A 487,587-nucleotide genomic window follows, 5' to 3' on the forward strand; every position below is an offset into this window, starting at 1 on the left:
AAGAACAGTTAATACCTCTCAAGCATCAGGCTCCTGAATAAATGGGGACAACTACACTCATTACTGGTGTTCCCATAACCAGTGGTCTCACTTTTGGAATTGACCGATACTTCTTTGTCTGTTCTGCTTGTTATTTCTTCAGAGAATTCCAACAAATTTGTTAAGCAAGATTTTCACTTGAGGAAAATATTCTGACTATGGCATATTTTATCATATGCTTCCAAGTACCTTGAAACCACATCCTTAACAATCGACTCCAACATCTTCCCAAACACTAAGGTCGAACTAATTTGCCTATAATTTCCTTTCTTCTGCCTGTCTCCCTTCTTGACGAGTGGGGTGACATCTGCAATTTTTCACTCTTCCAGAACCATTCCAGAGTCTAGTGATTCTTGAAAGATCATTGCTAATGCCTCCACAATCTCTTCAGCTACCCCTTTCAGATCCCTGGAGGGTAGTCCATCTGCTCCAGGTTACTTATCTACCTTCAGATCTTTCAATTTCCCAAGAACCTTCTCTCTAATTATGGTAACTTCGAACACTTCATGTCCCACTAGAACTTCCACCATAGTGCTAGTGTCTTCCATAGTGAAAATTGAAGCAAAATACTTATTCAGTTCATCCACCATTTCCTTGCCTCCATTACTACTTCTCCAGTATTGTTTTGCAGCTGTCCAATATCCATTCTCAGCTCTCTTTCACACTTTATGTATCTGAAAAAAACTTTTGGTATCTTCTTTAAAATTATTGGCTAGCTTACTTACATATTCTAACTTTCCTTCCCTACCCGAGGACATTAAGCTCCTGGCTATAATCTTCTTTCAACCATAATTCAGTGATGCCTACAACATCATCCATGCCAATCTGTAACTGTGCTATCATTTGGGTTCTGATTCTGATTCAGCTATAATGAAGGTGAGACAGTGACTATATTTCATTAGGAGATTGAGGAGATGTGGTTTGTCGCCTAAAATACCTGAAAACCTCTCCAGATGTATCATGGAGAGCATTCTGCATCATTGTCTGGTATGGGGGTCGGGGCGGGGGGGGGGGGGGAGGAACGCTACTGCACAGGACCGAAAGGAGTTAAAGAAAGTTGTAAAACTTGTCAACTCCATCTTGGGCACTAGCCTTCATAGTATCCAAGACATCCTCAAGGAGTGGCATTCATCATGAAATCATCCATCATTAAGGATCCCCATAAATAGACAATAGACAATAGGTGCAGGAGTAGGTCATTTGACCCTTCGAGCCAGCACCACCATTCAATGTGATCATGGCTGATCATCCACAATCAGTACCCCATTCCTGCCTTCTCCCCATATCCCTTAACTCCGCTATCTTTAAGAGCTCGCTCTAACTCTTTCTTGAAAGTATCCAGAGAATTGGCCTCCACTGCCTTCTGAGGCAGAGCATTCCATAGATCCACAACTCTGTGGGTGAGGAAGTTTTTCCTGAACTCCGATAGGTTAGATAGGGCAGTTAAGAAAGCTTATGGGTGTTAGCTTTCATAAGTCGAGGGATAGAGTTTAAAAGTCATGAGGTAATGATGCTGCTCTATAAAACTCTGGTTAGGCCATGCTTGGAGTACTGTGTCCAGTTCTGGTCACCTCACCATAGGAAGGATGTGGAAGCATTGGAAAGGGTACAGAGGAGATTTACCAGGATGCTGCCTGGTTTAGAGAGTTGCATTATGATCAGAGATTAAGGAAGCTAGGGCTTCACTCTTTGGAGAGAAGGAGGATGAGAGGAGACATGATAGAGGTGTACAAGATATTAAGAGGGACAGATGGAGTGGACAGCCAGCACCTCTTCTCCAGGGCACCACTGCTCAATACAAGAGGACATGGCTTTAAGGTAAGGGGTGGGAAGTTCAAGGGGGATATTAGAGGAAGGTTTTTTACTCAGTGTTTGGTGCATGGAATGCACTGCCTGAGTTGGTGGTGGAGGCAAATACACTAGCGAAATTAAAGAGAATACTATAGACAATAGACAATAGGGGCAGGAGTAGGTCATTTGGCCCTTCGAGCCAGCTCTGCCATTCAATGTGATCAAGGCTGATCATCCACAATCAGTACCCCGTTCCTGCCTTCTCCCCATATCCCTTGACTCCGCTATCTTTAAGAGCTCTATCTAACTCTTTCTTGAAAGTATCCAGAGAATTGGCCTCCACTGTCTTCTGAGGCAGAGCATTCCACAGATCCACAACTCCCTGGGTGAAAAAGTGTTTCCTCAATTCTAAATGGACTACCACTTATTCTTAAACTGTGACCTCTGGTTCTGGACTCTCCCAACATCAGGAACATGTTTCCTGCCTCTAGCATGTCCAATCCCTTAATAATCTTATATGTCTCAATCAGATCCCCTCTCATCCTTCTAAGTTCCAGTGTATACAAGCCCAGTGACTCCAATCTTTCAACATATGACAGTCCCGCCATCCCGGGAATTAACCTTGTGAACCTACGCTGCACTCTCTTAATAGCAAGAATGTCCTTCCTCAAATTTGGAGACCAAAACTGAACACAATACTCCAGGTATGGTCTCACCAGGGCCCTGTACAATTGCAGAAGGACCTCTTTGCTCCTATACTCAACTCCCCTTATTATGAAGGTCAACATGCCATTAGCTTTCTTCACTGACTGTTGTACCTGCATGCTTACTTTCAGTGACTGATGTACAAGAACACCTAGATCTCGTTGTACTTCTCCTTTTTCTAACTTGTCACCATTTAGATAGTGATCTGCCTTCCTGTTCTTGCCACCAAAGTGGATAACCTCACAGTTATCCACATTAACTGCATCTGCCATGCATCTGCCCACTCACCCAACCTGTCCAAGTCACCCTGAATTCTCCTAACATCCTCCTCATATTTCACACTGCCACCTAGCTTTGTGTCATCTGCAAATTTGCTAATGTTACTTTTAATCCCTTCATCTAAATCATTAATATATATTGTAAATAGCTGTGGTCCCAGCACAGAGCCCTGCGGTACCCCACTAGTCACTGCCTGCCATTCTGAAAAGGACCCTTTAATCCCTATTCTTTGTTTCCTGTCTACCAACCAATTTTCTATACATGTTAGTACCCTACCCCCAATACCATGTGCTCTAATTTTGCCCACTAATCTCCTATGCGGGACCTTATCAAAGGCTTTCTGAAAGTCCAGGTACACTACAGCCACTGGCTCTCCCTTGTCCATTTTCATAGTTACATCCTCAAAAAATTCCAGAAGATTAGTCAAACATGATTTCCCCTTCGTGAATCTATGCTGACTGGGACCGATCCTGTTACTGCTTTCCAAATATGGCGCTATTTCATCTTTTATAATTGACTCCAGCATCTTCCTCACCACTGATGTCAGGCTAACTGGTCTGTAATTCCCTGTTTTCACTCTCCCTCCTTTCTTAAGAAGTGGGATAATATTAGCTACCCTCCAATCCTCAGGAACTGATCCTGAATCTATAGAACATTGGAAAATGATTACCAATGCATCCACGATTTCTAGAGCCACCTCCTTAAGTACCTTGGGATGCTGACCATAAGGCCTTCGGGATTTATCAGCCTCTAATCCATCACTCTAACCAACACCATTTTCTGCCTAATGTGAATTTCCTTCAGTTCCTCTGTCACCCTAGGTCCTCTGGCCACTATTACATCTGGGAGATTGTCTGTGTCCTCCCTAGTGAAGACAGATCCAAAGTACCTGTTCAACTCATCTGCCATTTCCTTGTTCCCCATAATAAATTCACCCGTTTCTGCCTTCAAGGGCCCAACTTTGGTCTTAACCAATTTTTCCTCTTCACATACCTAAAGAAGCTATTTTAGCTTACCTTTGTACCTCATCTTTTTTCCCCATGTTGCCTTTTTAGTTACCTTCACCCAACAGGACATGCCCTTTTATCAGTGAGGTATAGGATCCTGAAAGGACACACTCAGCATTTCAGCAACAGCTTCTTCCCCTCTGCCAAACAATTCCTAAATGGACATTGAACCCATGAACACTACTTCATTATTTTATTATTTCTGTTTTTGCACTTTTTTAATTTAACTATTTCATATGCATATACATGCTTACAGTAATTGATTTACTTGGTTATTTTTTTCTGTATTGTCATATATTGCATTGTACTGGTGGTGCTAAGTGAAATTTCTCAACATATGCCAATCTAATTGCCAGTCAACATAAACCTGACTTTAATTATGATTCTGATTTTAAGGTGATCAGAAGAAACCATAAAGGGATGTCAGAGCTCGTGCTTTTCACAGAGAAGGGTGCATCAAACACTCTGCCAGGGGTGGTAGTAGAGGCATTTATATTAGGGCAATTTAAGAGACTCTCAGATAGAAAACTGGACGGCTGTGTGGAAAGGAAAACTTAGGTTGGATTTCTCTTGAAATAAGCTAAAGGTCAGCACAACATCATGGCTCAAAGGGCCTATATTGTGTTGTACTATTCTATGTTTGATATTCTATGAGTAAATCAATTTGTAAACAAATGAGTCAACGCTGAGGAGAGTGGTGCACATAAGACCATTCAGCCCATCAAGTCTGCTCCACCATTCAGTCATGGGCTGATCTAATTCTTCCAGTCATCCCCACTTCCCTGCTTTCTCCCCATACCCTTTGTGCTCTGGCTAATCAAGAACCTATCAATCTCTACCTTAAGTGCACCCAATGACTTATCCTCCACAGCCACCTGTGGCAACAATTTCCATGGATTTTCCACCCTCTGACTAAAGTAATTTCTCCGCATCTCTGTTCTAAATGGACGTCCTTCAATCCTGAAGTAGTGCCCTTTTGTCCTAGACTCCCCTACCATAGGAAATAACTTTGCCATATCTAATCTGTTCAGGCCTTTTAACATTCAGATTGGTTCAAAAAGATCCCTCCTCATTCTCCTGAACTCCAGGAAATACAGCCCAAGAGCTGCCAGATGTTCCTCATATGTTTACCCTTTCATCCTGGAATCATTCTCGTGAATTTTCTCCGAACCCTCTCCAAAGTCAGATATCCTTTCTAAAATAAGGAGCCCAAAACTGCACACAATACTCCAAGTGTGGTCTCAGTTAGCATGATGCTTTTATAGCTCGGGGCATTCCCAAGTTTGGAGTTCAATTTTAGTGCCGACTGTAGTGATTTAGTATTTTCTCCCTGTGAGTGTGTGTGTTTCGTCCAAGTGCTCCTGTTTCTTCCTATATTCAAGAGATGTACCCTTTAGTATTGACAATTGCTAGGGTTAAATAGGTGGGTCACTGGGCTATGTGACCCGTTGGGCCAAAAGAACCTGTTCTGCCCTATATCTCTAAATAAGTAAATAACAGCAGCATACAGGATTTACAGTATAAGCCAATCAGCATCTCTTAGGTCCAACCCAAATATTTCTCCAGATAATTGTCAATGCACTACTGCATCTAAATATGCTTCCTGCATGTTAATCTCATCACTGAATTAAGTTGGAGGCTCCCTTCAGATTTCAACATTGGGCTGCAAATTACAGAGGCATAAAAAGTGAGCAGACCCACAGAGCTAGAATTGAACAATATCCCACAGGGCTCTGCCATCAAGAGGATAGAGCTGATGACTTTCAATTTGTTTATCGCTTTCCTAGTACACAAGATTTAATTGGATGCATCAGCCCTTAGAGTACAGAAAGACTAGCCTGTAACATTCACAATAAAAAAAAAGATTTTATGATATTGTTAGGATATATTCTAGAGTTAGGGTATATAGAAAATATTAACTTCAGCAACCATTATTTCATCCTGAGCGTGGATTGTAGATTAAATTTAAAATATAGCCCAGGACAATAATTTCCTGGAGCTATGGACTCCAGTTAATTGAAAACGAGGCCATGCTAATTAACATTCATTTTGGGTGTTTGGAGTGTAAGTGCAAAAGGAAGAATGAAATTATATGTAATTCAAAGGAAGCATTGTAGGTATATTGTAACTATGGAATTGTCCTACTGCTGTCTTTAATCCTGAGCATATAAAATGTCATGTAGTATTGGGTCAAGGAGGCCTCGTCCTTAGAGACAGTCTCATGCTGTTGAATAAAACACTTCTATATCCATCAGTTTGAGTGTCTCTTTAGTGGCTTTGTTCACACTACAACAGTTCAAAGGAGAGAAATTGATAGAAACAATATCACGCATATGTGCTATTATGGTTTTCAATTCAAGTAGTTCAACGTTCCCAATGCAATCTGATTCAGTGAAGGACGTGGCAGGATGTTGTGTCTGAACAAGCTATTCTCCTTCCAAACCTGCCATGTATAGGAGCTAGAACCACAGAAGAGGCACTGAGCCAATATGGTGATATCGAGAATGGTTTCGGACTGTGTGATCCAGGTACTGTGGCTGCACTGGAGCTCGGGTCCTAGAGCGAGGCACGGCTCAGTGCTTGGAGAATTTAATTTAAATGCAGCCAAAACCAAATAGGTTGGAAAGCCTAAGTGCAGAGGTGAGAGTCAGGTTGATTTCACTTGTTCTCTCGCAATGTTAATTACTCTCTCCAGCTGCTGTCATCTCTGCAAGTTTTACAGCATTTTTTCCCCACTAATATGCTGAACTTGAGATTGAGGCTTGGGCCTACTGCTCCGGCTGCCCTGGGGAGCAGATGTAAGGACTCAATCTGGTTCGGAATGCTAATGTTTGCATCTATGATTTGCATGATATGTGTTTTTTCCTCTTTCTCTACTCAGTGGTTATGATCTGTCCTTTTTTTATTGGTTTCTTCAGGTTTCTTGCTTTGTGGCTGCCTGTAAGCAAACAAATCTCAAGGTGTATAATGTATTCATTCTTTGATAATAAATGTACTTTGATTGATTTTACTGCTCAGGACAAATTCCTGCAATTTGCTCAGTGTGTCAAGGACTGTTCAGGTTTCTGATTGTAACAGAAATTTATGTTGTGGAGAGTATCAATGGGATGGGGGGGGGGGGCAAGGTGGTAGTAAATGTAAGGAGAGAAAGTAACAATAGTGAAAAGCAGGGACATGAGGGATCAGCTCATCGCTTGAGATTCCTGCACACTGCCCCTCTGCATAACTATCTTTGACCATTCATCATGACTCCAAACATTCTGCAATGAAGAGCAATTGAACCATTCAGACAATGACGTAAGTGGTACACGACTTTTTCGTGGAGAGTGGAACCTCAAAAGTTAAATTACATATGACTGCCTCTCATATGCAAATTATTTTAATCACTGAAAAACAGATATTTTTTCTCATGTATGAAACATTTATAATTCAGTTCCTATTTCTGTTCAGGTTGATATAAAGAATAGTTAATCATGGTTTTCTTATTTAACATGCATGGATTATGGTAAGTGCATCTCTTTATTTGACAGCATAATTTACTTGAACTGATCTTAAAGCCCTCATCAGTCTTGGATAATGAATAATAGTGTAGTTTTTTGATCTAAGCACCATCTCATTATTATTTTGAAATATTCTCTACTTAAAAAATAAGTTTCATTTGCTAAAATAGTGCTATTCAACATACTTTCATTATAAAAATACATATTACCAATTTGACACACACAAAATGCTGGAGGAGCTCAGCAGGTCAGGTGGTATCTATGGAAGAAAATGAATGGCAACATTTTGGGCTGAGGTTCTTCATCAGGACTGCAAAGGAAGGGCGCAGAAGTCAGAATGAAAGGATAAGGAAAGGGGGGAAGGGCACAAGGTAGCAGGTTATAATTACACATCAGCAATTTACTGATTATTATCATTCTCAGACAGAAATTACTTTTCACAAAAAAACATTTTTATTCACATACTGTAGCTCTTGAAAACAATGCTGATTGATCCATTTTTTTCAATTTCATGAATCTTTGGGGAGATGGGCATCTCTGACAAGGTCAAAATTTCCTGTCAGTTCATAACTGGTCTTGAGAAAATGGTGGAGAAAAGCCTCCTGAGCTATCACTGTCCATCTAATTTTCCCAATGCTGTTGTAGGAAGTTCTAGGAATTAACCAAAGGAATGACAATATACTTCCAAATCAGCATGTCACATGGCTTGCAGTGATGCCTGCAGATGGCAGTATTACATACTACCCATGCCTACCTTGGTGGTAGATCATGTGAGTACCCTTTGGGAGAAAGATAGTACATACTGAAACTAAAGTGTATACAGTATAGAAATGTTGCATGATATTATTCTTTATGAGGTGGATGGGATATCAAATAAGTAAGTTCCTTTGTCTAAGCTAGTGACCAGCCTTCAAAATGGTGTTGTGTTTGCACTCAGCCAGGCAAGTGGAGAGTATTCCATCACACTTCAGACTTATGGATAATGGAATGGTGTTACAGGATACCCAGTCTGAAATGGATAATCGCTGCTCATCAGTGATGAAGTCCAAGATGTTTATGGTGAGTAATTCAGTAATGTTGATGCCAATAAATATCAAAGGAAGGTTGCTAGACTCTTCTGTTTTGAGATAGCCGGCAGGACGTCCCATTAATACAGGGGTTCCCAACCTTTTTTATGCCATGGACCAATATCATTAAGCAAACAGTCCATGGATCTCAGGTTGGGAAACATTGCTTTAGAGCAAGGATGAGGAAAAATTTCTTTAGCCAGAGGGTGGTAAATTGGTGGAATTCATTGCCACAGACAGGTTTGGAGGCAAAGTCATTGTGTAGACTTAAAATGAACTTAGGTTCTTGGTTGGACCATAGACCATAAGGTATAGGAGCAGAATTAGGCCATTTGGCCCATCAAGTCTGTTCTACCATTCAATCATGGCTAAACACAACCAGTCAGTGGTGGCCAACCAAAAAAGAATTGCTTTATTCCCGCTCTCTGCCTCCTAGCAAACAACCAATACTATAACATGATAGTAACTTTACAGTAATATCATGGGCTCTTAACATGTTAAGCAGCCTCATCTGTGGCATCTTGTCAAAGGCCTTCTGAAAGTCCAAATATACCACATCTATCACACCCCCTTTATCTATCCTTTCCTTTCCTCAGCCAAACTCCCTGTAACCTTTGATGTTCTGTCCAATCAAAAACCAATCAATCTCTGCCTTAAGTACACCCAACATCCTGGCCCTCACAGCTGTCTGAAGGAACAAATTCCACACATTTACCAGCTTCTAGTTAAAGAAATTTCTCCACATCTGTTTTAAATGGACACTCCTCTATCCTGCAGCTGTGCCCTCTTGCTATTGGCTCCCCCACCATAGGAAACATCCTTTCCACAACTACTCTGTCTAGGCCTTTCAACAGTTGAAATGTTTCAATGACGTCCCCCCTCATCCTTCTACATTCCAGTGAGTACAGACACAGAGTTATCAAACATTTCTTGTAAAACAACCCTTTCATTCCCAGATTTATCTTTGTGAACATCCTCTGAACCCTCTCCAATGCCAACATATCTTTTCTTATATGAAGAGCACAAAACTGTTCACCAACTCAAGGTGAGACCATACAAGTCCCTTATAAAACCTCAGCATCATATTACTGCTCTTGTATTCTATACCTCTTGAAATGAATGCTGGCATTGCATTTGCCTTCCTCACCGCCAATTCAGCTTGCAAGTTAACTATTAGCTTATTCTGCACAAGGACTTCCAAGTCCCTTTGCATCACAGATTTTTGGATTTTTTTCTCCATTTAGAAAATAATCTGCACAAATATTTCTACTATCAAATTGCCTGTCAATGCATTTTCCAACATTGTAATTTATTTGCCACTTTCTTGCCCATTCTCCTAATCTGTCTAAATCCTCTGCTACCTGCTCCTCCACCAATCTTTGTATTATCTGCAAACTTAGCAACAAAGCCATCTATTCCATCATCTAAATCATTAATATATAGCATAAAAAGAAGTGACCCAACACCGACCCCTGCAGAACACAACTAGTCAGTGGTAGCCAACCAAAATAGAATCATTTTATTCCCACTTGCTACCTCCTACCAATCAACCAATACTCTAATCATGCTAGTAATGTTCCTGTAATGGTATGGGTTTTTAACTTGGAAAGCAGCCTCATGTGTGGTACCTTGTCAAAGGCCTTCCGAAAGTCCAAATATACAACATCTACCATACCCCCTTAATCTATCCTATTGTAATCTCCTCATAGAATTCCAAAAGGTTTGTCAGGCAAGATTTTCCTTTTAGGAAACCATGCTGATATTGTCCTATCTTGTCTCGTGTCACCAAGTACTCCATAACCTCATTCTTATCAATTGACTCCAACATCTTCCCAACCACTGAGGTCAGGCTAGCTGGTCTATAATTTCCTTTCTGCTTCCTCCCTTCTGTCTTAAAGAGCAGAGTAACATTTTCAATTTTCCAGTCCTCTGGCACTATGCCAGAGTTCAATGATTTTTGAAAGATCATTACTAATGCCTCCATGATCTCTACCACTACCTCTTTCAGAAGCCTAGTGTACAGTTCCTCTGGTCTGGGTGCCTTATGCAACCTTAAATCTTTCAGCTTTATGAGCACCTTCACCCTTGTAGTAGTAACTACACTCACCTCTCTTCCCTCAAACCCTTCAACATCTGTTACATTGCTTGTGTTTTTCACAGTGAGGACTGATACAAAATATTCATTTTGTTCATCAGCCATACCCTTGGCCCCCCTTATTATTTCTCCAGCCTCATTTTCTAACAGTCCTATATCCACTCTCATCTCTCTTTTATTTTTTTTTATGTATTTGTAAAAGTTTTTACTATCCACTTTGGTGTTGTCTGCTAACTTGCTTTCATATTTCATGTTTTCCCTCCTAATGACTCTTCTCCATAGGTTTTAATGAGGTTCCCAGTAATCTGTCTCCCTACCAAATTTTACTTTGTTGTATGCCCTCTCTTTTGTTTTTACAGTAGCTCTGACTTCCCTTGGAAGCCATGGTTGTACTATACAGCCATTTGAGTTTTTATTCATTTTAGGAATACATATATCCTGCACTTTACTCATTTTTCCCAGAAAGTCACGCCATTGCTACTGTCATTCTTGCCAGCATCTCCTTCCAATTTGCTTTGGCCAACTCCTCTCTTATACCACTGAAATTTCCTTTACTCCGCTGAAATACTGCTATGTCAAACTTTACTTTCTCCCTTTCAAATTGCAAGTTGAATTCAATCATATTGTGATTACTGCCTCTGAAAAGTTCTTTTACCTTAAGATCCCTAATCACCTCTGGTTCATTAATAACACCCAATCCAGTATAGCTGATGGCCTAGTAGGCAATGACAAACTTCCCAAAAAAGCCATCTTACAGACATTGAGATCCACTATTAACCAAATTTTCCCAATTGACCTACATGTTAAAATCTCCCATGACCATCATAACATTCCTCTTTTGATATGCCTTTTCTATTTTCCGTTGTGTTCTGTAGTCCACATCCCAGCTGCTGTTGAGAGACATGTATATAACTGCCACTAGGGTCCTCTTCCCCTTGCAGTTTCTTAACTTAACCCACTAGGATTCAACATCTTCCGATCTTATGTCACACCTTTCTTTACCAGCAGAGTCACGCCACCCTCTCTGCCTACCTACTTATTCCACCAATACTACGTGTAACCTTGAACATTTAGCTCCCAACCATAACCATTCATCAGCCATGATTCAGTGATGGCCACAACATCATACCTGATAATCTGTAATAGTACAACAAAATCACCCACCTTATTCCTTATACTCCGTGCATTGAGATATAACACTTTGAGTCTATATTGACTACCCTTTTTGATTCTGCATCCCTAATGCACTGAAACTCACCCTGCTAGCAGCAATTATGTCCTATCATCTGCCTACCCATTCTATCCTGAGTTATTTCACTCCATTTCCCACCCCCTTGCCAAGTTAGTTTAAACCCTCCCCAACAGCTCTAGCAAACCTGGCTGTGAGAGTATTGGTCCCCCTTGGGTTCAGATGCAAGCCTTCAGTTTTGTACAGGTCATACCTCTCCCAGAAGAGATCCCAATAATCCAAGAACCTGCACCAGCTTCTCATTCCACATTTATCTGCCAAATCATCCTGTTTCTACCCTTACTGGTGCGTGGCACAGCTAAGATGACCACCCTGGTGATCCTGCTTCTCAGCTTTCTGCCTAGCTCTCTAAATTCACTCTTCAGGACCTCTTTGCTTTTCCTTCCTTTGTCATTGGTATGAATATGTACCAAGATATCTGGCTGCTCTATCACCCCCATCCACAATGCCGTGGATGCGATCTGAGATGTCCCTGACCCTGAAACCTGGGAGGTAAGATACCAAACACGAGGAAATCTGCAGATGCTGGAAATTCAAACAACAACACACAAAATGCTGGTGGAACACAGCAGGCCAGGCAGCATCTATAAGCACTGTCGACGTCTCGGGCCGAGACCCTTCGTCAGGACATAAGATACCATATGGGTGTCCCGTTCACAGCCACGGAATCTCCTGTCTGTTCCTTTGACTATTGAGTCCTCTGTCACTACTGCCCCCCCTCTTCTCCTTCTGCACCATAGACCCATGTTCAGTGCCAGTAACCTGGTCTCCGTGGCATTGCCCTGGGAGGCCATCCCCCACAGCAAAGCCAAAACGGTATACATATTATTAAGGGAAATGGCCACAGGGGTGCTCTGCACTAACTGTGCTAACAGGGGTGCCCCACTGGTCCATTCTGTACTTTTATTTAATTTGCAGTGTTCTGCTCCCACTGCTGATTGGGCCACTAGGATGAGCCCAAATGCCCACAAAGCTCTCCTTTTAACTCAGCATCACCGGAAGTAAGGGCAACAAAGGTTATGGGTAGCAAGCAGGAGAATAGGATTGAAAGGGAAAATAAATCAGCCATAAATGAATGGCAGAAGAAAGTCGATGGACCAAATGTCCTCATTATGATCCTATGCCTTATGGTCTAGTAGTCATTGTCGGGGAATTGTGTATTTATGAATGCTTCTTGCCACTTATCAGCTTCATGCTTCATGCCTGAATGTTGTGCAGATAGTACTGCATGAAAATATAGACTGTTTCACTTGCTAAGGATTTGCAACGGAGGGTAATTAACTTCTGCAGTCATCAGTAAACATCCTCACTTCTTACCCAGGCCTATACAGGCCAATGCACCGAACCTGATCACCAGAGTTTAAGAATTTGAAATGGTTTTTCATAACTAGTATCAGTGACTGTACTGTAATTATGAAATGTTTGGATAAGACATGAGAGAATAGAACCAATCAAGTGTGAGAGTGGAAAAGTTTGTTCGGAACCGGAGGAGATAGCAGATGACCTCAATGAGTACTTTGCTACAGTATTCACTACAGAAGAGGATCTTGGCGATTGTAGGGATGACTTACAATGGACTGAAAAGCTTGAGCATGTAGATATTAAGAAAGAGAATGCACAAGTCAGCACTATTACGTCTCTCAGCTTTCAGCAGCATATTTTAAAATTTTTATTCAACCATGATGTGGTGGATACCTAAGATTTAAAATGTTTTCAATGAACCACATAAATGATATTTTTCTTAAATACAGTAGGTATTAATGTATTGCATGCAAAACCTCATTACTGGTATATTTATGGTTTGCAATTGTGTACATCTATTCGTGAACGATGAAAGGACATTTTATTGCTTGTTCCATTTTCATTGGGCTTGACAGGCAAAGAACAACAAGTAAGATACAACTAGTTCACAGGCCTCATCCAAGTTTTTGAAGACCCATAAATCATTGATGACAATTGTGTTTTTGTCTCCAGTGGTTGGACATTCATAGGGTCTTAAAACTTTATCAAGGATGAATTAAAAGGTTGCACATGTAACAGGGAAGCATAGTTACTAAGGAATATGTCAGTTTTCTTCGACAAGAGCATTTTTCACACTTTTTTTTCATTTGGTTAGCACTGACAGATGAATTGGTGAAGAATAAAAGATAAATTATATGTCCTTGCTGGATGTCATTACACTATTTTTCCTAAATACTACAGGGTAGAATAAAACGGCATGCTATTAATTACGTACAAATATACAAAGCTCTTCCAACTGACATACAATTTCCTTGCATATGGTCTGTCAACTTAAACCTCATCTGATGGTAGAGACCTTTTTGAGAAAAGGCAAATCATTCCTGATTATTGAGAGTTCAGCTTAGTATTTAAAAATGGTTTCTGCTAAACAGCATTAATTTTTTAACCTGCTTCACCATGCAGCTAAACTCATTTCAAAAATAACTAACAACAGGTCCAACAACAACGAGAAAACTAAATCAAGATCATCACAAAATATTGCTGGAATCCTTGAGGATGTAATTTGTTGGTTCAACAATTCACTTCCAGTATTTTTATATTTCTATTTAAAGACATCTTCATGCTGCTTTGGATTCTGATACCTCGTTGATTAGTTTTATTTAAAGAATGAGAGAGAAAATACTGCAGCAATCACAATTTTTCCATCTAACCAATTAATTTACTGATGGAGCACATCATACAGTGATCAAAGGTGCATTTTAATAAGGAGTGTAAGCAATTTCCTTTTAACACCTCACTGTAATATTTTCTTCTATAAGTGTGAACTGAAGGGCTCTACAAGTCATCTCATTAGTATGTTTATCCTTATTATCTATTTTGTGAATGCAGTACTCTATATACTTTAAAGAGAAAAAGAGGTGGAAAGCACAACTAGTAATTTGTGCAGAATTAAAGTGGAGCTTGTAAGTGATGTAGATCATTATGTGTTGGCTCCAGAGCATGTAATTTGTATGTGTCATAAGCATTTTGAGGGAATTATTAACATTTGCCTCTTGTATGGCCCATAATAAAAACAAGTATTTACCTTTTAGTTTACCCAGCAAGTGTACTTCCAACTGAAAACCAGTTTCCATTTTGGAAACCATCTCCATTCAGACCCAAAAGAACCAGATCAGATACGTCAGTAGATTCTTTTTAAGTCAATATGTCTAACCATCTACCACAACTCACTGATTTTTCAACTACAACTCATATGTCTCAGACTTATTCAGCTTACAAGTTCATGCTTCAGGCTTGGTGGCAACACATCTCCAATTGAAGTTAGATGCTGATGAAGTGACTTTAATTAGAACTCCTTAAAGTATTTCCAAAACCAAATCATATTTAATAAATATGGACATTTAGGAAGAGAAATTGTACCATTTTGACCTTTATATGGAAAAATGCAATTTGTCAGAATAATGTTCTGTGCCCAAGGATCTTTGAAAGAAATATGGCCCCTAACAAGACTGGTTTGCCTGATATTTCTGGATGACTCTCACAAATGATGTTAGGCATTAAAGCTGATGAATCATTGAAGCATCAATGAATCATCCCTAAAGTTCAGGCACACTGATTAGGTAGACCACACACATGCATCTCTCAGAGAAACTATAGAAAGCTTTCATCAAAATCCCAAGTATGCCCTGTCTTAATGACAGAACAAACATAGGAGAGTTGGAGCTACTTTAATATTGAGGAGAGTTCATCCATGGGAGTCCTTAGTATTGAGCCTGAACACTGTAACATCTCATTGGGCCAGGAAGCCTGCTGCTGATTGCTACCTTCTGTCTTCCTATAATCATTGAAGCCGGTCTCTGGCCAATTTAATTAACTCCATGAAAAATGGAGAAACAGTTGTCAGTGTTGGATTCAGCAAACACTTGGACCTGACAATATTCTTCAGTGGTATTGAAGACCTACAGAATTAACCACAGAACTGTCCAGGCTGCTCCTGCCCTTCTAAGTCATTGGCATCTACTCAACAATGTCTACCAGTTTCAGAATGTAATATAAAGTTGCCCAAAAATTTAAAAGGCTCTGAGAGGATTTTCTATTTCACATGGCCACGTTGTCTAGAACCCAACATGATAGTCTCAAGATAAAGCTAAACATCATTCAGGGAAGAGAAAAGAAATTTTGTGAGACAAATGGTGGCATGTCTTTGAAATTCACTGGTTATAAAGTCTATGGGATTTCAATGGCTTATAAGACCTCACACCATAAGATATAGGAGCTGAATTAGGCTATTTGCCCCATCGAGTCTGCTCCACCATTTCACCATGGCTGATCCAATTTTCCTCTCAGCCTTAAGCTCTGCCTTATCCCATATCTCTTCATACCCTGACCAATCAAGAGTCTATCAACTTAAGCCTTAAATATACATAAAGACTTGACCTCCATTGCTGCCCTTGGCAAGGAATTCCACAGATTCACTACACTCTGGCAAAAATCTGCCCCTAAAAGGTGCCCCTCTATTCTGAGCTTGTATCCTCTGGTCTAAGACTCTCCCACCATCGGAAACATCCTCTTCACATCCACTCTATTAAGGCCTTTCACCATTTGATAGGCTTCAGTGTAGTCACCCCTCATTTTTCTGAACTGGAGTGAATACAAACACAGAGCCATCAGATGTGCTTCATATAACAAGCCATTCAATCCTGGAATCATTTTCTTGAAACTCCTTTGAACCCTTTCCAATATCAGGATATCCTTTCTTAGTTAAGGGGCCCAAACCTGTTCACAATACTGCAAGTGAGCCTCACCAGTGCTTTATAAAGTTTCAACTTTATATCCTTGCTTTTATATTCTAGTCCTCTTGAAACTAATGCTAACATTGCATTTGCCTTCCTCTCCACAGACTCAACCTGCAAATTAACCTTTAGGGAATCCTGCACAAGTACTCCCAAGTCCCATCGCATCTCAGTTTCTTGTGTTTTCTCTCCATTTAGAAAATAGTCAACCCCTTCATTTCTTCTAGCAAACTATATTACCATACATTTCCCGACACTGTATTCCATTTGCCATTTCTTTGCCCATTCTCCTAAACTGTCTAAGACCTTCTGTAGCTTCTCTACTTCTTCAAAACTACCTGCCCCTCCACCTACCTTCATATCACCTTCAGGCTTAGCAAATAAACCATTAATTTGATCATCCAAATCATTGATATAAAACATAAAAAGAACCAGTTCCAACACAGACCCCTGTGGAACACCACTAGTCACTGGCAGCCAGTCAGAAAAGGCTCTCTTTATTCCCATCCTTCGGCCACTGCTTTATTCATACTAGAATATTGTTCCTGAGCTCATAGCTTGTTAAGCAGCCTCATCTGTGGCACCTTGTTAAAGGCCTTCTGAAAATCTGAGTACACAACATCAACCAATTCTCGTTTGTCGATCCTGCTTGTTACTGTATTTGTTCCAAAGAATTCCAACCGATTTGTCAGGCAAGATTTTCCTTTGAGCAAACCATGCTGACTACAGACTACTTTATTCAAGTACCCGGCGACATCATCCTCCATAATCAACTCCAATATCTTCCCAACCCCTGGGATCAGACTAACTGGCCTTTAGTTTCCTTTCTTCTGCCTCTCTCTCATTTGTAATTTGCCACTCTTCCAGAACCATTCCAGAATCTAGTAATTCTTGAAAGATCATTACTAATGCCTCCACAATTTCTTTAGCCACCTCTTTTAGAGCTGTGGCATGTACACTATCTGGTCCAGGTGACTAATCTTGCTTTTGACCCTTCAGTTTCCCAAGAATCTTCTCTCTAGTTATGGTAACATACTTCTTATCTCCTGACACCTGGAACTTCCCCCACACTGCTAGTGTCATCCATAGTGAAAACTGATGCAAAATATTTCTTCAGTTCATCTGCTGTTTTGTTGTCCCCCATTACTACCTCCACAGCATTGTTTTCCAGCAGTCAGATATCCTCTCTCGCCTCTCTTTTACACTTCATGTATCTGAACAAACTTTTGGTATTCTCTTCATTATTATTGGCTAGCTTACTTTTGTATTCCATCTTTACTTTCTTAATGATGTTTTTAGTAGCCTTCTTGTTGGATTTTAAAAACCTCCCAATCTTCTAACTTCCCACTAATCTTTGCTCCACTATATGCTCTATCTTTGGCTTTTATGCTGGCTTTGACTTCTTTTGTTAGCCTTGGTTGTGTCCTATTTCCTTTAGAATAATTCTCCCTTTTTAGGATGTCTATATCCTGTACCTTCTAAATTGCTTCCAGAAATTCCAGTCACTGCTGTTCTGCTGTCCTCCCTGTCAGTGTTCCTTTCCTATTAATTTTGGCCAACTCTTCTCGCAAGTCTCTGTAATTCCCTTTACCTCACTTTAATAGTGGTACGTCTGACTTTAGCTTCTCCTTCTCAAATTTCAGGGTGAATTTGATCATATTATGATCACTAGTCCCTAAAGGTTCTTTTACCTTAAGCTCTGTAATCAATTTTGGCTCATTGCACAACACCCAATCCAGAATAGCTGATCCCCTAGTGGGCTCAACCATGAGCTGTTCTAAAAAGCCATCTCATGGGCACTCTAGAAATTCACCCTCCTATAATCCAGCACCAACATGGTTTTCCCAATCTACCTGAATATTGAAGTCCCCCATGAGTATTGTAACATTACCCTTTTGCCATCCATTTTCTATCTCCCATTGTAATTTGTAGGCAACATTCTTACTACCGTTTGGGGATCTGTATACAACTCTCATCAGAGTCTTTTTATCCTTCCTGTTCCTTAGCTCTATCCACAACTTCCCACCCTGTCATCCCTTTCTGATCATTTGATTTCAGTTTTTCCCAACAGAGCAAAACCGCCTCCTCTGCCTTCCTGCCTGTCCTTTCGATGCAGTGTGTATCCTTGGACATTAAGCTCTCAGCTATAATCTTTCAGCCATGATTCCGTGATGCCTACAATATCAAACCTGCCAATGTGCAACTGTGCTGCAAGTTCATCTACCTTATTCCTTATACTGAACACATTCAAATACAACACCTTCAGTCCTGTATTCAACCTTTTTGATTTTGTCACACTATGCTCAACCTTTTGTTTCCTAGCTTTGCGGACTTACCAACATCTGCCTCCACAACCTCTCCACTAAATGTTCTGGCATTCTGGTTCCCACCCCCCCTGCAAGTTTAGTTTAAACCCCACTGTGCAGCATTAACAAACCTCTGTTAGGTAGAGAGTTGATATTTAGGGAATTAGGGATATGTAGCTTGTGCAGGAAAGTAGCGCTTGAATAGCAAAATAGGCCGAATTTTCCTAATTACCACCCCATGAGTTTAATGTCAATTATTTGCAAAATTTTGTAAAGTATTTTTGATATTGTAACCAAGAGGATGTTATTTATAAATAACCACCTGAAAATCCCATGTTGTGTTTTGTCAAATCTTCCAGGTGCAGACCACCTCATGGCCTTTCATCTGGATAGCTAAACTGTGTGATGATGTCAGACTGCCAGTATCAACACAATGGGTAGTTTAGTGCTTCGCTGTCCTGCTTCACTGGTGTGATGTTAAATGAGAAACTCCTTAGGGCCATAGCTTGCATAAAAGGTGATGGTTTTGGTTATTTGCTATCAGCCATCATAACCCAGGACAAGGAGTTCTTCAAAAAGGGTTAACATTCACTCACAACCCCTTAATTGTATTTGAAAGGATGAAGATTAGCTCTGGCTCTTTGATCTTATCAAACATATCTCCCAGCTAGTGCTCCTCATTTAACACCTACTAGGGTCTCACCAGTGAAACACCTAGCCCAAACTGAAGGAAACTTCCTAAGCTTCCCATAGCATTGACACTGGTACCATCAGGATTTTCAAATGATAAAATTCAAGGAATAACTTTAGGAATTCCTTTGGCTATCTTTAAGAAACCTGTTAAGGAAAAAAAAACAAGGCTGAACACCTGTGCTTTGAGGAAAATCATTTTAATTATCCATATATAAGCTAATTCATCAGATTTTTCCCAAAACATTCCTAGTGCTTTGTCCAGTTTTATTAAAACTAATTTGTTTATCACTGATGAATACTTAATTCATCAGTTAAGTAATCAGCCTGAATACTTAAACTATTCTTTAATACAGAATAAAACAATCAAAGTATATTAATTCAGAGAGGACTGCTAACAATCTAGTTAGGCAAAATGAACATGACAATAAAAGGACTAAGCAATTCTCTGCCTTTCATATTGGATGTAATGTTATCTCATTGAGTGAATTTTGAGTCCATCTCTCAGTTTGGATTTAATGGCATTCAAAACCATGATCCCACCAAAATCTCCCTGTAAACAGACCAGCAAAAGAACCTTATAAAACACAAAGTACACTGCAGATGCTGTGGTCAAATCAACATGTACAAACAAGCTGGAGGAACTCAGCAGGTTTGGCAGTATCTGTGGAAACGAGCAGTCAATGTTTTGGGCTTCAGTCCTGATGAAGGGTCTCGGCTCAAAATGTTGACTGCTCATTTCCGCGGATGCTGCCTGACCTGCTGAGTTCCTCCAGTTTGTGTGTACGTGTTGAAAAGAACCTCATTTCCTTTTAAAGTTAATGCAATGCCAGTTATCACACCCAGGGGAAAGAGAAAGAAAACCGAAGAAATAGGCCATAGGACTGTATGCGCCTGATTTTCAAAGAGGTTTTCCACAAGTGGCTCAAAGCTATTCAAACAGTAACAAGTGTAATCTTAATGATCACTTATTTGCTTTTCCTGTACCAATTTTCAGTTTTTAACAAAGCATTAACTTATGGAAGAGTATTATACAAAATAGTATGTTATTTTGAATATTATATTTTAGAGAAAAGATGCGTAAGCATTTGGAGATAATATACAATATTGCTTTTGTACTCCTGTGAAACAGAAATAGATTTAAGACTTTTTGTTGTACAACGATAAGGCCCCATGTTTCCATGCAACCACTTTGCAAGTTTGAACAATCCTACAGCCTTACCAACCGCTGAGCAGACGATCCGCCACAGTCCCTCACAGCTAGGTTGCTATGGTAACCTCTCTTAATGAGCACTGTGAGCAGCCACCTGGCCAGAATGCTGTATGTGTAAATACAAGGCTTTCTAGAACACTCCTATCGCTCCAAAGCTTCTTTTAAGGAGCAGCACAACATGATTTTTTTTGAAAATTCTTAATGAAATTCTTAGGGATTTTATTTATAAACCGTCCAAAAGGTTACTTCACTTCATAGTGCTCGAGTGATTATTTTTTTTCTTGGTGGTCTTTATTCTTTCATCATCAATCTTTACCATACATAAGACGCAGGAACGGAATTAGGCCATTCAGCCCATTAAGTCTGCTCTGCCATTCCACTATGGCTGATGTACAAAGTATTATTCCTCTCAACTCCATTCTCTGCCTTCTCTGTAACTGTGATGCTCTAACAAGCTAAGAACTATCAACCTCCACTTTAAATATACCTAATAACTTGGCCATCCGTGGCAATGTATTACACAGATTCATCACCCTCTGGCTAAGAAAAGTCCCCCTTGACTTTTTGCTGAATGGCTGTCCCTTTATTCTGAGGCTACCCCCTCTGGTCCTAGACTCATCCACCACAGGAAACATCCTCTCTGATTCCACTCAGTCTAGGCCTTTCAATATTCAACAGCTTTCAATGAGCTGCCCCCTCATTCTTCTAAACTCCAACAAGTGCAAAAACCATCAAACACTCCTCGCAATATTATCCCTTTCATTGCCAGAATAAATCTTATGAACCTTCTCTGTACTGTCTCCAATGCCAGCACATCTTTTCTTAGACAATAAGCCCAAAAATGCTCACAATACTCCCAATGCAGTCTGACCAATGCCTCTTAAAGCTTTAGCAATACATGAATTATTTAAATTCTAGTACTCTCACATTGCATTTGCCTTTCTTAACACCAAACCAACCTGCAAATTAAACTTCAGGGAATCCTGCACAAGTACTTCGAACTCTTTTTACACCTCTGATATCTAAATTTTCTCCCCATTTAGAAAACAGTCGACTCCTTTATTCCTTCTACCAAAGGACATAACCGTACACTTCTCTACACTATATTCCAACTGTCATTTTTTCTTTGCCCATTCTCCTAATGTCTAAGTGCTTCTGCAGGCTCCCTGCTTCCTCAACACTACCTGCCCCTCCACCGATCTCTATATCATCTGCAAACATGGCCACAAACCCATCAATTTTGTCATTCAAATCGTTGACATATAATGTGAAAAGAAGCGGACCCTTGTGGACCCCCATTAGTCGCTGTCAGTGAACCAGAAAAGGCCCCACTCTTGCCTCCTGCCAATCAGCTAATTTTGTATCCATACTATTATTTTTCCTGTGATACCATGGGTTCCTATTTTGTTAAGTAGCCTCATGTCAGGCACCTAATCAAAGGCCTTCTGAAAATAAAAGTTAATAATATGCACTGCCTCTCCTTTGTCTATCCTGCCTGGTATTTCTTCAAAGAATTCCAACAGATTTGTCAGACAAGATATCCCCTTAAGGAAACAACTTGGGTTTATTTTATTATTTGCCTCCAAGTACCCCGAAACCTCATCCTTAATAATGAACTCCAACTTCTTCCCAACTACTGAAGTCAGGCTAACTGGCCTACATTTTTTCAAATCTATTTGTATATTCTTTTATATTATTGGCTATATACCTTAATATTTCATCTTTTCTCTCATTTCATTTTTAGTTGCCTTCTGTTGTTTTTTAAAAGCTTCTTAATCCTCTAACTTTGCTCTAAATTTGGCTATATTGTATTCCCTCACATTTAATTCTAGACTCTGGAAGTAAAGGTAGGGTGTGTGTGTATGTCTCAGGGTAGGGAAAACATACCTGAGTGACAAGATCATAACTAATTACATGGAAGAGATGTGTAGGTTCTTTTTTCACATGAAGTATGTGTGGCCCCCAAAAACTTAAACCATTTCATATTACTTGAGATTTTAGTGCTTTGTTGAAAAGTAGTATTTTTCAGATCATCAATGAAAATTCCAGAGTCACTACCCCATTTATGACAATATAGTATGCAATTGGTTGAGCTATGCCTGCTGGAATGGTACCTTTTCAACTCAGGCAAAAGTTAACTTTTATGGTGAAGGTATGAAAAGATTTAATAACATGGTCATGAAGATTAGATGTGAATAAATCCCAGGATAATACATGAATAGGGTCAGCTATGACATTCCCTTAATTATGCTGATTATATTTACATAATGACCCAGTTTAAGATGGTATATGGAGGGACATGATCTTTGCATATTTATGCCTCCTTTGAGAATAATCAATCATTGGCACAATGTCAACATCACCATTGCTGGAATGTTTAATAAAGAGGGTGCATGCTTGTTCTTGATCTGTGCAAATGCTAAGCATTGGTGAATATCTTGAAGTGTGCAGTATATATAGACATAACTAACAGCTTGGGTCATTAACAACATCAGTAAATTCACGTGATACTTGCAAGTATACATAATAAGACATCTTAACTGGCTAATAATAAACGACTAATAATAAACTTCACGATGTCCTGTAACTGACGACTTGCTTAAAGACTTCTGGCTAGTTAGTGATTGGTTCGCTGTGGCCCAGCAATGTAGGCACTGGGTCAAGATGCTACTAGCATGTTAACCAAAATGCTCGCCATTCTTGTCAGATTACATTTTAGCTCACTTGCAGTGGCTGGCGTGTATCCATCTAACCTGCTTGTACTTTCACCACTGAGTTGGTAATTAACAGCTCTTGATAGGGGTCTTCCTACTGATGCCCCTGTGCAGCCTCTTGCAATTTCTTAATCAAGAGCCATTCACCACCTCCTTCTGTTGGATCACTCCAAGCAGCAGAAACCTGTTGAGAAACACACTGTACAGCTTTAGTTAATTTCACGTAAGAGTTAACTGAACTGTCTACCATAATGTGTATGTCATCCTCTGAGATCAAGAGCTCCAGTGAAATAGGATGTCCTGTTACCACCTTGAATGGACTTATTGTTTGGTTTGTTATGATGCTACACAAGACCATAGAAAGAGCTGTAAGCCATGGTATACCTTCCTCGTGATCATTGATATTTGATGGTTCATTCATTTGTTCTGATGACTCTGGGTGATGAGGACAATGAAAGGAGCATCCAATGTTCATCAGTTGACCTAATTCCTCACAAACACTACTAGTGAAATGTTTTCCTTGGTCAGAGTTGGCATTTCATGGCAATCCCCAACGGGAATGTAGTCTGTGATCAGAGTTTTTGCTGTGAGAATGGCTGTGGCTTTCCTGGCTGGGATGGCCTCCACTCATCTTGAAATTGTGTCCTTTATTACCAATGCATCAGAGCATCCTTGACACTTTGGCAAAGTCAGGTAGTCCACTTGAAATGGACCAGGTGGGGCAGGAGCATTTCATTGTCACAGCTCTCCTGTTGCTCCAGGATTCTTTTTCTGGCATTCTTTTTCAAAATTTTTCGAGCTTGTTTCCCTGAACTTTGGATTCTACCACCATTGTGAGAATCTGTCACTCTGTCTGCACTCTAATGTATCCTAGGGAGGATATCTGCTGTCAGGTAATCTTGTATGTTCTGTTGTGTTACAGAATTAAAATTCTATTCCATAATTCCAGTTGTTGGGTTCACTACATATGTTCTTGTTACTTCTTTTGCTTCTTCCTATGCTGCCCATTTTGCAATTTCATCCATCAACGCATTTCCACAGCTTTCCATTGTAATTATTTTGGATTGGCTTTTACATTTCAATACAGCAACTTCTAATGGCAAATGTATGACATCCATAAGTTTTTATACCAGTTGGCCTTTCTTGATTGGGGTTCCTTAATAAATCCTCTGTCTCCACTCAGTTTCCAAAATCATGAATAACTCCAAAAGCATATCAAGAATGAGTGTAGATATTAGCTGATCCTTCTTCCACTAACTTACAGGCTTCATCAGGACTTTTAGTGTGCAAAGGTAAAAGGAGCATGCTTCCTGATGGCACTGTTTCAGTTTCAGAAGCAACCATTCGAATTCCTCTCTCAGTCACTGAGAAGCCATCTGTATACAGACACTGTTGGTTCATCTGCATCTACAGATTTTCTCTTGTTTGTGATAGGGCGCTCTCAGTCTCCATGATGTTGAGTTAAGACTGTCATGATGTGTTTTTTGTTTACATACAGGGTAAATAGTTTACCTGTATCAGGGATTCTTAATACAGTATATTATATCACCTTTAAAGTTTGAAGCACTTTGTTGTTCTTCATTAAGAGTCACAAGATCATCTGACCACTTAGTGCCTTTCATCAGATCGTTGAATGGTTGAGCAATGGTTGATAAACATGCCCCTAACTTGTGAACGCATTGATTAAAAAATGGTTTTATTTTCAACCCTATTGAAAATCTTCACTAATTGGAGCAAGCTGTGACATAGCTGTCAATCTTATTGTTTCATCAATGACATCCTCACTTGAGTTACTAGGGGCCCCTGTAGAGTCTATGTCACGTTCATCCTGTAGTTCAGATGGTGGTGCTATATCAGGAGACAATTCAATGGAACCAGTAATTCCTTGGAGTTCAGATGGTGTAGTTATCTCCAGGGTCTGTTTGATGTGGATGTGTTTCCCAGGGTGGAGTGCCAGCAGTAACATCTCTGGCAGCATCACTCGAAGCATCATTGGCAGGATCACCCACTCCAAGTTGTAGATGCACTTTTTAGTTTTGTTTCACTTTACTTTCTAGCCCTGTACAATACACCAATTTTAGCTTGTGTTTTTTTTTGCTCAGTCACTTAATGCAAAGATTTGCTCTTTAGACTTTTTACTATCTCTATCATGCAGTTTTTCTAGTTTATTGCAAGTTTCGCATTTCTTTTGATCAGTAAAGTCTTTGCTCATCTGAGTAACTATTTCTATTGCTTGCACGTTTGATCAAACTGACCATGTAGTCTTATCTCTAAATCAGTAGCAATCATTTCCTTTCCCTCAGGTGTTTTCTGGATCTTAATAAACTTAACATTGTTGGTATATTTTGCCTGGACTTTTTCAATAATCCTATCAAAATGAGATGTTTAATTTGGGTAAGTGCTCTTAGCAGGTTCTCAACTTCGACCATTGTTTTGAAACAATCTTAATTCATACTTTGTATTTCTTGACCGCAATCGTAAAGTATTAATAGATTGCAACTGGAATTTAAAGTTTTCTCCATATTCCAAAAGTGTACATATCATGTCACTGTTTGTATGCCTTTACCTAATTCAACACTCTGCTAGCTTCCACCTATTTAACTTTTCTCATGCACTCTGCAGGCTTCATAAGTTTAATTTTTTTTATCCACGCTCCTCAGCTTGCACTCATTTAATTTTGTTTCAATGCTCTATTCGTTTGCATATTTAATCAGCGCTTTGCTGGCTAGTGGGTTGTTCAACTGGCTTGGCTCTTTTCACAGATCTGTTTTTCTTCAAAAAGCAACATAACAGATCCTCACTCCTAACTCCCATCTGATGATGATGAAGCCAGAGCTAGATTTCACTCTCAGACAACTTGGAACAGAGGGGAATTTCTTACTGCTTTTGTTTAGCCAAAAACAAAAATCCACTCTGTTTATGATTACTTGAAATTCTTAAACTCTGTAACCATGCTGCCGACTATGCCAATTGTTGGATTCTGTTGTTTTAAATCCGAGATTATTTCAGAAGTCAGGAAAGAGGTACAATATTTGTTACTTCATGATTATTTTATTAAGTATTAACATAGGAAAATTCAATCGGACTATGATAGAGGTCTGCTAAAAAAAGAGACAATATCTAAAATGGTGCTCATCCTTGAGTAGCTGTTTTTATATTGATAAATAAGCAAAATTCCATTCAAATTTATAGATAAGAGTTAAGCAATACAAAAGCACTTTTTCAAATACTGCAGTACCAAGAAAAAGTTCCAGAATTATACCAATATAACCACTAGAGGCATATTAAACTGTATATGTATATGTAGTGTAGGCCTCTGTTCATCTCGATAGACCATGGATTTGCGCCTTGGAAAGTTTCCAGGGCGCAAGCCTGGGCCAGGTTTTTCTTTTAAATGGAAGAACGGCAGTTGCCCAAGCTGCAAGTCTCCCCTCTCCATTGTTGTCCAAAGGAAAGACATTAGAATATATGTATATAAGAAATACTTAAAATACAAGCATTATTAAACAGCAAAGAAAATAACAATTAAACAGTTTAATCTAAGAATTAAACAGTCATATATTTTTTAAACTTATCTTCACTTGGTTTCCAGTGAGATAGGACTCCTGGCACATTGAATGTATTTCTGCAAAGGGATCCCTCACTCATCCAACAGTATATGTGTGGACCTTTCAGAAAAATAAAAGTGTAAAAGTGTCAGGATGCTGGAGCAGGGATCCAATCACAGACCTGGTACTGTGCACACAGTGATACTTATTGAGTAACAAATCCTGAGGTGTAAATAAAGTTGGCATCAAAGTTCAGGCAGAGATCAAAACATCCAGAGAAATTCAAAACCCAGAACTGGGAAACAGACAGAGTTGATATTCAGACAGACAGAGTACAGTTACAAATGCTGGAAAGGTTCAGGAAAATTCATTCGCACAATCTGGCATCGAAGGGCTGAAAACACAGGACCGAAATACACTGAGCAATAAACAGAGAGGCAGATGAAAGGTGGAGCACAATGAGACACAGGTGGCAGCAATACAGGTAATAATGAGAAACAGATGAGAGATGGAGTACTCAGTAATACAGGGGCTGGAGCACATGGCAATACAAAACCACAGACTGACAGCAAAAGAGAAACACACAAAAAGACAGATTTCAACTGAAGACTGACAAAAAGTCTTTTATCCTGAGCTTCACTGACTCTGTTTTCAAATTTGAGAACCATACATATAAAGATGAATGAGAACCAAAATTCTGATAAACTATATTTATTGGTGAATATTTATTAAACCAAAATTTGCTAGTTTATCTTCCTAAAATTCTCCACCCTAAAGAGGTTGGTTAGTCATCCTATAAACTAGTTCATCATCCTTGTGAAATTATTCATCTTTCTGATCTCTTATTGGTATTCCTGGCTGACTGCAGCCATGGAAAACCTTCCTCCTAATGAAGACAGTCTCCTTAATTATTCTGTTAAAAGGTCTCATAATTTTGAAAACCATTATAACATATTCCCTTAAACATCTCTGCTTATTGCTTTTCTGGTCTTAAAAACCTGTACTATATCTTCTGAGTTTAATAAGACAATAACCCCAAAAGATGAACGGAATTAGTCCATTTGGTCTTTTGTAATGGACTGGGTTGATCTGACCCAAGCAATTTGAGTGACCAGGAAATGAGGTAATAAGCACACACGCACAATAAAGTCAGTTGAGCTTAATTTATTATCATAAAGTAGAAAGCAGAAAAACACAAAATACTGCATAGTAAGTCACAAAAATTTCAGAGATCATGATTCTTATTCACCACTTGATTGTCGCTGTTGTTGAAGGAACTTCGAATTCCCACTCACTCATGAAACCACCCCTGGGTTCTAGACATCGATCACAGTTTCCAGTCTAGGTGAGTTCCAAAGAATTCAGGGAAAGGTATCTCAATAAATACTTGTTCCACGTCATAGTGAGACAGAGACAGACGAACTCTTTGATCTTTTGTTCTCATGCCATTAACTCAGCTTGGTTTCTTTCTTTCCAACAATACATGTGTTCATTAACACACTGTTCATCATACCCTTATAAATCAATTAGACACTTTAATTTTCACTCCTTATTCATCAGTCCACCAATGTTTTGGACTTAACATTCCTCTAGTTATAAAAGACAATTAATATTCCATGTAAGCAATAATTATGAATGCAAAAAAGGAATCCATCAAGCTAATTTCACAATCTGAAATCCACTCTTGACTCTCTTTATATATCTCTCCTTTATATATATATATGAAAATACTTTTGGTATCCACTTTCATATTATTGGCTAGCTTCCCTACATATTTCATCTTTTCTCTCCATAATGCATTTTACTTGCCTTGGTTTTTAAAAGCTTCCAAATCCTCAAGCATACCACTAATGTTTGTTATAGTATATTCCCTCTCTTTTGCTTTTATGCAGTCATTGACTTCCCGTGTCAGTCACAGCTACCTCATCCTTCCTTTAGAATATTTAGACCATAAGATCATAAGACATAGGAGCAGAATTAGGCCATTTGGCCCATCAGGTCTGGTCCGCCATTCAATCATGGCTGATCCTTTTTTTTAATCTCCTCCTCAACCCCAGTTCCCAGTCTTCTCCCCTTAACCTTTTGATGCTCTTTCCAATCAAGAGCCTATCAATCTCTGCCTTTAATACACCCAATAACCTGGCCTCCACAGCTGCACATGGCAACAAATTCCACATATTCACCACACTTTGGCTAAAGAAATGTCTCTGCATCTCTGTTTTGAAAGGGCGCCCTCTAACCTGAGGCTGTGTCCTAGACTCCGCGACCATGGGAAATATCCTTTCCATATCTTCTCTGTCTAGGCCTTTCAACAGTTGAAAGGTTTCAGTGAGGTACCTCCTCATTCTTCTGAATTCCAGTGAGTACAGACTCACAGCTATCAAACGTTCCTCATATGATAACCCTTTCATTCTTGGAATCATCCTTGTAAATCTCGTCTGGACCCTCTGCAACATCAGCAGATCTTTTCTAGGATCAGTGGCCAAAAGCTGTTCACAATACTCAAGGTGATGCTTCACAAGTGCTTTATAAAGCCTCAGCATCACCTCCTTGCTCTTGTATCCCAGACCTCTTGAAATGAAAGCTAACATGGCATTTGCCTTCCTCGCCATTAGCTCAACCTGCAAGTAAACCTTTAGGGAATTCTGCACAAGGATACCCAAACCCCTCGTCATGTCTGATTCCTGGATTTTCTTCCCATTTAGAAAATAATCCAAACATTTATTTCTACTACCAAGGTGCATGACCATGCATTTTCCAACACTGTATTTCATTAGTCACTATCTGGCCCGTTCTAATAAAAGTCCTTTTGCATCCTACCAGTTCTTTCAAAACTACCTGCCCTTCCACCAATATTCTTAATTATCTGCAAACTTGGCAACAAAGTCATCTATACCATCGTCTAAATCATTGATATACAGCATAAACAGAAGTGGTCCTAATACCGACCCCTGCGGAACACCACTAGTCACTGGCAGCCCACCAGAAAAGGATCCTTTTATTCCCACTCGCTGCCTCCTACCAATCAGCCAATGCTCTAACCACGTTAGGAACTTTCCTGTAATACCATGGGCTCTTAACCTTGTAAGCAGCCTCATGCGTGGCAGCTTGTTAAAGACCTTCTGAAGTTCCAAATATACAACATCACAGCATCCCCTTTACCCCTAATCTCCTCAAAGAATTCCAATAGGATTGTCAGGCAGGATTTTCCATGAAGGAAACCATTCTGACTCTGTACTATCTTGTCCTGTGTCACCAAGTACTCCATCACCTCATCCTTCAGTTCTGGTCGTCTCACTACAGGAAGGATGTGGAAGTCATAGAAAGAGTGCACAGGAGATTTACAAGGATGTTGCCTAGATTGAGGAGCATGCCTTATGAGAATAGGTTGAGTGAACTCGGCCTTTTTTCCTTGGAGTAATGATGAGAGGTGACCTGATAGAGGTATATAAGATGATGAGAGGCATTGATCGTGTGGATAGTCAGAGGCTTTATCCCAGGGCTGAAATGGCGAGCACGAGAGGGCACAGTTTTAAGATGCTTGGAAGTAGGTACAGAGGAGATGTCAGGGGTAAATTTTTTATGCAGAGTATGGTGAGTGCGTGGAATGGACTGCCAGCGATTGTGGTGGAGGCGGATATGATAAGGTCTTTTAGGAGACTCCTGGATAGGTACATGGAGTTTAGAAAAATAGAGGGCTATGGATACCCTAGCTATCCTACCCTTTCTAAGCTAAGGACATGTTTGGCACAGCTTTGTAGACCAAAGGGTTGGTATTGTACTGTAGGTTTTCTATGTTTCTATGTTTCTAATTGACTCTAACATCTTCCCTACCACTGAAGTCAGGCTAACTGGTCTATAACTTTCTTTCTGTTGCCTTCCTCCTTTCTGAAAGAGCAGAGTAACATTTGCATTTTTCCAGTCTTCTGGCACCTTGCCAGAGTACTTCTTCATCTTTGGGATGTATCTATCTTTCACCTTCTGAATTTCCCCCAGAAACTCCATCTACTGTTGTTCTGCCATCATCGTTGCTAGTGTCCCCTTCCCATCAAGTCTGGTCTGCTTTCAATCAATGCTGATTTATTATCCCTGTCAAACCCAGACTCCTGCCTTCTCACCAAGTAATGTATTGTGCCCTGGTAACCAAATACATTAATGCGTGTCAAGCAGATATTTTGTAAGCAAAAGTCCCTTACAGATTGCCCACTGGATGATTTTTCTTCCATGATTTGGAGGTTCTTTACCACAGCCACATCCACTAATTTATAAACCCACTTTTCACTCATCCAGCACCACTCGTTGACATTAAGGGTCAGTGGGTGCAGTTTAAATTCAAGTTGCCTTGTCCCAGAATTATTCTACATCGCCAGCTTCCTCATTAGCTTGGCACCAACTATTGGGGGTATACCATTGCACAGAATCATGGGAAACAAGCACTTATAATAAACACAACAATGATTAATCAAGGATTATTTTGTTTATGTTTGGGTCAGTAAAGATGAAGATTTAGTTTATTTTTGTCTGATATTGTGGTCATGTAGGCAGTAAATTATTTGGCAACATACACAAAATGCTGGAGGATCTCAACAAGTCCGGCAGCATCAATTGAGGGAAATAAATAGTTCATGTTTTTGGCCGAGTCCTGATGAAGTGTCTCCGTTTGCAATGTTGATGGTTTATTCTCCTCCACAGATGCTACCTGACCTCCTCCTGCATTTTCTATGTGTTGCTCAAGATGTCCAGCATCTGCAGGATATATTGGGTTTAAGATGCTGAGCAAGAAAGGAAAGGTTTCACAGAAGTTAGGAGTCCAAATGAAAGATCTTGACCTGCAACGTTCGTTGTCCATTTCCCACTCCAGATGCTTGGCACACTAAGTTCCTCCAGCATCTTGTTGGTTACACAGAAATTGAGTTGCTGCAACAACTTTTCTTGAATGTGGTCACTATGTGCAGGCCAGAATTTATTAATTATCCCTAATCCCATTTGAGTGGACGTCACGGGGAGACACATTCTTGCTCCACTGCTATGTTCACAGCTAATAATATATTCCCAGAGGAATACTAGGCTGGAACTTCCAAGCTTGTTAAACAAGCAATAAAGACAACCACAGATAAATCTCCATGTCAGCACTTTTCTGCACTCTGTGTCATGATCCCAACTAAACAGTGGCAGACATCCAATTTTAGGTAATCCAATTTCCCATAGCATGATGAGTTGCCAGTGTCCCTTTACAACTCAGGCTGCCAATTAATGCCTGTCACATTTCTCCTCGGAAAACTATACCTAGAGGCCTCATGCGGAAGACTCAGTGCTCAATTGTCGGAGTTCCATTTCTCATGCTGGTGGCTGATTTTGATTCTCGATTTTCTAGTGTAGTGTTGTTTACTCTGAGTTAATTTGAGACCTTACTCTGTGCTTGGCTTCACCACAATCCATTGCCCTGCCGTTACACTTTGAGACAAACTTGTAGGTGGTTTCAGTCTGAAGGAGTAAAGAGAGTAACCTGGGGGTTGGGGGTTCCAAGGTGCCAATAAAGAAAACGTGCCATCCTCCTATTATGAGTTCTGCAGTATACTGCAGCCTCAGTGGACTAGTGACAGCGTGTGTGGTACTAACCAGCTGGTAACTGTCAACTGATTATTTAATGGATCACTTAATGTTACATGTGTGCAACCTAACACCAACTGCAGTATGTGCAAATCCCTCTTGCAGCACAATCGAGCAGGAAGTGAATTGACTGGAGAGCTTCTCTTCACTTCCTCATGCTGGAAGTTTGGAAATGGTACTGACACTTGCCTGGCAAGAAATGGGTGCCATAAATTCAGGATCACTGGTATGGATGAGATGCAGAGAGTTCAGGTGTTTCTCTGCATCTCTGCCCAGGGATAACAGATTTACCTTCACCCCCCACAAACATTGTTTCTCAAAAACTGGGTAAATGACTTGTAATAATCTGGAAAAACGGACTTCCTCATCTGACATTTTGCCCCTACCATGTCTCTCCAACAGTTTTAGCTTTGCTTTACAACCTCTCCTTTTAGAAACATAGAAAACCTACAGCACAATACAGGCCCTTCGGCCCACAATGCTGTACCGAACATGTACTTAGTTTAGAAATTATCTAGGGTTACCCATATTCCTCTACTTTTTTAAGATCCATGTATCTATTCAGGAGTCTCATAAAAGACCCATCGTATCCGCCTCCACCACCATCGCTGGCAGCCCATTCCACGTACTCACCACTCTCTACATAAAAAAACTTACCCCTGACATCCCCTCTGTACCTACTTCCAAGCACCTTAAAACTGTGTTCTCTTAGGTTAGCCATTTCAGTCCTGGGAAAAAGCCTCTGACTATCCACACAATCAATGCCTCTCATCATCTTATATACTTCTATCAGGTCACCTCTCATCCTCCATCACTCCAAGGAGAAAATGCCAAGTTCACTCAACTTATTCTCATAAGGCATGCTCTGCAATTCAGGCAACATCCTTGTAAATCTCCTCTGCACCCTTTCTATCGTTTCCACATTCTTCCTATAGTGAGGCAACCAGAACTGAGCACAGTACTCCAAGTGGGGTCTGACCAGGGTCCTATATAGCTATAATATTACCTTTCAGCTCTTGAACTCAATCCCTGGTTGATGAAGGCCAATGCACCGTATGCTTTCTTAACCACACAGTCAACCTGCACAGCAGCTTTGAGTGTCCTATGGACTCGGAACCCAAAACCCCTCTGATCCTCCACACTGCCAAGAGCCTTACCATTAACATTATATTCTGCTATCATATTTGACCTACCAAAATGAACCACCTCACACTCATTTCTGCATACCTTGACACTGTTTTATCCCCCCTTGTTCAATCGCTTCCCACCTATGTTCGTGACACTTCTCACGCTTTGAATTTTTTCAATGATTTTATGTTCCCTGGCCCCCACCACCTTATTTTCACCATGGACATCCAGTCCCTATATACAATCCATCCCCCACCAGGAAGGTCTCAAAGCTCTTCACTTCTTTTTGGATTCCTTACCTAACCAATTCCCCTCTACCACCACTCTCCTCCATTTAGCGGAATTAGTTCTTACTCTGAAAAATTTCTCCTTTGGCTCCTCCCACTTCCTCCAAACCAAGGGTGTAGCCATGGGCACCCGCGTGGGTTCAGTTATGCCAGCCTTTTTGTTGGCTTTGTGGAGCATTCCATGTTCCAAGTCTATACGGGTATCCGTCCCTCTCTTTTCCTTCGCTACATCGACCACTGCATTGGCGCTGCCTCCTGCACGCATGCTGAGCTCGTCGACTTCATTAACTTTGCCTCCAACTTTCACCCTGCCTTCTAATTTACCTGGTCCATTTCAGACACCTCCTTCCCCTTTCTTGATCTTTCTGTCTCCATCTCTGGAGACAGCTTACCTACTGATATCTACTATAAGCCTACAGACACTCACAGCTACCTGGACTATTCCTTTTCCCACCCTGTCCCTTGCAAAAATGCTATCCCCTTCTCACAATTCCTCCGTCTCTGCCGCACCTGCTCTCAGGATGAGGCTTTTCATTCTAGGACGAAGGAGATGTCTTCCTTTTTTAAACAAAGGGGCTTCCCTTCTTCCACCATCAACTCTGCTCTCAAACGCATCTCTCCTATTTCTCGCACATCTGCCCTCATCCCATCCGCCGCCACCCCGCTCGGGATAGGGTTCCCCTTGTCCTCACCTACCACCCCACCAGCCTTCAGATCCAACGTATAATTCTCTGTAACTTCCTCCACCTCCAACAGGATCCCACTATCAAGCACTTCTTTCCCTCCCCCCCCCCCTTTCTGCTTTCTGCAGGGATTGCTCCCTACGTGACTCCCTTGTCCACTGGTCTACCCCATCCCTTCCCACTGATCTCCCTCCTGGCACTTATCCTTGTAAGCGGAACAAGTGCTACACCTGCCCTTACACTTCCTCCCTCACCACCATTCAGGGCCCCAGACAGTCCTTCCAGGTGAGGCGACACTTCACCTGTGAGTCGGCTGGTGTGGTATACTGCGTCCAGTGCTCCCGGTGTGGCCTTTTATATATTGGTGAGACCTGACGCAGACTGGGAGACCGTTTCGCTGAACACCTATGCTCGGTCCGCCAGAGAAAGCAGGATCTCCCAGTGGCCACACATTTTAATTCCACATCCCATTCCCATTCTGATATGTCTATCCATGGCCTCCTCTATTGTCAAAATGAATCCAAACTCAGGTTGGAGGAACAACACCTTATATACCGGCTGAGTAGCCTCCAACCTGATGGCATGAACATTGACTTCTCTAACTTCCATTAATGCCCCTCCTCCCCTTCTTACCCCATCCCTGACGTACTTAGTTGTTTGTTTTCTACTCTCTCTCTGCCCATCACCCTGCCTGTTCTCCATCTCCCTCTGGTGCTCCCCCCTCCCCCTTTCTTTCTCCCGAGGCCTCCCGTCCCATGATCCTTTCCCTTCTCCAGCTCTGTATCACTTTCGCCAATCACCTTTCCAGCTCTTAGCTTCATCCCACCCCCTCCGGTCTTTTCCTATCATTTTGCATTTCCCCCTCCCCCCACTACTTTCAAATCTCTTACTATCTTTCCTTTCAGTTAGTCCTGACGAAGGGTCTCAGCCCAAAACATCATCAGTGCTTCTCCCTATAGATGCTGCCTGGCCTGCTGTGTTCCACCAGCATTTTATGTGTGTTGCTTGAATTTCCAGTATCTACAGATTTCCTCATGTGTGCACCTCACACTGATCTGGGTTGAACTTCACATGCGACTTCTCAGCCCAGTTTTGCATCTTATCAATATCCCACTATAACCTCTGACAGCCCTCCACACTATCCACACATGCAAATTTACTAACCCATCCTTCCACTTCCTCATCCAGGTCATTTATAAAAATCACAAAGAGATGGGGTCCCAGAACAGATCTCTGAGGCACACCACTGGTCACCAGCCTCCATGCAGAACATGACCTGTCTACAACCACTCTTTGCCTTCTGTGGGCAAGCCAGTTCTGGATCTACAAAGCAATGTGCCCTTGGATCCAATGCCTCCTTACTTTCTCAATTAGTCTTGCATGGGGTATCTTCTGAAATGCCTTGCTGAAATCCATATACACTACATCTACTGCTCTACCTTCATCAATGTGTTTAGTCACATCCTCAAAAAAAATTCAATGAAGTTCGTAAGGCATGACCTGCCTTTAACAAAGCCATGCTGACTATTCCTTATCATATTATGCCTCTCCAAATGTTCTCAGGATCTTCTTCATGGACTTACCAACCACTGAAGTAAGACTCAGTGGTCTCCATTTCCTGGTCTATATCTACTCCCTTTCTTGAATAAGGGAACAACATTCACAACACTCCAATCCTCCGGAACCTCTCCGTCCCCATTGATGATGCAAAGATCATCACCAGAGGCTCAGCAGTCTCCTCCCTCACCTCCCACAGTAGCCTGGGCTGCATCTTTTCCTCTACCCTCCTCCCTGGAGGCTCAATATCAGCAGGACAGTCATTTGTTTCCCCTTTATCTGAGCAAAGGAGACTTTTAGCACAGCAAGCACCACATTCAGTGCTTTACCTCTTCTAGCATTTTCCTCACTAGAGTCATGAACCTATAATTTCATGACCAACAAACTTTAGTTTGAGTTAGAAATGCAGATAAAGATCCTTCTGCCAAGTTTTGCATGTGTAGCAGACTCGTGACAATTGCCAGATCAACATGGATCAGATTAGCATGGAAAGGGTTAAATCCAGGTTCCCAACCTTTTTTTTATGCCATGGACCAATACCATAAAGCAAGGGGTCCGTAGACCCCAGGTTCGGAACCCCTGTGTTAAATAATGTTGCATAGGTCATGCGTTGCCTTCTCTGCATAGATATAAAACATATACTCAGTTGGCTGAGTGGCCCAAGTTGTACAAAAAATATTTATTCGTGTCTTACAATCAAAACAGAAATTAAGGAAGCACTATTAGTCCAGAAGGAGACAATATGACAAAGACCAATTTCTGGCTGACTTAAGTCAAAAGTTATTTCCAAGTTAATATTTAAACAGAAATACTAATTTACAACAATTCTGCAGGAACTCAGCAGGCCAGGCAGCTTCTATGGAGAGGGATTAACAGTCAATGCTTTGGGCCAATACCATTCATCAGGACTGGGAAGTAAAGGGAAGAACTTGTGGGACCGGAGGGAAGAGATTGGCAAGACATGAGGGTGGGTGAGGGGAAGAGAAGAGTTGAGGTGACAACCAGAATTAGGAATAAAATGGATGGGGGAGAAGAGGACAGCGGTTACCAAAAGTAGGAATGAACTATGTTCATACCATTAGGTTGGAGACTACCCAGAGAGGCCATGGACAGACATGACAGTGTGGGAATGGAAAGTTGAATTAGAATGGGGTTGGCTACCAGAGATCCTACCTTTTATGGTGGACAGAGTGAAGCTGTTCAATGAAACAGTCCCACAATCTACTTTGGATCTCAATGATGTAGAAGAGGCTGCACCAGGAGCACACAATACAATAAATGACCCCAACAGACTCACAGGTGAAATGCTGCCTAGGGTAGTTTAGGGCATGAGTAGCCGTTGACATGATTGCTGGGATAAGAGCCAGGAAAGATATCTGAAGGGAAGGACAAGTGGACAAGGGAGTCACAAGGAGAGTGATTCCTGTGGAAGGGGGGGGGGTAGAGAGGGGTTGAGGGAAAGATGAGTCTGGTGGTGGTTAGAGATGGCAGAAGTTGTGGAGAATAATGTGCTGGCTATGGAGGATTGTGGGCAGGGGTACAGTGCCAATTTTTTAGGTGCCGGAGCTGTATGAGGGGTGATTGATAAATTCGTGGCCTAATGTCATACAGCCCTTGTTACATGTATGTGCAGTTCAACTCTTTGTGTGACTATGCAGAAAGTTTGAAGTTAATAACTTTTGTGGTATTTCTGTTTCAGGTAATTGAAAATTGCTAGGTTTTCTAAAATTGATTCCTTCCACCTTAAGCCACAAATTTATCAATCAGCCCTTGTATTTTACACCCAATTTGTGTACTTGCTCATTACATGTACTGGGCAACTTACTTGCCCCATTCATGTAATGAGCAGGTACACAAATTGGGTGTAACATATATATATATATGAATAGGGCTCCTTATAATGCCAAGCATTAAACAAAGATGAAAGAAATATATGAATTCTAGTCTAGTCCTGACGAAGGATCTCAGCCCGAAACGTTGACATCGCTTCTCCCTATAGATGCTGCCTGGCCTGCTGTGTTCTACCAGCATTTTGTGTGTGTTGTGGTATGAATTCTAGAGCTCCACAGAAATAGAGTGATAGTTAAAACACTAACAAGATTATAGTCTATCACTACACTTCAGTGTATAACTGGTACAATAAAACATATAATACTTTATTTAATAATATGACAAAGTATTACATGGTTGCACACTAATTATCATAAAATTGTCAAGCGAGTAAAGAAAAAGACGGTAATCATGTATTTTACCAATTTAAGAGTAATTACCTACTTACCAAATGCCACCAATTTCACAATAATTTCCACAAAGGGTCAGGCTTAATATATGTTTGGGGGTCTTAAGCAACTCTTGTCCTGGTGTCATCTGCTGATCTGTGGTACCGCAGCCATGATGTGACACGGCACAGGATTCCACTGAACAAGAGGAGGTCCATGTAGTTTAACAAACATAAACGCTGATACATGTTCTATGAGAATCTTTGAGCATGTTGTTATTATTACCAAGTGTGAATCCTCTCTCACACTCAGCAGTAATAATAGGAATAACTTGTGAACAGCTCAGTAATGGGCATAAATCTTGGGGGATGTGGCATCCACAATCCTCCACATAATCTCTGCAGGCATTTATTACAGAGGAGGAAGAAAGCTTCAACCTCTTACAGAGAGATGATATTGCAGCTTCTCCATAATTAGGCGGTATTTCAGCAGGCCAGTTATCTTTATCAAGGACACACATTTCATTCAGCAGGGATTTATACATACTTTGAGGTGTAGAAGTTTGAGAACCTTTCAAGGATGTTACCATGAACATACGGTGCTGCAAGTTGTTTATAAGACTAGTAAGAAACTGGAGATAATTAATGTCGACAATTTTATTGTTGCTTGCTAGGGTAATTTCTCCAAACTTCCCCTTTTCAACTGCCTCTTGAGCTTCTAGAGTTTTTATACCAGGTTGTTCTTTTAGTCCATGCAGTGATCTTATGCTCCATTGGATCAGTTTCTCTGCATAAACAATCGTAGTAGTGTGTTACTGTAAACCCTCTGACAGTAAACCAAGTTCATGCAACATGTCATACGTTAGAGCTAAGTCCAATAGAAACTGTTCTGAAGAGTCTTTTCAACAGACCTTCGCAGGTTTTTCTGTCAGTCCCAGATCTGGTTTCACCCTTCATTGCTTTTTCAAAATGAAAACACAGTGCTTCATAATTTAGCCACACTGCTGAAACTGTTCGAAACCAGCTTGCTACCCACCAGGTGCCCAGAACACGGCCTATTTTGCAAATCTGGTTTTAGTTGAGAGGCACATTCAGACAGTTCCTTTTGATTTAGAGGTGATCTACCGGAAACAGAGTACAATTTGTCCATAAATGACTGAAAATGATTTATTCCATGAACTTCTCTCACCGAATTACTTACTGCAAGTTCTAATCTGTGATTAAGGTAGTGCCAAGTTATCACATCAGGGCAATGTTCCTTGAGAATTGTAGCATCACCAAATTTGACACCAAGCATTACGATTGCCATGTCACTAGCAAATGCTACAAGGTTCTGTTACATGTAAGAGTCATCAAACCCATGGTTATTGAGATAGTTCAATAGATGCTTAGCAATCGTTGCAGCTTTCTAATCAGGCAGTTCAATTAGATCTAAAAACATAAAATGGGATCATCTTCCTTATCACTTTCACATTTCAAATAAACTATTAGGACAGTCTTAATGCTCAGGCTTGTTGATTCATTGAGAGTTTTTCCATTGAGAGTAGGGGAGATTCAAACAAGAGGACGTGAATGGAAAGTTAAGGGGCAAAAGTTTAGGGGTAACACAAGGGGGAACTTCTTTACTCAGCGAGTGGTAGCTGTGGGGAACGAGAAGTGGTAGACGCAGGTTCGATTTTGTCATTTAAAAAAAAATTGGATAGGCATATGAACAGGAAAGGAATGGAGGGTTATGGGCTGAGTGCAGGTCAGTGGGACTAGGTGAGAGTAACTGTTTGGCACGGACTAGAAGGGCCGAGATGGCCTGTTTCTGTGCTGTAATTGTTAAATGGCTAAACGGTTAAAATCAATGAGAACAGAAAATTTGCCATTTATTTGCTTGATATGCTGGCAAATTTTATTTTTCATATTAATGTCTATGTGATTAATTATCTCTGTAGCACTAGATACAGGAATGCAGTCCCATTCTAATGTCAATACCATTAATTTTTTGAAGTTCCAATAAGCCAAAGTGATCAGAGTATAGTCTGTCATTCTGAGCCTAATAATATGCAGAATGAAAAATTGAACAAGTTGCCTTTAGATGCGAAGCATTCATGGTGTCACATAACTTTCCAAGAGCATCTTCAATAGCTATATTTTCAACAGCTAGAGCAGCAGTTTGAGCTTTTGATAGTTTGTGATCAACAATTCTTTTTCTGAGAGACTTCAAGCATGTAATTCGATTGGCTCCATAACAGGATATTTGGTACATCTGCCATTCACTTGACAGCCTCAGACCCCCAGAAGTGAGAAGTGTCAGATTGGTTTTGTTTGCACAGACTTTACACCTGAGGTTATCATCCTTGAAGTCAAACCAGGGATAAGTTTCCTTCTTTTCCTTCCACATTTCTTCAGTCTGAACACCTGAACAGGGATGCAAGCCTGTCTTGGAAGGACAATTACTTTCAGAACTGCATATGGACCCGTTAGGAAATTTGAACTCGAAGCAGACGAAACCCAGCTTTTGTCACTGTTGTTGTTATCAGTCTTTGTTCTTTATTCTTGATACACTCCTCAGTTTGTTTACGAAAGAAAGAAGTTAACGTTGTTTGTTCAGAAGCCATAGGGTTGTTAGTGAGAAAAATTTAATTTTGTATTGGCAAGTAATCCACAGACCCCCACCACAGATGTAGCCTTACTAATATGACTGAGTCGGAGCAGACAGCAGGGCCCGCAGCACTTAGCAGTGTTCCCAGGCAGGTATAAAAATAACAGAAATAAAGCAAATAAGCTTTTTACACTTCTAGCCACCTAAATTGAAACCAAGTAATCAAGTGTGAAAAAAGAACGTCTAATGAACTATTCCTAAAGTCATGAATATTGCTGAATATTAGTATCTAAAGCGGTAGGTTGGCAACTCTGCCTCGTACCGTTTCTCTCTCAGAAATGGTTGGACAGGAAGTGTACCTGTGAGTGCCGATACTCACAATATCCTCACATGTCGGGTATTACATGGTTAGACCAATACAGATCCTGTTTAGTCTCTAAGTATATAAAAAGTTAAAGAAGCTTGAATCTTTACATAAATTATTATTGTATCTATACGAATTAAAAATATCGTATTTTGGACGTGTCAAATGTTAGCAGGGAGGAGGGCAGCTATTTGGGAGTTTTGGAAATGCGTTTTGTCTCATTAATTGCCTCACTAAATTACCCTTTTTCCTATCAACACAAAGGCAAGAAGAGCCTCTTTCCAATCAGCTATAGTTGGTGAAGCTAGGCAAAGTGGTTGATCCGCTATTAATGATTGTTGAAATGACGTAAAACTAGCTAATAGTCTAGAATTTTTTTTTCATTTGGCTTGTAAAAAAAAAGCTAAATTCACTTTATCCAGGTGTAGAAGAGGATTCTGGATGATTACCTTGAGTATTTCATCAAAATCAGGCCAAAGATAAGCGAGCAGTGAATTTTTCTTTCATTATTTTCACCTTTTAACCTTAGGTTTCAATGTTCATTCCTTACTTAATATAGCTCCTACCTGGAATCCAATGGTACCCATTGGAAAGAGCGGGAAAATGCTCACAGTCGTCCCTCAGCTAGAGAGAGACTAAGGATCTGTGAAATGGTGGGAGGCTACAGCAGGGTATGCTGGGAAAACAACGACTCGAGTGAGGACGTATTTCACAAATACCTAAATAAAAGCAGTCACTGCTCCAGGAGTTCAACAAAAATGATCAAATATCCTATCTTAATGTTATTAGTGGTCTTTTCCCCACCAGCCACCAATCCTGCTCCCCAACACCTGCCTCTGTAAAATTCCCTCTGTTTAATATGCGGCCATTGTTAAATTCCCCGCTTGTTTGTTTTGACTTTTTTTACAGAGGTGCCAGAGCAGAGCTCCGGCGTGCTCCAGCAGCCCTGCACCCCTGATCGTGGGATGGTATGTGAGGACAAGAAAACTCTATCTCTGTTATGACAAGGTGAAAAGGGGGCAAAAGAAACATGGGATAATCTGCAGGTGCTGGAAATCCAAAGCAAAGCACGCAAACTGTGTGGGTGTTGCTGAAGTAGGTTAAGGGCAGACCTGGGAAAGGGAGGAGAATCTGGTGAGAGCAGCATCATTAGTGCTGAAAGGGAAGACCTTGGATTTTCAGGAATGGAAAGCCACATTGTGAGAACAGATGCAACGGTGTCGAAGGTACTGAGAAAAAGGAATGAGATTTTTTGGAAATGACAGGGTGGGGAGAGGTATAGTCAAGATAACTGTGAAAGTCATATGGTTTCTAAACGATGTCCATAGATAATCTGCCTCTGGAGATGGAGACAGAGAGATCAAGAAAGGAGAAAGAGTTATCAGAGCCGAACCAAGTAAATTTGCAGACAGGGTAGAAGCTGAAGGCAAAGTTTATGAAATTAATGAACTCAGTATAGATGCAGGACACAGAACCAATGAGTGAAGAAAGAGTTAAAGAGCATTGCCTGTGTACAAGGATTGATCCACATAATGGATGAAAATGCAGGCATAGCTGGGGCCCATGTGAATGCCCATGGCTACGTCTTTGGTTTAGAGAAAGTAGGAGGATCCAAAAGAGAAATTGTTAAAGGTGAGAACAGTCTGCTAGATAGAGGAAGGTTGTGGTAGAGGGCATCTGGCTAGGTCTGTTGTCCAGAAAGAACTGGAAAGCCTTAAGATGTTACTCACAGGTGATGGATATGTATAGGGACTGGTTGTCCATAGTGAAAATAAGGGAGTTAGGGCCAGGGAACTGAAAGTTGTCAACGTGGTGGAGGACATGTGAAGTGTGACAAATGTAGGTGGGAAGGATTGAATCAAGTGGGACAAGATGGAATTGGGGTCTGCAGACACGAGTTTGGTGGAGCAGGAGCAGTCAGAAACAATGGGCATCTTGGGACAGTTAGATTTGTGGAAGGGTAAACAAAAAGCACTGGAGAATCCTATCATTGTGCACCTGTAACCACATTTTTAATAATGACATATCCAAAAGGGCTTATTTTCCACCACTAAAGTAGCTCTGGTTCTTTTCATTATCTTTTTTTTGTTTTTCTTGAACTGTGGTAATGAGTTTCCATGGTTTTAACTTCTATATGTAGCCCCCAAGGAGATATGAAGGTCCATTAGACAAATGGTTCAATGTATTTAGCAGAAGCTTGGTGCTCTCTCCTGAACAAGGTAACAATTCTGGGAAATTCCTACAAGATAATATTTTGCGTCTTTTTTTCTTGAAGTAAGTTAGATAAGCTATTTAATATATGAACCAGACTTGGTATCCAAATTTCAACTTTATCTTGTTTTTTGCTTCTAATCTGAAGAGGGATAAATTTTTCTTGAAAAATAACACAATGTAAAGATCAACCCTAAGCCATCAAGCCAGCTCCTTATTTATTGGCCTATATTCACTTTTAAATGTGAATTCAATGCAGAATAATTTAATCTAAAAAAAATCCTTAAAATGCAAAGAACTGAAGAAAGAGCAAAGAAAAACACCTGCAGTCAACAAAGTTTCTTCTTCACATTCACAAGTGCTAAGTGTGTCTTCTGCACGTTCAGAATGTGCTCATCTCCTGTTATGAATCAGCACTTTTCTTGTGAAGGTGAATTATGAGAATAATATTGAATAACTAAAAAAGATCATAGAACTGAGAATGCATTTCTGTAAGTGTCCACTTCCTAAGAAAATAACTTGGATTTCATGCAGTACAGTTTTATTAATCATATGCTCCAGTTCCTTCATGTTAACAACACCTGCATTATTTTATAGGATGTTAAGATTTTTCCCTCAGCTTTGGAAATGATTTGATCTTACAAGGGTGAATTTTATGAGATTCTCCTGATCAGCTGTAAGAGTTTTGACAACGGGGGAAGTGGGTCATGGGAATCCTTGAAATAACAGTAGAAATCAAGACCCTCTGCATTTGCTTACCATCACAATAGGTCCACAGCAGATGCTCTCCTCTTGTCCTTGGATCACCTGAACAATATTAATACTTAAGTCAAGCTGCTGTTAATGAATTACAGCTCAGCATTTAGCATCATCTTCCCCTCAGTTCTAATTGATAGCCTCCAACATCTGGGTCTCTGTATCTCCCTCTGTAACTGGATCCTTGACTTCCTCACTGCGAGTTCACTGTCTGTGCATCTCATCCTCACTGCCAATCAACTCTGGTGTGCCTCAAGGATGCATACTTAGCCCATGACTCTGTGCTCTCTCTCTCTACATTTGACAGTGTGGTTAAGCACAGCACAAACACGTAAACATAAACTTGCTGACGATATAATCATTGTTGGCAGAATTTCTGATGGTGAAAAGAAGGCGTACAGGAGTGAGATAGATCAGCTGGTTAAGTTGTGTTGCAACTTTGCACTCAATGCCCAAACAGCCAAGAAACTGTGAACTTCAGGAAGGGGAAATCAAAGAAACACACACCAGTCCTTAACGAATTATCAGAAGTGGAAGTTAAGCCTGATACAATTTATCTTAAAAGTTTCCAGATCTTTTCCCCCAAAGTTTGAGTGGCATATGTAAACTGAGTGGGAGATAAGCTAAAGCCTATAAGCAGATTTAAAACCAAGAGAAATATTCAGTGAGAATTATTAAAACAAAAGTTCCCAGATTCTTGTCCTCTCATGGCTTATAAAGATGGGCTTGTTCTTGACAGAATATCTGGTTGTAGTCTCAAAATATTTAATAAACTGTGATGAGTAGAGAGAGGTCCATTCGATGCCTCTCACTCCCAAGCCCAACCATATCAATAAGATGGGTCTGAAGGAAAAGTATTTTAATCCACAATTATATATAAATGCTGATCTGCTCAATGAATGGTATTGGCATGTGAAGAGCTTTTTTTTGGAATTGAGTACAGAAAAACTAATGTAATTTAAATGATTTTGATACATTAAGCTATAAGGATACAAAAGTTGATTAGAGTTCAGTGATTTTGATTATGCATATATTATGCTCAGATATTTATTCTTCCAAGTAATCTAAATTTAATGATAAATCATATTTAACTATTTTTCAGTGTCTTGCTCAGATGCATCTATGTGAGACTGGTGGATAACTGAAAAGTTAGAATCAGTGGAAAACTTGGTTGCAAGAACTCTTGGATGAACATATGTTATGCCAATAGTTTACTCAATCCCCATTGATAAATGTGACAAGAATGAAGGATCTTATTAATTTAATTTTTAAGATATCCTTATATATAAAACTTACATTTCATAATCAGCATTTTTATTGTCTATGTAAAAGTGTTGGACTAGTGTGCTGGTACTGCAATATTACAAGACGTTTGGAGACTGTTTCAAATATTATGCAGACATCAGATCAATGCATTTCTGAAAATAATGGTGGTGTAATACTGGGAAAAGCAACAAACTTGATGTTGCTTTTTCCAAATTTCCAATTTTTAAAACAATATGAGATAACATTAAATTAATAGGAACTTTTTTAAAATGGCTGAACGTTCAAAAATGTGCAATCAATACACAGCACATTAAGTCCTGTGTTGCAAGAGAATACATCTTACTAATGTTGCAGCACTTGCAGATGACAGAAACACTTTTGAACCACGAAACCTGAAAATGCTTGAGAACACAGAGTCACGTTGCACAGTTTCATGGAAACCATAGCAACAGGGACAAACACATTGAAAGCTTTTCTAACCAAGCTAATATATTGAAATGCAGATACAATGATCTCTGAAGACCAACAGAAAAGTGCCCCTTTTAAAAGATGAATTAATTGAAGGTCTGAAAGCAGTCAATGTGAAGGATTGAACAACAAAGGTTAAGTTAATGGATTTTGAACAATCTAACAAAAAATGTTTCAAGAATATTTGACTGAGGATTATTTTGTTTTGGATTTTTGTAAAGCCAATTTAGGAGAATAAACTGATTTTATTTTTCATTACCAAGTTTACACCATTTCCATTTTAGATGCAAAATTGAAAATATCTACCTTAGGTGAACACTACAAGGGATATGTGATAGCACAATGTTAAGATCTCAAGATGCTCCAAAATTCATTCTGTCCAATAAACTAGTCTTGAGGTATGGCTACAGTTAACATTTAATTTAAAACCAGCATTCAAATAAGTCAACAAATTGCAAATTTATCAAAAAAGTAAATCAATTTAGTATTGATTAATTAATTAATTTAAATGGCAGATGGAATACTATGCCAGAACGTGTATGGTCATGCAATTTGGTAGAAGTAATGAAAGGATTGACTAAAAATACAAAAAACAAAAAATACAAAAAACAGATACAATGGGACTTGGGAGTCCTTGTGCGGGATTCGCTAAAGGTTAAGTTGGAGGTTGAGGCTGTGGTGAGGAAGGCTAGCATTCATTTCAAGGCAAACAAAATATAAAAGCTAGGATGGAATGTTGAAACTTTATAAAGCACTGGTGTGGTGAGACCTTACTTGGCGTATTGTGAGCAGTATTGCGCTCCTTATCTTTGAAAGGATGTACTGAAACTGGAGAAGGTTCAAAGGAGATTCATGAAAGCAATTCCAAGATTGAATGGTTTATCATATAAAGAGCATTTGATAACTCTGGGCTTCTAGAATTCACTAGGATTTAAAAGACCTCATTGAAACCTATTGAATGGTGAAAGTCCTTGATAGAGTGAATGTGGAGAAGATGTTCTGTATGGTGGGAGAATCTAAGACCAGATGACACAGCCTCAGAATAGATGACTGTCCTTTTAGAATGGAGAAGAGGAGGAATTTCTTTAGCCAAAATGTGGTGAATCTGTGAATCCTTTGCCACAGGCAGCTGTAGAGATCAAATCTTTATGTATATTTAAGGTAGAAGTTGATAGATTCTTGATTGGTCAGGGTATAAAGGCTTATGGGGAGAAGACAGGAGATTGGGGCTGAGAGAAAAATTGAATCAGCCATGATGAAATGGTGGAGCAAATTCAATTGGCCAAATGGCCTAATACTGCTCCTATATCTTTTGGGTCTTATTGAGATACAGCCCAGAACAGGACCATTTCAGCCCTTCAAGCACATCACCCAAAAATCCCTTGGCTTTAACCCTAACCTAATCATGGGACCAACTGGTACATCATTGGACTGTGAAAGGAAACCGGAGTACATGGAGGAAACCCATGCAGTAATGGGAGGAATATATAATCTCCTTACAAGCAGTGGTGGCAATTGAACCCTGGTTGCTGGTACTGTAAACCATAGAGCTAACCACTACACTATCATGCGTCCCCAAATAATTGGAGGATTTTAGCTGTGATGCCAGCTATACTATGAGCAATAGCTCTTTAAGGAACAGCTGACCATCCATTTCCACTGTTCAGCTTATCTTTCACTTCTGTTTGCATTGAGTGTATAAGTTAGAAAGTCACATTTCAGCTGCCTAAAACTATAGTTACGTTGGGTTTGGAATATTGTGTGCAGTTCTGGCTTCCACATGATAGCAAGAATGTAGAGGCTTTGAAGAGGGTGTGGAAGAAGTTTACTAAACAAATTTGCTTTAAGGATTGAACAATCTGGTGCTTTGCTGTTTCCGAGTGTGTTCCGTGAGGCTTGAAGTGAAAGGTGCAGTCTTGAGACTAAGAAGCCCATGATCTTGCCGTCTAAAGCACTGAGAAGGATGAGTGAGGTGAGTGTGGGAGGCGAGTGGGTGTTGAACACTATCAGACTCTTGCTCACTGCTGTCAATGGAAGGTATCTGTGTGTGATAATCTCTCTCTCTCTCTCCTCCTCACTCACAGCCCCTGAAGGAAGGTCCCTGTGTTTGAATAATCTCTCTCTCCCTCAGTGCTGTCAGAAGATGCTGCTAGGGCCGGGGGCCTTAGGCAAGGTTTAATCGATGTGGTATGTGGATTGGTATCTGTTGCTCAAGTTATGATGCGTTTCTGGTTTCTGGTCACTATTGCAACTTTGAGCGGCTTTGAGTCAGGTTGGCCTGCAGAAAATGAGCTGAACCAAACGTGCCCGGATTCCTTCAATTTTGTGTTTTATATTCTGTGTTTATCACTCGTTTTTCTGTTGCTGTTTCCACAATTTGTTTTTTTTTTTTTTTTGCACTTGGTGGGGAGGGTTCGAAGTTTTTCGTTGAATGGGTTTCATGGTATTCTTTGCTCCGTGGCTGTCAGTGGGGAAAATGAATCTCAGGGTTGTACACTGCAAACATACTTTGATCATTAATCTACTTCGAACCGTTTAAGGGGAGGCTGGACAAACTGGGATTGTTTTCTCTAAAGTGTTGGAAGTTGAAGAGCAACCTGATAGAACTATATAAGATTATGAAGATGTAAGGAGGCATAGAAAAGGTAGATTTTATTTCCCCAAGTTGAACAGTTAAAAGCTACAGAGCACATCTTTAAGGTGAGGAGGGTAAGTTTAAAGGAGATTTGTAAGGCATTGTGTTTTAACTACGCTAAGATTGATGGGTGTCCAGAACACACTGCTGGTGAAAGTAAATAAGAAAGCAATGCTTAAGTGGCATTTATACAAACCTATGAACAGGCGGAGAATAGAGAGGTATGGACCACGTGCAGCAGAGAAGATTAGTTTAGACCGGCATCCCTGTGTGCGCGACACACTGGGACAACAGGCTTGCTTCATATTCTGTACTGTACACAACAGCATGGACGTACAAATGGAAGTAAAGGTCAGATGCTAGTATATCTGACCTTTTGTTTCACTCAAGTGCATCTTGTACCTTAGTTTTATGAGCCGTCAAGAACCTTCCCTGAAAATGTAATTTCATCCAAAGCTTCTTTTTAATTTAACAGTATTTAATCACTTTTTAACATATGGTAATCCATTCAGCTGCTTTAACATGTTTATGGTGGTACGAGAAATTTGGAATAGTAGAAGATGCTTTTGACAAAGGTTCATGGGGTGGTAGCTCCAGCAGCTCCTGCTCAGCAGGTGCGTCCGAGGGAGCAGTGTGGGAATGGGTCAGATCAACCTTGACCAGCCCAATATTTCTCTGAGCATAAAGCACATAGAATTGAAAGAGCAGGTTGAACAGACAAGCAAAGTGTTGGTTCATTCTGTTACCCAAAGATAACATCTCGTACAATATAGCATTTTTTTCATTGGTAGTTTATGCACTCAAGTCCTAGCCGGGGGGGGGGGGGCGGGAGGGGGCACAAGCCACCAATTGTCCGACCCACAGATGAGTATGCAATCAACACCATTTTATAGCGGATCCAACAATAATGTAATTCACCCACTAGGAAAGCACTGAACAGTAAAACCATTATTAAATGCAGATATTCTACAGGGAGTTCAGAGAGTATTAAAAATTAACACAACAGTAAATCCAAGTCTGTTAAAGGCAGTCATCTGTGACAGATAATGGAGGTTAAATCAAATAAACATTTGATTATTAGAACACGGCCAGCTTCTTAATATTAAAAAAAATCTGATAACCGTCTCAGCAAACGAAACTTCTGGTAGTATTTGAAAGACAGCAACAGAGCTTCCAATACATTGGAACAAAGCAGCTCATATTGAAGAAATTAGGCGTTAGAAGCAATTAATAGAAAATGAATTTCTATTTATTAGGAAAATAAGCACCGATGATTTTTGCTGCATTTGTACTAAGGCTTCCTGTCCGTCCCTTCTTCCGTGCCACCAATGACTTAGTCCCAGGAACAGTTTCTGGAAAGAAACTAGTACTGCTGATTACCATGCAGAGCTGGCACTTACGACTGAATTTATGACCATTTGGCCCAAGGAGAAACACACAGCTTTTTGCATTGTTTAATTCATTTATTCCGCTATATTGTAAGTGCTGTTTAGAGCTTTCAGATGTTATCCATCAGTAATGATGTTGAAGGGCTCTCTGAGCTAGACAAAATAAATAGCATATTTCATATATAGTAAGCTGTTCTATTATAATTGGCATCTATGATGATGAAAATAGATTATTTCCTGACATAGTTGCTCGCTAATACAAAGGTCACTCTCACCATTAGTGCTGGGAACTATATTAAGCTTACATGTGATTGGAGGTGTTAAGCAGTTCAAAAGGTTTCTTTCTTTCATAAGGTTCAAAGTAAATGTACATATTATCAAAGTGCATATATATCAACACGTACAATCCTGATATTCACTTTTCTTGCAGGCATACTCAATAAATTAATTACAGAATAATAACAATAATAAAGACTGCACCAACTTGGGCATTTAACTACTGTGCAAAAGACAAAAAAGAACAATTATTAGGGATAGGATACATGAGTATTTGGAAACCCATGACCTAATTAGGGAGAGCCAGCATGGCTTTATGCATGCTAGGTCATGTCTTACCGGCCTGACTGAGTTCTTTAACAAGGTGACGAGAGATTGATGGGGCTATGGCAGTGGATGCTGTCTGCATGGATTTTAGTAAGGCATTTGACAAAGTCCCTCATGGAAAGCTAATGAAGACGATTAAGATGGTTGAAGTCTGTGGCAAATTGGTTCTTTGAATTCAGAACTGGCATGCACATAGAAGACAGAGGGTAGTGGTTGAAGGGACTTTTTAATGTAATTAGTGGAGATCCACAGGGATCTGTGGCCAGACTTCTGCTGTTTGTGATATCTATAAGTGACCTGGATGCAGATGTAGATGGGTGGGTGATGCACCATCAATAACTCTCTGAGATGTGAGGTGAAATATCGGCTTTTATTGACTGGAAGAAAGAACATGCAGCAATTGACCACCATGCTACATCCTGGAGACTGAGGGCAGGGCTCAGGCCTCAATCGTCTTTATACAGGGGTCTGTGGGAGGAGCCACAGGAGCAGTCAGCAGGGGGGGCGTGTCCAGACAGGTATATGTAGTTCATCACAGTAGGTTAGTAAATTTGCAGGTAATACTAAGATTAATGGAGTTATGGATCGTGTAGAAGACTGGCAAAGAATGTAGCACAATATTGATCAGTTGTAGATACGGGGTGAGAAATGGCAGATGGAGTTTAACCCAGATAAATGTGAGGTGTTGTACCTCGGAAAAGCAAATACAAAGAGACAGTACACTGTTAAAGGCAAGGTCCTTGACAGTGTTGCTAAGCAGAGAGATCTTGTGATCCAAGTTCATAGCTCCTTGGAAGTGGCTACACAGGTCGATAAAATGCTTAAGAATGTTTATGGAATGCTTGCTTTTATTAGTTAAGCATTGAGTTCAAAAGTTGTGAGATTATATTGCAACTTTATAAAATTCTGGTTAGGCCACATCTGGAATATCATGTATAGTTCTGGTTACCCCACTATAGGAAGGATGTTGAGGCTTTGGAGAGGGTGCAGAAGAGGTTCACCAGGATGCTGCCTGGTTTGCAGGGAATGTACTATCATCAGAGTCTGGATAAACTTAGGTTGTTTTCTCCGGAGTGTCAGAGTGTCAGAAGGTGAGGGGAGATCTAGAAGATTATGAGAGGCATGGATAGAGTGGACAGAGAGAATCTGTTTCCCAGAGTAGGCTTTAGGGGTATGTGAGGGGTACGTGTTCTACTCAGAGTTGTGGATACCTGAAATGTGCTGCCTGGTAAGGTGGCAGAGGCAAATACATTAGAGGCTTTTAAGGGACATTTCAATATGGACATAATGTATGTCGGAGGGATTAGTGTTTGGATGTATTTGATTTGCTATGTTCGATGGTCTGTGCACGTACAAAAACAGTAGTAATAATAATAATAATAATAATATGAATAATAATTAAACAATAAATATCGAGAACATGAGATGAAGAGTCCTTGAAAGTGAGTCCACAGCTTGTGGGAATGTTTCAATGGCAGGGCAAGTAAATGTTGAGTGAAGTTATCTCTTTTGTTCATGAACCTGCTGGTTGAGGCACAATAACTGTTCCAGAACCTGGTGGCATGAGTCCTGAGGCTCCTGCTCCTTCTTTCTGATGACAGCAGCAAGATGAGAGAACAAAACTCAGAAAATGCATTATAATTTTCAAAGCATGCATTTTATGTAGCAGTAGCTCAGTGGATTAAAGGACATTACAGTGCTATGAGAGAGAAGTTGGCCAAAGTAAATTGGAAGGAGATGCTGGCAGGTATCTCAACAGAGTGTGAGTTTCTGGGAAAAATCAGGAAGGTGCAGGATGGATGGATTCCAAAAACAAAGTAATACTCAAATGACAAAATAGTACAACCGTGACTGACAAAGAAAGACAATGCTGATGTAAAAGTCACCTCTCATCCTGAAAACATCTCAATCTGAGATGTTTTTCTCCTTTTTCCATCTCTCTCACTATCTGCTTCCATCTACCCTTTACTTGTCACAGTCTTCTAAATCTATCCCTGCTCCACTCCCCTACCAGGCACTACCTACCTGTCATCTTACATCTCTCTTCAGGCCACCTCTTGTCTCAGAAGCCTTTCTCACCATTCCCTTTCCCCTCATTCCACTTTTCCACTCCACTCAGTACTTATTTATCAATTGAAGCATTTCCTTCAACTAATAGATGTGCTCCATTACTTAAGAACTTACTCTTAAAGTTTATGCATAAAAGTCAGAATCCTAATAACTGATACAATGTGGAACATACTGCCTGAGCAGATCAACAGACAGTCTACTGGGAGAACACAACAGGAATCGTTATTTCGTATGTACAATACGTGCAGAGTTCACTTTCCTGGTGCTTCATAGATATTCCAGCGGTCCTGCACTCATTCTGTCAGTACCTTGGTGTTGATCAGTAAGCAACATTTAATAAGGAAATATCCTTATGATCCCAATAATTATAAGAGTATTCATTGAATGTCTGAAGAAAACTGAACCTCGCCTTAATAGATGAATTGATTAAAGAACAATACACCATCCAAGAATTTATTTTTTCATTTCATTGCCTGCAGAACAATTTTAATGTTTAAGTCTCCTGACCATAAACAGATCATTACTGGCAGAGAAAAAAAATGAAACAACTTACTTTTGCTATCAGTTGCTTTTCAGAAACATACCAAAATATCAGAAAAGGAAATTATATGCATATCTTTCTCATTTCAAATTAATGTGAAAGATCTTGAATAGAACAAAATAATGTTTTGTACTCATAACATCATAATTCATATTTCATCAGAAATATGCTTAAAATTTAATCCAATAATTTCAGTTATCTGAAAATTAATTCTCTTTGGATATAAGTCTTCTTATTCAGGCTTTATTGTATTTCTATTCTGTTTGAAAACATAAGCTTTTTTTGGCTGTTGCACTATGGACAGCCAGCAACTTTCATTCTTGAGGATGTTTGTAATGAAGTGAATGTCTTTGTGAAGTATGAACACTGATTTTGCTTCTCAAATTGAAGAGCACTGAGACTGGTAGTGATAGCCCATTTGCCTTTTCAGAACCTGGGACTCTGGTCTACGTGGTAACTTGGCTGATAGATTGGCCAAGAATGCAACTCATTGAAATTATTTAACAAATCAAAATCTTTGACTGGGCTGTTAGTTATGTTTGTATTTCGGAATCCTTCTATCCAGTCTTTTAGATCTGAGTACAGTGTAATATTGACCTGATGTATGATGTATGATGTGGGTCTGCAACTTTAAATTCCTAGGTGTCATTATTTCAGAGGACCTGCCCTGGGCCAACCATGTAAGTGCAATTAATAAGAAAGCACACAGTGTCTCTACTTCCATAGGAGTTTGTGGAGATTTGCCATGACACCTAAAACTTTAATAAACTTCTATAGATGTGTTGTGTAGAGAATTGATTGTGTAGAGAAATGTAAGACAGTTCAAGTCGTGTTGTGTAGAGAATTGATTGTGTAGAGAAATGTAAGACAGTTCAAGGGCATCGAAACACCAATGCCTTTGAACAGAAAATCCCACAAAAAGTAGAAGCCCAGTCCATCAAAGGTTAAGTGCTCCCCACCAGTGAGCGTATCTACACAAAGTGCTGTTGTAGGAAAACAGCATCCATCCACTGTGACGCCACCACCCAGGGCATACACTCTTCTCATTACTGCCATCAGGAAGAAAGTACAGGAGCCTCAGGACTCACACCACCAGGTTCAGGAACAACTATTACCTCTCAGTCATCAGGCTCTTGAACCAAAGTGGATAACTTCACTCAACTTCACTTAGCCCATCTTTGAAATGTTCCCACAACCAATAGACTCACTTTCAAGGACTCTTCATCTCACGTTCTCAATATTTATTGCTTATTTATTTATTATTATTTCTTTCTTTTTGTATTGTCTTTTGCAAACTGGTTGAATGCCCAAGTTGGTGCAGTCTTACATTGATTCTACTATGGTTATTCTTCTATTATGGATTTATTGAGAATGCAAGAAGGTGAATCTCAGTGCTGATATATATATACTTTGATAATGCATTTATTTTGAACTTTGATACTTCCCCACCTGGAATAACACTGTCTTCTCTGTCTCCTTGTAATACAAGTGTATAAAAATATCCATTCATTATATCTCCCCTACTCTTCAAAATAATGTCTATGAATCTTTTATATTCACAAGAGAGAAGACAGGCCTTTGTTAAAATATTCCATCCAAAACATTGTTATCATTCCTTAATACAGAGCAATAAAGAATCTGTTGGAAGAACTCAATGGGTTTACAGCTTGTTGTCCCAGATCCCAAATCCCAACATTAATGACTCTGTTGTTTTCACTCTTCAATATTGCACTTGAATAATACTGCACTTGAACCTTACATGTAAGGTTTTGTGCTCAATTCTCTGGATTGAATTTTTAACCTAAAAACCTTTGGTCTAAGTACACAAGTATGACTGAGACACAGCTGATTTATAAGATTGGCACCATAACAATGCAATCAAGCAGTACCTTTCATATCTGTCAACTTTGATGGAAGAAACCAGAAAGAAAATATACAAGAGGCTTTTGTAAGAACAAGGTCATGCCTTGTTAACATCGCTACCATCAGGAAGGAGGTACAGAAGCCTAAAGGCACACACTGAGCAATTCAGGAACAGCTTCTTCCCCACTGCCAGCCGATTTCTAAATGGACATTAAACCCGTGGGCACTCCCTCACTACTTTTTTATTTTTAGTTATGCACTACTTATTTAACTCAACTATTCAAATGTATTCTTACTGTAATTCACTGTAATTGCTTCTATTATTATGTATTGCTTTGTACTGCTTCCACAACAACACATGACATGTGCCAGTGATATTAAACCTGATTCTCATTCTGCAATAAAATATGAAAGATATACAATGGAACAGTTTTGGATAATTCCTTAAACTGTTTCAGATGTTAGGCTAATAATCATTACCATATTTCAGTTTGAATTTCTTTTTAGTTCTCACTTTATGGAATAATGTGGTTGAATAATGATTACAGATTATATATTACTAATTCACAAATCTATATGTTAGACTTTAAATGGTGATGAATTACCAGACTCATACAGAGGAGGTATTATATGAGGGCCAGTGTATCAGTGATGAGAATGTGGTCAGTGCCATTAGGGTCTTGGTTCACTGAAGAAAGGTTCCAAAGTCATTCATGTCTGATGTGATGGATGTTCTGAGCTGAAGTACCATATCAAAGGCCAGCATCATTCGGGACACCTCAGACTGTAAGCTTGGCTCAAATTGCCCAAGTGCCCATTTGAGACAGCTAATAGCAAACCAAAGCTGATGTGGTAGCTGCAGGCTTGAAGGAGAGAGGCTCTTCAAGCAGCCACTTCAGTAGTGAGAGGTTCAAGACTCAAGATTGTTTCATGTAGCTTCCCGTAAGGAAAATGCAATAATTGTTACTCCAGATCTGCTACAGTGCAAACAAAAAACTCAAAAGGTAATGAATAAGATAAGAATATTAATAAACTCAAATAAATATAACTACATAAGATAGTTAATATATATAAATAGACTATAGTCCAGATGTAGGATCAGGATCATAGATATCATTGAATAAACTTGAGAGGACAATAAACCATTTTTAAACTGGATTAAAGGGATTTTAAACAATCTTTGAGAACTTGAGAACTTGGTCCTCATAGCACTGAAAAAGCTGATGTATCTAATCTCATAGGTATACTTAGTCCAGCAAGTATGATTATGGTGACAACCAGTCCTTTACTAAGTCAAGCAAACAATGGGAATTCTTTGACATCATATATGAACACACTTCTCATCTTCTTAAATGTGCTTCCAGCTCAGCCTCCTTAAAGCAGTAGTAGCCTGAATAACAATCAAAGAGGAGAAATAGAAGTCAATGTTGATGACTGGTGACTTTGACAATGGCTTAACCATAGAACCATAGAACACTACAGCACAGTACAGGCCCTTCAGCCCTCCATGTTGTGCTGACCCATATAATCCTTAAAAAAAGTACTAAACCCACTACCCCATAACCCTCCATTTTTATTTCATCCATGTGCCTGTCCAAGAGGTTCTTAAATGCCCCTAATGTTTTACCCTCCACCACCATCCCTGGCAAGTCATTCCAGGCACTCACAACCCTTTGTGTAAAAAACTTACCCCTGATGTCTCCCCTAAACTTCCCTCCCTTAATTTTGTACTTATGCCCTCTGGTGTTTGCTATTGGTGCCCTGGGAAACAGGTACTGACTATCCACCCTATCTATGCCTCTCATAATCTTGTAGACCTCTATCAAGTCCCCTCTCATTCTTCTACGCTCCAAAGAGAAAAGTCCCAGCTCTGCTAACCTTGCTTCATATGACTTGTTCTCCAAACCAGGCAACATCCTGGTAAATCTCCTCTGCACCCACTCCATAGCTTCCACATCCTTCCTATAATAAGGTGACCAGAACTGAACACAATACTCTAAGTGCGGGCTCACCAGAGATTTGTAGAGTTGCATCATGACCTCTCTACTCTTGAACTCAATCCCCCTATTAATGAAGCCTAGCATCCCATAGGCCTTCTTAACTACCCTATCAACCTGTGCAGCGACCTTGAGGGATGTATGGATTTGAACCCCAAGGTCCCTTTGTTCATCCACACTCTTAAGCAACTGACCGTTAATCCTGTACTCAGTCTTCTGGTTTGTCCTTCCAAAATGCATCACCTCACACTTGTCCGGATTGAACTCCATCTGCCATTTTTCTGCCCAACTCTGCAGCCTGTCTATATCCTCTTGTAACCTTCGACAACCTACAGCTCCATCTACAACTCCTCCAATCTTCGTGTCATCCGCAAACTTACTCAATCACCCTTTCGCCTCTATATCCAGGTAATTTATAAAAATCACAAATAGCAGTGGTCCCAGGACAGATCCCTGCGACACTCCACTAGTCACTGACCTCCAGGCAGAATACTTTCCTTCCACAACTACCCTCTGCTTTCTTCCTTTAAGCCAATTTTTTATCCAAACAGCCAAGGTTCCACTTATCCCATGCCTCATGACTTTCTGGATGAGTCTTTCATGAAGGACCTTGTCAAATGCTTTGCTAAAGTCCATGTAGACCACATCCACTGCCCTATCCTCATCAATTTCTTTTGCTACCTCTTCAAAAAAATCAATCAGGCTCGTGAGGCACGATCTTCCCTTCACAAAGCCATGTTGACTATCCATGAGTAGACTGTACTTCTCCAAATGCTCGTAGATCCTATCCTTAAGAATCCTTTCCAATAGTTTGCAGACCATCGATGTAAAACTCACCAGTCTATAGCTCCCAGGTTTCTTGCTATTACCTTTTTAAAACAAGGGAACTACATTTGCCATTCTCCAGTCCTCTGGCACTTCCCCTGTAGCCAAAGAGGATTCAAAGATCATAGCATTAGGCTTGGACCTTGCTTGGGAGAAGTTGGTCTGGAGCTTTATCTCCCATCAGATTTTGGAAGGGCTCAAAGGCAACATGAATATAAAAAAGCTCTAAATCTTTTCCACCAGTCCAATCTGGGATGTAGAATTGAAGATATTTTGTTTCTTCAATTGGGCATTTGTATATCCACTAGTGGGTACAGTACACCAAGACTGGATCAGCTTTACAAATCTTCTGGGTCATATTATTATGTGCTCCAGGGACTGAAAATTGCTGCATTTTTGTATCCTTTTGAATTATAAGTCCCAGTAAGTTTTTCAGAACTTGGTTCTGAAAACTCTTTGTAGCATGCCTTCCATGTTAAAATCTACTTTTGCTTTTTATTTCCTTAGCAAGATCCACTTATAATTTGTAAGTTCCTCTGAGGCAACAGGCAAATTATCTTATTTCAGCTTTAAATCATTTACACAAAATCCTGGAAATTAACACCAATGACGTTATTGCCAAAAAGTTGCTTAAGGTATTCATATCAGACTGTGCTTACCTCTAAATGAAGGTGTTAGTCTTGCCTCTGTCGTGACAGCTGAGAACATAACCTTGGATGACACAGAAGAACTGTTGGATCTCCCATTTTGTGGGTGAGAGGTAAAAATAGGCACCATCTTCCCCTCAGATTGACATCAAAAAAGTACTGTGAAAGGAGAAATGTTTAAGTATCCTTGCCCAGATAGATCAATGCTACTAACTAACATAACTTGTAAAGTATCTCATTATCGCTACCTGTTGCAGCTTGCTGCATACACCACCAGCTGCTGCATTTGTCTACATCACAGTAATAAAAACCTTCATTAGCCACAAAATATATTGCCACATCCTGAAGACGTGACATATACTGCTTAAGTGCAAGTCTTTTTTTAAATCTCTGGTAACACTTGTCAGAATTAGGCCACTTTGCCCATCAAATCTGCTCCACCATTTTGTCATGGCGATCCATTTCCCTCTCAGCCCATTCTCCTGTCTTTTCCCCATAACCCCTCATGCCCTGACTAACCCAGAATCCATCAACCACTACCTTAACTACACCTAATTGTAAAATGGTTGTCAATGCTAACCATTTTACAGAGCTAGTAAGTTTTCTTTTAAAGTTAGATATCTAAAATTGTTAGAAAATTCTGGTCATGAGCAAAAATGTCTTTGCCTTAATGCACTTGCACTGGCAAGCGAGTATATATTATAAATAATAAATACTTCCTGAAAATATGTGTTACAAACCCCATAACTGGGTGACTTACCAGCAAAGATAAGGACGTCTGTTGAAGTCTGATGATGCTATTTTTAATCGTATTTATTAGTAAAAAGACACAAAAATAATATCAATGCAAACATACAGATAATATGTGTCATCAATACTAAATCTAAAAGTGTGGGTATAGTAATAATCAATAAGAAATACGCTCTATCGTTGTCTAGGGGATAATGAATTGTCCGATGGAAATATAAAGTTCATTCAGTTCATCCAGGCTTCAGCCTTTGGGGACCACTGGGTTTGCAATTGTTGGAGAGAGAGAGAGATTTTGAGAAAAGAAACTTGCCAGCTTTCCTTTATCCGATCTTGATCCGTATTTGTCCTTTAGTGAGGCCGTTCCATGGAGGACTTGTCATCCAGGCAAGGATGGACACACACACAAGCCCCCACCAGTCTCATACGTTTCTCCTGGTGCGTCTGAAGGGGTTATTCCCCAGACCCTCTTTTATCCTTACTCACGGGGTCTCAGATGTCAATCAGGTTGGGATGATGCAATCCCTCAACCAGCCCACTCTGGTCGTCCCCTGAGGGCTTCAATGAATAGTACAGTACTCAATACACAATTCCATCTCCAAGAGACAATGGCAGTAATCAATGGTTCCGTCCCGCTTTTGTTAGGAGGCATTCCCCCTACCTTGTGTATTCTGCGTTGTCTATGGCAACTGCCAGGGCTGTGATCCAGCGTCTCGCTCTCTCTCATTATTGCCATGATGTGTACCTCTCTCACTTCCTGGGTCCCAGACCTGAATTAATAGCGATCTTGCGATTCTCAAAAAGGAGGGGGTGACTTTGTACCCTTCAGCCCCTCAGAGTTGTGGCACATTCGTAACACCCACTTCCTTCTAGGATTTTTACCACTGGTAAAAATGAATTAATACAGAGTCTTACAGGATTTCAGAATCTAACACAATACAAAAGAGTTTTTTTTCACTACAGAGTAATACAGTTATACATTCAATTCAGCATCTAAACAGTTAGCGATTACATTGTCACTTCCTTTAATATCTTAACATCTTGTACCTTAATATGTTCTTCTAGCATCAGACTCCAATTTAATAACCACCTATTTTTATTCCTTTCCTTCAGCAAACAAAAACTAAAGAGTTGTGATCTTAGCTTATGTGTATATTACAAAAGTTCATGCAAATACTAATCTTTATTTTACTTTCAAACTTAACAGTCAATCTTCCATGGGGTTGTCTTTATTAGTTACATTCTTTGTCGAAATCTCTTAAAACCGGATCCTGTTATTTAAAGTGGCATCCCATCAACCCTCTCCCCTTTTCCAGTTAACTCCCACGTGGTTAGCTTGTATACTAGTGTGGAATAGGCCTCTGCATGCTCCTTTCATAGGAGTTATTTTATCAACAATGTGTTCTAAACGTAGCCCATTTTCCGAATTTCCACACAATTCTTTAATTTTAAGCAAGGTTTTATCTTCAGGACCCTTCATTTTATTAGTTTTCAGTTTAAAATCTGCAAGCGATCCCTCTTTGTTCAAACAGCATTTCAAATTCTGCCTCTTAACAGCACACTCTTGAATAACAATAGCGTTTGGGGTACCTTTACATTCCAACTCAACCTGTAATTGATTCACAGGCATCATGTTACCAAGCCATTATCTCCGTAGCCTGGTTGCTGCTTCTGACATCAATCCAGACTTTAAATTTTCTTCATTCAATTTTGGAACTATACTTTTCCCTTTTCCTTCAATAATAATATTCACCTCACCACCTTTTATCTCCTCACTAACTTTTAACACACCTTCGAACACAAACAACTGGGAATTCTCACTTCCCACTAGTACCAAGGTTAACCCTTTCTTCACTGAACCAAGTCCGTCTGACCCACAAGGACTGCATTCCTTTTCAACTGAATCAAATACCTCAGACTTTTTCTGAGCTCCATTACTAGGTTTAGTACCACATGCATCCACATCTTGAACACACTTAAACGGGACATCTGCCTCTTCCAGGCTTTCAATACCCATCCCCTTTTCAAATTCTAAGTTCCCCTGATTCTTCCAGTTACTCTCTGGGCAACTCCTTTCTGGAGTAAACTCAACCCCATGGGCTGAAACAACCTCATCTGCCAACCCAGCAGACTTCTTCAAGGTAATGGCATCCTTTTAATCTAGGACTGCCCTCATTTCATTATCGGGAACACATTTAGAATATTCAACTTCTTCAAACAGTTCTGCCAAACCAGACAGATCATCCATGTCCAACCCTGGACCTTTTAACAGCCTTATCTGTTTCTCATCTTTACTCCGTGCCTCTAGAACTTTTCTCCTGGCTAAGGGCAGGACTACCTCCTCTCCCTTACTCTCTTACACTTTCGTATTCTCCATTTTACCACCCTCTAACTCCTCTTGGTACAGGGTCGGTAAAAACGTCTCGGCCAAATCGATACTGGCCGGATTTAAACTGGTCCTGTTCTCAGCTGCCTTTCTCGACATGCTGCGAGTGGTCGCGCATGCGGGATAGATCTTGGAATCTAGGGGCGGGTCCTCAACACTTACAGGCTGGCTCGTCAGCTCCATGGCCGACCAAACGTCACCACCAGCTAAGGATGTCTACGTCAGTTCTCGGGAATTCTGATCACACCCCTATTTCAACTGGTCCAGATACCAGCTAACAATTTATAATGATCCTATGCAAGGGCACCGCTTCTGTCCCTTTTCCTATGCCTCTCAAGGCTACCTCTCCAGTCTTGCGACCAAAACCTAGTATCTTACTGCGAATCAATGACAGTTCAGCTCCCGTGTCTCTCCAGATCCGCACTGGAACTGGGGGGTCTCCCTCCTTCACAGACACAGTTCCTTCTGAAGTACATTTCTCAGACACTTCTTGTACTCGGTCTACCTGGGGCTTTCTCGTCGATTTACTTATCACCACAATACATCCTGTAGGGACTGCTGCTTTCCATTTTCTTGTCTCCTTCCTCGGAGCAAGGCACTTAGATGCAATATGACCCACCTTTCCACAATTAAAACAGGTCAAGCCAGGACCTCTCCTGGCGTCTTGCCTTTCCTCCTCCTTAATTTTACCACTAGCTCCCGGCTAAATCTCTGCCTCAGCTGACGGGCTTTCTCTACCATTCCCACGGTCTCTCTGGTAACTTTTATTCGAGGAAAACTTTGTCTTGTGGGTTAGGGCATATTCATCTGTGAACCTAGCAAATTTGGAGATGGACTTATTTGGCTTCTCATTCAAATACATCCGGATATCCTCCAAAACACAACCTTTAGATTCCTCAATCAGAATTAACTCCTTGAGATGCCAAACATCTTCTTCCACTATTTCTGTTGTACACCAACGATCCAAGAGCACACCCTTCTCATAGGCAAACTTGGTATACGTCTGATTCCACCCTTTCTTTAGATTTCTGAACTTTTGTCTATACGCTTCAGGTACCAATTCATAGGTCCGAAGAATGGCCTCCTTTACTTTCTCATAATTCTCAGACTCCTCCTCCTCCATGGACAACGCCGCATATGCCCGTTGTGCCTTCCCTTTTAACACACTTTGTAACAACGCCACCCATTGCTCTTTGGGCCACTTCTGACTCACTGCCACCTTTTCAAAATGCAAGAAATAACTATCAACATCCGTCTCCTCGAACGGAGGTACTAACCTCAACTCCCGACTAACATTAAACCGCTCCTCTCGGTCTGACCCTTGAACTCTTCACTCTTGCCTTAACTTCTTCATGTCCAGGTCATGTTGCCTCTGTTTCTCTTTCTACTCATACTCCCTCTCCTTCACGGCCCTTTCCTTTTCTTTTTTGGCACTTTCCTTCTCCTTTTCAGCCCTTTCTTTCTCTTTTTCAGCTGCTTCCAGTTGTTTTAACTTAATTTGATGCTCCCTCCGCTTCTCAGCTCTTTCCTGCTCTAACTCCTTTCGCTGGAGCTCATGCTCCCTCTTCCTCTGTTCTGCGTCCAGCCTCAATTTCTCCAACTCTAACTGAGCCGTCCCATTAGCTGGTACCTTTTCAGGGATATTTTCCAATGCCTCAGCTGAAAACACATTCTTCACAATATAATACTGAGTTATGGCCCTCTGGACCTCCCGCTTTTTCATCGACAACCTCACCTCTGTGAGGTTTAGTCCTTTCGCAATATTTATCAAGTCTGACTTTGTGGCTGCCTCTAGCACCTCGAGAGTCGGGTTTTCTATGAATCTGTCTACGTCCATCTTTGCTGGTTTCCCATCTGGTTACCCGCACAATCAGACCCACATTTGGACTTAAAAGCCCGATTCACTGGCCCTCCAAGTTGGTATCAAATCTCGAGACGAGGCCCCACGTTGTTACGAACCCCGTAACTGGGTGACTTACCAGCAAAGATAGGGACGTCCGTTGAAGTCTGATGATACTATTTTTAATCGTATTTATTAGTAAAAAGACACAAAAATAATATCAATGCAAACATACAGATAATATATGTCGTCAATACTAAATCTAAAAATGCGGGTATAGTAATAATCAATAAGAAATACGCTCTATCGTTGTCTAGGGGATAATGAATTGTCCGATGGAAATATAAAGTTCATTCAGTTCATCCAGGCTTCAGCCTTTGGGGACCACTGGGTTTGCAATTGTTGGAGAGAGAGAGAGATTTTGAGAAAAGAAACTTGCTGGCTTTCCTTTATCCGATCTTGATCCATATTCGTCCTTTAGTGAGGCCGTTCCGTGGAGGACTTGTCATCCAGGCAAGGATGGACACACACACAAGCCCCCACCGGTCTCATACATTTCTCCTGGTGTGTCTAAAGGGGTTGTTCCCCAGACCCTCTTTTATCCTTACTCACGGGGTCTCAGATGTCAATCAGGTTGGGATGATGCAATCCCTCAACCAGCCCACTCTGGTCGTCCCCTGAGGGCTTCAATGAATAGTACAGTACTCAATACACAATTCCATCTCCAAGAGACAATGGCAGTAATCAATGGTTCCGTCCCGCTTTTGTTAGGAGGCATTCCCCCTACCTTGTGTATTCTGCGTTGTCTATGGCAACTGCCGGGGCTGTGATCCGGCGTCTCGCTCTCTCTCATTATTGCCATGATGTGTACCTCTCTCATTTCCTGGGTCCCAGACCTGAATTAATAGCGATCTTGCGATTCTCAAAAAGGAGGGGGCGACTTTGTACCCTTCAGCCCCTCAGAGTTGTGGCACATTCGTAACATATGGTTAAGTTTACATTTGGGAGAAAGACTCCAGTTCTTCCATCTGTGATTTTTCTTCGTTTTGGTTTATAATAATGTTTCTATGAAGGTTTGTAGTGTTGTGAATAGTGTAGAAGGTTGCCGTAGGTTAAAATGGGACATAGACAGGGTGCAGAGCTGGGCTGGAAAGATGCAGATAATTCGGTCTGGAAATGTGTGAAGTGATACACACATTTATAGATCCAGGTCCAGGTTCATAGATCCCTCAAAGTTCATGTGTAAGCTGATAGGGTGGTTAAAAAGGTGCGTGTCGTGTTGGCCTTCATTACTCTGGAGACTGAAGTTGAAAAGCAATGAGGTCATGTTGCAGGGTTATAAAACTCTGGTTAGACCTTTGTGTTCTGTTCTGGTTGCTTCATTGGAGTAAGGATATGGGTTTAGAAAGGGTGCAGTGGAGATTTACAAAGATACTGCCTGGATTAGAGAGCATCTCTTCTGAGAATATGTTGAACGAACTAAGGATTTTCCCTTTGGAGTGAAGGAGGATGACAGGTGACTTGATCAAGGTAAAGTATTATAAAAAGACATAGAGTGGATAGCCCATGTCTTTTTCCCAAGGCAACAATGGCTAATAGTGGAAAACATGTTTTTATGGTGAGTGAAGAAATGTTTAGGGGAGACATCAGATGTAGATTTTTTACATGGAGTGCTAAGTGCCTGGAACACACTGCAGGGGATGGTGACAGAGGCAGATATGTTAGGGACATATAAGAGACTCTTAGATAGGCACATGATGTAAGGGTTGTGGGCAATGTAGGAGGGAAGAGTTAGATTGATCTTTAGTAGGTTAAAAAGTCAGCACAATATCACAGGTTGAAGGGTTTGTATTCACTGCAGTGCTTTGTTTACCAAATATTCTATAGTCATGTAAATTCAGTACACACAATATCCAAAATCACTGTGAGCACTGGATATAGCAAAGGACACAAGAGCAGACAGCACTGCAATGGAAGAAGCAAAGATTTGCTCTCCAGCACCAACCTCACCTTCAGCTGCTGTTTCAGCACAGTTACATGACAATGTGGGAAATTACAAAGCTATGCTGTGAACAAAAAGCAGGACAAATCCAATTCAGTTAGTTATTTCCCTGGATACTCTCAATCATCAGAAAATTGATAGAAGATTTGGTATCAGTGCTATCGATATTCAGTGCATGAATAACATCATGGACAGAGGGGTGAATTCTAATTCTGAAGTGAGCGTGATGGCTCTGCCATACCAAAGGGTCTTGTAAATCTGAAGTCAGTGAACATCAAGGGGAATTTAGAAAATGGTTGGAGCTCTGCCTCATACAAAACATTGCTAGTTGCATTTCATAGACATCATAGCAGAACTAACACAGAGCGGTATCCTAGGCCCAGCCATCCTCACAATACTTCCCTAACTCATGACTGTAGTCTTGTTGAGGATGATTGTTTAGGTCTTGCTACACATACCTGTGGCCTTGTTGAGGAATTATCCTCAACAAAGCAATTGCCAAGTGCAGCAAGACCTAGACAACGTTCAGGTATGGGTTGAGAACTCTCATGGACTGTAACCTTCATGTCACGCAGTGCCATGCAATGGCATTCTCCATTAAGTATGAAATTGTGTTGAATGTCAATACTTTTGTCAAGTCCCCACCACAGACAGAGCTTGTCATTGACCAGAAGCTAAGTTAGTCAGCCACGTCAATACTCTGGCTGTGAGAGTAGGTGAGAGGCTGTTACCTTACCACTTAACTGATTGGTGCTGCTTCAATAATGCTCATGAAACTTAGCAGCATCTAAAATAAAACAATCAATTGATTTCACAAGTTTTCTTTCCACTACACCATGACAGTAGTAAATAAATAATGTGCCCTACAGTTACTTGCTTACATTAATCTAACAATATCTAATAAACCTGTGTTTTCTACTTGTTTCCTCAGCCTTGCCATTCCTTTGAGCATTTGCCTGCTTTTTATGACGCCAAATTGCTAGCTCAATGCTCAACCCAGCACAGATGGAAACGTTCCGGCAGCCGGCCGGATTCAAACTTAGAACCACTTGCCTCAAAATTTAATGCAGATGTCACTATACCACTAGCCAACTGTATGTGATTTCTACTACTACAAACAATGAGGGATTCAAGTGCAAGGTAACATCAGCACCTGCACTTTCCTCCCCACTATCCCAACTGAGAAATACATCGCTGTTTCTTCATCATCAGACACCGTATCATGAAAATCCCTTATCCTAAAGCAAATGAATTCTTTCAGCAGAAGGTGTGGCGTTATTTTCCCTTTGGAGTAAAAGAGGATGACAGGTGACTTGATTAAGGTAAAGTATTATAAAAAGACATAGATAGAGTGGATAGCCCATGTCTTTTTCCCAAGGCAACAACGGCTAATAGCAGAAAATATGTTCTTATGATGAGTGAAGAAATTTTTATGGGAGATATCAGATGTAGATAGAAGATAACTCACTACCAGTTGCTCAGTTATGGATAGGAAATAAATAACTTGTCAATGAATCCCATGTTCTATAAATTATTTTTTTAAATGTGCACACTTCATCAGCTGTGATTAGCTATTTGACAATTGTGCCACTCTTTTTGTACTGTCAAAAACGTAAGGGATGACTAGTAAGAAATAGACTGAGAGACTATCAGTGAGCAAAAGAATACTTACTATGATTTATTTTCACCTTCTGTTTTATTGAGGCATAGAACTGCAATATCTGTGTAAAACTGTACCCTCCCTCTAAAGAAGGTGTGAGATCCACTGCAACAATGACATAAGGCAACAACCAGTGACAAGTAGTTTTCAGAGTCGAAAACTGTGACCATCTGTTTGGAGGAAATGATCTGCCATCTGGTTAATTTGGAGCTGCAGTGAGTAGACACAAAATGGAGATGTCTGACTTTACAAAAATTCCCTTTGGTTACATAAGGTGAAAGCTATGTCTCTGTGGTGGAATCTGTCCCTCTAGGCAGTTAGCTGATGCTTCACTTCCCACTCCACATACACAAGCACAAATTCTTGGTTGACACCCCAGTCAAGCACAGAGGGAAAGCTGCAATGTTGAAAATACAATTTTTGGAATAAATATTACATCAATATTCTTAAGGGTGTCCTTAAAATTATTTTTTGCCACTTTGAAGAAATGTCTGCATGACAAAATTTAATCTTCAACCAATTTCATTAACAAAATATTCTCAAGATGATTGGATTGCAGATTTGGGAATTTGTAATACTTTCTAACCTAGATGGAGGCCATTCAAACTATCATTTCTATGTTACCTCTCCATATAATCCCATCAATTTAATTCATTGACTTATTTCTCTCTAACCTAATTTTTTTTTATTGAATGATGCAGAGTAGGCCCTTCTGGCCCTATGAGCCATGCCACCCCAGCAACCCCCAACAAACTCAACAAACAGGCTGCAGGACAGCTTCTTCCACCAGGACATCAGACTGATTAATTCACACTGACACAATTGTGTTTCTAAGATATATTGTCTGTCCTGCTGTATTTCTCACCATACATACAATTTATTACAAATTACTATAATTTGCATATTGCATATTCAGATGGGAATGTGACTCCTGATGTACGTGAAGGATGTAAGGAATAAAGCCAATTCGAATCACAGGACAATTTACAGTGATCAATTAACCTACCGGCTACGTCTTTGCGCAGTGGGAGAAAATGGGCGCACATAGGGAAGACCCACACATTCCATAGGGATGACGTTCAGAGACTGTAAGAATAACACCAGAATTGGACTCCAACTTTAGAACACCTCAAGCTGTAATACCGTTGCGCTAACTGCTGCACTACCATGGCCATTAATTCCCAGAATTTATGTCATGTGTCTATACTAGGGTCGTTGGCTAATAAACATACCAGCTTATCCCTGAAGCATAGGAGAAAACTGAAACACAATGGATATTCCATGCACTCACAAGACATAGAGCTTAGAACAGTACACCACAGGAACCGGCCCTTTGGCCCACAAGGTTGCGACAAACCATATAAATTAGTAATCAAATGGCCAACTAATCTACTCCCTCATGCCCACACAATGTCCACATGCTTCCATTTTCCTCATGCTCATGTGTTTTTCTAAACATCTCTTAAAGGGGCCTGATGTATCTGCCTCTACCATCCCACAAGGCAGCACATTCCAGGCTATCACCACTTTGTGTAAAAATTTGCCTCTCACATCTCTTTTGAATTACCCCTCTCATCTCAAATGCATGTATGAGACCCTTGAACCCTGGGAAAAAGATACTGTTGATAAATCTCTGTATTGTTGTTGAGTGCCATCGTGGTGTCATTGACTCATTGTGACCCTATGGATTGCGTAGTTATCTGTAGGGTTTTCTTGGCAAGATACAGAAGTAGGTTGCCATACCTGTCTTCCGCACAGATACTCATCAATCTACCTGCATTCATCAATCTACCTGCATCACCTCATCAAAACACTCAATCAAGTTAGTAAAGGATGACTTGCCCCACACAAAACTATGCTGGTTCTCCTTAAACAGGCCATGGTTTTCCAAATTCTCATAAATTCTATCCCTAAAAATTCTCTCCAATAACTGACTTGAAACTGATTGACCTATAAATTTCAGGAATATCCATGATTCCTTCTTGAATAATGGAACAATATTAGCTACTCACCAGTCCTCTGGGACCTCACCTGTCTCTGGGGAGGACACAAAGATATTGGTCAATGCCCCAAAATCTCTTCACTTACCTCTTTCAGTAACCTGGGGTATATCCCATCAAGCTCTTGGGACCTATCCACCTTAATACTCTTTAGGAAACCCAGTGCTATCTCCTCCTTTACTTTGAAATGTCCTAGCATATTAATTCTCTTGGCACTGATCTCCCTAAACTTCACATCCATCTCCTTCATAAATACTGATGTAAAGTACTTATTAAGGGCCTCACCCATGCACTCTGCATCCAAGCAAATCTTTCCTCCTTTATCCTTGAGTGGTCCTACCCTCTCCCTATTTATCTTCTTGCTCTTCATGTATGTACAGAATGTCTTTGGATTCTCTTTAATCCTAACTTGCCAAGGACTATTCATGGCCCCTCCTGGCTTTCCTAATTCTTTTATTGAGGTTTTTTTTCTGGCTTCTGTATAATCTTCAAGGTCCCTGTTTGATTCTAGATTCCTAAGCTTTGCATACTTCTCCTTTTCCTTATTGGCTAAATTCATCCCCTTGAATATCCAAGGTTCTCTTACCTTGTCATCCTTGTCCTTCCACCTTACTGGAACGTACCTGTCCCTGACTCTGTGCAGTTGTTCCTTTAACACCCTCTACATGTTAAATCTGGCATTGCTCAATAACAGCTGTTTGCAATGAATTCTCCCTCATTCCTGCCCAATGTTGTCATAATTTACCCTACTCTCATTTAATATTCTCCCAAAAGGCTTATCCTTATCAAAAGCTAACTTAAAACTTAAGGAGTTATGGTCACTTTTCCTGAACTGCTCACCCACTGAAAGGTCAATCACATGGCTAGGCTCATTATACCCACCACCAGATCCAGGATAGCCTTGTTCTTGTTGGATTATCTACCTAGTCTATCTGGGAAGAGTGTATAAATGGGATTAGGCCCAATTCTAGGTTAATGAAGCTAAATTATACTAATTGCAACTCCTGTGGGTGAAAAATTAACTAGCTTTTCCTACATTGTTGGAGTGACTTTCAAATACACTTCTTTCTCTGACATTTTTGAAATGGTGGTCTGTAAATGCAAATTCTTCCTTTGTGATACAGCTGTTTTCTGACCTGTGTAGGATGTTGATATTCTAAGCTTTATATTTTTTCTTGATACAGTTATAAACATTTGCATCTCCTTATTAGGCCTGCAAAAAACACCCATTGTTATTTGGATGACATTTCCTTTAGAGCACCTATTGTGAAATATTTTGGTTTTTGTTTGAAGGAAAAAAAGAAAAATCCTGTAATATCTCTTCCCACTTTGTCTTCTGTAAGAACTCTTCCCACTTTATCTCTTGTATGACTTCTTCTCACTCTATCCCCATAAACCCTCTTCCCACTCTCCTGTAATACTTCTTCCTACTCTATCTCCTGTAATACCCCTTCCCACTCTCTCTCCTGTGATACCCCTTCCCACTCTCTCTCCTGTAATACTTCTTCCCACAATGTCTCCTGTAAAACTGCTATTCCCTTTTCTCAGTTCCCAGGATGCGGCTTTCCTTTCTAAGACATCAGAGACATTCTCTTTCTTCAAAGAACAGGGTTTCCGTTCCTCCATTTTTGATGCTGCCTTCTCCCATATCTCCTCCATGTTCCGAATATCCATGCTCACACCATCTTCCCTTAACAATGATAAAGTTTCTCTTGTCCTTACCTACCACCCCATGAGCCTTCGCATCATTCTCTACAATTTCCACCACCTCTAAAGGGATCCAACCACTAAATATTTCTTTAACTACCACCCTTTCTGTTTTCCTCAGGGATCACTTTTTCCACAATTTCTTTGTCCATTCGTCCCTTCCAGCACCTATCATTGCAAGTGGCCTAAATGTCATGCCGATACACCTTGAATATTGATTTCTCCTTTGGGTAGAAAAACTTTTCCCTCCCCCTTCCTTCTTCTTCTAATCACCACTCTGGCCTCTTACCTCTTCTCACCAGCCTATCACCTTCCCCCGGGTCCCCTCCTCCTTTTTTGTCCTGTGGTCCACTCTCCTCTCCTACCTGATTCCTTCATCTCCAGCCCTTTATCTTTCCAACCCACCTCTCTTCACTTATCTTCACCTATCACATTCTAGCTATCCTTCTCCCCCCCCCCCCCCACCTCATCTATTTACACTGGTGTTTTCTCCCTTCTTCTCCAGTCCTGAAGAAGGGTCTCAGCACGAAACATTAATTGTTCATTCATTTCCATAGATGCTACCTAACCTGCTGAGTTCCTCCAGCATTTTGTGTGTGTTGCAAAGGAGAAACCAATTTGCAGGTTGCTGATGCTGTAAGGCATTACACTAACCGTTATGCTACCGTGCTAGCCAAAGTGAGCAATTTCCTTCGAAGAGGAGTAATTACTATCCAACATAATAGAAGGAATACTCGAGGAAGAAAAAGAGCATAAATTAGAAACACCAACATGAGAGTATTTCAGATTATTATAAAGCACTTCCGTATTTCACTTCCATATCATGTGCTATGAGGTTAGATGATAGAGAACTCCACCAACAAGCAGAAAGAACTCTGTCTTGCTTGATCTCCTGGACTGTCTCTTCTGCAGGTGTAAGGAGAGAGCTGTGTCCTCCATCTCTCAGTCATGTCCTGCTGTTTGTGCTCTCTCTCTTCACCCACAAGGAGGGAATGTCCTCAATAGAAGCTTGGAGAAGATATGTTGAAAAAAGTTGAACTGGTTGAAAAAGGCTCAACAATGGAGATGTGAGGAAGTGCAGAGGAAAAAGAAATAGCTGTATTTTCAGGATAAGATGATATGATGATGTAATGGGCTAGACTAGACTGAAGTCTGTAGAATGAGATGACTCAGTCAAGTGAACACCAGGATGACGGTGAACATGCGAATGTGTTCATTAAGTTGCTTATGCCACAGGATCCAAGAGTAGGGGCCCACACATCTACTGCTCACCAGAAACATTGTCTTATATAATGGTGGTGAGCATCTCCCACTTAGCAGCAGGGATGGTTGCAATATGCCCCAACAACTGTCAGAGAGGCTTATAGAAATAAGCCACCATACCAAATATCAACTGTATTTCCACACGTTTTCTAAATGGCGAAGCTGCAATGAACTTATTGGCATAATTTTTGCCTTTGCTCAACCTAACTGGTTGGTGCTGTATGGATAATGGATTCATGAACTGGTTTTGAATTGCTGCAGAAAATTTTAGGTTTGCTATATGAATCCCTGACCCTCTTCAACCTGCTCCCATTACATCAGAAGGTTAAAATTCAGCCTGGGGATAGGGAAGTTACAGGGAGTTCAGACAAATGTTTAGCCATGATTTTACTGAATACAGAGCAGGATCCATGGTCTATGACCTGCTTTAGCTCCAAGTGTTCTCGTGGGTTGTCCTGTTTATACAGATGATGAATTACTATCCTTCCATTAATTTTAGTAGCTGTATTAAACTAGTCAGTGGAGCCTTGGCCTATCAAGAGGACACTTGGCTCCACTTCTCATTAGTGCAGCTAATTGCCACAGGTCACCCTGCCAGCATGATTCTGGTTGAAATCTTGCATGCTGTTTCCCTCAAACCTTCTGGCAGAATTATTTATAAATGAGGCATTTCTGCCATCGAGAGGTTACAAATACTTTTGCAAAGAGTTGCTAAACCAAAGAACTAATTCATTAATTTATAGACACTCTCACAGTTACTTGTTTCCTTGCTGTGTGCAATGCTCCTGCGCTACATGGCTTCTGCAACATAACTTGTATTCTTATAACATTGCTATTCTCAGTGAGAACACAAGGTTCTTTCAGAGCAGGGTATTATACGTGGGGAGAATAGAACATGGATAGGTAAGTAACAGGAAATAACGTAGATAAATTGGTCAACGTTGGATTTGCACTCAGCTACAAATGGGGTGCCTCATGGTGGTGCTGAAGCCTCAATATGTATCACAAACGTGAGGAAATCTCCAGATGCTGGAAATCCAAAGCAACACACAAAAAGTGCTGGAGGAACTCAGCAGGTTAGGCAGCAAAGAGTAGACAGTTCATGTTTTGAGCTGTGACCCTTCATCAGGACCTGAGCTCAGTCTTCATTTTGTGTGTATTGCTCAATATTTATAATTGATATGAATGAGGGGGCTGAATTTATTGCATCATATTTGCTGATAATTCAAAAATAATTGAGTTACCAGTTTCAAGATCAAGTTCAAGTTTAATTATTATTCAAGCATACATGAATATAGTCCAGCGAATCAGCGTTCCTTTTGATCCAAGGTGCAAAGCACATTAAAGCCATAAGACCTAAAAAAAAGACAGGAGCAGAATTAAGCCATTTGGCCCATCGAGTCTACTCCTCCATTCAATCATAGCTGATACTTTTTTCTCTCCTCAGTCCCACTCCCCAGCCTTCTTTCCCTAACCTTTGATGCCATGTCCAATGAAGAATGGATCAAGCTCTGCCCTAAATATGCCCAACGAGCTGGCCTCCACAGCTGCCTGTGGTAATAAATTCCACAAATTCACCACCTTCTGGCTAAAGAAATTTCCCAGCATCTCTGTTATAAATGGACGCCTCTCTATCCTGAGGCTGTGCCCTCTTGTCCTAGACTTCCCCACCATGGGAAACATCCTTTCCACATCTACTATGTCTAGGCCATTCAACATTTGAAAGGTTTCAATGAGATCCCTCCTCATTCTTCTAAATTCCAGCAAGTACAGACCCAGAGCTATCAAACATTCCTCGTATAATAACACTTTCATTCCTGGAATCATCCTTGTGAACCTCCTCTGAACCCTCTCCAATGCCAGCTCATCTTTTCTTAGATGAGGAGCCCAAAACTGTTCGCAGTACTCGAGGTGAGGCCTCACCAATCCCTTATAAAGCCTCAGCATCATATCCTTGCTCTTGTATTTTAGAACTCTTGAACTGAATGCTAGCATTCATTTGAATTCAGAAGAATGAGAGGAGATCTTACAGAATCATATAAAATTATAAAAGGGACAGATAAGATAGAGACAGGAAAGTTGTTTCCACTGATAGGTGAAACTAGAACTAGCGGACATAACGTCAAGATTCGGGGGAGTAGATTTAGGATGCAGATGAAAGGGAACTGTTTTTCCCAGAGAGTAGTAAATCTGTGGTATTCTCTGCCCAAACAAGCAGTGGAGGCTACCTCAGTAAATATATTTAAGACAGGGTTGGACAGATTTTTGCATAGCAGGGGAATTAAAGATTATGGAGAAAATGTAGGTATGTGGAAATCCATGGCCAGATCAGCTATGATCTCATTGAATGGCAGGGAAGGCAAAATGGGGCAGTTGGCCTACTCCTACTCCTATTTTGTATGTTCTTATGTTCATTACATTTGCCATCCTCACCACTGACTCTACCTGCAAGTTAACCTCTAGGATGTTCTGCTCAAGGACTCTCAATTCCCTTTGTATCTCGGATTTTTGAATTCTGCCTCTGTTCAGAAAATAGTCTGCACATTTATTTCTACTATCAAAGTACACGACCATGTATTTTGCAACTTTGTATTTAATTTGCCACTCTCTTGCCCATTCTCCTAATCTGTCTGTCCTTCTGCAGCCTACCTGTTTCCTCAACACTACCTGCCCTCCACCAATCTTCATATCAGCTGCAAACTTGGCAACAAAGCCATCTATTCCGTCATTGATATACAGCATAAAGAGAAGCGTTCCCAATACCTGCCCCTGCGGAACACCACTGGTCACTGGCAGCCAACCAGAAAAGGATCCTTTTATTCCCACTCACTGCTTCCTACCAATCAGTCAATGCTCTACTGTGCCAGTAACTTTCCTGTAATACCATGGGCTCTTAACTTGGCAAGCAGCCTCTGGTGTGGCACCTTGTCAAATGCTTTCTAAAAGTCTGAATGTACTCCATCCCCTTTATCTAACCTACTTGTAACCTCCTCAAAGAATTCCAACAGATTCATCAGGCAAGGTTTTCCTTTAATGGAAACCATGCTGACTTTGTCCTATATTGTCTTGTGTCACCAAGTACTCCATAACCTCATTAATTAACTGCAAGATCTAGGGTGCAGTTCATCTGGCCTGGGTGACTTATGTACCCTTAGGTCTTTCAACTTTTTGAACACCTTCTTCCTTGTAATATTAACTGTGCTCACTTCTGTTTCCTCACACCCTTCAACATCTGGCACACTGCTAGTGCCTTCCACAATGAAGGCTGATGTAAAATACTCATTTAGTCCATCTGCTATCTCCTTCTTTATTACTTTTTCTAAGGCCTCTTTTTCTAGTGGTCCTGTAACTATTCTCATCTCTCTTTTATTTTTTACATGCTTGAAAAAGCTTTTCCTATCCACTTTGATATTGCCTGCTAACTTGCTTTCATATTTCCTCTCTTCCATCCTAATGATTCTTTTAGTTGCTCTCTGTAGGGTTTTAAAAGCATCCCAATCTTCTGTCTTCCCACTTTTACAAGGATATTGCCTGGATTGAGAAGCATGCCTTATGAGAATAGGTTGAGTGAACTCAGCCTTTTCTCCATGGAGCAATGGAGGTTAGAAACATAGAAACATAGAAAATAGGTGCAGGAGTAGGCCATTCGGCCCTTTGAGCCTGCACTGCCATTCAGTATGATCATGGCTGATCATCCAACTCAGAACCCTGTACCTGCTTTCTTTCCATACGCCCTGATCCCTTTAGCCACAAAGGCCATATCTAAATTCCTCTTAAATACAGCCAATGAACCAGCCTCAACTGTTTCCTGTGGCAGAGAATTCCACAGATTCATCACTCTCTGTGTGAAGAAGTTTTTCCTCATCTTGGTCCTAAAAGGCTACCCCTTTATCCTTAAACTGTGACCCTTCGTTCTGGACTTCCCCAACATCGGAAAAAATCTTCCTGCATCTAGCCTGTCCAATCCCTTTAGAATTTTATACGTTTCAATAAGATCCCCCCTCAATCTTCTAAATTCCAGTGAGTATAAGCCTAGCCGATCCAGTCTTTCTTCATATGAAAGTCCTGCCATCCCAGGAATCAATCTGGTGAACCTTCTCTGTACTCCCTTTATGGCAAGAATGTCTTTCCTCAGATTAGGGGACCAAAGCTGCACACAATACTCTAGGTGCGGTCTCACCAAGGCCTTGTAAAACTGCAGTAGAACCTCCCTGCTCCTGTACTCAAATCCTTTTGCTATGAATGCCAACATACCATTTGCCTTTTTCACCTCCAGCTGTACCTGCATGCCCACCTTCAATGACTGGTGTACAATGACACCCAGGTCTCGTTGCATCTCCCTTTTTCCTAATCAGCCACCGTTCAGATAATAATCTGTTTTCCTGTTCTTGCAACCAAAGTGGATAACCTCACATTTATCCACATTAAATTGCATCTGCCATGAATTTGCCCACTCACCTAACCTATCCAAGTCACCCTGCATCCTCTTAGCATCCTCCTCACAGCTAACACTGCCGCCCAGCTTCATGTCATCCACAAACTTGGAGATACTGCATTTAATTCCATTGTCTAAATCATTAATATATATTGTAAACAACTGGGGTCCCAACATTGAGCCTTGCAGTACCCCACTAGTCACTGCCTGCCATTCTGAAAAGGTCCCATTTACTCCCACTCTTTGCTTCCTGTCTGCCAACCAATTCTCTATCCACATCAATACCATACCCCCAATACAGTGTGCTTTAAGTTTGCACACTAATCTCCTGTGTGGGACCTTGTCAAAAGTCTTTTGAAAATCTAAATATACCACATCCACTGGCTCTCCCCTATCCACTCTACTAGTTACATCTTCAAAAAATTCTATAAGATTCGTCAGACATGATTTTGACAGGATGAGAGGTGACCTGATAGAGGTGTACAAGATAATGAGAGGCATTGATCGTGTGGATAGTCAGAGGCTTTTTCCCAGGGCTGAAATGGCTAGCACAAGAGGACATAGTTTTAAGGTGCTTGGAGGTAGGCACAGAGGAGATGTCAGAAGTAAGTTTTTTACGCAGAGAGTGGTGAGTGCGTGGAATGGGCTGTCGGCGGTGGTGGTGGAGGTGAAAATGATAGGGTCTTTTAAGAGACTCCTGGATGGATGCATGGAGCTTAGAAACATAGAGGGCTATGGGTAAGCCTAGGTAGTTCTAAGGTAAGGACATTTTTAGCACAGCTTTGTAGGCTGAAAGGCCTGTATTGTGCTGTAGGTTTTCAAAGTTTCTTCTAAGTTTCTAATTTTTGCTTTGTTGTATGCCCTTTTATTGCTTTTGCATTAGCTTTCAGCACCAACAGCGCAGATCATACTGCACATAGTAGATCGCACAAATAGCACGTAAGGTTATGTTTGCAGAAAAGCCTGCAATATATATTATACCTAGATAGATATAGATAATATATATATTCTGGTCACCGAATTATAGGAAAGATGTCAACAAATTAGAGAGAGCACAGAGGAGATTTACTAGAATGTTACCTGGGTTTCAGCACAGAGAAAGGTTGAACAAGTTAGGTCCTTATTCTTAGGAGCAAAGAAAGTTGAGGGGGAACTTGATAGAGATATTCAAAATTATGAGGGGAATAGATACAGTTGACATGGATAGGCTTTTTCCATTGAGAGTAGGGGAGATTCAAACAAGAGGACATGAGTTGAGATTTAAGGGGCAAACGTTTAGGGGTAACAAGAGGGGGAACTTCTTTACTCAGAGAGTGGTAGCTGTGTGGAACGAGCTTCCAGTAGAAGTGGTAGAGGCAGGTTCGATTTTGTCATTTAAAAAAAAAATTGGATAGGTATATGGACAGGAAAGGAATGGAAGGTTATGGGCTGAGTGCAGGTAGGTGGGACTAGGTGAGAGTAAGCGTTCGGCACAGAATAGAAAAGTCATGATGGCCTGTTTCCATGCTGTAATTGTTATATGGTTATATAATATATAATGTATAATATTTTATATATATTATAAATATATAGAGATATAGATATATATGTAGCCCTATTCCCTAAGTTTGACATGATTCTAGATTGATGGTAAGTTGCCCTGGTTCTTCCTCTGAATGAACACAAGAGAGCAGCACCAAGCAAACACTGGAGAGCAGCATCAAAAAGTTATGAGGGTAGAAGAAAGCTATGAGGAAGTTACAAAGATTCATCACAGGGATAAAGGTAAGTCACTGTGCACAAACTTGTCAAAATGTGAGGCTCTTCACTTTGAAAGAATGGAAAGTCGAACTGCCAGTTAAAGGGAATAAAACCAGAAAATATCAACATGCAGTTACAACGTTATTAATGAGTTAATGAAATAGTGGCTATTCCAACAAGGGATAGTTGATATTAAAGTAAGAAAGTTTTGGTGCATCTTTACAGGGTTCATTTAAGGCCATGTGAACAATTTTAACAAAAGATATAGTTGCACTGGAGACAGTGCAGAGTGAGTTTGTTAACTTTGTTTCCAAGGTAAATGATTTGCAAAGGTTATGCAAGTAGGTCCTTTAAGTGAGAGTTCAGAAAAATGGAAGTTAATCTAATTGAAATATTTTTAGGAGGATTGACTGGGCAAAAGATGAAAGAAGGTTGGGGAAATTCCCCTTATTTTCTAAGGGGAATTTCTAAGCCAGTAAACATAGTTTCAGAGTAAATTATGGATAAAAATGAAATAAGAATTCCATCTCTTAAAGTGTTGAAATTCTTTGGTATTCTCCTGCAGCAGAGACAAAATTATTGTAGGTATTTGCTATTCACAGAAATTTAATCTACAAGTGAAAGAATGGTATTATGAAGACAGGAAAATGGCATTGAGACCAATATTGGATCAGCTATGACAATGAATGGCAGAGATTGGTGGGGAGACTGATATATCTACTCCTGTTCCTGTCTCATGCTTGTCTTTCTTTTGGTTTAAGATGGGAAGATGCACGTGAAACTCCAGAGTTCAAAACCTGCTACTGTTGAACGATCTTCTGAGGCTGATTGGTCCAGTATTATCCAATGAGCAGCTTGAACTCAGAAAGCAAAAATTCTTAGAGGCAGATGTTACTTAATTGTTCACTTTAAATAATAAAAACACAGAAGAGGCAGAAGAAAAAACAATTTGACAATGGTTTGGAGAAAAATGTAATAGATTGAATTGACTTTATTTCCTACATCCTTCACATACATGAGGATTAAAAATCTTTACATTATGTCACTGTCTAAATGCGCAATGTGCAACTTATAGTAATTTACAATAAATAGTATTACAACAGAACAGTCAATGTAGCATAGAAATACAATTGTATCAGCGTGAATTAATCAGTCTGTTGGTCTGGTGGAAGAAGCTGTCCCAGGGCCCTTTTGGTCCTGGCTTTTATGCTGCAGTACCATTTCCCGGATGTTAGCAGCTGGAACAGTTTGTGGTTGGGGTGACTTGGGTCCCCAATGATTCTTTGGGCCCTTTTTATGCACCTGTCATTGTAGATGTCCTCAATAGTGGAAAGTTCACATCTACAGATGCTCTGGGCTGTCCGCACCACTCTCTGCAGAGTCCTGCAACTGAGGGAAGTACAGTTCCCACACCAGGCAGTGGTGCAGCCAGTCAGGATGCTCTCAGTTGTGCCTCTATAGAAAGTTGTTAGGATTTTGGGACTCATGCCAAACTTCTTCAACTATCTGAGGTGAAAGAGGTGCTGTTATGCTCTTTTCACCACACAGTCTGTATGTACAAACCACGTCAGATCCTCAGTGACATGGATGCTGAGGAACTTAAAGCTGTTCACCCTCTCAACGCCAGATCCATTGATGTCAATAGGGACTAGCCTGTCTCCATTCCTCCTGTAGTCCACAACCAGCTCATTTGTTTTTGCGATGTTGAGGGAAATGTTGTTCTCTTGTCAGGATGATGACTTACTCTCTATATGCTGCCTTGTTATTATTTGAGATGAAGCCATTCAATGAAGTATTGTCAGGAAATTTAATTAGCAGCTTGGAGCTGTGGGTGGTGATGCAATCATGGGTATACAGGGAGTAGAGGAAGGGGCTTAGGACAGAGCCCTGAAGGGCTGCTGTGTTGAGGGTCAGAGGAGCAGAGGTGAGGGAGCCCATTGATATCTGGCTGGCTATCTGACAGGAAGTCCAGGATCCAGCTGCACAAGGCAGTGTGAAGGCTGATGTCTCTGAGCTTTTTGTCAAGTCTGGACAGAATTATGGGGTTGAATGCGATAATGTCAAGGGGAGCTACTAAAAGGTAAAAAAAAACAAGTTCTGGTATTTTCTTGGTGTTTCTGTGAACCATTTTGTCATTACTTTGTAGTTATATGTTCTAATCTTTGTCTTCAACAAAAGAAATACCCAGATTGTTTTCATAGCTGATTAGTCATATTGCTGTTGATAAATTAGAACTCATGATTCAATATTAGAAATGACTCCAGTTTATATAATTGAATTAGCAGTGCCTATGAAATTTTAGTAATGAGTCAGTGACACAGCATGGGTGATAAACCTGATTGTTACAATCATTTTTCACATTCAAGATCAACGGAAATGGATCAAGGACCAGAATCAATAATTTAAAGATCCGAACAAATTGATAACTGGACAAATGATGTTAAAAGTAGGGACAGCTACGGGTGTGTCTTTTTCCCAGGAGAGTTGATGGTTTGACTGTTTGCTTGAATCAAAAATGCCCGTTAGTAAAAGTGAAAGGGAATAACTGATTTTATTCAGAAATCCTCTCGGAAATCCTTCTGTCAATTAATTCAACGCACACAAAATGCTGGTGGAACGCAGCAGGCCAGGCAGCATCTATAGCAGGGGTCAGCAACCTTTACCACTGAAAGAGCCACTTGGACCCGTTTCCCACAGAAAAGAAAACACTGGGAGCCGCAAAACCCGTTTGACATTTAAAATGAAATAACACTGCATACAACGTTTTGTTTTGCCTTTATGCTATGTATAAACAAACTATAATATGTTGCATTTATGAAATTGATGAACTCCTGCAGAGAAAACGAAATTACATTTCTGCATGCAACAGAAACATTTTGAACTCCGAAAAAAAGACGTTAGGTTAAAGGTTACTTTTAAGTAAAATACTCAACGTCTATTTGAGTCCTTCTTGTATTTATGAAAAACGCCAAACTTAAATTTGCCGCCAGCAGCAAACCAAAAATAACGTCAGCCGGCTGTCAACCTGAAAAATAAAAGGACTATTTCACTGAACAATGAAAACATATGAATATACGTAAAATAATAGGCAATTAAAATATTTATCATACTTGTTCAGGTTGACTCACACCTGACAATGCAGTCGTATTCAGTAGGGATGGATCGATGCTTAGGGGAGTGACCGGGAAGGATAATGTGTTTTTTTCCTCTCTGAACTCACAGAAGCGTTTCCCAAACGATGTTTGCATTGCGATGATTGCAGAATGTAAATACTCCGAATTTATCATATCGTGACATTGTTTGAACTCTCTCAAATTGGGCAAGTGAGACAATGTGCCTTTCTGTAAATCTCTGGCAAGCAACGTCAACTTGCGCTCGAATGCCAAAACATCCTCCAACATGTGCAGGGCTGTACGTCCTTACCCCGTTGAAGAGCTGTGTTCAGCGTGTTCAGGTGCGCTGTCATGTCTACCATGAAGTGTAGCTTTTCCAGCCACTCTGGCTGTTCCAGCTCAGGAAAGTTGAGTCCTTTGCTGCCCAGGAAAGTTTTCACTTCTTCCAGACACGCGACAAAGCGTTTCAGCACCTCCCCTCTGGACAGCCAGCGATAAAAACACGTAGCGGTTGCTACACGCAGTCAGTAAACTGCAGTCAAAGATAGCTTTATTCGAACTAAACAGCCTTGCTTTTAAGCCTCCCTCAACCCGCCCCCCATGGGCGTGGATGCTGCAAAAGACACGTACTCACAAACCCCCGTAGGCTATCTCCCTTAGCCTGAACGCTGGCTAATTGTGAGCCGGTTCGGATGTGTCAGGAAATGGGTCGCCACAACATCTTATTTAGATTGTACAAGATCACCATAATCTTCAAATTTAGATTTACATTTCAAAAACTAACAAACTAACATAAAATACATTTTAATTAAATACTGACCATGTAGCGGTGTGCTACATGCAGCGCTAAAATTACGACACGGAGTCGGTAACTGCAGTCGAAGGAAAAAACCTTATTCGAAATCCTTAGCCTCACTTTTAAGCCTCCCTCAACCTGCCCCCCATGGCGCAGAGGCTCCAAAGCTCTGTGCTCGCAAACCCCCGTAGGCTATCTAATTGTGAGTCGGTTCGGATGTGCCAGGAAAAGGGTCGCCACAACCAATTATTTCCCAAAGTAACAGGGAGCCGCAGCACAGACGTAAAAGAGCCACATGTGGCTCCGGAGCCGCGTGTTGCCGACCCCCGATCTATAGGAAGAAGTACAGTTGACATTTCGGGCCTAGATCGTTAGTCAGAACTAACTGAAAGAAGAGATAGTTAGGAATTTGAAAGTGGGAGGGGGAGGAGGTGATCCAAAATGATAGGAGAAGACAGGAGGGGGTCGGGTGAAGCTAAGAGCTGGAAAGTTGGTTGGCAAAAGGTATACACAAATGGAGAAGGGAAAGGATCATGGGACAGGAAGCTTAGGGAGAAAGAAAGGGGGAGGGGATCACCAGAGGAAGATGGAGAACAGGCAAGGAGTGATTGTGAGAGGGGCAGAGAGAGAAAAAAAAGGGAGAAAATAATTAATTGATTGATTGATTGATAGATAGATAGACAAACAAACAAACAAACAAACAAACAAATAAATAAATAAATAAAAGGATGGGGTCAGAAGGGGAGGAGGGACATTAATGGAAGTTAGAGAAGTCAATGTTCATGCCATCAGGTTGGAGGCTACCCAGACGGTATATAAGGTGTTGTTTCTCCAACCTGAGTGTGGCTTCATCTTGACAGTAGAGGAGGCCATGGATAGACATAACAGAATGGGAATGGGACGTGGAATTAAAATGTGTGGCCACTGGGAGATCCTGCCTTCTCTGGCAGACAGGATCCTCCCGCTACCCCACTCCGGATAGGGTTCTCCTTGTCCTCACCTACCACCCCACCAGCCTCCGGGTCCAACATATAATTCTCCGTAACTTCCGCTACCTCCAATGGGATCTCCCTACCAAGCACATCTTTCCCTCCCCCCTTTCTGCTTTCCATAGGGATTGCTCCCTACACGACTCCCTTATCCATTCATTCCCCCACATCCCTTCCCACTGATCTCCCTCCCGGCACTTATCCTGGTAAGTGAACAAGTACTACACCTGCCCTTACACTTCCTCCCTCACCACCTTTCAGGGCCCCAGACAGTCCTTCCAGGTGAGACGACACTTCACCTGTGAGTCGGCTGGTGTGGTATACTGCGTCCGGTGCTCCCGGTGTGGCCTTTTATATATTGGTGAAACCCGACGCAGACCGGGGACCGTTTCGCTGAACACCTACGCTCAGTCCGCCAGAGAAAGCAGGATCTCACAGTGGCCACATATTTTAATACCACGTCCCATTCCCATTCTGATATGTCTTTCCATAGCTTCCTCTACTGTCAAGATGAAGCCACACTCAGGTTGGAGGAATGCCTTAAAAACAGGCTGGGTAGCCTCCAATCTGATGACATGAACATTGACTTCTCTAACTTCCATTAATGCCCCTCCTCCCCTTCTTACCCCATCCCTGACATATTTCGTTTTCTCCCCCTTTTTTTCTCTCCTTTTTTATCACTCCATCTCCCTCTGGTGCTCCCTTTCCCTTTCTTTCTCCCTAGGCCTCCTGTCCCAAGATCCTTGCCCATCTCCAACCCAACTTTCCTCTTGTCAATCAACTTTCCAGCTCTTAAGTTTATCCTTCCCCCTCCTGTCTTCTCCTATCATTTCAGATCTCCCCCTCCCTTTCAACTTTAAAATCTCTTACTATCTCTTCTTTCAGTCAGTCCTGATGAAGGCCCGAAATGTTGACTGTACTTCTTCCCATAGATGCTGCCTGGCCTGATGCGTTCCACCAGCATTTTGAGTGTGTTGCTTGAATTTCCAGCATCTGTAGATTTCCTCATGTTTCTGTCAATTAATTGATCATTTTGACAGAGAAACTATTTAACTGCAAGAAACTGCACTAAATTCTAGATGGGACAGGCCCATAGATCCTCATAACCAAAACACCATTCAGCAAGAATAAGAAGTAATTGCTGAATCTGTTTGCTTTCAGCATTTCTTTTACTAGGTGAAAACTTATAGAAGATAACATACACAAAATGCTGGTGGAACACAGCAGGCCAGGCGGCATCTATAAGGAGAAGCACTGTCGACATTTCGGGGTGAGTCCTGACGAAGGGTCTCGCCCCGAAACGTTGACAGTGCTTCTCCTTATAGATGCTGCCTGGCCTGCTGTGTTCAACCAGCATTTTGTATGTGTTGTTTGAATTTCCAGCATCTGCAGATTTCCTCATGTTTGCACTTATACATGTTTGTAGAAGATGATTGGTTTTATATTTCCAAATCAGATAGATTAATTGAAAGGTTCAATTGTATTGCTCCATTGCCTGATTTATATGTAGCTGGTTAAACATACTTTTTTTTCTGTATTACATCATTGGAAAGCATTTTCACATGAATACTGAAATAGAAAAATGGTGTTCAGAAAGGATGTCAGCGACTTTGCTGCTCCAGTTACCGAGCTGATTTGTACCAGTTATTATTATGTATTAAATCTTCTGCATCGAGCAGATAAAGATTTCAAATGCAGACATCTTTCACAATAGTCAAGTGACATGGCTTAGACTTGATGCAGATCTCCTGCAGGCTCCAGGGCTCTCAATTAAAAAGCACAGAGGGAAACCTTTGCACTTTTCACCTTGCATCACAGTGCCTAACATCAGCAGATTTAAATTCATAAGTTCCAACTGGCCATCTGTGTTCATAGGGAAATTAAACTAATACCATTGAGCCAATGTTCCCTGTGAACTAAAATTAATGGCCTAAAGCATATGTGATCACTCCCGATACACTGCCAAATTTTGTGTAATTTCTCTATCTCGGCTGGTGCATATTGGAAGAAATTTTGCTGGTAAATGTCAACAATTACTGGCAAAACTGCCAATTAAGTGTGGAACCTTATCATATGCGCATCCTAAAGCAGGAAACTCTGAAAATACTGATAAATTTCAGCCTGTGAATCTGTCAGTGTGTTGTGCTGCCCAGGCCAGACCACAAACTTGCTAAGACATTCCAGAATCTCATCCATTCATTTCAAAAAGGATTTTCACACCTGTGAGGGGTAAAGGTAAGAATGTTGCCTATAAGGAGTTTATATGTTCTCCAGGTGCTCTGGTTTCCTCCCACAATCCAAAAACTTACTGCTTCATAAGTTAACTGGTCATTGTAAATTATCCCGTGATTAGCTTGGGATTCAGTAGGTGGGTTGCTAGGCACAGTGGCTCAAGGGGCTTGAAGTGACTATTCCGCACAGTATCTCAATAAATAAATACAGATTAATGATACTTCTTGACATTTTTTCTGTGTTTTCAGTAACGATGTTAATTATTTAAATATGTTTCGGGTCACATTTTCCAGTTTTAATAGTTTTTGAATAGTGCTGACAGACCACAAAAAGCTCATGGGTGTGACTGTGTTGTCAGTCAGCAAATTTGTGGGCAGGACCTGTTCTGGTCCAGTCACATGACCTAATATATCATGTGACACTGTAGACTAAAGGGCCCAGTAGGTCACTACGTCTGGCTCCAAATCAAGTTAGTATAGTTTAGAAATTCAGCTGGTCAGTTTTATTCTGTAAATGAAATTCTGGGTCAATTTCAGCAATTATTATTCTGGAGGTGAAAACTGTCAAGGGTGATAGTGACTAAGGCATGATTCACACACAACCAGTTACAGCAGACTGCCTTATCCTTGTACTATCTGTTCAGCCATATTGCATAGGAGGCCCAAAATTGCTACCTTCTAATGCTATGTGGAATGGGCCTACAATTCTGAGAACTAAGCTGTTTGTGACAATCAAAAGGAACGATACCAAAGTTCAAAGTAAATTTTATTATCAAAGTACACATATGTGACCACATACAACTCTGAGATTCATTTTTCTGTGGGCATACTCAATAAATCTATAAAATAAAAACCATAACAGAATCTATTAAAGACCGCCCAACTAGGGTACTTAAGCAGAGTGCAGAAGACAACAAACAGTGACGAAGAGTCCTTGAAAATGATTCCATTGGTAGAGGGAACATTTCTGTGATGGGGCAAGTGAAACTGAGTGGTTAAACTCTTTGGTTCAAGTGACTGATGGTTGGGTGTTAGTAACTGCTCCTGAAGCTGGTGGTGTGAGTCTTCAGGTTCTTGTACATTCTTCCTGATGGCAGCAGCGAGAAAAGAGCATGGCCTGAATGGTGGGGATCTGTGATGACAGATGCGTTTTTCCTGCGACATTGGTTCCTGCAGATGTGCTCGATGTTTGTGAGGCTTTACCCATGATGGACTGGGCTGAATCCACTACCTTTCCCATTCAAGGGCATTGGTGTTTCCACGCCAGGCTGTAATGCAGTCAGTCAATATACTCTCCACTACTCATTTATAGAAGTTAGCCAAAGTTTTAGATGTCCTGCTGAATCTCCGCAAACTCCTTAGGAAGTAGAGGTGCTGCCATTATTGCACTCATGTCCTGGGCCCAGGACAGATCCTCCAAAATAATAACACCCAGGAACTTAAAGTTACTAACATTCTCCACTTCTGATCTTCCATCAAGGATTGGCTCATGGACCTCTTGTTTCCTTCCCTTGAAGTCTATAATAATATCACTATGCAAATGATTATCTGGTTCTACCCTCTACTGTGGCTAAGAGATTTAAGTTCCATTAATACAAATGGTCCATGGAATGACCAGTGTTGTAAAAACCCATCCAAATTTGTTATCCATACCAGTGAATAATATCTGCTGTCCTTGCTTACATTTGAATGCACATCTTTAATAACATCTTTTGAAATAGCTAGCACTGGGACTACGAACGTCTTAGAAGATGGTTTGCCATAAACTAGCTAATAGCAGTTAGGGATGGGCCTTGATTTCTGAAGCCACATTCTATGGATGAATGAAACAAAAATTTTTGGTCCCTACATTGGAAGACGTGGCTGAAATGCTTGAAAAAAGGGAGATGCCGTAAAGAGAAATTCAAAGATTTAGCATGAGTTATATGTAAATGAATGGCACATGGACACATTTTCAACTCTGTAACTCTATTATCTAATCCAGTAGCATGTGCATGAGCAAGTCTATGTTTCCTCATGTTCCTTGCATTGCCATGATTAGATGAAGGAAAACCATATAACCATGTAACAATTACAGCACGGAAGCAGACCATCTCGGCCCTTCTAGTCCATGTCGAATGCTTACTCTCACCTAGTCCCACCTACTTGCACTCAGCCCTTAACCCTCCATTCCTTTCCTGTCCATATACCTATCCAATGTTTTTTAAATGACAAAATCGAAACTGCCTCTACCACTTCTACTGGAAGCTCGTTCCACACAGCTACCACTCTCTGAGTAAAGAAGTTCCTGCTCGTGTTACCCCTAAACTTTTGCCCCTTAACTCTCAACTCATGTCCTCTTGTTTGAATCTCCCCTACTCTCAATGGAAAAAGCCTATCCACGTCAATTCTATCTATCCCCCTCATAATTTTAAATACCTCTATCAAGTCCCCCCTCAACCTTCTACGCTCCAAAGAATAAAGACCTAACTTGTTCAACCTTTCTCTGTAACTTAGGTGCTGAAACCCAGGTAACATTCTGGTAAATCTTCTCTGTACTCTCCCTATTAAAACATATTAATATGTAGATGTTACAAGCAGAAACTTTAATGATTTCCCAAAATAAGGAGTTTTGAATAATTTATCAAGTGCATTGAAGATCTGTGAATGGATTTCCAAATTTGTTATTTGAGCAAATGTGCCCGCAACTGCACCAAGTAGCTAACAAATTGTAAAGTAGCTATTGGGTGAGAGGACTGCCCATTGATATTGTCATTCATTACTCTTGTTATACTATGATCTTCAATGACCTTGGGACTGAGCACATGAATGCCATTGGTTCTGGAATCCTGTTTAACACATTTGAGACTTCAGTTTCAAAGTAACATTTTGGTACCCGAAAGACTCACCAGGAGCACAAATTCACTAGAGTGCTACCAAGACCCCAATAGTTGAAAGAAAAGTTATTTGGATCATCAAGATGATTTGGGGATCTTGGAAGAATTGATAGAGTAGCTGACCAGCAGGAAAGATTTAGACCCAGATATAGTTTTAAAACCAGGACTTAGCCAATCAGGAGATAAAGGAGGAAATGCAATTTCATATTAATAATGATAACAGTGTAGAATTTGCTCTCATAAAATTCAGCATTTTAAATCAGAGATTAATGGTCAAATGTATAAGGAAATAAGGTATCAAGAAATTGTTATTGGATCAGCATCAGACTCATTAAATGATGGAAGGGGTTAAATTTCTTTTCTCCTTTCCTTGCATCCTATCTTCCATCAGGTAACTTGTTGCTTCAATGGCTCATTTCCAAAATTGGTTCAGCAATTGTTTGTAGAATCTCAGATGGTGATGAGAGGGCATACAGGAGTGAGATACACCAACTAGTGGAATGGTGCCACAGCCATAACCTGGCACAATGTCAGTAAGATGAAAGAGCTGATTGTGGACTTCAGGAAGGGTAAGATGAAGGAACTCATACCAATCCTCATAGAGGGATCAGAAGTGGAGAGAGTGAGCAGCTTCAAGTTCCTGGGTGTCAAGATCTCTGAGGACCTAAACTGGTCCCAACATATCGATGCATTTATAAAGAAGGTAAGACAGTGACTATACTTCATTAGAAGATTGAAGAGATTTGGTACATCAGCAAAAACACTAAAAATCTTCTATAGATGTACCGTGGAGAGCATTCTGACAGGCTGCATCACTGTCTGGTATGGGGGGGGGGGGGGGGGGGGAGGGGTAGGCTACTGCACAGGACCGAAAACAAGCTGCAGAGGGTTGTAAGTTTAGTTGGCTCAATCTTGGGTACTAGCCTACAAAGTACGCGGACATCTTCAGGGAGCGGAGTCTCAGAAAGGCAGCGTCCATTATTAAGGGCCTCCAGTACCCAGGGCATGCCCTTTTGTCACTGTTACCATCAGGTAGGAGATACAGAAGCCTGAAGGCACACACTCAGTGATTCAGGAACAGCTTCTTCCCCGCTGCCATCCGATTCTTAAATGGACATTTAACCCTTGAACACTACCTCACTTTTTTAATATATATTATATGTTTTTTACATGATTTTTAATCTATTCAATATACATACTCTGTAATTGATTTACTTATTTATTATTATTATTCTTTCTCTTCTATATTATGTATTGTATTGAACTGCTGCTGCTAAGTTAACAAATTTCACGACACATGCCAGTAATAATAAACCTGATTCTGATAGATTCTTGATTCTGTTAACCCCTGCCTTAAATATCCCCATGGGGTGGGGTTGCCATTGACCTTTGTGATACCTGCCTGCACAGAACACTGGAGAAGCACCTGTATTTGTCCTTGCTAGTCTGTAAACTAGTCACTGGCCACTGAATGCTAAGTGGAGACTGAAACTCTGGCCTGTCCTCTAATTCCCCCACAGTCCTGTCCCTAAACCAATAACATAAATTGGGAAATAATTCAAAAAATCTCCAAATAACAATGTGACATTAATAAGTTGAGAAGAGTGTTATGCATCAACGTTAATTAAAGTTAGGACTCAGATTATAGCCTTCAAAATTTAATAATGATGTAACTTATGTGAATGAAAAATAATTAAAATGTTGTGTTTCATCAAGAAATAATGAAGGAGTAATTAGGTTTTTGAGAATGCCTACCGTGTCCTCAAGGCATCTGAAAATACTTAGCAGGCATCTAATTTGAAGAGTAGTCTGTTCATAATGTCACACTGTGGTGAAGAGTGACATTCAGTACCTGCATCCCAATTCCATCAAAAAGGAAGAGCTTGTGGTTTTTTTCAGAGTGGAAGTATGAGGTGCTATAATTTTAAGGTGATTGGAAGAAAGTACAGGGGGATATCAGAGGTAGGTTTTTTAAGTAGAGTGTCGGGTGTGAGAAACGCCCTGCCAGGTGTGGTGGTAGATACAGATACATTAGGGGCATTTAAGAGAAAAGCAAGCACCTCTTATTTTTATATAATTTGACTACTGGTAGTTACTGTCACTTCTTTTTCATAATATTATAGGTACGTGGATGATGGAAAAATGGAGAGCTATGTTGGAGGGAAGGGTTGAAATTGATCTGAGAGTAGGTTATAAGATCGGCACAACATGATGAACCATCGGGCCTGAACTGTGCTGTAGCATTCGATGTTGTTAAGATTTAATATTGACCTGAATGACTTTCCTACTCCTCTTTAAATGGGCTTGTGCCATTTGATAGAGAAAACAAAGCCTCAATTTTAGCAGCACTCTCTTAAGTCCTGCACAAAAATGCCAGCAAAGGGATTGATAATGGCATTTCAAATGGGAACTGGGAGAGGAACAAAATGTAGATCCTTATTATGTAGATATTTATGTAGATTTATGTAAATTTCTGCAGATCTTGGAGGAACTCAGCAGGTTCGACAGCATCTATGGACAGTCGATGTTTCGGGCTGAGACCCTTCTTCAGGGCCATTTGCAAACATGTAGATTGTAACTTTTCTGTTGCTGAATCCTCCCCCTCCCCACAAACCCGTTAGACATTTGCTTGATCTTCAAACATTTTCGGAACTTTGTAAATAGAACAAAGAAGTGGATTTAGTTGTATGGCTCCACTAGAGGTTGATTGAGTTAGTCCTGTTTTGTTCTAAGACACCATTGTCCTAGCATAAAATGTGAATTACCAGCCTCCTTATTCAGCCATGAGAGCAAGAACGCAATAAGCTGTTAAATAATTAAAGCCATACCGTGGTGAACTACATGTACCTGTCTGGACACGCCCCCCTGCTGACTGCTCCTGTGGCTCCTCCCACAGACCCCGGTATAAAGGCGATTGAGGCCTGAGCCCTGCCCCCAGTCTTCAGGATGTAGCATGGTGGTCAACCACTGCTTGTTCTTTCTTCCAGTCAATAAAAGCCGATATCTCACTTCATGTCTCCGAGAGTTATTGATGGTGCATCACATACTGAGAAAAGTTAATAAGAACAAGGTTACTTAGAATCCAGCCAAAGGATATGCAAAGTGAAAATTAAAGGATAAATGCTGCAAATATTCATCTGCCCAGGCTGCAACTGTAGGAAAAACACAGAGCCAATGTTTCAGGTTGGGGACCCTTCATCAGAACTAGTATACAGAGCAAAATATGTGTGAAATGTTTGTTGTGGCAATGATCAACAGGGCACTGTTGCACTGGACAGCAGGATGGGAGGGTGTGGATTACAGAATCTAGTTTGGGCAAATTAGCAGCGGCACAGGTAGAAGAATATAACAAGTGTGTAACAGGCTCATGGGGTGGAAGCGGAGGCAGCAATAGACACTTCGCCATGTACATATTACCAAATGGTAAAGGATCCAATGTAACACCTTTGTGCATTAGTCAAAAAATATAAAACAAGAAAGGGACCAGAACTACTGGAGACTGCATCATGTTCCATTAGCGACTGAGTTTGTGGAAGAGTTCCAAACTTCAGCTAGGCTTGCACTTAAAAGTACTTTTTAACTATGCTCTTGGAGGGTCTAATTTCAAAACTATACCCATTAGTCATTGACTACCCAAATCCCGAAATTACTTTTAATCTATTAATTTTTTCTATATTGTACTTTCCTACAATCTCATCCCTCAGCATTTTAAGTTCAAAAGGACAGTATCTTAGTTTGTAACTTATACCTTTCAATTTGAGTAACTTTTTGGTAAATCTGTATTGTGTGTATAAGTAAAGAACTGCCACTGTTCATTTACAGTTAACACCATTGGGTTCAGCAACCACCCCTTTCCTTTCAAAGGAGCCAGTTTCTCTTTCAAGCACTTGCTGTAATACTATTCCAAGCAGTGTATCATTCAGTGGAAGATAGCTGTATCCCTTTATGTCCAGATTCCCAACTCTGTTCAGTCCTTTCTATGGTTTGGACTTTTAATACCCTAACTGAGATTTATTATGTGGGTTCATACTGGGTCCAATGCCTTGGACTCATGATCAATCTCACAAGTCAGCTAATTGTTAGGTATCTACATTAAAATACCACCAGTCCAATAATAATTCTTCCCAAGTCTGCCACCAGGTGTTTGTCTACATTTCTGCTGTGAGCACACTTACTAATTTTTTTATTAATTAAAATGTAGTGTGGAATAAGCCCTACTGGCCCTTCAAGCCGTGGCACCCAGCAATCCCCCAACTTAACCCTAGCCTAATCACGGGACAGTTTACAATGACCAGTTAACCTACCAGCAGGTACACCTTTGGACTGTGGGAGGAAACCAGAGCACCTGGAGGAAACCCACACAGGGAGAGCATACAAACTCCTTACAGGCAGCAGCGGGAATTGAACCCGGGCTGCTGGTGCTGTAAAGTGCTGTGCAAACCACTGCTCCACTGTGCTGTCCTACCTCGGAGTTATTTTAAATGCTGAACTGCACTGTGGTATCTGAGGCTTTGAGAACAACCTGAAGGAACCCAACAAGTCAGGTAGCATCTATGGAGGGGAATAAATAGTCACTGTTTCGGGCCAAGATTCTTCAACAGGACTGAACAGGAAGAGGTCAGAAGCCAGGTTAGGAAAGTGCGAGCACAAGGTAGTAAATGATAGTTGGTGCCAGGTGAGGAGAAAGGTAGCTGTGTGGGGGCAGTGTCATTGTTACCCTCTGGTTCCCCTCCTCCTCCCCTTTCTTCCAAGCTCCTCTAATATTAGATTCCTTCTCCTTCATCCCTTTAACTCCTTTACCTATCCCCTCCCAGCTTCTTATGTCATTCCCGTCCCCCACCCTGCCCACCGTCCACCTCTGCTGGTCTCACTATCACCTACCATCTTGTACTTCTCTTCACCTCCCCCCCCCCCCCCCCCCGTTCTTATTTTGGCTTTGGCTCACTTTATTTTTCAGACCTGATGAAGAGTCTGGGCTGTTTATTCACCTTCATAGAATTTGCCTGATTTTCTGAGTCCCTCCAGCATTTTGTGTGTGTTGCTCAAGATTTACGGCATCTACAGGACATCCAGTATTATCCATCATCTGAACTAAAGTTTTAAGTAAAATTTATTATCAAAGTATGTATATATTATCATAAACTACATTGAAATTAATTTTCTTGCAGCCATTTAGAGGAAAATAAATACCATATAATTTATGAAAAACTATACATAAGCATAAATGAGACTGAAAAGTAAACAATATTCAGAAAATAACAGAAAATAATACTGAGTTGTAAAGAATTCTTGAAGATAAATCCCTAGGTTGTAGATTCAGTTCAGAGTTACGGTGAGTGAAATTATCAATGCTGGTTCAGGAACCTGATGGTTGTAGGATAATAACTGTTCCAAACCTGGTGATGTGGGACCTAAGGCTTCTGAACCTCCTGCCCAATGGTAGTAGGGAGAAGAGAGCTTGGCCAGGACGGTGGTGGTCCTTGATGATGCATGCTGGTTTCCTGTGACAGAGCTGCATGTAAATATGCTCAGTGATGGGGAGGTCTTTGCCTGTGATGTACTAGGCTGTATCCAGCTCATTCTGCAGTCTTTTCCATTTCTGAGCATCAGTGTTTCCAAACCAGGCTGTGATGCAACCAGTTAGGACACTCTCCATTGTGCCGCTATAGAAGTTCATCACGGTTTTTGGTGACATGCCAAATCTATGCAAATTCTAGAAAAGTAGAGACACTGCCATGCCTTCTTTATGATGGCACATATGTTCCAGATCCAGGACCAATTATTTGACGTGATAATACCAAGGAATTTAAAGCTAATCACACACTTCGCCCCTGTTCCCCTAATGAGGACTGGCTCACAGGCTTCTTTCTCCTGTAGTCGACAATCAGCTCTCTGGTTTTGCTGTCGTTGAGTGGGATGTTGTGGTGCCACTGAACAGATCTTCAGCCTTCTGAATCGGGCAGTTAGTTACACAGGGGCAGCACAGTAACCTGGCAGTTTGCACAACACTTTGCAGTACCAGCCACCTAGGTTCAATTCCCACTGCTGTCTGTAAGGAGTTTGCATGTTCACCCTGTGACATTGTGGGTTTCCTCTGGGTGTTCCAGTTTCCTCCCACAGTCTAAAGACCATACCAGTTGGTAGGTAAATTGTTTTTTTTTAATTGTCCAGTGATTAGGCTAAGGTTAAACTGTGGGTTGCTGGGCAGCACAGCTTGAAAAGCTGGAAGAGCCTATTTTGAGCTGTAACTCAGTAAATTCTAAGCAATAAAGTAAATTAAAAATTCGGTACTCAGCCACGTATGCACTTTGGTAGATGCTTCTGTGGATTCACCAATCTGCTTTCTATCAAAGCCATTTGATCTCAGTCATGATTTTATTTTCTCTGTTGAAGGTACCACCAATCCAACAAACATAAATAAATTTGATTACGCCAGCAGATGCCATGCTAGGATTATTAACTGAGCTGAATAATTATCTTCCATTATTATGACTCTAGATGTTGATAAGCTATTAGCAAGTGTTTGTTTTCATTAATATTTTTGCATAGAATATTTTGCAAATAGAAAACATATTGCCATTTGTTGTGTTTTTATATGTATGTCAGGAAATCTGTTGTTACGCAACAATAACTTGTATTAATATTATTTGTATCATCACCCTTCAGCCATCCGTCTCCTGAACCAACGTGATAACTTCATTCACCTCAACACTGAACTGCTTCCACAATCTCTGCACTCACTTTCTATCTACAACTCATATTCTCAGTATTATTTATTAACTGATATATTTATGTTTATTATTATTAGTTGTTTTATTTACACTTGCACAGTTTGTCTTCTTTTGCACATTGGTTGTTTGGCAGTCTTTGTGTGTAGTTTTCCATGGGTCTATTGTTCTACCATGAACGTCTAAAAGAAAATCAATCATTAGGTAGTACATGGTGACATTCATACATTGACAATACATTTACTTTGGATTTTGATACATAAATGAAGACCACAAAATGCTAATACTGGTTAATTGAGCCATTGGTTAATTAGGCCAGCTGCATATTTGAGACAATTCTTAAAGAATGAAAGAAATTGAGAAAATAGCCTGGATTCCCTTCATCTATTTGGGACACTATTCTGCTTAATTGGGTCAGGAGATGGTTAGTCCTGTGCACTTGTATGGTGGTTAGACATTACACCAAGCTAAAAGCAAACAATAGTGTCAGTTGCATGTACTTGTGTTATGTTATCCATTTGGGCCAATTGGTGCTGATACAAAAAGCAGTTATTTTTGATTGTAAGAAAAATGAGAACCTTGCCAAGATGCCAGTGCAAGATTTGACACTAGTCAAAACAATTACCCAACTGGACCAAATCAAAAGCCATCTGCCTAACTCCAGTCATCGTCAGTTGGCAGAGATAACTGAAGTGCCAAAATCTACAATATCATGCTTGATTCGTCAGCAAGATAAACTGTGAGAAGAATGTACACGTGAGGGACAACAACGAACATCCCAAAAATGACTAAAGTGTGAAGGGAAGGATCCAGATGTTGAAGAGGCCTTCAGTCAGTGGTTTTCCTTTATAACTGGACGAGGTGTACATATCAAGTGTGGCTGACTTCAGAAATTTTTAAGAAATGGTTGATGAGTTGGGATATTAAGCTACAACAGAAATCAAGTAAAACTCTTCTGCTTGTTGACAATTGTGTAGAATACCCTAATGTAGAATGTTTGAGAAACATCCAGTTGGAATTTCTGCCTTCCTAAGCGTCCTTGGTGCAGCCAATGGATGTGGAAATCATAAAAAATATAAAGACATTGTATCACAGAAATTTGGTGAAACACATTCATGAAGCAATTGCAGAAAATCTACTGTCATCTTCTACAGCCAAGGAAGAGAGGGCAACCTTTGTACAAGCAGTAGCTTGTCAGTGATGTGGGTGGAAAATAAGCAGCAAGGCAATTCAGAGTTGTTTTGCTAGCTACAGTTTCAAGCATTCAGGTTTGAAGATCCTGGAAATGGTAGGGAGCGAATATGGAACGATTTCACTACATCAACAAGTTAAAAAGTTTGCAGCCAGACGATGATCTTAAATGGTACAAAGAAAATGAAGATTTGGAGGGTGCAATCATCTAAAGTTTTGTATGAAAACAGCTTCGTGAAGGCGAGGAAAAGAACGAGGGTAGCACAACCAAAACTGAGTCAGTGACTACGCAGAATGCCAGAAAATCTATTGGTGGATTAAGACATTATTTCATGCAGCAAGGCAATGAAGGCAGTCCATTATCTGCACCCGGTGTCTGCGCTGATTTTATTCATTTAAAGTCAATCAAAACACTCCTTGCATTCCTCTGTTTGTAACCATTACAAACTAATGTGGAGTTTTATAGCAGTGTAGTAATATTAGTAGTGTTCTAATTTGTTCTGTATTTCATTTAAATACATAATTCATATCTCAGTTAAATGGTAGTCTTTTTATATCTGTTTAATTATTTACATAAAATTTTGGTTAATTGAGACAGCCATTTAATTGGGACAAAATGTACCTGTCCTGATAAGTTCCAATTAACCAGAATCCGCTATTGTTGGGAAAACAGAGAATTTGGAAAGACTTTTAGACCGAATAAAGGAAGGTTTAGAGAAGTGATACAGTGCAGAAGTTCGATGAAAGCTGATGTCTCATTAGTGGAATGGAATCTGGCCAGAAAACTAAGTGTGCAGCTGGAGATCACAGGGCCACAGTGGAGTACAACTTTAAAGTAAGAGATGGTGATAACTTTGAATTTCCACACTACGCAAATTGATGGTAATACTGATCTATAGGGATCTGAGGGGAGCTCTGGATATTGGAAACTACATTGAAAACAATTACAGCAAATGCAGGAACAAAAAGGGCATTGGCATGATTGTGAATTTAGGGGCCCAAAGGAATGGGTAAGGGCTTTAGTATTAGGGCTGCTGGAGTGAGCAGTTTTACTAGGATAGAAGCTTTACTAGAGTTGGTAATTAAAGAGAAGAGTTTAAATATCAGCCCAGGTTTTCACAAAGTGCCAAGAGGTTTTATACTGTCATTATGATCTTAAATGAGAGACAGGCATGTAATCTAAAAATCTGTGACCAGTAAAATGTAGGAGATTGCAAAGCATCTATGACTCAAAGCCAGGCAAGATTGTCTAACACGTGGGCAGGCTAGAATTAAGCAAAGTGACCATCAACCGCATACCTGTGGGACGTGTTTTAGAATTAGAGGTGACTCTTCGAAAGTAAGTAATTGCCCAATTAAAGTGATCTTTTATTTCTGATTTAATCTCTTCCTCAAACAAAGATGGGAGCAGAGTGTTTGAATATTTTTAAGATAGGGGTGAACAGATTCTGCATAAACTAGGGATTAACGGTTAGTGGGTAGACCAGAACAAAGAGTTGAAGTTAAAGTCTGATCAGGTGTGCTCATATTGAATGGCAGGGAGGGATTAAGGAACTGAGTGCTGTGATACTTCATGTTCATATTTGCTGGGATCACTACATTACTTCCAGATAAAGGAGGCAGACTAGGAATTAAAGGCAGCCAAAGATATATCCAAAGTTTATTTTATAGGGAAGAGTAGTGAGATCACTGTGACATATTGACTTTATATGAATACAGATGGATAGAACTATGCAAATTAATGATCAGCAGAGGAGGGAGAAGGACTGACTTACCTGAGAGAAGGTTATGAATTTACTGTCAATCCAGACACCTTTCTGGAAAATGCAGACAAACATTCCAGAGCAAAATGGTTACAGAGTAAGTACTGTCTTTCACATAAGGCATTAAATCAAGGCCCTGTCAGTCCTCTTTGGAGAATACAGCTCTTCAATTCTTATCATTTCTAAGGTCATGGTCTATATTTTTCCATTCATCAACAATACTTAGATACTATCATATTAAATACTGTAATCTTGGTAATGATGAGACCTGATCACAATCAATTAGGCTGTTGCATTTACTTCATTGCAATAGTAAATACCCTTTAAAAGTATTAAATTCCTTGTTGTAAACCCCTTTCAGATGTGTTAAAGTCAACATATAGACTCAATAATTTCTTTCTTCAGTGGGGGTAAATGACTTCAGTGTTGTGATTGCTGGGATACTAATAGAGAATTTTGGAAAAGACGAACATGCTGGTGAATAGCAGCATTTTAATTAACAAGATGAGGAAAGAAAGAATTGCATGTGTATTTAAAGATGTAGAATAACAACCATGGTCTTAAAGTAAAGATATAAGGTATGTGAGGAAATGGTCAGAGTTACTTGGGTGATCAGCTATTGGGTTGCATGGATAGGGCAATGAAATTAAACTAGTAGGGGAAGGGTACGATAATAAGCTACTGGATGGGACAGGTGAAGATAGAAAAGAAGATGCAAAATGACTAATATCACTTGACATGAGATATTCAGCAGATGCTGGAAATGCAAAGCAACACACACACACACAAAATGCAGGAGGAACTCAGCAGGTCAGACAGCATCTATGAAAAAAGTTAACAGTCGATGTTTCAGGCTGCGACCTTTCATCAGTCACGTTTCTTATATCATATGGTTCAATTTAAATTTGGTTTTGGGATGAAGCTGGTGGGATCAGAAAATTAGGGTTTAAAAGATGGTCATACAGGAGTAGAATCATCCAGAATTATTTTGGAATTATTAGTCTTTAAGTAGAAGAATGTAAGCAGTGAGATGGAAATGTAACATGAAGAATATACTGACATAAATGTCAGAACTGGAGATAAGAGAGTATTTGGTAGATCAACCAAATATCATGGCAGATGAAAGATGTAAAGTAGATGAATTTCAAGGAGCTAGAGAAAAGTATGTTGCATAGATAAAGATAATCAGAATGACTCACAGATTGAGAAAAGTGAATGGTGAGGAAGGCAAAGAATGGTGAAAGGAAACAATGTTTTCCCACGTTGTTCTTCCACAGCTTCCAATGATCCTGTGCTTTCAGTCTCTGAGGCTGATGTGTGAGCATCCTTCAGCAGGATAAACCCATGTAAAGCGTCTGGCCCAGCTGGGGTATCTGGCCAGGTACTGTGCTGATCAACTGGGCGGAGTGTTCACTGAGACCTTTAACCTCTCGCTTCAGCAGTCTAATTGTATCAGTGCCTGAGAAGAATGTGGCAACCTGTCTGAAAGACTATCATCAAGTAACACTTACAACCACAATGATCAAATCAAATCAAATTGAGACAGCATTCTCTGAAAGGTTTTGAGATATTGGTGATGAAACGCATCAACTCCTGCGTGAAAAGTGACTTGGATCCACTCCAATTTGCCTACCAACACAACAGGTCCACAGCAGATGACATCTCATTGGCTCTTCACTCATCCTGGAAAATCAGGATGCTCTTATCGACTATGGCTCAGCATTCAATGCTTTCAGCCCCTCAAAACTAATCAACAAACTTCAAGACCTTGGTCTCAGTTCCTCCTTGTGTAATTGGATCCTCAATTCCTCACTTGTACTTCCCCAGTCAGTTCAGATTGGCAACAACAGCTCCTCCACAACCTCCATCGAAGGTTGTGTGCTTAGCCCCCTGCTCGTCTCACTTTATGCTAGTGACTGTGTGGCTGAGCACAGCTCCAATGCCATACTGATGACTCTACTGTTGCAGGCTGAATCAAAGGTGGTGATGAATCAGCATATAGAATCAGAGATTGAAAATCTGGCTGAGTGGTGCCAACAACAGCAACAACCACTTACTCAATGTCAGCAAGACCAAGGAGCTGATTTTATACCAGAGCTACATGAGCCAGTTCTCACTGGGGCATCAGAGGTGGATAGGGTCAGGAACTTTAGTTCCTTGGTGGTATCATTTCAGAGGACTTGTCCTGGGCCAAGCACCTAAGTGCTCTTGAACCAAAGGGAAGAACTTCAGTCTACTTCACTTGCCCATCACTGAAATGTTTGCACAAACTATGGACTCACTTTCAAGAACTCTTCATCTCATGTTCTTAACATTAATTGCTTATTTATTTATTAATTATTATTCATTATATTTTTATTTTTTCTCAGCTCAAGCCAGTAAAACCTGAGGTACAGACATAGCCAAGCAAACTCATTTCTCATCTACTGGGAACTTTTGGGCTATTCCAGTGGTGTGTAGTATTGTGGCATTTCTGAGATTTGCTTAAATATTGCAGTGTAGGCCTAATTGTTTAATGAAATTGTGGTGTGACTTTGGGATGATACCAGTAATAGTATTGGGACCTGTTCATGTTCCATAATCTTTCAATTTCCTCTTTTAATTCAGCACATTTCTGGTGTTTATAATTCATTGATTTCTGTATGTTATGTGTGTTTGGAATGTCTGTATCTATTAAGGAAGTTGTTCTTGCTTGTTTATCCTGTATTATATCCAGACAGTTATTTTGGATTGTTGCATATTTAATACCGGATTAGTTGTAATATAATTTGTGGGACTTTGACTCTAAAAGTGGATTAGGCATGTACTTTTAGTAAAGTATGGTTTATTTTATAAGTTGTTATTATTATTATTATTATTATTATTATTATTTGTGCAGTTTGTAACCTATTGCACACTGGTTATATCCTAGTTGGTGCAGTGTTTCATTGATTCTCCCATGGTTATTGGATTTTTTTGAGTATGCATGCAACAAAATGAATCTCAGGGTTGTATATATGTACTTTGATAATAAAATTTTCTTTGAGTTTTGATGTCATTGATCAGACCCTGAAACTACTTAAGGACAGAATTAGAATTCAAATTTATTTTATTTCTTGCATCCATTTCGCAACATGAGGGAGTTAAAATCCTTAAGTTGTGTCTCTGTTGCAAAGCACAGGCAATAAGGAAGAGAAATGTGGGAGCATATTGCCCAGACACTAAGATTGTATACATAATTGTTCTGGGTACATGCATGTACTGTCAGATACAGTGTGTACAGTACAGAAGGTGTGTTCTGGAAATCTGTCCCTATTCAGAGAATACATGCTCAGTGGTAAACAAGTTCCCATGCCATCAACGTTCCCTCTAACTTGTAATGACCAGTGTGTGTAAAATCCTTGTGCATAGTGATAACAATATGTGCACACTGAAAAATTCCTTTAATAAGCCAGTTCTAAAATCTCCAGACAAATCAGCACAATCTACACGTTGTCAACACCGCCATGATGCCCCATCAATAACTCTCGGAGACGGGAGGCGAACTATAGGCTTTTATTAGCAGCAAAAGACCACCACACAACATCCTGGAGACTGAGGGAGGAGCAGTGCTTCCAACCGCCTTTATACATGGGTGTGTGGGAGGAGCTACAGGAGCAGTCAGCAGAGGGGCGTATCCAGACAGGTATATGTAGTTTACCACACTGCCTGCATCAGAAACCGGAAAAGGAAATGTGATTGTGTATGATCATGAAATGTAAATAACATGCCAACAAGGTAGAGGGTGACAACATTTCGTGTGCAGTTTAAATTCCTTTGTGCACTAGTATCAAAAGATGTGTGTGCGCACACGCGCACACAACATACAGCAAACATTGCATGCCATCATAAAATTATTCTCTATTTAGATTTAAAAATATTGCTCACAATGCTTGTTCATCATTCTATGCTTTAAAATCATATCCAAATTTAAACCGTATTGCATATAGGAGTCAGATATGCTTATGTGACCAAGCATTTGTTAAAGCAAGGAAAGGGTTAGAGTTAAGTTTCCCTTTTTGCTTATGATTTCTCTTTAGATCATCTCAGTTATTGTTAAGTTTTGTGTGCTAGAGCAACTTTTAACCTAAACAGTCAAGCAGATTAATGATCAGATTAGTTATTAATCAATAACCTTTTTTCAGATGCTGTTCTGGAGTTAGCCTTTTTCCAGATAGAAATGCTTATTTACTTATTCTTGAAGTTTAAAATCAAAGAGAATTTCTAATTGCTTGCTTGATTTGTCTGTCTAATGAGGATGCGCCTGATTTTAAGATGAAATATTTTGGATGAAGTGAAATGCTGAACATGGGAAATAATTACTATGATGCAGAGTACCCACGTAACAGCTAACATGTTTCATAATTATTTTGCAAAGAATTACCTATGCATTTTGGCTAAATTCAGTAATCCAGTAGACAACATGTCTTTAAGCTATTCATGAACATGTTGCACATCAAAGATACAAGACTATGACCCACAATCCTTTCATTTGGGATTAAAATTTGATTTAACTTTTATTTTAAATACCATGTGTATAGACCTCAAGCTGTCTTTCAAAATGTATTTTTAATATCCCTGGTATTAGAACTAAAGGGCCTTCCCAAACCAATTTTCCATAATTATACCATACATCTGAGCTGTTTTGAAAACTTTGAAAAAGATTATCATCCTGCCTCTCCAAGTTAGGTATTTGAACTTGCTGAGATTAAAAGAGGATGATATATTTCACCACATTACTTAAGTTTTGTAAGTGCTGATAACTGTGCAAATAAGTAAGTGTTGATGACTGTGCAAATAAATCCAATTTTACCTGTTATTGTATAATCGCCTGTACCCTTATCTTGATACCTGTATTAATTGGTTTGATTGGGAAACTCACATTAGCAAGAAAATTAATTGAGCATAACAAACTGAATACATTCCTCAATTATGTTTTATAATTACAGCAGAATCTTCAGAATTCTGCTATATTTATTCCACTTTCAAAATAAATTGCAATTTGCTTCAATGTACTCCTTGTACCTGAAATGACAGTGTGTTTCATGTTAATGTTCCAGAGCACGTTGCATTCAGTGTTCCATGAAAAATAATTTATTTTAATAAAGTACTTGCAAACTTAACAGAATGTCAATTAAACACAATGTAAATTATTAATTTCACAGTAGATTTTCAGCATTCCTGGCACCAATTTACATACAGTTCAATTGCATGTTAATTCTGGAAATATTATTATGCACTTCTGTTACTTTATTGCAATGATCTCTGTTTCCTTTATGTCCTCCAAATGGATGCCAAGATCAACTCTATGCATTTATTCCAACTGTTCCTATGACTGCCCTGTCTTTCAGATCATTTTATTTTCTTGTCCTATTGCACTTGAGTAATATTCTCCAAATAAAAGACTAAATGATCATAAAACATAGGAACAGAATTAGGCCGTTCCATCATGGCTGATCCCAGATCCCACTCAACCCCATACACCAACCTTCTTGCTATATCCTTCGATTCCCTGACTGATCAGAAAACTATCAACTTTCACCATAAATATACCGATAGACTTGGCCTCCACCACAGTTTGTGGCAGAGCATTCCCAGATTCACTACAATCTGGCTTTAAAAAATTCCTCCTTACTTCTGTCCCTCTGTTCTAAAAGATCCCACTTCAATTTTGAGGCTGTGCCCTCTAGTTCAGGATAACCCCCCCCCCCCATAGGAAACATCCTTTCCAAATCCACCCTATCTAGCCCTTACAACATTTAGTAGGTTACAATTCATCCCCCCATCCAGCATTCTTCTAAATTCCAGTGTCTAAGTCCTTCTGCAATCGCATTGCACCCTCAGCCCTATGTACCCTCCTCCTACCTTTATATCATCCACAAACTTTGCTACAAAGTCATCAATTAATTCCGTTTTCCTAATCATTGACAAGCAATGTGAAAAGTAGTAGTCCCAATACTGGCCCCTAAGGAACATCATTAGTCCCCAGCAGCCAACCAAAAAGGACCCCTTAATTCCTACTCATTGCCTCTTGCCTGTCAGCCATTACTCTATCCATGCCAGTATCTTTCCCGTAATGCCATAGGGTTTTATCTAGTTAAGCAGCTTCATGTGTGGCATCTAAACAAATGCCTTCTGAAAATCCAAATAAATGACATCCACTGCCTCTCCCTTGTCCACTCTGCTTGTTACTTCCTCGAACTACTCTAACAGATCTGTCAAGCAAGATTTCCCTTCACAGAAACCATGCTAACTTTGACTTCTTTTATCGCTAGTCTCCAAGGACGCTGAAACTTCATCCTTCATAATAGATTCCAACACTTTTCCAACCACTGAGGTTAGATTAACTGATCTATAATTTCCTTTCTTTTGTCTTCCTCCATTCTTAAAGAATGGAGTGACATTTGCAGTTTTCCAGTCCTCTGGAACCATGCCAGAATCAAGTGATTCTTGAAAGATCATGACCAATCCATCTATGCTTTATCTCTTCAACAACTTCTTCCAGCACTCTGGGATGTAGTCCATCTGGTCCAGGTGACCTATCTAAAGACCTTTCAGTTTGTCTAGTGCTTTTTTTCTTTGTAGTAACAATGGCACTCACTCCTGCTCCCTGACACTCACAGACCTCTGGCACACTGCTAGTGTCTTCCACAGTGAAGACTGATGCAAAGAACCCATTAAGTTAATCTGCAATTCTTTGTCCCCCATTACTACCTCACCAGCATCATTTTCCAGTGGTCCAGTATCAATTCTCACTTCCCTTTTACTCTTTATATAACTGAAAAAACTTCTAGTATTCTGCTTTAAATTATTGGCTAGTTTGCCCTCATAAATAACCTTTTCCCTCCTTATAGTTTTTTTGGTTGTCTTTTGTTGAATTTTAAAATCTTCCCAATCACCCAACTCCCCACTCACTTTTGCTACATCATATGGCCTTTCCTTGGCTTTTATGCAATCCTTAACTTCCCTTGACAGCCATCAATGCCTGCTCCTGTCATTTGAGAGCTTCTTATTCTGTGAGACATATCTATCCTGCACCTTGTGAACTATTCCCAGAAACTTCGTCAACCTCTGTTCTGCCGTCATCCCGGCCAGTATCCTCCTCCAATCCACCTAGGCAAGCTCCTCTCTCATGCTTTGTAATACTGATATATGTGACTTACACTTCTCCCTCCCAAGCTGCAGTATGAATTCAATCACATTCTGATCACTGCCTCCTAAGGGTTCCTTTAAGTTAAGCTCCCTAATAAGATCTGGGTTTTTACATAACGCCCAATCTAAGACAGCCTATTCCTGAGTAGCCTGAAGCACAAGATGCTCTAAAAAGGCATCTTAAAGGCATTCAACAAATCCTCTCTCTTGCGATTCGACACAAATTTGCTTTTCCCAATCTCCATGCATATTGAAGTCACCCATTACAATTGTGAAGGGTGACAATTACCTTTATTACATGTCTTTTCCACCTCCCTCTGCAATCTCAGCCTCACATCTTGGTTACTATTTGGAGGCCTATATATCATTCCCATAACAGGTTTTTTAACACTTGTAGTTTCTTAACTCCACCGACAAAGATTCGACATTTTCTGAACCCATCTCATCTCTCTCTAAAGATGTCATTCCATCTCTTACTAACAGAGCCACACCACTGCCTGTGCCTTCCTGCCTGTTCTTTTGACACAAGGTATATCCTTTGATGTTAAGCCCCCATGGCCTTCTTTCAGTCATGACTCAGTGATGCCCACAACATCATGCCAACCAATCTCCAATTGCGCCATGAGTTTGTCCAACTTATTCTGAATACTATGCACATTTAAATACAGCATCTTCAGTACTGCATTCTTCACCCTTTTGAATTTTACCTCTTTGCTGCAATTTAACTGTTTGTTCTGTCTGCATTTGTACCCAATCATTGTCTTGCCCTTCATGTTACAACCATCATCTACTTGTAAAACTGTTTGCTCATCCTCAGCTCTATCATACTGGTTCCCATCCCCCAGCCATATTAGTTCAAACTACTCCCAACAGCTCTAGTAAACTTGCCCACAAAAATATTGGTCCCTCTCGGATTCAAGTGCAACCTATGCCTTCTGTACAGGTCATAGCTGCCCCAGAAGAGGTCCCAATTATCCAGAAATCTGAATCCCTGCCCCCGCTGCAATTCTTCAGCCATGCATTTGTCCACCACCTCCTTTTATTCTTCTCCTCACTGTCCGTGGCACCAGCAGCAATCCTGAGATTACTACCCTTGAGGTCCTGGTTCTCAGCTTCCTTCCTATCTACCTGTATTCTTTTTTCTGGACCTCCTTCCTTTTTCTACTTATGATGTAAGTCTAATTCATAGCTTATTTTAATAATAACTGTGACAAATGTTTCAGTGGCAAATCACCTGCTTTCTAGAATTATGAGACATAAAGTTTAAGAGCAAAATTAGGCCATTTGGTCTATTGTGTCTGCTTTGCCATTTCATCATGGCTGATCCATTTTCCATCTCAGCCCCAACCTACTGCCTTTTCCCTATATCTCTTCATGCCCTGATTATCAACCTCTGCCTTCAATATACACAATAACTTGGCCTCCATGGCTACCGGTGGCAACAAATTCCACAGATTCACCATTCTGTGGCTAAGAAACTTCCCCCTTATCTCCATTCTAAAAAGACACCCCTCTATTCTGAGGTTGTGTTCTCCAGTCCTACACTCTCCCACCATAACAAACATTCTCTCCACATCAACCCTGTTGAGGCCATTCAACATTTGATAGCTTTCAATAAGGTCACCCCCTATTCTTCTGAATTTCATTGAAACCAGACTCAGAGTCATTAAATGCTCTTCATGCGACAAGCCCATCAATCCTTTTTGTGAACCTCCTTTGAACCCTCTCCAGAAAGCATATGCTTTCTAAGATAAGGGGTCCAAACATGCTCACAATTCGCCAAGTGAGGCCTCACCAGTGCTTTATAAAGTCTCAACATTACATCCTTGCTTTTATATTCTAGTCCTCTTGAAATGAATGCTAACATTGTATTTACGTTCCCAACTCCACCTTCAACCTGCAGGTTAACCTTCAGGGTGTTCTGCTCAAGGACTCCCAAGTCCCTTTGCTCCTCAACATTTTGAATGTTCGCTCCACTTAGAAAATTTCCAACCCTTTTATTTCTTCTACTAAAGTGTATGACCAAACACTTCCAGACATTATATTCCATCTGGCACTTCTTTCCACTTTTCCTTTCTTTTTACAGTATTTTTATTCAGAAGAAAAAACAAGATTTACGGAGTGCAACACATAGATACATCTCAACATAAATTGTGTACATTCATATATTGTAATAAAATTGATCAAAATGTTATAGCATATCACATAAAGGTATACCACTCTGTAATCAAAAATGTAAAGATAGGTCATACATCATAAAATAAATTTTTTACATTAAAAAAAAGTCAAACCCCTACCAACTACCAAAGAAAAAAGCTGATGGATGATAATGGATAAATTAGAAAAAAAAACATATTTGCTTAAGAAGAGAAGATAAAAATATACATAAGAGTCTGTGCACTGTTAAACTTTATAAATTGGAAAAGTAATTTAGGAAAGGTCCCCAGATATCATAAAAAGATTGTTTCAAATTTAAAACTGAGCAGCGGATCTTCTCTAAATTTAAATAAGGCATAATATCACGCAGCCATTGAAGATGTGTAGGAGGGGTAGACTCCTTCCATTTAAGCAAGATTGCTCTCCTTGTTAAGAGAGAGGTAAAAACTAAAACCTGTTGGTTAGGAGTATTTAAAGTTATATCTTCATTTGCAATAATACCAAACAAGGCAGTAAGGGGATTTGGGTCAAATTGGACCCTAAAAAGTTGTGAGAAGGTATGGAATACTTCCCGCCAAAACTTTTCAATTTTAGGTCAAAACGAAAACATATGAATTGAAGAGGCATCAGCAGATTTGTATTTATTATAACTTCTCCTAATCTGCCTCAGTCCTCCAACAGCCTTTCTTCCTTAATATTACCAGTCCCTTCACCTATCCTCGTATAATCTACAAACTGCAACAAAGCCATCAAATTCCATCACCCAAGTCATTGACATAGAACATAAAAAGCAATGGTTCCAACACAGAACCCTGTGGAACACCACCAGTCACCAGCAGTCAACCAGAAAAAGGTTTCAATAGGTTTCAATCAATAGGTACACTTAATGTCGGAGAAATCTATACAACATATATCCTGAAATTCTTTTTCTTTGCAATCATCCACGAAAACAGAGTGCCCCAAAGAATGAGTGGCAGTTAAATGGCAGAAACTCAAAGCCCCCCCCCAGTTCTCCCCATGCATAAGCATCAGCAAAGCAAAGAACCCCCCCACCAGCAAAAAAACATCTGCACCCTCCACCAGGCACTCAAGTGTGCAGCAAAGCATCAATAAAGACACAGGCTTGCAGCAGACCAAAGACCACTTATTCATCATACCACAGGCTCTCTCTCTCTCCCTAATAAGGGAAAAAGAGGTATCCCCCTTTCACAGCAAAACAGGAGACATAACTCACCAATCTATGGTGTTAAAAGCCTGTTGCAGCACTTTTTTGGAGCTCTGTACCGAAAGAACTCAGGTCTCTGGGCACGCAGCCAGCAGCCAGCTAACTGATTTCGAGCTTCCATATACTCCCACGACACAGCAGGCAGCGGCACCAACTTCAAATCTGCCCAGCCTCCAGAGCCGTGAAAATCCGGCACCCTGAAGGAGCACTAGTCTTCTGGGCCGTGTCCTTGGTAAATCAAAAAGCGGCCAGTCATGAGGCCCTGAGAGCGGGTCCCCTTTCCGCAAAGAACCGAAGTCAGTGTGTAACTCCAGGTCAGGGTCTTCGAAAGAACCCTGAAAAGGAGAAAAAGAGATAATAAAAATAGAAATAGAGCTGTTTCCGAAGATGCAAGCAAAGGAGTTGCCATTAGGCACCAACATGCCCTCTGAAAAGGCTCCCTTTATTCCCACTCTTTGCCTCTTGCCAAACAGCCGCTGCTTAATCCATGATGGCATCTTTCCTGCAATACCATAGGCACTAGGTTTTCTGAAAAATCCATGTACACCAATTTTCTTGTTATTTCTTCAAAGAATTCCAACAAATTTTCCCTTGAGGAAGCCATGCTGACTACGGCCTATTTTATCATGTCCCTCAAGTACCCTGAATCCACATTCTTCCCAATTGACTCCACCATCTTCCCAACCACTGAGCTCAGACTAACTGGGCTATAGTTTCCTTTGTTCTGTCTTTCTCTCCTTTTGAAGGGTAGAGTGACATTTGTAAATTTCCAGTCTTCTGGAACCATTTCAGAATCCTATGATTCTTCAAAGATCATTACTGATGCCTCCACAGTCTCTTCAGTAACTTCTTTCAGAAATCGAGGGGGTACACCATTAAGTCCAGGTATTTGTCTACCTTTAGACCTTTCAATTTCCCAAGAACCTTCTCCCTAGTAAAGGCAACTTCACACATTTCTGACTCCTGATACTATTGAATTTTCAGCATTCTACTCATGTTCCACAGTAAAGACTGATTGAAAATACTTATTCAGCTGATCTGCCATTTCCTTGTCCCCCATGACTACCTCTACAGCATCATTTTCCAATTGTCCAATATCCACTTGCTTCTCTTTTACATTTAATGTATCTGAAGAAACCTTTGGCATCCTTTTTAATATTATTGGCTAGTTTACTTTGTTATTCTATCCTTTCCTTCTTAATAACATCTTTAGTTGCCTTCTGATGGTTTTTAAAAGCTTCCTAATCCTTGAACTTCCAATTATTTTTTGCTCTCTTTGACTATTATGTTGGCTTTGGCTTTTCTTGTTATCCATGGTTGTGTCATCTTGCCGTTAGAATACTTCTTCCTCTTTGAGATGTATATATTCTGTGCTTTACGAATTGCTTCTAGAAATTCCAACCATTGCTGCTCTGCCATCATCCTTGCCAGTGTTCTTTTCCATTCATTTCTGGCCAGTTCCTTTCTCACGCCTCTGTAATTTTCTTTACTCCACAGAAATACTGATGCATCTGATGCTTCTCCTTCTTAAATTTCAGGGTGAATTTGATCATATTAAGATCACTTGCCCCTAAGGTTTGTTTACCTTAAACTCTCTAGTTAATTCTGATTCATCACACGGTACCCAATCCAGAATAGCTGATCCCCTAATGGACAAGATCACCAGCTGCTATAAAAAAAGCCACCTCTTAGACATTCTAAAAATTTCTCAGTTGGGACATAGCACCAACCTAATTTTCCCAATCTACCCGCATATTGAAATCCTCCATAATTATTGTGTAATACCCTGGTTAAGATGTCTACTGCTCTGCTGTGATGTATTTTATTACAGCAGTTTTCAGTAAAAGCAGTGTGTCCTGCTGAAAATTGAAGTTTAGCTTCAGCTAAAGATAAGGAGCCATGTTGGCCAAATTGAGAATTTTGTTTCAACCAATCAGGATTGTGGAATGTGAGAGAAGGTTCTAGAAAACTGGGTAGAAGAGTTATCTAAAGAGTAGTCTGGTTTTGGGATTTTTAGTGTGGAGAGGAGAGCACCAGGGAGGACAACAGGAGGATCCCAACCAAAAGGGAGACTTGAATGCAAGGAGTGCTTCACGAGGCAGAGGATTCTAAGAAGGGAAGTTCAATTTATGGTTGGTGATGAGAATTCAGCACCGTGTATAAAATGATACACTCATCTAACACAGGAATCAGCTCCAACATTTATATGCACATTTATCCTGGTTTAACTTTAATTGGCCCTTTTATATTATTTATTTCTCTGTTAGAGGTTTGATAAAGTTGAAAATTGGTAAATATACTTCCTTTATAATTTTATGCTGGTGTATGATCTGGGTTACTGATAATTGTGCATAAGCTGTCAAGGCTCCTTTAATTGGAACATCATTCCGTTCCTGTTTGGTTTAAGCCCAAATCATACCAACCCTGGACATGTATTGCTCGTGAAAGGTGACCTTCTCTGCACTGAATCACATGGTTGTTAGCAGAATTAGCAAACGTGCCAAGTTGGTGTACGAACCCCGGAGAGAGGTTTGCAATTGTAACATTGCACTTTTGACATGCATTTTTTATCTCCCATTGTAATTTGTAGACCACATGCTTGCTGCAGTTTGGGGGGGGGTCTGTATATAACTCCCTATCAGGGATTTTTTTTACCCTTGCAGTTCCTTAGCTCTACCCACAATGATTCAACACCTCCTGACCCTATGTCACCTCTTTCTAATGATTTGATTTCATTGTTTTACCAACAGAGTCACACCACCCCCTCTGCCTATCTGCCCGTCCTTTCGACATTACCCTCACAGCTATTATTTTTTTTCAGCCATGTTTCAGTGATCCCCACAACATTATACGCGCCAATCTGGAACTGTGTTACAAATTCATCTACCTTATTCTGGATACTGCGCACATTCAAATATAACACCTTCAGTCCTGTATTCACCATTCTCAATTTTGACCACCTTTTACATTGCAACTCATCCGGTTGACTGCAATTTTTGCCTTTCCGTCTATGTGCAAAACTTTTAACCTTTGTATCGATTACCTACTGTATTCAGCTCCTGCTTAGCATCATTACTCCATCTGTTGAATAATGTGAAAGGTTGGCATGCATTATGACAGAAGTGAAAAGCTCAGTCAATTGCCAATTGCAAATTGATCAGCCAGGAGGATAATCACTCATTACCTGAATGTTCATGCACTGCAGTTCACATCCCAGGTAAGGATCAATGTTCATGATCATAAATCAAACTGCTGATGGAAATCAGAGGGCCAAGTGGCATCCGTGAGCCAGAAGGATAATCAACATTTTGAATCTTGACCCAAAATATTAACTATTGCTCCACATAACAAGAAACTTAAGTAATAGGAGCAGGAGTAGGCCACCTGGCCCACTGAGTCTGCTCCACCATTCAGTAAGGTCATGGCTGATCTGGCCATGAACTCATCTCCACCTACCTGTCTTTTCCCCATAACCCTTAATTCCCCTAACTATGCAAAAATCCAACATCCACTGATATTGCTTTACCTGCTGAGTTCCTCAAGCAGTTTGCTTTTTATTGCTTCAGATTCCAGAATCTAAAGTTCCAAATACATTTATTATTGTAGTACATAAATGTCACCATGTACAACCCTGAGAGTCAACTTTTCGAGGGCAAATTCCATAAATCTATAATAGAATAATAACCATAACAGAACCAATGAAAGACTGCAACAGCTTGGGTGTTTAACCAGTGTGCAAAAAGTTAACAAATTGAGCAAGTATAAAAGGAAAAAATAATAATAAATCAATAAGCAATAAATATCAAGAACATGAAATGAAGAGTCCTTGGAAATGAGTTCATAGGTTGTCAGAACATTTTAATGATGGGGCAAGTGAAGTTGAATGAATTTATCTACTTTGGTTCAGGGGTAATAACTGTTCCTGAACCAAGTAGTGTGACTCCTGAGGTTCCTGTACCTTCTTCTTGATGGCAGCAATAAGAAGAGTGCAGTGGGAGTCCCTGATGATGGATGCAGCTTTCCTGCAATAATGCTTTGTGTAGATGTCTCATGTTTCAACAATAATGGTTCCTTGCTCTTTATTCGACTTGGTAGAGCAAGCCTGTCAGTGTGCATTGATGTTCCTTCTAAAGAACAGCAATTAATCATGGAATTTGATACCATTATCCACAGGTATGCAATGTGTGTCAGTGCTTTGTGTTTGTATGATATACACTTTCAATTTCCAGCATCATTGATAATCCCTCACCATTGCCTTTCTATGTGAAGGTTTTGGCCTTGAGTAAGTGGGCATGTCCATATTGTTTTTATTTGTCAAGCATATGCAAACTGATTCACCGTTTCAGAGATCCCTATTGAACTTGTCTACTGACTGGAGCATTTGTTTCTCCAAGCAAAAATGTTACTGAGACGCTCTGATAATATCAAGTACTGACAAGCCAGAATGTTCACTTAACTGGGCCATCACCAGCAAGAATACCAATACATCACACCTGCTGATAACGCAAGAGAGCATATATATGAATTGATATTTTATTTGCTTAGATTGGAAGCTCACGTGCTATAGTCATATAACTGTCTAGCTAAGGCTTTATAAAGACCTGGTGAGGCCTCTCTTGGAGTATTGTGAGCAGTTTTGGGTCACTTATATAAGAAAGAATGTCTTGACATTGGAGAGGGTTCAAAGGACGTACATAAAACGGATTCCAAAATTAAACGGCTTGTCATATGAGGAACATTTGATGGCTCTGGGTCTCTGTTCACTGGAATTTAGAAGCATGACCTTATTGAAACCTATTGAATGTTGAAAGGCTTCAATGGAGTAGATGTTTCCTATGGTGCAGTAGTCTTAGACCAGAGGACACAGCCTCAGAATAGAGGGACGTTCTTTTAGAATGGAGATGAAGAGCAATTTCATAGAGTGATATGTTGCCACAAGCAGCTGTGGAGGCCAATTCTTTGGGTATATTGATGGCAGAGTTTAATAGATTCGTGATTATTAAGGGCATGAAGAGATTTAGGTAGAAGGCTGGAGATTGAGGCTGAGAGGGGAAATGGATAAGCTGTGATGAAATGGTGGAGCAGACTCGATGGGCCAAATGGCCTAATTTTGCTCCTGTATCTTATGGTCTTGTCATCTAAACAAGGAAATTTCCTTGCAAAGCTGATTTGAAACCTTTGTTTTACTTTCATGATATTGTAGGATTGTTGCAATCGTGCAGTTATCGGTGCTTTTCTCAAAATTAAATGAGAACCAGTAATATTGTCTAAAAATTAATTTACAACACTATGTAATCCATTATTAATATATCCTGGAGAAAATTACACACATTCTGGGTTTGAAATTGAACCTTGCATGTTCAGCCAGGATTTGTATTGTCATGAAAAATGCAGCCATTCCAGAATAAACTTAGTGCTTCCCAGTCAGAAAAATGACAATTATAGTGATCGCAAAACAGCAAAATGATTGTGATCACCAGCTCATATACTTAGTTCCACACCAAGATGCCATTTACAGAGCTGCTTGGTTTACAATGGGGCACTTCACAAGGCAGCTCCAGAGCTCAGTGGAAATTAGTCACGCACTTCAAAGTGGCTAGACTATGCTCAAACTGGCATATTGAACTGCTGAGAAGGTCATATCTTTGACATCTCTCCTCCAGTCATGTAAAGTACTTTGTCGATGAGGACTTCTTTCCCTTCTATACCACAATTGAGGTTACAATGCAAAAATCCTTTTCATTCTGAAGTTATAGGTTCCACGTGTATGAAGAAGAGGGGAGGCTTGTGCTGTGTAACTGACTGTGCATGACATAGGATGTGGGAGTGGTATATGTGTCTGTGTCAGTATAAAAAGTTATACTGTAGAGCAGTTTATGTCACCTTAATATTCCTAATGCAGTCATAATATTTTATTCTGGTGTTTACAAAAGCATATTTATCCTTGGTTTCTTCCTCATCGTATGTTGTATATTCACCAACACTTATTGTCTCTCTCAAATAACCTTCCACTCTTTCCTCCTTAATAACAATAATATGTTATACTGTCATCTGGCTTCCATGGGGATGGTGCCTTGTCAGATTGCTATGTAGCAAATTGGCAACAACTTCTGTCGGTTCTGTCCATAGGGACCTAACAGGTTATGATTGAACACACCTTTCCATTTGGAAGACTCTGAAGTAGATTAAGAGATAAATGTTTGGGTATGAAAAGTAAATTAGATTAAAATCTAGTTAGATGGGCTGAAATGAAATTAAGGACAAAACTTTAGAATGTGGGAGGAGAATCCCACAAGATCCTATTCTATACACTTAGATTTGTGTATAATTGAAAATAGTGATGGTTGGGCTAGGAGTAAGGACAAGCCTGAGGCTTACGTAGAAGGTGGTGTCATTAATTCTCAAGGAAATTACATAGAGTTATTACAATAATTGGGAATTTGACAGAAGAAATTCAATTCTGTGTCTATTTCCGTGCCTTTATAGTTCTAAGTTACCCATATTGCAAGGGTTTCATTACACTTATTCGATAATCGTGTACTGATGAATACTTAACTGAAAAAGAAACCTGGGAGCATTAACCTAATACTTTGGCTGCAATTAAATCAACAAAGTCAGGTAGAAACCGTTACTGTGAAGCATAAACACTAGAAATTACTGTGAAGTCACACAATGCTGAGGGCTATTCCTGCTTGTTTATGTTGGAAGCAAGCTTTCTTGAACTGGAGCATGATGCATCAGCTTTATTTGCTGCCACGTTTTAGCTTCCCCAAAATTATTGACTTAGCCTCAATGACTTGTCAAGCAATCGCATTGCGATTCTATTTCCACTCTGTTGTACTTAATGAAGAACCAGAACTGTTTAATCGTGAGCAATCTCTTATATCAGGATTTCCACCAAAGCTTATTAGCCATTATCATAATGCTTCTTTAATGATTGGTGAATGCAGTCAGTTTTTTTATTAAATATGAAGTGATCAAAAGAGGATTCGTGATGGGCTACAAATACCTTTGGGTCCACATCTTGTCAGGATGTACTGTTCTGATTTATGTTCGCAGGTTGTTAGTCAGGCTGCAAAAGAAAATATTACTCTGCGGAGAAATAATCAATGATGAGAAAATCATTGCATTTCGCAGAATAATGGAGAGATTTTGGCACGGATTCTATTTTTAGTTGTCTTGGGAAAGCCCCTGAGATTTTTTCACATTTCTTCGTGTATCGGGCTCAAACCTAGTGCAGTCTTATATAAACCCAGGCTGCTGACATACTGGGTTAAGCTGCCCACCCTGCATATGTCAGCTGCCATTTGCAGGGCCTCATTAAGAAGATTTCAACTAGCTTCAGCACACATCAGCATCACTTCTCGGGGCAAAGTTACTTAAACCGTTCCTCATTTTTACACGGACCTCATTAAAACTTGTAGTGATCACAACAGTTTGACAGGTTGGAGACAGGTTTCCCTCTCCACATCATTTTTCTTCCTTTATTAACTGAGTTCAATCTTTTATAGAAATACCATGCTGGAGGAAGGGAATGACTCTTTTAACCAAAGAACTCTTTCTACTATAATTGCATTCTCACCATAATGATACTAACAGTTGTAATATGTCTACAACTGCAAAATCAAAATGCATATCCTGCAGTACGTACTAAACTAATTGTCTGTAATTTCATGCCGCTTAATTGTAAAGCTACTTCATGTAATATTTGCATTATCATCATAACAGCTTGCACCATTTTATGGCAACAATTCATGGTCTGTGATCAGCTCAATTCAAAAATACACAGTCAAATCACGGATGCCCTCCTGTATTGGGTTAATGATTCTCAGGTAAAAACTAGGATAATCACTAAAATATTTTCATTTTTAGTGCCTAGCAACCTTTCTCAAAATCTGGCTGGGGCTATATTTGCTATGAACAATCAGTAACCATAATGGATCAAAATGGATTTTAGGATTTCTTATATCTACATGGATTTCAGGATGAATCTTCTCATCTTTTTTAAATCAAGAATGCATTGGTAAAAATTGATGTCAGTAAGCAGGTGTAGAATGTAGATCCACTGATATAGAAGCTGCTTTCAGGGGCAACCATCTTGCTGAATTTCCTCAGCCTTGAAAATTGTCTGTATTTCAGAAGGTGTGCCAAACAATGTTGATGAAGCAAGATCCTACTTCCTTGCAGCATACTTATGACAATACCTCACTATGTCTGCATTCAAAAACATTATGTGCACAGACAATTCCTTCACTCACTCTACCATTGTGGTTACAGACGGTCTGCAGGCAGGTGTGCATATGGCATAGGAACTGTGGTGCGGTGTTACTGGAAGAGGAACTGGGGTACTAGGTCGCTATAAGGAGTGTTGGACTCTGGAGAGAAGCTCTGGATAAGATCAATGGCACAATCAAATTTGGGAACCAAGATCAGGGTCAAAATGAATAGCTAGTCTAAACCGGATTCTGTATTCAGTTTGTGAAGTGTGGGATCAAACAGTAAGTGAACATTTAAAGCAGAGCTATGGGGCAAACATTTATGCATCTGAATAAACTCTTTCAGACCAAGTAAGGTTATACTACTTTTAGTATGGCAGGAGGAGGCCCCTACTTTCTTGTCAAGGTCTGCTCCTAAGTGAGTGATTTATCATGATCCACAGAATCACAACTGAATTTTGTGCAGGTAGCTTCAAAATCATGGTATTAAAAGAACTTCAAGGATAAAGAATAAACTATTTTTTGATTAGACCTGCAATTCTCAACCTAGGGCCCACAAGCCCCTCAATTAGTGGAATGGGTCTGTGGCATAAAACAACATTGGGAACCCCTGGATTAGACTAATTCTGACCCTAAGTTATCGGGGCAAAATTAGGCCATTCAGCCCATCAATTCTGCTCCACCACTGGCTGGCTAAAAATTCTGGCTATTTTTAAACCCCATTTTCTTATTTTCTCCTCATAACCTTTAACCCCCTACACTAATCGAGAACCTATCAGTTCCTGCCTTAAATACCTAAAATGACTTGACTTCTACAGCCCTCCATGACCGCAAATTCAATAGATTCACTACCCTCTAGATGAGGAAATTCCCTTTCAGCTCAGTTTTAAAGGAACATTCCTGTAGTCTGAGAAAGTGCTTTTGGCTCTTGGACAACCCAACAAAATGGAACCATCCTCTCCACATCCAACCTATTCAGATCTTGTAGCATTCAATAGTTTCAATGAGATCCCTTACATCCTTCAGAAAATTTCTAGGTTTTCCAGGATGCAAGAATGATCAGGACTGGGAAAGGTTCCAAGAACTAAGAGCCAAATACAGTAAAATGAGATCACGTAAGAAGGGATTTTGATCACCATGGATGAGTTAAACCAGTGACTCCAAACCTGGGATCCATGAACCCCCTTGTTTAATGATATTAGGCCATGGTGGTGAACTTCAGAGCTGGACCAAAAGGCCTGTTTTTGTGTTGCATTCATCTGTGATGATACGCTTAAATCCTCTTTATACATGGACCATGAGCAGCAATGATAAGAGATGCTTTCTGACAGAAAGCATTCCATCCAGCAGTCAGAAAAAATGAGTTTTAGTCTGAGTGCCAAATTGTTTTGATTGTCAGGGGGGCTGTTTAATCCACAGAAGAGGCAAAGAAAGTCGCAGTCAGTGCCTTTCGTAACAGCAGCATACCAAGTTGGTAAATGCAAGGTCATCCACTTTGGAAGGAAAAATGAATGAGCAGATTATTATTTAAATGGTAAAAGATTGCAGCGTGCTGCTGTGCAGAGGGAGTTGGGAGTGCTTGTTCATGAATCAGAAAAGGTTGGTTTGCAGGTGCAGCAGGCTATCAAGAAGGCAAATGGAATGCTGGCCTTCATTGCTAGAGGGATTGAATTTAAGAGCAGTTTAAGAACGGTACAAGGTAATGGTGAGGCCACACCTGGACTACTGCAGTTCTGGTCTCCTTACTTGAGGACGGATATTCTGGCTTTGGAGGCAGTGTAGAGAAGGTTCACCATAATGATTCCAGAGATGAGGAGGTTAGACTACGAGGAGAGATTGAATCACCTGGGACTGTACTTGTTGGAATTCAGAAGAATGAAAGGAGATCTTATAGAAACATATAAAATTATGAAAGGGATAGATAGGATAGAGGCAGGAGAGTTCTTTCCACTGGTAGGTGAGACTAGAACTAGGGGACATAGCCTCAAGATTCAGAGGAGTAGATTTAGGACAGAGATGAAAAGGAACTGCTTTTCCCAGAGAGTGGTGAATCTGTGAAATTCTCTGCCCAATGAAGAGAACAGTTTACTGTTACCTTAGTAAATATAATTAAGACAAGGTTAGTTAGATCTTTGCATAATAGAGGAATTGAGGGCTACAGAGAAAAGGCAGGTAGTTGGAACTGAGTCCATGGTCAGATCAGCTATGATTTTGTTGAATGACGGGGCAGGCTCGACAGGCCAGATGGCCTACTCCTGCTCCTATTTCTTATGTTCTTATTATGTTAATTCTTTACAGGTACAAAGCCCAAACTGAGCTAGCCATGGCCACTACTACAGACCACTCAGACTCTTCGTGGCATAGTCCAAATGAAAATTGATCCCAAAATGAACGTTTGTACTGGCGATTTGCATATGCCTTCTTTATTTTAATGGTATCTCATTACACTAGCTAAGTGCTGTCGATGTATAGCTCATTGCACATTGAGTATTAAGTTAAAGTGTAGGTCAGTAACATAACAACCATTATCTATTTACAGATGTAGTAAGGTTAACATTTATTGCTCCTTCCTAATTGGCCTCATATCATGGTGAGCCGTCCTCGTGCACAGTTACAGTCCTTGCAGTGCTGCCACTCAGAGCCAGGATTTAGATTCAGCCATGAAGAAGGTAGGCTGAAGTATTTCTAAGTCAGAGTGATACATACTTTGATGGACAAACAGCAGTCACTGTCCTCGTTAACTACAACTTCTGTTCTGTTCATAACTTTAGTAAACGCAGTCTAGGAAACACTGAGAAGTTGCTGCGGGCCATTTTATACATGAACGTATTGCGGCTTTGGTGGATGTGAAGGGACTGATGAAGGCTCCTGGCCTGGAACGTCAACGGTTCATAAATGCTGCCTGGCCTGTTGTGTTCCTCCAGCACTGAGTCTATGTGTGTGGCTTGGTTTTCCAGTGTCTGAAGATTTTCTCAGATTTGTACATTTGGTTCATTTCCAGTAACACAGCCATTTCAGTGATCCCTTCCACTGCATTTTTTTTGTGTTCATCAACGGATATAATTATTGGAGCATGAAATGATTTTCTCTCAGATCAGCTACAGTACATACTGGATACCAAGTGTAGGCACACTCTCTCTCTTTCTGGAGAAATCCAGCAGTTCAGGAGAGGAATAAACAGTTGACATTTCAGACTGAGACTCCTCATTATCAGCCATGATGAAGGGCCCCAGCCCAAAACGTTGACTGTTTATTCCTCTCTATCGAGCTGCGTAACCTGCTGAGTTCCCTCAGCATTTTGTTTGAATTACCCTGGATTTACAGCATCTGCAGAATCTCTTGTGTTCATGACTTGCTCTCTCTCTCTTTCTGTACACTCCCCTATATGCACACTAATACATGTCCAAATAATTGAATAAAAATACAGGAAGGTATGGAGTAGTGTTAAAAGAAGCTGCACTATTGGCTAAATCAGAACAGAGACATGGAGCATAGGAACAGTGTGAGCACACAAGAAAGTAGCAAATGTTTCCAAGTGGTCAGTCAGTCACAGAGGTACAGTTTCTTCACTAAGCTGTTAATCTGACTAAGTTGTATCCAGAGTCTTCTTTGAGGTCAGGAAAGCTGTAATAGTAATAATATTTTAATAATAATTACTTTATTGATCCCAAGTGGGAAATTATTTCATTACACCAACAACATTTAAAAACACACTTAGCCAGGTGCAATCTAAACTAATAATAACATACAGAATAATAATATACATGATAATAATTTACCAATGTGTAATAATAATGTACAAACTAATAAAACAGAGACTATTGTACTATGATGTGTGCTCTCCTGTCGCACTGTTGTATATCCCTTTTGCATTTGGTAGGAAAGATTTCCTGCAACAATCCTTATGACAGCAGAGCTGAAGAAGTCTGCTTGAAAAGTACTCCATTGTTTATTCAGTCGGTCATGGAGAGGATTTGCCAGGTTGTCCATAATAGATAACAGTTTGCTTAGCGACCTCCTCTCCATCACTAACTCAAAAGAGTCCAGATTGCAGCCAAGGACAGATCCAGCCTTTTTGTTGAGTTTATGTAATCTTTCTGCATCACCTTCACCGATGCTGGTCCCCACCTCCCCCCCGTAAAGCAGCAAAGAAGACTGAACTCGCTACAACAGACTGGTAAAAGATCTCTAGCATCCTGCTGCACACATGAAAGGATCTCAGCTTCCTTACAAAATAGAGTCTGCTCATCCCCTTCCTGTGTTGGTTTTCCAGTCAAGTCTATGGTCGAGGTGAACACCCAAGTATTAGTACTCCTCCACCACCGCAACTTCTTCTCCCAGAACGTATACAGGACTCGTCACAGTCCTCTCCCTGGTTTTGGCCACATTCAGGAGCAGGTGATTCCTCCCACACCACCCCACAAACTTGTCCACCAATTCTCTGCACTCTGACTCCTGCCCAAGGTTCCCAACATCCAAGAGTATTTTACATTTTGGCTTCCATTAAATGTTGTTCTGTCAGTTTCATTCAGACAAAATGCTTGATTGACATATTAGAATTGGAGGACTGCACCACAAGTCTACAGCCCTTGAAAATATGCAGGATCAGGTGTGCGAATGGGAAATCTCCAAACCTTACAGAGCTCTAGTGATGACTGAAGTACCCATTGGTGGTTGAGGTAGTACAATGATGGCCATAGGAAAGTAATGATGATTGGGGAGCATAACAGTGATTGAGGCTGGGAACTGTGGTGTCCAATGACGGTCAGGGGAGTTGATGGCAAATAATCTTGCAGGGTCTTCAGGAATCTTCTGCAGTTCTTGGCACAACAGAGGAATTAGATAGTATGTTTGTGGCATGAATAGAAGATGAAGAGGTCCAACAGTGGCTGGAACATCCAGAGATGGTGATGAAGAAAACATAATGGTAACACATAAGCAAAAACTGGGTTGAATGTTTGCTGGAGAGGAAAGAACTTAAATTTTAGGTCACTGTGTATAGAGTCAAACCTTTTCAGCAGGTTTTCCCAAGAGTGGAGGAATTCAACCATTGTAACTTAGTTTTAAAATGAAGGCATGCAGTCATTTTTTATATTTAACATCACCAACTCTTATTCATCCATTAGTCCTTTGTCCCATCTTTATTAAAGTAGAAAGATTGTAGCTTGTTTCCTGGTCCAAAATTTTCAATTTTAGTTTCTGATCTGACTCAGGCTGTTGCCATCACCATTGAGATTAAGCTTAAAATGGTGATCTCCTTCCTGTGCAGTTCCTATGTAAAATGCGGATTTGCATGCTTCCTCTCTTGTTGGCCTTCAAGGGATGACTTATGACTCTTCCATGTGAAATCCAATCTCTTCAACACTTATGCAGAATTTGCCTGGTAGGGCAGTTGAGTGGGTAGCTTCTGAGCTGGTGCATTCCCTCCACCACTTCTGCATGCTTCCAGTCCATTTTCTCAAGCATTTCAGTATCAGATTGAATGATACATTTTGAATTGTGATGGACTGAAGTTTCTCAAGCATTAGTTGCAATGTTATTTTTCTTCAAGGAGGCTTTGAGCATATTGTTGAATCTCTTCTCTTTCCACCTGGTAAATCAATTCCCATGAAAGTTCAAAACAGAGTGTACAGAGTGTGTTCCAGTTCTGGTCATAAAAGCCATCAAGAAAGTTACTTCAGACAGCATTACAAAGAACAGCTGGAATTTCATTGGATATTCTCCATTTGCAGCTGTAAATTCAGCTGTAGTTCTTTCAGACACTCTGAACAGTTTTATGAGGACAACGTGCAACTGAGGCAAGAAAAGAGCTCAGATGCCAGCCATTTTAAAAGTCTCCAAGCAGGCATTGTGACAAGACTTCTGTATTTATTGTGCTATTAGGACAAAACAGGTCAACACACAATAAATGCTGGAAGAACTCAGCAGGTCAGACAGCAACTATGGAAACGAAGACAGTCGACGTTTCGGGCTGAGGTCAACTTTATGTTTGCCAGTGTCATACCACTGTAATGGCATAAGGTTTTATCTAGCTTTTTCATATTTTATTGAGTTGGTGCAAAAATATTGAACGATAATGAAGTCCAGTTCATGCCTCAGATTCTAAATTTGATCTCATTTAGAAGGAGAAATTAAGCATGTATTAAAAGCAGACATATATTTTGCATAGTTGTGTATCTAGTAGAGATGCCTCCCCACAGCTCCTTTGATCTGGGTTCAACATTGACACAGTGTATATTGTATTTTCCGGTTCTGCCTGCAACCACAATGGTTTTCCTTGGGTACAGGTATTGCTTCTTCAATGTCCATAACCTTGCCCTTTTTGTCCAAGTTATTAATACACTGTATAATGGATTACAGACAGAGGTCTATGGCACAACACTGGTGACAGATTTCCATTTAGAATAAAAAGCATTCACCAATATCCTCTGTCTAATATGACCAAGCCAATTTTGAATCCAATGCACCAAATCATTCTGGATCCCATGTGACTTGATTTTCTAGACAAGATTATCATGAGGGATTATGTCAGGTGCTTTACTAAAGTGCATGTAGACAACATCCAATGTCCTAATTTCATTAATCACCTTTATTACCTATAAATAAAACTCAAGTTCATTGAACATGATCTTCCCCACACAAAGCCATGCTGAGTATCTTCAATAAAACCACACACCTTCCCAAACGCAAGTAAGTCTTGTCTCAAAGAACATTCTCCAGTACCTTCCCTACCTCTAGCATAGGGCCCACCACTCTATAATTATCTTGATAATTCCAACTAAATTCCTTAAACATTAATTATTCCCTTGTCTTCTGGGATCTCCCTTGTTACTTAAAGACAGGATCTGTATCTTCTGTATCCTCAATTTACAGGATAAATGCCATCAACTCCTAGGGACTTGTGCACATTAAAGACACCAAACATTTCTTCCTTCTCCTCCTCAATATGAATCTAGATTTCATTATTATCAACATCCTTCATTTTGAGCAATAGCAACATCAGATATTCATTTAGTGCCTTGACCGCATCTTCGAGCTCCCAGCATAAATTCTGCCCTTTGTCCTTGAGTTGTCCGGTTGCTGTTGAGTACCATCGAGTAGTTGTTGACAAATGGTGACCCTATGTATAGTGTAGTTGTCCATACGTTTTTCATGGAAATGATACAGTAGAAGGCTGCCAGAAATTTATTCCGTGCAGATACTGCTGCTGCCCAGGTTGGGACCCATCCAGATTTGAACTCAGAACCATCCACTTTGAAATCCAGTGCTGATACCATTACACCATTGGCCAGCCCTTTCTCTAGATAATATGTACAAACGGCATTGGGGTTTTCCTTGATTATACTTGTCAGCAACATTCCATACCCCTTTTAACCATCCTGCATCATTGATTAAGTTCTTCCCTAACTTTCCTGCTTCCTTTTTATCCATATTAGCCTTGTCTGATTTCTGTTTGCATTTCATCTGAATATGTTGGTCCTGCACTCTGACTAGTTGGTCTTTATAAGATTCCACATGTCAGATATGGATCTACCCTATAAAAGCTCCTCCTAATCTTCACTCTCCAGCTCCTGCATAATCATGTTGTAGCTATCACTTCCCCTTGAAATCCAGTTGTAACCCTATCCATAACTATCATAAAACTTCTATGGAGCTATGTTAAGCTGTTCCTAAAATGCTCTTCCACTAATAGTTCAATCGCTTAGCCAGGCTTATTTCACAATAGTAGGTATTCCCTAGTTGGACTACAAGCTGTCAAGAAATGCTCCTGGTTGCATTTCAGAATCAGGTTTCATATCACTGGTATATCTTATCAAATATATGTTTTGTGGCAAAAGCGCATCACAATACAGAAAAATAATAGTAACAAAAACTATAAATTACTTAAGAAACGTAAATTAAAAATTTCATTTGATAAGCAGTGCACAAAATGAGAAGATAAAAACAGTGAGGTTTTGTTCATGTGTTCAATGTTCATTCAGAAATCCGATGGCAGAGGGGAAGAAGCTATTCCTGAAGCACTGAGTTTTAACTTAGGCTCCTGTAACACTTCCTTGATGGTAGAAATGAGAAGAGGGCATGTTCTGGGTGATGGAGGTCCTTAATGATGTATGTCGCCTTTTTAAGGCATCACATTTTGAAGGTGTCCTGGATGCTGGGGAGGCTAATGTCTAGTGCCCTTGATAGAGCTGGCTGAGTTTACAACCTTCTGCAGCTTACTGTCATTCTGAGCAGTGGCCCGTCCATATCAAATACTGATGCAACCAGTTGGAATGCTCTCCATGGTACATCTGTAGAAATTCACGAATGTCATTGGTGACATTCTGTACCAAATCTCCTCAAACTCCAAATGAAATATAGCCACTAGCATATTTTCTTTGTAATTGCATCATTACGTTGGGCCCCAATACACCTTCAGAGATGTCGAACTTGAAACTGCTCACCCTCTTCACGGCTGATCCCTTGATGAAGACTGTTGGGTGTTCCCTTGACCCACTTCCTGAAGTTGCCAGTCGGTTCCTTGTTATTACTGACGTTGAGTTGCAAGATTGTTGTTGTGACACCACTCAACAGTCTGATCTATCTTGGCCTCCTCATCACCATCTGAAGTTCTACCAACAATAGTTGTGTCATGAGCAAATCTATAGATGTCTTTTGAACTGTACCTAGCCAGTCATGGGTGTAGAGAGAATTGATCAGTGTGTTAAGCATGCATCGTTGAGATGTGCCGGTGTTGATGGAAGATTTTATTTCTGCTCCGCACACAAATTCTGCAGTTGACAAATTCTGCAACATCTAAGCTGCTGCCACTAATCAATATTAAATAAATTAAAATCTCCCATTACCTCAACCCTGTTGTTATTGCATCTTTCCATGCATTTGATTCCACTGGGTGAGTCCTCCAAAAGTGTAATTGTGGTATCAGTGGTAAAACATCCTCACTTCTTTCACATTCTTCTATCATGTCTGAAATATTGAAACCCTGGAATATTGAGCAGCCAGTGCCTTTTTTTTAAACAAATTTATGTGTTGATTTTAATATTAGAGTGGCACAGTATTGTGGTAGTTAGCACAATGTTTTACAGTATCCAGTGAACCGGGTTCATTTCCTGCAGCTACCTGTACATTCTCCCCATGGCTGCGCAGATTTCCTTTGGGTGCTCCAGTTTCCTCCCAACATCTAAGGGTATTCTGGTTGGTAGGTTAATTGGTCATTGTAAATTCTCCTGTGATTAGGCTAGGGTTATATTGGGGTTGCTGGGTGGCATGGCTCGAAGGGTGGAAGGACCTACTCCACTCTGTATTTCTATAAATTAAAAATTTACTTGACCTCACCTCCACTTGCTCCTCCAATCCCTCAACTTGCTTACCTACTGCTCTGGCTCCCAACCCCCATCTGCTATGGAAGAAAGCCCAGTGATCTATGTATCTGAAGCCTTCTTCTTTAACCACACATCATTTTTATGAATTCCATATTTCATGGCTTAAAATGGTAGAAGAAGTAACTTTGAGGTTACAACTCAGAGTTACTGCTTTTTAACTTTCCACCTAATTCCCTAAATTCCCTTTGTAAGATCTTGTATCTCTGCCTGTGTTGCTAGTGCCAACATGGACCATGACCACTGGCTCCACACCCTCGACTTTTAATACCTTCTATGCCATGTTAAATGCATTCTTGATCTGGATGCATTATCCTGGGCTCTTGCTTGTGGCTACAGAATAGTCTCTCCACGCTACTAACTAAAGCGTCCTCGATCTCATTCACTTGAATTTTGACTTTCCCTGCAGTTGTGATATGACTAATCTGACTACTGTTGTCATTTTTTTCTCTGAAAGCACTCTCCCCAATAATATGCAAAACAGCATACAGGAGATTCCTGCACTACCTTCCTGTCCTCCCTCATGATCACCCATTCAACTGAATGACCACATTAATGAAGATCCAGTCTGTAATGTTCTCTGCTTTCTCTGTGCTCTCATTCCAATTGATCCTTGCAGATTGAGGAGAGCTGCAGCTGGACACACTTCCTGCAGACATTGACATCAGAGATACTGAAGCACTGCTTGATCTTCCATATCTCACAGGAGGAGCATATCACACCGCTGACTGCCAATCCTGCCTTCTAATAATTATTGATTTGAAAGAAAAGCTTTCTGATCTTCCCGATTGGATGCTGCTCAAAATCTTTATAAAAAGTTCAAAATGAGTTTATCAGAGCAATATTATCAAATGGAAATAAATGCAAACAGAGCTTGAAAGGGAAGATTTTCCAAGCAGGTATTTGTGAATTGTACACTGTAAACATTCATCATCTGTTTGTCCACTGATCCTACCTCACAGAATCAAGTCAAATCCATGTTGTCATTCCAATTACATGAAAGACCTACCTGTGGTGAACTACATGAACTACATATACCTGTCTGGACACGACCCCCCCCCCCCCCGGCTGACTGCTCCTGTGGCTCCTCCCACTGACCATGGCTCCTCCCACAGACCCCGGTATAAAGGCGATTGGATCCTGGGCCCTACCCTCAGTCTTCAGGATGTAGTATGGTGGTCTATTACTGCTTGTTCTTTCTTCCAGCCAATAAAAGCCAATATCTCGCCTCACGTCTCCGAGAGTTATTGATGGTGCATCGCTACCAGCATTTCTTGGATCTAGCAGAGGTTTACGGAAGACTGAGTGGGAAACTGTAAATAAGCAGTATATAAAAATCAGCTTACAGTAAATGGTAACAGTAACTTTCTGTTGATGGGTCACAGATTTGAAATGTTTACTCTCTTTGGCTTGTTACAGACATTGAGATTTTCAGCATTTTTTGATTTCATTCCAGATTTCCAACATTCAACTTTTTTTTCTCTTTATAAAGTAGATGGTAGTTATAAGGTGTGTGTCACTTCAAGTATTGATAGTTGGAGAAATAACATCCTGGGGTTTTAAAATGGCTTTTTTCTCAAATCAATAGCTATTAGAAAGCAGGATTGACAGAGAGCAAAGTAATATTCTCCTCCTGAGTGGAGAGGTTGTGGAGACAGGTGTTAGTAAGACCTCAGGCAAAGTCAGGGATCAAAAGGTTGTGCACGGTGCAGCTAGTATCCTGAACTGTGAGTATTTCAATGGTGGGAAAGGTAGACACGCACAGGACATAAATCAACGCCTGGAATTATGATGTTGTAGCCATTAATGAGACTCTGTTGCAAGAGGACTGGCAGCTCAGTGTTCCAGGGTTCTGTTGTTTTAGACACGACAGAGCAGGATGGATTAAAGGAGGAGGGTGGCATTACTGGTCAGGGAAAATGTCATGGCAGAGTTCAGTCAGGACAGACTGAAGAACTCATCTAGTAAGACGTTATAGGTGGAACTGAAAAATAAGAAAGGTATATCCATGTTAATGGAGCTATATTCCAGACCAGCCAACAATCCACGGGATTAGGAGGAACAAATTTGTACATAGATCACAGACTGTTGCAAGAAAAATAAAGTTGTTATAGTGTTCAGGACAGTTTGCCAAATCAGTATGTAGAAGTCCCAATGAGAGAGTGTGCGATACTTGACCTGCTGTTAGAGACCGAGACAAAGCAGGTAACAACAGTTCACGTGGGGCTCCAATCACAAACAATTGAACATCTGCAGATGCTGCAAGCAACACACACAAAATGCTGGAGAAACTCAGCAGGCCAGGCAGCATCTGTGGAAAAGAGAACAGTTGACGTTTCGGGCCGAGACCTTTCAGCAAGACCTGTAGATATGGCCAGGTCTGGAGGTCCTGAGTTATAGGCAAAGAATGAGTAGATTAAGACTTTATTGCTTAGAATGTAGAGAAGAGATTTGATAGAGGTGTGTAAGATTATGAGGGGTAATTCCAGCGTCATCAAGCGTTTTTCATATAACAAGCTGTTCAATAGAGGAATCATTTTTGTGAACCTCTTTTGAACCCTCTCCAGTGTCAGCATGTCCTTTCCAAGATAAGGGGTCCAAAACTGCTCACAACACTCCAAGTGAGGCCTCACCAGTGCTTTACAAAGCCCCACATTATATTTCTGCTTTCATATTCTAGTCCTCTTGAAATGAATGCTAGTATTGCATTTGCCTTCCTCACTAAAGACTAAAACTGCAAATTAACCTTGAGGGAATCCTCTACAAGGACTCCCAAGTCCCTTCGCACCTCAGATGTTTGTATTTTCTCTTATAGCATTACACTAACCATTATGCTACAGTGTCCAAACGTTCAGAAGAATCCATCACATCAACATACCTAATTCAATTGATACTGTCCCATCCTTGTGCCCACTGGCTACTTCTTGGTCCAAAGCCAATAATCTGAATCTGATAACAATCGAAACAATACAATCTCTTAACAATTTTGCTCTGTGTTTGTTGAACCACATGCTGTATATCTCAAATATAATTTTTTTGTATTGTCAAATTTCCCCATTGTTTCACCCCTCCCAACACCTGTAATCTTCTTTTATTATTTCCTGAGATGTCTGTTGCCTTCCAATATTGAATTTAAACATACTATCGTTTCAGTCATGCTTACAGCTGATGAAGCAATAAACTTTGTAATTCCTTCTCAAATCTTTGTTTCCCTAACTGCTTTTCCAATCTACACTCCATAAAACCTTTTGAACATGCTTTGGCCATCTGCCATTATACCTCCTTAAGAGTCTTCCAGTTGTGTTTTCTTTGATATGATTCCTGTAAAGTGCTTTGGATACGCTGCTATGTTGATAATCCTGCATGAAAGGAGCTTGTTTTTATTGCAAGTAATCCAACATTTGGCAGCCGAGTATTTGTTTTATAGAATGAATAATGCACAACTTAAGAAGGGCTCAAAGAATGAGAAGATCGAAATGTTGTTCTAGTGGGAGATGCAAGATATGGTGGGGAGGAGGAGGAGGAGAAAGTTTGAAGTGAAATCTGGTGACCCTCAGACCTGAGTGGATGTAATAGTGGATTAGTTGGTGGGGTGGGGGGGGGTGGGGGAGATGCGAAGAGACCTCTTGGGATTCATCTTAGCAGCAATAGAGCATAAATTAGTTTCATGATATCTTGCATTCTCATGTAAATGCCTTAAAGTGTAGTGGATACAGCCCAGTCCATCGTGAGTAAAGTCCTATCAAAAACAGGAGAAAATCTGCAGATGCTGGAAATGAGCAGGCCAGGCAGTATCTATGGAGAAGAGTACAGTCAATGTTTCAGGCCAAGACCCTTCAACAGGACTAGAGAAAAAAAATGAGTATAGAGCAGGGGAATATGCTGCCTGGCCTGCTGAGTTCCTCTAGCATTTTGTGAGTGTTGCTTGGATTTCCAGCATCTGCAGATTTTCTCTTGTTTGTAGATAGATTTTTGATTGGTCAGGGAATGAAGGGATATGGGAAGAAGGCAGGAGATTGCGACTGAGAGGAAAAATGGATCAGCCATGATGAAATGGTGGAGCAGACTTTGTGGACCAAAAGGCCTAATTCTGGTACTCTATCGTATGGTCTTATGTGCGACCCAGGTTCAGTTCTGCCAGAGTCAGGTAGGAGTTTATACAGTCTTCCCGTGACTGTGTGGAGATCCTCCAGGTGCAGTGGGTTCACCTCATACCTGCACTATATACAGATGCAGAAGAGGTGAAAGGGAGCTGCTGTTTTGCACACCTCATTGCTAAAGCCTCTCATTTCAGCACAGCTGTAACAACTGCCGCCTGCTCATGAATCTTCAAGGCTCAGTGATCTTTACAATCAAATTTACTTCTTATTGGATTGGCTTGATATTATGTCATAGGAATAGTTTATTTTCACCGTAGTCCATCGATTAAAATTATTCAAGTTAAGACCAGAAGCAGGCAACTCTGCCCCTTAAATCTGCTTTGGCATTTAATAAAATGATGATTGATCCTCTTATAACAGCTTTGTAACAGATGATGATTTCCTAATTCCTGTTACAGAAGGCACAATAAGTAGGAATGGGCCACTGGCATTCAAGGTCTTTACTCCCCTCTTGTGATTTTAAAAACTGGTCTACATACATTTTGAAATCGTCCTCTCAGTATCAACCTATCTTCAAGTGATTACAATTCTTTTCTTTTCAGCAGCCAGATAAATGCACGATGAAAAATCTATTTTTGGGCTAATGTTAAGGACATTGCTCAATTTATTTAAAGCTTTCTCTAGGTCATCTCTCTGCACTATGTTATAGCCCCAATACTACTGCATGAGAAACTATTTCCAAACAATGATGAATATTACCAAAATATAGCAAGAGTTCAAAGTACAGTCATCCATAAATAATTGGATAAAACACTAGGATTGAATGAGTATTCAATTTAATAATACCACAGACGTTTTCTTCAGCTCTCTCCCTGGAAATAGATTTGCTTAATCATTTTCACACAACATAAGCATACTTTAATGTAAAACCATTGATTTGTTAGGTAGTAGTCTGAGAACCTTAAATTGAGCCTGCACAAACATAATACATTTTATAAATTTTGACAACAGTTTTATTCACATTAGGAAGCCTTGTTGAGATACTATATTTCTCTATTCAAAAACTTTGAACTTTATACAAGGTAATTAATCTAGCTGCACAGATATAGTTAATGGAAGTTTGCTGTGTGAATGGTATGTGGTGATTTGTATACTGTATGTTCTTGAGATCTATTACAACTTGTAAATCTATTTAAAAACCAAATACTTCAGTTATTAAAAGTATGAAATGAAAGCACCAAATGCTTAAAATACAGTGGAGGAGAGTGGGAAGGGTATAAAAAGATTCTGGAGAGAGACTGTCTCAGTCTTGCTGCTTCGTACCCTTGATCTCCCCCCCATCCCAGTGATCTAAAAATAGCAGTGAGAAATGGTCTCACTGAACTCCCGTCAAAGAGAAGATTTAAACTTCTTCAGGGTAGACATACGAAGGTCCTGACAAAGGGTCTCGGCCCGAAACGTTGACTGCTCCTTTCAATGGATGCTGCCCGACCTGCTGAGTTCATCCAGCTTGTTTGTACATGTTGATTTGACCACAGCATCTGCAGTGTACTTTGTGTTTATAAAAAGATTCTGTAAGCGGATGTCTGAACCAGTTAATTTGCTAAAGGTGGAATGCTGCAAGTTACTTAGAGGAACTGATGGACATGTAAAATTTTAAAAAAGCAACACACAACATGCTGGAGGAACTCAGTGGGGCAGCAGCAAATAAGGAGGGGAATAGTCAAGACCCTTCATCAGAACTGGTAAGAAAAAGAGGAGATATCTAGTATATGAAGTTGGAGTAAAAGCTGGAAGGTGATAAATTCAGGTAAGGGTGGGATAGTCAGGTGAGGTTTGGAAGAGAGTGCGAATGATGTAAGAAACTGGAGGTGATAGGTGGAAGTGACAAAGGGCTGAGAAAGATGGAGTCTGATAGGAGAGGATAGTGGACCATGACTTCAAGGGAATGAAGTGAGGGAGGAACCAGACGGAGGAATGTGCATGCGATGTATAAATCAAGAGGGTGGGGGGAGAGGAAGGTAAGGTGATGGAGCCAATGAGGTAAGGGGAAAAATGTGAGCAGAAAGGAGTGCTTACTGGAAATAATCCCTCTCTATCTCCACCTCCCCATTCTCCCTCTGACCTGCTGAGTATCTCCAACGAATCTATGCAATGTTGTCCAACAGTCCCTTTCGCCTGTGATTTTGGTAAATCATTTAAACATATTTTTATGTCACAAGACTCCCAATCTAAATAATCTAATATATTACAAAGTATAAGTGATGAAGGCCAATCCACTTCTTCTTTCAAAATATCCATTCTTATGAAAGATATAATCAGAAAGCAATCTGATACTAAACAGAATATTAATCCAGAACTAGTCTCAGTGCATCTCTTATTCCAATAACAAAAAAAAGAGTAATGAAAAATGCAGAATTTGTACCAGTGCAATATTTCTTTATAGATTTACCCACTGGAAGGCCTGCGGTTACCATGGTAGCATACTTCACACTTCCTGAGAGAATTGTAATATTCATCTATTATGGCAACAAATTTGAAGGGAATACAAAATGTGAATTAACAAAACACTACTATAAATACTACTCTGTGGATAATTCCCTTAGAGGTGATACATCAAAATTTTTTAACTATTACTGCTCACTGATGAGCTTAATGGCTAAGAACAAATGCTGCAGCTTTTCCATGTTTCCTTATCCTCAATGACAAGAATCACAATGACAAGAGAAGTTCTATATTTCTAGCAGGAGATCCTAAATGAGTGGTAAGAATATACCATTGATTGTCTTCTTGGTAACTCCCAAACTGTGGGTGTAAAATAGACATTGATATCTGAATAATCCCAGCTTTTCCCTTGGCAGAATCATTGCCATTTCCAGATGAAAATTCTCTCCAGAGTTGCATGGAGGTATGAATTTTTCTATGTAGGTAGTGGAAACAAAATCAGGAGGAGCAATGTAACAACATATCTAGTATAAAACAATTCACAGTCCCCAGAATATTACCATTTTCCTGTCTTATCAAGTTAATAATAGCATCAAACCACCTAATACTCCAAAAGCAGAACTAAAATGACACTATATGCCTGAAATCACTGATAATCTCTTAATTTAGTTCACCGGCTAAATTTCATTCAATTCTAGTCATCACCAATGATTTATTGCCCTTTCTGAATCTGGATTGACTTTGTAAATCTGATTGTGGTGTCATGGAACTAATTTTGTGGTGTTACATAGCTTGGGGAAAATATAGTATCTTGCCAGATACATTTAGCTTAAGAAGAAAATACTGCTAATGCTGGAATGGTGAAATAAAACAGAAAATACTTGGGGTACTCAGTAATCAGAGAGTATCACTGGAGAGAGAAAAGATATACATTTATTCTGGAAACATAGGCTGTCAGGAGGAAAGCAGGGCAGTCCAGGACTGGGGCCTGTTTCTGTTAACTGAGGTCAAACATCAGTCAAGATTAATCCACAACAGCATTGTCTTAAACATGTTGGGAGCTACACTGTCTCCAATTGCAAATGTGGCTGCCTGCATTCCATGGCAGGTGAACTGATGCTCTGGCAAGTATGATCTGACCCAAGAGTTTTTTCTCTTCCCATAGACGTTGCCAAACTGAGTACTCCATCCAATTTTTTTGAGTGTTTCTTTCCAATATTATCCTGCTTGGTGGCACAATAATATCAGCGCTGGACTCGGAGCGAAGGTTCCTAAGTTCAAATCCAAGTCAGGTTGAGCATCGAATTAGCAACTTCGCCTCATAAGAACAAGAAGAGCTTGCTACGGAAACACCGTCATGACGGTGCCCCGATAATTCTACTGCTGAGTTAAAGGCTATTCTTCTTCTTCTTCTTTCCAATATACTTAACCATGGCTTTTGCGGAAAAATAGAGTTTAAGAACCATATAGTTACTTAAATGCCACAAGTTAATGATATTCTAGCCCTAAAAATATCACTGCAATCTAGAAAGATTCTAACATACAAATAACTATTTAACAATATAGCCACCAGCTAATTCTAAATTAGACTTATTTAATTGTATTTTATTTTATTGATTTTAAATTCCTGAGAAGCATTACATTTAACTTTTTTTTATTCCTCTCCACATCTTGTGGTGCATCCAGTGGCATCCTTGCCGTTTCTTTAGCATTTTATCTGTTTTTTATATGAGGCCAAGTTGCTAGCTTGAGCTCAGTCAAGCACAGATGGAAAATGCATGTAACACCCTGGGAAAGGATCACGGCTAATGTAATGGTCTTTCTGTTTGGGTTATGGTTAGAGTAATGGGTGCTTTGGAAAGTGAGCTGTCCAATGAGGGAAGTGTGTTTCCGTGCTGTGTGCCTGACACCGAGGTTACCTGGGTTCAGCGGAAGATGGAGAAAGAAGATGCCAGATTTGAGAGGTTATATACACTAGAAAGGAGTGGACAGAGTGGTGCCGGGAGTTGTCAAGGCCCAGGGAAATCAATGGAGGGTTGGCGATAGCTCCAACTTGTGCATATTAGAGTTTTCATTAAAATTGGTTGAAAGTTCAAGCGGGTGGGCTGCTGACATCGGAAGAGCTGTGAAGACACAGAATCCCCTTGCCAACTCGAGGAAATCTGCAGATGCTGGAAATTCAAACAACACACACAAAATGCTGGTGGAACGCAGCAGGCCAGGCAGCATTTCGACATTTCGGGCCGAGACCCTTCATCAGGACACTGTGTTCCACTAGCATTTTGAATCCCCTTGCCAGTTCTGCGACCTACATGCAAGCACTAGAGAAGGTGTTTGAAGGAACAGGAAGCCCAATGGAGCTCATGACTGGGTTTCAGAACATGTGTCAGGAGAAGGGAGAGAAGCTTTCTGCCTACATCTTTCAGCTAGAGAGGCAGCTAAATTGCTTGCAGTGCAGAGGGTCCATTCATACGGCTGAGGTGGATCAGTTGAGAATGGACCAAATAGTGAAAGGCGCCCAGTCTAAGAACCTGATCGTTTGGGGTCTGTGACTGTCTCATAAGACGTGCACCACTCCCTCGTTTGTTGTGCTGATCTGAGAATTACGAGAGGAGGAGCATGCATCGGAGGCTCGGGAGGCCTCCATCAGCAGGGAACAGTCCTCGGTAGTGAACACCTGCAGTGAAGTGACCACAAATAGTCTGCCTTGGGGAGTGGTAGAGGAGACTGTGGCAAAGTTGAGAACTTTTTTCCATTTATTCACCAGAGAGAACTAAGATGTCCCGGTTGTTATCAGCGGGTGTACCCCCCCCCCCATATGATGGAGCTGATAGGGAGGTAGATCCCCAAAGGAGATGGAATATGCAGAGAGCAGCTAGTAGCTGGTGTCACGCGAGAAGGGGAGCAACCGGCATTGTCTGTTATAACTGAAGTGAAGAGGGACACTTCAGATGGGAGTGTGAACGATGGGAAGATCCTCGGAGAGTAAGCCCCTGGATACCTAAGCAGAGAGAGTCGTTGGGAAAACTTAAAAGAGACCCAGTGAAGGGACGGCCTGGCGTCTTGTGGGGGGGGGGGGAACACATTCCCAGCAATATATCAAGGAACACCGTAAAATGAATAACCATATTCCTGAAGGCTTTGTGGGGCCAAGCTCCAGTGTATAGCTACAGATAGACAGTATTTATGCTAAAGCCATACCTGACACAGGTTACAGGTCACTAGCTGTACCGTTCATTTTACAACCAGCATTTGATGCATCTACCATTGACGCCACTCAGTGCACTAAAGATCTGGGGTCTTATTGCGGGTGATTATCCGTATGATGGCTATTTTTCAGTGAAGCTGGACTTTTCGGAGGCCAATGTGGGAGTGGCTGAGGTCCTGGATACATTAGCACTGGTTTGTCTGGACCCAGTTGAGAAGGGCACCGTTTCAATTCTTGTGGGGACCAACACTACCTTTGTGAAGAAGTTCATGGGAGCCTACAAGGAGAGAGATGGAGAGAGCTTCCTGAGATCATTGTCCATTCACCCAGTGTTTCGAGCTGCTTTTGAGGAAGTGCATGGCTGAATTGGGCCAGATAGAGAGTTTAGACAAGGGACTGTGTGGTTCACCCAGTCCAAGCCAATCATGTTGCGGCCCGGGAAGTAGCGAGAGATATGGGAAACCTCTATGGTTCCACATTTGAGGTGAGGACGGACAACTTTTACCCTGACCTCAGCAAAATTGGATGCCTCAAGCCATCAGTAGTTGGCGGCATTGTCTGTCTAAGATTTTGGCCTGAAGTATGGGCAGGGAAGTAGGAACATTGATGCTGATGCTTTGTCCCAACATGTGCATGAAGAGCTGGATAGGGTCAAAGAGTGGGAGAGCATTCCTGCCCCAGGAGTGAAAGCCGTGTGCCATTTTGCCATCACATTGAAGGCAGGCAGAAGGCAAGGGTAGAATCGAGCAGTAGACCATTTGGGAGCTTCTGATGGCGCCTTTTCACAAGTTTACTGTAACCTGACTGCTCTGAGGACAAACCGGTTACTGGAATTGAGTCCTGGGGAAATGGCAGCAGCTCAGCGAGATGACCCGGGCATCGGTACTATCTGGTCAGTGGTCTAAAAGGGATACATGGCCCAAGTGGGGAAGATGAAACACGCTGTGGTGCCTCTCCCAGATTGGAGCTGAGGAACCACATCCTACAACGGGTCATGTCCCCTCCAGACTGACCTCGGTGCTCCCAGCTGGTTCTGCCTGACAAGTACTGGGGGTTTGTGTTGCAGTCACTTCATGATGATTCTGGACCTGTAGGGGTTGGAAAGACCTGTAGATTACTCAGAGATCGGTTTTACTGGCTCTGAATGAAGCCAGAGGTAAAAGAATACTGCAAGTCGTGCATTAGATGCATGCGGAGGAAGACGCTGCCTACGAGAGCCTCTCCATTATCCCACTTGCAGTGTCCAGGGCCCCTGAACCTGGTGTGTATGGATTTCCTGTCAATAGAGGCAGATGCCAGCAGCATGGCGAATGTCTTAATCATCACGGATCACTACACCAAATATGCGCAAGCTTTCCCTAATAAGGATCAGAGAGTGGCCAAAGTGTTATGGGAGAAGTATTTAATTTATTACGGCCTCCCCAGGTGGATACATAGTGATCAGGGACGGGATTTCGAGAGTAGGCTCATACATGAATTACTGGGCATGCTTGGAGTTGCAAAGTTAAGGACTACATCTTATCACCCGTAGGGTGATCCCCAGCCTGAGAGGTTTAATCGGACCTTGCCAGACATGTTCGGAACCTTGAAAATCAGCAAGAACAACTGGAGTCAACATATTGGACATCTGGTCCACTGATACAACTGTACACAAAATGCAGCTACCGGATACCTGCCATAATATCTGATGTTAAGGCGCAAGGCGCGGTTGCCCATCGACCTTTGTTTTGGGACTGGTGAAGAAGACCTACCATGAAGGTTTATCTGAAGTATGTGTCTGATATGAGAAGGGAGCCGAAAAAGGCTTATGAATTAGCTGAGGTCGCTGCTGCCCAGCAGAATCAAGGAAATAAGAGGAGGTATGATCAAAAGATTAGGTTCTCCCAACTCATGCTGGGAGACCAAATCCTCATAAGGAATTTGGAGCTACCTGGCAAGCATAAATTGGCTGACCGCCGGGCGGCTACACCCTATATAGTGGAGAGTCAAATGCCAGACATACCAGTTTTCCGGGTGAAGCTTGACGATGGGAATTAGTCTGTGAGGATACTCCATCAGAACCACCTTCTACCTCAGGGACAAGAGGTGCAGGTTGACCCAGAGTCTATCTGAAGCCTACACCTAGTAAGAGAACTCTGCAGTGACATGGGGCGACTGCAGGACCAACAACAGGAGAGTGGAATACCGATTCGGAGAATGAAGAAATGGGGGTGTGGTATATGCTGCCTTTTGCTAACTCCCCACTGACTGAGGAAGAGATTCCCAACCTCGCATTAAGTTGGGTGAAATTGGGGTGGGGGATGATATCTGTGGACAGCCTGGGTTTCAGCAGGACCCTGCAAGGGATGAAGTGGGACTCAACCAAGGGACAGAGGGGTCAGATGTGTAGATGGGCATGAGTGATAGACCGGGGGAAGCCTTGCCATTTTGACCTGAAGTTTCCCATGGAGTGTCTGAACCTGAAGAAGTAGATGAGGGTGTACGGAGGGCTCAAAGAATCAAGAGACCACCGGATAGGCTGGCCTATGTAGCACCTGGGGAACGGAGTGTGGCAACTATCGCCTTAGGGAGCTATGTCACTGCCTTTTCCACCTGGGTTGGACTTTGTGTTTTGCATGAAGGGTTGGCAAATCATCTCAATGTCATGAGAACCCGACTAAATTTAGTGGAGGAAGAGTGTAACACCCTGGGAAAGGTTTCACTGCTAACGCAATGGTCTTTCTGTAGAAGCAGTGTTTGGGTTATGGTTGGAGATAAAGGGTGTTTTGGAAGGAGTGTTTTCGTGCTGTGTGCCTGACTTGGAGTGGGGCCGGGAGTCAACGAAGCCTGGAGGAATTGATGGAGGATCGGCGAAGGGAAAAGCGTGAGCTCCAACTAGTGCAAATTAGACTGTTTCATTACAATGCGCCCATTTCTTTTCGTTTTACTTTACTAACCGTTTAGTCAAATTAAGAATTACAAAGCTAAATGGTTTAATTGCATCTGGTGACCTGTCTGTTATTTCGTGGGACTGATTTGTAACAGGGTAACGAATCATGCAGTGGTTTTGCACCTCAATCTCACACATTTGGTGGGGTCAGAGATTGTCTTCCCTAGACTTACACAGCTGACGGAACCTGAGGTTCACAAATGAAAGGAGCCGGCCAGATTCAAAGTCAGGACCGCTCGCCTCTAAGTCCAGTGCTGACGCCACTGCACTAACAACTGGCCAATTTAACGTTTACTTGAAGCAGTTTAATGTTTGGAGGTACTCTGCATGCACCCAAATGAAGAGTTAAAACGAATGCAGAGAAATCTTTTATTTATTGCATAATAACTAGGTGGTTGTTAATTTTCAATACAAGATGCAAATAAAATTATCTGTCCACTCAGTTATTATGAGGAAAGCAGGATTAGTCAAGACTGTGGCAAACCACTGTTTAATAAAAAACTAATTCCACTGTGTTAACTTAATTACAATGTCTGACATGAGCAATTTCTGATTTTATTCTCTTTAGGAATTATAGATTAATTTAAAACAATTGGACCCTATAATTCTGGCATAATGATTGAGATATCCTTACTGTTTACACGATAGGAATTTCTTGTCTGAGTTCCAAACGACAGCTATGCACACCACAAAGGGAGCTAGCTGAGTGCTCAGTATACATAGTAGTAAGAACACCAGACAGCAATGGCAAAGCAGGAACACTCTGGACAGAGTGCACCAATACCTTTCCCCAAAGGGGTTAAAGGTGCCAAAATTGCCTTCTTTGTAAGGAGGGGACTACAGAGGAAATCAAGTTACACCAGGAGTTCACCAAGATGGTCACATATTTAGAATTCTCTGTCAATACTCTATTTCTTTGGAGAAGGGGGCATTGCTGAGCTATGAGATAAATTTATTACCGGTGGTAGAGTGGAGATATGTCTCTACCAAAGGATGTATAAGAAACTTTTTCCCTCCATTAGCCTGCAGATCACCCTTGAGCAAGGTGGAGCATCTGTTTAGCCCTCTGATCAGGGTCATGTGAAGCTGTGGGAGTAGGTGCTGTTGCACATCACAAGTCCTGATTATGTGACCATTGATGCCAGGCAGGCAACCTCTGAGGAGTACTGATAATGGCGGGGGTCACCAATCTTGTAAAGACACAGTCCAGAAGAAGGTAATGGCAAACCACTTCTGTAGAAAAATTTGCCAAGAATAATCATGGTCATGGAAAGACCATGATCACGTACATCATATGACATGGCAGATGATGAATCAATGATATTACCTCAGCTTTCACCAAAGAGCATGCTGCAGAAGCCTCAGCCAAGAAAGATATGCTGAGAATCTGGACGGACGAAAGAAGGGTCACTGGAAAGGCCACCTTCATTTCAACTGGACAAATCACCAGGGAGAGATGGGATGCATGCTAGGTTGCAAGAGGAAGTAGCAAAGCTTGCACCAACCTGCAATCTTCTAAGTACATAGCAATATGACTGGAAAATTGCACCACTGCTCAAAAATTGCTCAGGAATAAAATGATTAACTATAGTTCATCTCAATTGAATCTAGATAGTGAGGAAAGTACCAGAGAGAATAAGCAGGTACATCATTAGTGGTCACTTGGATAGATTTGGATTAGAGAAACCTAACATGGCTTTTGTGAACGTAAAGATGCCATTTGACATAATGGCTGAGCCCTGCCCTGGACTTGGTGCTAAGTCCAATGATGAAGCAGAAGACCAGATGCATCAGCTTTTCTTTGACTTCGCAAAACAATGAGCTTCTAATGCATGAGAAATATGTTGACTTGCAGATGAGATGTTACCAGTGCTTTTCCCCTGGAATCACGTGCCCACCCAACTTGTACAGATCAGATAACCTCAGTCTCATCTTTGAAATTTAGAGTTATCACAAAATTGACATGCATTCTCTCTCTCTATGGATGCTGCATTACCTGAGTATTTTCAGCTTTCTCTTACTTAATTTTTGGCTACCCTAGTTTAAGAATTATACTGCCAAGTTAAAATAAGAATCTGTGGGTAAATGTAGCAACGTTAATGAAATGAACTAAACCCAACAATAAGCTGTAATTGTGACAAACAGGTAAAAATAATGGATAGGAGAGCTTGAGGCATTGTAAGCAGCTCGTGCTATTATGTACTTACTGAGTTTAATTACTCATGCTTTTTAAACCATTAAACAAAATTTGGGAAATAATATAACAAAATGTCTTTTCTTAGGAACAAAACCAAAAAAAATTAATGTAATATTTTTGCACAATGCTCTGTATAAACATATGAGTTCTGTATGAAAATCTTGTGCTAAAGATAGAATTGATACAAGAGTAACAAAACAATTTTTGTTGAAAACCTTAGATTGTAAATAATAGAATTAAGGATGTAATAAATCAATGACGAATTCACAAGAAAATTTATATTCCTTTCAAGTGGCTTATTCTTTCAAATGGAGTTCTTTTTAGCTGATTAGTGGTGTTCTGGAGGAATCTGTATTGGGAACTTGGCTGCTTGTGATGTATAGAAAAGGATCTGGATAAAAATGTGGATTGGTGGGTTAGTAAGTTTGCAGAAGATGTGAAGATTTGTGGTGTTGTGGACAGCGTAGTGGAATACAGATCAATTGTAGATATGGGCAAAGAAATGGCAGATGGAGTTTAACCCAGCCAAATGTGAAGTACTTAGGACAAATGTAAAAAGATTACACACTATTATGGGCAAGACCCTTAATAGTGTTGATGAGCAGAGTGATTTTGGGATCAAAGTTCATTGCTGTCTGAAAGTGGCTACACAGGTTGATAAGGTGGTTAAGAAGGCGTATGGCATGGTTGCTTTTATTAATCCAGACATTGAGTTCAAAGTAAGAAAGTTATGTTGCAGCTTTATAAAACCTAGTCAGGCAGAATCTGGAGTACTGCATACTGTTCTGGTCACCCCATTATAGGAAAGATGTCAAGGGTTTGGAGAAGGTATAGAAAAGGTTTACCAGGATGCTGCCTGGATTGAAAGGTATGTGCTATAATGAGAGGTTAGACAAACTTGGAGCAGCAGAAGCTGAATAGAGATCTGATAGGTTTATAAAATTATGGGAGACATAGATAGAATAAACATACAGTATCTTTTCTCCTTTGTTGAAATGTGCATTTTGTTGACGGGCGTGTTTTTAAGATGAGAGGGGTAATTTCAAAAGGAGATGTGAGGGGCAAGTTTTTACACAAAGAGTTATACAGCAAGAATGTGCTGTGTGGGGTGGTGGTAGAGGCAGATGCATTAGAGATTTTTAACAGACGTCACACTCAGCTATATCAGTTCGTATGCATCTATGGGAGACCCCGTCCCCTGCCCAACCTTGTCTCACAGTTGCATTGGTTGCTGTAATGCTCAAACATCAATCATCAGCCAGCACACAGTGTACATTTTACAAATTACACTTTATAAATCTTACTTAGACCATGAAATTAACAAAGATACAATACAAAAAGGAATGAATGGAAACAAAAAAAGGCGCCAGACTTATCAAAGTTCAGTTTCTTCGTACACACACAGTTGGAGCTCGGGACCTTCCTTCTTCCCCCGCGATCCGCTCCCACCCCACGACTCGTAGCTCGGGACCACCCGAAGTGATTGACCAGAGCACTCCCAGCACGTCTGTCTTCCTCTCAATCTCCCCTCCAACTCCCCAAAAGTCCGCCAACATTAGCTTACAGACCCACAAGAAAGAATAACATCCATCCCAATTGGTTAACAAATGAACACAATTCTCACTATCAGTAATTATAACCCAAACAAGCTTCGAGAGAAAGCACTCTCTCACCAGTTAACATAACAAAGAAACATTTTCACTTTTAACATAACAAAGAAGCCATTTGATTAACATATGCAGTAACATATAGAAGAAACCCCTTACACAGACATTTAGACACATGAACGTGAGGAAAATGGAATGATATGGACATTTCGTAAGCAGAAGGTATTATTTTAGTTGCCCTTTTGATTACTAATTGATTCGTCAGAACATTGAGGACCCAAGGGACTATTCTTGTGTTGTGCCTTTCTATGTACTATGTTCTATTAAGTACAACCACAATAGTGACTGCTCAGTTTAGCAATTTACCGTTCAAAAGTATTTTTTAATAAAACTGTCAGAGAAAGATGCTAGATACCTTCTAGTTAGAGCTAAAATGAATATTATTTAGTGTTAAGCAGCTTATGAAGCATGCAGGTGCAGTTTTTGATACAACTATCACTAAATAATCTCAATGTGTTTAGTTTTGGGACAGTGAATTGCCTTCCCAGGCAATTGATTTCAAATTAAATGGAAAAATACATAGGCTGTGAATTCATATACAGAACGTTATCTTAGACTTACATATTCAATGAGTCCTTTTAGAATTAAATTGTTTTTCTTTACTTGAGAGATATTTCCAAGTATTAAAATTAAACAGGCATTTTCAACTGTTAAACATACACAGAGATCTGATGTCCTTGGGCAAAATGAATGCAAATCAAATTCAATGGCCTTGGGCATTTAAAACAGATTGCTTTTGAAAAGATAATTGCTGTTTGATTTTATATATATATATATATATATATATGGTTTAGAATATGGTATTTTACTGCTTACCTCACTGGAGTAGAAAAACACTAATTGTGTAATATTATAGATACATTTTAATTTGGAATGTTTGACTGAGTTGGTTAAGAGACAGACAATCCTGACGGGCAGGTAAGATCAACATTTATGTTTAAGTCCTCCAACCCTGCTATGCATTGAAATTTCTACAACCCTCTAATTCTTGTCTTGCTGTCCAGCAACTCTAATTGTTCCACTATTTGTCATGTCTTCTGCTGCATATACTCTAAATTAAGCAAATATCTCAATAAATTACAATGCAGCTCCTTGTCTTTCTATCCACCTCTCTCTCTCTCTCTCTTTTACATGCTTCTGTTCTAATAAGATATTCACTAAACAAAACTGGATAATGTTCTGCATTTTTCCTGTGGAGTAATTTGGGCCATCTCACCGTACTAAAGGTGCTGCATAAATGCAAGTTCTTCTTTCCCCATGTGAGAAATACTTCCTAAAGTAAGGTGGTAATTCCTGTTTTCAGACTTTGTTCTCATGCTATTTCAAGGACAAGTTTCTGAGAAAAATAGGTTTTAGGAACATAAGGTTTTCAGATGTCTTTGTGCAGTTCGGGGTGTTGGAGGTTAGGGCAAGGCTGATTTCCCAGCAATGCCTGGGCTAACTGTCTAAGAGATCAGAACAGAGTAGATGTCAATGTCACTGCCAGCTGTATTATATCCAGTACCCAGCTTAATATAAAACGTGCTTTAAAAATTTCAACGTTATGAAAGGGAAGCGCTGTTTTCTCCATGGTAGTGGCAGGGTACAATTGAATAAATTAAAACACATTTGAATAGGTGCATTGATTAGTAAAGTTTAGAGGGATATGGGCCAAATGCAGACAAATGGGCCCAACTCAGGAAAGCACTTTGTTTGGCATGGATCCGTTGGGCTCATTTCTGTAGCGAGTGACTCCATAACTCCCAACAACACTTCACCCAGCCCATTCAGTTATAAAGTGTTGTCCCTCCCCACTCAATTATAATTTCCATTCCTCCTTTACATCCTTCAGCAAACAAAGAAAAGCTATTCTAACTCCTCTCTCACTCCGAAACCACATGTCTTTTCTTTTGCCGAATCTTTTGCTATTCTTGACGGAACTCATTTATCATATCTTTTAACTCACTGTCGCCTCTTCCAAGCTGTCCTTCATCCTATTCAACAAACACAGATATACATACATCCCCTCCATTGTTTTGCAACTATGCCTGTGGTGAACTACATATACCTGTCTGGACACGTCCCTCTGCTGACTGCTCCTGTGGCTCCTCCCACAGACCCCTGTATAAAAGCGGTTGGAGACACTGCTCCCCCCTCAGTCTCCAGGATGTTGTGTGGTAGTCTCTTGCTACTAATCGTGGTCTCTTGCAGCTAATAAAAGCCTATAGTTCACCTCCCGTCTCCGAGAGTTATTAATGGTGCATCAATGCCTTTACCCAAATATAACATGTGTGAATCTCTTCAATTTCTCTGTTGGCTGGATGACTGCAACTTTGCAGTCATCTCATTCACTATTCATTGACTCTAGAATCACTATGGTAGCAAAGAATACCATCGATAAAATCCATTCTAGTTATTTGTCAAGGCTTCTTTGACAGAACTTCTAAAAATGAGCGATTGCCTGTATCTAGAAAGAGAAGCACAAGCTGAACCACCAGCATCGGTTAAGTTCTTTTCTTGCTTTCTTGGCTTGGATACATATTGTTTCTGACACAAAACCCTGAAAGTTCAAAGTTCAAAGCAAGTTGATTATCAAAGTATATATATGTCACTATATACAATCCGGAGATTCTTTTACCTATGGGCACACTCAATAAAACCATAATAGAATAATAACCACAAAAGAATCATTGAAAGAGTTCACCAACTTGGGTGATCGATCACTGTGCAAAAGACAACAAACTTGCAAATACAAAAAGAAAGAAAAAACCAGTAATAAATAAATAAGCAATAAATATTGAGAACATGAGATGAGAAATTCTTGAAAGTGAGTCTATAGGTTGTGGGAACATTTCAGTTAAGGGGCAAGCAAAGATGAATGAAGTTATCCCCTTTGGTTCAAAAGCCTGATGGTTGAGGGGTAGTACTGTTCCTGAACTTGGTGGTGTGGGTCCTGAAGCTCTTTTATCTTCATCCTGATGGCAGCAGTGAGAAGAGAGCATGACCTAGGTAGTGGGTGTCCCTGATAATTGATGCTCCTTTTCTGCAACAACATTCATGTAGATGGTGGGGAGGGCTTTACCCATGATGGACTGAGCTGTATCCACTACTTTTTGTAGGATTTTCCATTCATGTTCATTAGTGTTTCCATACCAGGCTGTGATGCTACCAGTCAATATACTCTTTACCTCCCATCTGCAGAAATTTGTCAGAAGTTTAGATGTCATGCTGAATTTTTGCAAACTCCTCAAGAAAGTAAAGGCACTGCCATGCTTTCTTTGTGTTTGCACTTACATGCTAGGCCCCGAACAGGCCCTCTGGAATGATTACACTCAGCAATTTAAATTTGCCGACCTTCTCTACCTCTGATCTCTCGATGAGGACTTACTCACGGAACTCTGGTTTCCTTCTCCTGTAGTCAATAATCAGCTTCTTGGTCTTGCTGACATTGAGTGAAATGTTGTTGTGACACCACTCAGCCAGATTATCAGTCTCCCTCCTATATGCTGATTCTGCAGAACGCAGTGGCATCATCAGCAAACTTGAATACAGCATGGGAACTGTGTTTAATCAAACAGTTATAAATGTAAAGTGAGTAGAGAAGTGGGCTAAGCAATAAGCCTTGTGGTGCACCAATGCTGATGGTGATTGTGGAGGAGATGTTGTTGCCAATCCAAACTGACTGGAGGCTGCAAGTGTGGAAATCAAGGATCCAGTAGCACAAGCAGTTTTTGAGGCCAAAGTATTGAAGCTTATTGATTCATTTGATGGGATGATGGTATTGAATATTGATCTGTAGTCAATGAAGAGCATCTTGATGGATGCATATTTGCTGTCCACACGTTCCAGATTTGAGTGTAGAGGCAATGAGAAGGCACCAGATGGACCTGTTGCTCCAGTAGGCAAATTGGAGTGGATCATGTCACTTCTCTGGCAGGAGTCAATATGTCTGATCATCAACATCTCAAAACACTTCATCACCATCACCATAGATGTAAGTGCTATTGGATGATAGTCGTCGAGGTATTTCTTAGGCACAGGTGTAATTGAAGTTGCAGAAGCAAGAGGTTAAAGATCACAGTGAACTCTCCAGTCTGTTGATCATCACAGCTCTTTAATACTTGGTCAGGTATCCCAACCAGGATAGGTGCTTTTCATGGGTTTACCTTCCTGAAGGATAACCTCACATTGGCCTCAGAGACTGAAATCACAGGATCATTGACCACTGTGGGAGTTGTGATGGTTCCTCCATATTTTGATGGTCAAAGCAAGTATAGAAGGCATTGAGCTCATCAGGACACAAAGCCCTGCTATTGCCTATGTTTCTTGATTTAACTTTATAAGAGGCCATAGCACTCAAGCCATGCCATGACTGTCGAGCATCCTACATTGATTCAAGTTTAGTCCGGAATTGCCACTTTGCCTATGGCATGGCTTTCAGAAGCTCATAGCTGGACCTCTTGTAACTTTCTTGGTCACCAAACTTGAATGTCCCTGATCCAGATTGCAGATCTTACAGGTCATCCAAGCCTTCCAGTTTGGTAAGAGTCCTGAAGTTCCCTCTCCAAATGCAACACACATAGATACATATTCCTAAAAGAACTTAAATTTTATGAAGCTAAGTTACTGACACATTTCAATGGCATTTAAGGACAGATATTAAATGCTGGTCTTCTCGGCTGCCCACAACACAAAAAAACCCAATGTTATCTAGTTATGGCTAAGATCCAGAGTTTGGTGAGCAGAGCAGCTGCACAGAAACAGGCCTTTCAGTCCAAGCTGAAACCATTTAAACTGCCTTCTTCCATCGACCCGCACCAGGACCACAGCCCTACATGCCCCGACTGTCCATGTACCTATCCAAATTTCGCTTAACATTAAAATCAGGCTCATATGCACACTTGAGCTGGCAGCTCGTTCCACTCCCTCATGACCCTCTGAAGGAAGAGGTTTCCCCTCATGTTCCCCTGAAATGTCCCTCCTTTTACTCTTAACTCAGGAACTCTGGTTGTAGTCTCACACAACCTCAATGGAAAAAGCCTATTTGAATTTACTCTATCTGCACCCTCATAATTTTGTATACCTGTATTAAATCTCCTCTTAATCTTTTGCATTCTAAGCAATAAAATCCTAACCTATTCCTACAGATGGCGGGGGGGGGAAACCAAAGTATCAGAACAGTTAGTGGAGAAGTTCTGGAGACAGATGTTATTAAGACCTCAGAGAAAGTCTGGAATCAAAAAGTTGAGCATGGTGGCAACTTGTGTCCTGGACTGTGTGGAGGCAAAGTGGATGAGCTGAGGGATTGGATCAACACCTGAAATTAGGATATTGTACTCATTAGTGAGAAATGGTCGCAGGAGGGGCAGGACTGGCAGCTCAATATTCTGGGGTTCTGTTGTTTTAGATGTGACGGGGGGGGGTATTAAAGATGGAGGGGTGGCATTAATACTGAGGAATATTGTCACAGCAGTGCTCCATCAGTACAGACTGGAGAAGTCATCTAGTGAGGCATTATCAGTGGAACTGAGGAATTAAAAATGTATAAGCATGTTAATAGGGCGATATTACAGACCACCCAACAATCGGTGGGATTTGGAGGAATAAATTTGTAGAAAAATCAAAGACTGTTGCAAGAAACATAAGGTTGTTATGGAAAGCGATTTTAACTTTCTACATACTGACTGGGAATCCCATACTGTAAAAGGACTAGATGGGATCGAGTTTGTCAAATGTGTTCATTCAGGAAAGTTTCCATCAACAGTACACTGAAGTCACAATGAAAGACCATGCAATACTGGATCTGCTATTAGGGAATGAGACAGGGCAGGTGATGGAAGTTTCTGTAGGGGAGCACTTTCTATCCAATGACCACAACACCATTAATTTCAAAGTAAATATGTAAAAAGATAGGCTTGGTCCGCAGGTTGAGATTCTAAATCAGAGAAAGGCCGAATTTGATGTTATCAGAAATTATCTGGCATGTGTGGATTGGGACAGGCTGTTTTCTGGCAAACATGTACTTGGTAAGTGGGAGGCCTTCAAAAGTGAAATGTTGAGAGTACAAAGCTGATATGTGCCTGTTAGAATAAAAGGTAAAAATAACAAGTATAGAGAACCTTGGTTTTCAAGAGATATTGAGGCCCTGGTTAAGAGAAAAAGGGAGATGCATAGCACATATCGGCAGTAAGAACAAATAGCGTGCTTATGGAGTATATGAAATGCAAAAAATAAGGAGGGCTAAAAGAAGGCATGAAGTTGCTTTACCAGATGAGATGAAGGAGGATCATAAGAGATTCTGCAGATATGAAGATTGCAAGGGACAAAACTGGTCCTCTGAAAGATCAGAATGGTAATCCATGTGTGGAGCCAAAGCAGATGGGGGAAATCTTAAATACATTTTTTGCATCTTTCTTTACTCAGAAGACAGACACAGAGTCTGTAGAAGTGAGGAAAAGGGGCATCAACTTCATGGACCCTATTCAGATTACAGAGAAGGTGGTGCTGTCCTATGGCAAATCAGGGTGGATAAATCCCTAGGGCCCTCAGACCCTAAGAGAAGCAAGTACAGAAGTTGCCAGGGCTTTAGCAGAGATATTGAAATCATCCTTAGTGACAGGGGAGGTACCAGAGGACCTAATCAGAAACCAGGAAATTATAGATAGGTAAGTCTGAAGTTAGTTGTGGTAAGTAATTGGATGGTATTCTAAGGGACGGGATATATATGTATATGGATCGATATAAACTGATTATGGATAGTCAGCATGGCTTCATACATGGTAGGTCATGTCTAACCAAACTTACAGAGTTTTCGAAAAAGTCACCAGGAAAATGGCTGAAGGCAAGGTAGTGGAAGTAGTCCACATGGTCGCATGAGAGGTTAGTCAAGAAGGTTTAGTCACTTGGCATTCAAGTTGAAGTGATAAATTGTGGGAGGGACCAAAGAGTGGTAGTAGATGGTTGCCTCTCAGACTGGAGTCCTGTGACTAGTGATGTGCCGTAGGGATCAGTGCTGGGTCCTTTGTTGTTTGTCATCTGTATCATTGATCTTGATGATAATGTGATTAACTGGTCAGCAAATTTGCAGATGGCACCATGATTGAGGGTGTAGTGGACAACGAGTAGGACTATCATGGTTTGTAGAGGGATCTGCATCGGCTGGGAAAGTGGGCTGAAAAATGGCAGTTGGAACTTAATGTAGACAAGTGTGAGGTGTTGCACTTCAATAGGACCAACCAGGGTAGGTCCTATACAGTGAATAATATGAGAAGTGTGGTGGAACAAAGGGATCTGGGTCCATAATTCATTACAAGTGGTGTTACAAGCAGATAGGGTTGCAAAGAAAGCTTTTGGCACATGTATCTTCATAGATCAATGTATTGATTACAGGAGATGTTGAAATTATATAGGATGTTGGTGAAGTCCAATTTGGAGTATTGTGTACAGTTTTGGTCACCTACCTACAGGAAAGATGTAAACAATGTAGAAAGAGTACAGAGAAAATTTACAAGAATGTTGCTGAGTCTGGAGGACCTGAGTTCTAAGGAAAGATTGAATCAGTTAGGACTGGATTTTTTAGAATGTAGAAGATTAAGGGGAGATTTAGTAGAGGCCTACCAAATTATGAGGGGTATAGATAGGATAAATGCAAGCAGGCTTTTTTCATTGAGGTTGGCTGGGACTACGAACAGAGGTCATGGTGAAAGCTGAAAAGTTTAAGGGGAACATGAGGGGAAACCTCTTCACTCAGAGGGTCGTGAGAGTGTGGAATGAGCTACCAGCACAAGTGGTGCATGCAAGCTGCATTTCTACATGTAAGAACAGCTTGGATAAGTACGTAGTAGGTTTATGGAGGGCTATGGTCCTAGCTGTCAATGGGAATAAGCAATCTAAATGGTTTCAGCACAGACTACCAAACAATCTGTTCCTGTGCTGTACTTCTTTATGACTCCTCTCTAAGGTGGGCATGGATGGTCAGTGACCTTTTCCGAAATTGAAATTGGGAGATGTGTGACATCATGGACATCCTTTTCAATTACAAGCATCAGCCCACTGTCAGACTGTATGACAGTGGCTCAGGCAGGCCTGAATACAATCCCATGTAACAGGGCACCTTATGAAGGGTCTCAGCTAGAAGCCAGCTCTTTCTACGTCTCCACAAATGCCGCATGTCTTGCTGAATTCCTCCAGTATTTTGCGCATGTTTTACTCAGGCAAGCACGAGCCCTTTAAATGATTAGGAACCAGTCTTCACTTCTTTGCCAAGGCATACTCCTGTGTTTAAGGCTTCACCATTTTTGTAGTGGCTACTTGAGCAAGATTCTTGCCACTGCAATATCATTCTTGCTGTGCAGTGATTGTGAGACACACCCTAAAGTGCTCATTACTGCCTTGTACAAGCACTTCTCATGCACGAACTATCATGCCATTATTTCCCATGTCCACACTGAGTGGCTGAATACATTTAATGAACAGTTTTCTGATTAAAACTTTCATGTGATGTGTAAAAAACCTAGTGTAACCCTATCTGTGGACTTCTGGTCTCCAGCAATGAAAAGAAAATTTAAGTAGAACGATTATATCTGACAGTTATTATAGGCGGCGAGGGTTTGCCCCATTGTGTTTACATCAGTGTGGAGGTTTGTGTGGTATTATCTCGACTGCCAAACATTCTTCAGTTCAGAAGCCATTACTGCTTTTATCAGGGACATAGCTCGGTGCTCACAAACTGAGTTAATGGCTTCTCATTTTTCATTTTTATTGGAAGTTCCTACAGTGTTATGAATGCTGTGCTCCACCTGGGGTAGAATGATGGGGCAAGGAGATAAAGAGTTTTTAAAAACTCACTTGTCCTCCATGGTCTGGTCCCCTGCAGGTCATTGGATGAGAAGTTCTCCAGGCCCCATTCCCATAGTGATACCTCCACTGGAAAACAGTGCAAGTTTCACTGCACGATCCAACGATGGTGTTAAAGTTAACTGACTGGATTGGCCAGATAGTGGTCAGGAGCCAGGCCATTGAAGTCTGCTGCTCTCAGAAACCATGTTCCAAGAAAGGCAATGGTAGTCTTCCACCTTTGCTGAGGGCTCCAAAATGCAAATTGCAAAGGTAATGGAATTGATAACCTTCCTTTACTGATGGATGCTTGGGTGATATTGCATCTGCAATTGAATCAAACACTTTAATCATAATTGGCACTTTGGTTGGCAATGTGATTTTATCCCAGTATTAGTGTGTGTAATTTCACATTATATTTGTTAATTATGATATGAATATTTATTATGTACTGTTACATCTTGTATTTTCTCCAAAGTCCCATATTCATTTAATATTTTGAACCTTCTGGTTAGTGTATGCTGGTTATCTTTAAATTATCAGGCAACTTGTTTGCATTATGACAGGTTAAATCATTAGACATTAATTTTTCACATACAGGTGCCCAATACACAAGTTGAGCAGCATTTGGAAATAGTGGAATACATTTATATTTCTGGCATCTTCCCCCTTCCCCTTCAGTCCTGAAGAAGGATCTCGGCCCCGTTAGTCAACTGCTTATTCATTTCCATAGATGCTGTCTGATCCTGCCAACTTCCTGCAGTTGTGTGTGGAACATTAACATTTCTGTTGAGTGGTCACATTCAAGAATGTTGTATACTGCATAATTTTTAAATGTTTCACTTCTGACTGAAAATTCAAAACACTCATGTTTTTTCCCTTAGTTTAGCTACATCTGCTTTCTGAATATTCCTTTCTGAATAAAACTGAGTATTCGTCTCCCAGGGGCAAGCTGATCCTAAGTTCAGTCCAGTTTATTTATTCCAGGAACTAGAAACAAATACAAGCTGATGAAACTGAAATGTAACAGAGCTAAGGTATAAGCATTTCTCCCTGAGAACACACATAAGCACAGATGTTCCTAATTTCTTCATACAGCTTGAGGGCTGGTTAAAGCATTTGTGTTCAGTAGCATCCCGCACAGGCTCTGATCTTTCGACCAATTTTGAGATGAGATACAAGGAGACAAATAAAAGCAAATGCAGCTGGGGGGGAAAGACTCATTTAAAAAGAAATTAATTCTAACTTGTGCTCAGTATAATCAATATTACGAGTAGCTTTAAAGTCTTGTGATATTAAATATTTGATATCTTAGTTCCAATATATTTGATTTATAATTGGGTCAAGCTGCTAATACAAATATTAAAAGGTCTTTGCAGTCTACATCTAAGCTCAGTGTATGGAATGTTTAAAGTTCAGACCAGCAGTGATCTGCATGATTCTATTTGCTCACTTGCATGCATTTCCCAAATTCAGTTGCATCAATGGAACCACATACTGAAAATAGAGTACAATGCACAGCAACAACATTAATTACTTTGCAGGTTTAGTGCTCCCAATTTGAAGTAAAATTTTGCATTAAGAGTGCTTAATTTCTTAATGCTGGATGTATATAATGTTATGACATGAACAAAACTAGAGAGACACTAAAACTAGTGGATATAGAAGCCTTTATTCTAACATAAAGAATATACAGGCATCATGTTCAAGACACTCTTGTAAAATGAGGCCTGGCAGTGATTCGAGACTCTCTTAGAAGAAGAGCTCTGCCTGACCCAATATTATGTGATATTTTTATATGCTAAAAATCAAATTCTATAGTTACAATGTAAATACAGTGCTTCCTTTGAATTACAAAATGAATGTAAATTCCTTTTGATTCTCAGCGGCATACATGCATATGCATGCTTCTGTGATCAAGTAAAGTGTTTCTGTGTTTGCAATCAACCCCCAAATGCAGCTGCACAGATCTCATTGTTCAGAGCTGCTGTTTAAATCAACCTACAATCATTCTTCGGGTCTGAAGACTGGCTACTGTTAAAATCAATATTTTCTATGTGTCCTAACTCCAGAATATGTCCTGACACATCATATGAAAATTATATATTTTTTTAATACTGAGCCTCGTAAAGAAAAAGAAGGAGGTTCATATTCGGTCTAATCATTTACGATCAAATTAGACACTTGGGGAGTATAATTAATGCAAGAGAGCGATAGCAGGAGAGCTAAAAGAGGACATGAGTTTCCACTGGCAGTCAAAGTGAAAGAGAATCACAAGGACTTCTATAGCTATATTCGAAGATAAGGGACAGCAAGGGACAAAATGGACTATTGCCCAGTGGCACTCACATCTGCTATGACGAAGTGCTTCAAAAGGTTGGTCATGGCTAAGTAAGGACCTGGAACTGCTGTAATTTGCACAATCTCACTAGCTCTCCACTCGAACTTGGATCACCTGGACGATAGTATTAATCAACAAGCTTCAAAACCTGGGCCTATGTGTCACCCTCTACAACTGGATTTTTGACTTCCTCGTCAGGAGGCCATTGTCAGTGCAGATTGGAAATAACATCTCCCCTCGGTGATATTCAACATCTGTGTACCTTCAAGATGCATACTTAGACTGCTGCTCTCTTTCTCTACACCCATGACTGTGTGGCTAGGTACAGCTCAAACACCATCTATAAATCTGCTGTTGGCGAAACCTCAAATTGTGATGAAGAGGCATACAGGAGTGAGATAGATCTACTGGTTGAGTGGTGTCATTGCAACAACCTTGAGGAACAGATTGTGGAAGGCAGAAAGGGGAAGTCGAGGGAATGCACACCATTCCTCATTGAGGGGCCAGCAGTGGAAAAGGTGAACAGTTTCAAGATCCTGAGCATCAGTATCTCTGAAGATCTCTTCTGGGCCCATCATTTTGATGTAATTACAAAGAAGACACACCATTGGCTATATTTCATTGGGAGTGTTGTTACGTCAGATAAGACTCCAGCAAATTTCTACAGATGTACCATGGAGAACATTGTAACTGATTGCAGCACCAACTGGTATGGGGGGGGGCCATTGCACAGGATTTGGAAAAACTACAGAGGGTTGCAGACTTAGCCAGCTCCTTCATGAACACTAGGCTTTGAGGTCACCTTCAAAAGGTGATGCCTGAAAAAGGTGGCATCCATCTTTAGGGACTCCCATCATCTGGGATGTGCTCATTTCTTATTACTAATATCAGGGGAGAGGAGCCTGAAGACATACCCTCAACCTTTTAGGAACAACTCCTCACCCTCTGCCATCAGATTAATGAATGAAAATTAAAACAACCCATGAACACTTTTTTGCTCTCTTTTCCATTACCAATTAATAAATATATATTGGGACACATCAGGACCAATACAATTTGGCCTAATTAAGCAGCTGCCCCAAATAGCCAAAGCTTCGTGGAAATAGTTAAGTAGTATAAAAAAGACATACTACCTCATAACTGACTAACAATTTATGTATGAAGATGAATGCGAGCAAATCAGAACACTACCAATACTTCTACAGTACTATAAAACTGTGTATTAGTTCCTAATATTTATTGATGGAGTTCACCTGCCATGTTCTTTTAATTGACTGTAAATGAATAAAATAAATGAATAAACAAAAGGAAGGAAAAACAAAGAGGTTCTGAAAAGAGAATTTTGAGAGCTAGGTAGAAAGCTGAGAAGTAGGACCTCCTGGGTAGTAATTTCTGGATTGCTGCCTGTACCATGTGCCAGTGAGGGTAGAAACAGGATGATCTGGCAGATAAGTATGTGACTGAGAAGCTGGTGCAGGGGGCAGGGCTTCAGGTTCTTGGATCATTAGGATCTGTTCTCGGGAAGGTATAACCTGTTCAAAAGTGACAGGTTGCACCTGAACCCAAGGTGGACCAATAATCTTGCAGGCAGTTTTGTTAGAGCTGTTGGGGAGGGTTTAAACAAATTTGGCAGGGAGATGGGAGCCGGAGTGAAGGGACTCAAGATAGGACAGATGGTAAAAAAGTAAAGATAGTGTACAGTCAGACTGCCAGGAAGGGCAGGCAGGTGATGGGACTTAGTTGCAGCCAACAGGCTGAGCATCAAAGTATTAGGAATGCAGAGTAAGAAAAGACAGCAAATACTGTACTCAAGGTGTTGTATCTAAATGTCATAATATAAGAAATAGGATGGATGATCTTGTTGCACTATTACAGATTGCCAGGCAGGAGGTTGTGGCCATCACTGAATCGTGGCTGAGGGATGGTTATAGTTGGGAGCTGAATGTCCAGTGTTACACGTTATATCAGAGGGATAGGACGCTAGGCAGAGGGGGTGTGTGGATCTGCTGGTAGAGAATGGCATCGAATCAGTAGAAAAATGTGACATAGGATCGGAAGATGCTGAGTCCTTGTGGGTTGAGTTAAGAAACTACAAGGGTAAAAGGACATTGATGGCAGTTATATACAGGCCTCCTAACAGTGGCTGGGAGGTGGACCACAGATTAAAACAGAAAATAGAAAAGGGCAATGTTGTGGTAGTCATGGGAGATTTTAGCATGCAGGTCAATTGGGAAAATCAGGTTGGTAATAGATATCAAGAGAGTGAGTTTGTTGAATTCCTAAGAGATAGCATTTTAGAGCAGTTTGTCATTGAGGTCATAGGGGATCAGCTATACTGGATTGGGTGTTATGTAATAAACCGGAGGCGATTAGGGAGCTTAAGGTAAAATAAAACTTGGGAACCAGTGATCACAAAATGATTCAGTTCAACTTGAAATTTGAGAGGGAGAAAGGAGTCTGATGTAGAATTATTTCAGGGGAGTAAAGGAAATTACAATGGTATAAGAGAGGAGTTGGCTAAAGTAAACTGGAAGAAACTGCTGGCAGGAATGTCAGCAGAGCAGCAATGGCGAGCGTTTCTGGGAAAAATAAGGAAGATGCAGGACATGTGTATTCCAAAAACAAAGAAATACTCAAACGGTAAAACAGTACAACCATGGCTGACAAGGGAAGTCAAAGCTATTGTAAAAGAAAAAGAAAGGGCATACAGCAAAGTGGGAAGATCAAGGATTGGGAAGTTTTTAAAAACCTACAGAGAGCAACCAAAAGAATCATTACCAGGGAAAAGATGAAATATGAAAGCAAGTTAGCAAAAAATATCAAAGTGGATAGTAAAAGTTTTCTCATGTATGTTAAAAATAAAAAGAGAAATGAAGAGGATATAGGACCTCTAGAAAATGAGGCAGGAGTAATAATAACGGGAGACAAGGAGATGGCTTATGAACTAATTGAGTATTTTACATTAGTCTTCACTGTGGAAGACTCTAGCAGTGTGCCAGATGTTGAAGGGTGTGAGGGAAGAGAAGTGGGTGCAGTTACTATTACAAGAAAGAAGGTGCTCAAAAAGTTGAAAGACCTAAAGGTACATAACTGATCTGCACCCTAGGGTTCTGAAAGAGGTAGCATTAGAGATAGTGGTGGCATTAGAAATAATCTTTCTAAAATCATTGGATTCTGGTATGATGCCAGAGGACTGGAAAATTGCAAATGTCATTCCACTCTTTAAGAAAGGAGGAAGGCAGCAGAAAGGAAATTATAGACCAGTTAGCCTGCCCTCAGCGGTTGGGAAGATGTTAGAGTCAATTGTTAAGGATGAAGTGATGGAGTATTTGGGGACGCAGGACAAGATAGTATAAAGTCAGCATGGTTTCCTTCAGGGAAAGTCCTGCCTGATGAACCTGTTGGAATTCTTTGAGGAGATTACAAGTAGGATAGATGAAGGGGATGCAGTAGATGTTGTATATTTTGATTTTCAGAAGGCCTTTGATAAGGTGCCACATATGAGACTCTTTACTAAGTTAAGAGCCAATGGTATTACAGGAAAGTTATTGTCATGGATCGAGCATTGGCAGATTGGTAGTAAGCAGCATGTGGGAATAAAATAATCCTTTTCTGGTTAGCTGCCAGTGACTAGTGGTGTTCTGCGGGGGCCGTGTCGGGACCACTTCTACATATACTGTATACAAATTATTTAAATGATGGTGCCAAGTTTTCAGATGATTCAAAGATTGGTGGAGGGGCAGGTAGTGGAAACAGGTAGGATGCAGAAGATTAGGAGAATGGGCAAAGTGACAAATGTAATACAGTGTTGGAAAATGCATGGTCATGCACTTTGGTAGTAGTAATAAATGTGAGGACTACTTTCTAAACCAGGAGAAAATACAGGAATCTGAGATGGAGAGGGATTTGGGAGTTCTTGTGCAGGACACCCTGAAGATTAACTTGCAGGTTGAATCGGTGGTGAGGAAGGCAAATGCCATGTTAGCATTCATTTCAAGAGGTCTAGAATAAAAGAGCAAGAATGTGATGCTGAGGTGTTATAAGGCACTGGTGAGGCCTTCCCTCGAGTACTGTAAACAGTTTTGGGCCCCTCATCTTAGAAAAGTTCTTCTGGCATTGGAGAGGATCCAGGGGAGATTCACAAGGATGATTCCAGGAATGAAAGGGTTATCACACGAGGAACGTTTGATGGCTCTGGGTCTGTGCTTGTTGGAATTCAGAAGGATGAGGGGGGATCTCATTGAAACCTTTCGAATGTTGAAAAGCCTAGACAGAGTAGATCTGGAAAGCATGTTCCCTATGATGTGAGTTTGGTACAAGAGGACACAGCCTCAGGATAGAGGGGTGCCCTTTCAAACAGATATTCTTTAACCAAAGGGTGGTGAATTTGTGGAATTTGTTGCCACATGAAGCTGTGGCGGCCAGGTCATTGGAGACTGTATTGACTGTATTAATACAGTGACTGTACTCACTGTATTTAAGACAGAGATGGATATGTCCTTGATTGAATCTGGCATCAAAGGTTATAGGGAAAAATCTGGGAACTGGGGTTAAGGAGGAGAAGGAAAAAGGATCAGCCATAATTGATTGGCGGAGCAGACTTGATGGGCCAGATGGCCTAATTCTGCTCCTTTGTCTTATGGTCTTGTGGTCTAAAATCAGTGCAGCTAATGGACTGCCTTCATACAAAGCCGTCAATAATTTGCATCTTCTAAATCTTCATTTTCATTGTAACATTCGAGATGATTGTTGATAGCTTAAAATTGTTCATAATTCCTAGCTTGGTGAAATAGTGAGATCATTTCATTTTCACACCTGACATCTGCAAACCTAAGTGCTTGAAACTGCAGTGAACAAAGTGGTTCTGAATTGTCTTATTGCTTATTTTTCACCGACCATCTGCGACAAAATACCATTGATTTTTGAACACAAACATGCACAACTAACTCAGTGTTATCATTTTAAAGGATCTTTCCTGTGTCCAGCCCATAAACGCCATTATGAATTGGACTGTGGGATGGAGTTTAAACTAACTGTAGTTCTAAATCATCTCTTTCATTTCTGTGGGTTTTATGCATTCTGTGTTTTTGCCCATTCTTTCTTGGAGCCATCTGTTAGCTTTTCTATGTAAGGGAGAGGTCAAGGTTTGGAGTTTGATGTTTTAGTTGCTGTTTTCCATGTGGAGTGATCTGTTGGGTTTTTTTGTGCGAGAGAGGGGGTTGGGGGATTGTGGTTTGATGTTATAGTTGCTGTTTTCTTTGTGAAGCATTCTGAAGGCATTTTGTGCGAGAGCAGGGGTTTTGGGGTTTGTGAGATTTAATTTTTTGGTGCAGGGAATTGATGTTTGTCTTTGAAATACTTCAATTTTTTCTTTGTCTTGTAGCTATCTGGAGAAGACAAATCTCAGTGGTGTATACTGCATACATACTTTGATAACAAATGAACTTTTGAACCTTTTAAAGTTTCGACAAACTTCTATAGACAGTGGTGGAGAGTGTATTGACTGGTTGCATCACGGCCTAGTATGAAGCACCAATGCCCTTGAACAGAAAATCCTATAATAAGTAGTGGATGCAACCCAGACCATCTTGGGTAAAGCCATCCCCCACCATTAAGCACATCAACACAGAGTGCTGTCACAGGAAAGCAGCATCCAACATCAAGAACCCCCATCACCCAAGACGTGCTCTCTTCTCACTGCTGCCATCAGGAAGAAGGAACAAGAGCCTCAGAACTCACACCACCAGGTTCAGGAACAGTTATTACTCCTCAACCCCAGGCTCTTGAACCAGAGGCGATAACTTCACTCACCCCATGACTAAACTGTTCCCAGATCCTATGGGTTCACTTTCAAGGCCTCCTAATGTCACATTCTCAACATTTATAAACCTGATTTTGATTCTAATTCATTCTTCTGTAGTTCAAATATCAGTCATTCTCCACCTTCAATATATTCTATGATTTTTCCTCGCAGCTCTCTGGAACAGAGGATTCCAGGAGACATTACACTGAGAGAAGAAATTAATGGATAATTCCTTATTCCTTATTCTAGAATTCTGCATCCTAGTTCTTGCTAATGCCCACAAGGGAAACATATACAATTACCACGTGCTCAATTGAAAAACGTCCCAATAAATGGCTCTCATACCTGGAAATAATAGCTGGGACTTGGAATATTAGGAAGTTGTGAAGTACACAGGAAGGTCTTACATCAGCTCTTTTGGAATGCTAAAAAGAGAAATTAATAACATGAAACTATTACTTGTGTACTGCTGTCATGAATGAATAGGAAGCAAACAGTAGTTGAATGATTAGGGCCTTCAGCACAACACTGCCTGAAGAAAGTTTTGCAAATAAACACAGCACAATAAGCAATTAAGTTTAAAATCAATTAAAATAAGGGATAAACTTATTACTTGGATACAGAAGGTATTACAAATAATCATTAAGAGTGAACTATTTGTCCCTGAGCAAACGTACTTTTCTAAGTAAAACTACCAACTGTTAGCTCTGATTCAATCCGTGGTTTCAGCCATCCCAATTTACAAGATGAAGAGAGGTTTCAGTCAATTTACGTGTTACAGCTGTTGACACATTGCTTCCTGGATGCTAATTTAAATTAATATTAAGCAATTAAGCCAGATTAAAAATGTTGTATTGATATCATGAATGCAACATTTGTGCAATATATTAACTTGCAAAAAAGAGCTAGGATGAACCAGTGCTGATAGCTCTGTTGGCATAAGGTAGAAATTGGTAAAAAGTAAGTTCATGGTTGTTATTAATTAGGCATTTCAATCCAGAAGAATTTAAGACATAAGAGCAAATTAGGCCATTTGTCCCATCGAGTCTGCTCTGGCCATTCTATCATGGCTGATTTATTACCTTTCTCAACCCTTCCTCCAGGTAACATTTGATGCCCTGACGAATCAAGAACCTTTCAACCTCCAGATTAAGTATACTCAGTGACATAGACTCCATAGACAACTGTGACAATGAATTCCACAGATTCACTACCTCTGGCTAAAGAAACCCCTCCTCGTCTCTGATCAATGTGGATATCACTCTATTTTGAGGTGATGTCCTCTGGTCCCACACGATAAGAATTATCCTCTCCACATCCACTCTATCCAGAACTTTTAATATTTGATATGTTACAATGAGTTCTCCCCTCATTCTTGTAAACTCCAGCAAGTACAGACCCAGAGCAATCAAACTCTCCTCATCCCACCCTCCTCACTGGAATTTAAAAGATTGAGGGGGGATCTTATTGAAATATATAAACTTCTAAATGGATTAGACAGGCTAGATGCAGGAAGATTGTTTCCAATGTTGGGGAAGTCCAGAACGAGGGGTCACAGTTTAAGGATAAAAGGGAAGACTTTTGGGACCGAGATGAGGAAAAATTTCTTCACACAGAGAGTGGTGAATCTGTGGAATTCTCTACCACAGAAAACAATTGAGGCCGGTTCATTGGCTATATTTAAGAGGAAGTTAGTTATGGCCCTTGTGGCTAAAGGGATCAGGGGGTATGGAGAGAAAGCAGGTACAGGGTTCTGAGTTGGATGATCAGCCATGATCATACTGAATTGTGGTGCAGGCTCGATGGGCCAAATGGTCTACTCCTGCACCTATTTTCTTTGTTTCAATTAACCCCTTCATTCCCAAAATAATTCTCGTGAAGCTTCTCAGGCCCGTCTCCAAAGCCAGCACATTTTTTTCTTAAATCAGGGGCTTAAAACTGCTCACAATAATTCAAGTGCAGTTTGAGCAATGCCTTATAAATCCTCAGCATCACATCCTTACTCTTATATTGTAGACCTCTGAAAATAAATGCTAACATTATATTTGCCTTCCTTACCATCAATTCAACCTGCAAGTTAACCTTTAGGGTGGGTCCTTTGCACCTCTGATTTTTGAATTTTCTTCCCATTTAGAATACAGTCTACACTTTTATTCCTTCTACCAAAGTGCATGGCCATACACTTCCCTACACTATATTCCATCTGCTACTTCTTTGCTCATTTTCCCAAGCTGCCTATTTTTGCAGACATTGTTTCCTCAACATTACCTGCCCCTCTACCCATGTTTGTATCACCTGCAAACTTGGCCACAAAGCCATCAATTCCATTGACACATACCGTGACAAAGACATTTATTTCTACTTATTGTCTCTTGTCAGTCAGCCAGTCTTCTATCCATTCTGGTGTCTTTCCTGTAATACCATGGGCTCTTGTCTGGTTATGCAGCCTCATGTGTGTCAGTTACTTCAAAGGCCTTCTGAAGAACCGAGAAAACAACATCCACTGACAATATCTCTGTCACCTACCTTCCCCGCTAATTCCTCAAAGAATTCCAACAGATTTGTCAATCAAGATTTTCCCATGTTTACTTTAGCGTATTTTATCACGTGCCTCCACGAACCCCAATATCTCATTATTTTTAATGGACTCCAAAATCTTCCCAACCACTGAAGTCAAATTAACTGGCCTATAATTTCCTTTCTTCGTCCTCCCTACCTTCTTAAAAGGTGGAGTGACATTTCCAATTTTCCAGTCTTTTGGAAGCTTTCCAGAATCTAGTGACTCATTACTAGTGCCTCTACAATCTCTTCAGCTGCCTCTTTTAGAACCTCGGGCTGTAGTCCTTTTAGTGGCTCATCTGTCTTCAGACCTTATAGCTTCGCAAGCACCTTCTCCTTAGCAATAGCAGCTACACTCACTTAGCCCACTGACATTCTTGAAGTTCTGGAATACTCTCCGTGTCTTCATTGCAAAGATTGGAGCAAAATACTTATTTAGCTGCTACATCTCCAGCACCATTTTCCCATATCCATTCTCACCTCTTTTTTACTCATTATAAACTTGAAAAAAAAATCATATCCTCTTTTAAACAACACACACAAAATGCTGGTGGAACACAGCAGGCCGGCAGCATTTATAGGGAGAAGCACTGTCGACGTTTCGGGCCGAGACCCTTCGTCAGGACTAACTGAAAGGAAAGGTACTAAGAGATTTGAAAGTAGTGGGGGGGAGGGGAAAATGTGAAATGATAGGAGAAGACCGGAGGGGGTGGGATGAAGCTAAGAGCTGGAAAGGTGATTGGCGAAAGTGATACTGAGCTGGAGAAGGGAAAGGATCATGGGACGAGAGGCCTCGGGAGAAAGAAAGAGGGAGGGGAGCACCAGAGGGAGATGGAGAACGGGAAGAATGATGGGCAGAGAGAGCTCTTAGCTTCATCCCACCCTCTCCAGTCTTCTCCTATCATTTCACATTTCTCCCTCCCCCCACTACTTTCAAATCTCTTATGATCTTTCCTTTCAGTTAGTCCTGACGAAGGGTCTTGGCCCGAAACGTTGACAGTGCTTCTTCCTATAGATACTGCCTGGCCTGCATTTTGTGTGTGTTGTCTGAATTTCCAGCATCTGCAGATTTCTTCGTGTTCGCTCCTTAAATATCCTCTTTTATATTGTTAACTTCAATTTATCTTCATATTTCATCTTTTCTGTCCCTATGGCTTTTGAAATTGCCTTCTGTGCACTTTTAAAAGCTTCCCAGTCCTTCAACTTCCCACTAATATTTGCTATATTATCTACCTTCTCTTTTGCTTTTATACTGTCTTGACTTCCCTTGTCAGCCATGATTTTCTCACCCTCCCTTTAGAATATTTCTTCATTTTGGGATGTATCTACTCTGCACCTTCTGCATTGCTCCCAGAAACTCCTGCTATTGTTGTTCTGCTATCATCCCTGCTGGGGCCCCCTTCCAATCAACTTCAGGCAGCTCCTCTCTCATGCTTCTGTAATTCTCTTTACTCCACTGTATCTGACTTCATCTTCTCACCCTCAGACATCAGGGTGAATTCTATTATATTGTGATCTTGCTTCTTAGGGGCTCTTTTAACTTAAGCTTCCTAACCAAACCCGGGTCATTACACAATATCCAATCCAGCCTGTGTTTTCCCTGGAGGGATCAACCATGATCTGCTTTAAAAAGCCATCTCATTAGACATTCTAGAAATTCCCTCTCTTGGGATCCAACAACAAGCTGATTTTCCTAATTTACCTTCTTATGGAAATCCCCCATGACTTGTGCAATTTTTCACAAACAGAACCACCTCACCCCCTCTGCTTATCTGTCTATCCTTTTGATACAAGGTGTTTCCTTTGATATTAAGGTTCCAACTATGAACTTCTCTCAGCCACAACCCAGTAATGCCCACTACACCATTCCACCCAATCTCTAATTACATTACAAGATCACCTATTAGATTCCATGTCAGCTGTTCTATCAAATTCCACCTTCTTCAGTCCTTTGCCACTTCCACTTGTCTCTACCCCTCCTCCTGCCTATCAATCCACTGTCAACTGGATCCACCTATCATACACCAGCTCTTGCTCCACCCTTCCAAATGCCCCCTTTTTATACTCTCTATCTCTGTTCTTTGTTTCCATTCCAGAAAAAGGATCTCGAGCTGAAATATTGACTATCTATTTTGCTCCATATATGCAGCCTGACCCATTGAGTTCATCCCGCTCCTTTGTGCTTTGTTACAAAAACAAACACTTTGTCCATCCAAGACTAGGCTGAACAAACAACACTCATCTGCACTAATTATATTTCATTCTCCCCATATGTCCATCAATTCCCCCAACAGAAGATACCCATCTACATACACAGGGCAATTTGCAGTGTCCACTTAACCCAGCAATCAGTCTGTTTTTGGAGTAAGGGCTGTAACCACAGCTCTCTTAGGAAACCCATGAGGCCCCAGGGAGAAGGTGAAAACTTCACAGGGATGTTGCTTAAGGTCTGAATGAAACTCAGGTCACTGGAGCCGTGAGTCTGAAACCCTACCAACTGTGACACTGTGCTCATCTGGAATTACTGGAGAAGGTGTAATGTGAAATTTACATTTGCTCCAATGATTATACCAGCATCTAGAAAACAATGAATTTCACTGGCATGATTTCCTCTTGGTTCTGATAAATATAGCCTACATCATATTCTTGATAATCAATATTAGCCTTTTATATTTACACAGAAGAGCATACAATACAGGACAAAGGATTGTTATACTGAAGGCAGACTGCATTGTTGATGATACTTGGGTTAGTGGGTGTACATAATAAAGAACTTCAGTTCCCAATGGGCAATGAGAGGGCTTCACCCAGAAAAGAAAACTACAATGGTGACCGAGTTGCACGTGCACACTGAGTCGTGCAGAAGTTCAGTAATAAGAGGTTTTAATGTAAACTCACGCCAAGTCTGTATTTATTAAAAATAAACATAACATCTCTCAGATGAGAAGCTGCAGTGACATTTTGATGCCTTGTTCCGGCAACGTGAAGAACTCCATGGCCTCATTCAAAGAGAACAGTGTTTCATTTACATTCTCCAGATATTTAAATTACTCTTCCATTAAAAGGATCTAAGAGTTTCATGAATAGTTTTTGTTCAATTATCAACATGACCCATTCTTGCATAAATTAATCAAAAGACTCCTACAGCCTTGAGGAGGTTATCAACCAAAACTAATTTCAATTTGTTGATTGGATAATGCTACACCATGTCTATGTCACTAAATGCTATGCTTCACTCATCACAGTAAGTTTTTTATTATAACTACAAATATTTTGTAAATGAAGTCATTTTTAGCACAGTAATCTTTGTAGATCTGACCTGACCTGCTACTGTCACTAATTTGTGATCATTATATTTTCTGTTTCTCCCAGGAGTTCTGCGATCACACTATAGGAAAATCAAATGATGTCAATCTACTTCAAAACACTACAGTCAAAACTCTCTCAGACCTTAGGAGGCTAAAGCTCAAAATCTCAGCATAATCTTGCTTAAAATAGACACTGCCTCATGATAAGACCCTGCAAATTCTTCCATTAGACATGTGGATTAAAATATGGCAAAAACACCTATTTCATTTTGAAGTTATCAGCCTATTATTTCGGCAAATCCATCAGGGAGGCTAACCATCAGATCTGACTATTTGATTCAAAATTGTTTAATGTTGTTTTCAGTAGTCAAGTGTAAAGGAAAACAAAATATTTGGTACCCTGGACCCAGTGCAGCTCAAAAAAACACAATAAAATAATGAACACTATAAATATTAATACTTGTATTCATAGCTTGTATACATCGATTAATTGTATGTCCGTAAAGCGATGCTAGGCACAAAAGTGTCTGTTCTTAAGGTGATTCTAATAGGACATAATAAAGTATTGGCAGTGGCGGTTAGTGGTGAGTTAGTGTGTGGAGTTGTTGATCAACTTTACGGCTTTGGATTACACCTGATTTTGTACTGGTGTTTCTGGCGTAGATGCTGAGTAACCTCCTCTCTGATGGGAGTGGGACAAAAATCCATGAACATCATGGGTGGGATCCTTCATGGTGTTACCAACCCATTAATGGCCTCTTTCTATATATTTGTCCTTGATGGCAGGTAGGCTGGTGCTGGTAATGTATTGGGCAGTTTTGACTACTCATTGTAGGGCCTTTCTGTCCATGCAGTGCAGTTACCATATCAAGCAGTGATCAACTTGCTAGGATGCTTTATACTGCATGTCTGTAGAATGCCATGAGTGTGAATGTTCATAGTCCAGCTCTCTTCAGCCTCCTCAGAAAGAAGATGCACTGGTGAGCTTTCCTGATTGTGTGGAATACGTTCTGGGACCACGAGAATTTGTGTGAGATGTACACTTTCAGGAGATTGAAATGCTGAGCTGTCAATGTATAGGGTGGTGTGAGTCGTGCAAGTTCTCCTGAAGTCGATAACCAGCCCTTTTGTCTTATTGACATGGAGGAAGAGGTTATTTGACTGAAACCAGACCTCAAGCTTTCCACCTCCTCTGGCCATCTCGTTGCTGTTGGTCATGAGCCCCACCACTGCCGTGTCATCAGCAAACTTAACAATGTGTTTAGACCATCAGACATGGGAGCAGATTTGGGCCACTTGGCCCATTGAGTCTCCTCCAACGTTTACTCATGGCTGAACCTTCTTTGACCCTCCTCACCAAAGGAGATTGCTGAGCCTCTGGCGATGACCTTTGCATCATCAATGAGGATGGGAGCGGTTCCGGAGGATTGGAGGGTTGTGGATGTTGTTCCCTTATTCAAGAAAGGGAGTAGAGACAGCCCAGGAAATTATAGACCAGCGAGTTTTACTTCAGTGGTTGATAAGTTGATGGAGAAGATCCTGAGAGGCAGGATTTATGAACATTTGGAAAGGCATATTATGATATGACTTTGTCTAAGGCAGGTCGTGCCTTATGAGCCTGACTGAATTTTTTGAGGATGTGACTAAACACATTGATGAAGGTAGAGATGTATATGTATATAGGCTCTAGTAGTGTATATGGATTTCAGCAAGGCATTTGGTAAGGTAACCCATGCAAGGCTTACTGAAAAAGTAAGGAGGAATGGGATCCAAGGGGACCTTGCTTTGTGGATCCAGAATTGGCTTGTTCACAGAAGGCAAAGAGTGGTTGTAGACGGGTTATATTCTGCATGGAGACCAGTGGTGTGCCTCAGGGATCTGTTCTGGGACCCCTACTCTTTGTGATTTTTATAAATGATCTGGATGACGAAGTAGAGGGATAGGTTAGTAAATTTGCTGATGACACGAAGGTTGGGGCCATTGTGGATAGTGTGGAGGGCTGTCAGAGGTTAGGACATTGATAGAATGCAAAACTGGGCTGAGAAGTGGCAGATGGAGTTCAACCCAGATAAGTGTGAGGTGAGCATGAGGAAATCTGCAGATGCTGGAAATTCAAGCAGCACACACAAATCATTCACTATCAATACCCAGTCCCTGCCTTGTCCCAATATCCCTTGATTCCCCTATCCATCAGATATCTATCTAGCTCCTTCTTGAAAGCATCCAGAGAATTGGCCTCCACGGTCTTCCGAGGCAGCGCATTCCACACCTCCACAACTCTCTGGGAGAAGAAGCTCTTCCTCAACTCTGTTTTAAATAACTAACCTCTTATTCTCAATCCATGCCCTCTGGTGCTGGACTCTCCCAACATCTGGAACATATTTCCTGCCTCAATCCTATCAAATCCTTTAATTATCTTAAATGTTTCAATCAGATCCCCTCTCAATCTCCTCAATTCCAGCGTGTACAAGCCCAATCTCTCCAATCTCTCTGCGTAAGACAGCCCTGCCATCCCAGGAATCAACCTAGTGAATCTACGCTGCACTTCCTCAATTGCCAGAATGTCCTTCCTTAAACCTGGAGACCAAAACTGTGCACAATATTCCAGGTGTGGTCTCACCAGGGCCCTGTACAAATACAAAAGGACATCCTTGCTCTTGTACTCAATTCCCCTTGTAACAAAGGCCAACATTCCATTTGCCCTCTTCACTGCCTGTTGCACTTGCTCATTCACCTTCATTGACTGGTAAACTAGGACTCCTAGGTCTCTTTGCATTTCTCCCTTACCTAACTCTACACCGTTCAGACAATACTCTGCCCTCTTGTTCCTGCTTCCAAAGTGGATAACTTCACATTTATTCACATTGAATGACATCTGCCAAGTATCTGCCCACTCACCCAGCCTATCCAAGTCTCCCTGTATTCTCCTAACATCCTCTTCGCATGTCACACTGCCACCCAGTTTAGTATCATCAGCAAACTTGCTGATATAGTTTTCAATGCCCTCATCTAAATCGTTGACATAAATCGTAAAGAGCTGTGGTCCCAATACAGAGCCCTGTGGTACCCCACTAGTCACCTCCAGCCAGTCCGAGAAACACCCATTCACTGCTACCCTTTGCTTTCTATCTGCCTACCAGTTTTCTATCCATGTTGAAACCCTGCCCCCAATGCCATGAGCTCTGATTTTACTCACCAATCTCCTATGTGGCACCTTATCGAATGCCTTCTGAAAATCTAGGTGAACAACATCCACTGGCTTACCCTCGTCTAACATCCGTGTTACACCCTCAAAAAACTCCAACAGATTAGTCAAGCATGATTTGCCCTTGGTAAATCCATGCTGGCTCGGCCTAATCCTATTTCTGCCATCAAGATGTGCCACTATTTCGTCCTTAATAATGGACTCAAGCATCTTCCCCACGACTGACGTTAGGTTAACAGGGCGATAGTTCTCCGTTTTCTCCTTCCCTCCCTTCTTGAAAAGTGGGATAACATTAGCCACTCTCCAATCCTCAGGAACTGATCCTGAATCTAAGGAACACTGGAAAATGATTACCAATGCATCCGCAATTTCCTGAGCCACCTCTTTTAGAACCCTCGGATGCAGACCATCTGGACCCGGGGATTTATTAGCCTTCAGTCCTACCAGTCTACTCATCACAGTTTCTTTCCTAATGTCAATCTGTCTCAATTCCTCTGATATCTTATGACCCTGGCCCATCCATACATCTGGGAGATTGCTTGTGTCCTCCCTGGTGAAGACAGATCTAAAGTACGCATTAAATTCTGTTGCCATTTCCCTGTTTCCCATAACAATTTCTCCCAATTCATTCTTCAAGGGGCCAACATTGTACTTAACTATCTTCTTTCTCTTCACATAGCTAAAAAAGCTTTTGCTATCCCCTTTTATATTCCTGGCTAGACTGAGCTCATACCTGATTTTTTCTCACCGTATTGCTTTTTTAGTTAAGATCTGCTGTTCCTTAAAACTTTCCCAATCATCTGTATTCCCACTCATCTTAGCCCTGTCATACTTCTTTTTCTTGAATGCTATACAATCTCTGACTTCCTTTGTCAACCACTGTGGCCCCTTCCCCCTCTTTGAATCCTTCCTTCTCATTGGAATGAACTGCTTTTGCATCTTTTGTATTATCCCCAAGAATATCTGCCACTGCTGATCCACTGTCTTTCCTGCCAGGGCATCCACCCATTTAACTTTGGCCAGCTCTTCCCTCATGGCTCCATAGTCTCCTTTATTTAATTGCAACACTGACACCTCTGATCTGCCCTTATCCCTCTCAAATTGTAGATAAAAACTTATCATGTTATGATCACTACTTCCTAATGGCTCCTTTACTTCAAGATCACATCAATTTCTGTTCATTACACATCACCATGTCCAAAATAGCCTCGTTCCTGGTTGGCTCAAGCACAAGCTGTTCCAAAAATACATCCCTTAGACACTCCACAAACTCCCTATCCTGGGGTCCAGCACCTACCTGATTCTCCCAGTTCACCTGCATGTTGAAATCTCCCATAACGACTGCATTACCTTTAGCACATGCCAATGTTAACTCCCTAATCAACTTGTACCTAATATCCACGCTACTGTTTGGGGGCCTGTACACAACACCCATTAGGGTCTTTTTACCCTTACTGTTCCTCAGCTCAATCCACACAGACTCTACTTCCCCTGTTCCCAAGTCACCTCTTGCTAAGGACTGAATCTCATTCCTCACCAACAGGGCCACCCCACCCCCTCTTCCCATATTTCTGTCTTTACGATAGCACGTATACCCTGGTACACTCAATACACTCAATATATGTTGGCAAAAGCAGGATAGAATGGTGATCTGATTTCCCAAAAGCTGGGCAAAGGAGAGCTTTGTAAGTGTTGCGGGAGGGTCAAGTGTGTTATCTCCATGAGTGCTCACCTGGATGTGCTGACAAAACTTCGGAGAGACTTTCGTCAGCGACGCTCCATTAAAGTCACCGGCGACAATGAAAGCAGCCTCTGTGTATACAGTCTCCAGCATGATGATGGTCTGGTACAGTTCCTTGAGAGCCAGGTCAGTGTCAGCCTGCGGCAGAATGTACACCGCTGTGATGATAACAGCCGTGAACTCCCTAGGCAGCCAGTAGGGTCTGCACAGCAGCACCAGGTATTCCAGGTCTGGGGAACGAAAGGATTTGAGTGCAAGCACATGTCACACCAAGCACTGTTGTCCGTAAAGCATACCCCTCCTCCTTTACTCTTCCCGCTGTGGTTTCTTGACATGTCTGCCCGGAACGGGGAGAACCCAGAGCGCTGGATGACATTAATCCAGTATCTTCTCCATCAGCCAGGTCTCAACACATCCCTACTCTTGTATTATAGACCTCTTCAAATGAATGCTGACAGTGTACTTGCCTTCCTCATCACCAACTCTACCTGAAACTTAATATTTAGGGTGTCCGCACAAGGACTCCCATGTCCCTTTGAGTCTCAAAGTTTTGCATTTAGACCATAAGACATAGGAGCAGAATTCCGCTATCCGGCCCATCGGGTCTGCTCTGCCATTCAATCATGGCCGATCCTTTTTAACCCCAGTTTCTGGCCTTCTCCCCATAACCTTTGATGCCATGTCCAATCAAAAACCTATCAATCTCTGTATTAAATACACCCAACGACCTGGCCTCCACAGCTGCATGCAAGCAACAAATTCCACAAATTCACCACCCTTTGGCTAAAGAAATTTCTCCCATCTCTGTTTTGAAATGTTGCTCCTCTATCCTGAGGCTGCGACCTCTTGTCCTAGACTCTCCCACCATGGGAAACATCCTTTCCACATCTACTCTGTCTAGGCCTTTCAACATTCAAAAGGTTTCAATGAGATCTCCCCTCATCCTTCTGAATTCCAGTGAGTACGGACCCAGAGCCATCAAACGTTCCTCATATGATAACACTTTCATTCCTAGAATCATCCGCTGGACCCTCTCCAATGCCAGCACATCTTTTTGAAGATGAGGGGCCCCAAAACTGTTCACAGTACTCAAGGTGAGGCCTCACCAGCATCACGTCCTGCATACACCCTGAATGCTTCCTCAACACCACTTGCTCCTCCACCAATTTTCATATCGTCTTCAAACTTGGCAACAAAGTCATTGATTTCAATATCTAAATTATTTATGTACAGCATAAAAAAAGTGGCTCCAACACTGACCCCTGCGGAACACCACTAGTCAGTGGTGGTCAACCTAAAAAGGGCGCTTTTATTCCCACACTGCCTCCGACCAATTAGCCGATGCTCTAACCATGACAATAACTTTCCTGTAATGCCATGAGCTCTAAAACTTGGAAAGCAGCATCATGGTGGCATCTTGTCAAAGGCCTTCCGAAAGTCCAAAGCTACAACTTTCACTGCATTCCATTTGTAATCTCCTCAAAGAATTCCAACAGGTTCATTAGGCAAGATTTTCCCTTAAGGAAACTATGCTGCCTCTGTCATTTCTTGTCCTGTATTACCATGTAATTCATAACCTCATCGTTAACAATTGACTCCAACATCTTCCCAACCACTGAGGTCAGACTAATAGGTCTATAATTTCCTTTCTGCTACCTTCCTCCTTTCTTAATGAGAGGAGTGACATCTGTAATTTTTCATTGCTCTGGCATCATGCCAGAGTCCAATGATTTTTGGATGATCATTACTAATGCCTCCACAATCACTACCACTATCTCTTTCAGAACCCTAGGGTATAGTTCATTTAGTCTATGTGATTTATATAACCTTAAGTCTTCCAGCTTTTTGAGCACCTTCTCCCTTTTAACAGTAACTGCACTCACTTCTCTTCCCTCAAACCCTTCAACTTCTGGCACACTGCTAGTGTCTTCCACAGTGACAACTGATGCAAAATACTCATTTAATGTATTATGCCATCTCCTTGTCCCCTGTTATTATTTCTCCGGCCTCATTTTCTAGTCATCCTATATCCACTCTCATCCTCTTTGATAGCTTACTTTCATGTTGCTTCTTTTCCCTCCTAATGTGTCTTTTAGTTGTTCTCTGTAATTTTTTTAAAACTTCCCAATCCCCTTTCTTCTTGCTAATTTTTGCTTTGGTATATGCCCTCTCTTTTGCGTTTACATTAGATTTGACTTGCCTTGTTAGCCAGGGTTGTACTATTTTGCCTTGATTCCTTGGGTGTTTGGAGTGTAGCCTTGAGTTGCTTCACATAGTCTAGTGTAGTTTTGTGTGTTGTTTCATGTAGCACCATGGTCTTGGAGGAACGTTGTCTTGTTTTTATTGCGTACTCTACCAGCAATTATGGTTGAAATGACAATAAAAAGCAACTTGACTTGACTTGTGCAATTATGTGTGAGTAGAATGTACAGCAGTGGTTTCAACACAAGCCTGGGGGGGGGGGCGGGGGGCACTCGTGTTGAGGATGATAGGGAGGGAGGTGCAGTTGTCCAACCTGACTATCTGAGGTCTGTTGGTTAGGAAGCCCAACACCCTGTCGCACAGTGGTGTATTTGGACCGAGGAGTAGGAGTTTGTTCACCAAGGTCTGTGGGAAATAGTGTTGAATGCTGAACTGAAATCCAGAAACAGCATTCTGACACATCTCTTTGTTTTCCAGGTACATCAGGGCCAAGTATACATAGGATCTGTCGTAGGGTGGTTCTGTTGGTAAGCGTTGTGTTATGTGTAGCAGGAATGGAGCTTTTGTTATGTGCCATTACCAGCCGTTCAAAGCGTTTCATGGTGATTGGCGTCAATCCCACCATGTGGTAGTTGTTTGGTTCTGAAGGTGTGTAGTTCTCTGTTTCAGGGATTTGAAGCATGTGGGGAGAGCATCCTGGATGAGTGAAGTGTTTTGGATGTCCGTGAAGGCATCAGTGAGCTGGTGTGCACACTGCCTTCGTACTTAGCCTGTGATGTTGTCTGGCCCAGCTGCAGGTGGTGTTGTGGTTGATTCTCTGCATACCCATCTCTCGTCTGCTCCTATTACAGACAGTGGCTGCTCACCTGGAAGGGCGGCTGTGGGGGGGGGGGGGGGGGAGTAGCTTTTGTTGCAGGCATTTTGTTGCATTCCTCAAAGTGTGCAGAAAACTTGTTTAGAGCATCAGGAAGGGAGGCATCTCTGGTATAGTTGTTACTGTTGAGGTTTCTGTTGACTACTCTGAGAGGTGTTCTGTCTTCAGGCTTGAAGGCTGTGCTCCAGGTATTTAGTAAGCAGCGCACCTCTGCATTCAGACAAGTTGGGCTGTGAGATGACTGTTCTTGAGGTACAAATGTCTTCTACACACCTACAGATGTAGCCAATGACAGATGAGGCAAATTCTTCCAGGTTTGTGCTTTCTCCATTTGTGGCGGCCTCTAGAATATCTGCCAGTTAATCCTTTGAAAGCAGACCTAAAGCATTCGGCCATACAGTGATGGCCTTTTTGACTGGTTTCTCCATTTTCAGCGTTGGTCGGTATGCTAGGATTAATGTTATAGAGATGTGATCAGAGAGGCCAAGATGAGAGTGTGGCTTAGCTTTGTAAATACTGTGACTGTTTGTATGAACATGGTCGAGCCTGTCCATTACACTAGTGGCCATGGCAACGTGTTAATGGTATTTGGTATTTGGGTAAAAGGTCCTTCCAAAGTTTGAAGTCTCCTTCCTTTATGAAGAGACTGTCCGGATACTTATTTTATAGAGAGCTGATGGTATTTTAAAACTCTCCCAGTGCATCCTTGGTGTTTGCTTCAGGGGGATGTTGAGGGTAGTGATCCTTAAGGGGATCCTTGTACAATAGTGCACCCGTTTTAAAATGTGTTATGCTCTTAGCCATGGTAGTAACATTGAAAATAACATTTATTGTATCATAGTGACCCTTTTATCAAATTGTTGCTAAATTTAAATAGTTTCATTTGTTTTTGATAGTAACAGGAATTTAATTAGTAGTAGCACTTAATTAAGTTGGTAGATAGCTCTATCTAACTTTTCTATTGTATTGTAAGTGGAATATTTTAATGAATCTTCCATCCTAGGCAATTTCTACAGGTGAAATTTCACTATTTACACAATTGCAGTCTTTCACTATCCTGATTTCCTTTTTATACAAAACCATCTTGTGTCTTGTTAATTACAGTTATTCTAACAAAGTAATCTCAAAATGACTTCAGAATAGCTAAATATATTATAGTTCTTTAATAAATCCTAAACATAAAATCCAGGGTCTCAGCCCAAGACATCAACCGTTTACTCTTTTCCATAGATGCTGCCTGACCTCCAGGTATTTGTGTGTGGTCCAGTGTCTCATGGCCTTATATTATCCTTTGAATTACTATTTGTTGTGGACCAGTTAAGGAGTCAACTACTTCCCATTCCCATTCTGACATGTCAGTCCATGGCCTCCCCTACTGCTGAGTTGAGGTTGCACTCAGGTTGGAGGAGCAGCAACTTATATTCCATCAGGGTGGCCTCCAACCTGATGACATGAATATCGATTTCTTGAACTTCAGGCAGTTACCCTCCACTGTGTCCTTCACCATTCCCCATTCTTGTTTCCCTCTCTTGCCAAATCTCCTTACTTACCCATCACGTCCCTCTGGTGCTCATCCATCTTCCCTTTATTGCATGGTCTTCAGTCCTCTCCTATCAGATTCCCCCTTCTCCAGCCCTTTATCTCTTTCACCAATCGACTTCCTAGCTCTTTACTTCATCCCTCCCTGTCTCCCAATTTCACCTATCACCTACTACCTTATACTTCTTCCTCCCCTCCCCCAATCTTCATACTCTGAATTCTCCTCTTCCTTCCTAGTCCTGATAAAGGGTCTCAGCCTGGAATGTCAGCTGATAACTCTTTTCCATAGATGCTGCCAGGCCTGCTGAGTTCCTCCAGCATTTTGCATGTGTTGCTTTTAATCAATGGAGTGAATGTCTGATCAGACTCTTTAAAAATGGATTTGAAGGATTATGGCTGCCTACCTATAACCACTTGGTAAACTTTCTCTCCCGACCTTATCAACATTATCATGACCATTTTTTTAAGTGTGTCAAGAATGGGGGGTAAATTATCCCAGCTGGATATTTCATTCAGAGGTGGAACAGAAGTGTGGCATTGCAATCCCTTCACATTAATCTCTTTAGTGCTTCAGGGTTCCCCTAGGATTCCTGCTGATAGTTGTCATCAGCTCTGCACAAAGCTCTGCTTTATACCGAGTATCTGAATTTACCAGGGAATTATATATAAATTAGACAAGGAAATCAAGCTGTTCAGCCTAACCAGTGCATGTTTGTGATTCTTCTGCATCTGAAAAGGAATCCTTATCACATCAGAATACCATGATCCCAAATACACTCAGACTTTTACACTTTAAGCCAGGGGTCGGCAACCCGCGGCTCCGGAGCCGCATGCCCCTCTTTCATCTCTGTGCTGCGGCTCACCGTGGTTTGTTAGTTTTTGAAATGTAATTCGAAATTTGTAGATTGTGGTGATCTTGTACAATCTAAAGACGTTGTGGAGACCCCATTTCCTGGCACATCCGAACCGGCTCACAATTAGCCACCGTTCCGGCTAAGGGAGATAGCCTACGGGGGTTTGTGAGTACGTGTCTTTTGGAGCATCCACGCTCATGGGGGGCGGGTTGAGGGAGGCTTTAAAGCAAGGCTGTTTAGTTCGAATAAAGTTACCTTTGACTGCAGTGTCTTTATTTTAAAAGAATAAACAGTCCATGCAATACCCCGTTGCTGCCGGTTTTAAAAACAGATAAATTTAAGTGGAGATTGGTGCATGATTTGTGAGCGGTAAATGATGTAGTAGAGGACTGGCCAGCGGTAGTCCCCAACCCACACACACTTTTGACTAATGTTCCACCAGAAGCAAGTTACTTTTCAGTGATTGATTTGTGTTCGGCTTTCTTCAGCATTCCTCTACACTACACGCAGCGCTACACCGCTACAACGTGTTTTTTATCGTTATTAATATACATCACCACTGCCAATGCCTGACACCCGCCAGTGCGCGCTTTCTTTTAATTCTTCGATCCAAGGTAGGCTAACTATGGACTAACCTTCAACCCAACGTCTTTTTTTCGGATTTCAAAATGTTTTTGTTGCATGCAGAAATGTAATTTCATTTTCCCTGCAGGAGTTCATCAATTTCATAAATGCAACACATTATAGTTTGTTTATACATAGCATAAAGGCAAAAAAAACCCGTTGTATGCAGTGTTAATTCATTTTAAATGTCAAACGGGTTTTGTGGCTCCCAGTGTTTTCTTTTCTGTGGGAAATGGGTCCATATTGGCTCTTTCAGTGGTAAACGTTGCCGACCCCTGCTTTAAGCTAACTATTCTTGGCGGAAACCAGTAACTACATAATAGAATGTACCAATTTATTTGCGCTCCTAAAACTGCAAGACTTCATCTATCTGTAAATTTAATCTGATCACCCCAAAAGCCAATAGGATTTCCCATTAATAATGTTTCACCAGGCCCCTACCAATTTGTATGTAGTGTGAGTTAAGAAATAGCTGTAATTTCATACAAGCCCAAATTCCCATCCCAACTCTGTCTCACCAATTATCACCATCACAGTTTGGAAGCAATTTAGAGATTAGAATTTTGAAGAGCCTGAAAAGTAGATATGGTATTTATACAATGGATGTTGGGGTGAAGATATGTCTCTACCAAGGAGCTGTAAGGTGTTAGTCTGCAGGTCACCCTTGGGCAAGGTGTAGCATCTGCTCAGCCCCCGATCAGGGTCACATGAAGCCATGTGTGCAGGTGGTGGATGGTCATATCAGCAGTTGGTGCATATCGCAAGTTCTGATCACTAATGCCAGGCAGAAAATGTCTGAAGAGTATTGATGATGGCTAGGGTTATCCATCTTGTAAAGGCACTGCCCAGAAAAAGGCAATAGCAAACCAAATCTGTAGAAAAATTTACTAGGGACAATCATGGTCAAAGAGAACATGATAGCCCACATCATACAACGCAGCACATAATGACAATGATCATGAAGAAATATACAAAAGAATGTCCTACCTTAACAGACAATCACCTGGTTATCTTGTATCATGTTTCTACTATGTCTATCATTCAATTAATGACTGACTACCATAGAAAAAATTTGCATTTAGTCATATAGTTGTTGCACTGCACAAAAACAGGTCCTTTAGCCAACCATGTCTATGTCAACCTTTTCACCCTAAGCCAATTTCCTGCATTAAGTTCATATCTTTCCATGCCTTGCCTATTCAAGTGCCAATCTAAAAGTCTCCATCACCGTTTTTTCCAGATATGAACAAGCCTCCGCGTGTAAAACAAAAATCACCTCAAATCCTCTGAAGTTCCTTACTCTCATCATTAATCCTTTCCCTCTTGTTTTTGACACCCCTTCCTTGACGGAAAAATTCTGACTACCAGTTTTATAATCATCATCAGTTCACTCTTAATCTCCCTTCTCTCCAGGAAAAGAAAGCCCAACCTTTCCAATCTCTCCCCAGAACAAAAGTCCTGCAACTCGGACAACATCCTACTCTGAACTCCATGTTCTCTCCAGCCAAATCACATCCTCCATATAATGACTATAACTGCACACAATGACACAAGTGTGGCTTAAGAACTACTTTGTAATGCTGCAACCTAAAATCCCAAATTTTATATTGTTTGCCCAAATCTATGAAGGCAAGCATGCCACAGGACTTCCTCACCACCCTCCTATCTACCTGCTTTGCTGCCTGCAGATATCTATGAGTTTGACAATAATAGACAATAGACAGTAGGTCCAGGAGTAGGCCCTTTGGCCCTTCTAGCCAGCACCGCCATTCACTGTGATCATGGCTGATCGTACACAATCAGTACCCCATTCCTGCCCTCTCCCCATATCCCTTGACCCCGCTATCTATAAGAGTTCTATCTAACTCTCTCTTGAATGCATCCAGAGACTTGGTCTCCACTGCCTTCTGGGGCAGAGCATTCCACATATCCACCACTCTCTGGGTGAAAAAGTTTTTCCACATCTCTGTTCTAAATGGCCCACCCCTTATTCTTAAACTGTGGCCTCTAGTTCTGGAGTCACCCATCAGCGGGAACATGCTTCCTGCCTCCAGTGTGTCCAATCCCTTAGTAATCTTATATGTTTCAATCAGATCCCCCCTCATCCTTCTAAATTCCAATGTATACAAGCCCAGTCGCTCCAATCTTTCAACATATGACAATCCCGCCATTCCGGGAATTAACCTTGTGAACCTACGCTGTACTCCCTCAATAGCAAGAATGTCCTTCCTCAAATTTGGAGACCAAAACTGCACCACAATACTCCAGGTGGGGTCTCACCAGGGCCCTGTACAGCTGCAGAAGGACCTCTTTACTCCTATACTCAATTCCTCTTGTTATAAAAGCCAGCATGCCATTAGCTTTCTTCACTGCCTGCTGTACCTGCATGCTTCCTTTCATTGACTGATGTACAAGAACACCTAGATTTCGTTGTACTTCCCCTTTTCCTAACTTGACTCCATTTAGATAGTAATCTGCCTTCCTGTTCTTGCCACCAAAGTGGATAACCTCACATTTATCCACATTAAACTGCATCTGCCATACATTTGCCCACTCACCCAACCTGTCCAATCACCCTGCATTCTCATAACATCCTCCTGACATTTCACACTGCCACCCAGCTTTGTGTCATCAGCAAATTTGCTAATGTTACTTTTAATCTCTTCATCTAAATCATTAATGTATATTGTAAACAGCTGCGGTCCCAGCACCGAAGCTTGCGGTACCCCACTGGTCACAGTGTGCCATTCCGAAAGGGACCCGTTAATCATTACTCTTTGTTTCCTGTCAGCCAGCCAATTTTCAATCCATGTCAGTACTCTGCCCCCATGTGCTTTAGTTTTGCCCACTAATCTCCTATGTGGGACTTTATCAAAAGCTTTCTGGAAGTCCAGGTACACTACATCCACTGGCTCTCCCTTCTCCATTTTCATAGTTACATCCTCAAAAAACTCCAGACGATTAGTCAAGCATGATTTTCCCTTCATAAATCCATGCTGACTCAGACTGATCCCTCTAATGCTATCCAAAAGTGTCATAATTTCCTCTTTCATAATTGACTCCAGCATCTTTCCCACCACTGACGTCAGGCTAACCGGTCTATAATTCCCTGTTTTCTCTCTCCCTCCGTTCTTGAAAAGTGGGACAACATTAGCCACCCTCCAATCAGCAGGAACTGTTCCTGAATCTATAGAACATTGGAAAATGATTACCAATGCATCCACGGTTTCTAGAGCCACCTCTTTAAGTACCCTGGGGTGCAGACCATCAGGTCCCTAGGGACTTATCAGCCTTCAGACTCAACAGTCTATCCAACACTGTTTCTTGCCTAATATAAATTTCCTTCAGTTCATCCTTTACCCTAGTTCCTTTGGCCACTATTACATCTGGGAGATTGTTTGTGTCTTCCCTAGTGAAGACAGATCCAAAGTACCTGTTCAACTCATCTGCCATTTCCGTGTTCCCCATTATAAATTCACCCATTTCTGTCTTCAATGGCCCATCTTCAATGGCCTATTTTTTTGCTATTCACACACCTAAAGAAGCTTTTACTATCCTCCTTTATATTCTTGGCTAGTTTACCTTCGTACCTCATTTTTTCTTGGCGTATTGCCTTATTTGTTATCTTCTGCTGCTCTTTGAAAGCTTCCCAGTCCTCTGGTTTCCCGCTCATCTTTGCTATGTTATACTTCTTCTTTTATTTTTATACTGCCCTTTACTTCCCTCGTCAGCCACGGCCGCACCTTACTCCCCTTAGGGTCTTCCTTCCTCTTTGGAATGAACCGATCCTGCAGCTTCCGCATTATTCCCAGAAATACCTGCCATTTTTGTTCCGCTGTCTTCCCTGCTAGGGTATTGTTCCATTGAACTTTGGCCAGCTCCTCCCTCATAGCTCCATAGTTCCCTTTGTTCAACTGTAATACTTGACCCCTTAACTCCCCCACTTCATTAATGTTCCTTGTTTTCTATGGTTTACTGTATACAATATTCCTCTATTTGTCTTCCCAAAATCCATTAGCTACATTTGCTAATGCTCTACCCAACTTTTCACCTGATTGAAATCTTGCTGAGGATATAGATCACTATTTTCAACGCCATCATAGAGTCATAGAGTAAACAGTGCAGAAACAGGCACTGCCATTCATCCATTCATTATTTCTCCTACATTCACTTTCAGGCTGACAATACAGTGGATCCCGGTTAATTGGACCACTGGTTAATCGGGGCTGCTATTTATTTGGTACAACTCTTAAGAAACAAAGGCCAAATAGAGAAAATAGCTGAGATTCCCTTTGTTTATTTGGGATACTGTGTCATTTAATTGTGTCAGGAGACTTCTGCTGAACAGTATCTAACTAGCATTAGCTCATAGTTTGTTTATATACCTTTTTTAACTATTTCCATGAAACTTTAGCTATCTGGGGAAGCTGTTTAAATGGGCCAAAATGTACTGGTGCAAATGATAGATAGTTAGATAGATAGATAGATAGATAGATAGAAACTTTATTCATCGCCAAGGGGAAATTCAACATTTTTCCAGTGTCCCATACACTTATTGTAGCAAAACTAATTACATAAGTATTTAACTCAATGTAAATACGATATGCATCTAAAATCACCCTCCCAAAAAGCTTTAATAAATAGCTTTTAAAAAGTTCTTAAACAGTTACTAAAGTGCATTGAGTGGTAACTTAAGCTCAGTCCTAACCCCAGCACTTTAACATGTCTTGCCCCTGGTGGTTGATTTGTAGAGCCGAATGGCGTTGGGGAGTAATGATCTCTTCATCCTGTCTGAGGAGCATTGCATTGACAGCAACCTGCCGCTGAAGCTGCTTCTCTGTCTCTGGATGGTGCTGTGCAGAGGATGTTCAGGGTTTTCCATGATTCCATGATGTGTCCCAATTAACCGGAATCCACTGCATATCATAAATGTCTAAGGTCCTGGCATTGAGCCCATGGTACACAACTGGTCACAAACCTGCAATCAGAAAAGCAATCTTCAATCATCACTTTTCTGCTCCCTATCACCAAGCAAATCTTGAAGCCAATTTACCAGCTCAGCCTGGATTTTGTGTGCCTTCATCTTCTCGATCAATCTAACATGCAGGACTTCGATAAAAGTCCTTATGAAAGTACATACAACCTCTACTACCACCGCATCATCAATCTTTACTTGAAGTGTAATTGAGAGACAGTGATATGCTGCTGCAGTGACCAGTTCAGAAGATCTATTCCTACACCACAGCATGTTGTTTTAGATTTCTTTACTGTATTATAACAAACAGAAATCCCTTCTGGGAGTCACTAAGAAAGTGGAAGAGATATTCTCTAACTATGCATCCTTGGCAAATAAGACATTTTATGGAGAAGCCTGCTCCCACTTTATATTTCTAGTACACAGTCCTATTTTTTGCTTCAGAACAAGTGATACGGCCTCCATCCACCTCATATTCTGACTGTGAAGCCTCCAACATGTAGGTATGAACATTGATTTCTCTAACTTCTGATAATTTCTCTTTCCATCTTCTTCTCTCTTCCATCTCTTTCCCTTTCTTCTATGGTCCACTGACCTCTCCTAACAGATTACTTCTTCTTCAGCCCTTTACCTCTTCCACCCTATCACCTTCTAGCATCTTACTACAGCTCTTTCACTCACCCACCCACCTTCCCCTCCCCTGATTTCACATGCCTGCTTGTACTCTTTCCCCTTCCCCCTCATTATTCTGGATACTGCCCGTTTCCTTTCCAGAGCAGACAAAGGGTCTCTGACCAAGATGTCGACTCCATAAACACCGCTTGACTAGTATTTTGTGTGTATTGTTCTGGAAGATCTGATGTATGGTCAATGGGAGTAGGCAGTTTAAATGCTTCAGCATGGACTAAATGGGCCAAAAGGCCTGTTTCGGTGCTGTGCTTTTCTATGACTCTATGAACAGGGAAGGTGTTTAGGAAATGGAATATTAACAGCTTAAAATATGGATAGAATTTATACGAAGGCTCCTTTAATGTTAGGTACCTGTTCTTTCATCTATGTAATAGTAAAGATCTCACACGTTATCAAATATTGCATTAAATTATTGAAATGACCTAATTCTGCTCTTATGCCTTATGGTTTATTATGGAATGAACCATAATTTATGAGAGTAAAGAGGAGGAAACTGGTGTGATTGCAAATGTCTAAGCTTCCTCAAAATTTAATTTTGCCCTTGCTTAATAATGCATTAGAATGAACTCATCACACAAGGAGGAAGATTCCACAACCCCATGTTATTTTTGAAGTTTCTTGTCAGGAGAAAGAAAGCATGTCAAGGTTTTGGAAACTCTAGCGTGAGAGGAAACCGAGTGATTGATTCCTCCCACCCCCCCTCCCCCAGTCCCAACTAGTCCTTCATCTAGTACTATATTATTAATTTCTTAGCAGTGTAGCAAACCATTTCACTTATAGAAATAAATGATGTGATGAAGTAATGGCAGCATTCAGAAGGCCACTACGTCAGTTCCCAGAAACTAGTTTGTCCATTAAAATGCAGAGGCACCGAACCGGAACATTTTTATTAAATATGCACCGGACAAACATGACCATGGGGTTGAAGGCAGCTTGAACAAAATATGGGTATTTCATTTTTGTGATATATTTTTCAAGTGTACATTGTAGGTTATGGAATTCTGCCTGCACCATAGTTTACAATAGATTTCCTACAGTTAATCAATTCTATTTGTGGATTAATTCTGACCTTGATCAATGAATCTTACAATATTATCAGTTTTTTTTAAAGTTCAGAAAAAATTTATTATCAAATGCATTAATGCCACCTGGGATAAATTTTCCTGTGGGCATACTTAATAAATCCATAGAATAACAACCATTACAGAATCAGTAAAAGACTGCACCAACTTGGGCAACAGGTTTAGGGATAAAACTTCAAATTTGCATGGTGAAAATGTACAATCATTTTGCCATACTAATGCTAAACCTGGTAATATCCAAATAGTACTAAATTTTTAAAGCCATTTTTTAATGTTGCACAAGAAAGCCTAATACAATTTTAGTGGGTTCCCTGGTAATCAACCCAATGATCCTAAGTATTTCAGAATATGAAACTTTTTTCATACATATAAGCCATGGGCTAGTTAGTTGCCAACAGAGTTAGAAAGTTATAGGTCCTTGTTTCAGAGCACAAACTGACTCAAATGATGTTTGGTGCCACACTGCCAGAGGAGCAAATCTTTGAATCAGAGTCATTACTTCTACACCCAGCAGTTAAATCCGGTGAGGAATGAAAACACTATGATGCCATGATCAATACAAGAGAGCAGTCATAGGTATAAAAGAAATTGTTCCTAGATTTCAATTCACTGCACATACTCTTTTAACTAAAAATAATGAGCTGCATAAGTGACCGTCACTGCTTGCTCCAATCTGCGCAGGAGCGTGGCCACGCAGTAATTGAAATGTTCCCACACACATAGCCTTTGTAGCATGCAGCTGGAGAAAAGGTTTACGATACATGGAAGATGTTCTTTGTTGCATTGTGCTTCATCATACTCTTCAATTCATAAATAAGATCAAAAACTGTTATTTTTCAAATTTCATTCTAAGTATTCATTGTACGTGTATTATAAATAAAAACATTTTCAGACCGTGTAAAAATTTTCTGCTTAGAGCAAGGGTTGGTCCACGCAGCTGTTAAAAATAATTAGCAAGGATGTTTGTAATCAGAATAATTAATAAATAATAAAAACAATTCAGAGAAAAAATGCAGTGAACAATAGTCATAGAACACTACACAGAAACAGGCTCTTCAGTCCGTTGAGTCAAAGCCAAATTATTAATCTGCCTCATCCTATTGACCTGCACCTGGACCATAGCCCTCCATATTCCTCCCATTTATGTACCTATCCAAATTTCTCTTAAAAGTTGAAATTGAATCCACATCTGCACTGTCACCAACCTCTGAAAAATTTCTCCCTCATGTTCCCCTTAAACATTTCACTTTTCACCCTTAACCCATGACCTTTAGTACCACCACATCCAGCCTAAAAAAAACCTGCTTGCACTTACCCTATCTATACTCCTCATAATTTTGTATATCTCTATCAAATCTCCCCTTATTCATCTATTCTCTAGAGAATAAAGTCCTAATCTACTTGACCTAGCCCCTATAACTCAGATCATAAAGTTCTGGCAAAATCATCATAAATTTTCTCTGCACTCTTTCAATCCTATTGATATCTTTCACTGCTCACCGTTTAAGTCCTGCCTTGGTTTGTCCCCACAAAATGCAATATCCAACACTTATCTGCATTAAGTTCAGTCTGCTATTTTTCAGCCTATTTTTCCAGCTAGTTCAGATCCCTCTGCAAGCTTTGACAGGCTCCTCATTCTCCACTATGCCCCAAGTCTTAGTGTCATCCACAAATTTGCTGACCCAGTTTACCAGATTACCATCCAGATCATTGCTATAGATGATAAACAACAATGGATGTAGCACCAAATGCTGCGGCACCCCACTAGTCTCAGGCCTCCAGTCAGGGAGGCAACCATCTATTACCACTCTCTCGCTTCTCCCTCTAACCCACTTATACCTCATCTTGAATACCAAGCTATTGAACCTTCTTGACCAACCTCCCATGCGAGGACGTTGTCAAAGACTTTGTTAATGTTTACATAGGCAACATTTACTGCTTTATCTACCATGACCAAAGTCATTTTGACAATCTCTAATCAGTCCCTATCTGTCTAAATACTCATATATTCAGTCACTTAGAATTACTTTTAATAACTTATCCAGTACTAATATCAGGCTATCCGACCTATAATTTTCCAAATTATTCTTAAAGCCTTTCTTAAACAACAGAACAAATTTAGCTATCCTCTAATGTTCCAGCACCTCACCCGTGGCTAAGGATGTTTTAAATCTCTCTGCTAGGACCCCTAAAATTTCTGCACTAGACTCCCACAAGGCCCAAGGGATCACCTTGACATGACCTGGGGATTCATCCACCCTAACATGCCTCAAGGTAGTAAGCACCTCTTCCTCTGTAATCGGTATAGAGTCCATGGCATCTTTACTGTTTTGCCTCACTTCTACAGATCCAGTGTCAGTCTCCTGAGTAGAAACAGATGCAAAAAAAAATCCATTTAAAACCTTTCCATCTCTTTCAGCTCCATGCATCAATGCCTTTGATCTTGAAGAGGACCAATTTTGCCTCTTGCTGTATTTTACAAAAGAAAATCTGAGAAAGGGAAGGAACACTGAGCAATACTCACAGACCAAGAAGGATGAGTAAATCAGATGTGAGCAGAAGGTCAGTGTTTCCAGAGCAAAAGCTATTGCACTGATTTTAGTTTTGTTATTGATAATAGCCAAATGTTCATACTAGTATTGTTGCTTTCACATCAATCCACCAGCCGCTCCACTTCCTCTCTGTACTCCAACTCATCATCGTTGTTGAGATGCTTTCAATGGTGCTTCTGTAAAACTCAGTTAAGATGGTAGGGGGAGGGGAGGAGCCTTACTTGCCTCAATCTCCTCAGGATGTGGAGGCATTGCTGTACTTTCTTATTCAGGGAGGTGATATTGAGGGACCGGGTGAAATTGTCTGTGATGTGAGCACACAGGAATTTAGCACTCTTCACTGTCTCTACAGATGAGCCATGAATGCACAGAGAGGAATGGTTCTTGAAGTCCGTAATCACCAGCCGCCCCACTTCTTCTCTGTACTCCAACTCATCATTGTTGTTGATGAGGCCAGCCATTCTTGTGTCATATGCAAATGATGATATGGGTCCTGATCCCCTTTTTCTCTTCACTTTCCTTCACACTTCGTCAAAAGCCCTGTCCAAATTCAGCTTTCTGAATTTGTACATTGGCTTTCTTTTACTTTTCAATTAAAATTTGCAAGATTTCTTATCACCCAGTGTTCTTCAGCCTTGTGATCCTTGTATTTCTTCCTCACTGGAACATATCAATCCTAAAATCTGAAAGACCACAGATGTCCATCTACAATGCTGACCAAGGAACCACAGCTCAGAAAATTGTGTAAGGAATAAAAGACAAAAGGAATGGGCATGTTACGAGTAATTCTATAGATATAGGAATAGATTGAAACTTTTGCATCCATCCTACACCAGACAAAGATAATTTCAAAATGGCAGCAGAGTATTTTTAAAATTCAAATGATAAAATCCATTGCGGTCATCCATGCTTGAAAAATTGTCTTAAGGGACTTGATGGGCTGTATGGTCTAATTCTGCTCTCATGTCTTATGGTCTTCCTCTGATGTCTTATGGGAGTACCAGGGATTGGCAACTAGATTTTTAAAAATCAAATTTCAAGGGAAATAATCTATGCACTATATTAAAAGCTATGCAAATTGGCTTGAGCAGGTGGTCCAGGAGTGGTTAAAGGGAGGCTGTAGGGATATGGTGTTCCTCTCCATGCATTGTGTATCAATGCTGGGGCAGGCAGCAGTTGCACTGACATGATGAGTTCCACTTGAGCTCAGTATCTTCTTGTGCAATGGGATCCTCGATTACCTCAATTGCGGAACCCAGTCAGTTCGGATTTGCAAGAACATCTCCTCCACAATCTCTATTAACACAGATGCACCACAGATCTGTGTACTTAACCCCCTTCTTTACTTGCTTTACACTTATGACTGTGTGGTTAAGCACATCTCCAATGCCATATTTAAGTTTGCTAATGACACCACTGTCGTTGGTCAAGTCAAAATAGTGACAGATCAGCATATGAGAAGGAAATTGAATATCTGGTGGAGTGCCGCCACAACAACAATCTCTCGCTCAATGTCTACAAGTCCAAGGAGCTGAATATTGACTTCAGGAGGAAGAATCAGGTGATGCATGAGCCAGTCCTCATCAGAGGATCAGAGATGGAGCAGGTCAGCAACTTTAAATTTCTTTATGTAAACACAAGGAAACCTGTAGATGCTGGAAATTCAAGTAACACACACACAAAATGCTGGTGGAATGCAGCAGGCCAGCCAGCATCTATAGGAAGAAGTACAGTCGATGTTTCGGGACAAGACCCTTCGTCGGGACTAATTGAAAGAAAAGATCGTAAGAGATTTGTAAGTAGGAGGGGTAGGGGGAAATCCAAAACGATAGGAGAAGACAGGAGGGGGAGGGATAAAGCTAAGAGCTAGAAAGGTGATTGGCTAAAGGGAGAAGGGAAAGGATCATGGGACGGGAGGCCTAGGGAGCCTAAGGACACCTGGAGTAAGTTGGCGGTGGAGACATGTTCCAAGGAAGGATATATGGCTGTAGTACTGGGACTGGGTCAAAATGTGATCGAAAAGTTGAAGGGCCGAAGAAATTATAGAAGGGGAACAGTGACAGAGGGTTTCATTGAACTCCCATCGAAGAGAAGATTTAAACTTCTTCAGTGTAGGTATCACTGGGAGAGGCTTCGCAGAAGTGAATTTAAAAACGCAAACACAAGGAAATCTGCAGATGCTGAAAATTCAAGCAACACACACAAGATGCTGGTGGAATGCAGCAGGCCAGGCAGCAACTATAGGAAGAAGTACAGTTGTTTATGTTATCATTTCAGAGGAACTGTCCTGGACCCAGCACATAAGTGCAATTATGAAGAAAGCACAGGAGCACCTCTATTTCCCGAGAAGTTTGCAAAGATTTGGCTTGACATCTAAAACTTTGATAAACTCTGATGATAGATGTATTGATTGCATCACAGTCTAGTATGTAAACACCAATGCCCTTGAATGGAAAATCCTACAAAAAGTAGCGAAGGTGGCCCCATCCATCATGGGTGAAGCCTTCCCCACCTTTGAGCACATCTACACAGAGACATTTTGCAGGAAAGCAGCATCCACCATCAATGACCCCTACCACCCTAGCCATGCTTTCATCTAGCTGATCCCATCAGAGAGAAGGTACAGGAGCCTCAGGACCCACAGTACCATGTTCTTAAATAGTGATTGCCCCTCAGTTATCTGGCTCTTGAACCAGTGGGGGTAACTTCACTCATCCCAACACTGAACTGTTCCCACAATCTAAGGACATACTTACAAGGGTTCTATAATTCATGTTCTCAATATTTACTGCGTATTTATTTATTATTGTTGTTTTCTTTTTTTATTCACACAGTGGTGTCTTTTGAGCGTTGATTGTTTGTCCAGTTGGGTGCGAAGCCACACTCAGGTTGAAACGGTAGCCTCCAACCTGATGGCATGAACATTGACTTCTCTAACTTCCGTTAATACCCCTCCTCCCCTTCTTACCCCATCCCTGACATATTTAGTTGTTTGCCTGTTCTCCATCTCCCTCTGGTGCTCCCCCCCTTTCTTTCTCCTGAGGCATCCCGTCCCATGATCCTTTCCCTTCTCCAGCTCTGTATCACTTTCGCCAATCACCTCTCCAGCTCTTAGCTTCATCCCACCCCCTCTGGTCTTCTCCTATCATTTCGCATTTCCCCCTCCCCCCACTACTTTCAAATCTCTTACTATCTTTCCTTTCGGTTAGTCCTGACGAAGGGTCTCGGCCCGAAACGTCGACAGCGCTTCTCCTATAGATGCTGCCTGGCCTGCTGTGTTCCACCAGCATTTTGTGTGTGTTGTTGTCTGGGAAAAGAAGAGGTAGGATTGCAGTACTTAAGGAACAAAACAGGAAGAGGAAAAAATAATGTAGCTCTTCATAAATAAAAAGTAAAACCAACTGAACGGAGGTAAAATAAAATGCAAGATCAATCATAAAAATAGTCCATGAAGCATATAACATGAGAAGGGAAGAGGAAGAGGGAGAAACAAAGTTCAAAGTTCAAGGTAAGCCTATGATCAAAGTATGTACATGTCACCATGTACAACCCTGAGATTCAATAAGTCTACAGATATGGGTAAATGAAAGGAATTTATAAAAACAAAGCATGATAATTATTGAGGAGTTGAGTTATTCTGAAATTAGTGATCAGAATAAATGGGGTAAAGGTTTAAAGAAATGGATTTTTCACAATATTTAGATTTTAATTATAACTCAATATGTAAGAGGTCTTACAAGAGGAAATTCACTACTTTTATTATTCATATATGTGAGCTGGATAAAAGTGCCAAAGGTATGGATACTAATATTGCTGACAACATAATGTTATGTGGAAAATTAAGCGGTGAAGAGGACATAAGGAAACTAAAGACATATGCACATGTTATCTATTTTGTATAAAAAAAATCTGGTAAACTTAGGAAAAGGTGGGATTCCATATCATGACAGGAAATTTTTGGAAAAACCTATCAAAAATGCAGCAGCATGTAAGTGTTCCTGTGCATGATTCACAATATTCTGATATGCAGATGCAACACTTAGAAGATTTACTAGAAATTACTCTTCATTGTTAGGGGAGCTGAACACCGAAGGGGTTATGCTTCAGTTACATCTTCTTCAACCATTGAGACTAGGTAACCCTGGGTTGCAGTACCATCACTATAGTTTGCATAATTTTGCATTATATCTGGAAAACCATGTACAGTTCTAGAACGATAAACATTACAGAACACTCTAGGTCCTTTCAACCTGGGTGTTGTGCTGACCTTTTAACCTACGTAGATCAGTCTAACCATTCCCTCCTACAGAGCCCTCCATTTTCTTTCATACATGCACGCACCTAAGAGGCTCTTAAATGTCCCTAATGTATCTGCACCACCCGTGGCAGCGTGTACCATGCATGCGCTATTCTTTGTGTAAACAAAACCTAGCTCCGATATCTCCCCTATACATTCCTCTAATCACCTTAAAGTTATGCCCTTCGTATTATCCATTTCCCTCTCCACTTTAGGAATGTTATGCAGACTAGGCTTGCTGGTCTTATATTTAGAATTGCTAGTGAGATTTGTAACTGCCCTAGTTTAGAAGCGTGACAGGAGAGATCCTGACAGGATGAAAATGGAGAGGATGCTTTCCCTAGTTAGTGAGTTTATAACTAGTGAGTCATTATTAAAAATAAGGGAACATCCATGTAAAGTAGATGAGATCTTTTGTTTTCAAAGGATCACGAGTCTTTGCCTTAAAAGATGGTGCGAGAAGAATCCTTGAATATTCTTTAAGGTGGAGGTAGCTGTGTCTTGAAAAGCAAAGAATGGAAATGTTGCAGTAGGTGGATTGCAATGCAGTGTTGATAATACAATCAGATTTTAGTAAATAGCAGATTAGGCTAAGGGCCAAGTGGCATAACCTGCTCCTAACTTCTCTGTATGTCTGTACAGTCTCCTCAGAATAAATAACTAACAGCCTGCAAACAGCAAGCATAAAGTATGTCTAATTATAAATGTCTCCAGAGTTACATTAAAATTTATTTCAAACAGAAACAAAGACATCTGTGGGGAAAGGTAAGACTAAAGTAGGAGATAGAAAAGGCATGTCAGAAGGGCAATGTCATGATAATCATTGGGGATTTTAACAAAAAATGGAGTGGAAAAACTGGGCCAGTACCGGACCGCAGGAGTGTGAATTTGTAGAATGTCTAAGGTTTGGCCTTTTAGAACAGCTTGTTGAGCCCACTAGGGGATCGGCTGTGCTGGACTGGGTGTTGTGCAATGATCCAGTGGTGATAAGAGAGCTTAAGTTTAAAGAACCCTTGGGGAACAGTGATCACAATATGATCAAGTTCACTTTGAAATTGGAGAAGGAGAAATTAAATTCCAATGTGTTATGCTTTCAGTGGAATAAAGGAAATTACAATGGCTTGAGAGGGGAACAGGCCAAGGTTGACCGGAAAGTGTCATGGTTTCTTGTGCCCCACAAATGACCAGGAGACGCAGAGGATTCTTCAAGAAGTATTAAACTTTAATTTGCAAATCAAAGCTGAGACAGTCAGTGATCTAGTCGCTGATTGCCCACCGATCCTTGGACATAGCATTTTTTATAGCGATCTCCTGGTTTAGTTGCATTAGCATATCCAATCGGTCTACAGTTGAGTCTCACAAGTACATCTGCCACTATTGTTTCTACCCATTGACTTAATCATGTTCTAATCTACATCTCTTAGCTACCTCTCATTAGCACACCATTGTCTTCTACATTCCTAAGATTTCAATCTTTAGCAAATAGCAAGTTGCAACTTTTATACTGCAATATATCCCCCCTTTGAGACCCATAGGGTCTTACACAGAGAAAGAAGACTAAGAGTCTGCGCACAAAAGCCCCAATAAACTCAAGCACTTATTCCCAAATCTCGGGTTAAACTATAATTTTCTGTGCCAAGACCTCAAAGTATTATCTCCCTGTTACCCTGACCTGCTGAGCCAAAATCCTGTCCCTTTGTACCTGAGACAGGGAAAAAGACTCAGAAGCCCTTACAATCTACTCCCACATTGTCGTTTTGCTCTTGTTCATCCTGTAGGTGTTGTAGGCTGTAACGATACATTTTCGGTGTTTCTTTCTCCACTAAGCTTGCTTCAGTAATTGCCACGAGCATTGGAAATTGTTCGGTTGCAGCGCGCACTACAAGAGGCTTGAGACAAGGAAGAAAACAGCACAGCACAAGCGCACAGCTCAACAAAACAATACTGACAGTATTGCCATTTTAGTCAGCCATGCTCCCCATCCTCCGAGTCCAACCAGTCAAATAACTGATGTCCGAACCCTGCATTCTGTGCGCATACCTCGCACTGTGACAAGACAAAGTCCACTGAAACCTGTAAATAAGGTGACCAAAAACCACCCTTCTTTATTTGCTTTATCACTTCCCCTCTTGCACAATGGTCAATCCCATGTGCTTCTGAAATCAGAATCATCAGTAGAAGGGTGGGCGCTACCAACAAACCATCTTCCATGCTCCACAAGTCTTCCGGGTTCTGCTTGGCCCCCCCTTCGTCTCCACATTGTCTGTTCTGCCAAAGTTGCCTTACCTCGTATTTCAATTAGGTCCTCTACCCCAGGTTCTGGAGTTAGGCTTACCTGGGGGGCAATGACAGCTGATGTACATCCAGACGCCTTTCTGGCTGCCTCCTCCGCAGCTTGATTTCCCTTTGTTATTACATTATTTCCCTTTTTATGTGCCTGGCATTTTACTATAGCCAATGCTTTAGGTTTCATCATGGCTTTTATTAAGTCTAGAATTCGCTGACAATGTTGTATGGGATCTCCACTGCTTTTTTTAAAACCTCTCTGTTTCCACACTGCTCTGAACAAATGGCATACTCCATGACCATATGCCGAATCAGTATAGATATCTACTTTCTCACCTTCCATCATTTCACACGCAGCTGTCAGGGCTTCGATTTCCGCTAGTTGGGTGGAACACGGTTGGAGACAGGACTCCATCCTAATAATCTTATAGCTTGACTGATCCTGCTGCACTACTGAGAACCCTGCATGATTTCCATCATAATCCCTATAACAAGAGCCATCTACGAACAGAACCTTTTTAATCTGCATCCTCTAGTGGTTCTGACCGTAAATCTGCTCTCAATTTGGCAAATGTCATCGTCTTCCCTACACAATCATGGGGTTCTCCTTCATAGCCCAAAGGGACAAAATCGGCTATATTACTGGTAGTGCATCTCTGTATAGTTATGTCCGGAAATGTCAATAGCATCTGATAGCTGCTATCCTGGCTGGCGTCAGCACAAATTTCCCTCTTTCCAGCAATTCTGCTACTTTGTGGTGTGTGTACAGAGTCACAGGATAGCCCAGGGTTACAGATGATGCCTTTCCATATGCATAGTACAGCGCCGCCAATCCCTGATAACAGGGTGGATACCCCTGAGCCACCTCATCTAGTCTCCTACTGTAGTATGCTATCAGCTGCTTTGCTTTTCCTGTGCCTGTCTCTTGTGTTAGAACCGCTGTGACATAACCCTCCTGTCGGTTGGATACATACAAATGGAAAAACCTTCTCGTAGTCAGACAAAGCTAATGCTGGGGCTGACTGCAATTCCTGCTTAATAGTATTGAAAGCTATCTCCACCTCTTCGTTCCACTGTAAGCGTTCTTCAAATTTGTATGTCCTGCTTCTTTCATTATCTTTCTCAAAGGTGCCACAAACTCCGCATATTCTCCTATCCAATCTGAGCTGTACCCTGCCATTCCCAAAAATGTCATCATCTGCCCTACAGTCTGGGGTCTTAGTTATTGCCTCAATCTGATCTTGTGCTATTGCCTTCACTCCCTTGGATATTACCCTGCCTAAGTATTCCACGCTGCGTGCAAAACTGCAGTTTCTTTTTGGATACTTTATGTCCTCTGTGTGCCAGCTTCTCTAACAGAGTTATAGTGTTCTGCTCACGCTGTTCCTTACTGTGGGAGCAAATCAACAGGTCATCCACATACTGTAACAATGTACTTTCCAATGGTATGCCCTCTAGGTCAAAAGCATGTGTTGGTTGGGGACTACCGCTGGCCAGTCCTCTACCACATCATTTACCGCTCGCAAATCATGCACCAATCTCCACTTAGATTTATCTGCTTTTAAGACCGGCAGCAACGGGGTATTGCATGGACTGTTTGTTCTTTTAAGCACTCCTATTTCAAGCAACCCCTGCACTGTTGATGCTATTCCCTCTTCTGCTTCTGGTCTTAGAGGGTATTGTGGTCTCCTGGGTGGAATTGCTCCCCTTTTCAGTCTTATTTCCATCGCTGTTTTCATTTTCCCTAAGTCTGTGTCATGCTGTGACCACAAAATAGACGGCAACTCATCTAACCTTCTATCTTTCTGCTGGCCTCTTTCCTTTCCCAGTAAGGGCAGGTGTGGTTGGGGAGTTATTTTTACCTCTTTCACTGTCCCTACCATATCTACACTTACCATTATTTTAATGCAATTGTTGTCTTCTGATATCCACACCTCCGGCGTAATTTTCCTCCACACTGTTACGGTTTCAGCACTCTTAGCTAAGGGTCCTAAGTCTTTAGACTGATATCCCTTGTTTACCAACAACGTTACGTGGGGCGCAGCCTCCGGTATCCTGTACCATTTTTCTAAAAAGGTGTTCCACTTAACATGTGAAGCTGCCCCTTGCTTTCCAATTATCACAGCCTCCCCTTCCAGGTGCTGTTGGGTACATGCCTCCAGGTGCCATCTCTCCTCTAACTCCCTGTTCTGAGTCTCGTCAAAAATCACTGTACAATGTAGCTCAGATTTGGGCATTACAGCCCTGGGTAATATAGCCTGCACGTCCTTTTCCATTTTTCCCAGGTTCCCTGAATCTGATCTGCGATGTCTCCTATCCAAAAGAAATTAGCCTTCTTGTCTTCTCGCACTAACAATTGAGCCCCTGCTCTTTCCACACTCAGCCCATTTCTGCTGCATTCTAGTTTTAATTCCGGTTTCAATAAGGCATCTCTGCCTAACAAATTAATCGGAGTTCCTTTAGATACTAGCACCAGCAAAACAATTCCTTTATTTCCCATTCTCAACTGCACTGTTGTGCACTGTGTCAACTGTGTTTTCCCCGAGAACCCTACTGTCTTAATAAACTTTCCTGACATGGGAAGGTGAAGGGCATACTATGTCTGTATACAGGTGTACGTGGCTCCAGAATCTATCATCATTGGTATCAGTTGCCCTTCTAACATAACCTGAACAATGCCTTTTTAAGGTATTTCAGAGATTCACAGTTTGTTTACTGGATAATATTATTTACTCTAATTATATGCCTAGTCTATCGTCTATCTACCAGCGCTTTAAACTATATATTGAACTGTCCTTGTTTCCTATTCCGTTCTGCCCGTGCAGACCTCTATTCAGAGCGGTATCCACAGAACTTTCTCTTTGCACCTCGTCTATTCAGACCCTTATCTCTTAAGGCGGTATCCACGAGGATTTTCTCTATTCTCCTTTCCCTGCCCGTTCAGACCTTCATTTCATACGAAGCGGTATCCACAGGGATTTACCAACACCATGTGGAATTTTTCTTAACTTAACTTCTTATTAACTTATTTGTACTTACCCTCACTGCAGTGTTCTTGATCAATTTTCTGAGCCTCCTGTTAACCCCCAATTCTGCCAGATTCTTTGGACCGGAGAGACCATTCGGCAGTGGTTCCACACTTCTGAGACTCCAAGACCTCCCCAAAACAAACAGAATTCTTAGTCCAAATTGTTGCAAAAAGCACTTAACTTTTGTTTGGGTGCACCTTAATTCTGTTAGCCTTGTGGGGGTCCCGAGAGGACTGGGAAGCGTTCCCAATCTGCCGTTTCCTTTCCGCGGGTCTCTTTCCAGTCCTGCCGCGGTCGCCAATTTTGTCATGGTTTCTCGTGCCCCACAAACAACCAGGAGACGCAGAAGATTCTTCAAGAAGGGTTAAACTTTAATTTGCAAATCAAAGCTGAGACAGTCATTGAGCTAGTCGCTGATTGCCCACCGATCCTTGTACATAGTATTTTTTATAGCAATCTCCTGGTTTAGTTGCATTAGCATATCCAAATTGGTCTACAGTTGAGTCTCACAAGTACATCTGCCACTATTGTTTCTACCCATTGACTTAATCCTGTTCTAATCTACATCTCTTAGCTACCTCTCATTAACACACCATTGTCTTCTACTTCAATTGGATACATGCATAGCAAATAGCAAACTCAGACTACATAGTTTTGGTTACACAGCAAAGAATGCAGCTTTTATACTCCAATAGGGTCTCATAGAAACATTCCGAATGTTAAAAGGCTTGAACAGATTAGATATGGCAAAGTTATTTCCCATGGTAAGGAATTCTAAAACAAGAGGGCACGACTTCAGGATTGAAGAACGTTCATTTAGAAAAGAGATGCAGAGAAATTACTTTAGTCAGAGGGTAATTCATATGTGGAATTTGTTGCCATGAGCAACTGTGGAGGTCAAGTCATTGGGTGCATTTAAGGCAGACATAGATAGGTTCTTGATTAGCCGGGGCATGAAAGGGTATGGGGTGAAAGCAAGGGAGTGAAGATGACTGGAAGAATTGGATCAGCACATGATTGAATGGCAGAGCAGACTCCATGGGCCAAATGGCCTACTTCTGCTCCTATATCATATGGTCTTATGGTATTAAAAAACATCTGTATAAAGTAGCCATAGATCATACTAGGCATTCTGAAGACACCTCTTTTCAGACATGATAGTGAGCATGTAGAAGCCAGTATCTGACATGTAGTCAAGACAAGCAGTATAGATTAAGAGGTGACTAGATAAGCGTATGAGGGAAGAGGGATCACAGGGTTATGTTGCTAGAGTTAAAAAGGAATGAGAAGAGATTCTAGTGGATCATAAATATCAGCACAGTTATCCAATTGGTCCACTTCAGGGCTAACTGTCTCAGAATCACAGTCAAGTTTAATATTACCATGTATGTCGTGAAATATTTTGTTATGTGGCGGCAGTACATTGCAATATATGATAATAAAACTGTAAATTACTGTAAGTAAGTGTGTATATATTTTTTAAAAGGTTAGATTAAATAAGTAGTGCAAAAAGAGAAAAAATGAAAAATAGTGAGGTCGTGTTCACGGGTTCAATGTCCATTCAGAAATCTGATAGCAGAAGGGAAGAAGCTATTTCTGAATCATTGAGTGTGTGCCTTCCGGCTCTTGTACCTTCTCCCTGATGTTAGCAATGAGAAGATGGTACGTCCTAAGTGATAAGAGTCCTTTTCGAGGCATTGCTCCTTGAAGATGCCCTGGATGCTACTGTCCATAATGGAGCAGAGACTTCACAACTTTCTGCAGCTTATTTCAATCCTGTGCAGTGCCTCCCCCATACCAAATGGTAATGCAATATCTATATAACTCTATCTATTAAGTATTTATCTCTATGGCTAATTTGAAAACTTTTATGTCATTTCTTGTTCTATTAACTGAGAAATGCACGTATTTGAAGAAAACACTGTGCCAAGGTTACAGTAACATTGCTTTCTATTTTTAGAGGAGCTTTGCTTGTACAACTTGAGTTCATTTCAAGTCTTAGAAAAAAGCTTTCAAATGGAAAATGAATGAGTAAAAATTGCAAAGATGAATAATGAAGTGTATGCTGTTGGGATTGAACTTCAACTGCAGTGAGTTGAAGGAAGAAATTCCAGATTTGCAGTCAGTGTTCATTAATTCTTCTTTATTATAAACACAGGAAAAATGGTTAAAAATAATCTTGTCAGTGCAGTAACAATAATGTACAAAGTATATGCTTTTCTGATGGTAACTCTGAAATTAGTGTAGATTGCTGCTGATGAACTATACATACAGTATTTCAGATGTATCTGAATTTAGTATGTACAGTATATTAAAACTTTTAGGACTATTATTGAGACAGCTAATTGGTTTCTCAGGTATAAATGTTGATAAATAATGACATTTAGTTATTGTGACTTTCTTACCATTTAGTTCCAGTTATTCCCTTCAGCTTAGAGGGAACGAGCAGGATGCCTTATGAAGAAAGGATCGCAAGATAGGTCTCCAGAGGGTACAAGGCCTGCCTATCAAAACATCTCTAGAATTTTAAAGAAGGAAATGAGACTTGATTGAAACATGCATGGATATTGATAGACTGAATGTGGAGAGAATGGCTTCACTAGCAGTAGAATATAAAACTTGGCTCACCATTGGAAAACAAGGAAAATAGCAAGTCGCCCAATGGGAATAGAGAATTAGATGAAGTTACTTCTCCCATTCTGAGTTTTTGGTACTCTTTCTGAAAGGTCATGGATGCAGAAAAAGGTTAAGGCAGAAGTAGCTAAACTGTTGATAAAAAAAAAGGTTATTACTTGTAGGTAGGAATGGGTAATTGAAATTGTTATCAGATCAGCCAAGACCCTACTGAATGTTGGAAAGTACAATACTGTGCAAAAGTCTTAGGCACAATTCTATAACCAGGGTGCCTAAGACTTTTGCACAATATTGTACCTCGTGGGGTCCAGTGGTGGAGGTATTCACATTCACACTTAAACCTCAGGCAGATTCAGTGGTTGAGCTTTGAGTCATCATTGATTCCTTTATGAAAGCACTTCAGAGATTGGACTTCACTCTAAACACCAGGAAGATGAAGATCCTTTACATAACCCATCCAGCAAGCACAACACTGGTTGCTGAACAATAAGATTCATTACAAAAATCTGAAAACTTGGGTCAATTATCTTGGAGCTTCAATGTATACAAGTGTTGATGATGCAGCTCACCAGTGCACCAGAGCACAATCTTCAGATACCTCAGAAAAAGAAGGAAAATGCTTCAAAGTTGGCCCCAAGTTCACAGTGTACTCACCTTTTGATAAACTTCAGAGAGATAGATGTCCTATAGCAGGCATCATAAAATATGGGGCAGATGTCAATTTTATGCTCTCTGTGGAACGCCCTGAATCCATTAGCAGGATAGGTGAACAGGATAGGACAGGTTAATTGTTCTGTCCCAGGCCAACACGCCTATCACTGAGGTTCTGTTCGTACTCAACCCATATCAATGGCTGGGCAATATTATTTGCATTCCTGACATTAGGCCTCTTAAGCAACATTCTCAACAATACTTTTGCAGGAGGACAGAGCGAACGCTTCAATCATATTCTCAAACTCTGCTGTAAAAATATGGCTTCCTTACTGATTGCTGCTCATCTCTGTCCTGTGATTATTGAAAATAGCGGAGGAGCGCCTGCGAAAGTACTGAGTACATTAGAACCAAACACCAACACCAGAATGAATGCACATGCCAGATGACCCACCCACCTGCCCTGTCAGAAAATACCTGACCCAACCATAGCAGATTAAGCCGACCCACTGTAGGACTGACCACTCACCTCAGAACCCACGACTGCAGTGGGAACAACCCTCCACGCAGAAATTGGTGTGAATGTACTTTTCTATAATTCTATGACTCTGTCCTTGACCTCGAGAATCTGCCTAAGAAGAAGTTGAATAATTGGGATGATTAGCCTCATGGTATATTCCTGCACATTAATATCTAATTTTAATGTAGAAAAAACACAAAGGATGTTGAACTGCTGGAGAAATCTTGATGAGGTCTGGATGGAGCAATTCAGATGAAGGGTGCAAACAACCTGTCAAGTATTCAGTTCCCCACTCCCCACCCCCTCACCCTGCCCAGTTGCTGCTGGACCTGATGAGTTCCTTCAGCAGTTTATATATTGCTCCAGACTCCAGTGGCAGTCTCTTTGTCTACAAAGGATGTCAGTAGAGTGGTCTGATGTTGAGATGTCAGGATGCACAAAAGGCACAAACACAAAGTACACTGCAGATGCTGGGGTCAAAGCAACACATACAACATGCTGGAGGAACTCAGCAGATCGGGCAGCATCCGTGGAAATGAGCAGTCAATGCTTTGGGCCGAGACCCTTCATCAGAACTCATGTTATTGCCTGAAACTAGCACAAATAGATTTTCTTACTGGGATAGCAGTATTGGATACTGTCAACAGCATTGTTGGCAAAGAAATTTGCATTAGTACTTTGAGGAGAAAATCTAAGTAAGCCCCTTCATTTTTATTTGCTGTGACACCTGTTATTTATTTAAAAAAGGTTTTGCAGTTTTGGGAGATACATTTTGTCTTTGGAAAGTGATGGAATAAAAATGATTGAAATGTTCATTATGACAGCACAATACGGCAAAAGGAATGGAGCTCAATAAAGAAAAATGGGACAATAAATATTTTCCTTTTGTAATTGATGAGCTGCTAAAGAAAGAAAGAAAAGAGTCAGCTTACCATACTGCGGCTTTTGAGAAAACTGCTTTGCTACTGGGTCACTAATTACAAGTGATGAAAGCAATCACCTTTTATTAAAACTGTATTTTCAGTTTTAGGTCCCTTATTCTCACAAATATTTTATTGATTTACAGGATCAATAGCCTTCAAAATGATATGCCTGCAAATAAAAATCAGTTTTTATCTAACATTAAAGTAGCTAGCATTAAATAATTCAATTACCTTTGTATTATAAGACCAAGTCATTTGCTAACTAATCTTGATTATGGATTTTAAGAGCAGTATTGTAAAAGCACATATGTTTCTGCATGTTTTCTGAGAAGCTAAGAAAAGTACTCTGACCCAGAATATTCTTGGCAGGTTTCCAGATCAGTTACTGTAAATGGAGTGTTTGAATGGACCTACTACACTATGACCTCTTCTGGTATTATCCTTTTCCTGTCCACTGCTACATCTTTCCTAACATTCTGTACAATTTTTTTATGTCCATTAGCCACACATTGTTTGGTTATAGATAGGGATCTGCTGCTACAGGTGAGGCAACAGGTGATGAAATTTGAAGTACAGATTTCAATGCCAGGACCCAAATGCACGTACTTAGATCGTGAACCACAAACAGGAAAAAGTCCACAAATGCTAGAAATCAGTGCTATACACACAATATTCTGGAGGATCTCAGCAGGCCAGGCAACGTCTATGGAAAAGAGTAAACTGTTGATGTTTTGGGCTGAGACCCTTCATCACACCATATATAAATCTGATATATCTATAATAAGTAATAATAAATCTGATTATGATTCTGTGCACTCCTAGGCAGAAGGACACCATGGATAGACCAAGACTTACCGAATACCGTCTTTGAACCTCTGTCGACCTCGTGAAGCTACTTTCTCAATGCCTTCAGAGAGGATTTCAGCATGTAACACAGAGAAGGAAGGGGATATATTATCAAGTGTGTAACTGGGAAGGGATCTGCAAGTCGAGGTTCTTCCAATCACCTACTGCTCTTGAAATGATGATGCGATAGGCTTGGGGGTTAATGACAGAATAACCTGGTTGATCCAAGATGGCGGCGCGACGCAGCTTGCAGCAGCCTCTCTGGAGCTGATTATCTGTTATTTGTGAAGTAGGGTGCCATGTGCGATCATAATCGGTTGAAAACGGACATGGGAGCACGGAGGAACATCTGGAAATCTCCAGGAAGACCTTCTTTGTTGCTGCTGCTGCTGCTGCTGCTGCTGCTGTGAGTTCCAGGTCTCTGCTGGGAAGAACAGGCCCCCAGTCCTCGGGGTCATGTTGCTGGTGGCCGTTGGCGGGGGCATCTTAATACTCTCAGCAGAGGATGGTGCTCGGAGAAGCTGTGTCGGAGGTTCGACGGATTCAGAATCCGCTGTGGTCAAGTCATTTTCACTGTGTGCTGCATCTGCGAGGCTGAGTTAGACAGCGCCATGGAAGTCCATAGCGGGGGTATTCCCTTCTGCCGCCAGCATGGGATGACGAGTCAATCGAGACCCTGAGGACTTGTGGAAACTGTGTGGTGGTTTCTTTCGAACTTATAGTCTTTTAACATCTTTGGACTATTTTTGCTGCGCCCACGGTCTGTTTTTTTATCAATTATGCTATTGTTTGCACTGTTGTTAGGTCTCTATTCATTGGAGCGTAGAAGGTTGAGGGGGGATTCGATCGAGGTATTTAAAATTTTGAGAGGGATAGATAGAGTTGACGTGAACAGGCTGTTTCCATTGAGAGTAGGGGAGATTCAAACGAGAGGACATGATTTGAGAGTTAGGGGGCAGAAGTTTAAGGGAAATACGAGGGGGTATTTCTTTACTCAGAGAGTGATAACTGTGTGGAATGAGCTTCCTGTAGAAGTAGTAGAGGCCAGTTCAGTTGTGTCACTTAAGGTAAAATTGGATAGGTATATGGACAGGAAAGCAGTGGAGGGTTATGGGCTGAGTGCGGGTAGGTGGGACTAGGTGAGATTAAGAGTTCGGCACGGACTAGGAGGGCCGAGATGGCCTGTTTCCGTGCTGTGATTGTTATATGGTTATATGGTTGTAACTATATGTTGTAACTATGTGGTTTTGTGCAGGTCTTGTAGCTTTAGTTTTTGATCTTGTCTGTCTGGTGGATTTGCAGCTCCTTTCCGGGGAACACGCTAAGACGGTAGCGCGATATTAATACGCAGCAGCCTCTCCAGACTCTGGATTGGGGATTGCCAAACATTATGTGGATTTTCTGGTGTAGTCTGTTTTGTCATATGCTTTTTGTGATATCATTCTGGGGGAACGTTGTCTCATTTTTTAAATGCATTGCATTTGTGGTTTCTAAATGACAATAAACTGAATCTGAATCTGAATCTGATTAACTGCAGTGCATTTTATTGATAGTTCATTCTGCAGCCTCCGTGCAGCAGTTGAGGAGTATGAGTTTTGGCTGGTGGATAGGTTACCAGGAATGTTTTTGGCCAATGGTAAATTCTGGGGGTAGGGATGCTTGGCAATGATCATACCACATTGTTGGAAACAGTGGCTGTGGTCATCCTGAATACATTGCTGTGTGCAAAAATCATGCTGAACTGCAGGAATTAAATCAGAGCTGGAGATGTCATTCTGTCCACAAATGGACCTTCAAAATACTGAAGGAAAAGTTTGGATGCAACTCGCTCATCCTTCCAGCTTACCATCCTTGGGATCTGCATTCAAACCTTGGCTGCAATGGGATCTCAGATTCATTGGAAAAGGACAGACTCCTGAGCGATTCTGCTTTAATTTTTGCATTTTAATTGTGATAGAGTTTTAATGCGTTTTTGTTAAACCATTTTTAATTTCTTAAATCCCCTTGAATAATGTTCAAATGAGTTAGTCTATCATTCAAAGGCCTTTGATGGCACCCTGGGTACCTGCTTTGCTTCGCAGGGCATCTTTTGGATGCAAGAGTCTGTTCCTTTGAGGATTTTTCTCCAGAACCAGGCAGATGCTGACTGGCTGTGGTCAGCTGAGTCTAGTGTCATCCGACCTGGTATAATTTAGTCCCTGATGAACACTGTTGGGATAAGAGTTCCAGGATATCAAAAATATTATCACAAACTTTATACTTGCTCAGTGGGGTATTAATTCATCCTCACATGCAATATAATAACTGGAGCACAATAGACAGTAAATGACAATAGAACCAGAATTCAGAATACACATTTGTTTTTTGGTTAACATTGGCACAAGGATGTGCTGACTTCATTCTCAGCCATAAATTTGTCCAGTGCTATAAACATGTCTATGAATGGTGGGGTGGAGGTATGGAGATATGTCTCCTCCAAAGGAGGTGTAAGGCACTCCTTCCCTCCACTAGCCTATAGGTCAGCCTTGGGCTAGGCGTAGCACCTGCTGAACATCCCCCCTCCCCCGATAAGGGTCACATGAAGCCATGGGAGCAGCCGGTGAATGGTCGTATGAGCAGCTGGTGCATATCACAAGTCCTGGTTATGTGACCACCGACCCAGGCAAACAGTCTCTGAAGAGTGTTGAGAACGGCTGTGGTCATCCATCTTGTAAAGAAACTGTCGAGGAGAAGGCAATGGCAAACCACTTCTGTAGAAAAATCTTCCAAGAACAATCATAGTCATAGAAAAGACCATGATCGCCCACGACAATGCCACACGGCACATAATGATGATGATATGAACACGGCAGTTCACTAAGGCATGCTTCCAGCCAAACTAATGCAACAATTATAATATGAACCCCAGGCTTCCTATGGGCTCCTGTTTCTATTAGCTCACTGTAACTATTTGAAATAATTAGAAATTTACATTTCTGAATCCCTCTGCTCCTCATTCTAACCATGGGTTTAGCCCTAATCTGGTACGTTCTAACCCTGGTCCTGTCCAGGTTTGATATTGACAACAGGCCTTATCCTTGCCTTGACCCTGTTCTATTTTTCCTTCAGTCCTGGCATACAATGTGGGTACTAATGTCCTCACCACCTCCTGATCTTCTCCAGGATGTGTCTGCACATTATGGTTTTTATTGTGGTATTCAGCAAAACAGGCACCATTGATCTTGTTATATTACTTGGAGTAAGCACGTTTTAGATGGGGGAGCAATTACACAGCTTCATGGACAGAATTTGTTATCTTGTTGAGTTTCGCATGAAGCTCTTTTCAAATGAAAGGGATAACAGTAGTAGATTGGATTTAGAATTCTGTTAATATAACGTAGCATCAGATTCTAAACTTCACTTTCCAGCCAGACAAGGATTTGCATTTTCATAACTTTTCTAAACTGCAAGCTCTCTATTCCTTCTGGAGGTGTAGAGAACATAAAATATGAAATATCATGATAACTATTTCTTTAAAGAGAAGTTTCTCAACTCTCTGTGAAGATAATTTGCACTGATTTACTAAATCGGTATGTTATGCTGATGGAAATTAAAACAAATTCATGATTAGTTACAAAGTTCAGTTCACTAAATGTTCACACAATGCATCCTTGGAAAATTGAACAAGTTTCAATGCTGAAGAAGCAAGTGCTGATCATTATTTGTGGATGGTGCTATTGTATGTATAGTTATGGAATGTCGAGGATCAAGTCATTTTAAAGTAAAATTCTCAGACTGCTGTGTGAAAGATGGAAATTGCATAAACCCCGAGACTGCTTAAAATTAAAACCTGAGCTAGCTTTTCAGAATATGCAGAAACTGGTTGTTTTGTTCATGGAATTCATGGAATCCTGCAGCAAAATGGCATTTTAATTCTGAGGCTTTTTTTCCCCTTCATGTATTCTTCGGTTTTTATTTAGATCTAGTCAGCTTCCCATCAAGTGTGGATTTTGTGCACACAGTTAGGAAATTAACCTTATAAGGAACCTCAATGAAGGTGGAAGTTATTAATTAAACAAGCACCAAAACACACAAGCACTAATCACAATGCTGCAGCTGGATTTAGCAATGCACTGTCAATTTTGGTTTATTAGATTTTGAAATGCCGTTTCTCCTTGTCTGAAGCCTTTCACTTCAGTCTTACTCTTACAATCCTCAGTACAAACGGGTGCCAGCTCCATCATGAGTTCTAGTCCAAGTACACGACCTCATCATTTTCTTTTTCTTTTTTTTTGCTCTCTTTTTGCACTAGTCATTTAATTTTATATAAAACTATAAATTCATATATGGGAATTTAATTTATAGTTTCTTATTATTATGCATTGCAATGTACTGCTGCCAAAAAAACAACATAAGTATTTCACAATGCAAACATTGGGAAATCTGCAGATGCTGGAAATTCAAGCAACACACACAAAATGCTGGTAGTACGCAGCAGGCCAGGCAGCATCTACAGGAACACAAAAATTCAACTGCAGATGCTGTGGATCAAAGAATATGTACACAACACTGGAAGAACTCAGCAGGTCAGGCAGCATCCGTGAGAAAAGAGTAGCCAACGTTTCGGGCCGAGTCCCTTCATCAGGAATGCGGGGGGGAGAGAGAGCCGAAACCCAGTAATAGAGATAGGGGAGGGGGTAGGGCCTAGAGGCGCCAGGTAGAAAACCAATCAGAGGAAAGATAAAGGGGGGGAGGGGGAGAGGATAAGCATGAAAGAACGGTAGAGATAAAGAAGCAGAAAGATGAAAGGGGAGAGAGGCAGAGAGGGACCTGGGATAGGGGAAGGGGGAGGGGGAGGGAATTACCGGAAATTGGAGAATTCAATGTTCATACCACCAGGCTGGAGGCTACCCAGACGGTAGATGAGGTGTTGCTCCTCCAACCTGAGTTTGGCCTCATCATGGCAGTAGAGGAGGCCATGTATGGACATATCTAGATGGGAATGAGAGGCAGAGTTGAAGTGGGTGGCAACCGGGAGGTCCTGTCTATTGTGACGGACGGAGTGTAGGTGCTCGACAAAACGATCCCCCAATCCTCATCGGGTCTTGCTGATGCCGCACCAGGAGCACCGGATGCAATAGACGACTCCAGCAGACTCGCAGGTGAAGTGTTGCCTCACCTGGAAGGACTGTCTGGGGCCCGGAATGGTGGTAAGTGGGGAGGTGTGGGGACAGGTGTAGCATTTGTGTTTGCAGGGGTAAGTGCCAGGTGCAAGTTCTGTGGGGAGAAATGTGTGGACCAGGTAGTCGTGAAGGGAATGATCCCTGCAAAAAGCTGAGAGGGGTAGGGAGGGAAAGATGTGCTTGGTGGTGGGGTCCTGTTGAAGGTGGCAGAAGCTGCAGAGGATAATATGTTGGATCCGGAGGCTGGTGGGGTGGTAGGTGAGGACAAGGGGAACCCTGTCCCTGTTGTGGTGACGGTAGGATGGGTTAAGGGCTGAAGTGCGAGACGTTGAGGAGATGCAGGTGAGGGCACCTTTGATGACGCCAGAAGGGAAACCACGATCCCGAAAAAAAGAAGACATTTGAGAAGCATCTATAGGAAGAGGTACAGTCAACATTTCGGACCAAGACCCTTCCTGACGATATTTCTCAATATATGTATGCCAGTGATATTACACCTGACTCTGACACTCAGCTTGGGTCCAGGTCAATATAGTATTAAATGTAACCCAGGCCACTTGTTTCAAGGTTTAAGAAAAATAGTATGGTGGCAGCCAGGAAATATGCACCCATAAGGCAGTCTAGCTATTTAGAAATTAAAGCAGTCATCAAACCACACATGAAACTTTATTTAACTTTTACTGGACGATGTTAGTTCGAGAGAATTTAGGACTGCCCTTGGAGGACTGTGGGCCAGGTGTGCACTTCCTCTCTCCTTATGGAAGCACCTATTCCTTCTATTCTGACTTTTGGTTAGGAACCAAGCAAATTTGCCCATAATTATTGGAGGAATTCTAAAAAATACTGGAGAACTCAGCAGGCCAGGCAGCATCTTTGGAAAAGAGTAAACAGTTGACTTTTGGGGCTGAGACCCTTTATCAGGACCTGATGAGGGGTGTCGAATCAAAACAATGACTATTTACTCTTTTCTATAGATGCTGCCTGACCCGCTGAGTTCCTTCTGCATTTTGTAAGTGTTGCCTTGGATTTCCAGCATCCGCTCATTTTCTTGTGTTTATGGGAGTACTTATACGTTTGGCTGATGGTGTTACTCCGCAAACCATCAGCTGCATTTCATGCCTGTGACAGAAATTCTGTTCCGCTATTTGCTCCTACTCAAATATATCTGATTCCTTCATCTTCTTCAAGTGGCTCTGAAAATAATCTGAAAAATTGGACTTCTGGTATGGAAATAGCACATGGTTTTCAAAGTTCAAAGTAAATTTATTATTGAAGTACACATATTTTACTAAATGCTGCCTTGAGATTAATTTTCTTGCTGACATTACAGGAAAAAAGGAACACAGCTGTATTTTGTAAAAAACCATTATGACGAGCCAAAACAACCAATGTCCCTATTTGTTATTTGACAACAAATCCCAGAATGACTTTCACTGATTAGTTGTCATTCCTAACAACACCTCAAATGTTCTTGGATAAACTACTTAAATCATTGTGCTTCAGGGATGCACTATTGATGGTTTTTATAACTGTGTGAGTTTACTGAATAAAGTTTTTTTTTGCGTGCCGGTTATATTCCAAATCTTGGCTTTGGTTCTCATCAGTAGTTATAGGCAAGTGAGCCCAACAAATTGGCAATGAGGTGCCATATGTTATCCCCATGGCAATTCCAGCAGAAGACTTTCATATAACTCTGCAATAGCAGCAAGCTCAATTTGAGGCAGCCCTGATGAAGTTAGTCAAAACGTCAACGACCAAGTTATCTGTGAGTCCAACGACGTCAGTGTCAAACACTGAACAAAACGCATGTAATTCAGTTGTTGCATCCGTTACCAACTTCCAGTCTGATGCCACTTCAGGAGTTACATTCGAAACCTGGTTCAAACATTACAAGGATACAGTATCTTCCAGTCAAGATAGCTCAAGGATGGTATATACACTTTGCTGTTAAAACATGAGTGTTAATTCAGCTTCATCCTGCGTGACCTATCATGTGACAAAGTTGTCCAACAGTTAACAAACATTTTTTGAGAGCAGTGACCTCTCTTCAGTGCTCGCTATTATTCCCTAAGACTTGTAAAACATGAGGCCGATGATTTCATCACATATGCTGGAGTCGTCAGTTGTAAATGTGAAAAGTTCAAGCTCGGTATCATGACTGAATGTCTCACTTTTATTTGCAGACTTCAGGTGAGGCAGACAGCTCCTGGCCAGATTGCAAGCGGACTCTGCAAGGTGCCAGCCATTGATCAGCCTGAAACACCATTGCAACCTGTTCAAACAGGACCGTGTCACAGCACTGTCCAATGCCCCAGACATCTTCACTCAGCATGTCTCCAAGGGGCCAAAAACAGCTTGTTGGAACAGTGGCATCCTTGAGCCAAGAACCATGGAGCACTTTCCCCGTACGTTTGACAATCTGACCTGGTGCCCAGCAATCTTGCCCATTGCAGTGCTGTCTGGAAGAAATTGCTAATACAAGAAACACATTTGCAGCAAATGGCAATGCTGTCCCAATGGCTTCTTTGTCCCAAAGAAGGCTTTTGCCATTCTTCACTGTCTTCTAGGTCAGTGAAACACAAGGGCAAGAAGTTTCAAAGGCCACCAAAATCTACCAAGGTTTAATGATAACATTCAAAATTGAGCTCACCACCAGCAGGTGGTATGTCAATATATTTAGCAATAATCAGTTAGTCAAGGTACAACTTGATACAGTGTCAGGGCAGACTTGTTTGTGGTTCCCTCAAATGGTCACTTTGGAAATCAGAAGGGAAAGGAGCATCGAATGAGGCTCTCAACAGATTTATGCTGACATACTGAATTATACCACAACCAGGCCTTGAGAGGAAGGCTCCAGCTGAAGAAAACTGTGCACAATGTTGGATGCATTGCTGCAACAGTATCCGACATCCAAGACAGCAGATGGTCAGGTGCATAAAGGCAGTCACACCGTCTTTGATCAAGGTGAAGTCATTCAAGCCCAGAGCTGCGTTGTGGGCCAGACAGCACTGCAATGGACAAGATCGCTGGGCACCAGGTCAGACTTTCAAATGTACGGAGAAGGTGCTCCATGAAGTTACCATAAATGAACATTATTGGCATCGCCACATCAACCATTTGCTGGACTTTAATCTCCTCCTGGAAATGTTCAATTTACCCCAACCGAACCAACCACCAGCACCATTGCACCTGCAAGCAACATTGCGACTAGAAAGTGACAGCCTGTGACCACAAAGCAGGTCTGATCAAGCCGGTTGTTCCAATCGAAAATGACCCTCGGCTCAAATCCTACAGGTAATCTGCAAGAGGGAGGTGCTGCAGCGAGTCGAAACGACCAATGTCTATTGGTAGGCTGTCAACCAATCCCAGACTGACTTTCACTGATCAGTCATTGTTTCTAACCATGTCTCAAATGTTCTTGTGTAAACCAATAAGTAGTCGTGATTTGGGGATGCACTCTTTGAGAGTTTTAGTAGCTGCACAGGTTTATGAGTAAAGGTTTATTTCCTGTCCCTGTTCTGTCTCCTAGCTTCAGGTCTCATCAGTAGTTATCGGCAAGCAAACACAACAAAAATTATAGAAAAATAGATGAAGACTGGCAAACAAACAACATGCAAAAGAAGACAAAATGAGCAAATAAAATAACATTGAGAATATGAGTTGTAAAGCATTCTTGAAAGTGAGTCTGTAGATCATAGAATCAGTTCAGAGTAGTGGTGAATTAATTTAACTATGCGAGTTCTGGAACCTGGCAGTTGTAATGCGCTAACTGTCCCTGATCCTGGTGGTGTGGTACCTCCTGTCTGGTGGTTGTAGTGAGAAAAGGGCACAGCCTGGGTGGTGGAAGCCTTTGATGATAGAAGCTACCTTCTTTTGTGAACACTCCATGTAAGTATGCTCAATAGTGGGGAGGATTTTGCCTGTGATGGACTTGGGGTGGGGGCGGCATCCACCACCTTCATTTGTCTTTTCCATTTCTGGGTGATGATAGTTCCATACCAATCTGTGATGGATCCGGTTAGGATTCTTTCCACTGTGCATCTATAGAAGTTCAGCAAAGTTTTTGGTGACATGCCAAATCTACGTAAGCTTCTAAGAAAGTAGAAGTGCTGTTATGCCTTTGTCATGATGATGCCTACAGTATCTGCTGGTCCCAGGAGTATGTTGACATCAAGGAATTTAAAGCTACTGACCCTCTCCACCTCCATTGCTTTAATGAGCAGCATTAATCAGCATATTCAGCAGGAATGAAATTACTGCCTGTACTTCTTGGTACATCAATAATATGTCAATGATAGCTTTGACTCTTCTGTTTTGTCCAGCATAGGAGTATTATAGATGCATTAACTGATACAGCATGGACATTGGTCTTTAGCCTACCTGCTGTGAACTAAGCATGCAATACCCATTTACACTGATCTTACCCTAACCCGTTTTATCCTCCCATCAGTTTCCCAATGTTCGACTGCCCGTCTGCACACCAGAAAGTAACTTAGAGCACCCAGTTATGTCTTTGAGATGAAGAAGGAAAAGTAATTGGCACCAAAGCGAAGGGGTGAACTCCACAAATAATGAACCAGAGGTTGGGATTGTATCTGTGATGCTGGACTTATGAGATGGTAGCTCTACCAGCTGTTCCACTATGGTAACTTTCAAAGTGTCCGATCATAGAACATATTGTCACAGAGAACAAAGGTTAAGAATTGAATATAATTTACAATGTATTTATCCATTTGGCTTCTGTGAAAAGTTGTACGAGGGGTGATTGATAAGTTTGTGGCCTAAGGTAGAAGGATTCAATTTTAGAAAACCTAGCCCATTTATTTTTCAACGTTGTCCCCTCCTGCATTTACACACTTAGTCCAGCGGTTGTGGAGCATACGGATCTTGCATCTCCAGAAAGTGTCCACAGCAGGGCGATTGATAAATTCGTGGCCTAAGGTGGAAGGGGATGTTATACAGCTCTTGTTACATGCACATGCAGTTCAACTCTTTGAGTGATTATGCAGAAAGTTTGAAGTTAATAACTCAACTCCTTCTACTGTAGGCCACAAACTTATCCATCACCCCAATGGGTTATTAACTGACAAGTTATTAACTTCAAACTTTCTTCATATTCACTCGATGAGTTGAACTGCATGTGCATGTAACGAGGGCTGTATAGCACATCTCTTTCTACCTTAGGCCACAAACTTATCAATCACCCCCGCTGTGGACACTTTCTGGAGGTCCAAGATCCGTATGCTCCATGACCGCTGGACTAAGTGTGTAAATGTAGGAGGGGACTATGTTGTAAAATAAATGTGATAGATTTGCAGGTCTGAATTGGGATGATGTTTCTGCAGCAAAATATACTATGGACATGTGGTCGATATTTAGGGATCTCTTGCAGGATGTTAGGGATAAATTTGTTCCGGTGAGGAAGATAAAGAATGGTAGGGTGAAGGAACCTTGGGTGACAAGTGAGGTGGAAAATCTAGTCAGGTGGAAGAAGGCAGCATACACGAGGTTTAGGAAGCAAGGATCAGATGGGTCTATTGAGGAATATAGGGTAGCAAGAAAGGAGCTTAAGAAGGAGCTTAGGAGAGCAAGAAGGGGGCATGAGAAGGCCTTGGCGAGTCGGGTAAAGGAAAACCCCGAGGCATTCTTCAATTGTGTGAAGAACAAAAGGATGATAGGAGTGAAGGTAGGACCGATTAGAGATAAAGGTGGGAAGATGTGCCTGAAGGCTGTGGAAGTGAGCGAGGTCCTCAATGAATACTTCTCTTCGGTATTCACCACTGAGAGGGAATTATGATGACGGTGAGGACAACATGAGTGAGGCTGATATTCTGGAGCATGTTAATATTAAGGGAGAAGAAGTGTTGGAGTTGTTAAAATACATTAGGCTGGTGTGGTGAACTACATATACCAGTCTGGACACGCCCCCTGCTGACTGCTCCTGTGGCTCCTCCCACAGACCCCTGTATAAAGGCGATTGGAGGCACTGCTCCTCCCTCAGTCTCCAGGATGTTGTGTGATGGTCTCTTGCTGCTAACAGTGCTTTCTTCCAGCTAATAAAAGCCTATCTCTCACCTCACGTCACCGAGAGTTATTATTGGTGCATCAGATGGATAAGTCCCCGGGCCTGATGGAATATTCCCCAAGTTGCTCCACAAGGTGAGGGAAGAGATTGATGAGCCTCTGGCTAGGATCTTCATGTCCTCCTTGTCCACGGGAATGGTACCGGAGGATTGGAGGGAGGCAAATGTTGACCCCTTATTCAAAAAATGTAGTACGGATAGTCTGGGTAATTATAGACCAGTAAGCCTCACGTCTGGTGGGAAAGCTGTTGGAAAAGATTCTTAGAGATAGGAATCTTTAAGAATCATGAGAATTTAGAGAATCATGGTCTGATCAGGGACAGTTAGCATGGCTTTATGAAGGGCAGATTGTGTCTAACAAGCCTGATAGACATCTTTGAGGAGGTGACCAGGCATATAGATGAGGGTAGTGTAGTGGATGTGATCTACATGGATTTTATTAAGGCATTTGACAAGGTTCCACATGGTAGGTTTAGTCAGAAAGTCAGAAGGCATGGGATCCGGGGAAGTTTGGCCAGGTGGATTCAGAATTGACTTGCCTGCAGAAGGCAGAGGGTCGTGGTGGAGGAAGTACATTCAGATTGGAGGGTTGTGACTAATGGTGTCCCACAAGGATATGTTCTGGGACCTCTACTTTTCGTGATTTTTATTAACGACCTGGATGTGGGGATAGAAGGGTGGGTTGGCAAGTTTGCAGATGATACAAAGGTTGGTGGTGTTGTAGATAGTATAGAGGATTGTCGAAGATTGCAGAGGGATATTGATAGGATGCAGAAGTGGGCTGAGAAGTGGCAGATGGAGTTCAACCTGGAGAAGTGTGAGGTGGTACACTTTGGAAGGACGAACTCCAAGGCAGAGTACAAAGTAAATGGCAGGATACTTGGGAGTGTGGAGGTGCAGAAAGATCTGGGTTTACATCTCCACAGATCCCTGAAAGTTGCCTCACAGGTAGATAGGGTAGTTAAGAAAGCTTATGGAGTGTTAGCTTTCATAAGTCGAGGGATAGAGTTTAAGAGCCACGGGGTAATGATGCAGCTCTATAAAACTCTGGTTAGGCCACACTTGGAGTATTGTGTCCAGTTCTGGTTGCCTGACTATAGGAAGGATGTGGAAGCATTGGAAAGGGTACAGGGGAGATTTACCAGGATTCTGCCTGGTTTAGAGAGTATGCATTATGATCAAAGATAAAGAGAGCTAGGGCTTTACTCTCTGGAAAGAAGGAAGATGAGAGAAGACATGATAGAGGTGTACAAGATATTAAGAGGAATAGATAGAGTGGACGGCCAGCTCCTCTTCCCCAGGGCACCACTGCTCAATACAAGAGGACATGGCTTTAAGGTAAGGAGAGGAAAGTTCAAGGGGGATATTAAAGAAAGGTTGTTTACTCAGAGAGTGGCTGTTACATGGAATACACTGCCTGAGTCAGTGGTGGAGACAGATACACAAGTGAAGTTTAAGAGACTACTAGACAGGTTTATGGAAGAATTTAAGGTGGGGGGGTTATGTGTGAGGCAGGGTTTAAGGATCGGCACAACACTGTGGACTGAATGGCCTGTACTGTGCTGTACTTTTCTATGTTTCTATTTTCTAAAATTGACTCCTTTTACCTTAGGCCACAAGCTTATCAATCACTCCTCGTATATTTCACTTAGCTCAGAAGAACTGACTGATAATGTTATCTTTTACCTAGCTGATGAGAAAATTGACTTTTCGAATATTTGAGTATGGTGATCTCATCAGAAGTCATCTATATTTACTTGATCACTTGATTGCAGCAAAATTAAGCATGCATAGTTTAAATCAGGTCAGGCAATATTTTATTGTGGCCAATTAGTTTCCTGTTGTCAGATTAAAATGTATTACCATTTTGCATCTACCTAAAGCAACACTTTTTCCTAATCTGCTATCCTAATTGGAAATTTGTAGCCATCCACTAGGAACCTAATAAGGGTCCAAGAGATTAGGAATATACACAACATTCATACTTCACTTGGAATATTGCGAGCATTTCCCGTCACATTTCTATAGAGAATATGTCAATAAGGTTTCGAGGCTCACTAGAATATTATCCCAGGATTAGGAGTTTGAGTTATAAGAAGAGATTGCATAAAATGTGTTTACTTTTCCTGGCAGCTGAGGGATGATTTTAGGCAGCATATAAAATCATGAAAGTCTCAGATAACGTGAATGGTTGCAGTCCTTTTTCTCTTAGTAAGGTAATTCTAAAATTAGGGATCATAGATTCCAGGTGAGAGGGGGAAGATTTAAAAGGGATTCAAAAAGTAACTTTTTCCACAAAGAGGCTGGTGATTATATGAAATGAACTGTCCAAAGAAGTTGTACGGACAATTGCACTGATGATAGATTGGAGGCCGCTTTTTCGAGCACCTTCAATCCATCCACAAAAAAGCAGGATTTGCCGATGGTCAACCATTTAAAATCCAATCTTCATTCCCATTCTGATATGTTGGTCTATAGTCTCCTCCTCCACCACGATGAGCCACTCTCAGGTTGGAGGAGAAACACCTCATATTCCATCTAGCTACTCTCCAATCTGATGGCATAAACATCAACTTTTGGTAATATTTCTCCCTCCTCATTCCACCTTCTTCATTTCCCAACACTGGAACCCCTTACCTCTTCTCCTCACCTGCCTATCAACAGCCCCTGGTGTCCTTTCTCCCATTGTCCACTCTCTTCCCCTGTTCTTCTTCTGTAGTCATTTACCTTTTCCACTTATCACCTCCCAGCATCTTACTTCAACCACCCTCCTCCACCCACCAAGTCTCTCTTTGCTCATTTTCCTGATCTACTTCCCTCTCAACCCTATTCTCCTGCCATATCCTGTAACCTTCCATGCCTGAAAGGTATGCCTATCAAACTCCACCTTAAATACACCCAATGACCTGGCCTTCACAGCCCCCCGTAGCAATGAATTCCACAGATTCACCACCATCTGGCTAAAGAAATTCCTTCTCATCTCCTTTCTAAATGGATGCCCTTCTTTCCCAAGGCTGTGCCCTCTGGTCCTAGACTCACAGAACATATTTGCTTTTATATTCTATTCCCCTCTTCTTCATTTCCCCACTCTGGACTGCTCTTACCTCTTCTCCTCACCTGCCTATCAACTGCCCCTGCTGCCCTCCTCACCATTGACTCAATCTGCAGATTAACATCTAGGGAATCCTGCACAAGGATTCTGAGATCCCTTTGTCCCTCAGATTTTTGAATTTTTTTCCTGTTTAGAAAATAGTCTATGCTTTTATTCCTCCTACCAAAGTGCACGAACACTTCTTGATATTGTTGCCCTGGATCTCCAGCCTGGACAGAATCTTTTGTGCTTACATTTGAAATGTTGGTGGAATTTATTAATCATAGTCATAGAGTACTTCACCACAGAAAAAGGCCTTTTGGCCCATCTAATTCTTACTGAACTGTTACTCTGTCTAGTCCCATCAACCAGCACCAGGACTATAAGGGAAAATCTCATAGAAACATTCCAAACGGCCTGAACAGATTAGATATTGCAAAATTATTTCCCATGGTAGGGGAGCCTAGAACAAGGGGCAAGACTTCGGAATTGAAGGACATCCATTTAGAACAGAGGTGCCGAGAAATTACTTTAGTCAGAGGGTGGAAATTCTGTGGAATTTGTTGCCACAAATGGCTGTGGAGGCCAAGTCATTGGGTGCATTTAAGCCAGAGATAGATAGGCTTTTGATTAGCCAGGGCATCAAAGGATATGGGGTGAAGGCAGGCGAATGGGGATGACTGGGGAGAATTGGATCAGGCCATAACTGAATGGCGGAGCAGACTTGATGGGCCAAATGGTCTACTTCTGCTCCTATATCTTTTGGTTTTATGGTTTATACCCCTCCATGCACCTCCTATCCATGTACCTATCCAAATTTCTCATAAATATTGAAATTGAACCCACATCCACAACTTCCACTGGCAGCCCATTCCACACTATCAACACTGAGTGAAAATGTTCCCCCTCATGTTCCCCTTAAACATTTCACCTTTCACCCTTAACCATGGCCTCTAGTTTTTGTCTCACCCAACCTCAATGGTCAAAGCCTGCTTGCGCTTACCCTATATATGCCCCTCATAATTTTATATACCTCTATCAAATCTCCTTTCATTCCCCTCCACTCCAGAGCAGGGGTTTCCAACCTGCTTTATGTCATGGACCAATGCCACAAATCAAGGGGTCAAACAGCCCCAGGTTGCAAACCCCTGCTCTAGAGAATAAAGACCTGATCTATTAAACCTTTCTCTATAACCCAGATCCTCAAGTCCTGGCAACATCCTTGTAAATTACCTCAGCACTCTTTCAATCTTATTGACATCGTTCCTGTAGGTAGGTGATCAGAACTGGAGACAATACTCCAAAATCGGCCTCACTAATTTCTTACACAACTTCAACATAATGTTCCAGCACGGTACGCAGAACTTTGATTTATGAAGGCCTATGTGCCAAAAGCTCTCCATGATCCTAGTTAACTGTAAACACACTTCCAAGGAATTATGGATCTGTATTCCCAGCTCCCTCTATTCTACCACACACCTCAGTGCCATACCACTCCCAAAGTGTGGTCCTCCTAAAGTGCAACACCTCACAGCCATCTGCATTAAATTCCATCTGCCATTTTTCAGCTCAATTTTTCCGTTTGGTCCAGATCCCACTGCTAGCTTTGATAGCCTTCCCCATTGTCCATCATGCACCAAATGTTGGTGTCGTCTTTAAATCTACTAATTCAGTTTACTACATTATCATCCAGATCACTGACACAGATGACAAACAATAACAGACCCAGCACTGATCCCTGCAATGCACCACTTGTCACAGGCCTCCAGTCAGAGAGACCAATGTCTACTATTATTTTCTGGCTTCAACCCCAAAGCCAATATCGAATCCCATTTACAACATCATTAAGCATTTTGCAAAAAAAAGTGTGTATTTCAATTGTAGCAGTAAAGTGGTAGTTACTTTTAAGATTACTTTTCAAAAATTATTTCTTTTAATTTCTGTAGATTTTTTCATTATTTTTGTTTGAAATTTAAAGGACCAGCTTTCTCGGGATGTATTATTAATTCAGGTGATGTGAAAAGAGCACATGTAGAATAATATGCTTGGAGGATCTCTGCAGTTGATATGATGCTAATTAAAATAAGACATGTGTAGCTTTTTGTTTTCATGTTTTTTAATATTCTGATCCTTCCTGGAGAAACTCACTGCTAGGACATGAGAAGGTGAAAAGGCTTGAAACGGTAGAATACAAGGCAAGTTTGAAGTTGGAGCCTGTAACAAACAGCAGAGGTTTAGAGAGACCAAACTCAACTTTGGAGAGCATGAGATTGCAGCTCTAGAAGCTGTACAGTTTTGTAGTGGCCGCTGTGACCCAGAGATGATTGTGGATTAAGGAAGCAGAACTTAAACATGCAGAGCACGCAATAGAACATGAAAGAACTAGAGTACTGAGAGTCCTGAGACTTTTCGTAATTGTGAACAGAAGTCCCATCCTGTGTGTCTGGACACCTCCTTGCTGCTGATACCTACTGCAAGATCTCACATCATCAGTAACTCTGTGGGGAATTTTCTACCGTCTTCTCATTATTCGCAGGCTGCAGAGCTTGCTTAGTCATTTTAATCGAGTGAAAGTTGCCAGTTATAACTTGCCTAATAGTCTTTACAGGAGCTATATTTGGAACTAGGTGCAGGATGATGTCGCTGGAAACTCGGTAGTAAAAGGTAGTAGAGACGGCCCATTCCATTACAGGAAAAAACTTTCCTCCCCATTGAGAACATCTACAAGAAAGCAGCACACATCTTCAAGGACCTCCACCATCTATGCTCTCTTATCACTGCTGCCTCAGGAAGGAGTTACAAGAGCATCAAGTCCCATGCCACCAGGTTCAGGAATAGTTTTTACCTTTCAACCATTAGACTCCTGAACCAGCATGGATAACTTCACCAACCTCAACAATAAACTGATTCCAGTACCTATGGATTCACTTCCAAGGACTCGCCAATCATGTTATCAATATTATTTAATACTTGTTTATTATTATTACTTTATGTATTTACTCATTTTGTCTTTTTTTTGCACATTGGTCTTTGTGTGTAGTTGTCATGCTTTCAGTGTTTCTTTGAACCTGTCGTGAATGCCTGCAAGAAAATTAACCTCAGTGTAGTAGATAGTGACATATAATAACAAATTTGCTTTGACCACCACTATCAATCACACACTGGGGTGGACTGTTCAGCCTTAAATTTCCTAAACCAATTTACCAGATTGTTAACCAAACAGGGATTGATCTGTAGCATGTTCCAACATTTACAAAACACCACTAATATGTAAATTGTGCATTAAGGAGTATAGAGGAAGTACAACATGATGCATTGTTTGATCAGGGAGTTGGCTGCAGTTACAAAGTTTGGTGTCTGAATATGCTGCTACTTTTACGTACCATCCATTTTCAAGCACAAAGGGGCTGATTTTGAGATTGGATAATCCTTTAGAATTGTTTGTATTAGCTAGAATCCCTATGAAAGCTTTCATCTGATTTTCACTGGTACCAATGGAAACGTAAACTAAAAGATGTCTGTAATTTGAGGACATGTACACTACTTATCACTCAGTAGTTGCTATCAATTAGAGCTAGTTATTGTAAAAGTAATGCCATTTTGTGATCATAGGCCACTGACATCTGAAGGGAGGTTTGGGAGATAAACCTATGGAAAAATCAAAATAAAGCATAATTCTATAAACCAGTGATATTTGGTTTAATGAAATGTATGAATGCTGATTTATTCTGAAAAGGAAATAAAATTACAAATCTGCATTTGATTAGCATCATTGTATGGTCGTAATTTATGCAAATAATATAAGCAAAAATGTCTTTGTCTTGCAAATGAAAATAAATGCTTTACAGATTCACTTTATTTAGGAAGTTAAGGATTTAACTCGGAATTTGACAGGAAGGACATTCAAAAGGGAGTAGAAACTACCCTTAGTTTTATGTACCACATTAGCAATCTGCATACAGCATTTAAAAAACTTGACAATATCACATATTTTGTCAGGAGACCTAGAATGGAATTATACTCTCCAATATTTATTTTAATTTCACAACCGAATATAATATGTAGATTATTGTTTTTTTTTACAATTCATCTGTCTCTCTCAGTTGTCCACTTTTCATTTGTATGTTATCCTTAGTCATGTGCATGTATAGCAAAAGTGTCTTCTGTTTTTTGCAGCATCTGCCCTTCTTCTCCTTGAAAAATAGAATGCAATAGAATAAACCAAGTAGAGATCAAACATTATTTGTAAATGAAACCTAATCTTCTTTATAAGCATATTGTAGTTTCAATTCCCACAGAAAAGTAGCCCATGTAAAGTCCCCAAGTCACTGCAGAGAAGCCAAGAAATTCTTCCATTTCACAATAAAGTAGTCTTTGGGGCAATATGTGGTGGGTCACTACATTCCATGCATGAATCAGATGCTGTAAAGCACTGTTGCATATGAGGCTTAGTATATGTGGACCAATAAATCAGCTTTGAATATTCGCTTTGAGCATGCATTCCCCAGTTAGAGTGGTGGTGATGTGAGGCCTAGGTTAGAGGAGACTGGAGAGACCTTTTGGCTGGGTATTAAAGGGAGCTGAAAGTCTTGATAAACTACTTCAATAGATAAGTCAATAAAGGGGGATGGATGCAAAGTTGGGAACTGGTGGGGCTGTAGAAGAGTCACATAAGATCACAATTGTATCGGGAGGGGTGGTCTAGCATTACAATTATGTGGTACTTACCTGCTTGGCCTTAATTTCACTGTTTCTAACCTGTCCTGGCCCTTTAAATGTCACTGAAGCAGCATTTGTCTACATCGGGGGTCGGCAACCTGCGGCTCCCGAGCCATTTGTGGCTCTTTCACCTCTGTGCTGCGGCTCCCTGTGGCTTTGGGAAATAATTGGTCAGTATTTAATTAAAATGTATTTTATGTTAGTTTGTTAGCTTTTGAAATGTAATTCTAAATTTGAAGATTATGGTGATCTTGTACAATCTAAGTGTGGCGACACATTTCCTCACAATTAGCCAGCATTCCGGCTAAGGGAGATAGCCTACGGGGGTTTGTGAGTACGCGTCTTTTGCAGCATCCGCGTCCATGGGGGCTGGGTTGAGGGAGGCTTAAAAGCAAGGCTGTTTAGTTCGAATAAAGTTATTCGACTGCAGTTTACTGACTGCGTGAGCACACCGCTACAACGTGTTTTTATCGCTATTAATATACGTCACCACTGCCAATACCTGACACCCGCCAGTGCGCGATTTCTTTAATTTTTCGATCCAAGGTAAGCCAACTATGGAGAATTCTAAAAAAAGAAAAGTGACTGAAGAAAACAGAACGTTTAATGATACGTGGACAGATTCATTTGCTTTCACTGTTGACGAGACTGGTTTACCAGTATGCTTAATATGCAATGAGAAACTAGCAAACAACAAAAAGTCAAATGTCGCAAGGCATTTCCAGAATAAACACGCAGCCTTTGCTCAAAAATATCCGGATGGAGATGAGAGAAAAAAAGCCGTTTCGGAACTGATGCGGAAGGTTGATCTGAGCAAAAATCATTTCCAGAAGTGGATGAAGTCTGGAAAATCAACGACATACGCCAGTTATATTGCCGCTCAGGAAATAGTCAGGCACGGGAAGCAGTTTACAGATGGTGAATATATAAAAGAATCTTTCATTAAGATTTCAGAACATCTATTCACGGACTTTAAAAACAAGAGTGAAATTGTGCAGAAAATCAGGGATATGCCCCTCTCTGCAAAGACTGTCAAAGACAGAACCATAAAAATGGCAGAAGACATCACAAGACAGCAAATTAAAGACATCAATTCAGCTGTGGCCTACTCGATTGCCTGTGACGAGTCTAAAGACAAAGGTGATATTGAACAAATAGCGTTGTTCTGCCGGTATGTAAACTCTGCCGGGCCACAGGAAGAACTGATTGAGTTGATACCTCTAAAAGACCAAACACGGGGGGAGGACATCTGTGAGGCTGTCTTGAATTGTTTAAGAGCCAAAGGAATAAAGACCACCCATCTGGTGTCAGTAGCTACTGATGGGGGCACCGAATATGACGGGAACGCACAAGGGAATTGTGGCTTTACTGCAGAAGTCGCTGGACAGAAAGCTGCTGACTTTTCACTGCATCTTGCACCAAGAGGCACTGTGCGCTCAAACATTTCCTCCGGAATGCACAGAAGTAATGGATGTTGTCATTCAGATTGTCAATAAAATAATGGCAAAAAGTTTAAATCACCGTCAATTCCGTTTGTTACTGGACGAGCTGGAAATTGCATATTCTGATCTCCTGCTGCACAACAAAGTCTGATGGTTGTCCGGGGGGAGGTGCTGAAACGCTTTGTCGCGTGTCTGGAAGAAGTGAAAACTTTCCTGGGCAGCAAAGGGCTCAACTTTCCTGAGCTGGAACAGCCAGAGTGGCTGGAAAAGCTACACTTCATGGTAGACATGACAGCGCACCTGAACACGCTGAACACAACTCTTCAACGGGGTAAGGACGTACAGCCCTGCACATGTTGGAGGATGTTTTGGCATTCGAGCGCAAGTTGACATTGCTTGCCAGAGATTTACAGAAAGGCACATTGTCTCACTTCCCCAATTTGAGAGAGTTCAAACAAGGTCACGACATGATAAATTCGGAGTATTTACATTCTGCAATCATCGCAAAGCAAACATCGTTTGGGAAACGCTTCTGTGAGTTCAGAGAGGAAAAAAACACATTATCCTTCCCGGTCACTCCCCTAAGCATCGATCCATCCCTACTGAATACGACTGCATTGTCAGGTGTGAGTCAACCTGAACAAGTATGATAAATATTTTAATTGCCTATTATTTTACGTATATTCATATGTTTTCATTGTTCAGTGAAATAGTCCTTTTATTTTTCAGGTTGACAGCTGGCTGACGTTATTTTTGGTTTGCTGCTGGCGGCAAATTTAAGTTTGGCATTTTTCATAAATACAAGAAGGACTCAAATAGACGTTGAGTATTTTACTTAAAAGTAACCTTCAACCCAACGTCTTTTTTTCGGAGTTCAAAATGTTTTTGTTGCATGCAGAAATGTAATTTCGTTTTCTCTGCAGGAGTTCATCAATTTCATAAATGCAACACATTATAGTTTGTTTATACATAGCATAAAGGCAAAACAAAACGTTGTATGCAGTGTTATTTCATTTTAAATGTCAAGCGGGTTTTGCGGCTCCCAGTGTTTTCTTTTCTGTGGGAAACGGGTCCAAGTGGCTCTTTCAGTGGTAAAGGTTGCTGACCCCTGGTCTACATTGTCATGAGGTGTGCTTTTGCCCGCAAAGTCTACATGTGTAATTGGTTTTGTGGAAGCTGTACGCAGATATATTGTATACCTTAGGTTCATTAATGTGTCAAATGCACAAAAAAACTTGATAGAAACAAATTGAACACAGTTATTTATACTGTAACTATCTAATCTCAATCTGAATGACAGGCTTCCCTATAAAATTCTACCACTTAATGCACATAAGGTGTTCCAATAAGATAAACAATTAATTTGTGTCTACATCTTTAAACTTGTATTTGCTTTCAGTGGCTGCCCAAATCACATAATCCACAAAAGCTGTACCATCTAACCAGAAATGCTTACATTCTATGAACAGTATCTGTAAGAATTTGTAATGATATTGTTATTGAAGGCAAAGACTCATTTTGTTTATGAAATGCACTACTGGTAGACAATTGACAACAATTGTCTTTCCTTCTCCAGATAAAAATAATTAAAGAAATGTTTGAATGACAGCATTCATATACATTAGTATTGTTGAAATTAGTTTTAATAGTTGCTAAAGATTTTAACAAAGGTCTGGTGCAAAACTATCATTAACAAAAAAACACTGTAGTCTTTGAAATGAATCAGCATAAACAGTTGAAAAGTTTAATATAGTTTTCAGCTAAAAACTGAGGCTGCAATAGGAATAAATACAAGTATTCCATATTCCTTAAGTAGTTTGAATAAACTGTTTATACACAAAGTTAGCATGCCTGAAGATGCTCCTAGTTTGGTAACATATTTGATTTTATACATTTCAGAGTATGACGCAGGCTGAAGTAAAAGAGTGTTGTTTGAGATGATGAAACACAGACCTGCTGTGCAGTCTTGTTACCATAATTTAACATTCCCATTTTCTTCTTTCTCACTTCTTCCAGCACCACCACATCCTTTGCTTACATACACTCCATAAAAGCAATATTTTAAAACAAAGCAAAAAAATGTGAGGCTAATAAAACACAAAACAGGAAGATACCAGATTATTTAAGGCTGAAACTTTGTCAAGAGCCTTCTATGCTCTCTATTGCCTGTAGCCTTCTCTAATTTTGTAAGTAAAACATGCATTGAAAGGACTAGTTTAAAGAGAACATATTACAATGTTATATATGTATTTAAGATAATAATCTTAATTTTAATTTAAAGCATGAAATCAATCTGCAGAAGTTATCCACTCTCACTTAGAAATACACCTTGCTGAACTTTAAGATCTTATTCTGTAATACATGTTGAGACATTGCAAAGCCTCAATTTTATACATTTTGCTACTACTGAATAAATATAAATTTATTATGAATCATGCCATAAAACTATATGCAAAAGTTGCACATCGGTATTGCATGCTATTTTTGATACTACATGCTAATTGATGCTAATATTACAATGAATTTAAAATGGCTGAGGTCTCGTATCAAAGCAATAATCATACATTTTCACTCCAGCTGTTAAATGAACATTTCATAATACATGTAGTGCTAATGATACTTTGCCCTGTTTTGTAAATAAATGCAGTATACGTATCCCATTAAACTTTGAAAATTACAGTATTGTCTTTGATCAAAAATTAGATTTTAGAGTCATCAAAAGATTCCTGAAGTTACGTAAAACGTTCAGAATTCATTTTCCTCAGTTTGGGTGGAAGGTTTCCCTCAATCCTTGAACCACCAGCTAATTTCTGTAGCTTTAGTGGCAGGTCAGTCACAGGCTGGCTTATTGGGTCACAGGTCACCTTACTGGTCTTTGGCACCAGTTTTTCCTCAGAATTTCCAGAAACTGAGCTGATTCGTTGGAGCTTCATTGGCAGATCACTCATGCTATAGACTTTTTCTGAGGTGGTAGAACTCATTCTTAGTAGTTTTTTGGGTAGCTCTTCTCTCCCTGTGATCCTCTGCAGTTTCAGTGGGATCCTGGTACATAGATCATCTATACTATCAAAGCACTCCACTGAATCATTTCTTTCTGGTAAGGTGCCCCTGCTGTTGTTATTAGCTGGGGCCATCAAAGGAGAGGATATAAATAGCATTTCCTCTTGCTCTTTTACACTATATGGTGGTGTTGGAATTTCAAATGTTGCATGAAATTGTGAGTAGTCTACTTTAAAGAATCCTTCTTCCAGAGAAATAACTGGGAAAAATCGATTACCCCAAAGAACTTCATCTTCTGTGTATGATGTTCTAGCTTGGCATGTCATGCCTAGAAAGAAAAAAAAATGTACAAATAAATAATCCTGTTAGAATTTAATCCTGGAAGGAAATAGATATTATAATTATAGACTTGCAGCAATGATATTATCAACTGATTTTTAAATGAATATTTGCTAACAAATTTTAAAAGTAAGGGAAAACAAGCAACTATTTACAATTCATTCATCCGTTAAGTGCCATGTCATAGATATAGGCAATCATGGTGTTTCCATGACTGTGATTGCTCCTGGGAATTTTTTTTTTACAAAGCGGTTTGTCATTGCTTTTTTCTGGGCAGTATCTTTATGAGATGTGTGACCCCAGCCATTTTCAGTACCCTTCAGAGATAGTCTGCCCGGTGTCAGTGGTCACATAACCAGGACTTGTGATAGGCACCATCATCCACCACCTGCTTCCATGGTTCTCATGATCCTGATTGGGAAGCTAAGCAGGTGCTACATCTTGCCCAAGGGTGACCTGCAGGCTACTACTGGAAAGGAACATCTTATACCTCCTTTGATAGAGACAGATGTCTACCTCACCATATTTACACACAATGGGAGGTTGAATACTGTTAACTAAGTTTCTTTATCACAAAAAGCAGCACTACTGAATATACCACTGTTGTTCAAACTCACTCATATCAACATAAAGAATCTTGCTTCTTATTTTAAACAAAGCAGTAACTTATAAGCTAAGTGTCTCTGTTTCCAGGTTTAAAAAGCAGAATGCTATTTTGTTTTAATGAGGCCATCCAAGGTTATTTGGAATGTAGAAGTGGAAATCAACATATTTCTGGCTAAAGCATTCTGATGGGCCTTGGATGTGGATGTGACATAAGAGAAGTGAAGTGTATGACTGGAAAGGTGTATACTGTTTACAGGGGTTCCTTTAAGAAATAATGTGCTGTGGATAAAGGAGAACTGGTGAATATCCACTATTTAGAGTTGCAGAAACTATTTGTTAAGTTATTGCATCAAAGGTTTGTGGAAAACAGAAGGTTATGGAGAAAATGTAACAGCATGGATGGAAGACTGGCAGTCTGACAGGTAACAGAGTGGGCTTAAGTGGGTCTCTTTATAGCTGGTGAGATGTAATGACTGCTGTAGCATATTGGTCGGTGCTGGGGGCCTCATTCTTTCCACCATGTATGCAATTGATTGAAATGAATGAATCATCAGTGCAGTTGCTAAATTTATCAATGATGCATGGATCAATTGTAAGTTATGAAGAGGACATAAAGAGGTTATAATTGTATATAGATAGGTTAAGTGAGTAGGCAATAAGCTAGAAACAATATGATGGAATGTGAAAAAGAAAGGAAATTACACAGTTTTTCAGGAAATATGCTTAAAAAATCTAAAATTATAAGAAATTGCAGAGCTCGCATGAAGAGAAATACAGAGCATGATTCACAAAATAGCTATTATGCAGGTAACACCCTGTAAATGGGATTGGTAAAGAAACATTTTGTGAGGGTATTTAAATATAGAAATTGAGTAAAGTATTTTTCGATTACTTTGAATATTGCTGAGATCATATCTGGAGTACTGCCTGCAATATTACTACAGTATTAGAAAACTGTATTAGTTTGTACTGGTTACTGACAGAAGAATTCTTCAAATATACACTACATGCTCTTTCGATTGACTGTAAATGAACAAAATCAGCGCAAACTCCTGGTGCAGATACTGGACTGCCTTCATTGCCTTCCTGCATGAAGTAATGTCTTAATCCAACAATAGATTTCCTGGCATCCTGTGCAGTCACTATTTCAAATTTAGTTGTGTCATCCTCATCACATTCCTCGCCTTCATGTTCTCTGCTTTGATGTTTTGACACAACGCTTTAGGTGATTTCATCCTCCATTCTGAATTGTCTTACTGCTTATTTCTTGCCCACAATCACTCACATATTGCACTGCCTATAAAAGGTTAATTTTTGTACTCACTTCCTTGACTGTTGAAAAAGATGTCAATTGCTTAGAGAATGTGGTTCACCAACTTTCCATGATACAATGACTTCAAATATTCTATGACTCCCATATCAGCAGGCAAAAGTTCCAGCTGGACATTTCTCAAACATTCTACATTAGGGTGTGCTGCACAATAGTCAACAAGCAGAAGAATTTTGCTTGACTTCCACCGTAGCTTCATATCCAACACATCAACCATTCCTTAAAACTTTTGGAAATCATCCCCACTTTCTGATTAGCATAGTACTTGATTGGTAAGATATCCATTCTTAGCCCCTTAATGCTTTATCCAATAACTAACAAATTATTTTTATCAGTTCCTGACGTAAAGAGTATTTGCACAATGTAACACAGTTTTGCAATACATTGTTTTCTTTGAACGTGATAGTGTTGTGTATTGGTAGCAAAGGTAACCTTCCGACATGGAATAATAAAAAAAAGGACTGTTTCATCAGTGTTGTAGATAAAACTACAGCAGATGTATCATGGAGAGCATTCTTACAGGCTCGTGGGCGTGGGGGTGGGGGGGCAGCTACAACACAGGATCGAAAGAACATAGAACATAGAATAGTACAGCACATTACAGGCCCTTCAGCCCACAATGTTGTGCCGACCCTCAAACCCTGCCTCCCATATAACCCCCCACCTTAAATTCCTCCATACACCTGTCTAGTAGTCTCTTAAACTTCACTAGTGTATCTGCCTCCACCACTGACTCAGGTAGTGCATTCCATGCACCAACCACTCTCTGAGTGAAAAAGCTTCCTCTAATATCCCCCTTGAACTTCCCTCCCCTTACCTTAAAGCCATGTCCTCCTGTACTGAACAGTGGTGCCCTGTGGAAGAGGTGCTGGCTGTCCACTCTGTCTATTCCTCTTAATATCTTGTACACCTCTATCATGTCTCCTTTCATCCTCCTTCTCTCCAAAGAGTAAAGCCCTAGCTCCCTTAATCTCTGATCATAATCCATACTCTCTGAACCAGGCAGCATCCTGGTAAATCTCCTCTGTACCCTTTCCAATGCTTCCTCATCCTTCCTATAGTGAGGCAACCAGAACTGGACACAGTACTCCAAGTGTGGCCTAACTAGAGTTTTATAGAGCTGCATCATTACATTGCGTCTCTTAAACTCTATCCCTCGATTTATGAAAGCTAACACCCCATAAGCTTTCTTAACTATCTATCTGTGAGGCAACTTTCAGGGATCTGTGGACATGTACCCCCAGATCCCTCTGCTCCTCCACACTACCAAGTATCCTGCCATTTACTTTGTACTCTGCCTTGGAGTTTGTCCTTCCAAAGTGTACCACCTCACACTTCCCCATGTTGAACTCCCATCTGCCACTTCTCAGCCCACTTCTGCATCCTATCAATGTCTCTCTGCAATCTTTGACAGTCCTCTACACTATCTACAACACCACCAACCTTTGTGTTGTCTGCAAACTTGCCAACCCACCCTTCTACCCCCACATCCAGGTTGTTAATAAAAATCACAAAAAGTAGAGGTCCCAGATCCTTGTGGGACACCACTAGTCACAACCCTCCAATCTGAATGTACTCCCTCCACCACAACCCTCTGCCTTCTGCAGGCAAGCCAATTCTGAATCCACCTGGCCAAACTTCCCTGGATCCCATGCCTTCTGACTTTCTGAATAAGCCTACCATGTGGGACCTTCCTGTAGCTGCATGTAGCTTCCTATAGAAGCTACAGGAATTTGTAAAATTAATCATAATCAGCTCCATCATGGACATTGGCTTCAGTAGTATCCAAGACATCTTGAAGGAGAGGTTACTCAGAACAGTGGTGTCCATTATTAAGGACCCCCATTACCCAGGACATGCCCTCTTCTCATTGTTACCGATAGTAAGGAGGTACAGAAGTTTGCACACACTCCGCAATTCCTGAACAGCTTCTTCCCCTCTGCTATCCAATTCCTAAATTAAAGTTCCTAAAATGGACATTACCTCCCTTTTTTAAATACCATTTCTGTTTTTGCACTATTTTTAACTATTTAATATACATACATATTTACTGTAATTGACATTTATATTTTTCTATATTATCATGTATTGCACTGTACGACTGACTCTAAGGTAATTCATTTCACAACAGATGCGGGCGATATTAAACCTGATTCTGACCATCTGCGCAGTATTTTTGATGCAACTCAGGGAGTTTTGTAGAGTTCCAAGTTTCTGTACTTGCATACCTTTCTTCTTCTGTCTTCTGTCTTGAATTTAAAGTGGTGCCTATATTTCCAATGAGACAATCAACCATCTGTTGCTTTAAAATCTTTATGACTTAGCTTCTTAGTGAGTTCCTCTGAATTGTGCTTTTTTTTAACATTGGTCCACTGACATGCATACCTCGTCCGGTTAGAATGGAAAATCATTGTTGAGGGCCTCTTCAACATCTTGATGCTGACCTTCATGTTTTTGTTTTCATGATGTTCCCTGTTGTCCCTCACGTGATTCCCATTCTTCTCGTATTTTATCTGGCCGAAGCATCAGGTCTGCAATTGCAGATTTCTGCACTGTAGTTAATGCTGCTAGCTGATGATGAGCGGTTTAGGCAAATGGCTTTTAACTTTGTTCAGTAGGTTCATTTTTTTTCTGGCTAGGGTCAAACCTTTAAGTGCTATCTTGGTAAGGGTCAACATTTTTTTTAAAAATTATCAAAATTCACTGATTTTTGAAGTGGCGCCCTTCAGTCTAAATGGGCAACTGACACAACTGTTGACTGTAAACACATTGTGGTCTCTAATGGCCACACAAGTGCACGTGACTGACTCTCCTGCCCCAATTAAGCGGCATAGGGTCCCAAAGAAGCTAAGGGAATCCCAGCTGTTTTCTTGATTTGTTTTTGTTCTTTAAGAGTTATCCCAAATAAGCATCTGCCCTAATTAACAGATGGTCCAGTTAACTGGAATCCACTGGAAATGACATTAAATAAGCTTGAAACTGATTGATCAGGTTGGCTAATGAAGCTAGATAAATAAATTTATATGTTTAAGAGGTATTTAGTAGCTACATAAATAGGACAGCTATAGAAAGACAATGTATGATCCTAATATGATTAGATGTGATTAGTGTAGCTATGCAAAGAGATTGGTGTAGAGGTAGTGTGCAGTATGACCCTATATAAGATGCTGAGAAACTTCGATAAAGTCTATGTGAAAGTATGTTTAGTCTTGTGGAAGAATCTACAACTTGGCTTCACTTTTTAGAAATAAAAGATCATTCGTTTAAAGAAAAAAAAAGAACGAGTTTCTTTCCTGCCACGCAGAGTCAGGTGTCTTCAGAACTCTCTGGTCTTACGAGGAATAGAAATACAGCTACAGTTTTCCCTATCCAACCAGTATGCAAAAGACAACAAAATGTAAAAATACAAAAAGGTAGAAATAATAATTAATAAATTAGCAGTAAATATTAAGAGCATGAGATGAAGAGCACTAGAAAGTGAGTCCATAGGTTGTGGGAGCATTTCAATGATGCAGCAGTGGAGTTATTCCCTTTTGCTCAAGAGCCACCTGGTTGAGCAGTAGTAACTGGTGCTGAACCTGGTGGAGTGAGTCCTGAGGATCCTGTACCTTCCTCCTGATGCCAGCAATGAGAAGAGAGATTGTCCTGAGTGTTGGGTGTTCGTAACGATCGATGCTGCTTTTCTATGGTAGTTTTTCATATAAATGTACTCAATGGTGGGGAGGGCTTTATCTGTGATGGACAGGGCCATAGCCATAACTTTGTAGGATCTTCCACTCAAGGGCTTTTGGTTTTCCATACCAGGCTATGATACAGCCAGTCAATATACTCTCCACCACAAATCTATGGAAGTGTGTCAAAGTTTCAAATGTCATGCCAAGTCTTCGCAAACTCCTACGGAAATGGTGGTGTTGCCACGCTTTCTTCATAGTTGCACTTAAGTTCTAGACCCAGGACATGTCCTTTAAATCGATAACACTGAGGATTGGTAAGTTACTGACCCTCTCATTCTCTAACCCTCTGATGAGGACTGGATCACGGACCTTTGGTTTCCCTCTCCTAGTCAATAATCAGCTCCTTGGTCTTGCTAATATTGAGTAAGAGGTTGTTGTTATGGCACCACTCAGCCAGATTTTCAGTCTCCTTCCTATATGCTGATTCATCACCGCCTTTGATTCGGCCTTCGCCAGTGGTGTCAACAGCAAACTTGAATACAGCATTAAAGCTATGCTTAGCTACACAGCCATAAAGTGAGTAGAGCAGGGAGCTAACACACAGATTTGTGGTACCCTTTTGCTTCTGTTGATTGTGAAGGAAATGTTGCCAATCTGCACTGACTAGGTTCTGCAAGCGAGGAAATCTGGGATCCAATTGCACAAAGAGGCTCTGAGGCCAAGGTCCTGGAGCTTAGCTCAAGGAATTATCCATTTTGGGGAACAGATTACTGACAGAACATTACTCTCACTATTTTTTTTTTGCTCTTTCTTGATTTAGATGCAGCATCTCTGTTCTTTGGAAAACATTTTAATCTGATTGTATTCCCAAGAACTGAGAGCAGATCTCTTATATTTTTGCCAGACTGTCATTCAGTTATGTCTTCAGCTTCCTTTGTAATAACTATCTTGTTCTTTTAATCAATATTTTTGCATAATTATTGTCTTGTAAATTGCTGGTTATTATTGTGTTGTCAATTAAGATATTGTCCTGCGTTTTATGCTCTGCATTGATCTACAATCAATTCTGGTATATTTTACATACTGGCAATTAAAATTATCCTGATTCTAACTGTTGTGTGTTAATATTTTAAGGATATTGAAGGATCTTGGAACATTTTACTAAGTTAAAGACACAAGCTTTCTCTTAAAAGTTTTTATCAGGCTGTACACCCACCCTTCCCCTCGTAATGAAAATCTTTGTGAGGGTGAGGCAGAAATAAAGTATTAGAAACATGGTGTTATAAAGTTGTGCAACATTGTATCAGACCCTTTGGGCCACTGTGTCTATACTGATTACCATTCCATCTCTTATGATTCCGCATCCCCCTTTGCCATGCTCAATCAAGTAACGATTTGGAAGCCTCTGAAATATTGTTATTGCTTCTACCACCACATCTGCTCATTTCCAAATACCAACTACTTGGTGTGAAATATTTATCTCTCAAATCTGCTTTCAACTTATTTCCTCTCATCTTAAACCTCTGCCCTGTTCTGTTCTAGTCGTCCCTACCATAGGAAACAGATACTGCTAAAGACCCTGTCAATGCCATTCAGGACTGCCTGTACCTATATCATGTCATGTTCCAGTCTCCCTTTCTCCAGACAAACCTAGTCCATCTAATCTCTTCTGATAACTTAAGCCCTCCAATCCAGGCAAGATCTCCGTGAATCTTTTCTGGGTTCTCTGTATTTTAACCATGTCCTCCCTGTACTGTGGTGACTAGAATTGCAAACTATAATCTAAGTGCTGCCTTAGCAACGTTATGTACAAAAGTAAATTATATAACCAATGTCTTGGCTGATGGAAATAAGCATGTTGTACTCCTTCATCGGTTTATCTATGCATGTTTCCATTTTCCAGATGTATCCCAAGGTCAGTCTGTTAAATTACACTACAGGGGCACTGCCATTCACAATGGAAGTCCTACACTGGTTCCATCTGCTACTCCCTTGCTCTGCTTTCCCAGCTAATCTATAAGCTTGTTGTAATCTTTGACAACCTTTTTAGTTGTCAACTTTTCCATGGATTTTAGTGTCATCTGCAAACATACTAATCATGCCATGGGCATTCTCACACAAATTATTAATACATACTACATGTACATAATACATAATAATACATAATACATGTATGACAAACAACAAAGGACCCAACACTGATCCTTGTAGCACAGGCTAATCAAAGCCTTCAATCTGAAAAAACCAATTCTCCACTGCTATCCTATCACAAGCTAATTTCCTACCTCACTTTGTGCTCTAACCTTTGGGACCAACTTACCATACAGGACCTGGCTAAATTCTAAAATCCACATGGACAGGGTCCCCTAAATTCTTAAATAAGGGCACAAATTAGCTTTTGTGTTATCTGTTGGAACCTCACCTGTGGTTAATGAAGATACACAAGTCTTTACCATGGTCCAGCAATCTTGTCTCTTGTTTCTCATAACAAGTTCAACTTCAACCTGAGGACCAGTTGCATTTTTTCCTCTTAAGTACCTTGAAACATAGAATTATGATTACATGTTCCAATGTACAGTACTTACCCTGACCCAGTTCTTGAGAGGAGATTGAGTGTAGCCCTATCTCATCTCAGGCTATCTACAAATTGTTTCAGGACATTGTCCTGGATACATTTAATAAATACTGTCCCATTATTCCATCAGCACCAAGGTGGTATACTACACCTGGACTATCAGGTGCGAGTAAGTGCACCTGATGAGGGTCACCAGTTGGAAAAAATACAAATGGTTAGCCACAACAACACGTTAGTGCAAACAGGTTTTATTTAGTACCAGGAAGAAAAAGTGCAAAAGCAGCCCAAAAGTTGTGAAGGAAGGAAAATATTTACAACTACATAAATAAAAAACAAATATGTATGTAGAAAAATTCACAGATATACAGAGGCTTTCTCCATAACATGCTTTGTCTTTACATTTCCAGTATAACTATTCACCAATCATCAACTCCAACACCTCCCTTGCAAAGTCAGACTGAGGGTTTAAATCTTCCTCTGCCTGGCCTAGAAGGACCAGGAAATTCTTCTGTTGGTTTCGGGGTGAGGTGGTGGGGGAAGTGGGGGGGGGGAATAATCCTGTGGCCCATCCATAATAATGACTTCAGATGCAGAATTGGAACATTTTAAACAGAGATTCTGACATCCTACCGTTTGTTTTATTCCGTGACAAATGCCTTAGTTAAACCCACTGATCAGTGTTCAAGTGCTGGGATAAACTTTAAAGAATAATGCCTCACCACGCCTGCTGTTGTCTGCTTAGGGTGTCCTGCACCTGCCTCCACTAACACAAGCATCGTTTTAGGATGCCCCAAACTGTCCCTCGGGTCTTTTGGGGCTGTTCTGCTGTCCACAAACCGATGTAACGGTGTGAGTGAAAATAAGTGAAACTGTTAGTAATGCCTGTTTGAAACAGGTCTGTTATCCTGTTGAAATAAATGAAACTGGTTGGAACTGAGGCTCCTGTATCTCATTCCTAATGGCAACAGTATTCTTAGAAGAGTGCATGACCTCAGCAGTGGGGTTCCTTGATGATGGATGCTGTTTTCCCTTGACAGCGCTCCTTGTAAGTGTGTTCAGTGGTAGGGAGGGTTTTACCAGTGATGGACTGAGCTGCATCCACTGTTTTTATAGGCTTTTCTGTTCAAGAGCATTGGTGTTTCCCTACCAGATCATGACGCAACCGGTCAGTAGACTCTCCACCGCACATCTATTGCAGTTCGTCAGTATTTCAGTTAACGTATCAAATCTTGGCAAACTTATAAGAAAGTAGAGGTGCTACCTCGCCTTCTTTGTAATGGCTGAACCAAGGACAGATCCTTTGAAATGATAACACTGAGGAATTTAAAGTTGCTGATCTTTTCCAACTCTGATCTCATGATGAGGACTGTCTCATGGTTCTCTAGATTCCTCCTTCTGTAGTCAATAATCAGCTCATTGTGGGCACTACTAATCCAAAATCAAAATGGAAGAATTGCCGCTATCCTACGATCGCTGTGGGGTTGTTATATTTGCTTGATGCACCTTCAGTTCCAATAAAAATGATTGTTCCAAAGAGTCACATCCTTTATTTTGATCCTTTATTAGCAATTAGCAAACATACAATCCTGAAGTGATAAACTTAAAGCATACCCAAATCCAAGCTAAGCATTATTCAGTGATATTAATTGGTCAGCAAATACTTGATCTCTGCCAGTCCCAAGCTACAAACTGCCATGATTTAAGCAAAAATACGTAACTTATTTCCTTCTCTTAATTATCATGTGCCCACTAGTGTGAATAGTTTCCATAATAAATGAACAACACAGAATACAAAGGAAATAGAGAACATGGCTGACACACTTACATTGAGCAAGAAGGTGTGTCACCATTCAGCCAGTTTTTCAATCTCCTTAAAACATGCTGATTAGTCATCAACTTTGATTCAACAGTGGTGTCATCAGAAAACTTAAATAAGGCATTGGAGCTGTACTTAGCCTCACAGTCATGAGGATAAAATGAATAGAGCAGGGGTTAAGCACAGAGACTTGTGGTGCACCTGTGAAGATGGTGATTGTGGAGGAGGTGGGGTCTTAGATGAGGAAATCGAGGATCCAGTTGCACAAGGATGTATTCAGACTGTAGTTAATGAAGAGCATCCTGATGTATGTGTCTTCACTGTCCACATATTACAAGGCTGAGTGAAGAGCCAATGAAATGGCAATTGCTCTCAAAGCATCTGTGATGGTGGGCAAAGTGGAGCAGATCCAACCACCAATGCACTCAATCTCAGTGGATGTGAGTGTTAGTGGACGATAATCATTGAGGCAGGTTACTACGCTATTCTTGGGTACCAGTATAATTGAAGCAGGTGGGTACCACAGACTGAGAAGCCAGGGGTTAAAGATATCAGTGAACCAGTACCATCTCTGGACCAGAAAGAGTTTATCATGAAGTACAAACCTCTACCTTTTGCCTTCCCTGAATATTCTCCAGAACAAACCATGTGGTGGATTGAGAACCACTGTATCTGGCATATCTTGCAGAAACCATGTCTCAGTGAAACTGGGAATGCAGCAATCTCTCATTTCCCTCCGAGCAGTAACCTTGCCCTTAGGTCCTCTATTTTGTTCTCCAATGACTGTGTGTTTGCCAACAAGATATCAGGTAGGGGAAGTTTTACACCCCAACATTCTATTGTGGCTTTAAGTCCACCCCACCAACCTCTTTTCCAGCCATAGCAATGGACTTTCATCCACTTAAAGCTGCCGTATCTGCATTCTTGAGAGTTAAGTCTGCAAGGCCTTCAGAAGATTGTGAAATCATTAGTTCATTTAGACCAATGGATCCCAAAGTAAGCATTTGATTCCTCAGTGTCTCATAATAATTACAATGATCATGTAATCACCTCATCTCTTGCTAACCCACCATTCTCTTAGACTTTGCTTGAAGTGGTTATAATTGTTGAAAAGTGATGGAACTTTTATGTATTTGCCATATCATGAAAAATCTGGACTGAAGAAATTGTTGTATTATTTCTGGATCTGTTCCAAAAACTATTGTCGTTCATTACTGTTGTCCTAATACGCTGCACAGTGTTTCTTCCACATAGAACCATAGAATATTACAGCACAGAAACAGGTCCTTCGGCCCTTCTTGGCTGTGAAATTCGGAGACATTTCATTTATTCAGCTTTCATCAGAGTTGTCACTGAGCAGAATTGCTTTAATTATTTTTTTCTGGTGAATTATAAGAACATAAGAAATAGGAGCAGGAGGAGGCCATTTGGCCCATCAAGCCTACTTCGCTATTCAATAAGATCATGGCTGATCTGGCCACAGACTCATCTCCACCTACCTGCCTTTTCTGCATAACCCTTAATTCCCTTACTATGCAAAAATCTATCCAACCCTGTCTTAAATGTATTTAAGAGCAGGGAGGTTATGCTGCAACTGTTGAGCGTGCTGGTGAAGCTGCACCAGGAATACTGTGTGCAGTTCTGGTCTCCTTACTTGAGGAAGGATATACTGGCTTTGGAGGCAATGCAGAGGAGGTTCACCAGATTGATTCCAGGGTTGAGGGGGTTAGACTATGAGGAGAGATTGAGTCGCCTGGGACTGTACTCACTGGAATTCAGAAGAATGAGAGGAGACTTTATAGGGACATATAAAATTATGAAAAGGATAGATAAGATAGAGGCAGGAAAGTGGTTTTCACTGCTAGGTGAGACTAGAACCACGAGACGTCGCCTCAAGATTCAGGGGAGTTGATTTAGGACAGAGATGAGGAAGAACTGCTTGTCCCAGAGAATGCTGAATCTGTGGAATTCCCTGCCCAATGAAACAGTGGTGGCTACCTCAGTAAATATATTTAAGGCAAGGTTAGATAGAATTTTTGCACAGTAGGGAATTGAGGGTTATGGAGAAAAGGCAGGTAGGTGGAGATGAGTCCATGGCCAGATCAGCCATGATCTTATTGAATGGTGGAGCAGGCTCGATGGGCCAGATGGCCTACTCCTGCTTCTGTTTCTTATGTTCATATTAAATATATTTATTGAGGTAGCCTCCACTGCTTCACTGGGCAGAGAATTCTCCAGATTTAACACTCTCTGAGAAAAGCAGTTCCTCCTCATCTCCATCCTAAATCTACTCCCCTGAATCTTGAGGCTATGCAACACTGTACTCAGAATCTCCATTAATGCTGGCAGATTCAGTTCTTCACCAATTGAATGGGGCTTTCCAGATTTAGCAATGAGCAAGGAAATGTTGTACAATGCACACAAGCCATCACTATTTTGTTGTGAAGTGCCAGTCAGCACATTTTGAAGTGTTTTCTGTTTCTAAAAGATTTTATGAAGTGATTGAAAATAAATTCAGTTCTTGTTTGCTTTTTGTCAGAGTGTATTCTCTTCAAAAGTTCAAGGAACCTGGACCGTTTCATTGCCTCATTTAAAAATGTTTTCACACAACAGACATTGGCTGCTGCACTTTTCTTGGTTGTGGTGTAAATCTACACTTATTGCTGCCCTAAACACAATGGCAAAATGCTTAGTGGGTAAAGTGTAATTCAAAAAAAAACATCTTGTCACAAAAAAACCCAAGTGATAGGCTGTAGAAATTATTTAGCACTATTATCACAACAGTGAATAAAATGAAGTCCCGTGCTCTCAATTAGAGACGTTGTCCTATAAGACATGGGGGCAATTTAGGCCATTCGGTCCATTGAAGCTCCTCCACCATTCCATCATGGTTAATCCATTATCCCTCTCAAGTCCATTCTCCTGTCTTCTCCCTGTCACCTTTGACAACCAATTAATCAAGAACTTATCAATCTTAGCCTTAAATTTACCCAATGACTTGGTCTGCACAGCTGTCTGTGGCAATGAATTTCACACTTTCAACAATCTCTGCTAAAGACAATTTTTCTTATCTCTGTTCTAAGTGAACGTCTCTCCATTCTAAGATTGTGCCTTCTGGTCCTAGAACCCCCCCCCCCCCCCCCACTATAGGATACATCCTCCCCACATCCATTCTAACCAGATCTTTCAAAATTTAATAGGTTTCAGTGAGATCCTCTCTCATTCTTCTAAACCCCAGAGGAGAGTGCAGGTCCAGAGTCATCAAACACTCCTCATGTGTTAAACCTTTCATTCCTGGGATTATTCTAGTGAACCTCCTCTGGACCCTCCCCTTTCTTAGATAAGGGGCCCAATACTACTCACAATATTCCAAGTGTGGTCTGACCAATACCTTACGTAACGCCCTGAGAAAGGTTCACTGCTAATGTAATGGTTTTTCTATAACAGCAGTAATTGGGTTACAACTAGAGATAAAGGGGGCTTTGGAATGTACACCATCCAAGGAAGGGAGTGTTTTTTTCTTGTTGTGTGCCTGAGAATGAGGTGACCTCAGTCTTTGGTTCAGTGAGAGATGAAGAGAACAGCCACCTGTAATGAGAGGTCGTAGCCAGCAGGACATAGGGGACTTGGAGTGAGGCTGAGAGTCGACGAAACCCGGGAAATCGACAGAGGGCCAACGGAAGGGAAACCGTGAGCACCAACGTGTGCGGATTAGACTGTTTCATTATAATAGGCCCTTTTCTTTTTGTTTTCTTTACTAACCCTTTAGTTAAATTAAGAATTATAAAGCTAAATCGTCTAATTGCATATTGTGTACTGTTTGTTATTTCGTGGTACTGACTTGTAACGCGGAAACCGATCACGAAGCGTCCACACAAAGAAGAGGTTTTGCAGCTGAGATTCTACATGTTTGGTGGGGACAGAGACTGTCTTCCCTTGACTAACGCCGCCAGCCAAACCTAAGGGTTACACTTATAAAGCCTAAGTATTACATCCTTGCTTCTGTATTCTAGTCACCTTGAAATGAATGCTAACATTGCATTAACCTTCTTTACCACTGACTCAAATTAATCTGCAAGATAACCTTCAGCGAATCCTGCACAAGGACTCCCAAGTTACTTTGCACCTCTGATTTCTCCCAATTTAGAAAACATGCCTTTATTCCCCTGCCAAAGTGCATGACCATACACTTCCCTACATTATATTCCATCTGTCACTTCTTTGCCCATTTTCCCAATCTGTCTGGGCCCTTCTGCAGCCACCCTGTTTCCACAATACTGCCTCCCTCTCCATCTATCTTCATATCAGCCAAAAACTTGGCCAAAAGCTGATTTCCTCTTCCAAATCATTGCCATATAAAGTGAAAAGCAGCAGTCTCAATCCTGACCTCTGTGGAACACCACTAGTAACTGCCAGCCAACTAGAAATAGTTTATTTAAACTTTTTGCCTCCTGCCCAGTCCGCCAATTTTCTATCCATGCTAGTATGTTTCCTACAATATTATGGGATCTTAGCTTGTTAAGCAGCACCATGTGCAGCACCCTGTCAAAGGACTTCTGAAAATCTAAACAAACAATATCTACTGACTCTGCTTTGTCAAACATGTCTGCTATTTCCTCAAAGAATTACAACAGATTTGTCAGGTGTGATTTGCCATTATGGAAACCATGCTGACTTTAGCCTGTTATATCATGTGCCTCGAAGTCCTCGGAAACCTCACGCTTAATAATAGACTCCAACATATTTTCAGCCACTGAAGTCTGGCTAACTGGCTGATAATTTCTTTTCTTTTACCTCTCTTCCTTCTTAAAGAGTAGAATGGCATTTACAATTCTCCAGTGCTCAGGAAGCATTCCAGAATCTTGTGATTCTTAATGTCTCCACAATCTCTTCAACTAATTCTTACAGAACCCTGAGGTGCAGTCCATCTGGTCCAGGTAACTTACCAAGTTTTAGGCTTTTCAACCTCCCGAGCATCTTCTCTTTAGTAATAGCAACAATACTCAAATCTGCCCTGACACCCTTGAATTTCTGGCATATTGCTAGTGCTTTCCACATTGAAAACTGATGCAAAATAATTAGGTTCAACTTTCATTTCTTTATCCCCCATCACTACCTCTCTAGTATCACTTTCCAGCATTCCAATATCAACTCTTAGCTGTGTCTTACTTTTTATATATCTGAAAAAATCTTTTGGAATTCTCGTTTATATTGTTGGCTAGCTGACCTTAATATTTCATCTGTTCTCTCCTTATGGTTATTTGAATTGCCTTCTGTTAGCTTTTAAAAGCTTCCCAATCCTCTAACTTCCCACTAATTTTTGTTATATTATATGCCATACCTTTTGCTTTAATGCTGCCTTTGACTTCCTTCGTCAGCACAAAGGAAGGCCTCATCCTCCCTCTAGAATACTTCCTCTTCTTTGGGATGTTCTGCCTTCATCCCTGATAGTGTCCCCTTCCAATCAATTCTGGCCAGCTCCTCTCTCTTGCCTTTGCAATTCCCTTTACTCCACTGTAATACTGATACATCTGACTATATCTTCTCCCTCTCAAATTGCAGGGTGAATTCTATCATATTATGTGATCACTGACTCCTCAGGGTTCCTTTACCTTAAGCTTTCTAATTAAATCTGGGTTATTACATTCATAGGATCCATAGTTTCATTACATGAAACCCAATCCAGAATTACTGATCCCCTAGAGCGCCAGCTGCTCTAAAAAGCCATCTCATAGACATTCCTCGATTCCTTGGGATCTAGCGCCAACTGGATTTTCCCAATCTACCTGCATTTTGAATTTCTCCTATGATCATTGAACATTGCCTTTTGTACATGCCTTTTCTACCTCCCATTGTAATTTGTAACCTACATCCTGGCGACTGGTCAGAGGTGTCTCATCAGCGTCTTTTTACCCTTGCAGGATTCGCCACCTTCTGGTCCGATGTCACCTCCTTCTAAGGATTTGATTTCATTTTTTTACCGATAGAGCCACTCCACCCCCTCTGCCTTCCTGTCTGTCCTTTCAATACAATGGGTGTCCTTCGATATTAAGCTCCCAGCTATGATCTTCCCGCAGCCATGACTCAGAGATGCCCACAGCATCATACCCGCCAATCTCTAAATGTGCTACAAGATCATCTATCTTATTTTGTCCTCTGCATGCATTCAAATGTAACACGTTTGGTCTTGTATTCATCACTCTTTATGATATTGCGCCCATTACTCTTTAACTCATCCTCCTGACTGCAATTTTGCTCTATCATTTGCTGGTCCTTCCTCACAGCCTTACTACACATTGCATCTACGTGTATACCAACTGACAATCCTCAGACTGATCGCTCTGGTTGTTGTTGTGTACTAGGATTTTCAGAAGGCCTTTGACAAAGTGCCACACATCAAGCTGTTCCATAAGCTACAAGCCCATGGTATTCCAGGAAAGATTCTAGCACGGATAAAGCAGTGGCTTGATTGGCAGAAGGTAAAGAGTGGGAATAAAGGGAGCCTTTTCTGGTTGGCTGCCAGTGACTAGTGACACTCCACAGGGGCTTGTGTTGGGACCGACTCTTTTTACATTTTATGTCAATGTTTTGGATGATGGCTTTCTTTCAAAGTTTGCAAATGATTGAGAGAATGGGCAAAGAGATGACAGATGGAAGTTTAGACAGATTAGGAAATGAGTGAAGAAATGGCAGATAGAAGTGCAATAATTTCAAGAGAACTAGAATATAAAAACAAGGATGGAATTTTGAAACTTTATAAAGCACTAGTGAGACCTCATTTGGAGTATTGTGAGCAGGTTTTGGCCCCTTATCTTAGAATGGATGTGCTGAAACTGGAGAGCGTTCAAAAGAGGTTCAGGAAAATGATTCCAGGATTAAACGACTTGTCATTTGAAGACCATTTGATGGTCTGGAGCTCAGAAAAATGAGGGGTGACCTCATTGAAACCTATCGAATGGTGAAAGGCATTGATAGAGTGGGTGTGAAGAGGATGTCTCCTGTAGTGGGAGTGGTTAAAACTAGAGGACACAGCCTCAGAATAGAGTGTGTCCTTTTAGAAAGGAAATGAGGAGAATCGTCTGTAGCCAGAGAGTGGTGAATCTATGCAATTTGTTGCTACAGGCAGCTGTGGAGGCCAAGTCTTTATGTATATTTTGAGAGAGAGGTTGATATATTCTTGATTTGGTCAGGGCATGAAGGGATATGGGGAAAAGGTAGGAGACTGAGGCTGAGAAAAAAACTGGATGAGCCATGATGAAATTAATCTGCCTTTGAGTTGAAGAAAAAAAAAAGAATCGTGATGATGATCTTCAAGCACACCATGCCCACCTGGGTGAGCTGCATAAAGACACGTCAGAGAGACTTCAGGATCTTTTCTTGATCCAAATTCCAGATTGGGTAACAAATCCATTCTTGAATACTTGCACTGAGGAATTAACAGGAAGGATGGAGGAAGAACTGATCTTGCTGGAATATGACCTCGGTACAAAAAAAATCATACCAAGAGTTTTTCTTGCAGAAAGAAATCTCTGGGCACTATCCTGCACAATGGCAAAAGGTCAAGATGTTCTTTATAGCCTTTCCAACATTATATTTAGTGGTTTCAGTTTCAGTGCAGTCGCCCAACTTCTTTCAAAGCAATGAAGCAAAGCAATGCAGATTACTGAATGTGGGATCTGAGACTCCTCCTGAGTGACACTCAGCCTGATGTTCAGAAGCTGATGTCACTGCATCAAGCCCATCCATCTCACTGAAAGGTGAAAACGCAATAAAGTAGTGAATAGTTGGACTACTAATGTACACTCCAAAACTGTTGATGAAAATTATTTTTACTGCAATTAAAGAAATAATTTTATTTGTAGTTTTAAATAGATTTGATCTTTTTCAATTATTTGTCAGTGTTTGATTCTGAAGTTCTTATTTTCTTTCACTATGCATTCTAAATTAAAATTCTTTAGATTTTTTTATGTACTGTAATGGCAGGAAAGGGAGAGGGGAGCCCAGAGAATGGTAACCCAAAAAGGTTTCAGAACCACTGGCTTAGATGGTTCAGAAGTATGTTACTTAAAGTGAAATTGCAGGCTGCAGATTGCAGAAATAGTAGTTCAGAACAACTATATTTTGAAGTTTGGCAAGCTGCCTGCAAGACATTGCCATGTTTCATCAGAACTATCTTGGTAACAATATGGAAAATGACACCTTTCATTGAGTGACATAGTGCAGAAATAGGCCTGTTGGCCCACTGTATCTCTGCTGACCATCCCCACCGACTCCATCTCAACTACACACTTGTGCAATTTACAATGGTTAATATACTGCATGCGCTAAACCACAAGGACCTAGCAAAAAGCTAATATCACATTTACCTAAGACTTGAACCTTATATCTTCTGCTTGATACCTTCAATCTTATATACAATCTTGGACATCCTTTCCTTTTTCCCAATGAAATCCTCAGCTCACAACATCATAGGGAGAACATGCAAACCCTAGGCATAAAGCACTCAGGTCAGGATTAACACAAATCACTGGAGCTGTGAGAGAGGTAAATGCACAAGAGAGCTGCCCATGACCACTGCTGCAATGCTTATAACTAGTTGGCATTTTTGAAATTAGACTCATCAACATCTTTTCATGAACTACTTTTCACTCAATGGAATCAATGGGCAGCTGCTTTCAAGCAAAAGAACATGGCTGGAAAGAAATGGTTTAAGGAAAAAAGCTAAGCTGGATCATACACAGTGAGAAAGTTTTCACAGCAAAGGGAAGTTGAGAAGGGAATGCTGGAATAGGGAAGATTTTATGGCCACACAGAGCAAGAGTCATTTTTATTCCAGAATGTTTTGGTCCTTTGAATAACAATGTAGAACTGGTTATTCCCTGGAATTAACTACACATTAAAAATCCATTCAATTGAACCAACTCTATCTCCAATTGTAGGGAGAAATTGTCTTCCCTTTACATTGAGCAACATTACCAACATGAAAGCCATCACCATGAACATTCTGGAAATCATCTGAAAGCTCAATGGACCAGCCACCTCAATCCTCTGAGTTACGAGCCTGTTCAGGGTTGGACATATTCAGAATCACAGCTGTTCTAAGTGGCCCTGCTCTTATTAAGTAACACACACAAAATGCTGGAAGAACTCAGCAGTTTAGGCAGCATCTATGGAAATGACTAGATAGTTGATGTTTTGGGCCGAGACCCTTCTTCAGGTGGCGTGCTTTTCCAGCATTTTGTGTGCATTGCTTTAGATTTCCAGCATCTCATGTTTTCGATTTGCAACTCTCATTAAAGCCTTTCTCAGTATCTGGATGGCACGAATCAGGTCTAATGGAATATTTTCCATTTCTTTTGTTGAATGTTGCTCCAGCCATACTCAAGAAATTCAATGACAAGCAAAGCAAAGCAACTGCCAGGGTTGTCACTGCCTCTAGAACATGGAACATTCAATCCCTTTACTCACTCATGTTTGCTGTCTACCCCGATAACAAACCTGCTAACCTCTGCTACCCACAGGGGCAGAGGCAACAGATGTGGGTTTCCCTCAGAGTCACATTCCCAACCTGGAAATATATTATGATTTTTGAATTGTTATTGGGTGAAATTTATAAAATAGTACTATAGAAATATCTTCATCATCAATTCAACTTTGTTCACCATCATTTATCAAAGAGAAATTAAGAGCAGTTATTAGATTTGGATCTTGGAAGCAATTATTACATTTTGTGACACTTTTTTTAAAAAAATTTAGACTCAAAATAATGCTTTTGGTTCAATGCAGACTGGAAGTTAGTTTCACATTCTCACATCTATGTGTTACTTCAGTATAGCCTGCTTGATTTCTTCATGGATGTATTACTGAAGAACAATATTTTAAATTCACCTTCCAGTGGGTTTCAGGTCCCAACAGGGAAGCAAACTGCAAATAATTAGATGAATTTGACCTTCCCACTGAGAGATATTTTCCATATACAATGCCGGGAAATATTAATTTCCGCCAATACTTTAGCTTTCACCATATCCTTAACAAGAGCAACAGGAGGCCATCTAACTTTTCTCAAAACACAGCAAGTCTCTAATCTCCTCATTACAGAATGTACTCAATTAGTAAATTTCCACAGCTTAACTAGAATTTAGAAGATTTGTCACGGTCTGCATGGAAGAAATTTCATCTCAGGCATATATGGCCCACACCTTAGCTTCTTAAGTCAGGGTAAGCATCCTCCTTCACCGCCACATAGAGAACTCCAACAACTTTTTAAGTTTTGCTGTGATTTCTCTCATTCTTCTAAATAGGCCAAGTCTATTCAATCCATTTTCATGATGGCAAACTTGAAATCCCTGGGACCAGATAAACTCCACTCTACTCTATCAATAACAATTGTATTCTTTAGAGTTGAGGAGAGAAAACTGTACACTATTATTCAAGTGTAGTTTCTCCAAGGCTTATGTGTATAGGATAATTGTATGCCTGTACTCAAATCTTCTTGCAATAAGGGCCAAAATATTCCCCATTCCTAAATATTTACTACACCTCAACATTGGTTTGTGGTGATTTGTGCAAGAAGATGCCCAAATCCTTTTGAACGTTAACAAAATCAATTTGCTGACTATTAAAATAAACATCCTTTCCTGTTTTTTTTTGTACCAAAGTGGATAACCTCACAGTTCTCTACATTACTAATACATCCTCCATCCCTTTACCTATTCACTCACCTTGCCAAAGCCCCATTAAAGCCTCCTTCCTACTCACAATTCCAGACTGCATGGAGTTACTACCTCCAAGCAAAATAGTGTATCTTGGCTCCAGATGAGCTGACTAATGTATATTTCAAGTGAGTATTGATAATGCTGAGGATAATAGTAAGTTCATTAACTCATTTATCTAAAGGCTTGACATTTGGTGACAAGCTTCTTATTAGTTCTAATGAAACTATTAAAAGAATAGATGTTTCCTACTTTATTATCAGCAGCAGAGTTATCAATAGCACCTGGATATAGATGAAAAAGATAAACTACAGTGCAGCATCCTGCCTTAGATTAGATTCACTTTTCAAGAAGTTGGCTGAGTCATTGATTAGTTAGAGATTCTAAAATGGATTGTTTGGACTTTTATCAGTTCTCTTTATGTGATTATTTTGCAGTCTGCATGCAAATGCAGAAAATTTCAGGCATGGCCAAACACAATAAAAAGAATGGAAGTGAGTGTAAGATGAGTGAGTGTGTTTACAAAAAGGCCAAAGCATCTCTAATGCTTACCATAGCATTTCCCATTACCAATACTATAGCCAATCATTGACGGAAATTCTAATCATTTACTTGAGTCTAAATTGGTCCCACAACTAATGATGTAAGAGAACATTTTTACCTGGTGATAGCTATTTGTTTTACATTTAACCATAAAATATTCTTTATGTTGTTTATCTGACCTAAGAAGACAGACAACCCTCAGTTTAATCTCTCATTTGAATGGTACAAAGCTAAAAAATACTAGAATATTAATGGACAGCAATTGTTGATTCATTACAAAAATAAGTAATTTGAATTGTTTAAGTAGCACAAGATACAGTTCTCCAAAATCTGCTTTTAGTCTTATGTAAAGGTTCCTTCCTTTTAAAAGATTGCCCAACAAACTTAGCAATGATAATTAGTATTCCTGCTGCACCTGTTTAGGCTGGTAATTAATATTGTACAAGATGCTATTAGTAACGTGAATTATAGTCCTGGCACAGTACTCAAAGTCAGAGTCTGAGAAAGGGGAAGATCTCATTGTGGAATCACACCCCAGCAACGGTGATTCAACACCCCTATTGACAGATTGAGCAATGACTTTACAGTCAACACCTCTGTATTAATCATTCCCTGTGAATCTCACGTTAAAAACAAACAAAAACTCTGTCTGGTGCCACATCTACCTGACCCAACATTACCACCTATGCTACTGAAAGGGTTTTCTTAAATGATGGTTGGTAATTGCTTGTGTGGCTTTGGTAGCATTTAATATTAACTCTGGGATCATAATTCAGTTTGATTGGGTGCAGAAAATGGGGGACAGATGTGTTCTCAATAGGCATAAGAGCATACTGGAAATATTTTAAAGGCTTAAACCAAGTAAAACACACAAGAAAAGAAGGGAAGACCAGATCTATTCACCCTCAGATGGATGAATACAGAGAGCAGACAACACAAAACAAATGATAAAGTTCAGAGTTCAGTGATGCAGAAATCCTGACAACGTGCACGATGCTGAGGTTAAGATGATAAATGTAGTTATTAAAATAGAAAGAATTTGTGAAAGAATATGGACAAATATTTTAAACATACATAAACTCTGGGATAACAGTTGGACTGTGGAAACCAACTACTTTTTCACTTCATAGTTGCCACTGTATTGTACACAGACTTCATTTCACTGTTTTGGCGCAGTCGAACTGCTTAGAAAGACATGCAAGATGCAGAAAGGGAATAAATTAAATCAATTCTGTGTTAGAAGATAGAGTAACCAAAATATTTATTCTGTTAAATGCAATTCAATTAAAATTATAGATCTGCAATTGCAAGGTCATTTGATAGAATGCAAGACTGACGGGTGGACATCATAACAGTTTGACTGAAGTCTTGCAGAGTGGAGCGCAGGTGATGTGATGAGCTGTGGTATGGAAGGGGACATGACCTTCCATTACAATGTGTACAAACAGCTGATGAAGGCCAGCAGAGATAGGCTGGCTACAAGCCAAAACTTGGTCTTAAAGAACTATCTTTCAACTAAAAAGGACTTCAATCAGAAAGGGATGATCCAGGCAGGCATCAGAAAATACCGATAGATTTTCCAGCAGGACACTCATGACTGCACATGCTTAAGCTCATAATTTAGAAAGAGGAAATATTAGATGTTGTAGTGTCACCAACTACATTAAGTTATTGTAATATCTCAGCTCAAGTAAAGATAAAATATTTGAAGTTATGAATATCCAGTTTATCATTATTTATTAAAACCCTCAGATTCAACCACTGGATTAGTTCCTTTTCTACCCTTTGTAAATTTGAGTCAAGTTTGTGGAGGTGCTTGCCATACAGTAGATCTGGACTCATATCTTCTCTGACTTTTGGTTTGGCAGCAATAAACAAACGGATGAGCAATAATTCCCTAAAAGTAAATGTAGATAAAACTGAAATATTATTGGTTGGTGCCAAAGCCAAAAGAGATAAACTTCTTGATAAACTTGGGAACTTAGTTCCCCTTCTAAAATCAGAGCAACAAGCCTGGGTGTTATCTTTGATTCAGATTTGAATTTTAAACCCACATAAAGAAGTGACTACAGCAGTATTTCTACCCTTAAGAAATATTGCAAAGTTACGTCCGTTTCTGTCACATGATGATGCTGAAAAGCTAGTTCATATCTTTATATCAAACAGACTAGATCATTGCAATGCACTTTTGGCCTTACAAAGTAATCTATTGACAAACATCAGCTCATTCAGAACACCCTATAACTAAAACCATGATGAAGGAGCATATCACTCCTGTCCCAGTATCTTCCTGCATCTTATAGAATTGATTTAAAGGTTAGGTAGCAACACCTCCACCATGATTATTCTAAATGTTGGTGCTCCAGAAGGTTATGTCCTCAACCCCTACTCTACTCCATAGATATACCCATGATTGCATGCTCAGATTCTACTCTGAATCTATCTACAAGTTTGTAGATTATACCACCATAGTGAGCTACATTGCAAATAAAGATAATTTGGAGTACAGGAAGGGGATAGAGAGCTTACTAACATGGTGACATGACAACATTTCCCTCAATGTCAGCAAAACAAAAGAACTGATAACTGACTTCATGAAGGGGTGTTGTACAGATATTCCAGTCTACATCAACGTTGTTCAGGTTGGGCAGGCCAAGGATTTAAGTTCCAAAGAGTGAACATTCCCAATAGCCTGTCTTGGTCCAAACATGTACACTCTATTTTCTTAAGTGGCTAAAGAAATTTGGCATGTTCATGTCGACCCTTACCAATTTTCAACCACGCACCACAGAAAACATTCTATCTGGTTGCATCATGGCTTGATATGGCAACTGCTCTGCACATAACCACAAGAAACTGTAGAGTTGTGTAGACAATTCAGCAAATCACGGAAACCATCCTCTCCACTATGGACTTTGTCTATACTTCTTACAGCATCCGTAAAGCAGTCAACGTAATCAAAGACTTTATGCACTCTGGACAATCTCCCATCTCCCCCTCTCCATGATCTTGTTCCACTTCAGAGACTCGCAAACTTACTTAAGTCATAGACCAATACCATTAAGCAGAGGAGTCTGTGGACCCCAGGTTGGGAACCTGTTCTACCTCAATGTACTGTGCAATGATCTGATCTGTATAAACAATATGCGCTACAAGCTTTTCACTTTATCTCAGTAAATGTGACAATAATAAACCAATTGCAATTGTTTTCAGTTCTATCTTCTGTAAGCAAACCCTGGTGAATGGCTTGTAATTTTAACCTCCTCCAGGAGGACCACAACCCTCTCATGATTTGCAGGCTTGTGTGCCTCAAAGACCTGGAGAGCTATGTTGGCTGGAGTCAGCGATTTATGCTTTGGCTCTTGGTAGGATCACCCATGCCAAACAGAGCAAAAGGTAGAGGTGGAGGTCCACTAGTCCTCCAGATAATCACTCAAAGGTTGAGCTGCATGTGCATGTAAAGAGAGCTGTATAACTGATCCCTCTGAACCGTAGGCCACGGACTCATCAATCAGCCACCTGTGGACACTTTCTGGAGGTCCAAGATTCGTATAATCAACGACCGCTGGACTAAGTGTGTAGATGTGCTCTTTTGGAAGAAGACAGCGAGGTTTTGAGAAGAAGTGCGGCGGCGGCCAGTTTCAGATTGCTTCTCAGATCGGAGTTCTGAGAGGCGGGACTGCGCAGGCGCGTGAAGGAGGCCTGAGAAGGAGGGAAGATATAAAAAGGACAGAAAGAGTGAGGTAGTTCTCTTTTGGAAGAAGACAGCGAGGCTTTGAGAAGAAGTGCGGCGGCGGCCATTTTCAAATTGCTTCTCAGATCGGAGTTCTGAGAGGCGGGACTGCGCAGGCGCGCGAAGGAGGCCTGGGAAAGAGGGAAGATATAAAAAGAACGCAGCCTTAAGTAGCGGGCAGCTTCGTTTGCGGGCAGCGGAGTGAGCCGGGAGCAGAGTGTAGGGCTTGGGCTCAGAGGGCTTAGGCGGAAGAGGGCACAGTAGGCTTATCTTTTAGTTCTCCTTGTTATTTTCAGTTATTTGGGAAGTATGAGTGTGAGGGCAGCTTGTTGTTCTCGGTGTCGGACGTCCACATCTGCACCAGGTGCGCCAAACTGCAGCTCCTGAGGGACCGAGTTAGGGAACTGGAGCTGCAGCTCGATGACCTTCACCTGGTCAGGGAGAGTGAGGAGGTGATAGAGAGGAGTTACAGGCAGGTGGTCACTCCGGGGCCACGGGAGGCAGATAGGTGGGTCACGGTCAGGAAGAGGAAGAGGCAGGTACTAGAGAGTACCCCAGTGGCTGTACCCCTTGACAATAAGTACTCATGTTTGAGTACTGTTGGGGGGGACAGCCTACCTGGAGGAAGTGACAGTGGCCGGGCCTCCGGCACAGAGGACGGCCCTGTAGCTCAGTAGGGTAGGGATAGAAGAAAGAGGACCATAGTAATAGGGCATTCGATAGTCAGGGGTTCAGACAGGCGGTTCTGTGGAGGTGATCGGGAGTCCCGGATGGTAGTTTGCCTCCCTGGTGCCAGGGTTCGGGACGTTTCTGATCACATCCAAGATATCCTGAAGTGGGAGGGTGAGGAGCCAGAGGTTGAGGTACATGTAGGTACCAATGACATAGGTAGGAAAGGGGAAGAGGTCCTGAAATGAGAGTACAGGGAGTTAGGAAGGCAGTTAAGAAGAAGGACCGTAAAGGTAGTAATCTCGGGATTACTGCCTGTGCCACGCGACAGTGAGAGTAGGAATGGTATTAGGTGGAGGATGAATGTGTGGCTGTGGGATTGGAGCAGGGGGCAGGGATTCAAGTTTCTGGATCATTGGGACCTCTTCTGGGGCAGGCGTGACCTGCTCAAGAAGGACGGGTTACACTTGAATCCTGGAGGGGACCAATATCCTAGCAGGGAGGTTTGCTAGGGCTACAGGGCAGGCTTTAAACTAGTAAGATGGGGGGGGTGGGAATCAATTTGAGGAAACTATGGGAGAGGAGGTTAGTTCACCAGTAGAGCAAGTAAGTAGACTGTGTGTGAGGGAGGAAAGGCAGGTGATGGAGAAGGGATGCACTCAGCCCGAAGATGTAGGGGAGAAGAAAGAAAAGGATAATAAATTTGAATGCATTTTTAGGGATGAAAAGAGAGGAGGAGTTGGAGAGTATCTTAAATGTATCTATTTTAATGCTAGGAGCATTAAGAAAGGTGGATGAGCTTAGAGCGTGGATTGCTACCTGGAATTATGATGTTGTAGCTATTAGTGAAACATGGTTGCAGGAAGGGTATGATTGGCAACTAAATATTCCTGGATTTAGTTGCTTCAGGTGTGATAGAGTAGGAGGGGCCAGAGGAGGAGGTGTTGCATTGCTTGTCCGAGAAAATCTTATGGCAGTGCTTTGGAAGGATAGATTAGAGAGCTCCTCTAGGGAGGCCATTTGGGTGGAATTGAGGAATGGGAAAGGTGTAGTAACACTGATAGGAGTGTTTTATAGGCCACCTAATGGGGAGCGTGAGTTGGAAGAGCAAATGTGTAAGGAGATAGCAGATATTTGTAGTAAACACAAGGTGGTGATTGTGGGAGATTTTAATTTTTCACACGTAGATTGGGAAGCTCATTCTGTAAAAGGGCTGGATGGTTTAGAGTTTGTGAAATGTGTGCAGGATAGTTTTTTGCAACAATACATAAAAGTACCAACTAGAGATGGGGCAGTGTTGGATCTCCTGTTAGGGAATGCGATAGGTCAGCTGACAGATGTATGTGTTGGGGAGCACTTCGGGTCCAATGATCACAATAGCATTAGCTTCAATATAATTATGGAGAAGGACAGGACTGGACCTAGAGTTGAGATTTTTGATTGGAGAAAGGCTAACTTTGAGGAGATGCGAAGGGATTTAGAGAGAGTGGATTGGGTCAAGTTGTTTTATGGGAAAGATGTAATAGAGAAATGGAGGTCATTTAAGGGTGAAATTATGAGGGTACAGAATCTTTATGTTCCTGTTAGGTTGAAAGGAAAGGTTAAAGGTTTGAAAGCACCATGGTTTTCAAGGGATATTAGAAATTTGGTTCGGAAAAAGAGGGATGTCTACGATAGATATAGGCAGCATGGAGTAAAGGAATTGCTCGAGGTGTATAAAGAATGTAAAAGGAATCTTAAGAAAGAGATTAGAAAAGCTAAAAGAAGATACGAGGTTGGTTTGGCAAATAAAGTGAAAGTAAATCCGAAAGGTTTCTACAGTTATATTAAAAGCAAGAGATAGTGAGGGATAAAATTGGTCCCTTAGAGAATCAGGGTGGTCAGCTATGTGTGGAGCCGAGGGAGATGGGAGAGATTTTGAATGATTTCTTCTCTTCGGTATTCACTAAGGAGAAGGATATTAAATTGTGTAAGGAGTAGGAAACAAGTAAGGAAGTTATGAAACCTATGAAAATTAAAGAGGTGGAAGTACTGGCACTTTTAAGAAATGTGAAAGTGGATAAATCTCCGGGTCCTGACAGGATATTCCCCAGGACCTTGAGAGAAGTTTGTGTAGAGATAGCAGGAGCTCTGACGGAGATCTTTAAGATGTCATTAGAAATGGGGATTGTGCCGGAAGATTGGCGTATTGCTCATGTGGTTCCATTGTTTAAAACGGGTTCTAGAAGTAAGCCTAGCAATTATAGACCTGTCAGTTTGACATCTGTGGTGGGTAAATTAATGGAAAGTATTCTTAGAGATAGTATTTATAATTATCTGGATAGACAGGATCTGATTAGGAGTAGCCAGCATGGATTTGTGCGTGGAAGGTCATGTTTGACAAACCTTATTGAATTTTTTGAAGAAGTTACCAGGAATGTTGACGAGGGTAAGGCAGTGGATGTAGTCTATCTGGACTTCAGCAAGGCCTTTGACAATGTTCCACATGGAAGGTTAGTTAAGAAGGTTCAGTCGTTAGGTATTAATGCTAGAGTAATAAAATGGATTCAACAGTGGCTAGATGGGAGATGCCAGAGAGTAGTGGTGGATAATTGTTTATCGGGATGGAGGCCGGTGACTAGCGGGGTGCCTCAGGGATCTGTTTTGGGCCCAATGTTGTTTGTAACATACATAAATGATCTGGATGATGGGTTGGTAAATTGGATTAGTAAGTATGCCGATGATACTAAGGTAGGAGGTGTTGTGGATAATGAGGTGGGTTTTCAAAGCTTGCAGGGAGATTTATGCCGGTTAGAAGAATGGGCTGAACGTTGGCAGATGGAGTTTAATACTGAGAAGTGTGAAGTTCTACATTTTGGCAGGAATAATCCAAATAGAACATACAGGGTAAATGGTAGGGCATTGAGGAATGCAGTGGAACAGAGAGAACTAGGAATAATAGTGCATAGTTCCCTGAAGGTGGAGTCTCATGTAGATAGGGTGGTGAAGAAGGCTTTTGGAACACTGGCCTTTATAAATCAGAGCATTGAGTACAGAAGTTGGGATGTAATGTTAAAATTGTACAAGGCATTGGTAAGGCCAAATTTGGAATATTGTGTACAGTTCTGGTCACCAAATTATAGGAAAGATATCAATAAATTAGAGAGAGTGCAGAGACGATTTACTAGGATGTTACCTGGGTTTCAGCACTTAAGTTACAGAGAAAGGTTGAACAAGTTAGGTCTCTATTCTTTGGAGCGTAAAAGGTTGAGGGAGGATTTGATCGAGGTATTTAAAATTTTGAGAGGGATAGATAGAGTTGACGTGAATAGGCTGTTTCCATTGAGAGTCGGGGAGATTCAAACGAGAGGACATGATTTGAGAGTTGGGGGCAGAAGTTTAAGGGAAACACGAGGGGGTATTTCTTTACTCAGAGACTGATAGCTGCGTGGAATGAGTTTCCTATAGAAGTAGTAGAGGCCAGTTCAGTTGTGTCATTTAAGGTAAAATTGGATAGGTATATGGACAGGAAAGGAGTGGAGGGTTATGGGCTGAGTGCGGGTAGGTGGGACTAGGTGAGATTAAGAGTTCGGCACGGACTAGGAGGGCCGAGATGGCCTGTTTCCTTGCTGTGATTGTTATATGGTTATATGGTTTGGGGGTTCAGCTCATGGCTAACAACCCTGACTGGTAAAACAAAATTTTTATGGAAACAGCAATGAAGAATTCTTCTACATCTGAGTGTGACATAATTCTCAGCCTCCTCTCAGGATTTGCATGACTGCCAGCAGTGAAAATCAAAAACAAAAGAGATGGTTGTTGACTTCAGGAGGGCATGGAGCGAACACTCCCCGCTGAACATTGACGGCTCCTCGGTAGAGATCATTAAGAGCACCATATTTTTTGGTGTTCAGCTGGCAGAGAATCTCACCTGGTCCCTCAACACCAGCTCCATAGCAAAGAAAGCCCAGCAGCATCTCTACTTTCTGTGAAGGCTGAGGAAAGTCCATCTCTCTCTCCTCATCTGCATCACATTCTACAGAGGTTGTATTGAGAGCATCCTGAGCAGCTGCATCACAGCCTGGTTCAGAAATTGCATCATCTCGGATCGCAAGACCTTTAGTGGACAGTGAGGTCAGCTGAGAAGATCATTGGGGTCTCTCTTCCCACCATCATGGACATTTACATACACGCTGCATCCGCAAAGCAAACAGCATTGTAAAGGAACCCATGCACCCCTCATACAAACTCTCCTCCCTCCTGCCATCTGGGAGAAGGCACTGAAGCATTTGGTCTCTCATGACCAGGCTATGTAACAGTTTCTTCCTCCAAGCCATCAGACTCCTCAATACCCAGAGTCTGAACTGATACCAACTTACTGCCCTCTACTGTGCCTATTGTCTTGTTTATTATTTATTGTAATGCCTGCACTGTTTTGTGCACTTTGTGCAGTCCTGGGTAGGTCTGTAGTCTAGTGTAGTTTTTTTTCTGTGTTGTTTTCACGTTGTTCAGTGTAATTTTTGTACTGTCTCATGCAGCACCATGGTCCTGAAAAACGTTGTCTCATTTTTACTGTGTACTGTACCAGCAGTTATGGTTGAAATGACAATAAAAAGTGACTTGACTTGACTTGACTTGACTTGTAAAGAAGCTACTGACATGATGAAGGAAGCCCTGAACACCACAAGAGATGGAGGACCTTCATTGCTGGCCTAAATGCCAGAGGTGTAATGGGTATCCCAAGCAATTCACAAATTAGGTCTCATTCACAAATTTTAACATTCTACTTCCATTTTCCTAGCCCAGTTTGTTTTCTGAAGATAGGAACAATAATGTTCCTACCAGTGTTTTTGTGGAACCTGCTTTCCCACAATTTTGACCATCTGCATAAAATATTTTTAATCTCTACCATCTGTTCTGCAGCAGTTTACTATCCCATTGAGCAAAAGAAACATAATCCAATAAGCAGCTGCATTACCCATATAAAATTATTGACAAATATCAGATTTATTATACATCATTAACCTCGTAAGAAACCAAGGGAAAATTAAATGATATGTAATAGTTAAATTGGTTTTATATTGTAGGCAGAAATAGTCTAAGTGCAGTAATAGATGAAGCTGATTAGTAATTTCTGTCCAGGAGGTAGTTGAAAATGTAAATAACCTTATCTCATTATGGTTAGCAATTGTGCTAACACTAATGGATCAAAATGAGCTATCTATCATGAAAGAAAAAATGCTTTCATGTCATAATAAATTTTAATTGGAAACTTACAAAAGGGATAGCTTTTCAAATCTTTTTATTATGACAGACAATTAATGTAAAGCCTGTTTTGGGGCCACGAAGTAGGAAGATGTTTGGCACTTCAGATTTTTATTCTGAATGTAATGAATCACATGTGAATTAAGACTTCAATATCTTTAAAATTCCAAAGCTAGGTTACAATTATAAAGCTCATGGAAAGTTTGACTAAAAAGCAACTGCTCAGCGAGGCATTTGTGGAAATCCTGTTTGAGGAAATGTATGTTTCATGGAATGGTCCATTGCTTTTGTAGGATGGGTAGCTAAAGAAAGTAGCTCAACCATACCTTGATAAGATCTTGTCCTTGTATCATCGAGGTACAGATGGCTCTCAGAAGCTACTTGGTTGTTTTTCCGTATATCTATGTTATTGGCTCCCATGTCATCAGGAAAGGTGGCATTTTTTCCTTTAATGACCTAATGGGAGAAATATTAGTGTCAATGTGAGGTAATGGGAGGGGTTTAAATCTTCCTCTCTGCTCTCTCTCCCTCTCTCTCTCTCTCTCTCTCTCTCTCTCTCTCTCTTTGTCCTTATAGACTATTAACAAGTTCAAAAAAGCCAGTACTTGGGTTTTTAAAGAGCAAACACGAGGAAATCTGCAGATGCTGGAAATTCAAACAACAACACACACGAAATGCTGGTAGAACACAGCAGGCTAGGCAGCATCTATAGGGAGAAGTGAAGCCTGCTGTGTTCTACCAGCATTTTGTGTGTGTTGTTTCTTGGGTTTTTAGTATTGTATATGACAAATTTTGTATATATTGAGTATAATTAGCCTTGTGAAGCAATTAGTTTTTAATGCATTTATATTAATATAGTATTTGGTTCCTGATATAAATCTGTCCTAACTAAGGAGGTTTATATGTTCTAATGTAAAACTTCGAGAAAAAAATGCACATTTAAGTTTTTAACAAATCTAGTTGAATGAAAGAAAGAAAAGCCCTCGCAACTGTTTAAGACTTTCAGATAATGGGCATAGTTATAAGTGGGTGATACTTTTTGAATCGGTCATCGTGGGCTCATCTTAAAATTCAGAATTTCATCTTAAGTTCATAGTCCACATAAATGCTTGTCTCCAACTGGAGGTGTATATTGAATCACTCTTACATGACCTTTCCCAGTGTTCCCTAGAAATAATATTGCATTTTCTTAATCATCGTAATATAGGCCTTGCTAAATTGGTCACACAATAAAGCATCCCACATTCTAGTAATCCACTGCATGAAAAATTATTGATCTCCTTTGTTCTAATGATGATACTGAGTCTACGAGCCTTTATCAATATGTGTATTTGTAGAAATAATCTTTCACCACTTGCCCTTAAAATAATTTAATTGCTCCTACATCAATAATAGCTCCTTGAAAAAGGCCACAATCTCTAAAACCAGATTCAAAACAATAAAACTTCATTCTCTTTAATATTTTGGCAAATCTTCACTGTGCTATTTCCAGTTCTCTAACATCCTTTTGAAAGGGGATAGCTAAATGTGTGCAGAACAGCAACAGCCCATCCAGTAGCTTCAAAGTTCATTATTGTTTCTATGAGGGCAAAAATATTGATTAAAACAACAGATAAAAGAAATTAAAATAAACAAATGAGTATATTAAAAACTTCAAGAGCACACACTTTCACGCAAAGAGATATAAAGAACAGCAAAGATAAATCCTGGGCAGAGGCAGAAGCAATGAAAATGATAATGAGTCGTTGTATTTTTTATTTATTTATTGAATTTTTAGAAAATTACAAAGAATAAATGTAATGAAAAAAAAAAGAAAAATAATATTGATCCTCCCCCCCGTTGTATTAAACTAATACTTCACAACAGTCTGAATTTAATATGAAAGGTACAAAAATACTGTGGAAATAATAGGCAATTAAGGGACAAATAAAAATGACATCAGTAAGGAAAATACAGGAAACTTAAAGTATTTGATACTAGAGTAAAGAAAGTCCTAGAGAAATTAAGGAGGCTAAAAGTCAACCAGTCTATGAGGTGAGTGGCTTTCAGCTAAAGATGCTCAAATTGTTAAGTGTAATATAGTCCAGTGGAATGAAAAATAGCAAATATAATAGTAAATGTAATATCATTTGAGCAAAGATACAAGAAGAGGGAACAGCAGACACTACATTTGGCATTAGTGGTACCAATAATGGCATGCTAATATTTTATGGTTCATATTAGCTAGACTTCTAGATTTCTTTGTACTGCAGCATTTTTCTGTTCCTAATCCATTTAAACAACAAATTGCTTTTTCATTCTTTCTTCCAAAATGCATAATCTCTCATTTTCCTGTATGATATTCCAACTGTCAACTCTTGCCCACTCAATCACCCCAACTAAGTGCCTTTACAGGCTCTTTGTGTCTTCTAAGCAATTTGCCAAGCCACTAATCTCTGTATCACCAACAAGTATAGTCATAGTATATTTGGCCCTTTCACATGGATCATTCATATGTGACCTCCAGAACTAGATGCAATATTCACATAGAGATTTAACCAATGTTGTACACATTTCTAGCATTATCCTTGCACTTAAATCTTATACTTCAAATAATAAAAGAAAGCATCTCAATTAGTTTGTAATCATTTTATTAATGCATCCTACCCTCCACAAAGACCTGTACCTTGTTGCATCACCCCTTAGGATGTCAGTCAGATGGATGGAAATCTTTGAACTCTCCATTATAAATAGCTGTACTCACAAAGAGAATTAAAGAGCACTACAACACAGAATCAGGCTTTTCAGCCCATCTAGTCTGGATGGCCTGGTTCTCTGTCTGGACTTGGACCAGAGCTTTCCATACCTCACTTTTCTTTGTGCCTACCCAAACATCTCTGAATTGTTACAACTAAACCTGTATCTACCACTTCCGTTGCCAGCTCACTCCACACCCATACCAGCTTCTGACTGAAGAAGATACCCCTCTGATTTCCCCTTAAATATTTTACTTTTCATCCTAAACCTCTGACCTCTAGTTTTAGTCTCACCCATACTGAAGGGAGAAGGCCTGCAACCCATCAGTTTATCTATACCCTTCATAATTTTTAATATCTCTGTAAGATCTCCCCTCATGTTCCTGCAGTCTAGATAATCAAGCCCTAATCTATTCAGACTTCTCCTGTAAACCAAAGGTCCTGGCAACATGTGTGTAAATTTTCTCTGCACTCTTTTACGTGTACTGATATCTTTCCTGCAGATAGGTGACCAGAACTGAACACAATACTCCATTGATGGCCTCACCAACATCTTATACGACTACAACATAGCATCCCAAGTTTTGTACTCAATGTCCTGATTTAGAAGGCCAATATGACGAAAGCTCTTGTAATGACCCGATCTACCTATGTTACCACTATCAAGGAATTATCATTCTACATTCCTAGGTTGCTTTGTTCTACTGCACATCTGAGTGTGCTACCATTTTCTGTGTAAATCTTACCCTGGTTCATCCTCCCAAAGTGCAACACCTCACACTTGTCAGCATTAAGTTCTGTCTACCATTTTTCAGCCCAATTTTTCAGATTATTTTTCAGATTTGCAAGCTTTGATAGGCCTCCTCACTGTCTACTACACCTCCAATCTTAGTGTCATCTGCAAATTTCCTCATCCAATTGACCATATTTTCTAAATCATTAAGGACAGTCATCTATTGCCACTCACTGGCTCCAGCCGCTAAACCATCATTGAATCCAATTTACTACTTAATCCTGAATAGCAAGCAATTTAATTTTCAAGACTAGTCTCTATGCAGGACTTTGTCCAAAGCCCTACTAAAGTCTAATGTCAATACAGGCAATGTTCAACGATTTCCATTCGTCAACCTTATTGCTAACCATCTTAAAACACTCTATAACAGGTGTTCCAGACCTGTTTTATGCCACGGACCCCTACCATTAACCCAGGGGTCTGTGGCCCCAGATTTGGAACCCCTGCTCCATAAGAGTGGGCTGCCTCACCAAAACAAGTGATTGCTCACAATGACAGAAGCCCACTGAAATGTTCTGAAAGGCTCCTCTCTCTATTTAAATTTTGTACTATCGGCTGGCATCGACTGAAGCCCACCCAAAAGAATTTCATAGAGGGATACAAAATTTTGAGGGGTATAAATAGGGCAAATACAAGCAAGCTTTTCCAACAGAGGCTGGCTGAGATTACAACTTGTGGTCATAGATTAAGGGTGAGGCGTGAAATGTTTAAGAGGAATATGAGGGGGCATGTCTTCACTCGAACAGTGGTGAGAGTGTGGAACGAGCTGCCAGTGGAAGTGGTGGATGCTGGTATGATTTCAACTTTTAAGCAAAATTTGGATAGGTGCATGGATGGGAAGGGTGTAAAGGGACATGGTTCAGGTACAGGACGATTGAACTAGACAGAATAATACTTCAACATTTTCTGGATGGGCCAAAGGGTCTGTTTCTGTGTTGTACTTCTCCATAACTCTGTTGTCTCAAAGTGACAGGATTGTTGGAGAGGTAATGAAGTGAAGCACTGACACTAAGCAAAATTACATGCAAGATGAAAAAGTGAATATAATCTTTTTTTTGCTTGTATCACCCACACAAATATGCAAACAGCCTGTAATAACTATATCACACTAAATTCATGACGGGCAATGTATAAAGAGTCTGTAAACAAATATTCTTTCTTCATTAAGATATGCCAAGGGCAGGAGTTTAAGTCACACTTCAAGACAATAGATCCATTAAGTTGCAGAATCCTATCCTGGAAGATCTTAAATCAAATAAGATTATTGACTTTTCTGCTATGCTCACCATTGAGATTGCACTACATTTACTTTGTGGAAGTCAGTATTATATCCAGAACCTCACAAACAATGTGCCCAATCATCTAATTCTTTAAACAATGAAGTTAAGTATGTAGAAAAGACGCAATGAATAAAACATGGCAGGAAACTAATTTAATTAGGAAGAAGCTAAATTAAGAATGAAATTACAAGGATCAAAAAATGACTGGAGAAAAATGCTAAGTGGAAAAAATGCAAGTAGATCAGCTGAAAGTTAGCTATATTTGGGAAATATTCATTCTCGACTGGTTAATGAATGAATTACAGACAACATGTATAAAGTAAACAAACATCTTCCCCTTCTTAAATATTGAACTAATTTTTCATTACCATGAGTAATAGATCTAATACATCTGCAAATGTAAGAAAAATAAAAGACCAAGTTCCATATTTAACATTTACTGACCTTGAAGTGAAATTACACAATAAAATGAAGTTACCTAATAATAGGGATTAACCTCAATCAATTAATCAAAGAAAACCAGAGATGAAGCAAGTTATATTTCAGATATGGAGTGCTCTGGAGACATATTTACAAGTCACCTTTTTCTTCCCTAGCATACTACTCTTGTCACTCCACTCTTTAAAAAGTAGGGGCGGGGGGGGGGGGCGGGGGAGAGGAAGCAACAAGACAGGTAATTAGAGGTGAGTTAGCCTTATTTCAGTGTTGGCAAAATGTTAGTATCCATTATTAAAGATGAGGTTTGGAGCGTTTGGGGGCATACGATAATTAGGTTGAAGTCAACATGGTTTCTTCAAGGGGAAATTTTGCCTGGCAAATGACAGGCAGGATAGACAAAGGAGAGTCAATTGATGTTGTTTATTTACAAAGTAGATTTTCAAAAAGCCTTTAACAAGATGATGCACATGAGGTTATTAAACAAGATAACAGCCCGTAGTATTACAAAAAAGATAACAGCATGGACAGACAGGTTGGCTGATTGGACTTGTACTCACTGGAGGTTAGAAGAATTGTGGGGGGGTGGGGGGAAGAATCTGATTGAAATTTACCAAATAGATAGAGTGGATAAGGAGAAAATGTTTCCAGTAAAGGGAACCTATGATTAGAGGGCACAGCCGAGGAATACAGGAATGTTCCTTTAGAACAGAAATGAGGAGGAAGTTTTTTTAACCGGAGAGTGATGAGTCTGTGGAATTCATTGCCACAGGAGGCTGTGGAGCCAAGTCACTGGGTATATTTAATGCAGAATTGATAGATTCTTGATTACGCAGAGTCTGAAGGGATATTTAGAGAAGGCAGATTGGGGCTGAGAGGGAAAATAGATCAACCATGATGAAATGGCTGTGGAAGTCAAGTCACTGGACACACATATTTATTGTGGAGGTTGATAGTTTTTTGATTAGTAATGGCATCAAAAGTTATGGACAGAAAGAAGGAGAATGCAGTTAAGAGAAAAATAATTCACCATGATTAAATGGTGGAGCAGAGGCTTGATGGGCTGAATGGCCATTCTGCTCCTATGTCTTATGGTCTTACATTACTTATCATTTTGAAAGAAATATGCTTTGTGATCTACTGGTCTGTACCTCACATTATTCATTTACTGTATTTCAAAGTTATTTTCAAAAACAATTCTATCTGGTTCCATTTCTGAATGTCAAAACAGATTCCCATCCAGAAAAATGACAGATGCCTGATACTTTCAAAATCGTACATGTCAAGAGCAGAACAAAAATCATTAAACAGACACAACTTAAACATCTTTTGAATAATATGCTACTGCCAGTGTGAGATTCAAAAGTTAAATTTATTCCTTTATGGACTACCAAGTTAAAATGCCATGCAAAGACTATAATTTACACAAAATCAAAGATATGTACAGAATACTAAATACCTCATTGTGTTCATGCCAATAAAGAGCTCCAAATCTAATTCCACTTCCCAGCACTAGATCAGTTGCCCTTCGGGTTGGAGTACACATCCAAGTACACGTTAAATATCATGAGAGTTTCTGCCTTTCTCACTCTTACAATCCAAGTTCTAGAACCCTATCTTTTCTTCTATTCCTTCCAATCCTCTTACCAAAGTACAATGGCATTTCACTTATTTGTAAAAGAAATAAAAGTTCTTTTTGCTTTCTCGCTCTTAGCCCTTCAATTTAATTCAGCTCAATTATTTTTTCCTTCAGCCTCCTCCTTTCCAAAGAGAACATTTACAATTTCTACTAAGTCCCTACAAAGGACTGTGAGAACAGGTGTGAGGATCGTAGGGGTCTCCCTACCATCCAGCGGGGACACTCATTAGGAGTGCCGTGTACGCAGGGCCCTGGTGTTATTAAGGTTTCCACCCATCCATCCAGCATTCTCTTTGACTTTCTACCATCAGACAGCAGACTACATAAAAACAAGAACAGTTAGGATGGGAAACCGTTTCTTCCCCCAGGCCATTAGGTTTCTGAACTCTTTGCTGCATGCATCATGCTCAAAATGTCAGTGGCTAATCAGTTCTGGACCTTACAATATTTAATATTAATGCACTTTAGTTTGTTATTTTTGTGTGATTCATCTGTAGATTTTATCCTTACCTTCATAAGTTATCATGAGTTACGTGTACTACTGTGCTTTACACCCTGGTTCAGAGAGCGTTGTCTCGTTTCTTATACAGTTATAACATTATATACATGTACATAGTTAAATGACAGTAAACTTTGACTTGACTCACAGTCCCAGGTCTATCACCATCATTGTTAATCTCCTCTGATTCCTCTTCATTTCAGTCTCATTTTTTTTCTGTGATGCAGTGATCTGAACAGAACATAGTGCTAAGCTTGTGTCTAACTAGTGTGTACAATTACAGCATAAACTCCCTTCTCTTACATTCTGTCACTACTAATGAGTAAGGACAGAATTGCCTAAGCTTTTTGACCACCTCATTAACTTGTCAATTTTTTTCAGGGATTACTTGACACATGCTGTATGGTCCATCTATTCCTCAAAATGCCTGGCTCTTATGATTCCTTGCCTGCACTTCTCCATACTGCTGTCCATGCACTTTTAAACTGACAGAGCGCTCCAGCACAGCAGTCTTAGCCCATCCAACCCATGCTAAACTGTTGCTTTGCCTGGTCCCATTGACCAGTACCTGGACCATCGCTCTCCGTACACCTCCAGTTCATGTATTTATCCAAACTCCTCTCAAATGTTGAAATCAAACCCACATTCACTAGTTACGTTGGCAGCTCATTCCGCACTGACAGCACCCTCTGAGTGTAGAAGTTCCCCCTAGCTTCCCCCGAATGCTTTATCTTTTGACCTACAACCTCCTCTCATACTTTTCTGTCAGATGCATATTATAATTGTAAATTTTTTGTCTAATTGATTAGACCATCTATATCTTCCTGTGATTTAAAATTTTTCTGTTGTTAGCCCCATAGCCAATTTCTGTATCGTCTGCAAACTTACTCCATATTTCTAATTCATTAATTAATATATACCACAAAAAAGTAAGGGAACAAATACTGAGCACTGTGGAGTCTCATTGGCAAGCCCCTTCATAAATCATCTGCACCATTAATTACCCACTTAAATAGCTCTGGCAGGAATGATACCTCTTAACATGAAAATCTAATGATTTCAGAATCTCCAGTAAGTTCCATGAGCAACCCTATGGCAGGAATGTCCTTTCACTAGCTTTAATGAAGTTAGTAGCAATTTGTGGAAACTAAAATTAACATCATATCCCAATAGTACTTCAGATTACTTGCTTTCTAAAAAGATTAACAAAGCTAGCCATTATTACTCCACTGCCATTCAGGAAACAGCTCAAGTTCAACTTCAAAGTGCATTTATTATCGAAGTATATATTAATTATACACCTTGAAATTTGTCTGCTTACAGGCAGTCACAAAGCAAGAGACCCAAAAAACCCAACTTAAAAAAAAGAACCACTGCGTAGAGAGAGAGATAAAACACCATATACAATCCTGAGATTCATTTTCCTGAGGGTATAATCAGCAAATCTATAGAATAGTAACTATAACAGAATGCGGAAGACAACAAACTGTGCAAAGGCAAATACAAATATAAATAAATAGCAATAAATAACTAGAACAGGAGTTAATGAGATAAAGAGTCTTTAAAGTGCGATCATTGGTTGTGGGAACATTTCAACGATGGGGCAAGTGAGCATAGTTATTCCCTTTGTTCAAGAGCCTGGTAGTTGAGGGGTAGTAACAGGTCTTGAACTTGGTGGTGTGAGCCTGAGGCATCTGTACCTTTCTCCGATGGCAGCAGTGAGAACAGAGTGTGACCTAGGTGGTGTGGATCTCTGATGATGGATACTGCTTTCCTACCACAGTGTTTCCTCATTAAGTTTTTTTTAAATGCCTTTTCCTTTTTCTAAACCCACCCCTCAAAACACACACACACACAAACAGCTTTAATAACTTCTGAGTGAAAGTCTAAACTACTCTGCAATTGTCAACATTGCAGAGTAAATCTATAATGAGAGGTCATGAAATCCCAAGTTGTAGAGATTCTATCCCATTAATGGTTCTACCCACTTCTCAACCAGTGTCCACCAGTTGTCAATCAAAGCCTCTATTTCAGGCTTACTTATCTGATTACCATTCAGATATCTTTGAATGCCTTGTGGCTGAAGCTAAAGCAATAGCCACATTTTCCTCATAATTTCTTGAGCTCTAATAAGAATTTAGGCAATTCTTGACACTTGCTAAGATGCTTGTCACTGAACGTGAAGGCTCCAGCTAATTGGTATCGTGAACTAACTATTGTCCTCAACCTTATCAATTCCCACATGAAGAATACAGTTGTCAGCTAGTCATGAGCTTATTTAAACTGCTTTCCCTTGAGAAAAATCTTTGAAATACCTCAGATGTTAACTCTTCATATACTGGAGGTAAAGAATATGCTGAAAAATTACATCATGACAACAGCATACTTTTACCAATTTTTTGTGGAAAGATTGTTTTCAGTGTTAACATCAGATACATCCAATTATTCTACGATTGCCTCAGTAAAGCCATCATCCTCTATCTTAAGGGAACCAAAAGACGGCTTCCTGACACTTTGGGAGTTTAGAAATAGATGGCATAATCTCAGGAGAAATATTGCCATGTTCAAAGTTCAATGTAAAGTTATTATCAAAGTACATATACGTCACCATATGTAACCCTGAGATTCATTTTCTTCTGGGCATAGTCAGTAAATCCAAGAACCCAAACAGAATCAACGAAAGACCACAACAGGGCAGACGAGCAACCAATGTTCAAAAGTCAACAAATTGTCCAAACACAGAAGGAAAATAAATAGATAGATAGATAGATAGATAATAAATAAACAAACAAACAAACAAATAAATAAATAAATACATAAGCAGGCAAGCAATAAGTACTGTGGAGGTCTAGTCTTTACATATGTTTAAGGCAGAGACTGATAAGTTCCTCTTTGGTCGGGGCATGAAGGGATATGGGGAGAAGGTAAGAGATTGGGGATGAAAGAGAAAATGGATCAGCCATGATGAAATGCTGGAGCAGACTTAAAGGGGCAAATGGCCTGATTTTGCTCCTATATCTTATGTTCTTATATGAGATGAACATGAACATGAGATGAAGAGTCCTTGAAAGTGAGTCCGTAGATTGTGGGAACATTTTAGTGATACAGCATGTAAGGTTGAGTGAATTTGTCCCACTGATTCAAGAGCCTGATGGCTGAGGTGTAATAGCAGTTCCTGAACCTGGCAGTATGGGTCCTGAGGCTCTTGTACGTTCTTCCAGCAAGAAGAGAGCATGGCCTGGGTGGTGGTGGTCCTTGATGATGCATGCTGCTTTCCTGCAACAGCACTCCAAGTAGATGCGCTCAGTGGTGGGGTGGGATTCTCTTCTGCTAACCAGTACAGAAACAGGAGGGCAGAATAAATGACTGTGCAGTTGAAGAGATGGCACAGTAACAACAGCATTAATTATTTTTGCAGGGCAGTTCTTGAGACAAGAGAAAACTGTAAAACAGAATGGATTACACTCACAACAATCTGAGCAAAGTTGGTGACAGTGGGAGGTTGCTACAGTTCCCAGGGATGCTTTATATTAGCTTGACAAGGTAATGGGAACCGAGAGAATTGTCAGTAATCTTGGGATCTAGACAGCATAGCAAACACTTCCAGCGGATTTCTCTCAATGCGAGCTAATCAGAATCTTTTATTGATGAACTGCTCACAGCCTATTGAACCACAGTTCATGAATTCTAATCAATATCCACTCGAACCCCAGAGGAGTATAATACAAATGGATACAAAAGTTAAAATTATAGCAAACAAAATGGATGGGCAATGAAAACAAAGACAATGGCAATCAAGATCAGAGTATAGAAAAATACCAGAGGACCACAGTTTAAGGCATCTAATTGAAATGGACATAAAATAATAATAATTCTATGCAAGTGAGATCATATTTGACTAATCATTGGAGTATTTTCAGTATACATCTAGTAGACTAATGTGCAGTGGATGTAGTGTACTTTGATATTATGAAGGGTTTCAAAAAGGTCCCACAAAAGAGAAAGGTGAACATGGCTAGTGCAGATTAAATATATGAGCTCTTTCCACCCATAGCTGAGAACTACAGCTCAGTGGATTGCTAGGAAAGGAGCTGGAAGGTGCAACTCAGAAATATGGTTTAGATGTGCAACCATTGTGTGGCCAGGAAGAGCAGCCAGATGTGTAACCAGAATCATAAACAGATATGTGGATGGTGCTTGGTTAGAGGCAGGAAAGATGTGGGGCAGGAGCATGGCCGAGAACATTTTAAGTGTGTTGTCACAGTTCATAGGACCATAAGACATTGGAGCAAAGTTAGACGTTAGGCCCATTGAGTCTGCATTGCATCATGGCAGATTTATTAACCCTCTCAACTCCTTTCTCTCTATAACCTTCGATGTGTTGATTAATCAAAAACTTATCAACCTCCGCTTTAAATATACTCAGTGGCTTGGCCTCTACAGCCATCTGTGGCAATGACTTTCATAGATTCACTACCCTCTGGCTAAAGGAGTTCATCCTCATCTCTGTTCCAAAGCAATGTCCCTCTGGTTTTAAATTCATCCACGACAGGAAACATCATCTCAAGATGCACTCTATCTAAGCATCTTGATGGGTTTCGATGAGATCCCCTCTCCTTCTTCTAAACTCCAGTAAGTACAGGCCAAGAGCCATGAAATGCTCCTCATTTGTTAACCCTTTCATTCTTAGGATCATTCTAACGAACTTCCTCTGCACCCTCTCCAATGCCAGCACATTTTTTCTTAGATAGAAGGTCAACAAAACTGCTCACAATACTACAAGTGCGGTTTGACCTATGCCTTACAAAGCCTCAGCATTACATCTTTACTCTTATATTCTATTCCTCTCAAAATGAATGCTAACATTGTACTTACCTTCCTTACCACTAACTTAACCTGCAAGTTAACATTTAGGGACTGTCAGGTCCCTATGCAGGTCTGATTTTTGAATTTCCATCCATTTAGGAAATAGTCTATGCCTATATTCCTTCTACCAAAGTGTATGAGCATACACTTCCCTACACTATATTCCATCTGCTACTTCTTTGGACATTCTCCCAATCTATCTAGGTCCTTCTGCAGACTCTCTGTTTCCTCAACACTACCTGCCCCTCCACCTATCTTTGGCTCATCTGCAAACATGACCACAATGCCATCAATTCCGTCATCTACATTGTTGACATATAACGTGACAAGAAGCAGGCCCAATACTATTGGAGTATAAAAGTTGCATTATTTGCTGTGTAACCAAAACTATGTAGTCAGCTTGCTATGCATGTATCCAAGATGAAATCCTAGGAATGTAGAAGACAATGGTGTGTTAAAGGTAGCTAAAGAGATGTAGATTAGAACATTGGTCAGTTCTGAGTTTGCTATTTGCTATGCATGTACCCAATTTAGCAGGAGAATGAAATATTAAGAATGTAGAAGACAACGGTGTGTTAATGAAAGGTAGCTAAGAGATGTAGATTAGAACATGATTAAGTCAATGGGTAGAAACAATAGTGACAAGATGTACGGATACGCAACTATAGCAACTGGACCAGGAGATTGCTATAAAAAATGCTATGTACAAGGATCGGTGGGCAATCAGCGACTAGCTCAATGACTGTCTCAGCTTTGATTTGCAAATTAAAGTTTAACCCTTCTTGAAGAATCCTCTGCGTCTCCTAATCATCTGTGGGGCACGAGAAACCACGACTAAATCAACCCCTGTGGAACACCACCTGTCACCTCACCAGAAAAGGCCTCCTTTATTCCTACTCTCCTTAAAGTTGTCAGAGTCAGGTCTCTTAATGGGACAAGCACCCACAACCTATTAAGTGCTCCCAATGGTGTGTGACTCAAATAGCATTTAACAAGCAAGTCTAGCTCCTGGCCTTCACATGTGGTTTAGCTACAAAGCTCGAAGGAACCTTTTCTACTGAGAGGAGAAGGGGCAAAGGCTGGCTGCTGGCACCTTAAAACCATTTGCTCTGGCCAGATAGGGCTCGTCATCCAATCCTGCTTTTAAAAGTGTGAAATGCCTACTACCCCTTGTGATCAAACACAGACAACTTGCACTCCGTACTGTAAAAGTTTGACACCTGGAATACTAGGACTTCATGTTCAACATCAACAAGTGAGAGATCTAAATGCCACTTCAATGTCATAGAAAAATCACTCAGGACTTTGACATTGATATTGAAACCATGAGTGAGGAACAATTGAAAAGGGAGAACCAGCCCTAAGATTAAGGCTGAGGAAACCTTCTGCAGGAATGAACTGGAAGAGAAACACATCTATCGATCACCTCATTGACTCCTCTTATTGCGTTAGTGTAGATCACGTGACTATTCGGATCACTCTAACATGGACCTGTGGCACAGTCCGCTCAGTGTCAACCTGATCTGGTTACATAAGGTTTAAGCTCAGCAGGTCACACTGCATCTATGGAAAGAGCAGCTATGATTTGTTCTGTGGTTGCTGCTAAACCTGCTGAGCTCTTCTCCATCATTTTTGTATTTATTTCAATTTTTCAGCAACTGCAGGCTTTTTTTGTCCTTTCGATTTCCAAGCAGGATGCTTGGATTTCCCTTTGTTTCCTATAGTACACCAATTACTAAACTTCAAAAGTACTTCACTGGCTTAAAAGCTTAGTTGGCAAGAAAGGCATGACCTACTGTAAATCCACTTCTTCCTCTCTTTAATTTCTTCTGGTTTTGAACCAATCCTCCTAATTTGCAAATTTCATGATTCAGCGTCAATTAGTTATTAGTAACTTTTACAATATATTACAAGAAATTAAATACTTACAAGAGGACATTAAACATAGCTATATTTCAGTCATATAGTAGTACACACTACCTTATAACTTACATATCAGCATCCTATACAAATCAACATCAACTAGTTCTACATGAGCAATACAAAGGTAGATGCTACCAGTGCAAGCTCAAAAAAAAGCTTCTATTTAGAGAATACTCAACTATCCAAACATGGTGATAATGAAAATAATTGGCTGCCTAAAAGTAGCTTTTATACGTGGAATGTCAGTATGAAGTAGGCAAAACAGCATCAAAACTATGCCAAATTTGGGTATTTGCAATTAATTTCTGTAGCATGTAGCAGTAGGCTGATTGACCATCTGGCCATTAATTTCTCTTTGCATTATTTCATTGTTAACTACTATGAATAACCTCAAGGAGTTTAGAATATAAGATAATTTTATTCCCACTTTACAGAATCCCATTTTATCATAAATTTCAATCTTATGAAGCATACTGTCAATTTGAAAATGTGTTTTTTTATTTGAATGCTTCTGTGAAATTTTGCATAGTAGGTTGTAATGCTGTGACATTGCTACCAAGGCTACATAAAGACATGCTAATTATAGCTTTCAGAATACCATAGAAATGGTAGGCTCCACAGAGATACAGCTCACATCCTGGGGTTTCTGCAAGGATTTAATTCAGGCTCTTGTGTTCAAACTACCTTTTCTGTTGCCTAAATTACCGAGACAGTCTTATGTTTCTCTTTTCACTCAATTACCTGTTTTAGTACAAATTCCATCCAAAATGCTTTATAGCTCTACTTATTTACAGAATTATAATCCAAAATATTAAATTGTTAGTTGGAAATAATAATCCCGAATAGAATTGTAAATATAAGGGAAACAAATCACTCCATGCTTAAACTAATTTGAATGCAAATCCATGGTGGCATGCTTTGCATAATTTTAGAGAAACACAGACAGTTTTTTTTATAATTTATTAGTGAATCCCCTGTAGTATTATTCACAGGTACTCTGGAACCTGGAGTGCACTGTTAAAATATTCACAGTGTTCCCACAGCAAATTTATTGGTATAGCATAAACTGACATGGTTGAATTACACAATCAGCTAACACTAAAGTATTAGGAGACTCACTCGCATGATAGCCAGACTTTTGGGCACTTTGCATTTGGGAGCATTTAGATTGTAGATGCAAATCAGGCTCAAGTTAAAAGCCATGATTTTGAATCTCTAACCTTTCATGTTATCCAGAGATTAAAATGGATTTTCCTTTCAAGATCATTGTTAGGGCATATTCTGGAGTTAGGGAATATAGAAAATATTAATTTCAACAGCAACCAATCTTCAAAGAATGTAGATTGTAGATTGAATTTAAAATGCATCTCTGAACAGTAGTCTTCCTGGTGCTGCATGTTGGAGTTGATTGCAAACTAGGAAACATCCATTCACTAGATGTTAGCATATGCATGAAATCAGAGAGAGAGAGAGAGAGAGACAATGCAGATTAACATTCATTTTAGGTGTCTGGATTGTAAGTGTGAAGAAGGAGGTGTGTGAAAACTATATGTAATTCAAAGGAAGCACTGTAGATACATTGTAACTATAGAATTATCCCGCTGTTACCTGTGACCTTCAGCATATAGAAATACCCTGTAATATCGGATCAGGCAGGCCTCTTCTTCTAAGAGTGTCTCAAATTGCTGCTCATTTTGCTGAATAAATACTTCTATATCCACTAGCTTCAGTGTCTCTCAGGTGACACAACAATCATCTACAATTGAAGATCAACTTAAATTTTTTTATATACTTCCAGCTCTGACCTTCCATCCCTTCACTTGAATTTGCAATAAGCTCTTGGTAAAAGGAGGCAGAGGGTAGCAGTGGGTGACTTTTCATAACCAAGTCTGCAACAAGTAGTTACCGTACTGGGACCCAGATGCTTGTAATATATATAAATAACCTGGTTGAGAATGTAGCTGGTCTGTTGGTCTGATTTGCAAATCTGCAGACAACACAAGGATTGGTGGACTCAGAGCTATTGAAGCAAGTTGTTTAAGCATGATGTAAGTAATCTGGAATGTTGTGATAGATGGCATATAATCCAGACAAAAGTGAAGTAATGCATTTTGGGAGATAAAATTCTGGTAAAACACATAATGAATGGCAGAGATCTTAAGATGTACTGAAAGACATTCAGTGGAAGTCCACTGCTACCTGAAAGTGACAAGAGAAGTGGACAGGGTAATGAGAAGGCATTTGGTACCTGCATAGGCTGGATTATTGTGTGTATACATTGTGTGTCATATTGCAGCTTTACAGAACATTGGTTAAAGCAAACTTGAAGTGTTGTGTACAGTTCTGATCCAACACTACAGGAACAACATGATAGCAATAGAGATTGTGCAGAAGAAATTCACCAGGATGTTGGCTGGAATAGAGAACCTGAGGGTAGATCATTATTATTATCCATGCTTAACAGAATAGATAAATCAACTTCACAAGGATGGGTTTGGGTGGGGTGGGGGGAGGGGTATAAAATGCAAACATTGTTGGAAAAGCTATAGCCTAGTTCTAAATATCTGTCAATGTGGTATGTTGCCTTGATGGTAGAATTTTTAAAGGGGAAGGAATCATTAATAATTAGTTGCAATTGAGGTTTCTTCTGGGTGAGACGACAAGCGTAACATTAGCAATCTCTGCATAGCAGGTTGTGAATTGATGACAGCTGCTGCCTGTGCCACTGCCACACCATGACTAAAGGTCTTCCCACAGACTCCCACGTGTCCCAGTCATAACGGATTTGGAAAACCTGGGTCTGTGAGTACATTGTCCATTGGAAAAGTCCAGGAAAATTGCAATGTCCATGAGGAGACTGTGGGAGAAGGTGGACACATTATTGTCTCCTCCCTGGAAATGGAGTATGGCCGGCTGTCTCACTGTTGAGACTCTGGGATGGAATGAACATCATACATATTAAATGTTGCAAACAGTATTTTTGCAGAAGCTATGTGGAAGGTACTTGTGCATGATGGAGTCAGTTCTACATCAGTGTTCCCAAGGTAACAAAAACATTGCGTGAATAGTGACATCATTAGGTATACTGGAAGCCAGCTGTACCAACCTGGACTGTGATTGGTAGTTAGGTATCCTGATAGATATTCCCACTGTGGGCATGAAACACTAACATTAATTGTAACTGTAAGCCAGTCCTACTGTATCTATGGAAATGAATAAACTGTTGACATTTCAGGCCTTGATCCTTCATCGGGACGAGAAAGGAAAGGGGAAGGGTAAAACACCAGAATAAAAAGGGGGGAAGGAAAGGAGGACAAGCTGAAAAGTGATTGGTGGAGCCAGATGGGCGGGAAAGGTAATGGGCTGAAGAAGAGGGGAGGAGAGTGAACCATGGGAGAAAGGAAATCGGAACCAGAATCAGATTTAATACCACTGGCATACTTTGAGAGATTTGTTGTTTTGCAGCAGCAGGGCATTATAATACACAGTAAAAAAAAACTATCAATTAGAAAAGTGTATGTTAAAAAAATAAATAAGTATTAGAAAAGAGAGGAAAAACTACTGAAGAATTGTAGCACAGACAAAATTGGGGAACATGACCAGGTAATGCTTGGAAATGGACTGTTCCATGTAGCCAATGAAAAGTCAGCATATATAACAACAAAATGCCATGCATGCTAATGTGGATCATGGCCAGGAATTAGAAAGGACAATGTGAATTGTGAATAGAAGGCAGCCATGTAAACGTGAAATCGGATTTGAACTACTTCGGCCAAGTTCATGGTATATTGTGTGAAATCAGGTTTGTGGGTTTGATGAGTAGGAACAGAAGTCACTCACTACTGAAAAGTTAAGTTTACAGGACAAGACAAACATTAAACATTCAGTAAACCATTCAAGTTACTCCCAATTACAAATACTTGTCCAAAGTGTGCACTTAGGCCCTGTCTCACTGCAGTACACTTCCAGTGTTCTCGTGGCACAAGTTGCGACCTGGTCTACGATGAGCCCCTGAAGCAAATGAGACCAGGTGCTTTCAGTGTGCTGGATTTATTCTCCATTGCCATGGCGCTGTCATCAGTCAGCAATGCCGGCAAACAGAAACCAGTGGAAGGGCTGCAATGCTCCTATAATGAGTCAATCCCTGGTGAGAATGGGGGAGCAGCTTTCAATGAACAGGTAAGGTGTACACTTACTGCAACATGATATCATCTAGAATAATGGTTGTGCTAACTATCCAGGGCAAAATATAAGAAATATAAACTACCTGTATTTTACAGCATTCATGATCTTTTGGTGAAGTGTCAGGGTCTTGCATAACTTAATCCAGTGAAATGAGCAAACTGGTTCCGTAATACAGTCTAACACAACAAAGCTATGTCCAAATATTGTCAATTTATTTAATTCTTCTCAATATGTCTTATGTTCAGAAGCTTTGCAAACTATTTACAATCTTTAAAGATACATTAACATATAGAAAATTAAATCATCCAAAACATTTAAACAATCTTAAATAATTATATTAAAGAAATACAACTAATAAAACAAGCAACTTAGCCAATTTATACCCGCGCAGTCATAAAATTTCCATTCCAACTAATTGTTTGTGTGCAAGATCAGTTTCTGCAGACAGATTCTCCAGTGTAAGAGCTGAGGAGCCCAGCAAGTTTGTGCTCTGCCATTAAGCTGCATGGGGAGTTCAGCAGAAGCAAGCTGTGAGGAAACTGCCAGCAGAGCTTAAGCACAAAAGAAAGGACATTTGTACAGGTGTCATGAATTTGCTAGGATTTGTGTGGGCTGGACGAGTATGCTGGAGGAATAGTCAACATTTATCAGCAAGTTCTGGATGTAGGCTGTCGAGAGTGAATATATAAAGCCTACACTTTAATTTACCTCACACTCACTAATGAGTACTATCCATAAACTATGCAAAACAAAATCATACAACTGTGGCCACAGTATCAGGTATAGTATTAACACTTCATTAACACTCCACAGAGAAGGCAAATTCCCGGAAACATCATTATATTTTGCAAGCATTTAACTGTATTAATACCAAAGTAGTTAATAAACATTTTTTTCAGTTACAACCTTAATATAGTTATTTTCAAATTTTATATCTGATTGTCATAATGCATTAATGACACAATAATTGACAGTCACAGATTTCACCATATATTTCTCCTGTGTATTTAAAATGCGTTGCCAGAAGGTGGACCATTCAAAAAAACATAGGAGCAGAATAAGGCCATCCGGCCCATCAAGTCTGCTCTGCCATTCTACCATGGGTGACTTATTATCCCTCTCAACCTCATTTTCCTTCCTTCACCCCATAACATTTGACATTTTAACTAATCAAGAATCTGTCAATCTCCACATTAAATATACTCGATATCTTGGACTCCACATCCATCTGTGGCAACGAATTCCTGAGCTACAGTAACTTCTACCCAAAGAAATTCCTCCTCGTCTCTGTCCTAAAGGGATATCCATGTATTCGGAGACTGCTCCCTCTGGTTTTCAACTCCCCTGCTATAGGAAACATCCTTTTGATGTCAATTCTATTTACTCCCTTCAATATTCGATAGGTTTCAATGTGATCCCTCCTCATTCTTCTAAACTCCAGAGAGAACAGGCCAGGAGTCATCAAGCACTTCTCATATATTAACCTTTTTCATCCCTGGGATCATTCTCATGAACCTCCTTTGGACCTCTCCAATGCCAGCACATCCTTTCTTAGATAAGGCACCCAAAACTACTTACCATACTCCAAGTATAGTCCAAGCTATAGCTTATCCTTGAACCCCTGGCCAGGGAGCATTCCCTTTTCTGGGCTGGATGGAATTAATTTCAGAATAGATTGTGATTGTCTAGAGTGGTAAAAAGTACAACACTGAACAATGCAGCTCAAAATGAAGTCTAGATGTCTGTGTTAATCATGATAACAAATTAAATTAAGTCTATCTACCTGCACATCATCCATATACTTTAATTCCCTGCATTTCATGTGACTGTCAAAATGCCTCTTAAATGTCATTATTATGTCTTCTTCCATCAGCACCTGCAGCATATAAAACTTGAGAAATTAACACCATGGAAGTTAAAGGCCAACATCATCCACATCTTTAAAACTTCAGTGATATTAACTGTTGAATTCTCTGATAAGATAACAATAGAACCTATCAGAGGTAAACTTAGGGCAGGTATTGTGGAGTTTTGAGCATACACAGAAGGCAGAAGTAAGACATAAGTAACGTTATGAAGGGAATGAATTTGCTTCACTGTTGGACTCCTATGTAAAAGGTATTACAGACGATTTGAATGATGTTGCCCAGGAGAAGCAACATTTTGCTGACAGCTAACCGCAAAATACAGACTCAAAATCTGACCTTTTAAATCTGAAAACTGCAGTGGAAACTTCTGCAGTAAATAGCATGCTTTTAAAAGTCACTTAAATTAATCAGTGATCTTACCAACCTCAGACAGAACCAACAAACTCCACAGAACAGACCACCCAGAAGGTAAGCACAGCAGCTGGAAACAATCAGGGAGGCCTCTGTTGTCACAGAAAACATGGTCACTGGGGAGGACTTCAGATAAGACTGAAGCACAGGGTGTAAAGATAGCCTCGCCCTACCAGCCTCCTGGCTAATGTGCAGTCATTAGAAAAAAAGATTGAGCTCCTCAGAGCAAAATTATTTTTATTGGAATGATATGAGGAGCTGCTGTGTGCCCTGTTTCACAGATACATGGCCCACTCCCAATTCTCCTTGCACGGCACTCCAGCCCAGGTTCTTCAATCCACCACATGGATCGGGCTGTAGTGTCGGGAAAGGGAAAAGGCAGCGTCTGCTTCACGCCAAACACGTTGCGGTGCACAGATGTGACAGACTTATCCCATTGCTGCACCCCCAACCTGCAACATCTAGCAGTGAAGTGCCAACCATCCTTCCTACACAGGAGTTCCCCACCAGCATCACATCTGTAATCTACATTTTACCGCAGGCAGGTCTCATCCTAGCCCTTGAGGAACTAAATGCTGTCATCAGCAAGAGCAAAGCAGTATATCCCAAAGCCTGTCGCATTGTGGCGGGAGACTTTAATTAAGCTTGCTTGAAGAAGTCTCCACTTAATTGTTTTCAACACATCACCTAGGATGTTGAATCCTGGTGACATTGTGATCCAAAGGTTCTTCATAAGTCAAGAATGAAGCATTAAAATTTGTGGTTACAGCTACTAATTTAGTGTTATGAGAGTGAAGAACAACAAATTAGACCACAAAAAAACATTCTTGGTTGTCTAACACTAAAAACTAGCTCAGACTGGAAAAGAACATTCCAGTGTCAAGAATAACCTATGAAATAGTCAGGATCACCTATTGCAGAGAAGCCTGAAGTCACAAAGGTTCAAAAGCACCTATTTCAACCACGTTGTTGAATCACCCTGCTAAACCCTAAATACTATCTCTGTATTGCAACACTTTGAGCACTTTGCAGTACAATGGACTTTGCTATTTTGTTCTGATTCTGCACTTTCTTGTGAATAATTAATGCCTTTCTTGTGAATGCTGCTTATCTGATGCCACATGCCCATGATGCTGCTTGCAAGCAAGTTTTCTTTTTAAATGCACTTGTGCAAATGACAATAAACTCAGTTTTCGAATTTGAAAAAGCAAGACAGGGCTGCAGGATGAGACTTTCTCTTGCAGTCTCAAATCGAGTGTTCACCAGTTGGGAAATCATAAAATGTTCAATTATATTGTGACAACATTTAATCCTTTCATAACATTTCATATGTGATAAGATCTCTACGCCCAGGTATCCCGTAGCATGCGCCTCACTTCCTAACTCCTCAAGAGCTTTCCACCATTTACAATGTCCAAGTGTCATGAAGTACACCTGGATCAGCACAGTTCTGACAAAGGTTCAATAGCACTCAAGGCAAAGCAATCAGCTTGATTAGAATTCCATTTACCACCAGATCAATAACTCCCAACCCAGGATCTCTGCTGTCAGAAGATTAAGGGCAGCAGGGTCATTGCTCTATATCTATCTTGCAAACTTGGCCTTTGAAATACACTGCCCTTCCTTCAGCGTTGATAATCAGCATTTGTAAATGCAAATGTAAGTCAACATTTTGGGAATTCTCATGCAATGGAATTGGAGCTTCACATGGAGTGCTGCAGTTCAAGAAGGGAGCGAAACGGTAATCTCAGTGGCAATTAGAATGAGCTAATTAGAATTAGAATGGTATTCTTGCCAGTGACATTCCCACGACTGGTAAAAGAGAATGACTGTACATCAACAGTATCCTGTTCAGTCTTTCATGTCACTAAACTGAACAGTGTTAAATTATACATGAATTAAAGCTGTATTGCATTCCTAATAATTGCAGAACTATATTTAAATTGAATCTATTTATGAAAATTGATTTGAATTAGTTGAAGTATGGCGCATTAAGTACCATGATCAATCAGTCCATTTTCCCATTAGGAGTGCAACTCAGCTTTGGTTCATGTAGAATTTAACTCAGTTCATCTTATGACATGAAGGAGACAGAGCAAACTTGCATGTATGGTGGGAAAATGAAGTAGGTGGTTTGTCATTGGAAAGAATAAAACAGGTGTAGTGTAAAACCATTGGCCCTCAGCTAAATTCAGTAATACAAAAAGTTCATATTTGTACATAAAGACTACACCTGACTAAATGCTTATCTTCACTTAGAGGCTGACTGTAAAGTTTTAAGCTTGGAGAAACTAGCATTATGCTTCATTAGTGCTAAAGATTAAAGGTATGTTATTGAAAGTCTACAAATAAAATAGAGTGGTAGAATTTAATAATGATATGGTCAAAATTAGGCTCCATTTTTATGATAAAAATGTTTGGATGTAAAACACTTGTGACTGAATTTCTAAGCCCACATGCACATTCCTAGGAATAACTTGAGATATTCTACCCTTTTTAAGGTGAGTGAAAAATATTATGACAAATAGCAGCAAAAACATAACTTTTCAGAAAAGATCTTAACAAAACATGATTAAGGAAAATAGTTTAGTATTATAAGTCATTAGAAGGTTGTGATAAATATTACTTTTTCAGATCTTTAATTATAAATGAATACCAAAAATTATCATAAAATACAGTATCTAATTACTCACTACTACTACTACTACTACGTCGACTCAGGCCGAGGGGGCCCGCATCGGGCACGATGACGGACTCTCCACTCCTCCCTCCCCCTCATCAGTGTGTTCAGTTCATCTACATTAGCCGTTCCGCTATCTTCTAGGAGCGTGTTGACCATAGTCTTGGGAGGGCGCCCGGGGTTCGTCCTCCCATGCTTGGGCTCCCATGTGATGACGAGGCTGGCGGGTAGCTCAGGGTGGTGTAGACAGTGCCCTGCTGGTTGCAGTCTTCTTGCCTTGATTTTAGTAGTGAGCATCGGTAGGTCGTCATAGAGCTCGACGTTCGTCATGCGCTGTTGCCAACTCACTACGTCAAGAAGCATCCGCAGCATTTGTGTATAGCAACTATCTAGTGACTTTCACATACTCACTGCTAATCAGTTTAAAGAACAAGATACCCTGAAGGCACACACTCAATGATTCAGGAACAGCTTCTTCTCCCCGCCATCAGATTTCTGAATGGACACTGAACCCATGAACACTAGCTCACTACTTTTTTAAGATAACAAATTTCATGACATATGCTGGTGATATTAAACCTGATTCTGATTCTAAGATTTCATATTGCTGTTACTAAAGATTATTTCTAAAGAATTAGTCAAAATTTATTCAAATAATCAACAGTATAAAAATAGCATATTTTTATGTTGGATAAGGATTTATATTACTTTCACTCAGTTCATAATGTTTAGATTTTAACTTGATATAGCAAACTGTTTTTTAATTCAGTCGCCTTTGACAAACTTAATGCATTTAAAAAAAAATTCTGATTATCCCAATCCATTTCCAAAGAAAATGCAAATTGTTACATTTTATACTTTTCAGTTTGAACTCCTTTTTAAATTTGCATATAGAATATAATCTTTTGAATTAAATAAATTTATGCCCACACAAGTATAACATTTAAATATTAAATTCAGTTTCCACATTTGAGAATTTAAAAATTGTCATGATTATATAGTATGAATTACAAACTTTTACCCTGACAGTATGTTACTATATTTTAAAATGACTCATACAATGGGCAATTGAGCAGTGGAAGTCAGAAGTATCACAGGTTAGTTATCAACTAAATGTGGAATTAGGAAGCTACAGATGTAAGATTGTTTTTATATAGTGCCATTCATAATCAAAAGAAATGTTGACACTCGCTGAAGTCTCTGAAGTACTTTAGAAGGAATGGGGAGCTCTCACCAATAACCTTGCAATAATTAACAAACAACCTGTGTTTGGTTTTGGCTTCAGGATAAATATTAGCCAGAATGCTAGGAGAACTCCATCAATCTGCTTTGAAATCATGTTCACAGGATTATAAGACAGGAGGAGCAGAATTCAACATTCTGCTCCGCTATTCAATCATGACTGATTCTTTTTTTCAACCCTCTAACGACCAAACCAAACTGAAGTCATAACAACTGCTGCTGCCGGCAACCCTAGAGATTTGTTATACTTGCAAGGTGCACCTCACTCCAATAATGCTTGCTCCAGAAGTCAAGGATATGTATCGATCCTTTATTAGCAATTAGCAAACATACAATCTGGAAGCGATAAAACTTAATTGTACTCAAGTGTAAGCTAAGTGTAATTGTGCATTATTGAGTGGTCAGCAAAAGATACAGCATTCACTGGTCCTCAGCTACTAACAAACTGCAACGAACAAAGCATAAAGATGTGAATTACGCCCTTTGCTTTTACCATGCCCCTCACTCATAATAATAGTGCACACAAAATACAATGCAGACAGAGATCAAATGTATGGCTCCTACAATCCCCATTCTCTCACCTTCTTCCCATAACCCCTAATTCCCTTATCACTCTCTACCTTAAGTATGCCCAATGACTTGGCCTTCATAGCACTCAATAGCAACAAGTTCCAATTTCACAACTGTCTGGCTGAAGAAATTCATCTTCATCTCAATTTTAAAGGGGTGTTCCTTTATTCTTAGCCTGTGCTCTTGGATCCTAACTCTCCTGTTGATGAAAACCTCCTCACCATATCCACTTTATAAAGGCCTTTCGATATCTGGTAGCTTTCAGTGACATCCCTCCTCATCCTTCTGAACTCTCGTTGAGTATAGGTGCAGAGAAATCAAATACTCCTCACTTGTTAAAGTCTTTAGTCCTCTCCTGGGACAGCACATCTTCCTTAAATACGAGACACAAATGTGCTCACAATATTCCAAATGTGGTTTGACTGATGTTTTTTAACACCTCAGCAGTAATTTCATTCTACTCCTCATGAAACAAGCACTAACTTAGCACTTGCCTTCTTTACTGCCAACTTAACTTGCAAGTGCACCTCTGATTGGTGAATTTTCACAGTTAGAAAAAGTCTATTTTCTAATCCTGTCCTGAAATTTCAAACAAAACCATTAATCTCTGCTTATCATTTTCCAACATTCTGGTGATCATGGACTTTGTGTGAATTTAATGATTGGAAATAGAATGCCACTTTATAAGAAAGAAGAGAGAGAAATACTATAAACTATCAATATAATTGCCTCATGTCAATACTAGGAAAAGGCTGGGAAGATGTAATAACAAAAAATAATGGAACCGAGCAGAATCAGATTTATGGAATGGACGGAAAATCATGACCGGCTAAAATGCTCGAGTCCTTTGACAGTGTGACTATCAGAATAAATAAGGTGGAACCAATGGATATGGTGTACCTGGATTTTCAGAAAACTTGTGACAGAATATCATATGGAAAGATATTCAAGAAGGTTAGCGCATATGTACTTGAGGTTTAAATATGTTGACATGGATTGCAAATTAAGATTGGATAGAAAGCTACAGGTATGAACAAACAGATCCTTTTTAGGTTGGCGGCAATGGCTAGTGAGGTGGCATGTGGATTGATGATGAGCCCCAGCTATACCCAATCTATTTCAATACTTTGGTCAAGAAGACCAAATGTCAAACTTCAAAGTCTGGGATTGTTTGGACAGAGAAGATGCAAGTATACTTTAAGGGAATATAGCTAGCTGATCAAGTTGATGAGACACTGACGTGTGGAATACAATGTGGAAAAGTATGAGGTCATCCATTCTGCTTCACAAAAGAGAAAATATGTTCTTTTTAAATGCAAAAGATTGGCTTCCGTTGATATTCAAAGAGACACAGGAATTCTTAAACATAAGTCAACAAAACTGAACATGCAGATGTAATAAGTGGTTAGTAAAACTGATGGTAGTTTCGCTTTTATGATGAGGATTTGATTTCATGAATAGGTCTTGTTGAACTTATTGCATATAGGGCTTTGGTTAGGCAATATTTACATTGTTGTGTATAGTTTTTGTTTTTCTTACCTAAGAAGGGATATATTTGCCACAAAACTTTGGGTGGGGAAGTGAGAATTTCTTATGCTTTACTGTTCTTTATCCAGACGAAGGTGATATTCTCAGGAAGTTGCTTCTTGGTGAATTGTCCACTGCAGTACAGTGTGACAAGAGTCCAATACTGACAGAACATTACCTTCTTGCAATTTTCCATGAATGCCACTGAGAAATCTGCCCAGTGAACCTATGTCAGACTGGATCTGGCACAGGATAAATATCAATTTTACAGTAAACAAAGAGGGAGGGAAACAAATTACAGGTGAGTCACAATTTTTATTGAATTATGTTGTCTAGTTAACAGATTTTTGGTATGCATGTTATTTAATTTTCCAATTTTATGAGCTTTAAGATAATTTGTAAGTTTTGGTAGTTATTAGGGTATAGACATAGCTGCAGACTTAGGCCATTTGGCCAGTTGAGTCTACCAAACAATCATGGCTGATTTATTTTCCTTCTTTATCCTATTCTCTTGCCTCTCCCCATAATCTTTGACACTCTCCAAAATCAAAAACCTATCAAACTCTGTTTTAAATATACCCAATGACTTGGCCTCCGTAGCAGTCTGTGGTAATGAATTTTAAAGAAATTCCTTCTCATCTCTATTCTAAATGGATGTCCCTCTATTCTGATGTTGTACCCTCTGGTTCTAGTCACCCACTATAGAAAACATCCTCTCCACTCTATTAAGGCCTTTCAATATTTGATATATTTTAATGAGATCTCACCTCAATCTTCTGAACTTCCATGAGTACAGGCCCAGAGTCTTCAAACACTCCTCATATGTTAACCTCTTCACTTCTAGGGTTACTCCTGTGAACCTCCTCTGTGCCCTCTGCTATGTTAGCACATTCATTCTTAGATGTGAGGCCCAAAACAGCTCACAATACTCCAAATGCAATCTGACCAATGCCTTAGAAAGCCACAGCATTAACATCCTTGCTTTTAGGTTCAAATCATCTCGAAATTAATGCTAATATTGCATTTGCCTTCCTTACCACCAACTCAATCTGCAAGTTAACCTTTAAAAAATCCTGCAGTAGGATTCTCAAGTTCTTTTGCACCTCCAATTTATGAGTTTTCTCCTCATTTAGAAATAAGGCCATGTCTTTATTCCTTCTACCAGAGTGCATGACGATATACTCCCTCACATTGTATTCCAACTGCCGCTTACTTACCCAGTCTCCTAACCTGTCCAAGTCTTTCTGCAGACTCCCCGCTTCCTGAACACTACCCATTCCTTCGCCTCTCTTTGTATAATCTACAAACTTAGTCATAAAGCCATCAATTGCGTCAGCCAGATCATTAACATTTAACATAAAAAAGTAGCGGACCCAACACCAACCCCTATGGAACTCTAATACGCAACTACAGAAAATGCCCCTTTCATTCCCACTCTTTGTCTCCTGCCAGTCAGCCAATCTTCTGTCCATGCTAGTATCTTTCCTGAACAACATGCCTAGATCGATCTTATAAAAATGACTTATTTGATGTCTTGATGTTACTATGTACATGTAACAAATGCAGCAAATAATGAGTTAATAATAAATTCCTAAAGTATGGATTGACATTTGAGATTTTCCAGTCCTCCAGAACCATTTTAGAATCTAGCAATTTTTAAAAGGTCACTACTAATGCCTCCGCAATCTCGTTAGCTACCTCTTTAGTACTCTAGGGGTAGTTCATCTGGTCCAGGTGACTTACCTATCTTCACACTTTTCATCTTCCCAAACACCTTTTCCTTAGTAGTAGTAGAGATTATTCTCACTTCTGCCCCGACACCTTTGAATTTCTGGCATGTTGCTGGCATCTTCCACAGTGAAGACTGGTACAAAAATACTTACTCAGTTCATCCTACATCTCTTTGTTCCATCATCATTTTCCAGTGATTTAGTGAACACATTTGCCTCATTTACTCTTTATATATCTGTGCATTTTCAAAAGCTTCCTAGTTCTCTAGTTTCCCACTAATTCTTGCTATATTTGATGTCTTCTGTTTTGCTTTTCTGCTGTCTTTGATTTCCCTTGTCAACCACTGTTGCCTCATCCTGCTTCTAACCTTGGTGTACTCATTCTGATCCTCTGATAAGTCCTTGAACATAACCCAGTCCATGACTCAATCAATCCCCTAACCTCTGCAATGCCTATTGTGGCAACCTCTTTTGTTGTCCTTACCTCTGGTACTTTAGCCTCTGCCTATGTGCAGATAGGAGGAGGACTGCCAGATGATCAGACTTCCTGAAATGAAGTTGAGGGATGGAAAGGTAGGCATTCTTAATGGTTGTAGAGCAGTTGTAAAACGTACTGGTTGTCTGGTGCTGCAGGTGATATGCTGATGGCAACCGGGCAGAGATTTCTTCATGTTAGCCTGACTGAAGTCCCTGGCAAGGATGTGAAAGTCCTCAGGTTAAGCTGTTTCTTGTTTGTTAATCGTAGCACTGAATACATCGACCTTTGGCGGTATGTAAACTGTTGTCAGAATCACGGAGGATATTTACATTTGCTGATGACACCACTGTTATTAGGTCAAAACAAAGATGACAATTTGGCATATAGGAGGAAGACTGAAAATCTGGCTGAATGGTGCCACAACGCCAACCTTTCACTTAATGTCAGCAAAACCAAAGAGCTGATTATCGACTACAAAAGGAAGAAGCTGGTAGCCCATGAACCAGTCCTCATTATGGATCAGAGGTGGAAGGAGTCAATAATTTTAATTTCCTTGGAAGATCTGTCCTTGGACCAGCACGTAAGCACCACCACAAAAAAGACATGACAGCACCTCTACTTATCCTCTTTTGCACATTGGTTGTTTGTCAATCTTTGTTTGTTTATAGTTTTTCCAAAAATTCTATTCTATTTCTTCATTTTCCTGTAAATGAGTTTATGAAAATAAAATTCAAGATAGTATATGATGATATATCTGTACTTTGCTAATAAATTTACTTTGAACAACTACTACATTGGGATGAACCAATCTGCGTCTTCCAGATCACTCCCAGAAACTTCAACTATTGATGCTCTACCATTATCCCTGCCAGTGTCCCCTTCCTATCGAATTTGGAAGGGGACACCAGTTTAGGAGCAGTCAAATTATCCCACTGTTCCAAGGTAATCCAGGGCTATTGTTTATATGTTGAGAGGTGTAATAACAACAACCTCTCACTCAATAGCAATAAGACCAGGAAACTGACTGTAGACTTCAGGAGAGGGAAACCAGAGGTCCATGAGCCAGTACTCATCGGAGGATCAGAGATGGAGAGGGTCGGTAACTCTAAATTCCTGGGTGTCACTAACTCAGAGGACCTGTCGTGGACCCATAGTATAAAGTTGATTGCAAAGAAAGCATGACAGTGCCTCTACTTACTTAGGAGTCTGCGGAGGTTCAGCATGTCATCAAAAACCTTGGCAAACGTCTATAGACGTGTGGTGGCAAGTGTGCTGACTGGCTGCATTACCGCCTGGTATGGGAACACCAATGCCTTTGAATAGAAAATCCTATGAAATATAGTGGATTCGGTCCAGTACCTCATGGGTAAAACCCTCCCAACCATTGAGCACATCTACATGAAACATTCCTGTAGAAAAGCAGCATCCATCATCAAAGATCCTCACCACCCAGGCCATGCTCTTTTCTTGCTGCTGTCATTAGGTAGAAGGTAAAAGGAGCCTCAGAACTCACATGGCCAGCTTTGAGAACAGTTACTACCCCTCAAACATCAGGCTCTTGAACAAAATGGGATAATTACACTAATTTAAGGACTCCTATCTTATTATTTGATGCTCATTATTTATTGCTATTTATTTATATCTGCATTTGCACTGTTTGTTGCCCATTGTTTACAGTTACTGTTCTATAGATTTGCTAAGTAAGCCTGCAGATAAAGAATCTCAGGGTTGTATGTGGTGACATGTATGTACTCTGATAATAAATTTTACTTTGAACTTTATATCTATTTTTATAATGCTGCATAATTTCAAAGAAATAATATAGTTTGCGTGCACAGTACCTACTCTGTAAACAAATTGTCTTTCCTATGGAATGTTAATTTTATACTCATGCTATCTATTTAAAATATTCTTAAAAATACCAGGCTTCAAAACATCTTCCCAGTGTTTTTTTTAGTAATGAAAAATAGTGCCAATGCTAAACGTGTTGTGTTTTTCACAGTTGCTGCTCAACTGTTATTTCACATCTGTTGAAGTCAACGTAGAAATATTTGCAAAATCCTTTTTGCTCCTCATTCACACTGTAATCTTCATTAACTGTAATTATGAACTATACTGTTCTGCTGTCTTCCTGAAGTATCCATTGAAAGTAGAAAGAATGAGTTTGAAACTTGATCATCGTGCAATATATTTTACAACACACCAAGAAATTTGTAAGCACAAGCAATATTTAAACTTTGATACAATCTGTCACCTGTGAAGTTAACCCAGTGGAAAGTATGATTTACTTTCATTATCTTGTGGGGCTAAAATGATGCTGAAAAAAAAAATCAGCTTTAAACCTTAGAACAAGACTTAGAACAAAATTTGCACAGAGCACTACTTCACAAATAGCATTGTCATAATAGGCAGATCATCTGTTTCAGCACTTTTAATTAAAGAATGGACATTCTACAAAACACATGGAGTAACTTAATCTGCTTTCCCTTTCTCTTGCATGACAAGCACCAGTTGAAAATAGCTGGTGTTGATTGAAGCTGCACCTACACTTTTAAAGGAGAGGAGGGATGGTAGGTCTTGACAGGTCACATGAAATTATAGTCACAGAGTAATCCAGCTGAGAAATAGGCCTTTCAGCTCAACTCCTCCAAGTTGGTCCCATTTGCCTGTGTTTGGCCCATATCGCTCTAAACTCCTCCTATTCACGTGGTTATCCAATGTCTTTTAAATGTTGTTATCATACCTCGCCTCTCGCTTCTTTCTGCTACCATCGGTAGATGGTATAAGAGACTCAGGACTTGCACTACCAGGTTCAAGAACAGTTATTACCCCTCAAGCATCAGTCTCTTGAAATAAAGAGGGTAACTACACTCTGCTTCACTTGCCCTATCATTGAGATGTTCCCACAACCAATGACCTCACTTTCAAGGACTCTATCTCATTATCTCATGTTCTTGTTATTTATATTTGCATTTGTACAGTTTGTTGTCTTCTACACTCTAGCTGATCTTTCATTGATCCTGTTATAGTTGCTATTCTATAGATTTGCTGAGTATGCCACAGGAAAATGAATCTCAGGGTTGTATATCATGACATATAGGTATTTTGTTTTGGTAGATGGAGCTCGCCAGCCTGGGAAGGCAGTCCTTCTAAGAGAGGGAAAACTCTGATTTCAAACCTCCGCTGCCTTGCGGCCATACCCACTCATGGGAAAGGCTTCGGGAGTAAACCCTGAGGACAAATCTGGAGCTGGAGTCCCTAAGGCAGTCCGATGTTGTCTTCGACCTCGCTCTGGCAACTTCTGCAACGTCACTGGTGCCAAGTTCTGGCCTTGCCCTTCCCTTGGACAACATCGGTGGCATGGAGAGGTGAGACTTGCTGCTTGGGCAACTGCCAGTCTTCCATACAACCTTGCCCAGGCCTGTGCCCTAGACGGGACATTTCAGAGTCTTTCCAGGCACAGATCCATGGTCGTGCAAGACTAATGGGTGCCATCATAGGTATTTTGATAACAAAGTCTTTACTTTATTGTACCTGCATCGATCACTGTCTCTCAACTTACTCCAATTATTTGCTACCACTTCAGGAAGGAATTACATCTCAGTTCCTTTTTACATCCTACATCTTTGACCTTAAACCTATGTCCTCTAGTTTTTAGTTCTGTATTCAACCTACCTATAGCTGTCATGATTTTATACACTTCTAAAGTCATCCCTCAATTGTCTGTCAAGGAATAAAGTTGCAATCTGCCCAACCTTTCCTCATAATCCAGCCCCTTGAACCCTGGCAACATCCTTAAGAATCTTTTCTGCACTCTGTTCAGTATAATTATGTTGTTCCTGTAACAAGATGACCAAACCTGGACATAATACTCTGATTGAGGTATCATCATCTCGTACATATGCCACTGAAAGAAATGTGTGGTTGAATGGACTAAGAATCAGAAACAAGTTTTTTTTATCATTGGCATATGTTGTGAAATTCGGTGTTTTATGGCAACAGCAGAGTGCAATGCATAAAAATATGAAAAAATAAATAAATAGTTCAAAAGACGAATAATATAGTAGTCTTCATGGACCGTTCGGAAATCTGATGGCACAGAGGAAGAAGCTGTTCTTAAAACATTGATGGTGGGTATTCCAGCTCCTGTACCACCTCCTTGATGGTAGTAATAACTGAATGTGACGTGCCTGACTTTCTTCCAGAAGGAAGTGGCATGCAATTCATGACAGTAAGAGAAACCTGGTGGGAGACAAGATGATGTTCATTGAAAGACCAGCTTAGGAGAAGGGTGTACCTGAAATTACCGACTCAGTCACCACACAGCCCTTGAGCAGCAGCCAAATGAGAAGGCTTTCTGTTATTTCATCCAACACTTGCCATCACCAGCTCAGATACTAGCATATAATGTACTATGGTGAGCAGCTTAGCTCTGGCAGTCCCAAACAGCCAGGACAAGCGAGGAGCCCAGATCCTAACTCCTTCGAGGACTCAGGTTCTTAAAGGGGAAGTGTAGAAACAAAGCCAATGGGCATTCAATATGTTTGGAATATTGGTTAGCCTGGATTTGGGTGGAATATTCTTGGCAACAAGGTTAACAAATGGACCATTATGAATCATTATGCTCTGTTTCACATAGTACCATACAAGAAGCTTTAACAGGTAGGTAATTCGCCCTTCCTTTGAAATAGTGCCTCAGATCTAATGTTATCTGCATTTCTGTTCGCACCCATAGTGCTACACTGGATTGTCTGCCAGATTTTTGGTGATCAAATCGTTAGCATGATTTTTGACACCAGCACAGCTTGCTACATAAAACTCAAAAATGATTGCTTTCAAAATTAGGACAATGTCAATAATTATTGTTTTGCCATTTTTGAGGGAACCAAAAGAATGACAAGACACAATGCTCAACCGTGCACTAACTTCCGTTCCAAAGTACAACTGCTGGAAGTTAAACATCAAGGAGCCCTACTATAGCCAGTTTGTGTAAATAATGTCTATTGAAATAGGAAGAACAGAAATTAAACAGTGACAGTTTGAGAATGTAGTGAATGGAAAAATTCATGAAATTTATCATGTGTAAAGCTTAAATTCCATTTAATTGTATTATTTGTAATTACTGTATGTTATGAAATAATCATGGGTGCAAGTTGCTGGCTCCCTGGAAGTGGCAACACAATTAGATAAGGAGGTAAGGAAAACGTTCAGCATGCCTTCATTGGTCAGGGGACCATCAGGCAGTCATATTACAGCTGTGTAAAATTTTAGTTGGTCACATGTGGAGTATTGTCTACAGTTCTGGTCACCACACTTCACAATAAATGTGGAGGCTTTTGAGGCAGTGCAGAATATTATCTTTAGGATGTTTGCTGGATTACTGAGTATTAGCCATACGGAGGAAATGGACATATTTGCTGTGTCATTACATGCTCTAGTATATTGTAAGATATAATATGTGCTCTCAGTCTTTTATTCAAACATTGGTTGGTTGCTTTTGTGATAGTTGACATTTGATGCAACATACACAAAATGCTGGAGGAAATCAGGTCGTCAGGCAGCATCTATGGAAACGAATAAACAGCTGACGTTTTGGGCCAAGACACTTCCTCAGGACTAAGATGGAAGGAAAAATATACCTGAATAAAAAGGTGGGGGAGAGGAAAGAGACTAGCTGGAAGATGACAGGTGAAGCCAGGTGGGTAGGTAAAGTCAAGGGCTGGAGAAGAAGGAATCTGATTGAAGTTGAGAGTAAACCATAGGAGAAAGGGAAGGAGAAGCAGTCAAAGACCCAAGGGGAAATAACAGGCAGGTGAGTGGCAAATAGAGAAGGGAGAGGTGGTAGAATTTGTTTACTAGAAGGAGAAATCGATATTCATCCCATCTGGTTGAAGGATACCAAGACAGAATATGAGGTGTTGCTCTTTCACCCTGAGGTGGCCACACCTTGGCACAAGAAGTCATGGACTGACATGTTGGAATGGGAGAGGGAATTGGAATTAAAATGTTTGGCCACCGAGACATTTGATTATTTTGTTGCTCTTCAACAATGGAAGATTGTGTTAAAAAGATTTCTGTTTCTATTTCACAGTTTTTAGATGCTCTTGTTAATCCCCACTCCAGCTCCCCCAGATATAACATGCCAAACATATTTTTTGCAATTTACAGTTAATGAACATTTGTTCCAAGTGGAATATTCCATATTCTAATGACTCAGGTATTGAGAACTCTTTTTGTTATAAATCATTCATGTTATTAACATAATTTTATCAGGAATATTTTCTACACAATGCTGATTGCAGCAATTTACGAAGCAAAACAAATAACACGACACATGATGGTGATGAAGAAGCCTACAGGAGTGAGATAGATCAGCTGGTCGAGTGATTTCATCACAACAACCTAGCAGTCAATGTCAGTAAGACCATGGAATTGATTGTGGACTTCAGGAAGCAGTAGTCGAGGAAACACACACAGTCCTCATCGATGGATCAGCGGTGGAAAGGGTGAGCAGTTTCAAGTTCCTGGGTGAAAACATCTGTAAAGATCTATCCTGAGCCCAATATATTGATGTAATTACAAAGGTGGTGTGACAGCAGTTATATTTCATTAGGAGTTTCGGGAAACTTTGTGTATCTCCAACGATACAAGCGATTTTCTACAGATGTACTGTGGAGAGCATTCTAACTGGTTGCAGCAACATCTGGTAGGGGGGGGTGGGTGAGGGCACAGCACAGGATTGGAAAGAGCTGCAGAAAGTTGTAAACTCACCCTGCTCCATCATGGGCACTAGCTTCCCCAGCATCGAGGACACCTTCGAAAGGCGATGCTTCAAAAAGGCAGCATCCATCATCAAGGACCCAATCACCCAGGACGTGCCTTCTTCTCATTGCTACAGTCAAGGAGGAGACACACTCAACATTTCACCAACAGCTCGCCACGGTTGAGGATGAGGTTGGGAATGGGGTGTGCAGCTTAACGGCGGAGCACAAACACATGATTGGATCCAATTTTCCACCAACTCGCCGATTAAGGCATCTAACAAGATTGAAATCAAGGAGGGTGAGAGCTGAAGGTGAGTGGGTGTTCAGCGCCGTCTGCCTGCATTTGACCGGTCGCCCTCTGCCTCTGACACGCTGCTGCTGGAGAAAGGTACAGGAGTCCGGGGTCTTGGGAAAGGTTTGCTTGATGTGTTCTGTGGATTGAACCGATTTTTTAGAGGACTCTGCAGTTCATGTTACCTGTGCCTCTGGTTATTCCTTTTTTAAAAATTGCAATTTTGCCCGGTTTTTGATCGGGGGCGATTGACTCTGCGGCCTGCAGTCAATGAACAACAGAGCGCTAAATTGAAATGAACTAAACAAAACTGAATGTTCCTAGACTGTTTCCAGGATTCTGCTGTTTCATGTTTATTCGGTGTTTTATTTGCTCATTTTTTATTGTCATTTGCACGACTTGTTCTTTTTTTGTGCATTGAGTGCTTGATGATTTTTTGAATGAGTTTCAGGCTGTTTCTCTGTTTCATGGCTGTCTGCAGGAAGAAGAATCTCAGGACTATACACTACATATGTACTTTGACAATAATTGTACTTTGAGTCTTCAAAACAAATTCTTCCCTTTTGCCATCAGATTTCTGAATAAACAGTGGATCCATCAACACTACCTCACTATTCTTCCTCACTCTTATAACATAATTTCACGACTTATGCCAATGATATTAAACCTGATTCTGATTCATCTTCACAACATATTGAGCATGACAAAACAATTCCTAAATGGTAAGTTATATTAGCAAAATAGTAAATCATTTAATATACAATATTTATAAAATACTAGCACATTCAACATGTTTCCTTGTCTTTTGAGGTCTCGGCTAAAATTCTCAAATGGAAAAATGCTATTTAAGAAAACATTATTAAATAGCAGATGACAGAGCTATTGAATTATGGAAGTGATTTTCACAGATTGTCTGTTCATAGCAAAATTGTACTCTTGTGGTTGAGAACAAATAGTGTGAAATTATTTATTGCATTATATTTCAATTTAAAAGTCATAATTTATTTAGATCTGGGATTTGAAACAAGAGTTCTAACTGGTTTCAATAGGAGACTCAACTGTCAAACATTTTCAGCAGAGAATAGAATCTCAACATATTGATTGGAAGAGCAAGGAAATACTTAAAAAGCTGAGTTAGGTAATCTTTTGAAGCATCGTGTGAGCTGCATAATTTCAAACCGTGAATTTTCTGATATCCAGTTCTTTGACCATAAATTGAATTCCTTTAAAATATTAGATACTGCAATCATACAGCACTTTAGAATTGTTGTCATAGTAACACATCTCCTAAGAAAAATGCAGTGCCAATTCAATGTTAAAAGCAATAACACAGCCAATGTTATTTCTAGGAAATAACATTTTTTCTGCTTTGTGGCTAGCATAAAGCATGCAATGCCTTATTGTGTCAGGGGGTACTTAATGTAGTTTAAATGGTCATTGTGTGTTCTTTATGTCAGATGTTGGAGTCCTGGGAGATTCAGAGTCTCCCAGGAAACTACATCTGCGTGAAGTGCACTCAGCTGCAGCTTCTCAAAGACTGTGATAGGAATCTGGAGCAGCAGCTGGATGACCTTCGGCTTGTATGGGAGAGTGAGGAGATGATCAGCGGAGTTACAGGAGGCAGGTGGTGTGAATGACTGTCAGAAGGAATGGGCCAGTGAATAGGCAGCTACCACAGAGCACCACTATGGCCATTCCCTTCTATAATGAATATACTGTTGTGGGGGATTACCACAACAGCGGGACATCCAGCATAGTAATTTCTGGATTACTACCTGTGCCACGAGCTGGGGAAGTTAGTAGCATCATTAGAACATTGGCTGATTGGTAGGAAATAAAAGGATCCTTTTCTGGTTGGCAGCCAGTGACTAGCGGTGTTCTGCAGGGTCTGGCATGGAGAACACCTCTTTTTATGCTGTACATCAATGAACTAGAAGAAGGAATAGATGGCTTTGTTGCCAAGTTTGCAGTTGATATGAAGATGGTGGAGGAAGAGGAACTTTGACAGATTAGGAGAACGGGCAAGAAAGTGGCAAATGAAATACAATATTAGAAAATTCAAGGTCATGCACTTTGGTAGTAGAAATAAATGTGCAAACTATTTTCTAAAAGGGGAAAAAGTCCAAAAATCTGAGATGCAAAGGGACTTGGAAGTCCTTGTGCAGAACACCCTAATGGTTAACTTCTAGGTCGTCAGTGGTGAGGAAGGCACTCATTTCAAGAGGCCTAGAAATAAGAGCAGTGATGTAATGCTGAGGTTTCATAAAGCACCAGTGATGCCTCAACTTGAGTATTGTAAACAGTTTTGGATTCCTTATCTAAGAAAATATGTGCCGGCGTTGTCCCCAATGGGTTCATAGGGGATGCACAAGAATGATTCCGGGAATGAAAGGGTTATCATACAAGGAAAGTTTGATGGCTCTGGGTCTGTACTTGCAGAAATTTAAAAGAATGAGGGGGGATTTCACGGAAATTTTTTGAATGTTGTAAGGCCTAGACAGAGTAATGTGGAAAGGATGTTTCTCATGGTGGGGGAGTCTGGGACAAGCGGGCACAGCCTCAGGATGAAGCGGCGACCATTTAAAAAACAGAGATGCTGAGAATTTTTTTTTTTTAGCCAGAAGGTGGTGAATTTGTGGAATTTGTTACCACAGGCAGCTATTGAGCCAGGACATAGGATGTATTTATGGTGGAGGTTCTTTTTTGGCTTTGGGTTAAAGGTTATGGGGAGAAAGTCGGGGAGTGAGGCTGAGGAGGCGAAAAAGATCAGCCATGATTGAATGGCAGAACAGACTTGATGGGCCAAATGGTCTAATTCTGCTCCTATGTCTTATGCTCTTATTTTATTAATCACAGACTTTCTGCTGTACCATCAAGGGTTTTATTAATGTGTTGAATCTGTAGAAGAAGTACAGACAGGAAAATAAATCTTATTCTCTTCTCACAACTGAGACTGCAGGTTCTGTTAGCCCAACTGCTTATGGCTATACCACAGAATGAAACATGGACGTGGGTGGGAGAGGGAGGAGATAACTGATCAGAGTTACAGGGAAGTAGTCAGCCCTGAGTTCCAGGAGGCGAGAAGCTGGGCGACTGTCAGAAGAAATGGAAACGTGAGTAGGCGGCTAGTGCAAAGCACCCCCCCCCCACCCCCAGCCAGTCTCCTCAATAATAAGTAGACTGTTTTGGATACCGTTGGGGTGTGATCTCCCAGTGGAATGCTTGGAAACCAGCTTACTGGCACTGAGCATGGTGCAAAAGGGAAAGATGGAGAAGAAGGGAGTGTTAGTGATAGGGGACTGAATAATCCATAAGACCATAAAGCATAAGAGCAGAGTTAGGCCATTCAGCCCATTGAGTCCGCTTTGCCAGTACATCATGGGTGATCCTGGATCTCATCCAACCCTATACACCAGCCCTCTCACCATTTCCCTTGATAGGTCGACCAATCGGGAATCTATCAACTTCCGCTTTAACGTTCCCACAGACCTGGCCTCCACCACAGTCTGTGGCAGAACACTCCACAGATTCAGCACTCTTTGGCTAAAAACATTCCTCCTTACTTCTGTTCCAAAAGGTTGCCCCTCAGTTTTGAGGGTGTGTCCTCTAGTTCTGGATACCCCCAAAAGTGGAATCATCCTTACCACATCCATCCTATCTAGTCCTTTCAATATTAAGTAGGTTTCAAGGAGATCCCCTAAATTCCAGTGACTACAAGCCCAAAGCTGCCAAATGCTCCTCATATGTTAACCACTTCATTCTTGGAATCATCCTACTTAACGTCCTATGGACTCTCTCCAATGACAACGCACCCCTTCTGAGATAAGGGGCCCAAAACTGTTGACAATACTTCAAGTGTGGCTTGACTAGTGTCTTATAAAGCTTCAGCATTATCTCCTTGTTTTTATGTTCTATTCCCCTTGAAATAAATGCCAACATTGTATTTGCCTTCTTTACCAAAGACTCAACCTATGAATTGATCATCTGGGAGTCCTGCATGAGGACTCCCAAGTCCCTTTGTACCTCTGATGTTTGAATTTTTTTCCCCATTTAGATAATATTCTGCACTATTTTTTCCTTTTATCAAAATTCATTATCGTACATTTCCCAATGCTGTATTCTATCTGCCATGTTTTTGCCTTTTCTTCCAATTTGTCTAAGTTTTGCTGCATTCACATTGCTTCCTTAGCACTACCTATCTCTCCACCTATCTTCGTATCATCCACAAACTTTGCCACAAAGCCATCAATTCCACTATCCAAACCATTGACAAACAATGTTAAAAGTGGCAGTCACAATATTGAACCCTGTGGAACACTAGTCACTGGAAGCTAACCAGAAAAGGTCCGTTTTACTCCCACTCACTGCCTCCTGCCTGTCAGCCATTCCTCTATCCATGCCAGTATCTTTCCTGTTACACCATTGGATTTTATCCTATTAAGCAGCCTGGTGAGAGGCATTTCATCAATTGTCTTCTGAAAATCTAAGTAAATGACATTCACTGCATCTGCTTTGTCCATCCTGCTTGTTAGTTCCTCGAAGAATTCCGGCAGATTTATCAGGCAAGATTTCCCTTCACAGAAATCACGCTGACTTTAAATCATTTTATCATTAGTCTCCAACCTCATCCTTAATTCCAATACTTACCCAACCACTGAGGTTAGGCTAACTGGCCTATAATTTCCTCTCTTTTGTCTTCCTCCCTTCTTAAAAGAGTGGAGTGACATTTACAATTTTCCAGTCTTCCAGGACCATGCCAGAATCAAGTGATCCTTAAAAGATCATGACCAATGCATCCGTTGTCTCTTCAACAACCTCTCTCAGGACTCTGGGATGTCGTCCATCTGGTCAAGACGACTTATCCACCTTAAGACCTTTCAGTTTTCCTAGCACTTTTTTCTTTGTAATTGCAATGACAATCACTTCTGCTCCCTGACACTTGTGGACCTCTGGAATACAGCTAGTGTCTTTCACAGTAAAGGCTGAGGCAAAGTACTTATTAATTTCATCTGCCATTTCTTCGTCCTCAATTACTACCTCACCAGCATCATTTTCCAGTGGTCCAGTATCAACTCTCACCTCCCTTTTAGTCTTTATATAACTGAGAAACTTTCAGTATTTGCTTTATATTAGGAGCTAGCTTACCTTCAAATTTCATCTTTTCCCTTCTTACAGCTTTTATGTTTGTCTCCACTAAAGACAAGGGGAACAAACAGGAGGTTCTGTGGACATGAATGGAACAATCCAACAGCATGTTGCCTCCCAGGTGCCAGGATCAAGGACGTCGTGGATTGCATCCGCAGCATTTTGGAGAAGGAGGCAGAGCAGCCAAATGTCTTGGTACACATTGGTACCCATGACATAGAAAGGAAAAACAGAGGTCATGAAAAGAGAATTTAGAGAGCTAGGCAGAAAGCTGAGAAGCAGGACCTCCAGGGTAGTAACTTCCGGATTGCTGCCTGTGCCGCACACCAGCGAGGGCAGATATAGGATGTTTTGGCAGATAAATGTGTGGCTGAGAAGTTGATGCAAGCCATCATTAGGATCTTTTCTGGGGGAGGTATGACCTGTACAAAAGTAACAGGTTGCAGAATCAAAAAGGGTAGCAAATGCAGCACTCAAAGTGTTAAGTCCTAATTCATGGAGTATAAGATATAAGGTGGATGATCTTGTTGCACTCTTACAGATTGTCAGCAATAATGTCGTGGCCATCACTGATTCATAGCTGAAGCTGTAGCTGGAGGCTGAATCCTTAAGGTTATACGCAGTATCAGATTGATAGGAAGGTAGGAAAAGGGGGATTGGGTGGTTCTGCAGGTAAAGAATGGCATCAAATAAGTAGAAAGATGTGACATAGAATTGGAAGATGTTGAATCCTTGTGGGTTGTGTTAAGAAATTGCAAGGACAAAAGACCCTGATGGTAGTTATATACAGGCCTCCCAACAGCAGCTGGCATGTGGACCAGAGATTCCAACAGGAAATAGAAAAGGTGAGTCAAAATGGCAATGTTATGATAGTCATGGGAGATTTTAACATTCAAGTCGATTGAGAAAGTAAAGTTGGTAAAGAATCTCAAGAGAGTGAGTTTGTTGAATGCCTTCGAGATGGCTTTTTAGAGCAGTTTGTCTTTGAACTAATAGGAGATTAGCTATACTGGAATGAGTGTTATGTAATGAACTGGCCATGATTATGGAGCTCAAGGTAAAAGATCCTGTAGCTGACAGTGAAAACAATATGATTTAGTTCAAGTTTAATTTGATAGGGAGAAAATAAAGTATAATGTAGCAATATTTTGATGGATAAAAGAAAATTACAGTGGTAGAGTTGGCCAAAGTAAATTGCAAGGACAGGCTGTCAGGGCTGACATCAGAGCAACAATGGCATGAGTTTCTGAGACAAATGAGGAAAGTACAAGATAGATGTATTCCAAGAACGAATAAATATTCAAATTGCAAAAATAGTACAACAGTGCCTGACAAGGGAATTCAAAGCTCATGTAAAAACAAAAGAGAAGTCATGCAACAAAGCGAAAAATAGTGAGAAAATAGAGGATTGGGAAGCTTTTAAAAATCTACAGAAAGCGACTAAAAAAATCATTAGGAGGGAGAAGATGAAATATGAAAATAAGCTAGCAAACAATATCAAAGTGGATAGTAAAAGCTTCTTCAAGTATGTTAAAAATAAAAGAGAGATCAGAGTGGATATAGGACCACTAAAAAATGAGGCTGGAGAAATAAGATTTATATAGAAATAACAACCTGGCCTCCACATCTGCCCATGGTAACAAATTCACCAGCCTAAGGCTAAAGAAATTTCTCCTCATCTCATGGGACAAGTAGATGGCAGATGAACCTAATGAGTATTTTGCATCAATCTTCACTGTGGAAGACACTAGCAGTGTGCCAGATTTTGAAGGGTGTGAGGGAACAGAAGTGAGTGCAGTTACTATTTCAAAGGAGAAGATGCTCAAAAAGCTGAAAGACCTAAAGGTACACAAGACACCCAGACCAGATGAAATACACTCCAGGGTTCTGAAAGAGGTAGTGGTAGAGATTATGGAGGCATTAGTAATGAACTTGCAAAAAAATCATTGAACTCTGGCATGATGCGAGAGGAATGGAAAATTGCAAATTGAAATTACAAGTAGGATAGATAAAGGTGATGCAGTGAATGTTGTGTAATTAGACTTTCAGAAGGCCTTTGACAAGGTGCCATACCAGAGGCTGCTTAGCAGGTTAAGAGCCCATGTTTTTACAGGAAGGTTACTGGCATAGTTTGAGCATTAGCTGATTGGTAGGAGGCAGCAAGTGGGAATAAAAGTATCTTGTTCTGGTTGGCTGCCAGTGGCCAGTGGTGTTCCGCAACAGTCAGTGTTAGAACCACTTTTTTGTGCTGTATATCAATAATTTAGATGATGGAATAGATGGATTTCTTGCCAGATTTGCAGTTGATACAAGATTGGTGGAGGGGCAGGTAGTGTTGAAGAAACAGATAGCCTGCAGCAGGACAGAGAGATTAGGAGACTGGGCATGAAAGTGGCAAATGAAATACAATGCTGGAAAATGCATGGTCATGCACTTTGTTAGTAGAAATACATGTGCAGACTATTTCCTAATTGGGGAGAAAATCCAAAAAATCTGAAATGCAAAGGGACTTCGCAGTTATTGTGCAGAACACCAGAGGAGGTTCACAAGGATGATTCCATGAATGAAAGGGTTATCATACAAGGAACGTTTGAATGCTCTGGGTCTGTACTCACTGGAATTTGGAAGGATGAGAGGGGATCTTATTGAAATCTTTCAAATATTTAAAGGCCCAGACAGAGTAGATGCGCAAAGGATGTTTCCCATGGTGGAGTAGTCTAGGACAAGACAGCACCGCCTCGGGAGAGAGGGGTGTCCTTTTTAAAACAGAGATGCAGAGATTTCTTTAGCCAGAGGGTGGTGAACTTGTTACCACAGGCAAATGTGGAGGCCAGGTCATTAGGTGTATTTAAGGCAAAGCTTGACAGGTTTCTGATTGGACACGGCATCAAAGACTATGTAACAGTTTCTTCCCCCAAGCTATCAGACTCCTCAATACCCAGAGCCTGGACTGACACCTCACTGCCCTATTGTTCCGTTTATTATTTATTGTAATGCCTGCACTGTTTCGTGCACTTTATGCAGTCCTGGGTAGGTCAGTAGTCTAGTGTAGTTGTGTTGTTTTTTACGTAGTTCAGTCTAGTTTTTGTACTGTGTCATGTAACACCATGGTCCTGAAAAACATCGTCTCATTTTTACTATGTACTGTACCAGCAGTTATGGTCGAAATGACAATAAAAGTGACTTGACTTGACAAAGGTTACAGGGAGAAGTCTGGGGATTGGGGCTGAGGAGGAGGAGAAGGGATCGGCCATGATTGAATGGTGCAGCTGCTCAATGGTCCAGGAGGCCTAATTCTGCTCCTATGTCTTATCGAAACAATTAAAAGAACTAAAGTATATTTTTAAAAAAACAATTGGATATTTATAATGTAGGACACATTGATTATAGTGCAGAGAAAATACACAATCTTAGCTCTTGTGTTCTGGAATTTTTGCAGCACACAACCGGGCCAATCAGCCCAGCTAGTACCAGCTAGTTAGTATGATTTGAGTATTATTTACTTCCTCTTATCATAATTTATCTGATCTTATCAGCACTTTTCCTCCTAAGTCTTTTTAAGCATCTCTCAATTAAATTCATTCATTCTATTCTCCTTTGAGACTTTATCAAATAGCAAGTTCCACATTCCAACTGTTCTTCAGTTCATGTTGCAACTCCTGAATTACTTACTGCATTTAGTAGGGGTTTTTTCTCATTGATATTGAAACTTGAGCATTGTAAACTGGCACAGATTACAATTAGTCACAATAATAAATAGCAAATCTCTGGCTCGGCCAAAGCTGGATCCCTTGGCTAAAATCTGGGTTCTATACACCGGAATAGCATCTACAGAGAGAATATTGCAGGTTTCACTAATGTTAATATTCTGTCTTGATGATATAAAAGAATAAAATAAAGAAGGTTGATCCAACTAGCATATTTCATGCCAGGATGTGAAAAAAATGAAACATTTAATGATTTTAATATTAAATGTGTAGGAGTGACAATATGCAATATTTGCTTCATAATTTAATTAATAAGTGATGACATTATAATTTCACCTGTTTTGTAATGTGCCTAAATATGCAGGATTAATATAAACGATTACTTAAGTAGAGCATATAATGAGATTATTTAACTCTAAATAATAATCGACACAGACTTATCCCGTTTTAAGAGCAGAAGAACAAAGAAGTAGAACAAGGAGTCAGCCACACAGCCCAAACTTCTATTCAATAAAACCACTGGAAATCTCATTTTCCTATCACATTCCCTACATCTTCTGATTCCATAGGTATTGAGAAGTCTACCAAGCCCATCCTTGAATATATTCAGTTACTGAGCATTCAGTTTTGAGGGACAGAATTCCACACCCATTTGCAGTAAAAAAGAACACCTTATCTCATAGCATCAGATAGCTACCATCTTGTTCTGAAAGAGTATCTGTGTTGCCTTTATGGCAGTTATTTAGTTTATAATATTTTCACTTAGTAATTCATTTGTTAGTATTTTCTAGTTAGAATTAGAATTGTTTAAAGTATATACATTGCCTGTAAAATATATCAGCATGTGATGATGTCACATCCGGTTTTGCCGCGTCTTGTGGGAAAATACCGGTTTGGGATCAACACAAGGGCGGGGGCTCGCACGAGGCAGACCGCGCAAGAAGTTGTTTGCAAGCATTAGAAATCACAGTGAGAGCAACGCTGTAAGTTAATAGATAATCGATATGTTGAATTAAAATGTTAACGCCGATCCTGTTAAAAGCAACGACGGTCGATAATGTTTGTTTTCGTTAGTTAAAGAGTTGCGGATAGTTTGCATTGAAGTGTATTTAAAGCAGTCAATGGCATAGGTAAATTCTGGCTGTATGCTGCACTTTAATGTAATGTAGTTATAGTTTACTTTTACAAGTATTTACAATGTATATGTGATATCAAGAAGGGAACAAATACTGTATCAATCTTGTATTGTTTTATCAACAGTTTTCACCATATGTTAATGTGAAAAGTGAACAGTAAATGGTTAATCTTACTGCGACCTTGTTCTAATTGACTACGGTTTATCTCGGCTTTTAATTTGGCGTTTCCATTACACCCGAGTGAGAATGCTACAGTGAAAAAGCAGCATTATCAGGTGTTTCAAGTGCTGCAATGTCATCTCGATCCAGCATCAAGTCGATGCCACCCAGCGAAAAGGGCAGTAGGGCATCATCAAGTAAGGCCGCCCAGGCAAGAGCTAAAGCAGATGCCGCCCATGGGCGGATGGACTATGCCAAGCGAGCAGCAAAATTGAAAATGGAAGGGGCTGCCAAAGAAGCCAAAATCCAGAAGGAAGGGGCTGCCAGAGAAATGGAAGTGGCCACCAAGAAGCTGAAATCCAGAAGGAAGCGGCTGCCAGAGAAGCCAAAATCCAGTTGGAAATGGCAAGGATATCGGCAGAGTTGGAAGTGCTGAAGCTAGAAGGAGAAGAAGAAGCTGCCAAGGTGGAAGCAGAGTACATAGAATAAACTGAAGGAATGCATGATCTGGCCGACGTAAGATCTACTTCAGAAAGGACCAGATTGGAACGCACAAGCGACTATGTCCGATCTCAAATAGACAGGAAGGCTCGTCCTTCCTCTCCATACGTATTCAATAACATCCCATGTCATGAGGAACCTCAGGGAGGCCCGATTGCATCACATCCATACGAGGAAGACAATTTACCCTCGCAACTCCGCGATGAAGTCAAGAATGAAAGAGCTGACGACAAATACTTCTCGACACCAAACTTACAAGATTTGGGGAGAAGAGATGCAGAGGTCGAATTCAGGACAGCAAATTCCATAAGAAATGTACGCCCTCAGTCATATACGTGCCAGCGTATTTCCCCAGCCCGCATGCCACTTACAGTTGATCCCATGATGCAGTATTTAGCACGACGGGATCTCGTCACTTTGGGACTGTACCAGTTTGACGGTAAACCTGAAAATTACCGTGCATGGTACTCCACATTCACCAACGCTATCGACGGAGTCCAGCTCAGAGCAACCCAAGAGTTGGATCTTATGGCGAAATGGCTGGAAAAAGAATCATGTGAACAGGTGAGACACATATGTTCAGTGTACATCAACAACCCTGAGCTAGCCTTAAGCAAAGCATGGGAGAGACCTTGGGAGGGCTATGGGGCCCCCGAAATTATTGAAGCGGCGCTGTATCGATGTCTGGAAAACTTCCCTAAGGTGTCAGCCAAAGATCACATTAAGTTAAGAGAACTCGGAGATTTACTCATGGAGATCCAAGGCGCCAAAGAAGATGGCTACTCAGCTGGTCTAGTATACCTAGATACTCCATCCGGGATTAGACAAATCATGGACAAACTTCCATTTGGGCTGCAGGACAGGTGGCTGTCTGTTGCCTCAGAGTACAAGGAAGACCACGATGGTCGATTTCCTCCCTTTAAGCACCTCACTAGGTTTGTGTGCAAGGAGGTGAAGATGCGAAACGACCCTAGCCTCACGGGTCCAGGAAGCAGTACGATTTACACCAAGCCAGGTAGATCCTCTTCGAATACTTTCAACATTGATGAACCCATCTCAGTGCTTAAGACTGAAGTCTTTATAACTAACCACGACCCTAGCAAGAATTGCCCATTGCATAACAAATCCCACCCCCTCAGAAGATGCAGAACGTTTAGGGAAAAACCCCTTGAAGAGACGATGGCCCTTCTCAAGGAGAAAAGAATATGTTTTAAATGCTGTTCCTCTACCTCTCACCTTGCTAGAGAGTGTACGATCGCCGTGAAGTGTCCGGAATGTGATAGCACTAATCACAAGGGGGCCATGCATCCCGGCCCGTTACCGCAAACCGACAACGCTCCTTCACCCCCACAACAGGACGGCGGGGAGGGAGAGGCTCACTCCAGGACAACAGTCGTCAGCTCAAGCAGTACAGAAGTTTGCGGTCAAGCTCAGTCAAGCCGTTCTTGTTCAAAGATCTGCCTCACTAAGGTGTTCCCTAAGGGAGCCAAAGACAAGGCCATCAAAGCCTATGGAATTCTGGACGATCAGAACAATCGCTCACTAGCCAGTCCAGAGTTCTTTAAATTGTTCAACATTGGGAGTGAGCAGTTCCCATACTACCTTAGAACTTGCTCAGGCAATGTGGAAACTCATGGAAGGAAGGCAGAAGGCTTCCAGCTCGAGTCCCTGGATGGTAAAGTCGTCATCTGACTCCCTCCGCTCTTAGAGTGCAATGAAATCTTGAATAACTGCACTGAGATCCCGAAGCCAAGTGCGATGCTACACCAGCCACATCTCCACCACATCGCCAAACACATCCCAGAACTGGATCCAAAAGCAGAAATACTCCTGCTATTAGGAAGAGATGTTATCCGGGTGCACAAGGTTAGGCAGCAGGTCAATGGACCACACGACGCCCCCTTTGTGCAACGCCTGGATCTGGGCTTGGTGGTGATAGGAGAGGTGTGCCCTGGCAATGTACACAAACCGACGGTTAGCACACTCAAGACCAATGTGCTAGAGAGTGGCAGCCATTCAATTTTCCAACCCCACACAAGTGTCCCGTATATTAAGGAAGCACGACAAGGCTTTGACAAACGTAAAGTAACTGACGAGCCGCTGGGTCAGTCAGTCTTCGTTCAAACTGAGCATGGTAATAAACTTGCTACATCAGCTCAAGATGCCATTTTCTTAAAAACAAAGGACACCAAGGTCTTCAGAGATGAAGCAAATAATGGGGTCGCCCCACTACCTTTCAGAGAACCACGCCAGTGCTTGCCAAACAACAAAGAGCAGGCAGTCAAGCGGTTCACGTCCTTGCAAAAAACCCTGAAAAGGAAACCTGAGATGCAGCAACGCACCCGATTGACCTACGAGGTACTGTGCACCCTAATGGCAGAGGTCACAGCCATTATAAATGCACGACCACTCCTACCTGTGTCTTCTGACCCAGAAAACCCCTTCATACTCTCACCATCAATGCTCCTTACGCAGAAGGCAGGAGCTCCCCCTCCACCAGGGGACTTCTCAGACAAGGATTTGTACACAAAGCAATGGAGACAAGTCCAAGCTCTGGCAAATCGGTTCTGGTCTCGCTGGAGACAGGAATATCTACCTTTGTTGCAACACAGACAAAAGTGGACAGAACCCCGCAGGAATCGTGAAGTTGGAGATTTAGTCCTGCTCAGGGACAAGCAAATCACCCGCAACAGCTGGCCAATGGCCAGAATCACTGCTACATTCCCTCGTGGGGATGGACATGTCTGGCAGATTGAGTTGAAGACCACCGACCAAGGCGATGTGAAAATTTACCAAAGGCCAGTTACAGAAGTCATTCTACTTCTACCTATTGACTGATTTAGAGACAAAGTTTTGTATTCTGTTCATTGTGACCTTACAAAGGTCAAGCGGGGAGTGTGTTGCCTTTATGGCAGTTATTTAGTTTATAATATTTTCGCTTAGTAATTCATTTGTTAGTATTTTCTAGTTAAAATTAGAATTGTTTAAAGTATATTCATTGCCTGTAAAATATATCGGCATGTGATGACGTCACATCCGGTTTCGCCGCGTCTGGTGGGAAAATACCAGTTTGGGATCAACACAAGGGTGGGGGCTCGCACGAGGCAAGAAGTTGTTTGCAAGCGTTAGAAATCACAGTGCGAGCAACGCTGTAAGTTAATAGATAATTGATATGTTGAATTAAAATGTTAACGCCGATCCTGTTAAAAGTAACGACAGTCGATAATGTTTATGTTTTCGTTAGTTAAAGAGTTGCGGATAGTTTGCATTGAAGTGTATTTAAAGCAGTCAATGGCGTAGGTAAATTCTGGCTGTATGCTGCACTTTAATGTAATGTAGTTATAGTTTACTTTTACAAGTATTTACAATGTAAATGTGATATCAAGAAGGGAACAAATACTGTATCAATCTTGTATTGTCTTATCAACAGTTTTCACCATATGTTAATGTGAAGAGTGTACAGTAAATGGTTAATCTTACTGCGACCTTGTTCTCATTGACTACGGTTTATCTCGGCGTTTAATTCGGCATTTCCATTACACCCGAGCGAGAACCCTACAGTATCCCTTAGTTTCAGACCACTCAAGAAAGCAGTCATTCAAGATAACTGAAGCCAACACCACTTCTTCTTAAATTCCTGATGAGAAAATGACAATTTTTATTGGCGATCACCGTTGTGTATTTAATACAAATTCCCACCGTTATCCAAAGGTAGAGCGTTCCTGTGAATCCATTTGTAAGCCGAAATGTCGTAAAGCGAAGAAGCAGTTACCATTAATTTATATGGTAAAAATTTTTGAGCGTTCCCAGACCCAAAAAATAATCTACGAAATCATAGCAAATAACACATAAAACCTGAAATAACACGAACATATAGTAAAAGCAGGATTGATATGATAAATATACAGCCTATATAAAGTAGAAATATTGTAGGTATGGTGTAGTTTCACTTATCAGAATCGGGAGACAGCGAGCCAAAATCAATTTGGAGAAAAAAAATTGGCACGTACAAGCGTACTCATGTACACATTTACGCACGTACATGCATATTCACACAACTGCCCGCATAAGGCTTCACTGTCATGGTAGTTTTTCTCAGGGTAAACACACATATAAAGCAGGTGACTTTTTTCGTAAAAGCGAAAATCCTCTTTGGTTAGCGAAAACAGGTTCTAATGTAAGCCTTTTGTAGCAGCGAGCTGTCGTGAAGCGAACATTCGAAAAACGGGGGCCACCTGTACTTCAAAGATATTTGAGTATTCTTGAATATATATTGGCTGATTAAACATTTTTGTTTGTTTAAATAATTAATTGCTGGTTATATGTAAAAATATGTTAATTGTACATGTCATCCCACTATCATGTGATACAGGAGCACTTGTTTAAAGCAAACTCAAAGTTAAATCTGCATTCCCGGACTCCTGGGTTTTCCCTTGAATTAGTTTAATGTTCTGACATTACAAAACATAACAATCACATTTTATTACTGTTAAAGCATAAGGAGATTTGATATGAAACAACAATACAAAATACTGACATGGTAGTGATACATCAAATTATGAGGGGCATAGTTTGGGCAGATGGCTAATGATTGTTTTCCATTGCACGGGTACAACTAGAGGCTATGGTTTAAGGTGAATAAGAGGAGATTTAAAAGGGAGCTGAAGGATAAATATTCTACACAAATAGTGGTTGTTATCCAGAAACGAGCAGCCAGAGAATGCAGTGGAAGTAGGAAGATGAACGTTTAAGTGACATCTGAAATCTGAAGAGGAACATGAATGACAAAGGCATAGAGATATGGAATTAAAGCAAGCAAATGGGATAAATATAGATGGGTATTATGGTGCTGGGCCAAAATGCCTATTTCTATGCTGTATAAGTATATGAATGCATATATTAATGAAGTTAAGAACTCATTATGCTTCCATAAATAGCTTTCTAAAGTTATCGTGCCATCTCATTCTTTTGCATTACTCTTTTAAATTGGATCATTTATTTTGCTTTTTCATTCCATTTACCGAAGAGCTTCTGGTCACACCTTGATCATTAAAATTTAAGTCTGCATTATGCATTTATTTTTTCCCTTCCTAAGTCAACTATCTTTTTCCTTGCTTTCTGAATCTTTGGTAAAAGTAAGAGCGTTGCCTTTAAGCTTGTATTTGGTCTCAGTAAACTACGGCAGAAGATTAGCAGACTGGCAGAAGGCAAAGAGTGGAAATAAACCCACTGTTCTGCAGGGTTGGGTGCTGGACCCACTGCTTTTCTCATTACATGTTTATGTTGTGGATGATGGAATTGACAGATTTGTAGACAATACAAAGATAGAAGGAGGGGCAGGTATTATTCAGAAAGCAAGAAGATGCAGAAGGACTTGGACAGATCAGGAAAATGGGCAAAGAAGGGACAGACAGAATGCAACGCAAGGAAGTGTATGGTCATGTGTGCTGGTAGAAGGAATAAAGGCAGAAATTAATTTCTAAATCAGGAGTGAATTCAGAAATCAGAGGTACTGAAGGACTTGAATGTCTCTTTGCATGATTCCCTAAAGGTTAATTTGAAGGTTGAGTTGGTAATAAGGAAGGCAGATGCAATATTAGCATCTTTTTTGAGAGGACTAGAATCTAATGATGAGGCTTTATAAAAACACTAGATGAACTGCATTTGGAGTATTGTGATCAGTCTTAAAGTTTCAAAGATTCAAAGCATATTACTGTATTAAAGAATGTACAAATTATACACCTTGAAATTTGTCTGCTTACGGGCAGCCACAAAAAAAGAAAACTGCATAACACAATTTAAAAAAAAACAGGAATCATTGCACAGAGAAAGAGAGAAAGAAGAACACAAATCAAGCAAACACTAGAAGCAAGCCAACAGCATTCCGTACCAGACAGCAGGAGTCAGCCCAATCTTCGGTCCCAACTCCTGACATCAGCCGGGCAAAAACGCAGAGCAGCGGGATCAGTTCACAGCCTCGGTGCCACAGGAAAGGAATGAGCAGTTACGGGAGAGTGTATGAAATCAGCCCAATCCTCACCTCCGTTCCTGACACTCAGTCTTCCAGACTATCTGTGCCACTGTTTAAATTGTCCAAGAATAGCTCTAGCTCTACTGACATGGGAGAGGGTCCAGAGGAGATTCACAAAAATGATCCTGGGAATGAAAGAGTTAATATATGAAGAGTTTTTGATGGCTCTGGGTCTGTACTCATTGGAGTTTAGAAGAGGGGCGGATCTCATTGAAGCCCATCATGTATTTAAAGACCTTGATAAAGTGGATGTGGAGAGGATGTCTTCTTTTGTGGGAGTATCTCGGACTGAGTGTATAGCCTCAGAAAAGAAGGTCATCCTTATAGAACAGAGATGAGGAGGAACTTATTTAGATTGACTGTGGTGAATCTTTAGAACTCATTGCCATAAGTTACTGTGTTGGACAAGAACTTGGGTATATTTAAAGATGAAATTGATAGTTCCGCGATTTGAAAGGGAATCAAAGGCTGTGGGGGAAGGCAGGAGAATGCAGTGGAACAGGAAAATAAATCAGCCCTGATCAAATTGCAGAACAGACTCAATGGGCCAAATGGCCTAATTCTGCCTATATTGTCCAAACTGAGCTGCTCCTCTATATTACAATGAACTGATCTAAATGATTCATTAGAGTGTAAGACTAAGATTAGTATTGTACAATTTTCTCTGCAGCTTGCTGATGGCATCTCTGGTTAGGAGATTTACTGCATCTGCAGTGATTACTCACTGCAGTGGTGTAATTGCTCTGTAAGTGTTACAATGGAAGATGACATTATTTCTTTTTAATGGAATTATCTTGTTGAACATTATACACATTTCTGCATAATGTGTGACACACATCTCTACTTTCTTTATCTTATATTAGATGGTGTTGTAGAATTGAAGCAATAGCAGCTAACTAGCTCAGCAGTGGCTGCTTGACAATAGGGACATGGAGTGAGTTTGAGAGTTTTCTCTAACTCATAGGGAGTGATAAGGTTAATTGTGATGGTATTGCAATACAAACCCTTTCTTCTCACATCCCACTTATCCATCAACTCAAAAATTTCTTTTGACCTATAAGGTGCAACTATAAATTCACTTTTTGTATTTCTTCTCTTCATTATGATAGGGTATTTTAAGAAAGTCTTGGATGGGTACATGGAGCTTAGAAAAATAGAGGTAACTATAGGTAATTTCTGAAGTAAGTACATGTTTGGTACAGCATTGTGGGCTGACGGGCCTGCGTTGTGCTGTAGGTTTTCTATGTTCTATAACCTTACTTTGTATCATGTTTCCTTTCACATACCCAAATGCTGTGTACCAACCTGGTAGAAGTAAAAGGCAAGAACTGAATGAATAAAGGCAGTTACTGTCATCTGTTTTAATATTCCTTGAACTTTCATGTAATGACACTGAGCATAATTTTAATTAAATTGGCTTGTCTTATCAGGAGCGTTTGATGGCTCTGGGCAGCCACTCACTGGAATTCAGAAGAATGAGGGGAGACCTCACTGAAATCTATCAACTGTTGAAAGGCCTTGATAGTGTGAACGTGGCCTCAGAAGAGTGGGACATTCATTCTAGAATGGAGATGAGGAGGAATTTCTTTAGCCAGAGAGCGGTAAATCTGTGGAATGTGTTGCCACAGGCAGCTATAGAGGCTACGCCATCGATAAATTCTTGATTAGTCAGGGCATGAAGGAATACAGGGAGAAGGTGACTGAGGCTAAGAGGGAAAATAGATCAGCCATGATGAAATGGCGGAGAAAACTCGATGCCCAAATGGCCTAATTCTGTTCCTATAGTCTAAGGCTGCATATCAGAGCCAAGGCAAGGGAAGTATTTTCAGGTAAAACTTTCACAGAGGGCAACATTGCATATAAATTCTACAGGAGTGGAGTCAGAGGATTTAATCAGTTACTCTATATAAGAAGCCAAAAGAGAAGGTTTAGTACTTTGGTAGACATGGCAGAGAGCCAGCACACAGTGCTAAGGAAAATGGAAGAACCCAGAACTAACATTGGCAGGTTTCTTGCAGAATTGGAGTTCATTCCTTCCAGCAAGGAACCAATGGCCAATGCTGTTGTAGTGTGGACCCAACAAAAATTCACCCTGTGATGGCTGATCTCTCAGCAACAACCGCAAAATAAGTCAGCATTACCTCAGGTGCTGTTTCTTTCCTATTCCTTCACGTTTCATTCATTCATTCATGTTTAACGCTGCAAGTTCAAAAGTGTTGCTATAGCAAGAATTCATAGGGGCATACAAAGACTCACATCAACCTCTCCAAGAGATTGCTGGGATTGTACTTTGAACTCCATACATGTATCAACATAACCCTTAGATGCAAGCCCCACTCTTACTGTCTTTTTTCCTAACAGTTTGCCTGCAATTCATACACTCTGCCCATTGCTTCAGCCATGGATTTCCAGGCTAAAGAGAGCATTTCTGGCAGTAGAGTGGTGGGGTGGCGATACATCTCTACCAAGGGAAGTGTAAGGTGCCCCTTCCCTCCACTAGCCTGCAGGTCACCCTTGGGCGAAGTGTAGTACCTGCTTAGTTCCACTGATCAGAGTCATGTGAAGCCTTGGGAGCAGGTTGTGAACGGTCATATGAGCAGCTGGTGCACATCACAAATCCTGGTTGTGTGAACGCTGACACCAGGCAGACAATCTCTGAAGAGTATGGATAATGGCTGGGAGCACCCATCTTACAAAGACACTGCCCAGAAGAAGGCAACAGCAAACAATTTCTGTTGAAAAGTTTGCCAAGAATAATCACAGTCATGGAAAGACCTTGATCGCTTACAGCACATAACAAAAGAGCGGACAATCTGGAAATAATTAGGACATGAAAAGTTAGCAAAGTTACTAATAATTGCTTAGCACCAAAGACATGACATACTAAACTCTGGAAAAACTCCAGCACATATACAAGCACCCAGTAGAAACCAGTCAGAAGTTAAACTACAAGTAACTAATAACCCCTTTAAATTTTGGGAAGTACTTTCTATTGCTTATTTGTATGATATTTGACTGGATCTCTGAGCTCCAAAATGGCATCACATCAGCATTGCAACAACAGATTCATAATGTAAGCAATGAAGCTTATCCCCTTTGTATGATAATTGGGTACCTGCATAATAAAACAGAATGTAGTTATTGGATCCAAATTTCCCAACCTATCACCTTGCCAGCCAATTAGGTTTTCCAACTCGGATTTGAGCAATATTGAACCTGGCCTGGCACGCTTTTAAAGACAAGCTATCAAGTAGACCAGTAATGTCACAATTATAACAATAACAACAGAGCTTGGAAAAATAGAGGGCTATGGGTAAGCCTAGGTAGTTCTAAGATAAGGATATGTTCGACACAGCTTTGTGGGCCAAAGGGCCTGTACTGTGCTGTAGGTTTTCTATGTTTCTAACATTACACAGAGATGTATAGCAGCCCACTCCTCATTTTGAAAAGAAATACTCTAATTATACTTATTTACAATGAAAATGCCATATACAAAGTCAGTACTGTAATGTTATTATAAATAGAAGGACATATATTGTAAAATGTTCATTTTATAGAAACAAGCAGAAGTACTGGAAATACTCAGGTCAGGCAGCATCAGTGGAGAGTGGGACAAGCTTAACATTTCAGATCAAGTATCTTTCATCAGAAAGCAAGTAAATAGAGGTAAAATTTCCTGTTAAAACTTCAGGTTGTTGATATTTATTCCGATGACAGTTAATACAGCATATGGGCCCAGCATATGTCCACCAATGGTACAAATGTTTGCTTACATGTTTTTCTTGTGATCGCAAGACACTGTTGAACATTAATAATATAAGATGCTGTAAGTCCGGTTCATGAGCGAGACCAACAGCTGGGGAGCTGGGTAGCCTTGAGTTATTGTACAGACCAGGCCTTCCAGGTCCTCATACAGGGCAACACCAGTTACAGCCACCCAGGGAGGAGATGGCAGAAGCAGAGTGAGAAAGCACACTGGAATCTGTGCTAGGTTAACAGGCTAACCCCCACAGGCTGTCTCTCCCATCAATACTGCTCTCCAATATACTCCCCCTTGAAAAAAAAATGGATTATCTCACTCTGCAACTTACCCAGTGGTGGATTAGGAATTCGTGTGTGCTATTCGTACAGAAATGTGACTCCAAGACAACATCCTTCATCAATCTTCTGTCCATACCACTCAGTGACTTGTGCTAATAACATCTTTCGATGGTATTGCTTTATCGTAACACAAGGGGATCAAAGCTGGATAGGATCAGCAACTTTAAACTCCTCGCTATTATCATTTCAGAGGATCTGTCCTGGGTCCACCTTGTAATGGTAAATATAATGTCAGCAAGCCCGGATCTCTACTTTCTTAGGAGATTGTGAAGATTCAGTACATCATCTAAAAATTTGACAGACTTCTATAGACGTGCGGTAGAGAGTACATTGACTGTTTGCATCACAGCCGGGTATGGAAACACCAATGCCTTTGAATGGAACAGCCTACAAAATGTAGTGGATACAGCTCACTCCATCATGAGTAAAGCCCTCCCCACCATTGAGCATATCTAAAGGAGTTCAGCTGCAAGAAAGAGGGATCCATCATCAAGGACTGCCACAGTCAAGGCCATGCTCTCCTCTCACTGCTGCCATCAGGAAGAAGCTATAGGAGCCTCAGGACCCACACCACCAGGTTCAGGAAAAATTATTACCCCTCAACCATCAGGCTCTTGAAGCAGAGGGGATAACTTCACTCAGCCCACACTGAATTGTTACCTCAACCAATGGACTCATTTTCAAAGAGTCTGCAAATCATGTTCCCAATATTTATGGCTTCTTTATTTATTACTAATTTGTTTTCTTTTCTTTTTGTATTTGAAGAGTTTGTTCTTTGCATATTGGTTGTTTGCCATCTTAGTTGTGTGTGGATTTTCATTGTGTTTCTTTGTATTTACCGTCAATGCCCACCAGAAAAGGAAACCAGGGTAGTAAATGGTGATATGTATATTCTTTGATAGTAAACTTACTTTCAACTATATATGCTGTGCTGTGTGTGATTGTACTTACTGAGATTTTCCCCTTGGTCGCTGAGGGATGAAGCTTTGATGTCTCTGTTTGAATGACAATAAACTTGAACTTGATTTGCCTTTTAGACAAGCAGAAAGTTGGGCCATGAGTGAATCATAACTTTAAAGGCAGCAAGCATTAGCAGTGTTAGTTGGATTATATCCTGGGACAGGGCTCAGAAGACAAAATTAACAAACACGGTATACAACATGTTTGTTCAAACTGGCTTAGCTTCTCAGAGCTATATATATGAAAAAAAATATCGTTAACTCTTCCTGGATTCCATGTGTTCTCATCTCTAGGGCAGCCTACTACATGGGATATTGTCAAAAACCTTGAGTGTTTGAAGAAAGACAAAAAGTGTTGGGAACACTTTTAATATTTCCTGCACTTCCTGTTTTCAGTTCAGATTTCCTGCAACAGAATTTCTTTGTTTGCTTTATTTTTTTCTTATTGTAGGGCAATTTTCTCTTCATTCTCTGGGAATAAAAGATGAGGCAAAATTTTCCCAACATTGAAGGGCACAGGCAAAAATTTATACAACAATGCCTGTACAAAGCTTTGGTAGAACTCTCACATCAGACCTACTAAATCTAATTGAGAACAAGGTTAATTAAAGATCAAAATCTCAGATCTTGCATGTACAGTATCTCGCAGTCTTCCAGGTGCAGTGAACACTGCATGCCCATATGTTTCTGAGACTTAAAGTGTTTTTATTTAAGAGCAGCAGGGATAAGGCAAGGAACTAAAAGTCAGTGAGCCTTAAAACAGTGGTAGGAAAGTTACTGCAGGGGATTCTAAAGGACAGATTTTATTTGCAAATGGAAAGGGAAGGACCAATTAGGGATAGTCAGCATGGCTTTGTATCTGGAAAATCAAGTCTCACTTTTCAATTTGAAAGACTTTGTTACACCATAGGTTCTCACTTCCACATGCACCTTTGATCCCCCTCAACTTCACAAATTCATGAGTGCTCTTTGTCCTACACAGAAATCAAATACAGTAGATTCTGGTTAACTGGGCTGACAGCTCATCCGAGCAGCAGCTTATTTGGGACAACTCTTAAAGAACAAAAGCTAATTGAGAAAATAGCCGGGATTCTCTTCGATTATTTTGGACACTGCTGCTTAATTAGGACAGACTGCTGTTGTTAACAGTTTCCACCTGTGTGGCTGTTGGACAAGTAATGTAGTGAACAGTTTTTAATTAATATCAGTTGTGTGTGCTTGCATTATGTTATCCATTTGGGCTGTCGGATGACAATTCAAAAAGCAGTGATTTTTGATACTTTTGTTTTTCATTTTGACTTCATGCAGAAAGGCATTATCTGCACTAGGTGTCTTCACTGTTTGTATGCATTTAGTCAATCAAAAGAACATGGCAGTGTAAACTGGATGAATTCCTCTGATGGTAACTATTAGGACCAGTTTTATAGTACCATAGTAGTACTAGTGGTGTTCTAATTAGTTACTCAGTTTGTCTTTTTTTATGTACCTTTTAACCATTTCCATGAAAATTTAATTGGGGAGCCACTTAATTGGGCCAAAATGTACTGGTCCTGATGTGTCCCAATTAACCAGAACCTGCTATATTGCAAAGGAGGAGAGGTGGAGAAAACAAAGAGAACATAGTGATTGGGTGGGAACCAAGCTGAGAAAATATGGTAGAAGGCTTGACCAACACAGCTAATCTGTGTGAGGAAGATATCGGTAAGACATAAATCAGAGGAAAGACAAACTTAAGAAACACTGAGATCTCTGAGATACAAGACATTGCAAATACTACAGATCTAGAAACAAGAATGCTAGCAGCCTTTCTTTAGAATTGACTAGGTCTGATGCAAACTGGAAAATTCAATAAGTTTCAAAATTAAATTGGCCTTTACTGGAATAGCATAAGTGGCCTAAAACAGAGATATCAGAGTAGGTGATGGCTTTATGTAGCATCTCCATTCAGTTTGCATGGTTGACTCTGACCTTGCCTGTCACTTTAATTCTCCATTCCACTTCAGTCTGATCTCTCTATCTTTAGTCTCTTACACTAGGCTTTGTTAGAACAGTGCAAGTTTAATAATCAGTGATCCCTTCTTCCAAATAGCCAAGATATTGCATTCAACAGTTTCAGATAACCAGAATTTTCAGAGTGCATCAGAAGTCAGTTCTGATGAAATGTCATTTGTAATATTAACTTAACTCTCCACCAATACTGCCTAGCCTGAATATTTCCAACATATTTTTATCAGATTTCTTGCACATTACTATTCCAACACTTTTTATTCTGCTTCCTGTTCCAACTCATCTCCTACTTATTCCTCTACCTGACACATCCGTTGTGATTAGTAAGTCTTCCCCACCTTTCCCAGCCAGATTCACTATTTGTGTCATTTGTTTCTTTCTCTTGGGATCTCTACTCTATCAGAGATATTCCCTTTTCCCTCTGTGCACCTGAATCATTTTTAACGAATGAACTCTTCTTGGGCTTCCAGCCGGGTACAGGTATCAATCATGACCAACGTTCTGATGACACACTCTGCCACCTTCATCAAGATGGACATGGCCAGGCATTGTATCTGATGAAGAGGGCAGAGTTTGTCATTGAATCATCGGTTATAGTTGATACCTGTACCTGGCTGGAGGCCCAAGAAGTGTTTATTTGTCATATATGGCAGGAAGGCACTAGATCCTTAATCATTTTGGATTTCTAACTTACTTTTATTCTGGAAAATGGTCACCAACCTGAAATATTAACTGTTCGTTTCTCTATGATGCCAATTGATTAGCTGAATATTTTCACTATACTGCATTGTAGTTAAGATTTCCAGTACCAACATTTTATTTTCAAATACTCCACAAATTTCTTTGAATGCCCAGTAACATAGAGAAAACAGTATCACTTCTGTCCAGTAAGAGAGAAATATAGTTTACACTTGTACATTTTTCAGGGATAATTTGGCATATATATTGTTTAATTATTAAAACTACTTTCATTAAAAAATCAAGATTTCACTTTCTACATCACATTAACCCCTGTGAAGTCAAGATGCTTCATTAATCCATTTTGAAAAATGTGAAATGACAAAGGCTAAATTAAAAGATCCTATTTCTGGCTCTGCTAATATAGAGTGGTGCACATTTTACCAACTGAAGTTATCTCATGTTAAAATTGTTGCAGGAGGGACCACTTAATGCACTCGTTTCCATGACAACATGTTTTCCCCCCCATGCTGAGATCTGCAACATGCTTGTCATATGCGAGGATAATCATGATGTTTGATTCTTTGCAATCGACTCGTCTTCTTTGATAGCCAACTTTAAGATTGTATTTTCTTCTTCAAGCAATGACTTTATGAAATGATAGTCTTATTGTCACTGCCATATTTTTAAAAAAATCAAAATAGGTAGCTGCTAGGATTTATTACAATACACATCAATATTTTAGTAACATATGCTTGGCTATAATTAAAACAGAAAACATGCCCTCTTATGTCAAACAATTACAACCAATGAATCTCAGGAAAACAAAAAAAAATGTTTCCATGGCACCAATCCACATTATGGTATTATTGCGAAACATACATTATAGCTGACACAAATTTTTCCCCTTTTATTGAACTAATGGAGCAGATATAACAGCATGTGATGTTGCGCACAGTAAACCTCCCACTCACTCTCCAATGAAGCAGTTTCTCCATCCTTTGTTATAAATAATGATGTTAAAAAAAAACAATTCACTTCCTTTGATGTGTACCATCTGCAGTAACATTTCAATAAAATATTCAAATGTGACAGACTTAGTACAGGGTTCATTATTACCACATTGCAAGGTGCACAGAAATCAACGAGACAGAATCAATAACAAAATCATGCAACCTAATTTTGCTTTTTTAAAAAATTTTGATGATGAAACTGAGGTACCTTCTAGAGCCACAGCAGTGCTAATGCACAATTCAGAGGAAGAGGAGCTCGTTATGGCTGTTAACCTTGCTTTTTCCTACCATTTAGATGGCAGAGAAATGTAATCCACGTCAGTACAAATTCATCATTATCGACGTATATTCTTGCAGTGAAGGTGGCAGGATCCAAGTATGCAGGATGAGCTCAATGAGTTCTAAGCCTAGAAGGTCCGGCTTTTGACAAAACCATACGACCATGAGTAGGAACATGGTTTCTGGACAGCTGATACATTTGCAGGGACTGGAGAAGAATCTGAGGAAAGATTGTGATCCCAGGCAGATTGTTTACCTGCTGCAATTGGTTCAATACCTCACTCAACAATGGTACCTGAAGCCATGGTAAAATCAGGATTCGCTGGAAAACTCAGCACATCAGGGAGCATATAATGGACGGCCACAGCCACAAATGTTGAATGTTTTTCTTGCCACAGATGCTGGCTGACCAGCTATGATTTTTCAATATCTTCTCTTTTTGTTTCATAATTTCACCTTCTGCAAGGTGCTTAAAAAATCCATTTACATATTGAAATAACATCAACAGTCAGAATTCTTCGTGCAGCCCTCAGACGCAAGGTTGCTTTGTTTTGGGTACAATACAAGCCGGTTCAGTAGAAGAACCAATTCACTTATAGGTTCAGAGCAGGTTACTCAAATCATCCATGCTGACCAAGATATCTTAGGTAGTTTCATATCCCTCACAGTTAGATAGGCTATGTGTCACTTGTATACATTGTGAAATTTGTTGTTTTGTGGCAGCAGTACATAAGCGGCACTTCTTCATTTGGAGGGTGATGAGAGTGGAATGAGCTGCCAGTGGAAGTGGCCGATGTGGGTTTACTTTTGACACTGAACAGAAAATGTGGCCAAGTACATGGACGGGAGGAGAATGGAGGGCCATGGTTTGGGTGCAGGACACTGGGATGAGGCAGATTAATAGTTCAACACCACCTAGATGAGCTGAAGGTCCCGTTTCTATACCATAGTATTCTATCACGTCAAGTGTTACAATTATATCTGCGTTTATCACTTGCTGTAGCAGCCATGTGTGTGATAAAGTTGCCTAACAGATCTCTTTAAAATCATTTCCTTCTACATTAAATTTAGCCTTAGTGGCCACTTTATTTAGGTTTCTCCTGTACCTTATAAAGCGTTTACTGAGTGTATGTAATTTGAGTTATGTCACCCTCCTGTCAGCTTGAACCAGTCTGGCAATTCTCCTCTGACCTCCCTCAAAGACAAGGAGTTTTTGCTACTCCTTAGATTTCTTTGTATTTTGCAACATTCTTTGTAAACTATAGAACCTGTTGTGCATGAAAATCCCAGAAGATGAGCGGTTTCTGAGATACTCAAACCACCCCATCTGGCACCAACAAACATTCCACTGTCAAGGTCACTCAGATTACATTTCTTCCCCATTCTGATGCTTGATATGAATGGCAACTCTATCTCCTGACCATGTCAGCATGCTTTTATGCACTGAGTTGCTAACACTTGCTTGGCTGATCAGATTTTTACATTAATGAGCAGGTGTACAGTTGTACCTAATAAAGTGACCACTGAGTACATGTCCTCCAGTTTTACTTCTCTACTGTGGTAAAAAGACTATAACCATTCAGTTTACCTATGCCTCTCCTTCGTTCCAGGGAAAAATATCCCAGCCTATCAAGCCTCTCCTTATAACTCAAGTTCTCCAGTCCTGATAATATCCTCATGGATCTTGCCTGCATCCCTTCCAGCTTCTACTGCTATTTAGTTGCAGTAGTTGGACTCTCCATATTCCTTGCCATTGTCTGTTGGCTTTCTGGCAGACTAGCCAGTGCACCTGGCATTTCATCACATATCATCATCAGCAAAGCTCTCTGGACAGTAGGAGCAAAATTCACACCTAAGCCACTGCAACATTATTTGTGTGTAAGTTAACAGCCTTTACACTACCACTAAGTACAAAGCTACTGCTTAACAAGAACTAATTCCTAATTTTGTAGTTCCAGTTCAATATCATAACTCATCTTGAAATGAAGCACACCCTTCCCATCAACAAGGAGGATGAATGAATGTGATCTGGATTCAAAATGCTTTTAGTCTCCATTGATTTAGGCTCCTTTTCATTGACTATAGCTCTGCATTTAATACCATCATTCCAAATAAACTGATTCTTAAGCTCTGGAACCTGGGTCTTAGCACTCAGATCTGCAGCTGGATCTTCAACTTCCTCACAGAAAGGACCCAGGCTGTAAAAATAGGGGACAAGCTTTCCTCTACAATCACTCTGAGCACTGGTGCCCCACAAGGCTGTGTACTCAGCCCCCTGCTGTACTCACTGTAGCCAAGTACACCCCTGCCGTACTCACTGCAGCCAAGTTTCCATCAAACTCAATATATAAGTTTGCTGATGACACCACAACTGTAGGCCAATTCTTGGGTAATGATGTGTCTAAGTACAGAGAGGAAATTAAGAACCTGGTGGCATGGTGCAAAGACAATAACCTATCCCTCAATGTCAGCAAGACGAAAGAATTGTTTGTTGACTTCAGGAGTAGCGGACCGCACGACCCTACCTACATCGGTGGTGTGCAGGTGGAACAGGTCAAAAGCTTTAAGTTCCTCCGGGGCAATATCACAAATGACCTGACTTGGTCGAACCAAGCAGAGTCCACAGCCAACAAGGCCCACCAGCACCTTTACTTCCCGAGAAAGCTGAAGAAATTTGGCCCGTTCCCTAAAGCCCTCAGTAATTTTTATAGATGCACCATAGAAAGCATTCTTCTAGGGTGCATCAAGACCTGGAATGGAAGTTGTCCTATCCAAGACCAGAAGAAGCTGCAGAAGATCGTGAACATAGCCCAGCACATCACACAAACCAATCTTCCATCCTTGGACTCACTTTACACCGCACGCTGTCGGAGCAGTGCTGCCAGGATAATCAAGGACACGACCCACCCAGCCAACACACTTTTTGTCCCTCTTCCCTCCGGGAGAAGGTTCAGGAGCTTGAAGATTCATACGGCTAGATTTGGGAACAGCGTCTTTCCAACTGTGATAAGACTGCTGAATGGATCCTGACCCGGATCTGGGCCGTACCTTCCAAATATCCGGACCTGACTTGCACTACCTTACTTTCCCTTTTCTATTTTCTAGTTATGATTTATAATTTAAATTTTTATTATATTTACTTCAGTTTGTACTCCAGGGACCGCGAAGCACAGAATCAAATATCGCTGTGATGATTGTACGCTCCAGTATCGTTTGGTGACAATAAAGTAAAGTAAATTTTGAGTTCTTTATAAAACCTTCTCATCGCACATCAAGTAAATTTTATTTCATAAATAGGTCTGTTAGAAAGTGCACTCAGTACATGTATTTCCTTGACATTTGAATATATTAGTTTTTTTAAAATGAATTCATTATTTTTCTGAAATAATTCTCAAGTATCCATTTGTTCTTGTTATCAATCATGGTCACTCCACCAATTTACTGAAATCAGATTGGTCTGTTCTGTTCACTTAGGTTCTTGACTGGGGTTCCCAACATTTTTAATTCCATGGACCAATACTATTAAGCCAGGGGTCTGTGGGCTCCAAGTTGGGAACACCTGCTCTAAACAATAATTTGAAGTAGTGACAGTGATAGAATATATACAAAAAATTACCGGTATCATTTGGACCTGAACCTTTCTAACCAATTGCCATAAAAATTGAAAATTTATAGAGTCCAAATTGCATCTAGGAAATGCCAGAAGCATATAGCAATTCAGGAAGGCGATGCTGAAGTTTCAGACTTATGAAAAGTATCCCAAAACTCAAATATTCTCATATATGCTGCTTAGTTTATGTGATTTTTTTTTGGTATTTGGTATTTCAGAAACTGAATCAGAATTAGGTTTAATATCACCGGCATACGCCATGGAATCTGTTGTACTGAGGCAGCAATGTAATGCAATACAGAATAATAAATCTTTAAGTTACAGAAAATATATAATATTAGGCATATTATAAGTAGTGCAACAAGAGAAAAGAAGTGAGGTAGCATTCATGGGTTCAATTTCCACTCAGAAATCTGATTGCAGTGGGGAAGAAGCTGTTGTTGAATCATTGAGTGTGTGCCTTCAGGTTCTTCTACCTCCATCCTGATGGTAGTGATGAGAAGAAGGCACGTCCTGTGCAATGGAGGTCCATAATGATGAATACTTCCTTTTTGAGGCATTGCTCCTTGAAGATGTTCTTGATGATAGGGGAGGGGGCTAGTGCCCATGGTTTCAAAAATGAAGACAAGAATGTATTTAATAAAGAACATAAATGCAACACCATTGTTTAGAAAAATAAAACAGATCAATGAAACATTCAAAATTCTGAGCAGCCTGAAGAGGCTTGCTGTATGGAGGAAGTTTTCCTTATCTGGGTTGGGGGTGGGGAGGAGTAGTGGCTAGTGAGCTGGTGCAACAAGGGCCGGGAGAGGTGACATCCACAACCAGAGTCACAATCACGGTCAGAGTTTAGGGGAAAGTCATTTCAGACTGAGGTGAGGAGAATTTCTGCAAGAGGTGGTGAACCTGTGTGATTCTCTAACAAAGAAGACTGTGAAAATCAAATCTCCAAACATGTTCAAGAATGAGAGGAATTTCTAAACAATAAAAGGCATTGAGGGGTATGGAGAGATGGAGAATCAACAATGCCCATAATGAATTGTACAGCAGGCTCATAAAAAGAGGGTTAAAACACCCAGGCATCAGAGAGGAAAACCTGCCATTGTATTCGGATGGGCAAACTGATTTTCTGAATGCGGCCTATAGCTTGGTGATACAAGGCATCTTCTTATTAAACACATTTTAACATTAGAGTTTTATGAATTTTATACTAGCTGCCACTTTAATAAACAGCTGGATGGATTGATTCACATTATTGCACAGTGTAGTTTCTCCAAAGGAGAAGATAACCAACAGTGTACCCACATAATTAATTGTCTGGATCTAAGAGCAGTAGTCCTGGGCTGTTTTCTTCCAGAATTGTACTGCTCCCTTTAACTCGTTTAGATATCAGTTGGGTTGGCCTTTACGTCTCTGAAAAATTCCCCTGGCCTGGAGCCAGTGAGATATAGCTGGGCTTATGCCTGGCCCAGCAACTAAGAAGGCAAGATGGTACTGCAGCCCAGAACTCAAAATGAACCACACGATCACCAATGAGAGTGTCATAGAGTACTAGTGTGTTACAGCACAGAAACAAGCTCTTTGAACTATTGAATCCATGCCAAACTGGTTTTCTACCTGCAACCAGACCATAGCCCTCCATCCAATTCAAACGTCTCCTAAATGTTACAATTGAACCTCCATCCACCACTTCAGCTGGCAATTCGTTCCACACTTGCACCTCCCTCCAAGTGAAGAGTACCTCCTTAGAACCCCTTTAAATAGTTCGCCTTTCATCCTAAACCTCTAACAATTAGTTCCAGTCTCTGACAGGATTCAGTGCATTCAAACTATTTACACCCCTCATAATTTTTCATATCTCTGCCTCATTCTCCTGCACTCCGGAAATTACAATCCTAACCTATTCAATCTTTCCCTATACCTTAGGCCCTTAAATCCCAGCAGTGTGCCTGACATTGTAGTGTGTGAAGGAAGAGAATTGGGTGCAGTTACTGTTACAACAGAAAAGGTTCTCAAAAAGCTGAAAGACTTAAAGGTACATAAGTCACCTGGACCAGATGAACTGCACCCTAGGGTTCTGAAAGAGGTAGCGTTAGAGATTGTGGTGGCATTAGAAATGATCTTTCAAAAATCATTGGACTCTGGCATGGTGCTAGAGGACTGAAAAATTGCAAATGTTACTCCACTCTTTAAGAAAGGAGGAATGCAACAGAAAGGAAATTATAGACCAGTTAGCATAACCTCAGTGGTTGGGAAGATGTTAGAGTCAATTGTTAAGGAGTACTTGGTGACACAGGGCAAGATAGTACAAAGTCAGCATGGTTTCCTTCAGGGAAAATCCTGCCTGATGAACCTGTTGGAATACTTTGAGGAGATTACAAGTAAGATAGATAAAAGGGGATGCAGTAGATGTTGTATATTTGGACTTTCAGAAGGCCTTTGACAAGGTGCCACACATAAGACAGCTTACCAAGTTAACAGCCCATGGTATTACAGGAAAGTTACTAACATGGTTAGAGCATTGGCTGATTGGTAGGAAACAGCGGGTGGGAATCAAAGGATCCATTTCTGGTTGGCTGCCAGTGACTAGTGGTGTTCCGCAGAGGTCACTGTTGTGACCACTTCTTCTTATGTTGTATATAAATTATTTAGATGATGGAATAGATGGCTTTGCTGCAAAGTTTGCAGAAGATACAAAAATTGGTGGATGGGAAGGTAGTGTTGAAGAAACAGGATGCAGACAGACTTAGACAGATTAGGAGAATGGGCTAGAAAGTGGCAAATAAAATACAATGCTGGTAAACACATGGTCATGCACTTTGGTAGTAGAAATAAATGTGCAGACCATTTTCTAGACGGGGAGAAAATCTAAAAATCTGAGATGCAAAGGGACTTGGGAGACCTTTGCAGAACACCATGAAGGTTAACTTGCAGGTTGGGTCGTTGGTGAGGAACGAAAATGCCCTGTTAGGCCTAGAATACAAGAGCAAGGATGTGATGCTTGAGTATTGTGAACAGTTTTGGGCCCTATATAAAAGGGTTATATGAGGAACGTTTGATGGCTCTGGGAATTCACTGGAATTCAGAAGGATGAGGAGGGGATCTCATTCGAATGTTGAAAGGCCTAGACAGAGCAGATGTGGAAAGCATGTTTATCATGGTGGAAGACTCTTGGACAAGAGGGCATAGCCTCAGGATAAAGGAGTGCCCTTTCAAAAGAGAGATGCAGAAAAACTTCTTTAGCCAAAGGGTGGTGAATTTGTGGAATTTTTGCCACATGCAGCTGTGGAGGCCAGGTCGTTGGACAAATTTAAGGCTGAGATTGATAGGTTCTTGACTGGATATGGCATCAAAGGTTACGGGGAGAAGGCCGAATCTAGGGTTGAGGAGGACATAGAAAAAAAGACCAGCCAAGATTGAATGGCAGAGCAGGCTCCATGTGCCTGATGGCCTAATTTTGCTTCTATGTCTTATGGTCTATGAGGCCACATTCAGATTGGAGAAGCAACACCGTATATTCCATGCTGGCATGGTAATGGGAAGTAGAATTGAAGTGGCTGGCCACCAGGAGATCCCATTTTTTACTGGCAAATGGAGCGTAGATGCTCAGCGAAGCGGTCTTCCAATCTGCATCTGGCCTCACCAATATTCAGGAGGCCACACCAGGAGCACACTATGTGACTCCAACAGACTCACAGGTGAAGTGTTGCTTCACCTGGAGGGACTGTTTGGGGCCCTGATTGGTAGTAAGGGAGGATGTGTAGGGACAGTTATGGCACTTGTCTGCTTGCAGGGTTCAGTACAGAGGGGTAAACGGACAAGGGAGGCACATAGGGAGCAATCCCTGCGGAAAACAGAAGTGTGTGGGAGCAAAAGATGTGCTTGGTGGTGTGATCCCGATGGAGGTCTCAGAATTTACAGAGAATAATGTGCTGGACATGGAGGCTAGTGGGATGGTATGTGAGGAGGTACCCTATCCCTGGTGCAGAGGCAGGAGAGTGGGGTGAAGGCAGACATATGCGAAATGGAAGAGACGCAGGTGAAGGCAGAGTTGATTGTGGAGAAAGGAAAGCCCCTTTCTTTCAAAGAAAGAAATTTGTCTATCCAAATGCTTATATCTCTGTTCCTTAGAATATCTTCCAATAATTTACCCATAACTCATATCAGACTCACTGGCCTATAATTTCTTGACTGATCTTTAGAGTGTTACTTGATCAGTGGCCAATTTCCAGTTCTCCTGCATTCTAGTATCTCCGCCGGGCCCCCTGCAATTGTTGTACCAACTTCCCTCAAGTTCTGAGGGGACATCTTGTCAGGTCCTGGGGATTTATTCACTGTTATTTGCCTCAGTTAAGCCAGCACCTCCTTTTCCATAATCTAGATACAGTCCATAATCTCACTACACTTAGGGCACCATGCGACATAATTAGTACTTGGTGTGTTCCCGAGTTCAGTTCCACTGCTGTATGTAAGGAGTTGGTACGTTATTTCTGTGAACCACGTGGGTTTCTTCCAGTTTCCTCCCACAGTCTGAAGATACACTGGTTAATAAGTTAATTAGCCACTATAAATTGTCCTATGCTTAGGCATGCGTTAACAGGTGGTTTGCAGGCCAGTCCTGCCTGTTCTGCTCTGTATCTTGAAATAAAATTCTCTTTTTTATCAGTTCCCTGTGTGCCTCCTGAGTAAGTACAGGAAAACATCATTTAGGATCTCCCACACCTCTCACGACTCCATGCAGAGATGACCATGCTGATCTTCAAGAGAAGGTTTTTGACTTTGCTGTTCTTTTGCTCTTCCTTATAGGTATAGTCCTTGGGATTCTCCTTCACCTTGTCTGCCAAAGCAACCTCCAATCCTCTTTAAGCCCTCCCAATTTCCTCTAAAACCTCATTTGATCCCAAACACCTATACTGGATATGTGCTTCCTACCTTTTCTTTACCAGGGCCTCTATATACCTCAATAACCAAGGTTCCCTATACCCATTAGCCTTGCCTTTATTCCAACAGTATTATGTCAATAATAATACTGGTTTGTACTCTCAGTATTTCACTTTTGAAAGCATCTCTTTGCCAGAAAACAGCCCAGCACAGTCAAGGGAGGAAACCAGAGGACCTTGAACCAGTCCTCATCAAGGAATCAAAAACAGAGAGGTTTAGCAATTTTAAATTCCTCAGTCTTACCATTTCAGAGTATCTCTTCTGGATCCAGCATACAAGTGCCAATACAAAGAAAGAATGGCAGTGCCCCTACTTCCTTAAAAGTTTGCGAAGGTTTGACATGTCATTTAAAACACTGATACACTTCTGAATATGTGCAGTGGAAAATATATTAGAATTTGGAAATTACTTGAATCTTACATCCATCCCACAACATGAAGGAGTGAAAATCTCCATGTTATGACTCCATCGCAAAGTACAGATGTGTGTAATGGCTTGTAGAAGGAAGCTGTCCCATAGCCTGCTGGTCCTGGCTTTAATGCAGCGGTACTGTTTTCCAAATGGAAGCAGCTGGAACAGTTTATTGTTGGGGTGACTGGTGTCCCCAATGATCTTCCAGGCCTTCTTTCTGCACCTGCTGCTATAAGTGTCATCATTAGAGGGAAATTCACATCCACAGATGCGCTGGGCAGTCCATAACACTCTCTGCAGTGCCCAGCAATCAAGGTTGGTGTAGTTCCCATACCAGGCAGTGAGAGAGCCAGTGAGGATGCTCTCAATGGTGACCCTATAGAAGGTTTTGAGGATTTGGGGCCCATGCCAGATTTCTTCAGTGACCTGAGGTGATAGAGATATGTGCCACAATGCCAGTGTGTACAGTCCAGGTGAGATCATCAGTGATGTGAACTTGAAACTACTCAGCCTCTCAACTGCAGACCTATTGACATTGATCGAACGAACCTGTCTCCATTCCTCTTGCAATCCACAATCAGCTCTTGTGTGTGCTGGACATTGAGGGAGAGGTTGTTTTCCTGGCACTACTGTGTCAGGGTGTCAACCTCACCTCTGTAGGCTGTCTCATTACCGCTAGATATAAGACCAATCAAAGTCATGTTATCTGCGAGGGAGAAATTAAAAGTATCCATAAACGCACCAGCCAGCTGTTCAGCACACACTTTGAGGACCCGCCTTGGAGTGCCGTCCAGGCCTGCTACCTCGTGGCTGTTGACACACTGGAATGCTCTGCATACCTCAAACTCGGAGATGACCAAGGTGTAGGTCTTGTCAGCGGCTCTCCTTGGGGGTTCAGTCTTATAGATCTCCAATCAAGCGTAAAAAACATTGAGCTCGTCCGGGAGCAAGGTGGCAATATTGGCTGTACTGCTGCATTTCCTTTTAATGTCTGCAATGGCATGCAGTCCTTGCCATCTGTTGCATGTGTCATTGCCACATAGTTGTGACTAGATTTTGTCCCTATGTTGCCGTTTTTCCACCTTGATGGCTCTACATAAAACATAGTGGCATCTTTTCAGCTCCTGTTGGTCTCTGGAGGTGAAGGCGTTATCCTTCGTACTGAAAGCAACGTGCACTGAACTATTTATCCAAGGCTTCTGGTTTGGGTAGATCAGAACTGATTTTTGGTGAACGATATCTTCAATGCACTTCCGATTGAAGCTAGTGACCACCTCCGTGTATTCAGCGATGTTCTCTGCTCGAGGTCCAGGTGACACTATCAAAGCAGTCTCGTAACATTGAGTCTAATTGGTTGGACCGGCAGTGGATAGTTTTCACCATGGCCGCTTCTTGTTTCAGTTTCTGCCTGCAGGCAGTAAGTCCTAGTAGGGAAACACCAATGCTCTTGCATGGAAAACCCTATAAAATGTACTGGATAGGGCCCAGTACATTATAGGTAAAGCCAATGTTTATATCTACATGGAGTGCTGTCACAGGCAAACAGCATTCATAATTAAGGAACTCTACCAGCCCTGCCATGCTCCCTTCTCTCTGTTGCCATCAAGAAGAAGGCACAGAGCAACAGGACCCGCATGACCAGTTTCAGGAAGTTATTTCCTCTTGACCATCAGGCTCATAAACCAGATGGGATAACTTCACTCAACTTCGCTCAACCCAGCTGAACTGTTCCCATAACCTATTACCTCACTTCCAAGTACTCTTCATCTCATCTTCTTGATCCTTATTGCTTATTTGTTATTATTAATAATTATTTCTGTATTTGCACAGTTTGTTGTCTTTTGCACATTGGTTGTTCGCCTTGTGTATCGTCTTTCAATGATTGCAATGAGTTCCTCCAACTGCCTGTGAATGCCCACAAGACAATGAATCTCAGGGTTGTATTATGTACTTTGATAATAAACTTACTTCAAACTTTGAACAATTCATGCCTGCCAGATTCCTTCTGATGCCATGAAAGCTGACCTTTTTCCAAGTTAGGATCTCAACCCGAGGGCCATCAGCAAGACGGTATACGGCTAATATCAATGACTTGAGAATTAAGATCTATTGAGCTCTTGAATATGTCTTTGATGGTGGGGAAGATTATGTCTATGATAAAGATGGTTGAGTCTGCAATCACCTGCAGACTCCTTTGATTCTTTACATTAGAGTCTTGATACCAGGCAGTGATAAAACCAGTCAGAATACCTTCTGCTCTACATCAAGAGAAATCTGCAAGAGACTTTGATGACATACCAAATCTCCTCAAACTCCTGATGAAGAAGAGCCATGGTGTGCTTGCTCTATGACAGCATCAGGATAGATCCTCTGAGATGTTGTACCCAGCAACTTAAGGCTTTTCACCCTTTCCACAGTTGACCCCTCATTGAGGACTGATGTGTGTTCTCCCAACTTCCCCTTCCGGAAGTCCACATTCAATTCCTTAACCATGTTGACATTAAACGTGAGGTTGTTTTTCATAGTCGTATTAACTATTTAATCTACCTCACTCTTTAAGCCTCTGTGTAAAGCTCAAAAAAAAAGGACGTTGGGTGCAAATCCAAGAAACACACACAAAATACTGGAGCAACTCAGCAGGCCAGGCAGTATCTATGGAAAAAAGTAAACAGTCGATGTTTCAGAATGAGACCCTTCATCAGGACCAGCCATCTCTATGTGTTGGTTGACTTTTGGTGGCACTTACTCATACTGACCATGGTGCCTAACTATGCTAATCTCCCTTTTTTGTCTTGACTTATATCCCTCTATTCCTATCTATGTACATATCCAAATGCCTTTTAAAAATTGTAATTGGATCTAATTCTGTTATCTCTTCTGGAAGTTCATTTCAAATAACTACCACCATGTGTGTGAAGGGCATACTCCTCAGATCTCCTTTAAATTTCCCTGCCTCTCAGCATAAACCTAAGCCCTCAAGTTTTAAATTCTCCTATCCGGGGAAAAAGATGCTATCTACCCTATCTCTGCCTCTTAAAAATACCATAAGAACACAGACCATAATACCACAGATTTAGGCCATTTAGCCCATCTACTCCACCATTCAATCATGGCCGATCCTTTTTTCCTCTTCTCAGCTCCACTCCCCAGTCTTCTCCCCGTAATGTTTAATGCTGTGCCCAATCAGGAACCTATCAAGCTCTACCTTAAATTTGCCCAATGACCTGGCCTCCACAGCTGCCTGGGGTAATAAATTCCACAAGTGCACCACCCTCTGGCGAAAGAAATTGCTCCGCATCTCTGTTTTAAGTAGGGGCCCCTTTATCCTGAGGCAGTGCCCTCTTGTCCTAGACTCTCCTACCATAGGAAACATCCTTTCCTCACTTACGTTGTCTAGGCCTTTCTAGAAACATTCAAAAGGTTTCAATGAGATCTCCCCTCATCCTTCTGAATTCCAATGAGTACAGACCCAGAGCCATCAAACGTTCCTCATATAACCCTTTTATTCCCAGAATCATCTTTATGAAGTTCCTCTGGACCCTCTCCAATGCCAGCATATCTCTTCTTAGATGAGGAGCCCAAAACAGTTCACAATACTCAAGGTCAGGCCTCACCAGTGCCTTATAAAGCCTCAGCATCACATCCCTGCTCTTGTATTCTAGACCTCTTGAAATGAATGCTAACATTGCATTTGCCTTTCACACCACTGACTCTACCTGCAGGTTAAAATTGAGCATGTTCTGCTCTAGGACTCAAGTCAATTTGCATATCAGATTTTTGAATATTCTCCCCATTTAGAAAATAGGTTACACATTTATTTATTCTATTAAAGTGCATGACCATGCATTTTCCAGCACTGTACTTCATTTGTCACTTTCTTGCCCATTCTCCTAATCTGTCTAAGTCTTTCTGTAGCCTTCCTGCCCCTCAACCAATCTTCATATTGTTTGCAAACTTGCCAACAAAGCCATTTATCCCATCATCTAAATCATTGATATACAGCATAAAAAGAAGTGATTCCAACACCGACCCCTGCGGAACACCACTAGCCACTGGCAGCCAACCAGAAAAGGATCCTTTTATTCGCACCCGCTGCCTCCTACCAATCAGCCAATGCTCTAATGATGTTAGTAACTTTCATGTAATACAATGGGGTCTTAACTTAGTAAGCAGCCTCATGTGTGGCACCTTATCAAAGGCCTTCTGATGTACTGCATCCCTTTTATCTATCCTACTTGTAATCCCCTCAAAGAATCCCAACAGATACATCAGGCAAGCTTTTCCTTCAAGGAAACCATGCTGACTTTGTCCTATCTTGCCCTGTGTCACCAAGTACTCCATGACCTCATCCCTAACAATTGACTTCAACATCTTCTGAACCACTGAGGTCAGGCTAACTGGTCTATAATTTCCTTTCTGCTGCCTTCCCCCTTTCTTAAAGAGTGGAGTGACATTTGCAATTTTCTAGTCCTCTGGCACCATGCCAGAGCCCAATGGTTTTTGGAAAATCATTACTAATGCTTCCAGAATATCTACCACTACCTTTTTCAGAAACCTGAGGTGCAGTTCATCTGGTCTTGGTGATTGATGTACACATAGGTCTTTCAGCTTTTTGAGCACTATCTCTCTTGTAATAGTAACTGCACTCACTTCTCTTCCCACACACTCTTCAACACCTGGCACACTGCTACTGTTTTGCACAGTAAAGACTGATGCAGGATACTCATTTAGTTCATCTGCCATCTCCTTGTCCCCTTTTATTATTTTCCTGCCTCATTTTCTAGTGGTCTTTTATCTGTTCTTATCTCTCTTATTCTTTTACACACCTGAAAAAGCTTTTGCTATCCATTTTGATATTATTTGCTAACTTGCTTTCATATTTCATCCTTCCCCTCCTAATGATTCTATTAGTTGCTCTCTGTAGGTTTTTAAAAGCTTCCTAATCCTCTATCTTCCTGCTAATTTTTGCTTTGTTGTATACATTCTCTTTTACATTATGTTTCACTTCCCTTGTCAGCCACTGTTGTACTATTTTGCCACTTGAGTATTTCTTCATTTTTTGAACAAACAACTTGAAAAACCCCTGCATGTTCACTTCCAAGCAGCAAAATAACCATCCACTTGTACCTTCTGGCCTCCTACAACCAAACCATTCTAAATTCATTTCACCAGCACTTCGGATCCCATGTATTTTAAACTTCCTGAGAGAACATGGTTTCCTTCAAGCTTCTAACAGATTTGTTGAAATTCTTTAAAGAAATTATCAGTTTAGACAAAGGAGAATTGGGGGATGTTGTGTACTTGGATCTTCAGAAGGCCTTTTACAAGACACTACACAGGAGGCTGCTTAACAAGCTAAGAGCCCATGGTATGACAGGAAATATACTAGCAAGGATAAAGCAGTGGCTGAATGGCGGGAGGCAAAGAATAGGGGTAAAGGGAGCATTTTTTGGTTGGCTGCAGTGACTAGTGGTATTCCACAGGGTTCTGTGTTGGGACTGCATCTTTTTATTATATATCAGTGACATGGACGACAAAACTGAGAACTTTGTGGCCAGGTTTGTGGACGATACAATGATGCATGGAGGGACAGGTAGCTTTGAGGAAGGAGACAGGCTACAGAAGGACCTCAACAGATTGGGAGAATGGGCAAAAAATGGCAGATGGAATAAAGTGTCAGGAAGTGTATGATCATGCACTTTAGTACAAGGAATAAAAGTATCGATTATTTTATAAACAGGGAGAAAATTCAGAAAGCAGAGTTACAAGGGGACTTGGGAGTCCTTGTGCAGGATTCCCTAAAGATTGGTTTGCAGGTTGAAAGGATAGTAAAGAAGGCAAATGTGATGTACGTGATGTTCGCATTCATTTTGAAAGAACTAGAATATAAAAGCAAGGATGTAATGTTGAGGCTTTATAAAGCACTGGTGAGGCATCACAGAATATTTTGAGCAGTTTTGGGCCCCTTATCTCAGAAAGCATTTATTAACATTGGAGAGGGTTTGAAGGAGGTTAAAAAAAAAATTCCCTGATTGAAAAGCTTGTCAAATGAGGAGTGTTTGATGGCACTGGGTCTCTGCTCATTAGATTCAGAAGAATGAGGGGTGACCTTATTGAAACCTATTGAATGTAGAAAGGCCTTAGTAGGGTGAATGTGGAGTGGATGTGTCCTATGGTGGTAGAGTCTAGACCAGAGGACGTAGCCTAAGAATGTAGGAGAATCCTTTCAAAAACGGAGATAGAGGATGAATTTCTTTAGCTAGAGACTGGTGAATCTGGGCAATTTGTTGCCACAGGAGACTATGAAGACCATCCTCGATGGGCCAAATGGCTTATTTCGATTCCTATATTTTATGGTCTTTACTTTCACAACTTTATTTGTTACCTCCTCAAATTTAATGAACTTTGTGAGACAAGATTTCCCTTACAGAAAATCATGCTGTCACTGTAATCAGGCACTTCTGTTCCAATTGAACACAAATTCCGTCCCATCAGATCTTGTTTCTAATAATTTTCCTACCATTAATGTATGGTTTACTGATCTTGTATGTTCCTGGAATATCCCTCCTGCCCTTTTTGAATAACAAAGCATCATTTACTATCTTTCAGTCTTCTAGTACATCACCTAAGACTATCAAAGATGCACAAATCTCCATTAGAGCCTGAGCAACTTTTCCCTTGTTTCTCTTGGAACTGGTCGCTTCAGGCTTGGCGATTTATCCACTTTAATATATGCCAAAATCTTAAAACACTTCCTTCCCAATAGAAATATGTTCCAGAATATCAGCATGCTGCTCCCTAAACCCTCCAGCCTCCTCAGCATAGGATGTTTCCGATAGTAGGAGAGTCTTAACCAGAGTGCACAGCCTCAGAATAGCCTAGTTATTGCTTACTTCTAATATATTTCCAACAAGCTTTACAATTCTCTTTAATCCTGCTTGCTGTTCATTTTCCTTTTTTTGCTCTAACTTTTTTCTTAAGTTTTCTCCCACAACCGCCAAAGGCCTCACTTGATACCAATTGCTTAAACTAACATATGTATCCACTATTTTCCTGTTTTCTGTTGTTAACCCCAACTTTCATAACCTTACCATCTTTTTTTCCTACTCTTTGACCATCACACTTCCTCTGAGCTCTAATATCTGACTTTTAAATGCTTCTTGGTTATCTAATGTCATTTTCCCTCTAAAAACTGCTCCCAATCTATGTTTGCCAAGTCCTGTCTTGTGTTATTGAAATCAGCCCTTCCCCAATTGACCCCAGTTAATACCAGAAAAATTAAAATTCCCCCACTACTAACATCCTTTGGGAGAAGAAGGCAGCACAGAGGGGTGTATTATATTTCAATATGAAACAGTCTGGACCCAAGACAGATAGAATGCTTTATTTTCTTAAGGACTTTGGACAATTCTTGGAAAATAAATATTGAAGAGCAGTCATTACATCAAAACCAGTACCCAGGAACAAAAACAAATCAGAAAAGGAGCTACAATGCTCAAATTTAAATCAGACCATTTAGAAAGGAAATCAGGGTTACATCTTTTCTGCATTGCATCAGTAGCTTTTGCGACTGGATACCAGTCGAATCCACCAGGAAACTGATACTTACACTGCCTCCAGCATCTTTCATGCAAAGCTGCATGACTTGGGCAGCAAATACTGTAGCATATGTTCACTCTTTGAAATTCACAGGATTTGCTGTACCAAACCACTTATCCACCTCAGATTACAGCTTTTGATTAAAAAAAAGCCACTGAAAATATTCTCAAACGTTTTGTTCCTCCAAACACTTCCCTTCTAAATTTCTCCCATCCGTTATGAAACAGATACTCGCTTTACTCTACCTTTCATGAACTTACTTATCAGTAAGTCAACCATTGGCCTTGTGTGAATATTGGAGTACTACAGCCAAACACTATCCTATCACCTCCTGATTGGCACGGTGATCTTTATTATTCATTCCAGCAAGAGACACTGCAGATAATGATAATGCCCTTAACCCTCTTTGCAGAATTTACTTTCAAATGTTTGGATAGAAATAATCATTTTTGTTACACGGAAGATACACTCTTTTTATAACTGATTGATGTTCAAATAGCTAAAAGCAATGTTGCCCTTATACATTACTAAATGCATCATATCCTGAATTATAAAAAAGTTATCTTTAGATCGTAATTGTGAATAAAAGTATTACAGACTTTGAGGAATTCTTTTAAAATTTCTAGCTGCTCTTAATTACTTGTAATGTTTGACATTTAATTATGCTTTGAAGAAAGTATAAAAATACATATTCCATTATAACAGAAAAAAATAACTGCAATGTTTCTTTTTTGCCAGCTTTTAGCTTCAAGCAACTGAATAGACTTTATTTTGCTAAATTGCTAAATGGTCTTGTAGTATAAAATATCAGTGAATAGTCTGCAAGATCTATTTGTAAAGAGAGTTTAGTGCTTCCAGAATACTTACACCCTCAAAGTGTGAATTCCAATAAGGGTTAAGTTCAAGGTAGTAATAGGCATCATAGCTATTATATCTGAATTAGCATCATTCTGATGTGCCATTAATTCTCATGCAATGCATTTGAGAGCTATTTCTGCAGTGAACTTAACCTTCATTGGAATCCACACTTTGAAGATTTAAGTATTCTGGGGGCATTAAACACTCTTTACAAATAGAACTTGCAAAACATTTACTGATTATTTAATACCACAAGACATAACAGCAGAATTAGGCCATTCAGCCCACTGAGACTACTCTGCCGTTCAATCATGGCCAATTTGTTATTCCTCTCAACCCCATTCTCCTGCCATCTCCCTATAACCTTTGATGCCCTTACTAAGAAGACATCAACCTCCATTTTAAATGTGGCCTCCACAGCGGTCTGTGGCAATGAATTCCACAGATTCACCACCTTCTGTCTAAAGAAGTTCCTCCTCATCTCGGTTCTAAAGGGGTGTAATTCTGTTCTGAGGCTGTGCCTTTTGGTCCTAGACTCCTCCTCTGTAGGAAACATCCTCTTCACATCCACTCTATTTAGGCCTTTCAATAATCGATAGGTTTTAAACATATCCCCCATCATTCTTCTAAACTCCAGTGAGTACAGGTCAGAATGATCAAATGCAACTCATACATTAACTCTTTCACTCCCAGAATCATTGGGAATAAACCCAATGCCAGCATATCATTTTTTTGGTAAGAGGTTCAAAAACTGCTCACATTACTCCGTCCGATCTGAACAATGTCTCATAAAGCCTAGCATTATACCCTTGCTTTGATACTCTAAACCTCTCAAAATGAATGCTATTATTGCATTTACCTTCCCTAACACCAACTTAACCTGCACATTAACCTTTAGGGAACTCTGTATGAGGACCCCCAAGTCTGATATCTGCTTACAAAACAGTCCTCCAGGAGGACCACAATCTTGTCATGATTCAGACGCTTGTGTGCCTCAGCAATCCAGAGAGCTACACTGGTTGGAGTCAGGGTCATATGCTTTGGCTCTAGGTAGGGTCACCCATGCCAAACAGATCAAAGGGTAAAGGCCAGACTAAGAGTGGTCCACTGGTCCTCCAGGTTTGGAGGTTCAGTTCAGGGGTAACAACCCTGTTTGGTCAAACAAAACTGCTACAGACAAAGGTGCTGGAAATCCAAGCTACACACACAAGGTGCTGGGGGAGCTCAGCAGGCCAGACAGGATCTTTGGAAAAGAGTAAACAGTCCACATTTGGTCCAGAAACCTCCATCAGGACGAGAGAGAAAAACAAGATGAAATGTCAGAGTAAGAAGTTAGGGGTTAGGGGAGGAAGAAGTACAAGGTAGTAGTTGATAGGTGAAACTGGGAGGGGGGTGAAGTGAAGAACTAGGAAGTCGATTGGTGAAAGAGGTAAAGGGCTGGAGAAGGGGAAAGCTAGTAGGAGAGAACAGAAGGCCAGAGAAAAAAAGGGAAAGTGGGAGGAACACCAGAGGGAGGTGATGGACAAGTAAGGAGATAAGCTGAGAGGGGTAAATGGGAACGGGAATGATGAATGGCATTACTGGAAGATCAAGAAATTGATGTTCATGCCATCTGTTCAGAGGCTACCTAGACAGAATAAAAGGTGTTGCTCTACAAACCTGAATGTGGCCTGATCACGGCGGTAGAGGAGATCACGGACTGACATATCAGAATGAGAATGGGAAGCAGTATTAAAATGGGTGTCCACTGGGAGATCCTGCTTTTCCCGGCAGAAGGAGCACAGGTGCTCGGCGAAGTAGTCTCCCAATCTATGTTGGGTCTCATTGTACACAGGAGGCCACACCGGGAGCCCAAGATACAGTAGATGACCCCAACAGTCACACAGATGAAGCATTGCCTCAGCTGGGAGCACTGCTGGGGGCCCTGAATGGCAGTGAGGGAGGAGGCGTAGCATTTGTTCCGCTTGCGAGGATAAGCGCCGGGAGGGAGATCAGTGGGGAAGGATAAATGGACAAGGGACCACATAGGGAGCAATCCGTGTGGAAAGCAGAAAGTGGTGGGGAAGGACAGCTGTGCTTGGTGGTGGGATCCTGATGGAGATGGCAGAAGTTACAAAGAATTACTGTTACAACCTACATATTCCCAACATCAGAGAAAGAAGATGGACAGGGTCTGGCAGACTGAAGGAAGCAACTGGGAAAACAGTTTTATACTTAGGAAGGGAAGATCAGAATCAGAATCAGCAGGTGCCATGAAATTTGTTATCTGTGCAGCAGCAGTACAAATGAGTATAGCAAAAAAAATAAATAAAAATAAAAAAAAGTAGTGAGGTAGTGTTCAAGGGTTCAATGTCCACTCAGAAATTGGATGGCAGAGGGGAAGAACTCATTCTTCAATTGTTGAGTGTGTTCCTTCAGGCTTCTGGAACTCCTTCCTGATGGTAACAATGAGAGCAAGGCAACACCTGGGTGGTGGGGTGACTAATTTTATAACTCTCAGCAGCTTACTTCAACCCTGTGCAGCAGCCACCTCAAGCCAAGGATGCAGCTGGTTAGAATGCACTCCACCGTACATATGTAGAAATCCATGAGTGTTTTTGGTGACATACAAAATCTCCAACAACTCCTATTGAAATATAGCTGCTGTATTCCCTTCTTTCTAGGTACATCAATATGTTAGGACTAGGTTAGGTACTCAGAAATATTGACATTCAGGAAGTTGAAATTTTACATTCTCTCTACTTCTTATCCCTCTATGAGGACTGGGGTGTGTTCCCTTGTCTTAAACTTTCTGAAGTTCACAATCAGCTCTTTGGTCTCACTGACATTGAGTGCAGGGTTGTTGCTGTGCCACCACTCAACTAGCTGGTACATCTTGCTCCTGTATGCCCTCTTGTCACCATCTGAGATTCTGCCAACAATGGTCGTATCATGGCAAATTTATAGATGGCACTTAAGCTATGCCTAGCCACACAGTCATGGGTGAAGAGTAAAACTGATTTGTGTCAGTTTGATTACCAGTGAGGAGACGATGTTATTTCCAATGCACATAGATTGTGGTCTTATGATTAGGAAGTCAATGATCCAGTTGCTTTGGGAGGTACAGGGGCCCAGATTCTTGAGCTTTTTGATCAGAAGACCCAGGTTCTGGAGTTTTTGATAGTCAGCATCATGATGGTGTAGCTGTCATTCCAAAGAAAGGCCTTGACAAGTGCTTGCTGGAGTAGAAACCAATCAACAGTAGATTGATGAGATTCAGGCTGAAAGGGAAGCAAGTGAACATGATTGTGATCCAGTGCTATGCTTCAACTAACGACAGTGGCATTGAAGAAAAGGACACCTTCTATGAACAGCTGCAATCTGAGGTAGAGTTAACCCCACACCATGACGCAATCATCAACATGGGACATCTAAACATCAAAGTGGGAAATAACAATTTACACTTCACTAGGGTCATGGGCACGTATGGATGTGAATGATGAAGAAACAATGGTGAAAGACTGGTGGAGTTCTGTACCATGACAATCTGGTCATAGGAGGAACCATCTTTCCACACGGTGAAGTCCACAAACTGACATGATGCTCATGCATTGGACACAACCAGTACCAGACTGACCGTTTGATGATCAATGGTACGTGGAGACGATACCGACAGGACGTAAAAGTGAAAAGAGAATGGGATATAGGAAGTCATCACCTTGTTGTGGCAGTGATAAAACTCAAACTGAGAAGCACTGGGACCATAATGCATGTACAAAGACATTTTGATGTTGAGAGCTCAAGGACACCAGCATGAGATCTGCCTTCAAAATTCAGCTTAAGGATAAATTTCAGGCCTTACAAGACCTTGATGAGGATGTGTTCTCAACTCTACTTGCCCCTCCACCTACCTTTGTATTGTCCACAAACATGGACACAAAGCCATCAAATTTCCTTCATCCAAATCATTGATACAATACGTGAAAAGAAGCAGTCCCAATAACTTCCTCTGCAGAAAATGACTAGTCACTAGCAGCCAAGCAGAAAAGGTCCCCTTTATTCCCACTCTTTGCCTCTAGCCAATCCTCTATCCATGCCAGTATCTTTCCTGTAATACCATGGGCTCTTATCTTGCTCATCAGCCTTACATGTGGTACCTTGACAAAGACCTTCTTAAATTCCAGGTACACAATATCCACTGACTCTCCTTTGTGCATCTTGTCTGTTATTTCCTTGAAGAATTCCAGAAGAGTTGTCAGGCAAGATTCTCCTTTAAGCAAACCATGCTCACCTCACTTTGGCCTATTTTATCATGTGCTTTTTTTTTGTAATTTATTTTTTTTATTGAAGTTCATCATCAAACAAACATTTCCATAAGATGTATTTCAGACATTGTACATATATATGATGTAATCATATATATCACAAATTTCCACAAAGTACTTATCCGAGCTATACACTTAGCGAAAAGAGTGGAAAGAAAAAACAAGCAAAAGGAAAGAACTATGTACAAGTAGGGAGTGATCTATTTTTAAAACATATTCATTGATTTGTGAGAATAAAATCAGGCCTATGAGGCATAATGTAGTTAAACCATTTTTCCCAGTATGTATCAAATTATCAAATGTATCAGCTTTTGATTAACAGATGCTGTTATCGTCTCCATTTTGTAAATGTCCATTGTAATTTCCATCCATGTATTTAAAGTTGGGCTCTCCTGTGATAACCATTTCCTAGTAAGAATCTTTTTACCAGCCACTAACAGTATATTCATTAAATATTTATCTCTTTTCAAGCATTCTTGAGGTATATATCCAAAATATATGGTCTTACTCGCTAAGGGTATTTCACATTTAAAGATTTCTTATAGGGCATTATGTATCCCCCTCCAATAGTTTTTGATAACAAGGCAGTCCCAAAAAATACGATAATAATTTGATTTGTCATGTGCTTCCAAATACCCAAAACCTCATCCTTACTAATGGACTCATAACATCTTCTTAACTGCTGAAGTCAGGCTAACTGGCCAATATTTCCTTTCTTCTGCTTCCCTCTCTGCTTCAAGAGTGGAGTCACATTTGCACTTTTCCAGTCCTCTGAAACTATTTCAGTGGACTTAAAAGACACAGTGATTTTTAAAAGATCATTAGTAATGAGTCCACAATCTCTTCAGCCACCTCTATCAGAACCTTGAGGTATAGTCCGTCTGATACAGGTAACTTATCTACCTTCAAACCCTTCAGCGTGCCAAATATCTTCTCCTTAGTATAGCAACTACCCTCACATCTGCTCCCAGAGTTCTTGAATTTCTGGCATACTGTCGGTGTCCTCCACTATTACCTCTCCAGAGTTATTTTCCAGCAGCCTAATATCCATTTTTGCTTCTCTTGAAAAGGTATTTTATTGTTTTATTATGTTGATAAATATCTACACAAAGGTGAAGTACAGATTTTTTTAAAAAAATCCTGAACTATATTGTAAATACAAATGATTGTGGATACTTAAAACATTTTTTTTGTTTAAAAAGTTTGAAAGCGCCATGTAACAACAAATGTTTTCTTTCCTTTTATTTCATCTAGTGCATTGTTTGAAGTTCCTGAAATAACTGAACAGAGAGGCTTCACAGGAATGTTTGTTGCACAAAAACTCAAATTTGCAACACCATGCTTCTATGTACACATGGTTTAAGGAATGGAATTATTCCTTAAGGAAAGTCACATTTGAGTCCAATGAAGCCTGTGATCTAATTTCTGGGTCCAACATATGCTTCATATGCAAAAGCATGGAGAAGCTCTAGTTTCAGTAGTATTATCCAACGGCATGCAACGTGTGGGTGATACGAGCACAGACTGTGATTTATATATTTAGGATATATAAATAAATTATAACAAACTTATGTGCGTATATATGAAATATGCACCACTTGCTCTCTATTGGTGTTACACGACAATAAATTTCATACTTTACTTTTGATACTCAACATTCTAAGGTCCAATCAAGGTAAAATTCAGCCTCCAGAAACACAGAGCAAAGTACTGGAGGATGTGTGTTCCAATTCTCATATCTTTGGGTACTCACCCTCAGTGAAAGCTGACATCGATTATGAAATTCACCATTGAGTTCAACTCAGGAACAGAACCTCTGTCAATTGCAAATGGGGGTTGAAAGATCAAGATTCAAATCATGCAAACTCATGACTTAAATACAAGAGCTCCTGCAGTTGCTGGAAATCCAGGGCAATACACGCAAATTCTGGCAGAACTCAGCAGGTCAGGCAGCATCTTTGAAAACGAATAAACAGTTGATGCTTCGGCCCAAAACCATTCATCAGAACTGAAAAGGAAGGGGAAAGAAGCCAGAATGAGAAGATAGGGGAAGGGGAAGGTGAACGAGGACAAGCTAGAAGATGATAGGTGTAACGATGTGTGTGGGAAAGGTAAAGGGCTGGAGAAGAATGAAGATGATAGGAGAGAAGAGTGGATCATGGGATGAAAGGAAAGGAAGAGGGGCACCAGTGGGGAGGTGATAGGCAGGTGATGAGAAGTAAGAAACCAGAGAGGTGAAGTGAAAAGGAGCAGACAGGAAAGGGAAAAAAAATTACCAGACATTGCCAAAATCAATGTTCATGCCATCAGGTTGGAAGCTACCTAGATAGAATATAAGGTGTTGCTCCTCCAACCTGAGGGTGGCTTCATTATGGCAGAAGAGATGTTCATAGACCAACATTTCGGAACGGGAATGGGAATGCTTCGCTGCCAGGAAGCTCCGCTTTTTGTGGATGGAGCTAAGGCACTCAACAAAGCGATCCCCAATCTACATCGGGCCTTACTAATGTAGAGAAGACAACACTGGCAGCACAGGCTACAATAACCCATGACCTACCAGATAACAGTTATGCTGATCTCCTATGCACCTTTGAAAGTTGGGATACCTACAGCCTCCAGATATCATCAATGCTGTTTGCATAAAATTCTCCAATGCCCTGGCAGGGGAAGCAAGTTCAGTATCCCAGCACAGAGACTTTACTTACAATCAGCTAGTTCCAGTGGTATATGAAGTTCCTCATAATCTTAACATTTTACTTACAAAATAGCCATTCTGTTCTGAGCTCTTCAGGAAAAGTAATTACCAAGATAGAAGATGAAAAATAAAAATTCTGCACTAAAAACCTCCTTGGAAAAATGCAACTTTCCCAGTATTTCCGGGAATCCCTAATGCATGACAGCTTAAAATGGGGGAAGAAGCATTCTGACTGGCAGTGAGAACCTGGAATCCATGCATCAAGAACAGTGGATGTAGCAGAAGGAAGAGCTGCATCACTGCTTGGCTTGGAGATTGCACCGTCTCGGATCGCAAGACCCTGCAGCGGATAGTGAGGTCAACTGAGAAGATGATCGGGGTCCCTCTTCCCACCAGTACAGACACTTACACCACACGCTGCACCCGCAAAGTTAACAATATTGTGAAGGACCCCACGCACCCCTCACACAAACTCTTCTCCCTCCTGCCATCTGGCAAAAGGCACCGAAGCATTTGGGCTCTCACGACCAGACTGTGCAACAGTTTCTTCCGTCAAGCCATCAGAATACTCAGAGTCCAGACTGACATTTACATCATTTGTTATTATATTGTAATTTGTCCTCTACTGTGCCTATTGTCTAGAATATTAATTATTGTACTGCCCTGCACTGTTTTGTGCATTTTATGTAGTCCTGTGTAGGTCTGTAGTCTAGTGCAGTTTTTAAGTTGTTTTAAGTAGTCTAATGTAGCCCTGTGCTGTCTCATATAGTCTAGTGTAGTTTTGTGTTGTTTCATGTAGCACCAGGGTCCTGGAGGAACATTGTTTCATTTTTACTGTGTACTGTACCAGCAATTTATGGTCGAAATGACAATAAACTTCACTTGACTTGACTTGATTTGATCTTCTCCAAGTACCCACTGCCCTGTCTGTGGAAGAATCTACAGTTCCCACATTGACCTCATCAGTCATCTCAGAGACCAAAGGAAAAAAAGAAAGCAAGTCATCTAAAATTCTGTAGACTACTTAAGAAGAAGTTTTGAGGACTTGTCAGCACTTCCTTTTCTGCTCGCTGTCCAGTCTCAAATGTGTAACCACTGACAACAAAGTTTACCAGTTCCTAATGTAAGTTGGCACCAGTGGGAAATGTTGCATCACCAAATGATCTCCTTCCTCTGAAGCTATCAGAAGGACTGAGCAAACTCTGTGAATATGAGGCAAGCCCAGCAAAATGGCTCCAAGTCAAGGAGCACTCGTGCTCTAGTCATTGGATTTGCCCAAGTACTTGCAAGTTTGTTTAGTAAAAGACAAAGAGATGATAACTGTTATCATCATCAAGCAATTACATGTCACAGCAACTTCTCTTTGAACTGCAATCAGTGATTTCCTTTAAAAGTAACAGTGACTGAGAAGACTGAGAAGTTAGATATGGCCCTTGTGGCTAGAGGGATCAGGGGGTATGGAGAGAAAGCAGGTACAGGGTTCTGAGTTGGATGATCAGCCATGATCATACTGAATGGCAGTGCAGGCTCAAAGGGCCGAATGGCCTACTCCTGCACCTATTTTCTATGTTTCTATGTTTCTAAGACCATGGCATAGTGGCACATTTTGGTGAGAAAAATGAAAAGGAAACAGTTCAAGTGCAAGCAGTGTGGAAGCATTCAATAAAGCTAGTGGGTCTTTTGTCCCTTAGATGGAAGTGACAGATATGCTCCTCATTGCGAATAACATTCTAGAGATTGGTAACCACATCATCATTCTACAGCAAGAAAATGAAAGATGCAATATTGCTCAGAAATCAGCACTAAATTATATCACACATTCCCACAATGTTTAACTCTACTGAAAGCTAAACGTACCCCATTTGATGATATATTACAGAAACTAAAAAATCCTTCAACCACAGATTAAGATACTCTAGGGTTATGAATTCAGCACAAGCCACCATGAAAATCTGAAAAAAAAACACAGCATGATAATATTGTTATGCTGAGAAACTCATCAAGATTTAATAAAAGCAAGAGTTTTTAGAACATGCACTGAGGAACAAAGAGATATGAAATAATCCAGTCTGAGCCATTGGGAAGGAAGAGTCAAGCATTTGATTTGGTAGTTAGGGATTCTGTTCTTTGCAAGCCATAAACAGAACAATAGTCTACAGTTAAAAAGTGACACTTAGAGCTTCAGTACAGAGGCAGCAATCGTACTACTAACCCATGTGGCAGAAATCTGTGTTTGTGCTGTACTGGCAGTCGTTCACAATGTAATTGTTCATTCAAAGAGCCCAAGTACTTCAAAATGCCAGGAAAAAAAGGATACATCACAGCAAATCTAAACTCAAAGCAACAGATAGGAATGTTGTTTACAGCACAATATGTCCACATTTTTGCACAAACTGGCCAAATATTGATAAGGATTTAGAAAAACGATGTGTCCTTACACACAATTTCATGTCGATATAACACCATGTCACCTAAGAGTTGACTATGATTATTCAAAGATTGAAAGTACATTTATTAAGTATGTACACAGTATAGAATCCCAAGGTTGTATATTAAGCAGTAGTAAATCAAGGCAACTGAACTTGCTGTGTTGTCTAGAAGACGTTTCACCACTCATCCAACAGATTACTTCGGTTCTAATCTATGGTGTGCAGTTTTCCAGTTTATAAACTCTGTGAGTCATTTAAAGGTAGAGCAATCACATTAGGGTTGTTAAGAGTCATAGAGGTAATAAGAGGGTCATTAGTCTTATCTTTGCATGAATCGAGGCTGTGGAGATGCTGGGGTAAAGATGCTAGGACTACATTGTATGTAGCTGATAGGTGGTGTTGTACCGCACCCCTGCTGTTCAGGGATAGGTTTCCAGGTCTGACAAAGATGGCATAGATCAGAACTGAAGAAGCCTCTCGGATGAGTGGCAGAATGTCTTCTGGACAACACTGCAAGTCTAGTTGCCTTGATTTACCATTGCCTGAAAGACAATGACCTGGATGACTGAGAACCTTCATAGACGACCCTAAGGTTAGTCTTCCCCTCATACAACCATGAAGAAAAGAAGCACCATGGAACCTGTTCAAAGAAAATATCAAACAGCCAACACACACAAAAAAAATCACATGAATGGCAAAAAACACAGAATATAAAACATCAAACCACAGAGTTACTGACAAGAGCGAGAGGGGGACCAGTCAAATTGCTAAAGTGATTACTCTACCACACCCTGAATTAAATTTTGTTAAAAATACACAAAATGAGAATATTCACACTACATCAGCTGCTGGTGTTCAAAACTTACTCTGCAGAAAATCTATGTTGTAAATAGCTGTTGTGTGGGACAATAGGATTTTAAGGTTACAAGTCCAGATGAATAACAACCCACTGACAATGCAGTTTGATACCTCAGCAGATTGTTCCATTATGGGCAAGGACACCCACCAAAAGAAATTTGCTCACCTAACTTTTAGCAAGGAGCCTGGTCATTCTCAGAATTGATTCTGGACAGGTTTTGAAGGTTTCGGAACAAATACAATTCATCACACTCAAAATGCTGGAGAAACTGAGCTGGGCGGGCTGTATCTATGGAGGGGAATAAACAGTTCCCTTCAACAGGACTCATACAATGAGGACCCTTCATGAGGATAAGTATAACACATGCCTTACCACAATGACCATTAATTGTAGCCCTTGTCACCATTTGTCACACCCCAGCCATTAACCCTCCCCCACCTTGCTCCATTTTACCATCAGCCCTTCATCACTTTGAATCACCTAATCGCCTGCCCTTACCTCACCCTTTCCCTCACTTCTTTATGCTGGCCATCTCCCCTTTAACCCTCAGTCCTAAGGTAGCATCGCAATCCAAAACATCGACTACCCCTTTGTCGCTATATATGTTGCCTGACCCTTTGACTTCCTCCAGCAAATTGTGTCCTTTGATTGCTCAAGATCCCAGCATCTGCTATCTCGTGTGTCTTCACAATACTTTATGAGCAGTTGCAAGTGACTATATTCTGCATTCTATAGCTTAGGGCAAGGGTTGGCTCAGGTGATTGGAATTCATTTGGAAAGATGCATTTGCACACTCTAAGGTTATATTTACAAATGCTGTTTTTACGAAGATATTTACAAATACGAAGACACCTCCAAAGATGCCTATTTCTAACACAAAACATAAATATGGTAAAACTAACTATCAAATTAGTTTATTGAAAATCAAGACCGGTACAGTACTCCTTGAAAAGTTGAGACCAAAAAAAAGTTCATAACTCCAGAAGGAAATTGAGCCTTGGTCAAAATGACTCAGTGACTGGGTATATGATAATAATTGAATTTGCAACAAATAAGACAGTCTGATTACATGGCTTTGAAATCAGACAAGAGCCAATTAATTGATTTGATGACATTTCAAACCTGAACACACAATTGTTAAGAGCTAAGAATTTGAGCATACTTTTCACATGTATTTCATAAACAAGAGAAACTCTGCAGATGCTAGAAATCCAAGCAATACTATGCTCTTTTCTATAGATATTGCCTGGCCAGCTGAGTTCTTCCAGCATTCTGTGTGTGTTTTTCACATGCATTTGCTCAGTTGGACTTAGCTAAGAGCAATTCAAAATACCCTACTATTAAAGGCATATGTACCATTAAGTTGTTTCAAATCCTGGATAACATTTTAAACAACAATCTACACAACCATACTATAATATATGGTTAGTCCAATGGAGCCAGATCAGAGGTGTTCAAGTGAGGCATTCAAGTTTGGCAACCAAGTTACATGAGGTCCAGGTACAATCTTCAATAAACCATCTTTTTGGCAAAGTGGCAATTCTGGACTAAACTTGAATCAGTGAAGGATGCTTGACAGATGCAACAGGGCTTGATTACTGTCATTTCTAACAAAGTGAAACCAAGTGACAACAGGACCTCACTTCCAGATAAGCTCATTGCCTTCCATGCTCACTTTGACCATTAAAACATGGAGGAATCATTACAGAATCCCACGGTCCCCAGTGATCCTGCGATTTCCGTCTCTGAGGCTGATGAAGCAGCAGCCTTCAGGAGAAACATGAGGAAATCTGCAGACGCTGGAAATCCAAGCAACACACACAAAATGCTGGAGGAACTCAGCATGCCAGGCAGCATCTATGGAAAAGAGTACAGTTGACATTTCAGGCCAAGACCCTTCATCAGGACTGGAGGAGAAAAGATGAGGAGTCAGAGTTGGAAGGTGGGGAAGGAAGAATGACATGGTGATAGGTGAAGCTGGGAGGTGGGGGAGAGGGGTGAAGTAAAAAGCTGGAAAGTTGATTGGTGAAAGAGTTTCAGGACTGGAGAAAGGGGCATCTGATAGGAGAGGACAGAAGGCCACGGAAAAAAGAAAAGGGGGAGGTGCACTAAAGGAGGCAATGGGCAGGCAAGGAGATAAAGTGAGAGAGGGAAATGGGAATCGGGAATTTTGAAGTTGGGGTTGGGGTGGGAGGCATTACTGGAAGTTTGAGAAATCAATGATCATGCCATCAGGTTGGAGTCTATCCAGACGAATATAAGGTATTGCTCCTCCAACCTGAATGTGGCCTCATCATGACAGTAGAGGAGATCACGGACTGACAGGTTGGATGGAAATGGGAGGGTGAAGTCACGGAAAGCATCTGGCCCAGATGAGGTACCTGGCCGAATACTAAAGGCCTGGGCTCAGCACATAAGTGCAGTTACGAAGAAAGCATAGCAGTGCCTTTCCTTCCTTTGGAGTTTGCAAAAATGAGGCATGGCATCTAAAACTTTGCCAAACCTCTATAGATATGTGAAGGAGAGTATATTTACTGGTTGCATCACAGCCTGGTATGGAAACATCAATACCCTTGAATGGAAAATCCTACAAAATATAGTAGATATGGCCCAGTTCATCATGGGTAAAACCTTCCCCACCACTGAGCACATTGACATGAAGCGTTGTCACAGGAAAGCAGCATCGATCATCGGAAACTCCAGCCATCCAGCTCATGCTCTCTTCTCACTGTTGCCATCAGGAAGAAGGTATTGGAGCCTCAGGATTCACATCACCAGGTTCAGAAACCCTTATTACCCCTCAACCATCAAGCTCTTGAATCAGAGAAAATAACTTCAATCAATTTCACTTGCCCCATCACTGAACTGTTCCCACAACCTATGGACTCACTTTCAAGGATTCTTCATCTGATGTTCTCAATATTTATTGGTTATTTATTTATTCATTCATTGTTATTGTTAGTTTTTATATTTCTTTTTGTATTTGGACAATTTGTTGTCTTTTGCACACTGTTGCCCCCCCCCCCCCACCATTGGCCTGTTCGTACAGTCTTTAATTGATTCTGTTATGGTTATTGATTTATTGAGTATTCCACAAAAAAATTAACCTCAAGATTGTATAAGGTGACATACATGTACTTTGATAATAAATTCACTTTGAACTCTGACGGAAGTACTTTAGTGTCTCTATGATCACAACTGGAATAGAAGCACTACGTGCTGCTTTGTACAACCAGAGATGGTTTGTCTCAGACCCGATGCACTCAGGTAATATCATCATTAAGATATGTTCTAGAGAAAATTAAATATTATTCCAGATGTTTTCATTTTATTTCATATCCTCAATATCTGTATTTATATTATATTTATTCAGGGCTTGGCTCACCTATGATGCTACTGATACAGTTGCATCAATGTTTTTTCTTGAATGTCAGAGGAACAGAATAGACCTGCAGCAGAAAACATTTGATCAATGTAAGTGTGGTTCGAGCTGTGAATTTCTATTGGCTCGCAATGACAGATAAAGAACACGAGAGCTCACCTGCAAAGCCTTTACTGCGTGGATGCTATTATCAGCCACATTATGGATGATGGCCAAGGAAAGCCGGCAGCAATTACTTCACATATGCTTGATAAGAGCAAACAAATCTATGCACAAATTGAGAAGGAATAACAAGTAATTATCTTTGGTGTGAAGAAATATCATCAGTTCCTACTCCGCTCATTACACATCACAAACTGTTATTGACAATCCTGAAGCAGCGATTCTAGCAGTGGTGGCTTTCAGAATGCAGGGGTGGGCTGTTTTGCTTTCTCATTATGATAATATGATTAGAGAAATGTAACTGCTGATACTCTATCCAGATCATAGCAGGTATAATCTGATGTAGGTAGTGCAAACTTAACACACTGCAACATGTAGTCAAAATTTCCCAGTCACAAGCAGAGGTTACTTACTCAACTTGGCAAATGTAATTCTGAAGTGAATGCATGAATGCAGTCTGAGTGGGTGAAGCAGTGTGTGTGTGTGTGTCTGCAAATAAAGACTTGCATCCTTATGAATTGGAAAGTTTGATTGTCAACAGGCAAAAATCTGCTTGAAATGGGGATATTGAGCTGTATTCAGGAGACAGACCTAGTATACATTATTAATCCCAAAGGAAATGACAGTGTCACAGTAGCATTACAAGTACACAGATATACAAATATTAGAAGAGAATTAAAAAAAATAAGTTACCTCAAACAGTCTAACGGGGGCGGGGAGGTTCATCACTTCCCCAGCTATAGGTTGACTCATTACAGAGCCTAATGGCCGAGGGTAAGAATGACCTCATATAGCACTTTTTGGAGCAGTGCAGTTGTCTTAATCTATCATTAAACGTGCTCCTATGTTCAGCCAAGGTGGCATGCAGAGGGTGAGACACATAGTCAAGAATTTCCAGGATTTTCCATAGGGTCTTTTGTTCTAGCATAACCTCTAGATTGTCCAGTTTGACTCCTATAACAGAGCCAGCCTTTCTAATCAGTTTATTGAGCTAGTTGGCATCAGCTGTATCGATGCCACTGCCCCAGCACACCACCACAAAGAAGATTGCACTGGCAGTAGTAGACTGGTAGAACATGTGAAGTAGAGGCCTGCATACTCCAAAGGACATCAGTCTCCTCAGGAAGTAAACATGACTCTGGCCCTTCTAGTACACAGCCTCTGCATTGGTGTGCCACTCTGTAAACTGCACATTGTCAGCGTGAAAGCCATTGACAGGAAATTAGGCTGTTTAAATATCAGTAAAGATTGGAAGGATTAGTATCTAGATGCACAATCTACTATGAATGAGGAACACCACCACCCAAAATGTCACTACACTTATGCAATTGTCCAACTTCACTCTTCCATCCGATGAGAAATGTCAATGTTCCTGTTCTCCCAGATGTACAAAGTATATGGACATCATACATAAAGATATTTATTAGAACACCAGGTTGAGGTCTGTCTTTACAGATCATTCAATGGCTGAAGAGCTAACAGACAAAGGACAAAAGTTTACCTTACAACTTTGAGAGAGTTATTCAAGGTAATGGCATACAATGATTATTCTTTATCATGTACGAGAGATCTGTACACATACTAAAAGTTTTGAAGCAAGTGAAAGCAAGTTCGTCTATCTTCATAGTGAATTGCAGTTAAACTTATTTTTTATTTAAAAAACATCATTAACACCAGTGTATAACCTGTAACACCAGAGGTCCCAACACACTAGGCCACGGTTATAGGAAGATGAGGAATGTCTACCATTGCATGCCCCGACTGCATTTCAGGACATCTGAATAAATGGCAGTCCTTCACCTACCTGCATACAGGCAGAGGCTAAAAAGCAAGGCTGCAGACAGTAGGACAACAAAGAGGTGGTCGCAAGAAGCAAAGCGGCAGCTATGGGATTGCTTCGAGTTGATGAACTGGACCATGTTCAAGGACTAATTTCTGGATCTAAATGAATACACCATGGCTGTGACAGATTTTATAAAAACAGTTGTAGACAAGTGTGTCCCCACAAAATCATTTAGAGTCTTCTCCAACCATAAGCCCTGAATGAACCATGATATCTGCAGTCTGCTGAGGGCCATATCAAAGGCATTGAATTCTGCTGACCAAGAAAGTTATATGATGTCCAAGTACAATCTCCGGAAAGTCATCTCAAAGGTGAAGTTACAATTCTGAACTAAACTTGAAACTACGAAGAATTCTCAACAATTGTGACAGGGCTTCAATTCTATCTTATAAAGTAAAATTAAGTGACATAGGCAACAACAGGGTTTTGCTCCAGAGGGGTTCAATGCCCTCTATGGTAGCTTTTGACATTCAAAACATAGAGAAAACATCAAGAACTCCCAAAGCCCCAATGATCTTGTGATTTCAGTCTCTGAGGCTGACATGCATGCAGTCTTCAGGAGGGTGAACCCACGAAAAGCATTCATCCCAGATGGTGTACCTGACCACGTACTGAAGACCTGTGCTTGATCAACTGACTGGAGTGTTCACTGAGATCGTGACCATCCGCTTTGACAGTCTGAGGTACCCAGATATTTCAACAAGCTTCAATTATACTGGTGTCAAAGAAGAACGTGGTAACCTGCCTCAATGACTATCACTCAGCTACACTTATATGCACAGGGATGAAGTGTTTTGAGAGGCCGGTGATGAAACATATCCACTCCTGCCTGAGCACTGACTTGGATCCACTCCGATTTGCCTAATGTCACAACAGGTCCATAGTGGATGCCATCTCATTGGCTCTTCACTCAGAACTGGAGCTTCTGGGCAGCAAAGATGCATACATCAGGATGTTCTTTATGAACTGCAACTTGGCATTCAATACCATCATCCCCTCGAAACTAATTGATACATTTCAAGATGGCCTCAATATCTCAGTGTGCAATTGGATCCCTTATTTTCTCAATTCCAGATGCGAGTCAGTTTGGATTGGCAACAACATCTCCACCACAATCTCCATCTGCACAGGTGCACAACAAGCCTGTGTGCTTAGCCCCTGCTCTACTTGCTTTATGCTTATGACTGTATGGCTAAGTTTCTCAACTCTCAACAAGTTTCTCTAAGTTTCTAAGTTTCTCCCGGCAACATCCTTGTAAACCTTCTCTGCACTCTTTCAACCTTATTAATATCCCTCCTGTAATTTGGTGACCAAAACAGCACATAATACTCCAAATTTGGCCTCACCAATGCTTTATACAACCTCACCATAACATTCCAACTCTTATACTCAATACTTTTATTTATAAAGGCCAATGTACCAAAAGCTCTCTTTACTACCCTATCTACCTGTGATGCCACTTTTAGGGAATTATGTATCTGTACCCCCAGATCCCTCTGTTCTACTGCACTCCTCAGTGTCCTACCATTTACCTTGTATGCTCTACCTTGGTTTGTCCTTCCAAAGTGCAACACTTCACACTTGTCTGTATTAAACTCCATCTGCCATTTGTCAGCCCATTTTTCTAGCTGGTCCAAATCCCTCTGCAAGCTTTGAAAACCTTCCTCACTGTCCACTACACCTCCAATTTTTGTATCATCAGCAAATTTGCCGATCCAATTTACCATATTATCATCCAGATCACTGATATAGATGACAAATAACAATGGACCCAGCACTGATCCCTGTGGCACATCACCAGTCTCAGGCCTCCACTCAGAGAAGTTATCCCCTACTACCACTCTCTGACTTCTCCCATTGAGCCAATGTCTAATCCAATTTACTACCTCACCATGTATACCTAGCGACTGAATCTTCCTAACTAACCTCCCATGCGGGACCTTGTCAAAGGCCTTACTGAAGTCCATGTAGACAACAATCACTGCCTTCCCTTCATCCACTTTTCTTGTAACAGCCTTGAAAAACTACATTTGTTAAACATGACCTACCACACACAAAGCCGTGTTGACTCTCCCTAATAAGTCCCTGTCTATCTAAATACTTGTAGATCCTATCTCTTAATACTCCTTCCATTAATTTACCTACTACCGATGTCAAACCTATCAGCCTATAATTTCCCAGATTACTTTTAAACAACGGATCAACAAGAGCTATCCTCCAATCCTCTGGCACCTCATCCGTAGGTACTGACATTTTAAATATATCTGCCAGTGCCCCTGCAATTTCAACACTAGTCTCCTTCAAGGTCTGAGGGAATACCCTGTCAGATCCTAGGGATTTATCTACTCTGATTTGTGTCAAGATAGCAAGCACCTCCTCCTCTTCAATCTGTATTCATTTTCTTGTGGCTGTATTCACTAAATTCAATAACCATAATAGAATAAATGAAAGACCACACCAACCAATATGCAAAATATAACAAACTCTGCAAATATAGAAAGAAGAAAAAACAAATAATAATTATAATAATAATAAATAAGCAACAATTATTAAGAATATGAGACAAAGAGTCTTTGAAAGTGAGTCCATAGGTTATGGGAACATGGTTCATGTGCAATCTACAGATAACTAGTGGTGACTAGGATTCTTTTCCCAGTATTAATGGAGTACGCAATGATATACATAAAAGGGATGTTTACTATTGAGGAGCTCTCCAATAGATCCTTAAAGCAGCCTTGATCTATGTATCAGTGCGATATTTGGCAGTCCTGCATACTCAGATGCATTGTCTGATTTTTGTTTGTTAAGTGCACTCAGATAACTGGATTTGAAGTACAAATCTTACACAAAGTAAAAGACCGAGAGAAAAAAAAGATTTCAGATGCTCTTATCTCTCTGCTCTGGTAAGCTGTACCTCAGAAACAATGATAAGCATTCTTGTGAACACTTGGGGAGATGTACACCAAAGTACACAGAATTAGTGGAAACATCCTGTCCTAAACCTATTATATGCACTTGATTGCCAAGGGTAGGTGGGGGTTTTCTTTTAGTAGACTTTAAAACTAAAAATATTTATTAGTGGTGTTTTGGCAGAATATGCTAGTGTGTTACCCCAGGCAAAATCCACCATCATCAGCGAGAAAAAAACAATTGCCCATTTACGACCTTTGCAAAGCCAATAATTTTGTGGGCATTTACAACAACCCAATTGAAGATTTCCTTGAGCATTTAAAGCGTCCAAATATTAAAGATAATTTACAATCCACTTTGTAACCGTATTGTTCTACAATATAATGCTAACCATATCAAAACAGTATTTTAATCATACAATGCTATCTTTAGTTTTGTTCAATGATCAAAAGCTAACTTGTGACAGTCATGTTGCCAGTTTCATTTATCAGAATTCCTCGTAAATGGTAAGTGCATAATTCTTGTATCAATCCAAGTGTCACATTATAAAGTCAACCAGCGCATCACTGACAACAGTGTTTTAAGACAGCTATTTTTAGTTCTAATAATCATTTTCCATCCACTGATAAACCCTTTAAAAGAATGCTCCATGATGCTCCTAGTCTACAGCATTAGATAAACTAATCTGTCAAGTTTAATTAAACACAAATAAGTATGTATTATTAAAGAGTTTTATTACCATTTTTTTGTTCTTCTCATTACAGTTGCCATGTTCCTTGATTATCACTTCTGCAACAAATTAATTATGTTTCTAATCCCATTAACAACATCAGCAATAATAATTAAACTAAATTGTTTTGCTAGGGGTATCAAGAAATATGGATCACAAGGCAGTAAACAATGCTGAGATCTATCAGTCATGATTGAACAGTTAGATGACTGATGTAACTCAGCATTGTTTACCAGCTTGTGAATCAGGGGTTCACACCCTGTGGTCTGTAGACCCTTGGTTGCTGATAGGGGGTCGATGGTATAAAAAAGTTTGGGAATGGACAGTGGAGTAGGCTTGAGGGGTTGAACAAATATTCCCCTGCTCATGTGAATCTAAGATCTGGTTATTATTATATACAGCATATATCAATTATTTATTGCTGACTTCTTCAAAACTCATTTACTTTATCGATGGGCAAACAACACAACTGTAAAGTTTGAACAAATATTCCTTTGCCCCCTAAAGACAATCAAGTCTCTTCCTTTAAGATGCACAGCTTCACTTTTCTTTTTCTACTCTATTCTCACCCTGCATTTTCTTTCTTGCTAATGTTTGGACAGCTTTACTGACCTCTGTAGCAGAAAGATTAAAAGAAACACTCAGCTCCTCCACTATCTATTTCTCTTATCAATGAGCAAAGATAGAGCAAATAATATGTGAAATTATCCATTGTGGCAGTGAACATTATTTTCAAAAGACATATGAAGTAAAGCTCTCAGAATAAGAGATGTGAATGCAAGAGATTATGTTTGAGTTATTAGGGCACTGGTAAGACCACAGCTGAAGTAATGTATGCAACTCCAACCTCTTTATTAAGAAAGGGTGTAAGTATATTGAAAGCAGTTGAGAAAAGATTAGTATCATGAATAGGCAGTTTGTCTTCTGTGGTTTGACATACAAGGCCTGTGGCCACTGGAGTTTAGAAGAGTGAAAAGCAATTTGACTAAAACATAGGCAGGTGAATCTAGAATCAAGGGTCACTATTTCAAATTCAAGTTTATTGTTATCTGACTGTACATATATACAATCAAATGAAATGTTATTCCAGACCACAATGCACCCACAAAACATATATCAGACACAGCACATAAAATAAATTATTAACACAAATAAGTTAATAAAATATAATTGTAAATGCATGTAGTGCACAGCACACGTAAACAGTGATGATGATACGGCCTCCGTCAGTCAGGGTCGGCCACAGAGATTGCATCTAGATGCACAATCCAAGGCAGCACAACATGGAGAGAAAGCTGTTACCCATACAGCGAGCTCTCCACCTCTACACATCTGATGAACCCAAAGGAACAACAGACTGATACATTTTGGCAGCAGCAGCATCGCAGGAATTGCCAGTCAGTATTGAACTCAATGTGGGACTGTCTTAAGGACTCCAGCGCTTGATCTTTCCTTTGGGGTTTACTCCTGAAGCCTTCCCCATGAGTGCAAGGGAGTGGAGGTTTGACATCAGAGTTTTCTTCCTACTAGATAAGCTGCCAACCATGGCTGATGAGATCCATTTGCCCAAAGTGGCTGGTTTTAAGGTGCCAGTAACTGCTTTTGCCCATTCTCCTATCAGTAGGAAGCAGGCTTGTTTTCAGACTATCTCTTTATGCTTGCATGCGCATTGAAGCCATAGTTGATAATACTCATGATCCAAAAGGCACTCTTAGCTTTGCTGCTGGACTTCTGATGTAGATAGAAATGATCAGGTGTTGACACTCATGATTCTCGGCCCATGAACAGATACCGCTGGATGTTGAGGCACTGGAATGTCTAACGAGTAGGAGTTCCAAATCACTGAACATACACATAATAAATTCCATCCTGAGCTATAAGAAACATTGCAATCTTTGTGAAACTGGAGCCTAGCAGGAGCCCAAGTTCAAAAAATACATGACCACGGCTACGAGCAGTAAGTTTCCTGAGGTTACAATTGTAGTTTCAGTAAAAGACAGGTTGCAGAGAGGATTTCCTTATTCCAAAGCAAATGCCTTTGATGTTCTCCCAGGATATGCTCTGCTGCTGGGTCTCCTTTTCAAGTTCAGTTAGGTTGGTGCTCTTTAATACTAACTAGATATGGAGGACCTTCTGAGAGACTACTCTCTCCTTCAGTAGACTATGCTGTTCAGCATCCCTTTTTTCATTTTCACTAATGTGCTCTTTCCTAATAAAACAAAGTCAGAAAGCAATTACTTTGTGCAGAAGTCTCTGTCGGTGCAATGTCCCCTATCTGTTGGTTCATTACTCTTGTTAACTTTATACACTTCTCAGAAATCTAGAAAAATATTATCAAACAATGGATTTCTGCTGTTACTGCCACTAGATTTAGAACCTAAATCTTCAGTATTTTTCTCCAGTTTTCAAAGCATGCCCAGCTGTGTAAAGGGAAAGGATTAGCTTGGGAGTTAAGCTCCAAAAGGGGCAGCATACTACAGTTCGACATATCATCTGTGTATGTCCAGTGGGCATTAACTGCTTATCTCCTCAGCTTTCATCAAGCTTTCAGCGTGACACACGTTACAGATGTCCATTTATAGTGCAGTGCCATGACCAAACAAAACTGTTTTCTTAACAACAATGCGCTCTATGAATCTAAATCTTGCTTCCAGCTTTCGATTCGTTCAGGCCGAATGACTCCAAATGTTTTAGCAATAAAGTAGACACTGTATCATTATAAATTACAATATCTACAGATTAACAGAATAAAAGAGCTTGATGCTTTAATGGAAAATCTATTTTAAAAATTCTAATTGTGCACCTTGTTATTAAAATGACAATTGCTCTACAATTCAGATGAATAAATATAAACAGTTTAGATCTGACAAAGTTTGAGGCACAAATCCTCTGATGTAGTGGCTTTGATCCTCTCACTGACTTTTTAAATCGTGAAGTATAATTTGAATAACAATTTACTAAATTTACATAGAAGTGACACCATATTTTTATTTCTTTCCATCAAAGAAGAAAAACTCATTTTAAGTAATTTCAAGACCCAAAAACCCTTCAAGGTGACCACATCAAAGGTAAATCTATTCAAAGAATTATCTCAAACCTAAATTGAGCGATGATTTTATTTACTTTTTATTAATGTTTATAAGTGAATTATACTTCAAGGGAAAACTTGGACTAACAAAGCAGCACACAATATTTTCCATCTTCCTGTTTTCTCTAAGGTGCATTGCGATTTTTCCAGAATATTCACCAAAATAATACTGCCCAATATTATTTGATCCATAATAATAAATTGATAAAAATAAAACAATGGTGTATATAGTCATCAGGTTGGCAAAGGCACAACAGCAAAACTCAAAAACCTGCTGCCTCCAGTGTCAGGGATCCAAGAATTTTAGCGATATCTACGTGAAGTTTGCATGTTCTCCCAGTTGCATGGGTTTCAAATTCCTGGATGCCAACACCTGTGAGGATCTATCCTGGGCCCAGTATCTCAACACAGCTACAAAGAAGGCACGACAACTTATATCAATTTCATTAAGAGTCTGAGAATGTCACCAAATTCACTCACAAATTTCTACTGATTTTCTGACTGGCGGCATCACTGTCTGACATGGTAGGGCAACTGCACGGGATCAAAATAAATCGCAGAGACGTGTAAACTTAGTCATGTCCATCATGGGCACTAGCCTCTGTAGCATCCAGGTCACCTTCAAAGAGCAATGCCTCAAAAAGACAGCATTCATCATTAAGGACCCATCACCAAGACATGCCCTCTTTTCATGGCTACCATCAGCAAGGAGGTACATGAGCCTGAAAGCACACACTCAACAAATCACGAACAGCCTCTTCCCTCTGCCATCCAGTTTCTGAATGGACATTGAACTCATGAACACTACCCCACTACTTGTGCCTTTTTAAAAAATTTTGTACATTATTTTCTATTATTATGTAATGCATCATACTGCTGCTGTGAAGACAACAAATTTCACAACATATACCTACGATATTAAACCCGATTCCGATTCTAATTCCTGTTGCTCAGGCAGCAACTGTGAAATCATCCCGAAACATTAATTCTATTTACCTTGCCATGGGTTTTGTCTGATGTGCTGAACAATTCCAACTGTATGTCATCTATCCATCAGTTTGCATACTCTGCTATTGGAAAAATGTTTCTTGCTAATTGCTGTGAGCAAAGAACCCTTTCTACCAAGCATCAAATTCAGGTAAATATTTATATCAATACTTACTCACGTTTGTGTGTTGAGCAAAAGGTACACAAAATACTTTGGCATCAAATACCTCATGGTAACTAAGGGATACCATATGATCAATGTGGCAGTTGCCCCAGGAAAGAAAAATTCATATCCCACCCTGGAGGCAGCAGGTTTTCAGCTAAAGTCAGCTGGATACAGGTTTGCCTCAGAAAATAATATCTATTTTCCAATTCAGAGGACTTTGGATCAAAACCAACAGGGTATCTTTAACTGTAACAGTGAAAATCAATGTTCCTCCTGAAGATTTAGTGAAGACATTTCCTTTGATAACAAGTTTATTTTCAACTTTGACCACTGATGGAATTACTGAAGCATCTCCATGATCACAATGGAAATTAGAACACCAAGTGCTCTTTGCACAATCTGAAGATGGTTTGTCTCAGGTCTGAAACAACCAGACATTATCTTAGTTAAGATGTGTTCAAAAGAAGATTCAATATTATTCCAGATATTTTCATATTATTCCATGTTCTTAATATTGAAGTACATATATTTCCTGGGCTTGAACTGGAGATCATTCTCAAAACAAGAGGCAGCCTACTTAGCCTTCTGATAACACTCTAACCTGCTGCCCTCTGGCCCTTCTCCCCTTGGGCTATCAACATTCTACCTGAGAGGGTTGTGGAAGCCTGGGGAGAAGAATATTTTCAGGATTAGCCTTTTCTGTCACATGTACATCGAAACAGACAGTGAAAGGCGTCGTTTGTGTCAAATCAACACAGCAAGGATTTTGCTGGGCAGCCCCAGAAAAGGATATTGGTTTGAAACTAACACTGTCCTCCTTCCACAGATGCTGCCTGACCTGTTGACCATTTCCAGCATTTTGGTAAATTGGTTTATTATTGTCACGTGTACCAAGGTGTGGTGGTTTGCACACCACCCTTACAGATCCATTCACTACAACAGATCATTGAGGTAAAGCAATAGCAGGAGTGCAGAATAAAGTGTTACACTGAAAGTGAAAATGCACTGCAGGTGGACAATAGGATGCAAGGTCACAATGAGGTATAATGAGAGGTTGAGTCAAATTATATCGTTCTAGAGTACAGTTCTTATAACAATGTTATAGGGTACAGTACTATAACAAAGGGTTAAAAGCTCCCTCGAGCCAGGTGGTATGGGCTTTTGCATCTTCTGCCTCCAGGGAGGGGGAAGAAAAGGTCTAGGGCGGGTGGGATTGTTGATTATGTTGACTGCTTTTCTGAAGCAGTGAGAAGTGTAGACAGAGCTCATGGACAGCAGGTTGGCTGAACTGTGTCCACAGCTCTCTGCTGTTTCTTGCTGCTACAGGTAGAGCAGTTACCAAGTCGTGGTGCATTCAGATAGGGAGTTTTCCACGGAGCACTGATAAAAATTAGTGAGAGTCAAAGGGGATGTATCAAATTTCTTCAGCCTCCTGAGAAGTAGAGGCATTGGTGAGCTTGATGTGGTTGGACCAGGGCAGGCGACTGGAGATGTTCACACCTAGGAGCTTGAAGCTCCTAACCCCATATGGGGCCCCAAATCTCAGAAATGATGTGTTTTCATTGGTGAGAATCCAGAGGAGGTTCACAAGGATGATTCCAGGAATGAAGGGGTTAACATACGAGGAGCATTTGGCACCTTGGGCCTGTACTCTCTGGAATTTAGAAGAATGCAGGGGGATCTCATTGAAACCTACCAAACGTTGAAAGGACTAGATAGGGTGAATGTGGAGAGGATGTTTCCTGCGGTGGGGGTATCCAGAACTAGAGGACACAGCCTCAAAATTGAGGGATGACCCTTAGTACAGAGGTCAGGAGGATTTTTTTTTTGCCAGAAAGTAGCAAAGTAGAAAGTAGCAGTCTGACACAGACTGCAATGGCGGCCAAGTCTGTAGGTGTACTTAAGGCGGAAGTTGAACATTTCCCTATCGGTCAGGGCATGGAAGGATATGGTGAGAAGGCAGGTGTATGGGATTGAGTGGGATCCGGGATCAGCCATGATGGAATGGCAGAGGAGACTTGATGGGCTGTATGGCCTAATTCTGCTCCGATGTCTTATGGTCTTAACCCTCTCAACCTCAGGACCTCTGATGCAAACAGGAACATGTGCACTCCATCCACCCACCCCCCACCCCCAACTTCCTGAAGTCAACGGCAGCTCTTTTAGTTTGCTGACACTTAGGGTAAGGTTGTTGTCATGACACTATGTCACTAGGCTCTCTATTTCCTTTCCCTTACTCATCTTTATTTAGGATGTGGATTGTTGTGCATTTAGCATTTCAGCAATATTTGAATGATTTTGTAAATATATTGTGTGATAAATATATTGTCAAAGAGGATACCAAAAGTTTTTTCATCTACATAAAGTGAAAGTGATGGCGAGAGTGGATATCAGCCCACTGGAAAACCAGGCTGGTGAGCTACTAATGGGGGACAACAAAACAGTGGACAAACTGAATAAATATTTTGCGCTAGTCTTCACTGTGGAAGACACTAGCAGTATGATGGAAGTTCCGGGTGTCAGAGGCATGGAGTGTGTGAAGTATGTGGAAGATGGAATACAGTATCAGGAAGTATATGAACATAGAACATAGAATAGTACAGCACAGTACAGGCTCTTCAGCCCACAATGTTGTGCCGATCCTTAAACCCTGCCTCACACATAACCCCCCACCTTAAATTCCTCCATATACCTGTTGAGTAGTCTCTTAATCTTCACTAGTGTATCTGCCTCCACCACTGACTCAGGCAGTGCATTCCACGCACCAATCACTCTCTGAGTGAAAAACCTTCCTCTAATATCCCCCTTGAACTTCCCACCCTTACCTTAAATCTATGCCCTCTTATATTGAGCAGTGGTGCCCTGGGGAAGAGGTGCTGGCTATCCACTCTATCTATTCCTCTTAATATCTTGTACACCTCTATCATGACTCCTCTCATCCTCCTCCTCTCCAAAGAGTAAAGTACTAGCTCCCTTAATCTCTGATCGTACTGCATACTCTCTAAACCAGGCAGCATCCTGGTAAATCTCCTTTGTCCCCTTTCCAATGCTTCCACATCCTTCTGATAGTGAGGCAACCAGAACTGGACACAGTACTCCAAGTGTGTCCTAAGCAGAGTTTTATAGAGCTGCATCATTACCTCACTTCTCTTAAAAATCTATCCCTCGACTTATGAAGCTAACATCCCATAAGCATTCTTAACTACCCTATCTACCTGCGAGGCAACTTTCAGGGATCTGTGGACATGTACCCCAGATCCCTCTCCTCCTCCACACTACCAAATATCCTGCCATTTACTTTGTACTCTGCCTTGGAGTTTGTCCTTCCAAAGTGTACCACCTCACACTTCTCCGGGTTGAACTCCATCTGCCACCTCTCAGCCCACTTTTGCATCCTATCAATGTCTCTCTGCAATCTTCGACTGTCCTCTACACTATCCAGAACACCACCAATCTTTGTGTCGTCTTCAAACTTGCCAACCCACCCTTCTACCCCCACATCCAGGTTGTTGCATTTTGGTAGAAGAAATGAATGAAAGACTATTTTCTAAATGGAGAGAAACTGCAAAAAATTTAGGTGCAAAGGATTTGGTAATCCTTGAGTAGGATTCCCTAAAGGTTAATTTGCAGGTTGAGTCAGTGGTAAGGAAAGCAAATGCAACATTAACATTCATTTCAAGAGGACTAGAAAATAAAAGCTAGGATGTAATGTTGACACTTTACAAAGTACTGGTGAAGCATCATTTGGAGTACTGAGAGCTGTTTTAGGCCCCTTATCATAGAAAGGATGTGCTGAAAATGAAGAGGGTTCAAAGGAGTTTCAGGAAAATGATTCCAGGATTGAATGGCTTGTCAGATGAAGAGCGTTTGATGGTTCTGGGGCTGTATTGACTACAATTCAGAAGAATGAGGGGTGACCTCAATGAAACCTATCAAATGGTGAAATCCCTTGATTGTGTGGATGTGAAGAGGATGTTTCCCTTGGTGGGGAGTCTAAGACTAGAGGCCACAACCTCAGAATAGAAGGGCATCTTTTTAAAACAGAGATGAGAAAGAATTTCTTTAGCCAGAGAGTGGAGAATCTGTGGAATTCTTTGCCACTGGCAGCCGTGGAGGTCAAATATTTATGTATATTTAAGGCAGAGCTTGATAAGTTCTTGGTTGGTCAGGGCAAGAAGGAATACGGGGAGAAGGCAAGAGATCAGGGCTGAGAGGAAAATTCGATCAGCCGTAATGAATTGGTGGAGCAGACTTGATGGGCCAAAAGGCCTAATTCTTCACCCATATCTTACGGTCTTGTGATTCTGCATTCTTTGATTGCATAATTAATTATGAATTAAATGTAAAAATACATGAATAGCATATGTCATCATGCCACCACATTGTATGCGTGCACCTCACCGAATCAGTTTCTGGAAGTTCTGGAACAGTGGTGACAAGGAAGCTTTAAAACAAACCTGAGACATCTACCTAACTCTTGAAGTGTAACACCTTTCTTTCTTTTTGCAAGGGGAGAGAGATGTTCAAGTTTTTTTTTAAAGCACAACTTATGTTTCTTTGGGAAAGGGCAGAGATATTTAAGTTAAAAAAATAGGCAGAAAATGTATGAAATCCATGCATTCAAAAACAGTGAGTAGTGGACAAAAATAATGATAAATTTCAAAAAGCAGAAATGGTTGACTACATCGTTAAAATAGAAGCATCTGACTGCACAGCAGATAACTGGCTGTTGTATACTGAACAAATCCAGCAGTATTTTAAAGCAAATGGAATAGCAAATAAGTAACGAATACCAATATTGCTGAGTGCAATTGGTGGAAAGGCACACAGTCAGCTTAGAAGTTTAACTTTTCCAACCAAATCAACTGAAATGAGCTTTGCTGATTTCATGAATCTTGCTCAGATACACGTAGCACCAAAACCACTCCTGACTACAGTGGAATCAAAAGGCAGGTGAGCCCATTTCAGCTTATATGGCTGAATTGAAGAAATTGTCTGAGGATTGCCAATTCAGTAATGAGCTTAACAATGCAATGAGCGATCATTTAGTTTGAGGAATGCTACAAGAAAACATTAAAAAATGGTTCAGTAACATGATTAAGCAACAATGCATTAAAAATGAAGTTGATATAAAATCAATTCTGGTAGAATTGATAGAAACTATGCCCCATATAGAAGCAGTATATGATCTGAATTCCTCTGGTTAACAGAATATAGATAACCAACAGAAAACAATGTTGGAATTACACAGTAATTTCTGCAACATTACCACCACAAGTTCCAGGCCCATTTTCAGCACTGAGGGTTCATTATTTGGACAGCTTTAATAAAGCAGACACACCAGCTCTTAGCATCACAATTGCATTATCCAGTATGATACATTTCAGGGACCGAACAGCCCTCTATATATGCTGTGCATTAGTTATGACACTGACCATTATCAATTTATATGGTCATTATTGTTTATGGTTTTAAAATATAGATGCATTTAAGGGTGCAGATTTTTTATTGCAATCATTAAAGATAGGGAGCATTAATTTGTTCCTATAGCCAATAAGTAACAGCATCCTAACACATTGTGGTTACGTTTTCCAGTACTGGCACAAACAAATACTTGTTCATTAGCGAAAAGCTGCATGAATCATCTGCTTGCTGTCTCAGAGCTATGCCCTTTAGAACACCCCAATAGAAATAACTTATTTAATCAAGTCATATTGACCAATCCTGGTGAATTCCACTTTACAGGTTTTTCTCATTAGAAACAAAGTCACTATGCAAATAAAGACATACATTTAACTTGTTTTGAGATTAATCAGCTATCTTAATGTTTTCTATGCGTTAACTGTTTTATATAACTATTATTAAGAATAACTGTTTAATATATTAGTAAATATAAAAATTATTTCAATATTCACCCATCCCTTATAAACACACAGCAAATTCTAAGCACTTTAATCAATTTGTTTGTATTTCATGGATAGGATACTACAGATGTTAAAAATCTGAAATAGAAGCAGAAAATACTGGAATTGCTCTCCCAGTCAGGCAGCATCAATGGAAAGAAAACAGATTTAATGTCTCAGATAAATAACCTTGCATCAAAACTCAGAAAAGTTGGAAATGAGTTTTAGGTTGTACAGAGGACAGGGTGGGGTGGATGTTAGGTTGTTGGACAGACAGAACAGTGTTAGAATGACCAGGAGAAACTGAGTGACACAAGTGATGATGATGGAATGAGAGTGGCAAAGGCTTGTGAGTAACACAAGACACTACCATAGTGTCTTACTATACTATAATTACTATAGGCGTGCATTCCCAGAAAATGTTTTGTAAGGCAGAATTTTGCAAATTGGAAAGGCCGAGTGAAGAGTATAATGGGTATTTCATTTGAAATAATTGCTATAAGCAACGAGTGGCATGCTATTCATTATAGCAAGAGATAGATCCGCAAATCACACAAATGCAAGGTGTTGGATTTTGGTAACACAAACCAGAGCAGGACCTGCACAGTGAAATGGAAGAGCTCTGGGGTGGGAGGGGAGTGTTGTAGAACAGAGAAACCTAGAGGAATAGCTACACACTTCCTTGGAAATGGCAACTCAAGTGGACAGGTTAGTGAAGGCAGTATTTTGCAGTCTTGCCTTCATCACTCACAGTATTGAGTGCTGGAGCTGGGACATCATGTTACAGCTGTACAAGACATTGATAAGGCCACGCTTGGAGTACTGGTCACCCTGCTATGGGAAGGCTGTCATTAAACTAGTAAAAGGGCATAAAAATTTTACAAGGATTTTGTCAGCTGTGTAGGTTTTGGCTTATAAGAAGAGCCTGGAGAGGCTAGAGTTTATTTTGCCTGGAGCATAAGAGGCTGAGGGGTGACCTTATGGATGTTCATAAAGTCATGAGGAACATAGATAAATCCTTTAGTAATATAGAAAACTACAGCACAATACAGGCCCTTCTGCACACAAAGTTGTGCCAAACATGTCCCTACCTTAGAAATTACTAGGCTTACCCATAGGCCTCTATTTTTCTAAGCTCCATGTACATATCCAAAAGTCTCTTAAAAGGCCCTATCGTATCCGCCTCCACCACAGTTGCCAGCAGCCCATTCCATTCCACGTGGTCACCACTCTCTGAGTAAAAAAACGTATCCCTGACATCTCCTCTGTACCTACTCCCCAGCACCTTAAACCTGTGTCCTCTTGTGGCAACCATTTCAGCCCTGGGGAAAAAGCCTCTGACTATCCACATGACCAATGCCTCTCATCATCTTATACACCTCTATCAGGTCACCTCACATCCTCCGTTACTCCAAGGAGAAAAGGCCGAGTTCACTCAACCTGTTTTCATAAGGCATGCTCCCCAATCCAGGTAAACCCTTGTAAACCTCCTCTGCACCCTTTCTATGGCTTCCACGTCCTTCATGTTATGAGGCGACCAGAACTGAGCACAGTACTCCAAGTGGGGTCTGACCTATATAGCTCAGGGTATTTCCCCAGGGTAGAGTCGTTCATAAACAGAGAGCTTAATTTTAAAGTGAGAGGACAAGGGCTTAAATAAGACCTGCGGGGCAATTTTTTCCACGCAAGGTGTAGAGAGTATATGGAGTACACTGCTAGAGGAAGTGATAGAGGCAGGTATAGCAATTTGGACAGTACAATGGACAGTACACGCATCGGGAAAGTTTAAAAGGCAAAACAAAAATGATCAGTTAAGCAACCTGGTCAGTACAGACAATTTGGGCAGAAGGGCCTCTTTCTGTTTTGTGTGGCCCTCTGGTTCTATGACTCTATGAAATCAAAGACACATACTCTGAAGCAACAGTGGTGTTATTCTGAAAACTCAATAAATTGCGTATTGATAAATGGAAGCATACCTGTATATCCAAAACAGGTCTAAACTGAAGGCAACAAATTAAAATCTGAAACTCCAGCACAGAAGAGGGAAAACAACAGGAGACTAGAAATAGAATATAGAACGGTACAGCCCAGGACCAGGCCATTCAGCCCACAATATTGTGCCAAACCAGCTAAAAAACAAATCAAAAACACACTAACACTCATTTCTCCTATCTATGCCATGTCCATATTCCTCCATCTTCCTTACATCCATGTACCTATTTAAAAGCCTTTAATGTATTTGACACAGCCCCAGCCTCAGTCTCCAGGATGTAGTGTGGTGGTTATTTGCTGCTTGTTCTTTCTTCCAGCCAATAAAAGCCGATATCTCACCTCACATCTCTGAGAGTTATTGATGGTGTATCAGTAAGTCTATCCTCTGATCTACACTCTGGAGCAAAAGGTGGTGGTGATGCACCATTAGGTTGAGTGCCAACTGCCGTAAAACAAGAAGAAGAAGAACCAGGGAACCAAACATTCCTTCCAGTGACGCAGATTTTGTACTACAAATGTAGTGTTCCTCTTTTGCTTCTCATGAATTTGTTTCCTATTGACTTGGAAACCACTTTGAAGAATGTCTCTAAATTTCTGGATGCCCGTGTCTTTTCCATCCCATTTCCATTTTGTCCTCTCTATCCTTGATCTCCCGCACTGTCCCAGTGAAGCTTGTTGTAAGTAGTAGCTCAGTTTCATTTGGCAAAAACAGGTTTTCGAGATCCTTGTAGAAATGTAGTGATTTCAGTTGCTCAGCCAATAATGACTTGTACATTGGAGTGCCAGAGGATGATAAGGAGATCTGACAGAGGTTTATAAGATTATGAGAGGCATAGATAGAGTGAACAGAGAGTACCTGTTTCTGTCTAATATCAGAGGGCATATATTTAAGATGAGAGTGGGTGGGTTCAAAGGGGATGTGAGGGTAAGTTTTTTACTCAGCGAGTCGTGGATGCCTAGAATGCGCTGTCCAGACAGATGTATGTAGTTCACCACACTTACATTTATTCTTTCTTTTCCTCACACACACCCCCCACCAAATCTACACTTTACCCTTCCGTCTTTGGCCATCCTAGTACCCTATTCCTGCTTATCCATCATATCCTATATAAAAAACTCGTATCCGTTAAGAAAGCTAAAAGCACCCTGACCTGTGCTCTCTCACCCATGCCCAGTAACCCTTTTAATGTAAATTCCTGCACCCCCAATTCCCTTAGATTAATTCTCATCATCTCTCTCTGTATCCCACATTTCCTGCAACTCAGAATTACATGTTCTATTGACTCCTCTTCCTGACATCGCTCACGCAAACCTGTCTGGTGTTTCCCTATCATTTTCAATGTTCTGTTTGTTTCCCTGGTTGGTGGAAAGGAGGGAGCTTTAGATTTTTTGTCAATTTTCAGATGTAGACATTTTGAAGAGGTAATTGAAGGATGATTTGTCAATAAAATCAGAGAAAATGTATACAGTTAGTGTCCACTTTATTAGGTATACCTGTAAACCTGCTCATTAATCAAATATCTAATCAGCCAAGTATGTAGTAGCAGCTCATTGCATAAAAGCACACATACATGGCCAAGTGCCTCAATTGTTGTTCAGACCAAACATCAGAGTACGAGAAGAAATGTGATCTAAATGATTGTAGATGCCAGAAGGGATGGTTTGAGTCTCTCAGAAACTGCCAATCTCCTGGGATTCCAGATTCTAGAGCAGAGATTCCAAACTTTTTTTATACCAATATACTTTTTTTAAAATTTTCTTTGGTAAAAGAGGAACCTAATAAAGTGGCTACTAAGATTATGATCACCTAGTAAGGAGTGTTAGTATGAGTGCAATGGTGATCTTAATATTGAGACATCCCTCAATTGCACTGGTGAGAAAAATGCCATTGCAAATTATTCCTGTAGTAGCAAACTGGTATGGTAATTGTCATATACAAACCATGCTTCTCTCCTATCTTTTGGAGTCAATCTGTCAGTGAGAAGACGTGAGAAGACTTTCTGTCAGAGAAGCTAACAATAATAATCTACACTAACAACTACTAGCCCAGAAATCAGCATCCTCTGGGTGATAAGTCACCATATCACTCCATGTAAATCAAATGTAGAAGTAACATGTACTCTCCTGACAGCTAGCTAAGGCAGGAAACACTACACTGGCTGTCATTTACTTTTAAGCAGCTCTGTAAGATCAGTGTGGTGTATTTTTTTTAATTAAGTGCCAGTTGCCACTCAGAAAGTCCTGTTACTAAAGAGTATAAACATGGCATGCAGGCTCTTGCCCGCTGGAGCACACCAGATGAACTTCTTTTTTCCTAGATCCCCCCCCACCCCCAACAATCAGCTCAATTTGTTTGCTGCTAGGTGCAAATGCTGGGCCAATGTCAATATAGGAATTCCTTTTTGCCCTTTACGTAGCAATTTAAAGTACATAAACCAGAAGTTATCCTCTTTAGCCGTGACCGAGGGCCCAGGATGATCGGCTCGCTGACTCCTGACTCACCGCTATTCGCTCACTTTCAAAGTTCCCAACAGGGAGCAGAAAAGTCGACGGATAAGTCAGTCAGGAAGTCACCGTGGCATTTAAAGACTCTAGCAAAGCACTGGTAGAACAGGAGATTGCAATCCACTGCATTAGAATTACTTTGACCAGCCGAAATGTAAAATCATTTGAGAAAGTTTGTGCTGATCTAATTCGTGGTGCCAAAGAGAAGAACCTGAAAGTCAAGGGACCTGTTTGTATGCCCACCAAGACACTGCGTATCACAACAAGAAAGACCCCCTGTGGTGAGGGTTCCAAAACCTGGGATTGTCTCCAAATGTGGATCCATAAGCGCCTAATTGATTTGCACAGCCCTTCAGAAATTGTTTAACAGATCACCTCCATCAGCATCGAACCTGGTGTTGAAGTAGAGGTTACTATTGCTGATGCTTAAATCTTACAGAAATGAAATAAAAATAAAATTCCACAGAAGTTATTTTATAGACAATATGTTTGTACCAGTTAAATTCATTAAAAATTTATGCTCATCTAGTGCAAAACTATTACATACATCTGACAGTTAACCATTTAGAAGCAGAGATACAATAGCAAAAAATATAGACATACTCAGTTATAAATGTCAGTAACAAATACAGTCTTATATTTTATATCAAAAAACTAATACAATTTACACTAAAGTTCCTTACTTATCAAAAGGGCCATAGGTCAGGGAATGTATTCATCTGAATTATAAAATTACCCAAACCATTACTGGCTTATCAATGCCTCTTTCACATCCATGGGTTAAACTAAAGATTTTGTTCAACAGCAGAGTAAATATTTTATGTTATTCATATACCATTTAACACAGTAAAAATGTTCCAAGGCATTTCACTGGTGTGTTTGCTGTTATAGGAAATAATTAAAATTCAGTTCAAATTAAAAATTCAAGGATCTATTTCAAGAAAGATAGGGTAGTAAAAAGTTAGCAAGTATATCAAAATTCCAGTGCACAGGGTTTAATATATCTCTTAACACCATTCTCTCTTGGAGGAGAAGGCGGAACATAGCCAAAGTTTACAACACCAATTGAACAGGGATAGTGCTCAGTGGTGAATAAATAGTTTACAGTACTAGGGCAGTGCTTCAGAATCTATGACCTACATAAATACAGAGCTAATTAAAAGAATCAAGGTACACCCACTCCCCCTTCTCATATCTCGCCAATCAAATCCCAAAATCTGTTTTGATTTACAGGACGCAGGTACTATTAGGCTAGCACAGCCAACCCACTTCTTCACTATGGTAATATGTTTGTACTTTCTCTTCAGTTGTTCAAGAACTTACAATTAGCAGGCTTTGGCTAACGAACAGAAATTGAAGAACATGATATTTCCTCACTCAGCTAGACTCTTGCAGCCACAAACTCAAGTATTTGTGGTTTACAGATAAAAGGTAGTATTTGCACATAACGAATATGAAGGATAGCCCATGCTGACTCGAGAATTGTAAGGTCTCAAATTGGCTCTGATCTGGAGGATCAGATTATAGAAGAATTTTAGGGGCATCCATCTTACAACACAAGGGGTATTAATAAACCTACCAAAAGCCTACAACACCAAATGGGAAAAGAGAATCATAAAGACATATGAATGGAAATGTATTACTTTTCTATTCAGTTAAATCATGGCTGATCACTAACCTAATTCCACATTCCAACCTTCTGTCCAAATCTATTATAGATCAAAATGTCTTGGCCGCTTCAGTGCTGGTGTTGGAAAAACATGAATAATTGTGATTGGTGAGGAAATAGCACTCATCCCAAAACTGCAACAATTCCTCCCCCTCCATAGATGCTACTGTGTTCCTCTAACAGACTGTTTGCTACTCCAGATTCCAGAATCTGTAGTCTCTTGCATCTCCAAAATGAGGAAGATTTGCTTTAGAGGTAGAAAACACTGCACTTCCAAAGCAATTCAGATGTTTGGTTGTTGAGTATACTTAAGGCTAAGATCAAGGAAACAAATGAGACTTGTGCAGGAAATTAGCAGTCTTTCTCTTTAATGAAATCAAACCTCCCCAATAACTGGGTTACACTCATCCAGATGAGTTAATAATAGCTAGATGGGAATATGGTGGAAACGTGCAACAAGGAGTACAGGAAATGTATCTCTTTGGGTTACCTGGAGAAATCAGCGATAGCACATTGGCATGTCTTTTGGAACCACCTGGTGAAGGAAGCCATTGACTAGAAAAAAAGAATTTTAACAAAGACAGAGGTCTCACTTTAAGAAAGAACTGGAATTTGATTGTAAACAAGGTGGGACAGCAGAAACCTGATTGGATGAGGACTAACCAATCAGGAGGGATGGACGACAGGGGCATGAATACTCAGGCATCAAACCTGATGAAGATGGCAGAGTTTGTCACTGAAATGTTGGTTAGAATCAATACTTGTACCCGGCTGGAAGCCCAAGGAGAGTTTAATTCATTCTTTGAGGAGTTTGCATTTGCAATCATTCAGGCTGGGAATAAGCATTCTTAATAGTGTTAGAGCTGGATGCAATCAGGCAAGTAGAGATCATTCTTATATAATCCAGCCTTTTCTGGTGATGGAAAGGCTAGTTTCTAACACTTGTTGTAGAACTTCCAATTGTCAATATAATATATCAACCACACTCATTTTCAAAGTGTGTTCCACCATGTTGAAGGTGACAAATCAGCTATTAATAAAGTATTGATTGCCAAGGAGACATTATTAGCCTATGCTTGCTGGACATTATCATTACCCAGCAGCTGCAAGACCCAAATAACTTTTCATCTCATCTATTCCATCTCACTATGAAATTTTGTTGGTCTTTTATACAATGGCATAGACTTCCCCGTTGTCTCAGCCTTCTAAAGAACAATTAACCACAGAAATATTTTGTTAATTTTTGCCTTACTTTGCCTCTTCTACATCCTCTTGTGGCAAACAATAGGTAAGGGCCAAGCCTTCACAGTTGCCTTATTATAGGAAACAAAAAGGAGAAGACCCTTTCTCTCTGCAGTTTCTGAAGAGCAAATCAAGACTGTCCCAGGCATTGAAAGTGCAGCTCGTGGTCAATAGTTATTTCCATTTCATGCTTATAACTTCAAAACTCACACTGCATGCATGCTCACCAGGACTAACAAGAACCAATAACAGAGTGTGTAGCCTCAAAGAGCCACCTATTGGTCCAATATCAGATCTGAATAATGTTGGGCAAACAGAATTATCTCTGATTGAAGGAGTAATGCAACCTTTCTAGGTGACTAATATTTATCGTTATCCTTTGATGATGTCACATTCAAATACAGCATTCAGCTATTCCATCATCTACATCAAAAGAAGAGGAACTCCTCTCTCAAAACCCATTGTAAAGTCCTTAATGCAAAAAATAGGCTTCACAGTAAGCATCTTCAAGTGACTAAGTAGTTCAGGGACACTTTTGCCATCAGAGGACAAATACAGCCCTGGCTTCATAGGAAAGAGCTATACCTGCAGCATGCAGCAAGTACCTTGGAAAGTCCCAAGAAGCAGAAGTTACATACCTTCCCAAAGACTTGTAGAAGTCTTTATCTTATTGACCCTCCTTAAATCCTATCTGGCAGAAAAAAAGCCTTGACCTTTACTTATGTCATTTTAAGGTCCATTTGGACATCATCCATATATTTATTAAAATAAGGCCACTTCTCGTCAACCTTCAGCAAAATCTAAATAATTGTGGCAGCATCCTTCAAACAAACTGAGTATAATGTGCACGTTCCAAAATTAATCCCCAAAGATGCCTAAAATCACATAAAGATCTATTTAAAAGGTACAGGTGATGCGGATTACAACCCGATACAAAACATGATTTTGATGGCATAAATTTTGAGCGATCTTATGCAGGTTTCTCGTGATGAAGAATTCCCTAAGCAGTTGGCACATTTGGATGATTGTGACAAGTTTTCTTTGGCTGTACCATGTAATCTCAGAGTTTACAAAACCTTGATGCAGTTCCAGAGCATCAATACACCACGAGCTACAAATAGTAATAGGTTATGTAGTCTTCAGATGCTAAACGGCAGGATATCCAGAAGGCTGATCTGAAAGAAACAGGAATAATCTTTACACATGCCAGCTCACAGCAAGCCCTGTTCCACATTGTTCAGCTTTCAATCATCACAAACTGGGCAAAATTTAAGCATGTACACCACTTAAAGTAACTTCCACACTTCATCCTTAAAGCTGATCTCCTTATTTCCGTTTCTTAGTTCATGTGTTTCAAAATGTAAAAGCAGTATTAAAAGTGACGAAACATAAGAAATATTATCCTATCCCGTTTTAGTCTGCTCTGCATTCAATAACATATGCTGATGCTCCACCACAAATCCACTTCTCTCTCTGATCCCCATATCCCTAATCCCTTTAAATATTCAAAAGCCTAAAAATTATGGTATAGACCACACAGAGTTCTGACTGCCTTTTAAGTTAGGAAATTTAAAAGATTCAAAACTTGCCACTGAAGTAATTTCCCCTAATCTCACTTTTAAATAGCAAATTACATCTGGAATCCATGCCTGATTCTGGAATTTTCCACCAAGATAAAGCAAGCACTCACAATTTTCTCTTGTAATAGTTTGTCCATAAGCATTAGCCAACAGGATCATATTAGACCATTAGATGAAACAGATCCTGATTTTTTTTTAATGCTGACAAAGTATTTTATATTATTCTGCATCATGGAAGATATTTTACAGTTTTTCAAGTGCATCCTGGCTGGCCCTCACTTCTGCCCCTCTGACCCTCAACACAGGTGCCCCTCAAGGCTGTGCCCTATGCCTCCTCTTTTACTCTCTGTATACCCATGACTGCCACCCACACCTCCAATCTAATCTGGTAATTAAATTTGCGGATGACACTACACTGATTGGTCTAATCTCAAACAATAACGAGGTGGCCTACAGGGAAGAAGTCATCTCTTTGATGCAGTGGTGTCAAGAAAACAACCTCTCCCTCAATGTCACAAAAACAAAAGAGCTGGTTGTGGATTACAGGAGGAATGGAGACGGGCTAACCCCTATTGACATTAATGGATCTGGGGTTGAGAGGGTGAACACCTTCAAGTTCCTGGGCATTCACATCACTGAGGAACCCACGTGGTCTGTGCACACCAGATACGTTGTGAAAAAGGCACAACAGCGCCTTTTTCACCTCAGATGGATAAAGAAGTTTGGTATGGACCCCAAAATCCTAAGAACTTTTGACAGCGGCACAATTGAGAGCATCCTGACTGGCTGCATCACTGCCTGGTATGGGAACTGTACTTCCCTCAATCATCTGTAGATGTGAACTTCCCACTATTCAGACATTTACAAAGACAGGCGTGGAAAAAGGGCCTGAAGCTTCACTGGGGACCCGAGTCACCCCAACTACAAACTGTTCCAGCTGCTACCATCTGGGAAATGTCACCACAGCATAAAAGCCAAAACCAACAGGCTCTGGAACAGCTTCTTCCACCAGGCCATCAGACTGATTAATTCATGCTGATGCAATTGTATTTCTATGTTATATTGACTGTCCTGTTGTACATACTATTTATTATAAATTAGTATAAATTGCTCACTTAGATGGAGACATAAAGATTTTCCTTCTCATGTATATGAAGGATATAAGAAATAAAGTTAATTCAATTCAAATAACAACTCTCCACTTATCTGTCTCCAAGAGCAAGTCAATTTTGAATACAATCTAACAAGTTTTCATGTAACCTATGTGTCTTAATCTTTGCAAAATTTATGAGGGGCCTTGTCAAATAGTCATAGAGTCATAGAAAAGTTCAGTAGAGAAACAGGCCCTTTGGTCCATGCCAAAGCCATTTAAACTGTCTAGTCCCGCCAACCAGTATTGGGACCATAACCCTCCTACCCCTACCATCCATGTGCCTATCTAAACTTCGCTTAAATGCTGAATTCAAGCTTGCATGCACCAATTGTATTGATAGTTCATTTCACACTCTCACAGCCCTCCAAGTGAAGAGGTTACGCCTCATGTTCCCTTTAAACTTTTAATCTTTTACCCTTAGTTCATGAACTCTGGTTGTAATCCCCACCCCAACCTCAGTGGAAAAGGCCTGCTTGAATTTACCCTATCTATATCCCTTATGATGTTGTATATCTCTATCAAATCTCCTCTCTCTCTTCTATGTCCTGAGGAATTAAGTCCTAACCTATTCATCTTTCCTTGTAACTCAGGTCCTCCAGACTTGTGAACATCCTTGTAAATTTTCTCTTTGCAAATCTCCTGAGCAACACACCCAAAATTCTGGTGGAACTCAGCAGGCCAGGCAGCATCCATGGAGAAGAGTAAACAGTTGGTGTTTTGGGCTGAGACCCTTCTTCAGAACTAGAAAGAAAGGGACAATGTCAGGCTAAGAAAGTGGGATGGGGGAGTAAGAAGTACAAGGTGGCAGGTGCTAGGTGAAACTGGGAGAGGGGGGAGGTGTGAAATAAAAAGCTGGGAAGTTGGTGAAAGAGAATAAAGGGCTGGAGAAGGAGGAATCTAATAGGGGAGGGCAGAAGTCCATGGAAGAAATAGAAGAAGCAGGAGAACCATAGGTAATGGACAGGTAAGAAAGTGTGAGCAGGAATCCGAAATAGGGAATGGTTAAAGCAAGGAAGGGGGACAATTACCAGAAGTTTGAGAAATCTTTGTTCCTCCAACCTGAGTGTGGCCTCATCATCACGGTAGAGGAGGCCATGGATTGACATGTCAGATTGGGAATAGGAAGTAGAACTGAAATCGGTGGTCACCGGGAATCCCTGCTTTTTGTGGTGGACAGAGTGAAGGTGCTCAACTAAGTGATCTCCCAATCTATGTCAGGTCCTACCAACAGCAGGATTTCAGGTTGTTGATATACATGACAAACAACCATGGACCCAACACCGATCCCTGTGACACTCCACTAGTCACAGGCCTCCAGTCAAAGAAGCAACAATCTACTACCACTCTTTGGCTCTCCCACAAAGCCAATGCCTAATCCAGTTTTCTATCATATCTTGAATACCGAGTAATTGAAACTTCAGGACCAACCTCCCACGTAGGACCTTGTCAAATGCCTTGCTAAAGTCCATGTAGACAATATCTACTCACTTGCTTTCATTAAATTTCCTGGTAACTTCCTCAAAAAATGTTATAAGATTGGTTAGACATGACGTACCATGTATGAAGCCATGCTGACTATCATTAATCAGTCCATGTTTATCCAAATACTTATATATCCAGTCCCTAAGAATACCTTCCAATAACTTTCCCACTACTGATGTCAGACACACGAGCCTATAATTTCTTGGTTTATTTTTAAAGCTTTTCTAAAACAGCGGAATAACATTGGCTATAATCCAATCATCTGGTACCCCCCTTTGTCACTAAGGATGATCTAACCATCTCTGCTAGGGCCCCACCAATTTCTGCACTTGCCACCCATAGGAACACCTTGTCAAGCCCTGGGGATTTATCCATCCTGATTTGCCTCAGGACAACAAGCACCTCATCCTCTGTAAAGGGCCCATGAAGTTGATGCCACTTGGCCTCACATCTATAGTCTGTGTGTCCATCTCCTGAGTAAATACAGATGCTTTACTAAAGTTCACTGACTAAATACAAGATCCACTGCCCTACCCTCATCAATCATGTTCATTACCTCCTACCAAACAAAGCCTTGCTAAATGAGTCTGTGCTTTTCCAGATGTGAATATATTCCATCCCTAAGGATTTTCTCCAATAATTTCCCTACCACAAAATTACCATCTTCCAATTTCCACATTTGTCCTTCTTAAGAAAAGGAACAACTCTGGATATTCTCAAATCCTCTGAAACTTATCCTGTGGATAATGTGGATTCAAATATCTCTTCCTAGGCCCCAGTAATCTCTTTTGCTTCCCTCAATAACCTGGGATAGATCTCATCAGACTCTGGGGACTTATCATTATGTTCTTGAAAAGACACAACACAATCACTTCTTGATATCAAGCTCCCTGGACAGTCAACACAGCCCTCTGTGATCTCACTATCCTCCACTTCCTCTCCTTATTGAATACTGATACAAAGTGCACATTCAGTACCTCTTCCACTTCCTCTGGCTTCAGGTATAAATTCCTTCCTTTGTACTTGAATGATCCTACTTTCTTCCTTGCTATCACTTCTTTTAATGTATCTATAAAATACCTTGGGATTCTCCTTAAACCTACTTGCAAAGGGCATCTCATGGTCACTTCTAGACCCTTTCTTTTCCATTTAAGATCTTTCTGCTTCCTTTATATTCCTCAAGGACCCTGTCTGTCTTCAGCTTGCTAAACCTCACATAAGCTTCTTTTTCCCTTTTGACTAAATCGACAGTATTCTCATCCTCCAAGGTTCCAAACATTGATATTATGGGTTTCTTTCCCCATCGGGACATGTTGGTCCTTAATTGTGATCTAATGGTCTTTAAACGATTGCCAAGGGTCAGATGCAGATCTACCTAATAACAACTACCCCCAACTGTGACAATAATAAACCAATTTGCATTACTTCTAGCGACTTAGCATCCGTACCCCCATTGTTCAGTTTACTCTGCCACTTTCTAAAGGGTGGAAGGCCTTCTGATACTCCCACCAAATTATACACTTCTCCCTTATTTAACTGTCTAATTGCTGCCTATATTGAAACTATATTTACAAACATCTTCCTGTATTTTGTTGTAGTTTTCCATTTGATTTATCTATATCCATCAACTTGGTGTCACTTCAGTGATCATAATTCCAGTTGAGACACCTGCACAATGCTTTTAGCCACTCCAAGTTGAACACTGCTTATCCAAAATGGTTAGGGCTGGAAGTGCTTCAGATTTTAGATTTTGTAAAATATAATGGAATAGCTTGATATTACCATGATTTCTGACTGAAATTTATTTACTACCAACAGTCATTTTCTTATAATTGTTTGTTACATATTTGTACTGGTGAAGCCATACAGCCATACAGCTTTTCACCAGTGACTATCTTCGCAACCTTATCAATGAATTTTTCTGCTGCTTCATAATCAGCAAATGATTCGTCACCACAAATCGTTAAAAATTTAATGATGTGCCTTTTCTTAAATTTCTGCAACCAGCCTGCTGAATATTCACAATTACCTTCAATTTTCAGTTCATGATAGATCTTCGATTGTTTCACGATTAGCATATTGTTAAGCAGCACATGTTCACTCTAACGCTAATGAATCCACTCATTCAATACATGATCCAGACCTTTATTTTTCACTTTATGCAGTGCTTCCCTATTTTTCATTAACATCTGTTCATTACTTAGTATGTGAGGTCACTTCTCAGAATTGTCTGAGATGCGTATAGACCTACACGTTGCCTGGGAACCTTTCCAACCACTTGTGGAATTTTCCATTTGTGACGCCATGTCAGGGCTCAAAAAAATTTCAGATTTCAGAGGTATCGGATTTTGGAATTTCAAATGAGGGGTACTCAGTCTGTATTTTCAAATCAAGTTTTCCCTTCTATTCGAGTCTGTATTGAACCTATTTAATTATCTATTCTACTACCTGTTCCCTAACGGTATTTTCATCAGTTTGAGATATTTTTCCTTGCTGCTCACAGATGCCATCTCTGTTCTGTAATCCAGAACATCACTTATTCCTTCTTCCTCAGTTCTACTCTCCAAGTCAATTTACATAAAATCATTGGCCTCACTATTGATTATTCAGTTTGCAAAGCTTCCCAGGAACACATAAAACAACCTTCTTTTCATCTTCTGAACAATCTGTCTCATTTAATACTCAACCGTTCCAAGGCACATCACTACATGAGCATCAATCACTTTATGAATGCAAATCATTATTAATTATTCAAAGAGAAAAATAAATTTTAAAATAATGTTTTTGAAGAAAATAATTTAATAGCCACAAATGTATTCTCCAGCTTTGAAAACAGATGGGTTGTTTTTCCATGCTTTCATGAAGTGTGGTATACTAGTTGCATCATGGCCTAGTATCAAATCACCAGAGCTCTTGAATGGAAAAGCCTACAAAAAAGTAGTAGGCACAGCCCAGTCCATCACAGGTAAAGCCCTCCCTACCACTAAGTATATCTACACACAGCGATGTCACAGGAAAGGAGCATCCATCATCAAGGACCCTCACCATCCAGACCATGCTCTCCTTTCCTCTCATTAATCGTTTGCTGATCATGAAGGAACTACAGGAGCTTCAGGACCCACACGACCAGGTTCAGAAACAAGTATTGCTACTCAACCATCCGGCTCTTGAACCAGAGGGGATAACATCACTCACCCTAACACTGAACTGTTCCCACAACCTATGGACTCGTTTACAAGGCCTCTTCATTTCATGTTGTAAATATTTATTGTTATTTATTCATAATTATTTGTTTTCTTTTTGTATTTGTACAGTTTATTGTATTTCGCATGGTGGTTGTTTGTCTATTCTGTTGGGTGTGATTTCTCATTGATTCCATTGAGTTTCTTTGTATTTATTGTGAATTCCCACAAGATATGGCGCAAGGGAAACAGAACCCCAAAGCAGATCGTGGAGTGGTTGTGGGGAAAGCTGTTATTAACCCCAAATACAAAGCCAGGAATCGAAAGGTTGAGCATAGTGAGGCAAATGTTCTGAGTTGTGTGCAAGGTATAACAGAAAGGAGGATCAGCCCATGAAATAATGACATTGTAGCCATTAATGAGATGGTTGCAGAAGGGGCAGGACTGTTATTATAGACATGACTGAGCGGGAGGGGTGGCATACTAGTCAGGGGAAATGTCACGGCAATGCTCAGGTAGGACAGACTCAAGAACTCACCTACTGAAGCCAGATGGGTGGAACTGAAGGGTAAGAAAGGGATGACAATGTTAATGGGATTATCATATAGAGCACTCAACAGTGTGCAGGATTTAGAGGAGCAAATTTGTAGAGAACTCTCAGACTATTACAACAAACATAAAGTTGTGACAGTTGCTGACTTTCCACATACTGACTGGGGCTCCTGTACTGTAAAAGGTCTGCATGGGATAGAGCTTTTCTAATGTGCTTAGTAAAGTTTCCTTAATCAGTGCATAGAAGCCCCATCTAGAGAGAGTGTGATACCAGATCTCCTAGTCGGGAATGACTCAGGGTAGGTGATGGAAGTTTGTGTAGGGGAACACTTTGCATCTAGTGATCATAATGCGAGTAGTTTTAAGATCATTATGGAGAAGGATAGTTCTGGTCCTTGGGTTGAGACTCTAAATTGCAGGAAGGCCAATTTTTTTGATGGAATTAGAAAAAATCAGGGAAGTTTGGATTGGGATAAGTTGTTTTCTGGCAAACATGTACTTGGCATGTTGGAGGCCTTCAAAATGAAATTGAGAGCACAGAGTTCATATATTCATGTCAGAATAAAAAGCAAGGCTTAGGGAACAACCCACACAAAATGCTGGTGGAACACAGCAGGCCAGGCAGCATCTATAGGGAGAAGCGCTGTCGACGTTTTGGGCTGAGACCCTTCGTCAGGCTTAGGGAATTTTGGTTTCTAAAAGTTATTGAGGCCCTAGTTAAGGAAAAGGCAGAGGTTCATAGCAGATATAGGTAGGAAGGAGCAAGCGAGGTACTGAAGGAGTATAGGAATTACAAAGAACATTTAAGGAAACTGCATGGGAGGCTACTCAAGAAAGTTCATTTGCTTGGCATTCAAGAGGACATAGTAAATTGGATTAGACATTGTGGAAGAAACCAAAGAGTCGTAGAAGATGGTTGCCTCTCTGACTTGAGGCCTGTGACTAGTGGTGTGCCACAGGACTTGGTGCTGAGTCCATTGTTTGACATCAATGTCAATAATCTGGATGATAATGTCATAAACTTGATCAAAAAACTTGCGGTTTACATCAAGATTGAGGGTGCAGTGGACAATGAAGAAGTCTGTCAAAGCTTGCTCTGGCCCAGCTGGAAAAATGGGCTGAAATATGGCAGAAGGAATTTAATGCAGACAAGTGTACTTTGGTAGGACACACTAGGGCAGGACATATGGTGAGTGGTAGGGCACTGAGAAGTGGGATCTGAAGGACAAGGGAAACACAATCTTTGTTATGTCAGGGAAATGGAATAAAGACAGATGAGTGTGAAATCAAAGTGATGTAGTTGAGGGCTGCACCTGCAATAGAAAGACTCACCATGAGAACAGATGCAGTGGAGATGGAAGAATTGAGAGAATTGAGGGATATCCTTGGAAGTGACAGGTTGGTAAAAGGTGTAATAAAGGTAACTGTGGGAGTCAGTGGGTTTGTAAAACGTATTGGCAGATAATGTATCTCCGAAGATGGAAATAGAAAGATCAGGAAAGGAGAGAGAGGTGTCAGAAATGGACCAAGTAAATCTGAGGGCAGGGTGGAAACTGGAGGTAAAGTTGATAAAATTGATAAGCTCCACAAGGGTACAGGAAACAGTACCAACTTGGTTGTCAATGTAGCCGAGGAGGAGAAGATGGGGAGTGTTTCCAGTACATACATGGGACAAAAGACAGACATAGCTGGGGCCGATAGCTACATCTTTGTTCTGAAGAAACCGGGTGGAACCGAAAGAAAAATTGTTAAGTATATCAGTTCTTCCAGATAAAGGAAGGTGGTGGTAGATGGGAACTGGTTGGATCTGTTGTTAAAAAAGAAAAAGCGGAGAGCCTTGAGGCCTTCCTGACATCAGATAGACAAGCACTGGAATTCCATGGCAAAAGTGAGTCGATCAGGGATGGGGAACTGACATTTCTTTAAGTGGTAGACAGCATTTTAAGAAGAAGGGGATTGAACCAAGGAGAGCAAAATACAGTCAAGACATACGGCCACAAGTTCAGTGAAGCAAGCAGAAACAGTGGGCCTACTGGGGAAGTTAGATTTGTTGATCTTAGGTAGGAAGTAGAAACAAGCAGTGGGGGTAGGGGGAACAGGAGGTTGGGGGCTGTAGATGGGAGATCTCCAGAGGTGATTAGGTCAGTGATGGTGCGAGAGATTGTGGCTTGATGCTTCTCAGTTGGATGCTAGTTAAAGGGTAACTAGGAGGAGCTGTCAGTGAGCTGTCATTTGGCCTCAGCAAGGTGGAGGTCAGTCTGTCAGACTACAAGATCACCACTTTATCTGTGGGTTTGATGATGAGGCTGGGATTAGTATACAGAGAGTAGTGGGCAGTGTTTTCAGGTTGAGCAGTCTCCGACTACCTGCAACACTAATGATTACAATTGGAGATCTAAAGCCCATCAGCATGCATATCACATTGTGTCAAGATAGTCTGGTTCAAAAGTACACTTGCTCCCCAGTTATTAGTGTCAATCATACATATAAATGCTGACATGGCCATTATAACAGCATATTCTTTCCGACCACACTAAAAATAGATGTTAACAATTCAGGATGCTGAATCTGGATGCAACATTTTCTTTTCTTCAACTGTAATTGAAAATCAAAATACAGCAAATACCAGAAATCTGAAATCATGAGTTTTCTACTTACTTCTACATTATAGTATTATTTGAGTAAAATGGTCAGGAGTAGAAATATAATATCTACAGTAACATTTTCAGGTATTCCTATAGTTCCAAATATAATTTCCATTATTAACTGTAGCTATAGGAATTTATTGATAGGAAGCTTTCTTCATTGAGAATACATATTAGGAAAATTACATCTATGGGAATTCATTATGGAAAGCCATATAAAGCTGTCCACAATATTGCCAGTGGCCCACCTGCCTAAAAGGATATTCATATATATGGTTTCTAATTTACTTTCTGCTGAATTTGAAACCTCACCATCGCAGAATTGATCCCTACCCATTACAGAACTGATCCTAGTTATCCTTACACATACCAACAGTTACACGTGATTACTTATTGCACATCTCTTTCCTTAGTCGCCCACCATGATCTACATCATGAGCTGACGCCACTGCTTGTGGCTACTGTGACCAATTCTTGAATTACTTCTCACAATATAGGAAGAAACATAAATCAGCACCCCACAGTATATATTGTCAATTCGCTTTTTCCCATATATTAACCCTCTACCTACTTAAGCAATTTGGTTATACAGTATCTTACGTCCATCAACCATGGAAAGAGAAGAACTGAATGAATTTTAAGATAGATAAACTGACATGAGAATTGACCAGTGCTGATAGAAGTGACATATCCAAAGTTCAAGTTGGCACTGACGATACAAGGCAATGTTGTATTTATTTATTTTGAGATAGCGTGTGAAACAGGCACTTCTGGCCCAACAGACTGCTTGCCCAGCAACTCAACTATTTAACACACCTAATTACAGGACAATATGCAATAAACAATAAACCTACTACCCAGTATGTGAAGGATGTAAGAAATAAAGTCAATTCAATTCAATTTAGACTATGGGAGGGAACTAGCACGCCCGGAGGAAACACAAGCGGTCACAGGGAGAACACAATGACGGCACTGGAATTGAACACCAAACTCCGGAACACCCCGAGCATATCAACATATCACATCATCTGCAGCACCAGGAATCCCAACACACGACCAATATTACACTTCAATCAGATATTTTTAATCTCTCATTCCTAGATTGATTAGAGTGCAGCATCTGATACCGTAAATCGCAGCATTCTCATAAGCCACCTTAGTCAATAAGTCCGTCTTTCTAGCACTTTCTTAAGCTGGTTTCAATCTTATATAACACGAAGAAAATTCTTGGTTAGCTGTAGTGATTGTGTATCCAAAATCCATGATACTGTGCTTGGTGTACTGCAAGGATCAATTATTGGCCCGTTGTTATTCCCACTCGACTTGTTCCCATTAGGTCAGATTATTTCAAAACACAAGGCAAATAACCACAGCTATGCAGATGACACACAACTGGGTTTGTCTATCATGCTAGATGACCCTGAGGCTCTAAAACCTCTGGTGCAGCATCTTATTAGCATTACGTGGATGAGTTTGAATTTCTAAATAATGAAAATACTGATTTTTTGGTTACTGGGGTAGCAATCAAAAAAGTGTGAAATAAGTTTGAACATTCGACCTTCCAAACCAAGCCAGAAGTAAAGAATTTAGGTGATATTTTTGACTCTGAGCTAAATCTCAAATTACATATTAATCATAGTACTAAGACTGCATTCTTTCATTTAGGAACATTGCAAGAATTCAATTGCTTATAATATCTCAAGATGCAGAAAAATTTATACATACTTTTTTTTAAAGCCGGTTAGACTACTGAAATGCGCTCTTTTCAGGACTGCCTGAGAAAGATATAAATCAGCTACAGCTTGCTCAAACTGTAGCAAGAATCTTAACCACAAAAAAAGAAAATCTGAGCACATTTCATCTGTTCTGGTATCATTGCACTGCCTGTGTCCTTTAGGATCAATTTTAAAATACTCTTAATTGTATATAAGGAGCTGAATAATCTAGCTTCTCTGTATATTTTGGAGTGTCTATCCCCTTACATGCCTAATCATAATCTTAGATCCACAAATACTGGTTTGCTTAGTGTTGGGACAGCACTGGTGATGTGGCCTTCTACTCTTATGCACCAAAATTCTGGAATACCTTACCAACTGAGATACACCAGGCTGATATTGTGAAATGTTTCAAACCACCTCTAAAAATCTACTTTTTTAATTTAACCTACATATAGGATTACTTAATGCCTGTTGATAATTATTGCATTTATATAATTCAGTATATCTGAGTGCATTTTATTCTATACAACGTTTGTCTTTAAATATGACTTTTAATTTTGTTTTGTATTTTATGACTATATTGATATATCTTTACAATCTATGCAAATCGCTTTGAACCTGCATCTAAATGTATGAAAGGTGCTATATAAATAAAGCTACTATGATTATTATTATTTTTAACTATTTCCATGAAACTTCAACTAATTTGGACAGCCACTAATTAATGCCAAAATATACTGATCCCAATAAACCAGAATCGATTGTATATCCTTTTGACAGAGGAAGTGCAACAAATTTTCACCAGCTTGATTCTGAGATGGAGAGTTTGTATTAAGGAGATGGGGCAAATGCTATCACAAGATTAGGAGAGGTATTTTCATTGATATGCAAAAAGAAACTTAAAGCAACTTGACAGTTACAGCCTCGAAGCAAAGGACAAGTCACTCATGAATGAAGTGAAAAGAAATCTCTTCCTTCAGAGGGCAATATATCTCTGGAATTCACTATTCAATTCCGATAAGATGGCAGTGTTCTCAGTCGTAGTGCCTTCTATGGGGCCATCCAACAATGTTACTGTCTTTTGTAAACTTTTTTTAAAACAATCGCAAAACTCTGCTACACATTAAGAACTTCAAGTGCTGCAGGTCTACCCCATCAGTGAGTTGCTTGTTTGCAGAGAAACTTGAGGAGCAGGACTTGATGCAGATCCTGCTGCTGGCCGCCTCAGAGAGGTGTTGGAGGAGTCGGTGTGTGAAGGATGTGTGCAGTCTAACGGCAGGTGATGACCTTAGTCACTTTTCTTGTGACTGCAAAACCCTGTTGGACATTCTTAATGTGAAATGCTGCAAATCCATTTAATTAATTTATTGGCAGAATGCAGGGGAGCTGTGTGGCCTCAGTGGCAGTGAGGACTAGACCTCAGGCTTCGCTGACTCCCAGGAGAGAGGCATTGGAGTCAGTACACTCCACTGGAGTGCGGGGTGTGGTATGGTATGGTGCCCAAGCTGGAGTCAGTGCTGACCACCCCTCCGTGCCCCCAGTGTTCGCTCAGCAGAAGACAAGCTGCATTGTATTCGACTGTAGACTGCTGCCACATTTATAGAGTCAAGGTCTTGGATTGTATTTTACTAATATCTTATATGTGCTATATATGGCTTGTGCTGTGTATGACTGATGTTATTGTGTCTTGCTCCTTAGCCCCAGAGTAACGCCGTTTTGCTTGGCTATGGGCAGTCATGGATGTCTGAATGACTATTAAACTTGAACTTGAAAGAAGGTTGTGAACACTCTGTCACTATGTATATTCAAGACAGATTATCAGATATTAGGGATAGAGAAGTGGAGTTAATGTAGGTAAATTGGTACTGTGAAAGGATTAGCTTTGGTCTAATGGAATGGTATCAGATATAAGGAGGCAACCTACACCTGGTTCTGTTCTTTATGTAAAACTCTTCTGCTTGGAAGCAACTTCTTTATATTTATCAGGTCCTTCGGGATTTTGAGCACATCAAATACCCTTAACTTTCTCTGCTCTAAAGAGGCCATCAAACTTTCCATGAATCTCCAGTAAATTAAGTTTACATCTTCTCAAAGAACTTCACACCTTCCCTGCCATCTGGTATCTGGAACTTGCCATGGAGGTTCAGTTGCAATCCAAGCAGTGATCTGAAATATTTTATGTAGCTTACTTACTTTTGTATTCAAAAACTCAGTCAAACAATCAATAATATTTGAAAAAACTGACACTTCATATTAATATACATTGTCAGTGGGAAAATCTTCATGCTACATTAGTTAATTCCACACTGGAATTACTTTCTTTGTATATATGAATTCAACAACTTCTTATAGGATGGTGTAATATTCTGACTAGGCCATTTTCTTTCTAGTTTAACTGTCTCTAAGTTTTGAGACCAATATCTACACCAGGAGCAGGTGTACGCTGAGGAGTGTGGGAAGTGACAGTATCCCTGCAGAAAACAGAGCAGGTGGCATTCCAGCACCCACTGTAACCTTCACCCATTGAGTTTTGTTTTGTTCTCGGTAGATTCCCTGACTAGAAGTTGGCCAGCTTGACAGATTTCACTTCTGATCGGGCAGGAAGCAGGATACAAAATCTAATGGCCCCGGCCACCCACCTATGCATGGGGGAGGGGGGGGGAGTGTGTTGAGTCTTCCCATTCCCAGTCCCATAAAGTTCATTCCTCATGCTGGAATGGTTTGGGATTGGGTGCTTAGTACTTGATCCCTGTCACAGAGTGTAAGGTGATAAAGTGTCAATCCCTGGTGACAAAGACAGGCTGAGAAAGCACTCTTTCCCTTCCCCACCCACCAGAAGTGGTCCTTGCCTTACCCCATCTGGTGGTTTCCCTGAGGAAATCAGGAAATCCATCAGAAAAAAAGATGGGTTAAAGCAAAGGCTTCTATCCTTTAAAACTTATCCAAGGTAGCAAACTTTTTTCCAGGAATTTCAGTACAGACTGTTAATTTCCAGGTAACATTCCCAAAATGGTGAAATATAGGAACCAGTACCAGAATTCCCCTTATGATAACAATGTGGAATACACGATTAACTTTGTTTAATGTCATTTCCTGTACACAAGTGTAAGGAGAATAAAATAATTGTTACTCTGGATCCAAAGCAGCACAAAGAAAACACAAAAGATAAAAAACAAAATAATAATATTAAAACACACAATAAATATAACTATATGAGATAGCTTACAGTACATACATAGATGGATTATATGTCCATAAAGTGATGCTAAGCTGTACATAAAGTGACTGACAGGAAATAACAAAGTAGTGGAATTGATAGGGCTACTGTCTTACTGCTTGGGGAAAGTAACTGTATTTAATTTGGTGGTCCTGAAGTGGATGTTACGTAGCCTTCTCCCTGATGGGAGTGAGATAAACAGGACGTATGGGATCTTTTATGTTACTATTCTGTGTATGTGTCCTTGATGGCAGGCAGACTGGTGTCAGTGATGTATTGGGCAGCTGTGGCTACCTGGTTTAGGGCCTACCTCTCCCCCACAATGCAGTTTCTATACCACGCAGTGATGCAGCACGTTAGGATGCTCTCTACCACACATCTGTATAATGATGCAAGTATGGATATGCAAAGACCAGCTCACTTCAATGCCCTCAGAAAGTAGATGTATTGGTAAGCTTTCTTGACTGTGTAGGATGTGTTCTAGGACCATGAGAGGCTGTGTGTGATGCGCACTCCCAGGAGTTTGAAACGGTTTGCAATTTCCACTGCTGTAACGTGGGGTGTGAGTGGTGTGAGTGTATACTTCCTCAAATGCACAAACATGTCAAAATATTTGTACATGAGTCACTTGAGATAATGTGCTAAATATAAACTCTACATCATATGCATCCAATGAAATCTCTTCCCTTTCCACAGTTTCATTTTAAAACAAAGACCCCTTTCTCAGAACTTCACCTGTTTGCTGCACCTTTTAGTTTTGCTGTTTTTTTAATTGTTTCCAGCTAATTCAAACTATGCAAGAGCAAAAAATTTAAGGAATATATAATCAAAAATCATATTTTCTTTAAAGTATCTGGAAATATAATACACAATTATTAAATTTAAGTAAAATTAATAGTTTCATGAGAAAGCACCGTTTAAAAAATGTATGGCATCCATTAGTCTTGTGAGACCATGGATCTGCACCTGGAAAGTGTCCTCTCCAGGGTGCAGGCCCAGGCAAGGTTGTATGGAAGACCGGCTGTTGCCCAAGCAGCAAGTCTCCCCTCTCCACGCCACCGACGTTGTCCAAGGGAAGGGCAAGAGCCGATACAGCTTAGCACCAGTGTCACTGCAGGAGTTGCCAGAACGAGGTTGAAAACAATGTTGGACTCCCTTAGGGACTCACACAAAAAAAAAATGTATGAAACAGCCATGACTTTATTTATTCTCCCATCAGTTCTCTTCTGCAAAACAGCTGTACCATCTACTTTCTGAGGGCATTGAGTATGAACTGTAGCAATTAAAAAGTTGATTCTATGGTGAAACAGCACCACTTACCTGAAATCAATAAAATTCTAGGCATCCAATTAGTGCAATGGTAGCTAGACATAGACTATCATATGTCAGTATATTCACTCTCACTAGCTTGCAACATAAAGTAAAATATTCTCTTAGTTCTGTTAATAATCAAAGCAGTATTCATTAAAAATAGTGATACCTAATATGAGATATAAATACCTTCCACATATTATAACATCTTATAATTGCTTTACTGACCAGACAGAGATGAAAGACCCTCATTGCTGCCCTAAATGCCAACGGCGTAATGGGCAGTTAAGTAAACAACCATTATTGTTTTTAATTTAAACTTATTTTAATTATCAGTGTCTATGGAAAATTACAGAATGGCATTTGAGTACCAATGGGAAAAATTGACGCATGAATCTGGTAATATAATGATGGTTCTGTAGATCAAAATTCTACAATTTTGCTGTACATTTTATGGATAACTATCCATCCTTCAAATCTTGCACTATTTCCAAGCTGCTCTATGGAATAAGTCATAATGTGAGAAATTTAAACCAGCTTCGGAACTTATAATAAATATTTTTCCTCAATCAAATATATTTGAATGCCCCCACTGTCTAAAACTGCTATTGTTTTCCTTCAACTCTGCACACCTTTGACAGTCTGATAAAACATGCTTCTGATAACAAATGGTAGTAAATTGCACCAGGAATTGACTAGTTGTGTTCAAGTAAGAAGATGTAGGAAATCAGGGGAAGCCTGATATGTGCCAGCAGAGCTAGCGAAACAAAATCATGCTAGTTCTCAATTCCTCCATAATAGAGCTGCAGCTCCTACAGTATACTAACTTAATAAAGCATAAAAAAGCAAAACAAATAGAATTGTTATGAAACTAGAAGTAACAATAATAGATGATAAAATAAACCACATTGTATAAATAACTTTTCCAGATTCTCTATATAAAACAGAACATGTAATTTCTTTTCTTTGTATATTGAAAACAGTAGATAGATTAGGATAGGATAAGTTACACGTACCTCACATTGCACTAATTGAATGGATATATACTTATTGATTTCTGGTCATTTGTGCTGTTGTGCCATTGAACTATAATGATGAATTATGTTGCAGAATGCTCCTTGTTAACTTCACGTTCTGAGTTCAGAATTTTACAGTATGCACCAAAAACACACTTATTTCACAACATTTTTGTACTGTATGGCAAATTAGTAACAATTTCTACAATATTCAGAAAAATTCATCATAAAATTATGGATGCTGTAGAATATGTAACCAACATATTCTGCTAACCAGAAAGATAAAGTACATGAATAATTTCAAAAGTAAAAATAATCACAGATTTTATATTACCATTCTAAAATATCCTGCAAATGTCACACACAGCAAATGCAGCAGCAGATAATGTTGAACTATGTGGCTGAGTGGGCAATACTCCCTCCCATCAAATAAATATAGTGCATGCACCATGTTTCTCACATTATCTTTTCAGGGATAGTTTTATTGCAATGTCAAAGCTACAATCCATTTCTTATTGTTCATTTATTCATTTTAATGAGTTAAAACTACATTCAGTTCATAAAACCCAATCTCTCAAATAGATTACAGCATGTATTTCAGCTTGACTAATATCACTGGAGTATTAAATTATTACTTCTTGACATAATAGCAATGTAAGTTGTTCACACTTAGCATACATCTCACAACCAAACTATATTCCTATTTATACAAAATAACTTGCGTGAATTGCCTGTTGCTTACTTAGAATGCAGAAATAACTTGCACAGGAAATTAGAGTGTTAAATAACTTCACAAAAATAGAGGCAAGTCCATGATATAAATAAGATGAAACTCTACCCAAGGAGGTACAAGGCGCTCCTTCTGTCCACCAGCCTGCAGGTCACCCTTGGGCAAGGAGTGGCACCTGCTTAGCACTCCCCCCCCCCCCCCACCCTCCAATCAGGGTCACATGAAGCCATGGAAACAATTGTGTGTTGCTCTTATGCACAGCTGGTGCACATCATAAGTCATGGTTACGCGACCACTGACACCAGGCAGTCAATCTCTGACAAGTATTGATCATGGCTGGGGTCACCCATCTCGTCACGACTCTGTCCAGAAGGTGGCAATGGCAACCATTTCAGTAGAAAAAATTGCCAAGAACAATCATGGTCCTGGGAAGACCATGATCACCACATCATATGACACGGCACATAACGAACAAATGAACAGCTATCAAACCATCTCCTGATCAACAGAAATAAAAATCAAGTTATTTTATAAATCATAACAAGAGTGGTTGAAAATATACTCAGTATGACCTTTGGTGGTCAATTGGGGTAATTCTCAAAAGCAAACATAAGGGATCATGGTAAACCCGTGAGTCAAGTATCTTTAAAATATCTCTTTAGAACACTTTTATAGTTCCTTCCGATTGTTATCAATGCAGGTTAAGTGAGACCAGAAATTATGAATAGTAGCACCAAGTAAAAACTTCTACCATGGGAGACATTCAGTTTCTGCTGGAATGACCCAGTCCTTTGCAGATCTGCAGTCTAATAGTTCAAAGAATGGGTAAACCCTGGAGCAGGTTCTCCAATGCAGTACTGATGGAAGGGGGGCAGAAGATACAAGAAATTTGATGGAGAGGCAGTGGGAGGAAACAGTTGAAAAGGTCAATGCCAGGAGTATAGCTCTGTGAACAGGGATGCAGTGTGGGAAGAAGTTTAATGATTTGACATGAGTGGTCAATGCAACAGTAATCTTCAAATGGCATATCGTAACAGCTTCATCATCTTCTCAATTCAAAACCCCCAGATCACCCACCCACCTACAACCGCTTATCAATCAGCACTCAGCACTTCAAATGGTACGCTTCACCTCACTCTCACACCCACAAATCACAGCTTGCACACACTTGAAGCGGTTCAAACACGACACCCACATCACTCAGATATAGTGTTGCGCATTCGTTAATACAATTTTGTCTTTTGCGTTGTTGGAATGAACAAAAGGTAGCTGCAGAAGCAAAGCTGCACAGTTTAACCCATAAAGAGACAGACTTGGCTGCTGAGAGATGAGAGATTGACAAGGCCACGCCATTCCGGGCTTCAGAGTAGTTAATGCCAAAGATCTCTGTGTATTTTTGTTCATTTTCTGTTCCATTCCACTTGCCCAGCTTATTGCCAAAATTACTGTTTGCACTGAATCATTTAATACCTTTCTTTTAATTATTTTTATTTAATTATTGAGATACAGTGCAGAATAGACCCTCCCAAGCTGTGCCACCCAGCAATCCCGATTTAATCAGTCTAGTCACAGGATAATTTACAATGACTAAATAGCCTGCCAACCAGTACAGCTTTGGACAATGGGAGGAAACCAGAGCACCCCAAGGAAATACATACAGTGATGGGGAGAACACACAAGCTCCTTACAGGCAGCATTGGGAATTGAACCCTGGTCATCTGTACTGTAAAATATTGTGCTAAGCACTACTACCTTTCATTCCATCCTGTTTTGCATGCTAATTCTGACCTGGGGCCAAGATGGCCTGAGACTAACCTAAACTTGCTTAAGCTTGGATCTTTTCGGGCATTATGTAGAAGAATTTTCATTCCTCATCAAATTTGACTCAGTTAAAGAACTCCACAATCACAACAGTCTCAACACAAAATGCGAACTGATTTTCTCCACAGATGCTGCCTGACCCACTGAGTTCCTTCGGCATTTTGCGTATTGCTCCCGATTTTGAGCGGCTATAGTCTTTCTTGCATCTTCGCTCTGCATTCTCAGTTTTCACTTGACTCACAAACTGGATGCTATAAGTAGTCAATTATTAATTTCCCATTTTCCCTCACCACACATTAAATCTAATCGCACTCCCATTTCAACGTACTCTTCCTAACGTAACATTAAACTAATCATCACCATTTATCTCAAACAACCCTTCCCCTCCTACATCCCTGTTCTGATCTCTAATCTCTCTCTCTCCATCTGAAACTCAAGTCTAAACATGATCTCCAGATCCCAGCCACTTAAATGGAGATATTGTAACAATGGCAATCATATGACTTATCATCTTTCTTCACCAGTGCTCATTTCTCACTCTAAGGCCTCAAAATAAGAGTGCATCTCAAGCTACACACTTTCAGACCCTGACTTGTACTTCTGAGCCACTGGGCTGATAATAGCACAGTGTTTAGAAATCTTGCTTTGATACTGCAAATGCAGAAGCATCTTATTCAGAAATAATATTTTAATCATAACTTACCCTCTGTAATGCATAAAACGAGTTAACAGACCTAACTTTTTAAGAATTCAGATGTCTTTCAGTGTCTAATATTTCAGCTCCCATCCAAAAATAAGGGTAATATTTTCTTCTACCCAATGCCAGAAGGGATACAAAAATTAAAGATCCAGTCACAAACAAACGTAAACAGTCTCAAATCACATTGCTACCTATATCTAGATAGTTTGTTGTCAGTATTAATACAGAAGTGAGGAAGGAAAGTGAGGGAGGAAGTAAGGCAAACATTTATTTTGGCATAGGAGGAGGGTGTGGGAGGGGACAAGTTCTGGATGTACACAGGAAACCTGTTAAATCCTGCAGCATTTCCCTTTAGTATCTTATTAAGCCAATCACAGTACTATTACATTCGGTTTTACTCATCAAGTTGCAGCAGGTGAAACAGAGGACGTGAATCAATTTCAACTGCATATTTTAAAGGGAAATATGCCAATTTTTGGAAAGGGTAGACCCGACAATGAAGGCAATTAAAGCTTGCCACTTACAGTCCCATGCAAAAGTCCTGGGTATACTGTATATATCTAAGTTGCCTTGCTTTCTGCACAGTCCTGTATTTGTCAACATGGAGCAGGGAGTGAATTTGTAAACCTGGCGGGAGCAAAGGATGTTGGGAGTGGCGAGGGTCAAGCACCATAGGAGGGGAGGCAGAGAAGTGCCAAGGGGGGGTGGGGGGGCTGGCATGGGTATAGGTACACCCAGACCTGAAACACCAAGGTCATTTGATTCCAGACAATTGGTTTATCGGTCATTACAGAATGTCCCTCTGGTGCTTCCATCTCCCTCCATCTGCCTTTTCCCTTTTCCCAACCATGATTCCCCTCTCCCTGCCCCCTTCCCACTCTCAGTCCACAACAGAGACCCATATAGAATCAGGACCCATCACTCACATGGGTCATGAATGAAATTTGTTGTTTCTTTTTTGTGTGTGGCAGCAGTACTGTGCAAAAGTCTTAGGCACACTAGCTATAAATATGTGCCTAAGAGTTTTGCAGAGTACTATTTTCATACATCATGCCAGAACTGTAAAGGGAACATTAGAAGATTACCCCAGTTGCTTAAGAGAAGCAGCCTTTCAATGGCACCAAGAACTCATTAGCTAGAGATATCTATAGAAGTAAAGGCAGGAGCATGGTGCCACCCTCAGCACTGACTGCATCATCAGACCAAATAGATATATCTGTTACCAATGACTATCAGTTGCAATGTCATGTGTCCTGCTTCTACTCAACAAAAGCATGCCAACTATTTATCCAGTGCATGCCATAGCACCTTGAACTTCTCCTTTCCTTCTTTCACCGGAAGATGAAGATGCAGAGGTCTCTACTTTTTAGGAAATACTTCTGTCAGACAACACTTAGAGAAGAAATAACAGTTATGTTGGAGTACACAGCAACTTAGAAAAGTGAGGACCTCCAAACATTTTGATGACAGGATTTAATGTCATCCATGCTGTTTATGTCACACAGGTTTGTGCTGGCAGTCAGCAACATGGGAAACGCTAACCTATCATGTACATAAGGATGACCTAAAACTTTCTCAGTACTAAATCAGGTCTTCAAGCCACTATGAGAACCTCAATAACTCCATTTTCAATACAGCAATGGTAGCAAACCCTTAGTACTCGCGAGTGACTCCATTACTTCACACGGTGTAAACTCATACTTGGATATGTCCATCAGGAGAGGTGTTTCAGTTTTCACTCAGTTATTTGCATGCCACAGGTTAGCAGGAGCAGATGGTGATGTTTGGATGGGGAGTGGGGGGGTGTCGCCAATCAAATGACCACATTAAAGTACATGGGAAGTTCCAAACTCTGTTCAACTACAACAAATAACGTGCCTTGTGAACTTTATACAACAGCGCACATATGGAAGTGTAACAAAGAATGTCAGAGACACTGTGTGTCACGGGCACATAATGCTTGCTGGTCAGATTGCAACTCGAACATAGTAAGATGCTACTGTAAACACAAGGAAATCTGCAAATGCTGGAAATTCAAGCAACACACACACAAAATGCTGGTGGAACGCAACAGGCCAGGCAGCATCTATAGGTAGAAGTACAGCTGACGTCTCAGCCCGAAACCCGACTGCACTTCTTCCTATAGACGCTGCCTGGCCTGCTGCGTTCCACCAGCATTTTGTGTAAGATGCTACTGTGATTATTTTGTGAAGAGTGGCCATCCAAACGAAGTATTAAATATAATGAACAAACATGTACAGGTAGGTGCAAGCTTTTATTTGCACGTTATAAAAACCACTTTAATTAGTAAATGATGTCATAAACTGGGAAGGGAGAGTAGACCTTTGTAGGTACAGTGATGATAGTACACATGCAAGCTCAGCTTAGGTCAAAGCTCTTTGATTTCTCACTACCAAGTACCTACACTATCCAATTCCCCAAAGGCCAAATATCACTTTGCACACATTGAAAAGTGTCTGGCTTCACAGCCCAGTGAACATCAGCTGGGTGGCTCAGATGTTAAAAGTCAGGATCAGTGCAGCCAAGATTTTCTGTCAAATCCATTCTTGCAGTCACAAAGTAATTTGTACATTTATATTTTCCCTCAGAAGTATTTTAATGTGGCCCCACAAAATTTGTTTCTGCACCACTCTTTTTGCTTAATGCCTAATAAAGTGTTATTTTCACTTGTCTGAGATGCTAGACATAAATTGAAAACAATCCATTGTAGTGAGGAGAGTGGAATAGAGGTTTTTGAAGTGGGGGGTGTGTGCCCGCTTGCAGGTGGATGAGAACAAAAAAAAGGGTTTGGAATTAAGGTATCATATGAGTGGAATGATAGAGTCTAAGAGAACCTCAATAATGAGCAAGTTTGACATTGATGTAGCAGAAACCCTGAGAACATATTCATGCAAACAAAAATCATCTGAAAGTCCAAGTGCCCATTCATACTGTCCAGTTTCATTTATATTAAAATTGATAAAATGCCATGCCTCAGAGCAAGCAAGTCAGTCAGAATGTCCCAGTGTAGAGCGCCCTAGGTGTAAGATCTTGCAAATGCATCTGTCAAAACCTGGAATATCACTGCAGCAAAGACACTGAGAACAATGTTCACTTGATTGGCCAGTGGGAGAGCATACCTAGCAAATCCACAAGACAGCATGTCCTCTTCGGGCAAACTATTAATGCAATGACCTGAAATGTGACCATGCTTTCTGAAATACTGATACTCAGAAATGTTAAGGAATGTCACTCTCTATCTGTACATTCTCGATGGTAGATATCACACTCCCCAAGCCGCACTTCCCTCTCATGTAAATGCACACTTTAACAAGCAGTAGCCTTCTGATGAGATCTTGTAGTACCTTCTGAAAAATATGACAGGCAATTCATTATCCCTTTTCAATGCTTTTATGCTGTCATTTCCTTGTTCGTGAAGTCCATGAAACAAGTGGACATAATTAAACTTACAATTTAAAATCCATTCTGATATGTGGGTCCATGGCCTTCTGTAGTCACAATGAGGCTATCCTCAGGTTGGAAGATTGGCACCTCATATTCCTTTGGATACCCTCCAACCTGAAGGCATGAACACCGATTTCCCTAACTTCCTTCCTGCCCCTTCTCTCTTTTTTACATTCCCCGTTCAGGCTTCCCTCTTACCCCTTCTCTTCTCCTCACTTGCCCATCACCTCTCTTTGGTGCCCCTCCTCCTTCCTTTCTCACACAGTCTACTGTCCCCTATCAGTTCAAAGTAAATTTATTCACAATGTATACCAAATACAACCTTTTCAAGATGTCAGTGAAAGAACTGTATCTGAAGGTCACTCAAACAATGCAGGAAAGGCTACAGTGAATTTTGCACCCACTAGTTTAGCAATTAGTATTTAGCTTTAATATTAGTATTTGGCCCTAATTTAATTTATACACTCTTTCTAGATAGACTAGGTAGATAAATCAACAAGAAGAAGGGCGATACTGAATCTGGAGTTGGGTATAATGAGCCTGGCCACATGATTGACCTTTCAGTGGGTGAGCAATAAAGGAACAGTGACCACAAAGCTCCTTAAGTTTTAAGATAAATATAGATAGGATAAGTATGAGCCTTGTGGGAGAATATTAAATGGGAGTAGGGTAAATTACGAGACCACTGGGCAGGAACTAGGGAGAGTTCATTGCAAACAGACGTTTTTGAGCAATGCCAGATTTAACATGTGGAGGGTGTTAAAGGAACAACTGCACAGAATCAGGGTGAGGTATGTTCCAGTAAGGTGGAAGGACAAGGTAAGAGAGCGATGGATATCGACGGAGATGAATTTAGTCAAGAAGAAAAAGGAGAAGAATGTAAAGCTTAGGAAGCTAGAATCAAACAGGGATCTTGAAGATTATACAGAAGCCAGAAAAGAACTCAAAAAGGGAATTGGGAAAGGTAGGAAGTTGCAGGCAAGTAGAATTAAAAAGAAACTCAAAGCACTCCATACATTTGTCAAGAGCAAGAGGATAACTAGGAGAGGGTAGGATCACTCAAGGATAAAGAGGGGAATATTTACTGGCATGCAGAGGATGTGGGTGAGGTCCTTAATGAGAGCTTTACATCTGTATTTACCAAGGAGAAGGTCGTGGAGGTTAGGGAGATCAGTGCTGAGCGTATTGATATGCTTGAGTATTAAAGAGGGTAAGTCCCCACACCCTGATAGAATATATCCCAGATCACTGACAGAGGTAAGAAAAAAGATTGCTGCAGCCTTGACTAAAGCGTTTGGGTCCTTCTAGCCACAGGTGAGATCCCGGAGGACTTACAAGCAGCTAATGTTGTTCCATTATTCAAGAAGGAGGCTGAGGGGGAGATATGATAAAGATGTATTAGATTATCAGTGGCATAGAGTAGACAGGCAATATCTTTTTCCCAGGGTGCAAATATCTAATACCACAGGGTATGCATTTAAGGTGAGGGGGGGTAACTTCAGAGGATATAGGAGGGGCACTTTTTTTTAAAACACAGGTAGTGGTGGGTGCCTATTATTTGTTGCCTGGTGTGGTGGAAGAGGCAAATAAATCAGGGACTTTCAAGAGACAATTAGATAGGCACATGAATGTGAGGGAAATGGAAGTATCTGGACATTGTGTAGGCAGAAGAAATTAGTTTAGCTAGCCATTTGATTACTAATTTAATTGATTCAGCACAACATTACCTATCCTGCTGAGTTCCTCCAGCATTTTGTGTGTGTTACTCTGATTTCCTAATTGTTCATCAAATTGCGAGTTTATTTAGGATATCATTACCATTAAAGAACATCTAAGCTTATCTGAAATACACCAGTATATTGATTTTCCAGCAAACCTGAAATAAAACAGAAATTGCTAGGAGAGTCTCAAATCAGGAGGTATCTGTGGCGAGAGAAACTGTTAGTAGTTCAGGCTGTTCCTGTTTGTTTTAATTTTCTATCCAAAAATACAAGTTGTCACCAATAAGGAGAAATGGAAAGATCTTTATCCTAATTAATAAAAATGTTTTAAGTGAATCTAATAGAGTAGTTCAGGCGCATACAGAAAATAAAGCTAGATAAACATATGTAGGGAAAATTAATAGGCTTAGCCTGAAAAGGATTTAATGAAGGGTCATGGGCCAAAAACCTTAACATTATTTCCCTCGTCTCCAATTTTGTCTGACCTGCTGAGTATTTTTTGCTCTCATACATAAACAGGCAAAATATATATAAAATCTGTAAATATTTGATAAGCTTGTTTTCTTTTTGTTTCCTATATTTACCACTAAGAATACTAATTAGCTTAAAAGTCCTGAAAGAATAATTAATGGAAAACTGAGGCATATGCACCACTGAGATATATCAGCAGCTAATCACAAACAATGCTGGAAAGCACAAGTGTGGCTACTTACTGGAATAAAAAGAAGCTTGTGTGGAGTGTCTCCGTGACTAAATAGAATGCTAACATTTTTCAGATCATTATGAAAATTGCCATTGTCCATTAGAATGCGTCTGCTCTTTTAGCGAGAGGGAGTCACAAAAGTTGATTTGAAAGTTTAACACAATAATTCCAAGTGCAAGATTAGAAGGACATATTTTCAGAAAATGCATAGCTACACTAGCTGTCAAAATTTTACATGATCCTGAACCACTGTTTACAATATTCCATATGTAATCTTATCATTCAATAATACTATTCATCGGTGCAAATTACGACAAAGTATATAAATTTGAACAAACGCTTTAGGAAAGTTTGTGAATAAGCTTATACATAAGTAGCTATTTTGTTTTTAAAACCAATCAAATGCATGAGGAAGAGATCCTTTTGATTACTGCAAACTGAAAACTTTTATTTAAATGCATTCTTGTTCTGCTTGGTGACAAGTGCAATTTGTTTATTGTTAATCTATGAAAGATCTATTGAACGGAAAATGTGACAAATTAAAATGACTATCTTGTGGAGAAATTGAATTACTGTAATTTGGATTACTTCATAAAAAATGCATGGATGTCCCTCCTATTAGGAATGAAAATTAGAACATGGTATAAAGAGCCAGGTTGAAGTATGAAATCTGGTGCTTCAAACAAGATTAAAGACCTTGGAAAGAATAACACATGTCAAGGTAATCTTTCATCTTCTTCAGAACTAGTGACCCCAACTGGTGTATGCTTGGAAGTACAGTATTTTTAATAACTGAACTATCATAATAGCTTGAAATATTATCTGTCAAAAATATGCTCAATAATATTTAAATAGTACATTCTGAATAAAAACATGCCCTGTGGTATTTGAGGGTGAATGAGTTAGGTACCAATAACTATGTCATCTTTATGTGCCAAGTCATATGATATAGACAATCATGATCTTGTCCAAAATTGTTCTTAGCAGATTTTTCTACAGAAGTGATTTTCCATTGCCTCATGGGCAGTGTCTTTACAAGATGGGTTACCCTCAGACATTATCAATGCTCTTCAGAGATTGGCTGCCTGGTGTCAGTGGTTGCATAACCAGGACTTGTGATATGCACCAGCTGACCATATGACCTTCCGCCACCTGCTCCCATGGCTTCATGTGACTCTGATCGAGGAAGTAAGCAGGCCTTGCCTAAGGGCAACCTGCACACTGGCGGAGCAAAGGAGCACCTTATACTTCCTTTGGTAGAGACACACCTCCATCCCATCATCCAAATAACTATGTAGTGGTTCAAAATATCTTAGGTGCCTAGAAGAAAAAGGTCATGGAGACAGGGGAGAGACGTAATAATGTAAAAAATTTTTGCAGAAGAATTTAATATTAAAAATCATAACAAAAACCATTAAAGATAAAGAAAAAGCTACCATAAGTTTGTGAAGGCATAAATAATTAGGGCTTGGTATGAAGTAGGATAAGACCTAAAGAATACTGAATGAATACAATATAACAAATGTTGAAGAAGCATTCTGTCCATGAACTGTTGAGCCAAAATGTGAACATAGGATTGTAAACTAGCAACATCCTGGAACTGGAAATAATCTCAATTTGAATATCACACCACCTGAAGGGTGTGCTTATGAATTCACACTGAATGAGGAAGAAGGGTGACAGACACCATGTTTGAAATTTTTAACAGGGTACAAGTGCTGAACTAAAACTTCTGGCTCACTTATATATATTAACAATTGTGAAAACAAAGGGAAAGGGGTGGGGGTGGGGGTGGGGAGGACAGTTTCATCAGCATTCATTCCAACATCCTGCCACTGACAGGAGCACTCAGATATGAAATACAGGAGTTATTAATGCAGTCTTATGACACAATGAGGATGAAATTGCTGCTATTTGTTATCTTGAGAAACATATTGAATAAATTTAAAGATCGCTTTGCAGTACAAAAGTACACCTTTGTGAGTCTCGGCAGCATCTAATGACCCTGTGACCTCTGTCTTGGAGACTGATGTCAGACCATCTTTCATGATGGTGAACCCTCACAAGGCCCTAATGGTGTGCCCGACTGTGCAGTGAAAACCTATGTCAACCAACTGGTGAAAGTCTTCAAGGACATCTTCCATCTCTCACCACTGCAGTCTGAGGTTTTCACCTTCTTCCAAAAAGTGACAATCATATCAGTGTCCAAGAAGAGGAGGGTGAGCTGGCTCAAAAACTATTGCCCTTATGTCTAATGCAATGAGGTGCTTCGAGAGGTTGTCTAGGTTGGCTAGAATCAGCTCCTGCCAAAGCAAGGAGTTCACCATGAAATCAACGCCTGCCAGGCAATGACCCAGACCTACTGCAATTTACCTATCACCATAATAGGTCTACAGCAGATGCAATCTCACTGTCTCTCCACTCAGACTTGGATCTCTTGTAAAATACCAATACCCATGTCAGGCTGCTGTTAGTTGATTTCAGCTCCAAGTTTAACACAATCCTAATCTCAATTCTAAATTAACAAGCTGCAAAACCTGGACCTCTGTGCCTCCTTCTGCAACTGGCTCCTTGACTTCCTCACCAGGACACCATAATCTGTGTGGAATGGAAATAACATTTCCTCCTCACTGATAATCAACACTCAAGAATGTGTGCTTAGCCCACTGCTCCACTCTCACTACACCCACAACTGTGTGGCTAAGCATAGCTCAAACCTATAAATACACTTGACGATGACACAACTACAGGCAGAATTTCAGATGGTGGTGAGGAGTCAAACAGGAGCGAGACAGACCAGCTGGCTGGGTGGTCTCAGTAGGACCATGGAATTGATTGTGTACTTCTGGAAAGGGAAGTCAAGCAAACACACACCATTCCTCGTCCAGGGATCAGCAGTGGCAAGGGTGAGCCATTTTAAATTCCAGGGGAACAACGTCTCTGAATCTTCAGCCCAACATATTGATGCAATTACAAAGGAGACACAACAGCGGCTATATTTCATTAGGTCTTTGAGAAAAATTGGTATTCTAACCAAAAGAGGGCATTCTAACCGGTTGCACTACAGTCTGGTATGGAGGGGCCACTGCATAGGATCGGAAAAAGCTGCAGGATGTTGTAGACTCAGCGAGCTTCATCATGGGCTCGAGCATACCCAGCATCGAGGACACCTTCAAAAAGCATTCATCATTAAGGACCCCCATCACCCAGGACATGCCCTCTTCTCATTGCTACTATCAAGGAGTAGGTACAGCCTGAAGACACACAATCAACTTATCAGGAACAGCTTCTTCCCTTCTGCCATCAGATTTCTGAATGAACAATGAACGCATGAATACTACCTCACATTTTTCTCCTCTCTTTTTGCACTATTTACTTTTTATATATGCAAAACTTTTTATTGTAATTTATAGGTTTTTATGATTACAATGTGCTGTTGTTACAAAACAACAAATTTCGTGACATAAACATGAGAAATTCTGCAGGTGCTGGAAATCCAGAGCATACACACACAAAGTGCTAGAGGAGTTCGGCAGGTCAGGCTCAATAAACAATGAGTAAAAAATGGACATTTTGAGCCGAGACCCTTCTTCAGGACTGGAAAGGAAGATGCTAGAATATGAAGGTGGGGGGGGGGGAAGGGGAAGGAGGATTTCATGACATACGCCTGTGATATTAAACATGATTTTCATGTCAAGTGAAAAGAGACAAATACAGGTTGTCTCACAACAGGAGGTTCACAAAAAGTAAATTGTGTGTATGGTTCTATTATGGAAATTCACTCCCATCACAACTCTCAAAGTGACACACTGATAGCCTAAAAAAAAGGATGGGAAAGTGGAAAATGAATTCCAACACAAGACCACACATAAATTTTCTTTGAAGTGGTGATGGTCGTAATAATACCCTTTTTAAAAGGAAAGCCTGTGAGCTTGAACAACATTGGCAAGAGGCTGAGTTGGAAAGACATTGAGAGAACAGTCACAGATAGCATAGGGAAAATGAGTATTAATGAGTAGATGGAAAAAATAATAAGTTTAATGCTTGTAAAGACAAACAAATCAGGAGTCCAGGTGGAAAGTTGACCAAACAGTTTGTGGTAAACTTGTATGTTGCTTATTTTAAATATTGAAAGATGTACAATGTAGTGGTGTTAACAGAAATCATTCCATCTTCAGTACAGATTGCCCTTGTCCCCCAGGATAATCTCAAAAATCTCGATTTGATTTGATACACAAACTGGATCACATGTTTAATACACAGGAATAAAACCTTTTTGGATGGGAAGTATATACAATGTTGACAGAAAGCTCAATTGTAAGATTTGAAAAGTTCAGTGGTAAAATTGTCACTGTAAAATCAATGGCCCCAACATGCAGCTGTGGAAGATTTTCAGGCTTTTTCCATTAATATTCAATGCAACATATGCAAAATGCTGGAAGAACTCAGCAGGTCAGGCAGCATCCATGTAAATGAACAAACAGTTGACGTTTCAGGCCGAAACCCTGAAATATCGACTGTTAATAGATTTCCATGGATCCTGCCTGACCTGCTGAGTTCCCCCAGCATTTTGTATATGTTGTTTTGGATTTCCAGTTTCTGCAGAATTTCTTATGTTTGTGTTTTCCATGTTGACCAAAAAGAAATTCTAATCAAGAACTCTCTATAAAATTATAAAATCTTCTTAGCCAATGGTAAACCTTAAAAAGATGCACATTATAATTTTTCCATTATCATATTATTCTTTTTGATAAGTTTTTTCTTCAGCTTTATTAATTTTATATATATCAACTTGTTGAAGTCTTGTATCATTTTTTAGCTGTAGAAGTTTACGTATCAATAAAACGACTTTAAAAATGAAAAGATGCACATTTATTTCTACGATAACTCACATGTTCAGTTTACCAACTTGGCTTAATAAGTAGACCAAATAGTGCAAGAGAACAGATAAACCTCAATAATTTATACTATGTATAGTCTATATGACGATGCATACAACAGTATTGATTGATTGCCAATTCGCAAAGGTTCACTTCATTTTATGATTCCAAGAGGAAACTATAATAACCAAGTAGTAAATAAGTCTTCAGAAATAAAAAAACATTCAATTATATTAATAATTTCATTGCAGAAAAGTGGCATTTTTAGATAATTCAATATTCCTTTCTCATTAATACACCACTAAGGTAAATTAATTGTTTGAAGGTATTTGATGTAGTGATTAACTAATAATTAAATACAGATGTAGATAGTTTTCAATTATATTATCAATATTTTGTGATACATTTATTTTTCCATTTCAGTTTATAAACTGTTTCTTAATCTCCCTCTGCTTCATATAATTTTATGTAATTCTCAAATAGAATGGAAATGTTTCTAGGCTGTTGCCTCGATGTTACATTCAAATCAACTGCTGTGAGATGTGCAAGTGTGGTTTATAGTGATTCATTCTTCTCCCTGATTAAGGAGGCATTTCAGCTTCACTCAGCATTCCCCAGATGACACAGGGAATCATGAAGGTATTGAACTGGAGAATAATGTCATGTCGATCCGGCCTATGACGCAAAAGATATTCTACTGCGCCAATTGGCTTGAACAGATTTAAGCACTCTTCAAAGCACAGCTGATGGTGGAAAAAAAATTTCCATCGCTGACTAATTCAATAGAAGATACAGTACAAAATTGTTTCCTATAGCTGTAAATGTGGTACCAGTGGAGGCTGCTGGGCATATTAATCGAGCAAAGAGTAGATCTACTGAATAATGGTCGCAGTACCCCAAATTTCTATTTCATACAACATGTATACATCACTGCTACAAATTACCATAGAGATTTTGATTAAAGCAAACACCTAGAAAAGCAGAATTACTTTCAAATTAATATGGGTTCCTACAAACACAAACTTATAAAAAGGAAAGCAGCAAACATAATGCTACTCATTTTGACATGACTATTGTAATTTCCTATTGGCTTGAACCACAAGCAAAACTACAGCTCCAAAACCTTTTACACAACCTCAAGTCCTGCTCTGAACATGTTACATGATTTGAGTATCATCTATAGATACTAGTTCCAATGGTGCATACACCTGAAAACTCTTGCAGGTTCCAGTAGTTATTTGAATTGTGTTATCAAATAACAATTTATTGCTATTGGTAATTCATACAGTGATATTGGTTGCTATGTACTGGTGTTTACAATATTGTGATGAATTGCTAATATGTATCGATTCCCTGTAATGAATCAATCTGCATGGCATACAGACTTTATTGACATAAATTTAATACCAATATTGCCACATGTCCTTAACTAGTGCCAAGCCACAGTAGGAAAGTTGCAAATAAAATACATTAATATACAGGTGTCCCCCACTTTACAAATGTTCGCTTTACCCCACTTTGCTTTTACAAAAGACCTACATTAGTGACCTGTTTTCGCATTACAAAGAGGATTTTCACTTTTATGAAAATGTTTCCCATATAAATTATTGGTGCTTGGCTCTATGCCATTACGGCTTAAGAAAGGTTTCATAGGAACACTCTACCTTTGTAAAAGGTAAGGGGGGGTGGGGGGGACACACCTGTATAGGGAAATAAAGTACAATGGGTGAAAAAGCAAGTTCGAAGTATATTTATTATCAATGTACAGAAATGTCACCGTATAGAACCCTCAGATTCATTTTATAGTGGCCATATAAATCAAAGAACCACAGTAGAATCAATGAGACAGTACCCAACAGGGCAGACAAATGACCAACGTGCAAAAGGCAACAAATTATGCAAATATATAAAAAATAAATAAACAAATACATACATAAATATGCACTAACTATCAGCAACATAAGATGAAGAGTCCTTGAAATGGAGTTCATGGGTTTTCGGCACAACATGGAGGGCTGAAGGGCCTGTACTGTGCTGTAGTGTTCTATGGAACAGCTCAGTGATGGAGCAAATGACCTTGAATGAAGTAATTCCCACTTGTTCAAAAGCCTTAAGTTTCAAGGTAAGGGGTAATAACTGTTGATGAGGGATAATAATTGTAATAACTGTTTAAAGAATAAAACAAATGTTATTTTCTTGGAGAAGTCTTTGTTGCGCAAACAAGCCAAGGTACGGACAAGGAAAATATCAATTTAACATCAACTGAATATCCATGACTGAGACAAACATAACTTCTGACATTCGAAAATCACAATCAATATGTAGCAAATTCATTTATATACTAACCAAACATTTGTCATCTCTTTAAATCCAAATAAATTGACAGGATTCTCATACACAGGAGAATGATCATTCTGTCAGTACTATCCACGCATGGATTTGGTGAAGAGTTAAGCTGTCATGCATTCTCATTTTTTGATTAGCAATGAGTGGTTACTGAGTTTCAAGCTAACATACAATTGATCTTTATGAAATACACACATCTCTAGCCTGTATATTATTTGTCATATTTTTTCATGGTTCAATGTTGAATCATTCCTAGACACCACTGTTTCCAAAAACACATTTTATTTCTTATTATTCTGGAAATGATCTTTTCAATATTCATCCCTTGTATAAATTCCATGGCCCAGAACTAACACTTGGCCAATAGCCATAGTCATTATATCTAATATTAATTTCACTTCTATATTGAAAATTGTACACTTCGATTACTTCAGAATATCGGGGCACTGAACAGTCTCACTTGCCACCTAATTAAATTTAATAAAGTATCATTATTGGGCAACATTAAAAAAGTATGATAATCCATACATCTGCTCAGTATCAACAAGGAACTTGATTACTCATTTGAATCTATTGAAGATAAGCACAATCCCTTGTTCTGCAGTTTCTTGATACATTTCATTTATATTCCAATATAACCTCTCACCCCTTTCCAGAATTCAATTGTAACCAATAAAATGAAAAAATATGTAAACTGTACATTGTTTTTCAATTCAGAATTCATTTACAAACTAAATTTATTGGCTTATTGGAAAAAGTACATCTAACATGAAAGAACACATTATTCAACAAGTTGTATCAAGGTATTTAAATTTTTTTAAACAGTATGTGAATGTGTACTATGCAAATTATCTTAAGAATTATGTGGCAGGATTACAAAATTATTTTCTCAGCTGCAAGATCAAATGCATAAGTTAATAGTTCACGTGAAGAAATGAATGCCAGATATGCAGAAATAAACAGTCTCAATGGAATTTTGAGCAGGAGGATGCTGCTTAGCATCCAAGATTAATGAGACATAACAGGACACACCATAGGCAATAACAGTCACCCTATACTACAGATTCCAGAAGTCTAAAATTGATGTGGGGTTAACAACCCTTTTAATTCCAAAGGCAACAATTCATAATAGCAGCATTGGCTCTGCGCTTCTAGTGTTTTCAGGTACCTCTGAAGTACATCTACACCTGCTCTGAAGTTTGGGATGCAGAATATGCTATTTTGTAAAGATATTTAAGTTTAATAGCAACATGGTAATGACAGAACGTGTCATCAATCATGCTGCATCACCATTCTGTTTAAATGTCAGTGTATTTCACAAAATACTTTATTAGGTAACAGTATTGCTTTAAAGGTGCTATGTCTCTATAAGACATAATTTAGACCAAAATGCTGCATTAAGTCTTACATTGCTGGCCCTTGAACACGTTGTTGCAATGTAACACAATATGAAAAGTATGAAACATTGCTGAAAAAGAGATTATATTATGAATGAGTGTATTTCTTACAAGAATGTCTGAAATATATCTTCCACTCGAATTATGGAGAGTGATATCTATTGAGAAATAACTGGGTTAATCACTACAGTTGTTAAGAGTTAATAAAATTACTGAACTACAGCAAACTCGAGATAAATTTAATTTGAAGTTGTGTACATATTTTATTGCATTCCTTATATGTATCATTCTGCTCTTTATTTACAAAACTGCATTTTATTTAAAAATATCTACAAATGATGCAGTAGTGCTAACTTGCACTTTTATTAACTAGCAAGCAATTAAACTGATACAATTCCTAAATGTTTTTGCAATAATAATTAATATGGGTTAAAACACATACTATCTGGTCAATTCAGTTATTTTCTGAATGAAACAAGATCCCATATAGAACTCTGCTGATCGATCAGTAAAACTCAAAGGTTCACTCAGAACTAGACAGCACAAGCTGGACAAGATTGATCTCCCATTGTCAGCATTTTTATACAACTTATGTTCATTTCTAAGGACCTCTTGAAGCAAAACAAAAACTAATTTTCTGTAAAAGCAATGAATTGACATATGCACTGGTGGTATTGCGCTAGTTTCATATTTTAGCAATATTAAAGTATAATAATTGCTAGTGAAACTGCAGGAAGATTATGCTTCATTTGGGTTTGTATAGTTAGTTGATTTTTGGCTAGCAACAAAATTCATTAGTTGTTTTCAGAATGTTCGATTTTATGACGCGCCCCAAAACGTTTCCCATTATTCACAATGATGAAAATTTATTTGTTATTTTTTAAACAAATGATCAAATGAGTAGTTTCATACATTTAGACAACAGGCAACTAAGGTGAAGACGCTTCTACCACAACATATTTCCGCCCTCAACAGATACTTGGTCTCAGTGCTGTTCCCAAAGGGACTCGGTAGCACTCGCGCTTCGCCAAACGTGCAGGTCGTTCCACTCACCAGTCGTCTCCACGATTCCCTCCAGGATAACAACTATCTCGAATTGCTCTGTTTGCATTGATCGCTGAGAGAGGTCGTAGAAAGGGCTCTTGGAATCAATCACATGGCAGATAGTGAGTGGGGAGACGAGGAAAAGCTGATCTGCCCCTGTGCTAAATCCCACGTCCAGTTCTAGTTGATCGAGGGGCAAGAATTCACCCTCGGGCGTCTGCCGAGACTAGACAAGCGTGGAGAGAAGACATCAACATTGGGCTACCAGCTACTCGTCAAGATATCTAGAAAGCGCTTTACATCACTGCCAACCGGCTGCACAATTAATAACTTGAGCGAAAATATTTTCTATTCAAGTTCAATGATGCTGATTAAAGAGAGGGCTTGCGTATTACAAATCATAGTATTTACATCTGATTCACATAGAAATTTCCGAATAGAAGTCAAGTTCTACATTTTAACAGCGTTAACTCGCAGTTGGTTCCCTTGTACCGTTCATTATACACTCCCATGGGGAAAAATAACGACAGCTTATATTGGAGTGTGTAACATATTTACAGAGCTATTAAAATTAATTTCTTAAACTTTACGATCTGAATCATTTAATTCACTCATTGTTTTTGTTTCCGAAATGCTACCGGATTTCAAACAAATCTAGTATTTCTCAGTTAAATCAATCAGTGCGGTTGGATCAGAAGTTAGAATGTATGTTACAGTATCTGTATCACACTACCCAGCCGGTCAGTAAAAGTTTTCAGACATACCAGCAACTGATAACAGTATATCAAAACAGGAAGAAATGAGCTCCGTGTTACACTCTCTGGTTATTTACATTTAAAACTGCACACTTTGGTCCTTTAAAAGAAATGGGTTGGGACAATTAATCGTTTTGCCAAATCATTGCTTAAATCCAACTTGTTAAAATGTTGCCTCGAGAAAATAGTCGGTTGAATGGTCACACTATTTAGCATCATTTCAGTAGTGTTGCTGCTCAGTTTATGAGCTTCGTAAATTACATTCTCTAAACTACCAAATCTCCATATTTTCACCAGTAACGTCTGGTTGGTGGCGAATCCACTCCACCATTTAAAGAAGGGACATTAATAAATGTATTCTTATATTTTACGATTTGTGAAATTTAACAGTCGAAATTTAACTTACTCTACAGTTTAAATAATGGAGTCTTGCATCAGTTTAGGTTTTGTTTTAGAAATCTGGGTTTCCCTCCTTACACCTAACAAGCTGGATGCCAAATAGTCACGACTGTATTAGCTTCGGACAAATTAAATAGAAAACAACATTTTAGAGTGGCTATAGTGTCTAAAGTCAGAAATAAATTTGTTCCTCAAGTAGAATCGCGGTTGTTATTTAAGTAAACTGAAGTCATGGTTTTCAATGTGGATATTCACGTTTTTCAGTGCATTACATGAATATCCGGATCTAGTTCGTGCGTCAGTATAGTTACCTTGTCAGTGGATTTTGATGTGCGTGTACAAATCACATGGAACACGTGCGTGTATGTGTATATTATGTCTGTGTGTGTCGGGATATCGGGATACAGGGTGTAGCTTGGGGATTATAGTTGCCGCTTCGCCAGCCACCTTCCAAATCATCCGGCAATTCCAAGCTTCATTGGGTATGATTGGGTTGGGTTGGGTTGGGTTGGGTTGGATTGGGGGTGGGGTGGAAGACGGGATAGAATTTTAACTGGATGTTTCCCAGGCAAACCTAATTTTTGATTCCTCCAACAACATTGCCTGGAACGGATTGCCAGGCAAGTGACTAATGCTTTGAAGAAGGAAATTATCATCCAAAGATCATGTGGCAATAATGGGGGGGGGGGGGGGGTGAAGGAGGAAGTGAAAAGCTTTGGCAAATAAGGATTTATGAGTTGCAGGTAATCTAAATTTGAGGTGGTATCACTCCACAGTCCCATAATTTCTTTTCTGGACCGTCCGTCCCTGCCCTAAATCATAACCCAATCACTACATTTTAAGAAAATTTGTACCGAAGTCTCGTCCAGATTAAAACAGTTTTGACAAGATTAAGCGTTAGGATTTCAAAATAACCTAAAACACACAGAGGCACGCATACACAATCTAATAATTAATCCTATTTCCCACTCGCAGAACATAACAATGCATTAAGATGACATTCTTATGAATATGTGGACATCTTTGCCGTGTTGCAGTATCACTTACTTTGAGCAATTTGCAGCGTATCTGCGCGGACACCATGTGGCTATTGCGGAGATTTCCCACTCTGAACATCAGAGTCAGTTTGCCATCTCTCATGGAAATAACGGCGTGTTCACTGAACATTAACGTCTCCGCTCGCTTCTTGGGCTGAGACATTTTGATAAACATACACCCGATTAAGAATGCATCCACAATGGAACCCAGAATGGATTGTAGGAGAAAGAGGATAATGCCTTCTGGACACTTGTCAGTGATGTACCTATATCCGTACCCGATGGTGGCCTCCGTCTCAATAAAGAATAAGAAGGCAGAGGGAAAGTTGTAGACGTTGGCAACACAAGGAGTGTAATTGTCATCGTGAGCTTTATTGAGATCGCCACGGATATAAGCAATTAGCCACCACATCGACGCCATAAAAAGCCAAGCCACAGTGTATGTGAGAATGAAAATAAACAGATTCCAGCGCCATTTCAAATCAACTAAAGTAGTGAATAGATCCGAAAGATAACGGCTCGTCTCGCCACTAAGGTTCCCATGCTGTACGTTGCAACGCCCGTTCTTGTCCACAAATCTTTGCCTCTTTTTCTTGGGTGGCTGGTTGAACCCAGAACTACTGGACAAGGTGGTTACTACCTGGTAATCGTCACCAAATTTTCTTCGAAGTGCGGACATAATATGGGTAACTGGCCAGATTACTATTCTGACAATTTCAACTTGCTTTCTCTCTCCTCGCGCGGTACTTGGACGGTTCGGTTCCCAACTGCTACCTGACCAAGAGACGGGAGAAAGCAGAGAATTAGCCTTCTGAGCCAAACAGTGAAATCCCAATGTGTTGCTCTTTCGAAAATGCGCAAAAGAACATTGCTTCTGGCTCTCGATCTCCGCAGCCAAACCAGTCCACAGGCAACCGTCCTCGATTTCCCTCCTCTGCGGTTTCGCCTTCCGAACCGAACCTGCAGCTCCTCGTGGGATTTCGGCGTCCCAGCCCTGGAGGGGAAGGAGGCGGGCGGTCTGCTAAACTGACACAGCCTCCGGTCTCTCGAAAAGTTCACCCACATCCAGCATTTTCACTTCCTTACTACCTTACTTCTGAGTTTTTGTTTTCCTGCTTGAGCCCAGATTTCAAGTGCCTGACGCTGAAGCAGGCATTCGATATCTCTGACAGAGGCTGCAGGATCCGCACTCTCTCTTTTAATATTTTGCTTCCCTCCTCCCTCCCTCCGGTTTTGGTCCTGCTCTTGTTCTAGATGAATATTTATTTAATGGTGCTTTTTTTTCCGCCGCAGAAGGCGAGCAGCGAACCAGCACCTCCCTCTTCCCCCCCACCCCGGGGCTGTTCAGGGCGCTTTCAGGTGCCGGGTTGCGGGAGGAGAGCGGGGCGAACGCCGCTGCGGGCTCCGGGCTGACCGCTTCCTCGGGCTGCAGGTGAGAAATGAGAGAACGCGCCGGGGTCCCCGGGGGGGGGGGGGGGGGGGAGCGCGCTCACAGCCCGCGTCGCGCCCGCGCCCGCGCGCGCGCACCCGCCCCGGCCGTGCCCGCGCGCCGGCCGACCGGCAAGGGAGGGGAGCCGGTGCTCCAAGTTGCATCGGTGGCCACCCCGCCGCGGAGCGCAACGCCGTGCTGTGGGGTGCGCCGAAATCCCGAGTGCGGAAACCGGGGAAGAGTTTCGTAGGCATTGCAGCAAGGTAGTGAGTAACCCCTTCTTCCTCCTGTACTCTTGGAGTTTGAACCTGCAGCTTTAAGGGGCAAAAGGCTGCACTTAAATTAGAATTAGTCCTTTCGTTTATTTTTGTAGTGCTACAACTCAAGCCGAGTCCTATAAAGATCAATGTTGAGAGTACCTCTCAAAAATACATTTCATGGTTACATCATTGACCAATTACAAAACTATTTTAAGAGTATTTTGTGAGCGTTGCCCACAGAGTGGGACCTCAGTAATGGCAGATGCTTCTCTTAAGTTGTTAAGGGTAATGATAGATGGTTTCAGACTGAAGGCGTAGAAAACTACAAGATTGTATTTGTCATTCAGGATACTCTGCAGCCTGCAGTGTGTATATTATTTAATAAACCTGAATGAATGTCAAGACAGATTTTAGGTAACTGCAGTATTCTAAGGATAAATGGCTGCTAATTCCAATGGAAATTCCACTCGTTATTAGAATTCACTCATAATTCAATTCTTTCAATTGATCAGGTAGCATATTGTTTCAAATGAGGGGCAGGGCCTAAAATCAGCCCAATTTGTTGTATATTTGTACACGAGGTCCAGATAAAGAGCAGAAATAAGCCACTCTGCCTCTCTAGCTTGTTTTGCTATTCACTAAGATTATGGGTGATCTGATATATTATTTCCTTCGATCCTGCCCATCTACTAGTAACCCTTCACCCCCTTTCTTATCTAACTGCCTTAAACACATTGAAAGGCTCTGACTCCAGTGTTTTGAGACTTTTGACTCGCTGAAAGAGAATTAAAAAAAAATCACCTCAACTCTGCCATAATTTGGAAATGCTTTATTTTTAAGCAGTGGCACACAATTTCCATGGGGAAATTTCCTCTCCATATCCACCATGTCAAAACCTTTTGGGGATTTATATGTTATAATCAAGTCAATTTGTGAAAATGACAACACTCTGTTAGTTTTTTTAATTATAATATGCTGATATGCTAATATTTTGTCAATTATGCCCTGGAGTACTGATCCCTCTGCTTCACAGTGCCACATCTCTCACTATTTAATTAATATGCTTTTATTGTTTTGTAATAACCTTTGAAGTGGCACTTTATTAAATCCCTCTGAATATTTATATCCAACAGTCTACTTTAAACATGACACATGCCAATCTTCAAATATTTGGTCAAACATGTTTTCCTTTACACAGAAAAACATATCTCTTTAATTTTCTTAGTGTCCTGCAATATCATATGACATATTTTATGTTCGCTTCTAGAATTTTCTCAGTGACAAGTGCTAATTGGGACACAGTTTTCTTTCTCTCTCTGTCTCCTGCTTTGAACACAGTTGTTACATTTGCTTATTTTCCAATCTAGGGAAATGTAGTGAACTTTGGTTAATTAAAACTAACATACAAGTCATCTCAGTAGCCACATTTTTAAGACTGTAGAATAACAAGCATTAAGACCTAGAGACTTTGCTCAATAGCACTTCCCTGGTGTTTGTAATTTTGTTCTGATTTCCTCACTTCATTCCAGTTTCCGATTTGCATCCAGTTTTGGGATGTTATTTATATTCTCAAAAGTGAAGACTGATGTAAGATATCAGTTTACTTTGTCTGCCACTGCCTTATTTTCCATCATTAGCTCTCCAGATTTACTTTCTTTGGGAGCTGGAGTAATGCTTGCTTCAATTCACAATCAGGTCTTTTGCCACCGGCATTTGTCATGAAATTTGTTAACTTTGCGGCAGCAGTACAATGCAAAACATGATAATACAGAAAAAAAATGTAAATCAATTACAGTATGTATATATGTATATTAAATAGATAAATTATAAATATTGCAAAACAGAAATAATTAAAAAATAAGGTAGTGTTCATGGGTCCAATGTCCATTTAAGAATCAGATAGCAAATGGGAAGAAGCTGTGTGTGCCTTCAAGGTTTTACTTCCTGATGGTAGCAATGAGAACAGGGTATTTCCTGGGTGTTGGGGGTCCTTAAAAATGAACGCAGCCTTTTTGAGGCACCGCTCCTTTGAGATGTCTTGAATATCATGAAGGCGAGTACCCAAGATGGAGATGACTAATTTTACAACTTTCTGAAGCTTTCAGTCATTTGTAGTAGTATTCCCCCCCCCCCCCCGCCCCACCATTCCAGGCAGCCTGTCAAGTGCTCTCCACAACATAACCGTTGAAATTTTTGAGTGATAAACCAAATCTCCTCCAACTCTTAATTAAATATAGCCACTGTCTTGTCTTCTTTATAGCTGCATCAATATGTTGGAGCCAAGTTAGATCTCAGAGTCCTTGACACCCAGGAACTTGAAATTGCTCACCCTCTCCACTTTTGATACCTCTGAGGATTGGTTCATGTTCCCCTGACCTACCCTTTCTGAAGTCCACAATCAGCACTTTGGTCATACTGACACTGGGTGTAAGGTTGTTACTGTGAAACCACTCAAATTGCTGGTATATCCTGCTCCTGTACACACTCTCATCTCCATTTGAGATTCTGACAACAATAGTTGTATATCAGCAAATTTATAGATGGCATTTGAGCTATATCTAGCCAACAGCATGGGTATAGAGAGAGCAGAGCAGTGGGCTAAGCACAAATCCCTGAAGTGTGCCAGTGTTGATCTTCAACGAGGAGGAGATATTATTACCACACAGATTGTGGTCTTCCTGTTAGGAAGTCAAGGATCCAATGGCAGAGGGAGGTACAGAGGCCCAGTTTCTGCAGCTTATCAATCAGGACTGTAGGAATGATGGTGTTAAATGCTGAGCTATATTCAACTGACAGTGTTGTGACATAGGTGTTTGTATTATCCAGGTGATCTAAAACCATGTAAAGAGCCAGTGAGATTGCATCTGCCGAAGACCTGTTGTGGAGGTAGACAAATTACAGTGGGACCAGGTCTTTGCTGAGGCAGGAGTTGACTCTAGCCATGACCAACCTCTCAAAGTATTTCAGCACAGTAGATGTGAGTGCTTTTGGACGATAGTCATTAAGCTACAGCTCACATTACTCTACTTGGGCACTGGCTCACATTGTCGCCCTTTTGAAGCAGGTCGGAACTTCCAACTGTAGCAGTAAGAGGTTGAGAATCTCATTGAATACTCTCGCCAGTTGGTTGGCACAAGTTTACAAGACCTTTACAGGTACTCCAGCGGGGCCTGCCACCTTCCGAGGGTTCACACACCTGACATCGGCCTCCAAGACAGATCACAGGGTCATTGGATCAATTCTTTTATAGTTTAAATATTTTAGAACCTCTTGCCAACTTTCTGATATCTCTGGCTGGATTAAACTTGTATCCTAATTTTTCATTAATCTTTTTGCCATTTTCTGTTGTATTCTGTTAAATCTTTTGATCTACTGTCTATCTTCATGCGCTTATGTTATTATCTTTAACTTGGATGCTATCTTTAGCTTTTGTGATTAACTACAAGTGGTAAGTATTTCTATTTGCTCTTCCTCTTCCTCTGTGTTCTCTGAAAAGTTCCCTTACACTCTGAATGCCAACCCAGAAAGCCTTTGTCAAAGCTGGAGACCAACCACACCCTCATCCCAGATCACCAGCAGGCTTGCTCGTCATGGTACCTGACTGGAAACTGAAAGTTGATCTTGGCCAGCAATTAAAGTTCCCTGACTTCATCACACCATCATCCCTGAGGCCTAGTATGGTTCTTCTGTCAGAAACCTTGAAGCAGGTTGTCATGGTAGAACTGACAGCTCATTGGGAAGACCGGATGGAAGAGTTGTTTGAATGTAAGAAAGCCAAATACAAGGAGCTGGTAGACCAGTGCCAGAGATGGGGTGGAGGGCACGATATGAGCCTATAGAAGTGGGGTGTAGAGGTTTTGCTGACAGATGACTGTGTAGAACCTACTCTCACCTTGGCATTATGGGAGCTGCAAAGAAAAGAGCCATCAGGACCATCACAGAGGCTGTTGAGCAAGTCCCCAGATGGCTATGGATCAAGAGGTGTGACCCACGGACCAACGCTTCTGGTACACAAGCCCAGGCCTGATCAATCCTGGCGGGCGGGGGGGGGGGGGGGGTTCTTGGCGAGACTGTTTGAGGTTGAAAGATCCAAAACACCCGATGACCACAGGTTACATCACTGTTGATATGACTTCGTGCACCCTAGAAAGTAACTCAGCATTCTGTGCAACTGGATTTTAATTGACTGATCCTTTAAACTAATATTCTTGGAAAAGGTAACTAATCTATTTTCCTAAATATAAACTACTATATTGGGACATTTTAAACATAACACTTTTTTTTTGTTGGCTTGCTAACTGGCTGGATTCTAGTTTGTAATTAGTTGCCTTTCTTTTCCAAGAACTACAATGGAATGGTTTAATTAAGGGTGATCTATTTTTCTGCTCTTCTTTTCCCTCAGAAATTTTGTAGATGCTTCAATTAAAGTTGGCTGTGCCGTGATTATGCATATATTTGACTTGGTTCTGTTTAAACATTACTTGCATACACTAATCTGAAAAAAATGGCAAATCATATACTAAATTGCAATAGAAAACAAAGTATAGGATCCAATTCATTCTCTCAACAGCAATAGTTTGTACACATACTTTTTTAATTGGAGCAACATATCCACCATACCCAAAAGCAATTGTATGTTAAAATATCAAAGTGAGATGAGGAAAAATACCCAAAGCCTAGTTGAGTTGATGGGGTTTAAGGAGAGCCTTAAAAGCAAGTAGAGAATTATGATTGTGGCTAGGGGAAGGAGAGGCATCGAGGCAATACATGAGCCATAGAATATCTATGAATGAAGGCATATTCTGTAGTCATGTATGGTATGGAGAGTAGTTAGTTTGGTTCAGAGCTGTTGGGCTGTTGAAGCTGCAGGAATTCACAAATAACATTGGAGAAGATATAAATATTTGCTTCCCCCATGCCAAGTTTGTCATTAAGTAAGATCATACTTAATAATAGAAAGACTGACAGATAGATAACTTATTGGTCCCAAAGGAAATTACAGTGTCACCGTAGCATTTACAGGTGCAGAGATACACAAATATTAGAAGAGAAGTAAGAAAGAATATTTAAAAAATTACCTTAAAATGAGATATACATTTAATAAGTCAAAGATTACAAGATTTCCAAGTTCACACTGATAAGATGGTAGTGTAAGAATTACCGTAATATTATACATTAATGAGTTCTAACCTGTGAACTGAATACAATTTTTAAGGTACCAAAATGCCTTCACTAGCACAAGAGCTGAAGTTCCCTTCTTTCTGAGACAGTCAGCTAGTTGTTCCTAGCACGTGATGAATCTTCTGTGCTTGGATAAGTTCTTTGATTCTGCTTATCCCTAGATGCAGCCTCTTCTCTGTAACAGACGTAGTGGATTTGATGGCATGAACCAAAGAGTAGTGACACAAGTTATTTGTAAATTGTTCTTTGTTGGGTAACCATGGACAAGCTCAGAACAGAGTGTAGCCAGAAAAGCAGCATTGTCAATACCTTCAGACATTGAGAGGATTTCTCCTGCCAGCGTACTCCATACAACTCTTTGGATCCTTTTTGATTGCCAATAGAGAGGTGAAAATCTTCCCTCTTCTCCCATCAGTACAATAATATGTCCCCACTGAGTACCTCCATCAGGAAGATTTCCAAGTGAGGCATCACTGAAATCAACGAACCTCAATGACCTATCTTTTCCAAGCTATTGAAATTTAAGGCTACTGTTTCAGATTAAATCCTGCACACAATCTTGTTTGTCTCATGTAACATTTGTACTGTAGCATTTTTTGTGCTGGATGCCAAGTTGCAGCCATCAAACATGACATCAGGTCTGTTCTGCCTTGCCCTCATACGATCTGACCTATCTTTGACCTAAGTTGCTCAGCTTCAGCTTCACTGAAGGGTGTTTTGAGGCACGAGAGGATTCTGTGCGGATTGTCTGAAGATTCCTGATGTAGCTTTCTTGGTGCAGTTATACTGTTCCATCAGCAGCATGGATGCCAACCTCTACGAGCAGAATCTATCATGTTCCTCCTGTCCAAACTGAAAGCCTGATTTAGCTGAGGGATAACTTGTGGCAAAGTTTTGTGAGCTTCCCCATATGAAGTCATCTACATGACAGGCAAGTGTTCCAATCACATGATATCCTGAATCTTACTGGTAAAAAACAGCTGGAGACATCTTTCCACCTGCTTTCAACATTATTTCCTTGACCTTTTTATACCAATAGAGTGATGCATCTGCTAGACCATGTACACACTTTTTGAGCTTCCACAACGTTCCCTCGGTTCTGGCTTCAGGGAAGATTTTACTTTAAATGTCACATGAGAGTTCTATTCCTTGTAAAAATGCAGATTTTTATGCCCATATAATGGTGTTGCCAATGGTTTTGACGTAGGGAAAACTGAGAGAAGTAGTCAGAGAGTCTTTGATGCACATGTTGGTGAGTCTTTTCGGGATTCTTTTGTGTTCAAAAGAATTTTTGGGATCTGTCTTCACTAGGAAAGTCAGATGTAATAGTGGCCAAAAGAACTAGGGTAAAGGATGAACTGAAGGAAATTTATATTAGGCAAGAAACGGTGTTGGATAGACTGTTGAGTCCGAAGGCTGATAAGTCCCCCGGACCTGATGGTCTGCATCCCAGGGTACTTATAGAGGTGGCTCTAGAAATCGTGGACACATTGGTAATCATTTTCCAATGTTCTATAGATTCAGGATCAGTTCCTGAGGATTGGAGGGTGGCTAATGTTATCCCACTTTTTAAGAAAGGAGGGAGAGAGAAAACAGGGAATTATAGACCAGTTAGCCTGACATCAGTGGTGGGGAAGATGCTGGAGCCAATTATAAAAGATGAAATTACGACACATTTGGATAGCAGTAGAAGGATCAGTCCGAGTCAGCATGGACTTATGAAGGGAAAATCATGCTTGACTAATCTTCTGGAGTTTTTTGAGGATGTGACTATGAAAATGGACAAGGGAGAGCCAGTGGATGTAGTGCACCTGAAAGCTTTTGATAAAGTCCCACATAGGAGATTAGTGGGCAAAATTAGGGCACATGGTATTGGGGGCAGAGTACTGACATGGATTGAAAATTGGCTGGCTGACAGGAAACAAAGAGTAGTGATTAACGGGTCCCTTTCGGAATGGCAGACTGTGACCAGTGGGGTACCACTGGGACCGCAGCTGTTTACAATATACATTAATGATTTAGATGAAGGGATTAAAAGTAACATTAGCAAATTTGCCGATGACACAAAGCTGGGTGGCAGTGTGAAATGTCAGGAGGATGTTATGAGAATGTAGGGTTACTTGGACAGGTTGGGTGAGTGGGCAAATGTATGGCAGATGCAGTTTAATGTGGATAAATGTGAGGTTATCCACTTTGGTGGCAAGAACAGGAAGGCAGATTATTATCCAAATGGAGTCAAGTTAGGAAAAGGGGAAGTACAATGACATCTAGGTGTTCTTGTACATCAGTCAATGAAAGCAAGCATGCAGGTACAGCAGGCTGTGAAGAAAGCTAATGGCAATCTGGCCTTTATAACAAGAGGAATTGAGTATAGGAGTAAAAAGGTCCTTCTGCAGTTGTACAGGGCCCTGGTGAGACCCCACCTGGAGTACTGTGTGCAGTTTTGGTCTCCAAATTTGAGGAAGGACATTCTTGCTATTGAGGGAGTGCAGTGTAGGTTCACAAGGTTAATTCCCGGAATGGCGGGACTGTCATATGTTGAAAGATTGGAGCGACTGGGCTTGTATACACTGGAATTTAGAAGGATGAGAGGGGATCTGATTGAAACATATAAGATTATTAAGGGATTGGACACGCTGGAGGCAGGAAGCATGTTCCCGCTGATGGGTGAGTCCAGAACTAGAGGCCACAGTTTAAGAATAAGGGGTAGGCCATTTAGAACAGAGATGTGGAAAAACGTTTTCATCTAGAGAGTGATGGATATGTGGAATGCTCTGCCCCAGAAGGCAGTGGAGGCCAAGTCTCTGGATGCATTCAAGAGAGAGTTAGATAGAGCTCTTATAGATAGTGGGGTCAAGGGATATGGGGAGAGGGCAGGAACGGGGTACTGATTGTGTATGATCAGCCATGATCACAGTGAATGGTGGTGCTGGCTAGAAGGGCCAAATGGCCTACTCCTGCACCTACTGTCTATTGTCTATTGTGTTCAGTTCCTCAAAACCTCTAGCCACAGATGTGTTTTAGGTATAATCCCCATTGGGGTTTCTTTCAGGGTGCACACCCATCATGCAGACACTATCTTTTGGCCAATATCTGTGGATTCCTCAAACACTATTATTTCTCCAACTTCTCATTTCATCTAGTTTTGCAGATTCAAGCTACACTTCTTTAGTTACTAGGACATCTTCATCTTGACATTTCACAGATGGTCTAGCCTGATCTATACTTGAATCAATATGAAGTCTGTCTACAAATGACATGACGACTGATTCTGCAGTGCCAGTAACAGTGACTGGTTCTAGGTAATTTAAGTTGTACCATCTTTTGTTTCTCCCAGTGTCTTTCTTTGTTCATCCACTCAGTATGGTCTACTCTTTTGTAATACACTTTGTTCCGTGTCATATTTGTCATTTGTAGGAGGGTCCTGTGCCCTCAGTGCTTTTCGAATTCTCTCTGAACACAGTGTTTCAGTGAAAGCCTTCCTTGATGCATGCAGTGCTGAAATATGTTTCCCAACCCACTCACTCCCTGTAGTGCCCACCAGAGCAGGTGGTCTGTCAACCAGTACGGAAGGAAGGTTTGGATTCTGGCGCAACATCAATTGATATGGTCTGTAGCCATGTACATTATGCATGGTATTCTTCAGCATTAGGGCCAATCCAGGGCTGTGTTCCAATCACAGCTAGTGCTTTTCTATACCTTCAGCATTATTTCAGTAAGCGTTTGATTGTGTCACTCCAGAAGTCCATCACTCCAACGACCATATGCCACTGTTGTCTTTGTTTCAATGTGAAAGTTCTCTGCCATATCTCTGAATTCATCATTAGTAAATTCACCACCATTATCACTGAATACTTTCCAAGGTGGGCCATGCACACTTATCCAGGAATGGATGAAGTTTTTCACTATCTCTGAGGTTCTCTTTGTATTTACAACACTACCAGCACTGAAAGCTGTGAACTCATCAATGATGGGGAGATAGCACACTCTTTGTTCCAGTTCATGTAGATCTACGGCTACTGTTTCATTGTGTTCAGATGCTAGTGGCAGACCAACCGCAGGCTTGGGCTTGGGCTTTCCAAACTTTGGACGTGTCTCACAGCCGTCAATTATCTGCTTTGGAATGGGAAACTAATCTGCATCTTTGTTTCCTGAACTCCTGAGTAGCTTCTGAAGTCAATCAATTGAAGCACGTCCAAACTGCTTGTGAAGTTTGAGCAACACATTGCACCTCACATCTATGGTCATGTTTTGTGTGGCAGTTAGTACTTCATTCTCAAACTGGCTCTCAGTAATGTCTTTATCTAGAATGTTCACAGAGTCACGTCCAGAGCTGGTGAGCTCAAGCTTTTGAAACATCTTTGCCTGGTCATTCTCCATCTCCAATACTGCTCCCGCTTTCTTTAGGGAAGATTTACTCAAGAGTAATAGATGTTCACTGGTACCATCTCTGTTTCTGTGTAACATTTTGTCTGCACTGTTTTTGCAGGAGTTTTCACTCTTTTGGTGAACAGCACAATCTTTCCATTCCCAAATTTGAAAGCTTTGTTACTGGGTGTTCACCAGTTTCTGCACTTCACTCTGGTTTAGTTCACTTGTGTAGCTTTCCAGCCATTTTTCTCCACACACTGTGCATGCTGTATCAATAACAGCAGATCCTAGAGATTCTATCATCAAAATCTCTGCCTCAGATGTCTCTGCATTAGTAAGTGATTCCTTCGCAAATAATGTGATATGGTACTCCTCTGTGTCTTCAGATTTGTTAATCTCTTCAGTTAACCAAACTAGTTCGGGTTGTGTGGACAGTTTCTTGCTCAGTGGTAAATACTTGGATATTCTGTACATTTCAATCTCGTACCATACTTCACTATTGGATTTATGTCAGGTAATGGTATCCTTGCCTGATCCCTCTGGGATCTACACCTCCTAAACACTTGGTTTTGCTCAGTGAAGTATGCAGTTTCCTGACTGAAACTAATTCCAACTGTTATCTTAGCAGCCTCTTCTCCAAAACATTTTTAGTGCTGATTTCATGGAATCTTCCTTCAAAAAAAACAGTTAAGTGTATTTCTTAGTGTATTCATACCATTATCTTTGTTCAGGTCTTCCACTGAAATTCCCATTTCAGTCTCTCTCATTCTTCCCAAAGGATCAACGCAACAGCCAAAGCTTGCTTCATCTTCTCCAGTTGCATAACACAAGTCCATATTCCAATTTCATTTTTCCAGCTTTCATAAGGCTTGCACTCTTCAAATGCTTGGCGGGGTCCTATGATTGGAAGCCATCCTCTGCTACTACTGTTAATGCCCAAACAACAACGACACTGTTTTATTTTGTTTATATAACTTTACTTTCAATGTGTCTGTTCAATACCTCGTGGTCGCCACCTTTACATTCCACATTTCCACTCACTCATCCCATGTTCACATGTACATGTCTACTAAATACTTACATAGTCCAAACAAACAGAATTCAACATATTTTGTGGCAACACCATTAACCAACTGATCCATCCTGTTGCTCATCACCATCTGAGACTTGTTCAACAGCAGTGGTGTCATCGATGAACTTATAGATGCCATTTGAGCTGTGCTTGGCTGTGCCAACCCAGACAGTTAAGGGTGTAGAGGAAGTAGAGCAGTGGGCTAAGCATACATCCTTGAGATGTTCCTGTGTTAATGGTCAGTGAGGAGATGGCACTACTGATGCTGCATGACTGCAATCTCCCAATAAGGAAATCAAGGATCCAGTTGCAGTAGGAGGCTCAGAGGCCCATGTTTAGAAGCTTGGTGATTAATTCTGAGTGATGTCTTCTCATCTCAGTACTGAATGATCAACCCTATTTTGGAAACTATGCCCCCTGGATCTAGTCACCCCAGTCCAGGAAAAACTATTGTTCTTGCATTCACTTTGCCTCTCCCAGTAAATATTCTTCCATGTTTCAATGGAATAATCTTTTATTTCCTCAAAACTCTAGCGAATACTGGCTTAGATTGCTTATTCACTATCAAAAGACAGACTCCTCCATCTTTGGTATCAATCTGATGACCCATTATTACATTCCCCCTATTGTAAATTCTTTACAATATTGCAGATGTGGTCTCAATAGTGTCTATCCATTCAAATCTGGAAAAACCTGGATGTATTAAACTTGGTTCCTTCCTCTAACATACTGATATAGATCATAACCAATGAGGCTGTAATTTCAATATAGACAGCACCCATTAATTACATTTTCCAATCTGAAAGTAATTCATTTATTTCTGCTGCTTCTGTCCATTAACCAATATTTAATCCATTCCGGACTCTGACTCCCTAATTCTTTCATTAACGCCATGTGTGGCACTGAATTGAAGGTCTTCTGAAAGCCCAAATACGCTATGTCAACTGGTTGTACTTTAGCTATTCTGCTTGTTATATTCTGGAAGATATCACATAGATTGACCAAGTGTAATTTTCCTATTTACAAATCTGTGTTATTTGCATTTGACAATAGACAGTTGTTGCAGGAGTAGGCCATTTGGCCCTTTAAGCCTGCACCGCCATTCAATGTGATCATGGCTGATCATCCATAATCAATACCCCGATCCTGCCTTCTCCCCATTTCCCTTGACTCCGCTATCTTTAAGAGCTCTATCTAACTCTTTTTTGAAAGTATCCAGAGAATTGGCCTCCACTGCCTTCTGAGGCAGAGCATTCCATAGATCCACAACTCTCTGGGTGAAAAAGTTTTTCCTCAACTCTGTTCTAAATGGCCTACCCCTTATTCTTAAACTGTAGCCCTGGTTCTGGACTCCCCCAACATTGGGAACATGTTTACTGCCTCTAGCGTGCCCAATCCCTTAATACAGTGGTTCCCAACTACAGGGCCGCAAAGCATGTGATACCTGGCCATGATGAAATGATATGAGTCAGCTGCACCTTTCCTCATTCCCTGGCACGCACACTGTTGAACTTTAACGCATGTGAGGTCATCAGTCGCCAAAGCGCAGTGATACTCTCTCACCAGGGATCACTGGTTGGCTTCAGGTAACCAGCGGCCTTGCGCGGCTAGCAGGAAGTGCCGTTGCCACTGGCCTGGAGAGCAGGCGGATGGGCGACGCCTCTAAGCCTGTTTAGCACAACGAATGTGCTAAAATATTTGCAGACGACCTAATTCGAGCTCATGGTTTCATAATTAACAGAGCAGCTACCTCGCTGACATCTACTGAAAGTCATCCCTCGAGCCAAACTTTTGTTGGTTGATAGATCCTACAAAGGGGGCGGGTGTGCGTCCTGTCACACTCCTCTCTCAGTCGGTCACTCTCTCCGGACTGCGACTGCCATGGCCCCAGCATAGAGACCTCCAGCCCTGACCTTGTCCACTCACCCCACCCACGACCAGCCACACCTGGCCAAGGCATCTGGCGGTGGGAGGTTGGCGTTTGGGCCTGGAAGCTGTCTAATGAGGCAATGAAGCTCTCAAAACTGCTTCGGTACTTTGAGTCCACATACCCAGCACTTAAAGACAAATCTGTTGAGTTGTTTGTTTTAAATTATTATTTATTTATTAAATTTTAGAAAATTACAAGAATAAATGTGATGATAAAATAGTAAGAAAAATAATATTAACCCTCCCCCCTCCCCTTAACCCTCCCCCCTTAACCCTTGTCTAAAGAAAGAAAAAAAAGAAAGAAGAGAAAGATTGCCTCGATATCGGAGGATCCCCACATGCTCCATGGAGTTCAAAATAATTTTAATATTTATTTTTCTTTCCCCAATTACTTTGTAATTTTATCTTCAAAGGACCTATGTATTTAATCCTATCTTTTGTAAGTATGGGAACCAAATTTTCAAAAATATGTCATATTCATTTCTTAGATTGTATGTAATTTTTTCAAGTGGAATACAACTATGTATTTCATTATTCCAACAATCCATGGTTAAATATAAATCTGATTTCCAAGTAACTGCGATAACTTTTTTGGCTACTGCCAATGCAATTTTTATAAGTTTTTTCTGATACTTATTCAATTTAAGTTTCGGTATTGTCTCTTCAATGTCTCCTAATAAAAATAATACTGGACTATATGGGAGTTGTACTCCAGTAATTTGTTCCAATAAAAGTCTTAGATTTATCCAAAATGGTTGAATTTTAAAACAAGACCAAGTAGAATGTAAAGAGTACCAATTTCTTGATTACATCGAAAACATTGATCAGACGTATTTGAATTTAATCTATTTATTTTCTGTGGTGTTATATATAATTGATGTAAAAAATTATATTGTATTAATCTGTCAAACATTTATTGTATTTCTCATACTATCAGAACATAATCTTGACCAATTTTTTCCATCAATTTTAACATTCAAATCAGATTTCCATTTTTGTCTTGATTTATGAATTCCTAATTTACTTGTCTGTTTTTGAATCAAATTATACATATAAGATGTAATTTTTTAAATTTTTCCTTTCTGAATTAATATTTCTATTTCAGTAGGTTTTGGCATCAACATTGTTTGACTCAGCTTTTCTCGTAAATAAGGTTTTAATTGAAAATACCAAAAGAGTATTATTTGATATTTTGTATTTATTTTTTAATTGATCAAATGACATCAGTATACTTCCTTCAAAACAATCACCTATATATTTAATCCCCTTTTGGAACCAATTATGTAGAAGTTTATTATCCATTGTAAAAGGAATAAGCCTATTTTGAATTAAAGTTCTTTTTGCTAGTAAAGATTTCTTTATCTCATCGTCCATATTTACATTATTCCATAAATCAATCAAGTGTCTTAATCTAGGAGATTCTTTTTTTCCCGTATCCATTTGGATTCCCATTTATATATAAAATCTTCTGGTATGTTTTCTCCTATCTTATCTAATTCTATTCTAATCCATGCCAGTTTTTCTTCATCAAAAAAAGATGCAATAAATCTAAGTTGATTTGCTTTATAATAATTCTTAAAATTTGGAAGTTGTAACCCTCCTAAATCAAATTTACATGTCAATTGTTCCAATGATGTTCTTGACATCTTTCCTTTCCAAAGAAATTTCCTTACATATTTATTCAGTTCTTGAAAAAACTTCTGAGGTAATTGTATTGGTAAAGTTTGAAACAAATATTGCAATCTAGGAAATATATTCATTTTTACAGCATTAACTCTACCTATTAATGTTATTGGTAACATCATCCATTTATCAAGATCCTCTTTTATTTCTTTTAATAATGGCAAATAATTTTGTTTATATAAATTTTTTACATCATTATCAACTCTAATACCTAAATATTTTATCCCATTTATTGACCATCGAAATTGAGTTACTAATCAACATTGATTATAATTTCCTTTGGTAAGGGGTAAAAATTTCACTTTTATCCCAATTTACTTTATACCCTGATACTTTCCCATATTCTTCCAATCTAAAAGATAATCTTTGCAAAGATTGCAAGGGGTTTGTTAAATAAATCAAAACATTATCAGCAAATAAATTAATCTTATATTCTTCTTGATTAACTCTAAAGCCCCCAATGTCTGAATCTGTTCTAATTAATTCAGCTAATGGTTCTATTGCCAATACAAATAAAGCAGGTGATAATGGGCAGCCTTGTCTAGTTGACCTCGTTAAGCAAAATGGTGTTGAAATCTGACCATTTGTAACTACTTTAGCTTGAGGATTAGTATTTAAAGTTTTAATCCATTGTACAAAAGATTTTCCTAACTCATATTTTTCCAATACCTTAAATAAAAAAATCCCATTCCAATCTATCAAATGCTTTTTCTGCATCTAAATCAACTGCCACACTCATTTCCTCTCTTTTTTGTGCCAAATGAATTATACTAAGTAACCGGGTTATATTATCCATTGATTGTTTTTAATAAAACCTGTTTGATCCATATGTATTAATTTTGGTAAATATTTAGATATTCTATTAGATAAAATTTTTGCTAGTATTTTATAATCTGTATTCAACAAAGAAATAGGCCTATATGATGTTGGTTTTAAAGGATCTATCTTTTTTTGGCAATACAGTTATGATTGCTGTTAAAGAAGATTGTGGGAGTTTATGCATTCTTTCCACTTGGTATATTAATTCCATAAAAGGAGGAATTAATACATTTTAAAATTTTTTATAAAATTCAGGAGGAAAACCATCTTCTCCTGGGGATTTATTACTCTGAAGTGATCCTAAAGCTTCTTCAACCTCTTTTAATGTAAAGGGCATATCTAATCCTTTCTGTTCTTCCAAATTTAATTTTGGAAGGGTTATTTGTGATAAAAATTTATCTATCTCAGCAATCTTATTTTGTGATTCTGATTGATAGAGTTCAGTATAAAATTTTTTAAAGGTTTCATTAATTTCTAAAGGTTTATAAGTAACCTTATTTACACTTGTTCTAATTGCATTTATTGTTTTAGAAGCCTGTTCTGTTTTCAACTGCCAAGCAAGAATTTTATGTGATCTTTCACCTAATTCATAATATTTCTGTTTAGTTCTCATAATTACTTTTTCTGTACGATATATCTGGAGTGTATTATATTGTAGTTTTTTATCAACAAGTTGTCTTTGTTTTTCTTCTGTCATATATCTTTGAGATTCTTTTTCTAACTTTATGATATCTTTTTCCAATTGATCTATTTCTGCTGTGTATTCCTTCTTAATTTTAGATGTATAACTTATAATCTGACCCCTTAAATATGCTTTCATCGCTTCCCATAATACAATTTTATCCTCAACTGAATGTAAATTTGTATCCAAAAAAATTGAATTTGTTTTTTCATAAAATCACAAAAATCTTGATGTTTTAATAAAATTGAATTAAATCTCCATCTATAGATTGATTCCTCCTTATCCATCATTATCATTGTCATTATCAAGGGGGAATGATCTAACAATATTCTTGCTTTATATTCCACACTTTTTACTCTATCTTGAATATTTTTGATAATAAAAAAAATCAATCCTTGTGTAAGTTTTATGTCTATTTGAGTAAAATGAATAATCTCTTTCTCTTGGATTATTTTTTCTCCATATATCAATCAGGTTTAAATCTTTCATTAATGATAAAGTTAGTTTTATTACTTTTAATTTTGTAGCAACTTTAGTTGATCTATCCAAAACTGGATCTAAACAAAAATTAAAATCTCCACCTATTAATATTTTATCAAGTGCCTCAGCCAAGTTCAAAAAAACTTCTTGTATGAATTTTGCATCATTTTCAATTGGTGCATAAATGTTCATAAAAGTCCATAATTCTAAAAGAATTTGACAATGTATAATCACATATCTCCCCACAGAATCATTTATTACATTTTGTATTTTAATTGGTAAAGATTTATTAACCAAAATTGCAACTCCTCTCGATTTTAAATTAAATGAAGCTGCAATGACATTTCCAACCCAATCTCTCTTTAATTTCTTGTGTTCTGTTTCTGTTATATGTGTTTCTTGTAAAACAGCTATATCTCCTTTCATTTTCTTAATATATGTTAAAACTCTTTTTCTTTTCACAGGTCCATTAATTCCATTAACATTAAAACTTAAAAAAATTAAGTAAATTAATCATTCATAATACCTTGGGAACTCTTTAAAATTCTCCATGTTGCTATGAGTCTCCCCCCAACCATCCAGGCAAAATAGAAGAAAGATAACTAATATATAAGAAAAAAAACAAAATATCCCCCCCACTAATGTTGCGAATAAAAAGAACACAACATTACCCCCCCCCCATTTTACGGGTCATGGCAATCGCCATGATTGTACATGTGAAACTCGCAGCCATTGATCAGGAGCTCCTCCAGCTCCCCCGCAAAAAAAAAAGAAAATATGTTAGTGAAGAAAAAAAAGAAAATAATTAATGTCTCTACTCCCAATTAATACTCGACTATTTTTTTTCTTATAAATGTCCATCAAGTCCAACATTGTTTCAGTCTTCATCATTAGTCCATTTCATTTCTATAATTCTTTACTCCTCTTCGTGGACATCAGGTAATTCTTGTACAAATTTCTCTGCTTTCTGGTAGTCAACGAAAAATCATCTTTCTTCATTATCCAGGAAAATTATCAATTTTGCTGGGTAACTCAGTAAAAATTTATAGCCCTTTTCCCATAAAGATTTTTTCACTGGACTAAATTCCTTCCGCCTCTTCAGAAGATCGTAACTTATGTCTGGATAAAAAAAAAATCTCTTCTCCCTCCTATTATCAATGGCCCATTTCTCTTTTTAGCACCTTGAATAGCTGCCTTCAAGATCATTTCTTTATCTTGGTACCTTAAGCATTTTATCAAAATTGATCTTGGATTTTGATCTTGTTGAGGTCTTGGTCTTAAAGCTCTGTGTGCTCTTTCAATTTCAATTATTTGTCTTTCTTCTTACATTTCCAAAATTTTTGGAATCCATTCTTGAAAGAATTTTTTTGGATTTTCTCCCTCTGTTGGTCTTATGGAAGGTACAATTTTGATACTATTTCGTCTACTAGAGTTTTCAAGCGCATCTAGTTTTTCCAACATCCATTTTCTTTCTGTTGTCCAGGCAAGATTATTGTCTTCTATCTTATCTATTCTTTCAGTGTTTTCTTCAACTTTTACTTCCATCTCTTTAACTTTATTATCCATCTTTTGTTTTTCCACCACATTATCGAGTGTATTCTGCATCCTTCTTATATCTGTTCTTATAGCTTTTAATTCATTCGTCATATATATCAGGATTTCTTTTATGTCTCCTTTAATCTCCTCTTTCTTTTCCTCTTCTTCTTCCTCTGAATTTCCCAAAGAGTCTGATTCTACTTCCGATTCACTTCCAGTCATAGTTGGGATTTGTAGTTTTGTTAATATCTGTTCATGCATACTTTCGTGCATGCGTTCTTGCCGTTTCTTCTTGGAGACCGCCGACATTGCTGCAACTTCCTGTCCCGCATCATCAGAAGTGCCATGCACTTCGTTGGGAGATCCAACTTGAGTCCGAGGCTTCGCCAAGACAGCTAGGCCTTTATCCCCGCCAATTTGCGCAGTCTTCGAAGTAGTAGCTTTCTTCTGTTTCAGTTTAAGAGCCATATCAAAAGATAATCCTGAACTGCTTATAAATAATTTCTAGTAGTATTTGTTAACACTTCTTCCTTTAAACCTTATTTCATTACTTTTTACGAGGGAGCTGGATTCCCAACGTCTCGATCCTACGACATCACGTGATGCTCCCCCCCCCCCCCCCCGTTGAGTTTTTTGAGTGGAAAACACGTGAGCAAGCGGGACAGAAGCAAGTGCTGAGAACCACGTAAACTAAATTGCGGAATAGACTAGAGATACGGAACCCCCTTTGAGAATCGCTGTATTCCGATCATGATTAACACCCCTCCCCCCCCCATCTGCAAGAGTATTGTTAATATTAAACCGGTCCGCAGTGCAAAAAAGGTTGGTGACCCCTGCCTTAACAATCTTACATGTTTAAATCAGATCCCCTCTCATCCTTCTAAATTCCAGTGTATACAAGCCCAGTCACTCCAATCTTTCAACATATGACAATCCCACCATCCCAGGAATTAACCTCGCTTCACTCCCTTAATAGCAAGAATGTCCTTCCTCAAATTTGGAGACCAAAACTGAACACAGTACTCCAGGTGTGGTCTCACCAGGGCCCTGTACAACTGCAGAAGGACCTCTTTGCTCCTCTACTCAACTCCCCTTGTTATGAAGGCCAACATGCCATTAGCTTTCTTCACTGCCTGCTGTACCTGCATGCTTACTTTCAGTGACTGATGAACAAGAACACCTAGATCTCGTTGTACTTCTCCTTTTTCTAACTTGTCACCATTTAGATAGTAATCTGCTTTCCTGTTCTTGCCACCAAAGTGGATAACCTCACAGTTATCCACATTAAACTGCATCTGCCATGCATCTGCCCACTCACCCAACCTGTCCAAGTCACCTGAATTCTCCTAACATCCTCCTCATATTTCACATTGCCACCCAGCTTTGTGTTATCTGCAAATTTGCTAATGTTATTTTTAATCCCTTCATCTAAATCATTAATGTATATTGTAAATAGCTGCGGTCCCAGCACTGAGCCTTGTGGTACCCCACTGGTCACAGCCTGCCATCTGAAAAGGACCCGTTAATCACTACTCTTTGTTTCCTGTCTGCCAACCAATTTTCTATCCATGTCAGTACTCTACCCCCAATACCATGTGCTCTAATTTTGCCCACTAATCTCCTATGTGGGACCTTATCAAAGGCTTTCTGAAAGTCCAGGTACACTACAGCCACTGGCTCTCCCTTGTCCATTTTCATAGTCACATCCTCACAAAATTCCAGAAGATTAGTTAAGCATGATTTCCCCTTCGTAAATCCATGCTGACTCGGACTGATCCTGTTACTGCTATCCAAACGTGCCATTATTTCATCTTTTATAATTGACTCCAGCATCTTCCCCACCTCCGATGTCAGGCTAACTGGTCTATAATTCCCTGTTTTCTCTCTCCCTCCTTTCTTAAAAAGTGGGATAACATTAGCTACCCTCCAATCCTCAGGAACTGATCCTGAATCTATAGAACATTGGAAAATGATTACCAATGCGTCCGCGATTTCTAGAGCCACCTCCTTAAGTGACCTGGGATGCAGACCACCAAGCCCTGGGGATTTATCAGCCTTCAGTCCCATCAGTCTACCCAACACCATTTTTTGCCTAATGTTCCTCCATTACCCTAGGTCCTCTGGCCACTATTTGTCTCCTATTAACACTTCTTTAGTAACACGCTGGGGTGTCTGCAACACTCTGTGGAGAGCAAAGGCCGTGACAAGGCTCGGAGGAAGTCATGGACATCCAATGCAACCAAGGAAGAACCCAGTTTCTGACACTCGTTTGAACCATCAGACACAGACTTCTCTGAGATGCAACTGCCTCAGTGCAATGGCTTTTTCACTTAAAACTCTCCTGCACACATCTCCTGTCATCTTTGACACAACAGACAACCACCGGTAAGAGATCTCATCAATCTTCCTATAACCAGTGTCCGTCTCTTAAGTTCATTGTTTCCTACTTTTATCTGCTCTTCCTTACACGTTGGGGTTATATTTACCACCTTTCCATCTGCAGGAACCACTCAGGAATCTACAGAATTCTGGAAGGTGACAAGCAAGTCCAAAACTACCTCTTTCAAAAGCTTAAGATACAGGTCATTAGTTTTGGGGGCTTCAAGTCCATTAATTTCTCCAATGTGTTTGGTTAAATACCGATACTTCCTTTGAGTTCCTCGTTACCTCTAGACTGGTTCTCCTCCGTTATCTTGTTCAATTTTACCAGGTGGTTGAGAAGGTGGAGGAAGGGCACGATAAGAGAAGCTGGTGATAGATGGAAGAGATTGAGAAAGAAGGATTCTGATAGAAGATGACAGTGTGGTAAAGGGAAGGGACTAGGGAATTGGAGAGAGGTGATACAGAGGAGGAAGAGAAGAGGTGAGAGTGCTAAAATGGAGAAAACAAAAAGGGGTGGGTGGCATGGAAAGAGGGGAAGGATTACTGGAAGTTAGAGAAATTGTTCAAAGATTCAAAATACATTTATTATCAAAATGTGTATGCAGTACATAACCCTGAGATTCATCTTCACACAGACAGCCACGAAACAAAGAAAACCATGGAACCCATACAAAGAAAAACATCAACCCCCAGTATCCAAACAAAAGAGCAAATTGTGCAAATGGCAAAAAAAGTGAGAAACATAGAATATGAAACACCAGACCATAAAGTTATCAAGTGTCTAGGCATATTCAGTCCTGTTCAGTTCAGCCTAACCCAGCACTGTGTCTTCTTTACCTGCAGGCCACAGGTCCAGTCCATCCCAATCAAAATTGCTCCAAAATAGCAAGCAAAAAAGGAGCAGCTAGAAACACATCATAATGTGAACTGCTGAGTCCAAACAACAAATTAAACCTGGCCCAAGTCTCAGGTCTTGAGTGCCATCTTCCAGCAGCATCGAGGGTGAGGGAAAGAGAAACTGTCAGAATGCAGACACCTTTCCTCTGTCAGCAGCGGGCGAGAGGGACAAGTCACCTGCAGGTAGTCGGCGCTGAACACCTGCCCACATTCCACTCTTGTCCTCGTTGGTTTCAGTTTTCCTTGATGCTTTAATTAGTGGGAAATGGATTCGATTATGAGCCTGTACACCGTTTCCAGGCTTATTGGTATCCAGGCTGCACACTTCACACGAAACCTCACCAAACTCACTTGGAGATGGCAAAGCACCAGACCACTCAATCGGCTCAAAAGCACACCACTGAAATGTAGATCACAGGCTTCAACAGTAGCAGAACCACATTTGAAAGAGAAAAGAAGACATGAAAGAAGTAGTTTAATTGTTTGGTCACATTGTTTGCTGGCACCAACTTCTTCCAGTCCTACCATCAGCAGAGTACCCAGATGGAATATGAGGTGTTGTTCCTCTAACCTGGATTTGACCTCATCGTGATATAAAGGAGACCATTGAAAGAAACTACACTCCTCCCCCATCTGTTCTCAGTTACCACCTGCCAGGGTGAACTCTCCCACCTCCCCACCAAATTATTCTGTCCCCTTTCCAGTCCTGAGGAAGTGTCTCAGCCTGAAACATTGGTTATATATATCCTTCCACAGATGCTGCCCAACCTACATAGTTCCTCCAGCAGTTTGGATGTGTTGCTCATGTTTTCTCAGCAGAATGGAGTCAGTGGGATAATCTGATATAAGTATATTGAACAGTTTTCAACTCCCTTGGAAGTTTTCATATATTATTATTTTACAACATTGAATCACAGTGGACTTAATTTGGCTTTTTTGAAACAACAAAACTCTTATTGTGTCAAAGTGAAAACAGATCTCTATAAAGTGATCTAAATTAATGCGAATATAAAACACAAAATAATCTATTGCATAGGTATTCACCCCCTTTAATATCATGCACCACATCATCACTGGTGCAGCCAATTAGCTTTAGAAGTTGCATAATTAATTAAATGGAGATCACCTGTGTGTAGTAAAGGTGTTTCAATTGATTGTGGTAAAAGCACATCTGTACCTGTGGAAGGTCTAACTGCTGGTGAGTCAGTACACCATGAAGACAAAAGAACACTCTAAGTAACTCTGGGAAAAGTTTATTGAAAAGCACAAGTCAGGAGATTATTGCTGCCAAAGGTGCATCTACTAAATACTGACTTGAAGGGTGTGAGTAATTATGCAATCAATTTTTGTGCTCAATAATTGTAATCAAATTGTTTTCTCTTTGACACAGGAGAGTTTTTCTATTGATCAGTGTCAAAAAAGTCAAATTAATCACTGTTGATTTAATGCTGTAAAGCAACAAAACATGAAAACTTCCAAGGGGTTGAATTTTTCTTTTCTACAGGCACTATGAGTGGGTAGATAGTCAGTCTTTTTCCCAGGGTCAAATGCCAAGAGCACAGCTTTAAGTTGAGAGGGAACTATTATAAATGGACAAACCAAGTTTATTCACACATTGTTGTGAGTGTCTAGAAAATGCTGCCAGAAACATTTAATCAGGCACATGAGCAGGCAGGGTTGGAGGGATAGAGATCATGTGTAAGCAAATGGGATTACTATGGATTGGCTATACATTGTTTGCTTTAGGATACACTCGATACACTCCTATGCTGTACCATGCTATGCTCTAAGTTGCATGGAAATTCCACATGTATTTGGTTTTACAGGGTCCCCAGGGATCTTGTACTTCCAATCCTGTGCATTTCCATTGAGCAAGGAACCCAAGGACACTGCAGCAAAAATTTGTACAGATTCCTTTGCTTTTTAGCAGAAAACAGTGTACTCTACATTTTAGCACTATGATGGAAATGTAGAGTTGGTAGGGATTCCTAGAAGATGTGACAGGAGCAGAATATGTTCAGTAGAGGAAAACAGAAGTTGGAGAGTAATAGGAAATTAAAATAAAGCAATTTCTTTGGGTTCACTGGGTCTTTAGGCTTTTGGTTCCTATATAAAATGCTAACCAGGCAAATCTGGGTCTCCTCCACAGAGTGCTGGAGAATCTCAGCAGATCAGGCAGCATCTGTGAAAAGGAATAAAGAGTTGGCATTGCAGGCCAAGATCTTTCATCACAACTTCAAAATGACAACTTCCTATTCTTTCCTATTGATGCTGCTGCCCTGCTATGTTCCTCCATTTTGTATATTAATCTGGATTTCCAGCATCTGCAGAATCTCCTGACTTTATGACCTGATTCTCCTCCTCCTCGTGATGCTTCACTAATTCTGATTTACAGTATAACATTATCACCTTGTGTGACATTTGTTTGGTAGTCAGATGGAAAAAGAAAGTGCCTTTATCTGCTTTTGTCTTGAGAAATAGCAGATATAAGCGGATCAATTTAAGTTTACTCATTCAGAGTTGTGGACAGAGCATTTTTACTAACTCAGAATTGTTTTTCAATGTCTTACTGGATCTTTTCAGATGCACTTTGCAATTAAGAGTTATTCCTCTTTCTTGTATACTTGAATGTGTTCTCAAAGGTATTTGGGGGTGGATAGTAAATGCTGTTTGAGGAACTGCAAATTGAAGTGACATGAAGTAATCACCAAAAAAAAAGTTACTCTTCTGATCTTGTGAGGGAAGGAAGATAAAAATTGCTAGGCCAAGGATCCTAGGTTGAAGATGTCCTGCAGTGAAATCTTTGGAATGGGCTGATTGACTTCCAAAGTCCACAATCATTTGGTGCAGGATATGATTCAATGACTGGAGTATTTTCCCTGGATGTTCATTGACCAATTTCACCAAACTTCCTTGATGTAACACTCGGGCAGATGTTGCCTCAATATCAATAGCAGTCTCTTGTCTCTGGAATTCAGTTCTTCGATGCAAGACTGTGATTAGGACCTAGAGTAGAGTGTATTGGCAAACCTCAAATTGGGCATCGGACAGTAATCCCCTGTATCAGGTTTTCCTGATATTTTGTTAGTACAACATACCTATGGGAATATTTCACACTGAATCTAGTATTATAATTAAATCAGAATCAGGTTTAATACCACTGGATATTTTGGAATAGGTATAGCTAGTTCTGAAGGAGCCTTCAGCACTTTTGCCAGGAAGTTGTCTGGTCATATAGATTTTGGTCTATTTAATACATTCAGCAGTATCTTTATATTCATGTAATTAATACTATGGCTTAAGACTGCCTTTCGGGATGTTGAATGTCTCCTCTCACTGGTTTAGCAATTTTAGCTATAGGTGGTTTTGAATATTTCAGTTGTGCCATAGCACTCTGGGACCCACAATTGCTGAGGATGGGGATGTTGTTGGACTCTTATCTGTTTAAATTGTTTCATCACTATCAGGAAGTAGTCGTGGCAAAATGATGGCTTTGATCTGATGAAATAGAGTAGGATCATTTAGTTCTGTCTATTGCACACTGGCTTACGCTAGTTAGCAGACATGTAGCCCTGAGTTTTGCCAAGCTGGCTGAGTTTCAAGACACAGTCTATATCTAATACATGGGAAATGTGGAGTTCGCAGATCTCTTATAGGTTAGTTTACAGAGCTAAAGAGTAGGTATGTTTATAGTGCAATGAGAACTGGCTAGTTCGGTTCTGGGATCACATTTGTGCAGTGGTTCCCAATCTTTTTCTTTATAGCTTGAACCAATACCATTAAACAAGGGGTCCATGGACCCCAGGTTGGGAACTCCTGGTCTTTAGGGAATGGTATCAGATAAAGCCAGTGTATTTTTTTATTATTATTATGTAGGAAAAGGAAGCTACATTGGCATGGTGACAAGACAGAGAATGGAGTTGGTGACAGAGTAGGATTAGCAAAGTGAAAGTAGTTATATTTTGGAAGTAAGTAATCTTGGTACTGTGAAAGTGCAGAGGCCTTTGGGACAGAGAACATTATAGGCATCACTTCAGGTTTATATCGACTTCAAAGAGCTAATTCAATTGAAGGTTTTTATTTCAAATATATGGAATGAAAATATTCAAACGGAGCCCATTTAAAATCTTAATAGGAGCTGTCTGCAATTTTGTGCTGCAAGACTATTGAGGCTTTCTTTAGCATGCAATAAATGTTCACTTGCAACCCCGTATTATGAAAAAGCACAAATTCAGATCCTTTTCCAAATCTGATTTTTGTTTGTTCGAACAGCATGAATCATGGAAGTAGTTATAAAATTATCGAAAGACGGGAATCAGTTAAGAAGAGAAAGCTTTTGCAAAGAGGAAAAGCCATTTTTTAAAAGACTTAACTAGGAGGAAAATGTTGAGTCTGATTGTGCTCCTGATTACCTAGCATGTTCAACTGAGAATCCCCAGCTAAATGTATCAATAGGTCAGCTCAATCCAAACTTCTGCATGTGTGCCTCGCTTTATGGAAGACAGAACAAGTTGGAGATCTGAGGCCATTGCTGCTTGTACTCTCTTCCACAGCAGTCAAACTTGAAGTTACATTTGGACCCATGGGACCATATAAAGTGTAGATCATGAACAATCTGCCCAGTTAAGATCATAAAGCCATAGATATAGGAGCAGAATTAGGCGACTTGGCCCATCGAGTCTGCTCCGCCAATTCAACATGGCTGATCCAATTTCCTTCTTAGCCCCAGTCTCCTGGCTTCTCGCTGTATCCCTTCATATCCTAACAAATCAAGAGTATCAACCTCTGCCTTAAATATGCAAAAGACTTGGCCTCAACAGCTGCCTGTGGCAAAGTATTCCACAGATTCGCCACTCTCAGGCTAAAAAATTCCTCCTCATCTCCGTTCTAAAAAAACGCCCTTCTATTGTGAGGCTGTGACCTCTGGTCCTAGACACTGCCACCATAAGAAACATCCCCTCCACATCCGCTCTATCAAGGCCTTTCACCATTCGATAGGTTTCAATGAGGTCAGCACTCATTCTTCTGAATTCTAATGAATGCAGGCCCAGAGCCATCAAATGCTCTTCATATGACAAGTTAGATTGAATGGTTAAATTAGAAAATAGTTGAAGTAATTTTGGAACAGGCTCAATAAGTGCAATTACAAGAGGGTGCAAGTGCAACAAAAGAACGCAACAAAAAAAATATAAATATCTATTTCTCATACAATGAGTTCCCTCTAATCTGTAATGACCAGTATGTGCAAAAATCTTGTGCTGTGCAATTTTTTTTGTCCAGTGACAACAACGTGTGTGCACTAAATAATTTCTTCTGTATAAACAGTATAGATAAGTCATTTCTAAAATCTGTAGACTCCACATTGCAAACTCCACATTGTCAACATCGTCCACATCAGAAACCGGAAAAGGAAATGCGATTGTGCTCAATCATGAAATGTACTTAGCACACCAACAAGTTAGAGGGTGACAACCTTTAGTGTGCAGTTTAAATTACTTTGCGTGCTAGTACCACAAGATGTGTGCATATGCACACCTTAGAAGGAAAGTTGGTAGGCACTGTTATGCAGTGTTTTGAGTTGAAGGTTTCAATCAATGCGACTGCTAGGAAAAGGAATATCGAATGGCTGATGAGTTATCCTTCCTGAACTGCTTATGGGTAAAAGTAGCACCTAGAGCTGGTGTCAGCTTTATCCACCTCACGTGAGGATATTCTTTATCGTTTCTTTTCAGAAACACAATGGTTTCTCTTTCGCCTTTAATCAGCCCCACAAGGGTTTGCAAATTTATTTCTTTGAAATACTGCCCTTTTCTTCCGCAACACTTTTTTAGAAAGAGTAAATTAAAATGGATATTTTAACGTGAATTAAGGCGGGAATCACGTCCCAAACCATTGAAAGGCAGGATCCTACCTCACTGTGTTCAATTAATTGTAATAGATTGTATGGAATTTTGGTACCAATGAGGTTTTTAACAAAGTCATTATGAAAATGAGATGTAATAGGATCCACAAGCACCCAAGACATTTGGAGTGCACGGTTATATAAAATAGGATTACATCTGGAAGAAAGGCTGCCGCCAGCAAGAGATAACTACCTACAATCCTCTTCTACCTGCAGATGTGTTCTCATTCCTCTGCTGCTTCATAAACCAACTCAAGCGATGCCCTTTTTTTTTCCTCCCGAAATAATCCAGAAGACCCTATGATTCTGATTGTGGTGCTGTAATTTTTTAAAGTCTATTCAATTTAAATCTTTAAAATTGAATTCAGAAACTGTTCTGTTGTATTGTTCAACACAGCTGATGGCAAGAATCTGTAATGATAACCGAGTCCAATCATATTTAGACAGATCTTCAGCGTTGTGTCATGGGTTTCATCTTCACCACCAGTAGACCAATGTTCACATATTATTTGCATGCATGAGTTTTTCTTTTAAATAGAGACAATTTGCTCTCCCAACTTAGTCCAGAATGCAACAGAAAACTCATTGATCTAATTCAATAAGAATGTGTGCTTAGCCCACTACACTACAAATGTTCTATATTTATGATGGTGTGGCTAGGCACAGCTCAAATGCCACCCATAAAATTGCCAGTGACATCACTGTTGTTGGCAGAGTTTCAGGTGGCAATGAGGAGGCATTCGGGACTGAGATAGATCAACTGGTTGAGTGGTGTCACATCGATAATCTTGCACTCAACATCAGGAAGACCAAGGAATTAATTGCGAGTTGGGGGAACACAGGGGCCAGCAGTGGAATGGGCGAGCAGCTTCAAGGTGCTGGGTGTTCCCATCTCAGAAGATCTATCTTGCGCTTAACACATTCTTCCTATCTGAAGAAGGAACACCAAAAGCCAGGGGTTTGTGGAGATTTGGTATGTCACCAAAGACTGAACTGCTGCCATAAAATGGCAAATTTCATGACACATGTCAGTGATGATAAATCTGATGCTGATTCAGAGTAAGAATAAATAATGTTAGATATGAAAGTTTATGTAATTATAGTACAACATTTGTGGAAATCTTCAGCAGGTACATTCTGTGTAATGCTTAATCAAGATGAGTACAGTATCTATCTCCCTGAATCTCTGGGAAACCAACAATCTGAACCTGCGCTGCTTGATACTCCATCCTTCAGGAGAAGTAAATAAATTCTGGACTAGTTAAGTAGAAGCTATCCACACCTTATCCTTTCTAGTGGTGTGTTGCATCTGTCACTTGCCACTGCTTGAAATGATTGAAGGTTTGGAGATTCAGGACGATTTACCCCAGCAAACAGATGAGTTTTAGCCAAGTAAATATGGAGGTTCTTTAGGGAGCACTAGCATGGAGTTCTAGATAGGCATGTCAACATAGTTCCTTCATCTTACCCTCCTTTCCCTGTCTCAATGGGATAAAAACTGTGAAACACTTAGTCAAGAGGAAGAAGGATACAAACTTAAAGTTTAGGAAGCAAAATCAGACAGTGCTCTTCATAACCAGGAAAGAACTTAAGAAAGGACTTGGAAGAGCTAGAAGAGGGCATGAGGAAGCTTTGGTAGGTAGGATTAAGGCAAACCTGAGGCAGTCAACACATCTATGAAGAGCAGGAGAATGCCTAGAGTGAGGGTAGGACCAATCTAGGATAAAGAGGGAAACATCCCCAGAGGCAGAGAAAGTAGCCGAGGTCCTTAATGAATACTTCGTTCCATTGTTCACAAGGCAGAAGGATTTTGACATATGTGAAGGCAGCATCGAACATTTTGATGTGCTGGAGCATATTGAGATTAAGAAAGGGGCAGTATGGCAGTGTCTAATATACAGTAGAATAGTTAGGTCCTCTGGACTAGACTGGATATAGCCCATATTATTAGTGGAAGTGAGGGAAGAAATTGCTGGGGCATTAACCATGGTTTTTGTGTCCTTCCTCATCACAGGAATGTTAGCTGAGGAATGGAGGATGGCAAATATTGTTCCAATGTTCAAGAAAGGTAATGGCAATATCCTGGGAAATATGGACTAGTGAATCTTGTACCTGTGGTGAGTAAACCAATAGAGATTTATGAATATTTAGAGAAACATTGTCTTATTGGGGACGGTCAGCATGGCTTTGTAAGGGGCAGATTGTGCCTCTCAAGCCTGATTGAGCTTTTCAAGGAAAGGACAAAATAAGTTGGAGGTAGAACAATGGATGTGGGATATGCGGATTTTAGTAAGTTATTTAACAGCTTCCACGTGTAGGCTCATCGAGAAAGTCATAGGATCCATGGAAACATAAATGGGTGGATTCAGATTTGCCTAGCTGCCCTCTTCTAGTGGGTGCTAGTTGTTAAGCCCACCAACTCTACTGTGGCATCAGCTGCTGACAGAAGCTCGCCAAAGTTCTCAGTCCTGGGCCGAAGGTTGATCAGCCCAGTGGCTTTCACCTTCACCATATGACTAGGTGAAGATCCTTGCTCTTCCAGGGTGGTGTTTCAGTAGCTCTGTGTTTTTATGGGAAGGGGTTGCTAGCCCCATGTCTAACCCTCCTCCTTTTGCAGCTAAGTTTGGGATCATCCATAGTGGAGGTAAGGAACTAGTAGATTTTGACATATTCTGTCTGGACGTCAGTGACTTATGTCAGTGACCTCAGTAATCAGTTCTGAGACCCTGCTCTGTGTGCTTTTTATTAAGCTTTGGATAATGAAGTGGAAGTGCAGGTTAGTAAGTTTACACAGAACATGAAGGTCTGTGTAGATAGTATAGAAGGTTATCATGGGTTCCAAGAGATATTAACAGAATGCAGAGCTAGAAAAAGACAGTGGTGCGGCTCATCAATGAGATGGCCTACAGAGAGCAGGTGGAAGAGTTCAATGTCTGGTGCTAGGCAAGTAACCTCTTCCTTAATATTGACTTCTGAAGAACTTGCACCGCTCATATTCCCTAAGAGTGGTACAGCAATGGAAACTGTGAGCAGTTTCAAACTCCTGGGAGTGCACATCTTGCACTGACTCTCATGGTCCCAGAATATATCCTACACAAATAGAAAGCTCACCAATGCCTCTACTTTCTGAGAAGATGAATAGAGCTGGGCTATGCATATCTGTGCTCTCATTGTTCTTCAGGTGTACAGTGGAGTGCATCCAAGCAAGCTGCATCACTGCACCACTACGACCAGTTGTAGAGCACTCTACAACTGGTAGTTCAAATGGCCCAGAGTATCACTGGTACCAGCCTACCCATCATTGAGGATATCCAGACAGTAAAGTGTCAAAAGAGGGCCAGTAACATCGTGAAAGGTCCCATCCACCTTGCTCCTGGACCCTTTGTCCCATTCCCATCAGGGAGCAGAATACAGAGCATCCATGCCAGTACCACCAGACTCAACAGCAGTTACTTTCTCCAAGTAATAAGAAGAATCAATGCCCCCCATCCACTAACCCACCCCTCCACAACCCCAGCCACTACTACTTTATCATTTCCAGTCAGTTACCTTGTGTACGGACACACCTATGTCCAGCATCACTTTCATACATACAATCATTCTATGTATATAACTATGTATTTATTGTGTTCGTTATTGTTTTTTGTGCTTTATTGGATCTAGAGTAACAATTGTTTTGTTCTCCTTTACACCTGTGTACTGGAAATGACATTAAGCAATCTTGAACCTTGAAGTGGCAGATGGAGTTCAATCTGGACAAGTGTGCGCTTTGGAAGCTCAAACTTGAAGGCAGAGTATAAAGTTAATGGCAGGATTGTTCACAATGTGGAGGAATAGAGAGTCCGTAGATCCCTCAAAATTGCCAGACAGGGTGGTTAAGAAGTTGTATGGTGTGTTGGCCTTCATTAGTCAGGAGATTGAGTTCAAGAGCCACAAAGTAATGTTGCAGCTCTGAACTTTGTTAGACCACATTTGGAGTATTGTGGTCAGTTCTGGTTGCCTCATTATAGGAAGGATGTGGAAGCTTTAGAGAGAATGCAGAAGATATTAACCAGGATACTGCCTGGATTAGAGAGCATGTCTTGTGAGGAAAGGTTGAGTGAGCTTAGGGTTTTCTCTTTGGAGTGAAGGAGGATGAGTGGTGACTTGGTAAAGATGTGTAAGATTGAGATGCATAGCTAGAGTGGACAGCCAGAGTATGTTCCCCCCCCCCCCCCCAGGGCAGCAATGGTCAATACCCCAGGACATCCTCTTAAAATAAGTTGAGGAAAATTTAAGGGAGATGTCAGCTAAGTTTCTTATCCAAAGAGCTATCTGTGCCTGGGAAGTACTGCCAGAGATGGTGGTAAAGACCAAAACAATAGGGAAATTTAAGACACTCTTGGGCACATCGATGTAAAGGGGGAGAAAAGGTTATGGGCTATATAAGGGTGATTGAGCATGGAATAGATTCATATAGATTGGCACAATATTGTGAGCTGAAGGACCTGTAATGTGATGTACTATTCTATATTCAATGTTATGAGAACTTACTGAAGATTATATAAGTACACAAAACATTGTGCACGCATACAAAAGTATTGAAAGATGCAGATGGAGGAAATCTGAAATGAAGAATAGAAAATGCTAGAAATATTCAGTAGGTCAGGTAATAGCTCTAGAAAGAAAAGTATGACTTTAGATCAGGGACTTTTTAATAAGACTTCATAGTTTTTAATTTCTTTTTAATAAGACTTAAATCCAACAACCTTGAGCTGCATTATCCTTGGCTGTATTTTTAACTTGAGTTTGCATGGACTTTGCTCTAACTCTGAATCCAATTCATTCTGATCGTCACTTAGATATGGCCATCGATACAAGTTATTACCTTGTCTATTGCTTATCTCTCGTATGGTTCTCTTTAACTCTAACAATTTTGAATATAACTCAAAACTATTGATGCACTTTGGGGGATCAGATGCAAAGGGATGAAACACATTGAATGGTTGGACCCTTGACGACATTAATGTACAGAGTAATTTTGGGATCCAAGTCTCTATATATCTCTCTGCAAGTGACCGCACAGGTTGATAGGGTGGTAAAGAAGGTATATAACATCCTTGCCTTTATTAGTGAAGGTACTGAATTTAAGAGCCAGGAGATTTTATGATAGTCTAATTGGGCTGCATCTGAAATATTGCATTCAGTTCAGGTGTCCCCCTTATAGGAAGGGATATAAGAGAGGGCACAGAAGAGTTTTACCAGGATGCTGCCTGGACTGTAGAAACCATGAGCTATAAGGAGAAGTTAGACAAACTTGGGTTCTCTTTATTCCCTGAGTAGCGAAAGCTAAGGAGAGACCTGATTGAAGTTTATAAAAACAATGAGATGCAAAGCAAGAGTAGATAGCTGTTATCTTTATCCCAGGGTCAAAATGACAAAGATACCAGAGGGCATTGAGGGGGGCAAGTTCAAAAGATATTTTAGGACTTTTTTAATACCGAGAATGGTCAGTACTCCAAATGTTCAGGGGTAGTAGTGAGGACAAATATGTTGGGGCATTTAATAGGCTATTAGGCACATAAATAGACTCATAGAATTGGACAGCACAGAAACAGGCCCTTTGTCTTATCTAGTCTGCGCCAAACCATTTAAACTGCGCATGGAAATTGTACAGGCAACATTAATTGGTTTTATTAGACATTTAATTAGTTAAGCATAACATGATCTGGAGGGTTTATTCCTGTGCTAAGTTGTTCTATGTAACTCAGCCCTGCTTTACTCAAAGGTACGTGTTCACATGTTTATAGGGGATTATTCCAGTCTGCAGTTCCTTTGCAAGTAGCCTAATTTTTAGCATGGTCTCCTCATTCCAGCATCCCATTGAGCTGTCTGGATTACTTACAACACGCCGGGATGAAAATTTTGATCAAACTTTAACCAGTGTTGGTTTATTATGAGTTAAGTGCTGAAAGTCAGCTAAGAGATATTTTGATGACAGATCCTCTGCACTGTATCGCTTGCCTAGATCATGGTACTGGACTGGGGAGTGCCAGTCAACCAAATATACCTTTTGCATCTGGTCCTGATTAGCGTAGGTATGCATAGGCTTAGTGGGGATATAGGAAAAACATGGTTGAACTGTTCTACCGTGGTCAGCAATTGATCTTGTGCATTGCTCAGTCTTGTAATGATTTTAAACAAATGTACTGTGGTTCAATTCTAAGTGGTCCTGTCACAGACTCTGAGTTCAGTAGTGGGGTGGTTAGCCCATGGATTCCTAACCTTGTCATCATAAGATTAAAATAAGATAATAAAAATATAAGAACATAAAGTTCCAGCAGAGTTGCACAGCTGCAAGAGGACCAAAACCTTGTTCTGGTTTGGAGGCTTGCTTGCCTCAATAACCACAGAGAGCTATGCTGGCTGGAGTCAGGGCTTTATGTTTTGGCTCTTGGTAGGGTCACCCATGCCAAACAGGTCAAAGGGTAGAGGCCAGACTGAGAGTGGTCCACCAGTCCTCCAGGTTCAGGGGCTCAGCTCAGGGCTGACAACCCTGACTGGTAAAACAAAATCGTTATGGAAACAGCAATGAAGATGCCCTCTACATCTGAGTGCAACAATATTCCTGAGTCTCCACCTGGGACCTGCATGACTGACCGTAGGGAAAGCCGGGAGGAAGCTACTGACATGATGAAGGAAGCCCTGAGCACCGCCAGAGATGGAGGACCTTCATTGCTACTGATGCACCATCAATAACTCTCGGAGACGTGAGACGAGAGATACGCTTTTATTAGCTGGAAGAGAGAGCACAATCAGCAGCAAGAGACCACCACACAACATCCTGGAGACTGAGGGGGGAGCAGTGCCCCCAACCGCCTTTATACAGGGGTCTGTGGGAGGAGCCACAGGAGCAGTCAGCAGGGGGCGTGTCCAGGCAGGTATATGTAGTTCACCACAGTTACCCTGAAAGCCAGTGGTGTAATGGGCAGCAAGTAAGAGTTGCAGATCAGGGGGGAAAAAAAACAAGAAGAAAAATGAGTGCTTTGGAATTTGAAAACCTCAATTTAAAAGGACATTGTGGTTTGCATTGTTAATTAATAATACAAAGACAGGCTTTTTTTTAATGTTCTGTCTGTGGGATAATTATTCTTGGCAACACCAGAGGATATTAGACTCCATTTTGAACTCCAGTGGGTATTGCGTGAGGACATTAGCTAAGCAACTATCTATAGGCCTCGTGCTTTAATATTAAAGGATCGATGTTAACTCAGGAGATGTTGCTGTGTAAAGATCTTTAATGAGGTATGTGAAAATGCTGAAGAGAAATTCCACTACACAGAATGTTGGCTACATGTTGCAGCAATTTTTTTTTGATTAGACAGAAAATTGAATGCAGCCAGTTATTCTATTTGCTGCATTGTTAGTTTATAATTAGATGGGAGGATGCATTTAAACAAAATTAAAAAATAATACTAAGGTCCAGGAGTATACCACAGAGGTTGAATTATTCAAGACAGCTCAAGAATTTAATGAATCATAATAGAGGATATAGTAACAAGCTGATGGCACTGAATTGAAGGAAGTATTAGTGAAAATAAACCAAATTCTCAAAAATGAATGTAATTAACTCAATGTAAATGCTTCCATTTCAGTTTGTTTTGTATCGATGATTCACTCATTGTCCTGAATTACTTTTATGTGGAAGCAAAATGGATTTGGTTTGTACAGTTTACTGCAGCACTGATAAATAAATGAATAGGTCCAAATGAAGATAGGCAGCAGCCAATTAGAATGTTGTGGTTTCGCAACTACAGATAAACAAATTAAACAGTTTTCAACCACAAGGTAAATGTCTCACTACTGAAAACCAAGACCAAGAAAGAGACAGCTGGACATTTGCAGAGATCTTGTTTGAAAATTCAGATGAAATTCTAATGATAAATAAGTAAAAAAATCCTTAAGCTATTCTGTAATATGGAACATGCAGAATGCTATTACAGCCTAGAACCCTGTAAGTTAACAGATAATCAGAATAATTCTAAAAACATATTTAGCAGAGAGATAACTGTTACTTATTGTAATTTGAATATAAAATCAAAATACCAGAGATGAACCTTAGACAGATATATCCAAAAGCTACAAATGAGATTCATTTTGCTTTTCTAAATTGTAAAGAAAATTTGTCAGGTATCCTCAATGACTCATTATTATTGTATCTTGCATTTGAAATATTGAACAATATCTTTTGAAATTTTTAAGAACCTGTAATTCCATGAGTTTAATTACTCTTGATAATTAACAGTGAAATTATTAGAGCAACGCAAACAAAATTCTTGAGAAACTCATCAGGTCAGTCGGCATCTATGGAAACAAATAAATAATTGACATTCCAGGTGGAGTCCTTTCTTCAGGACTGGAAAGGAAGGAGAAAGACAACAGCATAAAAATCGGGGGGGGGCGGCAGGGGATGAGGACAAGCTAAAATGTAGGTGGTTGGGAGAGGTTGGGATGAAGTGAGAAGCGCGGAGACGATAGGTCGGAAAGGTAAAGGGCTGGAAAAGAAAGAATCTGATGGGAGAGGAAAGTGTACCACAGACAAAAGAGAAACAGAAGTGCACTAGGAAGAGATGATAGGCAGGTGAGGAGAAGATGTAAGTAACTGGGGGAGGTGGAGGGGGAGGAGGAGGAAGGGGGAGAAAAAAGTTACCAGAAGGGGAACTCATTGTTCATGCCATCAGGTTGGAGGCTACCCAGGCAGAATAGAAATAAAGATGTGTCTGATTGTAGGATCCCGTTAAAGATGGTGGAAGTTGCAGAGAATGATGTTTTGGATGCAGTTGTTTATGGGCTGATAAGTAAGGACAAGAGGAACTCTATCAAGATGACAGGAAAAGGGGATGAGTGCTGATATGCGGGAAATGGAAGAGAGGCAGGGTGAGGGCAGTATCAGTGGTACAGGAAGGGAAACCCCATTCTTTGAAGGAGGAGGACAGAGAGATCAATAAATGGAAATGAGGTGTCAGAAATGGACTAAGTGAATTTAAGGGCAGGGTAGAAGTTGAGGTCAAGGTTGATGAAATTGATGAGTTCAGTTTGAGTGCATAAAACAGCACCAGTGCAGTTGTCAATGTAGCGCAGAAAGAATTTGGGATCATTACCAGTTTCATGTAGTCAATGAAAAGGCAGGTATAGTTGGGGCCCATGGTCATGCCTATGGCTATCCCTTGAGTTTGAAGAAAGTGGGAGAAGCAGAAGGAGAATCTGTTGTGGGTGAGGAGCAGTTCTGCCAGACAGAGGAGGGTGGTGGTGGAGGGTAAGTGGTTGGGTCTGATTTCCAGTTTGAATCGATTGAGGGTAACTTTATAAAATATTCCCCCTCCCACCAATTATATGAAAGGTCATTGTCAAATTTTATTGAAAAAAAACATTTTGGATTTTGAATTGGCAAAGCTAGAATTCAGTAATAAATTGTACAGTTAGTATTGTGAGTAATTGATCAAGTCTTCCATGAAATGTGTCTTTGTTCATTGCATGGTTAAATATTTTTTCAATTCCAGTTGAGTTGATTGGTGGAAATTTGTTTGTAATCCATCAAAGAAAACAATCATTTTGGCATTTATGTAGGAACTCTCATAACCTGAGATGCCCTAAAACAATTCACAGCCTGTGAGACACATTAACATGAGATCATTTTCAAAATACAGAACATGAAGCTAATTTACCCAGAGGAAAATTGCTCAAGAATCAATATTTTAATGAAATAATAATCATTTCTTAGTGATATGGATCTGTATTGGCTAAGAATCACTTTTCCAAAGAGAGCTATAGATTTTTAAGTTTATTTGAAGATGGGACTGCTGCCAGGTTAGAGCTGAGTATAATGTCTCATTTAAAAAAAAATTACTCTCAGACTAAGTAACATCCCATTCGTGCTACAATGCTATGCTACCTATATTTCTGTGTTCAAGTTTATTTGCTTGATAAATATTTTGGTCACATCTGCAATATTTGAACTAATCTTGTGATCTTATTTAATAAACTTTCTTTCTAATTGTACTCTTCGCTCCAATGTTTTGTATTACAGATTTTCCATTTTTTGTGCATCTAATTGCTTGTGCATGCAAACCTGGAAATTAAGAAGTTGCCATCCTTCCATAAAGTTTTTGTCCACAAAGTATTCGGAGATAGATTTGGCATATTAAAACCTCTTTCTTCTTCTTTTGCATGGCGTTTAGGGCAGCAATGAAGCTCCTGCATCTCTGCTGGCTTTCACAGCTTCCTCTCTATTTACTGTCACATGCAAGCTGCAGGTGGGGACTCAAGAGTACCATTACACAGAAACGTAGAAGGAAACTTCATTGCTGTTTCCATAACGGTTTTGTTTGACTAGTCAGGGTTGTCGATCGTGAGCTGAAATCCCAAGACTGGAGAATCGGTGGACCACCCTTAGTCTGACCTCTACCCTTTGACCTGTTTGGCATGGGTGACCCTACCAAAAGCCGAAACATAAAGCCCTGACTCCGGCCAGCATAGCTTTCTGGGTGATTGAGGCTCAGAAGCTTCCAAACTGTGACATTGTTGTGATCCTCTTGGGGTCAGATTAAAACAGTTTCCTGTTAATATTGACAAAATAATTCAGGGCTGCTCTAGTCACAACCTGTATGACATTTTGCTAATTGATCAATCAGCATCTTTGGCCAAGACAAATTGCAAGCTTGGAGGTACATTTCTTTAAGAGTTTTGCTCGATTTTATCTTGTACTTAATTCATCCAGTCTCTTTTCCAATCTTTATTTGCCTTTCTGTATTTTATTTTAAACCAATTTTTATTTCATGCTTTATACTGAGTTAGGTCATCTGCAGAAATTCTCTGATGACTCAGCAATAGTTGAGTGTATAAAGGGAGGGCAGGACGATGAACCCAGGGAGGACTTTGTCAAATAGCAGAAGCTGAATCATCTGCAGCTCAACATCAGTAAGACAAAGATGATGGTGATGTATTTTAGGAAGGTCAAGCCTGCACTGCTCCCTGTTGCTACTGATGGTGAAGACGTTGATGTAGTGAGGACCTACAGACATCCTGACAATGTACTTGAGTGGAGCACCAACACAGATGCTGTGTACAAGAAGGGCCAGAGTCGCCTCTACTTCTTGAGTGGACCTGTACAGTCTTCTATGTGATGATGTGCTGGGGCAGTGGGATCCACAGGGATGATGCCAACAGGCTCAATAAACTGATTAGAAAGGCTGGCTCTGTTATAAGAGTCAAACTGGACATACTGGTGGCTGTGGTAGACACTCTGGAAAATCCTGGCAATTCTGGCCAATGATTCTCACACTCTGCATGCCACTTTGGGTGAATAGAGGAGCAATTTCAGTAATAGACTTACAACTGTGAGGCCATTCTTGCCCTCCGCCATTAGGCTCTGTGAGTCAGACTATATATGGGGAATTGGTGACCCTCTCCTGTTGTTCTGTTGTTAACCTCTGTTTACCACAGCACTATTTACGCTCTGGTCAGCTTTGTTCACCACACCTTCCTATCGCAGACACCATGCACAATACAGTGCAATGCTACCATCACTTCTTATCTGCATGGTGTGAATGTGCATCCATTACTGTATAATATTACAGTAATTCTTGCACTACCATATCAGTATGAATTTGTGAATCGTGTCATCTTGGACGTGTAAATCTCGTGCATCTTATTTTTAAGGTAAACTTAATATTAATTCTTCCTTCTCCTCTAATATTGAAAAAGCTGCAGGTCTGTGTGATCCTGTCACTTTGAGCAGATCTCAGTCAAACTTAATGTTAAGGATGCCAACTTGCAGCTCAAAAATGCACCTCTTTGAATTTGGTGCACAAAAAAAATAGTTTAGCAGGAGAAAGGACAAACCTTAGTATTTTTTCATGTTGATGCCAAATGATTTCCGAATTTTGTTTCTATTGACTAGTATTTGTTGCGTCTAGCATTTAATGCCAGCTTTAGAGCAGAGAATAAATGAGGTATCGATGTCTGCGAAGACCAGATAGTTTAATATGACTCGGAGTGCTTTAGTAACCACCTCCTTTTGTATCTCAGAAAAAGCAGTAGATACACTACTTAGGATGAGGAAAAGGAGGAGGCAAGAGGTTTCTCATGACAGTGGTCTGACTGCTCGCAAAGGACAATACTCGAGGTATTTGCAATTCAGCAAGGCTGTCCTACATGCAATATGCCATGCATTTCAGCTAGAACTTTATGGCTCTGTAACCATTCTCTTGGGTATTGACTTGTCATTCATTTCCATGCCTGTCTCCTCCCTTGTAAATGCATGCTACGCATTGGGTGCAGCACTTGCGTAAGTACTGGATCAGAACACATTTTAGCTACAAAGCTACTGAAAACTTGGACAACTGTCAATAAAAAGAATAGTGCATGTTATTCCTTCTCCACCAAACACAAATCAAAGCCCCTGATTTACTTGGATTGTAAGATCAATTGTACTGAACAATTTTGAATTTCTTAATGATTAGTATATTTATGCATGCTGATCAAGTTACTTCTAAAGATAGAATCAATGTAGGTTTTAGACTGGATAATAAATATGAGGTATGATAGAGCACAGATGCAGGCTCTTTGGCCTTCTATGTTCATGCTGACTACCTGATCCTATCTGTGGCAGTACTTGATCCATTTACCAATACTTGGTCAGTAGCTCACTATGTTTTAGTCCAGATGCCTTGTAAAGGTTGTGAGAGTACCTGCCTGCACCAAATTCTCGGTCTGTGCAAGGTTGCAAAAAAGTGCATCTTCAGATACCTCTAAATTTCCTCCTCCTCAGCATAAACTATGCTTGCTGGTCTTGGATACATCTGAGAGGAGAGTTTCTACTATCTACACTAAGTAGATAATTTTCTATGTACATACATCGAGGCCCAACTTGACCTTCTGTGCTTCAAGAAAAAAAATCCTATCCTGCCTATCCAATCAGTCATCATTTAAGAAATATTCCATCCCAGGCTATCTTCTCTGTATTCTCTACAAAGTAATTATGTCCTTCTCTTGGCATGTCAACTAGAAATGCACACAATATTCCAGCTATAGCTGAAACAATGTTTTATAAATTTGTACCAATTTGCTCTAATATATTTTGCCCTAGTTATAGAAGGAAAGTATCCTCCTTCCCCACTCTATTTACTTGTGATACCAGTTTTTGGAACCTGTGAATGTACACCATGGCCATTTGTTCATCAATACACTCTAGAGGACAGGGGCACAACCATGTTTATTTATGCCAGGGATCAATATCATTAAGCAAGGGGTCCATGAACTGCAGGCTGGGAACCCCTGATCTAGAGCCCTGTCGTTTATTGTATATATCCTATTTACACTAGACATACCAAAATCCATTAGTTCATACCTTCAGGGTTAAATTGCATCTATCATTACCCTCCCCATTGTACCCAACAATCAATAACTTATTGTATCCTCGGACTGCCTTCCTATCAACCATGCTTCAAATTTTTCAGTCATCTGTTAACTTACCAATTACAAACACTATACACGTCTCAGTTGTTAATGAATGTAATTCATCTCTTTTATACACTGTCTTGGGCTATAAAAAGTAACATTCTGCCATGATCCTCTGCCTCCTATTACCAAGCTACTTTTAAATCCTATTTGTCAATCTAGATTGAACCCATGAGCTCTAATCTTCCACACTAGTCTTCCATATGGGACCATGACAAAGGGCTTGTAGAAATCCAAGTAAACCACAACAACCATTCTATCATCAACATATTAGAAAACCTACAGCACTATACAGGCTTTTTTGGCCCACAAAGCTGTGCTGAACATGCCCCTACCTTAGAAATTACCTAGGGTTACCCATAGCCCTCTATTTTCCTGAGCTCCATGTGCCTGTCCAGGAGTCTCTTAAAAGACCCTATCATATCCATCTCCACCGCTATTGCCAGCAGCCCATTCCATGCACTCATTGCACTCTGCATTTTCTTTTTTAAAAAAACCTGCCCCGATATCTCCTCTGTACCTAATTCCAAGCACCTTAAAACTGTGCCCTCTCATGCTAGCAATTTCAGCCCCGGGGAAAAGCCTCTGACTATCCACAGAATCTATGCCTCTCATCATCTTGTATACCTCCCTCAGGTCACCTCTCATCCTCCGTCGCTGCAAAAAAAAAGCCGAGTTCACTCAACGTATTCTCATAAGGCATGCTCCCCAATCCAGGCAACATCCTTGTAAATCTCCTCTGCACCCTTTCTATGGTGTCCACATCCTACGTGTAGTGAGAGCACCTTCTCCCTTGTGACAGTAACTGCATGCACTTCTCTTCGCTCACACACTACAACATCTGGCACACTGCTGGTGTCTTCCACAGTGAGCTCATTTAGTTCATCTGCCATCTCCTTGGCCCCTGTTATAATTTCTCTGGCCTCATTTTCTACTGGCCCTATATCCACACTCACTTCTCTTTTATTTTTTACATAATTGAAAAAGATTTTACTATTTACTTTGGTATTGTTTGCTAGCTTGCTTTCATATTTCATTTTTTCCCTCCTAATGATTCTTTTAGTTGCTCTCTGTAGGGTTTTAAAAGCTTCTCAATCCTCTGTCTTCCCACTAATTTTTGCTTTGTTGTCTGCCCTCTCATTTGCTTTTATATTAGCTTTGACTTACCATATCAGCCACGGTTGTACTATTTTGCCACTTGATTATTTCTTCGTTTTTAAAACACATTTACCCTGCACCTTCCTAATTTTTCCTAGAAACTCCTCCCCCACCCCCCCCCCCCCCACCCACCATTGGTGCTCTGCTGTCATCCCTGCAGGTATCTCCTTTCAATTTACTTTGGCCAGCTCCTCTCTCATACCACTATAATTTCCTTTACTCCACTGGCTATTTCAAGGGCAAAGCGACAATCTCAAATGAGGTTGGAGGCAACATCAGATGCACGGCAACTCTGGCAGGGTGTGCAAGACATTACTTCCTACAAAGCGGAACCCAATAGTATGAATGGCAGCGATCCTTCACTACCAGATGAACTGGACACCTCCTATGCCCACTTTGAAAGGGAGAATATAACTACAGCTGCACACGGTGACCCTGTGATCTCTGTCTCAGAGGTCGATGTTAGGCTGTCTTTAAAGAGAGTGAACCCTCGCAAGGCGGAAATTCCCAATGGAGTACCTGGTAAGGCTCTGAAAACCTGTGCTAACTAACTGGTGGGAGTATTCGGGGACATTATCAACCTCTCACTGCTATGGACCGAAATTCCCACTTGCTTCAAAAGGGCAACAATTATACCAGTGCCTAATAAGAATGATGTGAGCTGCCTAAGTGACTATTGCCTGGTAGCACTCACATCTACAGGTTGGTCATGCCTCAACAAGGACCCATTGCAATTTGCCTATCACCACAATAGGTCAACAACAGACGCAATCTCCATGGCTCTTCACATAGCTTTAGACCACCTGGACAACGCAAACACCCATGTCAGGATGCTGTTCATCAATTATAGCTCAGCATTTAATACCATCTTTCCCACAATCCTGATTGAGAAGTTGCAGAACCTGGGCCTCTGTATCTCCCTCTGCAATTGGATCCTCAGCTTCCTAAGTGGAAGACCACAATCTGTGCGGATTGGTGATAACATCTCCTCTTTGCTGATTATCAACACTGGTGCACCCCAGGGTGTGTGCTTAGCCCACTGCTCTACTTTCTCTATACTCATGACTGTGTGGCTAGGCATAGCTCAAATACCATCTTAAAAATTTGCTGATGGTACAGCCATTGTTTGTAGAATCTCAGATGGTGATGAGAGGGCATACAGGAGTGAGATACACCAACTAGTGGAATGGTGTCACAGCAACAACCTGGCACTTAATGTCAGTAAGATGACACAGCTGATTGTGGATTTCAGGAAGGGTAAGATGAAGGAGCACATACTAATTGTCATAGAGGGATCAGAAGTGGGGAGAGTGAGCAGTTTCAAGTTCCTGGGTGTCAATATCTCTGAGAACTTAACCTTGATATCAACATATCGATGAAGTTATAAAGAAGGTAAGACAGCAACTATACTTCATTAGGAGCTTGAAGAGATTTTGGTATGTCAACCAATATACTCAAAAACCTCTATATATGTACCGTGGAGGGCATTTTGACAGGCTGCATCACTGTCTGGTATGGGGGGGTGGGGAACCACTGCACAGGACCGAAAGAAGCTGCAGGGGGTTGTAAATTTAGTCGGCTCCATCTTGGATACCAGCCTACAAAGTACCCAGGACATCTTTAAAGATCAGTGTCTCAGAAAGGCAGTGTCCATTGTTAAGCACTTCTAGCACCCAGGGCATGTCCTATTCTCACTGTTACCATAAGGTAGGAGGTACAGAAGCCTGAAGGCACACACTCAGCAATTCAGGAACAGCTTCTTCCCCTCTGCCATCCGATTCCTAAGTGGACAATGGAACCCGTGAGCAGTACCTCACTTTCTTAATATATATTATTTATGGCTTCTGTATGAATTTTAATCTATTCAATATATGTATACTGTAATCGATTTACTTTATCTATTATTCCTTTTAAATGTTATTCATTATTTTTTTTTCTCTGCTAGATTATGTATTGCATTGAACTGTTGCTGCTAAGTTAACAAAATTTCACGACACATGCCAGAAATAATAAACCTGATTCTGAAATACTGCTACATCAGACATTACTTTCTCCCTATCAACTTTCATATTGTGATCACTGCCTCCAAAGAGTTCTTTTAACTTAAGTTCCCTAATCACCTCTTGTTCGTTACATAACACGCAATCCAGTATAGCTGATTCCCTAGTGGCTCAATGACAAACTGCTCCAAAAAGCCACTTCATAGGCATCCAATAAACTCACTCTCTTGAGATCCATTTCCAACCTGATATTTTTTCCAAATGACCTGCATGTTGAAATCTCCCTAGACTATGGTAATATTGTCCTTTTAACATGCCTTTCCTATTTCCTATTGTAGTCTGTGGTTTACATCCCAGTTACTGTTGGGAGCCCTGTATGTAATAGAGAGACAGTAGATTAGTCTAAGTAGCTGTGAATGTGGGGGAAGATCCACCAGCCAAAATAACTGAATGCAAGAAAAAAGGATGAGATGAAAGGCAAGTAAACAAGGTCAATTCGGATACGAACAGTAAGAAAAAACAAATTATTAAAAGTTGGGGAACTCAATGTGGAGTCCTGATGCCTGCAGCATGCTTTGACGTATTGTTCCTCAGCTTTAATTTGGTCTAATTGTAACGGTGCATTAGGCCATGGGCAGAAGGATCGGGTGAGAATCAAGTGCAGATTTAAAGTAATAGGTAAACAGAAGCAAGAGTTCACTTCTTCAGACTGGGTAAAGTGATCAAACAATCTATTATTTTTCTGTGATTATAGAGGAACCTGCATCGTTCACAATGAATGGGGTATGCGAGTTCAGGAGTGGAGGTATATCAGTGCTTTACCTAGATATACCCCCTGCATCACTGGTGGGAAAGAGGTAAAATGACATTTGTATGGTGAAGTGCCATATGACACTGCATGATAGACAAGAATGGAAGAGTCGGGAAGTGAGAAATCCCATGGTAATGCTAGGAGAGTACAGTATGTGTTCTTATTCTGAAGTACGCTACCTGCCAGATGTCACAGACCGGCTTGGGTACCCAGTGTTCTTTGAATCTCAAACTGAAGATTCTCTCGGAAGTATCAGAATTTGTACTACCCCACATTTCTGTAAGGAGGTGCATACAGCATTCCAGGACCCATCTCCCTGTATCCCGTGTTTTTACAGGACTATCCTACATTATCAGTCTTATTTGGTCTGATCTACTTCAGGTGTTAGAATTGCTGGGGGGTGGGAACTAAACTAAAGAGATGCAGGAAGGGGTGGTTGGCTCATAAATAAAGTTTGTAGGCAGTGTGAGAGGGAGGATGGGCAGGTGCTAGAGAAGGCGTGTGCTTGGACTGATGATTTGCAATGTGTCTATTTAACACAAGGAGTATCATGAACTAAGTGGATGAGCTTAGACCATGGATCAGTACGGAGCTATGATCTTGTGGCCATTACAGAGACTTTGATGGCTCAGGGGCAGGAATGGTTACTTCGAGAGTCAGGTTTAGATGTTTCAGAAAGGACAGGGTGGGAAGCAAAAAGGTGGGGGTGTGGTGCTACTGATCAGAGATGGTGTCATGGCGGCAGAAAAGGAGGGTCATGGAAGGATTGTCTATGGACAATCTTCTGTGGGTGGAAGTTAGAAACAGGAAGGGGTTGATAACTCTACTGGGTGTTTTTTTTTATAGACCACCCAATAGTAATAGGGACATTGAGGAAAAGATCGGGGACAGATTCTGGAATGGTGCAATAATAACAGGGTTGTCATGATGGGAGATTTTAATTTCCCCAATATTGATTGGCTTGGGTTATCTTGTTATGATTTATTGTGACTAATTGTAATCTGTGCCAGTTTACAAAGCTCAAGTTTCAATATCAATGAGAAAAAAATCCTACTAAATGCAGTAAGTAAGTCAGGAGTTGCAACATGAACTGAAGAACAGTTGGAATGTGGAACTTGCTATTTGATAAAGTCTCAAAGGAGAATAGAATGAATGAATTTAAGTGAGAGTTGCTTAAAAAGACTTGGGAGGAAAAGGGCTGATAAGATCAGGTTAAGTTATGATAAGACTCAAATCACACTAACTAGCTGGGCTAATTGGCTGCTTGTGTGCTGCAAAAATTCCAGATCACAGGAACTAAAATTGTGTATTTTCTTTGCACTATAATCAATGTTCCCTACATTATAAATATCTAATTGTTTTTTAAAAATATACTTTAGTTCTTTTAATTGTTTTGATAAGACATAGGAGCAGAATTAGGCCTCCTGGACCATTGAGCAGCTGCACCATTCAATCATGGCCGATCCCTTCTCCCCCTCCTCAGCCCCAATCCCCAGACTTCTCCCTGTAACCTTTGATACCATGTTCAATCAAGATCCTATCAAGCTTTGCCTTAAATACACCCATTGATCTGGCCTCCACAGCTGCCTATGGTAACAAATTCACCATTTTCTATTTTAAAAAGGACGCCTCTCTCTCCTGACACTGTGCCCTCTTGTCCTAGACTACCCCACCATGGGAAACATCCTTTCCGTATCTATTTTGTCTATGCCTTTCAATATTCGAAAGGTTTCAATGAGATCAGGAGACGGATTCTAGAAAGGTGCAATAATAACAGGGCTGCTGTGATGGGAGAATTTAATTTCCCAATATTGATTGGCCTCTCCCTAGAGTAAGGGGTTTAGATGGGGAGGAGTTTGTTAGGTGTGTAGAAGAAGGTTTCCTGACCCACTATGTAGATAAGCCTACAAGAGGAGAGGCTACTTGATCTGGTATTGGGAAATGAACTTGGTCAGGTGTCAGGTCTCTCAGTGGAAGAGCATTTTGGAGAAAGTGATCACAATTCTATCTCTTTTACCATAGCATTAGAGAGGAACAGGAACAAAGCTAGGAAAGCATTTAATTGGAGTAAGGGGAAATACGAAACTATCAGACAGGAACTTGGAAGCATAAATTGGGAACAGATCTTCTCGGAAATGTATGGCAGAAATGTGGCAAATGTTCAGAGGATATTTGTGTGGAGTTCTGCATAGATACATGCCAATGAGATGGGGAAAGGATGATAGGGTACAGGAACCATGATGTACAAAGGCTGTTGAAAATCTAATCAAGAAGAAAAGAAAAGCTTACAAAAGGTTCAAAAAACTAGTTAATATTAGAAATCTAGAAAATTATAAGGCTAGCAGGAAGAAGCTTAAGAATGAAATTAGGAGAGCCAGAAGGGGCCATGAGAAGACCTTAGCAAGCAGGTTTAAAGAAAACCCCAAGGTATCCTACAAGTACGTGAAGAGCAAGAGGATAAGATGTGAGAGAATAGGACCAATCAAGTGTGATAGTGGAAAAGTGTGTATGCAGATGTAGGAAATAACAGAGGTACTTATTGCATAATTTGCTTCAGTATTTACTATGGAAAAGGACCTTGGCGATTGTAGGGATGACTTGCAGTGGACTGAAAAGCTTGAGTAATTTAAGAAAGATGATGTGCTGCAGCTTTTGGAAAGCACAAAGTAGGATAAGTCACCGGGACCAGATGAGCTATACCCCAGGCTGCTGTAGGAAGTGAGAGAAGAGATTGCTGAGCATCTGGCAATGATCTTTGCATCATCATTGGGGACAAGAGAGGTTCCAGAGGGTTGGAGGGTTGCAGATGTTATTCCCTTATTCAAGAAAGGGAGTAGAAAATTATAGACCAGCGAATCTTACTTCAGTGGTTAGCAAGTTGATGACGAATCTGAGAGGCAGGATTTATGAACATTTGGAGAGGCATAATATGATTAAGAATAGTCAGCATGGCTTTGTCAAAGGCAAGTCGTGCTTTACAAGCCTGACTGAATTTTTTGAGGCTGTGACTAAACACATTGATGAAGGTAGAATAGTAGATGCAGTGTATATGGATTTCAGCAAGGTATTTGATAAGGTACCCCATGCAAGGCTTATTGAGAAAGTAAGGAGTCATGGGATGCAAGGGGACCTTGCTTTGTGGATCCAGAACTGGCTTGCCCACAGAAGGCAGAGAGTGGTTGTAGATGGGTCATATTCTGCATGGAAGTTGGTGAAAAGTGGTGTGCCTCAGGAATCTGTTCTGGGACCCCTTCTCTTTGCGATTTTTATAAATGACCTGGATGAGTAAGTGGAGGGATGGGTTAGTAAATTGCTGTTGACACGAAGGTTGGGGGTGTTGTGGATAGTGTTGAGAGCTGTCAGAGGTTACAGTGGGATATCGATAGGATGCAGACCTGGGCTGAGAAGTGGCAGATGGAGTTCAACTCAGGTAAGTGTGAGGTGGTTCATTTTGGTAGGTCAAATATGGTCAGATGGCAGAATAGAGTATTAATGGTAAGACTCTTGGCAGTGTGGAGGAGCAGCGAGATCTTGGGATCCAAGTCCATACAACACTAAAGACTGCTGTGCAGGTTGACTCTGTGGTTAAGAAAGCATATGGTGCATTGGCCTTCATCAGTCATGGAATTGAGTTTAGGAGCCAAGAGGTAATGTTGCAACTATATAGGACCCTGGTCAGACCCCACTTGGAATATTGTGCTCAGTTCTGATCGCCTCACTACAGGAAGGATGTGGAAACCATTGAAAGAGGAGATTTACAAGCATGTTGCCTGGATTGGGGAGCATGCATTATGAGAATAGGTTGAGTGAACTTGGCCTCTTTTCCTTGCAGCAATGGAGGATGAGAGGTGACCAGTTAGAGGTGTATAAGGTGATGAGAGGCATTGATCATGTGGATAGTCAGAGGCTTTTCCCAGGGCTGAAATGGCTAACACGAGAGGGCAGAGCTTTAAGGTGCTTGGAAGTAGGTACAGAGGAGATGTCGGGGTAAATTTTTTACGCAGCGAGTGGTGAATTCATGGAATGGGCTACTGGTGATGGTGGTGGAGGCAGAAACGATAGGGTCTTTTGAGAGACTCCTGGATAAGTACCTGGAGCTTAGAAAAATAGAGGACTATGGTTAGCCCTAGCTAATTTCTAAAGTAAGTACATTGTGGGCCAAGGACCTGTATTGTGCTGTAGGTTGTCTGTTTTATGTAGGTATCCTTGCCCCATAACAATTGTTTGCCATGGTGACGCTATCTATCAATTTTACAAATGTGTATCATCTTCATTATTTTAATTGAATTCCAGCCTGATGTGCTTATTCTACAGTTTTAATTAACAAATGTAGCTTTTTTGAAGTCAATTCCTGAATCAAAGTTCCATCACCAATTCTAGACAATTCTCTTCTTCAGTTGAATCCGTTATCAATCCCTTAATATTCTCAGAGAGCTTTACAGCCATTAACTGTGCAGTCAGCTCTAGTTGTCTTTTCAGGCTGCATGCACTGTCCGTTCTTCTATTCTCTGATGAATGGGACAACTGTTTTCCAGTGAACCTTCAATCTTTGCTCTGGGGAAGTTGCAAACTCACCCCAGCAAGCTCCTTGGACTAGAAGCTGGGCATCCTGTTGTCACTTGTTTCTCAATTGATAAAGGAGTCTCCACTGCTTGCAAGAGCTCTTTTGAATGTCCTTCACTTGTCTGAATGGATGCAGCTGCCACAACACATATGGTCTATCACAGTTCAGTACCAAGCAACCCACATAATAAAGGCTCTCCATTGTTTCAGGTGGTCTCTTTCTTCTCTGGCTGCAAGGTACAATAGCCACAGCAAATTATCAAAGCCTTTTCCAACATTTTTAAAGTGAAGCATTAGTTAGATATTCAGTGTGGTACACCAATCCGGGTAGGAAATCTTGTGATGGCCATGCATCCTCTTTGTTCTAAATAGTCATATGCAATATGATGCTGCAGTTTGTCAGCAGCAAGATTTATTCACATTCACTCTGACATAATTATCAAGAAACTTTGAGGAATTGAAGGTACAACATGTGATAATATGGGGGAAAGTCTTCCCAATTAATATAGTTCATGAAACCATAGGAGAAACTGGATATCATGAACATGATGCTATCTAGAAGGATGTTTCTCCATTATTATTAAAGAATAGAAATATTTTAGAATAAGTATTAATCTGGTCCCATGAGCTGGTTGAAGTACAAGGAAACTTTTTACATTGCTTCTCAGGAACAGCATTATCTGAGAAGCATGTGGCCACAAATTTGCTTGGGGCTTGGGCATGAAATAGAGTGATAACATCAGCAGCATGCGTGCAAGATGCTCAATGATCAAGGAACATACCCTGGTAATAGTCAGTGTCCATTTGACAGTTTGATGCTTCTTGAACTCCATACAAGGTATATATTTTGTGTCCACATGAAACAAAGCTGGATATGGTAAAGACAGGAAACTAGGAGGTTTCAAATAGATCTTTAGCAGTTCCTGCTTTTAATACAACTAGTATCATGCAAATGGGAGGAAATTGATGGCTGTGACCCATTGAGAATATAAGTCAAAAACAACATAATTTCTTGATCAGAACAAAAATGAGATGAGCGTGGTTCTTCCTCCAAAAGGACTAGATTATAAAAGCAATAGGTTTCAATAGGTACATTTAACGTGAGAGAAATGTATACAATATACATACTGAAATTCTTTTTCTTCGCAAACATCCATGAAAACAGGAGTGCACCAAAGGATGAATGACAGTTAAAACATTTGAACCCCAAAGCTCCCCCCACCTACACAGCGGCAAGGCAATGAATCCCCCTACACCCACCAGCAAAAAGGATTAGTACACTCCACCGAGCACTCAAGCGTACAGCAAGCATCAACAACGACACAGACTTGCAGTCCTCCAAAATCTACTTGTTCATCCAGCAATTTGACATACCACAGGTGCCCCCTCCCCCTCTCCCCTCCTTCAGAGTAAGGGAAAAAGAGGTGTCCCCATTTCACAGTGAGAGGGGAGACATAACAATCAAGTTGCTGATCTATGATGTCAAAAATATGTTGCATCGCTTTTTCAGAGTTCTGCGCCCAGAGAGTTGGCACTGTAATGGTGCAGCTCTGCGGACACACAACCCCCGGCAGCTCCCGATGTTCTGTGTTCTCCCGCGACACTTCAGTCAGGGGTACCGGCCTAGAATCAGCATGTTTCCAGAGCCATGAAAATCCGAAAACCTGAAGGCACACTCGCCTTCCAGACCGTGTTCTTGGGATATCAGAAAGCAGCCGGTTATGAGGTCCTGAGAGCAGGTCCCACTCCCACAGAGAACCAAAGTCAGAACGTAACTCCGGGTCAGGTTCTTCAAAAGAACCTTGAAAAGGGAAAAAGAGATATCAAAGACAGAAATAGGGCTGTTTCCTTTGTAAGCAAAGGAATCGCTATTTGGGGCCATCTTGACTTCGCTCTGCCTCTCCGTCTTTTGAATGTAATGTAACGTTGAGGCTTTATATTGTCCTGGTGAGGCCACACATGGAGTATTATGAGCAATTTGAAGCCTCTTTTCTAAGAAAGGAATGGTTGACATTAGGGAGAGTTTGAAGAAGATTTGTGAAAATAATTCTGGAATTGAAAGACTTACCATATCAGGAGCATTTGATGGCTCCAGGCCTGTACTCGCTGGAGTTTAGAAGAATAAGGTTGGGGGTGGGGTCTCATTGAAACCTATCGAATGTTGAAAGGCCTCAATAGAGTAGATGTGGAAATGGTTTTCTATGGCGGGAGAGTCCAGGATCAGAGGACACTGCCTCGGAATAGGGGGATGCATCTATTTAGAATGGTGATGAGGAGGAATTGCTTTAGCCAGTCTGGTGTATCTGTGGAATTTGTTGCCACAGGTGGCTCATAATATTAAGGCAGAGGTTGATAGACTCTAGATTAGTCCGAGGCTGAGAGGGAAATGGATCAGCCGTGATGAAATGGCAAAGTGGACTCAATGGGGCAAATGGCCTAATTCTGCTCCTTTATCTTATGGTGTCATGGCCTTCATATGCACAGCTAAATTCTTTGGGGAAATGGGTATAAGCCACCCTTTTAGCACTCTCCCCAGATCCCCATTAAACCCTCTCCCTCTCAACTTAAACCTCTACACTTCAGTTTAAGATACCCCTGCTCATGGGAAAGTACCTCTGATTATTTACCTCATCTACACCTCTCATATTTTCTTATATCTCTAGTATGTCACTTCTTAGCCTCCTTTTCTCCAGAGAAAACAGTAATAAACTGCCCACCCTCTCTTGATAACTAAGCTGTCCAATCCACGCAACATCCTTGTGAATCTTTTCTGCACCTCCCCCCCCCCCAGCCTAGTCACACCTTTCTAGAGAGTGGTGATCTTAGCTGCACCAATACCCCATCTGCAGCCTAAAAAAACATAATTTGTACAACTGTAACGTCTGAATTTTTTTTGTACTTGGCGCCTCAGATGATGAAAGCAAGCATAAGATGCACCTCCTTTACAATCCTGTCTACCTACAATACCTATATTCTGATTTTCAGGGAACTGTGTACTTCTACCGCACGGTCTTTCAGTTCCACAATACTCCCCAAGGCTGTGCTAGTCAATGTGAATGTATTCACCTGGTTTAGTTTCTCAAAATGCATCACTCACACTTGTTACTTTAAATTCCATCTGTCATTCCCTTTCCCATTATCCTGTTTGATCCGTATGCTGTTGCAACCTTAGACAACAATCTTTGCTGTCCACCACATCACCAGCTTAGGTGTCATCTGCAAGGTTATTAATCATGATACCTACTTGTATTGACATACACCCTAATTCATCCATTTGTCATTGAGATGGACTGCCTGCATAACAGTGTTTTCTAGGAAAGTATACTGTAAATGTGAAGTTGGGACATCTGAGAATACACAACAGATCAATCACCACCTGAAACCCGAGCAACACTTCGTCAAAATGAGCATGAGAAATGCAAGTCCTTCTGAATAGCAATCAGAAAAGATTGCTAACCTTTAAATTTACACTATCCAATGTAGATGGGCACCAGCTTTATATAGTGTAGTGGTTAGCACAATGCTTTACGTTACCAGCAACCCGGGTTCAATTCCCACCACTGCCTGTAAGGAGTTTGTATGCTCTCCCTGTGATCACATAGGTTTCCCCTGGGTGTTTTGCCTTCCTCCCATAGTCCATAGATGTACTGGTTGGAAGATTAATTGACCATTGTAAATTGTCTCATGATTAGGTGAGTTTTAAATCTGAGGATTGGTGGGCAGTGTGGCTCGAAGGGCCTATTCCACACTATCTCAAATAATAAATATTATAAATATCATGCAGAAGGACAGTAAAGAGCTTATGATGTTCACAAGGAGTCATAAAAATCCTGGTCTACAAGATGGAAATTTACCAAAAAGGTTATTGGAAGTGCATGGCAGGAGTTATCAGGTAGAGTACTGCAAGGAGAAGCTAAAGTCAGATATATCAGTATTACAGTGAAGTAAAGGGAATTACAGAGGCATGAGAGAGGATTTGCCAAGAATTTATTGGAAAAGAACACTGGCAGGGATGACAGCAGATCAGCAATTGCTGGAATTTCTGGATGCAATTTGGAAGGCACAGCAAATACATCCCAAAGAGGAAGAAATATTCTAAAGGAAGGCTGACACAGCCATTGTTAACAAGAGAAGTCAAAGCCGACATGAAAAGCCAAAGAGAGGGCATATCTTAGAACAAAAATTAATGGGAAGATGAGAGGATTGGGAAGCTTTTAAAAACCAACAGAAGGCCACTTTAAAAAAAAGTAATTTAGAAGGTAAAGATGGAATACAAAAGTAAGCTAGCCAATAATATAAAAGAGTATACCAAAAGCTCCTTCAAATATATAAAATAAAAAAGAGAGTTCAGAGTGTATATTGGACCACTGGAAAATAATGCTGGAGAGATAGTAATGGTGGACAATGAAATGGCGGATGAACTGAATAAGTATTTTGCATTAGTCTTCACAGTGGAAAACATATGCAGTATGATGAAAGTTCCAGGTGTCAGGGAGCGTGAAGTTACCATTACTAGAGAGAAGATTCTTTGGAAACTGAAAGGCCTGAAGGTAGATAAGTCACCTGAGCCAGATGGATATACCACAGAGTAACAAAACACATTGATGAAGGTAGAGCAGTGGATGTAGTGTATATGGATTTAAGTAAGGTATTTGTTAAGGTTTCTCATGCATGGCTCCTTCAGAATGTAAGAAGGCATGGGATCCAAAGAGACATTGCTTTGTGGATCCAGAATTGGCTTGCCCACAGAAGGCAAAGGGTTGTTGTAGATGATTCATGTTCTGCATGGAGGTCGGTGACCAGTGGAGATCCACAGGGATCTGCTCTGGGACCCCTCCTCTTTGTGATTTTTATAAGTGACCTGGATGAGGAAGTGGAGACATGCGTTAGTTTGCTGATGACACAAAGGTTGGGGATGTTGTGGATAGTCTGGAGGCTTGTCAGTGGTTACAGTGGGACCTCGATAGAATACAGAACTGGGTTGAGAATTAGCAGATGGACTTCAGCCTAGATAAATGTGAAGTGGTTCATTTTGGTAGGTTCAATTTGAAGACAAAATATAATATAAATGGTAAGACTCTTGGCAGTGTGGGGAATCTGAGAGATCTTGGGGTACACATCAATAGGACACTCAAAGCTGCTGTGCAGATTGACAGTGTTGTCAAGAAGATTTTAAGTGTTGGCATTCATCAACCATGGGATTGAGCTCAGAGCCACGAGGTAATGTTGCAGCTATATAAGACCTTAGTAGGACCCCACTTGGTGTACTTTGTTCAGTCCTGGTCAGGAAGGATGTGGATACTATAGAGAAAGTGCAAATGAGATTTAAAAGGATGTTGCCTGGATTGGAAGGTGTACCTTATGAGAATAGGTTGAGTGTACTTGGCCTTTTCTCCTTGGAGGGACGGAGGATGGGAGGTGACCTGATAGAGGTGTGGAAGATGATGAGGGGCATTGATTGTGTGGATAGCCAGAAGCCTTTTCCTAGGGCTGAAATGACTAATGCAAGGGGGCATAGTTTTAAGGTGCTTGGATCTAGGTACTGAGGGGATATGAGGGGTAAGGTTTTTATGCAGAGTGGTGATTGCGTAGAATGCGCTGCCGGCGACAGTGGGTGGAGACTCCTGGATGGATACATGGAGCTTAGAAAAATATGGTTAACACTAGGTAATTTCACAGAGAGTGCTAGGTGCGTGGAATGCACCGCCAGCGGTGGTGGTGGAAGTGGATATAATAGGGTCTTTTAAGAGCCTCTTAAATAAGTACGTTGTACATGGAACTTAGAAAAATAGAGGGCTATGTGTTAGGGAAATACTAGGCAGTTTCTAGTGTAGGTTACATGGTCGGCACAACATTGTGGGCCGAAGCGCCTGTAATGTGCTGTAGATTTCTATGTTCTATGTTCAGAGTTCTGAAAGAGGTGGCTGAAGAGATTGTGAAGGCATTAGTAATAATCCTTCATGAATCACTAAATTCTGGTACAGTTCTGGAAGACTGGAAAATTGTAAATGTTACTCCACTCTTCAAGAAGGACGAGAGGCAAAGGAAAGGAAACGGAGGTGCAAAAGGATTACAGTGTCCTTGTGCAGGATTCCCTAAAGGTTAATTTGCAGGTTGAGCAAGGTCAAGATGGGGGCGGAGCAAAGTCAAGATGGCCCTAGACAGTGACTCCTTTGCTTGCATCTTCGGAAACAGCTCTACATCCATCTTTAATATCTTTATTTTTCCCTTTCAGGGTTCTTTTGAAGACCCTGACCTGAAGGTACATACTGACTTCGGTTCTTTTTGGGAAAGGGACCCATTCTTAGGTTTCCGGACTGGCCGTGGTTCGGCATGCCAAGAGTTTGGCCTGAGAGCCTGGCTTGGATTTGGAAGTCTGAGATCTCGGGGTTCTGGAGGCGGGTGGATCGAAGGTCTGGGTCACAGCAGAAGACCCGTGTGCCGTCGGGGGAGTTGGAAAATCTACTGCTGTGTGCCCAAAGACCCCGGATCTTTGAAATCTTTCGGATCCGAGCTCGGAAAAAGCAACATAATGGTCTTTTAACATTGTAAACCAGCGAGTCGTTTGTTATGTCTCCCCGCGCACTGTGGTGCACCTCCTTCTACTTTATTAGGGAGAGAGAGAACCTGTGGTATGTTGAATGCCGGGTGAAACACAGTCTTTGGGGTAACTGCTAGTCTGTGACTTTGCTATTGCTTTGTTCAAGCTTGAGTGCTTGCTGGTGGGGGGGAGGGGGAATTTTTGCTTCCTGCCACTTGCGCGCGGGAGGGAAGGGAGCTGGGGGGACTTTGGGGTTCTCACGTTTAACTGTCGTTCATTCTTTGGGGCATTCCTCTGCTTTCTTGGATGTTTGCAAAGAAAAAGCATTTCAGGATGTATATTGTATACATTTCTCTGACATTAAATTGGACCTTTGAACCTTTCAGGCTGTGGTGAGGAAAGCAAATGCAATATTAGCATACATTTCAAGGGAACTAGAATATAAAAGCAAGGATGAAATGTTGAAGCTTTATAAAGCACTGGTGAGGCCTCACTTGGAGTATTGAGAGCAGTTCTGGTGCCCCTTATCTTAGAAAGGATGTGCTGAAACTGGAGAAGGTTCAAAGGAGGTTCACAAAAAATGATTCCAGGATTGAATGACTTGTCATATGAAGTGTGTTTGGTAGCTCTGGGCCACTATTCACTGGAATTCAGAAGAATGAGGGGTGCCCTAATTGAAACCTATCGAATGTTGGAACACCTTGTTAGAGTGGATGTAGAGAGGATGTTTCCTATGGGGGTGGAGAAAGAGTCTAAGACCAGAGGACACAGTCTCAGAATAAAGGGGCATCCTTTTAGAATGGAGATGAGGAGGAATTTCTTTAGCCAGAGACCGATGAATCTGTGAAATGTGTTGCCACAGACAGCTGTGGAGGCCAAGTCTTTATGCATATTTAAGGCAGAGCTGGATAGTTTGTTGATTGGTCAGGGTATGAAAGGATATGGGGAGAAGGCATTTGATTGAGGCTGAGAGGAAAATTGGAAATGCTATGAGATTGCAGACCAGGTTCATTGGGTCAAATGGCCTAATTCTGCTCCTATATCTTGCAGCCTTATAATATCAATTCCAATGTAAGGATGTCAATTCCCAGCACAGTTAATTCTGAAACAGTGGAATCTCATTTAACAACCCCACTGGTCACTTTAACTCCCTTTCCGAGTATTTGCCAGCCCTAAACTATAAACTCTCCCTGGGCAATATTGTTTTGCCAAAATCATCTATATCTTTATGTCATTGAAATTCTTCTGCCGGATCCTTTAAAAGCACAGAAATAGAATTTATATTCCTGTCTTTTGAAGAACTGCTTTAGTTTCAGAAATCAGTCAGTCATCAATTTCCTAGGATGCTTTCCCTCAAAATAATGTTAGAACAGATGTTAATATGAGGGACCCCCAAGGGAAGAATGGATTGGCTATAAAGGAGAGATGGTAGCACTCTCCGAGGAGGAAGGAAAATGCAAGATGCCTTTCAGGATAATTGGGTCTTTGAGTCCAGGAACCTGACCTTTGAATATTTCCTAATGTTGTGCAACACACACAAAATACTAGAGATACTCAGCAGGCTAATTTCATTCGATATGTTGTGTGTGCTGCTCAAGATTTCCGGCATCTGCAGAATCTCTTCTATCCCTTGTTCTGTGCCTATTTTTTCAATATATGCAGTCCTCTCAGATAAAAAGTTGACATAGTGAGGGGATTAATTTCTGATAGACTGCAATGTGGAAATTTTTTCTTTATTATGTTTTAGCTGATAGTGATTAGTCTACACAATACTAGAATGTATATCTACAACTCACAAGATGAGGATGGCACATAACATTGACCAGAACAAGATACTCAGCAGCACATCCACACAGAATATAGAGCCACATCTCTGCTGACACTAAATCGAGGGTTATTTAAATCTTGCATCTTCTCGCTCGAAGAAGTTAAATGTGCTAGTAAACCAGAGGTTTTTGGTGCATGCATGAAATACTGCTACAGATTATCATCTCTCTGAATAGTATAATCACGTGGATTTATTTTTTCTTTTTTTGAAATAAGTTCAAATTTAGTGGCCATTCATCCATTATGAATACTGCCAAATGAAACAGTTACTCAGGAGCCAAGGTGGGAAACACAATACCAACAGTCATTCACAGCAGAAGGCGCACATGGGAAGTGTAGGACATCAGTAAAATACAGTCACACACAAAATAGTATATAGTCCAAGTCCCTGAGTCCATTAATGTTGCAGCAGTCTGCAGTTGAACACAATACATCCTGTCTTCTGCCGAGCAAACCTGGAAGGCAGCACCAACTCCAGCAAGGACACCAAACCACTTTGCCTCCAATGGAGCACACTGGCTCCCATGCCACTCTGCTGGGTGGCTGCAAACAGGGGGCACTGCTGTTCTTGCTATGACTGAGCCCACTCAGTTCCGTGCCATTTGCCAATTAAACAGTGAATTAGACTTGCAGCATTCCACATTAACAATATCCAACAGGGTCTTGTGATCACAAGAAAAGCAACTAAGACAATCACTGGCTGTTAGGTTGTGCACGGCCTCTCGGGCAGCAGCGTGATCTGCATCAGGTCCAGATTCTTCGGTTTCTTTGCCAATGAGCAACTCACTGATGGGGTAGACCAACAGTACTTTAATTTTTTTTAAATATCCAATGGGTTCTTGCAGTCATAACAAAAAAGACAATAACATCAACACAAAGTACACTGCAGATGCTGGGAGCAAACCAACACGTACAACAAGCTGGAGGAACTCAGCAGGTTGGGCAGCATCCGTGGAAATGAGCAGTCAATGTTTCGGGCTGAGACCCTTCATCAGGCCTGAAGAGGGAGCAGGCAGGGGCCCTCCAAAGACAGAAAAACAGAAAGACAATAACATCTTTGTTTGGCTCTGTAGAAGCCAATGTGTCTGGGTAGTTGACTCAGTCAGTGCTTCCCTCCAACGTTTGTTCAACAGAAGACAGGATGTATGGTGTTCAGCTGCAGACTGTGGCAACATTAAAGGACTCAGGGACTTAGACTGTACTTTTTTTTGTGTGTGTGTGACTATTTTATCATCTTAACAGAAGCAAGAATTTCTTGGAAATCCATACACTATTGTTGGCTGTCTTTTACTCCTGTTTGACTGCATTCTAAGCCTTATGCCATCAGTTCTAATAGTAAAGTGATTGACTAATCATAATCAGGTTTATTATCAAAGGTTCATTTACTATCAATGTATACAACTTGAAATTCTTCTTCTCCAAGGAGACCATGACACCAAGAAAAATAAAAGAAAGGCAACATGATTATCAACTCCCAAATACCTCCTCCCCGCACAAAAAAAAACAAACAAAAACAGAACAGACACTTTAGACCCCAAATCCTTCCTCCCATACAAAAAATAAATAAATGGAACAGGCACATTGACCCCCAAACCTTTCTCAACACACAAAAAAAAAAGACCAAGTGAAAAACACAGAATAAAATAAAAGCTATGTCTGAAAAAAAGTATATAGTCCAAGTCCACATGCAATAGACAGAAAACCTGGGGAACACTCTCTGGCCCCAGTGGCAGACTTTTCCAGATTGATCTGAAGACAGGCAACCGGCACTCACCTTAATGCTTCATTCTGTCTTATTGCTTAAATCGACAAAATGGAGTCAAGCAAGAGCTTGCACCCCGCCCCACAGCCTTCTGACCGCGGAGTTCGCACACTCTGCCTCCGTCTCGCAGACTCCTTTCAGAGACTGCAGAGTGCTGAAGCACCAAAACAATCTCCAAGCTTCTGCATTTGACTCCATGTTTCAATCTTTCCCATCGCTTTAATTGGCGAACGGAGCCGAACGTTGGCTCGCAACCTGCCCGCCATGAGATTCACGCACGCTGCCTCTGCCTTCTGGAATCCACTCGGAGCACTAGGATACCCAAATGATCTTCAAACAGTTCCAGAATCACATCCAATGTGAAAAACAGACTTAAAAGACACAAAAGAAGTGAAAAATATGGTTTCATTATCTATCCAGAAGATGTTGACCAAAGGAACATATTACGTAAGTGCCATCTTGATGAGAAGTCAAATATGTCAAACCACTGTCAAATGTGGGATTTGTTCTTCTGCACATGCAGTGCAAAGTTATAAAGTTGTTTTAAGTTACAAAATAGATTAATGCAAAAAATAATAATGAGACAGTTTTCATGGTTCATGGTTCACCATCCAGAAATCTAATGGCAGAGAGGAAGAAGCTGTTGTTAAATTATTTGATGTGGGTCTTCAGGCTCCTGTACCACTAGCCCAATGGTAGTAAGAAGAAGAGGGCATGCCTCTTGCTATTACCTTTGATGGATGTGCCCATGATGGAGCTGACTGATTCTACAACCCTGTGCATTCTCTTGGCATTTGTGTGCATTGGAAGTTCCATAACAAGCTGTGATGCAGCTAGCTAGAATGCTTTCCTGAGAATCAGGATCAGGCATGTGACGTGACATTTGTTGCAGTGGCAGTACATAAAACTGTAACTTACAGTAAGTATAAATGGAAAATCTTAATTAAATAAGTAATGCAAAATGAGAGATAAATAGTGAGATAGCGTTCATGGGTTCAGTGTCCATTGGGAAATCTGATGTCAGAGTGGAAGAAGCTGTTCTTGAAACATTCAGTGTGTGCCTTCAGGCTCCTGTTCCTCCTCCCTGATGGTAGCAAAGAGAAGAAGGCATGCCCTGCATGATGGAGGTCCTTCATGATGGATACTGCATTGTTTTTTGAAGCATCGCTTATTGAAGATGTCCTGGATGTTGGGGTGGCTAGTGACCATGATGGAGCTGAGTGAGTTTACAACTTCCTACAGCTCATTTTCATCCTGTGAGGTGCCCTTCCCATGCTAGTCAGTGATGCAGGCAATTAGAGTGCTCTCCACGGTACATCTGTAGAAATCTGCAAATGTCTTTGGTGACATACCAAATCTGCTCAAACTCCTAAAGAAATAGATAACCTCCATTGTGCCTCTTTTGTAACTGCATCAATATGTTGAGCCCAGGATAGATCCTCAGAGATGTTGATATCCAGAAACTTGAAACTGCTCACCCTCTCCACTTCTGATCCCTCAATGAGGACTGGTATGTGTTCCCTCGTCTTAGCCTTTCTGAAGTCCACAATTAATGCTTACTGACACTGAGTGCAAAGTTGTTGCTGTGACACCACCCAACCAGCTGATCCCTCACTCCAGTGGGCCTTCTCATCACCATTAGAAATTCTGCCAACAGTGGTATTGTCAGCAGATTTATCGATGGCAGCTGAGCTGTGCCTAGCCACACAGTCATGAGTGTAGAGAGGCTAGAACAGTGGGCTAGGCACACATCCCTGAGGTGTGCCAGTGTTAATTATCAGTGAGGTGGAAATATTATTTCCAATCTTCACAGGCTGTGGTCTTCCAGTGAGAAAGTCAAGGCTTCAGTTGCAGAGGGAGGTACAGAGGCCCAGCTTTTGGTTCTTTTTGATCAAAGTTCAAAGTAAAATTTATTATCAGAGTACATGCATGTCACCACATATAACCCCGAGATTCTTTTTCTGCTGGCTTAATTAACAAATCTATAGAACAGTAACTGTAAATAGTATCAAAGGACAAGAAACTGTGAAAATGCAAATATAAATAAATAGCAATTAATAACAAGCAGGAATAACCTTCCTTAAACTGAGATCATCAATTATGGGAACATCTGAAGTAGAATGTGTGTAGTATCCCATTTTTGTTCAAGAGCCTGATGGTTGAGGGGGTAATAACTGTTCTTGAACCTGTTGGTGCAAGTCCAGAGGCACCTCTGCCTTTTACTTGATGGCAACAGCGAGAAAAGAGCATGGCCTGGGTGATGAGGATCTCTGATGTTGGATGCTGCTTTTCTAAGGCAGCATTTCATGTAGATGTATCAGTAGTTGGGAGGGTTTTACCTGTGATGTACTGAACCAAATCCACTACCTTCTGTAGGATTTTCTGCTCAAAGCCATTGGCATTCCCATACATGGCCATAATGCAGCCAACCAGCACATTTGCCACCACACGTCTATAAAAGTTTGCCAAGAACTTTGATGACATGCCTAATCTCTACAGACTCCTGAGGAAGTAGAGGCACTGTCATGCTTTGTTTGCAATTATGTCTTATGATGGGTTCAGGGTAGGTCCTCTGAGATTGTGACACCCAGGAATTTCAGGATGTATATGTTGCACGAGTAGTCTCTGTGGTACTGCAAGTCTGTGTCTTTATTGATGCTTTGCTGCACGCTTGCGTGCTCGGTGGGGGGCACCAATGCTTTTTTTGCTGGTAGGGAAGGGGGGATTGTTGCTTTGCTGCTGTTTACGTCTGGGGGCAAGCTGGGGGGCTTTGGGGTTCGAACTTTTAATTCTCATTCATTCTTTGGGGTACTCCTGTTTTTGTGGATGGATACTAAGAAAAGGAATTTCAGGATGTACATTGTATACGTTTCTCTGACATTAAAGGTACCTTTGAAACCTTCGATCTCCACCACTCCCCCCCCCCCCCCCATCAGACTCTTGGAATGATTGTGTTAAGCTATGTGCTGTAGTTAATAAACAGCAGTCTGATGGAAGTGTTGGCATTATCCAGGTGATCCAAGGCCACGGTATGAGCCAATGAGATCATGTTTGCTGTAGTCCTATTGTCGTGATAGGCAAATTGCAGTGGGTCCAGGTCCTTGCTTAGGCAGGAGTTGTTTTTAGGCATAACCAACCCCTCAAAGCACTTCATCACCATAGATGTGAGTGATACTGGTCGATAGCTGTTAAAGCAGTTTACACTGTTCCCGTTGGTCAGTGATGTGACGGTTGATCCTTTTGAAGCAGCACATCTATAGAAATTTACCAGAGTCTTTGGTTACATACATATCACTTCAAGTTCCTAATGAAGTGGCTTCTTCATTATTGCATCTGTGCTGGGCCTGGGATTGAACCTCCCTGAAGTTGTTTTCTGAAATAAGGCTAGCAAAAGATTGAAGAGCAGAACTTCTCCTCAACTTTCACCATTTCTGTAACCAAGACATGAAACATTGATGTTGATCTGTCTTTGGAAGTTGAGCCTAAACATTGCTGATAATTTTACATCTGTATAGATGTAGAAATCTAGATGTAGAGATCTAGAAATCTTGGGTGGGGGGGTCTGCAGAATCATCATAGCCATAGTAGAATTTAGAAGCAGTAAGAATGTGATTTACTCTAGCATGTTTTATTATTTTAAATAATACACATTATACTACAAGATATAATAATTGGTTACAATGAATTTCTTTTAATGATTTAATGTGAGAAATAAAACTTCGTGTTGTTTCCTTACTATCATCTTGAAAGAAACTGCACAAACTTTAAGGAAAGCAGAACACAAGCATTGACAAAATTATAAAATCATTATTAATTATATAATGTTCTGAAACAAATGTCATTACTTAATGAGGTTTCTGTTTTCTCAATAGTATCACAATATTTGACCTGAAGTGCACCTTTGTCTTAATCATTAATGTCATTATGTGCCATGTCGTATGATATGGGCAATCACGGTATTTTCATGACCATGATTGTTTTTGGCAAATTTTTCTAGTAATTCGCCATTACCTGGGCAGTGTCTTTACAAGATGAACGACCCCACCCATTATCAATATTCTTCAGAGATTGTCAGCCTGGCATCAGTGATTGCATAACTAATAGTTGTGATATGCACCAGCTGTTCATATGGCCATCCACCACCAGCTCCCGTGGCTTCACAGGACACTGATCAGGAGGCTAAGCAGGTGCTAAACTTTGCCCGAGGGTGACCCACAGGTTAGCGGAGGGAAGGAGAGCTTTGTACCTTATTACCTGTCCAGTGAATTTCTTGTGAGCATGATGTAATTGTCTCGTGATATTGATATGATGTAATTGTTTCATGATAGTGCAGTGATGTGATGTCATGTGATGGCATGTTCCAGCTGGTATAAAAGGGAAGACTGTAGTTCGTTGCATAGTTTTGTTGGGAAGTCACAGGTGGTGGTTACATAATCATAGAAGGAGAGAGAGAGTGAAGAAATACCAGCTGCATGCAAACCCAAAGAGTTGGGTAGAAATCAATGGCGTTCTGTATGTCGCGAAGTGACGGATTGTGGCATACACTTTTGGTTAACCCCTGAATGGTCTCAGGTGTGTGGTGACCACCTCCAGTGAAAGGTCAGTTACTTTAAGAAATCTTATTCTTCGGGATCTCTTTGGAAAAGGCATTTCTCAGCTGGGATCTGTGTCGAAAGTTTCATCTTTTATTCAAGAATTGCTCATCGCTGGCTCGGGAAGTCTCCCTTCTCACTTACTTTATGAATCATATGGACTTATCCAACTACCACTTTAAGACTGTGCTTGAGTAAGATCTGTTAAGAATTATCTTTAAGTTCGACTGTTTGATAACTATAGACGCATAACATTGTTAACTTCCATTTAAGTTAGTCGTTTGTTTACTTTTTGATGTTTTTGAGTAGGGGTTAATAAATTTCGTTGTTTATTTATAAAAATCTGACTCAATTTCATACAGTGGTATGCAAAAGTTTGGGCACCCTGGTCAAAGTTTCTGTTACTGTGAATAGTTAAGTGAGTAGAAGATGAACTGATCTCTAAAAGTCATAAAGTTAAAGATGAAACATTCTTTTCAACATTTTGAGCAAGATTAGTGTATTATTTTTGTTTTGTATAATTTTAGAGTGAAACAAAGGAACGGAGAACCATGCAAACGTTTGGGCACCCCAAGAGATTTTAGCCCTTAGGTAACTGTTACCAAGGTCTCAGACCTTAATTGGATTGTTAGAGCTATGGCTTGTTCACAGTCATTGTTAGGAAAGGCCAGGTGATGCAAGTTTCAGAGCTTTATAAATACCTTGACTCCTCAACCTTGTCCCAACAATCAGCAGCCGGGGATCCTCTAAGCAGCTGCCTAGCACTCTGAAAATTGATGCCCACAAAGCAGGAGAAGGCTATAAGAAGATAGCAAAGCGTGTTCAGGTAGCCATTTCCTCAGTTCATAATGTAATTAAGAAATGGCTGTTAACAGGAACGGTGGAGGTCAAGTTGAGGTCTGGAAGACCAAGAAAACTTTGAGAGAACTGCTCGTAGGATTGCTAGAAAGGCAAATCAAAACCCTCGTTTGACTGCAAAAGACTTTCAGGAAGATTTAGCAGACTCTGGAGTGGTGGTGCACTGTTCAACTACAGGGGTCATCAATCTTTTTTGCACCGTGGACTGGTTTAATATTGACAGTATTCTTGCGGACCGGCCGACAGTGGGGGGGAGGGGGTGTGGGTTGGCTGGTGAGGGTGTTAATCATGACCGGAATATAGGTGATAAATCACTTATAAGTGGCTAATACACTCAATTTCATTACTAAAAGGGTTTATCTAACGAATTTAATATTAAACACACAGCGCATATTTTCCTCGCATGAATATAGTGATAAGTCAATTATAACTCACTTATAAGTCAATAGCATTATAGCGTTTTAAGTAACGTTTGGATATTAAACACACAGCGCATATTTTCCTCGTATGTACATATAAAATCATTGCAACACACCAATATCGCGGAATCAGTGGGAGTCCTGGACTTGTTTCCCTGCAACAAGATGGTCCCATCGAGGGGTGATGGGAGACAACGATACTCGAAGGGGGTTCCTTATGTCCAGTCTATTCCACAATTTAGTTTTCGTGGCTCTAAGCACTTGCTTCTGTCCCGCTTGCTCACGTTTTTTTCACTCAAAAAAACTCAATGGGTTTGTCTTTAAGTGCAGGATGCTTGGACTCAAGGTGCCGAAACAGTTTTGAGGGCTTCATTGCCTCATTAGACAGCCTCTGGGCCCAAACTCCAGCCTCCTGCCCGCCCGCCCGCCTCCAGATTCCTTGGCCAGGTGCGGCTGGTCGTGGGTGGGGTGATGGGCCGGAGGTCCCCGTGTTGGGGCCACAGAAGTCGCAGTCCAGAGAGCGAGGAGAAGTGCACCAGGGCGCGCGTCCGCCCCCCCCCCCCGTAGGAAGGTAGGATCTATTGGCCGACAAAAGTTTGGCTGGAGGGATGACCTTCAGTGGATCGCAGCGAGGTAGCTGCTCTGCTACTTACAAAACCCTAAGCCTGAATTAGGTCATCTGCGAATATTTTAGCACTGGGTTCTCACGAACATTCGGTTTGCTAAACAGGTTTAGAGGCAGCATCCATCTGTCCGCACTCCAAGTCAGCAGCAACGACACTTCTCGCTGGCTGCCCGAGGCCAACCAGTGATCCCTGGCGCTAGGGTATCACTGCGCTTAGGCGACTGATGCCCTCGCGTGCGTAATGACTTCACATGCGTAATGACCTCGCGTGCATTCAACTTCAACAGTGGGCATGACAAGGACTGAGGAAAGGTGCAACTGACTCATATCATTTCATATTGCCAAATCATATCATTTCCTCGCAGCCTGGTAGCACGTGCTTTGCGGCCCCGTGGTTGGGGACCACTGTTCTACTGTGCAGCGACACCTGTACAAATATGACCTTCATGGAAGAGTCATCAGAAGAAAACCTTTCCTGCATCCTCACCACAAAATTCAGCATCAGAAGTTTGCAAAGGAACATCTAAACAAGCCTGATGCATTTTGGAAACAGGTCCTGTGGACTGATGAAGTTAAAATAGAACTTTTTGGCCGCAATGAACAAAGGTATGTTTGGAGAAAAAAGGGTGCAGAATTTCATGAAAAGAACACCTCTCCAACTGTTAAGCACAGGGGTGGATCGATCATGCTTTGGGCTTGTGTTGCAGCCAGTGGCATGGGGAACATTTCACTGGTAGAGGGAAGACTGAATTCAATTAAATACCAGCAAATTTTGGAAGCAAACATCACACCATCTGTAAAAAAGCTGAAGATGAAAAGAGGATGGATTCTACAACAGGATAATGATCCTAAAGACACCTCAAAGTCCACAATGGACTACCTCAAGAGGCACAAGCCGAAGGTTTTGTCATGGCCCTCACAGTCCCCTGACCTAAACATCATTGAAAATCTGTGGATAGACCTCAAATACAGATAGCGTTTACAAGCTGTGATACTTGCCAAAGGGGGTGTTACTAAGTACTGACCACGCAGGGTCACAAACTTTTGCTTCGGGCCCTTTTCCTTTTTTGTTATTTTGAAACTGTAAAAGATGGAAATAAAAAAAAAAAGTAATCTTGTTTAAAATATAGAAATGTGTCATCTTTAACTTTATGCCTTTTGGAAATCAGGTTATCTTTTACTCGCTTAGCTATTCACAGTAACAGAAGTTTTGACCGGCGTGTCCAAACTTTTGCACGCCACTGTATCTACTGCTGCTGGTACATAACGACCTCCTTTGAGCAACATCCTGCAACCGTTTTGTCTTAAAACTTTGTGAAAGTATTTTCATCTTTTTTCATCAGGCAGTATCGGGAGAAAAAAACCACCAGATTTCCAGAATCTGTCTTGTGATAATCAAGTTCTTGAAGGAAGAAAGATGCATCAAGGTTTTAAATTTTGGGAGGTTGGAAAACTTGCAAGCTGAAGACATACTACTGAATGCAGCGATTAAAATTATGCATGTTTAATAGGTTGAAATAGCAGCAAGGCGGATAATTGGGAAATTTATTAACGTTGCCTCAGGATGGTGACATTCATCACTAAGGGTTCACACCATCCTGAACATGCCCTCTTCTTGTTACCACCATGAGGGAGGAAGCACAGAAACCTGAAGACCCACACTCAATGACTTAAAAACAGCTTCTTCCTCTCTGCCATCACATTTCTGAATGGTCCATGAGCCACGAACGTTACTCATCATTCCTTCTGGCACAATTTTTTTTTTGGTAAGTTAGAGTAATTTCATGACTTTGCACTGTACTGCTGCTATAGAACAAGTTTCACCACAAATGTTACTGTATGACAGTGATTATAAACCAGACTCTGATTAGCCAGTCATCCATTACTGTCAACACTTGCCAGACCTTGCAATATTCCAGAAGTAACACATTGAGATTATGGGGAGAATATATTGCAGACAATTTTACAGCTATAACTAGATTGATAAGAATAGGATCGTGTGACTGTGGTCTGTAGATGTGGATGACTTTACAAGACAAATTGAAACCCTAGTCTATTTTTAATATCTTTTTAATTGTATCACTGACTCAATTATATTAGGAAAGAAATTCAACATACAAAGGAGAATCAAATAGTAATACTCAACTGGCAATCCAAAGATGACGTTATACACAAACAATTGACCTTGGGGTAATTAAAGATGATTCAGAATAAACTATCATTAACATACTGTAAGTCATAATGTTAATTATTTTACAACAGTAGTACAGAGCAAGATTTGTATTTAATGTTTAAGTAATATTTGAGTAATCGTGTGTGTGTGTGTGTGTGTGTGTGTGTGTGTATATATTGATTAAACATTCTTGTTCAAATAATTAATTAGGACATGTCTCTAAGTTAGTGTACATATCATGATTCTAGCATGTGATATGTGTGTGCCTCGCTCTAAGTAAACAGGAAGTTGGACCCACATTTTGGACTCCAGTGCACTCCTTTGAATTAGTGTAACATTTTGAAGTTACGAACACAGGACACAAAATTACTGTAAGTATTAAATAAATACTGCCAAAGATGAATAGTGAGATAGTATTTGAGTTGATGGGCTGTTCAGACATCAGTTGGCAAAGAGGAAGTGCTGATCCTAAAATGTTGAATGGTAGTCTTAAGGCTCTTGTCCCTGCCCTCTGATGGTAGTAATGAGAAGAGGTCAATGAGGGTGTTTGATGCTGCTTTTTGAAGATGTCCTCCATGTGGTGAAGGTTCTGTCTGTGTTGGAGCTAGCTCAGCTTACAGCCCTCTGCAGCCTTGTTTGTTTCTGGGCATTGAAGGCTCCATAACAAGAAGTGATGCAACCAGTCAGAGTACTTTCCGTCTATCTGGAAATTGGCTAGAGTGTTTGGTTACATACCAAGTACCTTCAAACTCCTAATGGAGTAAAACTACTTGCTTGCCGCCTTCATGATTGCATCAATGATTTAGGCCCAAGAATGATCCCCTGAAATATTGATGCAAATTAAAACTCCCCCTTTCCACTACTGCACCCTCAGTGAGGACTGGTGTGTGGTCTCCTGATGTCCCCTTCCTATAGTTCACAATCAATTCCTTGGTCCTAATGATGTTGAGTACAAGATTGTTGTTGTGACACCACTCAAGCAGCCAAAATCTCTCTCTGCTGTACACTTCCTCGTTGCCATCTGAAATTCTGTCAACAGTTGAATGATCAACAAATTTATAGATGGTGTTTGAGCTGTGCCTAACCACACAGTCATAGATGTAAAGAGAGTAGAGCATTAGGCTAAACACAGCTCCTTGAGGTGGAGTGGTGTTGATTGTCCGTGAGGAGTAGATGTTATTTCTGATCCGCACTGACTGAAGTCTCCCTATGAGAAAGTGAAGGATACAGTTGCAGAGTGACGTGCAGAGGCACAGGTTTTGAAGATCATTCTGAGAGGATGATTATGTTGATTACAAACTGAAATCGATAAACATCAGTTTGAGGAATGTATTACTGTTGTCTAGGTGCCCCAAAGCCGAGTGAAGAGGCAGTGAGATTGCATCCACTGTTGTGGATCCAGGTTTTTGCTCAGGCAAGAGTTAATTCTAGACATGGTCAAACATTCAAAGCACTTCATCACAGTAGGTGTGAATGCTACCAAGCCATACTCATTGGGTGTGGTGAACTACATATACCTGTCTGGACAGCCCCCCCCCCCCCCAGCTGACTGCTCCTGTGGCTTCTCCCACAGACCCCGGTATAAAGGCGATTGGAGACACAGCCCTGGCCTCAGTCTCCAGGATGTTGTGTGGTGGTCACTTGCTGCTTGTTCTTTCTTCCATCCAAAAAAAGCCTATATCTCGCCTCACGTCTCTGAGAGTTATTGATGGTGCGTCATTGGGGTACCCTTCCTGGCCTTTGGTAACAGGCGGGAATCTCCAACTGCAGCAATGAGATGTCGAAGACATCTTTGTATACTTTAGCTAGTTGGTTGACACACATTTTCAGAATCTTGCCAGGTACACCATCAGGGCCTGATGCCTTGTGACGATTCGCCAGCTTGAACGAAACTGGAAACTCTTATGTTGGCCTCCAAGATGGAAAGCAAAGGGTCTTATCAGATGTTGTGGGGTTTGCACAAGAGTAGATTTATTCTCCCTTTCAAGAAGTGCGTAAAAGGTGTTGAGCTCACTGGGGAGTGAAGGATCACTGTGATTTATGCTGTTAAGTTTCGTGGATGTCTGTGAAGATTAAGAATCGCAGGTTGTAAACTTTGCTCATTTTCTCCGAGCAGCCTTGTGGGCTGAAAAGTCTGTACTGTACTGTAATGTTCTATGTTCTAATTGCAGCAAATTTCTAAACGGCCGCTTGACAGCAACTATACTGCATGAGTCATAAACTTATTCAAGGACACAATTTTTATCTTATTATTGGAAAGTAAGCAAGTAAATAAATAAATAAACTGTAACATGGAGTATTTCTTTTCTAACTGAGGTGCACAACTATTCAAACTAGAATAGCAATTACACTAGGTTTCACATTAATACTGTGTTTTCCATAAGAGTAGATATGCAATATTATTTTCACACTCCAGATACTGAGCTAGTTTCATAAACACTGAAAATGATGGACTATGTCTGTCCTGGTGAAAGGTCTTGGTTTGAAATGTCGAATGAAATTTTCCATAGACACTGCCTGGCCTCCAAAGTTCCTCCAGCATTTTGTGTGTGATTTTTGTCAATATATATCTGAGTGATATATCTGACTGCTTGCCTTTCAGATGGGGAGTTAATTATTGTACATTAAAATAGAAGAGCACAATGTCATACTTGATAATGGCTCAGCCAATGAGAAAATTAACATCAAGGCAGAAATTCCATCTGGATTTTGCTTGATTGCTTTCCATAATCTCAAGGACGTTTGATTGCTTTCCTACAGAATTCCTGCTTTAATGAAGAATCTGTGATCAGAGAGGTGAAGATGGTGTGAGTACTCATCAGCATTAGCCATTCTACTTCGACACAGCAGCTTCCTGAAAATCGGTGCAACGATATTGATTGGAACGTTTGCTTCGGTTGTGCACCATCTGCTGCACATAACAGTAAAAAATAAGGTTTGCAGTCTTGACTTGGCCCCATGAACATAGATGTTGTTTTCACCTCCAGGCATTGGGGAACCAAATGGAAAGAATTGATACTGCATGGCACAGTGATATTTAAAGTGAACAAAAAAACAAAAATGCTGAAAATACTCATTAAATATAGAGTATTTTCTGCAGTTATCCACAAACCTGGATGAATCACAAGTTTGAATTCAAATTTAAAACAAGTAACACGTTTATGGATTACAAAGCCATGCTCAAATATATCTGAACATAAAATGCCCCAGATGTCATAAAAACAAACATCAGCTTTCCCAACATCCCTTAAAGAAAGGAAATCTAATATTTCAAGGTCAGGATATTGTTAGCCAAAAACAGAACTGCTGGAGGCACCCAATGGGTCAGGCATTGGACAGTTGACATTTTGGGTTGAAAACTGTAATCTATACCAACAGAATAAGGTCAGTGTAAAAAGGTGAGGGGAAGGGAAGGGATGGGATGGTACAAGAGTTGGCAAGTGATTGGTGTTTCCAGGTTAGGAAGATAAGTGATAGGCAGATGAAGGAGGGAAAAGTGAATTTAGCGATAGGCTGGGAGATGGTAGATGGAGTTAATAAAGGGCAGCAGATGATGAAATTTGATGCAGAAGGAATGTGGAGCTCAAGAACTGATTGTATTTGGCTTTCCTAATTATTTCCTCATTGATTACTGACCCTAACATCTTAGTCATACAACATGGAAAAAGTTCCTTTCGCTATCCATGCTGACTAATGTACTCATCAAAGCTGGTGTTTAGCTTCTTTCCCCTCTGTGTACCTGTCCAATTAACTTTTAACATTTGTTATTGTACCTGCTTCCACCACTTTCTCAAGCAGCTTATTCCACAGACATCCAACAATCTACCTTAAATAAGAGTTGCCACTTAAGTAGCTTTTAAACCCATGCTCTCTAGTTTTTGATTCCCCAATCCTGGGGAAAAAGACTGCATTCATCCTATTAATGTTCCTTGTGATTATTATATCTCGGTAAGGTCACCTTTCAGTCTCTATACTCCAAGGGAAATACCCTACCCTACTTCAAGGAGCAGCCTGGAAGACATGCACCTTCAAGCTGTAGCCCTGTGGATGACCCGAAACATCGCAGGAGATCTGAACTTCAAGATGGCAGTGTATGCTGCTGTTGAAATAAGCGACTCTGCCGACCGAAACAGTGAACTGTTGGTCTCCTCTCTCGCGGTAGCAGAAGCAATTCTTCATTAGTGAGAGAGAGCCCATGGCACGTTGATCTGTTGCGATGAATGGTGGTTTTTGATGGACTCCAGATCATGGTCTCTTTGAGGGCTTTGCTATTGCTTGCATGCCGGATGGTGGGGGCTGATGTTTTTGTTGGGGGGGGGGATGTTGATACTTTGCTGCTGTTTGATGGGGGGGAGTAGAGGGCTTTGGGGTTCTAACATTTTGCTGTCATTCGTTCTTTGTGGTTTTCCTGTTTTGTGGATGTCTGCAGAGACTAAGGATTTCAGGTTATATACTCTATATATTCTCTGATATTAAATGGAACACTTATCCAAGTGTTGACTCACTTGTGCCTTGTACGTTTGCAACATAGCATCCCGGCTACTGTGTGCCAAAAAATCTTATTTGCCACCTTGTCTACTTACGACTCCAGTTTCAGGATCTATGTAATATATGTTAACCAATATCTTTCTTCATTTTTGGACAAGGGAATCACCTTGGCCGCATTCTGGTATCTTTCCAGAATCCAATGGGCATTGAAAAATTTTCAATGATTGAGTCCATTATTTCTGCAGCCATTCCTTAGTTGCAGGCCATCAGGTCCCAGTTACTTGTTTTCATCTTTAGCCCTATGTGTTTCTCTAAAACTTTATCCCATGGTTAGGATCTTTAAATGTTCCTCCATGTTATTTGTAATTGACCAATCTACATATTATCTTGCAGATACATGAAGTACCCTCCATTCTGAAGACTGGTGTGTCCTTATGCAACCAAGAAGAATGTAAATATGAGAATCTGACAGAATGAGGAAATCTTTAGCCCTGCTGAATTTCTCTCCCTTATTTCTCCCAGGACTGAACCTGCATTGAAAGACTGAGTGAGTCGGCAGAATATTAACCATGCATGAAACCTGCTAATTCATCGTTATCCTAGGTATGACTTTTTTGGTAGGAGTGTGATCACCTGAGTTGATTATGATGTTCTGTCTATTTTTTGGGTCCTCAGGTGGCTGTAGAGGTCAATCTGAGATCCACATATTCTGGTGCAGTGTGCACACAATTACAGTGCTAGCTATGGTTATTGGTTGGATTGTTTGGTTGTTCTTTCCTTTCACAGCTGCTGCTTGTTCAGCTTTTTAAAAAAACTTGTTATGTTATTTCTAGGTAGAAATAATCTCTATGTAAGAATAATTATTTTCCAGAGTTCGTGATCATTTCTAACCATATCACTTTAAGTCGATCCCCATCACTTGATATTTATCAAGCTACTTTTTTCTCTAAAGAGCCAATTGACACAAGATTAACTGGATTTAGTAAAAGTAAAATTTGCACATTTACATTAGAATGGGATTTAATTCTCATCTCGGGTCATATTTGATTGTATGCTCCTGCTTTTTAATTCATTCTTGAAGTTAAACTACCAGTCTGTGCCTGTTAAATGCAGTACAAACAGTCAGAGGAGCCGCATCAATGCTGCACAAGATAAATAGACAATTAACAAAGTGAAAATGAAAAAGATTTAGATCTGGTAAGTGATTGCTTGTGGGAAAACCTTTCATTGTTCCTGCTCACAGCACTATCCAGAGAACGAGAAGACCTGATTTCACAATGTTGCTTCTATTTTAGTCCTTGTGCCCCACTTCTGAGAGGTGTGGATGGGGCTAGGTGAAAGTGTTAAAAGTGAATTGCATTTTGTATTGGCTATGTAACAGGAGAGAGGGAAGTGGCTAATTGGTGTTAACTATTAAACTGGAGATAGTAACACGTGCAGGCCAGTTCATTTTACATTCAGTAACAAAAAGAAAATGGCAAGGGAAGAGGGTAAGTTGCTGGTAGGTAAACATTAAAACGTAAAGAAAATAAGATAGGAGCAGAATTAGAACATTCGGGCCTTTAAACCTGCTCTGCCATTTGTTCATATGTAATTCATTTCCCTCTCACTCCCATTCTGCATGCCCTGACCTATCAACCTCTGCCATAAATACGCTCCATGACCTGGCCTCCACAGCTGCCAGTGGCAGCAAATTCCGCATATGCACCACCCTCTGGCTAAGGAAATGCCTCCTCATCTTAGTTCTAAATAGATGTCCCTCTATACTGAGGATGTACCCTCTAGTCCTAGACTCCCCCTCTATAGGAAATGTTCTCTCCACATTCACTCTGTCTAATCCTTTCAACATTTGATCCCTCTCATTTATCTAAATTCGAATGAGAATGGGCCCAGAACAACCTCCTTTGAACCCTTTCCAATGTCAGCACATCCTTTCTTTAAGGGCCCAATATTACTCACAGTACACCAAGTGAGGCCTAACTGGTGCCTTATAAAGCCTTAGCATTATTTTTATATGCTAGGCCTCTCAAAATGAATGCTAATAACGCATTTGCCTTCCTCACCACTGACTCAACCTGTAAATTAATCTTTAGGGAATCCTGCACAAGGACTCCCAAGTCCCTTTGCACCTCGGATTTTTGAATTTTCTCCCATTTAGAAAATAGTCTACACTTTTGTTCCTTTTATCAAAGTGCATGACTATACACTTCATGACACTGTATTCCAACTGCTGTTTCTTTGCCCATTCTCCTAATCTGTGCAGGTCCCTCTTCAACCTCCCTGTTTCCTCAACACTATCTGGCTCTCCATCTATGTATCGCCCACCAACTTGGCCACAAAGCCATCAATTCTGTTATCAAAATCATTGATATATGATGTAAAAAAAATGCATACAAATCAGAACCCTGCAAAACCCCACTAATCACCAGCAGCAAATCAGAAAAGGATCCCTTTATTACCACTCTTTGCCTCATGCCAATCAGCCAATGCTCTAACCATGCTATCTTTCCTGTAATATCATTGGCTTTTATCTTGCTAAGCAGCCTCATTTGGCACCTAGTCAAAGGCTTTCTGAAAATCCAGGTACACAATGCCCACCAATTCTCTTTTGTCCTGCTTGTTATTTCCTCAGAGAATTGCAACAGATTTGTCAGGCAAGATTTTCTCTTCAGGAAACCGTGCTGACTTTGGCCCATTTTACCATGTTCATCCAAGTACCCCAAAGCCTTATCCTTAACAATTGACCTCAACATCTTCCCAACCACTAAAGTTAGGCTAACTAGCCTGTAATTTCTTTTCATCTGCCTCTCTCCCTTCTTGATGAGTGGTGTGACATTTGCAGTTTTTCAATCCTACAGAACTTTGCCAGAATCTAGTGATCTTCGAAATGCCTTCACAGCCTCTTTCAGAACCCTGTGGCATAGTCCACCTGGTCCAGGTTTCTTACCTGCATTCAGACCTTTCAG

At 40.5% G+C, this 487,587-nt stretch overlaps 1 protein-coding gene, 1 long non-coding RNA gene and 1 pseudogene across 4 annotated transcripts; 2 read left to right on the plus strand and 1 right to left on the minus strand.

The window, feature by feature from the left end:
* Positions 1-223,409: 223,409 nt before the first annotated feature.
* kcnj3a (potassium inwardly rectifying channel subfamily J member 3a) lies at positions 223,410-411,928 on the minus strand. 2 transcript variants are annotated; one of them, XM_059966533.1, is made up of 3 exons: positions 410,695-411,928; positions 408,503-408,719; positions 223,410-224,999 (listed from the first exon to the last, which is right to left on the minus strand). In XM_059966533.1, exons 1-3 carry the CDS (start codon positions 411,361-411,363, stop codon positions 224,404-224,406), a joined length of 1,482 nt encoding a protein of 493 aa, XP_059822516.1. In that variant the 5' UTR covers positions 411,364-411,928; the 3' UTR covers positions 223,410-224,403. The 2 variants fall into 2 exon arrangements, with proteins under 2 accessions (XP_059822516.1, XP_059822517.1); XM_059966534.1 differs by lacking the exon at positions 408,503-408,719 and having other exon boundaries at positions 224,933-224,999.
* Positions 360,395-369,377, plus strand: LOC132392204 (small ribosomal subunit protein uS10-like; annotated as a pseudogene).
* A 319-nt stretch (positions 411,929-412,247) lies between the features above and the next one.
* LOC132392538 (uncharacterized) lies at positions 412,248-485,218 on the plus strand. Of its 2 annotated transcripts, none has more exons than XR_009511574.1 (3): positions 412,248-412,376; positions 441,322-441,424; positions 485,015-485,218. It is a non-coding gene; the product is annotated as an uncharacterized LOC132392538 (long non-coding RNA). The 2 variants fall into 2 exon arrangements; XR_009511575.1 differs by lacking the exon at positions 485,015-485,218 and adding an exon at positions 482,894-483,082.
* Positions 485,219-487,587: the final 2,369 nt, after the last annotated feature.

This window comes from Hypanus sabinus, chromosome 4, assembly GCF_030144855.1.
Source record: "Hypanus sabinus isolate sHypSab1 chromosome 4, sHypSab1.hap1, whole genome shotgun sequence".
NCBI lineage: Eukaryota > Metazoa > Chordata > Chondrichthyes > Myliobatiformes > Dasyatidae > Hypanus > Hypanus sabinus.

Bases quoted from the DNA above. Each gene is read 5' to 3' on its own strand.
- kcnj3a (XM_059966533.1), bottom strand. From the start codon at position 411,363: ATGTCCGCACTTCGAAGAAAATTTGGTGACGATTACCAGGTAGTAACC. The intron at 408,720-410,694 runs GTAAGTGATACT...ACGCTTGTCTAG, and splicing joins TACGCTGCAAATTGCTCAAA to TCTCGGCAGACGCCCGAGGG. The intron at 225,000-408,502 runs GTGAGTGGAACG...TTTTCTTTCTAG, and splicing joins GGGAATCGTGGAGACGACTG to GCATGACATGCCAAGCTAGA.